This window comes from Schistocerca nitens, chromosome 1, assembly GCF_023898315.1.
Source record: "Schistocerca nitens isolate TAMUIC-IGC-003100 chromosome 1, iqSchNite1.1, whole genome shotgun sequence".
Lineage (NCBI taxonomy): Eukaryota > Metazoa > Arthropoda > Insecta > Orthoptera > Acrididae > Schistocerca > Schistocerca nitens.
In genome coordinates, this window is record NC_064614.1 from 13,644,352 (window position 1) to 14,221,067 (window position 576,716).

Here is a 576,716-nt window from a genome sequence, read left to right on the forward strand (position 1 = left end):
GTCGTCAGGGCTAAAACTGACTGTCGTGAGCTAGCGAGGTTCCCACTTTTATATGCCAAGGACGGCTTCTGATTGGCTGGAATACGTCATAGCAACAGCGATATGGCGCGTAGTGAAGTGGTGCCCTCTACTTCCATAGATGTAGTTTCTATCCTGCGTTGCTTGCAGCGCCATCCCTTGAATCAGGAGGTAAAGTGCGGGAAGTTTTTCTCTGCGATTTTTCTTTATGCAGTGCACTCTTCCAAGTGTTGCTAAGTGCATAGCCGTTGTCTCTGTTAAATTTATTATCGCTGAGCCTAATTTCGACTGCTTCCCGGATCACAGAGTCCCAGTAATTCGATGCGTGGGCTATTACTCTGGTTTCTTCAAATAATATCTTAAGCTTGTTAAGCAGGCTATGTTCAGCCACCGCTGATTTTTCCAAATACCTGTATTTTAGGTGGCGCTGGTGCTCGATGCAGCGGTCGGCAACGGTTCTTACAGACTGGCCCACGTAATTCTTGCCGCATTCGCAAGGAATAGTATAAATTCCCGGCACTCTTAAGCCGAGGCTATCCTTGACTGATCTCAGCGTTTCCTTCATTTTCCTAGGTGATCGGAAAACTGGTTTTATTCCTTGCCTCTTCAGGACTCTGGCTATCTTGCTCGTTGTAGCACCGCAAAAAGGAAGCCGCGCTATGTGTTGGTCCTCTTCTTGTATATGGCTGGCATCGTGTCTTACTTTCTTGGACAAAACTGATTTAATTTCACCGGCAGAATAACCATTCCTCTTGAAAACAGTCGTCAAATGGTTAATCTCGGGAACGAGGTGGTCCTTGTCGGAAATAGTCCTGGCTCTGTGTATTAAAGTATTCAGCATAGCTCTCTTCTGAGACGGATGATGGAAGCTATGGCTATGCAGATATAAGTCTGTATGGGTTGAAAGTATCGTCGACGTATCTGTAGAAGCATGATGGGCGGAGGTGAGCACTGTTCAACGCTCGTTCTTCAAAGTCCTCCATGAAGAAATTCGGTATAGCTGGTGCCAACGGCGAACCCATAGCTGTTCCATCCGTCATTTCATAATAATTTCCACTGTATAAAAAGTAAGTGGTCGTCAAGGTGTGCCGGAACAACTTCAAAATTTCTGAGGAAAAATGAGCAGCCAACAGTTGTAAGGTGTCAACCACAGGTACTTTGGTGAACAGAGAAACCACGTCGAGGCTGACCATGATATCATTTGGGCCTATCTTCATCTGTTTTATGATATCAACAAACATTTGACAACTGTTTTCAAGAGGAATGGTTATCCTGCCGGTGAAATTAAATCAGTTTTGTCCAAGAAAGTAAGACACGATGCCAGCCATATACAAGAAGAGGACCAACACATAGCGCGGCTTCCTTTTTGCGGTGCTACAACGAGCAAGATAGCCAGAGTCCTGAAGAGGCAAGGAATAAAACCAGTTTTCCGATCACCTAGGAAAATGAAGGAAACGTTGAGATCAGTCAAGGATAGCCTCGGCTTAAGAGTGCCGGGAATTTATACTATTCCTTGCGAATGCGGCAAGAATTACGTGGGCCAGTCTGTAAGAACCGTTGCCGACCGCTGCATCGAGCACCAGCGCCACCTAAAATACAGGTATTTGGAAAAATCAGCGGTGGCTGAACATAGCCTGCGTAACAAGCTTAAGATTTTATTTGAAGAAACCAGAGTAATAGCCCACGCATCGAATTACTGGGACTCTGTGATCCGGGAAGCAGTCGAAATTAGACTCAGCGATAATAAATTTAACAGAGACAACGGCTATGCACTTAGCAACACTTGGAAGAGTGCACTGCATAAAGAAAAATCGCAGAGAAAAACTTCCCGCACTTTACCTCCTGATTCAAGGGATGGCGCTGCAAGCAACGCAGGATAGAAACTACATCAATGGAAGTAGAGGGCACCACTTCACTACGCGCCATATCGCTGTTGCTATGACGTATTCCAGCCAATCAGAAGCCGTCCTTGGCATATAAAAGTGGGAACCTCGCTAGCTCACGACAATCAGTTTTAGCCCTGACGACGACCATGGAGGTAGTGGTCGAAAGCTTGGAGTTTTATCCAGAATTAACGCGGCATGTACACCGAGAGATTTTTATTCAAGAAATTCGTCGGGAAAGACTTCGTAGCCATATTAGTTTCCTCTACGGGGAGGATATAGCGCGCAGCGTTCGTCACCTGGAGAAGCTGCGCCTGAAACAGTCTCAGTTGCTGAGCAATCTGGCTTTTTTACAACGCTGTCGTGACAAGGAGGTAGTACCGAAGTTTGCAGTCGTCAAACACCACATCAGAACCGCTGCAGTAAATAGAATTTTACGAAAGACCAGCCATGCTATTGTGAAAGAGAGGATACGTCATACCAGGTATGAACTAGACATGAACGCTCGTCTGTTATTTAGTTGCCATTTACTTCTGGCCGGAGTCCTCTCACCATTGGACTGGGAATGGGAGGATATGACTTTGGAGGCACACCAACGAGCCAATTTAAGCAGGACTACGGTGAAACAGGCCGATAAATTTGAGCGGCTTAACCGTGATCAAGAAACTACTGGGTCCAACGGCATTCACCGCACTGTTATCAACTTCTCTGACAAGGAACTTGATGAAGCTACCATCTCAGCTCTCAGTAAAGGATTGAACTTTGCCCCAGCTCCACGTAAGTTACCGGTGGTTGAGATTATTAGTGGAGTGGAACAAGCAGTTTGTCATCTTCCTCAAGAAGCAGCGGACGACGTAAGGCTTGCTACTAGCCGGATTTTAGCGACATCCAAGCCGCCTAAGTCAAACATCAGCAGAGAGGAGAGACAAGGACTGAAATTGTTGCAGAAAGATGAAGATCTAGTTGTTCTACCTGCTGACAAGGGGAACGCCACGGTAATCCTCAATGCTACAGATTACCACAAGAATGTTGGATTATTACTGGAGGATAGCACATACCGGATTCTCAGACGGGATCCCACATCAGCGCTCAGCAGGAAGACAAGGGAGCTACTAAAAAACTCTGGCCTCTCCGACGAACTGGTGAAGAACTTACGGCCAAGAGCACCTAGGCCACCAAGACTGTACGGTTTGCCAAAGGTTCATAAGGAGGACGTCCCGTTGAGACCGATTGTTAGCGCTATTGGCTCTCCTACGTACAGGCTTGCAAAACACTTAACTAAATTGTTGGCGCCTATAGTTGGTCACTGCCCACATCATATTAAGAATTCAAAAATGTTTGTTGATATCATAAAACAGATGAAGATAGGCCCAAGTGATATCATGGTCAGCCTCGACGTGGTTTCTCTGTTCACCAAAGTACCTGTGGATGACACCTTACAACTGTTGGCTGCTCATTTTTCCTCAGAAATTTTGAAGTTGTTCCGGCACACCTTGACGACCACTTACTTTTTATACAGTGGAAATTATTATGAAATGACGGATGGAACAGCTATGGGTTCGCCGTTGTCACCAGCTATACCGAATTTCTTCATGGAGGACTTTGAAGAACGAGCGTTGAACAGTGCTCACCTCCGCCCATCATGCTTCTACAGATACGTCGACGATACTTTTTTAATCTGGCCACATGGCAGCGACACGCTGCAGCAGTTCGTCGAACATTTAAATGGTGTACATCCAAACATAAAATTTACATTGGAGGTAGAGAAGGAAGGGAAGTTACCTTTTCTAGATGTGTTGGTAGAGCGAAAGCCGGATGGACGACTGGGCCATTCTGTGTACAGGAAGCCAACCCATACAGACTTATATCTGCATAACCATAGCTTCCATCATCCGTCTCAGAAGAGAGCTATGCTGAATACTTTAATACACAGAGCCAGGACTATTTCCGACAAGGACCACCTCGTTCCCGAGATTAACCATTTGACGACTGTTTTCAAGAGGAATGGTTATTCTGCCGGTGAAATTAAATCAGTTTTGTCCAAGAAAGTAAGACACGATGCCAGCCATATACAAGAAGAGGACCAACACACAGCGCGGCTTCCTTTTTGCGGTGCTACAACGAGCGAGATAGCCAGAGTCCTGAAGAGGCAAGGGATAAAACCAGTTTTCCGACCACCTAGGAAAATTATGGAAATGTTGAGATCAGTCAAGGATAGCCTCGGCTTAAGAGTGCCGGGAATTTATACTATACCTTGCGAATGCGGCAAGAATTACGTGGGCCAGTCTGTAAGAACCGTTGCCGACCGCTGCATCGAGCACCAGCGCCACCTAAAATACAGGTATTTGGAAAAATCAGCGGTGGCTGAACATAGCCTGCTTAACAAGCATAAGATTTTATTTGAAGAAACCAGAGTAATAGCCCACGCATCGAATTACTGGGACTCTGTGATCCGGGAAGCAGTCGAAATTAGACTCAGCGTTAATAACTTTAACAGAGACAACGGCTATGCACTTAGCAACACTTGGAAGAGTGCACTGCATAAAGAAAAATCGCAGAGAAAAACTTCCCGCACTTTACCTCCTGATTCAAGGGATGGCGCTGCAAGCAACGCAGGATAGAAACTACATCTATGGAAGTAGAGGGCACCACTTCACTACGCGCCATATCGCTGTTGCTATGACGTATTCCAGCCAATCAGAAGCCGTCCTTGGCATATAAAAGTGGGAACCTCGCTAGCTCACGACAGTCAGTTTTAGCCCTGACGACGACCATGGAGGTAGTGGTCGAAAGCTTGGAGTTTTATCCAGAATTGACGCGGCATGTACACCGAGAGATTTTTATTCAAGAAATTCGTCGCGAAAGACTTCGTAGCCATCTTTTAAGGAATGGTTGATGAAGATGCATCAAAATCCTAGGGCAATCACCACGAGGTGGATTGGTCATAAACAAATCTTTCTCACAACTGTACACTCTAGTATCTAAGAATACTGCTCTCTCTGGGCAAATTGGCTTATGACTACATTTACGCTTATGAACATCATGTTCATTCAGGGATACAAAATATCTTCTATCTTTTCTGATTAATAAATAATCCTTTAGCTGATACATTGAGTGAATACCTACTTGGCTCCATTTCACAGGGTAAGTATGAATTTTATACATTTCAAAATTATGCTTGGATCTGGCAATCGGTATCGAAACAATTACAGTTAATTGATCTTCAATCATTAAAGAATTTGTGGTAGTTAACCTGTAATAAGCATATAAATTGTAGGAATTGACAGGGTAAATCATGGTACATGATGCATCTAGCTTACATTCAATCAACAACAACATCTGTAAAAATTGCTCTGGATGCAATAAAACATTATTCAAGCAATCATTTGAACTACTTTCTAAAGCTATTCTTAAATTGAGAGCATCAAATTTAGCGTTTGATAAACTGTCAGTAATTCTTAACAGTAGGGTGTTTAGATCTAAATGTCCACACACAGCTTGAAGAATTGCATATAATTCACGGATGGTTGCTTTCATTTCACCACGAATTGTGTTAAAATGTGTAATGAACTCTTTCACAATTTGTTCAATAAACAATGTGTGGTTAGTAACAGTCTTTTGCATATATCTTAACACAATTATTTCATTAGAAATGTTAATTGAATTTGTGTTAGACTGCTGCTCTAGAGCTAGTATTTTATCCTTTATCTCCAATAGATCTTGGCTAGTTAAGGTACCAAATACAGTACGAAGAACTCAACCTCCAAAATCAAACCAGGCACGTTTATGCCTAATCAAGCTTTTATGAGGCAAGATTTTTAAGAAACAGTTAATCTCTTGTTCATAGCTAGCAAAAGTGGATTCTACTTGCATTTTTGCAGTAATCCAGTTGTTATACCAAGAGGTTCCAGTTTCCAAGACTGTATCATTATTCTAAATTGAACGGATCAAATCAGTTTGTTTTTTAACAGACCCAAATTGTTGGTGAATCTCAGACAAATTATATTTAATCACAATTGTAGCACTGGGTGTTGAGACTACCATATCTGATTGTGGTTCAAACAACACACCTGCATTCTGTGATATTACGTCTACAGCATTAATGGAACACACTAACATAACAAAGAATGGAATTCCAGTAAACATGGTTAATAAGTCCTACACACTAGAATTAACAATGAATATGAAGAAATATGCGTCTTCGGCGACCTGTGGAACAGATGTTATTTACACTTGAGCACCTTTCGCAATAGCTGCGATTTTACGTTGCACAGCACATTCACATATGCACTCGGCTAAACGCAACACACCTTGCATACACTCACACTACACATGCTTACAGAGGCTGTAAGTGTGCCTTAGGCTGGATCGCTGGGTTGGCGGCAGCGATGCCTCGGGCTCGAAGTCTGGACTGTGAACTTGCGGTGCTCAGCTCCTGGATTTTGGAGCAGCTGGTCTGCTCCTCAGTCGGTGCTCGTTGTCGTCCCGCATTGCTACAGGGAATCTACCCAGGTAGGGCTTTACATGGTTGACATGGACGACAACCAAACGAAAAGGCAGTTGGAGCTTTAGAGTGACAAGTGACACCACCTCCAATATCGGGTATGATCCCTTCCAAAACTTTTTAAACTTTTTGACCTGCGACTTCTTTAGCACTACGTTGCTCAGGTAGACAAAGTCTGCCACTCGATATTGTGGCACGACTGCTTGGCAATCATGTTTCTTGGCTTGCTGAAGGAAGGACTGGTGATTCCGCTGTTTCTCTCCCCTCCATGCGTCCTTCAGTTTGCAAGCTAACTCCCTTATGTGTTCATTGCTGATTTCAGCTGTCGATCATGCAAAGTCCAAGGGTGAACGCATCTTCCGTCCATATACAATTTCATAGGGACTGAGGCCCATTGATGAGCGCATTTTAGCGTTGTAGGCATTTACAACATATGGAAGACAGACGTCCCAATTATCGTGTTTGCTGCTTACATAGTGGCTAAGCATTTTAATGTGTACTCTCTCGACGCGACCATTGCCTTCAGGGTGTGCTGGTGTGGTTCTCAACTGCGCTATTTGCATCAGCTTACATGTTTGTTTAAGTAAATCACTCATAAAATTCGTCCCTTGGTCACTGATAATGCTTAATGGAGATCCAAACTTAAGAATCCGTTCCTTCGCAATAACTTTAGCTATGGTTTCAGCACTTTCATCAGATATTGGTACCATCGTAAGATATCTGGAGAAATGATCTAATGTCATCAATATGTACTTGTTCCCATCCTTAGTCTTCTACAGGGGACCGACGACGTCTAACCCAATTCTTTCAAAATGTCCACTAGTCTCCGGCAGTTCTTGTAATGGTGCCTTAGTTCTTCCCGAATTATTCAGTCTGTTGCAGGAATCACATTGTGAAACAAACTCAAATACGTCAGCCTTACGACTTGGCCATCAATACTTTTCAGCTACTTTGATATTCGTTGCCTTTTTACCGCGGTGTCCTGATAGTGAGGAATCATGTTGTTCAGTTAGGATTTGCTCTCTCATGCTTCCTGGAATAACTAGGCGATTCCCTTTGTTAGTAACTTTGTACAGCAATCCATCTATTTCAACGAACCGTTAACCATTTTTCCATATTTTGCTTTGTGGATCTTCTTCTTGGGCTGCTTTTAACACTTACCATGCTAAGCCCTTAACTGCATGCCACTCCCTGTGTGCTGGCTGATTTTTTCTATTTTCAACAGACTTTAAATAGCTGTAAAGGACGTTTAGTTAGAGATACATAAAAACTACAGGTATGGTTTAAAACTTTAAGGTTTCAACTTTACATGGGTTAACAGTCATGTGTATGGGGCATATACTGTTTCCAAGAAATGATGCGGATTTCTCCTCGATTTTGCGAAAATAAATTTTTGTCAAACATTTATTTTTACTACTTTATTCAATTTAAAGAAGAAATAAATTTTGGAAAGTGATCATTTGACACTGAAAAGACATTTGTTATACCATTTGCACATAAAGCATAGCTACATACACATAAGCTATTTTGCATAGTGAACCACAGTGTGATAAAGCTTGAAGCACGGGGTGACACACAAACCTACATTACACTCACTGCACTCATAAGAAGTATCTTTCCTCCCAGCTTTCCCAGTAATGTTGTTTTGTTTTCCACTACACACTACACAACGTCTTTGTGCTTTCTTCTTCCCTTCTGCCATTTCCACACGGTTCGGAAAATGTTTCTGCGACAATCGAGCAATCGTTGCAGATCCATGAGAATCCTCAAATCTCTCCCCTCTCTGTAACGCTAACGCAGTGCAGACCACCTGTATAAACTTAGGAGTGCTCAGTTTCTTCTCATTGATGCAATTGTTCAAAATACAACCATTGGAAACTGCCATAATTATACAGTGGAAGGCAAGCTTTCTCCACCACTTCACTGTTTTGTGATCAAGTGCTCCATATGAAAGACGCTGATCAAAAAGGTCTACACCAGCTTTATGTTTGTTGTAATCCAGCACTGCCACTGGTTTCAACTTCTCATTGCCTTCTCTTGTAGCAACAGGCAACATTGAGGATGTGTGCCTGGTACTTATCATCCACACATCCCTCTTGTCTTTCCATCGCAATGCTAGCACATCGTTGTTGCGGCGAAATATTTGTTCACCCTTTTTGAGTTTACCCTCTTTGAGAGCGTTGGGCAATCCTTTTCTGTTTGACATTACAGTCCCTACAAGACCAGTGTTGGCTCTAGCCAGTTCTTTGGCTAGCTGAACACTGGTGTCCTTACCTTGGAGTGAGCCGAGCAATCGCTTTACCACTGCAGAAGCACTGTTGTCCAGTTTATCGTCCCTTCCGTGGTAAACTTCAAAGTTGTATATGTACCCAGTTTTGGATTCTGCAAGAATGTATAGCTTCATGCCGTATTTGTTTGGCTTATTTGCCATATAAACTTTGAAACCCTCTGAAAGGACACATACCTTCATCAATGGTTAGCGCTTCACCTGGCTGATAACTTTCTTTGAAATTCCTTACCAAATCATCCAGAAGAGGCCAGACCTTATGAAGGGCATCAAAGTCTAGTTCACCTTTCTTTTTTTGCTTTGAATTGTCGTTTATGTGGAACATAGACAAAATATTCAGAAATCTGTCCCTTGGCATAATATTGGGGCAAAAATTGCAGCTAACCACTGGATCACTACACCAGTGACAGGCCATACTTGGCCTCTCACTGATTGACATGTGGAGGATAATAGCCAGAAACGTCTTTGTTTCAGCAACTGTTAGCGTCCTCCACTGCTTGAATCTAGAATTGGGCCCTAATTTGTTTTGTGCTCTGTGTGGCCAGCTTCTGTCTAGCATATAGGTTTGTTTGTTCCTTCAAAATTGAAATAACCCTGTCATTTATAAAATGAGAAAAAAATGTAAATATTCACTAGACTGACAGAGTTCTACATTATTTAGCACACCATGAGGCCCTGTAAACAACAAAATGTTTGGTGTTTGCTCCACTATAGTCCAGTCATCCTGCGAAATGTCACTCAATCTTGGCCTCTTTCGATGATGAGTGGGGGGGGGGGGGGGGGGGACGACACAGGCGGTGGCTCACCTTCATCTGACGACAAATCTGTGTCTGAAATAATACAGAACGTAACAGAACAAATCGCAACATGAACTATCTTGTTCTGCATCGATTTAGTAAGATGTTAGACTTACCTGGACTATCGTTATTTTCCGGCATTTCGTAATCACTGTCACTATCGAAATCCGAAAAGTCATCATCAGTAGGTTCAGCAAGTATTTCTTCAATCATTTTTCGTTGTTTTGCATCCTCATCACTCGCCATTGTGAGTAAAAAGAAGATAAACAAGCTAAAACCAAAATACTAGCGCCAAAATCAACGGTAAACAAACAACAGGACACCACAGAACACGTAACATACGCGTGAGAAACACACGTGAATTCGTTCGGAAATATATACGGATATATCGCATTACCTCACTAGGCGCTGCGATCTAGCGCTAATATGATGAACTACAAGCATTACAGGGCCAACAGGTTGTAGCGGGAACGCTAACAATGCGTTTGAAACACTAAAACAATGTGGAATGCGGCGGGACGTAATATTACGGCGGCAGCATTTACTTCGTATTTGCCCGCGACGTAATATTACGGCAGCCGCACGGTAAGTGTTAATTCCTCCTCACGGCTTATGGTGACACAAACCTTACGACTCATCGCATCACATTCACATGTTGTTTCTCAGGACGATGGATAACTGTGAATTGGTAAGCGCTCATTTCTAATGCCCATCTTGTTAGTCTCGAATTGGGATCCTTTAAGCTCAACAGCCATTTAAGTGCGGCATGGTCTGTGATTACAGTGAATTCTCTTCCTGTTAAGAAACAGCTGTTTTGTTTGATACCAAAGACCAGAGCACAAAGTTCGTTTTCAGTGGTAGTATAGTTACATTCCGCCTTATTTAATTTCCGTCTTATTTAATTTCCGCCTTATTTAATTGCCGGGAAACAAATGTTACTGGACGTTCTTGACCATCAAATTTTTGGGGCAAAATAGCACCAACTGCAAAATTTTAAGCATCGGTGCAGAGGACTTGCTGAGACTAGGTGGAGAGGAGTTGGTGAAAAACCACTAAGTAAAGGATGTAAACTGTACTGGATAGGGAATGAGAGGGGAAGAAATGGAGTGGCAATAGTGGTCAGAGAGGGTCTGCAGGAGGAGTTGGAAGGTATCAATGATCGAATGATAAAAGCCAGAGTACAAGTGAAAGGAAAAAGCATTGAAATCATCCAAGCATATGCCCCACAGGTGGGGTGTACAAAAAAGGAGAAGGAGGAATTTGAAGATGACATGCAAAAGCAGCTAAATGGAGGTAATCAGATTATAATAGGGGACCTCAATGCACATGTTGGCACAGACAGGAAAGGATTCGAGGAGATAATGGGACCAGAGGGCTGGGGGAACCGAAATAGAGAAGGAAAATTGTTGCTGGAATTCTGCAAGAGGAATGGGCTGGCGATCGCAAATTCCTGGTACAAGAAGAGAAGTAGCCACAAAATAACTTGGTACAGTGGAGACTGGTCCCAAACTTCAGTAGTAGACTATGTACTAGTGGATAGGCAGATGATGAGCAGCCTCACAGATGTTAAGGTCATTCCATCTGAGGCCTTAGACAGTGACCATCGGCAGTTGGTAGCCACCCTGAGAGAGAAAAAAGATAGGAGGGCAACAGATATACAGGAGAAAAGGTTGAAGACATGGATGCTGAAAGAGGATGAACGGAGGACCCAGTACTAGACACTGATCAGGAAGAAGCTGCCAAAGGAAGATCAGAGAACAGTGGAAGAAGAATGGGGAGATTTTAAGAGGGCTCTAGTTGAGGCAGCTGAGACTGTGTGCGGATGAACTAGCACAAAGAGGAGAAGTAAGGAAACCCCATGGTGGAACAACATATGTAAAGAGGCAGTACTTCGAAAGAGCAAAGCCTTCAGAGAATGGTTCCAGACCCGAACAGAGGAAGCTAGGGTAAAAAGCAAGAAAGCGGCACAGACCATAGTAAGGGCGGAGAAGAAGAAGTGGATGGAAAAATGGACAAGAATGTTAGAGGAGGACAGTGAAGGGAACAAAAAAGTACTTTACACCATGGTAAGAAATAAGAGGAACGACAGAAGCGAGTGCCTGAGGATCATGGATAATAATGGAAGAGTTGTGGAGGAAATGCATGAGCTCAAAAAGATTTGGAAGGAGTACTTTGAAGATCTGTTGAATGCCGCCAAGCGGGTAACTAACAGCGACGGAGAGCCTAAGGCAGCAGACGATTATAATAGTGGGGAAATTGATGATCTAACTTGGAATGAAGTGGAAGAAGCCATAAAGAGGATGAAAGGGGGCTAGGCACCGGGTTGGGACGAAGTACCAGTGGATATGATACGAGCAGCAGGAGAAGTAGGAACCCAGTGGCTATACAGAGTGCTGAGGGTGGTGTGGAAGGAGAACAGAATTCCTGAGGATTGGAAGAAAGGAATTATAGTCCCGATCTTCAAGAAAGGGGATAAAAGGAGATGTGAGAACTACAGAGGAATCACCCTGCTATGCCACTGTGGAAAAATCTATGAAAAGATCCTGGAGAAGAGAATAAGAAGCAGTATTGAAAGTAGACTGCAAGAGGAGCAGTACGGTTTCAGACCGGGAAGATCAACAACGGACCTCATATTTGCGGTAAGGCAACTGCAGGAAAGGCACTATGAGTACGGGAAGGACTTAATCATGGCCTTTTTAGATATTGAGAAGGCGTATGACAGTATCTGTAGGGACAAGCTCTGGGATGTGCTGAACGTATAAGGGATAGATGAAGAGATAACACGAAAAGTCAGAAAAATGTATGAGGGAAGTGAGAGTTGTGTGAAAGTGGGGAGGGAACGTACTGCATGGTTCAAGCTGGAAAATGGGCTGCGACAGGGAAGTGCACTTTCGCCTTTATTGTTTATTATTGTTATGGATGAAATCCTACAGCAAGTATCAGATGCAATTGGAGATCATAAAATGAAAGCAGTGCTTTTTGCCGATGACCTGATGTTATGGGGAAATTGCGAGAAGGAGGTGCAAGAGCAGTTAGATGCATGGGAGGCAACGGCAGCACAATATGGAATGCATTTCTCTGCAAAGAAAAGTGAAATCATTGTCACAACAAGGAAGAAGAATAGGCCAAATGTGGATATAACTTGTGGAGGGGAAAAACTACAAGTGGTAGAGAACTTCAAGTACCTGGGAAGCATGATTGAAAGTAAGGGGGGAAACGCAATGGAAATAAATGAAAGGTGCAGAAAAGCAGGGCAGTTCTACAAATGCATTAGGGGGCTTATTTGGAGCAAGGAGGTGCCACAGAAATCCAAGGGAATTATATACCGAACCTCCTTTGTCCCCATATTGGCATACGGAAGTGAGACATGGGTAATGCACAAAAGCGACAAAAGGTGAATACAGGCTAGTGAAATGAAGTTCCAGAGGAGCAGGTTGAGTGTAACAAGACGAGACAGATTGCGAAATGTGTATGTGAGGGAAAGACTAAAGGAGGAACCAGTACAGGACAGGATAGAAAAATCAAGACTGCAGTGGTATGGACACATGAAGAGAATGGATGAGGGAAGAATTCCAAAGAGGATGTTTGATCTGCAACTGGAGGGGAAGAGGCCCAGAGGAAGACCAAGAGATAGATGGGTGAAGGGAGTGAAGGAATGTGTGACGAGAAGAGGAGAGAACTGGACGAAGGTGGAAGAGGGGGAATGGTGGAAAGACAGAACACGATGGAGAGGCTTGTGTTCCCGACAGACCCAGCCAGTGGCTGGAAACTGTCCAAGATGATGATGATGATGATGATGGTGCAGAGGATGAAGGGCTTACTGAAATCCGGATAGGCCAAAACTGGAACTGTGGTTAGAGCAGTTTTCAGTTTTTCCATTGCATTTTTGCATTCTGTTGACCAATTGAATGTGGCTCCTTTTTTAAGTAACAGTGTCATTGACCTTGCGATATCTGCATAATGGGCTATGAAGCGACGATGTAAATTCGATAAACTCAAAAATGATTGTAGTTCTTTGACTGTTTGTGGTTCAAGAAAAGTTTTGACAGCTTCGATTAATTTTGGATCAGGGCGGACACCTTCACTGGTTATAACATGTGCAAGGTACTTCACTTCACTTTGTGCGAAGTGACATTTATCTATTGATAAAGACAAGTTCGCACTTCTGATACGCTCAAATACTGCTTGAAGTCTCTCAGTGTGTTGCCTCATGTTTTCACCAAAAATTATCACGTCGTCAAGGTATACAAGAGCTTGTGTTGGGGTGAGCCGCCGGCTGCGGTGGTCTCCTGGTTCTAGGCGCGCAGTCCGGAACCGTGCGACTGCTACGGTCGCAGGTTCGAATCCTGCCTCGGGCATGGATGTTTGTGATGTCCTTAGGTTAGTTAGGTTTAAGTAGTTCTAAGTTCTAGGGGACTAATGACCACAGCAGTTGAGTCCCATAGTGCTCAGAGCCATTTGAACCATTTGGGGTGAGCCCACGTAAAACAGAATCGATTAGGCGTTGGAAGGTAGCTGGGGCGTTACGTAGTCCAAAGGGCATAAGGAGGTATTTGTACACTCCTGTTGCAGTTACAAATGAAGTTTTTGCTTGATCATCTGAATGCACTGTTAATTGGTGATATCCGCTAGTTAGAGCACAGACTGAGAATCTGCGACATCTGCCCAGATAGTCCAGGGTTTCTCCCAAGTTTGGTAACGGGTAAATGTCTGGTGTGGTGACGGCATTTAAAGCTCGGTAATCAACGCAAAATCGGAACTGTGGTTCGCCCGAAACAGATTTCTTCTTTACTAGGACCACTGGTGATGACCATGGTGGATCAGCAGGATCTCTTGGTTTAATAATTCCGGCCTCTAGTTGTTCCTTGACCATATCTTCGACTAATTCTCTTTGACTGAATGAAATTTGGTAAGGCTTCTGCGTTGGTGCTGCATTTCCAGTGTGTATGCGATGCTGAACTAAGTGAGCAACAGGTAATTTTGAACTTTCTCTGAAAAGCTTTGAATACTCTAACAAAACAGGTGCTAAAATCTTCTGATCATCAGCTGACAAATGTTCAATCTTCTTCCAAATTTTGTTCTTTAATTCGATTTCATTTTCAGCTCCTTGTTTCAATGTTGCAATATCACTACAAGAATCTGTTTTCGTGACTGCTACATCCGCTGCTCGGTATAACGTCATATTTACTAATGCTCGACACTTCAGCAACCTTCGTTCCTCGTGGCAAAACGACATCTGTATTGCTCATATAGGTTATTGTTATTGTGACTCTCGCCACGTTTGGCCTCACCATTGTAGCTACGCCTATACTTTGGGCAACATAACAATGCATTGTGTCCAATAATTCACAATGTTCCGAGCGTTCGGTCGACAACAGAGCTCCTTTTCTGATCAGTGGCGACTTTACTTCAACATGGATTGTCTTTCCTGTTCCCTGAGGAACTTGTTGTGGCTGAGTAATTTGTACTTCGGCTCGGGCGGTTCCAACTGATGCGTCGGTCGGGGTGATCGGTCCCTCGACGTCAGAATTTCGGCTCCTTTGAGTGCGACATGAAGAATGATTTACGACCTAGTCTGATCCTCCCTTCTACGACAAATATCTCTGCCCCATTAGCGGATAAGAAATCAAATCCAAGTACACCATCGTAGCGCGTTTCATGATTAGAAACCACTTGCTCCGTTGCTGTGTATTTGTCCTGGCCTAGGCACAATTCTACGTCAACTTCTCTATAGTTACGTAGTTTCCCACCGTTCAGCCCCCGCACATTAAACATTGGTGGTCTCAGCTTGTCCCTTTCGTCTATAGAACACCACATCAATGAGGTCTCGCTAAGTGACCCTGTATCCCACAGTTGAGGCAGGTCCTGTTCTCCTTACGGTCCTTGCGCTTGTAACCGGCCCTATTGCATCGGTAACATTTCACATTTGAGTTGAACACGCGACGTTCTTCTTTTCGCATGTCATTAGGGAGTCTTAATGCTTCGACAAAAACAACAGCTGCCTCTACTGCTTCTTGAAATGTTTTACAGTGTGTGAGCCTGACTGCCTTGTTTACTTCTTCCCCATACGACCCATGGATGAATGTGTCAAGTGCTCTCTGATCGGCTTCGCAAAGCTGGATCCGGTTCTCATTTTCGTCCTCTACAAGCTCGTAAGTCTGAGCATTTATGTTTCAGATTCTATCAGCGAATTGCTCGATAGATTCGTCACGCCGCATGCGCAAACTATGAAGTTGCTCACGGTAGAATCTGATTGTATTTTTGCGTTTGAACCTCTGAACCACTACCGTTTTAAAATCATTGTAAACTTCTGTTTTCAAGCAAATCGGCTCCGCGCTAATGAAATCTTGTGCGGCTCCTTGGATTCTCAGTTTACCAACTGCTAGCTTATCTGAATCAGTCCACGAACCCAACAGAGCTGCGCCTTCGAGTTTCCGAAAAAATACTTTCACATCTTCCTCAGGTTTTCCACTGAACACTGGTACAGATGGCAACAGTGAAAAATTCTTTATTGGAACTAAAGAGCCGTCAAGTGACAAATAAACCGGGAGGCTACGCTCGCTTTTATCTGCTTTTAGTTGTTGAATCTCTCTTCGTAGTTCTTCTATAGCGGTTTATGAGATCGACCGTGTTACTCGCATTTGCGTCTACCATTTTGAATGCAGTCTATACCGGTCACTCAATATAGAAAAATTTAAAATCCATCACTGCCTTTCATTTTAAGCCAATCTGAGTAGACTAACCCGAATTCCAGCGCTGGATGTCCCCATGTTGTCGGACGACGTCCCTGGCTGCTGCTGCTTGCTGTGCTGTCGTGAAGATGCTCCGATGTTAAGTTTACAAATCGCTGCACTTTTCAGGACTATAGGTTTTCCGAAAATAATCCCACACCTGGCACCACTTTTCTAACGGCGTCTTTTGGACGGCCGAGTAAAATGTTATTGCGTCCATTTGTTGTTAGGATGGGATGCGTGGGCGGTAGTTCCGGGTAGTGCAGAATGTGGAACACGGAAAACTTAGTTTTACCATTTATTAATAAAGACGGTGCGACAATGCATCACGCGCGTCTGGTAACTCGTCATCACTGTGTCGAGAGCGATACATGTTTGCAACTGGCCGGTCTCATACTGCTCTTCGTAGCCGGTGGCTGTGTACACGTCACGGCGCGCAACTCAGATTGCATTTCCCGTCGGCATTCCGCGTGAAAGGCGCACAGCGCGCCGGCTCTTCCGCTGTCCGCTACGGCCGTACAATTCTACCGTTACATGCCAGTATTAAAATAGAAATTTCTTTGTAATAGGGCATAATTATTATACATTTCTATTTTCCCAAGCACTCAATGACTATAGGTGCAAAATGTTACAATATCTGTTCTGATGTGTAATTTATCTTTTTATACAGTATTTTCACTAAATGGAAAAGAAGTGGTACAAAGTTACGCCGATTGACTGTAGTAAAAACGGTCCACATGTTGCTCAAGGATGATGCTAGAAATCCCCCCTCATATAGCCATATTCAGGACCATAGAGAGCAATCGCGCACTGGAGCCACACTTTGAAGTCTGAAAAATATGGCAAACAGGAGACAGTGTGAATAGAGCGACTCAAGCCTGCGTAAACCGACGAGGGTATGTCCCCATCGAATACCAGAATATCGTAATCAAATGAGGAGACAGAGTCTTTGGCACCAGTAGAAGACACTGAAGCATCTGCCTCAGACCAGGAGCAATTTTACAACAGCGGTTTTCTCGAGGACCGATTGGCAGATTAAGTGCAAGCTCCCTCAAATACCGGGAGCATCTGGTTTCAAAACGAGAGAGGGGGTTTATGTGAGGACACCACAATATTCTTCACCGAGATAAGCAAATGAAATCATAGCGAACACTAATAAGCATCTTTGTCACTGTAGGCATAGTTACTGTCGTTTTTATAGTTGTTGTTTATCCTCTGTTTGTTGTTCATTCTGTGTTTGCATAACAAAGTCCATTACTGAATGGTGAACAATATTTATAGTGAACGCGAGAATTAAGATAGAACTCCCATAACGTTACGTAACGTCAAATATTCCACTATGCATTACACAAGCCACCAATGGACCTTCACGTCACGTCACGTCAAGGTTTCTCTGGAAGAAAATTTGACGGTGGTGTCGTGTACTAACATCGGAACTTACCCAATTTTTGCAGTGCACACTTATTTAATAATAGTGGAATTTGTGCTTTGAGTATTATTAATCTTTACTCTGTTATTGCCTTTTGTTTCCGTGGTATATTGAATATTCCCCAAAGTCTTGTATACTTTTTCCATTGAATGTTCTTTCACAAACGATGTCACGTAAAACAAAGCGAAAAATTGTTTATGTTTTACAATAACAGAACGGAGCTGATGTCCCTAGTATATAAAATAAGAACCTAAGTTGATGATGCAATTTTCATTAAATAACATTTTAAGTGAAAAAAATCTGCTTTAATGAAGGAAAAAAATGCAGTTGTTAATGACGTTATTAGTTACATAAGAAGCAAAAAAGTCGTAATAGCTAAGGTAAACAGAATCTTTTTATTCCATTGTAAATATTATTTGATGTATTTGTATGTATATATTTTCACTATCAAATAAATGTCGATGTTTTGAAATGTTTCACTTCGCAGCACTTTACCACTCAAAACAGGTCAAAAACAGACGTTATGAAATTTGCTTTGACCATTACAAAATTTTATCGTTGTTGGTAGCACATTGTTGATTCTATATTCTGATCTTTTTGTAACACAGATGTTAGCTCACAACCACACTTACAGTGTTATTCACTGGGATAAGCAAATTGACGTGATGTGATGGTCTGTGCGAATACAGGCTAACGTGACGATGACGTGACGCCCTGTGTGAATTAGCTGTGTAAAGTAATTTTGTTTGATTATAATTCTTTATCTGTGTCATGTGTAATAAATTAGACTATAGTTATGTAAAGATATACAATATAATGTAAATTATGTAGTGAACATCATGAATCTAAATGGTTAAGAACTGTACTAAAAAGTACATGTACATGTATAACTTCAACTTAAGAAGCCAACTTTTTTTAAACAAGCTGATGGCTAATAAATAAAATCTAAACTTCTGTTCGAAAATTATATATGATTCGGGAAACTTTTGACTTTTCATTTTACATGTCGCTGTTTATAGCGTCTATGTTGGCAGCATTGAGTGCGCCGTAAAGTTTTGATTTTGAATGTCAGTACACGGAATCATATCAGCCCGTCTTCATTTTGCTTGTTAGTTTGAAGGTCTGTAAAAGTTTCAATAATTTCTGTCAGTCTCATGAATTCAGATCAGTTCTTGTTCACTTAATTTTACGTTTTACTGAACTTTGTTGGAAGCGGTAAATATATAAGGGGACGATCGTAACGTCCGCATGTTATGAGAAAAACATACAGTAAGATGTTTTACAACATTTTATGTGTTACATTGTGTTAAGTGTTTCTTACCGGATAGAGGTGTGAGAGAATAACTGCCACTGCAATGTAGGGATATTTACCCAAGTGAAGGCAAAAGCGCACTTGTCAAATAATCAGTTCAAACAAAAATAATCTTTATATTTCAATAAAGCAGCAGTTTAAGTGTGAACTATAAGACACACATTATGCTCACCGATATCCTTTTAGATTACTTGTTTCTCTCCACTACTGTCGTAGTCAGTATTGCATTAGAGACGCACGAAAGTGAGGTCATAGGTCTGTTATGGATTTTTGTTTTAAATGCGCGAGGAAAATAACAGGTCTGCCAAAGAATTATAGTGCTGTTAATATAGACATTGAACTCGATTCGTGGACACGCTTCTGATATGTCGGCCTACTCTTTGATTGACCCTTAAAATCCAATATTATTTCCTGGCATCCACTACCGGTACAGAATCATTATAGATTAGCTGAGAAGATTTCTATTTAATATGCCCTCCAAGGTAGTTACATAAGCCAACAGTGACTGTTCTGACGCTGACTGGCTGTATGTGGTCCAACAGTATCACGAATTGTAAATAAAAGGAACAACTGTCTATTTACATCTCATAACGCAATGCCAATATTTGTGTACAGAATCATGGTAGTCAAGCTAGTGTAATGAATATGTGAAATATCATTAGAGATATTGATGTGTGTGTGACACGTATAGACCAAACATGCAAGATCATTCACCGTTTTCGTACCATTATTATTGTAGCAACTTGCCCCCTGGATAATTTGAACAATTCTTTTATCAAAACATTGTGGAAAGAATGATTAGTATTAGCATTAATGAACGTATTATTTTAATCGATCTGCAGTTTATTTATTTTTATTATGATTAGTATAAACTATTGGTTATTGTAAACCATCTGCTCAATCATATGTCAGATATTTGACTGACTCTATGCTATAATCTCAGCCAACCTCTGGCAGTTCAGTGTTTTCTGAATGTTAAATGTTGTATTATTTTTACAGGGTGTTTATAAATGAATATTGGGGTTTTAACACTTATAATATTTCTTATATTAAACTCACAGTTATAAATGATAAGTCAAATGAAAGAGCAACTCAAACAATTTTACCAAGAACATTATAAATGTTCAATGTGAGCACCATTTGTCACACGGCACACAAGTCTATACCCGAGTTCTTCCCAAACATTGATAAATGTGTCTTCAGTGATTTGATTGTAGCAACAGCTGCTTCAATCCAGTTTCTTAATTCAGGGAGGTCTGCTGGTAGTGGAGTTCGTCCTTGATGAAGCCACGAAGGGAAAAATCTCGTGGTGTTAGGTCAGGTGAAAGTGGAGGCCATGCAAAGCAACCCTGTCATTGGGCTCGGCTAAAGACTTGATGTGTGCTGTGTGACACATGGTGCTCGCACTGAACATTTATAAGGTTATTGGTAAAACTGTTTGAGTTGCTTTTTCATTTGACATATCATTTGTACCTGTAAGTTCAATGTAATAAATTGTATAAAGCATTAAAACCCCAATATTCATTTATGAACACCCTGTATTATTATTATTATTATTATTATTCACAGTAGTAGTAGTCTGTATGCATTTACATACTCACAGGTCTATTTTAACATTGTGGGACACATGGTGCGATTATTCAGATTCTGTAGCATTGCATTTAAGAGAAATTGGTTGGTAATCTTTTATTCGTGTTCTGCCAGTTGTACTTCATTTTTGTCCAACACTTGTCATTGTACTACTGAGCCAGAAATGGCTTTATACTGAATGTTTGGCAGTTTTTCAGTCTTTTCTACAGACTCATGTGTGGTAGAATGGTGAAGTGTGGGTATCTATGAAAGCAAAAATAATTGACAACTGTTAGGAATATGTCTATTTTTCTTCTGTCACTAGTGATTGTTATACAAGGTTTGCTAGCTTAAAAGTTTGTAATTGGTCTGGTCCCCAAATTTGATAATGGTTATTAGATGCTAGTGTATTGTTGTAGGGGGGGGGGGGGGGAGAGGGACAGATTTCATATTATTACTAGATCTACAATGTAAGGAAAACATGATTGCTACTTTCTGTGAAGACATGTTAAGTTGTAGGCCGGCAAAACTAAAAGATACTTACACAGTATCTTTCGACCACAGCCTTCGTCAGAAAAAGGAGTGTGTGTGCCCCCCCCCCCCCCCCCACACACACACACACACAAAAGAAAGAAAGCTCACATGATCGCCATCTCTGGCTGCCACTTAACATGTCATCTGGATGCTAAGTAGCAATCTATCTCTTCCTTACGTTGTTGATGTTCCACCCTGGATTTTGCATTGTTTTAATACTAGACCGGTGTTGTTTACAAGTAATGACTGCAAGTATGGTCTGCATCAAAATTACATACATATGAGTTGTCTGTAATTTTTCACATAGGACACAAAGATAATTGTCCACAATAAGGACATGTATTTCCATTTTTATCGTCACATAACATGCCTTATACAATCAAAGATTGTGGCATAGGTGACTTGTCAGTTTTACACTATATATATAAAAATACTAAAAATAAACAATAAACTAATTATACATAAAGTGTAACATCTTTAACATCTTCAAAGAGGTATTTTAATTTCAATTATAATGCATTGTTGCCATTCAAGAAATCTTCTACACTATAGTAACATTTATCTTTCAGATATTTTTCCAGGTCTCTTTTGGTACCTTTTACATTTGGAGTCCTCCATCCCTTTCCATATTTTATTTGCAAATTTCATGCCCATATAGTATGGGGTTTTTTCATATGATTTTAATTAGTGGGTAGGTAACATGTAGCTCGTTCTATATCTAGTATCATATTGATGCAAGAAGCAGTTGCCCTCAAAAAGTTGTGGGTTTCTTTTTGTGAAAGTGAGATTTTCAGAGATGTATATGCTTGGAATGCTCATTAGATCTAGTTTCACAAATAAAGGTTTACAATGTTGCTTTGGTTTTGCTCCCACCATTGCTCGGATGATTCTTTTTTGTAGTCTAAAGGCTCTAAGTAAATTTGTCTTCTCAGACTCCAGAAAATTATACTCTACCTAATGACTGAAACAAAATATGCATTATATACAGTTTTTCTTACAGCTAAATCAGTAATACTATGCAAGATATTCATAATACATACAAGGCTATCTAATCTTCAGCATTCTTCTGTAGCACCACATTTCAAAAGTTTCTATTCTCTTCTTGTCTAAACTATTTATTGTCCATGTTTCACTTCCATACATGGATACACTCCATACAAATACTTTCAGAAACGACTTCCTGACACTTAAATCTATACTCGATGTTAACAAATTTCTCTTCTTCAGAAACGCTTTCCTTGCCATTGCCAGTCTACATTTTATATCCTCTCTACTTCGACCATCATCAGTTATTTTGCTCCCCAAATAGCAAAACTCCTTTACTACTTTAAGTGTCTCATTTCCTAATCTAATTCCCTCAGCATCACCCGACTTAATTCGACTACATTCCATTATCCTCGTTTTGCTTTTGTTGATGTTCATCTTATACCCTCCTTTCAAGACACCGTCCATTCCGTTCAGCTGCTCTTCCAAGTCCTTTGCTGTCTCTGACAGAATTACAATGTCATCGGCGAACCTCAAAGTTTTTATTTCTTCTCCATGGATTTTAATACCTACTCTGAACTTTTCTTTTGTTTCCTTCACTGCTTGCTCAATATACAGATTGAATAGCATCGGGGAGAGGCTACAACCCTGTCTCACTCCCTTCACAGCCACTGCTTCCCTTTCATGTCCCTCGACTCTTATAACTGCCATCTGCTTTCTGTACGAATTGTAAATAGCCTTTCGCTCCCTGTATTTTACCCCTGCCACCTTCAGAATTTGAAAGAGATTATTCCAGTCAACATACTCAAAAGCTTTCTCTAAGTCTACAAATGCTAGAAACGTAGGTTTGCCTTTCCTTAATCGTTCTTCTAAGATAAGTCATAGGGTCAGTATTGCCTCACGTGTTCCAAACTGATCTTCGCTGAGGTCGGCTTCTATCAGTTTTTCCATTCGTCTGTAAAGAATTCGCGTTAGTATTTTGCAGCTGTGACTTATTAAACTGATAGTTGGGTAATTTTCACATCTGTCAACTCCTGCTTTCTTTGGGATTGGAATTATTATATTCTTCTTGAAGTCTGAGGGAATTTCACCTGTCTCATACATCTTGCTCACCAGATGGTAGACTTTTGTCAGGACTGGCTCTCCCAAGGCTGTCAGTAGTTCTAATGGAATGTTGTCTACTCGCGGGGCTTTGTTTCACCTTAGGTCTTTCAGTGCTCTGTCAAACTCTTCACGCAGTATCGTATCTCTCATTTCATCTTCATTTTCATCCTCTTCAATTTCCATAACATTGTCCTCAAGAACATCGCCCCTGTATAGACCCTCTATATACTCCTTCCACCTTTCTGCTTTCCCTTCTTTGCTTAGCACTGGGTTTCCATCTGAGCTCTTGATATTCATGCAAGTGGTTCTCTTTTCTCCAAAGGTCTCTTTAATTTTCCTGTAGGCAGTATCTATCTTACCCCTCGTGAGATAAGCCTCTACATCCTTACATTTGTCCTCTAGCCATCCCTGCTTAGCCATTTTGCACTTCTTGTCGATCTCATTTTTGAGACGTTTGTATTCCTTTTTGCCTGCTTCACTTTCTGCATTTTTGTATTTTCTCCTTTCATCAATTAAATTCAGTATCTCTTCTGTTGGAAAATGTGGGGATAAAAATTATGGAGGGAGACCAAGAGATGAATACTGTATGCAGATTCAGAAGGATGTAGGTTGCAGTAGTTACTCGGAGATGAAGATGCTTGTACAGGATAGAATAATGTGGAGAGCTGCACAAACCGGTCACTGGACTAAAAACAACAAGTGAGGACCATACAGGATGTTGTATAGTCCTGATAGGGCATATATTGGTTAGAAAAGGGTATTCTGAGTAGGCTGTGCTTCCCTCCACTCTTGTAAAGTGCCAGTCACAGTTAGTGGAACATAGTGTTGTAGTCAAGCGGCTCTTAGGTTCCAGTACTTGACTTGCAAGCAACCAACATACGCTGCCAGAAAGATATCCTAAACATCAAAATGAACAACATTTTAAGTAGATTAAAGAATACCAAGGCAAAACACTTACCCGTGTAAATTTTTGGGGGCCTGTTGCATCCAAATACAGTGGGTTTACCATTTTGTACATGACAACTCAGAAGTGACAACTGTTGAGTCAACATATGTTAATATAGTGGAGAATGTCTACAGGACAGTAATACAACTACTACCATTATAGCTTGCAACAACAGTAGACATTAAGAATTGGAAGTAGAATTGGGCAGTGAGAATCCATAATAATAATAATAATAATAATAATAATGATAGTAATGTCGTGTGACTAGGGCCCCCCGTCGGGTAGACCGTTCGCCTGGTGCAAGTCTTTCGATTTAACGCCACTTCGGCGACTTGCGGGTTGATGGGGATGAAATGATGATGATTAGGACAACACAACACCCAGTCCCTGAGCGGAGAAAATCTCCGACCCAGCCGGGAATCGAACCCGGGCCCTGAGGATTGACATTCCGTCGCACTGACCTCTCAGCTACCGGAGGCGGACGTGAGAATCCATGTAACCAAATCTATTCTCAGCAGTCCTGAGGGAAGTCTTCAGATCACTAAATTTGATAAGGGAAATAATAAGTAATTAAACAACCTTTGATGACTTTGTGTTGTTTACCTTTGGTGCAGATAAACTGCTATTATAAAGAAAGAATTTACCAGAGCAGCAAGTTTGAAAGCAGACCTGAAAATCAATTGTGATAAGACTAATATTATGATGACAGACATAGTGGTGCTGGACTTTGGAGGAGGGGGGGGGGAGGGGTTTGTCCTTTTGTGGCAAACGAATAACCACCAAGTTGACGTCTAATGCAGGATGTAGCTCTCCTCCTCCCCTCCCCTCTCCTCTCAGCTTTTCCATACATATTGTCCGCACTGTTTCCATTAAGTGGTCTTCTTGGTCTTTTTCTTTTCTCTTGGAAACCAGCAAATCTTTTCCATGGACTATCTATTCTTAGATTTCTGGAGAATGTTTGACAGTGTCACACTGCAGACTGTTGGTAAAGGTCTGAGCATGCGGGATAGATTCTCAGATATGAAAGTGGCTTGAAGACTTTTGAAGTGATAGAACCCAGTACCCAGTAGGTTGTCCTGGATGGCGAGTCCTCATTGAAGACAAAGCTATCTTCAGGAGTGCCACAGGTAAGTGTGGTAGGACTTAAGTTGTTCTCTATATACATAAGTGATCTGACAGATACGGTGAGCAGGAGTCTGTGACTGTTTGTTGATGAGGCTGTAGTGTTTGAGAAAATGTAGTATTTTGAGGACCTCAAGGTGGATACAGGATTTCTATTTGGCATGTTGAGTGGCACCTTGCTTTAAACGTGGGAAAATGCTGAGGTGTTCTGCTACATTTCAGTTAAAGTAACTTTGTGATTGACAGATTGCTGTGACGGGGGTGGAGTGGGGTGCAGTGTTGCTAGTGGGTTAACAGCTAACTGACAGGGCTCTGCACACATCTAGAGAGCAGGAAACTCTACGAGTACATAGCACTCGAGTGAGATCTGTGATTGGCTGACGGATGGCCCCTATCACCACGATCTTTGAAATGTTAGTCGCCAAGTTATTTTGATTGGGGTATAGATTTATCACTGGTAGGTTAGACACGCAAGAATTTTGGAAATGTTCTTTGAATCCGGATTTTTTGGGCATTAGAGGTGTCAGCGAAGTTTGTTCTAAAACTTCTCAATTTTGATCAGTAGAACCATCGCATGAGCATGACTCAGGAGATCTTGAATGACGTCAGTGATGATCCTGATTTGCTCAAAAGGGTCATAACTGGTGACATAACATGGGTTTATGATTATGACGTTGAAACCAAAGCCCAATCGTCCCAATGGAAGCATTGTGGAGAGTCAAGACCGGAAAAAGCACACAGTGTTCGATGAAATGTAAAAGTTTTGCTCACTGACTTTTTTTTTTTTTTAATTACCGTGGCGTAGTGCATGATGAACTTTTGCCTTAAGGTTGTACAGTCAATAAGGAGTATTACATTGATGTTATGCACCATTTGCTAGAAGCAATATGCAAAAATAGTCCGATATTGTGGAAAAACAATTCATGGCTTTTGCATCATGATACTGCACCTGCTCATTCATCGTTGCTCATGAGATTTTTTGGCCAAAAATAACACGACAATCATGCCTCAGCCACCATATTCACTGAATTTGTCTCCTGCCACTTTTCCCAGTTCCCAAAACTGAAGAGACCTATGAAAGGACAGAGATTTTCAACGACTGAGGAAATTAAAAAAAAAAAAAAAACTGCGTCACTGGAAGTATTCAAGGCTGTACCAAAAAGTGCTTATGAGAAGTACTTTGAGGATTGGAAGAAGTGTTGGCACAAGTGTATTGTATCTGAAGGGTATTCTTTTGAAGGGGACAACAAAATAATTGATGAATAAATAATTTTTTTTTTCATAAAAATATAAAGTCACAGCTCACTTTTTGAACCCACCTTGTACAGATGAACAACACTTTCCTAGAATTCTGTTGACCATTCACCTTTCCTACTACAGTCCTCATGTGGTCATTCCATTTCATATTGCTTTGCAATGTTACACCCAGATATTTAATCGATGTGACTGTTAAGCAGGACAGTGCTAATGCTGTATCAGAACATAATGGGTTTGTTTTTCTACATTTAGAGCTAGCTGCATTCATCATCACATTCATCTTGTATCCTGCCGTACCTATAGCATTATCAGCAAACAACTGCAGATTGCTGCCCACCTTGTCTGCTAAATCATTTATGTGTATAGAGAATAACAGGGGTCTTATCACACTTCATTTGGAGCACTCCTGATGATACGCTTGTCTCCGATCAACATTCACTGTCGAAGATAACACGGTGGGTTCTATACCTCAAGAAGTCCTTGAGCCACTCGCTTATCTATGAATCTATTCCATATTCTTGTACCTTCTTTAACAGCCTGCAATGGAGAATCATGTCAAATGCTTCCTGGAAATCTAGAAATATGGAGTCTATCTGCTGCCCTTCATCCACAGTTTGCAGTATATCACATGAGCAAAGGGCAAGCTGAGTTTTGCTTTCTAAAACCAAGCTAATTCATGGACATACGTTTCTCGGTCTCAAGAAAATTTATTATATTCGAACTGAGAACATGTCCAGGGATTCTGCAGCAAACTGATGTTTGGGATACTAGTCTGTAATTCTGAGAGTCCGTTCTTTTGCCCTTCTTGTAAAAAGGAGTCACCTGTGCTTTTTTCCTGTTGCTTGGGACTTTGTGCTGGGTGGGCGATTTGTGATAAATGCAAGCTAAGGAAGGGGCCAATGCTGTAGAATACTCTTTGAGAAACCAAATTGGGATTCCATCCAGACATGGTGACTTATTTGTTTTCAACTCCTTCAGTTATTTCTCTACACTAGGGATGCTTATTACAGTGTCATTCATACGGGAGCCTGTTTGATGATCAAATGATGGTATGTTTGTATGATTCTCCTGCATGAATGACTTCTTGAACATGAAATTTAAAACTTGGCTTTAATTTTGCTATGTTCAACTGCTACACCAGACTGGTCAGCAAATGACTGGATGCAAGCCTTAGATCCTCTTAGCGATTTTACGTAGGACCAGAATTTTCTCGGGTTCTCTGCCAGATATTTTGCTAAGGTACGACAGTGGTAGTAGTTGTACGCTTTGCGCATAGATCTTTTCACAGATGCACGTATCTCTACTATCTTTGCTTGTCATCTACGAGTTCTCTTTTGAACTGAGAGTGCAACAGCCTCTGCTTCCTCAGCAGTGTCCGAATCGTGTTATTAAAGTAAGGTGGGTCTTTTCCATCCTTAATCCACTTATTGGCCACATAATTGTCATAATTTACAGACTCCTTAAACTTACCAGTGATATAAAATAACCAACAGACAGCAAAGTTAAATGTGAAAAGAAACTGAAAAAGTTTGTCATTGACAACTCCTTCTATTCGATAGAATATTTTCCATTTTTAATGTAGAAAAGTTGGTGGGTGGGAAGCGTATTACAAAGAGGGTAGATAATGAATTAGTGCCTATTAGTACCCTGTCCCTTACATTCGATAGGGCAGAGCTCACATTTAATCCAGAGATAGGTTCTGATGTCACCAATGTAAGGCACTAATATTCTAAATAATGAACCTGATGCATTGATCTCACATGCCATGTGGAAATGCAACCAAATGTGTAAATTGTAGCAGAGAATTGAAGGGATTGGCAGAAGAAAGTGCTAATCTAGAAGTTTGGATTTTGAGACACTACAAGTTTCAAGTTTGATTAAATCCAAAAAAGGGACATAAATACAGTAAGACTAAGGGGTTTATATAGACTTTGCTTTTTAGTGGTACATAGATACATATTTGTTTCCAGAACGTGGTGCATTCCAAAACACAGCAGATTGTGATGAGACTTTTTCTTACTCAAGTGACAGCACTTTCTTCTGTTGACCCCTCCAGTTGCACACCTCCTTCCCCCATTGCATTAATTGTACAGGGAACCGTGTGGTGTCATCCTGTGAGTGCCCCGTGTGCCTCGATGGGCGGGCTTTGTGGGACATCGGAGTGAGGGGAAAATATTTGCCATACAAAAGCTTGCTGTATCACCATCTAACAGTTAAAGCACTGAAACGGCTACACTGTGATCAAACAAGTATATAGCCACATGGACCTGCAACCTTTAGTTCCATGCCACAATTGTGAAACACCTAAGTATTAAAATAACATCCTTGTCTACTAGTATGTAACAACCATTTGTTCACTTCTCAATATAATAAAGTTTTGTCTATCTTTTATTACGGGGGTTGGTCACACCTACTAAACTGTATACCTCGCTAGAACCTTGAATACTTATCGTAGCATCTAACTACGAACTTGCAAAGGTTATTACAAATTTCTCTTAAAAAACTGCTTTTACTTAAATTTAACTCTTCTGTTATTAAAGTTAACCACGTGTAAACCTGTTTTATTATTGTTGAGGCAAATGTGATTGTTCTAGGGCATTTAGTGGAATTTTAGTGTGCTAGTTCTCTGTAGAAACAATATTTAACACCACACTTTACTCTTACCTTGTTTATCATTTTGATGATTTTGTTTTTGTCTTCAAAACACAGTATTTACAACTTGGTCAGTGTAAATAATACTGTCTACAAAAAAAGTTTCCCAGACCCAGAGGGCCAAGCTTTGAAAATAGTTCTCTACTCTTTAATTGATCTTAAAATAGCCAATGAAATTGTTTTCAAATGAATGCAACCATAATTTTAAGTATCAGAATAAAACTCACAGGACATTTAGTGGCAATCTTTTTTAACAATCAAATTTATAAAACTTTTGAATAAAAATGAACTTGTCTGTTATTATCTAGTTGAATTTGCTTGTGTTGTGAGAAACTAAGCAAGTTAAATTAATCAAGTACACTTGCAGTGCAGCCCATCAAGTTTGTACTTCAGCATTTTCTTATGAAAATTTACCAAACCAATTTTAATATTAGCTGCAATGTCTTTCATAGTTAGCAAATAGTATTTTACTAGGATTTAAGCAAAAATGATTGTAAGGTACTAGTAAAATAATGCAACACCATTGTTGTTATGTTGCGCCCCCCCCCCCCTCCCAAAAAAAAAAAAAAAATCACCATGCTTTCCTTTTCAGATGTCTGTCTGTCCTGTAACAATACTTGTTATAAAATAAGATGTCAAGAGCTTGCCTTTTCAGTTGCAGTGCATTTAAGACTTTCACGCAAGTTTGCTTTTGCAGCATCTTCACATCTCTTATTATGCAAGTAGTCAAAACATGCACTGTAGTCTACCTATTGGAACCACTCTTGGTGTAATTAAGGTGCAATTCTTGCAGCACCAACTTTTGCCGAAAAATATCTTGCGTTCACTGCTACAATTTGTACGAAATGGCTTGCCACTGCAAAACATATTAATTGTCATATTCTTCCATAAATTGTGCCATCTTAGGCACAAATATTGAAATCTTGTAGAGTGCACTATTATGTGCAGTTTACTTAATCCATGTCCTGTTACACTGTCCACTGCATTCTGCCAGCTGGACTCTTTGCCCAAAGAAAATTTTGTACCAAAAAATGGAAAATAAAACCCGCCGGCAAACCCTATAAGGGCATTGTCCACTGGGATCAGTCTACTGTATGTTTCTCCCAAAGAGAGAGAGGCCCAAGAACGTAAATGACGAGGGGGGAAAGCTTCCTCAGGAAAAGAACAAAAATTGACAATTACAATAGTTGCAAATAATCATTTCTATGTAAATAAGGTGCTTAATTCCACATTACAAAATACTTATGTAGCAATTTAATGATGTCTCTCTACAACATCAAAAACATTGAAATTATCATTAATAAGTTATCAGTTGTACTAAAAAGACATTACAAAAATATCTAAAGTAATACTGTTCTGTTACAAATCTTCACAACATACTATAAAACCTGTATCCACATGGGGGAAGTATTTAGTGACTTACACAGGACAACAGAAATTTAAGGGGCAATACATCAAAAGAAATTTTCTGTTTATCTCTGGCCATCAAAAGTCCAGATCGTTCTCTGGCAAATGTGAAGATCCTCCTCAGTAGCAGTACTGTGCAAAAACATTGTGCTCAGTCAGCCTCCACGTCACCAGCATGAATCACCCAAAGATGATCTACCTTTTACAGCAACACTGCCTCCCTACAGGAGTTCGTAGACCAATCCATTTGAGAGAATGCTTCTTAACAAAAGCTATTAATAGTGAAAATGAACTATCACACTGGAAAGGAATCTTCATTGTAATGAAACATCTGACTGGTGTTCACTGCATCTGAGAGAACTTTAATGTGGATATTTACCTCCACAACATTGTCTACTAATCCAGGTTTAAATTTATGAGAACCATTCCTCCAATTTTTCCAAACTCCTCAGTGTGTACCCTGCAGGACTGTCACACATGGGAGGGAGTAGCTGAACAACAAACCAGGAGTCAAGTCGATAATGAAACATTCACTTGATGCCGTTGTGTGCATGGTGATGAAGGGCACAGTTTCAAACCTGGTTAACATTTCTAGAAAGGGTTTAACTCTGTCGGTTTACTTACTGTTTGTTTTAAAGACAACATCCTGTACTCAGTGATTCTACCAGTAAGAAAACATGGTTAAGGAATCACTGGAAGTGTTTTGCTACATAATAATTGTTTGGAGCACACAGTGTGACACCATTGTCTGTGTTACGACAGAAGGCTGTGGGCCCATGTAATGTCTGTAACTTTCGAGGTTTCATTATCCAGCAATCTAATGTCTTTATGGATGCAACTTGACTGTTATCTGTCAGTGACAAAACTGATAACTACTTTACATAAATATCAATGAGAACAAACATAGTTTTGTGTTAAATATGACATTGTTCTGCTATGAGGTATTGAGAAAATATATTCACTTTTTACCCTGTTGTCCATGAATTACTACAGGGAAACCTTAAGGCTTTTGTATTTTACAGTGTGAAAGATGGTCAGGTACAGCAATCTCAAGGCTCAATATGAAATAGAAAAGACAATTGGTTGTGGAGGATTTGCAAAGGTTAAACTTGCAACGCACTTGCTAACCAGGGAGAAAGTGGCTATCAAGATAATGAACAAGTCAGGACTTGGGGTAAGTGTTTTTAACTTACTTCATGCAAATTTAAAATATAAAATCCAACTGCCTACCACTTAGAATTGTTAGATAGAAGTTTAAAATATTAGACAGATATTTTTTTTAAAAAATGTTGTTAATATTTGTGCAAAGGGAGTGTTGCAGACTTTTAAGAGTGACTCTCCTCATTTTCTTCTACACCTTGCTAAATAGTATTTTTTTGAAAAGAGAAGAGTGGACGAAGTGGTGGTGCCTATGCTATCCCATGTTAAATGACGAAATTTGAGAAACCTTTATGGGAAAACTTTCATTTCTCTTAATTTTTGAAAACTTGTCGACTTACACGGTGGTTCAGTCTTGAAGTTAGGAAGGAGAGATATTTTGCTATCTTTTACAGTTTTCCTCATATCATTTTTTGTTACCAACCCTATTTTTTGAAAAAATGCTATATTTAAGTAAATCAAACAATGGAAAATCCAGGATGGAATGTAACAATATTATGAGAAGGAAAGCTGCTATCTACTAACCACCAGCGATACCTCCACTTCAACAGCTGCCTCCCGTTCCGTACCAAGAAGTCCGTTCCATACAGCCTAGCCAACCATGGTCGTCGCATCTGCAGTGACGAGCAGTCCCTCTCAAAATATACCTCACTGAAGCCTTCACTGACCGTAATTGTCCTCCCGGCCTTGTACAAAAACAGCCGGCTGGTGTGGCTGAGCGGTTCTAGACACTTCAGTCTGGAACCGTGCTACCGTTACGGTCGCAGGGTCGAATCCTGCCTCGGGCATGGATGTGTGTGATGTCCTTAGGTTAGTTAGGTTTAAGTAGATCTAAGTTCTAGGAGACTGATGACCTCAGATGTTAACCCCCATAGTGCTCAGAGCCATTTGAACCATTTGTACAAAAACAAATCTCCCATGCCTTATCCTTCCAGTCTTCCAACACCTCCCAAAGTCTCACTGCCCAGCCACAGAGGAACATTCCCCTTGTAAGTCAGTACCACCCAGGAGTGGAGCAACTGAATTACGTTCTGTGCCAGGGTTTTGATTACCTCTCATCATGCCCTGAAATGAGAAATGTCCTGCCCACTAGTCCATCCTTACACAACACCCGCTCCCAATCCCTTACCTCATGGCTCATACCCTTGTAATAGACCTAGATGCAAGACCTGTCCCATACATCCTCCCACCACCACTACCACCTACTCCAGTCTGCTCACTAACATCACCTATCCCATCAAAGGTAGGGCTACCTGTGACATCAGTCATGTGGTCTACGAACTAATCTGCAACCACTGTGCTGCATTCTGTGTAGGCATGACACCCAAAAAGCTGTCTGTCCACATTAGTGGCCACTGAAAAACTGTGGCCAAGAAACAAGTGGACCACCCTGTTGCTGAACACACTGCCAAACATGATATCCTTCATTTCAATGACTGCTTCACAGACTGTGCCACCAACACCAGCTTTTCTGAATTGCACAGGTGGGAACTTTGCCTACAGTACATCCTACATCTCCTTAACCCTCCTCGCCTCAACCTTCGTTAGTCACTGTCCTTACCCGTCCGGCCCCTCCCTTATTTCCATTGCAGCACTACACAGCTGTAATTCCACCACCACACCCGGTCTTTTTATTTTTCTCCTTTTCCACTACCTCCCCCCTCCCCCCACCTCCCCCCTGCTCTGTGTCTAACCTGCAGTCCTTCACTGTCTGCCACACCTCACCATACTCTCTCTCCCCCTCCCCACCCCAGCCTCCCCCTCACCACCACACAGTCACCACTCCCATCACGATCTGGTGCTGCTGTTCGCAGTGTGGTTTCAGTTGCCTGAGACTGCAGTTGTGTGTGTGTGTGTGTGTGTGTGTGTGTGTGTGTGTGTGTGTGTGTGTGTGTCTATTGTTGACAAAGGCCAATGGCCGAAAGCTTTAATCGTGAGAGTATTTTTGTTGTGCCCATCTGTGACTCAGCATCTCCACTATATGGTGAGTAGCAACTTTCTGTCTCATAATATCATTATATTTAAGTAAGTTACATATACACTACCGAACACATTGTCAAATGGCTGTTTTACAATGTAATTTGATGACGAAGTTTCATCTGCCTGTCTTCAGTGGTTGTTGAGAAAATGTTCCTTAAATTCAAAAAAATCTAATTTATGGGAAATTATGTCCAAAGTTTCTCAATCCATTCCTGCAGTATAGGGTGGATTGTCAAGGTCTTCCTTTTTATTCTTCTTTTCTGTCCTATTATTCCATCATATTTCATGTCACCTTCTCTTCTTTCCGCTCCTCTTATCCTCAATGGGTGACAGGCATCTATTCCTTGGCATACGTGGGGAGTTAACGGCACAGGCATCAGCAGAGAGACCTCTGTGTTGTCAGGGGGCTACAACCAACAGGGTACATGGCGGCCCCAACACAATGGACTGGCTACTGTGGGGCTCACCCTAGTGCTTGTAGGGTGGAGGTTTTATTGTGTTGTGGAGTGGCTGGCTTCTCCTTTTTATTCTCATGGTCAGCCAGTCATGGTCGTTTGCTATTTTACTCTCTTCATCCTGTTTCTTGAGTTTCTGTGGTTTTCTTGTCCCCCATCTGTCCATTTACATGTTTCTTGCCCTTCATCGTTGTTGTGATTTTTCCTTTCATTCCGTTTTGTGTTTTCATTCTCGTTTGTTTTATTCTCATACGTGTGGCATTGTTTTATTTGGAACAAGGGACTGATGCCCTCGTAGTTTGGTCCTTTCCCCCACTTTTAATCAAACCAACCAATCATAAGAGACTGCCAGCTCTATTCTGTGTGTATATCTGCATTGATACTTCTCAATCTGCCTACAGCGCATGGCTTAGGGTACCCTGTACCATTACTAGTCATTTCCTTTCCTGTTCCACTTGCAACTACAACTACTGTCTATATGCTTCTGTATGAGCTCTAATTTCTTTTATCTTCATGGGCCTCACATGCAATGTATGTGGTAGACAACAGAATTGTCTTGCAATCAGTTTCGAATGACAGATTTCTAAATTTTCTCAGTAGTGTTCTTTGGAAAGAATGTCACCTTCCCTCCAAAGATTCCCATTTGAATTCCTGAAGCATCTCCATAACTAGTAACAAATCAAGCAGCCCGACTCTGAATTTCCTACCTTGAATCTGACCTGGTGCAGATTCCAAACACTTGAGCAGTACTCAAGAAAAGGTCGCACTAGCACCCTATATACAGTATCCTTTATAGATGAACCCCACTTCAATAAACCGAAGGCGACCATTTCGTTCCATTTCGTATCGCTTTGCAACATTATGCCGAGTGTCAAGCAGGACACTACTATCACTGTATCCAAACATTACAGTTTGGTTTCTCCTACTCACACGCCTTAACTTACATTTTTCTCTCCAGTACTGTTGTTGCTGAGCAGCATCTCCAGGGAGCCATCCACAATGTGCAGGCATGGGCTCTAGCCCACAGCTTCCGGCTTTCAGCCGCAAAGTCGTGTGTCATGCACTTCTGTCAGTGCTGTACCGTTCATCCGGAACCCGCACTTTACCTTAATGATGATCTATTAACTGTAATGGAAACATATCAATTCCTAGGACTAGTTTTCGATGCTCGATTGCCTTGGCTCCCTCATCTTCGTCAGCTTAAGCAGAAGTGCTGGCAGCACCTCAATACCCTCCATTGCCTAAGCAACACCAATTGGGGTGCAGATCACTGTACGCTGCTGCAGCTCTACAGAGCCCTCGTCCAATCCTGAATTGACTATGGGAGTGTGGTTTATGGTTCAGCAGCGCCTTCAGCATTGCATTTACTCGACCCTGTGCACCACTGTGGGGTTCGATTAGTGACAGAAGATTTTAGGACAAGTTCGGTGACCAGTGTACTGGTGGAGGCTTGTGTCCTTCCACTGCAGGTCAGATGTGCGAAACTGCTTGCCAGTTATGCAGCACACATGCATAGTTCCCCGGAGCATCCAAATTACCGTCTCTTTTTCCTGCCCACGGCAGTCCATCTCGTGCATTGGTGGCCCAGATTGGGGCTAACGATTGCAGTTCGCGTGCGGTCCCTTCTCTCCGAACTGGAGTCGTTCCCTTTACCACCTCTACTTGTCGTCCGTTCACATATGCCTCCATGGTGTACGCCTCGGCCGCAGCTTCGTGTGGACCTTTTGCGTGGCCCTAAGGACTCCGTTAACCTCGCTGCTCTCCAGTGTCACTTCCTCTCGATTCTTGACATGTTTCCAGGCTCTGAAGTGGTTTACACCGATGGCTCAATGGCTGATAGTTACGTAGGCTCCGTGTATGTTCATGGAGGACATGTTGAGCAGCACTCCTTGCCAGTTGGCTGCAGTGTTTTCACTGCAGAGCTGGTGGTCATATCTCGTGCTCTTGAGTACATCTGCTCATGCGCTAGCGAGTCATTTCTCCCGTGTATTGACTCACTGAGCAACCTATAAGCTATCGACCAGTGCTACCCTCGCCACCCTCTGGTAGCATCCATTTAGGAGTCCATCTATGCCCTGGAACAGTCCTGCCATTCCGTGGCATTTGTGCGTACCCCATGACACGTCGGAATCCCTGGCAACGAACTTGCTGATAGGCTGGCCAAACAGGCGATGCAGAAACTGCTTCTGGAGATAGGCATCTCCGAAGCTGACCTGTGTTCTGTCGTACACCGCAGGGTTTTCCAGCTTTGGGAGGTGGAATGGCATAACAGCACGCACAACAAACTGCGTGTCATTAAGGAGACTATGAATGTGTGGAAGTCTTCCATGCAGGCCTCTGGCAGTGAATCAGTTGTCCTCTGCCGCCTCCGCACTGGCCATATGTGGCTAATGCACGATTACCTACTCCGTCGCAAGGACCCACCTCAGTGTCGCCGTGGATCCCAAATGACAGTCGTCCACCTCTTGCTGAACTGCCCACTTTCAGCAGCTCTGCGGCAGACTTTTACCTTTCCCAGCACCCTGCCTTTGGTGTTGGGCGACAATTCCTCCACAGCAGCTTTAGTTTTCCGTTTTATTCATGAGAGTGTGTTTTATACTAGGTTTTAGCGAATGTCCTTTGTCCCTCTGTGTCCTCCATCCCAGTACTTTTAGGGTGGAGGTTTTAATGTGTTGCAGAATGGCTGGCTTTCCCTTTTTCTTCTCATGGTTGGCCAGCCACTGTAATCTGCTTTCATATTTTACTCTCTTCTGTTTATAGCATCTCTCTGTTGTTTTCTTGTCCTCTTTTGTTCCTTTTAGTGTTTGTTGTCGTCCCTTTGTTCTTGTGGCTTTACATTTCATTCCGTTTTGTGTTATATGTTTTGTCAGTTTTATTCACACACTTGTGGCATTGTTTTAGTAGTAACAAGGGACTGATAACCTCGTGGTTTGGTTCCTTCTCCTGCCTTTAAACCAACCAACCAACCAATTAATTAATTTCTGGTACTTCTTACAAAGTGAATCAAGATCCCTCTCCAGCTTGAGCAGAAATGCTCTGAAGTCAGAGTTAGGGGACCTATAAACAACAACAATTAGAAGTTTAGTTTCATTAAACTCAACTGCCCCTGCACAGCATTCAAATAGCTGTTCAGTGCAGTGCTGTGATAGGTCTATGGACTCAAAGGGAATACTGTTTTTTTATGTACATAGCCGCTCAACCACATCTAGGCGTGAACAATACTTGGTGCATGCTGAGACTGATAGTTACGCTTTTATTGCAGCAAAAGCATTGTGGTTCACCTCCCTCCCCCTTAGCCCCCCCCCCCCTCCTCCTGAAGACATTGAAGACAAATTTGGTAGAGTAGAGTCTCTGGGAAAAATGTTAATTAATTCGTTATTAACTAAAACTTCCTCTGCAGCTCTTCAAGCATGTGATTGTCTACGTGAGACACCTCTGACCATTTCCCCACTCAAAATTTGAATATGTTTTAAGAAATCATCTTCCACAAAGACCTTATGCTCCAAACAGATGTGGAGCTCTGGACTACATATTATCAGACATTTACAAAAAGGGTCCAAGGGTAGTCATACAGATAAAGGCACCTTTATCTTAGCGTTTGAAGGTCATTGTGTACCGATGTGATGTGAAACCGTACGTGCCACCACTTGTGAGGTGCTTCAGACATTTACGCTTTGGGCATATGTCATCACACTGCGTGGTGGACCCAAGCTGCGGCAACTATGGACAATCACTCAACGAAGGTAGTCCGTGTGAACATACACCTTTGTGTGTAACTGTGCAGATCACCATTCTCCAAGTTAGCAGTTTGCTGAGTTTCAAGAAACAACAGAACATCCAGGAATACAGATCCATTGACCATCTGTCATATGTCGGTGAAAGACATATGACCACGTACATCCTGTAGACATGATCAGTTATGGTGTATTGATGAGATTCACGGAAGACATCTCAGTCGCGATCACCCACACTGGAACTGCTGTTCTCCTTTCTACAGGTGCCCATGTCCCCCCCCCCTCCCCCCCCCCCCCCATCTCCTCTGTTGGTCAGTGCTGTGGTGGCCAAAAGACATTGCAATAGAAGTTCTGGATCGCTGATGAGCCCTGCAGTGATTCATACAACATTCTTTGCAGAACAACCTTGTCACTTTTAGCGACTTCATGCTACGGCTTGCTGTATAATCTAATGCAGTAAGAATGAATGCTGGGAGTTCTATGTATCCGCCCTGAGGATGTATGTGTCTCCATCTTAGCCTTAGGCCAAGCTCCATGGTATTACAGGCCACCAATGATCTACAGCTGTTCCTGGTCTTGTCCTACAGGGTAGTCTTGGTACCAATTCGTCAGTTCTTGCAGAACACCTTGGGACCCATTTTGTGACAGCATCGGCATCCTCGTCCTATCTGACTACTTTTCTACCACAGGAGTGACAAGCTGAGGACATCCCCACGTATCCTATAATGAACTCTTCGCTGACTGGGAACTGCTTCAGGCTCTTGCCTCGTCCCGTGACAGCCCCAGAATCTGATACAATTCACAATCACTTGATCCAATACCTGAATGTTCCTGAAAGGCAACATCTCCTCAGGGTGCCTCTCTCCAGGATACCTTCCCCTTGCAATGGCAAGCTAATGTAGTTGTCCCAGTCCTTAAGCCAAGCAAGAACCCAACCTCTCTTGACATTTACCAGCCAATTAGCCAGACGAATGTACCCAGTAAGCTGCTTGAAAGCATGGTTGCCTGCAGATTACACTGAGTTCTCAAATTTCGGGGGCCTTTTGTCCCTCTATCAGTGTGGTTTCCGGGAGGGATGATCCACAGCTGACCATCTGCTCAGGTTGAAAGCAGCAATCTGAAATGCTTTTACTAAACACCAACACTTTATCACAGACTTTTCTGCCCTGCATAAGGCATATGATTCTGTTTGGCGTCATATTTTATGTACCCCCCATGCCTGGGGCCTCCTACCAGTTTTTGTTTTTCAGTTTTTATCCCGTCAGTTGTTCCTGTTAGTCAGCACTTCACTGAGCCCCTTGTGGGTACAAGTGTCCCTAGGGCTCTGTGTTGAGTCTCTTCCTTACCACCAATGGGCTAATGACCTCCGGTGGGCCACTGGTCAGCATTTGGTACAGCTCCCACTCGGTAACACCTGCTGAATGCCAGCTCCAATGTGCCTTATAGTGGGCCTCTTTATGGGCTGATTTCCTGTGGTTTCCACTTCTCTTCTACAAAAATGTGGGTCATGCATTTCTGTCGTCATACCACGGTCCATCCTGACCCCAAACTCTACTTAGGTACCCACCACTTCGACATTGTAGCACTGTACCATTTCGTGCTCTGCCCCATATTCATTACCTGAAGACGAGCTGTATGTGGAAGATTACTGCTCTCAGCTTTCTTGCACACACATCTTAGGGTGCAGATCGTCTTGAAAAAGCGGGGTGGTTGGGGATGGGGTGTCTCCCAGTGCATTCTAGGTGTGTGGGTTCCCAGATCTTACCTCCTTGACCAGACTGTTCTTTCATCTGTTTTACTCTGTTTTAAAAGCTTTTAGATTCAATTTATCTCCTAGCTGCTGCACCCTATTTTCTCTTGAGTAGTGGGTGCTTTTGAATGTAACGTATCAGTCAGGAGGGTTGTAGGTGGGACATTACCTGTCTCATGCAGAGCCCTGGGGATACCCATTTGTTGACTACCTTATTTCCTTCATCCTGCTTTTATTATTGATGATACAAAAGATGTCCATTATGTTTTAACTTTCTCGCGTTTACTGTTACGAATCTTCTGACTAGACTTTCTGGGCTCACCACTGTTTTTGGATCGAGGGACTGAGGACCTTGTTGTTGGCTCTATAATTTAAGAAGTCTTTGAGTCACTCTCTTATCTGTGGACCTATTCCATATGCTCATATCCTCTTTAACAGCTTCCAGTATGGCACCATGTCAAACACTTTCCGAAAATATAGGAATATGGAATCTATCTGTTGCCCTTCATCAGTAGTTCCCAGTGTATCGTGTGAGAAAAGGGCAAGCTGAGTTTTACACGAGTGATGCTTTTTAATACTATACTGATTCATGGACATAAGTTTCTCGGTCTCAAGAAAATTTGTTATATTTCAACTGAGAATATGTTCAAGGACTCTGCAGCAGAGTGATGTTAGGGATATTAGTCTGTAATTTTGCAAGTCTGTTCTTTTGCCTTTCTTATACACAGGAGTCACCTGCACTTTTTTCCAGTCGCTTGGAACTTTGTGCTGGGCGACAGATTCATGATAAATGCAAGCTAAATAAGGGGCCAATGCTGTAGAATACTCTCTGAAAAATCGAACCGAGTCCCTCCGGACGTGGTGACATTTGTTTTCAACTCCTTCAGTTCTTTCTCTTCGCCAGGGATGCTTATTACTGTGCCGTCCACATGGCAGTCTGTTTGATTGTCAAAAGATTGCATGTTTGTACAATTCTCTTCCGTGAACAATTTCTTGAACATGAAATTTAAAACTTCAGCTTTTGTTTCGAAAGTATGATGGTTGTAGTAGTTGCATGATTTGCTCATAGATTTTTTCAGACGTACACATCTCTACTAACATTTGCTTGTCATTTGCAAGTTCTCTTTTTAACCAAGAGTGCAACAGCCTCTGCTTCCCCAGCAGTTTCCGAATCTTGTTATTAAACTATGGTGGGTCTTTTCTGTCCACCTACTATGCACATTCTGTAGACCTCGATTTACAATATCCTTAAACATTGTCCATAATTCCTCTATGTCCATGTAGCCGGAACTAAGTGATGTCAATTCACTGTCTAAGTGAGATTCTAACAACTGCTTATCTGCACTTTCTAGTGGAAATCCTGTACTAACTGTATTTTGTCTTATTTATTAACTTCCAAAACCATAGTTGCTATAATTACATCATGATCGCTAGTCCCCATTTCTCTACTGATGATGTCAATAAGGTCCATCCCGTTTATAGCTACAAGGTCTAAGACATTTCCATTGTGTGTGGCCTGCTGCACTAGCTGCTCAACACAGTGTTCTTAAACAATCACATTTGGCTGTACACTGTTCCAGGAACTAGCAGTCATGTCACAAGCCTGCTTCACATTGAAACTATAGGGATTGCTCACCTTCTTTCAATGTTTCGATCATATGTTGAACTAAACGCAAATGGTTTTTTGTCTTAAAGTTCTTAATTATCCCTGTATTTAGTGGCTGAAGAATCAAAGTACAGCTCGGGGGGAAGAAGCATAATTCAATGTTCTTCAATGGTGGTATGTTGTTATGCACACTACAATTATCCACCAACAGTGCAGTTTTCTTATTCTTAAGATACATCTCTTAATCAATCAAAAACAGCCACTCACTAAAAGTAGTACGTGTCATCCATGCTTTTCAATTTGCCTTGTAATTGACTGCAATAAAAGAAATCATATTTACAATACGACTGTAGCAAAACATTACAGCTGAAGCTATACTATACTGTATTAACTTATAAATTAAAGGAAGATAAAATAAAATGTATGTACCCTCTTACCTGGTAAGCACCGTGGGTTTGCTGATTGTCGGATCACCAGTGGTGTCAATTTGTGTGTTGCTGACGTGTTGCTGCAGACAGGAATAGTTAGGCCATCTTCTTCTCTGGCATCAGTTGATGAAACAATCCAATCTCATCTGCAACGTATAAGTTTTCAGGACTGAAGTTTTCTTACAGTTTACACACGGTTTTTATCCTCGGAAATTTGTATCACTTAAAAGTGATGAATTTTCTTCTCCTGAAATTACTCTAAAATGATCCCATATCTGTCCTTAAATCTTTGCAACCATCCGTTACTTCCCTTTAAATTAGAACTGCCAAGCAACTTAGCGAAATCTGGGGCTTTTTGCCCCCCCTCCGCCCCCGCCCCCATGAATCATGACCTTGCCATTGGTGGGGAGGCTTGCGTGCCTCAGCGATACAGATACCCATACCATAGGTGCAACCACAATGGGGGGGGGGGAGGGGTGTATCTGTTGAGAGTCCAGACAAACGTGTGGTTCCTGAAGAGGGGCAGCAGCCTTTTCAGTAGGTGCAGAGGCAACAGTCTGGGTGATTGACTGATACAACCTTGTAACACTAACCAAAACAGCCTTGCTGTGCTGGTACTGCGAACGGCTGAAAGCAAGGGGAAACTACAGCCGTAATTTTTCCCGAGGGCATGCAGCTTTACTGTATGATTAAATGATGATGGCGTCCTCTTGGGTAAAATACTCTGGAGGTAAAATAGTCCCCCATTCGGATCTCCGGGCGGGGACTACTCAAGAGGACGTCGTTATCAGGAGAAAGAAAACTGACGTTCTACGGATCGGAGCATGAAATGTCAGATCCCTTAATTGGGCAGGTAGGTTAGAAAATTTAAAAAGGGAAATGGATAGGTTAAAGTTAGATATAGCGGGAATTAGTGAAGTTCGGTGGCAGGAGGAACAAGTCTTTTGGTCAGGTGATCACAGGGTTATAAATACAAAATCAAATAGGGGTAATGCAGGAGTAGGTATAATAATTAATAAAAAATAGGAATGCGGGTAAGCTATTACAACCAGCATAGTGAATGCATTATCGTGGCCAAGATACATATGAAGCCCACGCCTACCACAGTAGTACAGGTTTATATGCCAACTAGCTCCGCAGATGACGAAGAGATTGATGAACTGTATGATGAGATAAAAGAAATTATTCAGATAGTGAAGGGAGACGAAAATTTAATAGTCATGGGTGGCTGGAATTCGAAAGTAGGAAAAGGACGAAAAGGAAACATAATAAGTGAATATGGAATGGGGGTAAGGAATGAAAGAGGAAGCCGTCTGGTAGAATTTTGCACAGAGCATAACTTAATCATAGCTAACACTTGGTTCAAGAATATGAAAGAAGGTGGGTAGCTTTGAGAGACGAAGTAGTGAGGTAGCAGAGGATCAAGTAGGTATAAAGGCGAGGGCTAATAGAAATCTTTGGGTCACAGAAGAGACATTGAATTTAATTGATGAAAGGAGAAAATATAAAAATGCAGTAAATGAAGCAGGCAAAAAGGAATACAAACGTCTCAAAAATGAGATCGACAGGAAGTGCCTCGGGGAAGATCAGTTTGGATTCCATAGAAATGTTGGAACACTTGAGGCAATACTGACCCAACGACTTATCTTAGAAAATAGAGTAAGAAAAGGCAAACCTACGTTTCTAGCATTTGTAGACTTAGAGAAAGCTTTTGACAGTGTTTACTGGAATACTCTATTTCAAATTCTGAAGGTGGCAGGGGTAAAATACAGGGAGCGAAAGGCTATTTACAATTTGTACAGAAACCAGATGGCAGTTATAAGAGTCGAGGGGTATGTAAGGAAAGCAGTGATTGGGAAGGGAGTGAGACATTGTTATAGTCTATCCCGATGTTATTCAATTTGTATATAGAGCAAGCAGTAAAGGAAACAAAAGAAAAATTCGGAGTAGGAATTAAATTCCATGGAGAAGAAATAAATACTTTGAGGTTCGCCAATGACATTGTAATTCTGTCAGAGACAACAAAGGACCTGGAAGAGCAGCTGAACGGAATGGACAGTGTCTTGAAAGAAAGATATAAGATGAACATAAACAAAATCAAAATGTGGATAATGGAATGTAGTCAAATTAAATTGGGTGATGCTATGGGAATTAGAATAGGAAATGAGATGCTTAAAGTAGTAAACGAGTTTTGCTATTTGGGGAGCAAAATAACTAATGCTGGTTGAAGTAGAGAGGATATAAAATGTAGACAGGCAATGGCAAAGAAAGCGTTTCGGAAGAAGAAGAATTTGTTAACATCAAGTATAGATTTAAGTGTCAGGAAGTCGTTTCTGAAAGTATTTGTATGGAGTGTAGTCATGTTTGGAAGTGGAACATGGACAATAAATAGTTTGGACAAGAAGAGAATAGAAGCTTTCGAAATGTGGTGCTACAGAAGAATGCTGAAGATTAGATGGGTAGATCACATAACTAATGAGTAGGTATTGAATAGAATTGGTGAGAAGAGAAACTTGTGGCACAACTTAACTAGAAGAAGGGATCGGTTGGGAGGGTATATTCTGAGGCATCAAGGGAACACCAATTTAGTATTGGAGAGCAGCGTGGAGGGTAAAAATCGTAGAGGGAGACCAAGAGATGAATACACTAAACAGATTCAAAAGGATGTAGGTTGCAGTAGGTACTTGGAGATGAAGAACCTTGCACAGGATAGAGTAGCGTGGAGAGCTGCATCAAACCAGTCTCAGGACTGAAGACCACAACAACAACTACTGATGGTATTATTTGTAATCTCAGGCTTTTGAAAACAATGTAATTTTTTGTTAGGAACTTCTGTGAGCTATAATTTGTCTAAAAAACGAGATTGCATATAAAATATTTGTACAGCCCATTATTGAGTTTTGCTAAAGTGCATATCAGGTCAGACTACCCGGAGACATTGAGTCAATAATAAATTGGGTGATGACAGTAATAAAGACTGGCAAAAAAGTGTAACATAAACATTGAATAATCCTAACTGATGGTTGCTCGAAGAAAGATAGTGTACAGACTGCGAGAAACTGCTTAGAGGACTTTAGACACTGTTCCAGGCCAGAAACTATCGATATCCTTCATCCCCTTACATATATATTCCGAAAGATCGTGCAAATAAAGTTGTGTGAATAACAGCTCGCATAAAGGCATGCGAGGAGTCGTTCCTCTCACACACTACTGTGAATGGATTGGGAAGAAACTCTAATACAGTGTGCAACAGGAAGCACGTTCTGTCACACACTTCAAGTGGCTCACGGAGTGTTGATTTTGGTGCAGGTGTGGATACTTATTATTAGTAGATTTTCAATTGTCTTAGTTGTAAACCAGTATGTGTCTAATAACAGTAGTAGCATATGTTCAATTGTAAGCTGCAACTGAAAAAAATGAAATCTAAGGAAAAAATAAAGACTGGAATTTGTAAATTAGATCTCTGGTTCACATGCAAAGGCTACTAGCAGCAGTGACAAAATCATTCTAAATGTAATGCAGGAGAAAATGAGAACTGAATACAAAGCTGCAAAATTTTAACAAACAAAAGCAAAACAGTGGAGAAAGATGGAATGAAAACAGCATAATGGCTTCCTCTCTTTTGCCCACATTTCATCTCATGGCAGCATTTTCACCCAACATCTTAAACCTCTCAGCAGGTTCCCAACTCTTTTGTGAGTGTATATGTTTTGAGCATGGGGCGTGAAGGTATAGCAGCCTTACTTCCTTTCCTGTGCTCCTCTTTCCCATGGAGGCAACCTTTGATGTCAACCCGGCTATTACCTCAGTTCTGCCTTCCTTTCTTGGAATAGTCTTTCATTCAACACCATTTGGCTGAAGTAATTGATGGTCCTTTTATGGGTTTGACCATTTTTCAAATTTTTCTATGGTGTTGACTGACTGTGGAAGAACAGTGGTTACTGCAAGCAGTGCTAAAGGTTATCCATGCAAATACCTGCGTACACTCTTATTTGCACTTCAGAGCCAATGCGGTAGCCAGTCCAACATGGTTGGGTCATTATGTGCCGTTTTAGTTGTGTTCCCTTACAACACAGGGATAACACTGCTATGCCCGAGATGCTAGCTCCCCGTGCATGCCAAGGAGTAGATGCAAGTCTTCCTGGGGGCTCCTGGCAACAGCCATCATGCTAGATGGCTTTTGCTGTGGCTGGGTGGCACGTGGGTGGATTACATGACATCAAAACAATGGCAATTGTGATCTGGCCATCTGATCAGAGATGTATAGAAATTTCAATGTGAATAGCTATAACCGTACTGCTTTCCCCATCCTGGATACCCTGTGAGAAGAGGGACAAGCCAGATGTCTAGAAGCAAAACAATTTATATAATACTTAGTGTGTACTCAAACTGGTAGGGATACTTTCATTGTGATGAAGCCATTACTTTTCATGGAATATTTTGAAGATAAATTTAGAGAGGTTCAACTGTTAGGAAGGATGTACAATGCAAGGCTATTGATTAAAGCTTCTTCTGCTGCACAATCTACAGTTCTTCCGACATGTGAATGTATGGGTAACATAACAGTAACCATTGCCTTACCCAAGACTTCTGATATGTTGTAAGGAATAATTTTCCACCAAGACCTTAAACCCCAAATGGACAAGGAGCTACAGGCTAATTTCGAGTGGCGAGGCAAACATTTGATCCGATGTGCCCAATAAGGTCCTAATGTTAACAGAATAGGTACTGGTGCCTTTATCTTAGCCTTTGAAGGGAATGTTCTCCTGGAGAAAGTAAAGGTCATAGTGTATAGGTGTGATGTGAGACTTTATGTACTACCACCAATGCCTACACTCTTGGCATATGTCATTCTGTATCGTGGCATTCTCAAAGTGTAGAAACTGTGGTTGATTACTCCTTGTAAACAGCCACCCACCTTTTTTCATCATTTGCAAGGAACACCGTTCCCCAACTTCACTGATTTGCCCGATTTTCAAAAAATAAAATAAAATACAGGTATGTAAATCTATTGGCCGCCTGTCGTACACTGAAGCACGTGAAAAATATTAATGCCTACATCCTGTTGACGTGACATCCACTTATGTGAAAGTCATAACCATCACTTCCACAACCTCATTTTTTTTTAAGCCAATTCTCCCACTGCCCTCCCCTCTTGTGCTTCCTGTCGCACTGGCTTCAGGAACCACTTCTGCACCTATATGGAGGAGCAGCAGCAGCAGCAGCTTTCTCCTCTGGTGTCCAAAGGTGACAGAGTTCACTCTCGCTACAACTTTCCCTGGAAACTCACTGATGAGAAGCCTGATGACAGCCAATGATATTCATCTCTCCCCATGCTTATTGCTGGTAAGACTGACTCAGCATACTGAAAAGTCTGTACAATCTTCAGTGAAATTAAAAGTAAGGGTGGTAACTTTAAGAATGTGATGGGAGTTCCAAAGTTAAACACAGAGGAGAGAGTGGATTGATAGGAAGAGTACATTGAAGACCTTTGTGAATGGAGAACTTTTCTGATGACATGATAGAAGAAACTGGAGTCAACAAGGAAGACATCAGAGATCCAGTACTAGGTTCGGAATTTAAGAGAGCTCGGGAAGACTTGAGGTCAAATAAGGCAGAAGGGACTGACAACATTCCATCAGAATTTCTAAAATCTCTCGGAGAAATGGCAACCAAACAACTATTCAAACTATGTGATTGATGATGTACCATCAGACTTTTGGAAAATATAATGCACAGAATTCTGAAAATAGCAAAGGCACGATCAGCATAACATCTCATGCGTCCAAACTGGAGTACAGAATAGTACAGTGTACAGGACATTGGAAAATAAACTTAAGGGTCTGTTAGATGATGACCAGTTTGGCTGTAGGACAGGTAAAGACACCAGAGAGGCAGTTCTGACTTTGTACCTTATAACGGAAGCAAGAATGTAGGGAAAAAAAGATACGCTCGTAGAATTTGTCAGTCTAGAAAAAGCATTCAACAATGTGAAAATGTGCAAGATATTTGAAATTGTGAGAAAAATAGGAGTAAACTATAGGAAAAGATAAGCGATGTACAATGTGTACAAGAACCAAGAGAGGGCGATAAGACTGGAAGATCAAGAACAAAGTGCTTGGATTAAAAAGGATGTAGACAGGGATGCAATTTTTTCCCCATACTGGTCAATCTATACATCGAAGAAACAGTGACGGAAATAAAAGAAAGTTTCAAGAGAGGGATTAAAATTGGCATTGCTATTGACAGTGAAAATGAAGAAGAATGACATGATCTGTTGAATGGAATGAACTGTCGATTGCGTACAGAATGTGGATTGAGAATAAACTGGAAAAAGACAAAACGAGAAGTAGCAAAAATGAGAATAGTGAGAAACTGTAATATAACGTGGCAAAAATGTTTTTGTGGGTGAAGTTTGGGATGTTTATCGTTGTTTAATACAAGAAAAATGATGATTAATATACCGCGTCATATTACGGATATCCTTCACCAATAAAATAATACGTATCTTGTGTAATCCGGGGTGCTGCTTCTTAATGCTGCGATAGGTTCATCTTGATGTTACTGCATTGCCACACGGGAATCATGAAATGGTAGAATTAAGTTTCAGTACTACTTGTTCACAGAGAATTTTATTCTGCACGCTAGATGTTAGGTGGCGAATATACAGTGGCTGACTACATGCTGTTGAAACAGAATTTGGTCCAAGACTGACCTATGCAGGCGTGCAAATTGCCTCTTATTTGTAGGGTTTTAAACAATCTGTCATTGTACATATTGAATGTTGGATTTATACAAGTAAAGGTTTTTACATACATCTTCCCAAATTACATAGAAATTTACATGAAATAAAAGTGAATAATTTCATACAAAGATAGGAAAGAATTTGTTTCTATTAAGACTATAAATTACATGTTTTATTGTTGCAACAGTGTATTTTGCTAATTTTCATACATTACTTTACTGACTTAAAGGAATATAGTCATATCCTTTTCAGGTGAACAGAGCAATTACTTTCATTGAATAAAAGGGCTAGATTCAATTAATTAAATTTTGTATGAGTAAAATTTTACATTTCTATATGGTCATAAGTACAGGTCTCTTAACTAACACCAATTAAAACATGAGTATGCTTAATTCTGACTGAAAAATCATGATGTCATATTTCTATTAGGAATACAAATAGGTTTTTCTTTATCTAACAGCATAAAAATAGCTCTCTTGATGACTACAAATATCGGAACTTTAATCATTAATTACTCCTTAATTACAGTAGCAAATTTTATTCCTACCATGTGCCTGTAGTTTGCATTGTGTGTAAATTATGATGATACAGTAGTTTTTAATCCAACATGTTTCCTTCATTCTATATAGTGGTGAGGCCCAATGTAAACGACGTCAAAACACTAGTTTAAATTGGTGTAAATTATTAAATTACCAGTATTCCATATATGCCCTCTGCGGGAGAGTGGAGACGAGATTGGAATAGGATACAGGATCCCAAAAGGTATTGTGGTATTACAAAACTTAAAATTAGTTGGCACAAAGTAGGAGTTAAGGAATTCTGCTACCTTTAAAGCAAAATAATCCGTGATGGAGACAACTTGCACAGCCTTGTTGATGCAATCTGACAGCGGGAAAAGGTAACTGCAGAGGGTTACAACTGCCAGTTGGCTCTCCAAAGCATCTAATGTTATAGTTGGTCCATCTAGCAAGGAAGCAACAGGATCACCAAAAATGGCCACTGTCACAGAGATCACTGAATGATCACATTATAGGTGTCCAAGTTAGGCGTAAAGGAGCCAAGAGGAATTGTCACGCCACAGGATTACTGCCTGTCCCGACAGGGTGAAACCAGGTCAGTGAGCATTGGTTCAGAATCCGTCATTGTGAGGGGGTCTGGTGCCTCTAGGGTCAGTAGAGTAGTCTTGTCCCAATTCTTCTCCTCTCGTCATCCTCCTTCACAACATTTCATGACCAGTATTCTTGGGAAGGCCTACCTTTACATACTGAATTAACTATTTGGTATCCTCATACTTTCTCTTCATCATGTGACTGCAATGTTGGCATGTGCATCTGAAGTATTGCCATTAGCATTTGGCTGCTGTTGAATCTGATGAGAACAATCCTATCCCTGAAAAGTTCACAGTAGCTCATGTTCTGCCCCACTTTCCTATTCATAACAAATCTTATTTCTGTTATGCTATTTCCTGCTACTGGTGCTATTACCCTAGATTCGCCTGAGCAGAAACCCTTATCTTCTTTATATTTCACGTCTTTGACTCCCACTATATCTAGGTTAATCCTCTGCATTTCCCTTCTAAAATTTTCTAGCTTTCCTGCTACGTTAAGACATATGACATTTCATGCCATGACATGCAGAATGTTATCTCTTTGTCAGTGATTCCATCTTTTTCTCATGGTCACCACCTACTTGGCAGTCCAATATTTTGCCAGTGGAGAGATCATCATGACACTTTGTTTCAATTACAGACCACATGTCCTGTGAATAAACATCATGTGTTTTTACAGCAGTAATTTCAAATGTTTCAAATGGCTCTGAGCACTATGGGACTCAACTGCTGTGGGTATCAGTCTCCTAGAACTTAGAACTACTTAAACCTAACTAACCTAAGGACATCACACACATCCATGCCCGAGGCAGGATTCGAACCTGCGACCGTAGCAGTCCCACGGTTTCGGACTGCGCGCCTAGAACCGCGAGACCACCGCGGCTGGCAGCAGTAATTTCAATTACCTTCTGTTTCCTCAGGCCGCCAATCATTGCTGATCCTTCCACCTCTTTGATTTGGTTCCCACCCAAAAGCAAGAGTGTCCTGGACCTCTGTCTGCTCCTCTGCCCTCTTTGACAAGGTTGTTGGCAGAGCAAAAGTGATTCCTTATGTTAGAAGTCTTCTTCGCAATTGCTGATGATTTTTATTCCAAAGTTAAGCAATGGTTGGATTCGAACCGGGGACCCATGCCTTTTTGATTACTGTTCAAATCCAACATCTCTCAACAGCTACCAACTGATTAGCCTCACCAATGTGCTCTGCAAAGTGGTTGAAAAGATGTTTACCTGCAGATTATACTGGGTTCTTGAGTCTGGGTGCCTTTTGTGCCCTTATCAGTGTGGTTTCCAGGAGGGACGATCTGCTGCTGACCATCTGGCTAGGTTGGAAACTGCAGTCCTACAGATTTTTTTTCTAAATGGCAGCACCTTCATAGCAGCAGTTTGACTTACATAAAGCATACGACACCACTTGGTGCTATAACATTTCCTTACCCTCATGATTGGGGCCTTAGAGGCTTCCTCTCAATTTTTGTCAGTTTTTGTCCCACCATTGTTCCATGTACAAGTTGGTATTTCACTGAGCTAGCCACAGGACCAAGAGAATGGTGTGCCACTGGACTCTGTCACGAGTGTTATGCTCTTCCTCCTTGCTGTCAATGGGCTAGTGACCATGGGTCGCAGTCACCCCTGTGCTTTATAGCAATGACTAGTGAATAACCTCAGGTGAATGCCAGCTCCAAGGTGCCATCTGATGGGCTCCAGGATGGACTCTTTCCCATGGTTTCCAGTTCTCTCCTGCAAAAATGCGAGTTGTGCATTTCTGCCATCGCAGCGAGGTCCATCCTAATCCAAAACTCTGCTAGGGTACCCAGTACTTGAAAGTTGTTGTACAGTCGTGTTTTGTTGGGTCTTCTTGCTCTTATTTAGTGCTTATATCTGACAGGTTTCAACTACAGGCTCACCATCGTGTCCTGTTCTGAGCATCTTCCATCTGTTAATATGTTTGTCCTCTTCTACTGTCATCCACCATTCCAATTCTCCTCTGTCTCAACCTTTCATTCCTTCCACTTTTTATTCTATATTCTTTATTGCAGACATTTTCTACAAAGTGTATGTCCCAGCCCAAGGTTTCCTTCTCTTTCTGATCACCTCCAGTAATCTTCTTTCCTCCCCTATTTACTTCATTACTACCTCATTCTTAAGTCTTGTCAGTCCACTACACATTGAGCATTCTTCTCCATAGACACATTTCAAAATTTCCTAAACATCTTTCTTTTTAACTGCCCATGATTCACTGCTGTATAACACTACACTCCAGACAACATTTAGCAATTATTTTCTTCAAATGTTGAATGGTGGGTGCTCTTTCATGCCTTGGCTACATTGGAGCAGGACTGGGATGACACCTGTCACATGCAGAGCCATGGGGACATCCACCTGCTGCTTTACCTATTTCTCTCCTTTTGTTTTCATTACTTGTGGCCCAACTGATGCCCATTACATTTTTAGCCTTCTCACATTTAATTAACTGAATCTGATAATTAGAGGACATTCTTTGCTCTGTAACAGTCTTCACCCTTCATCAGTATGGCAGGGGTCAGATTTGGGGGGGGGGGGGGGGGCGGGCTTTTCTTGCCATTGGATGAGCCATGGGAGAGGCCTCGTGTGCTCTGACCTACATACCGACCCAATCTATACACGTTCCCATAAATTGTTTCTCAGCTCTGGCATCAGTATTGTCTTCAATACCTTGGTCTTACCCCACCTACATGGTTTGCAGTTGTCACTAAATCCAGTTAACTTTCCCTGGATTGAGAGACTGATGACGTTGCTGTTTAGTCCCTTAACCACCAGTCAGTCAACCAACCAATCAAGCCAACATCCAGAATTGTTTGTTGGATATATTCGAATCTCTTATCTCTATCTTACGATAGACTGGGGACAATTGCTATTACTATTTTTGTAATAAATAGTGTGAACAAAATCTTCACTTACATTTGCAGGTTTTGAATTCTTTGCTATTGATTTCAGTGCTACACTGTAACCCAAAGTACACAAGTGAACACATTTTTTGTTCCACCTGTACATAAATGCAATTAATAAAACTATCTATGATTATTCGTAAAGCCAATCATACAATAATTCAAGTAAATTTTAAAAAAATAATGTTTCATATGTATCGTATAATAAGCAAAGTGGTAAAAACATAAAAAGAGTGGAAGCTACGAATTAGTGTCAACCAGTAAGCCCGCACCCCCAGTTCTTTAAAGAATCTAATTCCCATGTATAAAACTGTTTCAAACATCTGATTACTTTACAAATGAGTTAATGTGTTAAATATTTCTGTTAAGCACGTGAGAAAGAAAAACACTTTAGAAAAGGCTCGAAACTGTGTAAAGTTTACTGGAAGCCACTAAGTGCTCTCATTCTGAAATACTTGATGAATATAGTCTGGGTAATTTGCATCTCAAGAAATACACACAGCTTGTAATTGTTTTGCTTTACCTCTCAGGAGTGTCATAAAATGCTAAATGTATCCTTCTATCACCCACCAGACTCATCTCCTGATGTAATCGAAAACTTTAGAGAAAACCTCAGTTCACTTGTAACGTAAGTTTCCCAATCGTACTGTAATTCAGTGGAGACTTTAATAATCTGATAATTAATTGGCAAACTTACAGTTTTTTTAGTGGTGGAAGTGCTAAGACATCCTGTGAAACATTACTAAATGCCTTCTCAGAGAGCTACCTAGAACAGATAGTTAGGATCCCCATTCATGGTGGAAACATATTGGATCTAATGGCCATAAATACACGTGACCTCATTGAGACGTCCACATCGAAACTGGTATCAGTGACGATGCGGTTGTGGTAACAATGATTACCAAAGTACAAAGGACAAATAAAACAAGCAGAAAGATATTGATTACACTCGATAAAAAAATCGATAGCGTCATACCTCAGTGAGACACTTGGAACTTTATGCGCAGGGCAGGAGCTTGTAAAGGAACTATGGTGCAAGTCTAAAAGTGTAGTTGACCTTGCAATGGATAGATGTGTACTCAGTAGAACAGTTCGCAATGAGATTACTGCACAACAGATGTAGAACAAATGGTAGGGCTACTGATAGCGAGATGCAGAATGAAACGCGTTTGGCTGTCAGGTGAGTTATGGATGCATAATGCCTTCAGTGACCACCATAGCAGAATATTGTCAAGTGATCTTTCACAGAACCCAAAGAAATTCTGGTTGTACACAAAGGCTGTTAGTGGCACCAAAATCAGCATCCAGTCTGTAGCAAATGATATAGGAACTGAAATGAGGATAGTAAAGCAAAACCTGAAATGCGTAACTGCAATTTCAAATGATCCTTTATAAAGGGAAAACTCAGGTGAATTACCCCAGTTTAATCCTCGTGCCACTGAAAAGATGAATGAAATAAGTATTAGTGTTAGTGGTGTTGAGATACAGATGAAATCATTAAAATTGAACAAAGCCCCAGGCCCCGATGGAATCACTGTCAGATTCTATACTGAACCTGCAGCTGAGTTAGCCCCTCTTCTAACTATGATGTCTCATGGATCCCTGGAACAAAAAACCGTGCGCAATTCTTAGAAAAAGGCACAGGTCACATGTGTCTACAAGAAGGGTAGTAGAAGTGATCCATAAAACTGTCCAATATCCTTGACATCAGTTTGTTGCAGAATCTTAGAACATATTCTGAGCTCAAACATAATGAGGTATCTAGGACAGAATAACCACCTCAATGCCAACCAGCATGGATTTCGAAAAAATCAGTCATGTGAAATCCAATGCGCACTTTTCTAGCATGACATAGTGAAGGCTTTGAATCAAGGCAACCAGGTAGATGCAGTATTTCTTGATTTCCAAAATGCATTTGACTCAGTACTGCACCTATGCTTATTGTCAAAAGTACAACCATATGGGGTATCAAGTGAAATTTGTGAGTGGATTGAGCACTTTTGGTAGGGAGGACACAGCATATTATCTTGGATGGAGAGTCGTCAGATGTAGAAGTAACTTTGAGTGTGCCACAGGGAACTGTGTTGGGATGCTTGCTGTTCATGTTGTATATTAATGACTTTGACTTTGTGGACAATGTTAATAGAATCAGGCTTTCTGCAGATGACGCAGTTGTCTATAATGAAGTACTATCTGAAAGAAGCTGCATAAATTTTCAGTCAGATCTTGATACGATTTCAACATGGTGCAGAGATTGGCAGCTTGATCTAAATGTTCAGAAATGTAAAGTTTTGCACTTCACAAAACAAATAAACATAGTACCCTGTGTCTGTAGTATCAGTAAGTCACTCTTGGAATTGGTCAACTCATACAAATACCTGGGTGTAATACTTTGTATAGGTATGAAATGGAATGATCACATAGGTTCAGTTGTGGATAAAGCAGGTGGTGGACTTTGGTTTATTGGTGTAATACTGGGAAAGTGCAATCAATCTAAAAGAGAGATTGCTTAAAAATCACTCATGCAACCACTTCTGGAATATTGCTGAAGTGTGTGCAACTATAACAGATAGGATTAACAGTGGATATTGAATGTATACAGAGAAATGCAGCACAAATGGTCACGGGATTGTTTAATGGGAGATGAAGGAACTGTATTGGAAGGCTCTTGAAGGTAGACGTAAACTATCTTGAGGAAGTCAAGGTTCAAGAACTGCCTTTAAATGATTACGCTAGGGATATACAGCAACCCCCTGCATAGAAATCATGAGAATAAGATTAAAATAATTACTGCACACAGAGAGGCAGTCAAACATTCATTTTTCCCACAATCCATATGTGAATGGAACAGAAAGAAACCCTAATAACTGGTACAATGGAAAGTAGACTCTGCCATGCACCTCACAGTGGTTTGCAGAGTAATGCTGTAGATGTAGCTTGTTTTAAATCTTTAACATAAGATTATAACTGTTAATGAATTGATTATGACTGTATTTAAAATCTTTAAAGTCAGTCAGTACGAAATATTTAGTCAAAATTTTATTTCCTCTGGAATCTATTAGATTGGCAGCCAACAGGGACTGTGACCCACATTAGCCATTTAGTAACATAGATAATACACTTCATTTATTGATTTGCAGTAAAATCTAATAGTTTTTCGCCCTCTGCCCAATCTTTCTATTCGTGATGAATCCTACTCCTATTATGCCATTTTCTGCTGTTGAGATTCTTCTAACCAGAAATACTTGTCTTCTTTCCAATTCACTTTGTAGACCCCTTTCTGTATCTAAATTAGGTTTTGCATTTCCTTTTCCAGATTTTCTAACTTCCCTGCCACATTCAAAATTTTGACATTCGACTCGCATAATGTTACCATTTTGGTGGTTTTTCTATCTTTTTCATATGGTAATTTCCTCCTGGCCAGTCCCCTCATGGAGATGCAAATGGAGGACTAACCCATAAGCTTTTGCCAATAGAGAGATATTGTTACACTGTCTCAGTTACAGACCACATTTCCGTGGATAAGCAATGTGTTATTAATATAGTGATTTTCATTGCCTTCTGTATCTTCATGCCATTGATTGTTGCTCATTATTCTGCTTTTTGGAACACGGTGGTGCATTATACTCCGGTCTTTTCATGAATATAAGTGAAAACCTGGAAGACCCTTCAAAAGCTTTGATGTTGGTGAGTCAGGTATACTGATTAAAGGCCCAAACAAAGCATGGACAGACAAAGCCAAGAGAGTAGTGAAACAGGGTTACAACTTACCAGAAGGCATACACGGGATTAGCAGAAGTGTCGAGTAGTCGACAGGTGCACACTAAAGAGAAAGGAAACTTGCTAGCTTTCAGGAGAAATCCTTTGTCAAGCTACAGCCCGTGGGTGCACGTGTGCCCCCCCCCCCCCCCCCCCCCCCCCACATCTGTTTGGTGAGTGGTCTCCTTTACTCCTGTAGTATATGCATTTTGCCAGAACTTTCCTTGTTGTATTAACCCTCGAACTTCTTATAACATGAGTGGGTGTGCAGTGTACTGTGTAGACATTTAAAGAACAGCTGTTTTTATGTTAGCTAGGTAAACAGGTATGAGCGAAATCGCAGTTTGCTCTCAGTTTAATTAAACACCTATAACGTAAACTTACATGATGTGAGGTAAATCACGTTTAATTAAACAATAATAAAATATACTTTCATTGTGTCATTCTGTCGTCATGTGCAATTGCCACACCACAGTAATGACCCACTTGAAGCATTAAACAGCGCAGTTGCATCAGTCCCAGCCAACCACTTAGTTGTTAATTATCTCAATGACAGCTGCCTCATTGTGGGATTGTGCCACTAGCCCAGAATCTTGGTAATTTCCTTGTTTTGATCGTAAATTTTGTCTCACCCAGCTCACTGTTTATTGTATTACTTCTGCTCACTTTGACATATGACAGCAGAACTTACTGTGTTAGCTGAAGCAATAATGAAGAACAGGTACAGGCTCACAACTGTAAAACAACAATGAAATGTTACAGAATAGTGTTATTCATGGTTGATGCACCTTAAGGACAGGCACACCTGCTGTTAATATCCTTTATTATTATGTATCCCTATCTTTACTTCAGAATGGAGTATTATATTGTGCTTCAAATGTCATTAATAGTTAGGCAGCAGACATCAGTCGGGAAACTGGACATCAGCAGTAGTTCAAAAACAATGTAAACATAACTAGTCATATTTGTTTGGTAGTATACAGAAGTACCCTGCAATGGAAGACGTATGTAATGTGATGGTTAGATATTGGATTACAAACGTTGTGAGAAGTGTGAGACCTGAATTTCCCCTGGCCTATACGATGTTCCAATAAATTATGGGAACGTAGTAGGGTGATGTCATGACAGCCACTGATATTTTGACAAGTGCACACACTGTTGTTGTTAAGGCCTTGAAAATAACTGCATGTACACCTATTGAAATATCAGCAGTTGACAACAATGACATCCTGTGGCATTCCCATAAGCAGTTATGATTTTACGGTGAAGGTGGCAGGGGGCCCACAAAACACTCACTACTACTTCATTGACCTGATCCATATCTGATATAGGCACTTTTTGCTGTTGATGAACTTGGTGTCAATTTACATAGCTGTGCGCAGTGGTTAGACACTGGACTCTCATTCGGCAGGACAACGGTTCAATCCCACGTCCGGCCATCCTGATTTAGGTTTTCCGTGATTTCTGTAAATCGCTCCAGGCAAATGCCGGGATTGTTCCTCTCAAAGGGCACGGCCGACTTCCTTCCCTAATCCGATGAGACCGATTACCTCGCTGTCTGGTCTCCTTCCCCAAAAACAACAACAACAACAACATAGCTGTTTTTCGATCTGAGTAATTCTTCATTCCTTAACTGTCAGCAATGTAAGAGGGGCGTCATCTTTACAGTATGGGTTACAAGACTTATTCTGTATTATGGCATACTGCTAATTTTGAATGTAATTTAACAAGCCACTACAACAGCAGTGTTTGACTTCTAGCTTCAGTCTGGTTGTAAACCTGGGGTTGGGCGTTAGAGAGTGCTTCAGCCTAGTGGAGTGTGAAAGTAGACAGATTTGTTGTGTTTTGTAACATCATAAGAGGTGCGGCAATAAAATAATGAGACTGATTTTCTTTGCAAGATGTGGCAACCCTGCAGGCTTGTGTAGGCACAATACCTTTGACCTTGGTCTATAAAATGCTTCTAGTCCAAGCAGCACATCGATGCGACTGCACAGTCGTGAGTTGTGCTGTAATAACACGTGTTTGTGTGTCTCGTCATGGAAATGGAACTGCATTATATTGCGCAACGATATGACATTTCTTTTTGTGCTAAATTGGGTGAAAACGCGATGACAACTTACAATAAGCTTCAGAAGGCTTTTGGAGAGGTGGTTATGTCAAGAGCTCAAGTTTTTCATTGGCATAAAATATTTAGTGAAGGCAGAATGAATGTTGAAGGTGAAGACCACAGTGGACGACCATCAACCTCATGGACGGATGTCAACTTGGCCAGCGAGCGTGAACTCATATGATCTGATCAAAGATTATCCGTGTAAATGATTACAGAAGAACTGAACATCAATCTAGAAATGGTTTGTCTAATAATAACTGAAGATCTTAGTATGAGAAAGATTCGTGCAAAAGTTACGATAATGCACCATCCCATACTGCTCTGTCAGTACAGCAATTTTTAACCTCAAAACAAATGTCAGTACTACCACAGCCACCTTAGTCATCAGCTATCACTCTGTGCAACTTCTTTCTATTTCCAAGAGTAAAAATGGCGGTCAAGGGACACCGTTTTCAAACAACACAAGATGTCCAAAAAGCTGTGACGAGGGTCTTGAAGGATATTATAGAAGACGAGTTCCAGCAATGTTACCATCAATGGCAGAAGTGCTGGAAAAAGTGTATGCAATCAGAAGGGAACTACTTTGAAGGAGACAATACTAAACTTGACTAAAATGGTAAGCAAAATTTTTTTTCATATCTGGCTCATTGCTTTACTGTCGCAACTCGTAAGCCCTAATAGCTGTGTACCTTAATCTGAATTATTATTAGGCTTACAATTACAGGTACTACTTTATTGAAACAGGAAAAAACATTATCTGTCTGTTTTTGTACATTCATCTTTGTGTTTTCGTCTGTTCGGCATTTAAGAGTTACCTACATTTTGTTTTTCCTATCTTGTGTTTGAATAGGATGACCTTCCTAGAGTACGTCAAGAACTGGAAGCGTTGAAGAGGCTTTCACATCATCACATATGTAAACTGTATGAAGTCATTGAAACTGATACTCATATATTCATGGTAATAGAGTACTGTGCTGGTGGTGAACTGTTTGATCACATTGGTGAGTAGCGTAAATCAAAACAGATTATGAACTTCCAGTTAGAATTTCCAGTTAGAATTTCCATTTTGAATTTCCATTTTGATACTGTTTCTCAAATTATTGTTTAGTCAAAACGTATAAGTTTATAATGGTAACATAGAAACCTCCTAATGGAATAAGTAATAAGAAAAATAGTCTCCCAAGCTTCCTTGTACCACAGGCAATTCTCACAAGCAACTCAGTGCATATTTTAGTATTCACTCTTTCGTGTTTTGTGTGACTGTATACAATCAGAGAATAACTATGTAAATATTTTCATTTACAGTGGAACGCAACAGGCTGACTGAGGCAGCGGCTCGCTCTTTCTTCAGGCAGATAATCTCAGCTGTTGCGTACCTGCACGAGCAGGGGTATGCACACAGAGATCTAAAGCCTGAAAATATACTACTTGACAAGAATCAGAACCTGAAACTGATTGATTTTGGACTCTGTGCCAAGCCAGCAGGAGGCCTGGAGTCACACCTCTTAACATCCTGTGGATCTCCAACATATGCAGCACCAGAACTGATTCTGGGCAAGCAGTACCTAGGCAAGTAATGAAACCTAAACTTTTTTAACAGTTATGTAATATGTTTGTAAAATGAGTTGTAATGCTAACTGCCATATGAAAATGTTCGTCTGTAATCCTATAGCAGCATCACTAAATTGTTGTGTGTGTGATTTTAAAAGTGTTGTCTGTGTTTTAATACTGACTTGTGGAACATAAAAAAAATGCAGCTATGTTCCCAATTTAAGTTTTCCTCACATAATAGGCGATTTCTTTACTACTTAGGATGACTGAGGAGAGAGCAGGTTTTCCCAAAATATACTCAAATATATTTAGCGGACATGTCTTTTTACACCGCTCTAATGCCCTGTCAGTGTAATTATTAGATTCTGCACTGCTTAGTTCCGTCTCAACAAACACAAGAAGTGCATGCATACTGTTGTAGAGTGTGGCTCTGAACAATAAGAAACAAGGAGATGGTCCTGTTTGTTCAACCTAGAGTCAGAGGGTGTGGGAGGTAACTCAGCCAGTCCCCCCCCCCCCCCCCCCCCTCCCTTCAATTGCCATTGAACCCCTCTTTCTGCCGTAAGGGAGGACCAGAAGCAGTATCGAAGGTGGTATGCTCTTGCATTCCTCCGACCTTTGAATGGACTTACCCAACTATTGATAGGGGGGGGGGGGGTACAGTTTGATGTGTGGATTCTGAACCACAATGCAACTTGGCACTTTTCACATGAAATACATTGCCAGAGGTGAAGGAAGTGCAAAGTAACAAGTGAAAATCATGGGACTGATCAGAGATCAAACCCAAAACCTTTGGCTCCTGCGTCTGGGACATTGTCACTGAGCCACGTGGAAGGATTATACAAGTTCCAAAAGCTAGAAGTAGTAATTTGTGCCATAAGTGTTTTCACTGGCAACACAAGAAAATATCACCTTCAGATGCCAAGTACCAACCAGTCGTTTTATTTCCTTCTAATTTATCAATTTTCTCAATTGAATACTATTGTCTATTTTATTTCTGTAGATGAATGTTACATTGTGTAAAGCACCAACAAGATTTTCTGTTCTGTCACCTCCTTGGTAGATGTTGCCTTGAAGCTGAAAGTCTTCCTGGATATTTGATGGTATTTACTACTAGCACTTGTGATCAGATTGGCACTCACAAATAAATAAATGATACATTGGCAGAAACATATGAATTCTTACATTATTTAAATACTCATTGATTACATGTATGATCTATTAGATACATTGGTAATAAAAGAATCTTTGTTCAAAAAAACATAAAATTATACACCCTAGTTTTCTACACATACAACATCAACATTTATCCCTTTTCTATATACAGCCCACACTTGTGCTATTCATTGTACCTGTCATCCCTCATACAAAACATGAAAGTGTAAAAAAAACAAAAGGAGTAATAAGCAATCTATACTGCTCATAATTACAATATCAAATAGTAGGCTACTCTAACATCCTATCACAGTGAAAATATTAGAAACTGTTTATTCTAAAACTACAATATACAGTCAACCTTTGTGCTTGTGACAGACTGAAATTAATACCCCTTGGAAGTGTTTAACAAAAAAAAAAAAAAATAAATAATCTACACAGCTCACAATTACCTACCACATGTAACTGGTAAACTACTTTAACATCCTAACACAATAAACATTTTAGAAACTGGTGACTCTAAATCTACAACATACAATGCACCTTTGCGCTTGTGACAGACTGAAATTAGTATCTCTTTATATATTTTACATTTTATTATATATAACAACATTTCTAGGACATGTATGAACCATCCACTTGATGTCAGATCCTGACCTGCCATCGAGGTTCAGCCAAATCAAACAATACCCAATAATGTTTTAGTTACAGATCGGTAGCATCCTCTTCACAGGAGTGTGCGCATTGATCACACTACTCTACGACTCTCACTCACCAGACATCACATTTTCCTTCTCATTCAATCCATTAATACACTAACAGAATAGGTCTAGAAGTCAGCTAACCTTAACACCACCACACTCACGACAACATACCATACCTTTGCTCCCTTATACTCATAACACCACCACACTCACAACATACCATACCTTTGCTCGCTTATACTCAACCACATAACACATGAAGCTGTTTCGGAGATAGCATTCCAGTCTCCGAATTCGTCCTTTCACTCTGGCACCTCTCTCCATTGGCTTACCTCTGCATTCGCTTTACCGACTATTCCTCCTGCTAAATGTCAAATTAGAATTGCGACATTTCATCTAAGAACAAAAAATACACAAATTATTCATCCTGCAAAATAACTGTACACATTATTGGTACCGTTTTGATTAGTTATACTGGTACCAGGCTTCAACAACAACAACAAAAAATATTATTTTTGCCAAATCGCAAATTTTATGCTAAGAATTAGATCTACACTTATATTACATCTTATGTCAGTATTCCACAACGTTCACCATCTGGATCTCATACTCCCTTTATGTCCTTTCACACTGTGCAGTTGTCCTCATCTCTTCATTCGTATTTCGGCTCTCTGTCCGTCCATTACTCCATCATTTCCTGGTCTTCCTTCGCCATTGGCATCAATCTCTATTGCAGCATACACAGGCCTCTCTGTAACATACATCTAAGACATCTCCACATTATTAATTCTACTCACCTTTATTTACCACTGTTTCATCACGTCGAATCTCTCTTTATTAATCACACTGCTTCCCGTCGCTTCTCTCCTTAAATATCACCTTTATCCGCTACTATTTATCACGTCGCTTCTCTACCTACCATCTTTATCCACTCATTAATCATCACGTCATTTCTGCTTGATCCTTATTCATACGACAAAAAATACGTACATACACCACTCTGTCGACTCCTGTTCATGACTCATTCGACCAGTCTATTCCGTCATACTTCCTGACATCCCGCCTGAAAATTCTTATGTTCGATTTGCCCCTGCACAACGTTACACACCACAAATAAATACACTGACTATCTACCATAAATTGCCTACTTTCGATCTATCCTTAACTTTTCCATAATTTGATGTTAGAAATGTGATGAAGCCCACGCGATTGTTTTCCCTTGATCGTCTCAATCAGTACAGCATTTTCATGGACAATCCGCCTCACTCTAAATGGTTAACTATACACAGTAAAAAATTTGCTAGTTAGGAATCTAAGCTTACATGAAAATTAAATGTGCGCAGAGAATATAAAAGCTGGGAGAAATGGGCAGCCCAAGTGTTAGAAACTTAGTTGCTAGTGGCCGCTTTCCCTAACACCAGATTCCGAACAACCATACACAGCACTTCATTATAACTGTCACCACGACAATGACATCAGATGGCATCTAATTTAAAAACTTCGGTCACAATGTTGACCTCTTACATTACGTGTTAAGTACCTGCAATAGTCAAACCGCACTAATTAAACTGGACTCATTGGCATAACATTTTAGCAACTGGTTTCTTTGAGGAAACAGTCCTTTTACTTTAGTGTTCCAAATAAAACTTTGCAAATTTTGCTCTGAGAGACCAGCCTAACAGATGCCATTACTGGTGTTTTATTCTCTGTTCAGAAGTATGGTATTCGCATTCCTACATATTAGTAGAGTTTGTCTGCTACATAGACAATTTCCAGTGCCAGCTGCATGTGTTTTAAAGCAAGATATTAAGGGCTGATATGTTGGATTAGTTTCTCCTATCCTTCAATCCATTATGACAAGAATGAAATGCCAGGATTCCATGCTCTCCTGTCATTCTCATAGTTTCTGCCGTTCCTATCCTCGACTCTGTCTGACCTATGAGTCATGTCGCCGTTCACAATGTTGCTCTCATTACCCAATTCTTGTAACAAGTGCTGAAGTGACGCGGAATCGTCTAAGCCTCTGCCTGCCATCACTATACCTCTGCACAATTTCAGTGGCAACTTCGTTATACAGAGCCTAATGAACTCCCCAGGTTCGTATGTCACATCCAAATACCCGTTTCGTCTGAACATTTCCTGATAGCACGACACTGAATCCCTTATACCACCTTCGTTACGATTTGGCATCATCAATATGCTTTGCTTAAGCTGGTTCTGCTTACTTTTCGACCAGAATTCATTTAAATAGCTACTACAGTCCTTAATGTCTTCCTGCATTTTCGCTCTAGCCTCGTCCCTCAAATGGTTACACACAAACTTCATTTTGAGGAGCGGTTCCCACGATGAAGGTAATGAATCTTGAAATTGAGACAGCCACAGGCATGGATGTTGGTAATTATCAGGATCCGGAAAGCAAGTGTACGTTTGTACCGACACGAAGTGCCTACTAAATTCTTCTTCCGCATTTATGTTTTCCGACCTTGGACTATACCCAGTTGGGTTTGCCACCTGTTTTATCCGACACAACCGTTCTTCCAACTCTCTGAGTTCGTCTTCCTCTTTCTGCCTATTTTCGTTCTCTGAATTTATCTCACTCTCCCTCTGCAGTCTACCTGGTGGTGTTTCACCTTCGCTTCTGCACGCTAATTGCAACTGTGCTAGTTCTTCCCTATGTTTCCTATTTGTTTCTAATTGTGCCTCTCTAAACTGTAATAGTGATTGTATCTCCTCCTGGTCGGCATAAACCTCTCGCTGCGTACTGTCAGAGCTTGTCTCGCCTCTTTTACTGATCTTTTCTACATCTGCACTAATCGTATTTATTCCGACCACTACCTCTTTGATTCGCTCATCCGGCAACACGTCCATACGCTCAGTAGTATCACTCTCTATTGCAAATACTTGTACCTCCAAATTATTGGCTTTTTCTTTCACGGCGTCACATACTTCCTTCAACGCACCCAGATTCTTCTCCCCCTCATCTAACCGATTATTAACTGCGGGCAGACGCTCATCGATAACTGTGTGTAGCTTCCTCATTGCCTCTTTATTTCCCTTATCCATTGCCTCCAATCTTTCCTTATTTGCTTCCAATCTTTCTTTACTCTCCCTATCTCTCTCCTTATTATCTCTATTCATCGCTTCTAATCTTTCGTTAGTTGCTTCAAATCTTTCCTTATTCTCCCTATCTCTCTCCTTATTCTCTCTATCAAATCTTTCCTTATTCTCCCTATCTCTCTCCTTAATATCTCTATCCATCCTCTGTAAAAACTGCAGTAGCACACTGTCATTTGCTACTTTCGGTGCGCTCACCTCGTTCGCCTGAGAAACCGTAGCTTCGCTAAGGGTAGCTGCACTTTCACTGCATACCTGACCTAGTCCCGGCTCGCCCGCGTCGTCGGGAAAAGCCCGCGTTTGTGGACAAAGCCCGCTGCATAAAGGATCACCCAGGAGCGGTCCACTGAACAATTCAGCCCCTTCGGAGTGTTTGTCTTTCTCGCTCATTAACCCATGGTCATCAGCTACTTCCTGCTGCACTGCTACGTTCACGCCAGAATCGCTATTCTCCATGGTGGCTACGCTTTTCGACTGCGACCTAGTTACTACGGACATTACGCAAAAAAAATTATACAACGATCTTCCCGCCTTGGACGATATAGCAATTAATTTCATAAAAAAATAAAAGATCCTCACCAATCCAGAAAGAAATTGCAAACAAAACAAAAAAAAATTTACTTCTTAGTGCTATCACAATACATTCCATAAAAAAAATCTTAACAGCAAACCCTAACAGCAAAATATCCTGGCAAAAAATATCCTGACAAAAATATCCTGGCAGGGCCGAAATTATGAGAGGCACCCACATGCCTTGCTCATACTGTGGCATCAAGCAGTCAGGCCTGCAAGATGAGTGGTCTGCCAAGCGAGTGGATTCTTTATTTGACGAGTAACATGAACTCTAGTACTCACACTTAGTTACAAGTTATCCTCCTATATGATTACTACACAACGGAAACGCATATCTGACTATCAGTGATTTACAGAACTCTGACTGTACACTACGCACTGGCAATACCACATTTTCTTTTTGTCTTTTATTTAACGGCTTTTATTAACACGTGGCCATCCCACTGAATATGAATGGCGCACACATTATAAATTCGGGACATTATGAGAACATACAATTTGAAGGAAAAGTCTACCAATCTCTTTCTTTTCACTATCTGATTTATTCCGATAAATACTCTAACCTAAACACACAAATTCTATAACCTACAACAATATCACATGAGAAATTCCGCCCAGTGGGCATGGCTTTACATTAGTGAATCTCTATATTATGGTCTCGTAATTTATTTAACGCTACAGTGCACTTTCTGGATAGGATGGTGGATCTTTCATTATACCTCACACTTCGACTCTCACAATCATCATCACGAAACTTTCCTCCAGATCGAGCGACACAGAAGGAACAAGCATAACCCACTAATCTTTTGAAACTACCTTGCTACTCTCCCATGCAAACCACACATACCCAAAATTACATGACATACATCACACTGCAACATGAAATACAACACTAAATAGTCACAACACTATCACTTTCAGCTTTCCCACTTCAATTAATATTTATCCCACTTTCACATGACACTGCCCCACTTTGTAATTCTACTTTCCTACTATGAACTCTGGAGATATATGCACGTCTTCCTGTGCAATGAAAGCCAAGTGGCGTTGCTGGATAGACGGCCGACTCACCTTGATTCTCTCTCAGAGTTTAAATCTAGCGTCACACGGAATAACATTAAGAACATATTCATCACACACGCGAGTCCTCAACTGATACCACGGACGAGTACTTCTCTTTATCCTATGTCTCACACACAGCTTGAGACTCACACAGTACTCACCACGTGGAAGTGCTCGTCTCTAATTTCAAGTCCTGCACACGCTATTTCTTAAATATTTCAACTTATTGTACACACACTAGTAATTCAGCTTAACTTAAGCACACAGAAGTATTTCAATTTATTGCTACACGTGGTTTCATTGTGACCGTTGGTCACTTCCGAAGATTACTACAATCCCATTAATGTTACCTGCCTGACATTTAATTCTCCCCACAAAAGTTCCTGAGATAGAGAAATTATTAGTTCAAACTACTCTTAAATATTCCACATGCATACCATGTCTCCACTCTTTCGCCATTACGGAGCACAACTAAAACAGGTCTTAACAGCACGAGATCCAGCGGCAGAGTGCTAAATATGGCCGTTCTCTAGGTCATCTCCCATCTCTGTCGAGGTGGGGGAAGCACCTTGCTATCGTATTGGTCAGCCACATTTCAGGCGCTCAAAGCTCTGGTAAATTTCATGTCTTTGGCCCCACCAAAGGTGGCCAAAGGATCGACTCAAAGATGATCATATATTCACATTCACTATCTGTGGTTAGCAGACGACCATACATTCATTCATTTCACAGATCTCACCAAACTGGATGTAGGGATTTACTTTGTGGGAGTGCACATGCGATCAATTAAATAAATAAATTGTCATTCTTTCCCACACTGGTATCCGGCTTCGCTGCATTAGTTGAAATTGAGTTATTTTTACACAAAAAATGTGTTGTTCTGACAAGAATAATGAAGTATTTTGTACCTATTTTCAATGTCGGGCGGTACTGTACCCTTTCAAAGTGATAACTAATTATCTTGTTAGACTTGGTACAATTAACAGTATGATATTTAGCATAATTACTAGTAAGAGAATTTATTAATCAATGTCACTCCACACATGCAGCTATACAGCCAGATGCTGATCAACAGCTGACTGACTTAAAATCAGATGCGCAGCAGTTGTGTACAGATACACTGACAAGTATTACACAGCCATCATCAACTTTCCATACAGTCTTAATTTATAATAATAAACGTTAAGGAAAGCAAAATTTTGTCAATAAACAATGATAATGATGATGATTAATAATAATAAGCCAACATTGCTGTGCCGGAACGAGAGGCTATCCGCGCACTGAGGGATGATGCTGACTCCATGGTCCTCCCAGCAGACAAGGGCAATGCGGCGATGCTGATTGGCACAGTCAACTACCAACAGAAAATCTGCTCTTTGCTGAAGACCCAGCCTACAGGAAACTTAACAAGAACCCTACCCAACGATGACCAGGAAAACCGTGGCACTACTGAAGGACTCAGATTTACCAGAGGCAGTGAAGAAATGGCTGTATCTCAGGGCGCCAATGACACCGCGCCTGTATGGATTGCCCAAGGTTCACCAAAGATGGGGTACCTCTAGGGCTGATTATGGACACTATCAACTCACACAGTTATGGACTGGCCAAATACCTTGCGAAACTCTTAAAATCACTGGTGGGACACTGCATTCATCACGTGAAAAACTCGGCAGATTTCGTGAGAATACTGAAGGACATCCAAATACAGAGAGATGACCCACTCGTGAGCTTCGACGTCACCTTGTTCATGAAAGTACCTCTACGAGACACCTTGGCACGCCTTCCTTAATCAGCACTTCGAGCCTGAAAGAGTGAAGCTCTTCGAATATGCACTTAAGACCACCTACTTAAAGTGCAATGGAGAGCATTAGGAACAAGTAGATGGAGTGGCCATGGGATCTCCCCTTGCTCCAGGGATCGCAAATCTATATATATGGAACACTTTGAGGAGGGGGTTCTACAAACTGCTCACCTTAAACTCAGGCACATCTTCCGCTATGTCAGTGATACTTTTGTGATTTGGCAGCATGGCAGGCAGGCACTGGAGGAATTTTTGGACCACCTAAACAGCATACATGAGAATATCACCTTCACGATGGAGGTAGAGGAGAATGGCTGTATTCCATTCCTGGACATACTGATTAGGAAGAAGGCGGATGGCATGCTGGGCCATTCAGTGTATAGAAAGAAGATGCACACAGACCTGTTCCTCCATGCAACCAGCTGCCACCATCTGGTACAACACCAGTCAGTACTGACTGCCTTGGTACATAGGGCACACGTTATTTGTGACAAAGAAAGCCTCCCAGGCGAATTACACCACCTAAGAGAGGTATTTTGGAAAAATGGTTACAGTGAAACACAGATTGTAGGGCCTTCAAGAGGAGACAGGCTGACAAATTTCAGATAGAGGAAGAGGAAGACGAAGAAGAAGAAGAAGAAGAAGAAGAAAACAAGAGACTCGCCTTTCTGCCATATTTGGGCCCCATGCCAGCCAAAATTGGGAGGCCAATGAGAAAATAGAAGATAAATACCATCTTCCTACCACCGCCGAAGATGAAAGAGCTGCTGGGCTCAGCTAAATACCCACTCAAAACTCAACACAGCTAGCATATATAGCACTGCCGGTGGATGTGGTGTACAGTACATTGGACAAACACAGCACTGCATCTCGATAAGGTGCGAGAAACACATCAGACACGTCCGACTTGGACAGAGAAATCTGCTATAGCTGAACATAGTATCAGAGAAAACCACACCTTGGATTTCGAGAACACCAGGGTGCTGTGCCGAGCCAGGAGCTATTGGGACAGTTTCATTAAAGAATCGATAGAAATACGGTCCACAAGAATGTTATGAACAGAGACGAAGGTTATCAACTTAGTGTGGTCTGGAATCCAGCATTAGCCGCAGTATGCTGCGAATGCACCAAGAACTGTCCAGCTCGCGAGACGCGGCCGGAATGCTCTGAACGGTGCCCCCCCCCCCCCCCCCCCGACACACCGAGCGAGGTGGCGCAGTGGTTAGACACTGGACTCGCATTCGGAAGGACGGCGGTTCAATCCCGCGTCCGGCCATCCTGATTTAGGTTCTCCGTGATTTCCCTAAATCACTCCAGGCAAATGCCGGGATGGTTCCTCTGAAAGGGCACGGCCGACTTCCTTCCCCATCCTTCCCTAATCCGATGAGACCGATGACCACGCTGTCTGGTCTCCTTCCCCAAACCAACCAACCAACCAACCAACCCCCCCCCCCCCCCCCTGCCCACCAGCTCCCCTGGATCCAGCCTCCCATGGCCAGGTGGTGGGGGGGCAATCCGCATGTATAAAGGGACCGGAATCTGCAAAGTCTTGGCACTTCGCTGGAAGATGATGAGTATGTCATTTGTATAAACATCGCAGTTTGAAGACACCACCACCTGGCTAGAAGCCCGAGAACTCTTCACCAATAATAATAATAAAAGAAGCAGAAATTACAAGCATTAGCCAAACGACTCAGAAGATACAAAAAAAGTGAAAATAGAAGGAAACAAAACCAAACATTCAACACAAACCAAAAGAAATTTTACCAGACAATAGGTAACACACACACATAAAAATAAACAGTCCACCAAACATAAGACATGGAACACTTCTGGAGCAACATATGGTCAAACCCGGTACAACATAACAGGCATGCACGGTGGATACAAGCAGAAACAGACACGTACAAGATGATACCACAAATGCCTGAAGTGATAATTTTGCAACATGAAGTCACCCAAGCAATTAATTCTACTCACAATTGGAAAGCCCCTGGAAAAGATAAAATAGCAAATTTCTGGCTAAAGAAATTCACCTCAACACATTCACGTCTAACTAAATTATTTAACAGTTACATTGCAGACCCATACACATTCCCTGATACACTTACACAAGGAATAACTTATCTGAAACCTAAAGATCAAGCAGACACAGTAAACCCAGCTAAATATTGCCCCATAACATGCCTACCAACAATATACAAAATATTAACTTCAGTCATTACACAGAAATTAATGACACATACGACACAGAACAAAATTATAAATGAAGAACAAAAAGGCTGTTGCAAAGGAGCACGAGGATGTAAAGAGCAACTGATAATAGATGCAGAGGTGACATATCAAGCTAAAACTAAACAAAGGTCGCTACACTACGCATACATTGATTACCAAAAAGCTTTTGATAGTGTACCCCACTCATGGTTACTACAAATATTGGAAATATACAGAGTAGATCCTAAATTGATACAGTTCCTAAACATAGTAATGAAAAATTGGAAAACCACACTTAATATCCAAACAAATTCAAATAATATCACATCACAGCCAATACAGATTAAGCGTGGAATATACCAAGGAGACTCATTAAGTCCTTTCTGGTTTTGCCTTGCTCTGAACCCACTATCCAACATGCTAAATAATACAAATTATGGATACAATGTTACTGGAACATACCCACACAAAATCACACATCTGCTATACATGGATGATCTAAAACTACTGGCAGCAACAAATCAACAACTCAACCAATTACTAAAGATAACAGAAGTATTCAGCAATGATATAAATATGGCTTTTGGAACAGACAAATGTAAGAAAAATAGCATAGTCAAGGGAAAACACACTAAACAAGAAGATTACATATTGGATAACCACAGCGACTGCATAGAAGCGATGGAAAAAACAGATGCCTATAAATATCTAGGATACAGACAAAAAATAGGAATAGATAATACAAATATTAAAGAAGAACTAAAAGAAAAATATAGACAAAGACTAACAAAAATACTGAAAACAGAATTGACAGCAAGAAACAAGACAAAAGCTATAAATACTTATGCCATACCAATATTGACCTACTCATTTGGAGTAGTGAAATGGAGTAACACAGACCTAGAAGCACTCAATACACTTACACGATCACAATGCCACAAATATAGAATACATCACATACATTCAGCAACTGAAAGATTCACATTAAGCAGAAAGGAAGGAGGAAGGGGATTTATCGACATAAAAAACCTACATTATGGACAGGTAGACAATTTAAGAAAATTCTTTCTAGAACGAGCAGAAACTAGCAAAATACATAAAGCAATCACTCATATACATACATCGGCTACACCACTGCAATTTCATAACCACTTCTACAACCCTTTAGATCACATAACATCAACAGATACGAAGAAAGTAAATTGGAAAAAGAAAACACTACATGGCAAGCACCCATATAATCTAACACAGCCACACATCGATCAAGACGCATCCAACACATGGCTAAGAAAAGGCAATATATACAGTGAGACGGAAGGATTCATGATTGCAATACAGGATCAAACAATAAACACCAGATATTACAGCAAGCATATTACTAAAGATCCCAATACCACAACAGATAAATGCAGACTTTGCAAACAACAAATAGAAACAGTAGATCACATCACAAGTGGATGTACAATACTAGCAAATACAGAATACCCCAGAAGACATGACAATGTAGCAAAAATAATACATCAACAGCTTGCCTTACAACATAAACTTATAAAACAACATGTTCCCACATACAAGTATGCACCACAAAATGTACTGGAGAACGATGAATACAAATTATACTGGAACAGAACCATTATAACAGATAAAACAACACCACATAACAAACCTGACATCATACTCACCAATAAAAAGAAGAAATTAACACAACTAATCGAAATATCCATACCCAATACAACAAATATACAAAAGAAAACAGGAGAAAAAATTGAAAAATACATCCAACTGGCTGAGGAAGTCAAGGACATTGTGGCATCAGGATAAAGTTGACATTATACCAATTATACTATCAACTACAGGAGTCATACCACACTATATCCACCAGTACATAAATGCAATACAGCTACATCCAAACTTATATATACAACTACAGAAATCTGTAATTATTGACACTTGTTCAATTACCCGAAAGTTCCTAAATGCAATGTAACATATACCGTACAGTTAAAAGGAAGTCACGCTTGATCAAGGTCCGCGTCACCTTCCATTTTTAACCAGACATAACGTCTGAGACAAGAAAGAAATAATAATAATAATAATAATAATAATAATAATATGAGTTTTGCAGCCATCACTCGCCACACATCTCGCTTGCAATCCAACCTCTCCTTCTGACATCTCCATTCAAAGCCTTCAATTGTCCAGGTGCTTGGTTCATCCTCTTGCACCATGATAAATTTGTTTACATTAAAAAAATTGTACTCTCTCTTCTAAACCTAGAATAAAACAATTTAAAGATTTTTTTATGTATTTAACATTTGGTACTACTACACTGTGTAATTACTTTTATTAAGGAGATGGAAGCTCACCCCCTACAACCTCAACTGGTTTTACGCAAAGAAAATTATCAATCAGTCACGTTCAGTGTTATTTTGCCATCATAATGCTCATATTTATCTCTGTGTGTAAAAATATGCCATTCAAAAATTAAGCTCTGCTTCCCATTTTCTCGCAACTCTCTCGCTCTTGTCTTCGTCCTGTCATGAGGATACCCGTGTAGTTCAGTGGACAAACCATTTTATTGCCTTAGGCATTGGTCAGTTACTAGTTACTCACAAGTAACTGACAATATAAAGGAATTCCCAATGAAAGATGTATGAATACAGAGGACAGTGATGAAAATCTGAAATATCATAAACAAATGGACAGGGACTGAAAACTGTAATATGCTATTCAGCAAATGATGAACAACTCTTCCAAATAAGAGTCACGTGTTAGTGTAAATGAATATGGAATAGATAAATGATAAAGGTGCAGGAGATAAAGCATGTTTAAGTTAAAGCAGAATGTAGAAATCAGGTGGCTAAGCTGGATGAGAGGGATGTAGATAAGAGTGTACCAGAAAAGGAAGAATGGATACACCCAGCTAGTGGTGGCACCACTCACCGTGTGGTATGCCCACTAAAGAGCCGCTGCATCACTGCAAAAAATTTACTTGGGTTATTCAACCAACCACAGCACTCAACATTTAATTCAAGTGAATACTCAAATTGCATTGTCACCGTAACTACATAGACATACGATATTTTGAAATATATGTAAGAACATAATTAAGATTAAAACTACATTCTATAGACAAATTTGGCATAGTGAAAAATTCAGTGACCTAAACAATACCGATTACCTCCTGGTAAGTAGCATCATAATGATCAAAAACCTATTCCTAGAGAGATGACAACGACAGTGGAAGAAAATCAAACGATGGAAAAACCAGGATGGAATGTAACAATACCAGAGATGGAAAGTTGCTACTCACCATATAACAGAGATGCTGAGTCGCGATGGGCACAACAAAAAGATTCACACAATTGTAGCTTTTGGCCATAAAGGCCTTTGTCAGCAGACATACACACACGCACACACACACTCACGCAAACACAATTTGCACATACATCTGCCGTCTCAGAGAACTGGCAGTGTGGTTTCAGTTCTCTGAGACTGCGGACGTGTGTGCAAGTTGCATTTGCATGAGTGCGTGTGTGTATGTGTCTACCGCTGACAAAAGGCCTTTATGGCCGAAAGCTACAACAGTGTAAGAAAATTTTTAATAGATTGATAGGACAGCAGAACAAGAATGCAATGTGGGGAAAATGAATTTTGAAAACAGCACATTATAGCTTGGAGCCCTGTGTTCGCTGAGCATGATTCGCAAAGGATGTGAATCCTGCTAAGGTCACACATTCATTTGTCTACTGGTTTCTCAGTTCATGTGGTACGTTTTCCATCTCACATTCACTGCCACCCACTTTATTATTTTCATTGCACAAGTTATCCAAAACACAGTTAAATCTTGACTCATTCCCACATTTCTCTTATATGATTCATAAATTTCAGTGCACCATTCTTTTCACCCATCAGGATAAACTGTTTTTGCGTAAAATTGCTACTTTTTTCCAAGTTGAGTCACTTGATGGACCTTCTCCAACATCCATCCATACTCTGTACTGAAGCACTGAAGGGTCTAGCACAGAAGTGTAGAGTACCACCACTTGTACCACCAGAGGCATTTGTTTGTTTTGGTCAGAACAGTTCAGTGTTGGTTAGACAAACAGCAAGACAACTGCTTCCATTTATGCAACAGCACAGGCACATACAGCATTTGTCTGTGAACTATTTTTATGAGCATCTAACAGGAGCGACTTATTTTCAAGTTATTCTGTGCTACTAGTTTAATTTGTAAAGTTCTTGTGTGTTTGTGCGCTTAATAGACACAGCTCCAGGCAGTGCTGGCTTTTGTCTCACATCTTGTGGCATTTGCCTGTAAGCCCCCAATTGGTCCACTACTGTGGCTGCTCCAGCTACTGCCCGCACTGAGGTTGATCATTTACCTGTTATCGACTTGGAGGTTACCCCAAGGTATAGCAGCAGGGAAAAACTTTACAGGGGGAGGTGGGGGTTGAAAGCGTGCATGGTTCATCTGCCAAACAGGTTTAAGGTACTATCTGTGGCTAATAATAATGCTGAGCCAGATGCAGTCGCTTGTCTTGTTTTAGAGGAATCCTCGCAACCTGCAAGATCTGGGCTGTCATAAAGGGTGGGATTATTGATGGTTGGGAGCTCTGACGTTAGGTGAGTAATGAGCCCCCTTAGGGATGTGGCTGTCAAGGAGAGGAAGTAGTCCAGTGTGCACTCTGTGTGCATATCAGGGGGAGTGATCCCAGATGTGGATAACGTCTTCCTGGATGCCATGACCAGCAGACTGTGAAGGTGGTATCTCATGTTGGTACTAAAGATTTGTGTTGCTCATGTGGTTACTAACAAATTAACGATGTGTGTTGCTTTGGATAAGAAGAGATTCTCTCTGGTGTCCGACGGCTATCTGGGTTGGTAAAGATGGCCAGTCTTGCTTGTGAGATGAAGGCAGACTCACCATCTGTAGCGTCAACAGGATCGTTTGCAGACCTTTGTTACAGAGGCAAATGGAGTGTCCGAATCAGAGGCTCAGACTGTTCTGTGACCTTGTAGGCTGCAGGTTCCTTGACTTGCACCATAGGATGGTAGGGTATGATGTTCCACATAACTGTTCAGGAGTCCACTACACACAGGAGGCCATTACACATGGTTAGTGGGGGCTGTGTGGAGTGGACTGGGAGGTTTTTTATGTGCTAGAGGGTCTCTGGAAAGAACAAAGATTTTTAGTGTTAGAGGGTGCCAGTCAAACACAAGTCAAGGGGTGACCAAGAAGCCGTAAGTATTATACCAGTAAATTATTGTAGCTGTGTTGTGGAAGAACCAGAGCTTCTGGTGCTGATAGAAGACACTGAAGCAGAAATTGTCACAGGTAATGAAGCCCGGCTAAAGCCAAAGCTTATGCCAAGGACATGTAATGGTATTCAGAAAGTGTAGATTAAATTCAGTCGGTGGAGGCATGTTTGTTGCTGCTAGAGGTAGTTTTATCTTGTAGTCAGATTTAAATGTATAATTCCTATGAGTTAGTATGGGTACAGGCTATACTTGACAACCAATAATGGGTTCCTACCTCCCTGGTCAGATGATACAGTTTCTGAGCAGTTCAAAGAAAACTTGAGTCAAATATCATTTCAAATAGTTACCACCACACTGATGCATTTATAGCTGGTGGTGGCTTCAATCTAACTTCAAAACATTGGTGAAAATGTGTGTTTGAAACCAGTACTAAACGCTTTCTCCAAAAATTATTTTGAACAAATAGTACAGATGTGTAAACGGTTGCAAAAACATACTTGACATCTTACTACCAAACAATCTAGGGGAAATAGGGAGCATTATGATGGACACAGGTATTAGTGCCAACTAGGTCATTGTAACAAGACTGAATACCATATCATCCAAACTCATCAAAAATAAACACAAAATATATATATTTAAAAATAAAATAAAATTTTGCTTGACACCTTCCTAAGAGACAGCCTCCATTCCTTCCGAACTAACTATGTAGGCATAGACCAGATGAGGCTTAACTGTAAGAAATAGTATCGACAGCAATGGAGAGATTTCTATGAAATAAATTAATAAAAGATGGCACTGATCATGCATGGTACACAAAACTGCCAGAACTCTGTTGCAGAAGCAACAAAAAGTGTGCCAAATTTAAAACACCACCCAATCCTCAAGATAGATGAAGCTTTATAGAAACTTGAAATTTAGTGCAAACTTAAGTGCGAGATGTTTTAATTGTTTCCACAGAACAACTCTTGTCTCGAAATCAGGCAGAAAACGCAAAGATTCTGATTGTATGCGAATTACCTCAACAGCAAGACACAATCAATACGTTTGTTGTGCGATAGCAACAGTAATGTTACCTATGACAGTGCCACTAAAGTAGAGCTGCTAAAACTGGTTCTCCAAAATTTCTTCACCAATGATGATGAAGTAAATACTCCCGAATTCTAATCATGAACTGCTGCAAACATGTATAAGTTGGAATAAGATATCCTGGGTGTAGCAAAGCAGATTAAATTTCTTAATAATGGCAAGTTCTGTGGTCCACACTCAATAGCATTTAGGTTTCTTTAAGAGAATGCTGATCTAATAGCTCCGTACTTACTGTGGACAACTGCTCGCTTGACGAAATACCAGTACTTTAAACTGGAAAGCTGCACAGGTCACATCAGTACTCAAGAAAAGTAGTAGTAGTAGTAGTAGTAGTAGTAGTAGTAGTAGTAGTAATGTGGTGAATTACAGACCCGTATCACGTGACACTGATTTTCAGTAGGATTTTGGAATGTATATTGTGTTTGAACATTATGAATTACCTCAAGGAAAATGACACACAGTCTGCACGAATTCAGAAAACATCTTTCTTGTGAAACACAGCTATCTTTTTATTCTCACGAAGTAATGAACGCTATAAAAAAGGAATGTCAAATGGATTCCATATTTCTATATTTCCAAAAGGTGTTTTATGCTGTTCCTCATAAGCAGCTTCTAATAAAATTGGATGCCTGTGGAGTATCGTCTCAGTTGTGCAACTTGCAACTGGATTCATGATTTTGTGTCAGACAAGTCACAGTTCATAGTAATTGATGGAAAGTCATCAAACAAAACAGAAGTGATACCAGACATTCTCTAAGGTTGTGTTATAGGTCCCCTGCTGTTTATAATCTGTATAAGTGATTGAAGCAATCATCTTAGATTTTTTCAGATGATGCTGTCATTTACTATGTAGTAATGTCACCATAAGATCAAAAACAAAACAACAACAAAAAATATCTGTATGGTAGAAAAGTAGCAGTTGACACTAAATAATGAAAATTGCGAAGCCATTCACTTGAGTACTAAAAGGAATCCTCCAGATTTCGGTTATGCGATAAATCTCACAAATCTAAAGGCTGTCAATTCAACTAAAATACCTTGGAATTAGAATTACAAACAACTTAAACTGGAATGGACACACAGACAATGTAGTGGGGTAGGCAAACCAAAGCCTGTGTTATTGGCACAACACTTAGAAAATGCAACAGGCCTACTAAAGAGAATGCCTACACTAAACTGTCTCTCCTGTGCTAGAGTATTGCTTTGTGGTATGGGATCCTTACCAGATATGATCGACAGAGGACATCAAAAAATTTAAAGAAGGGCAGCTCATTTTGTATTGTTGCGAAATAGGGGCGAGAGTGTCCTGGATATTGTATGCAAATTAGGGTGGCAATCATTACAACAAAGGCATTCTCCATTGTGACTAGATCTTTCCGAGAAAATCCAGTTGCCATCTGTCTCCTGTTGTTGTTGTTGTTGTTGTGGTCTTCAGTCCTGAGACTGGTTTGATGCAGCTCTCCATGCTACTCTATCCTGTGCAAGCTTCTTCATCTCCCAGTACCTACTGCAACCTACATCCTTCTGAATCTGCTTAGTGTATTCATCTCTTGGTCTCCCTCTACGATTTTTACCTTCCACGCTGCCCTCCAATGCTAAATTGATGATCCCTTGATGCCTCAAAACATGTCCTACCAACCGATCCCTTCTTCTAGTCAAGTTGTGCCACAAACTTCTCTTCTCCCCAATCCTATTCAATACCTCCTCATTAGTTACGTGATCTACCCACCTTATCTTCAGCATTCTTCTGTAGCACCACATTTCGAAAGCTTCTATTCTCTTCTTGTCCAAACTATTTATCGTCCATGTTTCACTTCCATACATGGCTATACTCCATACAAATACTTTCAGAAACGACTTCCTGACACTTAAATATATACTCGATGTTAACAAATTTCTCTTCTTCAGAAACGATTTCCTTGCCATTGCCAGTCTACATTTTATATCCTCTCTACTTCGACCATCATCAGTTATTTTGCTCCCCAAATAGCAAAACTCCTTTACTACTTTAAGTGACTCATTTCCTAATCTAATTCCCTCATCATTGCCCGACTTAATTCGACTACATACCATTATCCTCGTTTTGCTTTTGTTGATGTTCATCTTATATCCTCCTTTCAAGACACTGTCCATTCCGTTCAGCTGCTCTTCCAAGTCCTTTGCTGTCTCTGACAGAATTACAATGTCATCGGCGAACCTCAAAGTTTTTACTTCTTCTCCATGAATTTTAATGCCTACTCCGAATTTTTCTTTTGTTTCCTGTACAGCTTGCTCAATATACAGATTGAATAACATCGGGGAGAGGCTACAACCCTGTCTCACTTCTTTCCCAACCACTGCTTCCATTTCATGTCCCTCGACTCTTATAACTGCCATCTGGTTTCTGTACAATTTGTAAATAGCCTTTCGCTCCCTGTATTTTACCCCTGCCACCTTCAGAATTTGAAATAGAGTATTCCAGTAAACACTGTCAAAAGCTTTCTCTAAGTCTACAAATGCTAGAAACGTAGGTTTGCCTTTCCTAACTCTATTTTCTAAGATAAGTCGTTGGGTCAGTATTGCCTCAAGTGTTCCAACATTTCTATGGAATCCAAACTGATCTTCCCCGAGGTCGGCTTCTACCAGTTTTTCCATTCGTCTGTAAAGAATTCGTGTTAGTATTTTGCAGCCGTGAATTGTTAAACTGACAGTTCGGTAATTTTCACATCTGTCAACACCTGCTTTCTTTGGGATTGGAATTGTTATATTCTTCTTGAAGTCTGAGGGTATTTCGCCTGTCTCATACGTCTTGCTCACCAGATGGTAGAGTTTTGTCAGGACTGGCTCTCCCAAGGCTGTCAATAGTTCTAATGGAATGTTGTCTACTCCTGGGGCCTTGTTTCAGTTTGGATCTTTCAGTGCTCTGTCAAACTCTTCACGCAGTATCATATCTCCCATTTCATCTTCATCTACATTCTCTTCCATTTCTATAATATTGTCCTCAAGAACATTACCCTTGTATAGACCCTCTATTATACTCCTTCCACCTTTCTGCTTTCCCTTCTTTGCTTAGAACTGGGTTTTCATTTGAGCTCTTGATATTCATGCAAGTGGTTCTCTTTTCTCCAAAGGTCTCTTTAATTTTCCATGTAGGCAGCATGTCACTTACCCCTAGTGAGATAAGCCTCTACATCCTTACATTTGTCCTCTAGCCATCCATGCTTAGCCATATTGCACTTCCTGTCGATCTCATTTTTGAGACGTTTGTATTCCTTTTTGCCTGCTTTATTTACTGCATTTTTATATTTTCTCCTTTCATCAATTAAATTCAATATTTCTTCTGTCACCCAAGGATTTCTACTAGCCCTTGTCTTTTTACCTACTTGATCCTCTGCTGCCTTCACTACTTCATCCCTCAAATCTACCCATTCTTCTTCTACTGTATTTCTTTCCCCCATTCCTGTCAATTGTTCCCTTATGCTCTCCCTGAAACTCTCTACAACCTCTGGTTTAGTCAGTTTATCCAAGTCCCATCTCCTTAAATTCCCGCCTTTTTGCAGTTTCTTCAGTTTCTTCAGTTTCGATCTGCAGATCATAACCAATAGATTGTGGTCAGAATCCACATCTGCCCCTGGAAATGTCTTACAGTTTAAAACCTGGTTCCTAAATCTCTGTCTTACGATTATATAATCTATCTGATACCTTTTAGTATCTCCAGGATTCTTCCAGGTATTCAACCTTCTTTTATGATTCTTGAACCAAGTGTTAGCTATGATTAAGTTATGCTCTGTGCAAAATTCTACAAGGCGGCTTCCTCTTTCATTTCTTCCCCCCAATCCATATTCACCTGTTTCCTTCTCTCCCTTTTCCTACTGACGAATTCCAGTCACCCATGACTATTAAATTTTCGTCTCCCTTCACTACCTGAATAATTTCTTTTATCTCGTCATACATTTCATCAATTTCTTCATCATCTGCAGAGCTAGTTGGCATATAAACCTGTACTACTGTAGTAGGCATGGGCTTTGTGTCTATCTTGGCCACAATAATGCGTTCACTATACTGTTCGTAGTAGCTAACCCGCGCTCCTATTTTTTTATTCATTATTAAACCTACTCCTGCATTACCCCTATTTGATTTTGTATTTATAACCCTGTATTCACCTGACCAGAAATCTTGTTCCTCCTGCCACCGAACTTCACTAATTCCCACTATATCTAACTTTAACCTATCCATTTACCTTTTTAAATTTTCTAACCTACCTGCCCGATTAAGGGATCTGACATTCCACGCTCTGATCCGTAGAATGCCAGTTTTCTTTCTCCTGATAACAACGCCCTCTTGAGTAGTCCCCGCCCGGAGATCCGAATGGGGGACTATTTTACCTCCGGAATATTTTACCCAAGAGGACGCCATCATCATTTAATCTTACAGTAAAGCTGCATGTCCTCGGGGAAAAATTACGGCTGTAGTTTCCCCTTGCTTTCAGCCGTTCGCAGTACCAGCACAGCAAGGCCGTTTTGGTTAATGTTACAAGGCCAGATCTGTCTCCTATGAATGCAAAAATATTGTGTTGACACCCACCTACACAGGGAGGAATGATTATCATCATAAAATAAGAGAAATCAGAGGTTGCACAGGAAGATTTAGGTGTTCGTTTTTTTCCATGCCCTGTTGGAGAGTGAAATGGTAGAAAAATAGACTGAAAATGGTTTGGTGAAACCTCTGCCAGGCTCTTACGTATGAATTGCATTGTAGTCATGTAGATATAGAGGTAGATGTAGATGTAGTAGACTGGTTAGATAATTCACTGACAGCTTTTTTCTGAATACTTTCTGTGACTAAATTTTGAACTTTATTTGACTTTCTTAGGATAGATTCGGACTCTTCATATGCAACTTCATTCACATTTTTACTTACTTCTGTCAACTTATTAGAAAGTGTCTCCTCTTCTGCTAACAAAACATCCATTGTCCCCAACAAAACATCCATTGTCCCCAACAAAACATCCTTGTCCCCAACAAAATAATCCGCATATTCATCACTCCTGAGTTCTTCCTCATAAAGTTCATTTAAATTACAAGTAACAATTAAATCTTCATCTACTAAATGTTTGTCAATCAGCCCATACTCTTCAGTCCCTTCACTGCCTGTGGCTAAGTACCTCGGTGGAAAATCTGCAGCAGAATCCATATTGACATTCTGTCTGCATAAAAATTCTGTACCTAAAATCACATCTGTGGTCAAGAAAAGTGTCTTCATAGCTGCTGTCCTGCCAATTCAACAGTTAATAATGCTTCTTGCATAAAAATTTTAGACATTTTCCAGTAACACATACAATTCTGATTCCTGAAACATTAATCATCATTACTCCTCCTTTGTCTTTAATTTGTTCAAAAAATGCTTGTGAAACCCCCCTTAATTCACTCCCACAGTCCAGTAAACATTTAACAGGTGTACCCTGAACACTAGTCAAAACCACAGATTGCCATATTTCACTGTCACTTACCTCTATGTCTTCTTCATATAATATATCCTCATTAATCCTTTTTTCGCATAAAACTGTTACCTTAATCATCAAATCTGTTCTCAGTTACAGTTAACCTGACACTTAGCATAGTTCTCTTTCCTACTGGGTTTGTCTTATTCTCACTTTGCTTATTAATACCATTTATTCTTCCTTTGCTCGACATATTTCCTTCATCATTACAAACAAACTGAAATACTCGTTACTGTTTACTCTCTAATTATTTTCACCACCGTTGTCTTCTGTGGATGGGGACCCTTTCCACTTTCCTCACATAATTAAAAACCACTGATGTTACTCCTGGGAGCAGGCAAAAGCATTCCATAACTCTGAAGAAGTTCCTTTTCCAGCCCCATGATTACATATGGAGCAGTGAAATGAAAATGAGACAGATGGGAAAAAAGTAAATAAACTGTTTAATATTCCAAACTAATCACCATAACTGTTAATACATTTATGTCACTGTGAGGTAAGATGAGCAATGCCTTCATGGAAAAATGTTTGTGATTGCCTACGGAGTCATGATTGTACCCAGATATACGCCTCTTCATCTGGAGCATATAAATGACCATGAATGTCTTTCTAAAGGGCTCTAACAATATGGAAATTGAATAGGGAGAAATCGTGGCCTCCCTTGAGGATGTGCCCTCCAAGGCTTCTGCTGCTGCTGTGAAGCCAGATACCAGCCAGTGGCTGAAGGAGCCACAAGTTGCTGGTCGCAGGGCTTCATGGTTATCATCAGTTCCTGAGACAAACTCAGAGAAGCCTCCTCAAGAAAGATATCCTTGTGACCCACCACGCCAATGCTTCTGGCAGGCTCCAATTGCTATTGATCTCTCAGTTTGCTGTCCTGACCTTCTACCTTCTACCCACAGGTGAGCTCATGACAACTTGTTTGGTAGTGACCACTTTCCACTCTTCCTGTCCCTCCGCCGGTATCACTCATCTGGACATTTGCCCAGATGAGTTCTTACCATGACAGACTGGGATGCTACTGCCATTGGATCTCCGTTGCATGGCAACATCAATGGGGTGATCCAGAATATTACTACTACCGCCCTTTCAGCAGCTGAATCCGGAATCCCTTGCTCCTCAGGTTGCATCCGGCAGAAGACAGTGCCTTGGTGGTCATTGGAAATCACAGTGGCCATTAGAGACCATCAACAGGCTCTGCAACGTCATAAGTGGCACCTGTCCCTGGAGCACCCCATTTCCTTGAAAGGCTCTGTACCTGGGTCCATCAACTAATCACACAATGGAAGCACGAGTGTTGGGAACAATACGTCTCCACCATTGGAATGTGAATCTCTCCTTCCCAGGTTTGGACTAAGGTGAAGCACCTTTATGGATATCAGACCCCGTCAGGTACACTGGGAATTTCCACGAATGCCCTCGTAGCTTACATTTATCACAAATTTTGTATGAAGTGAAGTATCCCAAGTGACTGGGAAAAAAGTTCGGGGTACACCTGTGTTACAGATGAGTGACTTAAGGATTGTCGGTGCAACTGGGTAAGCCGGCCGCTGGTGGCAGAGCGGTTCTGGCGCTACAGTCTGGAACCGCGCGACCGCTACGGTCGCAGGTTCGAATCCTGCCTCGGGCATGGATGTGTGTGTTGTCCTTAGGTTAGTTAGGTTTAAGTAGTTCTAAGTTCTAGGGGACTTATGACCTCAGCAGTTGAGTCCCATAGTGCTCAGAGCCATTTTTGCAACTGGGTAATGAACTCATGCCTTCGGCATAGTAGTTTGTTACTTAACATCTGATTCACTGAGACACATATAAATGTTTAAATAACTATGTATCTAAATTTCTCTTCCATGTATACTTAAATAACATCTCAAATAAATCAGGTATAATTAAATTTTCCTTGAGACATATGAGTCTCAACTTTATCTACAATAATGTTAGAAGCTGAAGAAATGAATTAAAATTTATTTAATGGCCGGGACTTGAACCAGGGTCTCCTTGCTTATGTAGCCATTACACCACTCTAACGGTATAGGTAACACAGCTGCATGGACTGCTCTAGTCCAATCCCCTCCCTAACACAAACTTCAGTTCATGTTTCCAGCATATTTTCTCCTCCTTACATTCTCATTCTTGCCAAAGCTCTCTTGGTTAGTAATAGCACCTCAACTGTGGATGTAATGGGGAAATCTTGCCTGTACCTCAGGTGTAGGTTATCAATTCTATTACCAGAGAGCCTCAGAAATAGTGACTATGTAAGAAGGGAAAATAAGCGGAGGACATGAATGAAGTTTGTGTTACGGAGGGCATTGGACTAAGGTAGTCCGTGCAGTTGTGTTACCTATACTGCTAAGGTGGTGTAATAGCTACCACACGTGCCTAGTAAGCAAGGAGACTCACTTCTTGGCCATGGTACAAATTTTAATTCATATCTTCAGCTTCTAAAATTGTCTTATCTCAAATAAAGTTGTAGAAGCACTGACGTTTTTCAAAAATAGTTGTTTTCCTTTATTGATCTCAAATATTGGATTTGCTATCGCCTATACTGCATGTCACTCCTAAGAGTCATCAGGCACGTTTTCTTTGGTGGTTTGGCGGGTATTTGCAATTTTGTTTTTGCCGTGTGTGTGTGTGTGGGGGGGGGGGGGGGGACTGCTCATCACATCTTTCATGTGATGCTCAGTCTCTATGGAAAGTGTTTGTTTGTTTCCTGTTACAAACAAAACGATTCCTGAAGCAGAATTTTACGTGTCTGTTTGGTAGAGTGGTCCCAATTTAATATAATGTGATATTTGTTTTATCAATATGTATTAACAATGACAATAAAACAGAAAGAATGAGCAATGCTCTAGCTGTGACAGTACTGCCATGGCAAGCACTGATTGCAACCACCATGCATCAGTGCTACTCAGTCACTGCTGGAGTACTTATTATTCTTCAAGCTTTACTGTCCCTGTTAATACATATCGACTAGATTAACCTGTGGCTACTATATAGAATGAACAAGTAAAATTCCACTTAAAAAACAGTTTTGTTTTACAGCAAAAATGAAATTGCAAATATCTGCCAAAATACCAGAGAAAATGTGCCTGAGAACTTTTACGAGGCACCTCCTGTATATGTAAGCCTCAACATTCAGAAGTACATGTAAGCTGTGCAGGAACTATCTGGCATACAGTAACAGCTTTCCTAACCTCTCCTATACTGTAAAATAATTCCTGACACTTCTGAATTGTCATTGGTTCTGTCACATTCACCCCTATAAAAGAGCATGCTTGTGTGTGCCTACACACACACACACACACACACACACACACACACACACACACACACACACCTAGTGTTCATTTTAATGGCTCTCAGGCAGTAATAAAATAGTTTTTAATAATTCTGAACTTTATCGCCTTTTATAGAAGCTATCGAGAGAGTTTTGCAATGATGATATTAGCTCATAGTGTAATATTGAAGAATACTAAAATAGCAAAACAGCTGTAGCTAATATTCTATTTGGTTTTCATTAAAATGAAAATAAGAAATCTAAAACTTTTAAGTACTGTAACTTCTTGTGTTTTACAATGGTAGTTCACTGTTAAGTTAGTTATGTTTCAAATTCAGTTATGCACAATATAGACATGTAGGTATAATTATTTTAAATATGATGATGTTATGTTTTTCAGGTTCTGAAGTTGATATCTGGAGTATGGGTGTACTGCTTTACGCATTGCTGTGTGGATTTCTACCATTTGATGACGAGACTATTGACAGCCTTTATAAGAAGATATTGGTTAGAAATATTTCCAGTTATTGCTAAATGATGTACTACTCAGAATCATGTGTTTAAGGATTTTATTAGTAGCAATTCTTTGCATTTTGAAATGATTCCTTTTGTGCCACTCATTTAATTTTCAAGGCAATAGAATTTTTAAAATTGTACATCAAAAGGACCCACTTCAACAGTGGTGGAACAAAAATACTTTACTTTCCACATCTGATCAGCAATTCGATTTTTGATTACTTTTCTTTAATTTCCTTGTAAATTATTTGTAGATTTCTTTTCATTTAAAAGACTGATGTCACAGGCCAAAAATCAGTGTTGGTTGTTGGTATGTTTGGTGATGTATGACCGCATTAGTAAATTAATATTTTCACACAGGAGAATGTTATCAAAAATGATTACTGCATTTTGTATTGAAGTTGCAGGCTCAACTTTCAGTAGTAAAATAATGAATTAAACACAATGTTGTTGTTCATAAAAGTAGCACAGCATGGCGAACTTACATCTGTAGTATCAGTACCTAGAATGGGGTATAAGAAATATTTGAAAACAATCTAACAACACTTGTTCTCTTTCTTGTACTCAGACAGTTATTACTTGAAAAGACAATTGACACAGCATTGCTACATTTCGCGTATTTTGCTTCTTACCGCTAGTTACAATAATTAGCTTTTCATTCCATTCGATAAAAAGGACATCAGATTATTAATACTTTGAATAGTAACCACTATACGTAACTAAAAAATAAGAATATTTTTTTTTAGTAGTGCTGTTCCATGTTGTTGTTGTGGTCTTCAGTCCTGAGACTGGTTTGATGCAGCTCTCCATGCTACGCTCTCCTGTGCAAGCTTCTTCATCTCCCAGTACGTACTGCAGCCTACATCCTTCTGAATCTGCTTAGTGTATTCATCTCTTGGTCTCCCTCTACGTTGTGCCACAAACTTCTCTTCTCCCCAATCCTATTCAATACCTCCTCATTAGTTATGTGATCTACCCATCTAATCTTCAGCATTCTTCTGTAGCACCACATTTCGAAAGCTTCTATTCTCTTCTTGTCCAAACTATTTATCGTCCACGTTTCACTTTCATACAAGGCCACACTCCATACAAATACTTTCAGAAAAGACTTCCTGACACTTAAATCTATACTCGATGTTAACAAATTTCTCTTCTTCAGAAACACTTTCCTTGCCATTGCCAGTCTACATTTTATATCCTCTCTACTTCGTCTATCATCAGTTATTTTGCTCGCCAAATAGCAAAACTCCTTTACTACTTTAAGTGTCTCATTTCCTAATCTAATACCCTCAGCATCACCCGACTTAATTCGACTACATTCCATTATCCTCATTTTGCTTTTGTTGATGTTCATCTTATATCCTCCTTTCAAGACACTGTCCATTGCGTTCAACTGCTCTTCCAAGTCCTTTGCTGTCTCTGACAAAATCACAATGTCATCTGCGAACCTCAAAGTTTTTATTTCTTCTCCATGGATTTTAATACCTACTCCGAATTTTTCTTTTGTTTCCTTTACTGCTTGCTCAATATACAGATTGAATAGCATCGGGGAGAGGCTAAAACCCTGTCTCACTCCCTTCCCAATCACTGCTTCCTTAACATACCCCTGGACTCATAACTGCCATCTGGTTTCTGTACAATTTGTAAATAGCCTTTCGCTCCCTGTATTTTACCCCTGCCACCTTCAGACTTTGAAATAGAGTATTCCAGTAAACACTGTCAAAAGCTTTCTCTAAGTCTACAAATGCTAGAAACGTAGGTTTGCCTTTCCTAACTCTATTTTCTAAGATAAGTCGTTGGGTCAGTATTGCCTCAAGTGTTCCAACATTTCTATGGAATCCAAACTAATCTTCCCCGAGGTCGGCTTCTACCAGTTTTTCCATTCGTCTGTAAAGAATTCGTGTTAGTATTTTGCAGCCGTGAATTGTTAAACTGACAGTTCGGTAATTTTCACATCTGTCAACACCTGCTTTCTTTGGGATTGGAATTGTTATATTCTTCTTGAAGTCTGAGGGTATTTCGCCTGTCTCATACGTCTTGCTCACCAGATGGTAGAGTTTTGTCAGGACTGGCTCTCCCAAGGCTGTCAATAGTTCTAATGGAATGTTGTCTACTCCTGGGGCCTTGTTTCAGTTTGGATCTTTCAGTGCTCTGTCAAACTCTTCACGCAGTATCATATCTCCCATTTCATCTTCATCTACATTCTCTTCCATTTCTATAATATTGTCCTCAAGAACATTACCCTTGTATAGACCCTCTATTATACTCCTTCCACCTTTCTGCTTTCCCTTCTTTGCTTAGAACTGGGTTTTCATTTGAGCTCTTGATATTCATGCAAGTGGTTCTCTTTTCTCCAAAGGTCTCTTTAATTTTCCATGTAGGCAGCATGTCACTTACCCCTAGTGAGATAAGCCTCTACATCCTTACATTTGTCCTCTAGCCATCCATGCTTAGCCATATTGCACTTCCTGTCGATCTCATTTTTGAGACGTTTGTATTCCTTTTTGCCTGCTTTATTTACTGCATTTTTATATTTTCTCCTTTCATCAATTAAATTCAATATTTCTTCTGTCACCCAAGGATTTCTACTAGCCCTTGTCTTTTTACCTACTTGATCCTCTGCTGCCTTCACTACTTCATCCCTCAAATCTACCCATTCTTCTTCTACTGTATTTCTTTCCCCCATTCCTGTCAATTGTTCCCTTATGCTCTCCCTGAAACTCTCTACAACCTCTGGTTTAGTCAGTTTATCCAAGTCCCATCTCCTTAAATTCCCGCCTTTTTGCAGTTTCTTCAGTTTTAATGTACAGTTCATAACCAATAGATTGTGGTCAGAATCCACATCTGCCCCTGGAAAAGTCTTACTATAAGGTATCAATATCTGGCTGCAGTGGGGGAAGGAAGGGATATGTATTTCCGTAACTAACTATTTCTGTGGTATTAATTAGAAACCAAGATTATGAAAGCAGATAACACATTTAAGAATTATAATATTATGCAAAGGAAAGCTGCCAGTCACCAAATAGCAGAGATGCTGAGTCACAGATTGGCACAACTGGAAGACTGCCACAGATAAAGCTTTTGGCCTGTAAGGCTTCGTCAAACACACACACACACACACACACACACACACACACACACACACACACACTCATAATGGGAGTGGCGGCTGGGGGGTGGGGGAATAAAGAGGAGGCTAGGGCAGGGAGGGGGAGGGATAGTAGGGCAGGGGTGGCGGACAGTGCAGTGCTGCTGGGGAGCGCACAGGGATGAGGTGGAGAGAGGGTAGGACAGCTATGTGCAGTCGGGAGGTTACATGGAGGGCAGTAGAGAGGTAGGAATGGGGGAAGGTGGCGGAAAATGAGAGAAGTAGAAAGATTGTGCGATGGTGGAATGAGGGCTGTATAGTGCTGGAATGGGAACATGGACGTGGATGGGTGAGGACAATGACTAACGAAGGTTGGGGCCAGGCTGGTTAAAGGAACATAGGATGTATTGCAGAGAAAGTTACCACCTGCGCAATTCAGCATAGCTGGTGTTGTTGAGAAGGATCCATTTGGCACAGGCTGTGAAGCAGTCATTGAAATGAAGGATATCATGTTTGGCAGTGTGTTCAGCAAGAGGGTGGTCCACTTGTTTCTTGGCCACAGTTTGTCGGTGGCCACTGATGTGGGCAGACAGCTAGTTGGGTGTCATGCTTACATAGAATGCAGCACAGAGGTTGCAGCTTAGCTCGTAGACCACATGACTGATGTCACAGGTAGCACTGCCTTTGATGGGATAGGTGATGTTTGTGACCAAATTGGAGTAGGTGGTGGCGGTGAGAGGATGTATGGGACAGGTCTTGCATCTAGCTCTATTGCAGGGGTGTGAGCCATGAGGTAAGGAATTTGGAGCAGGGGTTGTGTAAGGCTGGATGAGTATATTGTGTAGGTTCGGTGGATGGCAGAATACCACTGTGGGAGGGGTGGAAGGAGAGTGGGTAAGACATTTCTCATTTCATTGCAAGATGAGAGGTAGTTGAAACACTGGAGGAGAATGTAATTCAGTTCTGGGTGGTAATGAGTTACGAGGGGCATGGTGCTCTGTGGCCAGATAGTGGGTCTTTGGGAGGTGGTGGGTGACTGGAAGGATAAGGCACGGGAGATTTGTTTTTGTACAAGGTTGGGAGGATAATTACAGTTTGTGAAGGCTTTGATGAGACACTCGGTATACCGTATTTACTCGAATCTAAGCCGCACTTTTTTTCTGGTTTTTGTAATCCAAAAAACCGCCTGCAGCTTAGAATCGAGTGCAAAGTAAGTGGAAGTTCTGAAAAATGTTAGTGGGTGCCGCCACAACTAACTTCTGCCATCGAATATATGTAGCGCTACACAGGCATGCTTTGCAGGCACAAAGATAAATACTGGTGCCAAAACCTCTGCGTCAGTAAATAAATTAAAATAAAGAAAGGTGGAAGACGAGCTTTTTTCTCCGCCCCGAGTTTCGACCACTGCATTTTCATACATCATCCAACAAAGTAAATACAAATTCCGCATTGTTCATCTCTGAATGTAGTAGCATTTCAATGTACTACGAAAATCCGACTGGCAAGACGGTTTGGGATATTTGTCAATATGGCGAACTCTACGTTCTGAATTTTTTCCTACCTGTGAGAAGACGCGGTTGTTAATAGGAACTTTTATGAATTGTGAATCACATGCAGTATTCTCTTCACCATAAGACTAATACGAATATAAACATTTTGCCATGTATTCTTTCGTGTTTGCTACTATCTAATTTAAATCCTGTCTGCCTAATAAACTACGAAACTAGAGTGAGACAACAGCAAATGCGGAACAATATACAGATCATGTCATGTCATGTTTATATTTGTATTATTCTTATGCCTAATAGTGTTACAGTCAGAAATGAAGCACGACAATTGACTAGATTTTTAAATCTAAGATGACTCTAATTTCTGTGCAGAATGTAATGTACCAAAGGGGCGTCTGCAAAGATTTTCAAACAGAGAAAAATTATCGCCAAACTCTCGTTCAGAACGTCTTCTGTCAAACGCAGTCTATTATTTGGTTCTTGTTGATCATTATCAAAGAAAGCAGCAGTGTAAGTAACAACAGATAGCAGTCTCTTGCCATTGTTTCGCTAATGAGACGATTTCTCTCTCTCTCTCTCTCTCTGTTTTTAATTGTAAGCGCGCTAGCGTGCACAAAAGCAAGCCATGCCGCGAGCGACGACAGGCCGTAAACACTCATTATCAGAATGCGACAAACAATGCATGACACAGTACAGTAATGCATTTTCAGCTTAGAGTGGCGTAAACACCTATAACAAAGAGAACGGCACTTATCAGTTCAAAGAAAAATAAGCAATTAACTCAAACCAGACGAAGCACGTGAAAAAGGAAGGGTACCCGTATAGATACGGACGGAGCGCCTGACGCATAGCAATGGCTACCTGGTAAATATTAACTGCTAAGCTTAAGACTCGAACCAAACTACTATAGCTGTATCGTCATTCATTCGACCTAAATTGTGTCTCATATTACAATGGACCAACTTTGTTTCGATTTGGAGATGCGGCCTAAAACTTTTCTCTACCCTTGAATTTCAAGTCTCAAATTTCAGGTGCGGCTTAGATTCGAGTGCGGTTTAGATTCGAGTAAATACGGTAACTCAGTACCACCCAGGACTGTAGCAACTGAATTAAATTTTCCGCCAGGGTTTCGACTACCTCTCGTTGTGCCCTGAAATGAGAAATGTCCTGCCCACTATCCTTCCCACCTCTCCCACAGTGGCATTCTGCTGTCCACCAAACCTACACAATATACTTGTCCATCCCTACACAACCCCTGCTCCCAACCCCTTAGCTCATAGCTCATACCCCTGTAATAGACCAAGATGCAAGACCTGTCCCATACATCCTCCTGCCACCACCTACTCCAGTCCCATCAAAGGCAGGGCTACCTGTGAAACCAGTCCTGTGATCAACAAGCTAATCTGCAACCAGTTTGGTGCATTCTATGTGGGCATGTCGACAAGCAAGCCGTCTGACAAACTGTGGCCAAGAAATAAGTGGACCATCCTGTTGCTATGCATGCTGCCAAACATGGCAATCTTCATTCCAATGACTGCTTCACAGCCTGTGCCATAAGGATCCTACCCAATAACACCAGCTTTTCTGAATTGCGCAGGTGGGAAGTTCCCTGCAATGTATTCTACGTTCCCGTAATCCTCCTGGCCTCAATCTTCGTTAGTCATCGTCCTCATCCTTCCAGCCTTCTTGTTCCCATTCCAGCACTATACAGTCCTCATTCCACCACCGCACCCAGTCTTCTTACTTCTCTCCTTTTGCATTTAGCCCCCCCCCCCCTTTCTCCACCTCTCCACTGCCCTCCATCTAACCTCCCAACTGCACATAGCTGCCCTACCCTCTGTCCATGTCGTCTTCGTCTGCTCCCCAGTAGCACTTCACTATCTACCACCCCTACTCTACTATCTCTCTCCCTTCCTGCCCCAGCCCCAGCCTCCTTCTGCTCCTTGTGGCTACAGTTGCATGAGACTTTGGTCATGTGTGTGTGTGTGTGTGTGTGTGTGTGTGTGTGTGTGTGTGTGTGTTTTGTATATTTTTGATGAAGACCTTATGGGCCGAAAGCTTTATTTGTGACAGTCTTTTTGTTGTGCCTATCTGCGAACCAGCATCTCTGCTATATGGTGAGTGGATACTTCCCTGTTCATGATACGGTTAAATTAGAAATGTATTAGTTTACGTATTGTGCACGTTAAAGGAAAAATTCTGTTAGTGCCAAGGCAACTGTGGATAACAACAGGTAAACGCCTCAGGGGCTCAGCATTTGCTTGCTGGGTACAGGCTTGGCAAACCGATGCTTCCTGAGCTGGGGACTGGTAAGTGCTGCCAGTCCTCTGTCACTGTAAGCTCTGGGCATGCTCCAGCAACCACTGCACAGTGTGACAGTGGAACATTGTGTGTCTCAGGCAACAGGATCTTGGCTTGAACCCCCAGGTCATGAGGATGGTAAAAACCTTTACCAAAAAGAACTCTTAAATCCCAAGATTTGCTGCATGCCAATGAGATGCATGGATGTTGCGCACTCCAGTTGTATAAGGCAGATCTATGGACGCAGGGCTCTGTTTCATTTGACTTTTATTTCCCTAGCTGCTCGTGGGATCAGGATGGAACCCTTGAAATTCTCTTCTTGTCCTCCCAGTGGAGAGGGTGGCCACTGCTAAGTGCCAACAACTGATCAAATAAGTGGGCTTTTGTAGCCAGTCGGCCTGACTCAGGAGTTAATTCTGGGTGTATATGCTCTGGGACAACTAGGAAATCCTGGAAAAACTCGAATTTTGTTATCCAGGAGAAAACCAGGAAAAACCTGGGAATTTTTTAGAATTCTGGGAATTTTTTAGAATTCTGGGAATTTTTTAGAATTCTGGGAATTTTTCAGAATTCTGGGAATTTTTCTTTGTTGTAGTCTTTAGTTAAATTTTTGTAATTTTGACTGGTAAGAACTGTTAGTCTATCAAAGAATTTTACTGTATCCCTCTACTGCAGAATAACACTGCAGCAATAAAATGTAAACGAATGAATAAAACTTAAGTTGCGAAGGAAATGCGGCATTTACAATAAAACACAGTGCAAACACAAGCGCCTGCCAGAAGTGAAATGTGTGTGGCCGGGAGCTATCATGTGAAATAAAATACATTCGTGTAATTATGGAAGGCTAATATATGTTATTAGTTTAAGTTTTTTGATTTTATTTTATTTCTACGTTTTAGACAGTTTAGTATTAATCGCCTTGCACAACAGTGAAGTTACTTTTGTCGGCTTGTTAAATAAATATGGCTTTTATTGACCTTTTCCGCCTATGCAGTCCGTTTATAAGAAATGAAGTGTTTCGTTTCACACTATTGGCTAGTTTCAGCTCATTACTGAATTTCAGGTGCATATTTTTATCTTCTGGTACGTATGGCATTATGCCATAATAAAGAACCAAAGATGAGGCAATATAGTACGGGTACTCCAAGAAAATTTGCACCTTGAAAAGTGCACTGAAAAGCTTAATTCAGGTTGGGGCCTACTTCATTGGGAATATGGACATATGAATGTGTCCTTTAAGTCGAATTATGCATTTTAGTATGGTTTACAAAATTTCTATGCTCTTGGAGTATCCTCTGATGTCCTATTTCTTTTATGACGTTATATAAGATCTCTTAATGCTAAATGTGTACGAACTACAGGCCTCCTACATCATCATAGCTGTCCACGCGCAGTAACACCTGTTTTCTGGCACACTCTGGCAGCTGCTGAAACACATCCATATCTAAGGGGTCATGAGAAAATATTGCAAATAGTTCTTTGAAAAGTGTTATTTTCAAAGGAAATTTCTTTGTACGCAAGATGGATTATGTTACATGTGAGAGTGTGCAATGAATTTCTTAAATCACATTTGACTCTCATTTAAAATTTAACATTTTCAGTACCAGCCATTCAGAACAATTTTCAGCTCAGAAGACCAGACATTAATGTCATTGTTTAAAATTTTACTGGCATATTTCTGTGATGTATCTTAAAGTGTTGTTGTTGTTGTGGTCTTCAGTCCTGAGACTGGTTTGATGCAGCTCTCCATGCTACTCTATCCTGTGCAAGCTTCTTCATCTCCCAGTACCTACTGCAACCTACATCCTTCTGAATCTGCTTAGTGTATTCGTCTCTTGGTCTCCCTCTACGATTTTTACCCTCCACGTTGCCCTCCAATGCTAAATTGATGATCCCTTGATGCCTCAGAACATGTCCTACCAACCGATCCCTTCTTCTAGTCAAGTTGTGCCACAAACTTCTCTTCTCCCCAATCCTATTCAATACCTCCTCATTAGTTACGTGATCTACCCACCTTATCTTCAGCATTCTTCTGTAGCACCACATTTCGAAAGCTTCTATTCTCGTCTTGTCCAAACTGGTTATCGTCCATGTTTCACTTCCATACATGGCTACACTCCATACAAATACTTTCAGAAAAGACTTCCTGACACTTAAATCTATACTCGATGTTAACAAATTTCTCTTCTTCAGAAACAATTTCCTTGCCATTGCCAGTCTACATTTTATATCCCCTCTACTTCGACCATCATCAGTTACTCTGCTCCCCAAATAGCAAAACACCTTTACTACTTTAAGTGTCTCATTTCCTAATCTAATCCCCTCAGCATCACCCGATTTAATTTGACTACATTCCATTATCCTCGTTTTGCTTTTGTTGATGTTCATCTTATATCCTCCTTTCAAGACACTGTCCATTCCGTTCAGCTGCTCTTCCAAGTCCTTTGCTGTCTCTGACAGAATTACAATGTCATCGGCGAACCTCAAAGTTTTTACTTCTTCTCCATGAATTTTAATACCTACTCCGAATTTTTCTTTTGTTTCCTTTACTGCTTGCTCAATATACAGATTGAATAATATCGGGGAGAGGCTACAACCCTGTCTCACTCCTTTCCCAACCACTGCTTCCCTTTCATGCCCCTCGACTCTTATAACTGCCATCTGGTTTCTGTACAAATTGTAAATAGCCTTTCGCTCCCTGTATTTTACCCCTGCCACCTTCAGAATTTGAAAGAGAGTATTCCAGTTAACGTTGTCAAAAGCTTTCTCTAAGTCTACAAATGCTAGAAACGTAGGTTTGCCTTTTCTTAATCTTTCTTCTAAGATAAGTCGTAAGGTTAGTATTGCCTCACGTGTTCCAACATTTCTACGGATCTTCCCCGAGGTCCGCTTCTACCAGTTTTTCCATTCGTCTGTAAAGAATTCGCGTTAGTATTTTGCAGCCATGACTTATTAAACTGATAGTTCGGGAATTTTCACATCTGTCAACACCTGCTTTCTTTGGGATTGGAATTATTATATTCTTCTTGAAGTCTGAGGGTATTTCGCCTGTCTCATACATCTTGCTCACCAGATGTAGAGTTTTGTCATGACTGGCTCTCCCAAGGCCATCAGTAGTTCTAATGGAATGTTGTCTACTCCCGGGGCCTTGTTTCGACTCAGGTCTTTCAGTGCTCTGTCAAACTCTTCACGCAGTATCTTATCTCCCATTTCGTCTTCATCTACATCCTCTTCCCTTTCCATAATATTGTCCTCAAGAACATTACCCTTGTATAGACCCTCTATTATACTCCTTCCACCTTTCTGCTTTCCCTTCTTTGCTTAGAACTGGGTTTTCATTTGAGCTCTTGATATTCATGCAAGTGGTTCTCTTTTCTCCAAAGGTCTCTTTAATTTTCCATGTAGGCAGCATGTCACTTACCCCTAGTGAGATAAGCCTCTACATCCTTACATTTGTCCTCTAGCCATCCATGCTTAGCCATATTGCACTTCCTGTCGATCTCATTTTTGAGACGTTTGTATTCCTTTTTGCCTGCTTTATTTACTGCATTTTTATATTTTCTCCTTTCATCAATTAAATTCAATATTTCTTCTGTCACCCAAGGATTTCTACTAGCCCTTGTCTTTTTACCTACTTGATCCTCTGCTGCCTTCACTACTTCATCCCTCAAATCTACCCATTCTTCTTCTACTGTATTTCTTTCCCCCATTCCTGTCAATTGTTCCCTTATGCTCTCCCTGAAACTCTCTACAACCTCTGGTTTAGTCAGTTTATCCAAGTCCCATCTCCTTAAATTCCCGCCTTTTTGCAGTTTCTTCAGTTTTAATGTACAGTTCATAACCAATAGATTGTGGTCAGAATCCACATCTGCCCCTGGAAATGTCTTACAATTTAAAACCTGTCTTACCATTATATAATCTATCTGATACCTTTTAGTATCTCCAGGATTCTTCCAGGTATACAACCTTCTTTTATGATTCTTGAACCAAGTGTTAGCTATGATTAAGTTATGCTCTGTGCAAAATTCTACAAGGCGGCTTCCTCTTTCATTTCTTCCCCCCAATCCATATTCACCTACTATGTTTCCTTCTCTCCCTTTTCCTACTGACGAATTCCAGTCACCCATGACTATTAAATTTTCGTCTCCCTTCACTACCTGAATAATTTCTTTTATCTTGTCATACATTTCATCAATTTCTTCATCTGCAGAGCTAGTTGGCATATAAACCTGTACTACTGTAGTAGGCATAGGCTTCGTGTCTATCTTGGCCACAATAATGTGTTCACTATGCTGTTTGTAGTAGCTAACCCGCACTCCTATTTTTTTATTCATTATTAAACCTACTCCTGCATTACCCCTGTTTGATTTTGTATTTATAACCCTGTAGTCACCTGACCAGAAGTCTTGTTCCTCCTGCCACCGAACTTCACTAATTCCCACTATATCTAACTTTAACCTATCCATTTCCCTTTTCAAATTTTCTAACCTACCTGCCCGATTAAGGGATCTGACATTCCACGCTCCGATCCGTAGAATGCCAGTTTTCTTTCTCCTGATAACGACGTCCTCTTGAGTAGTCCCCGCCCGGAGATCCGAATGGGGGACTATTTTACCTCCGGAATATTTTACCCAAGAGGACGCCATCATCATTTAATCATACAGTAAAGCTGCATGTCCTCGGGAAAAATTACGGCTGTAGTTTCCCCTTGCTTTCAGCCGTTCGCAGTACCAGCACAGCAAGGCCGTTTTGGCTAATGTTACAAGGCCAGATCAGTCAATCATCCAGACTGATGCCCCTGCAACTACTGAAAAGGCTGCTGCCCCTTTTCAGGAACCACATGTTTGTCTGGCCTCTCAACAGATACCCCTCCGTTGTGGTTGCACGTATGGTACGGCCATCTGTATCGCTGAGGCACGCAAGCCTCCCCACCAACGGCAAGGTCCATGGTTCATGTGTACCACACACTAAAAAGACTGATATTATATGTGAAAGCTTAGCTTTTCTTTTAGCTACGCTATGTACATTAAATCATTAACTTTTCCTATTTGTGTGTTCATGCTACTTAACCGTGATGTTGCTGACTACATCACGTGTCTGGTGCTCTGAATATCTGCTGTCATTGGCTGGCGAGATCATGTGGCATGTGTTATGATTGGCTTACAAAAGCGCATTGCAATGCTTTGGAAACTAATGTGTAGTCCTTGGTGGAATTTGAAGTTATACTTTCATAATTTGAAAATAGGCATTGTATCGTAATATGAAAATATGCAGCATACATGTTGCTGTGCATCAAAGATCTTTCCAAAATGCGTTCCCCTCCTCCCTCGCTGAGATGCATTTTCTAAACCTGACAGGAAGTGCTATGCAGGTATATAAATCAAGATACAGAAAATCAAAACAACTAAGTATATCTCGTATGGTGAGACCAAAAATATGTATAAGACCGCGCAGTCTGCCATGTTTGCTACCTCCTTTGCGTTTTTTCTTAAAATAGCCAGTTCCTAAAACTGATGCTACTACACAAACAGAGGTTGCCAGTGTCAACACTACTACCTGTGTCTGTCAGTGCGCTTGTTCTGCTGCAGTTATTTTGAAGCCCATAGCTCCCCACAGACCATCAGACAAGGCTGTGGTCACTGCTGTTGCAGAGCTCCCTGCCCCCTCCAAAGGTTCAGCCTGTTCCTCCATCCAGTGCCGCTGCTACTACTACAGCCATAGTTGTTGCTCCAAAGTCCACTCAGGGGAAAAATGCTGATACTCCACGCATGGCAGGCTCCCTTTACATGCAAAAAAAGAGTGAAAGTGCAACCTCCATGATAAATGGCACCCATCCTCCTGAGGAACATTAATGGGTTCAGGATGCCTGTGGAGGAACTGAAGCTGCTAGCACAGGAATGCCACCTGTGCTTGTGTTTGCAGGAAACACATTTTAAAGCGTATGTTGCCCCTGTACTATGGGGCTGCACACACTATCCCCTGGCTACTGATGTGCAAGCAGTTGCATTTGAAATTCCTCTATGTCAGATGATCGATGTTTGCCTGCTGTATTTACCTCCACAAGGTGATGTAGACTCTGAGATTTTCACACTTCTTATGGAACAACTCCCCCATCCATTTCTCCTACTGGGAGACTTCAATGCCCATTAAGTCTTGTGGGGCTCCACCTCTACTTGCCTTTGGCATTCTTCATTCCAGTGACCAGTTCCCACTCTGTATTCACCTGTTGGATGGAGGATTGCTTGAACAGAAGCCACTGAAGTGGGTGGTCAGCAGGGTTAGGTGGACACTGTTCAGCCACCTGACTGTGTTTAAACACCGCGACAGTGTCCAGTAATGGGTGGACCATATTAAGAGTGATCCATCGTGCTGCTGCCTTATCAGTCCCACAGTCCTCAGACCATCTTCAGAGGCAACCTGTTCCTTGGTGGACTGGTGAGTGCGGCCCAGCAATATGGGACAGGTATGAGACTCTTCAACGGTTTAAGTACTGTCCAACAGCTGACAACGTCACAGCCATCAGATCATGAGACCCCAGGTTTGACACATAATTTAAGGAGAGCAAGAAAAGGTATGGGAAGCATGCCTGGACACCATCAACCGTTCCGCTTATGCTACAAATGTATGGGAATGGGGCTTTCGTGTCCACCTCCCCACCTTCATATGGTCCTTTCTGTCTGAGTGCTTTTTTAGGTCCCGAGTTCATGATGTGCTGTTAGATTGTTTTGAGCAGGAAATTCTGTTCCTCGAGGCAGTGTTTTTAAGTGTTACCCACTTTGCCATAGCAATAAAGCAAAAAAGTATCACATCTATCGTAAGGACTTCTGTGCAGTGCTCCCTATTTGTGGATGGTTTTGCTGTTTTCTCTTCCTCCTCCAGTGTTGGAACAGCGACCTGTCATTTGCAACTTACAATGCCGAGGTTAGAGCAGTGGGCTGCGAAGACAGGTTTTCTACAGATTTTGTGTGTGTGTGTGTGTGTATTTTAATCGTTTTTATTGTATTTTAATTTACCTGACTTGCGTATGAGGGACACCATTCTACATTTTAGAGGCTCGGTGAGGTTTGTGAACCTCATTCTTGATTCCAAATTGTTGTGGTTGCCACACCTGAGGGACCTGAAACCCAGAACCCTGAAGGAACTGAACACCCTAAAGTGCACCAGTCACAAGTCTAGGTCAGTGGAGCATTTGGGAGGATGATGCTCCAACCTTTGTCCAGCCATCCAGATTCAGGTTTCCTGCAATTTCCATAAATCGCTCCAGGTAAATGCAGGGATAATCCCATTGAAGGGAGTTGGCTGATTTCTTTCCCCATCCTTGACTCAATGTGAGCCTGTGCTCCGTTTCTAATGAGACTTCCTTCCTTCATTCCTCGGGGAGTGGACAGAGTGCATCTGCTCCACTTTCAAAGGGCTTTCGTGCATTTGCAGCTGGTCTCTGGTTGCACAGTGTGTGGATTGGTGAGGCGTTCTTATTTGAAGATGATTGACGCTGTCCACGTCCGCAGCTCGTGGTCGTGCGGTAGCGTTCTCGCTTCCCGCACCCGGGTTCACAGGTTTGATTCCTGGCGGGGTCAGGGATTTTCTCTGCCTCGTGATGACTGGGTGTTGTGTGATGTCCTTAGTTAGTTAGGTTTAAGTAGTTCTAAGTTCTAGGGGACTGATATAATCTCACAGCAACTGCTCATGGTGCTTCCGGCATGTAAGTTTCTTACATCTCTGAATCCATGTGCATACCATAATGTTGCTTGTCCACCTCTGGAATACGTTTTCTCCAGTCCGTAGCAACAAGGCCATTTGGGATCTGCGTGCAGCATTTTCTATAGTCACTTACTGAGGAGCAAGCACAATCCCAAACCCAGGTTTTTAACCATCTGCCACACTGATTACTGCAGAGGTCCAGAGTAATCTTAGATTTACTGCAGTACAGGAGTGGTTGCACATCCAGCATGTGTTTTTAATACATTATTTTATGACATGTTAACTCAGCACTGCTACTCTACAGCTGTCTTTATGGGTGGGTTGAAACAGGTGGACACTGTTGGTTGCTTTGTTGTTTTCCCTGATCATGTCCTCAAGGTCTAACTGACTCGAGAGTTTACTGTCTTAGATTTGGAACTAAATGCGATCTTACAGGCACTGGAGCAGATGAAATGTGCTTCAAGTGCTATATTTCTTGTCTATTCTGATTCCCAGAGAGCCCTTCACACTCTACAATGCTTGTATCCTGCAGATAAAGTAGTTCAGATTATCCAGGACACCCTTCTACAACTACAACAGCTGGTGAAGGAGGTCTCTTTCTTCTGTGTACTGTGGCACAAGGGTATTGCAGGGAACAAAAGGGCAGATGTAACAGCCAAGAAGGCATGTCATGATCCTCAGTTATTTCAGTATGCCATCCCCCTGCATGCTATCTCCTCACTGTTGAGTTACAGAGGCTTGTGCTGGTGGGAAGGTGAGTGGCTGGAAGTGAAACATAATAAGCTGCATCTAGTAAAGCCCTATACACAGCTGTGGTGTACTGCCTTTCAGCCACGAAGACGCTATGAGGTCCTCCTTATTTGTCTTCGCAAAGGCTACAGTCCTCTGACCCATGGCTTCTTGCTCCCGTGTGACGCCCCTTCAAAGGGTGGTGCTAGTGGAGTACAGATCACTGTGCATCACATTTTACTAGACTGTATTTTATTTTCAGACCAGAGGCCAGTGGTAGATTTGACCTCTATTTTAAGTGACATTTAAAAAAATGTGTGAGGCTTTTAAGGTTTTGTGATTTGTATAACTTGTGTCCAAAAATTTTAGGGAGAGATTCTTAATTTGTTAACGGGGTAACTGTCTCACCCATGTTTTTTGTAAATAGTCAGCTGGTCACATATCCCTGTTTAGCTCCTCTGTCATTTTACTTCTGATTTAATCCCTTGTGTAGCACCTTTGACGCCTTCTCTGTGTCTAGCGTGTGGGATAAGTGAGATTGTGTGAGTTAATGAGAGTGAGGTGGGAGTGAGCACATGAACATCATTTTGTAGGTTTCGTTCTCACCGTGTGCAACTATTTTAGCAATTTTATTCCCATTCGTTCCTTTTAAAATGTGTTAGGGCTCTGATAACCTCGCTGTTGAGTGCCGATAAAGTCAAAACACATACATGATAACACCACACAGATGACTGGCTGTAAGAATGAGTGGAAATTTGAAGTCATAGTCAGAGTAAATTTTATGAAAACAAGTTTTTTTAAAATTGGAACTGAATGTAAGACTAAAACTGTCCCTCAGTGAGCAATCTTTCTCTACTTATCATAACAAAAAATTTTCCCTTCTTAAAACCATGATTTGTGTTTGTCATGGGTAAGAGAGGTGGTGAACTTTCGGTTCAGTAGCAGGATACTGGGAAAGTGCAGTCAGCTTACAAAGGAGACTGGGGATAATGCTTTCCGCATCCGTGGAACTCAACAACCCACATGTGTCCTCCAGATAGTGCCACTGATGAGCAACTCGGGGAGCCCAATTTTTATTGACTGAGTAGGTGTTTGGCAATCCTGAGTTTCCTGAGCTGTGGACTGGTGAGCACTGCCAGTCCTCTGTAACCGTAAGCAATGAGGATGCTTCAGTGACCATTGTGTGTCACACACTATTGAGATCTTGGCTTACCCAGTCAGATCGTGAAGATGTTGGAATGTTACTAATCATGTTATCATAGAACGGCATCTGTGAGCAACCTTGTCTTGCTTTGTGCAATATCAGTGTCATGGTTCTTCTTCTTCTTCTTCTTCTTCTTCTTCTTCTTCTCTCCAGGAGACTAACAAGGAAATAACACTTGTCATTGACTCATTCTTCTCTCTTAAATGCTCTGTTCTCTCTTGGACCTAAGAAGTGTTACTAGTGAGATGGAACACTGGTTTCTCATTTGGTAGGATAATGGTTCAGATCCCCTGCTAAACATATAGTGTTGTTTTCTGTGGCCTCCATAAATCTATTAAGATGGAAGCTGCGGTGGTTCCTCTGAGAAGGACCCAGCTGATATATTTCCAATTCTTTCCTATTATAAGTTGACTTCTATCTCAATGCTCTCATAATTAACTGGGTGTTAAAATTTATTTTTCTTCTTACTACTTTTAAGCATTGTTAAACAGGAGTTTTGTAATAGGCATGACTAACTATGAAATTTCTTTTGCAGTCAGGACGATACCATGAACCAGAATGGCTGTCAAGGAACAGCAAAGACCTTATTAAATCAATGTTACAATTAGACCCAAAGCAAAGAATCACAATTAAAGAGCTCCAGAATCATCCTTGGGTTTTGACTGGCTACGGAGAACCTGTTGCCTCAGAAAGTCTCATTGATGTGAGTTAACTTTTAACATAATTATGAGTTGCTAAACACATTCACACAGAACAATATTGTTGCCTGGTTTTGTAGCTCTCTCTGTTGTTTAAATGATGCTATGACAACTGAAGACAGTGTAAATTTATGTTTGTACTTAAAATTAGTTACGTTATGTCTCTTGTACACTGTGAGGTACATAAGGATTGGTTTAAGTAGATAAATTATTTTGCTTTGTCTAGATATTACTAGAACAGGAACACTAAATGGAAACAGCCTGCTTACAATACAGATAACATGAATATTTGGAGAAATTTATCTGAGAGTAGGCAAGGTTATAAAATTTTCATTTTTAACAGTACCTATGTTTCGACAGCTGCCAACCCTTGCACACCCAAAAATCCCTTCCATACAGATTAGCCACCCGTGGACGACATATCTGCAGTGAAGGGAACTCCCCTGCCCAGTATGCTGAAACTATCATGAAGGCCTTCACAGAACCACTGTTGCACAGTTCTGGCCTTGTGACAAGGACAGTTACCCTGCTTGGAAGATGATACCCCTGTCGGAGAAGACATCAGACAGCTGTCATAATGCCTTTGATTACTATCAGAATCTCATGGAATCCTAGGTGAACGTTCCTCCCCCCCCCCCCCCTCCCCACCTGCACCCTCATAGCACCTTAGTGCCCCGCCCCTCCCCTCTGGCTGTCCCCCTGCGGGTTCAGGGGTTAGAATAGGCCCGCGGTATTCCTGCCTGTTGTAAGAAGCGACTAAAATGAGTCTCAAAAGTTTCGGCCTTATGTGATGGTCCCCTCTCGGGTTTGATATCCAACTTTCTAAATTCTTCCGAACAGCGAGCCAATTGGGGAACGGCGCCTTACATGGTGCACTGTATCCGTCGTGTGTTGAGACCTTTAGCCGGCTTTCTCGTCGTCGCAATGCTGTCCCGCTCGTTTTCCATCTCTTGGGTGAGGATACGTTCCTGGGTGCGATTACCACTCTGCACTGTGCATTGTTGCTTTTTGCTGAGATGACGACCTTGGACATTTTTGCACCTAAGATCCAGCACGGTAGCTAGCCCGTTGTGGTAGGGCCGCCATGTACCCTGTTGGTTGTAGCCCCATGACAACACAGGGATCGCTCTACTGATGCCTGCGCCGTTAACTCCCCACGTATGACAAGGAGTAGATGCCTATCTCCCTGGGGCATCAGGGCCCCCGGCAATGGCCATCCTGCCAGGTGGCCCTTGCTGAGGCTGGGTGGCGCCCATGGGGGGGGAGGGCCCTAGGTCGGAGTGGATGGCATCAGGGCGGATGACCCACAATGAAGTGTGGTACATCATCTCTCGCTGGTGGCCGGCTGCCAGCAGTCTCTAAGAATTCTCAGGCTCAATGTAACACTCAGAAGTACGATTCGAAAACATTCCCCTCCCTGGCCACACCGTGGGAGGAGCGTAAGTCTCAGGATGGCAGTGACAGTTATTCACCTCAGTTCCTAGTTTGTATGAGAGCTGATGGGGAGTCTTTCATGCCCACAAAGCCTCAGTTTTTTGTAGAGAATTTAGATGACAAGTTTGGGGAGGCGGAGGTCTTGTTCAAAATGCGCTCTGGGTTAGTTTTGATAAAAACGGCATCCTCTGCCCAGTCACGCAGGTTACTTGCTTGTGGCAAGTTGGGGGATGTTAATGTTACCATCACACCACATAAGAGTTTAAATATGGTCCAAGGTATTATTTTCCGTAGGGACCTACTTTTGCAGTCTTATGACGAGCTGTGTGCCAATTTAGAGGGTCAAGTTGTTCATTTCGTCCGGCACGTTCATCGGGGTCCAAAGGATAATCAGGTTGCTACTGGTGCCTTCATCTTGGCCTTCGAGGGTGATACATCACTGGAGAAGGTCAAGGTGATAACGTTGTGATGTCAAGCCCTATATCCCTCCCCCGATGTGGTGCTTTAAGTGCTGGAAGTTCGGCCATATGTCTTCCCGCTGTACTTCCAGCCTTACATGACGAGATTGTGGACGCCCATCACATCCCAATACTCCATGTGCCCCGCCTCCCATCTGTGTCAACTGTGGAGAGCATCATTCACCTCGCTCGCCAGACTGCAGGATCTTACAGAAAGAGTGCAAAATCATGGAATATAAGACCCTGGACTGACTGACCTATACTGAGGCTAAGAGGAAATATGAATGACTACATCCTGTGTGAATGACTTCCTCCTATGCCACTGAAAAGACAACTGTGTTAGCCCCATTTGTTCTGTAACTTCCAGTCGGATCGCCGAACCATACAACACATGCCCCCTTGCCCGTAGGGGGCACTATACCCCCTGTTGCTCCTACGCCACGTTCCTCGGGAGCAACACCCATCCCCCACCCATCGGGGACGTCTGTCCCCGCTTCTAAGCCGGAGAAGCGTCCAACTTCTTCGGCTTCTCTGGCTCGCAAGGTGTCCCTTGGGTTCCTCCCTTCCTAGGTTTTCACAAGCGGGAAGGCTGACGCCCGACAATGGCATAAGTGCCCACAACCAGCTGGCCGTAGGGCTTCGCGATCCTCCTCCGTCCCGGAGGCTGAATCAGTGAAGCCTTCCCAGCCAGTGAAACCCAAGGAGCAGCGTGATAAATCGAAGAAGAGGAGCTCTAAGCCCAAGGAACTCGTGGTGGCACCCACCCCACCGCAACTTTCCAGCTCTGCGTCTGAGGATGAGGTGGTGATTCTGGCGTCCGCTGCGGACCTGGATCTCACCAGTCACTCAGATGCAATGGACAGCAGTTGCACAGGTATTCAGTCGGTGGCAGCAGGTGCCAGGAGGCATAATCTGCCTCCCCAGTCCCGTCACACCTTTTCAGCCATGGGCAATATCATCCTCCAGTGGAACTGCAGCACTTTTTCCGCCATCTAGCTGAGCTCCAACAGCTTCTCAGCTTTCACCCTTTCCTCTGCATCGCTCTCCAAGAAACGTGGTTTCCGGCGATGCGAACCCCCGCCCTCCGTGGCTATCGGGGTTATTATAGGAACCGGGCAGCTTACGAAAGGGTCTCTGGTGGCATCTGCATCTTTGTCCTTCACTCTCTTCACAGCGAGTCTGTCCCTCTCCAAACACCATTAGAGGCTCCTCAGGCTCTTACTGTCTGCAGTCTGTATTTTCCACCGGATTGTGATGTCCCGCAGCACGTCCTGGCTGGGCTGATAGCCCAATTGCCGCCACCTTTTGTGTTACTGGGTGACTTCAACGCCCATAACCCACTGTAGGGTGGATCAGTGGCAACGGGCAGAGGCAGCACCGTTGAGCACGTATTGGCACAGCTCGACCTTTCCATTTTAAATGATGGTGCCTTCACACATTTCAGTGTGGGCATGGCACGTACTCAGCCATTGACCTTTTGATCTGCAGCCCTAGCCTCTTACCGTCTGTCCAATGGAGTGTGCATGATGCCTTGTGTGGTAGTGACCACTTTCCGATCTTTCTGTCACTGCCACAGCATCACTCTTCAGGGCGCCCTTGCAGAAGGGTTATGAATAAGGCTGGTTGGGACTTGTTCTCCTCCATTGCCGCTATTTAGCCTCTTTCTAATGAAGCCATTGATTCGGTGGTTCACTCGGTCACCACTGGCATCGTTACTGCCGCAGAATCTGCCATTCCCCGTTCTTCTGGGTCCCCTCAGCGGAGGACTGTGCCTTGGTGGTTGCCTGCGATTGCCGAGGCGATTAAAGATCGCAGGTGGGCGCTCCAGCGTCACAAGCGGCATCACTCATTAGAAAATTTCATCGCCTTTAAACGGCTCCGTGTGCGGGCCCGCCGCATCATTCGCCAGCACAAGCAGGAGTGCTGGGAACGGTATGTCTCCACCATTGGCCTCCATATCTCTCCATCGCAGGTTTGGACCAAGATTAGGCGCCTCTATGGCTGTAGCACCCCTGTCAGCATCCCTGCACTCTCACTGAATGGAGCAGTTTGTACTGACCCCGACACAATTTCCGACTGCTTAGCAGAGCATTTTGCTCAAAGTTCCACTTCTGCGAATTACCCACTGGCCTTCCGCTCCATTAAAGAGCGGTTGGAACATTGGAGCCTTTCATTTCACACGCGCCATTCTGAATCCTACAATGTTCCATTCAGTGAGTGAGAATTCCAAAGTGCCCTAGCCACTTGCCCTGATACGGCTCCCGTGCCAGATCGCACCCACTGTCAGATGCTCACACACCTTTCAGTGGACTGCCAGCGACGCCTCCTCGACCTTTACAACCATATCTGGGTCGAGGGTGAGTTGCCGTCGCAATGGCAGGAAAGCATTGTTGTCCCCGTTTTGAAACCTGGCAAGAACCCATTGGAGGTGGGCAGCTACCGCCCCATTAGCCTCATCAACGTTCCTTGCAAGTTGCTGGAACGTATGGTGAGCTGGAGGTTGAGTTGGGTTCTCGAGTCTTGGGGCCTTCTGGCTCCGTCTAAGGGTGGGTTCCGTAAGGGCCGCTCTGCTGTCGATAATCTGGTGAGCCTGGAGTCAGCCATCCGTACAGCCTTTGCCCGCCGTCAGCACCTCGTTTCTGTCTTTCTTGACACACGGAAGGCATACAATATGACATGGCGACATCACTTCCTCTCTACGCTCCATGCTTGGGGTTTTCGGGGTCCGCTACCGATTTTCATGCGAAATTTTCTGTCGCATCGTACTTTCCGCGTGCAAGTTGCGGCGTCCCATAGTTCCCCCCCAAGTTCAGGAGAACGGGGGACCGCAGGGGTCTGCCTTAAGTGTCTGCCTGTTTTTAATTGCAATTAATGGGCTCGCTGCGGCAGTGGGAACGTCTGTCTCAGTATCCTTGTATGCTGACGACTTCTGCCTCTACTATAGCTCCATTGGCATTGCAGCTGCTGAACGTCAGCTGCAGGACGCTATCCGCAAGGTGCAGTCTTGGGCTGTAGCGCATGGCTTCCAGCTTTCGGCTGCCAAGACCTGCGTTATGCGTTTATGCCGGCGATGCACTGTTCACCCTGAGCCACGGCTTTGACGGCAAACCTCTCGCTGTGGTGGAGACACATCGGTTTTTGGGTGTGGTTTTTGATGCCCGGTTGACTTTGCTCCCTCATATTCGGCAGCTTAAATAGATGTGTTGGCGGCATCTTAATGCACAGCGATGCTTGAGCCACACCAGCTGGGGAGCCGACCGATCTACCCTCTTACGGCTCTACCAGGCATTAATTCAGTACCGCCTAGATTATGAAAGCCTGTCTTATCGTTCAGCTTCCCCTTCTGCGATGCAGATGCTGGACCCCATCCTTCACAGTGGAATCCAGCTGGCCACTGGAGCTTTCCAGACCATTCCTGTGAACAGCATACTTGTGGAGGCAGGTGTCCCTCCACAGCGGTTACGGCACCAACGTTTACTGGCCGCTTATGCTACACATGTTTGTAGCTTGCCCGGGCATCCTAATTATCATCTCCTGTTCCCTCAGTCGGTCGTCCATCTCCCAGACCATCGGCCCCGATCGGGCTGTCCTCATCGGAGAGCTTCTCTCCGGGCTTAGGCTTTTTCCTCTTCCACCTCCTTTCTGGGCCCCTCTGCGTACACTCCCGTGGTGTGTGCCCCGCCCATGCCTTCGGCCCAAATTGGCACAGGGCCCGAAGGACTCGGACCCTCCTGAGGCCTTCCGCCGCCGCTTTCTCTCCATCCTTGCCACGTATCAGGGCTCTGGCGTTGTTTACACTGACGGTTTGATGGTTGCTGGTCGTGTCGGTTATGCTCTCACTCTAGGGGACCATTACGAACAACACTCATTGCTGGCTGGCTGCAGCGTTTTCACTACTGAGGTGGTTGCCATCTTTCGTGCCCTAGAGTTTATCCGCTCCTGCTCACGTGAGTCCTTCGTTATCTGTAGCGACTCCCTGAGCGGTTTATGAGCTGTCGACCAGTCTTTCCCTCGCTCTCGTCTGGTGATGGCTGTCCACGAGTTGCTTCATACTCTTGCCCGTTGCGGCCACTCTGTGGTCTTTGTGTGGACCCCAGGCCATGTTGGGATACCCGGCAATGAAAATGTTGAGACCGCCTGGCCAAACAGGCTACCAGTAAACCGTCTCTGGACATTGGCCTCCCGGAGACTGATTTGCGAGCAGTGTTACTCCGCAAAATTTTTGAGCTTTGGGACACCTAATGGCGCAACCTGACCACACCAAACAAACTCTATCCTATCAGGGAGATGACGAATGTGTGGCGGTCATCCGTGTGAGCCACTCGCAGGGACTCAGTTGTTCTTTGTCGACTCCGCACGGGCCACATCAGCTTGACACACAGCCATTTACTGCGCCATAAGGACCCGCCTCTATGTCGCTGCGGGTCGGCCTTGACGGTGGTCCACATTTTGTTGGCCTGTCCTCGTTTAACTGTGCTCGGGCAGACGTTTGCACTGCCTGATACGCTCCCTGCCCTTTTAACCGATGACACTGCTATGGCAGGCTTAGTTTTGCATTTTATTCGGGCAGGGGGCTTTTATCACCTAATCTAAGTGTTTGTTGTTTTTTTTTTTTTGTGTTGAGTCTGGCCATTGGCCTAAGATTTTAGCCTGGGTTTTTTAGTGTGTTTCTGGGTGGTTGGCTTTTCCTTTTTTGTCTCTATGGTCGGCCAACCACTGTCACGCTCTGTGTGATTTTAATTCCTTTAGTCTGGTCTCTGTCTGAGTCTTTCTTGTCCTGTGTCGTCTCTTGTCGTCTCCATTGTTCGTTTTTATTCTTTGTGGGTGTTTGAATGTTTTGGACCAAGAGACCGAGGGCCCTAGCAGTCTGGTCCCTCCAATCCCACAAACCAACTAACCAACCTCTGCCTGTGTTCATGGTGCAGTACATGCTTCAAACAGTCATAACTGGTGTCACAAGAAACATCATTTAATGATGTGAGATGTTTCCATTTATCCATGGCCGAATCTTGATCATCCAATGCCCACTGTAATCATAATTGACAAAGTCATTGGGTCGACATGTGAACAGGTCAGGGCTACCTGCTGCAGAGTACCGTATTTAACAATGTGTACTAAATTGTATGCTCGGAAACACTTGTGCCTGTACCAGTATTGTACTCTGTTGTCGGATCTGCCACAGATTGCTTCCTGACCTACTTTACAGAGCATGGAAGCTTCAGATACCCACATCCTGTGATGCATTGTGGATATCCAACACATTGTCACCTACTTAAGTTTTGACTATGTTCCAACCACTTTTCATTGGTGCACACAACAGTAGCTCCTGACCCACTGACTAGCTTTGCCTTTTTCAAAATGCCCTGACCGCACACGCGCGCGCGCACACACACACACACACACACACACACACACACACACACACACACACGTTAGCGCGCGCAAAAACTGTGCATCTACATTGCAGAATCACGATGACTGCCACTGCAAAAGTCTTTTTTAATAGATCATCCAAGTAAACCTCCTATTCTATAAAGAATCAAACTTCTATGTATAAAACTGCTACATGCGTCTGCTAACTTTACTATAGTGTTTAATACCTGACCTTAAGCGTGCTGACAAGGAAAAGTTTAGAAAGGGTTCAGAATTTTGCTTAAAGGTTGTTAGTTGTCACTAAATGTTCTCATTATGAAACACTGGATGAATATAGTCTGAGTATTCCATCATTTGTTGGGAGTACATCCAGGATATTATTAACTCTTGTACTGATATTTTTGCACACGCATGTGTCAAAACCAACACTGTTAATAACGAGCATAAGTCATAGATAAAACTTTACACCTCTAAGAATAAAAACAAAGCAAGGGCAGAATCAGCAAATCCACAGTGTTTACAAAGTATTTGCATGATTATTATGGATGGCATGTATGGGAATGACAGGCAATGAAGAACAAGAAAAGATTTCCCTTGAGAGTGCAGATGTGAAATGAGAGTTTCCATGATTTGTTGAGCTGGAAACCTTCATCTAAGTCAGACAGATTCTCTGCTAATTGTAGCTCCACAGTTTCCTTGACCATTGAATACCCATAGGATGAGGCAGTGGCTAGCATCTTAACTTCCCTTTAATCCATGGATTGGCTAGTTCGAAATAGAATGTTCAGCAACTGCAGATTTGTTGGGCTATAGTAAGCGAATGTATCCCTGATGTTCAGTGGAATGTTTTATTACAGTGTATATTGTTTGTCCTATGTACCTTTTACCATTCCCACAAGGAATTTTGTATACATGCAACTTTTATAAACGACGATCATCCTTCACGTATCCCAGAAGAGCTGCTGTCTTAAGTAGTGACACAAAGATCACATCCCTTGAATTCTTCTCCATTCATCTTGCAGTTTTTGAAGAGATATTTCCCACATATGGTAGAAATGCTGCAGACCTCACATCTCTTTGTTCTTGCTCTTCTTCTGAATGGTCTGGCACTTGCACTTGCAGAACTCTCATGGGTTGATGTTTTGTATATCCATTTGTAGGGAATATTTCTTTCAAGCATACCATTTCACTCAGTAGGCTATCAATGTATGCCACTGCATGAGCCCCGTTTTTTAAAGTTTTAAGTGCACTGATAGTTTGCGAAGGATGGTGGCAGCTAGAGACATGCAAGTATAAATTCGTATATGTGGGCTTATGGTAGATGCAATGTTCTAAAAACCCATATTCTGCCCCCCCCCCCCCTCTCGCCGAACTAATACATCCAGAAACACTAGACACCACAGCCATTCATTTTCCATTCCATTGTAAATTTCATATTTTCATGAATGGAGTTTAAATGTTCAAGAAACTGAAGAAACTGGATCAGGTTATCCTCACCATGGAGCTGAGCTATGAATGTGTCGTACACATATTTTCAGATCACTGTTAGTTTTAAAACTGAAGAGTGGAGTGTTTTTTCTTCGACTGCCTATGTCAACACCATAAATGAGTTCAAAATATTGGTTATCAAATAAAATGTAATTGGAGGTTAGCACATGATTAAATAATGCCGTTACGTCTTCTTCAAGCTTGCTGCTATTCAGTGACAGAGTGTCAAGAGTAGGTAGTTTTGTGAACAGGTAAACAATGTCAAAGCTGACCACGAAATCATAGCTGTTAAGTTTCAAAGTTTTTAACCTACTGATAAAATCTGCTGAATTACGGAAATTATGTTCACATAGACCTTCAAAAGGTCTCAACAATGAGGCTAAATATTTGAGTAGCTAATATATTTGCAAAAGATTCTGAAGAAAAAGGATTCCACTCTTCAGTTTTAACTTGTCGATGACACATTCATAGTTTGACCCTGTGGTGAGGACAACTTAATCCAGTTTCTTGAACATCTAAACTCTAGTCACAAAAATATCGAACTTATAATGGAATAGTTGGTATGTTGATAGACACACATCATCTATCAACATACCAACGCTTTCGTTTGGTAAGTTACATCATCTTTGTTTTTAGATATATTTTTCCCACGTGGAATGTTTCCCTCTATTGTATTTATAATGGAATAGGAAACAAATGGCTGTCTATATTAGTACGGAAAAAGAGAGAGAGGTTTTTAGGACATTGTGTCTACCGTAAGCCCACCCATCCTGATTTATACTTGCACACCTCTAGCTGCCACCATCTTTCACGAACTATGGGTGTATTTAAAACTTAAGTACACAGGGTTCATGTAGTATCAGATGCTGGTAGCCTACTGAGTGAAATGGTACACTTGGAAGAAATATTTCCTACAAATGGATATACAAAAAGTCAAATTAAGAGAGCTCTGCAGGTGAAAGCACTAGGCCATTCAGAAGAGGAGCAAGAACAAAGAGATATGAGTACTACAGCCTTTATAACATATGTGGGAAATATTTCTTCAAAAATTGCAAGAGTAATGAAGAAGAATAAAGTGGATGTGATGTTCGTTTCACCAGCCAAGATAACAGCTTGTCTGTGATATTTGAAGGATGATCTTCTTTTACAAAAGGTGCATACATACAATAATCCTTGTGCATGTGCTAAAAGGTACATAGGATAAACAATAAACTCTGTAATATAATGTACCATTGAACATCAGGGATACATTCCCATACTACAGTTCAACAAATATGCCGTGGCTGAACATTTTATTTCCACTGGTCATTCAATGGATTAAGGGAAAGTTAAGATGCTGGCCACAGCCCTATACTACTGGTATTCAATGGTCACTGAAACTGTGGAAATACAATTAGCGGACAATCTACTCAACCGGGATGAGGGCTTCCAGCTCGACCAATCATGGAAACCACTCATTTTACTTATGCACTTCAAGGGAAATACTTTTCTTGTTCTCCATTGCCTGGCATTGCAGCACATGCCATACATAATAATCAACGAAATCCTTTGTAAGCACTATGGATTTGCTGACTCTGCTTGCTTGGTTTGATTCTTAGAGGTGTAAAGTTCTATCTGTGACTGACACACATTACTATCAGTGTCATCTTACACACAATCATGTTTGTTCCACAGTGTGAAGTGCTTTAAAAATCTCATAAACTCAGTGTAAAGTGAATGAGAAAACAGTTTGTTTGAATATCGTGGAATGAAACTGCTACTAATACAGAGAAACAAAAAATTTGAGCATTTAACTGATGTTTGCTCAGACTGGACAGTGCTACTGTCAGTAGGAATGGATGATATTTAACATAACTCTTAAAACAATACTGTTACTATGTCATACCTATTAAGCAAATGATATGTTCCACAACAGACACTATTAAATTTCTAATAGAGTGGAATTCACCAACAAAAAACAGTGTTTTCACCTTGTGTTTGGATACAGTGAGAGAACTTCTTTACAGTGCTTCTCTTCATGGCATTAAAAATGACAGCAATTTTAAACAAACTGGTACCATTGTCACTATAATAGACATCCCAGAGTTCCGTCTTGTACCATTCTGTTACACATACAGATAGTTCTGTGTAGTTGGGACGTCAATCAGGGGCTGGAACACATTTGTTGCTTCAGTAAAAGTTAATAGGTCTGCACTACAGAGTGCTTAATTGCTGCACTGTGCAGGCCGTATCAACACTGAAGCCAAGCCAAGTTTGTTGTTGGATTTTAACCACATTCCTGTACTCGCTTATTATGCAAATGTGATATACTGTAAAAAAAGTGAGTTATAGAAATTTCACATTAAAATTTGTGTAGTTGTGTGTTGTTGACAATGAATAAAAATATAGTTATCTTCGGAGATATTTTTCTGTAAGAGACCAAAATAACAAAATTGCATGGTGCAATATTTATGGTCAAGCATTATGCTTCTGAATGACAGTGGAGTAACTTCAGAAAACATCTGGAGCGAAAGCATTTAATAACCTAAGTTCAGCAATTCAATTACTGTTGGGCTTACCTAACTACAAAATATGAAAATTCGTAATGATTTCCTCAGGTGAACTATTTTGCTGGTTTCAGGATGTTTCATGGACTACGTAGAACCTACTAAATAATTAATGGGTGTTTCGGATCTTTTGCTTGATTGGAACTGAAGCATTGTAACATGTAACTCATAATTAACAGTTTATCTGATCATTAACAGTCAGTATTTGAATACTAAAAAAATCCTGTTACAATACAGTTAAAATTTGAGATTACCTATAGTCCTGAATCTTACTGGCAGTTTAAATCTATGTGCCAGACAAGGACCTTTGCAGTTTGCAGGCAAGTGCTCTGAGGGTAGATAGGTCGTGCTTGGATGGCTCAATTGGTAGAGCACTTCTCCACAAAAGCAAAGGTCACAGGCTTGAGTCTTGGTCTGGCACACAGTTGAAATATGCCAGGAAGTTTCAAATCAGCCACAAACTGTTGCAGAGTGAATTCACTCTGGATATATGCAATTTGTTATACTGGTATGTGAGTGACCTTCAGAAATGAAAACAACACTAGGTTTGCCCAAAGGATGTTTAACTATACCTCCAGTGTTTTCAATATACATAAACAATATATCAGATAGGATCACCAACATTTTGAATTTTTTTCACTGGCGATGCTGTCATCTGCAGAAAAGTATCATTATCAAATGGTCCTATGGAAATGCAGGAAGACTTGGACAAAATTTCCACTTCATGTAATGAATGGCAGATCTCTTTCAATGTGAATAGATGTAAGAAATGACTATAATAAACAGAGAACCCGACAGTATTTCATTACAAGATTTGTGGTCAACATCTTGAGCAGGTCACATAATATAAGTATTTAGTAGAGATCTAAGAGGGTTGTATGACATGGGATGATCACTTAATATTCAGTATTAGGGAAAACTAATAAAAGACTTCGATGTGTTGGAAGAGTTTTGGGAAACTGCAGTGCATCTGTATTTGGAAATCACATGCAGGAAGCTAATATAATTAATATTGGAGTATTGTCTCGGTGTTTTAAGTCCTTATTTAGTAAATATGACAATACGTATGGAGCGACTTTCAAGATGACTGCTTGAATTCTATCAGGTCAGTGTAGCCCATACAAAAGTATAACATAGATGTTCTGGGAATGTAGATAGATAGGGATCATTAGATGAAAGTTCTTACAAAACCTAATTGGGTAAATTTAAAGAACCTCTATCTGAAGAGGGCTGTGCAACATTTTTGCTACCTGAATCATATATCTTTTATACTGAGTACAAGAATGAGGAAAGGGAGATTAGGGCATCTACTGAGACATATAGACAATAATTTTTCCATCACTCTATACGCAAATGGAATAGGACAGAAAATGGATAATGTTGATATAAAGTTCTCTCTGCCAGTTACTATGCAGTAGCTTGTTGAGTATATATGTAGATGGAGATGTAATGTGAGGTATTGTGTTCTTGTCAGTGAAATGTGCCATTCTTGATACAGCAGTTTTCATGCTCATTCATGGATATGTCTTCAAAGATTTAACAAAGGTGTAAATCTGTAGCTACTGTATGTTCGTGTCATTTCAGTTTCATGAAATGGATCGCACGTGTGTTGGCATTATGGCCCATTACCATGGAATAACGTGGGAAGAAATGTGGTCATCACTGAGTAAGTGGCCTTATGACTACAATACTTCCACTTATCTTCTCCTTCTTGCAAAGAAGAAACGTGGTTCTCCTGTAAGGTTATCTCGTCCGACATACCGTGTTAAGGTAAAGAATATCAACATTTAGTATTTTAATGACTGATTATCTATCTTATTTTAGTTTCCCTTATGTATACAGGATAATGAAATTTGATTAAGTATTTGATAAAATGAATCTATTTATACATGTTCTTTGGACAGTATACAGCACATTTTCTGTTGTAACTGTGTGTGTGTGTGTGTGTGTGTGTGTGTGTGTGTGTGTGTGTGTGTGTGTGTGTGTGTGTGTGTGATGCTTTATTGAAGATGGTCTAAAAGCAAGCACTTTCTGACATATCTTTCAAAATGAAAATAAATTAGCACCTGTGCAGAGATGAATGACGGGTGGTACATTGGCAGAAAATGGCATTAGCTTTCAAACGTAAATTAATTACTTAAATTGTTTTTAAGTTTGTATGTACTTCTGGCATCTTGAAGCACCGAGTTCCAGAAATTAAGAAAACAAACTAGACTGCCAAATAATTTTTATGTGGAAAAAGTACATCATATATTACACGTCAAAAAATTGGTATATAATTTCCCAATGTCACTGTCACAAATCTGTTAGCATCTGCTGTTTTCTGCATTGCTAACATGGTAAGGAAGGAAGTAATTTCATCATGTTGTTAACTAGGAAGCTAATAACAGAGTTAATTTTTGTGTGCAATGTTTATACACAACTTATTAAAGAGCTACTTTTCCTGAATTTTCACAAAATCCAAGTTAATTAGACTTCTGTTGTAGATTATAATACGAATATGTTTTTTTAGATTATAATATGAATATATTTTTTAAAGTTACAGTACTTTTGGTATCTCGAGACACACAGATCAGATTTCATTCTCTCTTTCACCGTGTTAAGTATATGGCTTTCTAATTATTATTATTTTTTTACCCTATGCAGGGTTGTGACGATAGACTCCAAGGAATGGAAGATTCACCTGTCAGAATTCCAAAAACAGCAAATGCGAGGCTGAAAGAGACATATGTGGTTGTTGCAAACGAAGAGAGAACAACTGAGAAGTTGACAGCAAAATGTAAGACTTCAGGGTATACTTTTTAATTAAGCATAAATATAGCAAAACAGTAAACTGGAAAACTCTAGTCCATGTTAAGTAACATAACAAGGATTACTTTTGAATACAATATGGGAGTGACAGTGATCAATGTGTTACAAATATTTACTATTAAAAACAATCTTGATCACGATTTATTTATTGAGGTGACCGGTTTCGACCAGTACTGTGGTCATCTTAAGACCATTGAGTAGGTACCTCTTTCTGCTGAAGAAAGAGGCTCCTACTCAGTGGTCGAAACCGGTCACCTTAATAAATAAATCGTGATCAAGACTGTTTTTAATAGTAAATATACATAACAAGGAAGTTAAAATTCTTCAGTAGTACTGTCAGCTGGGACAATGTTCCTTCTGTTGGAGAATGTATTATCCATCAAAGTGAACTGAAGACCTGGGCGGGTAGGCAGCACTGTCTTGTTAGATTGATTGGGAAGCAGGAACGAGGGGTAAAATAGTATATGAACCAATATTCTTATAAGTGGAATGATATCACACTGCTGTATGTCAATGCCCTGGATAGTGAAACAATTAAACATGGGCTCGCACTTTTCTTTGATAATACTTCTCGGACACTATGACTTTGTCAGCATTTATTTACAGTATAATATATATGAACTCGTACATTGTCTACATAAACCCCTGGCCACATATTATTTATATTTATTTACATTTTATGACCTTCATTGGACCACTGTAGCCAACTGTATACAAAGAATTTTCCAGTTTTCTGTCAGCCCAGTACTACTTCATTCTGTTAGATCTTATTGTTCTTTCTTCATCGGAAATGACCGTTCCTATTGTCTGTTTGTTATCATCATTTGCAGTCTGGTTTGTTTGTCTTCCATATCTTCTTTGATTTCTGTAATCCACTTAATGTTGTACTTACTATTCCACAATTTTTCTATTATTCTCCTGATGATCCTGCTCTATTGTGTTCTGGTTAGATGTCCGAAAAATGAAATGCGTTTCTTCCTGATTGTACTCATCACTGGTTCTATTTCCTTGTAAACTGTTTCATTTGTAGCTACTCTCCAGTGTCCATCTTTCTGGTACGATTTGTTGATGCACGTTCTGATAATTCTTCTCTATTTTGAGTATTTTTTCTATTTGTGCAGTGTTAGTTGTTTTGTAGATGGTTTCACTTGCGTATGTTATTTCTGGTTGAGTGACTGTTTTGTAGTGCTTTAATTTTGTTGCTATTGACAAGCTCTTTTTGTTGTAGGTGTTCTTGGTTATATATTGTGCTCTAGTCAATTTGTTTATTCTGTTATGCCATGTTGGCTTTACATTGAGGTTATATGTTATATCTCCTAGATATTTAATTTTATCTACAATTTTGATTTCTTGGTTTCCTACGGCAATTTTGTTTACGAGTGGTGGGTCAGTTAACAAGATGATTTTTTTCTCCAAGGATAGTCCAAGACCAATTTTCTGTGCTATTTCCTGCAGTGAGATAACTTGTTGTTTGGTTTCCTGAATACTGTTGGACAAGAGAGCAAGGTAATCAGCAAATCCCAGATAATTTAAACTTATTTTGTCTTTGGATCTTCCGATTTGGATATTCTTTGGGTTAATCTTGTACCATTCCCTCATGATGTATTCTAAAGCACAGTTGAACAGCAGGGGTGCCAAGCAATCTCCTTGTCTTAAACCTGTTTTTATGATGAATGGGTCAGAGTGTTCCCCCCTGAACTTGACTTTTGATACAGGGATGGTTAAGGTGAGTTCTGTCAATTTGATTAATTTTGTACAGAGCCCGAAATTTCTTAAGGTTTTTAACATAGAATGTCTATGGATACAGTCATGTGCTTTTTTTAAAGTCCACAAAGGTTATTACAAGAGGTTTATTTCCTTTCTTGTAATATACTATGGCTAATTTTAAAGTGATGATCAGTTCTGCACAGCTTCTCCAAGGTCTGAAGCCTCCTTGGTATTCATCTAATTCTTCCTCTAGTTGCACTTTGATCCTCTTGTATAGGATTCTGGAGAAAATCTTGTATGTTCAGTCTAAGAGAGAGATACCCCTGTAATTATCTGGGTTGCTTTTATCTCCTTTTTTGTGGAGTGGGTGGATTATGGCTGTGGTCCAATGTTCGGGAAACTTTTCTGCTATCCAGTTTTTTGTTAGGGCTGTGTGTAAGGATGTTCGAACTGTATCACTGGCATATTTCCACATTTCTGCAAAAACTTGATCTTCTGTGTGCCTTATAATTTTTCATCTTTCTGAGTGCTGTTTCCACCTTTTGGATTATTGGAGGATTTATGAGATCAGGTGGAGTCTTGGTGGGTGTGCCTGTAATAATTATTAAAAGTTCCTGGCATTCTTCACAATTCAAAAGTTTACTAAATGCTTTTGCCAGGATTTCGGCATTTTCCTTGTCATTATGTGCCATTTTTCCATCTTCTCTTTTCAGCATTAACGTGGGAGGGGCAAATTTTTGTAATTCTCTTCCAGACATTTTGTAAAAGTCTCTGGAATTGGTTTTATGGTAATTGCCTTCTGTTGAGTCAATTAGAACTTTCTGTGATTGTCTCTTGGCTTGCCTGATAATTTGTGTGAACTTTTTCCTGATATTTTTGAGCTTGGTTGCATTTTCTTCTGTTCTGTGTGTTTGAAATTTTATCCATGCATGATGTCTTTCTTCATGAATTTTGTCACAATCTGTGTTCCACCAGACATGTCTTTTACATGGGTCCAATGGGGCTAAATTTTCTGCTTGTTGCCTGAGAATTTGAACCAGTTCTTCTAAATTATCTGTCATTCTTATATTTTATGTGACTTCTCTATATTTATCATTTCTAATTAATTGGTGGGGATCGCAGTTCCTCTTTCGTTTATTGCATTTTGGTTTCTTTTTTAGTGGCGTGAACTTAATTTTGAGTTTGGCAATGTAATGATCTGAGCCTGTACCTACCCCTCTTAATACTTTAACAGTGTAGATTTCTCTGTGGAAGAATTTGTCCATAAATACATGATCCAGCTGACATTCTCCTTTTCTCCAATCAGGATGTTTCCAAATTTTAAGTTTGTTTGGCCTTCTTTTGAAGTATGTGGACTTTGAGATCAGTTTGTGTTCCCTACAGAGTTCAACAAGTCTTTGACTATTCTTATTTGCTTGTTTATGTGGAGCCCATTTCTCAATGATATCCCAGTATTTCTTTTGTCTTCTGAGTTGGGCATTGATGTCTCCTAACAGGATCTTGGCATTGTTAATATTTACTTGATTTATTGTTTGGTCAAGGAGATCCCAAAACTTTTCCACTTCTTTCCTACTTTTTGTTAGAGAATTCTTTCCATTAGTAGGGGGATGGGCATTAGTGATGGTATAAATTTTGTTGGATGCATTTAAACTCAGAGTTGCAATTCTAGGGGAGATGGCTTGAAAATCGATAGTTGAATCTATTATTTTCACATTGAGTATAAACCTAGTTTCAAATCGGGGACATTCTTTCATAACCCTTATTCAAGGTTTCCCATTGTAAAGTTTGTAGCCTTGTGATTCGAATGGTTCTTCTGTAGTATTTCTCATTTCCTGCGGTCCTGCTACAAAAATTTTCTGGATGTTTATTTCTCATGCCTAATTTTTTCATAAAAGTGTAACATAGTTTCTCTTTTGAGACTCCATTGTCATGTCCATTCTGATTCATTCTTACCGTGTTTGACATTAAATTTCATAGCCAGAAGCAGGTGAGGTGAATTTACTTATGTCATTTAAAATGGAATCGAATTTTATAGTGGTGAGGTAGCAGACTGCCTATGGTGTTAGACTAGCGTGCTTCTGGTTTGGCTTTATTGCAAGTCTTGTGATGCTTTTCTTTTTCTTGATGTCGAAATGTGTTGGTGTATATGACCAAACATGAGAGTGAAGACAGCTGATTTTTTTGCATACGCCAGTTCATGGCTGCAAAATTAACATACGATAAACTGATGTCATTGAGTGTTAACCACATAAGTTTCCCATTAAAGTTATTAAAAATTAAATGCTGACATGGCAGGACACCCTTACCATTATCGTGATACTAGAACAATTTTTGTTGGCAGTGTTTCTATGATGACTACCACTGTCACTCTGAAAATTATAAAACATAACATAATGTAATTGGATATATAAAAAATCGACTCACCGAGTGGCAGCTAAAGACAAAAATAAAAAGAGATTTTACATATGCAAGATTTCAGTCAGTGGCTCATCCTTCTGGCAGAAGGCTTGAAGGGGAAGGAAGAGGGATGAAGGAAGAGGACGGGTGAGGTTTAGGAAAAGGGTAGAGTTCGTAAAAGGCACCCAACACCCCAGGTAAGGGGAGACTTACAGGACAGGATGAGAAGGAAAGACTGATATATTGGAAATTAATCAGATGAGACTTGAAAACCTGAGAGCTTAAAGGTGGAAGGCAGGGTAGTATGCAAGAGAGAGATTACTGCTAAAACATCGTGTATGAGTTTATAAGAGTGAAAAATAAACAGATCATAAAATGAAACATGTAGAAAACTAAAACAGAGTGAAGAAAGGAGTAGTTACTGTTAAGAAATGTTGAGACGGAAGAAGTTAATGTAAATTAAGACCAGATGAGTGGTGAGAAGCAAAGTCATATTGTAGTGCTAGTTCCCACCTGTGGAGTTTCTCAAAACTTGTGTCTGGGGGAAGAATCCAGATAGCACATGTGGTGAAACAGGCACTGAGGTCATGACTGTCATGTTATAGAGCATGCTCTGCAACAGGATATTGTGTGTTGCCGGTATATGCACTCTGGTTATGCCCGCTCATCCGAACTGATAACATGGTGGTTGTTATGCCAATGTAAAAAGCCGAACAGTGTTTACGTAACATCTGGTATATGATGTGTGTCGTTTCACAGGCGGCTCACCCTTTGATAGTATTTGTTGTGCCAGTTACAGGGCTGGTGTAGTTGATGGTACGAGGGTGCATAGGCTGAAATTGCTTTTTGGAGGGATCAGCAATACCAGGATTGGGAGATTAGCTTTTGAACTAGGCTGGTGGGGTTATTATGTCCAGTGAAGGAGGAAGTGAGACTTGTGGTGTATTTGTCTCAAATGCAAAGGCTGTATGGGAGGGAATGTTTGACAAGGAAAGAATAGCAACTGTCAGACTGTAAGTACTGTTTTTTGTTAGTAGGTTAAATGTGGACAGAAGTTGGTAGCTTGCCTGCAGTGAGGATGAGATCAATGTCAAAGAAAATGCATGAAATTTGGAATAGGACCACACGAAATTTAATTGAGAGAAGGTGTTGAGATTCCAGGAATTTTAACAGGTCAGCCTCACCTGAAATCAAGATCCCATCTCTGTGATTCAAGTTGACATGCAGTCTCTCCTTAAAACCACTGGCCTCTCACAGGGACTAACACCTCATTCCGTAAAACTTGTTACCCAATCTAAACCATGCACTTCACGTTTTACCCTCTTCCTAAGATCCAGAAACACAATCATTCTTGCTGTCCTACAGTTACTAGCATCCACCAAATGAATATCTGCCTTAGTTCATCAATACCTGCAACCCACAGTGAAAAGACATCCCTCCTATATTAAAGACACCAGTCATTTTCTAGATCATCTGAAATCTGTGCCTGTCCCACTCCCACCAAACATCTTGCTTCTCACCGCTGATGCCAACCTCTCTCAATACCGACGTCTCCCACACGTATGGTCAGTCTGCTGTTGAACAATCCTCAGTCAGCACCCACATGATCCCAAACCTAAAACATTATTCCTGCTCACCTTAATCAACTCTATACTTACCAACAACTACTTCATCTTTGAGGGGAAGACATACATACCGATCAGGGGCCTGAGGTTTTAAGGAGGAACTGAAGGTCAGTTTGAATCGCAGGGGAATGGGATCTTGATGGCAGGTAAGGCTGACCTGTTAAAATTCCTGGAATCACTAAATACATTCTACCAATTAAATTTCATATGATCCTACTCCGAATCCCATGCCACTTTCCTTGAAGCTGATCTCAACCTCACGAAAGGCCAGCTACATTTCTGTCCACATTAAACCTACTAACAGACAACAGTACTTACATTTTGACAGTTGCTGTCCTTTTCATGTCAAATATTCCCTCCCATGCAGCCTTGGCATTCAAGGCAAACCTATTGAAAGCAGATTTCATATCCAGTCCTGGTACTGCTCATCCTTTTTTTTTTTTTTTTAAAGCACACCACTTGCCACTCAATGTTATTCTGATCTTGAATGAATTCATCACCTACATCGATGAGGTTATGACTTCCTAAAATCATGCCCTGAAATGAGATCCCTTCTGTCTAAGATTTTGCCCACCACACTTATAATAGCTTTCCACCTCCACCCCCACCCCCCAATCTCTGCACAATCCCAGTCAGAATCAACACTCCTTCACCCATCTCCCTACCTTATGGTTCCTACCACTGTGATTGTTCCCGCTGCAAGACTTTCCCTATGCACCCTCGTACCATCAACTATACCAGGCCCTGTAACTGGCACAACATATACTATCAAAGGGTGAGCCACCTGTGAAATGACATGTCACTTACCAGCTGTTACGTAAATACTGTTCGTCCTTTCACATTGGCATAACTACCACCATATTATCAGTTAGGATGAGTGGACGTAGGCAGATTGTGTATACTGGCAACACACAATATCCTGTTGCAGAGCATGCTCTACAACATGACAGTCATGACCTCAGTGCCTGTTTCACAACACATGCCATCTGGATTCTTCCTCCAGACACAAGTTTCTCAAAACTCCACAGATGGGAACTAGCACTACAACGCCACACCTTTTTATGTGTGTTCAATGTGCCCCCTTTGAGATGCACGGCAATGTCAATGCAGTATTCAAATTGTTCCCACACTGCACTGGGCATGTTTTGAGGTACAACTTCCAACAGTTGCTGTTATGTGATGTCTCAGTTCATTCATTGTTGTTAGTGATGGAGGCACATAAACAGTCTTTTATACACCCCCACAAGAAATAATCACATACAGTCAGTTCCGTTGACCTTGTAGGCCAGTAATGTAAGGCTGAATCATTTGGTCCAGTGCAACCGATCCATCGTTCAGTTATAGTTTGATTTAAAAATTCCCGTACTTCCAGATGGCAGTGTGGTGGTGCCCAATGCTGTTGGTAAGTGAAGTTGTTTGAATCAGTCTCCAACTGTGGGAAAAGAAAGTTCTCAAGCATTTTGAGATATGTGCTTTCTGTAACAGTGTTGTTGGTAAAGAGAAATGGGCCATGTACCTATTCCCGTGAAACTGCACAAAACGTATTAATTTTTGGATAGTCCCCCACATGTTGTACAACTTCATGTGGTTCTGCACCCCATATTCTCTCACATTATAACGGTTCACCTTTTCATTTAATCATTTAAACCGGAGTTTGCCTCATCACAAAATACTAAGTGTGGAAGAAAACTGTCATCCTCCATCTTGCCAAGAACAAAATTACAGAACTTCACATCTTGTCACCACGTAGAGCATGCAGTAGCTGAATTTTGTATGGTTTCTTGTGTAAATCCCGATGGACATCGGGGGCATGTTGAGTGGCATGCCAATTTAGAGCGGCTAGGTGTACATTTTGTTCAGTGTGTCCACTGTAGTCCGAAGGATGATAAGGTTGCCACCAGTGCTTTCATCTTGGCCTTTGAGGGTGACACATTGCCCGAGAAGGTCAGGGTGATGGTCTACCGGTGTGAAATAAAGCCCTATATCCCTTCCCCGATGCAGTGCTGGAAGTTTGGCCATATGCCTTCCCACTGTACTTCCAGTGTCACATGCCGAGATTGCGGACGCCCATCACATCCCAATACCCCATGTGCCCTGCCTCCCATCTGTGTCATCTGCAGAGAGCACCATTCGCCTTGCTCGCCTGACTGCAGGATTCTCCAGAAAGAAGGGAAAATCATGGAGTACAAGACCCTGGACAGACTGACCTACACTGAGGCTAAGAGAAAATTTTAACGCCTGCATATGACATTGTCTTACGCTGCTACTACAACAGTTCTGGCACCATCAGCTCCGCCAACCCAGGTCACCTCTCAGAGCTGGAAGACTACAACTGCTCCCTTGATGGTGGGGGGCCATTTCCCTCCCTGTTGCTCCTGCTCCACCTACTTCGGGAGCAACAACCCCCAACCATCTGGGACATCTGTCCCCACTTCTAAGCCAGAGAAGTGCAAGTCTTACGTGGCTTCTCTTGCTAGGGAGGGGTCCCTTGGATCACTCCCTTTACAGGTTTCTTCTAGTGGGAAAGATGACGCCTGCCAGTGGCTGAAGAGCCCAAAAGCAGGTGGTCATAGGGCCTGACGCTCATCCTCAGTCCCGGAGACTGAGCTAGTGAAGTCCTCCCATCCAGGGAAACCCAAGGAGCAGCGAGAGAAATCCAAAAAGAAAACCCCTAAGACCAAGGAAATTGCGGTGGCATCCACACCACGGGTACCCACAAGCTCTGTGGCTGAGGATGGGTGGAGATTTTGGTGTCCGCTTAGGACCTAGATCTCGCCAGACCCTCAGACACAATGGATGTAGACTGCTCAGGCAATAAATTGGTGGCAGCAGGTGACTCTGAGGCATAAACTGCCTCATTGAATGTTCCATGTCTTCCCAGTCTCACGAAGTCATCCTCCAGTGGAATTTCGGAGGTTTTTTCCACCGCCTGGCTGAGCTATGGCAACTGTTAAGCTTTACAACTGCTATCTGCATTGCCCTCCACGAAACCTGGTTCCCAGCAATGCGGACCCCTGCCCTCCGCGGCTATAAGGGATATTACAGGAACTGTAGTGACTATAATAGAGTGTCAGGTGGAGTTAGCGTTTATGTTATAAACTCGGTCTGTAGTGAACATGTGCCCCTTCAAATCCCTCTTGAAGCTGTAACTGTCAGAATAAGGACGGCACAGGAAATAACTTTCTGCAATGTATATCTTCCTCCAGATGGTGCATTACCCTGAATGTATTAGCTGCACTGATTCATCAACTCCCTAAACATATCCTACTTTTGGGAGATTTTAACACCCATGACCCCTTGTGGGGTGGCACCGTGCTTACTGGCAGAGGCAGAGATGTCGAAGCTTTACTGTCGCAATTCGACCTCTGCCTCTTAAATATTGCGGCTGCCACAAATTTCAGTGTAGCTCATGGTAGTTACTCGGCCATAGATTTATCACTTTGCAGCTCAGGACTTCTCCCATCTATCCACTGGAGAGCACATGACGACGTGTATGGTAGTGACCACTTCCCCATTTTCCTGTCACTGCCCCGGCATCAGGCGCACGGACGCCTGCCCAGATGGGCTTTGAACAAGGCGGACTGGGGAACTTTCACCACTGAATCTCCCTACATGGTAACATCGATGTGATGGTTGAGCAGGTGACTAGTACAATTGTTTCTGTGACAGAAAACGCAATCCCTCGCTCTTTAGGGTACCCGAGGCGTAAGGCAGTCCCTTGATGGTCACCGGAAGTCGCTGATGCAATTAAGGAGCATCGGCGAGCTCTACAGTGGCATAAGCGGCACCCTTTCCTGGAGCACCTCATAGCCTTTGAATGGCTCTGTACCTCACTACCTTATCAAACAATGGAAGCAGGAGTGTTGGGAGAGATATGTCTCCACCATTCGGTGCCACACGTCACCTTCCCAAGTCTGGGCAAAGATCAAACGTCTTTTCAGGTAGCAGGCCCCAACAGCTGTCCCTGGTGTTACCATAAATGACGAATTATGTACCGACGCAAACACGATTGCCGAGCACTTTGCCCGAGCCTCTGCGTTGGAGAACTTCCTCTCATTCACTACAAGCTGCAGTGAATCCTATAACGCCCCATTTACAAAGTGGAAGTTCCTCAGTGCCCTTGCACATTGCCCTGACACAGCTTCTGGGCCTGATCGCATGACTAAACATCTCTCATCTGACTACAAGTGACATCTTCTCTTCATCTTCAACCGGATCTGGTGCGATGGCGTCTTTCCATCGTAGTGGCGGGAGAGCACCATCATTCCGGTACTCAAACCTGGGAAAAACCCACTTAATGTGGATAACTATCTGCCCATCAGCCTCACCAACATTCTTTGAAAGCTGCTGGAACGTATGGTATATCGGTAGTTGGGTTGGGTTCTGGAGTCACGTAGCTTGCTGGCTTCATGGCAGGGTGGCTTCCGCCAGGGTCGCTCTACCACTGATAACCTTGGGTCCATTGAGTCTGCCATCCAAACAGCCTTTTCCAGATGGCAACACCTGATTGCTGTCTTTTTTGATTTACGTAAAGCATACAACACGACTTGGTGACATGATATCCTTGCCACATTGTATGAGTGGAGTTTCCGTGGATCACTCCCGATTTTTATCTGAAATGTACTGTCGCTCCGTACTTTCTGTGTCGAAGATGGTGACTCCCATAGTTCCATCTACATCCAGGAGAATGGAGTCCCAGAACCCGCACTGTACCTTAATGACGATCCACTCACTGTAGTGGAGACATATCAATTACTAGCCCCCCTGCGGGTCCGGGGTAAGAATAGGCCCGAGGTATTCCTGCCTGTCGTAAGAGGCGACTAAAAGGAGTCCCTCCCCCTCACGGGGGTAGTTAGCGCCTGCGTCCGGAGACGGACGGTTCCACGACCTCTATTTGCGGTCATTTTGCTTTTTCACTTCTCGTTTCTTCCTTTCTTTGGTTGGTTCCTTTCTTTGCTCTTCTCCACCTCACTGTCTTCCTTACTCTTTCCCCTGCATAATCTCCTTGCCTTCTCATTGCCTTCTTCTCCTTGCCTTCTCATTGCCTTCTTCTCCTTGCCTTCTCATTGCCTTCTTCTCCTTGCCTTCTCATTGCCTTCTTCTCCTTGCCTTCTCATTGCCTTCTTCTCATTGCCTTCTTCTCCTTGCCTTCTTCTCCTTGCCTTCTTCTCCTTGCCTTCTCCTTGCCTTCTTCTCCTTGCCTTCTCATTGCCTTCTTCTCCTTGCCTTCTCATTGCCTCCTTCTCCTTGCCTTCTCATTGCCTTCTTCTCCTTGCCTTCTCATTGCCTTCTTCTCATTGCCTTCTTCTCATTGCCTTCTTCTCCTTGCCTTCTCTGGTCTCCGCCTCGGCGTTTGAGACACTGTCCTCTCTCTCTCTCTCTCTCTCTCTCTCTCTCTCCTTTTTCCTCTTCTTCCTTCCTCCCTGTGCGCGCCTGAAGGCCGACCCACGCGTTCGCACGCGTAGCCGGTGACGGGGTAACGCGTAATTCCCCGCCCTGGGTAGACATGTAAGGCACGCGCGTACCCCCTGGTAAAGGCCAGGCCCGGGGAGGGGTGATTGCCTGAGCTGATACCTTCTGACCATGCCGATTGGTCCCTCCGTCTGTTTCTCGGGAGGTGTGACCTGAGGTGTAAACATTCACCTAAGGCGGGAGTGCCCTCTGAGAGGGTCCCCACAAGGAAGGAGCGCGCCATCGGAGACGCTGGCAATCATGGGGGATTTCTCCGCAATGGATTTCACTCCATCTCTCTCGACTTCTGCCCAAAAACGGAAACGTGACCAGCTACCAGTGACAAAAGTACTACCGCCTGCCCCACAGTTCCTCGTCGTTTCTCGATCTGAGGACGGAAAGGATTTTTCCTCTCTCAACCCTTTCGTTATCCAGAAGGGCGTCGATGCCATAGCCGGATCTGTCAAATCCTGTACCAGGTTGCGTAACGGTACCTTATTACTCGAAACTGAGAGCGCCTTTCGGGCACAAAAACTGCTTCGGGCCACACTCCTGTACACATTCCCTGTCCGGGTGGAGGCTCACCGAACTTTGAATTCGTCTCGTGGTGTGGTCTACACTAGATCCCTCGACGGTTTGACTGACGAGGAGATTCAATCTTTCCTCGCTGAGCAGGGCGTGACGGCTGTCCATAGGGTCATGAAAAAGGTCAACAATGACCTTGTACTGACCCGGACACTTTTCTTGACCTTCGATAGTGTTCAGCTGCCATCGCGCATCAAAGCGGGCTACGAGGTTATTTCTGTTCGCCCCTATGTCCCGACACCTACGCGCTGCTACCAGTGTCAGCGTTTCAATCACACTCGCCAATCTTGTTCCAATGCAGCTAAATGTGTCACTTGTGGCAGGGATGCCCATGAGGGTGACTGTCCACCTCCGTCTCCTCGTTGTGTGAACTGTCAGGGTGACCATGCTGCATCCTCCCGCGACTGTCCTGTCTATAAGGAAGAACGCTGTATCCAGGAAATTCAGGTCAAAGAGAAAGTCTCCACCTCGGCTGCTCGCAAGCTATTGGCTAGTAGGAAGCCCACGCTGCTCCCAGCGGGGAAATACAGTACTGTCCTCGCCTCTCCTCGGACTACCAGGGAGGTGGCAACCCAGACCTGCGATCTGACCTTCAGCACCACGGTCGTCCGTTCGGCCAGTGCTAAGATCGCGCGGTCGACGTCTCCTCTTCGTCCCATCACCCCACAGACACCAGCCCCTTCATCAGCTTCTGCTAAGACGAAGACCCAGAAGTCAGATGCACGGGCCTTCAAGAAGGAACCGTCCCGTGCAGACTTCCTACGTACCTCGACCTCCCAGCCTTCGTCCGGTACTTCCACCAAACGACCATCCAAGAAGGCTAATAGGAAGCACAGTTCTCCTTCTCCGCCACGGCGCATTTCTTCTCCTGCGCCACCCAGCGGTTGCCGCCCCAGGCCGTCATCCCTTTCGCCTGGCCGCACCGCTGGTAGCCGAACATCTGGCCGTTCACCGGCGGAGGAAGCTCCCCCTCCCGGCCATCTTCCCAAGATGGCCGATGAACCTATAGACCCAATGGACGATGACTGTCCGCCTACTGATAGCGGCGGCAGTGCTCGCTCGAAGCCAGGCCCTCAGCGGCCTTCGAGGTGACCCCTTCTTTCATCTTCCTTTTTTCTTACGATGGCACTTATTCACTGGAATATTCGCAGCATTCGCTCCAACCGAGAGGACTTGAAGTTGCTGCTTCGCTTGCACCGTCCGCTCGTCGTAGCCCTCCAGGAAACGAAGCTACGCCCATGTGATCAAATTGCCTTGGCACACTACACCTCTGTGCGTTTTGACCTACCCCCTGTGGTAGGTATCCCAGCTCATGGAGGGGTTATGTTGCTGGTCCGGGATGATATTTACTACGATCCCATCACGTTGCACACCGGCCTGCAGGCAGTTGCCATCCGCATTACTCTCCCCACTTTTACATTTTCCATTTGTACCGTTTACACTCCATCGTCGTCTGCCGTTACCAGGGCAGACATGATGCAACTTACTGCTCAGCTACCTGCACCATTTTTGTTAACTGGAGACTTCAATGCCCACCATCCCCTTTGGGGCTCTCCAGCATCCTGCCCGAGGGGCTCCCTGTTAGCAGACCTTTTCAACCAGCTCAATCTCGTCTGCCTCAATACTGGCACCCCTACTTTTCTTTCGGATACATCTCACACCTATTCCCATTTAGATCTCTCTATATGTACTCCCCAACTTGCACGCCGGTTCGAGTGGTATGCTCTTTCTGATACATATTCGAGCGACCACTTCCCGTGTGTTATCCATCTCCTGCAGCATACCCCCTCTCCGTGCTCATCTAGTTGGAACATCTCCAAAGCAGACTGGGGGCTCTTCTCTTCAAGGGCGACCTTTCAGGATCAAACATTCCCAAGCTGCGATAGTCAGGTCGCACACCTCACGGAAGTCATTCTCTCTGCTGCTGAATATTCCATCCCTCACCCTACTTCTTCTCCACGTCCCCTGGTGGACCGCAGCATGTAGAGACGCTCTACGTGCTCGTCGACGTGCTTTACGCGCCTTTAACCGCCATCCTACAGTGGCGAATTGTGTCAATTATAAACGATTACGTGCACAGTGTCGTCGTATTATTAAAGAAAGCAAGAAAGCCAGCTGGGCTGCTTTCACAAGCACCTTCAACAGTTTTACTCCTTCTTCTGTTGTCTGGGGTAGCCTGCGCCGGCTATCTGGCACTAAGGTCCACTCACCAGTTTCTGGCTTGACGGTCGCGAATGACGTCCTTGTGGCCCCTGAGGCTGTCTCCAATGCCTTTGGCCGCTTTTTCGCAGAGGTTTCGAGCTCCGCTCATTACCATCCTGCCTTCCTCCCCCGCAAACAGGCAGAGGAGGCTAGGCCACCTAACTTCCGCTCCTCGAATCGTGAAAGTTATAATGCCCCATTCACCATGCGGGAACTCGAAACCGCACTTGGCCGATCACGGTCCTCCGCTCCAGGGCCTGATTCTATTCATATTCAGATGCTGAAGAACCTTTCTCCTGCGGGTAAAGGTTTTCTTCTTCGTACTTACAATCGCATCTGGATTGAGGGACATGTTCCCGCATGCTGGCGCGAGTCTATTGTTGTCCCGATTCCTAAGCCGGGGAAGGACAAGCACTTGCCCTCCAGTTATCGACCCATCTCGCTTACCAGCTGTGTCTGTAAAGTGATGGAGCGAATGGTTAACTCTCGATTGGTTTGGCTGCTCGAGTCTCGACGCCTACTTACCAATGTACAATGTGGATTTCGTAGGCGCCGGTCTGCTGTTGACCATCTGGTTACCTTGTCGACCTTCATTATGAATAACTTCTTGCGGAAGCGCCCGACCGCGGCTGTGTTCTTTGATTTGGAGAAGGCTTACGACACCTGTTGGAGGGCGGGCATTCTCCGCACCATGCATACATGGGGTCTTCGCGGTCGCCTCCCTCTTTTTATTCGTTCCTTTTTAATGGATCGACAGTTCAGGGTACGTGTGGGTTCTGTCCTGTCAGACACCTTTCGCCAGGAGAATGGGGTGCCACAGGGCTCAGTTTTGAGCGTCGCTCTCTTCGCCATAGCGATCAATCCAATAATGGATTGCCTCCCAGCTGATGTATCAGGCTCCCTTTTCGTGGACGATTTTACCATCTATTGCAGCGCGCAGCGTACGTGTTTCCTGGAGCGCTGTCTTCAGCGTTCTCTTGACCGTCTTTACTCGTGGAGTGTCGCCAATGGCTTCCGTTTTTCTGCCGAGAAGACGGTCTGTATTAACTTCTGGCGCTACAAAGAATTTCTCCCACCGTCTTTACGACTTGGTCCCGTTGCTCTCCCATTCGTGGAGACAACAAAATTTTTAGGTCTTACATTTGACAGGAAACTTAGTTGGTCTCCACATGTGTCTTATTTGGCTGCCCGTTGTACCCGTTCCCTCAATGTCCTCCGTGTTCTCAGTGGTATGTCGTGGGGAGCGGATCGAACCGTCCTCCTTCGCCTATATCGGTCGATCGTCCGCTCCAAGCTGGATTATGGGAGCTTCGTATACTCCTCTGCACGGCCTCAACTCCATACAACATCGGGGTTTACGACTTGCGATCCGAGCGTTTTATACTAGTCCCGTCGAGAGTCTTCATGCTGACGCTGGTGAGTTGCCACTCACCTACCGGCGCGATATACTGCTTTGTCGGTATGCCTGTCGGCTACTGGCAATGCCTGACCACCCATCTTATCGTTCCTTTTTTGATGACTCTCTCGACAGTCAATACGGGTTGTATGTCTCCGCCCTGCTACCCCCTGGAGTTCGCTTTCGTCGCCTCCTTCAACACCTTCATTTTTCACTCCCTGCCACCTTTCGAGTGGGCGAGAGCCACACGCCACCTTGGCTCCAGGCTCAGGTTCGCGTCCACCTTGACCTCTGCTCACTCCCGAAGGAGGTTACCCCCGATTCAGTCTACCACTCCCGTTTTGTCGAACTTCGTTCGAAGTTCATTAATACGACCTTCATTTATACAGATGGCTCTAAGACCAATGACGGGGTCGGGTGTTCTTTTATTGTCGGGGCACAAAGTTTCCAATATCGGCTCCATGGCCATTGTTCGGTCTTCACAGCTGAACTCTTTGCCCTCTACCAGGCTGTCCTTTACATCTGCCGCCACCGACATTCTGCATATGTCATCTGCTCCGATTCCCTGAGCGCTATCCAGAGCCTCGGTGATCCGTACCCGGTTCACCCTTTCGTGCACCGGATCCAACGCTCTCTTCAGCAGCTGGTGGACGTCGGTTCTCCGGTTAGCTTTATGTGGATTCCTGGCCATGTCGGTATCCCTGGGAACGAAGCTGCAGATGCCGCGGCCAAGGCTGCTGTCCTCCAGCCTCGGACAGCTTCTTGTGGTGTCCCTTCGTCAGATTGTAGCAGGGTAATTTGTCGGCGCATTGTCTTGCTGTGGCATGCCGATTGGGCTGCACTTTCAGACAACAAGCTTCGGGCCTTGAAAGCTCTACCCGTGGCTTGGACGTCCTCCTCACGTCCTTCTCGGCGGGAGGAGGTAGTTTTGGCCCGGTTGCGAATTGGCCACTGCCGGTTCAGCCATCGCCATCTGCTGACGGCTGCGCCGGCGCCGTTCTGCCCATGTGGGCAATTGCTGACGGTCCGCCACATTTTAACGTCGTGTCCGAATTTTAACACCCTACGTCTCGATATTGGCCTGCCATGTACTGTAGAAGCCATTTTAGCGGATGACCCACGAGCAGCTGCTCGCGTTCTTCATTTTATCAATTTGACAACCCTCTCAAAGGACATTTGATTATGCTGTTTTCTTTTTTAATCCTATGCCTGTCAGTATGTCTTTCATCGTGTTCTCCGTTTTGTTGCTGTTTTAAACTTGTGACTCGCGGTGCATTCCTAAAGTAGTCTGGGCGCTAATGACCGTTGACGTTGTGCGCCCTAAAACCACAAAAAAAAAAAAAAAAAAAAAAAAAAAAAATCAATTACTAGGACTGGTTTTCAATGCTCGATTGACTTGTCTCCCTCATCTTCGTCAGCTTAAGCAGAAGTGCTGGCAGCACCTCAATGCCCTCAGTTGCCTGACCAACACCAATTGGAGTGCAGATCGCTGTACGCTGCAGCAGCTCTACAGAGCCCTTGTCCTTTCCCGAATTGACTATGGGAGTGTGGTTTATGGTTCGGCAGCACCTTCAGCATTGTACTTACTCGACCCTGTGCACCACTGTGGGGTTTGATTAGTGACAGGAGCTTTTAGGATGAGTCCGGTGACCAGCGTACTGGTAGAGGCTTGTGTCCCTCCACTGCAGATCAGACATGCGCAACTGCTCAGCAGTTACGCAGCACACATTCATAGTTCCTCTGAGCATCCAAATTATTGTCTCCTTTTCCCACCCGCGGCAGTCCATCTCCCGCATCGGCAGCCCAGTTCAGGGCAAACAATTGCAGTTCACTTGCGGTCCCTTCTCTCCGAACTGGAGTCGTTCCCTTTACCACCTCTACTTGTGGTCCGTTCACATACACGTCCATGGTGTACGCCTCGGCCACAGCTTCGTCTGGACCTGCTGCATGGTCCTAAGGACTCCATTAACCCCGCCACTCTCCGCTGTCGCTTCCTCTCGATTCTTGATGTGTTCCGGGGCTTTCAAGCAGTTTACACCGACGGCTCAATAACTGATGGTCACATAGGCTTCGCATATGTTCATGGAGGACATATTGAGCAGCACTCCTTGCCAGCTGGCTGCAGTGTTTTCACTGCAGAGCTGGTGACCATCTCTCGTGCTCTTGAGTACATCCGCTCATGCCCTGGCGAGTCATTTCTCCTGTGTACTGACTCTTTGAGCAGCCTACAAGCTATCGACCAGTGCTATCCTTGCCACCCTCTGGTAGCGTCCATTCAGGAGTCCATCTATGCCCTGGAACAGCACCACCGTTCTGTGGTGTTTGTGTGGACCCCAGGACACGTCTGAATCTCCGGCAACGAACTTGCCGACAGGCTGGCCAAACAGGTGACGTGGAAACCACTTCTGGAGATAGGCATCTCCGAAGCTGACCTGCGTTCTGTCTTACACCGCAGGGTTTTCTGGCTTTGGGAAATGGAATGGCATAACAGCATGCAGAACAAACTGCATGTCCTTAAGTAGACTATGAATGTGTGGAAGTCTTCCATGCAGGCCTCTCACAGGGAATCAGTTGTCTTCTGCTGGCTCTACATTGGCCATACGTGGCTAACGCATGTTGCCTATTCCGTCGTGAGGACCCACCTCAGTGTCGCTGTGACTCGCAAATGACAGTCGTCCACCTCTTGCTGGACTGCCCACTTTCAGCCGCTCTGCGGCAGACTTTTAACTTTCCCAGCACCCTGCCTTCGGTGTTGGGCGACAATGCCTCCAAAGCAGCTTTAGTTTTATGTATTATCCGTGAGAGTGGGTTTTATACTTCTATGTAGGTTTCAGCACATGTCCCTCTGTGTCCTCCACCCTATGCTTTTAGGGTGGAGGTTTTAATGTGTTGCAGAGTGGCTGGCTTTCCCTCTCTATTCTTGTGGTTTGCCAGCCACTGTAATCTGCTTTCATGTTTTACTCTCTCCTGTTTCTAGCATCTCTCTGTTGTTTTCTTGTCCTCTTTTGTTCCTTTTAGTGTTCGTTGTCTTCCCTTCATTCTTGTGGCTTTTCATTTCTTTCCATTTTGTTGTTATATGTTTTGTCCATTTTATTTGCACACTTGTGGCATTGTTTTATTAGGAACAAGGGACCGAGACCTTGTAGTTTGGTCCATTCTCCCGCCTTTAAACCAACCATGGAGCATCAGAACTCCCAGCAGTGGCCATCCTGCCAGCTGGCCCTTGCTGAGGCTGGGTAGTGCCAAATGGTAGGACCCCCCCTGCGGGTCCGGGGATTAGAATAGGCCCGAGGTATTCCTGCCTGTCGTAAGAGGCGACTAAAAGGAGACCATCCCCCTCACGGGGGTAGTTAGCGCCTGCGTCCGGAGACGGACGGTTTCACCACCTATAATCGTGGTCTTTTTGGTTTTTCACTTCTCGTTTCTTCCTTCCTTTTGTTGGTTCCTTTTTTTGCTCTTCTCCACTTCACTGTCTTCCTTACTCTTTCCCTTGACTTCTCCTTGCCTTCTCATTGCCTTTTTCTCCTTGCCTTCTCATTGGTGTTTTCTCCTTGCCTTCTCATTGCCTTTTTCTCCTTGCCTTCTCATTGCCTTTTTCTCCTTGCCTTCTCATTGCCTTCTTCTCCTTGCCTTCTCCTTGCCTCCTTCTCCTTGCTTTCTCATTGCCTTCTTCTCCTTGCCTTCTCTGGTCTCCGCCTCGGCGTTTGAGACAGTCTGTCCTCTTTCTCCCTCTCTCTTCTTTTTCCTCTTCTTCCTTCCTCCCTGTGCGTGTCTGAAGGCCGACCCACGCGTTCGCACGCGTAGCCGGTGACGGGGTAACGCGTAAGTCCCCGCCCTGGGTAGACATGTAAGGCACGCGCGTACCCCCTGGTAAAGGCCAGGCCCGGGGAGGGGTGATTGCCTGAGCTGATACCTTCTGACCATGCCGATTGGTCCCTCCGTCTGTTTCTCGGGAGGTGTGACCTGAGGTGTAAACATTCACCTAAGGCGGGAGTGCCCTCTGAGAGGGTCCCCACAAGGAAGGAGCGCGCCATCGGAGACGCTGGCAATCATGGGGGATTCCTCCGCAATGGATTCTACTCCATCGCTTTCGACTTCGACCCACAAACGGAAACGTGACCAGCCAACAGTGACAAAAATACTACCGCCTGCCCCACAGTTCCTCGTCGTTTCTCGATCTGAGGAAGGAAAGGATTTTTCCTCTGTCAACCCTTTCGTTATCCAGAAGGGCGTCGATGCCATAGCTGGATCTGTCAAATCTTGTACCAGATTGCGTAACGGTACCCTATTACTCGAAACTGAGAGCGCCTTTCAGGCACAAAAACTGCTTCGGGCCACACTCCTTTACACATTCCCTGTCCGGGTGGAGGCTCACCGAACTTTGAATTCGTCTCGCGGTGTGGTCTATACTAGATCCCTCGACGGCTTGACTGACGAGGAGATTCAATCTTTCCTCGCTGAGCAGGGCGTGACGGCTGTCCATAGGGTCATGAAAAAGGTCAACAATGACCTTGTACCGACCCGGACACTTTTCTTAACCTTCGATAGTGTTAAGCTGCCATCGCGCATCAAGGCGGGCTACGAGGTCATTTCAGTTCGCCCCTATGTCCCGACACCTACGCGCTGCTACCAGTGTCAGCGTTTCAATCACACTCGACAGTCTTGTTCCAATGCGGCTAAATGTGTCACTTGTGGCAGGGATGCCCATGAGGGTGACTGTCCACCTCCGTCTCCTCGTTGTGTGAACTGTCAGGGTGACCATGCCGCATCCTCCCGCGACTGTCCTGTCTATAAGGAAGAACGCTGTATCCAGGAAATTCGGGTCAAAGAGAAAGTGTCCACCTCGGCTGCTCGCAAGCTATTGGCTAGTAGGAAGCCCACGCTGCTCCCAGCGGGGAAATACAGCACTGTCCTCGCCTCTCCTCGGACTACCCGGGAGGTAGCAACCCAGACATGCGATCTGACCTTCAGCACCACGGTCGTCCGTTCGGCCAGTGCTAAGATCGCGCGGTCGACGTCTCCTCTTCCTCCCATCACCCCACAGACACCAGCCACTTCCTCAGCTTCTGCTCAGTCGAAGACCCCGAAGTCAGATGCACGGGCCTTCAAGAAAGAACCATCCCGTGCAGACTTCCTCCGTTCCTCGACCTCCCAGCCTTCGACCGGTACTTCCACCAAACGTCCTTCTAAAAAGGCGCATAGGAAGCACAGTTCTCCTTCTCCGCCGCGGCGCCTTTCTTCTCCTGCGCCACCCAGCGGTTGCCGCCCCAGGCCGTCATCCGTTTCGCCTGGCCGCACCGCTGGTAGCCGAACATCTGGCCGTTCACCGGCGGAGGAAGCTCCCCCTCCCGGCCATCCTCCTGAGATGGCCGATGACCCTATAGACCCCATGGACGATGACTGTCCGCCTCCTGCTAGCGGCGGCAGTGCTCGCTCGAAGCCAGGCCCTAAGCGGCCTTCGAGGTGACCCCTTCTCTCATCTTCCTTTTCTTACGATGGCACTTATTAACTGGAATATTCGCAGCATTCGCTCCAACCGAGAGGACTTGAAGTTGCTGCTCCGCTCGCATCGTCCGCTCGTCGTAGCCCTCCAGGAAACGAAGCTACGCCCATGCGATCAAATTGCCTTGGCACACTACACCTCTGTGCGTTTTGACCTACCCCCTGTGGTAGGTATCCCATCTCATGAGGGGTTATGTTGCTGGTCCGGGATGATATTTACTACGATCCCATCACGTTGCACACCGTCCTGCAGGCAGTTGCCATCCGCATTACTCTCCCCACTTTTACGTTTTCCTTTTGTACCGTTTACGCTCCATCGTCATCTGCCGTTACCAGGGCAGACATGACGCACCTTATTGCTCAGCTACCTGCACCATTTTTGTTAACTGGAGACTTCAATGCCCACCATCCTCTTTGGGGCTCTCCAGCATCCTGCCCGAGGGGCTCCTTGTTAGCAGACCTTTTCAACCAGCTCAATCTTGTCTGCCTCAATACTGGCGCCCCTACTTTTCTTTCGGACACATCTCATACCTATTCCCATTTAGACCTCTCTATCTGTACTCCCCAACTTGCACGCCGGTGTGAGTGGTATGCACTTGCTGATACATATTCGAGCGACCACTTCCCGTGTGTTATCCATCTCCTGCAGCATACTCCCTCTCCGTGCTCCTCTAGTTGGACCATCTCCAAGGCAGACTGGGGGCTCTTCTCTTCCAGGGCGACCTTTCAGGATCAAACCTTCACAAGCTGCGATCGTCAGGTCGCACACCTCACAGAAGTCATTCTCGCTGCTGCTGAATATTCCATCCCTCACCCTACTTCTTCTCCACGTCGCATACCGGTCCCCTGGTGGACCGCAGCATGTAGGGACGCTTTACGTGCTCGTCGACGTGCTTTACGCACCTTTAAACGCCACCCTACAGTGGCGAATTGCATTAATTATAAACGATTACGTGCTCAGTGTCGTCGTATTATTAAAGAAAGCAAGAAAGCCAGCTGGGCTGCTTTCACCAGCACCTTCAACAGTTCTACTCCTTCTTCTGTTGTCTGGGGTAGCCTGCGCCGGCTATCTGGCACTAAGGTCCACTCCCCAGTTTCTGGCTTGAAGGTCGCGAATGAAGTCCTTGTGGCCCCTGAGGCTGTCTCCAATGCCTTCGGCCGCTTTTTCGCCGAGGTTTCGAGCTCCGCTCATTACCACCCTGCCTTCCTCCCCCGCAAACAGGCAGAGGAGGCGAGGCCACCTAACTTCCGCTCCTCGAATCGTGAAGGTTATAATGCCCCATTCACCATGCGGGAACTGGAAAACGCACTTGGCCGATCACGGTCCTCCGCTCCAGGGCCTGATTCTATTCATATCCAGATGCTGAAGAACCTTTCTCCTGCGGGTAAAGGTTTTCTTCTTCGTACTTACAATCGCATCTGGATTGAGGGACATGTTCCCGCATGCTGGCGCGAGTCTATTGTTGTCCCGATTCCTAAGCCGGGGAAGGACAAGCACTTGCCTTCCAGTTATCGACCCATCTCGCTTACCAGCTGTGTCTGTAAAGTGATGGAGCGAATGGTTAACTCTCGATTGGTTTGGCTGCTCGAGTCTCGACGCCTACTTACCAATGTACAATGTGGATTTCGAAGGCGCCGCTCTGCTGTCGACCATCTGGTTACCTTGTCGACCTTCATCATGAATAACTTCTTGCGGAAGCGCCCGACCGCGGCTGTGTTCTTTGATTTGGAGAAGGCTTACGACACCTGTTGGAGGGCGGGCATTCTCCGCACCATGCATACATGGGGCTTTCGCGGTCGCCTCCCTCTTTTTATTCGTTCCTTTTTAATGGATCGACAGTTTCGGGTACGTGTGGGTTCTGTCCTGTCCGACACCTTTCGCCAGGAGAATGGGGTGCCACAGGGCTCAGTTTTGAGCGTCGCTCTCTTCGCCATCGCGATCAATCCAATAATGGATTGCCTCCCAGCTGATGTATCAGGCTCCCTTTTCGTGGACGATTTTACCATCTATTGCAGCGCGCAGCGTACGTGTTTCCTGGAGCGCTGTCTTCAGCGTTCTCTTGACCGTCTTTACTCCTGGAGTGTCGCCAATGGCTTCCGTTTTTCTGCCGAGAAGACGGTCTGTATTAACTTCTGGCGCTACAAAGAGTTTCTCCCACCGTCCTTACGACTCGGTCCCGTTGCTCTCCCACTCGTGGAGACAATCAAATTTTTAGGCCTTACCTTTGACAGGAAACTTAGCTGGTCTCCACATGTGTCATATTTGGCCGCCCGTTGTACCCGTTCTTTAAATGTCCTCCGTGTTCTCAGCGGTATGTCGTGGGGAGCGGATCGAACCGTCCTCCTTCGCCTATATCGGTCGATCGTCCGCTCCAAGCTGGATTATGGGAGCTTCGTATACTCCTCTGCACGGCCATCCATCTTACGCCGCCTCAACTCCATACAACATCGGGGTTTACGACTTGCGATCGGAGCATTTTATACCAGTCCCGTAGAGAGTCTTCATGCTGACGCTGGCGAATTGCCACTCACCTACCGGCGCGATATACTGCTTTGTCGGTATGCCTGTCGGCTACTGTCAATGCCCGACCATCCTTCTTATCGTTCCTTTTTTGACGACTCTCTTGACCTTCAATACGGGTTGTATGTCTCTGCCTTGCTACCCCCTGGAGTTCGCTTTCGTCGCCTCCTTCAACACCTTGATTTTTCACTCCCTGCAACCTTCCGAGTGGGCGAGAGCCGCACGCCACCTTGGCTCCAGGCTCAGGTCCGCGTTCACCTCGACCTCAGCTCGCTCCCAAAAGAGGTCACCTCCGGTTCGGTCTACCACTCCCGTTTTTTGGAACTTCGCTCGAAGTTCAACAACATGACTTTCATTTATACAGATGGCTCTAAGACCAATGACGGGGTCGGGTGTTCCTTTATTGTCGGGGCACAAAGTTTCCAATACCGGCTCCATGGCCATTGTTCGGTCTTCACAGCTGAGCTCTTTGCCCTATACCAGGCTGTTCTGTACATCTGCCGCCACCGACATTCTGCTTATGTCATCTGCTCAGATTCCCTGAGCGCCATCCAGAGCCTCAGTGATCCGTACCCGGTTCACCCTTTCGTACACCGGATCCAACGCTCTCTTCAGCAGCTGGTGGACGTCGGTACGCCGGTTAGCTTTATGTGGGTTCCTGGCCATGTCGGTATCCCTGGGAACGAAGCTGCAGATGCCGCGGCCAAGGCTGCGGTCCTCCAGCCTCGGACAGCTTCTTGTTGTGTCCCTTCGTCCGATTTTAGCAGGGTCATTTGTCGGCGCGTTGTGTCGCTGTGGCATGCCGATTGGGCTGCACTTACCGACAACAAGCTTCGGGCCTTAAAACCTCTTCCCGTGGCTTGGACGTCCTCCTCACGCCCTTCTCGGCGGGAGGAGGTCGTTTTAGCAAGGTTAAGAATTGGACACTGCCGGTTCAGCCATCGCCATCTGCTGACGGCTGCGCCGGCGCCGTTCTGCCCATGTGGGCACTTGCTGACGGTTAGTCACATTTTATTGTCCTGTCCCGATCTTAAAACACTGCGCCTCGATCTTAACCTGCCTACTACTTTAGATGCCATTTTAGCGGATGACCCACGAGCAGCTGCTCGTGTTCTTTGTTTTATCAATTTGATAAACCTCGCTAAGGACATTTGATGATGTTTTTTAATCCTATGCCTGTCAGTCTGTCTTTTATTGTGTTTTCCCTTTTAGTTGTTGTTGTCAACTTGTGCCTCGCGGTGCATTCTTAGAGTAGTCAGGGCGCTAATGACCATTGAAGTTGTGCGCCCGAAAACCACAAAAAAAAAAAAAAAAAAGAAAAAAAAAAATGGTAGGACCCCTGATTGGAGTGGGTGGCAACAGGGTGGATGACACGCCATGAAGCATACTAAGTCATCACTTGCTGTTGGTCAAACACCAGCAGTCTCTAAGCGTCCCAGCGCTCAATTTAGTGCACAGACACATGACCCCAAAACGTTTTCCTGCTTGGCCACACCATGGGAGGCAGCAGACCTTATTCACCCCAGTACTTTGTATGTTCGCGAGCTGATGGGGCATCTTTCATGACGATGAAGCCTCATTTTTTGTTGAGCATTTAGAGGACAAGATTGGGGAGGTGGAGGGATTGTCCAAAATGCGATCGGAGTGAGTCTTGATCAAAACCACATCCTCTGCCCAGCCACGGGCATTACTCATTTGTGACAAGCTGGGGGATATTTCTGTTACCAGCACGCCCCATAAGAGCTTCAATATGGTCCCGGGTATCAAATTTCACAGGGACCTTCTTTTGCAGTCTGACAATGAGCTGCGTGCTAATTTAGAGCGGCGAGGTGTACATTTTGTTCAGCGCATCCACCGAGGTCCGAGAGATAATCAGGTTGCCACTGGTGCCTTCATCTTGGCCCTCAAGGGTGACACATTACCTGAGAAGGTCAAGGTGATGGTCTACCACTGTGATATAGAGCCATATATCCCTCCCCCAATGCGGTGCTTCAAATGCTGGAAGTTCGGCCATATGTGTTACCGCCGTACATCCGGCATCGCATGTCGAGATTGTGGACACCCATCACATCCAAATACTCCATGTGGTCCATGTGCCCCACCTCCTATCTGTGTCAACTGTGGAGAGCACCATTCGCCTTGCTCGCCAGACTGCAGGATTCTCCAGAAAGAAATGAAAATCACGGAGTAAAAGACCCTGGACCGACTGACCTACCCTGAAGCTAAGAGGACATTTGAACGCCTACATCGTATATGTATGACATCGTCTTACGCCGCTGCTACAACAGTTCTAGCCCCATCAGTTCCACCAACCACAGTCACCTCTCAGAACTGGAAGACTACACCTGCCCCCTTGATAGTGGGGGGCACTTCCCTCCCTGTTGCTCCTGCACCACCTACTTTGGGAGCAACACCCCCCCACCCTCCCAACCATTGGGGACGTCCGTCCCCACTTCTAAGCCAGGGAAGCATACAAATTCTTCGGCTCCTCTCACTAGGAAGGGGTCCTTTGGGTCACTCCCTTCCCACATTCATACAAGTGACAAAGCTGACACCCACCAATGGCTGAAGCAACCACAGGTAGCTGGTCATAGGGCTTCAGGGTCCTCCCGAGTCCCTGAGACCGAATCAGTGAAGCCTTAGGAGCAGTGAGAGAAACCAAACAAGAAAAAGACTCCCAAGAACCAAGGCACTGCGGTGGCACCCGCACTCGCACCATCACTACCTACAAGCTCTGTGTCTGAGGGTGAAGTGGAGATTCTGGCGTCTCCTGAGGACCTAGCTCTCGCCGGACCTTCGGACACAGTGGATATGGACTGCTCTGGAAATAAGTCGATTGCATCAGGTGACCCTGAGTAATGGTTTTTGGAAGGAACATTTGAAAACAGTTCAGTATTTCTGCTTTAGTTCTGCTACCCTTGATTTCAGTTCTTGTTTCATCTAAGAGTGCTGGACAACATCTTTGCCACCACTAACAGCATTTAAATATCACCAAAATTTCTTTGGGTTTGTGAAAAATCTTTTGATAATATTCTGTTACAGTAATCATTGAAGGCTTTGTGTATGACAATAAAACACTTTTCATTCAATATCACAATTTTTATAGCCCTGTGCCTTGTTTTGCATATACTGTGCTGTAGTCTGTTATTTTAGAAGGTTATTTTACCATTCAGGGTCCTTCCTGTCATGAACTGTTCTAGTAGGTGTATCGTCAACTATTATTTCAAAGATGAACAAGAGTTGTTCTACAAGTTCCTTTCCAGAGCAAAATCTTCGATTTTCTCATTGAGATATGATATTACTGCCTCTTTATGTAGTTTGCTGGACATGGAAATCATTCTACTTGTTTTAGGTGCACTTTGTACTTTGGATGAACATTGATTGATCTTAAAACTGCCTCTGAGTCACTGATATCGATTTCAGTGTGATGTCCTCAGAGGCCAGGTCTCCTTGTTGCCTTTAGATTCAATATATTTCTGCCATGAGTGGGGTACTGAACTACCTGTAGGCATTTAGTAATGTTCCACAGGATATATTATAATTCCCACCACTTAAAAAGCCATAATTTTCCCATTTGACTGTTGGATGATTAAAGTCTCCTCCAATGACTACAGTATAACTGAGGTTTTCCGTATTTGGTTACATCTGGAGGCGAGTCTGGTTGTTGTCAGAAGTATACAATTTTAAGTTTTTGCTCAACCCTGATACTGTGTCTTGTCCAAACAATCTGACATGCAGCTACAATTTCTACCTCAGTGGATTTCAGTTTCTTGTCTACTGTGACAAATGCACCACTCAGTTTACTATTAACCTATCCTTCTGATGTACACTTAAGTTTTCCCCCAAAATCTCACTGCAATCAATTTCATACTGAAGTATTGTGTGCGCTCCACTGCTTTTTAGGAGTGCTTCAAACTCTGGCACTCTGTTGCAAATGCTTCGGTAGTTAATCATTAGGATTTTAACACTCTTGCCTGTAGGGGCCTTTCCTTTGGATCTTATAATTCTGGGTCTTCTGCAGCTATTATTAACCAGATTGGATGGAAAGTCGCCTAATCTAAACAAACTGTGTGCACCCCACACAGCGTCAGCTACATGGTTTGCAGCCTCTCTCATGTAGTGCACCTCTGAACCATTAAGGGTCCCTAGAATTTTCAACCTTGCAGTGTAAGTTCAAGAAGTCACAGAACCTTTGAAGTATCTGGTTCAAGTCTTGCAGTTGACTCAGAACCAAGGGACAGAGATCAGTTCTGGATCAATACTGCAAATCGTGAGTTTTGTTGGATGTCCATGTGCAGAACTGGTCATCACAACCTTCTCTGCCACTCACTGGAATGATCCAAGTTTGACCTTTGAGTCCAGGTAACAGGCATCATTTATTCCAACATGTGCCATAATTTGCAGTTGGTTGCACCCTGTTCCCTCTGTGGCTGCCAGAATAGACACCAAGGAAATACACTGAGTGCACCTGGTTTTCCTTCCAATCCCTAGCTGTCATTTCCCTAAGGAATACTATTGTTCACTATATGTTCAAATTGCTGACAGTTAATAAACCCTTACCCCTGTGTGTTTGCCTCCTTTTCTTGACTTGTGACAGAAGGTTTTCCAACAGGTGAAGTGAGTCTCATGGACTTAGTTTTGGTTGCAATGGAAGACAGCACTTCAAATTGTTGGTTAGAGGGGTAGGTGTAACAACCTGTGTCCACTCTGGTCCCTGTCTTCCTACCCTCATGCCGAGGGGACAAGTAATAATAGATCCTGTAATTCCTGTAGAGGATACAGTGTCCACAAGAGAGGATAGCATTTAAAGTACACTTGATATAAGTCTTGTTGTTTGTGCTGTGACAAAAGTGAGTGATCACTTGTACTTTCAAGATGCTGTTGGTGCTACTTCTCCACCGAGACATTTGCATTCATTACTACTACTACAGCTGCACACTTCCCTTCAGAGTTAATGACAGTTGTGAAACGTCTGGTATTTATTTTACAATGGATTTGATACTTTTTCCAGATTATTTTTGTTTATGTGATATATTATTTTGTCACATCATTCTGCAATTCTTTTGGTGTCTTATCAATAATCACTGGCATTCTGCAGATAACTCATACTAATGTCAACCAAAGCAAACTTATCTGACGAAAATCGTCTTGTAAATCTGCAAAATTTAAAAATTGCATCTAATTCCCTCAGTAACACATAGCACCAAAAATAGAATAAGGCTTCTTTATTAAGACTCCAGGTCATATTCTGACCATGTGTTGCTGAAAATTAAGTGATTATAAAATTTTTTCCTTGAGTCACCATATTATCCACGTTTGTACCATTAAAATATATTCTGCTCCTTATTCTCAAGATGTGAATAATGGAATAGGAATTGTAGCTCTAAAATTGGTAACATAATGAACAACTTGTGATAATAGAGGGTGTCCGTAAATAAAGTTACAGTTTCAAAATGCTGTAGAAAGAGAGCCACTGTTCGGAATGACGTCAAATTCCAACACCATATTATTGAAACGGGGGAAAGTCATAGAACAAAAAAACAAACTTGATGAAAAATTTACCAATATATGGTTCTATAAGTGTCAGATTATGCACATCAACAGACGCATGGTGCACGGCTGTTAATCAGTTAACATATGATATACACAATTTGCCTGTCTCCGTGAAGGATCACGTGCAGCTAATAAAGCTCTTTTATAAAAACTGTGACTGTGGACCAGTAGCCCTGCAGAAGTTCCGGCCACTCCATGGTATGAGAACAGGCATTAGTGCGATGTCTGCTAAGGGTCTGGAGGAAATGATTACAAAATTCGAAAACACAGGTACTTTTTAAATTCAATGTGCCAGAAAGAGGAAAGCGGTTGCTCTGAAGCCCGTCAAAGATGTGGCCACAGCATTGCAGGAGGGGTCAAGTGGTGGTGTACAAATGTGCAGTGCATGGGGACTTGCCTGAACATTGGACATGCGTATGAGTGTGATGCATAAAATCCTACGAAACATCCTGCATTGCTATGCAAACAAAATCACCCACTTTGAGAAGTTGTTTCCTGCTGCCTAGCGAGCAAGACAAATGTTCGCTCTGGAATTTCTTGTTTGTGTGAACATGGACAATGACTAGCATGGCACATTCAGTGCATAAACGAAGCCCATTTCCATCTCCAAGGACAGCTCAATACGCAGAATATGGGCAGTTGAAAATCCGTATACATATCAACTGGTACTACATTCTGCAAAGGTGGTTGTGTGGTGTTGATTTATTATAGGCCTATATTTTTTGTAGGAGATGAGTTCTGCTGATCCTGTTACCTATCCTGTCACTGGTAAGTACCGTGAGAGTCTTCTGCACACCAATGTGATTCCAGCCGTTCAACAGTGAGGATGCATTCATAGGATAATTTTTATGCAAGACAGCACTCCTCCTCACACTGCACAGTCAGTGAAGCGACTGCTGCAAAGGCATTTTAAAAATGCTAGAATTAGCAGCTGCTATTTCCCTACAGTACGGATGACCAGATCACGTGATCTTAATCTGTTTGACTTCTGGCTGTGTGGTATCTGAAGGATGTCATGATCAGTGCTCCAATTACAAACATAGCTGAATTGAGGGCACATGTTGTGCAACACATTCTTTACATTAGCCCTGAGACTTTCCAGTCTGTTGTGGAACATGCTGTTTCTTGATTTCAACTTGGGGCTGAAAATGGAGGACAGCATATTGAACATGTGTTGCACCAGTCTGCCAATTAGAAACTGATTTCATTTTGCTTTTAAAGCAGTTTTTGGTCCCAAGACAATTAAAAACTGATTTTTCCCATTCAATGTTGTACGACCTTGCAGTGATGGATGGGTTTACTAGTAATATCACAACTGTTGACTGCTGAACATGTGCAGTCACGCACATAGAATGGCACAGATGGTGTAATGTACAGTTCAAACTGTAGCAATCGTACTGCGATTCATCTCTCATTTGTAGTCGATCCCTTTTACATTAAAATGCTTACCGCTACATCTATTGGTCAACTTTTCATTACAGTTTTTTTTTATTCCACAATCTTCTGTGCTTGCATCAATAATAGGCTGTTCACATTTGATGTCATTCTGAGCAGTGATTCTGTTTCTACAGCATTTTGAAACTGGAACTTAAATTACTGACATTTTTGTAAGAGTGTGGTGACATGATATGGCTCACGTGTGATGACCTAAACATCATACCACATGTGTATGCATATTCTATAACTGTTCTGATGAATGAGAAGACAACAGGTATTTGGAAGCTATTAGTCTGCTGTGCGAAGGTAATCTGCAGATTATTGTGTTTCTAGGCTGCTTGCTTTGTGACTAGAGCAGAGTACATGTAAACACCAAAGGATGTTTCTTCAAAACAAATTCATTTTTTAATTGGCTTTTAGTTTTTCAGTCAGGAGAAAACCTTCTGTGTGATAATTTTATATGATAATGTAAATGCTCTCATTAACTATTGGTTTTACTTTTATGATGTCATGGAAGATGGCCACATTTTATATTGAATACCTGGAAATTTGCTGCTCCTTGGTAAAAGCCAGCTGCTTAGGAATATCAGTTTGGGTTCCAAGTAAATGTAAGAATATACATGGCAATACTGATTCTAGAAGATATCTTAGAAAATAGGTTGAAGGAAAGCAAACTCACAGATTTAAAGAAAACTTTTGACAATGCTGACAGAAATACACTCTTTGAAATTACGAAGGTAGTAGGTATAAAATACACAGAGCGAAACTTTATCTACACCTTCTACAGAACCGTACTGCAGCTATAAGGGTTACAAGACATGAAAGGTTAGCGATACTTGAGAAAAGAGTGACAGGCTTGGGGCTTATTCACTATGGTGCATTGAGCAAGTTGTGAGGAAAACCAATGAGAAATTTGGAAATGAAGTTAAGATTTCGGGAGATGAAATTAAAACTTTGAGTTTTTGCCGATGTCATCGTAATTCTGTCAGATGTGGCAAAAGACGTGGAAGAGCTGTTGAATGGTTGGATAAGGTCTTGAAAAGAGGTTATAAGATCAACATAAACAAAAGTAAAACAATGTTAAGGTGATTTAGATCAGGTGATGCTTAGGTAATTCCTGTTGGTAAAGAGAGACTAAAAGTAATCGATGGGTTTTCATATTTGGGCTTAAAAATAATTGACGAAGGCCAAAGCAGAGAGGAAAATTGTTAACTTCAAATATAAATTAAATTAAATTGTTAACTTCAAATATAAATCTGTTAAGAAGTTTTTTAAAAGATGATTGCTTTGATTGTAGCCTTTTATGGGAGTTAGATGTGGTCAGTAAACACTTCAGAAAAGAAGAGCAGTAGAAGCATTTGATGTGTGGTGCTACAAGAAATTGCTGAAGATGAGGTGGTGCTGAATCAAAGTGTAGATAAAAGAGAATTATGGTACAACTTGACTAAAAGAAAGGCTTGGTGAATAAGACACATCTCGAGCCATAAAAGAATCATCAATTTTGTAATGGAGGGAAGCGTAGGTGGTGAAAATTGTACAGGGGGACCAAAGTTGGATCACAGTAAGCAGGTTCAAATGGATGTTGGTTGCAATAGTTACACAGGGACGAAGTAGCTTGCATCGGATAGTCTAGTGTGGAAAGCTGTATCAAACCAGTCTTTGGACAGAAGACCACCATAACAAGAAATTTGCTGCATTCTTTATACACTGATAAATGTACTGTGGTGCAAAGACACTACAGAGAAATTCACAATTCAGTTCTCTCTCTCTCTCTCTCTCTCTCTCTCTCTCTCTCTCTCTCTCTGTGTGTGTGTGTGTGTGTGTGTGTGTGTGTGTGTGTGTGTGTGTGTGTGTGTGTGTGTGTGTGTGTGTGTGTTGGTAATTTACTGTAGTTTGTTTTGGTGTGATTTGTTTGACGCACATGGGTTTTTTAAGGAATTATTGTTGAGAATTTATGTTTAGTTGGAAATTTTCTTGTACACATTAAGGCTCATATGTGAAGAATTTTGATATAAACAACAGCCTGCAAGTAATGCAATCTTTATTCTGTCTTTAAATAATGAACTAGTACATAAAGTACATATTGCTTAATATATACTGTCTTTTATGGTGAAATGCTGTTTTAATGTATGGGTCATATGATTGTAGTGTGCTACAAAATGAATGACACTGATAGGTGCTTGAAACTGTATACTAAAATAAAATTCCTCTCAGCAGAAAATGGAACACTCATTTCATCCCTTTGTAGGTGCATTTGTTTTGTGGCATATCACACTGAACATGAGTATTACTCAACATGCAGTAATGTGGCACAGCTATGGAGCTGGAAAAGGACAATTTGTCACAATCCTGAACCATTCCCTGTCAACATACTGTTTCCCAATGATGCGTAGTGCCTTTATGACACAAGTGTGGTTCCTAGTTCCCACATATTGATATTATGATGCAGTGGAAAACTGCCATGCATTTAGGAAAATCTATTTTCCACAGTATTAAAAAATCATTCCAGATTGCTCATTTCAGAACATACCAGTATTGAGGTCTTGAAATGATGGCTTTGTTGTCAGCTCAAAACCAAGTAGTTATATTAGGGGTACCCCTGATATTACTCTGTCATTTTCCAGACTTTTGTACTTTTTTATTTGTCGTAATTGCGACATTGTATATTAATTAGTATAATGTTACCTTCTGCAAGATTTATAAAGAATCGAAAGCTAAATATTGCTTTTTAGTTTAATGTTAATTTTCTGTAACTTAGTGTATTGTATGGTCTATAAATAATTATATGCAGGTGCTTAAATTGTGACTGAATTTGTCAGGACATCGTATTTTATAGCTCTTCGAAAGAAAGCTGCCAATCCTGATCAAGCTATGTGTGATGGAAAAGAAAATAGCAGTGGTTTCTCGGAGCCTGTTGCTCCGACACCACAACGGAGAGCCCACAAGAGGTACTGGAGCCCAGGACTGCAAGAACCTCCTTCTCCTGGTAAGGTTTCACTTGTCAGTATTTCTTTTGCAGAATTCCATGTGTTACACTGCATTGTTGATAAAAATAGTGTTTATAAAGTTCCGTAAAACTTTTTCATTCATTGAACTTGATGAAACCTGCCTACCTAAATTTGTGAGTGATCTCTGGCAGTTGTGTAATGCTCATACCCACACACATTCCAAACCCCAGATTCTGTTTCAAGTATTCAGGTTACAGCCTGGGGCCTTCAAATGAAGGAAAAGCTCAGTTAATATATAAGTCTAAATTTCTTGATTTCGGTTTTCCTTGCTTCTGTAATGCATTGATGTTTATTTATCAAATGGTTCCTCCACTCAGTGTATGGATACTTTTCTCATCGTTGCTGAAACTTGGCTAATGTACTGTGTTTGATCCTGTTGCTAGTTTTGGAATGTTGGACATTTAAAAAGAATATTTTTTTCCAAATAAAAACTATGATTAATCTACCTACAAGTTCTCAAAAGAAAGTTATTTATTTTTTGTGTGAAACAGATGTTAAGGAATGGAGTAGTCAGTCAGATTGACCATATTTTAGTGATTACACGCCACTCCATTTCAGTTACGGATGTACGGAGCTGTAGAGGACCAAAACTGTGACTCAGACCAGACCACTTTGTGATAAAATCAGTCTTGAGAGAGAACCTGTCACTAACAAATGGCAACCGAATAGTAACGATGATGAAATGGAATACAGACAAACTGAAAATCACTGATGAAGTAAAAAAAATGCCAAGTAACAGTAAGCAGAAAGTTGAGCAATGAAGAGACCGCAGTAGGAGTAGATGAAAGGTGGAACAGGATTGAAAAAGCCATTAAAGTTGCTGCAGAGGAAATAATAGTCATAAGAAGTTATAGAAGAACCCAGGAATGGTTTGATGAAGATTCCAGGTCAACAATAGAGGAAAAGAACAGGGCAAGAACAAAAGTGCTACAGAGAGAAACCAGACATAATGTGGAACAATATAGATAATTAAGAAGAGCTAACAGACCACAAGAGAAAGCAAAGAGAGTGGACTAAGAAGAAATTTCAAGAACTAGAAGAGTTAAAGGAACAGAGTGAAACGAGAATGCTCTATCATGTTGCAGGCAAAATGTAGAATAGCTTCCAGCCAAAAACAGTGGCCTGTTCCAGTAAAGATGGGAAAATGATAAGGGAGGAAGAATAGATAGTGGGAAGATGGGCTGAGTCTTTCAAGGATGTACTAAGCACCAGTTAGAAGATGAAGAGACAGCCGCACAGGAGGAAAGAGTGGAGCTGGAAGTAGACAATGATACCAATGAGGCAAGAAATCTAACTCTACAAGAGGTCTCCCTGGCTGTACACAAGTTAGAAAACAATCAAGCCCCAGGGGAAGAGAGCATGATCGTTGAATTAATAAAAGTTGGTGGTGAGGCTGTAATAAAGGAACTGCACATGTTAATATCAGATATATGGGAAACAGAACAGCATGTGAAAACTATAGAGGTATAACACTCCTAAGCACAGCTTATAAGATCTTCACAAGCATATTAAACAAAAAGATACAAAAGTGTGCAGAAGCCATACTATGGGAATATCAGTGTGGCTTTTGACCAGACAGAGGAACAACTGATAGAATATTTGTGAGAAGACAAATGATGGAAAAGTTCTGTGAATATGATATAGGTCTGCATTTCCTATTCATCGACTTCAAACACGGCTTTGACAGCATAAATCGGCAAGAGCTATGCAGAGTACTGGAAGAACTTGATATATGTGCTAAACTAATAAGACTAATCAGAATGACAATGACAGAGATAAGAGCAAATGTTAAGGTCCTAAGCAGAACAAGTGAAAGCTTTGACATTAATAAAGGCATGAAGCAATGTGATAGTCTCTCCACTGTCCTATTCAATATAGCCCTGCATAGTGCAGTAAATAAAATCAACAAAAGAGGCACCATATTTATGAAAACTAGCCAGATATGTGCATACACTGATGACATTGTTATAGTTGGAAGAAATATCAATACACTCCAAGAAACATACTGGGCAATGGAAACAGAAGTATTAAAAATTGGCTTCATAGTGAATGAAAACAAAACAAAACAAAATATATGGTAATGTCACAATCTAAGGCCAGAAGAACCTCTTAAAACCTAAACATCAGTGGGTAATGCTTCAAAGGAGTGTTCCCTCTTAACTACTTGGGAGCCCTAATAACAAATGATATCAGTATTGGAAAGGCTATAAGGGAAAGAATACAAGCAGGAAACAGAGATTACTTTGCAAATATGCAACTTTTCAGAAATAGCCTTGTTACATAGTTTGGACAAGAAGAGAATAGGAGCCTTCGAAATGTGGTGCTACAGAAGAACGCTGAAGATTAGATGGGTAAGTGACATAACTAATGAGGTGGTATTGAACAGAATTCGGGAGAAGAGAAATTTGTGGCACAACTTGACTAGAAGAAGGGATCGGTTGGTAGGACATGTTCTGAGGCATCAAGGGATCACCAATTTAGTATTGGAGGGCAGTGTGGAGGGTAAAAATCGGAGAGGGAGACCAAGAGATGAATGCACTAGGCAGATTCATAAGGATGTAGGTTGCAGTAAGTACTGGGAGATGAAGAAGCTTGCGCAGGATAGAGTAGCATGGAGAGCTTCTTCAAACCAGCCTCAGGACTGAAGACCACAACAACAACAACAACACAAGAGAAACAAATAATTCCCTAGTCCGCCCAGTTATCACATACAGGTCAGAGGTATGGATGTTGATGGAACACGATAAAAATGCACTAAGAACCATTGAGTGGAAAATACTACGCAAAATCTATGGGCCAGTAAGGGAGGAAGAAGGCTGGAGAATACACTACAATGCCGAATTACAAGAGTTAATATAAGGTAGGGACATAGTAAAATTTGTGAAATCACAGTGAATATGATGACTAGGACACTGGGAGAGAATGGCAGAGGAGAAAATTCTAAAGAAAATTATGAAAGTTGTGATCCATTCGGCTAGGTGAAAAGAGAAATCTAGAAGAAGGTGTATCAACAACATAATAATGGATCTCACCAGTATGGGAGTCCGGGGGTAGAAAAGAGCATCAAATAACCGAGAAGTGTGGAGGAAGATTGTTGAAGAAGCGAAGGCTCATCAAGGGCTGTAGCACTACTGGAAGAGGAGGAGGAGGAGGAGGAGAAGAAGAAGAAGAAAAGGAAAGAGAAAGGAATGTCATTTGTTCTCCTGCATGACCTGTCCCAAGATCTCAAGGATGGAATTTCCAGTATTTATTCATCTCAGTGTATCTGCCTGCCTGCCTCACTTACCTCCCTCCTCCTCTTTTCTCTCTACAACTGAAAATTTATAAGCAACATTCTCTGCTCCACTCTTTCCTGTCTAGAATGTATAATTACTGTTTATTATGTTAAACAATATTATGAGGAGGGTAGGCAGCTACTCACCATAAAGGTGACATGTTGATTTACAGGCAGGCAAAATGAAAAGAATGTTACATAGTGAGCTTTTAGCCAAACACACACACGTGCGCGCGCACATGCTCTCTCTGGCCTCTATTCCCAGACTGCTGTCTGGACAGAGCAGCTAGCCATACTGGCGAAGTGTGCGTGAGGTGTGCCTGCTTGTGCAAACGTGTGTGTGTCTCCTCTCAATTCAGAAGGAGTCTTTGACCAAAATCTCTGTGTGTAACTGTCTTTTTGATGTGGATGTCTGCATCTCAACGTGTTGTCTTTATGATGAGTGGCAATCTATCCTTCCCATAATATTGTTGATATTCCATCCTACACTTTCCATTGTTTATTATTTTAATAGTTCTTGTACTTGTCGTGTGCAGCTATTTTATTTCATATAACCTTCCTACTTTGAATGTGTGGTTTTTTGACATTGTTAAGTGTTAATGTTACATCACTTTATTTATTTAGTTACTTGTTGCTTCTTGTGCCTACTCGACCATATTGTATACTGCATAGCAAAATTGTGCACATACAAAGTAGAAAGATTAAAATCTTAATGAGACCATGAACAACATTACTGGGAGGGTCAGATCAACTCCTACTCAGTGGTTGCCTGTTCTGTCCAATAACACTATCTTAAATCTCAGAAGAAAAGCTGTCAGTATGCAAATTCTTGAGGTGACAAACTCCTGTGAGAAATCTGTTCTAAGTCACCGAGAAGTGGAGTGGACATCCATTCCAGAACATCCAATTAATTGAAACACAATGAAGAAGGTTGCAGGATTTGACCTTTCCTATCTCGAATGCTTGAAACTCAACTGTAGTCGAATGGGGCGGTGGTATGGAGCGACATGTAGAATTAATGGGATTATTATGAAACAGCTGCATGTAACTCTTGGCATGGAGAAACCATTAGTAAAACATATTGTGCAGGACTTCCCACTCCAAATGTTTAAAAGAGATCTGAGAGATCAGTGTGAAGCGCTGCCATCTACTTGTCAAATTTAAGTGTTGATCTGTGAAAACATAGTGCAAATGTCCAGCTATCCAGGTAGCTGCTTTTTAGACCTGAGGTGTTCAGGTCTGTATTGCCACCTCTCAAAATTCCCATTAAAAGTAAAACACTGTGCTATCAGAACCATTACAACCTAGATTTTTTTGTAGTGTCTTAAGATAATGGCAAGCATCAGGTGGTTCCTTCAACAGAACCATGCTGAATTCCTTCTTCCAACCTTAACAGATCTTGCTACAGTTTCTCTCTCTCTCTCTCTCTCTCTCTCTCTCTCTCTCTCTCTCTCTCTCTCTGACAAATTTGTACATAAGGAAAAATATAACATATGACTGCCATGTCCCAATGAATAGTAAATGTACAAAAATGACATTTGCCTTTCAGTTCCAAAGAAGATGACACCTGGGTCTGAAAGGGAGAGCCAAGATTCTACCTTCCACTGCAATTTACAGTGAGTACTTAAAAATTCAAATTCCTCTGTTTGTGTATGTTGCATATACCAAAAAACTGCTTGTTCAGTCTTGCCGTGGCCATGGGAGTGTACATTTCTGTGTGTGTGTGTGTGTGTGTGTGTGTGTGTGTGTGTGTGTGTGTGTGTGTGTGCGCACTTCTGCTTGAAAAAGAACTAGTCTCGAAAGCTAGTATGAATGCTGATTTCTGTGCTCCACACATCAATCCGCTATAGGTGAGTGGTTGTCTTTCTGTTATTTTACGTTTTGCTTCATCCAGGTATTTCCATATTTGTTACAGACTGGTTTTACTTAGAAGAATGAATGGATAGCTCAATCAATTAAAACACCTAAAAGTGGTTTCAGCTGAAATACATGGTTCAACTGACATAACACAGCAGGCTGGTTTCTTGTGAAAAGAAAGAATGAATATTTCAGTCAATATGCAAAACTAAAATGGACTTTGTCAATGGTTTTCATTCGGTTATTCCCACAGACTGATTTCAATCAAAAAATGAATGGGTGAATTGTTTAACTGGTACATAAAACCACAACTGAAAGAGTTTATTGTTTCCCAACAACCAGCTGAATTGATATTTTCATTCAGTTGTTCCTGTCATTAGTTAGGGCCAGAGTTAAATTTCTGTTGAAGGCAAATTTTTTGCTGAAAAGAAAACAGTATCTACTTGTGAAATGGCAGGCACAATGCTACACTGCCATTGTTGCCCAAATTTAAGTAGAATTTTAGTATGTAGAGCTCCAGTCACACCTTTCTTCGAACAGTCATCACCTCAACAAGAAATAGTCAGCATGCAGTCATATTAAATATACACTATGTGATCAAAAGTATGACACCTGGTTGAAAATGACTTAAAAGTTCGTGGCACTCTCCATCGATAATGCCGGAATTCAATATGGTGTTGGCCCACCCTTAGCCTTGATGACAGCTTCCCCTCTAGCAGGCATATGTTCAATCAGGTGCTGGAACTTTTCTTGGGGAATGGCAGTCCATTCTTCATGGAGTGCTGCTCTGAGGAGAGGTATTGATGTCGGTCGGTGAGGCCTGGCACGAAGTCAGCATTCCAAAACATCCCAAAGGTGTTCTATAGGATGCAGGTCAGGACTCTGTGCTGGCCAGTCCATTACAGGGATGTTACTGTCATGTAACCACTCTGCCACAAGCTGTGCATTATGAACAGGTGCTCGATTGTGTTGAAAGACACAATCGCCATCCTCGAGTTGCTCTTCAACTGTGGGAAGCAAGAACGTGCTTAAAACATCAGTGTTGGCCTGTGCTGTGATAGTGCCATACAAAACAACAAGGGGTGCAAGCCCCCTCCATGAAAAACAAGATCACTCCATAACACCCACTGTCTCCAAATTTTACTGTTGGCACTACACACGCTCGCATTTGCCATACCCACATCCTGCCATAAGATCGCCACATTGTGTACTGTGATTTGTCACTCCCTACAACATTTGTCCACTGTTCGATCGTCCAATAATTACGCTCCTTACACCAAGTGAGGCGTTGTTCCATATTTACCAGCTTGATGTTTGGCTTATGAGCAGCCGCTTGATCATGAAATTCAAATTTTCTCACCTTCCGCCAAAATGTCGTAGTACTTGCAGTGGATCCTGATGCAGTTTGGAATTCCTGTGTGATGGTCTGGATAGAATTCTGCCTATTACACATCACGACTATCTTCAACTGTCGGCGGTCTCTGTCACTCGACAGTACATGTCCAGTTCACTATCACATCAGAAACAGTGGAACTAGGGATGTTCAGGAGTGTGGAAATCTTACATACAGACGTACGACACAAGTGACACCGGTCACCTGACCACATTCGAAGTCCGTGAGTTCTGCAGAGTGCCCCTTCTGCTCTCTCACGATGTCTAATGACTACTGAGGTTTCTGATATGGAGTACCTGGCAGTAGGTGGCAGCACAATGCACCTAATATGAAAAACATATGTTTTTGGGTGTGTCCGGATACTTTTGATCACATAGTGTAGTTGTAAATAAATTACATTGTAGCCCACTTACAAAAAAATATTACTTTCTTTTATCTGTTTTTACAAAAAGATTCCTACACACTCTGAAATACAAATAAGATAGTTCTGAAAGTCTGATAATAATGCTTCATATTTCTGCACTTAAACCAATTTAAAGAATTGATCAGTTTACAGTAAACTGAGGTGACAAAAGTCATGGGACAGGGAAATGTCCATATAAAGACACTCATAGTATTGTGCACACAAGGTATAAAAGCGTTCCAATACATCCCAAAGGTGTTCTATAGGATGCCCAGAAAAAAAGAGGAGGAAAAAAAACTACCAAATCCAATGCTAAATTTTATTAGAAATGGCATGCACTTCTCTCATCCAGTTCCTTGTTCTTGTTCTCTCTTCTCCTCCCGTCGTCTCAAGTTCCTTCATTGTGGCAGATAGTGGTGCCAAACAAATTCAGATTGTAGAAAATTTGGCAATTACTGGACCTGCAAACAACTAATGGTGAAAACAAAACAGGGTTGCCACAAGTTCTGGAAATCAGGGAATTTCAAACTTGTCAGGGAAATTTGGAAAAAAAACCCACATTGGAAAATCACTTTTCTGTCTCAGTAGACGAAATGGTTTGTTTACCGAGATGTTATGCATCATCGCTGGCTGGGCACAGCTGAGAACGTGTGTTCCTTGCTTCTTCCCTTCATACCACTCCCCTCAACTTGCAGCCAGTGCTGCCACCACTTCTTACCACTAGCCAAGCAACTGCTGCTGACGAGTGGCAGGGAGGTGTGAGGAGTGGTTTGTATGGATCTGATTCTCAGAGTGACTGAGTGACTGTATGCTGTCGTTATCTCACAACGGATTTGATCAAAAATTTATTTACAAGTGTGAGATTGTCTTTTCTGCTTGCCTGACTGCGGCTCAGTGATCATCTTCACGATGAGTTGCAACCTATCCTCATTAGTACTGACTCTCAGAGCCTTTGCACAAGTCATCTGCTTCACGGATTGATCACCGCAGTCTCATTTCATCAGCACGGTGTCTGTGACACGTGAATAGCTGGCGACACGAGTGGACTTCCACGACGGGCCAAAATCGCAGGCCGTTCCTGCGGGTATTTCTAACGGGTGGGGCCTGCTGATCTGAAGACCACTGTTTCCCACTAGTGTATAGGCTCTACCCATTAGATCTAGTCTCAGCGATCTGCTTGCAGGTAGAGTCTGATTGTGTGTGGCGTAATGTGATGGATTTTCGTGGTTAATTCAGGGACCCAGGACTACAGTGCACCTCGGCGGGCCAGAGGCCACAGATGATAGATTTCAGGAATTGTGACTGCCTCACTGCCAGCACGGTGAACAGTGCAGTGTTTTATAGGCATTTTATTTATTCTAGTACATTTTGGCACTTCAAAAATAATTTTTATATTAGAAAGTAGAGACGATAAGAAGAAGACAAATGTGGCAGTCACTATGTACTAATATATTTCTTGAAAGAAATTTTACACAATACCTGTAAAATAATAGATATAATACAGGAAATGTGAATTTTTGTCGCACTCAGGGGAGAAATATGGTAGTCCTTACATTTTTTGTCAACTTATGTCTCTCCTTATCCTTGAGATCCCAAAATTTGTCAGGGAAAAATGCTAAAATGTGTCTGGAAATTAGGGAAATATCACGGAATTGCACTTGGGGAAACGTGTGGCAACCCTGCAAAAGAAACAAAAAGAAGGGAAAAAAAACCACTTTTATTGAGCTTGTCAAACACATGGTGGACAACAATCAATACAAGATTATTTTCTGCCGGCCACTGTGGCCGAGCGGTTCTAGGCGCTTCAATCCGGAGCCGCGCGCCTGCTGCTGTCGCAGGTTTGAATCCTGCCTTGGACATGGATGTGTGTGATGTCCTTAGGTTAGTTAGGTTTAAGTAGTTCTAAGTCTAGGGGACTGATGACCTCAGATGTTGAGTCCCATAGTGCTCAGAGCCATTTGAAGATTATTTTCCTTATCTTAGCCTGTTCATTACCTGGAGTTCCTGTATTCCTGTCCATAGTTGCTTTGACATGTACCTTCATTTAATTTATAGAATATCTTTCCATAAGCATTTTGTACTTTTGTATTTCTTACTTTTTCCTCAATAATCTATCCTCTTTGACTCCACTCTCGTCTGCCTAGTGGTTGCCCACACAAACATACTTATTGAAAAAACAAGAAACATTAGTACTAGTTCATCATTACAAAATGAGGACAATGGAATGTAGTCGAATTAAGTCGGGTGATGCTGAGCGAATTAGATTAGGAAATGAGACACTTAAAGTAGTAAATGAGTTTTGCTATTTGGGGAGCAAAATAACTGATGATGCACATTGTCTATCCACTATACTCCTATTGATCTCTGGACCACCTTCCATCTTTCACAAAGAAAATAAGAGGATATCATACTCCTCCCTGAGACAATGTAACTCCCAGATTGTCAACAACAGAAGGCACAAATTCAGTAGAGAGAACATTGTAAGGGCACATTGGATAGTGGACACTGCAGATAATATTCAACTCTCCTTGATGCAACCAAAACACACAACATGAATTTGATCTTATCAGTCTCAGAAATTCTTACATACACAACATAATCATGAAAAATGTCTCCAGAGATAGTGTGGGAATTCTAAGCACTAAAGATTGGCACTGCTCATCTCAAGAATTTTGCTTTTGTTATCCCAATTTCTCTGACTATGTTCGCATGCACGATCTGCTGAACTCGCAGTGGCCTATTGTAAAAAGAGAGAAACTTGCAACACGGCATCTTTTCATGACCAGAATTGGAGTCTGCTATCTGAAATCGCCTTATTTATGCGCCCAAATTGCTTCAAGAATTATTTTTTAAATGTGTTCAGCACAGTCCTAGCTGTGGCCTACTGTAGTGGGGTCCGTTACAGATTTTGAATTTAACTCGACCACTATCAAAATACAGCAAAAGCCACATCTCATCATCATGTCAGATTAAGGACGTCTATCGCAATGTGAGCAAACAGGTCCTTGGCTTTAAAAATCATTTGAAGAAAGATTGGATGTCTGAGCGTAAATGGAATTTGATCAGCTGTAGGAAGGAGATTAAGGCAAAATTAAATACAAGTAAAACAATACAACAGAAAACTCAAATGCAAGCTGAGTATGCAGCTACAGACTCTCAAATAAAGAGGAGTGTGAGGAATGATAAGAGAAAGTGGATGGATGAGCAAGCTCTGGGAGCAGGGACTGCTGCAGCAAGGGATGATGCAAAAGAACTGTACTGCATCACTAGAATGTTATCCAAAATAGGTTTCAACGAGAACAGAGCTGTGAAAAGCAAGGAGGGTCGACTGTTGATGACAGAAGAAGACGAACTCAGAAGATGGAGAGAACATTTTTCTGAAGTCTTAAACAGAGAGCAACCTGAAGAGAGAGAGAGAGAGAGAGAGAGAGAGAGAGAGAGAGAGGCAATAGAATTTTCCAGATGCCAGTGACAGAATCAATGTAAACACACCAACTAAGACTGGAAGTAAAATAGCTCTCAAACAGATAAAGAATGGGAAGGCTTCAGGATTGGGTAATATTGCACTCGAGGTTTTAAGTTCCATCTTTTATTTCCTTTCAAAATGTGTAAAGTCCATATTGTACATAAGCGATCTTAGGCCTAATTTTTCGGGTATACAGGTTTTGAGTTTTAACATTAGTTTAAGTGCATTATGGTAATATATTAATAGTATACACGTATATTAGAACATGAGTGACTCTTGTGATCTGTAGTTAATAGAGTATTACTGTTATTGCCTAGATAAATTTTGTAATAATAATGTTAACAACCATGAGCGAGAAGTGTTTGAGCTGCCGTAGAAAACTTAGTTCTGTGGGGCTGTTGTGACAAATGGTTACATTGGGGGCAGTGTAGTGGTATTGGAATTGGGGAAGTAAATGAGTCTCTTCCCTGGTATTGCAGAATATGTCAAGGAATAGGAAATTAGCTGAACAGGAAGGGAAGGTTAGAGCCCTTAAGGCTGAACTGGATAGTGCTAGGGAGGAACTGATGAGGTTAAGGGGGGAGAACAGCAAAGACAGGTGGGAAGTGGTAGCAAGGAAAAGGGGCCACAGAAAGAGAACAATATCTGACAGTTTTTGTCATTGGCACAAACAATAGATTTGCCTTGCTACCTCAGTTAACTAAGGAAGAGGCTCAGGTAGATGTAAGTGTAGTCAGCACTCAACAGACTTTCACCAGGAAACCAACTGTTAAAAAAAAAAGTAGAAACTAGGAGGAAAGTTCTGTTAGTAGTAGCCATGGAAGAGGTGTGGGACAGACCTTTCAGGGAAAATTACATGACAAGTACCAGGTCACAAGTTTTTTCAAGCCCAGTGATAGAGAATGTAGGATCATTGTGCGTGGGTTTACAAAGCAGGACCATATTGTGATAGTGGATGGAGCAGGAAAGAGTATTGATAGGGATCAGGGCTACAATATTGTGGCCTGGAAAAAACAACATCTGCAACAAACCATAAAAATGTTGCCTCGGTTCCTGCTTTCATGTGGTATAATCGACCCCAACTGAACAGCTCTGTCGGGAGGGTCAATACGGAGCTACATAAGCTGCTTTGGGTGGCTACTTTGTCAGATATAGGTTTGATTCCTGTTGATGGTATTGGTAGGTAGGACTTCACAAGACATGGCCTGCATCTCAGTAGGAAAGAGGAGGGTAAATTGGATGGGATGATAGCAAAATCTGGGGTGGAGGGGGGGGGGGGGGCACTGAAACTCATGGGGATACCTCATTTTTAGGCTAAGATCAGTGTCCAATAATTCAACATTGAATGAAATTAACCTTAATGAGAAGCTCAGACAGGCACATACAAGAGATGTTAAAATATCACATGATTCTCATAAAAGTACAGTGACAAATAATGTTTGCATAGTGCATCAGAATATCAGAGGATTAAAAAACAAAGTAGATAAGTTTCTTGTTTGTTTCGAATATTTAGAAACTGAGGGTGAATTAGATGTACTACGCCTGTCTGAACATCATATAGTCACAGATAAGGAAAATGTAAATGTAGGTGGATACAAGCTTTCAGCACATGTAAGTAGAGACACTATGGTGCAAGGAGAAGTTGCTATATACGTTAAAAACTGTCATATTGTGAAACATTCAGAAGCTAAAAAAAATTGTCGAGCAACATATAGACACATGCGCGTGTGAGCTTAAATTAAACAATGGCATTTTTATAATTGTATCCGTAATAGGTCCCCATTGAGAAATTTTCAGCTGTTTTTGAAAAACTTGGACTTGCAGAGGGAAGGAAATTATTGTTTGTGGGGATTTCAATGCAGATTTTCTGAAAGATTCAGATAGAAAGCTTGACCTTGAAGTACTACTTGGTTCTTTCAATTTGACATCAGTTGTTGTTTTTCCTACTCAGGTGGTACAGGAAAGCAGCACACTGATAGATGTTTTTATAGACCAAGATAAATTTAATCAAATAAAAACTTTTCTTGTTAAGAATGGCCTATCTGATAATGAGGCACCGCTAGTTACATAATATGACATAGCTCCATACGGTAATGCAAATCAGTCCTCAAAAATAGTGCGTTCAGTTAACGATTTAACAACTGAAAATTTTAGGGAAAGCTTGCAACCGTTAGACTGGGATGAGCTGTATGAGGGACCTTATGCTAATTTAAAATTTAGCCTCTTTCATGATACCTTGTGAGTTTATTTGAAAACAGTTTCCTTAAGAAAACAGTGAAATATAATTGCAAGACAACATCTACGAAGCTGTGGCTTACTAAAGGGATAAAAATATCTTGTAAACAGGAAAGAATATGTATCTCATGGCTAGGAGGAGTAATGATCCAGAAAGAGTGAAACATAACAAAAACTACTGCACTGTATTAAGAAAAGTTATCAAAAATTCCAGAAGTATGCGCATTATGTCTGAGATTAGACATCTGATAGTAAAATAAAAAAAAATTGGTATGTTGTTAAAAGAGAAACAGGGCAACTGAGAGCACACAAAGACTGTATTTCTATGAAACTCAGTGAAAAGTTTGTCATCAAAAGTTCGGAAGTAGAAAACATTTTTAATAATCATTTTTAAGTCTTGTAGAGAAAATAAGATCCAGATGTTCATTAGAAAATGCAAGGCAGAATATGGAAGATTAAATACCTATGCAATTTGATGCAACTGAAATTAAACCCACTCTCTTACTGAAATTAGGAAAATAATAAATTCACTCAAAAGTGAAAGTTTACATAGAATTGATGGCATTTTCAACAGAGTACTAAAGGCTCGTCCCCAACAGATACGTAGGATTCGCAGCCACGTACGTAGTAGCTCACCGAAACTGAAATACACTATTGTTAAACCATTGCATAAAAAAGGGGATAGGTCTGATGCTGACAACTACCACCCAATCTCGCTCCTGACACCTTTATCCAAAATTCTTGAAAAAGTGATGTATTCAAGAGTAAAAATGAAGTACTAACAAAATGGCAACTCGATCTTTAGAAAGGCTATTCAAAGAAAATGCTATATATGCTTTCACTGATCAAATATTAAATGCTTTGAACAACCAAACATCAACAATTGGGATCTTTCTTGGCCTCTCAAAGGCTTTTGACTGTGTGGATCATGAAATTCTTGTGGATAAGGTTAAGTATTGTGGTACGAGTGGGACAGTGCACAAATGTTTAATTCATATTTAAGTGGAAGTATGCAGAAAGTTGAAATTAACAGTACAGATAGTCTGCAAAAATCAGCAGAGTCCTCTAACTGGGGAGGTATGAAGAATGATGCCCCAAAGGGTTCAATCTTGGACTCTTATTGTCATATATTAATGGGTTGCCACTCTGTGTTCGTGAAGATAAAAAGCTAATTCTTTTTGCTGATGATACATATATAGTAATCACACCCAACAAACAAGAATCAGCTGATGGAATTGTAAATAATGTCTTTCAGAATATTTAGTGGTTTTCTGCAAGTGGACTCTCACTAAATTTTGAGAAGATATAGTATATGCAGTTCTGTACAGTAAATGGCACAACACCATTGATAAATATAGACTTTAAACAGAAGTCTGTTGCTAAGGCAGAATATTCCAAATTTCTGGGTGTGTGCGTTGATGAGAAATTGAATTGGAAGTTATAAATTGATGATCTGCTGAAACAGTTAGGTTCAGCTTCTTATGCTATTAGGTTTATTGTGAAATTTGTTAATAAACATGTCAATAAATTAGCCTACTACGCCTGTTTACATTCACTGCTTTCACGTGGCACCATATTTTGGGGTATTTCATCATTAAGAGAAAAATATTCATTTATGAAATTTATTATTAATAACCCATCCCAATTCAAAAATAATAGCGAAGCGTATAGCTACAACACTTGAAGAAAGCGGTGAACTATGAGGCCACAAAAATCTTTGGTCATTTGCCAGATAGCATTAAAAGTCTGACAGACAGTCAACCAACATTTAAAAACAAAAGAATTTGTGAATGATAACTGCTTGTACTCAATAGATGAGCATTTAGGTATGAAGTAGTCACTGTGAAAAAAAATTATATTTTGTTAAGAAAACGTACGTTAAATTGACACGTTCCACGTTATTACTAAATGTCGTATACAGGAGTGCCGACTTATAAAAAATATGTGGGAGGGGGGGGCGTACTGGGGGCCTGGCCCCAGGAAATTTTCTAAATTTTAGATGAAAAATAGTGTTTTTTAAAGTTTTTATATAAGGATTTTAGAGTCATGTGATCAACGTTAGAACCCCCGAAAACTGGACTCTTGATAACTCAACACTCTGGGAAACTCGACAAGCCTGACACATTTTTTAGCTTTGAAAAAAGAAACCAAACATAAACACGCACGGGATTTTCGTAAAAAACTGATTTAATTTACAGTAATAATCATGCTTATAGACAATCACAGGGCAGTGAATATATAGCTCTGAAAAGACTGAAATTATATTGAAATAAATCCTAAACTATTGTTAAAAGAATAAAGTATAAAATATTGCTGTCGCACAGCGTTAGCACTTTGATGAATAAGTGAAATGACTAATTTAAGCTTACTTGAATAAGGCTCAGGGTTCATTAAATAAAAATAATATCTGAAAGTTAATGCTTTAATAGAGTTAATAATGTTAATACAGTATGCCCAATACTTTTCAGTCAAAAAGTATGTAAATATCGGGTTTTAATTCGGTCTAATAAGTAAGTATTTGAAAATAACTAATACAGTACTATAGTAATGTAGTAATGCAGTATTAAACTAGTACTAATATTTCGAAATTGAAAATTTAACATTATGTATGTATTTAATTCTTTATTTTATAAAGATTTTTAGTATCGCTCTAAACGCCATTATTAGGGCTGGAGAGTCTTAAGACATGTGCAAATGTCAACCGTCTGACTGGATATGAAGTCGTTGACGACTGGTCGAATATCCAGTTCATCCAAAACATCTCGGTGGGCATGAAGAACAGCCAAGTTGTTCGATCGCTGCTGTCCATTGTTGATCGGAGATATAACTTCAGACGTCTAAGGGCGCTAAATGACCGTTCTGCTGTCGCTGTCGTGATCGGAACTACTTGGAGAAGCTTAATGCGCCTCACTACTTCACGTAACATTTCTCCAACTGCAGGCTCTTGTGTAATGTACTTTCTTACACCACTCATGTTTTTTAAGGCCAGTTGTTTTTTTATTAGCGATATTGGCTAACACATTCAAGTGTAAGCGCAGGCTCTCAATGTGTAGGTCATTTTTGAAAACCTCAGTTGATTTTTCCAAATTTGTTTCACCTCTGTTTACTAGAAGCAAGCACTTTTTTTCAGCTGCAATGACCTGTGTGTGTCCAGTTGAAGCAAACAGCTCGGTAAAGCAAGATTGCACTGTTTCACAAACTTCAATGTAAATAGCTTTGTAGTATTCCTTTTGGGTTTTGAAAGTGTGTGGTGAGCTGGCTTCTTTGTTTTCATACTTCTTTGATTGACTGAGATTCCGAGGAAGCGAAGGATCATCAACTTCTGAAGGTTTTTCTTTTAAACACAATTCCCAAAAGTGTTCAAAACTATCACACCTACCATTCAATATACAAATCAAGCCCTCATATATTTTTTCCTGATCAGCAATACTTAAATGAGGGCATTGAATTCCTTCATTGACATCCTCTACTGGGTTCATTGCATGGCAATAAAGATGTAAAAAGAAATAAGTCTTGAACTGTAATGTTGACTCAAGGTACCCTGCACATTTATTACCTGCCTCTATTTTGTCCTCGGCAGAAAATGTTTCAAAAAAACTCTAGAAGTTCTTCGAAGTTTTTCAATATTCTCAAGATACTAGAAGCTCGCATATTCCATCGTGTCAGGCAGAAGTCCCATCCTTTTGTTGGATTCCCTTACGGTGTTTATTAAGTCCTTGGCTAAAGCCATAAGCCATAAGCCATAATATCCCTCATAGACATAAAAGATGGCGGAGACTGTCTACAACTGCCAAGTCTAAACTGTGAGCAGTGCAGTGCACATAATGTGCTTTTGGTTGTATATCCAAAACTAACTTTTTTAGTCCTTTGAACTTGCGTCTCATATTCGAGGCACCATCATAGCACTTTCCTCTTAAGTTATCCACTGACAAATGAAGACGAGCAAAAACGTCTTTTAAAATACTAAACAGAGTTTGTGATTCAGAGTTATGGGTCTCGTATAAGCCAATGAAGTCTTCGTTGATGATTAAGAAATCATCGACAGTACGAATACTAAATGACACGTGTTTGTGAATCTAAGAATCACTTCTTTCGTCAACCACAATAGAAAAATTTTCCGCCTTCTTGATTGAATCCAATACCTTTCTCAACACAGACTTTCCTAGTAGATCAATAATCTCGTTCTGAATATTGTGGGACGTCCACTTATACCCCGAACGCCCTAACCAACCTTTAAACTCAGGTATGTCATTCTTTCGGAGTTCTAACAATTGAAAAAAAAAGTGAGTTCACATCTTCGTGCCCTCTAATTGCTAGTCCTTGTCGGTATAGAAATTGCACGTTAGTAAAAATTGTCTCAAGAGCTAAACGGCCTTTCTTCATATCACTATCTAACTTCATTCAATCGGGAGGCCATACTTCGGTTAGTGATAGAATTTAGTTTCAGAACGCTTCTTTACGCTTAAACGTATTTTCATGAATATGGATTTTTCCCAAAGCCTTTTCCCAGTTAGAAAACTTGCGGAAGTAAATGCATCTTCTTTTTTTTTTTCGAGAAAATTGTAATAGATTTTTAGCATGTGCCACTTTGGAGGTTTTGCAAAAAACTTCTAGCCATGTCTATTTGACCAATCAAGACTTCCGAAATGATCTTCCCTTACCGGACTGTCCAGATTTTGGCTGTGAACAGTTCTCACCTGAAGACGACGAAGCAATTGACACAATTTTTGGAGGTTGACTTGCAGTATCATCAACTTCTAAGCGCGCCTTTTTGGTAACAAATTTATCCATTGCAAACTTAATTCACAATACACCAAGAGACTAAAGTAAATGCCGGCCGAAGTGGCCGCGCGGTTCTGACGCTGCAGTCTGGAACCGCGAGACCGCTACGGTCGCAGGTTCGAATCCTGCCTCGGGCATGGATGTGTGTGATGTCCTTAGGTTAGTTAGGTTTAACTAGTTCTAAGTTCTAGGGGACTAATGACCTCAGCAGTTGAGTCCCATAGTGCTCAGAGCCATTTTGAACTAAAGTAAATGAATGAAATATAGTCGTATAAAATAGCTCACTAGACACTAAAGTCGGAACACTAAACACACCTGCAGCACGCACTGAACGGAACTATCCACACTGAATGAGCGCGACATCAGGGTGGGCTTTATATAGAACGGCGTCGTAATGTCTCCAAGCGTCAAGGCGACGTGAGGCGGAGGGTCCCAGGCGCTTCTGCTCCAGTCCTTTTGATGTCGCCGCGGCCGCAGCCGCAGCGCTGAACCGCCAGCGCCAGACTTTACGCGCACAGGGACAAATTCTAAGTGTGCCCGCAGCAACGTAACACTAACATGATACACACCACTCGTTTTCAGTTAACCTGCTTACTACCGTAATAATTATTTGTTTTAACTCATTACTGAATGCATTTTAAAAGCTAACTATCGTCAAACAAGGAAAATAAAATATTTCAACATGATTTTGTGGTTTCAGAAAGCATAATATAATTAATAATCTTCAATTATTGGGGAGGGGAGGTTCCGCCCCCCCCCCCCTCCCCAACGAATTTTTGTGGGAGCTCGGGCCCCCTCAGGTCGGCGCCTATGGTCGTATTCATGATTTACGGGACAAGTAGTAATGTAACGTAACCATACGCTGCTGTTTTTCACGCGTGTCCTGTGGCAGTCCTGCATTAAGGTCACCTTTATCGCGATTTACTGCAATGTTCAAACTTTGCAGTGTAGCGGTGACTATGGATTCTATTTTCCTGTCGTCCACAGTGCTAGTAATCTTTTTTACCAGACCTTCAAGTGTTTGGTGAGATGCTTCTAGTCTATTTGCCTGAGAGTCCAGTTCACTCACTTTCCTACGCAAACTCTTATTTTGAGTAACTAGTTCTTCCTTTTCTGTTGGTATACTATCCATTTTCTGCGTTATGTGGTCCAGGATACACTTATCTCGAGCGTCGAGAATCTTATTGAGTTGTTCTGTCAGCCTATTATCTCCTTCGAGTTTGCGTATTCTTCCCCTTTCCTCTTGTTCCATCTCCCCAATCCTTCTCTTTATTCCCGTTCCATTTCCTTTACTCTTCCCGTTTCTTATTATTGTTTTCCTTAATCTCTTTTCCTTCTTCCCGTTCCTGTTGCTTTGCACTCTTTCTCAAGTCTAGCTTCTGTAGCAACAGAGAAAGGAAATCGTTTTCTGTCGCCATAAATAACGGCACCTCACCTGTCGCTACTGTTTGTGCAGTAGTAGTAGCGTCAGCTGGTCTGGCACTTCGTGTTCCAGTGCTCCCACTCTAGAACCAGACATCTGATTACCTATCACGGTTTCCAAATTCTGGAATTCCGAACAATTACCCCCTGTTTCGGTATAAGCCAATAAAGGAGACCTATCTATGTTGAATACCAAAGTCCAGTAAGCACAATATACAAAGAAAACTGCAAGATACAAGAAATATTAACACACTGAAAAAAACCACGATAGTCTATATAAACAAATCTCTCCCACTACTTCCTACTCTGTGTTGATAAACTACAAAAGTAAGTTTCCCCACACAGCACTGCCAGTTGTGAATAAACAAGAAGCAATTTTGAAAATACAAAAATGAAATTTCACTTATGCATGCCCCCAAATACACTTACGAGTGGCGTTTGAAAAGTAGTAGCAAGGTCCGAGAGATGGCACCAAAAGGCGCATTCATATCGAGGTCATGTTTAGTTAGTAGCATCTTTGGAAACAACGCACACCAAGTTTCAGCCATATTGGTCTATTTCTTTGTGTTTGGCATTCGTTGAATCAAGGAAGTCGAGTGATTGTCGAAAAATGGACGAAAAAGAATTTCGTGTGGTGATTAAACATTAGTGTATGAAAGGCAAAACGCCTCAGGAGACTAAAGAGAAGCTTGGTACACATTACAGTGACTCTGAACCTTCGATTATAAGTGGTTTCAAAATTTTCGGAGTGGTCATATGGGCATAAGTGATGCTGAACGTTCTGGACACCTTGTCTGATAGATAGCCATGTAGCATTTAAAAGGAAATTAAAAGAATTTCTGAATGGCAACTCCTTCTACTCATTAGATGAATTCTTGGATATAGTAAGTGGGTAATTTCCCCCCCCCCCCCCCACCCAAAAATTAAAACTATTAAGTGTTGTAATATTTTGTGTAATGTAATATCTTGTATAGACATCTTTTATTAACCTGACAAGTTCCACATCATTACGAAGTGTCGTATTCATGATCTATGGAACAAGTACTAATCTAATCTGTGGAGGTTATGACTCAAATCATTGATAAAATCCATGATATGGCGATGGATGGCAGATGAGTTAAGGTGCGTGAGATTGCTAGTGCTTGGGCATCTCGAATGAACAGGTATATAATATTTTGCATAAACATTTGGACATGAGAAAGCTATCCGCAAGACGGGTTCCGCGATTGCTCACGCTTGACCAAAAACGGAATCGTGTGAAGTGTTGCAAGGGTGGTTTCCAGCTGTTAAGGGAGAATCCGCAAGACTTTAAGCATCGTTTCGTCACTGCGGATGAAACATGGATACGTTACTATACTCCTGAGACCAAACAACAATCTAAACAACGCGTTACCAAGGGAGAATGTGCACCAAAAAAGGCGATGACCATTCCTTCGGCCGGAAAGTTTATGGCGACTGTCTTTTGGGATTCGCAAGGGATAATCCTCATCGACTATCCGGAAAAGGGTAAAACTATTACAGGTGCATGTTATTCATCGTTATTAGACCGTTTGAAAACCGAGCTGGAAGAAAAACGCCGGCTGTTTGACCGCAAAAAAGTCCTTTTCCATCACGACAATGCACCAGCACACACCTAAGCAGTTGTGGTCGCAAAATTATTGGAAATAGGATTCAAACTCGTTTCACATCCCCACTGTTCTCCAGGCTTGGCTCCCCCGGACTACTGTTTGTTCCCCAATTTGAAGAAATGCCTGGCAGGACAAAGATTTTATTCAAATGAGGAGGTGATTGCAGCAACTAATGGCTACTTTTGCAGACTTGGCCAGTTCCTATTATTCGGAGGGGATCAACAAATTAGAGCAGCGTTGGACGAGTTGTATAAGTCTAAAAGGAGACTATGTCGAAAAATAAAAAAGGTTTACCCCAAACACGTAAGTAGTTTTTATTTTTGCACGGACTTTTCAAACGCCCCTCGTATTACTTTTATTCTTAAAGCTTGGGATTACATGCCACAGTATCCTACCTTGGATGTTATGCAGTAGTTTTCTAATGTTGCTCAGGATCTTCTTAGCAACTTCTCTCAGCTTATTGTCTTGTCGATCAATTCGCATCCTCGATGTTGTAGACATTGTTGCATATGGAAGACAACACAAATTACCATAAAGTCCACGTGTTTCTGGTGGCCACACCGTATGGCGCCAGTGTATGTGTGTGTGTGCGTGTGTGTGTGTGTGTACCGTAAGATCACATAAGGCTTCACACAATGTATTCACTACAACTTCTTATCACGGGCGAGTATTGTTATTTTTGATATTGTTAGGGCAGTCTACGTTCCCGCGCGACCGCTACGGTCGCAGGTTCGAATCCTGCCTCGGACATGGATGTGTGTGATGTCCTTAGGTTAGTTAGGTTTAAGTAGTTCTAAGTTCTAGGGGACTGATGACCTCAGATGTCAAGTCCCATGGTGCTCAGAGCCATTTTTTTGTCTACATTCTAGTGCCCGATACTTAAATCGCTTTGGAATGTCTGCACAGGCGTAAGATAAATTAGAAACAGCACAGTGTGAAGCACCTTAATCTTTTACATTTAGAAATACCTCAGAGCTGTAATTGAATGTCTCCTTACTTGAATAATAATTTATACTTTCGTGGATTCGCTTGGAGAAACACGTCTTGCATGCTACACTTACTATTAATTCAAAGCTGATAACTTTCTTAACTGTGAAAATCTCGTCACGTGGACAAAAGATAGCCGTGAAGTGTCAACCACAAGAATATTTTAATGTCGATACGACTCTTTGCAAAATTAATGAAATTAACTTGGCTTTAGTATGTTTACCCAAGAAGTAATTGTCAGCCCTCTCCATTTTGCTTTACGCCACTTACTAACGGAGTAATTTGAACAAGAATCTGCCGTCTTGCAAATGGCGCCAACAATACAAATTACAACACGCGCTGTACCGCACGTCATTGATCTCTGGAAAAAACAAAAAAAAAAATAAATAAATAAAAACACGTACAATTTAATTTTCACACATGCAGGGGTGCTACTGGTACTGAAATAAGTGGCATATATGTACCAGAAATACGTAACAAAATACATACGGCTCCCTCCACGTCTTTCTCATAGGAAGATTCAAACTGAAGTAAAATAATTTTGAAAATCCATTTTTGTTGTTTCATTGTTCTCAAAACATTGATTATATTGATATATCGATGCTGCTTTTCACATACATCACAGTGAGATTATATTTTTGCTTGTTCTTTTGCATACAGAATAACAATTTGTTTAAACAAGTCATGTCATTAATAAACAAATATTTCTCATTCCCGGAGGACCAGTACTATACGCGCAAACTAAGCTGACACCGAGCGCGGTGGCTGATGGAAGATGCCTTTACGGTCGCTCCCGTCAGCCAGCGCGCTGAGTGTCAACTTAGTTTGCGCGAATAACACACACACACACACACACACACACACACACACAACGCGCGCGCGCGACGACTAGGCAGGTGCGTACCATGAAACCCTGTTTTGTAGCTGGACCATCTGTCACTTGGAGCGCTGCAGTAGACGACGAATTTGTTAGTGTCACTAGTCCCATGTAAAACCGGCTTTAGATCAAACATTTATGTTTTCCATCCATCTTATTTGCCCCTTGACGCATCTTTACTTCGATACCGTGCGTGATGGCAGTCATACCTGCCCTTACGATTTCAATAGACGTCGTACGGTAAACATTGTGCGCTGGATACTGGCTGAGGCATATGGGAAGGGTAGCTCTTGGCACCACAGCAATCGGAGGCGACACGCAGCTTGTTAGGACGTCAATTTTTAGTTGAGTGCGGAAATCCGGTTGTATGACTGTTTCAGCCACGAGCTAATGCCGCTGTGCGGTGGGATCCCCGAGAAACATTACGAGCTCTGCGGCAGTGCCGTGCTAGCAATTTTTATCAGGGGGGAGGACGGAGGCGCCGATCGCGTGCCGCTGTGCCTCGCAGCCAGATGGCAGCAGCCGTGACGGCTAAAGTCCCGCCCCCCCCCCCCCCCCACCTCTGGCCGGCGCGTGCCGCCACAGTTGGCGCCAACTTCATCTCACGCATGGCAGAGCACAAAACCGTCATATGCAAAGCCGCGTCGTTAGCCCGACACCTCAGGGAGGCGTTTGGTGGGGGAGCCGTGTTTACAACGCGGGACCGCAACAATACGCGCTGTCGAGGGCTGCGGCAAGGCAACAAAACCCAAACAGGACAGCTTGGCGGCGTCCAGCGTTTATCTGCAGGCAGTAGAGGCAACTCCGGTCTCGTAGCATAGAACTTAGGCGCGCCTGCAGATTCCTGCCGTCTGCATCGTCCGCCGTGTTGTTAGGCAGAAAGTTTCTCTCCCCGTCGCTAAGGACGATTTACTTATTTTTGTTTATGAACTTCATGCCAGTGCCTGTAAGGCCCCGTTCGAAAGGGAGCTTTCTCAACGACTGTTAAAAAAGCGTTGAAGTGAAACAAACGGGTACCCAAGTATTTACTCGCACGTTGCCGAGCGAGGTGGCGCAGTCGTTGGCACACTGGACTCGCATTCGGGAGGACGACGGTTCAAACCCGTCTCCGGCCACCCTGATTTAGGTCTTCCGTGACTTCCCTAAGTCGTTTCAGGCAAATGCCGGGATGGTTCCTTTGAAAGGGCACGGCCGATTTCCTTCCCAGTCCTTCCTTAATCAGAGTTTGTGCCCCGTCTCGTTGTCGACTGGACGTTACACACTAATTCACACGTTAGCGCTTTTAAAACGCGACGCTTTATTATCGAACAGTGCCCTATTTCAAGCGCTGGACTTTGCGTTTTTTTTTAAATCTGCCATACGGCACCGCTAGGGTATGTTCAGATGAGAAGTAAGAAACGGCCGGCCCTGCGTTTGTGCGCCGCGCGCTCACTTCTTACCGTTCGCTCGTGCCGCGTCTGTGAATTGCATACACACTCACTATTCGCTTCTAACTACGCCTCTAACTTGATACGAAATGTGTGGGTTGTAGATTGTGAAGTGCTGATTGTGGAGACTGAATCTTAGCCTTTGCTTTGTACAAAATCATTGCCTGAGTATGGTAATCTGTAAAAATGATGAATGGCAGGAGATAGCAGTAAAATTATCAGAGGACTGGGAATCATTAACCAGAGAAGAAAAAAAAAATCGATGTAAGTACATAATGTATCTTTATTTCAATGCAATAAAATAAACAAAATTATTAAAAAACCTTTGATGCAGGTAGTTTCAATAATTGATCTTTCATTTTTCTTTCTGTCTATTGATAGCTTGGTATTACCACAGAATCAAATCTTGTGACGATTTAAATATTTAGCAAAATAATCTCATACTTCCAGACCTTCATGGTTACTTGTTAGGCCTATTGATTATAAATGGTGTAATGCACTATCAAATTGGACTCCGTCTTTAATTCTGACAAAATTTTGCAACACGCAGCATGCTTTAAACTACTGATATCGTATTATCGTGTTGGAACTCTCTAGCTCTAGCTAAAATTCTCCACTTGTTTGAAAGTATACCAAAAGTGCATTCTATCATTCCTTGCTCGTGTAAGTCGATAATTTTAAATACACTGTTGCACAGTTAAGTTGTAATTTGGGTGTGCCCTTAAAACGCGTCTAGAGAAGGCAGATACTTCATCGCCAGTTAATACAAACGCCATTAGTTTTCCCTTTGGATCATTAGGTATTGTTCTCGGTTCTGGTAAATCGATTTGCCCCGATTCTAATCTCCTGTTAACTGATGTATTTTGAGTTAGCAGAACCACCTTATGCCCCTAGTTCAGTGCAAGTAAAACAATGCATCAAAAATTACCACTAAAACAATAGAAAACTAAGTCTTATTAGTACAGGGAACCGCTTTGACCAAGCATTGCTGTTTCAAAGTTTGCCATTGACAGCCCCTATCACATTAGGAAAATTAGTGCAGCGAAAAAATTCTTCTGAAAGTTTTCAAGGTCACTTTTTTTCCCCTCCATATACGTAGTCGTCGAAGAATTCCAAATTGCGTCAAAAACTTGCTTAATAACTTAATGTATGGTACACACTCCAAGTAACGGGTGGTTTCCCTATTCGACACTTTATAACATGAAACTAATTACCGTACGACTACCAAACATGGTAGCATTGATGCCCAGAGTAATGGGTTGCGTGTTCCCATGGGTCGCAGCGCCACCGTCCATTTCCAACTATGACCACCAGGTGCCGTGATCAGTCATCGTGATTCGAAGTCTCCCACACCTGACCAGTCCTAGTGCACTTGTCGACGTGTCAACATGAGCTTAGGCAAAAGGAGCGGGGCATTATTGGCGAAGCTCTACTATCAAAACAACAGTAATGCTGCAGCTGCTCGTCGATACTATCGCCGGTTGAGATACCGAAGAGTCTTCTTTCTCCATCTGCTGTGCGGAGCATGATGCAGTAGTTCGAATCCACTGGAGAACTGGGCGTCGCTCCGGGAAGAGGCCGACGACCGGTTGCACCACAGATGGTTGGCGAAATCGCTGTTGCTGTGTCAGACAACGCTGCGCGCTGTTCCCGATCGTCAGGCAGTGGGCGTGCTGGTTCACGACAGTTGAACATCCCGTGGTCCACTGTACGGAAGGTGCTTCGAGCCATTCTCAAACGGCATCCGTACAGGATCCGTATCGTACTGCAGCTTACACCACAGGACGTACAACGACGTGTCGAATTAGCTATCCACTTTCTCCCGAGAATTGAAATTTACGAGGGCTCGCCCTGGACCATCCTATGGACAGACCGTCATTTTTCTCTGACGGGTGAGGTGAACATACGGAATTGCTGAGTTTGCGGGGGGCGAGGTCTTACCTCCAGTCACTGTGCACGAAATTCCTCTGTATGGTGTGGCCCCACGGCTACGTTCACCATTGGCCCATTCTTTTTCGAACAGATCGGCGCTCAAGGACCAAAGACGTGCATGCTTCGCCAGCATGTCACACCCGCCGTACATGAGAGAGTTGTATTGCGTGGCCGTTAGTTTTTGAAATTCATTTCTGACGTTCTGTTAAGTCAGTGATCTATATCTACATGGATACTCTGCAAATCTTCCCCCATGAACCATGGACCTTGCCGTTGGTGGGGAGGCTTGCGTGCCTCAGTGATACAGATGGCCGTACCGTAGGTGCAACCACAACGGAGGGGTATCTGTTGAGAGGCCAGACAAACATGTGGTTCCTGAAGAGGGGCAGCAGCCTTTTCAGTAGTTGCAGGGACAACAGTCTGGATGATTGACTGATCTGGCCTTGTAACATTAACCAAAACGGCCTTGCTGTGCTGGTACTGCGAACGGCTGAAAGCAAGGGGAAACTACAGCCGTAATTTTTCCCGAGGACATGCAGCTTTACTGTATGATTAAATGATGATGGCGTCCTCTTGGGTAAAATATTCCGGAGGTAAAATAGTCCCCCATTCGGATCTCCGGGCGGGGACTACTCAAGAGGACGTCGTTATCAGGAGAAAGAAAACTGGCATTCTACGGATCGGAGCGTGGAATGTCAGATCCCTTAATCGGGCAGGTAGGTTAGAAAAATTAAAAAGGGAAATGGATAGGTTAAAGTTAGATACAGTGGGAATTAGTGAAGTTCGGTGGCAGGAGGAACAAGACTTTTGGTCAGGTGATTACAGGGTTATAAATACAAAATCAAATAGGGGCAATGCAGGAGTAGGTTTAATAATGAATAAAAAAATAGGAGCGCGGGTTAGCTACTACAAACAGCATAGTGAACGCATTATTGTGGCCAAGATAGACACAAAGCCCATGCCTACTACAGTAGTACAAGTTTATATGCCAACTAGCTCTGCAGATGATGAAGAAATAGATGAAATGTATGACGAGATAAAAGAAATTATTCAGGTAGTGAAGGGAGACGAAAATTTAAGTCATGGGTGACTGGACTTCGTCAGTAGGAAAAGGGAGAGAAGGAAACAGGTGAATATGGATTGGGGGGAAGAAATGAAAGAGGAAGCCACCTTGTAGAATTTTGCACAGAGCATAACTTGGTTCAAGAATCATAAAAGAAGGTTGTATACCTGGAAGAATCCTGGAGATACTGAAAGGTATCAGATAGATTATATAATGGTAAGACAGAGATTTAGGAACCAGGTTTTAAATTGTAAGACATTTCCAGGGGCAGATGTGGATTCTGACCACAATCTATTGGTTATGAACTGCAGATTGAAACTGAAGAAACTGCAAAAAGGTGGGAATTTAAGGAGATGGGACCTGGATAAACTGAAAGAACCAGAGGTTGTAGAGAGTTTCAGGGAGAGCATAAGGGCACAATTGACAGGAATGGGGGGAAAGAAATACAGTAGAAGAAGAATGGGTAGTGAGGGATGAAGTAGTGAAGGCAGCAGAGGATCAAGTAGGTAAAAAGACGAGGGCTAATAGAAAACCTTGGGTAACAGAAGAAATATTGAATTTAATTGATGAAAGGAGAAAATATAAAAATGCAGTAAATGAAGCAGGCAAAAGGGAATACAAACGTATCAAAAATGAGATCGACAGGAAGTGCAAAATGGCTAAGCAGGGATGGCTAGAGGACAAATGTAAGGATGTTGAGGCTTGTCTCACTAGGGGTAAGATAGATTCTGCCTACAGGAAAATTAAAGAGACCTTTGGAGAGAAGAGAACCACTTGTATGAATATCAAGGGCTCAGATGCCAACCCAGTTCTAAGCAAAGAAAGGAAGGCAGAAAGGTGGAAGGAGTATACCGAGGGTTTATACAAGGGCGATGTACTTGAGGACAATATTATGGAAATGGAAGAGGATGTAAATGAAGATGAAATGGGAGATAAGATACTGCGTGAAGAGTTTGACAGAGCACTGAAAGACCTGAGTCGAAACAAGCCCCCGGGAGTAGACAACATTCCATTAGAACTACTGATGGCCTTGGGAGAGCCAGTCATGACAAAACTCTACCATCTGGTGAGCAAGATGTATGAGACAGGCGAAATACCCACAGACTTCGAGAAGAATATAATAATTCCAATCCCAAAGAAAGCAGGTGTTGACAGAAGTGAAAATTACCGAACTATCAGTTTAATAAGTCACAGCTGCAAAATACTAACGCGAATTCTCTACAGACGAATGGAAAAACTAGTAGAGACCGATCTCGGGGAAGATCAGTTTGGATTCCGTAGAAATGTTGGAACACGTGAGGCAATACTAACCTTACGACTTATCTTAGAAGAAAGATTAAGAAAAGGCAAACCTACGTCTCTAGCATTTGTAGACTTAGAGAAAGCTTTTGACAACGTTAACTGGAATACTCTCTTTCAAATTCTGAAGGTGGCAGGGGTAAAATACAGGGAGCGAAAGGGTATTTACAATTTGTACAGAAACCAGATGGCAGTTATAAGAGTGGAGGGGCATGAAAGGGAAGCAGTGGTTGGGAAAGGAGTGAGACAGGGTTGTAGCCTCTCCCCGATGTTATTCAATCTGTATATTGAGCAAGCAGTAAAGGAAACAAAGAAAAATTCGGAGTAGGTATTAAAATTCATGGAGAAGAAGTAAAAACTTTGAGGTTCGCCGATGACATTGTAATTCTGTCAGAGACAGCAAAGGACTTGGAAGAGCAGGTGAACGGAATGGACAGTGTCTTGAAAGGAGAATATAAGATGAACATCATCAAAAGCAAAACGAGGATAATGGAATGTAGTCAAATTAAATCAGGTGATGCTGAGGGGGATTAGGAAATGAGACACTTAAAGTAGTAAAGGAGTTTTGCTATTTAGGGAGTAAAATAACTGATGATGGTCGAAGTAGAGAGGATATTAAATGTAGACTGGCAATGGCAAGGAAATCGTTTCTGAAGAAGAGAAATTTGTTAACATCGAGTATAGATTTAAATGTCAGGAAGTCATTTCTGAAAGTATTTGTATGGAGTGTAGCCATGTATGGAAGTGAAACATGGACGATAACTAGTGTGGACAAGAAGAGAATAGAAGCTTTCGAAATGTGGTGCTACAGAAGAATGCTGAAGATAAGGTGGGTAGATCACGTAACTAATGAGGAGGTATTGAATAGGATTGGGGAGAAGAGAAGTTTGTGGCACAACTTAACTAGAAGAAGGGATCGGTTGGTAGGACATATTCTGAGGCATCAAGGGATCACCAATTTAGTATTGGAGGGCAGCGTGGAGGGTAAAAATCGTAGAGGGAGACCAAGAGATGAATACACTAAGCAGATTCAGAAGGATGTAGGTTGCAGTAGGTACTGGGAGATGAAGAAGCTTGCACAGGATAGAGTAGCATGGAGAGCTGCATCAAACCAGTCTCAGGACTGAAGACCACGACAACAACAACTCTGCAAATCACATTTAACTGCCTGGCAGGGGCCTTCTGGCTCCGTCTCAGGGTGGGTTCCGTAAAGGCCGCTCCGCCACCGACAATCTGGTGAGCCTGGAGTCGGCCATCCGTGCTGCCTTTGCCCGCCATCAGCACCTGGTCGCTGTCTTTTTCGACATGCGGAAGGCGTACGATACGACATGGCGTCATCACATCCTTTCTACGCTTCATGGATGGGGTCTTCGTGGTCCTCTGCCGATTTTTATCCGCAATTTTCTGTCGTGTCGTACCTTCCGCGTGCAAGTCGCGGCCTCGTATAGTTCCTCCCACGTCCAGGAGAACAGTGTGCCACAGGGTTCTGTTTTAAGTGTCTGTCTGTTTTTAATAGCCATTAACGGGCTTGCTGCGGCCGTGGGAACTTCTGTCTCCGCTTCCCTGTATGCTGACGACTTTTGCCTTTACTACAGCTGTACTGGCATTGCAGCTGTTGAACGTCAGCTACAGGGCGCTATCCGCAAGGCGCAGTCTTGGGCTGTAGCGCATGGGTTTCAGTTTTCGGCAGCCAAGACCCGCGTTATGCATTTCTGCCGGCGCCGAACAGTCCATCCTGAGCCGCGGCTTTATCTTGCCGACGAACTGCTTGCTGTGGTGGAGACCCACAGGTTTTTGGGGGTGGTTTTCGATGCCCGGTTGACTTGGCTGCCTCATATCCGGCAGCTCAAACAGGCGTGTTGGCGGCATCTCAATGCTCTGCGATGTTTGAGCCACACCCGCTGGGGCGCCGACCGCTCTACCCTGTTGCGGCTCTACCAGGCGTTAATCCAGTCCCGTCTGGATTATGGGAGCCTGGCTTATGGCTCAGCATCCCCATCTGCGTTACGGGTGCTGGACCCAATTCTCCACAGCGGGATACGCCTTGCCACTTTCCGCACCAGCCCTGTGGACAGCGTACTAGTGGAGGCAGGTGTACCTCCACTGCGGTTCCGACGCCAACGTTTGCTGGCCGCTTATGCTGCCCATGTTCTAAGCTCGCCCGGGCATCCTAACTATCGTCTCCTGTTCCCGCGATCGGTCGTCCGTCTGCCAGAACGTCGGCCCCGCTCTGGTTGTACAATAGCGGTCCGCGTCAAAGAGCTTCTTTGCGGGCTTGGGTTTTTCCCTGTTCCACCTCCTTTCCGGGCGCCTCTGCGTACACCCCCGTGGTGTGTTCCTCGCCCTTGCCTTCGGCTCGACTTGGCACAGGGCTCGAAGGACTCGGTCCCTCCAGAGGCCTTCCGCCGCCGCTTTTTTTCCATCCTGGCCACGTATCAGGGCTCTGGAATTGTTTACACCGACGGTTCGATGGTTGGTGGTCGTGTCGGGTATGCGCTAACTCTAGGGGACCATTCCGAACAACGTTCCTTGCCGGATGGCTGCAGCGTTTACACTGCTGAGCTGGTCGCCATCTTTCGTGCCCTAGAGTATATCCGCTCCTGCTCAGGTGAGTCCTTCGTTATCTGTAGCGATTCCCTGAGCGGTTTACGAGCTGTCGACCAATGTTTTCCTCGTTCTCGTCTGGTGCTGGCTATCCATGAGTCCCTGCATACTCTTGCGCGTTGCGGCCGCTCTGTGGTCTTTGTGTGGACCCCCGGTCATATCGGTATCCCGGGCAATGAACATGCTGACCGCCTGGCGAAGGAGGCCACGAGACAACCGTCTCTGGATGTTGGCCTCCCAGAGACTGATTTGCGGGCAGTCCTCTGCCGAAAAGTTTTTGCGATTTGGGACGCTGAATGGCACGATCGGATCACGCACAATAAACTCCGTGCCATTAAGGAGACGACGACTGTGTGGCGGTCATCCATGCAAGCCAACCGCAGGGACTCAGTCGTCCTTTGTCGGCTCCGCATTGGCCACTCCCGGCTGACACACAGTTATTTACTGCGCCGGGAGGACCGCCCTGTATGTCGCTGCGGGGCGGGTTTGACAGTGGCCCACATTTTGTTGGCCTGCCCCCTTTTAACTGTGGTCAGGCAGACATTTGCGCTGCCTGATACGCTCCCTGCCCTTTTATCCGAGACCCTGTTATGGCTGGCTTAGTTTTACGTTTTATTCGGGCAGGGGGTTTTTATCGTTTACTCTGAGTGTGTGTTCTGTTCTTTTGTGTTGATTCTGGCCATTGGCCTACGATTTTACGCTGAGTTTTTAATGTGTTCTCGGTGGTTGGCTTTTCCTTTTTATCTCTATGGTCGGCCAACCACCGTCACACTCTGTGTGATTTTAATTTGTCTTGTCTGAGCTCTGTAAGAGTATTTCTTGTCCTGTGTCGTCTGACGTTTTTCCTGCTGTTCGTTTTTCTTCTCTTTGGGTGGTTTTAATTTTTTGGAAAGAGGGACCGATGACCGTCGCAGTCTGGTCCCTTAAATCCCCCAAACCAACCAACTGCCTGGCAGAGGTTTCATCGAACCACCTACAGAATTATATAGTATTCCAATCTCGTATAGCGCGTGGAAAGAATGAACACCTATATTTTTCCGTGCGAGCTCCGATTACCTTATTTTATCGTGGTGATCGTTCCTCCACGTGTAGGTCGGTGTCAACAAAATATTTTCCTATTCAGAGGAGAAAGTTGGTGATTGGAATTTCGTGAGAAGATTCCGTCGTTACGAAAAACGCCTTTCTTTTAATGATGTACAGCCCAGATCCTGTAACATTTCTGTGACACTCCCATATTTCGCGATAATACAAAACGTTGTGCCTTTCTTTGAACTTTTTCGATGTACTCCGTCAGTCATATCTGGTAAGGAACCCACAGAGCGCAGCAGTATTCTAAGAGAGGACGGGCAAGCGTAGTGTATCCAGTCTCCTTAGTAGGTCTGTTACATTTTCTGTGTGTTCCTTCCAATTTACGTTGTTCGTAATTGTAATACTTAAGTATTTAGTTGAATTTACGGCTTTTAGATTAGACTGATTTATCGTGTAACCGAAGTTTAGCGAATTCCTTTTAGCACTCACGTGGATGACCTCACACTTTCGTTATTTAGGGTGAACTGCCACTTTTCGCACCATTCAGATATCTTTCCTAAATCGTCTTTCAGTTCGTTTTGATCTTCTGATGACTTTGTTAGTCGATAAACGACAGAGTCATCTGCAAACAACCGAAGACAGCTGCTCAGATTGTCTCCCAAATCGTTTATATGGATAAGGAAGAGCAAAGGGCCTTACCACTACCTTGGGGAACGCCAACCACTCGATGACTTTACGTCAGTTACTACGAACTGTCTGACAGGAAATCACAAATCAAGTCAGATGTTTGAGACAATATTCCATAAGCACGCAGTTTCACTACAAGCTGCTTGTGTGGTACAGTGTCAAAAGCCTTCCGGAAATCCAGAAATACGTAATCGATCTGAAATCCCTTCTCAATAGCACTCAACACTTCATGTGAATAAAGAGCTAATTGTGTTTCACAGGAACGATGTTTTCTAAACCCATCTTGACTGTGTGTCAATAGACCTTTTTCTTCGAGGTAATTCATTATGTTCGAACGCAATATACAGGGTTATTACAAATTATTGAAGCGATTTCACAGCTCTACAATAACTTTATTATTTGAGATATTTTCACAATGCTTTGCACACACATACAAAAACTCAGTTTTTTTAGGCATTCACAAATGTTCAATATGTGCCCCTTTAGTGATTCGGCAGACATCAAGCCGATAATCAAGTTCCTCGCACACTCGGCGCAGCATGTCCCCATCAATGAGTTCGAAAGCATCGTTGATGCGGGCTCGCACTTATGGCACGTTTCTTGGTAGAGGAGGTTTAAACACTGAATCTTTCACATAACCCCACAGAAAGAAATCGCATGGGGTTAAGTCGGGAGAGTGTGGAGGCCATGACATGAATTGCTGATCATGGTTTCCACCACGACCGATCCATCGGTTTTCCAATCTCCTGTTTAAGAAATGCCGAACATCATGATGGAAGTGCGGTGGAGCACCATCCTGGCCAGCCGCGGTGGTCTCGCGGTTCTAGGCGCGCAGTCCGGAACCGTGCGACTGCTACGGTCGCAGGTTCGAATCCTGCCTCGGCCATGGATGTGTGTGATGTCCTTAGGTTAGTTAGGTTTAAGTAGTTCTAAGTTCTAGGGGACTGATACTCACAGCAGTTGAGTCCCATAGTGCTCAGAGCCATTTGAACCATTTTTTTTTAGCACCATCCTGTTGAAAGATGAAGTCGGCGCTGTCTGTCTTCAGTTGTGGCATGAGCCAATTTTCCAGCATGTCCAGATACACGTGTCCTGTAACGTTTTTTTCGCAGAAGAAAAAGGGGCCGTAAACTTTAAACCGTGAGATTGCACAAAACACCTTAACTTTTGGTGAATTGCGAATTTGCTGCATGAATGCGTGAGGATTCTCTACCGCCCAGATTCGCACATTGTGTCTGTTCACTTCACCATTAAGAAAAAATGTTGTTTCATCACTGAAAACAAGTTTCGCTTTGAACGCATCCTCTTCCATGAGCTGTTGCAACCGCGCCGAAAATTCAAAGCGTTTGACTTTGTCATTGGGTGTCAGGGCTTGTAGCAATTGTAAACGGTAAGGCTTCTGCTTTAGCCTTTCCCGTAAGATTTTCCAAACCGTCGGCTGTGGTACGTTTAGCTCCCTGCTTGCTTTATTCGTCGACTTCCGCGGGCTACGCGTGAAACTTGCCCGCACGCGTTCAACCGTTTCTTCACTCACTGCAGGCCGACCCGTTGATTTCCCCTTACAGAGGCATCCAGAAGCTTTAAACTGTGCATACCATCGCCGAATGGAGTTAGCAGTTGGTGGATCTTTGTTGAACTTCGTCCTGAAGTGTCGTTGCACTGTTATGACTGACTGATGTGAGTGCATTTCAAGCACGACATACGCTTTCTCGGCTTCTGTCGCCATTTTGTCTGACTGCGCTCTCGAGCGCTCTGGCGGCAGTAACCTGAAGTGCGGCTTCAGCCGAACAAAACTTTGAGTTTTTCTACGTATCTGTAGTGTGTCGTGACCATATGTCAATGAATGGAGCTATAGTGAATTTATGAAATCGCTTCAATCATTTGTAATAGCCCTGTATGTTCTAAAATCCTGCTGTATATCGACGTTAACGATTTGGGCCTGTAATTTAATGGATTACTCCTACTACCTTTCTTGAATATTCGTGTGACCTGTGCAACTTTCCAGTCTTTGGGTACGGATCTTTCGTCAGCGAACGGTTGCGTATGATTGTTAAGTACGGAGCTAATGCATCAGCATACTCCGAAAGGAACCTAATTGGTATACGGTCTGGACCAGAAGACTTGCTTTTATTAAGTGATTTAAGTTGCTTCACTAGTCCGAGGATATTTACCTCTACGTTACTCACGTTGGCAGCTGTTCTCGATTCGAATTCTGGAATATTTACCTCGTCTTCTTGTGTGAAGGCATTTCGGAAGGCTGTGTTTAGTAACTCTGCTTTGGCAGCACTGTATTCGATAATATCTCCATTGCTATCGCGCAGAGATGGCATTGATTGTTGCTGAACATACTTCACATACGACCAGAATCTCTTTGGATTTTCTGCCAGGTTTCGAGACAAATGTGTAGCGTATCGGTGACGAAAAGGATGTCATCGAACCGAGTAACTGGATATCGAACGAATCATTTTATTGCAAGGACTGGACAGCAAAAATGGCGGCTTTCGCTGGGTATTTTACGTAGCTGTGTAATTGTATGTAAGCTCACGAGAGTGGAAGTCACGGAACATAAAGAGGGGGGGGGGGAGGGAGTGTCAGTAAAGGAGGCCACCCAAATGTTTGGTGGCAATACTTCATTTGAACAAGTGCACACAACCGGATGGTGGTAGTTTCAGGTCTGTCATATAGTAGGCGGTGTAGTGCTGTGATGCGCAACAAGTGTGTGACAAGTAGGGGACCGGGGGCGCTGCTTTGTACTAACTGTGAGGCGCCCGACTAGGATTACAGACCGGCGCGCGTCACGTCCCCAGGCGAGCGTTAGCCGAGCTGCCGACATCCATCTCCTGCTGATATTTCACGCCCCGCCGCGCGCGCAGATTAAAATCGCGGGCCGGGCGCCGGAATGAATGGAAATCCGCGATTTAAATGTCACTGTCATTTGATAAGCGATGCCTGGCCCGTAATGACGGAGGGAGGGAGGGAACAGACGACCGGCCTCGGTTGCTGTCTGCTGCACCCGGGTGACTGATGGCTCTCATTCCAGCTGCAGCCGCGTGAACCATCTCAGGGCTGCAGCAATAGCAAACAGCCGAGGAGTTGGCACTTTTTAAATCGCCGCTAATAACGAGCGCGGTCGCTGTGGCCTCGAAAGGGTCGCCCATATGCCCTCTTCATTTAAAATGCAGGCTCAGGGTAGCCTGCCTAGTCATCTCGTTCTTTCTACACAATTAAAGAACAGTGCTGTATATTATTACTAAATGAAGAAATGGAAAGGGTGCCTTTTGGCTTTGCCTGCTTCTACAAAACACGCTAGGAACGGTACAGCGAATTGATACAGCTCAGGTTGTTCATTCCCGTGTATCTCAACTCACATGTCAGCATTGCTACACCAAGTGGCTGTCTTCAGACGATGACAACAATCAACAACGCTACAGAGTTACGATTTCCTACGCGCGGTGAATCCAAATTTAATTGCATGAGGTATGCAATACAAAAACTGAACAAGAAAAAAAAGGACATAAGGCATCTATTCGTGCAGCAAGGACCATACAATGGCAAAAAAAGTATTCATTTGAACAAGATTTTATTTGCAGTTTTAGTTTCTATCGGAACTACTTGACTTTTCCATGTAAGTGATTGCGTAGTAGTAGTAGTAGTAGTAGTAGTAGTCCCCGGGGCGTCTCTTGTTTCTCCCCACCTTCAAACCGTTGTCCACTAGCCATTGTTCCAAGTGGAAGAAGTAATAATCGCTAGCTGCGAGATCGGGAATGTAGGGACGGCGGACGAAAAGTTACCGAAGCAAATGCTGAGTCTTACCCTAGGCGCGGGCAGTGGTGTGTGGAGTCGACGCGCCTTCGATACCCCCCCCCCCCCCTGCACTCAGTTTGCCATATGCGACCTTCTGCGTGGCAGTCGTGAAAATAATAGCGACCTTCTGTCACCTGTCAGGCCTCTTTGTTTAATCGACTTGCCGTGGACTTTTGTACGGACGCACAAATGTGGGTGCGACGAGTTGGTGCAACTTTGTTCTTACCTGCCAACATTCAAATAACCGAAAACGGTCCTTGTTTTTTCGAGTACACCTCGTACAACTGACGTAACAGCAAACATCCTGCTGAATAGTGTGTAATTTTTCCAGACTAAGAGAAGCATTCTATAATGAGAATTGTTCTCGTCTTCAGAGAACCAGTGAATATCAATCTGATGAAAATAGCCCTTATCTTATCGCGCACGAGTTACTTACAAGATGAACCGTACCTCGTATGACTCATTTTTCTTGGTCAGATTAGAAATAAAGACAGAATGAAATTTTCACTCTGCTGCGGAGTGTGCGCTGATACGGAAGCCGCAGGTATTAAGTCCTTACCGACGCTTCCATTCGACTACAAATAGTAAGGGAACACGGCTGTGTTTGTCAAAATTTCTGAAGAATGGTATGTGTTACTATATAATGTTTGCCACAGTTATTTTGGTTTCTGTCAAATCTTTACCCCAATTTACTGTTGGAGATAAAGTTAGTATTGTTTCTGAATACATTTAAAATTGGACGTATATATATTATGTAGTCAACAGTATCCGGACACCAGGCTGAAAATGACTTAAAAGTTCGTGGCGCCCTCCATCGGTAATGTTGGAAGTCAGTATGGTATTGGCTCACCCTTGCAGGCATACGTTCAGTCAGGCGCTGGAAGGTTTCTTGGAGAATTGCAGTCCATTCTTCACGGATTGCTGCATTGCGGAGAGATATCGATGTCGGTCAGTGAGGCCTGGCACGAAGTCGGCGTTCCAAAACATCCCAAACGTGTTCTGTAGGATTGTCAGGTATCTGTGCAGGCCAGTCCATTACAAGGCTATTATTGTCAAGTGACCACTCCGCCACAGGCCGTGCGTTATAAACAGGTGCTCGGTCGTGTTGAAAGATGCAATCGCATCCTCGAATTGCTCTTCAACAGTCTGAAGCAAGAAGGTGCCTAAAACATCAACGTAGATCTGTGCTGTGATAGCAAGCACCCTCCATGGAAAACACGACCACACCATAACACCACCGCCTCCGAATTTTACTGTTGGTACTACACACGCTGGCAGACGACATTCACCGGATATTCGCTGTACCCACACCCTGCCACGGATCGCCACATTGTGTACCGTGATTCGTCACTCCAAGCAACGTTTTTCCATTGTTCCCTCTTCCAACGTTTACGCTCCTTACACCAAGTGAGGAGTCATTTGGCATTTTCCGGCGTGAATGAGCAGCCGCTTGACCATAAAATCCGTTTTCTTGCATCCCGCCCGTCATAGTACTTGCAGTGAATCCTGATCGAGTTTGTAATTCCTGTGTGATTGTCTGGATAGATGTCTGCCTCTTCAACTGTCGGCGGTCTGTGTCAGACAACAGACGAGGTCCCCCCCAGGGGATCCACAACTCTTTTGTGGATACGTGCGTAGCGAGCACGGGACCCCGAGCTGATGTGGCCTTCCTTCCTTTCCGGGCTGCATACCTTCCCTTTCCGCATCCTTCCCCATCCCCCATCTTCGCCCCCCCCCTCACCTCTGGCTCTTTCCTTCCTTTTCTCCCCCTCTGGGGGAATGGTTTGTGCCTACGTCCGGAGACGGACGCTTGTAAATGTACCACATTCTTCGCCTTCCTTACTTGTAAGTCTTTGTCCTTCCTTTGTCCCTCTCTTTTCCTTACCTCTTCTCTCTACCCTTTTCTCCGCTGCGGCGTTTGAGACCTCTTCTTTCCTCTCCCTTTCCCTTTCTCTTTCTTCCTCCCTGTGCGTGTCTGAAGGCCGACCCACGCACTTCCATGCGTAGCCGGTGACGGGGTAACGCGTAATTCCCCGCCCCGGGTAGACAGGTAGGACACGTACGTACCCCCTGGTAACGGCCAGGCCCAGGGAGGGGTGATTACCCGAGCTGATACCTTCCGAAAGTGCCGATTGGTCCCTCCGTCCGTTTGTCGGGAGGTGTGACCTGAGGTGTGAACAATCACCTAAGGCGGGAGTGCCCTCAGAGAGGGCCCCCACAAGGGAGGAGCGCGCCATCGGAGACGCCGGTAATCATGGGGGATTCTTCCGCAATGGTTTCCTCATCTTCCACTATGTCTGCTCACAAACGTAAGTTCACTGAGTCTCAACCACAGTCAGTTCTTCCATCGTTGCCACAGTTCCTTGTTGTTTCTCGGTCTGACGAAGGTCACGACTTCTCCACAGTCAACCCTTTCATAATTCAGAAAGGTGTCGACGCAATTGCAGGTCCTGTAAAGTCTTGTTCCAGATTACGGAATGGCACCCTGTTGTTAGAAACACACAGTGCCCTCCAGGCACAAAAATTGCTGCGTACCTCACTACTACACACTTTCCCTGTCCGGGTGGAACCGCACCGTACCTTAAATTCCTCGCGTGGAGTTGTCTATACACGCTCCCTCGATGGACTGTCTGACGAAGAAATTCAGCACTACCTGTCAGACCAGGGCGTAACGGCTGTTCATAGGGTTATGAAAAGGGTTGACACGAAGATCATTCCAACCCGCACTGTCTTTTTGACATTTGACAAAGTGCAACTCCCATCGAAAATCAAAGCCGGCTATGAGATAATTTCCGTTCGTCCTTACGTCCCAAACCCTACGCGTTGCTATCGGTGCCAGCGATTCAATCACACCAGCCAGTCCTGTTCTAATCCGGCCAAATGTGTTACGTGTGGCAGGGATGCCCATGAGGGTGCTTGTCCACCTCCATCCCCTCGCTGCATCAACTGTATGGGTGACCACGCTGCTTCCTCTAGAAATTGCCCAGTTTTTAAGGACGAAAAGCTCATCCAGGAAATAAGAGTGAAGGAAAAGGTGTCGACCTTTGCTGCTCGGAAGTTGTTCGCCAGTCGACAGCCCACCGTGCCTCAGACAGGCAAATACAGCACTGTCCTTGCTTCTCCTCGGCCAACAAAGGAGGCGGCCACGCAGACTTGCGACCTCACCTTTAGTGCCACGGTCGTCCGATCGGCCAGCGCAAAGATCGCCCGTTCAACTTCACCACTTTCGCCTGCCCACTCTTTGGCTCACCCTTCCTCGGGTTCTGCTAAATCTCGAGCCCAAAAGTCAGACACCAAGTCTTCGAAGAAAGAGCATACTCGTGAAGAGTTTTTACGTACGGCAACTTCACCACCATCGGTTCCTCCTTCCTCTAAACCTCATACTTCCAAGAAGGCTACAAAGAAACCCAGTTCCTCTCCTTCTCCGCCAAGGCGTGTCCCATCCACAGCGCCACCTGGCGGAAATCGCCCTCGGCCGTCTTCTGTGTCGCCGAGGCGCACTGCTGGTGGCCGGTCAACCGGCCGCTCGCTGGTGGCAGGAGCTGCTCCTGACCAACCTATGGATCAGGATCTTCTGCCTTCGGCCGAATGCCATTCCATGCTGTCGGTCGCAAGATCTGAGCAGTCGTTGAGTTGACAGCACCCTTGGTCACATTCCTCCATTTTCTGTTCACCCTATGTCCATTATCCACTGGAATATCCGCGGCATTCGAGCCAATCGGGATGAATTGTCGATCCTCTTACGATCCTACTCGCCGGTCATCTTCTGTCTTCAGGAAACAAAGCTACGTCCTAATGACCGCTTTGTTCTCCCTCATTTTCAGTCTGTCCGATATGACCTCCCCTCTGTGGAAGGCACTCCAGCCCATGGAGGACTCATGATTCTTCTCCATGATACTCTCCATTATCATCCAATCCCCTTAGACAGTTCCTTCCAAGCTGTCGCCGTCCGTCTTTCCCTTTCTGGATACACGTTCTCTCTTTGTACTGTATACATTCCATCGTCCACACCAATGGCACGAGCTGATCTCCTTCATCTTCTTGGTCAGCTTCCACCCCCCTATTTGCTGGTTGGGGACTTCAATGCCCACCACCCGCTTTGGGGATCTCCACATCCTTGTCCACGTGGCTCCCTATTGCTAGACGTCTTCCACCAAGCGGATCTAGTTTGCCTCAACACTGGGGTCCCCACGTTTTTGTCTGCCTCCACGACAAATTTATCTCATTTGGACCTTGCGATCGGTACTGTTCCGCTTGCTCGGCGCTTCGAATGGTTCGCCCTTGATGATACACACACGAGTGACCACTTCCCATGTGTCCTTAGGCTGCAGCCTCAACTGCCATATATGCGCCCGCGACGCTGGAAGTTTGCCCAAGCCGATTGGACACTTTTTTCGTCTCTAGCGACATTCGATGACCGTCGCTTTCCCAGCGTCGACGATGAGGTCACACATATTACCGACGTTATTCTTACAGCTGCGGAACGTTCCATTCCACGCACCTCCGAATTGCCCCGGCGCCCCCCAGTTCCTTGGTGGAACGAGGCATGCCGTGACGCAATCCGTGAGCGGCGACGTGCTCTTCGCATTTTCCGTCACCATCCTACTTTAGCAAACTGTATCCGCTATAAGCAACTCCGTGCGCGATGCCGTCGCGTCATCCGCGATAGCAAGAAGGCAAGCTGGAAATTCTTTATTAGCTCATTTAACGCCTTCACTCCCTCCTCGGAAGTTTGGAGTCGGCTTCGACGGTTCTCAGGCGCGCCTAGTTTCTCCCCGGTCTCTGGGCTCACTGTCGAGCATGATACCTTAGTGGACCCCGTCGCAATTTCTAACTCATTGGGTCAGCACTTTGCTGAGATTTCGAGCTCTTCAAATTACCCGCCAGCGTTTCTCCCGAAGAAACGTGCAGCGGAAGTGCGACCTCTTGCTTTCTCCTCTCAAAATCGCGAAAGCTACAATACTGTTTTCTCCATGCGGGAACTCCAACATGCCCTCTCTTCTTCTCGCTCCTCCGCCCCTGGATCGGATGGTATCCATGTCCAAATGTTGCTGCATTTATCAACCCATAGTCTGCGTTACCTCCTTCGCCTTTATAATCGAATTTGGACCGACAGTACCTTTCCCAGACGATGGCGGGAAGCTATCGTCGTTCCCATTCCGAAACCTGGAAAGGACAAACATCTCCCCTCTAGTTATCGCCCCATTTCTCTCACGAGTAGTGTCTGTAAGATTTTGGAGCGTATGGTGAATTACCGTTTATCTTGGTGGCTGGAATCCCGCAGTCTTTTAACACCTGCCCAATGCGGATTCCGAAAGCATCGCTCTGCCGTTGACCATCTTGTTGCTCTCTCCACTTATATCATGAACAATTTTCTCCGGAAACGCCAAACGGTAGCAATATTTTTTGATCTGGAGAGAGCATACGATACCTGTTGGAGGACAGGCATCCTCCGCACACTGTTCTCTTGGGGCTTTCGAGGCCGGCTGCCCCTTTTTCTTCGCGAATTTATGGCAGAGCGAACATTTAGGGTGCGGGTGAACACTACTCTCTCCCGTACTTTCTCTCAAGAAAACGGGGTACCCCAGGGCTCCGTGCTGAGTGTTGTACTGTTTGCCATCGCTATAAATCCAATTATGGATTGTCTCCTTCCTGACGTCTCGGGCTCCCTCTTTGTGGACGATTTTGCGATCTACTACAGCTCTCAACGGACCAGCCTTCTTGAACGACGTCTTCAAGGATGTCTCGATCGCCTCCACTCTTGGAGCCTCGAAACCGGCTTCCGTTTTTCTCCCAGTAAGACCGTTTGTATTAATTTTTGGCGACGTAAGGAGTTTCTTCCGCCCTCCTTACATCTAGGTCCTGTCAACCTTCCGTTTTCAGACGTCACTAAATTCTTGGGTCTTATGTTTGATAGAAAACTGTGCTGGTCCTCCCACGTTTCCTATCTTTCGGCTCGCTGTCTGCGAACGCTCAACGCCCTCCGTGTCCTGAATGGTACCTCCTGGGGAGCGGACCGAGTGGTCCTTCTCCGCCTCTATCGCGCCTTAGTGCGCTCGAAATTGGACTATGGAAGCATCGTCTACTCCTCTGCTCGGCCGTCTATTCTTCGGCGTCTCGACTCTATCCACCACCGTGGATTACGTTTAGCGTCTGGAGCTTTTTACACTAGCCCTGTGGAAAGCCTTTATGCTGAGACTGCTGAACCTCCGCTGTCCAATCGGCGAGCGGTCCTTCTGAGCCGTTATGCTAGCCATCTGTCTTCCATGCCTGCTAATCCAGCCCACGACCCTTTTTTCGACGCCTCCTTTGATGTAGGGTATGCAGGCCGCTCCTCCTCCCTACTACCCCCGGGAGTCCGCTTCCGTCAACTGCTCCATTCTCTTTCCTTCCGCTTTCCTAAAACCTTCTTGACAACTTGGGGTACAGCACCGCCTTGGCTTCGTCCCCGGATCTGTCTGCTCCGTGATCTTTGTCAATTTCCCAAGGATGGTACACCTTCACTTGTTTATCGTCGGGCATTTGCTGCTCTATGTGCACAAATGACGGACGCCACCTTTATTTACACCGACGGCTCGAAAACATCGTTGGGTGTAGGGAGTGCCTATATTGTTGGCGACGCCCCAAATCACTTTCGGCTTCCCGACCAGTGTTCTGTTTATACTGCGGAGCTTTTCGCTGTTCTCCAGGCTGTCCACTACATCCGCCGCCATCAGCGGATACAGTACGTAATCTGCTCAGATTCTCTCAGCTCTCTCCTCAGTCTCCAAGCTCTTTACCCTGTGCACCCTCTGGTCCACCGTATTCAGGACTGTCTGCGCTTGCTCCACCTGGGGGGCGTCTCGGTGGCGTTCCTCTGGCTCCCGGGACACGCTGGTATCTGTGGGAATGAGGCGGCTGATATAGCAGCCAAGGCTGCAGTTTCTCTTCCTCGGCCAGCTATTCAGTCGCTTCCCTTCACCGATCTACGGAGCGGTTTATGTCGGAAAGTTGCTCATTTATGGTATGCGCATTGGTCAACACTTCCCCGCAATAAATTGCGGGAAGTGAAAGCCCTTCCTTGCGCTTGGACCTCTTCCTCCCGAACGAGTCGTCGGGAGGAGGTAATTTTAGCTAGACTCCGGATAGGGCACTGTCGTTTTAGCCATCGGCATCTTTTAAGCGGCGATCCTCCCCCACTCTGTCCCCACTGCTCTCAGCTGTGGACGGTAAGACACCTTTTAATTGAATGCCCCTATTTTAATCCGTTACGCTCCCGTCTACAGCTATCGCCTGATCTATCGTCGATTTTAGCAGATGACACGCGCTCAGCCGACCGCGTTCTCCAGTTTATTAGTGACAGTGAAATGACGTCAGTCATTTGAAGTTTTATCGGGGACCATCAACCCTTCTCTGTAGTGGACTTTTAAGCCTTGTTTCTGCTTTTCGTGTCCAATTTTTTGAGTTTTGTTCCCATTTTTGCTGTTTTCCATTTTCAGTTTTTATTCTTTCCTCAGTCGCGGACCGGGCGCTAATGACCATAGCAGTTTTGCGCCCTAAAACCAAAATACAACAACAACAGACGAGGTCGGCCTGTAGGCTTTTGTGCAGTGTGTGTCCTTTCACGTTTCCACTTCACTATCACTTCAGAAACAGTGGAACTAGGGATGTATAGGAGTGAGGAAATCTCGCGTACAGACATATGACACACGTGACACCCAATCACCTGACAACGTTCGAAGTCCTGAGCTCCGCGGAACGCCCCATTCTGCTCTCTCAAGATGTCTAATGACTTCTGAGGTCGCTTATGTGGAGTACCTAGCAGTAGGTGGCAGCACAGTGTACCTGATATGAAAACCATATATTTTTGGGGGTGTCCGGATACTTTTGATCGCATAGTGTATTTTGTCTTCAGCCATACCATTCTTACTTTCCAATTACTGCCCAATTCGTTTATAAGCTAAAGTTCCATGAGTAATGTCTAGATGAGTCGTGGGTGAGAGGTCGTGACTGTAGGGTCATGGGCGAGAAGTTCCCGACGGAAGTGGTGAACCTTGTCCTCGCACCTACAGCATGAGTGATGTGGTACTCTCATACAAACTCTATCAGGATGCAAGTACAGATGTGGAAGTTTTTCACCGGTATTGAAGACCAGTGTCATGTTGTCAAGACGCAGGTGAAAAACTGAAGCAGATGTAATAGTGACGTCTGTTTCCAAAATATTCGAAAAAGAACTGTACTCGAGATTAGTGGAAACACTTTATTTTAGTAGCACATTACAATTTGGATTCCAGGAAGATTGTTCGACGAAGAATGCTATTATACGTTCATTCACCAAATACAGGGCTATTCAAAAAGAAGAGATTTCAAGCATTTATTGCTTCCAAACTACAAATTAGAGAATTTCTCTACACACGTCCGACGTTACCTGAGTGACACCATTCCAGGACGTTGAACTGGATGAGAAGGAGCAGTAGATGAACTTCATCGTCGGTGGCCTCCCAGGTCTCCAGATCTCATACCTTGAGACTTTATGTGTGGGGTTACTTAAAAAGACCGCGATTTTATCTACCCTGTGCGTGACACTCTTGAAAGTCTGCGACATTACATTGTTGGAACTGTGAATTCGATAGCGAAAGACAAGCTGCTTCGTGTGTGGCAGGAAAGGAGCCACCGTTTTGATATTTGTAGTGTAACACATGGCGCTCACATTGAATGCATAAAAATTTGAATTTTTTCTCTTTCCAGGAACGTTGGAATTGTTCTTCTATCTTTTGTAGTTTGGAAACAACAAATGTTTGAAATCTGTTCCTTCTTTTTGAATAGCCCTGTTATGACAAGCGTTAAATAAGAAAATACCGCCGGCTAGTTATTTGATGACATTTCATTGTGTAGATCATGTTTCTCTCTTAGCAAAACTCAAATTTTATGGAATTTATAATTTTACGCGCAGCTGCTTTGAATCATACATAACAAACAGAATGCAAAATGCTGCAGTGAATAATTAAAAGAATGTTGGAAGGAGAGAAAATTTTGGGGATTGTGAGGTTCGATTTTGGGTCAATTGCTATCCCTTTGTACGTCAATGACCTTCCAGCTTACATTCATCAAGCAGAATCGGTACTTTCTGCAGACAATAGTAGTGTTACAACAAATTCCATTATGCAGAAAGCAACCGGAGAGATTGTTAAAAATGTTTTTCACAGAATTAAGTGGTTCTCTGAAAATGGACTCTCCCTAAACGTTAAGAAAACACCCTATATAATCTACTCAGGAGCCAACTATTTTGTCAGACTGTTACATTTCAGCTTCTATTAAGTTTACGTATATATATTTCCGTAATTAATTCACTGCCGCTCGGAGTAGCCGTGCGGTCTGAGGCGCCTCGCCACGATCCGCGCGGCTGTCGAAGGTTCGAGTCCTCCCTGGGTCATGGGTCCTTAGCGTAAGTTAGATTAAGTAGTACGTAAGCTTAGGGACCGATGACCTCTGCAGTCTGGTACCATAGGAACTTGCCACAATACAAAAATTCACTGTGGGCAACAATTCGGCTCGCCGGCCATTGTGGCCGTGCGGTTCTAGGCGCTTCAGTCTGGAAGCGCGTGACCGCTCCGATCGCAGGTTCCAATCCTGCCTCGGGCATGGATGTGCGTGATGTCCTTAGGTTAGTTAGGTTTAAGTAGTTCTAAGTTCTAGGGGACTGATGACCACAGATGTTAAGTCCCATAGTGCTCAGAGCCATTTGAACCATTTTTTGAGCAATTCGGCTACTATAAGTTACTGATTGGTAATCACAAAAATCTTGGTGTAAAAGGTTTAGGGGCGGAAGTGTTGAGGCTTCAGTAAAACGTTTGGCGGAAATTACACTCCTTAGACCTTTTATGGGCGGTTAGCACTGTCCACCCGTCAAAAACTTTTCAGATACGAAGTAGTTGCTTGGAAGCTGAAATGGACAATTCCACTTTACAGAATTCCACAATTGTTACACATAATTTAGCTGAATTTGCGTTGTAGGGTTCCGAGTTAATCGTCGCGTGCTCGAGAGCTCCCTAGAGCGGCACGTCGCTCCATTGTGTATCGCATCCTGCTTGCGTGAGGTTTCTGTCATGTACAGTGACGGGTCATGTGTCGATCGACAAACAGGCCTGCCGTTCACGCATAAAAGTGACACCCTGCGACGCTGTCTGACAACAGACATGTAGTGCCTTTTATTTGAGCATTTCTGGACGTTGTTGTTATTGTCTTCAGTCCGAAGATTGGTTTAATGCAGCTCTCCACAATACTGTAGCCTGTGGAAGCCTCTTCATCTTCGAATAACTACTGCAACCAACTTTCTTTTGCAAATGGTTACTACATTCGTCTCTTGGTCTCGCTGCACGATTTTTGCTCACAACACTGCCCTTCATTACTAAATTGGTGATCCCTTGATGTCTTAGAATGTGTACTATCAACCGATCTGTTCTTGCAGTCATGTTAAGTTACAAATTTCATATCTTCCCACTTCTGTAAAGTACCTCCTCTGTAGCATCACATTTCAAAATCCTCTGTTCTCTTCTTGCCCTGACTGTTTAATGTCCATGTTTCGCTTTCATACTCGGCTACACACCATTCAAATACTGTACTTTCAAAAAAGACTCCCTGAGGTAAAAATCGGTAATCGATGTCAACAAAGTTCTCTTCTTCAGAACCGTTTTTCTTGCCATTGCCAATATACATTTAATATCCTATCTACTTAGGCCATCACCAGTTATTTCACTGCCCTAATAGCATAACTCATCTACTACATTAAGTGCCTCGTTTCCTAATCTAACTCACTGAGTATCACTTAATTCGCCTACATTCCAATATCCATGTTTTGTTTTTGTTGTTTTTCATCTGATATTCGCCTGTCAAGACACTGTCCATCCCATTCAGCTGCTCTTCCAAGTCCTTCGCTGTCTCTGAGAGAAATACAGTGCCATCAGCAAACCTCAAAACGTTTTTATTTCTTTTTCCTGAATTTTAATACCTACTCAAATTTTTTTCTCCGGTTTCCTTTACTGCTTGATCACTGTACAAATTGAATAACATTGGCGATGGGCTACAACCCTATGTCACTCTTTAAAGCTTTAAACATGGTTGCACTGTCAGCGACCGTTAAAAGGTAAAATTAAAACAATTGCAGCCCTCGGTCGCGAAAATGAAGTCTGCTCGACCCAGGTTTCGGCCACTTCTAAGAGTGCCTTCATCAGAAGTAAAACATTTAAAACTGGCATGTCACGTATAAAATAAATATGAAGTAATAACACTTTAGTCAAAGAATATTAAAATAGAAAACATTAGAGGCAGGCCTCAGTCTGATGCTATCGCAGCTTGACATGTGGTGCAGTCCTTAGTAGCCTGCCTCTTTTGTTTTCTATTTTAATATTTTGTGACTAAAGCGTTAGTACTTCATATTTATTTTATACGTGACATGCCAGTTTTAAATGTTTTATTTCTAATGAAGGCACTCTCAGAAGTGGCCGAAAACTAGGTCAAAAAGACTTCATTTTCGCAACCGAGGGCTGCAATTGTTTTAATTTTTGTCACTTCATTTTCCGCCACTGCTTCCCTTTCATGCCTCTCGACTCTTAAAACTGCCGTCTGGTTACTGTGAAACTTGTAAATAGGCTTTCGCTCTCTGCATTTTACCTTTGCCACCGTCAGAATTTGAGTGTGTTCCAGTCAGCATTGTGGAAAGCTTTCTCTTAAGTCTACAAATGCTATAAACATACGTTTGCCCTTCTTTAACCTTTCTTCTATAAGTTGTAGGGTCAGTATTGCCTAGCGTGATGCTACATTCCTCCGGAATGCGAAATGATCTTCCCCGAGGTAGGTTTCTACCTGTATTTCCATTTTTCTATAAAGAATTAGTGTTAGTATATTGTAATTATGACTTATTATGATGATAGTTCGGCAGTTTTCACACCTGTCAGCAAGCGATTTCTTTGGAATTAGAATTATTACATTCTTCGTAAAGTTTTAGGATATTTCCCTAGTCTCATATATCGTGCATACCAGATGGAAGAATTTTGATACGGCTGCCTCTTCCAAAGCTGTCAGTAGTTCTGATGAAATGTCGGGACCTTCTTTCTACGTAGGTGTTTCAGTGCTCTATCAAATTCTTCTCGCAGTATCATATCTTCCATCTCATCTTCATCTACGTCTTCAATTTCTGAAATATTGCATTGAAGTTTATCTTTTTCGTGTAAATCATCTACGTACTCCTTCCAGCTTTCGCCTTTCTTTTTTTTGCTTAGGAGTGGTTTTCATTCTGAGCCTTTGATATTCATACATCTGCTTTTCTTTTCTCCAAAAGCCTCTTTAATTTTCCTGTAGGCGTCATCCCTAGTGATACACGCTTCAAAAATACTTACATTTGTCTTCTAGCCATTCCTGCTAAGCCATTTTGCACTTCCCGTCAATTTAATTTTTTAGCCTTTGTATTCTGTTTCGTCTGCTTGATTTGCTACATTTTTATATTTTCTCCGTTCATCAGTTAAATTCAGTATCACCTGTGTTAGCCAAAGCTTTCTGCTAGGCCTTATTTTTGCCTGTTTGATCCTCCGTTCTCGCGGTTCTAGGCGCGCAGTCCGGAACCGCGCGACTGCTACGGTCGCAGGTCCGAATCCTGCCTCGGGCATGGATGTGTGTGATGTCCTTAGGTTAGTTAGGTTTAAGTAGTTCTAAGTTCTAGGGGACTGATGACCTAAGATGTTAAGTCCCATAGTGCTCAGAGCCATTTTTTTGATCCTCCGCTGCCTTCACCATTTCATCTGTTAAAGCCGTCATTAGTCTCCTACTTTCAGCAGCTCCCAGTTCTTTCAATATATCTTGGCCCTGTTTCCTAAATTTCCTACTTTTTTGTAATTTCTTCAGTGTTAATCTGCAGTTCTTAACCAACAAATTATGGTCAGTGTCCACATCTGCCCCTATAAATGTCTTACAATTCTAAATCTGTTACGGAAATTCTGTCTTATCATTATACAAAAAGTCTGAAACCTTCCGGTGCTACCAGGTGTTTTCCAAGTATACACTTTTCTTTGTTGGTTCTTAAAGCAGGTGTTAGGGATGATTCGGAGCAAAATTCTACCAGGCGGCTTTCTCTTCCATTCCTTTCTCTCCGTCCATTCTCCTACTATCAAATTCTAGTCCATCATCACAATTAAATTTTCGTCTCCTTTACCTATCTGAACAATTCATTTAAGTTCATCGTACATTTCTTTGCATCATCTGCTGAGGTACTTGGCATATAAAGTTTTACAGTTGTGGTAGGTGTGGGCTTCGTATCTATATTGGATACGATAATACGTTGGCTATGTTGTTCATTGCAGCTTACTCGCATTCCGATTTTCTTATTAATTATTGAACCAAATCCTGCGCCACCACTATTTGATTATATATTTATAGCCATGTATTCACCTGACAAAAAGTCCTGTTCCTCCTGCCACCGAATTTCACGAATTCCCACTACATCTAACTTCAACCTGTCCATTCCCTTTTTAAATTTTGTAACCTGCCTGCGCGTTTAAGGGCTCTAACATTCCACACTCCGATCCGTAGAACGCCATTTTTGTTTTTCTGATGGCATCCTCCCGAGTAGTTCCCGCCCAGAAATCTGAATGGGGAAACTACTTTACTTCGGGAATATTTTACGCAAGAAGATGAAATCTGCATGCCTTCAGAAAAATTGAGGGTTTAGTTTCCCTTGATTTCAGCTGTTCGCAGTACCAGCACAGAAAGGCCGTTTTGGTTCATGTTGTGGAAGTACGCATATTTCACTGCTATCGTTTCATGTCATTACATCTTTAATGATTTGATCCCAGTTCAATCGCTTCATTCCAGGGCACTGAATTTAATCCGCTTTCTGACTTATCGATCAGTAAAATTTGGTTTCTATCGATTTACTGTCATTTGAATATTAACTTCTATGTTCTAAATCTCACATGCAGAAACTCGATAGCTAAGAGATTGCGTACGAAACGCTTGTGCTACCCATTCGTGAATGCTGTTGATATGTTTGGAACCCATACCAAGTCGGACTAACTGGAGATATCTGGTGCAAACAACGGAGGGCGAAGCTATCTCGTATCGACTTATATTCTCTCTACATAAAAATCGGCCGCCAGAGGTCGCAGACAGTCGATGGCAATTTTAAGTTTTACGTCAGAACCGTAAAACTGCGCGCGCCACCTCACTTTCTCATGTGCATCAGCAGGTGGAAATAGCTTTGAGACTAATCTGTCACCTAGGCTGGATCTTCAAAAACTTCCCGTTTGAACTGATGTGACAGTTCTTGTGTTTGCCGAGCAGACAGTAGCCGAGCAGTATGCAGAGACAGCGCGCCACGGTGCTTGTTTTGAATGGCTCTTCTCAGTTTCAGGAATGTCTCGCAGTAGTCTTCAGGACTCATTGTCCTCATGCGTTCCATGAAATCAACAAATAAGATTAAGGTAGCCATAATTTGTCTTGGTTGTCAGGGCGATACGCGTTTTTTTGACCACATACCATTGACTATTTTAGCATAGCAAACTCGTGTTTGGTCACCGATCACGAGTCTCATCAGTAGGCCTGGCCTTCTCCTTCCGCACGAGCAATGAGGCTTTCTCGCTACCACGGCACTTACGCGTACTGAGCGACCTACGGCGAGCGTTACGATCTATTTTTCCTGTCGATTCGATCAACTCGCAAGGATTACGAAGCGCTCCGTGGACCCAAATGGGAATCGCTGGAAGAAGGGCGAGGTTCTGTTGCGAAACACTGTCGAGAAGATTTAGAGAGCTGGCATTCGCGACAGACCGCGGAACGACCGTGCTGCCACCAACATACACGTCGCGTGAAGACAAGATATCAGGACTCGTACGGAAGCGTATACAGGCTGGTCCACTGATCGTGACCGGGCCAAATATCTCACGAAATAAGCCTCAAACGATAAAACTACAAAGAATGAAACTTGTCTAGCTTGAAGGGGGAAACGAGATGGCGCTATGGTTGGCCCGCTAGATGGCACTGCCATAGGTCAAACGGATATCAACTGCATTTTTTTAAATAGGAACCCCCATTGTTTATTACATATTCGTGTAGTACGTAAAGAAATATGAATGTTTTAGTTGGACCACTTTTTTCGGTGTGTGGCAGATGGCGCTGTAATAGTCACAAACATATAGCTCACAATTTTAGATGAACTGTTGGTAACAGGTAGGTTTTTTTAAATTAAAATACAGAACGTAGGTACGTTTGAACATTTTATTTCGGGTGTTCCAATGTGACACATGTACCTTTGTGAACTTATCATTTCTGAGAACGCATGCTCTTATAGCGTGATTACCTATAAATACAGCATTAATGCAATAAATGCTCAAAATGATGTCCTTCAACCTCAGTGCATTTGGCAATAGTATAACGACTGAGAACGCATGCTCTTATAGCGTGTTTACCTATAAATACCACATTAATGCAATAAATGCTCAAAATGATGTCCGTCAACCTCAATGCATTTGACAATAGTATAACGACATTCCTCTCAACAGCGAGTAGTTCGCCTTCTGTAATGTTCGCACATGCAATGGCAATGCGCTGACGGATGTTGTCAGGCGTTGTCGGTGCATCACGATAGCAAATATCCTTCAACTTTCCACACAGAAAGAAATCCGGGGACGTCAGATCCGGTGAACGTGCGGGCCATGGTATGGTGCATCGACGACCAATCTACCTGTCATGAAATATGCTATTCAATACCGCTTCAACCACACGCGAGCTATGTGCCGGACATCCATCGTGTTGGGAGTACATCGCCATTTTGTCATGCAGTGAAACATCTTGTAGTAACATCGGTAAAACATTACACAGGAAATCAGCATGCATTGCACCATTCAAATTTCCATCGATGAAATGGGGGCCAATTACCCTTCCTCCCATAATGCCGCACCATACATTAACCCGCCAAGGTCGCTGATGTTCCACTTGACGCAGCCATCGTGGATTTTCCGTTGCCCAATAGTGCATGCCGGTTTACGTTACCGCTGTTGGTGAATGACGCTTTGTCGCTAAATAGAACGCGTGCAAAAAATCTGTCGTCATCCCGTTATTTCTCTTGTTCCCAGTGGCAGAACTGTACACGACGTTCAGAGTCGTCGCCATGCAATTCCTGGTGCATAGAAATATGGTACGGGTGCAATCGATGTTGATGTAGCATTCTCAACACCGACGTTTTTGAGAGTCCCGATTTTCGCGGAATTTGTCTGCTACAGATGTGCGGATTAGCGGCGACAGCAGCTAAAACACCTACTTGGGCATTATCATTTGTTGCAGGTCGTGGTTGACGTTTCACACGTGGCTGAACATTTCCCGTTTCGTAAATAACGCAACTATCCGGCGATCGGTCCGGTCACTTGAATGATGTCCAGGATACCGAGCATACATAGCACACGCCCGTTGGGCATTTTGATCACAATAGCCATAAATCAACACGGTATCGACCTTTTCCGCAATTGGTAAACGGTCCGTTTTGACACGGGTAATGTATCACGAAGCAAATACCGTCCGCACTGGCGGAATGTTAATTGATACCACGTACTTATATGTTTGTGACTATTACAGCGCCATCTATCACAAAGCGAAAAAAGTGGTTCATCTAAAACATTCACATTTCTTTAAGTACCACACGAATATGTAGTATAAAATGGGGGTTCCTTTTTAAAAAAACGCAGTTGATATCCGTTTGACCTATGGCAGTGACATCTAGCGGGCCATCCATAGCGCCATCTGGTTTCCCCCTTCAAGCTATACAAGTTTCGTCTTTGTAGTTTTTTCGTTTAACGCTTATTTCGTGAGATATTTGGCCCGGTCACTATCAGTGGATCACCCTGTAGATTCGCTCCATTTGCGAGTGGAACAGGAAAGGGAATGATCAGCAGTGGTACACGGGAAGCCCCTCCTCCCCCCTGCGAACTGCTTCCCATGCTTCATGACAACGGTAGTTATTTGCCGGATGGCCCTCGTGTATCTGGAAACATTTGCGTTAACTCGACGTCCACGGCATTCTGGGAGTCTGGCGGCCTCCGACAGGGTTAGGCCGCACGCGCCCGTATAGGAGGCGGCGCACCTAAAGTGCGGCTGGGCCCTGTGCCCTGGCAAGGAGTGGGGGAGAGCCGGTGGTGTCGTCATTACGGGCGCCGTGTACAGCGCGGGGTGTACAGGCAGCTACTGTAAGGGCGCGACGTAATTGCCCGGCCGAGTTGCGACTGGCGTTACCGCCGCAGCGCACAGCAGAGGACACACACACACACACACACACACACACACACACACACACACACACACACGGCGTAACACGCGGCTGTGGCCGGCGCTGCCTAATTGAGTTTGAGCGTCCTTTCCCCGCCGATAAAACTGGGCCGCCGCCTCCGTAAACTGCGCCCCGGCGCGCTTAACTCGCATCGCCGCAGCGGCCGTTTGTAAACCAAACCACCGCCCACACCACACCACCCCACCCCCGCGTACAGTCGCAGCCCCGCGCAACTGGCTACACACTGGCTGGCGGACCAGCTCAGCCATAACGCACAGCGGCTATACGTGCACTCCGCCCTTCACTGTGGTGAAGTGTGCCGGCGCAGGTTCTTCTTGCATTTGGATTCCCTTTACTCCGCCTTCTGCAAAACTCAATTTGCTTTTTCAGTGTTTTACCGACACCTGGCTCCACACCTGTGTCTCATCTTCAATGGGTCTCGTTTCCTTTTTATGAATCTGTGAAATTTAAATAATAAACTAGGATTAGATACCCTATTGTTTTTAATGTTAATTATACCGGGTGATCAAAAAGTCAGTATAAATTTGAAAACTGAATAAATCACGGAATAATGTAGATAGAGAGGTACAAATTGACACAAATGCTTGGAATGACATGGGGTTTTGTTAGAACCAAAAAAATACAAACGTTCAAAAAATGTCCGACAGATGGCGCTTCATCTGATCAGAACAGCAATAATTAGCATAACAAAGTAAGACAAAGCAAAGATGATGATCTTCACAGGAAATGCTCAATATGTCCACCATCATTCCTCAACAACAGCTGTAGTCCAGGAATAATGTTGTGAACAGCACTGTAAAGCATGTCCGGAGTTATGGTGAGGCATTGGCGTCGGATGTTGTCTTTCAGCATCCCTAGAGATGTCGGTCGATCACGATACACTGGCGAACCCAACCTAACCTAACCTCAGGTAACCCCAAAGCCAATAACCGCACGGACTGAGGTCTGGGGACCTGGGAGGCGAAGCATGACGAAAGTGGCGGCTGAGCACACGATCATCACCAAACGACGCGCGCAAGAGATCTTTCACGCGTCTAGCAATATGGGGTGGAGCGCCTGGTTCTAATAAAACCCCATGTCATTCCAAGCATGTGTGTCAATTTTTATCTCTCTATCTACACTATTCCGTGGTTTATTAAGTTTTCAAATTTATTCTGACTTTTTCAACACCCAGTACTTACCGGTGCACTATTAGTTAAGATCTTTAAGCCCAAGAAGTTGGCGGTATTTCATTCCATTCAGAGGAACCTATCCCGTCATTCATAATACATCCTTATCTGTACTTAATTTACTTGTTTGTATATCTCCATTATCAGAGAATCTATTTAGAGTTATAATTGTAAAGATCTATAATTATAAAGTATTTCAGGTCAAGGTGCAGCTTATAATTAAGAGGATGTGGGTTACAACAGATTTTTGTTTATAACAGAGATTTCATGATGAAATACTGTTAATGAAGGTGGATTAGATAGTAATTTGATTTATTTACTTCAACTGATATTGGCTCAGAGGTGTGTAAACATCACCTGTCGCTCTCATTATTGATTATTCTATTGGAATTATTTTAAGGTAGGTGCAGTTTAGTTGAGATTAGTTATAACACAGTAGATATGAGGCTCAGGATTCAGCTTATTAGTAAAGCATTTCATTTACACTGAAAATTTTTCTGTGCAAAACAGGATGTCTTGATTATTAAATATATTATATTGGTTTTTGTTTATTTAATTGTTTAATGTAAATAATTTCGTATTTTTAGTGTATTTTATAGAATTGATTTCTTTAATTATAGTATATTGGTAATGTGTTTTATGAAATATTTTAAATTTTTTAAAGTAGGTTTTATTTATCCTACCTTTTGCATCAGTGTTTATCAGAATTTTAGTATTTATATTACTTGTCTCGATTTGGGTTGATTTATAAATACACTCCTGGAAATGGAAAAAAGAACACATTGACACCGGCGTGTCAGACCCACCATACTTGCTCCGGACACTGCGAGAGGGCTGTACAAGCAATGATCACACGCACGGCACAGCGGACACACCAGGAACCGCGGTGTTGGCCGTCGAATGGAGCTAGCTGCGCAGCATTTGTGCACCGCCGCCGTCAGTGTCAGCCAGTTTGCCGTGGCATACGGAGCTCCATCGCAGTCTTTAACACTGGTAGCATGCCGCGACAGCGTGGACGTGAATCGTATGTGCAGTTGACGGACTTTGAGCGAGGGCGTATAGTGGGCATGCGGGAGGCCGGGTGGACGTACCGCCGAATTGCTCAACACGTGGGGCGTGAGGTCTCCACAGTACATCGATGTTGTCGTCAGTGGTCGGCGGATGGTGCACGTGCCCGTCGACCTGGGACCGGACCGCAGCGACGCACGGATGCACGCCAAGACCGTAGGATCCTACGCAGTGCCGTAGGGGACCGCACCGCCACTTCCCAGCAAATTAGGGACACTGTTGCTCCTGGGGTATCGGCGAGGACCTTTCACAACCGTCTCCATGAATCTGGGCTACGGTCCCGCACACCGTTAGGCCGTCTTCCGCTCACGCCCCAACATTGTGCAGCCCGCCTCCAGTGGTGTCGCGACAGGCGTGAATGGAGGGACGAATGGAGACGTGTCGTCTTCAGCGATGAGAGTCGCTTCTGCCTTTGTGCCAATGATGGTCGTATGCGTGTTTGGTGCCGTGCAGGTGAGCGCCACAATCAGGACTGCATACGACCGAGGCACACAGGGCCAACACCCGGCATCATGGTGTGGGGAGCGATCTCCTACACTTGCCGTACACCACTGGTGATCGTCGAGGGGACACTGAATAGTGCACGGTACATCCAAACCGTCATCGAACCCATCGTTCTACCATTCCTAGACCGGCAAGGGAACTAGCTGTTCCAACAGGACAATGCACGTCCGCATGTATCCCGTGCCACCCAACGTGCTCTAGAAGGTGTAAGTCAACTACCCTGGCCAGCAAGATCTCCGGATCTGTCCCCCATTGAGCATGTTTGGGACTGGATGAAGCGTCGTCTCACGCGGTCTGCACGTCCAGCACGAACGCTGGTCCAACTGAGGCGCCAGGTGGAAATGGCATGGCAAGCCGTTCCACAGGACTACATCCAGCATCTCTACGACCGTCTCCATGGGAGAATAGCAGCCTGCATTGCTGCGAAAGGTGGATATACACTGTACTAGTGCCGACATTGTGCATGCTCTGTTGCCTGTGTCTATGTGCCTGTGGTTCTGTCAGTGTGATCATGTGATGTATCTGACCCCAGGAATGTGTCAATAAAGTTTCCCCTTCCTGGGACAATGAATTCACGGTGTTCTTATTTCAATTTCCAGGAGTGTAATTTATAGTTAATTTGTCATAATCATTGCTAAATTATTTATAAAATGAAAGGTTAATAGTTTCCTAAGATATCTAGTTTCTTAAGAATATATAATTTTTGAAGTTGATTCTTTTTACTTAATTCTTTAAATATAAATATTAACTTATTTATTCTTTGAGTGATAAGCTTTAAAGTTATTAACCTACAATTTGCTTGTTTTGGAATATAATAGTAAGCCTTAAACCAGCTATCTTTAAGATTATGTTTTAGTTCATTGTTTTATATTTTGATATTATAATTATTTCAGGTTTTGTATTAAGATTCTTGATTTAATATAATATTATTTGTAATAATGATACAATTAATATATATATATATATATATATATATATATATATATATATATATATTACCTTTATTAACTTGTTATAAGGAAATATTGCATGTTCAAAATACTGCAGCTCTTTAAAAATTCACTCATTGAGCAGGCCAGACCTCAAAAATAATGTAAATTTATTTACTGTCATATATTCTATTTTTAACATTTCTTGATGGTATATTAGTCCTCTTTATTTATGTCACAAGAATTGCATCAAATGAAATATTTCAACCTAAATCAATTACTATAATTGTTATTTGAACAATATGATTATTCATTATACCAACATTAATTATTTTAGACATAACATTTATAGACTTCTTCAAAAATACTGAAATTCTAAATATTAATAATGCAAGCAATTACCGAGAAATAACAATATCGCCGGCCGGTGTGGCCGAGCGATTCTACCCGTTCAGCCTGGAACCGCGCGACCACTACGGTCGAAGGTTCGAATCCTTCCTCGGGCATGGATGTGTGTGATGTCCTTAGGTTGGTTAGGTTTAAGTAGTTCTAAGTTCTACGGGACTGATGACCTCAGATGTTAAGTCCCATAGTGTTCAGAGTCAAATAACAATATCTACACAAAGTTTACGCAGTTCACATACAGATGGCGCACACGACTTTTTTTGCTATAGGTTACATTGACGACTGCGACGTCAGGAAGAGCATCTGGCCATAGATGTAAATAATAAAATAAAATGTGCGATATTCTGAAAAAAGCACCTTGCACTCGCCGGAATAAACATTACGGAAAAGGAATTCTGCAAGGTGGCTTGTTTTTAAGCCCTATTAAGGCTTGACGGCTGTCTTCTGCCATATCTTCGATGAGTTTTCTTTGCTTGTTGTAATTATATACACCCTTTTTCACGACTGTTTCATTTAATTCTCACTTTGTATTAAACGTTTTCGTACACACAAACGAGAATTAGGAAATAATTGTGTCGCTGCGTCGCACTCGTCGCCGAACTGTGACTCCTTTTGTCAAAGGATACCACGCTTCTACGTTTTGTGACGTGCACAACTCACTTCTCTCGATGGAGGGCTGGCTGCAAGTCTGCACCAGACAGATATTTTTGTTGAGATCTGTTTCCGTAAGAGTGCAAGTTTTACCGGGCGGAATTTCCTCGTAGATAGTTGCACCATTTGCGAAGAGTGTAAGACTGCAACTAGTACTGTCTACAAAGTCATAAATATATAACACAGACACCGACTGTAGTATTACTTTGCTGTAAGCACACCGGATGTTAGTAAAGTGCCTATAGACGACTCTCCATCGGTGATAACGTACTGCGCCGTACCTGCCAGTAAATGTTCGAACCAGTCATGTGTCTGGTTAGATATACGGTAAGGGTGTATCTTCGTTAGAAGTCGTTGGTAAGGTACTGAATCAGAAACTCTTGGAATGTTTTGAAGTCGCGAAACACCCTTGATTTCCTCTGTCCATGCCACTGTGGATATCATGAGTGAAGAGGGCGAATTTACTTACGGCCTACCATTCTGTGATCCGTAACTTGAGTGCTCTAAAGAAAGCCCACTGTATGTTCTACGTGAAACGGAAATGGTTTCAAAATGTTGAGTACAGCCAAAAACTGCGAGCCAGTGCATGCAGCATTATTATGCATCCGTTCACACTCGCAGAACTAGAATCATAAAAATTTCTAACCTAACCTGGCGTGGCGGTAGCAGATTCGGCACCATTCCAGTGACCTAAACGTGGGACGGTAAAACCTGCCAATGACGTCAACCTCTTTACCGAAAATCTACGTTGAATACCCTTTCTGAACAAGTAAAGGCCACGACCAGTTTCCTCGTTAATGACTTAGAAATAAAGTTTATTGAGGATTACCACTATGTAGGTTAGAGAGTTGGTTTGCAAAATAAGTATAATAAGGAAGTCAGGATGGTACTAATATTTATGTTCAGAATTAACTGCTGAAATTCGCCCCAGGCTCTGACCACCTGCAACTGTGTGCATTTCGTCACAAGTTTCTAACGGCGTCGCCTACTTGTTACCTTTCTGCGTCGTCTGCGAACCACCTCATAGATCTACAGGCACTATCAGCCGGCTCACCTACACACCATCTGATGAAAAGCAGCGGGACAGCTGTTAGTGGACACTGATATATGTCCACCCTTCGCCGTTGTGACGGCTTGACTTCTGCGGGGGGGGGGGGGGGGGGGGGACGTTTTCAGTGAAGTGTTTGAATGTGTGTGGAGGAATGGCTGCCCGTTCTTTCTCAAGAGCTGAACCCGGAGAGTGTACTGACGTTCGACACTGGGGTCTGGAGCGAAGTCTGCGTTGTAACTCATCTCAAAGCTGTTGCATTGGTTTCAGGTCGGGCCTCTGATAGGGCCAGTCCATTGGCACAAATCTTTACCTCGGAGGTCCTGTTTTATGACAGTGTGCATTGCTGCCTTCGTCTCCGAACTGTTTCTCTACTGTAGGCAGTACACAATGCTGTCAAAACGTGTTCATATCCTTCCGCATTTAGAATTTTCTTAAGCACAATAAGGGGTGTCGGAGCGTAACCGTGGAAGACAACACCAAACCGTAACACCACCTCCTGCGTATTTCTGCTGTTGGCGCAACAGAGGAGCCAGGTAACGTTCTCCAGGCATTTGCCCAACCCAAATCCTTCCGTCGGATCGACACAGGATATAGCGTAATTCGTCACTACAGATCACTTGTTTCTTCTTCAGCTGTCCTGTGGCCGTCTCTCTACGCCACCTCAAGTGTCGCTTGGCTTGTCAGTGCATGAGATCTGCGTGGTCGTGGTTTAGCCGTGGTTCCTTCACGGTTCCACTTCACGGTTGCTTCATCAGCGGCTGACTTGGGCAGGTGTTGAATGGCAGAAATGTGTCTGGTGGGTTTTGTTAATCAAGTGACATCCACGTCCTAAGTCTCAGAGTTCTCTTGGGCGGCCCATTCTGCTGGTGGTGCATCTCTGCTGACAACACAAAACTCTTCGCCTCCTCTTATTCTGGTGCGGCGTCCTCGTAATACATAAGCGGTGAATTCCGCATTGCATAAGGGTATCTCTGTACTTGTGATTAGCTAGTGCAGGCCTGTGTACCGTGAATAGCAGCAGCCCTGCAATACGGGGAGCTTACAGCTGACACTACCTTTGATCTGATGATACGATGGTTTCGGTTCGGAAGGAACTCTTCAGTCTAATCGCTTTAGTATGCTCTTTTACGTCTACGCACATTTTACTTCCTGCGCGACGGTGTTCAGGCGCTTACTACGTCATCATCTCTCATCTTGGCGGCCAAAAACTGGGATCGGAGATCTCATTAACAAACAGGATTGCACTCAGCTGCCTCTATTTCCACTTCTACGCCATTAGTGCAGGCAACTGGAATATTTGTTTCACACCGTCGGGTTGTGAGCCTCTTTGTGTCTGGAGGAATTGCTGGCTGTGACTGCCCATTTTGACACAATAGATCGAAGCGTGGCTTATTGTCTGTCACTCTGGCCTCACGGCGGTCGCTGTTTTCCATGTTGTTCTTTTTTCTTCAGAAGGAAGATCATGTGATCAGAAAAACACAGGTTTAACTGCCCCTCACCTTTTCAAGTTTTTATTGCCACTTTACTGTTTTAACCCCTAGTGTTTTCGAAGCTAGACACAATAATAAGCTTTATCACGCGCATTTTCCTTGTCACTTTAACTCGATTGGCCGCGCGGGATTAGCCGAGCGGTCTTAGGCGCTACAGTCAAGGGCTGTGCGGCTGGTCCCGGCGGAGGTTCCAGTCCTCCCTCGGGCATGGGTGTGTTTGTTTGTCCTTAGGATAATTTAGGTTAAGTAGTGTGTAAGCTTAGGGACTGAACCGTAGCAGTTGAGTCCCATAAGATTTCACTCACACATTTAACTCTATTGAGATTTAAGTGTGACGTCACCACACACACTTCCAGTCTCAACTAATGGCTTTAGTCGTGCTTTACCCTTCAACATTGCATCAAACAGTATACTAGGGAAAAAGTTTTACTGGAGAAACTAAGTATTAGAGATGGTCATACATATCACGTGTTCATGGCATGACGCATGCCCCGTGAGTGTAGAGCGATAAATGGCAGATGTAAACACACTGATTTGTCATCAGCCATTCGTTTCCTGAGCTGCTCAACGTTCGTTTGTTAAGTTCGCAGTTAGATTCTGAAAAGCAAACTGAAACCTGTCCACGGTTTTGCTTGAAAATTCAAGGTTGTGATTTCAGTCACAGGACATCTTTGTAAATTATCCCTGAGATTCTAGCGAGATAGGGTTCCACTTATTCTATTCGTGTTGCAAAAAAATTGTGAATTCTGTGAACTTGTTTTTTATTGTTTAGTCGTGGTAGAAATATTTCTGGAAATTATTTTCCAATCATAGCTAATAACGAATAGTGAAATGTTTTACCAAATCAAAATCAAACTGTCACCAATAAAGTCGTCTGTCCAAGAAAACATTTGAAACTAGTTGTTTTCCTCTTATGCTTCAAAATGTTCAGTCTCTTCGTAAAAGCCTTTATGTTCGTTTCAGCGTAAGGATAATAGCGCTTGCCTGAATAGAAATGTGAAGCACCTCAATTTTTTCAATATATTTGGCAGGTAGCATAATTTGAACATTTATTTATTATTTTCTGCATTTAGTGACATGCTCTGTAGTTTACAGTAGTAGGTCGTGGAAATGATTATACTAATATGAAATATTGGCCATCACGAAATACAAAGTAAATTGATTAACAAGTAACCTACTTCAAAAATATTAACATAAAATTTAAAGAAAAAATAATAAAATCTATCATATACTACCAAAATACCTCCAAAGCAGTGCTGGTCTCGGAATGTCTCGAATCGTATCACTTCTGAAGCTAAACTACAAACAATTCCTAAACTACTATTGAAGACCCGCATTATCAAATGTGACATGGTAACTCTCAGGTCTAGTAGAGTCCATTGGGTCTGGTACTATTCCACATACAGTATGTTTCTACTGAAGTACCACTTTCTATTACTAAGTTTACAGAAAATTTATAATTAAGCGTGATGCTTTCAGCTTTTTGCATTTATAAAATATATACAGAGTACAGAGTTCTCAAAAATACATCTTCCACACATTTCAGGAACATCAGATGAGTTTTCAGCGCTATAGTCTTCGTCTCCTGGTCTATTGGTTCTGCGGCCTGTCGGATGCCTACCGGTGTAGACCGAGCCCCCCTCCTCTGTAATATCAAGTTCTCTGTGTCGCGCAGATGTCGATGGCGTAGCGGAATCTACATTTGTGTGTGTACTTCTTGTTGTGATAGTGTAATACCAAACTATGCAGCACTTCTGCCACACGTTCGACACTGCTCAATCCGTTGGATGATGCCCTGAAAGCTTCATCTTTTATTTGAAAATGTCTTGCGTCGTGTAGTGCAGTCCGGTTATCGTGGTACCTCCTCACCTGTATCATTGATATTTGGTATGCTGACCTATCAACTTTATGCTACATTTCTGTATCGTAAATTATACTGTTCATATTTTTATTGATCCCTGTTCTGTCAGTATCCTAAGTGGGAAATTGAGCGACTAGTTCCAACCAGGGCGCGCTGTACGCCATCGCATACGCTTGTGTACCCAGCTGTACTGAGGTTGAGCCATAGCCCGTAAGAAAAGGAATCATTCTCCACTGGATTTGTTGTAATCTATTCTCATTGTTTTTTTGATATCTGGGAAAATTTCATGCACACTAAGATCCGTATCTGATGCCTCCAAGTCACTTTGCCATCCGGTTAATCTCGACTGCTTCAGTTGTGTCTTATGTCAAAATTACACCCTATTATTTGCAGTTCTAGCTTCGTGTGCATAATTTGAGCAGCTAATTTATTTTGTGTAAGAAATTTACATGGTCAGAGTTTGTTTTTTGAGACAAAAACAGTATTACTTCATGTTTCAGAGCTCGACGTACTGACAGCCGTCGCATTCCCTTACGCCGTAAAGGTGTGCGGAAAAAACCATTTTATCACGTAAACCTGTGAAGAAAGACTGTTAAGTGAAGACTTTACATGAGATTAGTAACTTAAATGTGTTCTGAAATACAGCATTGAGAGTTTCAGAAATTTGCTTATCCACTAAAGTTTTGTGACTAATTCAGTGAGTAAAAGCAGTGGGGCCACCGCATGTAGATTTAGCCGTAACGTGAAACCTATTTGTTCTTCCTGCCATTGCCACTAAACGATCACTACATCCCCCAACACATTTATTGGACCCGAGCCCATTTCACCAAAAAGCCCGTTCACTTTTTGATCACTATTCTCTTTCTTATGACAAAATGGTAAATCTTCGTGGCACTCTCAGTGCAACAATAACTGACACACCAACAGCTGCGCCAATTTGCGGAGCTAGTCGATTCGCCCATCTGAATTGCAGATTTCGAACGTCCTTTCACTCTTTGCAATAAGATGCTTTTAATGGTTAGTGCTGATTTCCAAAATACGTCTGTATACAGTATTACTTCACAGTGTACTTTTTTTCAGAATTCGTCTGCAGAGTACTGGCATATAATATTTTCATTCATTTATTCGTTCATTCTTTCTTTGGGATTAAGTAAGTGCAGTCATAGGATGATCTTAACTACTACTTATCGAGCAATGTGTCCGATTAAATAGACTGTTTTGGATTTTACCTGATACCAGAACCGTTCAAAAACCTTACTGAAGTTGAAACTGTGTGCCGAACCGAGACTCGAACTCAGGACCTTTGCCTCCTTGCATTCTGGCTTACGGAAGTTATTGGAACAGAAAGCCTGTTTTGTCAGTACAGGACTTTCAGATATTTTCAGGGTTCAAGCTTCTTTCCGTCGCTAAGCATTCATTATAAATTGATCGTACAGCTGTCTTGCAGAAATGAAAGTAAATCCGAAATTCAGAAACTTCCAATTTCTGCGTGGTAGTATCGGCGTACACGTGTTACAACTGGGAAGTCCCGGTGCTGCCTGTTGTGTAGCTTCGGTATTGTCTTATATCTTGATCCTTGACGGATTCAGTCACTTACCAGTCGTTAACGACCGAGGTGGCGCACTGGTTAGCACTCTGAACTTGTATTCGGGAGGACGACGATTCAGATCCGTGTCCTACCATCCAGATTTGGGTTTCCCGTGATATCCCCAAGTTGCTTTGAGGCAAATACCGAGAGGGTTTCTTTAGAAAGACACGGCTGATTTCCTTTTCCCATGGGAGAGCCAGTCCTGACAAACCTGTACCATCTGGTGAGCAAGATGTACGAGACAGGCGAAATATCCTCAGACTTCAAGAAGAATATAATAATTCCAATCCCAAAGAAAGCAGGTGTTGACAGATGTGAAAGTTACCGAACCATCAGTTTAATAAGTCACAGCTGCAAAATACTAACACGAATTATTTACAGACGAACGGAAAAACTGGTAGAATCCGACCTCGGAGAAGATCAGTTTGGATTCCGCAGAAATGTTGGAACACGTGAGGCAATACTGACCCTGCGACTTATTTTAGAAGCTAGATTAAGAAAAGGCAAACCTTCGTTTCTAGCATTTGTAGACTTAGAGAAAGCTTTTAACAATATTGACTGGAATACTCTCTTTCAAATTCTAAAGGTGGCAGGGGTAAAATACAGGGAGCGAAAGGGTATTTACAACTTGGACAGAAACCAGATGGCAGTTATAAGAGTCGAGGGACATGAAAGGGAAGCAGCGGTTGGGAAGGGAGTGAGACAGGGTTGTAGCCTCTCCCCAATGTTGTTCAATCTGTATATTGAGCAAGCAGTAAAGGAAACAAAAGAAAAATTCCGAGTAGGTATTAAAATCCATGGAGAAGAAATAAAAACTTTGAGGTTCGCCGATGACATTGTAATTCTGTCAGAAACAGCAAAGGACTTGGAAGAGCAGTTGAACGCAATGGACAGTGTCTTGAAAAGAGGATATAAGATGAACATCAACAAAAGCAAACCGAGGATAATGGACTGTAGTCGAATTAAGTCGGGTGATGCTGAGGGAATTAGATTAGGAAATGAGTCACTTAAAGTAGTAAAGGAGTTTTGCTATTTGGGGAGCAAAATAACTGATGATGGTCGAAGTAGAGAGGATATAAAATGTAGACTGGCAATGGCAAGGAAATCGTTTCTGAAGAAGAGAAATTTGTTAACATCGGGTATAGATTTAAGTCTCAGAAAGTCGTTTCTGAAAGTATTTGTATGGAGTGTAGCCATGTATGGGAGTGAAATAAGGACGATAAATAGTTTGGACAAGAGGAGAATAGAAGCTTTCGAAATGTGGTGCTTCAGAAGAATGCTGAAGATTAGATGGGTAGATCACATAGCTAATGACGAGGTATTGAATAGAATTGGGGATAAGAGGAGTTTGTGGCACAACTTGACTAGGAGAAGGGATCGGTTGGTCGGGCATATTCTGAGGCATCAAGGGATCACAAATTTAGCATTGGAGGGCAGCGTGGAGGGTAAAAATCGTAGAGGGAGACCAAGAGATGAATACACTAAGCAGATTCAGAAGGATGTAGGTTGCAATAGGTACTGGGAGATGAAGGAGCTTGCACAGGATAGATAGCATGGAGAGCTGCATCAAACCAGTCTCAGGACTGAAGACAACAACAACAACACCACTCTGTAATGCGAGTTTATGCTACGTATCTAATGACCTCGTTGTGGGTCGGGACGTTAAACTCTGATCTTCCTTCCATTGTTTATCAGTTACGAATATATTTCGGATATTTTTCGCCCTGAATCGATGCCAGCCCTTGCCTGAACAAAGTTCACACGCTCGTTTCCAGTTTCAGACCATGCATGAAGCATCTAAACAAATGAAGACTGCTACGAAAACTTTGTAACTAGCTAGATCGCCGAATTCAACAGGTCACAAACTGTTACTAACAGTTCGCACACAGCTGTATCAGTTTGCGCGCAGCTAGTCTGCGTTGGAACCTGACAGGAGTTAAAAGCAGTTAAAAGATGAAGAGAGTAGAGGCAACAGAGTGGCCAAATGAACTTGAAAGTTTGTTATTTACAGGTGTAAGTATTTTCAACAAAATATGAATTACTGTAATTAGTGGCTGTAACAAGCAGGTGGTTGCGGTTCATCTTTTTCTTCTTAAGAAATACTATTGCTTAAAACGGTGAAAGAGGAGTGAAAACCACAAAATATTTTTTTTCCTTCATACCATTGCTAGAAGGAAGAATTGTAAATGAATATGGACTGTCTGAAATGACTTAAAGGAGAAGCCGCCTGGTAGAATTTTAACCAGAACATGATTTAATCATCTCTAACACCTGGTTTAAGAATGATGAAAGAAGGTTGTATATGTGGAAGAGACCTGGAACACCGGAAGGTTTCAAATTGATTATACAATGGTAAGACAGGAATTTAGGAACCAGATCTTAAATTCTAGGATATTTCCAAGGGCAGATGTGGACTCCAACCACGATTCATTGGTTATGAACTGTAGATGAAAACTGAAGAAATGGGAGAAAGGTAGTAAATTAAGGCGACGGGAGTTGGATTAGTTGGGGGGAAAAACCCAGACATTGTTGGGAGTTCAAGAGGGAGTATTAGGCAACGATTGCCTAGAACAGGGTAAAGGAATACAGTAGGAGACGAATGTTAGCTTTGAGAGATCAAATAGTGAAGGTATTAGAGGTAAAAAGCCAAGACCTAGTAGAAATCCTTGAATAACAAAAGAAATATTGATTTTAATTGATGGAAGGAGAAAATGTAAAAATGCAGTAAATGAATCAGTAGGAAGGGAATACAAATTGACAGGAAGTGCAAAATGGCTGAGCAGGAATGCCTAGAGGATAAATGTAAGGATTTAGAAGCATATTTCACTAGGGCATAGACAGGCACCGCCTATAGGGAAATTAAAGAGGCCTTTGGAGAAAAGAAAAGCAGATCTATGAATATCAAGAACTGAGATAGAAAACCAGTCGTGTGCAAAGAAGGGAAAGGTGAAAGGACTACATAGAGGGTCCATACAAGACATGTACTTGCGGGCAATATTATAGAAACGAAAGACGACGTAGATGAAGATGAGAGAGGCGATACGACACTGCGAGAATATTTTGACTGAACACTGAAATACTTAAATCGAAGGCCCCGTAAGTAGATGACATTCTTTCAGAGCTACTGATAGCCTTGGGAGAACCAGCCACGAGAGAACACTTCCATCTGATGTGCAAGGTATGTAACAGATCCTCAGACTTCACGAAGAATTTAATAATTCCAAATCCAAAGAAAGCAGGTGTCAATAAGTCAAAGTTGCAAAATACTAACGCGAATTATTCACAGAAACAATGGAGAAAACGGTAGAAGCTTTGAGAGATCAAATGGCAGTGGAGGTAAAAAGACAAGGTCTAGTAGAAATCCTTGGATAACAAAAGATATATTGATATAGATCAATTTGGATTCTGGAGAAATGTGGGAACAAGCGGAGCAATACTGACCCTACGACTTCTCTTAGAAGGTAGATAAAGGAAAGGCAAACTTACTTTTGTAGCATTGTAGACTTACAGAAAGCTTTTGACAGTTTTGGCTGGAATACTGTCTTTGAAATTCTGAAAGTAGCAGGGATAAAATACAGGGCTATTGTGTAGAAAGCAGACTGCAACTACAAGAGTCGAAAGTCATGGAAGGAAGCACTGGTTGAGAAATGAGCGAGACAGCGTTGTAGTCTGTTCCGATGATTTTCAATCTCTACATTGAGCAAGCAGGAAAGGAAATCAAAGAAAAATGTGAAGAAGGAATTAAAGTTCGAGGAGAAGAAATAAAAATTTTGTGGTTCGTCGTTAAAATGGTAATTCTGTCAGATACGGCAAAGGACTTGGAAGAGCAGTTGAACAGAACGAACAATGTCTTGAAAGAAGGATACGGGATAAACATAAGCAAAAACAAAACAAGGGTAAAGGAATGTAGTCGAATTACATCAGGTGATGTTGAGGGAATTATATCAGGAAACGAGACACTTAAAGTAGTAGATGAGTTTTGCAGTAAAATGACTGAGGATGGTTTAAGTAGGGAGGATATAAACTGGACTGGCAACGGCAAGAAAAAGGTTTCTGAACAAGAGAAATTTGTTAACATCGAATATGGATTTAAGTCTCAGGAAGTTTTTTTAAATGTATTTGTATGGAGTGTAGCCATGTATGAAAGTGAAACACGGACGACAAATCGTTTGCACAAGGAGAAAACAGAGGATGGTTAAATGTGATGCTACTAAAGAATGCTGAAGATTAGATAGATAGATCACGTAACAAATAAGGAGGTACTAAACAGAAGTGGGGAGCAAATAAATTTGTGTCACAATCTGACTAGAAGAGGGAATCGGTTGATACGACACATTCTAAGACATAAAGGGATCACCAGTTTAGTATTGGAAGGAAGTGTAGGAGGTAAAAGTCGTAGATGGAGACGAAGAGATGAATACAGTAAACAGATTCAGTAGGAAGTTGGTTGCAGTAGTTATTCAGAGATGAAGAGGCTTGCACAGGATAAAGTTGCGTGGAGAGCTGCATCAAACAAGTCTTCCGACTGACTGAGGACTCTACAACACAGAAACCATTGCGCGGTCACCAACAATGTTCAGGCGACGCCAAGGGGTTCGAGTTTCCTACTTTGAGAAGTACTATTTTAGATCTGTCTTAGTACCTATTTATTGCACTTTTATACACTACACTATACTTCAGAATAAAGTACCTGATGTTAATTTGATTAAATAATCGCCTGAAAATTAAGCTTATGTAGCTTCGAAATGCATAGCTAGTAAAACTAAAATCAATTAATGCGGGTGATGGAAAAATAAGGGAATCGATTTTCGTCGACCCGAGGTGTCTAGCGGCTGAGTTAATTTGAAAGCTACGTCGCTGGACGAAAATCAGCGGAGTAGTGCTGGTAAGAATACAGAAATGTGAACGAGTCATCCATTCACTGTCAAGCGGTGTTTGTACTTGGCTTTTGATGTTTAGATAAGTAAGTGATACATAACGCGAGGCAATGAACGTGTCTGAACTGCTGTTTTTTTCGGCTTTGTTGTCTTCGGGTAATATTTGTACCAGTTCAGAAGTCGCCGTGTCGCCTCCACGCCGTCGGTCACTGCAAGCGGCGACTCGGCTGTCGTGTCTCGTTCCGGTCTTGTGCGCGCAGATAGTAATGGAAGTAACCGAACGAAAACAATCGTTTCAGCTGGCTGTAGTTTTTGCGTGTCAAACCGGTCTGTGGGAGGTACTAAATGAAAACGGTCCCCGGGGCATTCAGTTCTGGGCTGCAACTTCCGTCGTTTTGCGGCTGTTAAATCGTTATTGTTGACTGCGCTGCGTTGTCACTTGCCATCGCTTTTATTGTCGTTCCGATATTTGCATTTTTACTGAGTACCAATAACTAGGTTTTAGTTCAGTTTCCCCCGTGTTTATGAATAGGCGTTTACTTAACAGTGAACCTAGTCTGGGTCAAAACGCCGAAACGCCCATTGGCGTGGGACTGGAATAAACCATACGACTGGATAAAAAGTGATCCACAAGATAAATTTAATGCAATACACAGTATCGGTGAGGATGATTCACATTGAGAAAGAAATTCAAAGAAAATTAACTATGACAATTATTTTTCGCGAAAAAAAAGTGAGACAGTTGACTGTATATGCTTAAAAAGCAAGTGATTATGTCAAGAATCTCCTAAAAAATACCTTACATGCTTTCTGTTCACGGCCTCAAAATTTACCGTATCTAAAGAGAGATATCTGTGATGGCTACAAACCAGCGGGAAGAGAGAGGGCTTCCACAAATTTAAATGAAAAGTAATTATTCATTTATTTAAATATAAATTTATAATGCAGTCATTAACCTTTTAAAACTATTAAGAATCCGCATTTAAAGCCAAAAGTACGAGAAATTCGCATTTAAGTAAATAAAGACGAGAATTTTAAAAATACTTCAGCTTTAGAAATACAGTTTTTATTTGCCTCTCCCTGAAAAAATTTGTTTCTAAAAAAAAGTTGTTAACCCTATTCATGCTTTTTGTATAATCGGAAAGACAGGAATATGTAGAATTTTGACATTCATATAAGTAACGTAACTGAGAGGACTTGAGTTTGTTGGTTGTCTCACATGAAGTGGAACCACTCAAAACGAGAGTGAAAGCATTCGTATAGCTGACGCGTACGCTTCATTCGACTGAAAAAAAAAAGACTAAACGGGAAAAAAATCGACTAGCCAGTCGGCAGTTAAAACCAGTCGGTTGTCCTGCCACTACGCGCAACTCACGAGGGATTCGTTGTTGGCCGCAGGGAGGCGGTGGGCCTGCGGTGCTTCTCCTCAGAGCAGATGAACGTCACTAAGCAGCGCCCCTCTTAGGCGTAGAGATCCCGAAACTTCAATTTTTTTTCCAGGACGTCTTTCTGTTCTTTCTCGGTCTGGATGAACGGAGAAAATCACAAAAAGACACGTCATTGCCTCGTACGAGGGTGGTTTGAAATGGTCTCGGAATGGAATAGAAAAAAAAAGTACTTACATCACTCAAACTTTTATGTATTGCAGACTAATGCACTTGGTCCACCGATGTTCCAGTGCCTTGATCCCATCTCGAAAATGAGTTTCTTCCAGACCTGCGAAATAGTTGTAAACTCCGGTTCAAAAAATGTTTCAAATGGTTCTGAGCACTGTGGGACTTAACTTCTGAGGTCATCAGTCCCCTAAAACTTAGAACTACTTAAGCCTAACAAACCTAAGGACATCACACACGTCCATGCCCGAGCCAGGATTCGAACCCGCGACCGTAGCGGTCGCGCTGTTCCAGACTACCGCCTAGAACCGCTCAGCCACCCCGGCCGGCTGTAAACTCCGGCTATCAGTTCTTCGTTTGAAGTGAATCTTCGTCCACCAAGAAAAATTTTCAGCTTTGGGAAAAGATGGAAGTCTGACAGAGCCATATCAGGTGATTAAGGTGGGTGTGGCAACAGTTCATACCTTAGTTCGTGTAATTTTGCCATGGCGACGGCACGTGTGTGCGGGCGCGCATTGTCTTGATGGAAGATGACTTCCTTACTTGCTAAACCTGGCCTCATTTCGCGCATCTTTTGTTGCAATTTGCCCAGGAGGTTAGCATTGTATTCTCCGGTAATTGTTTGCTCAGTGGGGAGATAATCTACAAACAAAATCTCCTTTGCTTCCGAGAACACTAATGCCATGATCTTTCCCGCCGAAGAAATAGTCATTGCTTTCTTCGGTGGCGGAGAATCAGCATGTTTCCACTGCCTTGGCTGCTGTTTTGTCTCTGGGATGTAGTAGTGCACCCAAGTTTCATCTGTGGTCACAAACCGGCGCAAAAAATCTTGTTCGTTTCTTCTAAAAAGGGCCAAACATTGTTCTGATATGTCCATTCTCATGCGTTTTTTATCTAGTGTCAAGAGTCGCGGCACCCATCTTGCAGATAATTTTTTCATTTCTAATTCTTGAGTTAAAATGAGATATACCCTTTCAGATGACATATGGTAAGCGTGAGCAGTTTCGCGCACTTTCAATCGACGATCCTCTATGACCATTTTGTGCACTCAATGACTTCTGGAGCAGTGACACATCTTGGCCGACCACTGCGCAGACCATCATCTAATCTCTCCCGACCTAATCTAAATTCATGTAGTCGCTGGGCACGGAGGGTGAGGTCATCAGAAGGCGGTTAGGCGGAGCTCCACGATTTGTAGCGGTCGGGGAGACCATGCACGGCTGTCACACCTGACATGTTGCAGCGAGCTGATGTTGTCATTCGCTAGGACAGATGCATTACGACTCGGCAGTTGGCGATGCATCTATCAATCAGCAAATGAAGTGTGAACGCACTTATCCGCACTCTTGCATATTCAAAAGTGTGAGCAAGACGGGTCCCGCGGTGTATGACAGTGGATCACAAATCGCGCAGAAAAAACATCGAAGCGTTCTGAATCTGAGGGGAGGCCTTTCTGTCCCGGATTGTGACCGGTGATGAAACCTGGGTTCACCATTTGGAGCCCGAAACAACAGTCGGTGGAATGGCGCCATTCCCACTCCCCATAGAAGAAAAAAATTCAAAGCAACTGCTTCTGCCGGTAAAGTTGTGATCAGTGTTCTGGGACTGTGAAGGTGTGATTGTCATTGATGTGATGCCAAGAGGCGGTACCATTAATTCAGAAGCACGTGTCAAACAAAATTCAAGACGCGCTTCCAGCGGTAGAGATGTTTTGCTGCAACACGATAACGCTCGGTCCCACACAAGTCTGAGGACGGCTGAGCACATCAGAAGACAGGGTTGGACAGTGTTACCCCATCCACCCTGCAGCCCTGACCTAACCCCCCCCCCCCCCCCCTAGGACTTCCACTTGTGTGGGCCATTAAAGAATGCCATACGTGGAAGACATGTTGAGGAACATGAGGAGGTGATTCGCACAGTGAAGCACTGCTCCGTCACCAGGGCAATGATTTGTACCGACAGGAATACTCTCCCTTGTTTCGCGCTGGGGGAAGACCGTAGAATGGGGTGGAGATTACGTAGAAAAAGAGGGTATGTAGACGAAACACCGTTCTTTCGTGTGTGTGATTCTCATTACATAGAGTAAAGAATTGTTGAAGAAAGATATTGTGGTACATTATTTTCTGGGTAACCCTTGATTATGCACACCTCTCGTATTATTTTTATCTACTGGCACGGTATCTAGAATGCGATAGTGCGCCGTAAAAACGGTTATTTCAAGTGGTGTGCCAGCAGCCGTGGCCGAGCGGTTCTAGGCGCTTCAGTCTGAAACCGCGCTGCTGCTACGGTCGCAGGTTCGAATCCTGCCTCGGGCATGGGTGTGTGTGATGTCCTTAGGTTGGTTAGGCTTAAGTAGTTCTAAGTCTAGGGGACTGATGACCTCAGATGTTAAGTCCCATAGTGCTTAGAGCCATTTGAACCATTTCATGTGTTGTATGAAGTTATAATGGGCAGTCGAAGCAGATTGTCTTATTTTTAGTTAGATATCTACTATCCATACCAAAATACAATTAAAAAAGGAATTTTACATTTACATGTGTGGTGGAGAGGAGTTTCAAACTCTTTCCAGTTTCATTCGGTAATGATGCGTGAGAAGAAAGACTGGCAGCAAGCCTCCATACGAAATCTAATTTCTCTGGTTTTAACATCGTGATAACTATGTGAGACTGGTGAGAGAATGCGCTCCTACAGTCGCCATAAAACATGTCCCGACCGGCATGGACGATTTTGAAATCTGTAACAGCGCAACGGAGACTGGCGTGCACTAGATTTTGCATTTACTGTGAAAAGATTCGACCGAGAAAATATTAAATCCATATGAGACATCGTAACAGCGGACGAAACTTGGATGTATTCGAAAGAGATATTGAATGCTATTTATTTGGCACAACTCATCGACGAAATCGGGAAAAACAACAGAAAAAATCGCATCGTTCTTCATCTTCACAATGCCGTCTATTGCAGTGGACGTAAAACTATTGATTATATGACGTGTAAAAATCTGGAACTAACGTCTAACTGCCCGTACTCACATGACTTATCGTCTAACGATTTCTTTTTGTTACCTTGTTGTTGTTCTCTTCAGTCCTGAGACTGGTTTGATGCAGCTCTCCATGCTATTCTATCCTGTGCAAGCTTCATCGTCTCCCAGTACCTACTGCAACCTACATCCTTCTGAATCTGTTTAGTGTATACATCTCTTGGTCTCCCTCTACGATTTTTACCCCCAACGCTGCCCTCCAGTACTAAATTGGCGATCCCTTGATGCCTCAGAACATGTCCTACCAACCGATATGTGTGCCAAAAAATACGTGGGAGGTAACGAAAATAAGTGGTGTGCGATTTTCATTACATCAAGGGGCTCTTCAGTGGTCCAGGGACTGGCAGCTTGCCCCGAGCATAAATAAGTGTACCGCAACGCAAAATGTAAACTCCACCAACAGGATATGGCCGGCCCGTCGGCACCGACCGACCACCACGTCATCCTCCGTCAGTGACATCATTGGATGCTGTATGGAGGGGCGTGGCCACAGCTCACCACGCTCCCGGCCGTTGTCAGTTCTCGTGGTTTGGAGTCGCTATTACTTGATCATTAGATCGTGAATCGGCATTAGGAGCTTGACTGCACCCCTTTCCAATTCTCCAAATCCCTGGCAGCTACACTGTTCGCCATTGGCGACAAATTATTGGAAACAGTAACTGCTGTAAAATATCTAGGAGTAACCATCTGGGGAGACCTAAAGCGAAATGATCTCGTGAAAGAAATACAGCAGTAGGAAAATCGGGCCCAGATTGAGTTTCATGGGAAGAATATTGTGGAAATGTAATACTTCCACGAAAGAAGTGGCTCACAAAACACTAGTTTTAACGGACTCTTGTGCGAGAGCGTTACGGGGGATACTGAAGAAACGCCAGTACCTGACGCTGCGAAACAGGTGTTATGCATCACGAAGAGGTTTGCTATTGAAATAGTGAGTGTGGGCTTCCCGGGAAGATCGGGCAATATATTACTTCCTCCGTTGTAAGTCTCCCCAAATGACCACAACGAGAAAATCAGAGAAATTACCAGCTAATACGGATGTTGAACGACTATGTGAATGGAACGAGGAAGGAGGGAAAAGATATTAGTATTAGAAGTTGCCCCCGCCGCATTGTAGATGGAGATGTAGAATGCTTTCAAAACCAGCATCAGAGGGGTAAACACTTTCTACATCTACATCTACATACATACTCCGCAATCCACCATACGGTGCGTGGCGGAGGGTACCTCGTACCACAGCTAGCATCTTCTCGCCCAGTTCCACTCCCAAACAGAACGAGGGATAAATGACTGCCTATATGCCTCTGTACGATTCCTAATCTCTCTTGTCTTTGTGGTCTTTCCGCGAAAAGTAAGTTGGCGGCAGTAAAATTATACTGCAATCAGCCTCAAATGCTGGTTCTCTAAATTTCCTCAGTAGCGATTCACGAAAAGAAAGCCTCCTTTCCTCTAGAGACTCCCACCCGAGTTCCTGAAGCATTTCTGTAACACTCGCGTGATGATCAAACCTACCAGTAACAAATCTAGCAGCCCGCCTCTGAATTGCTTCTATGTACTCCCTCAATCCGACCTGATAGGGATCCCAGACGCTCGAGCAGTACTCAAGAATTAGTGTTTTATAAGCGGCCTCCTTAACAGATGAACCACATCTTCCCAAAATTCTACCAATGAACCGAAGACGACTATCCGCCTTTCCCACAACTGCCATTACATGCTTGCCCCACTTCATATCGCTATGCAGTGTTACGCCCAAATATTTAATCGACGTAACTGTGTCAAGCGCTACACTACAAATGGAGTATTCAGACATTACGTGATTCTTTTTCCTATTCATCTGCATTAATTTACATTTATCTATATTTAGAGTTAGCTGCCATTCTTTACACCAATCACAAATCCTGTCCAAGTCATCTTGTATCCTCCTACAGTCACTCAACGACGACACCTTCCCGTACACCACAGCATCATCAGCAAACAGCCACACATTGCTATCCACCCTATCCAAAAGATCATTTATGTAGACAGAAAACAACAGCGGACCTACCACACTTCCCTGGGGCACTCCAGATGATCCCCTCACCTCCGATGAACACTCACCATCGAGGACAACGTACTGGGTCTATTACTTAAGAAGTCTTCGAGCCACTCACATACTTGGGAACCAATCCCCATATGCTCGTACCTTAGTTAGGAGTCTGCAGTGTTACCAGACTTGATTTGAACATCGCGAAAATGTGTAAATTGTAAAGATGAATGTTTTGAGAAATAAAATTATTTGCATCAAAAAAATGGTTTTCGTTTGTTTCTGTAAAAAACGTAAAAGGCGACTCCCGTAGGAGCTAAGAAAACGGAAATCATGCCATCTGCTGTACTTGCTAATAGGGCTGAGAGGTGCATCTGTCGTCACGCCTACTTTGGTTATGTGGCCTACTCTGACACAAAGTGCAGAAAAATCTTTCTAGACAAAAATGTTGTATTGAGGGCTCGTTTCAACCGTACTAATCAATGTTTCGCTGTTTTGGAATTTTGGAGATAATTTCGCCTTATACATATTCCAGGCGATTTACTCCCATCAGTTTACCTAAACCCGTATTCCATCCGAAAAGGACGGACGTGCTTGCTGTTTACGAGGAAAAGGGAGTATAAAGGTGGGTTGGAAGCACCCTGCGTACACACACACACACACACACACACACACACACACACACACACACACACACCAGGGCGTTCCCTAAACACGGCACTGGCTCTGCTGGACACAAATTGAGTGCAATCCCCGCTCCCCTCCAGCAGAGCTGCGGCACAGCTTTGCAGCGTCCCCGTGGGGAGCTACTAAACGTTACTACGTAGTGTGGAGCAGCGCTACAGGCAATAACGATTAAAATCAACAAGTTACGGCTGTGGCTGGCTGGGGAGAATCAGAGCGGTTGCAGTTCGCGTGGCATGGCGCCCCGCTAGTGCCACAGTAGTAGAGCAGCGTGTAACAGTGCAGCAGATGTTCGACGCGATAGGTCGACCCTCAACGTTATTTACACGAAGTCGTTCATTAAGGCGTCTGCTTTGAATGCCAGCACGGGTAGCTAGCAATCTGTGGTGCGGTGAGCGCGTGTCTGACAGGGGGAGGCCACGACGTTTGGAACGCGGATTTACTGCAAACTTCGTACACTCGTAGTACTCCATGAGGACAACAAAATGTGTAAGCAGTAGCGCGTACTTCTCAAGCGTTATTGAGAAAATCGCAAGATAATTTCGATCGTCAGATGTCGTCAAATATATACACCTGTGCGCGGCCATTTTTACCAGGAAGCGCCGGCAGCCGAGTGGTTAGCGTTCAAGCCCCGTAATCGCTGGGTCGCTGGATCGAGTCCCGCTCGTCAGTTTTTTTTTTGTTTCTAACAGTGTCATTTTCTTTGCTGTTTATATTACAGTTTTTGTAATGGGAAAAATACGTGTAATCGCATGAGCTTTTATTAAATTTACAATGTTATTTGGCAGTCTACAAATTTTAATTATCACATATAATATAATATTGATAACTACCGACTAATAAACGGCCAAATGCATAAAGTGATACTGAAAATGTATGCTTGTCCGTGATTTGAGAAATCCCTTATACCTGGAAGGAGCCCGAAACGACTTGTTACCTCCAAGTTTTGACCGGCACAGACGGCTTTGGAAAGATGTACGATTAATCGTCGCTTTCGACATTACGATTACAAGTTGCGGGATTGTATTTTTCGTAAAAATATGGAAAACATAGTTAAACGGCACCAGCTGCATCGAATAAATGCTATGTTTCCGCACACGCAAGGTGTTTTGAAGTTTTCCGTGGAAAAACAAACCTCGTTAACATTTTCAAAAACCTCTCTCTCAGCCGATAATTTGGAAGCAAACCATGCATAACGCAGCATTTCCTTAAATATCAGCGCTGATCATTGGTCATGCAGTATCGAGCGTATTTTAATAGCGTCTTCACGAGAAGCAATTTCTCGTTCTCTTTCGATTAAATACGAACAATTTTGAAGACACGGACAAGCATACATTTTCAGTATCACTTTATGCTTTTGGTCGTTTACTAGTCGGTAGTTATGAATATGACATTATTTGTGATAATAAAAATTTGTAGACTGCCAAAAAACATTGTAAATTTAATAAAAGTTTATCCGATCACACGTATTTTTCCCATTACATCAATTATAATATAAATAGTAAGAAAAAATGACTGTGTTAGAAATTAAAAAAAAAAAACTGACGAGCGGGACTCGATCCAGCGACCCAGCGAGTACGGGGCTTGAACGCTAACCACTCGGCTGCCGGCGCTTCCTGGTGAAAACGGCCACGCACAGGTGTATATATTTGACGATAGCAATTATCTTGCGATTTTCTCAATAACGCTTGAGAAGTACGCGCTACTGGATTTTGTTGTCCTAATGGAGTACTACGAGTGTACGAAGTTTGCAGTAAATCCGCGTTCCAAACGTCGTGGCCTCCCTTGTGAGTCCGCCTCCCGAGACCCTTACTGCAATGCGCTGAGCTGAAGTGTCAACAATGTTTCGGGCGTGGTCGTTAAGTCTTGTGGCGGAGCTTCAGTGTGAGACTCCCCAGAGAGGGACAACAATAGCACTTGCCTGTAATCATTAGCTTGTGCAGCAGTTCGTACTGACACTCATTGCGCTAGTATTCATTCATACATCTTGCTCCGTCACGAAGGGGAGCATTTGGGCTTGTCTAACGAGTCACGTTATATGTATTTCAAGCAACTGTATGTTGCTTTACACTGGCCCTATTATCTGTTTGCATACTGCTAAAGTCAATGTTTGTTTAATACAGGGTGTTACAAAAAAGTACAGCCAAACTTTCAGGAAACATTCCTCACACACAAAGAAAGAAAATATGTTATGTGGACATGTGTCCGGAAACGCTTACTTTCCATGTTAGAGCTCATTTTATTACTTCTCTTCAAATCACATTAATCATGGAATGGAAACACACAGCATCAGAACGTACCAGCGTGACTTCAAACACTTTGTTACAGGAAATGTTCAAAATGTCCTCCGTTAGCGAGGATATATGCATCCACCCTCCGTCGCATGGAATCCCTGATGCAGCCCTGAAGAATGGCGTATTGTATCACAGCCGTCGACAATACGAGCACGAAGAGTCTCTACATTTGGTACCGGGGTTGCGTAGACAAGAGCTTTCAAATGCCCCCATAAATGAAAGTCAAGAGGGTTGAGGTCAGGAGAGCGTGGAGGCCATGGAATTGGTCCGCCTGTACCAATCCATCGGTCACCGAATCTATTGTTGAGAAGCGTACGAACACTTCGACTGAAATGTGCAGGAGCTGCATCGTGCATGAACCACATGTTGTGTCGTACTTCTAAAAGCACATGTTCTAGCAGCACAGGTAGAGTATGCCGTATGAAATAATGATAACGTGCTCTATTGAGCGTAGGTGGAAGAACATGGGGCCCAATCAAGACATCACCAACAATGCCTGCCCAAACGTTCACAGAAAATCTGTGTTGATGACGTGATTGCACAATTGCGTGCGGATTCTCGTCAGACCACACATGTTGATTGTGAAAATTTACAATTTGATCACGTTGGAATGAAGCCTCATCCGTAAAGAGAACATTTGCACTGAAATGAGGATTAACACACTGTTGGATGAACCATTCGCAGAAGTGTACCCATGTAGGCCAATCAGCTGCTGATAGTGCCTGCACACGCTGTACATGGTACGGGAACAACTGGTTCTCCCGTAGCACTCCATAGCCGGCCGGTGTGGCCGTGCGGTTAAAGGCGCTTCAGTCTGGAACCGCGTGACAGCTCCGGTCGCAGGTTAGAATCCTGCCTCGGGCATGGATGTGTGTGATGTCCTTAGGTTGGTTAGGTTTAAGTAGTTCTAAGTTCTAGGGGACTGATGACCACAGATGTTAAGTCCCATAGTGCTCAGAGCCATTTGAACCATTTTTGAGCACTCCATACAGTGACGTGGTCAACGTTACCTTGTACAGCAGCAACTTCTCTGACGCTGACATTAGGATTATCGTCAACTGCACGAAGAATTGCCTCGTCCATTGCAGGTGTCCTCGTCGTTCTAGGTTTTCCCCAGTCGCGAGTCATAGGCTGGAATGTTCCGTGCTCCCTAAGACGCCTATCAATTGCTTCGAACGTCTTTCTGTCGGGACACCTTCGTTCTGGAAATCTGTCTCGATACAAACGTACCGCGCCACGGCTATTGCCCCGTGCTAATCCATACATCAAATGGGCATCTGCCAACTCCGCATTTGTAAACATTGCACTGACTGCAAAACCACGTTCTTGATGAACACTAACCTGTTGATGCTACGTACTGATGTGCTTGATGCTAGTACTGTAGAGCAATGAGTCGCATTTCAACACAAGCACCGAAGTAAACATTACCTTCCTTCAATTGGGCCAACTGGCGCTGAATCGAGGAAGTACAGTACATACCGACGAAACTAAAATGAGCTCTAACATGGAAATTAAGCGTTTCTGGACACATGTCCACATAACATCTTTTCTTTATTTGTGTGTGAGGAATGTTTCCTGAAAGTTTGGCCGTACCTTTTTGTAACACCCTGTATAAACATAAAAGTTATTCGGAATTTACATATCTTGAGTCCAAATTTTCTGATAAAGTTTTGGAGTGACTAATAATGTAGTCGCTTACTTTTCAATTTCCTACCGGCTGTCTGCCGGCAACCTGTTAAAGACTTTTGCTCCAGAATATAAAACTCTATTCCGAAACCAAGATGAGGATGCAAAGTCCTCCTGGAAATTAGTTCCAATTTTAGTATTGTCGTTGAGAGTTGCGGAGTTCATTCTAAATTCACTCTTGCTATTAACCTCAAACGTCATTAGGGAGTAAACATATTGACACGCAGGAGTGAGAATCCCAAGTCCCTTGAAGAGACTTCTGCAACCATGTTAGGTTATCAACTTTAAGCTGTCTTCCTGCTGCGCTCTTCTGTAGAATAAAAACTAGCTGTTGGTAACCAGAGCTCCTGACAGTGCTGCTTCGTACGCAGTCTGTAACATCGAGTTAAAATACTGGCGTAGTTAAAAAGAAAATATTCGTAGGCTTTCCAGTTATGTTTAGTGATCAGATTCCTCTGTGAAAAAGGACTAAAGCAGCTCGATGATGAACCATGGATTTTTCGTCGATTTGGAGTTCAAATAATAATCCATGCAAGGCGTCATTCAGCCTAATCAAATCGGAAAAACGTCCAACAAGCAGATCTGCTGTGTTTTGTAACGTAAACTGCGTCTTCCTTATGGCACTCGTAGAATCTGGGGACATTACTAACATAAGGGATGTAGACTACTTCTAGTTTCGAAACTGTGCTCTTCCATTGAAAGCCCTTCCAACACGGCAGACTGAGAGCTATGTATTTTTCCCAGAATGAATTTTCAGTCTGAAGCGGAGTGTGCGCTGATTTTAAACTTCCTGGCAGATTAAAACTGTGTACCTGACCAGGGGACCTTGGACCTTTGCCAGTCTCTACAGACTGATCTACGCAAGTACAACTCACGACTCGCTCTCACAGCATTGCTTTTGCCAGTACCTCGTTCCATACCTTCCGAACTTCTCTGACGTCCTTTGCGGTAGATGCGGTGATATGTGTGCGCACAGCAAAATTTTTGTGCGTTAGAGGAAAGTTTGTGGACTTCCATGAAACAAGCCTTTACTTATAGAGACGTGTGAACACGAAAGTGTAAACTTCTGCTTGTCCTTAATTCACTGGTGTTTCTTTTCACTTTATTTTGTATTGCTTATGAAGACAGCACTCATTGTGCACTTCCGAACGCCATCTACTCACCTCCCATTAGGTTATCTTTACGAACTTAGCTATCTTTTACAACCGAAACAGAAAGCTTTCTTGACGAATCTACCATCCATTGCCCTGGCCACCTGTCCCGTCTATCACCACTTCATTTCCTTTGTTTGTAGTCATAATCAGGCCTTTCACTCAATTGTGTGTCCTGATCCATTCTTCTGTTTCCCTGTCTCTACTAGAAATTCCCGCATCCTTACCTGCATTGGTCGCTGAGAAACTCTTAGTTCTGGCTTACTTCTCATGTTAAAAAGTTATGCCTCTCAACACATGTCGAAACTAGTAGTCCCCCCCCCCTCTCTCTCTCTCTCTGGGCATCGATAGTGACACGGACGTCTTTACTTCATAAGGACGGTATCAAAAAGTGCTGTTGCACGAGCAGTTTTTTTGCAATTGTCTAGCACTCTAGGAGCAGGTCCAATAATGAACACGAAAATAGGAATGCGGGTGAGGCGTTATGTACAGCATAGTGAATGCATTATCGTAGCAGAGATAGACGGAAGCCGAGCTCCGACCACATCAGTACAAGTTTAAATGCCTGATAGATCAGATGATAAAGACATTGGATGATGAACAAAACAAATAATTTAGATCGTTAAGGGAAACGAAAATAGGGGGGGGGAGGGGGGGGGGATGAGACTGGAATTCAATAGTAGGAAAAGGAAAATATTGTCTCGAGCAAGGAATGAAAGGGTGAGCCGTCTGGTAGAATTTCCCACAAAGCGCTGCTAATACTTGGTTCAAAGAGTTTGAAAGATGGCTGTGTACATGGAAGGGAAGGTTTTGTATAGCTTGTAAAATGTAAACTATTACGGCGTGGTCAGATGGCTTTCACCTTAAAGCCTTGTATAGATTGTGCCCTGAAGAGCCAAAGAAACTGATACAACTGCCTAATATCGCGTAGTGCCGCAACACGACGTGGCATGAACTCGGCTAATGCCTGATGTAGTGTTGGAGGGAACTGACACCATGAATGCTGCAGGGCTGTCCATAAATCCGTAAGAGTACGAGGGGGTGGAGATCTCTTCTGAACAGAACGTTGCAAGTCATCCCAGATATTCTCAATAATGCTCATGTCTGGGGAGTTTGGTGGCCAGCGGAAGTGTTTAAACGTAGAAGAGTGTTCGTGGAGCCACTCTGTAGCAATCCTGGACTTGTGGTGTGTCGCATTGTCCTGATTGAAGTGTTCACGTTTGTTGGAATGCCCAATGAACATGAATGGCTGCAGGTGATCAGACAGGATGCTTACGTACGTGTCACCTATCAGAGTCGGGGTCCCATATCACTCCAACTGCACACGTCCCATACCATTACAGAGCCTCCACCAGCTTGAACAGTCCCTTCTGACATGCAGGGTCCATGGATTCATGAAATTGTCTTCATACCCGTGCACGTCCATCCACTCGATACAATTTGAAACGAGACTCGTCCGACCAGACATTATGTTTCCAGTCATCGACAGTTCAATGTCGGTGTTGAAGGGCCCAGGCTAGGCGTAAAACTTTGTTTGGTGCAGCCATCAAGGGTACACGAATGGGCCTTCGGCTCCGAAAGCCCATATTGATGATGTTTCGTTGAATGGTTCGCGCGCTCACGCTTGCTGATTGTCCAGCATTGAAATCTGCAGCAATTTGCGGAGGGGTTGCAATTCTGTCACGATGAACGATTCTCTTCAGTCGTCGATGAACTCTTCTTCCGGCCGCAGCGGTGTCGGAGATTTGATCTTTTACCGGCTTCCGGAAATTAACGGGTTACCCGTGAAATGGTCGTACGGGGAAATCCCCACTTAGTCGCTACTTCAGAGATGCTGTGTCTCGTCGCTCGTGCGCCAACTATAAAACCATGTTCAAATTCACTTAAATCTTGATAATCTACCATTGTAGCAGCAGTAAACGATCTAACAACTGCGCCAGACACTTTTTGTTTTATATAGGCGTTGCCGACCGCAGCGCCGTGTCCTGTCTGTTTACATATCTATGTATTTGAATGCTTATGCCTATACCAGTTTCTTTGCCGCTTCAGTATATAATGGCAATACAGAGATTTCGAAACATGCTTCTAAATTGCAAATTATTTCCAGGGGCAGATGTAGACTCAGACAATACTTTATTGGTTATGAGCAGCAGGTTAAAATGAAGAAACAACAGACACGTAGAAAGCGAAGAGAGATGGGGTCTGTATAAATTGAAAGATGCAGAGATCGTTAAGAGTTTCGAAGTGTAAAGATGCAGCAAATGAAACAGACAAAAGGGAATATAGACGTGTAAAAAATGAGACTGGTAGAAAAGTGCGAAATGGCAAAGTAAGAATGACTAATGGAGAAATGCAAAACTGTAGAAGCACGCATATCTACGGAAAACATAGATGCTGCCAATAGTAAAACGAAGAAAATCTTTGGAGAAAATAGAAGCAGCTTATAAATATCGAGACACTCAAAGTTAACCATTTTTAAGCCAAGACATAACTCCTGAAAGGTGGAAGGAATACATGGAAGAGCTATACAAACGGAAAAGCATTGAAAACAGTGTTATGGTAAGGGAGGAGGAAGAATATGACGAGGAAATGGGCGATACGGTACTGCAAGAAAAATGCGGCAGAACACCGAAAGACCTGGAGGCTCCTGTAGACGATCCAACAATTTGTCAACCTTCACGTGTTTGTCACATTATTAAAGTGTGCTGCTAGTTCGACGGAGTTGTCAAACGCTGACTGAAAGAAATGTTTATTAACATTCGATTTGACAAACAAGTTTGAGCGTTGTGCATATTTTTGTCAAATAGTAGCCAGTTGCTTGCCGGATTATTATATATAGCTTGTAGATCTGGCAGTGTAGCAGTTTTCTAGAATTTAAACTTCGTATCATGCATTGTATCTCGTACATTACCCACTAAGCCAAAATATTTCGTGACACGATACGCACAGCAAAGACAGCTGCTTCAAAAGTGGGTAGACGACATACTTCAAAATTATTTAGGTGCTTGGGAGAGCTAGCCTTTATGAAACTATTCCACATGGAATGAAGGATTTAAGAGCCAGGCGAAATACATTCAGACTTTCAAGAAGTAGGTATATAGCAAATCTTAACTCCACAAAGACACACGTGCTGACGTGTGAATATTACCGAACTATCAACTTCAGACGAATTATTTACAGAGAAGTGGAGAAACTAGAGAGGCCGACTAGTTTGGGGTCCGGCGAAATGTAAAAATACCCGAAGCAATATTGATACAAGGTTATCTTAGTTGAAGAAAGGCAAACCTACATTTATAACATTTTTGACGGTGGTGACTGGATAGCACCCTGTGAAATTTCGGAAGGTAGCAAGGATAGAATGCAGAGAACGAAATATTATTTCCGACTTTCACAGGAACCAGCCGTCAAGGATTCGTCAGTTTGATAATATAGGGCAGTTCGAGAGATAAAGCGTACAGAGGGAGACAAAGATATGATTACTTTAAGCAAGTTCAAAGAGGTGTAGGCTGCAGTAATTACGCAGAGATGAAGAGACTTGCGCTGTTTAGCATGGAGAGCTGGGTAAAACCATTCATCGGAACAATAACAACATAGCAGTACACGGGTCCAGGCTGACACTCCAAAACGTCCACAGGTTGGGACGCAAACAGCTCGCTCAGTGTAACTGTGCGAAGATGCTTGAAATGAATGGCCACCGCTGACGTCCATTAAACGCTGTGAGCGATTTATCAAACTGTGAGGCACGCGTAACAGCTCTGGCTGGAGACTGCTGGAAACGTTCTTCCAAAGCGTGGGTCTTACGTGAGTACTCGTGACCCGCCAACCTGCCCTGTGGGTCCAAAACGAGAGAATGCTTCAGATTTCTTCTTCTCCGAATTTCGCATTGTCCACGTTTCACTTAAATGCAATAATTTAGTCTAGATGTACACTCTTAGGAACTCTATCGTCATAGGCTTCGTTGCTATTAAATAAAAGCTTATTAAAAGTATAGGGTGAGAATAATAACCGTTCTCTACCAGACACCATAGAAGCTGGTTTTATTTTACACACGACCGGCTTCGAACTTGTGCACATCTTCAGGTGGATTACATTCGTGTACATGGTTCCATACTCCTTGTAGGTGACCTCTGTGTAAATCAGAAACAGGTAATGTGATGATGACTGTATAGACACAAATGAAACATTTGGAAGTGGCAAAGTGACAAGTGTTGTGAAACATAGTAATAGTTAGTATAGCTGGTGTATCCATATTGCCGGCCGCTGGTGGCCGAGCGGTTCTGGCGCTACAGTCTGGAACCGCCCGACCGGTACGGTCGCAGGTTCGAATCCTGCCTCTGGCATGGATGTGTGTGTTGTCCTTAGGTTAGTTAGGTTTAAGTAGTTCTAAGTTCTAGGGGACTTATGACCTCAGCAGTTGAGTCCCATAGTGCTCAGAGCCATTTTTTGTATCCATATTGTTTTCAGATTACATTTACCACTTTTTTAGAAAAATATTTCGTTTTTTACCGCCGCGCGGCACTAGCCGAGCGGTCTAGGGCGTTGCAGTCATGTACTGTGCGGCTGGTGCCGGCGGAGGTTCGAGTCCTCCCTCGGGCATGGGAGTGTGTGTGTTTGTCCTTAGGATAATTTGGGTTAAGTAGTGTGTAAGCTTAGGGACTGATGACCTTAGCAGTTAAGTCCCATAAGATTTCACACACATTTGAACGTTTTGAATGTTTTTTACACGTTAACTGTATACCAATCACCATGCTAATCGTTGCTGCTTCCATATTATGTCTTTTACAAAGAAGTGCACTTCATACGTTAGTAACTTCGAAGCACATACACTCACAATATCCAACATGTTTACGTTCGAAAATAGAGGTTATGGTTAAGGAGACTAGGCGAAAGAAGTACAGAGATGTTACACGTACAGATACATAAGACTTTACAAATTATGAAAACGAAATTGGTGCATGATTGTGGAACCACACTGTCAGCAAAGAAAAGGAAATGAGTCTTCTAGAAGAGCTCGAAATTTTCGTCTGTAGTTCCAAATAACCGCACCTATTTCTCATTCAACAAGTAGACTTTGAGAAGAAGTCGTTTCTGCACATCTTTAATGAAATATTTAAAAAATCAAAAACTGTAACTCATGGCCCCCTCACAATTTGCAATTTTCTGGAGGAAAAAAGATGATGTCCACGTTTTTTACCTTACATAATTTGCCAGCAATCATTCTATATATTATAAGTGACAGTTTGGTTCCAAAATCAAGCAACAGTTTCTTGTAAGTACTAGTGCGTTTTGCAACACATGTCGATTTCACTTCCAAATGTTTCATTTGTGTCTATATAGTCATCATTACTTTTTTTGTTTTTGTTTAAACAGTGATCTCCTGCAGTGAGTATCAAAACGTTTACACAGATGTAAGCCACCTGAAGGTGTGCCCAAGCCTGCATCCGGTCGTGTCTTAAATAAAATCATCTTCTATTGTGATTGGTAGCGGTTATTATTGCATACTCTATAAAGGAACAGTCATTTGAGTTCAACTGCATCCATTATGGATAAAATACATTAAAAATATTTCTGCATGGTTGTAGCATTGCTGAATAATATTTCTATTATTTCATTTATTTCTCAGTTTCATATCAATATCTGATGGCAATAGAGGGCCTTAATTAATGAGTGCTTGAGAGATTGCAGGGCACTCTCACTTCTGATTCGGTGTAGGGAATACATTCTACTGCGATTTGACTTCAGACATTGTGATGAATTGGTGGGCAGTAGTTTATGGTCTTGTTTGCGTGCTCTAGGGAAGGAAATACAGTAAGCTTTAACTGCGTTCAAAGGACCAGGGTGCCGACATAGACTGTAGTAAAAGCACGGTGTTGGTGGGCCGACAGAGCCCTTTTTTTCTGGGGAACGATGAAGAAACATTTCCAGACGGCTGCTTGCAGTGGTCGCATTGTACAAAACACATTAGCTTTGGCGCCAGACAGGGGCAGGACGCCCAGGTATACGGCCTAGCGCCGAAAAGTCGCTGACAGCGCGTTGTAGGCCGACAATAAAGCACAGGACGGGCCCTTGTTAAAGAGCAAACCGCCAAAAGAAATGTAAACGTTCTGCAAATGTCTGTGGGATAGGGAAACTGGTGCCCAGACGTCCAGACTCTGTTCCAAAAGATGTTTGTAAGAGCATGAAGTTCTTTTATGAGTTTGTGGCCATTCTTTGCAAACTTTGAACTGGGCACAACAGGGGAGATAACAAGCTGTTTATGGAGGGCTGTGTTTCCACCCTGTATTGTGTTAGCAAAAGGCACGCCAAATGTGTGGGAAAAAGGCCGCGAAGCTGAATTTTTCCCGTTTTCTGCCAATTAACTTTAAAGTCTCTGATTGGTCAAATCGGTTTGCAGTGCAAAGACCATTCTCCGAGCATAGAGTGCTGGGCCCCAGCTCGTGATTGTCTTATGTGAAAGTGGGGGAAGTCAAAAAGAGAAGGGTGCTTTTGGAACTGGGCCGAGGAGGAAACGCCGCGCGGGATTAGCCGCGCGGTCTAGGGCGCTACATTCATGGACCGTGCGGCTGGTCACGGCGGAGGTTCGAGTCCTCCCTCGGGCATGGGTGTGTGTGTCGTCCTTAGGGTAATTTAGGTTAAGTAGTGTGTAAGCGTAGGGACTGATGACCTTAGCAGTTAAGTCCCTTAAGATTTCACACACATTTTGAACATTTTTTTAGGAGGAAACAGGGAGAAAGGAAGAAAGATCACTCTAGTACAACTCTCTTGTACTGGCGATTCGCTAGTAAAGAGCTGCAGGTCTCTACCTAAACGGTGAGACTTTTGTCCTTTGCTAGGGTGCGACTTAGAGCTTGTGTCAATCATCTTCTGAACCATCAGAGGTACAGCTTATATCATCACGGTCACAACGAGTGACGCGAGCGTGTAATTGTCTTGAGTCGGCCGTCCAAACATTTGACGTATTCCGACACTTAGTCATGGCACGGAGTCAAATTGGTTTTGGCAGACCAGGAAACGGGTCCGCTTGCACACTGGAATCCATTGGGGTTTCAGAGTCTCATAGGGAAGTACCTGTGTTCTGAATTACCCGAACGCGAGACCAAGTACTTGCATTTTTCGGGAACGCGCATTTAACAAGATTGCCGCCGTCCATGACTTCAGTCGCCGAACACATTGTGGTGTGCCGCCTTGACCAGTAGGACGGTAAAATATTCGCTGCTGCGACGTAGGGCTATAATATATACTTCTCAGCACCCTGTTCTTTCGAACCATATTTTTCTTTTTTGTGTATGGTAGAATATAGATGCTTGGTGGTGGCGTAGTTTGGTGCCGTAACGTGGATTCACGTGTATGAAGTGAGATAGAGCGAGTAGTGTTCTGGTTAGTGTCGTGTATCGATTCCCAGCAGATCGCTTTGTCAACCATAGATCCCATTTTAGTAAGGCTTTTGTTAAATAAATATTTTTTTGTATGATTTCTTTAATAATTTTGTTGTCACTGCGTGAATCTTTACTTGATTAACAACAATCATCTTTCATGCTTTCTTCACGTGTGGCAGTTTGATATCTCACACTCCTTATAACAACATTTACACGCATTTCGAATCCCGTCTTTGGGCAGAGATCCGAGGTTGCATCGATGTGGCATAAGTTGGCTTATGTAAGTAATTGCCGTGTGAATGAGAGATAGGGAGATGAAGTGGCGAGGGTGCGCGGTTGAGCGGCTTGTATTGCGGTGACTGGTGGTGGTGTAGGCAGAGAGCTGCGCTGGTGGGTGGCAGCAGACGGCCGCCTTCCGCCGCGTGAGCAGAATTTCCAGCCGCCACGGCCGCACCCGCCTGCCATCTTTCGTGGCGCGCCCCCCTTTCCCCCCCTGGCCCGGAATTCTTTAATAACTCAATTTTCCCTGTGAGGGGTGCGCCCTGCCAGGCGGGGTGACTCGGCGGTAATGAGGCCGCCCTGCCCTCTCCCGCGCTGCGCGGCATAATATGTCGCCATACTAATGTACTCACTCTATATGCAAATTGGCGTCGCGGTCCGCCTGCGACGCCCGCCGCCCGCGATCGACGTTTAACGAACGGCGCCGGGGGCGGCGCGGCTGCGCGAGAGCAGACTCGGTGCTCCCGGCTCCACCTCCACTCGTGCTGGCCGCCTCCCGCGAGGCCGTGGGGCGGTCGCGGGGAGCGCGAGCCTGCTGCTGCTGCTGCGGGGGCGGCAGTCAAACGGAAACAGCCACTCATTTAGTTGCTAATGACACCATTACAGATTCCAGAAAAATGTTCCGGGCCTTCTGACCTTGCAAAAGACTGGTCGAATTATGGGCATTTCGAAACCAAAATATTCTCAAAGCAAAGCAATATATTTGGCTCGGATAGATACGCGAGGCTAGATGAAGGAGAAACAGGAATTAAAATAGCTGGAATAAATGTAAACAACTTCAGGTACGCGGGTGATACGATCCTGTTGGCAGAAAGTGAAGAAGAATTGAGAACAAGGTGAAAGACGAAAGTGAAAAGGCCGGTCTTGGACTGAATGTGAAGAAAACGAAAATTATGGCAACTACACCTACCAATTCGTGGGATATAGCAGGAGAAATCATGGAGGTAGTGACCACATTCAGTTATCTCGGTTCCCAGATAGCTGCTGATGGCGACTGCAGCCATGAAATCCGGAGACGCCTGTTGCTCGGTAGACAGGCGATGTCAAACCTTGACAAGGTTATAAGGTCCAGAGATATATCACTAGCAACAGAGACCCATCTTGTGAGGGCTATGGTCTTTCCAGTTGTGATGTATGGATGTGAGACCTGGACCATTAGAAAGGCTGAACGGCGAAGAATTGACTCCTTCGAATTGTGGTGCTGGAGGAAACTTCTTACAGTTCCATGGACTGCAAAGAGAACCAACAGATCGATATTGGAGCAAATAAAACCAGATTTCTCCCTGGAAGGTCTAATGTTAAAACAAAAGCTGACCTACTTTGGACACACAATGCGAAGGCATGCCTCGCTGGAAAAAACATTAATGCTGGGGAAGATTGACGGAACTAGAAGAGGACGTCAGAGGATGACATGGATCGATGGCATCACAGAAGCAATGTGTTCCAACCTGGAAGGTCTATGGGAGAAAGTCCAAGACAGGAAAAAGTGGTGTGATTTGGTTCATGGGGTCACGAAGAGTCGGAACCGACTAAACCAAGAGAGAGAGAGAGAGAGAGAGAGAGAGAGAGAGGAAAATGTACAACTTCTTACGTGATGTAAAAGATTAATGATGAAACACGTTAAACCCTCAGAAAGTACTCGTCCACTTTCTCACTGCTCATGTGTCCAGTCCGATCAGTTTACGTAGTATAGGAACACGTGCGGCTGTAGAGCAAGACAAGGTTGTAAGGGTTGCGGTTTGAATTGAGAACAACAGTGTGATGTGAAATGACAAGTTTAATGTCGCAATATTTCTCACCACATTACAACTTTTTACACAGTTTTCAACTCGCCAACATAAAAACAGCGCAATGGATAACGCATCTTGCCAACATCAAAAGTGAAATAAGTTTATACACAACAATGTTAAATATTAACTCTCTGAAAGAACATTAATCTTAGCCACAATATTTTGAAAGTTCTATTGGAAGTTTCTGTACATTAATCCTAAGCACAATAATATGAAAGTTTAATTAGACATTTCTTTACAAAATTGCTCCTACACATATGTTATGATGTTGGTCAGTACTACGAAAATCGTCCGATTCCGGTTCCAAGTTCGGTACTATTTAGGTTGACAATCAAGTCTACGATGGATGGTTAGTCAAGTGACAAATTTGAGCGCAAGATTACCCAAGGCCACACGAGTTTACAGTGCACGTAAGCTGGTAAACCAACAAAGTTTACGCCTCTGCACGCGGTATAACAATCATGTACGAAAGGTACTACGGAAACAAAGAAAGCTTCACCATAGGTTTAAGAGTAGTCGAATCATAGCTGATAAGGAAAAGCTGAACGAAGCGAAAAAGAGCGTAAAGAGAGCAATGAGAGAAGCATTCAACGAATTCGAACATAAAACATTGGCAAACAATCTAAACAAGAACCCTAAAAAGTTTTGGTCATATGTAAAATCGGTAAGCGGATCTAAATCCCCTATTCAGTCACTCGTTGACCACGATGGCACCGAAACAGAGGACGACCGAAGAAAGGCAGAAATACTGAATTCAGTGTTCCGAAACTGTTTCACTGCGGAAAATCGTAACACGGTCCCTGACTTCAGCCGTCGCACGGACGCCAAAATGGAAAATATTGAAATAAACGATATCGGAATTGAAAAACAACTGCTATCACTTAGTAGCGGAAAAGCATCCGGACCAGACGAGATACCCTTAAGATTCTACAGTGATTATGCTAAAGAACTTGCCCCCTTTCTATCAGCAATTTATCGTAGATCTCTGGAAGAACGTAAAGTACCTAGCGACTGGAAGAAAGCACAGGTCGTTCCCATTTTCAAGAAGGGTCATAAATCAGATGCGAATAATTATAGGCCTATTTCACTTACGTCAATCTGTTGTAGAATAATGGAACATGTTTTGTGTTCTCGTATTATGACGTTCTTAGATAATACAAATCTCCTTCATCATAACCAACATGGATTCCGCAAACAGAGATCATGTGAAACCCAGCTCGCCCTATTTGCCCAAGAAATTCACAGTGCCGTAGACACTGGCGAGCAGATTGATGCCGTATTCCTGGACTTCAGGAAGGCATTTGATACGGTTCCGCACTTACGTTTAGTGAAAAAAATACGTGCTTACGGAATATCGGACCAGGTTTGTGATTGGATTCAGGATTTCCTAGAAGAAAGAACACAACATGTCATTCTTAACGGTTCAAAATCTGCAGATGTAGAGGTAATTTCGGGAGTACCGCAAGGAAGCGTGATAGGACCTTTATTGTTTACAATATACATAAATGACTTAGTTGACAACATCGGTAGCTCCGTGAGGCTATTTGCAGATGACACGGTTGTCTACAAGAAAGTAGCAACATCAGAAGACTCGTACGTACTCCAGGAAGACCTGCAGAGGATTAATGAATGGTGCGACAGCTGGCAGCTTTCCCTAAATGTAGATAAATGTAATATAATGCGCATACATAGGGGCAGAAATCCATTCCAGTACGATTATGCCATAGGTGGTAAATCATTGGAAGCGGTAACGACCGTAAAATACTTAGGAGTTACTATCCGGAGCGATCTGAAGTGGAATGATCACATAAAACAAATAGTGGGAAAAGCAGGCGCCAGGTTGAGATTCATAGGAAGAATTCTAAGAAAATGTGACTCATCGACGAAAGAAGTAGCTTACAAAACGCTTGTTCGTCCGATTCTTGAGTATTGCTCATCAGTATGGGACCCTTACCAGGTTGGATTAATAGAAGAGATAGAAATGATCCAGCGAAAAGCAGCGCGATTCGTCATGGGGACATTTAGTCAGCGCGAGAGCGTTACGGAGATGCTGAACAAGCTCCAGTGGCAGACACTTCAAGAAAGGCGTTACGCAATACGGAGAGGTTTATTATCGAAATTACGAGAGAGCACATTCCGGGAAGAGATGGGCAACATATTACTACCGCCCACATATATCTCGCGTAATGATCACAACGAAAAGATCCGAGAAATTAGAGCAAATACGGAGACTTACAAGAAGTCGTTCTTCCCACGCACAATTCGTGAATGGAACAGGGAAGGGGGGATCAGATAGTGGTACAATAAGTACCCTCCGCCACACACCGTAAGGTGGCTCGCGGAGTATAGATGTAGATGTAGATGTAGATTTACCTTAAGCTGCGACGTGCTGCTGTCTGCTAGGCCGCTCTCTCCCACTGAAATTCCTACAAAACTGATCTGGCCTTTGCTGAACTTTCCAGCAGAAACTTTCCCTATGTTTCTCGTTATGCGAGAAAAGATGTACTCAGCCCTAGTCTTTTTATGTGGCGATATACACGTGCATGGTTCTCGCAAGAACATTTAACTAATTTGGCTGGTTCATTTCTCCACAGTTGGAGCTAAACGTTGCTACAGCTAATTCTAGCTGGAGTGCAGCCACTGTGAATGCAGTGTTTACACCAATTTCTTCTGTGCGTCGTACGGAGCGTTAAGCGCACAATTCTGCATTTGACGCCAGTTTAGAGAAGAATCCCTTCGCACAAAATTTCTCTCTTGTCCTCTCGTGGCAGAACTGCCTCCCTCCACTTGGGTTCCTTTTTCACGTCACGGCTGTCTTCGACCAGTAGGAGCGTTCCTCTTATTTTGTAGAAACACCCTCTACCAATCGCAACGTCCCTTGTATCAAACTGCGTCGAAACTTTAGTAGTTTTCTCTTTTCTAGTGAGTTTCCGCCAATCGGACGTTTTGCGCCTGTTCTAGACACCTAAAGTACATTGACTTTTTCGTGTGTCGCATTCACTGGACGAAAATGCGTCACTTGCTTTTGTTCGTATTCCATTGGAATTTCGAAACGCAGTTTTCTAAAGCTTCTTCTCTGCTCTTGTACCGATGCCCTCGCTACAGGGGGCCCTCCAGCTCGAATCACCTGGCCTGGGGTCGCTGTCCTCTTTCCTGCCACCCCTTTAAGTGGTTGCTGGCGTAACTCCCGCAGCACGGCTTTGCTACGATGTTGTTGAGCTGCCTTTCCAAAACTAAAAGTGACTCGACTCGCGTTTCCTGTTCTACCTTCCGCTCAAAGACTTGCATGGAATGGTGTGTTAATTACTGTCGATTTTCTGTCATCCCTTTTTGCATTACATATTGATAGGCAAATTTTCTCATAACTGTCGATTTGTAAAGGTCTCATGTAAGGTGCGAATCTGACCATGTATTCTGCCACCTTATGAAGGAATACCCATAAACGCAGCATTCCATTGTCCCAGATGTGAGGGTGGTTTGATAAGTGTGGTATATTTCCGTGGAAGAATGGAACATTTTTGTTGCTCCTTCATGGTTGGTAACCTTGTTCATTCAAGGATCGTATAAAGAATTTCAACAGTGTACAGCAGTTGATTGTTGATAGCCGTCTGCATTGGTCAGTGTGTTGTTTGCGACTGAAAATGGAGACAACCTAGTTGTGTGCTGTTATTAAACATTTGCAATTTAACGGATGGATTGCGGGGCACATATCGGAGCAGAAATGGCTCCGCCCGTTTATTGAAGCCCATTTACTTTTGGATTAATGAATTTAAACGTGGTCGGACAAGCACAGAAGGCGAAGTGTGTCCCGGTCGTCGAGTTGAGGTCACCACAAAGGAAATCGTTGACAAGATCCATGTATGGTAGTGGAAGATCGCCGAATAAAAATTCGTGAGATTGTTGAGACTGTAGGCATCTCAACTCATAGTATCTTGCATTGAGCATTTGCTCTATAAAAGCTGTGTGTGAGGTGGGACCCGCGATTGCTCCCAGTCGATCAAAAGCGGATCCGTCAGATCATCTCGACACAATGTCTGGCAGTGTTTAATCACAATTCGCAAGACGTTTTGCGCCGATTTGTGACAGTTATCGAAACCTAAATTCATCACGATACACCAGACTCAAAACAGCAGTCAAAACAATCGACAAAGGCTAGTGAAAGTGCACTGAAGAAGGCAAAGACCATTTTGTCAACTGGTAAGGTGATGGACACTGTTTTTTGGAATTCCCGAGGAGTAGTCCTCATAGATTACTTGGATAAATGCAGGACCGTAACTGGACCCTATTATGCTTCATTGTTGCATAGTCTGAAACCTGCGCTGGCAGTAAAAAGACAAAGGCTGACACGCAAAAAAGTGCTCATCACCTGCATAATGCACCATTCGATACACCTGCGCTACCAGTGGCGATAGTGCACGAATTGGGCTTTGAATTGGTTCCTCATCCACCCTGTTCCTAAGACTTACCCGAATCGACTGCTTCCTAACTTGGAACTTTAGTTAGCTGGGAAGAAACTTTAATGAGATCAGGAAGTGATAGTTGAAGTCGGTGAGTATTTTGCATGAGTCGGACAGAACCTATTTTTCTGATGGGAGGAAAACGCTGGAGGATCGCAGAAGGAGACTTATGTCGAGATGAGTTGTTTACGAGTTCAGTGAATCCGTGGCAAGTAGAAATGTCGCCTCGGACAGACACTAACCTTTCTCATACTGTGTATATTATAATTAGGGTTGGTTAGTGTTGTTCTTGTTGTGGTCATTAGTCGGAAGATTGGTTTCATAAAACTCTCCACGCTAGTCTACCCTGTGGATGACTCTTCACTTTTGAAAATTTTGTTCGAATCTTTGTCTCCCTCTAAAGTTTTTCCCGCCATTACTACCGTCTACTACCAAACTGACGATTCCTTGACGCCTCAGGACTTGTGCTGTTAGCCGGTACCTTCCTTTGGCCAAATTATGCCATATATTTCTTTTTTCCACAATTCGTTTCGTTACCTCCTCAGTAGTTATTCGATCTATCCATCTAATCTTCAGCATTCTTCTGTAGCGCAACATTTAAAAAGCTTGTATTCCTTATAGGATATAGGTTTCGCCTTTTATACAAAAACACTGTAACAAGACAAACTGGTTTTGCATAAAAGGCGGAACCTGTAACCCATAATTTAACTGGAAACAAGGAAAGAAAGACAAGAGCTGCAGATCCAAAAGATGAATATTTCTATTGCTTTGTTGTCTGAATTGTTTATCAACTAAAATTCACTTCCGTGGCAGGCTACACTCCATACAAAGAGAAGACTCTTCACTTCTCTACAAGACTACACTCTGGACAAAGGCAGAGAATACTTCCTAATACCAAATGTCTGTTACACGTTAACAAACTCCCATTTTCCACAAACGCTTTTCTTGCTATAACAATTCTGCATTTCATATCCACTCCACTACTGCCGTCATTTATTTTGCTTCAATTCATTGTCTACTTTTAGTGTGTCACTTCCTAATGCAATTCCCTCAGCATCGCCTGATTTAATTCGACTGCATTCCATTACTTTCGCTTTACTTTTATTAAAATTCATCTTACAATCTCTTTTGAAGAAGCAATCCGTTCCCTTCGGGTTCTCTAGTAAGTAGCGAACTGCGTCTGACTAAATTACAATGTCATTAGCAAGCGTTTTTTTTCTGCTCCCTGAACTTTCTCTTTTCAGATTTCTCCTTCCTTTCCTACGAAGGTTGCTCAGTGTAGAAACTGAGTTACATCGGCGTTAGGCTACAACTCTGTCTCCCTACATTCTCAACCACTGTCACCCTTTCATCTTCTTTGACTTACTCTGATTTCTATACAACCTACAGATAACTATTCGCTCATTCTATTTCATCTCTGCTACTTTGCACGATTTCAAAGAGTGTACATACTCCAGTCAATATATTCAAAAGCTTTCTCTAAGTCAAAAAATGCTATTAACGTACTTGGGCGTATCATCACTTTGTCATCTACAAACTGTAGGGTCTTCCTACTTGGCCCATCCTATGTAATTTTACTTCTTACAAGGGAAACTCCCCCTTGCACCCCTCTCAGATTTAGTGAGAGGTGGGGCCAGTGGACCGCCCGTCGAAAAGTGAACACGATCAAGCATGAAAAGAGGGAAGAAGGTGTACTGAACTGTGGAGGAAAGAAAGCAAAATAGAAAGTGAACTGTGCAAGCACAGGAAGTGCACCACAGAACAGCCTGCTGGACCACGGCGTCGGGGTTAAGTGGTCACGGTGTTGGACTGCAAGGCGGGCGAGCCGTGTGCAAAGCCCCCTCGTACCCTCTCTCTTCTCGTTGTTCGCCGTATTCAGATTAGTGTCTGTGTCGTGGTGCAACGTCCGTCTGGAGCAGCGAGGTGTAAGGAAGGAACCTGTAATGAAAGTTGATTCTGCGCAACTACTCTGTTAGCTTTGTAAATGAAACTGCCTTTTCCTGCTGCTAGTTACTTTATTTATACCATACCCGTTTCGCCTTTTCCTGTTGTAAGGCATCATCAGTGGGATCTATAATGATAATTTTGTTAGTTTTAGATTATTAAACAGTACACTTCGCGATTTTTTTTTTAAAAGTAATTACGATTTACTGATCTGCGTTTCCTCACACCTGGTCTGGAGGTCGCACTAACGCTTTTATCACTGCCATGTAACCACATCTTTCTGTTCTGGCCTTCCTCACTCTGTTCACCATGTTTCTCACTCTTTTTTTGTGGTGTACTTTTGTTCGTTGTCACTCGATACAACTATTTCGCCGTACGCTGTTCTTGACAACGTAAATATTGCGACTGCATTACGTGTTTCATCTTCTATGGTATGTTTATCTATTTGTTGCCAACCTAACGAAGTATATGTTCGAGACTAACTTCTATTTATGATGTTTATACCTTTTGTGTGTGTGTGTGTGTGTGTGTGTGTGTGTGTGTGTGTGTGAGAGAGAGAGAGAGAGAGAGAGAGAGAGAGAGAGCCGACGAGGGTTTTTCTTTTTTTTGGGGGGGGGGGGGTGTACTAGCTGTTACCGAGTGGTTGAAAACTCACTCATACTCACACACGGTATAAACATCATAAATAGAAGATAGTCTCGAGCATACACGTCGTTAGGTCGGCAACAAATACATAAACATACCAAAGAAGATCAAACACGCAATGCAGTCGCAATATTTACGTTGCGAAAAGCAGTGTACGACGAAATAGTTGTATCGAGTGACAAAAGAACAAAAGTGCACCACAAAAAAAGAGTGAGAAACATGGTGAACAGTGTAAGGAAGGCCAGAACACGAAGTTGTGATTATATGGCAGTGATAAAAGTGGTAGTGCGATCTCCAGACCAGATGTGAGGAAACGCAGATCAGCAAATAGTGATTACTTTTTTACAAAAAAAATCGCGAAGTGTACTGTTTAATAATCTAAAACTAACAAAACTATCATTATAGATCCCCACTGATGATGCCTTACAACAGGAAAAGGCGAAACGGGTATGGTATAAATAAAGTAACTAGCAGCAGGAAAAAGCAGTTTTATTTACAAAACAAGTATTCATATGCTTGCTGCGGAGGATGGCCACACAAACAAACTTGTTACTCTGTTAGCAGCCGAAAGGAAGTGGCTTTCGTAAAGGGAAGCGCAAACGTTTGATGACGAGGCGACAAGTCAACCGAGTCCTCCACTGGAAAACACGTGTGGTGAGTCACACTCGGCATTAGTGACCGTACGTGTGTCATATGGTAGTAACATGTTACCGACGCACCTAATGTGTACGCCTGGTGAGCGAGTGAGATATGCCTCCGTGCCCAATTTAGGTGATTGTATGAACGTGAATGTGATCACTCCCAAGGAAATGATGAAAACAAAATAGTTTGCCACATAAGCTGCAACAGATGAACTCAACAGTTAACAATCCTACAGTTTCTCTGTGCTCTGTCAAAACAAATGTTTTTAACGTTTTTGAAGTTTTGGAAGTTTTGATTCTTGAATTCCTCTGTTGTAACACAGGTCGCAGCCCTGTATAAATTGTTTTCGTTTCTGTGGGACGTCTAGTGGAATAAGTTTCCTTTAATTTACGTCTATGGTCACAAACGTTTTGTTAACATATTACCGGTTTCGGTCTTTAATGACCATCATCAGATCTGTAGCAAAAATGAGAAAAACATAAATACACCCGCAATCTGTATACAGCTTAAGAACAATACATAGGCCATAATGAAAAGTGGTACTGACAAAATTTACATTTGTGCGCTTTAAATATGAAGAGGCATACCTGTTTCATAAAAACAAAGTCCTCATGTACTGCAGCCATAGTGGCATCGTCAAATGCTAAATGCGGAATCGGCACCAGCATCGTCAAATACATATAAATAACATCACATTCATGGGTCACTGTTTTTCACGACGATGTCGAAGCTTGTGAGTCTAGTGGAATCTCGCCTGCTCTCAGTATTATTCATCATATTTACTTGCAACGGTAATGTATTCTTATCAGATGACTCGCTTTCTATAACCAGTGTCAAGTATGGCAACTGCCAAAACTACAGAAAGTGAACAAACATCTCAGTGAGTGGACGGACAGTTCATGATGCTGTGAAAAAAATAATAAATAAATAAAAATAAATGGCTCTTGAAAAAGTTGTTCGAGACTGGAGAAAAGCAGGTGCACCAGTACACAGACTGGGAACAAAACGTAAGGGCATAGAATTAGATTGTTTAGTATTTGCTGACGACATGACACTGATCGCCAAGACATTACTGATGCACAGAAACAGCTAGAATTATTACAAGAGCAGGTAGCAAAAATAGGATTAGAAATTTCATTTAAAAAAACAAAATTTATGGCTTGCATCAAAGATGCACCTTCTGATCTCAAAATTGGTAATAACTGCATCTCTCGAGTAAAAGAATTTAAATATTTAGGCGAATGGATTGCAGAAAATCGTAATGAAAAGAAATCTGTCAGATCAACAGTCCAGAAAATGGAGACGACGTTTCAGTTAGCAAAAAACGTCTGCAACAAAAACAGTCTCTCGTGGAACTGCAGAATAAGACATTACAGAACAGTAATTAAACACGAAGCTCTCTACGCATCTGAGACACTAAATCTTCAACACAGAACACTAAAAGGGGAATTGGAAGTGAAAGAACGTAAAATAATGAGGAAAATCCTAGGACCGAGAACTAAAGATGGTGTTCATTATCGAAAACCCAATGCAGAAATGTATAAAAATATCTCCAAAATAGGACACAATGCGCATGAGAAGAATCCAGTTCATGAGGCATTTAGAAAGAATGGACTCAGACAGGTTAACGCACAAAATCCATACATTTTTAAAGAACAAAACTCCAAGACCGAACTGGTACAAACAGACGGAGGAAGACCTGAGAGAATTAGGGTCTCCAAATCTACACGACAGAAATGAAATCAGAAAAATCTCAAACACACGGGGTTTTGAGGAAGAAGACAGAAAAACTATCCGACATGCGTGGTCTACGCAACGAAAGCTAGCCCGCTCGTTGCGTATGAAGGAATACTGGGCGAAAAGGAAGGCCAACAAATGTTGATTACGCGTGGTCCTAAGTGATCCATCCGCGAAGAAGAAAGAAAGAAATGGCACGTGGGACTTTTGAACGGCGCTCGTTCGCTTTGCAGTCCAACAACGTGACCACTTTTTTCCCGGTATTGTTCGTTGCGTTTGGTCTGGGCGGACGTCACATGACATCCGTTCAAGTAGATCGTTGATTCCTTTACTACGTTTATTTTTTTTTAAATACAGAAGGGAGCCAGCCTTCTCACCGAAAACACTGAGCTACCATTTCGGCAAACCACGACGCCGTGGCTGTACAACTTCGCTCGAGGTCGCACTTGTCAAGCCTGGAGCGATCGCTGCTTTTATTTACCGAGTGATCAAAAAGTCAGTATAAATTTGAAAACTTAATAAACCACGGAATAATGTTGATAGAGAGGGAAAAATTGACGCACATGCTTGGAATGACATGGGGTTTTATTAGAACAAAAAAAGTTCACAAAATGTCCGACAGATGGCGCTGGACAGCCAAACGTCAGTGACTGCGCATGACAATCGCGTATAAAAGGAGCTGTAATGAGAGAGAGAATCAGATGCGCCAGCAGTCGCAGCATGTTGACGTTACCTGAAAAGGCGCTTTTAGTGAAGCTCTATTATCAGAATGGGGAATGTGCTAGTTCAGCATTACTATGCTATCCCCATAGGACGGGGATTAGGACGGGTAAAGGTCCGTTGACAAATGCAGCTGTGGCGAGAATGATTTCGACGTTCGAAGCCACTGGTTGTTTAGACGACAGACCCCGTAGTGACCAACCAAACACAAGGCGTAATGCTGCTGAGACAGTTCAGGAAGAAATGGAGACTGTAGCGGGTTCGTCTATGCACGGGGAAGTCAGCGCTCGTGCAGTCGCACGTCGCACCGGCATTCCGTACATTACTGTTTGGTTGGCAGTTAGGCGTACCCTCCGATGCCATCGGTACAAAATCCATCGGCATCATGAACTTTTACCTGGTGATTTAGTGAAGCGGAGGGCATTTGCGGTGTGGGCGTTTCAAAAGATGGCGGTAGATGACGATTGGTTGTGGACCGACGAAGCTCATTTCACGCTCCGAGGATTTGTCAACGCCCACAACTGCAGAATTTTGGCTACCGAAAATCCTAGAACTGTTGTGGAAACTCCATAGCATGACGAGAAAGTCACGGTATGGGTTGGATTTACAACATCTACCGTTATCGGGCCTTTTTTCTTCGAGGAAATGCGTGATTCTGGTTTTGTAACTGCTACCGTAACGGCTGAGAGGTACGCTGATATGTTACAGAATCGCATCATCCCCAGCCTGGCTGATAAACACCTGCTGGAACGTACGATGTTTATGCAGGATGGCGCTCCACCCCATATTGCTAGACGCGTGAAAGATCTCTTGCGCGCGTCGTTTGGTGACGATCGTGTGCTCAGCCGCCACTTTCGTCATGCTTGGCCTCCCAGGTCCCCAGACCTCAGTCCGTGCGATTATTGGCTTTAGGGTTACCTGAAGTCGCAAGTGTATCGTGATCGACCGACATCTCTAGGGATGCCGAAAGACAACATCCGACGCCAATGCCTCACCATAACTCCAGACATGCTTTACAGTGCTGTTCACAACATTATTCCTCGACTACAGTTATTGTTGAGGAATGATGGTGGACATATTGAGCATTTCCTGTAAAGAACATCATCTTTGCTTTGTCTTACTTTGTTATGCTAATTATTGCTATTCTGATCAGATGAAGCGCTGTCAATTTGTACCTCTCTATCTACATTACTCCGTGATTTATTCAGTTTTCAAATTTATACTGACTTTTTGATCACCCGGTATTTATTTACAGTTGAATACATCTGTTTCCTGTTTCCATGCTTGATCCGTGTTCAGCCTTTGACGGACTATCCACTGGGTCATCTTACCAAACAATGTGAGGGGGGTGCGATGGAGAATTTCCCTTGTTAGCAAGGGGCATTGTTCCACAGGTGCGGAACGTTACGATGTGACCTGTCACGTGTTGTTGCAGCCCCGGAGGCGGCGGCGGCGAGGCCGGCGAGGAGGCGGCGGCGGGCAGCGGCGGCGGCAGCGGCAGCAGCAACGCGTCGACGCCCTGCGCCACGACGCCGCGGTGCGCGCGCAAGGTGCTGGGCGGGCTGGAGCGCAGCCTGCAGCGCGTCAGGCACGTGCTGACACCGCGCAGGGCCCGGGACCGCGACAGGGACAGGCCCTGCCTCCTGGCCGCCAAGGTACGCAGCCTCCACTGGCCGTGGGTTGGCTTATTCGTGGGGTAGGAGGCCAGACAGCAATGTCTTCGGTCTCGTCGGATTAGGAAAGGACGTGGGAGCAAGTCGGCGGTGCCCTTTCGAAGGAACCATCCCGGCATTTGCCTGGACCGATTTAGGGAAACCACGGAAAGACTAAATCACGATGGACGGACGCGGGACTGAACCGACGTCCTCCCGAATGCGAGTCCAGTGTGCTAGCCACTGCACCACGAAAAGTAGTCTACTTCGTATATTTTCATACGCTTATGTCGTATGGTATTATTTTTTGGGGTAATTCTTCTGATTCAAAAAGGGTATTTTTGGCTCAAAAACGGGCTGTTCGAGCTATGTGTGGTGTAAGTTCGAGAACCTCTTGTCGACCCCTATTCAATAGTCTGGGAATCCTGACATTGCCCTCACAGTATGTATTTTCTTTAATGCCGTTTGTTGTTAGCAATATTAGCCGATTCCCAAGAGTTAGCAGCTTTCACTCAGTTAACACTAGGCAGAAATCAAATCTGCATGTGGAATGCACTTCCTTGACTCTTGTGCAGAAAGGAGTGCAGTATTCTGCTGCACCCATTGTCAATAAGCTACCACAAGAACTCAAAACTCTTAGCAGTAGCCCAAACGCTTTTAATTCTAAACTGAAGAGTTTCCTCATGGCTCACTCCTATTCTGTCGAGGAACTCCTGGAAGAGCTGAAAAATTAAGCAAATTCCAGTGTTACATTGTTGATTTTCTCTATTTAAACTTACGACTTGTCGCCTGAATATGTTTTTTATATTTCATTTTATCTTTTTCTACTATCGTGTTATACTTTCATGTATTGATCCGTTCCATGACCATGGAGATATCTCCTTAATTTGCTCTCACGGAACAATAAATAAATAAATAAATAAATAATAAAAAAGCCTCGGTCTCCTCAGAAAGTGTTTCCCGTTGACAAAGTAATTGCCATAAACGCAGAATATAGGGAAAAGGCCTAAACTTCCTCTCTTCATGAACTCAGCTTTCGGGAAACATTCTAAGGTGAGCAAAACATTGGACGAACCTGTCCCGTGCCGAGCGCCAGGAACCACAAAGCCAGATATCACCCTTAGGTTAGTTGCTAATGGAGAATTTCGTTTGTCAACGACTGTGATACAACCACTTGCTGGAAAAGCTTGATCTTTGCAAAAAATAGTATAACCACCATTCAATTAGCAGTTGTCTAAAGCGATATGCCAGATTAAAGTGACATTTACAATTTTATCCAGCAAGTGCCAAGTTTTTAAAAGTCCTTTCATTGTCCCCCTCGAATTTTCGGGAGAAATAGTGTTGCCTTCTCCTTCACAATTGTGTTCGCATTCAACACGGAGTAAAATTCGAAGATACCTAGCAGTGATACAGAAGATACAGAATCTGGCTCGGTTACAAACTACAGTTACAGAGCAGGAAAAACTACGCACAATAATTTGGCAGATCGTTTCGTTAGCAGCTGCACGGGACGCAAGTGGCAGTATTCTCTGATTGCAGCCAGATAAAAAGCACACTTAAAGGAAGAAATTTTCTTACTTGTTCTCACTTAGCGCGGAAACAACTGTACTTAGTTACGCCTTTTTATGCGCTAAATTGTTTGCGAAAGGATAATAAAAATTATTACAAGTACTCACCTGTCATCTCCTGTGATGGAAAGGTGTCAAAAATGCCATTCATGTAACTTACATCTAGTTGAATAGTCCCGTCTACATCTACATCCGCCAGTTAGCCCGTCACTGACGGAGCACCGCGAGTTCCTGCTGTTAATTAGGCGGGTACACCGTATCTTCAGGAGTGTCAAACAGGAGCGAGTTCAGAAATGGATAGGCACTGTAATTGCTGTGCACAGATGCGAGCTCAGTTAGTGACCCTTCGCTCACAGCTTCAGGCAGTCTTGGCTTTTGTCACACAGCTTCAGGCTGCTGCCAAGGGGCTTCACCGTTGGGGGTCGGACGCGGGGATGCGAGAGACGTCGAGCACGTCCCACGTGTCCCCCGACCGATCCACTCCTGTGGCCGCCCCGGGTACTGCCTGCACTGAGGTTCACCCCTCACCCGTGGTCGAGTGGGAGATCATTCCAAAGTCTGGCAGACAGCGAAAGACTTTCCGTGGGGTCGATCGTAGGGCCTCCCTGGTTCGTTTGACGAACAGGTCCCGGGCGTTATCTGTGGCTGACGAAGTCTCTGAGCCGGATGCAGTCGTCTGCCCTGTTGCAGAGGAAGCTTCTCGACCCGCAAGGTCTGGGTATTAACAGAGGGTGAGTTTGCTGGTAGTTGGGATCTCCAACGTTAGGCGCGTAATGGGGCGCTTTAGGAACATGGCTGGCAAGGAAGGAAGGGAAGCCAGTCTGCACTCCGTGTGCATACCGGGGGAAGTGATTCCGGATGTGGAAAGGGTGCTTCCGCATCCCATGAAGAGTACAGGGTGCAGCCAGCTGTAGGTGGTGGCTCATGTCGGTACCAATGACGTGTGTCGCTTTGGATCGGAGGAGATTCTCTCTGGTTTCGGGCAGCTAGCGGAAATGGTAAAGACTGCCAGTCTTGCTTCCGAGATTAAGGCGGAGCTCACCATCTGCAGCATCGTCGATATAACCGACTGTGGTCCTTTGGTCCAGAGCCGAGTGGAGGGTCTGAATCAGAGGCTCAGGCGGTTCTGTGACCTTGTAGGCTGCAGATTCCTTGACTTGTGCCGTCGGGTGGTGGGTTTCCGGGTTCCGCTTCATAGGTCAGGAGTCCACTACACACAGGAGGCGGCTACACGGGTAGCGGATGCTGTGTGGAAGGGACTGGGCGGTTTTTTAGGTTAGAGGATCTCAGGGTACGACAGAAGGGGGCGTCCGTCTAAAGGTGGGCAGGTAAAACAGAGTAAGGTAGTTGTAGAAACGATTGGTATTGTAATTGTAAATTGTCGCAGCTGTGCTGGGAAAGAACCAGAGCTCCAAGCCCCAATAGAAAGCACTGAAGCTCAAATAGTTGTAGTTCAGCCGAAATTTTTTCAAACGATCTACCAGTGTTCAGAAAGGATAAATTAAATACAGTTGGTGGTGGAGTATTTATTGTTGTCAGAAGTACTTTACCTAGTAGTGAAATTGAAGTAGATAGTTCCTGCGAAATAGTATGGGTAGAGGTTATACTCGATAATCGGACTAAACTATTAATTGGATCGTTTTACCGACCCCCCTCCCGACTCACCAGATATAGTTGCTGAACAGCTCAAAGAAAACTTGAGTGTCATTTCAAATAGGTATCCCGCTCATACAATTATAGTCGGTGGTAACTTCAATCTAACCTCGATATGCTGGAAAAATTATACGTTTAAAGCCAGCGGCAGGTATAAAACGTCTTCCGAAATTGTACTGAGTGCTTTCTCAGAAAATTATTTTGAACAATTAGTTCATGAGCCCACTCGAAGCGTGCATGGTTGCGATAGCATACTTGACCTCTTATTAACAAATAATCCTGGACAAATAGGGAGTATCATGACGAATACAGGGATTAGCGACCACAAGGCAATTGCTGCTAGGCTGTATACCATAACACCTACAACCATAAAAAAGAAACGCAAAGTACATCTATTTTTAAAAAAAGCTGATAAAAATGCTCTTAACGCCTTTTTAAGAGACAGTCTCCACTCCTTCCGATCTGATCACGTAAGCGTAGAAACGATGTGGAATGATTTCAAAGATATAGTGTCGACGGCAATTGATAGATATATAACACATAAATTAATAAGTGATGGTACTGATTCACCATGGTACACAAAATGGGTCAGATCGTTGTTGCAGAAGCAACGAAAAAAGCATGCCATTTAAAAGAACGCAAAATCCCCAAGATTGGCAAAGTTTTGAAGAAGGTCGAAATATAGCGCGTGCTTCAATGCGAGATACTTTTAATAATTTCCATAATGAAACTGTGTCTCGGAATCTGGCAGAAACCCAAAGAGATGCTGGTCATACATAAAACACACCAGTGGCTAGACGCAATCAGTACCTTCACTGCGCGGTAACAGCAGTGAAGTCACTGATGACAGTGCCACCAAAGCAGAAATTCCTTCACCAAAGAAGACGAAGTAAATATTCCCAAATTGCACTCAAGAACAACTGCGAAGATGAGAAACATGGAAGTAGATATCCTCGGTGTAGCAAAGCAGCTTAAATCGCTTAATAAAGGCAAGGCCTCCGGTCCAGATGGTATACCAGTCAGGTTCTTTCAGATTATGCAGATGTCATAGCTCCATATTTAGCAGTTATATACAACCGCTCACTCACAGAAAGTTCCGTACCTAAGGACTGAAAAGTTGCTCAAGTCACACTAATACCCAAAAAGGCAAATAGGAGTAATCCGCTGAATTACAGGCCCATATCACTAATGTCGATATGCAGTGGGGTTTTACAACGTATTCTATATTTGAACAATACCTCGAAGAAAACGATTTACTGACAGTCAGCACGGTTTCAGGAAAAATCGTTCTTGCGGAACATAACTAGCTCTTTATACTCATGAAGTAATGAATGCTATCGACAGGGGATGTCAAATTGACTCCATATTTTTAGATTTTCAGAAGGCTTTGGACACCGTTGCTCACAAGCGTCTTGTAAGCAAACTGTGTGCCTATGGAAAATCGCCTCAGTTGTGCGACTGGATTCGTGTTTTCCTATCAGAAAGGTCACAGTTCGTAGTAATAGACGGAAAGTCATCGAGTAAAACAGAAGAAATATCCGGCGTTCCCCAAGGAAGGTCCTCTAATGTTCCTGATCTATATTAACGACATAGACAATTTGAGTAGCCCTCTTGAATTGTTTGCAGATGATGCCATCATTTTCCCTCTTGTAAAGTCATCAGATGACCGAAACGATTTGCAGATAAAGAAAAGTGTGAAGCTATTCACATGAATCACAGAAACCTGAAGGCTGTATATTCAAGTAAATACTTAGGGATTGCAATTACAAATAACCTAAATTTGAACAATCACATAGTGTTATGGGTAGAGCAAAACCAAAGACTGCGACTCATTGGCAGAACACTTAGAATGTGCAACAGGTCTAGTAAAGGGACTGCTTACACCACGCTTGTCCGCCCTATAATGGAGTATTGCTTTGGAGTATTAATTGGTGGCTTGCAGGGTGTGGATGCAGATGGAGGGGAGCGCGGTAACGACAAGTTTCTGCTAGGAATTGTCTTACACGTGGACGATGACGCAAGCTGAACGGAAGAAGCGTCGGCTAGCGAGAATGAATGGCTGCCGAATGAATACTACAGAAAGAAGCAAAAACGCCGAATGTAGGTGTTAGTAGACAACAGGTGGAAGGTTTCGACGAGTGTCCGTAGAATAGCAACCCACTGCCGTGGACATCCGGCGCACGAACAGTATTCAGACCGCGCCGCTGTAAAGGCGTCTGAGACAATGCGCAGCCGGGCTACCTGTAGCCGGCGCAGCTTTGTCCCTGTCCAGCTAACACGCCGGCATCTGAGCTCCGCTCCGTTAGGACGCCAGTGGCTATCCTGTGGACGGATAATGAGCTTCGGGGCTTTCGTCCGCTGCCTTTGTGGCGGGGCAGCAGCTTAGCCGGGAGCTGCTTCCGTTTTCTCCTCCTCCTCCGCATCCTCCTTTCTCGGCCGAGGCGAGCGCACCATTGTGTTTATTTTGACCAATTTAATTTTGGATGCGGCGCAGCTGGCCACACCGCGCGAAGTGGAGTGTGGGGGAGGCGCGACACAAAGGCGGAGGCGGCGGCGGCGGCGTCCCGCTACCTGCCGTGAGGCGCCACGGCGGCTTTGTCCGCCCCGCCGCCCTGGGAACGCCCCCGCCACTGTGCTCGCCTCGCCTCCTCCGGGCTTCCAGGAGGCCCGGCCATTAGCGCTCTATTTATAGACATACCGGAAAATTAGCCCATTTGTGCAGCCGTTCCCACGTTTTTGTGACGCGTCTTCAAGTCGCTGGCCTCGCCGGACCTGTAATCGATACAGCCGGACTGTGTGGCTACTACAGGATACGGTCTGCTTCCGGGCCGGTCCAACAAGAGGACGCTGCCAGATGTCCAGAGGCGACGTACCGTAACTGCTGCGACAAAGCAGCGGCCGTTCCTGTAGGTGTCGGAAGTGCTGGAAATGTGAAGATGTTTCTCCTCAACAACCTTTCTGCCACCGATAGCCCTGAGTGCAGTCAGATACTAACTGCTTAAATTCCTCCCCATCAACAACATTACCACCTGACTAGACTTCGGAACGGAAAAGATTTTTTTAAAAACTCTATCATTTTTTAAATGACGAAAGAGAAATGATATATAGTTTTTGCAGTTTTTTTATTATTTTACTAATGCGCAAAAAATGGTTCAAACGGCTCTGAGCACTATGCGACTTAACTTCTGAGGTCATCAGTCCCTTAGAACTTAGAACTAATTAAACCTAACTAACCTAAGGACATAACACACATCCATGCCCGAGGCAGGATTCGAACCTGCGACCGTAGAGGTCGCTCGGTTCCAGACTGTAGACTAATGCGTCACATTGGTGACATTTGGTACTGCTTATGTCTATCTTTCTTAGTGGAATGATGAAGCATTTCTCGGTGCGTCTCGAGTTACAACTCCTCAAACAAGAAAGCTAACTATCCACGTTGAGGGTAGAAACTTGTAACAAAAAATGCTTGCCCTGCACCACTCCTGTCCATAGCGGCACCTGTTTTGCCCACATCCTGCATCTACATCTACATCCATACTCCGCAAGCCACCAGACGGTGTGTGGCGGAGGGTACCTTGAGTACCTCTATCGGTTCTCCCTTCTATTCCAGTCTCGTATTGTTGGTGAAAAGAAGGATTGTCGGTATGCTTCTCTGTGGGCTCTAATCTCTCTGATTTTATCCTCATGGTCTCTTCGCGAGATATACGTAGGAGGGAGAATTTACTGCTTGACTCTTGGGTGAAGGTATGTTCTCGAAACTTCAACAAAAGCCCGTACCGAGCTACTCAGCGTCTCTGCTGCAGAGTCTTCCACTGGAGTTTATCTATCATCTCCGTAACGCTTTGGCGATTACTAAACGATCCTGTAACGAAGCGCGCTGCTCTCCGTTGGATCTTCTCTATGTCTTGTATCAACCCTATCTGGTACGGATCGCACACTGCTGAGCAGTATTCAACCAGTGGGCGAACAAGCGTACTGTAACCTACTTCCTTTGTTTTCGGATTGCATTTCCTTAGGATTCTTCCAATGAATCTGTCTGGCATCTGCTTTACCGACGATCAACTTTATATGATCATTCCATTTTAAATCACTCCTAATGCGTCCCCCCAGGGGATCCACAACTCTTTTGTGGATACGTGCGTAGCGAGCACGGGACCCCGAGTTGATGTGGCCCTCCTTCCCTTCCGGGCTGCATACCTTCCCTTTCCGCATCCTTCCCCGTCCCCCATCTTCGCCCCCCCCCTCACCTCTGGCTCTTTCCTTCCCTTTCTCCCCCTCTGGGAGTATGGTTTGTGCCTACGTCCGGAGACGGACGCTCGAAACTGTTCCAAATTTCTTGCTTTCTACACTTGCAAGTCTTCGTCCTTCCTCTGTCCTTCTCTTTTCCTTCCCTCTTCTCTTTGCCCTTTTATCCGCTGCGGCGTTTGAGACCCCTCTTCTTTCCTTTCCCTTTCTCTTTCTTCCTCCCTGTGCGTGTCTGAAGGCCAACCCACGCACTTCCATGCGTAGCCGGTGACGGGGTAACGCGTAATTCCCCGCCCCGGGTAGACAGGTAGGACACGTACGTACCCCCTGGTAACGGCCAGGCCCAGGTAGGGGTGATTACCCGAGCTGATACCTTCCGAAAGTGCCGATTGGTCCCTCCGTCCGTTTGTCGGGAGGTGTGACCTGAGGTGTGAACAATCACCTAAGGCGGGAGTGCCCTCAGAGAGGGCCCCCACAAGGGAGGAGCGCGCCATCGGAGACGCCGGTAATCATGGGGGATTCTTCCGCAATGGTATCCTCACCTTCCACTATGTCTGCTCACAAACGTAAGTTCACTGAGTCTCAACCACAGTCAGTTCTTCCATCGTTGCCACAGTTCCTTGTTGTTTCTCGGTCTGACGAAGGTCACGACTTCTCCACGGTCAACCCTTTCATTATTCAGAAAGGTGTCGACGCAATTGCAGGTCCAGTAAAGTCTTGTTCCAGATTACGGAATGGCACCCTGTTGTTAGAAACAGTCAGTGCCCTCCAGGCCCAAAAATTGCTGCGTACCTCACTACTACACACTTTCCCTGTCCGGGTGGAACCGCACCGTACCTTAAATTCCTCGCGTGGAGTCGTTTTTACACGCTCCCTCGATGGACTGTCTGACGAAGAAATTCAGCACTACCTGTCTGACCAGGGTGTAACGGCTGTTCATAGGGTTATGAAAAGGGTTGACACGAACATCATTCCAACCCGCACTGTCTTCTTGACATTTGACAAAGTTCAACTCCCATCGAAAATCAAAGCAGGCTATGAGATAATTTCCGTTCGCCCTTATGTCCCAAACCCTACGCATTGCTATCGGTGTCAGCGGTTCAATCACACCAGCCAGTCCTGTTCCAATCCGGCCAAATGTGTTACGTGTGGCAAGGATGCCCATGAGGGTGCTTGTCCACCTCCATCCCCTCGCTGCATCAACTGTATGGGTGACCACGCTGCTTCCTCTCGAGATTGTCCCGTTTTTAAGGACGAAAAGCTCATCCAGGAAATTAGGGTAAAGGAAAAGGTGTCGACCTTTGCTGCTCGAAAATTATTCGCCAGTCGACAGCCCACCGTGCCTCAGAAAGGAAAATACAGCGCTGTCCTTGCTTCTCATCGGCCAACAAAGGAGGCGGCCACGCAGACATGCGACCTCACCTTTAGTGCCACGGTCGTCAGATCGGCCAGCGCAAAGATCGCACGTTCAACCTCACCACTTTCGCCTGCCCACTCTCTGGCTCACCTTTCGTCGAGTTCTGCTAAATCTCGAGCCCAAAAGTCAGACACCAAGACTTCGAAAAAAGAGCATACTCGTGAAGAGTTTTTACGTACGACAACTTCCCAACCATCGGTTCCTCCTTCCTCTAAACATCATACTTCCAAGAAGGCTACAAAGAAACCCAGTTCCTCTCCTTCTCCGCCAAGGCGTGTCCCATCTACAGCGCCACCTGGCGGAAATCGCCCTCGGCCGTCTTCTGTGTCGCCGAGGCGCACTGCTGGCGGCCGATCAACCGGCCGGTCGCTGGTGACAGGAGCTGCTCCTGACCAACCTATGGATCAGGATCTTCTGCCTTCGGCTGAATGCCATTCCATGCTGTCGGTCGCAAGCTCAGAGCAGTCGTTGAATGGCAGCGACCTTGGTCACATTCCTCCATTTTCTGTTCACCCTATGTCCATTCTCCACTGGAATATCCGCGGTATTTGAGCCAATCGGGATGAATTGTCGATCCTCTTACAATCCTACTCGCCGGTCATCTTCTGTCTTCAGGAAACAAAGCTGCGTCCCCATGACCACTTTGTTCTCCCTCATTTTCAGTCCGTCCGATATGATCTCCCCTCTGTTGAACGCACTCCAGCACATGGAGGACTCATGATTCTTCTCCATGAAACTCTCCATTATCACCCAATCCATTTAAACACCTCCTTCCAAGCTGTCGCCGTCCGTCTTTCCCTTTCCGGATACACGTTCTCTCTTTGTACTGTATACATTCCATCGTCCACACCAATGGCACGAGCTGATCTCCTTCATCTTCTTGGTCAGCTTCCACCCCCATATTTGCTGGTTGGGGACTTCAATGCCCACCACCCGCTTTGGGGATCTCCACATCCTTGTCCACGTGGCTCACTATTGCTAGACGTCTTCCACCATGCAGATCTAGTTTGACTCAACACTGGGGTCCCTACATTTTTGTCTGCCTCCACGACAAGTTTATCTCATTTGGACCTTGCGGTCGGTACTGTTCCGCTAGCTCGGCGCTTCGAATGGTTCGCCCTTGATGATACACACTCGAGTGACACTTTCCATGTGTCCTTAGACTGCAGCCTCAACTGCCCTACATGCGCCCGCGACGCGGGAAGTTTGCCCACGCCGATTGGACACTTTTTTCGTCTCTAGCGACATTCCATGACCGTCACTTTCCCAGCGTCGACGATGAGGTCACACATATTACCGACGTTATTCTTACAGCTGCGGAACATTCAATACCACGCACCTCCGAATTGCCCCGGCGCCCCCCAGTTCCTTGGTGGAACGAGGCATGCCGTGATGCACTACGTGAGCGGCGACGTGCTCTCCGCGTTTTCCGCCACCATCCTGATTTGGCCAACTGTATCCGCTATAAGCAGCTCCGTGCGCGATGACGTCGTGTCATCCGCGATAGCAAGAAGGCAAGCTGGAAATTCTTTATTAGCTCATTTAACACCTTCACTCCCTCCTCGGAAGTTTGGAGTCGGCTTCGACGGTTCTCAGGCGCGCCTAGTTTCTCCCCGGTCTCTGGGCTCACTGTCGCGCATGACACATTAGTGGACCCCGTCGCAATTTCTAACTCATTGGGTCAACACTTTGCGGAGATTTCGAGCTCTTCAAATTACCCGCCAGCGTTTCTCCCTAAGAAACGTGCAGCGGAAGTGCAACATCTTGCTTTCTCCTCTCAAAATCGCGAAAGCTACAATACTGTTTTCTCCATGCGGGAACTCCAACATGCACTCTCTTCTTCTCGCTCCTCCGCCCCAGGACCGGATGGTATCCACGTCCAAATGTTGCTGCATTTATCAACCCATAGTCTGCGTTACCTCCTTCGCCTTTATAATCGAATTTGGACCGACAGTACTTTTCCCAGACGATGGCGGGAAGCTATCGTCGTGCCTGTTCCCAAACCTGGAAAGGACAAACATCTCCCCTCTAGCTATCGCCCCATTTCTCTCACGAGTAGTGTCTGTAAGGTTTTGGAGCGTATGGTGAATTACCGTTTAGCCTGGTGGCTGGAATCCCGCAGTCTCTTAACACCTGCCCAAAGCGGATTCCGAAAGCATCGTTCTGCAGTTGACCATCTTGTTGCTCTCTCCACTTACATCATGAACAATTTTCTCCGGCAACGCCAAACGGTAGCAATATTTTTTGATCTGGAGAGAGCATACGATACCTGTTGGAGGACAGGCATCCTCCGCACACTGTTCTCTTGGGGCTTTCGAGGCCGGCTGCCCCTTTTTCTTCGCGAATTTATGGCAGAGCGCACATTTAGGGTGCGGGTGAACACTACTCTCTCCCGCACTTTCTCCCAAGAAAACGGGGTACCCCAGGGCTCCGTGCTGAGTGTTGTACTGTTTGCCATCGCCATAAATCCAATTATGGATTGTCTCCTTCCTGATGTCTCGGGCTCCCTCTTTGTGGACGATTTTGCGATCTACTACAGCTCTCAACGGACCAGCCTTCTTGAACGACGTCTTCAAAGATGTCTCGATCGCCTCCACTCTTGGAGCATCGAAACCGGCTTCCGTTTTTCTCCCAGTAAGGCCGTTTGTGTTAATTTTTGGCGACGTAAGGAGTTTCTTCCGCCCTCCTTACATCTAGGACCTGTCAACCTTCCGTTTTCAGACGTCGCTAAATTCTTGGGTCTTATGTTTGACAGAAAACTGTGCTGGTCCTCCCACGTTTCCTATCTTTCGGCTCGCTGTCTGCGATCGCTTAACACCCTCCGTGTCCTGAATGGTACCTCCTGGGGAGCGGACCGAGTGGTCCTTCTCCGCCTCTATCACGCCTTAGTGCGCTCGAAATTGGATTATGGAAGCATAGTCTCCTCCTCTGCTCGGCCGTCTATTCTTCGTCGTCTCGACTCTATCCACCACCGTGGATTACGTTTAGTGTCTGGAGCTTTTTACACTAGCCATGTGGAAAGCCTTTATGCTGAGACTGCTGAACCTCCGCTGCCCAATCGGCGAGCAGTCCTTCTAAGTCGTTATGCTAGCCATATGTCTTCCATTGCCTGCTAATCCAGCCCATGACCTTTTTTTCGACGCCTCCTTTGATGTAGGGTATGCAGGCCGCTCCTCCTCCCTACTACCCCCGGGAGTCCGCTTCCGTCAACTGCTCCATTCTCTTTCCTTCCGCTTTCCTAAAACCTTCTTGACAACTTGGGGTACAGCACCGCCTTGGCTCCGTCCCCGGATCTGCCTGCTCCGTGACCTTTGTCGATTTCCCAAGGATGGTACCCCTCACTTGTTTATTGTCGGGCATTTGCTGCTCTATGTGCACAAATGACGGACGCCACATTTATTTACACCGACGGCTCGAAAACATCGTTAGGTGTAGGGAGTGCCTATATTGTTGGCGACACCCCAAATCACTTTCGGCTTCCCGACCAGTGTTCGGTGTATACTGCGGAGCTTTACGCTGTTCTCCAGGCTGTCCACTACATCCGCCGCCATCGGCGGATACAGTACGTTATCTGCTCCGATTCTCTCAGCTCTCTCCTCAGTCTCCAAGCTCTTTACCCTGTGCACCCTCTGGTCCACCGGATTCAGGACTGTCTGCGCTTGCTCCACCTGGGGGGCGTCTCGGTGGCGTTCCTCTGGCTCCCGGGACACGCTGGTATCTGTGGGAATGAGGCGGCCGATATAGCGGCCAAGGCTGCAGTCTCTCTTCCTCGGCCAGCTATTCAGTCGCTTCCCTTCTACATCTACATCTACATCCATACTCCGCAAGCCACCAGACGGTGTGTGGCGGAGGGTACCTTCAGTACCTCTCGGTTCTCCCTTCTATTCCAGTCTCGTATTGTTCGTGGAAAGAAGGATTGTCGGTATGCCTCTGTGTGGGCTCTAATCTCTCTGATTTTATCCTCATGGTCTCTTCGCGAGATATACGTAGGAGGGAGCAATATACTGCTTGACTCTTCGGTGAAGGTATGTTCTCGAAACTTTGACAAAAGCCCGTACCGAGCTACTGAGCGTCTCTCCTGCAGAGTCTTCCACTGGAGTTTATCTATCATCTCCGTAACGCTTTCGCGATTACTAAATGATCCTGTAACGAAGCGCGCTGCTCTCCGTTGGATCTTCTCTATGTCTTGTATCAACCCTATCTGGTACGTATCCCACACTGCTGAGCAGTATTCAAGCAGTGGGCGAACAAGCGTACTGTAACCTACTTCCTTTGTTTTCGGATTGCATTTCCTTAGGATTCTTCCAATGAATCTCAGTCTGGCATCTGCTTTACCGACGATCAACATTATATGATCATTCCATTTTAAATCACTCCTAATGCGTACTCCCAGATAATTTATGGTATTAACTGCTTCCAGTTGCTGACCTGCTATTTTGTAGCTAAATGATAAAGGATCTATCTTTCTGTGTATTCGCAGCACATTACACTTGTCTACATTGAGATTCAGTTGCCATTCCCTGCACCATGCGTCAATTCGCTGCAGATCCTCCTGCATTTCAGTACAATTTTCCATTGTTACAACCTCTCGATACACCACAGCATCATCTGCAAAAAGCCTCAGTGAACTTCCGATGTCATCCACCAGGTCATTTATGTATATTGTGAACAGCAACGGGCCTATGACACTCCCCTGCGGCACACCTGAAATCACTCTTACTTCGGAAGACTTCTCTCCATTGAGAATAACATGCTGCGTCCTGTTATCTAGGAACTCCTCAATCCAATCACACAATTGGTCTGATAGTCCATATGCTCTTACTTTGTTCATTAAACGACTGTGGGGAACTGTATCGAACGCCTTGCGGAAGTCAAGAAACACGGCATCTACCTGTGAACCCGTGTCTATGGCCCTCTGAGTCTCGTGGACGAATAGCGCGAGCTGGGTTTCACGTGATCGTCTTTTTCGAAACCCATGCTGATTCCTACAGAGTAGATTTCTAGTCTCCAGAAAAGTCATTATACTCGAACATAATACGTGTTCCAAAATTCTACAACTGATAGACGTTAGAGATATAGGTCTATAGTTCTGCACATCTGTTCGACGTCCCTTCTTGAAAACGGGGATGACCTGTGCCCTTTTCCAATCCTTTGGAACGCTACGCTCTTCTAGAGACCCACGGTACACCGCTGCAAGAAGGGGGGCAAGTTCCTTCGCGTACTCTGTGTAAAATTGAACTGGTATCCCATCAGGTCCAGAGGCCTTTCCTCTTTTGAGCGATTTTAATTGTTTCTCCGATCTACGGAGCGGTTTATGTCGCAAAGTTGCTCATTTATGGCATGCGCATTGGTCAACGCTTCCCCATAATAAATTGCGGGAAGTGAAAGCCCTTTCTTGCGCTTGGACCTCTTCCTCCCGAACGCGTCGTCGGGAGGAGGTAATTTTAGCTAGACTCCGGATAGGGCACTGTCTTTTTAGCCATAGACATCTTTTAAGCGGCGATCCTCCCCCACTCTGTCCCCACTGCTCTCAGCTGTGGACGGTAAGACACCTTTTAATTGAATGCCCCTATTTTAATCCGTTACCCTCCCGTCTACAGCTATCGCCTGATCTCTCGTCGATTTTAGCAGATGACACGCGCTCAGCCGACCGCGTTCTCCGGTTTATTAGTGACAGTGAAATGACGTCAGTCATTTAAAGCTTTTTTGGGGACAACCAACCCCTTTCTGTAGTGGATTTTTAAGCATTCCTTCATCTTTTAGTTTCTCCAATTTTATGACTTTGTTCCCATTGCTGCTGGTTTTCAATTTCGGTTTTTTTTACTGTTTCCTAAGTCACGGGCTGGGCGCTAATGACCATAGAAGTTTTGCGCCCTAAAACAAAAAAAGCTCCTAATGCGTACTCCCAGACAATTTATGGAATTAACTGCTTCCAGTTGCTGACCTGCTATTTTGTAGCTAAATGATAAGGGATCTATATTTGCATGTATTCACAGCACATTACATTGAGATTCAATTGACATTCCCTGCACCATGCGTCAATTCGCTGCTGATCCTCCTGCATTTCAGTAAAAATTTTCCATTGTAACATCATCTCGATACACCACAGCATCATCTGCAAAAAGCCTCAGTGAACTTCCGATGTCATCCACAAGGTCATTTATGTATATTGTGAATAGCAACGCTCCTATGACACTCCCCAGTGGCACACCTGAAATCGCTCTTACTTCGGAAGACTTCTCTCCATTAAGAATGACATGCTGCGTTCTGTTATCTAGGAACTCTTCAATCCAATCACTCAATTGGTGTGATAGTCCATACGCTCTTACTTTGTTCACTAAACGACTGTGGGGAACTGTATCGAACGCCTTGCGGAAGTCAAGAAACACGGCATCTACCTGGGAACCGGTGTCTATGGCCCTCTGTCTTGTGGACGAATAGCGCGAGCTGGGTTTCACACGACCGTCTTTTTCGAAACCCATGCTGATTCCTACAGAGTAGATTTCTAATCTCCAGAAAAGTCATTATACTCGAACATAATACGTGTTCCAAAATTCTACAATCGATCGACGTTAGAGATATAGGTCTATAGTTGTGCACATCTGTTCGACGTCCCTTCTTGAAGACGGGGATGACCTGTGCCCTTTTCCAATCCTTTGGAACCCTTACGCTCTTCTAGAGACCTACGGTACACCGCTGCAAGAAGGGGGCCAAGTTTCTTCGCGTACTCTGTGTAAAATCGAACTGGTATCCCATCAGGTCCAGCGGCCTTTCCTCTTTTGAGCGATTTTAATTGTTTCTCTATCCCTCTGTCGTCTATTTCGATATCTACCATTTTGTCATATGTACGACAATCTAGAGAAGGAACTACAGTGCAGTCTTCCTCTGTGAAACAGCTTTGGAAAAAGACATTTAGTATTTCGGCCTTTAGTCTGTCATCCTCTGTTTCAGTACCATTTTGGTCACAGAGTGTCTGGACATTTTGTTTTGATCCACCAACCGCTTTGACATAAGACCAAAATTTCTTAGGATTTTCTGCCAAGTCAGTACATAGAACTTTACTTTCGAATTCATTGAACGCCTCTCGCATAGCCCTCCTCACACTGCATTTCGCTTCGTGTAATTTTTGTTTGTCTGCAAGGCTTTGGCTATGTTTATGTTTGCTGTGAAGTTCCCTTTGCTTCCGCAGCAGTTTTCTAACTCTGTTGTTGTACCAAGGTGGCTCTTTTCCATCTCTTACGATCTTGCTTGGCACACTCATCTAACGCATATTGTACGATGGTTTTGAACTTTGTCCACTGATCCTCAACACCATCTGTATTTGAGACAAAACTTTTGTGTTGAGTCGTCAGGTACTCTGTAATCTGCTTTTTGTCACTTTTCTAAACAGAAAAATCTTCCTACCTTTTTTAATATTTCTGTTTACGGTGGATCCCCATGTAGGATCAGCCCAAAGCTTCATTTAATCACAGTCTAGTGAAACTGACCAACACAACTCAAGACATCAAGCATGTAAACAGTTAAGCATTGGATTAGGCACCTCATGGGCTTCAGTGGCGGAAACACACACAGGTGACGTGCATGAGTAATTTTAAAATAAATTTTTTTATTAAAAGCAAGTAATAAGAATTAAAAATTACACTCCCGAAGAAAACGAAACATTCTAAAGATGGAATATATTAAAATAATACATAAACATAAGGGAATATACTATAGAAAAATATAAGAGTATTTCCATTGAGCAGCAGTAGACTGCGAGCACACATAGTGGCAAGTGAACCTTTTCGGTTTTACCTGTCAGAAAATTTCAGTTTACCACTCAGGCGAACCAGAGGGATTTCTGAATACATATACTCATTTTACAAGAGAAAAATCTGTAAATGGAAGGTGATTTACACAGCGAAGGATTTATTATGTTAGTCAACTTGTGAGAAGCCAATGTACAGGGTGTATCAAAAAGAATCATCAGATGTGGCACGTCTGTATTTCTGTAACTAGTGAACGTATACGAGGCGTGTTTTTTAAGTGAGTACCGTTTTGAAATTAAAAAAAAAATAAGACGTGCCAAGATATCTCAATAATTTTATTTTTACATGAAAGCCTGTACCTTAATCCACGCAATGACGCCTTTACAGTCTGATTCTTCCTTGTTTACGTTGTGTACTGAGTATTTAAGATGCCTCCGATAATCGTGAGTCCCGCCGACTGTGGAGTACGGGCTGTTATAAGATTTCTTAGTGCTAAGGGCCGAAAAGCCATCGATATTCATCGTGAGACCTGTGCAGTTTACGGAGAAAACATTATGAGTGTTGGAATAGTAAGAAAGTGGGTGAGAGCATTTAAAGATGGCCGCACAAATGTGCATGATCAACAACGGAGTGGGCGGCCTTCGATCGTTAATGAAAGTTTGGTGCAGGAAGTGGACAATAAGGTGAGAGAAAACAGACGCTGTTAGGTTTCCTCCTTGCGGGATGACTTTCCTAATGTTGAAATGTTTGTGAAATCTTATGTCCCTTAGCTTACACACTACTTAATCTAAATTATCCTAAGGACGAGCAAACACACCCATGCCCGAGGGAGGACTCTAGCCTCCGCCGGGACCAGCCGCAAAGTCCATGACTGCAGCGCCCTAGACCGCGCGGCTTCCTAATGTTCCCTGTAGTGTTTTGTATGGCATTGTGACCGAGCATTTGAATTACCGAAAATTGTGCTCACGTTAGGTACCGAAAAAGTTGACGGATGTGCACAAAACCAAACGTTTAGACAGTTCATTAACTTTCCTTGAGTGGTACCACAACGACGGTGATGATTTCTTAAGCCAAATTGTTACGGGCGATGAAGCATGGGTGGCCTACGTCCCGCCAGAATCAAAGCAACAGTCCATGGAAGTTGAGCAAGGGGATCGTTTTGCTGCAAGACAATGCCCGTCCGCATGTGGCGAATCAGACCAAAGATCTAATCACATCTTTTCGATGGGAAACGCTAGATCATCCTCCGTACAGCCCCGATCTTGCGCCCAGTGACTACCATCTGTTCCTTCACTTGAAGAAACACCTGGGCGGTGAGCGTCTTCAAGACGATGACGAAGTAAAAACAGTGGTGATGCAGTGGTTAACAAGTCAGGCGGCAGACTTCTATGAGGAGGGTATTCAAAAACTGGTACAACGTTATGACAAATGCCTCAATATTGACGGAAATTATGTAGAAAAGTAGATTAAGGTGCAGGATTTCACGTAAAAATAAAATTATTGAGATATCTTAGCATGGCTTTTTTTAATTTCGAAACGGTACTTACTTAAAAAAACACGCCTCGTACAATGAATTTTGTTTCTCGATGAACGGGAAACACACAAAGATTTCTCAAAGCTTTTCATAGGTGTTCTATATGCCCCCCTTGAGATGCAGAACATGTGTCAATGCGATATTCAAATTGTTCCCACACTGCAGCGAGCATGTCTTGAGTTACAGCTTCCACCGCTGCTGTTATGCGATGTCTCAGTTCATGTTGTTGGTACGGAGGCATATAAACGGAGTCTTTTATAAACCCCTCCACGAGAAATAACCATGTAGAGTCAGGTCCAGTGACCTTGGAGGCCATTAATGTAAGTCTGAATCATTTGGTCCAATGCGACAGATCCATTGTTCAGTAATCCTTTGATTTAAAAATTCCCTCACTTTCAGATGCCATTGTGGGGGGTGTGTCCCATCCATTTGGTAAATGAAGTCGTTCGAATCAGTCTGCAGTTGTGGGAAGAGTAAGTTCTCAAGCATATCGAGATATGTGCAAAGTGTTCTTGGGAAAGAAAAATGGACTATACGCCTTATCCCATGATACTGCACAAAACACGTTAATTTTGGGGAGTCCCTCTCATATTGTAAAACTTCATTTCGTTGTTACGTACCCCATATTATCACATTATAACGGTTCACCTTTCCTTTTAAGTGGAATGTTGCCTCGTCACTAAACACTAAGCATGGAAGAAAACTGTCATCCTCCATCTTGCCAAGAGCGAAATTACAGAACTCCACATGTTGTTGTTCGTCACTTTAACGAAGAGCTTGCAGTAGCTGAATTTTGTATGGTTTCATGTGTAAACGTCGACGCAACACGCGCCAGACGCACGGGGGAGGGGCATGTTGGGCCGTCGAGCTACACGGGGAACGCATTGGCGGATGCGTTCGACGGCTGTGTCAGACACACGGGGAGGGCCCGGCTATTTGCCTTTGCAGAAGCAACCTGTTTCTCGGAATTGTTCACCGAGCGAGGTGGTGCAGTGGTTAGACACTGGACTCGCATTCGGGAGGACGACGGTTCAATCCCGCGTCCGGCCATCCTGATTTAGGTTTTCCGTGATTTCCCTAAATCGCTCCAGGCAAATGCTGGGATGGTTCCTTTGAAAGGGCACGGCCGACTTCCTTCCCCATCCTTCCATAATCCGATGAGACCGATGACCTCGCTGTCTGGTCTCCTTCTCCCAACAACCCCTAACCCCCTCGGAATTGTTCATGCCATCGTGTAATGGTCTGTGCTGTAGGAGGATCCACACCATACCTAGTACGAAAGTCACGGTGCAGGGTTATTACTGACCCGCACTGCGCAAAACGTAGAACACAAAACGCTTTGTGCTATCCCGACACCATTTTTACTAGAAATGAAGTGGGCGCACGCTGCTGCTTCCTAGCGGGAACCATGTAAAACTCGAGAGTTTGCTCTTCCCAACAGTAAGTTGTTCACGGACATATCTCAAATAACCATTTTGTGGTGTTGCATTTCTTCTTACGTTCGTGCTTGCTATGAGAATAAGACGAGAAATTACGCGTTATGCAATACATCTTTTCAGTTTCGTTTTACCCAGACCAGTTTCAGCGCTTTTTGTGCTATCTTCAGTGCGTTTATTTTTTTTTTTCTCACGTAAATGAAGCTACTGGGTACTTATGTTGGTAGGTAGTCTGCTACACAAACAACAACTTGTCATGGCTTTGATGTTGTATTGCTTTCTCATGTGTTTTGGGTGGGTGAATACGCTGATTTCTGTGACTTTCGGTGGTTCGACAACGCACTTTCTACGAAGTTTCAAGCATTGAAAACTCGTAGAAAGTGCGTTGTCAATAGCTTCATGCAAGAAAGAAAATAAAATAAACCACTGAAGATCACACAAAAACTGCTGAAACATGTCTGGGTAAAACGAAACTGAAAAGGTGCCTTGCATAAGGCGGAATTCCTTGTCCTATCACAAATAATATAATAGTTACGATTTTTTGAAAAATCGGGTTATTCATTTTGATTCACCCTGTATATTAATTGCGTTTGTGTTTGCGTCCAGTTGCTGTGATGAACTGTGACACGTGGCTGTCATAGTTTACGCTGATCAGCCAATGTTATCACCACCTACCTAATACCCGGTATGTCCACCTTTGGCACGGTTAACAGCGGCGACGCGTCGTGCCATTGAAGCAATGAGGCCTTCGTAGTTCGCTGGGAGGAGTTGTCACATCTGAAAACACGTGTCTTCTAATTCCAGGGAGGGGCGATGAGCCCTGACGCCACGTTCAGTCAGATTCCAGTTCCTTTAATCACTCCATCACACTCCTGGCTTGCCATATGGCGCATTATCTTGTTGCAAAAGGCCACTTCCGTCGGGAAACGTGATCGTCAGAGGGGTGTACGTGGTCTGCAAGCAGTATACGATACTCCTTGGGCGTCATGGTGCTTTGCACGAGCTCCACCGGAACCTTTGGATGTCCACGTGAATGTTCCCCAGAGCATAATGGAGCCGCCGCCGGCTTGTCTCCGTTCCGCTGTACAGGAATCAAGGAGCTGTTCCCCTGGAAGAAGACGGATTCGCGCCCTCCCATCGGCATGATGAAGATGGTGTCGGGATTCATCAGACCAAACCATACAACGTCCTGCCGCTGCGCCAACGTCCAGTGCCAATGGTCGCGTGCCCATTTATTTCAGCCGTAGTGTTGTCGTGGTGTTAACATTGGCGCATGGGTGGGTCGTGGGGTGCAGAGGTCCATCCTCAGGAGTGATCGGTACACTGTATGTTCACACACACTCGTAATCAGTATCCAGTCTGATGTTAGTTCCGCCACAGTCTGCATAACCTACGACGTTCGACATCTGTAATGAAGGGCGGCCGCCCAACCCCACGATGTCTGGACGTGGTTTCACCTTGGTTTCGCCACGTGTTGAAGACAACTCACCACAGCGCCTGCAGTTTCCGAAATGCTCGTGCCGCGAGTCCGGGCCATCACAATGTGCCATGGGTCAAACTCAGATAGATGGCGCGCCTTCTACACACAGGCAGCGCACTCACTGGCACTACGTGCAATGTGCGTGTGTCTGACCGGCAGTTATTCCTAGCCAGATGACGCCGCAGTCGCCTGGACGGGCTTGTGTCAGTAGTAGGTCGGTGGTCATGACGTTCTGGCTGATCAGTGTATGCCTGTCATCAGATCTGTCAACAGTCCCCCAGCAGATGATAAAGTGCCTTCCTTCAGGCGTAGCAGCAGAATGCTCTCTCACTAGCGTCCGCAAAATTTGCTCTGTACATGCCCTTACATCTGTCTGGCGAGGACGAATTAGTTGTTCTAAATTATTTGCTGGCAACTGTCGTTCCTATTAAATAACTCAACATTTACCGCACTTGGCTTACGTTGCAGAGCCTTCTGTTTTTGAAAAATTTTATGTTCTCCGATATCAGCTGATTGCCCTGTTTGCTCGTTAATCTTGTACTGTCGGATCGACTTTTTCTTCCACTATATAGGTAGTTGTATCTCCCTGCCCTAGAGACTAACTGCCTGTCCCGCCACGTATAATGGTTGGGAAGAGTGTACCAGCGAGGAGGTACGGTTTAGCTTTAGAGGGTCCACGGTTTCTCTGCCACTGGACTACCCCTTCGCGTAAATGCAGTACAAAACCGTTCATAGTTATCAGCTTCGCGCTACAGGTACCACATTTCGTCTCGATGGCAACCAGCTAATCACCAGACGATAACTTTTTCTTCTTTCGGAAACAGATGTATAATGTGTAACGAAACTCATAACGTATAAAGATCTGTGCCGCAACGTTTCTAGAACCTGGACGTAGCTTTTCGAGCACTATGCTGTCAGCAACTACGCCATCCGAACATACATCGTTGCCCAATTCAAAGTAACAATTCTCAGTAGCTCTCTTCCAGGCAGCCGCGCCCCTCAGAAATTTCCCTGCATAACTTGGCGGACCATACTCTAGCAGTGAGCAATTCTGAGATGCTTCAGTTAGTGAGGTTTACGTACAAAAGACAAAGATGCCAATTGGCATGCAGTTCCAGTCTGTTGGAATATCTTATTTATCTTCTTAACAGCTTGAACATTAATCTTATATTCTTTTCTGATTTCACTGTTCTGTTTCTGTGTCTCTACCTTTACGTTCCAAGTATTACAACGGTATGTGGTGGAGGGTATTCCTACGTATTGACCCCATTCCTAGGTATTTCATGTGTGCATGACACCCAGGGAAAAATATTATCAGTAACTTTCTGTAGGAACTCAAATTTCTCTAATTTAAGCGTCATGGCCTTTATGGGAGGTTTATTTTTGAGCAAGTATAACATACCAGGTCTCGATTTGGAACAGAGTCTCTTAGAAGTTCGTAAGTTGGGCTCCTCGCGATGCGTAACATCTGTATTGTAGTCTGATTGCCGCGTGGGATTAGCCGAGCGGTATTAGGCGCTGCAGTCATGGACTGTGCGGCTGGTCCCGGCGGAGGTTCGAGTCCTCTCTCGGGCATGGGTGTGTGTGTTTGCCCTTAGCATAATTTAGGTTAAGTAGTGTGTAAGCTTAGGGACTGATAACCTTAGCAGTTAAGTCCCATAGGATTTCAGACACTGGCCGGCCTGAGTGGTGAAGATGCGTTGAAATGATTAGGAAAACACGAACACCCAGTCCCAAAGCGAAGAAAATCTCCCACCCTGCCGTGAATCGAACCCGGGACCTGGCGATGCAGACGCAGCGACTAGAAGACTAACTGAGGACTTGTAATCCGTAAAATATCCTTTAAATTCTGCTCCACAACTTCGACACATTGTACGGAAGATTTTTTTATACTGCAAGAAGCTGCAATTAAGTTAACCCTATTCTGCTACGACTAAGTTCGACTTAGGATCGCCACCTTTGTAATCCTCTTCTTTCGCGAATTAATCACTCTCTTCTTAAAATTCTTGCTTATATTTCAACCTGGCATCTGCAATTTTCACAGCTAGTCTTATAAGACGTTCCACTTTTTACTCTGGACGGATCCTCCTTGATAATTTACAGTTGTTAGTGTTTCTAGTAATTTATCACCAGTAGTGTAATAGATAAGCAGTGGATTTCTTCTTTTGTATATGCGAAATAGGTTACATTTATTTACGTGACGTCTTCCTGCATTTCCTAGCAGTTTCTCTCTTCATAGGAAAATTAACTCTTGCATTTCTGGTATGCGTATAGCTGTGCGCATCGACGACGGGCTCAACTTTCTTAGGACCGCTTCACCTGCAAATAGCCACAAAGCGCTGCAAACCCTGCCTGTTGCGCCGCTTCCATACCTACAGAATAGCGCCGTCAGCGAAACAGCTGAGTGTGCTGTTCTATCTGAGAAATAGTTCATGTATGTATTGTGATTATACAAGTCCCATCACTTTATAGGACAAATCTGACGCTATTTTTGTTTCTGATAAACACACGCCGTCATGGAAACGTAGCAGGTCCAATTCTTTGACAATTTGCAAAACAACAACTTGCCTGACGAGATAGCCGGTCTGTTCCTATCCTGAATATCAGCGGCCGCAGTGGTGTCGTTAACGTGGTAAAATAAAAGTTTAGCCGAAGTAGTGTGGCACATTAGAAGTGAACCATTCACAAATACAATCCAAATGTTCGCCCCCTCGCTGCTAAACCCTGAGCATCTGAGAATTTTGGGATAGTCGTGGCAGGCGGAAGTCTTTGATGGGATCGTGTGCCGTGCCACGTTGCAGTTTGAACAGCAAAGTTCTTCATTAGATACGACGTACCAGGCGCAGATTCAGCTGCAGCGCGCACTGGACTGTTGACTGGAGTGTAGACCGCTGAGCCATCTGACTTCATCATTGTGACTGGCCCAGGGGAGAGCTGGTGGACAGGTCGTCCCTGTCTCGGCGTGGGAGTCCCTCCATCGGCAGCTCATGAGCTCGTGACCATCACTCGCGACCAGCTTCTTTGTAAAAACATCGAGTGTTTACATTCTGTGAATCAGTGTAAAACCAAATGTTGCTAAATGCTGTGTGTATTTGTGTACATAGCTTAATAATTTACGTTATAAGAAGCAATCTGATGTGGATACTCCTTTCCAGTACCGAAAACATAAACTTTTCGGTTCGTAAATGTTTCGTCACCGACTACTAAAATTTCGTAATTTCCGCCAGCAGGACCAGCACTGCATCCACCCACACTTGGTCCACAGCATAATGTTCTCGTAACACTTCCATCGTATGATGAGCCTGCAGTGGCTCGAAAACATGTTCATGGCTGAATAAATCGTAAAAAAGCGACTGGTTGCTAATTTATTACCAGATAAAGTCGCAGTGGCAGTATTCGTCATACACAGTGGATATACCGACATTCTCACACCTAAAACACTGTGTGAAAACCGTTGGCCTTCAAAACAATTTCCAGTCGTCTCGGAATTGATCCTGTATAAAAAACGGAATGTTATACCATTCTTCCTGCAAAATGGTGGCAACTTCAGATAACGATGATGGATATAGGTAGCGATCACACACCCTTCTCTCCAAAATAGACCAAAAAAAGCTCATTATTTGGATCTGTTGACTGATGGTCAGGGGACATGCGACAATTCATCCCTCGTGCGTCCAATACTAGTCTTGGACGATGCGAGCTATGTGAACAGGAACCCTGTCTTCTTTGAACACAGTATCACCATAGGGAACAAACATTATACCATGAGACGGACCTGATCAGCCAAAATGATTATATAATCTTTGGCGGTAATGCGATCTTGCAGAGTAACTGAGGGGACCATGGAATTTGACGATATGACTGCCCAAATCATCACCGAACCCCCGCCACGTTTCACCCTTGGCCCATAGACTCGGCTAAAAGTTGGAAGCAGAGTGAAATAAGTCGTCCGATCAAATGACTTTAATTCGTTGCTCCATATTTCAGGTTTTATCACTTCGGCATTACGCTGTTCTGTTCCGGACATTCGCATTGCTGATAAGTGGCTTTTGATTTGCAGCTCGCCCTGCAGTTCGCTGCTTATGGAGCTCACTTGGTGCTGACGGGGTTCGCGAGTGCTACATTCAGTTCTGCAGTGACTTTTTGCAACTATCGTACCCTTAATTTTTTTTGTTTGTTTCTTTATTTTTTTTGGTCACACTCCTCGTTGTGACTTAGCGGATGAAATTTCTCTGCTTTCCGTGTCTGCGGTATAAAACTTGGAAATGGTGCCTGTTGAAACACCAAATAGTTCGGCGACCTTGGTTACAGAAGAAACCACCTCGCGAGTTTCAACAATTTGCCCACGTTCGAATGCACTGAGCTCCGACAAATGCACTCACTACTACACAGAACACAGTTTTGACCACGGACTGACTCTTGCAACGTGTTGAGGGTTGAGGACATTGCAGAGATGACGTTCTTGGTCAAATACAACGTACAACAGTGCAACCTGCAGACTTGGCTAGCGTCTGCATGTATGTTCAAGCATCCATTCCTCGTGGTTTTTCCATGTTTTTCCTCAGCCCCTGTACGTGGCTAAAAAAATTCGAATACGCTGAAGAACTTTCCCAGGGATTTTCCTTTTTATGTCATGCATAAGCAGTTTTCTTACCATGAAGAGTTGAGTGTTAGACCAAAATAGCTATAGTACTACCGAAAAATTTTGTATTCTGATACGTTCTAATGGAATTATTGCTATCGTGTAATCCCTGTATACAAGAGCGCATTCCGTTCCTTTAAGATTCAAACTACCCTCCGCCGCCTTTCCCATGTTGCGTTTCTAGTTCATAGTCATAATCATCATCATCATCGTAATAATAAAACTCCAATTTGTGCCCGTCCTTAGGTGAAGGCCTCCTCCACGGTTACTCGTGCTAACAGTGTTCTGCCTTACACACCCCCGTTACGCATGCACGTCTTCTTTTTCAACAGGTGAACTATTTCCGTGCTCCCTATACCATCCATTACGCCCTTTCCACCACCATTTCATTTTTCTCCAAATCATTCCGCTCCCTACTCCATTTGTGTGTGTATGTCTGGCTTTCCTAGTAATTTCGAACTTGTGAAATTCTCCATCCTGAGCAATTTTTGGTTTTCAATGGTTTTAGCATTGTTAGACAACGTCTTACTGATGTAAGTCAAATCTGCTAACACTTACTGACTCTAATATTTCCTTTTCAGACTTACCGGAAGATTGGTTTTGAAGACTCTGTTTACTTTACCAGAACCACTCCTTGCCATATGTACTCTTCTGCTCATTTGCCCGCGAACTGGTTCTTTTGTTTCATTATGTAATTTCACAATTTTCTTTCCGACATGACTGTTATATGTGTTAATTGCCATTAATTTTCAGGTCTATTTTCAAACATTTTATCAAGTTCTTTCATTAGTGATTCCAATTTGTTTGCACTACAGCCAGCATTACAGCTGCATTAGCAAAACGTGGGTGTTCTAGGTGTATTCGGAATGGAGTAGGGGAATTAGCTTGATTTTGAATTTCTAACCTGACCTGATGAAATGTCAGCAACAGCAACTAGACAAAGATACTACATTAGGTAACACGACACATGACACTTCATTGATTGCTTACATATGCAGACATGCCCTGCGGTTACAGGCTCTGCAGACAACGCCATGCTTCCACAAATTGCCTCTATTCCTTTCTATTTTGTGCGCGGTTCCTCCAGGTGTCTTCAGTCCCCACAGCTACCAGGTCCCTCGCTATGTCGTCCATCCAGCGCTGCGTTGGTCGTCCTAGGGGGACGCTGGTGTTTGGTTTCCCCTCAAGTGCTATCTTCACCTGACTTTCTTCTGGCATACAGGCTACATGGCCTGCCCATTGGATTCTTTTCCTCTTTGGCTTCTGTGGTATTGTTGGTTGTTGCAGCAAAATGTAAATTTTTTCGTTCTCCCTCCTTCTCCATTCTCCTTTATCTAAGATCGGTCCCCTATCTCCTTCATTTGTATTCTCATTTTAGAAGTTTCATCTGATTTTGAGCTGAGCATCTCCCTGAGGGAGATGTCCATTTCTGTGGTGTTGTGTTGCTAAATCAAGATCCCAAGTATTGGAAGTGGTGAACTCCTTTGAACCTCACGCCATCTATTTCAAGAAATTCTTGCTGCTCTTGTCCTGTTCCTAATTCCATGAACCCTGTTTTGTCGTGATTCGCCTTTAGCCCAACCTTCTGTGCGTAATCATCCGTATGCTCTTACATTGCTTTCAGCTCATGGTTTGGTGCACTTAGCAGTACCAGATCGTATGCATATGCAAGACAATTGAATTTACCATCTATCTGTGGTCCAGCCCGTTCCTGTTGCCTACATGACCCTCAGAACTGTCTCTGAGATGACATTGACTAGAACACATGAGAGCGCGTCCGCTTGTCTGAGACATGTCTAAATCTCAAACGTTTATGACCACTGCTGGCCCTGATCCATCCTTACAAATTTGCACCATTCTCACTGGCTTTTCAGGAATTCTGACGTCATATAGTGCATTGAATAGGCTACCCCGTGGATGCTGTCGTATGCAAGTTGAAAATCGACGAACTGGCTATAGACATCTTTATCATATTCTCAGTGTTTTTCAAAAAATTGTCTTAGGATGAAAACGTGATAAACGTGATCTATCGTCGATCGGTTTGGTCGAAAGCCAGCTTGGTATTTATGTATGTTGTTATCTGTGAATGGTTGCAATTTTCTGAAGATAATGGTAGTACCTTGTAAGTTACACTCAGCAAACTGATGCCTCTGTAGTTACGACATTCCAGTTTGCCTCTCTTTTTGTATATCAGACATATTCTGGCCAGTTCCCAATCTTCTGGTAATGTCTCATTCTTCTATATGAACTAAATCAGTTTATATATCTCTAAGTGCAAGCTCTCATCTCCTCCTTTGATTAATTCTTCCGTTATTCTGGCCTCCTATGGGGGCCTTGCAGTTTCTTCTGAGTCTTTTAATTGCAATCTTCACATCTTTTTCAGTCACTTCCCTTTCTTCTTCATCGTCTTTCCTTTCCTTCGTGATATCTGCAAGTAGCATCTCTTCTGGGTCTTGGCGATTCGAGAGTTCTATGAAGTATTCTGTCTATTTTTCTACAATCCTTTCCTTTTCATTTATCAAGTTATTGTTGTGATCTCTAATGAAGAAGGTTGGTCTCTGAAATCCATGTTTTCGATTTTTGATTAGAAAACTCGTCTTACGTTCTTTTTGGGCGTCTCTACCTCAACTTGTTCTAATGAAATGATCACTTCGGCGACGTGCGGGTCAATGATGATGAAATACACACAACACCCAGCCATATCGAGGCAGAGAAAAATCCCTGACCCCGCCGGGAATCGAACCCGGGAAGCGAGAACGCTACCGCAAGACCACGAGCTGCGGACACTTGTTCTAATAAACTGGTTAGACATGTTCTCCTATACGTTCTCAGGATTCGCTTCGTCTCCCCTCTGGTGTTGAGAAAATGTTCCTTTTTCTTCTCATTCTCCGTGTCAGCCAGTCGCTTGCTCCGCTTCACGTAGCACTGTGGACACTATTTCTTTCCACATTCCCTCCATGTTTTATCTTGCTTTCAGGTTTTGTAGGGCCTCAAAACGGTTGTTGATTTTTATAACATTTTGTTGATGGCACTTTCTCGCAGTTTCCTAACAGATAAAGCAAGTTCTAGTGTCTGCTTTTTATGTAGGTAGGTGAACATCATTTTAGTCGACACACAATTAGTGTCTTCAGTACGGAAATTCAAGACAATGTTTTCTTTAACTAACAGGTTTTAAGCTAACTAATCGTGACCTGAAAAACTGCATTTATCACTCCCAAGGCCGTTTCTGAAGCACTTTGACAGATATTTTCACTGCTTAGTTTTTTAAGGCTTCGAGTGGATACTTTCTTCTCCCAGCTACAATGATCTACATTTAACTGAGGCAGAGACTAATGCAAGTGTCGCGACAAATGGAAATTTGAGTCCGACCGGGACTCTGAGCCTGGCTTACTGCTTACGTGAAGAGCAGCCGCATTAACCTGAGCACCCCTGTAGACCTCACCCAAAATTTCAGTGTCACTGATGTTTACAGCTATGATTTCCGGACACTATCAGATGTTCTCCTACGGGATACGTGGGAATGGAAAAGCGTGACTGAGGGTACTGATTCAGTGGAGGACAGTCGTTCACCCGGCAACACGTGGGCGGGGGGGGGGGGGGGGGGGGGGGACCGGGGGACCTCGGTACCTCGGTGGCAATGAAAACTGGATTCAGGCCAGGAGGCGTGCTCAGGTAGACTAGAGGCTGAGGCGGCTGCTCGCGGTGATAAGGAAATGAGGATCCAGCAGAAATTTTCACCAGCGATGGCGTATTTATACTTCTGATCGAGATTCATTGATACGATTTCATTGAACCTGATGAACGTAATTAGAAACATCTGCGTACTTTAGGTGGACAACAAAAGTCGACAATCCCAACACTCTTCAAAGCCATGTGTCATGCACACATGAAATACCTAGGAATGGGGTCAATACGTAGGAATACCCTCCACCACATACCGTTGTAACACTTGGAACGTAAAGGTACAGACACAGAAACAGAACAGTGAAATCAGAAAAGAATATAAGATTAATGTTCAAGCTGTAAGAAGATAAATAAGATATTCCAACAGACTGGAACTGGATGCCAATTGGCATCTTTGTCTTTGGTACATAAACCTCACCAACTGAAGTATTTCAGAATTGCTCACTACCCCACTCCGGCATATCTTCAAACGTTGCGTTCGCAATACTTACACCTAAGGAAAGGTGTATCTGTTTGTGCTTGTTTGCTTTGTTTGTTATGTCGCCAAATCCTTTTTGGCTATTAAAGGAGCGTCATATATTACTAATTTTGTAATGCTTTAGAACTAGACTAGAAGCAGTTCATAGGCAGTTACATTGCTATTCTATGGCTTACACGGGTGTCTCGCGTTAGCTTATTGATATGCTACATGGCTCCCACGCGTAAACATTAAGGTAGCAATGTACGAGATCTGTTCAGAAAGTTACAGAACATTCGTAATTTCGCGCCAATGGTGTGAGCGAAATACGGTTAGCATCCCTGCGCTCGCCTGTGTTTATTGTGTAACTGCCGCAAGTTTCATTGCTGTATGTCTGTTAGTTGTTGTTCAGTACTGTAACGAATAGAACTATGTGTCGCACAGTTCGCGAATTTCGAGATGGCAGAGGTAGAAGAGCAACGGGTCTGCATTAAATTTTGCTTGAAACACAAAAAAACCTTTATAGAGAGACACCAAATGATGCAGGAAGCCTACGGTGACAAGTGATTAAGCCGCACTCACTGTTACGAATTGTTCACACGTTTAAAAATGGCCGGAGGGAGGTTAAAGATGATCCTCTTTCAGGACGTCCTTCGACATCTACCGACGACGCACGTGTCAGGAACGTCAACGAAACTGTGCGTGGCAATCGAAAACTGACTGTCCCAGAGACTGCAGAAGAATGTAACATTTCGGTTCAATCACATAATCAAATCTTAACACAGCATCTTCGACTGCATCGTGTTGCCGCCAAGTTCGTTCCACGGCTCATGAGTCAAGACCAGAAAGAAGTATGCCTCGCAATATGTGGAGACTTGTGGATCGGACAAGCGAGAACGAGATGTTCCTTATGAGAATCATAAATGGTTCAAATGGCTCTGAGCACTATGGGACTTAACTTCTGAGGTCATCAGTCCCCTAGAACTTAGAACTACTTAAACCTAACTAACCTAAGAACATCACACACATCCATGCCCGAGGCAGGATTCGAACCGCTCGACCGCCCTGGCCGGCAGAATCATAAACGGTGATGTGAAGCGGGTCTACGGTTACGATGTTGAGACCACGTTTCAGTCTTCACAGTGGGTCGGGAAAGTTTCTCCAAGACCACAACAAACTCGTCAGGTCAGGTCAAAATTAATGTCAGAGCCATACTGATAGTTTTGTTTGACTTTCAAAGATTAGTACATCATGAATTCTTGCCACAAGGACAAACTGTTAATCGATGGTATTATCGGGACGTGTTCCCCTGCCTGCGAGAAAATGTGAGAAGGAAACGGGCTCAAATGTGGCCAGACAGTTCATGGCTGCTCCATCACTATAACGCACCCTGACATTCATCCCTGTTGGTGCGTGACTATTGCACAAAAAACGAAATCACTGTGCAGCCTCATCCTCCATACTCTCCAGACCCGGTCCCTGCGGTCTTTTTTCATTTCCAAAGTTGAAAAACCTGTCGAAAGCGCAAAAATTCAGGAGATAAGACGTCATATATGTACAGATGCGTAAACTACACTACTGGCCATTAAAATTGCTACACCACGAAGATGACGTAGTAAAGGGGCGAAATTTTACCGACAGGAAGAAGATGCTGTGATATGCAAATGATTAGCTTTTCAGAGCATTCACACAAGGTTGGCGCCGGTGTCGACACCTACAATGTGCTGGCAGGAGGAAAGTTTCCAACCGATTTCTCATACACAAACAGCAGTTCACCGGCGTTGCCTCGTGAAACGTTGTTGTGATGTCTCGTGTGAGGAGGAGAAATGCGTACCATCACGTTCCCAACTTTGATAAAGGTCAGATTGTAGCCTATCGCGATTGCGGTTTATCGTATCGCGACATTGCTGCTCGCGTTGGTCGAGATCCAATGACTGTTAGCAGAATATGGAATCGGTGGGTTCAGGAGGGTAATACGGAACACCGTGCTGGATCCCAATGGCCTCGTATCACTAGCAGTCGAGATGACAGACATCTTATCCGCATGGCTGTAACGGTTCGTGCAGCCACGTCTCGATCCCTGAGTCAACAGATGGGGACGTTTGCAAGAAAACAGCGATCTGCACGAACAGTTCGACGACGTTTGCAGCAGCATGGACTATCAGCTCGGAGACCATGGCTGCGGTTACCCTTGACGCTGCATCACAGACAGGAGCGCCTGCGATGGTGTATTCGACGACGAACCTGGGTGCACGAATGGCAAAACGTCATTTTTTCGGATGAATCCAGGTTCTGCTTACAGCATCATGATGGTCGTATCCGTGTTTGGCGGCATCGCGGTGAACGCACATCGGAAGCGTGTATTCGTCATCGCCATACTGGCGTATCACCCGGCGTGATGGTATGGGGTGCCATTGGTTACACGCTTCGGTCACCTCTTGTTCGCATTGACGGCACTTTGAACAGTGGACGTTACATTTCAGATGTGTTACAACCCGTGGCTCTACCTTTCTTTCGATCCCTGCGAAACCCTACATTTCAGCTGGATAATGCACGACCGCATGTTGCAGGTCCTGTACGGCCCCTTCTGGATACAGAAAATGTTCGACTGCTGCCCTGTCCAACACATTCTCCACATCTCTCACCAATTAAAAACGTCTGGTCAATGGTGGCCAGACAACTGGCTCGTCACAATATGCCAGTCACTACTCTTGATGAACTGTGGTATCGCGTTGAAGCGGCATGGGCAGCTGTACCTGTACACGCCATTCAAGCTCTGTTTGACTCAAAGCCCAGGCGTATCAAGGCCGTTATACGGTCGGAGGTAGTTATTCTGGGTACTGATTTCTCAGGACCTATGCACCCAAATTGCGTGAAGATGTAATCAGATGTCAGTTCTAGTATAATATATTTGTCCAATGAATACCCGTTTATCAACTGCATTTCTTCTTGGTGTAGCAATTGTAATGGCCAGTAGTGTAGCTTTTGCTTAAAATGGAGCTCAAATTATCCAGTTTATTCCGTGTTTCATAATGGGAGGACGTAGAGACTTCCAACAATTATTTCAAACCTTTAATAAACTCTTTCCTCATATTTGTTTAAAGTAAAATATTAAACATATTAACTCATTTGTCAAGTGATAAGTCGTTTGAAGCTGCTTTTTTACATGGGGAGTTCGGTTCTTTTCTTCACTGATTCGTCCGACAATTGTTCTATTTGAAGAAACACTCAGCTTGTCATCTCCTTCCATCTGCTCGTCCATTTTTTCACTAAAAATTACCATTTCCTTCTTTTCGCTTTTTTCAGCCACGGCATGTATTGCAGCGGCCATAAAGTGGACAACAATCGCGCTCGCCGCCATGACGGCTGGTGCTCTGCGTGTCCGATACTGATGCGATATCCGCTTCGTGGCTTGTTGCGCTCTTCCAGGAACGTGTAAATAGGCTCTAACTCTCCCTCGTCTTTCGTGATGACCGTTTAGCTTTTTCGCGCATTCCCATCTCTTGCACGATTTTATCAGGTAGACACATTTGCCGAAAGTGCTGATAACACCTGCTGGAGTGTGTCGCAGAGGACTCTGTCCCTCTACTAGGGCACCGCTTTCCTCCTCCTCCTCTGCTCATAGAATCTACATCTACATCCATACTCTTGCGGAGACTCTGACGGTGTGTGGCGGAGGGTACCTTGAGTACCTCTATCGGTTCTCCCTTCTATTCCAGTCTCGTATTGTTCGTGGAAAGAAGGATTGTCGGTATGCTTCTGTGTGGGCTCTAATCTCTCTGATTTTATCCTCATGGTCTCTTCGCGAGATATACGTAGGAGGCGGCAATATACTGCTTGACTCCTCGGTGAAGGTATGTTCTCGAAACTTCAACAAAAGCCCATACCGAGCTACTGAGCGTCTCTCCTGCAGAGTCTTCCACTGCAGTTTATCTATCATCTCCGTAACGCTTTGGCGATTACTAAATGATCCTGTAACGAAGCGCCCTGCTCTCCGTTGGATCTTCTCTGTCTCTTCTATCAACCCTATCTGGTACGGATACCACACTGCTCAGCAGTATTCAAGCAGTGGGCGAACAACCGTACTTAACCTACTTGCCGGCCGCGGTGGTCTCGTGGTTCTAGGCGCTCAGTCCGGAACCGAGCGACTGCTACGGTCGCAGGTTCGAATCCTGCCTCGGGAATGGATGTGTCTGATGTCCTTAGGTTAGTTAGGTTTAAGTAGTTCTAAGTTGTAAGGGACTGATTACCTCAGATGTTAAGTCCCATAGTGCTCAGAGCCATTTGAACCATTTGTAACCTAGTTCCTTTGTTTTCGGATTGCATTTCCTTAGGATTCTTCCAATGAATCTCAGTCTGGCATCTGCTTTACCAACGATCAACTTTATATGATCATTCCATTTTAAATCACTCCTAATGCGTACTCCCAGATAATTTATGGAATTAACTGCTTCCAGTCGCTGACCTGCTATTTTGTAGCTAAATGATAATGGATCTATCTTTCTATGTATTCGCAGCACATTACACTTGTCTACATTGAGATTCAATTGCCATTCCCTGCACCATGCGTCAATTCGCTGCAGATCCTCCTGCATTTCAGTACAATTTTCCATTGTTACAACCTCTCGATGTACCACAGCATCATCCGCAAAAAGCCTCAGTGAACTTCCGATGTCATCCACAAGGTCATTTATATATATTGTGAATAGCAACGGTCCTATGACACTCCCCAGTGGCACACCTGAAATCGCTCTTACTTCGGAAATCTTCTCTCCATTGACAATGACATGCTGCGTTTTGTTATCTAGGAACTCTTCAATCCAATCACACAATTGGTGTGATAGTCCATATGCTCTTACTTTGTTCATTAAACGACTGTGGGGAACTGTATCGAACGCCTTGCGGAAGTCAAGAAACACGGCATCTACCTGTGAACCCGTGTCTATGACCCTCTGAGCCTCGTGGACGAATAGCGCGAGCTGGGTTTCACACAATCGTCTCTTTCGAAACCCATGCTGATTCCTACAGAGTAGATTTCTAGTCTCCAGAAAAGTCATTGTACTCGAACATAATACGTGTTCCAAAATTCTACAACTGATAGACGTTAGAGATATAGGTCTATAGTTCTGCACATCTGTTCGACGTCCCTTCTTGGAAACGGAGATGACCTCTGCCCTTTTCCAATCCTTTGGAACGCTAAGCTCTTCTAGAGACCTACGGTACACCGCTGCAAGAAGGGGGGCAAGTTCCTTCGCGTACTCTGTGTAAAATCGAACTGGTATCCCATCAGGTCCAGCGGCCTTTCCTCTTTTGAGCGATTTTAATTGTTTCTCTATACCTCTGTTGTCTATTTCGATATCTACCATTTTGTCATCTGTGCGACAATCTAGAGAAGGAACTACAGTGCAGTCTTCCTCTGTGAAACAGCTTTGGAAAAAGACATTTAGTATTTCGGCCTTTAGTCTGTCATCCTCTGTTTCAGTACCATTTCGGTCACAGAGTGTCTGGACATTTTGTTTTGATCCACCTACCGCTTTGACATAAGACCAAAATTTCTTAGGATTTTCTGCCAAGTCAGTACATAGAACTTTACTTTCGAATTCGTTGAACGCCTCTCGCATAGCCCTCCTCACACTACATTTCGCTTCGCGTAATTTTTGATTGTCTGGAAGGCTTTGGCTATGTTTATGTTTGCTGTGAAGTTCCCTTTGCTTCCGCAGCAGTTTTCTAACTCGGTTGTTGCTTCCACGGTGGCTCTTTTCCATCTCTTAGGACTTTCTTGGCACATACTCATCTAACGCATATTGTACCATGGTTTTGAACTTTGTCCACTGATCCTCAACACTGCCTGTACTTGAGACAAAACTTTTGTGTTGAGCCGTCAGGTACTCTGTAATCTGTTTTTTTTTCTCACTTTTGCTAAACAGAAAAATCTTCCTTCCTTTTTTAATATTTCTACTTACGGCTGAAATCATCGATGCAGTACCCGCTTTATGATCGCTGATTCCCTGTTCTGCGTTAACTGTTTCAAATAGTTCGGGTCTGTTTGTCACCAGAAGGTCTAATATGTTATCGCCACGAGTCGGTTCTCTGTTTAACTGCTCAAGGTAGTTTCCACCCCGTCACTGGACCCTCTCCTCTTCCCTTTTTTTCCGTCTCTCGCCTTCCACAGGACCTTCACTTGCCGCGACCGAGTTACGCGCAGACGGCTGCAGACATAATAAATTCGGGCAACATTAATCACTACTGAGAAGTGGCTATTATGGATGTCGGCCGACGGAGGAGGCGCTGACAAATGTAACAAATCGGATGTAAATGTCCGCGCCCGCAGCCCCGCTGTGTCTAATTGGGCTGCGCCGAGCGCGCCACACACAATGCGGCCGTTCCCGGAACGCTACGCCGCCGCTGCTGCGGCCTACGCCCACGCCGTATGCGAGTGTTAGTTCCAGCGCCACTGCGCCGGCGGCACGTCCGCGTCAGCCGCACAATGGCCGCCACTTAGGGCCGCGGCGGAAAATGACACCTGCTGTGGTGTCGTGTCCCACCTGACAGCCCGCTCCTCCCGTGACGGCACGCGATCTCGTGGCTCGTGTAGAGAAGGTGCTACGGCTGCCTTGAAGGTCCGACACTGTTAATTTCCTCTCTATCGTGGGTACTCGCGTCAGCGATTTAATTAGACATACTTGCGGTGTCGTATCGAACGTGTTTCTGTTTGCGACGGCTAGTGACGATGTGATGTACCCACATCACAGTGCGTCTACATCTACATTTACACTCCGCAAGCCACCCAACGGTGTGTGGCGGAGGGCACTTTAGGTGCACTGTCATTACCTCCGTTTCCTGTTCCAGTCGCGTATGGTTCGCGGGAAGAACGACTGCAGGAAAGCCTCTGTGCGCGGTCGAATCTCTCTAATTTTACATTCGTGATCTCCTCGGGGGGTATAAGTAGGAGGAAGCAATATATTCGATACCTCATCCAGAAACGCACCCTCTCGAAACCTGGCGAGCAAGCTACACCTCGATGCAGAGCACCTCTCTTGCAGAGTCTGCCACTTGAGTTTGCTAAACATCCCGTAACGCTATCACGCTTACCAAATAACCCTGTGACGAAACGCGCCGCTTTTCTTTGGATCTTCTCTATCTCCTCCGTCAACCCGACCTGGTACGGATCCGACACTGTTGAGCAATACTCAAGTATAGGTCGAACGAGTGTTTTGTAAGCCACCTCCTTTGTTGATGGACTACATTTTCTAAGCACTCTCCCAATGAATCTCAACCTGGTACCCGCCTTACCAACAATTAATTTTATATGATCATTCCACTTCAAATCGTTCCGCACGCATGCTCCCAGATATTTTACAGAAGTAACTGCTACCAGTGTTTGTTCCGCTATCATATAATCATACAATAAAGGATCCTTCTTTCTATGTATTCGCAATAGATTACATTTGTCTATGTTAAGGGTCAGTTGCCACTCCCTGCACCAAGTGCCTATCCGCTGCAGATCTTCCTGCATTTCGCTACAAATTTCTAATGCTGCAACTTCTGTGTATACTACAGCATCATCCGCGAAAAGCCGCGTGGAACTTCCGACACTGTCTACCAGGTCATTTATTTATATTGTGAATAGCAGTAGTCCCATAGCACTCCCCTGTGGTACGCCAGAGGTTACTTCGTCTGTTGACGTCTCTCCATTGAGAACAACATGCTGTGTTCTGTTTTATTTTAAATTCAGTGCATTAGTATTTGTAAAATTACTCTTAGTGTTCATTAAAAAATGACGATCATTCCACTTGGGACCTGTGGAATGGTACATTAGCTTATTTGTTTTAATTGTAAATATTTGTCATGTATTGTTGTTTTTCTGACATGTTCCACATCCTGGAGGACCTCCTCACTACGGATCAATTGGAATGAAAGTAAATCTAATCTAATCTAATCTAAAAACTCTTCAGTCCAGCCACACAGCTGGTCTGATATTCCATAGGCTCTAACTTTATCAGGCGACAGTGCGGAACTGTATGGAACGCCTTCCGGAAGTCAAGGAAAATGGCATCCACCTGGGAGCCCGTATCTAATATTTTTTGGGTCTCATGAACAAATAAAGCGAGTTGGGTCTCTCACGATCGCTGTTTCCGGAATCCATGTTGATTCCTACAGAGTAGATTCTGGGTTTCCAGAAATGACATGATACGCGAGCAAAAAACATGTTCTAAAATTCTACAATAGATCGATGTCAGAGATATACGCCTATAGTTTTGCACATCTGCTCGACGACCCTCCTTGAAAACTGGAACTACCTGTGCTCTTTTCCAATCATTTGGAGCCTTCCGTTCCTCTAGAGACTTGCGGTACACGGCTGTTAGAAGGGGGGCAAGTTCTTTCGTGTACTCTGTGTAGAATCGAATTTGTATCCCGTCAGGTCGAGTGGACTTTCCTCTGTTGAGTGATTCCAGTTGCTTTTCTATTCCTGGGACACTTATTTCGATGTCAGCCTTTTTTTCGTTTGTGCGAGGATTTAGAGAAGGAATTGCAGTGCGGTCTTCCTCTGTGAAACAGCTTTGGAAAAAGGTGTTTAGTATTTTAGCTTCACGCGTGTCATCGTCTGTTAACTACACTTCATATAGATTTACTCTTGATCCATCATAGCGACACTATCGTCTTATTTTTAAAGTAAGTACTAAAACGAAAGTTATCTTTCGTGCCCAAGTTACAGGTGTACTCCTACCTATCACGTTGTGCGTTGTTAAATGGGGTCATCATTTCTTGAAAAATTATTATTGCCGCGTGATATTTGTTCGTTTTAGTGAAGGCAGGCCGGTAGTTGACGGAAAGCTCTTGAGTTTCTAGCCAGCGGCAGCTGTTTTAAGATATCGACGTTTCTAAGAGTGCCGCACTCATAATTGTCTTTGCCAGAAGAGTGTCACGCTCATCGTCTTCGCAGATCATGATGTAATAGTCGTCGAAACGTCGCCGTATCAGCGGGAAATCCGAGAGCGTTTCATCAGTGGAATTCGCTGGGTCTGTCCACAATCACACATACAGCTAGAGAGAGGTCCAAAGCGTTGGCAGTCCAGTTCCACGCTAAGGAATCCAGCAGGTACCATTTGTAATAAATCTGTCGTCTCTAATATCACCGAGGAGTGGGGAAATATCGTTGAGCCTGAAAGCTTAGTGACGCAAAACGTGCTAGGTAGGAGCAGACCTGTAACTTGGGCACGAAAGAGAACCTTCGTTTTAGTACTTATTTTAAAAATAAGACGATAGTGTCGCTGGGATGGATCAAGAGGAAAACTATATGAAGCAACAGTTGTTCTCAACATTTGATGTGTAGTAAACAAAAGTGGTTTGTAAAAGAGTTTATGACGCTGTGACCCATCGAACGCTACATAGTCAGTACCGAAGGTAGGCGATGTGATCAAATATACAGCGCTACAAAGCTTCAGTGAACACTTCAATCTCGTTCCGACCATTATAGTTTGCCAATAGTGTTGATATCGTCCAAAATATTTCCACGAATGCTCAAACCATGGAGCCCAAAAAGACGTTGCTGTTGCCATAATTATCATTTTATCGTATTACATTGAATGTGTGGTAGAGGTATAAGGTTCAGCAATAACAGGTTTAGTTGGTTTTAAAATGTGAGTGCATTTTCCTCGGTGCTGTTCGTCTGGCCTTTGTAAGCCATACCATATTCTGTAAATTATAGCCTTCTGCGATATCAAATTGTTCTTCACTAATCCCAGGTGGTCTGGAAGCTCAGCTGGTGGGCAGATAACCACTTTAACCCCAAATTTCGGAAAGATTCTTGCTATCTCGAATGAAACAAAGGGATGAAGTATCAGAGATTTCCGGCGTGGTCGCCTCTTTATCCAGTTTCTGCTTTCTGGTTTAACTGATAACGCCCAGTTAATGTGCTGAGTAGAATACCCATTTTCTCTTTAACATTGTCTTTTTTTAGATGAGGGAGCCCTTAAGACAAACATTTGGATTTGAGACTGTGTAACCTCTGCAAGTGTTTTAAGCACATTCAGTTTGCATGTGTGATAACAACTGGACTGCAATCGCCGTCAGATGTACTGTTCATACCTTGATGGTCTAGCGTGGGGTGGTCGAGATGTACGGTATCACTGCATCCGATCGTGGGTGCGCTGAGTGTGCGACACCACAGTGCACTGGGGCTTTCGCATGGCGCTGTGTCAAGTAGGGTCAGTACCTATGTTACGGGAAAACCGCCGCCCCTTCCCCCTAGAAACAGCAGCAGCCGTCGGCAGCGAGCTGGTGGTGATAAAGGCGGCAGCAGATCACTCAACTAGTTGATGCGACAGCCAGAGAGCAGCCGTGCCATTCGGAGCCCTCCACGATGTGGGATACAGAAAGCAAAGGGCCTGTGAGCTCCTCTCCTCACCTACGTCATGGGGCCCATTGGTCAGCTACAAGCCCAGGCTGACGAATCTGAACACACGAAATCTCGAGCACAGCCGGACACGCAATACATAACAGGCCGTTCGCCCCGTTCGCACGAGAGGAGGTCGCGTTAGCCATTAAGAGGCAGAGGAGAAAGAAGGCTCCCGAGCCTGATCGAATTCACTCAGAAGTGCTACAGCAAATCAACCCATACACGAAGAATCTTCTTAACGTCACTGTGTTTTTAGAAAAAGAAAAACCTGTGGACAAAAGTCCGTCAGAACCCAAATTTTATTGACCGATTTCCCTTCTAAAAATCACTAAGGTCCGGCAGCGACTCTTCTGTGACCGCCTTCAGGCGCTCAGGTCGCTTTGGATTTACAGCCGACAAATCGATGGATGACTCTGTTAATCAGGCTACTCGAATAGTAAACAGAACTGGTAAAAAATAGACATTAGCATTACTAGTAAATGTAATAGGGGAGTGTGGCAATTTATAGTGCACGCCATCCTGGCGGAACTTCTTCACTATTGCAGAAATAGTCACTGACCTGCGAGAGGGAATCATAAGGTGATTAAAACGAGTACTGAGGAATGCCCGCAGGGATCGATTTGTGGGTCCATTTTCTAGACTATCACTACTGAACCCGTTCTATAATTAATGGAATGGGACGATCGCACCGGAGTAGTAGTAGTAGTAGTAGTAGTAGTAGTAGTAGTAGTATATGTTCACTACCTCCTCCTTGTGGTAGCGACGAGCTCGAGACATCAGCCTGAAGCAAAAACATCGGCAGTACTTTCATGTCATGAGCAATTGCTGTTCAAGAAAGTCTAGCCATTGCGGCAAAGGAATCCTACAGTTACAGTAGATGGAAATAGCATAACAAGAAACATTGTTAATAGATACTTGGGCACTTACCTGGACTAGAAATAAAATTGTATGCGGCTTACTGTATAAACTTGCAGTATCAACGGAGTGAACTACAGATTACCTAAGACTATGAGAACGTACCTCACGCATCTCTTTGAGTCAACTGTATTTCTTTCTGCCAGCATGTGGGCACATCGACTCTATGCTGCGGCCGGTACTGTGGAGGTGAGGAGCGGAGAGAGGGGTGTGCTGCTGTGGCTACCTGTGACTTTCGGCACCTTGTCAGACATGAGTATTAAGCATAGCTCGCAACGTACTGGCCGAAAAGTCTCAGATCAGAGACAGTGAGACCTCGTATGGGACGAAGTACAGACCGTGAGAGAGCTCAAAACCTGGAGAGTGAGTTTGTGGCAAAGGGAGTGGGACAACTGCGAAAAGGCCCCATAGGGCGTATATATTCTTCCTTCCACATCAGGAAGAGATTGAGGAGGAAACATTTCAATGCCAGCCGGGGCTCTGTTCATTTCTTGACTGTCCACGGGCCATACCGTACTCATTTCTGCGTGGGAACTTCGGTTAGGAGGCTGATTGTGCTTGTGGAGAAGCAGGGACCCTAGAACGCGTACTTGTATACTGTGACCGTTGGTCGCAGGAAATTAGCACACTTGCACAACGACATGGATTGATCTCGACGACTGTTCAGACACAATATCTGGAGCGATGTATAAACAGTACTTGCAGCGTTTTGCATTACTTATTGAACGCCCTTGTACCGGTACTGTGTTGAGGTTCAATAATGGTTATGCATGTTTCAAAACAAATATGGAGAGAGCGGATGTGCAAGCAGGGTTTTAGTTGCATTGCATCTCTAGAACCGTTGATTTTATGCAAACAAAAATTGTGAATGCAAGTATACGAGGGTCCTCAGAAAGAAAAGTGGGCACGTGAAAGAAAGAATGTGCATCAAACCCTGCGGGTATCTCGTGTTTTAGAGTGTATTTTTTAATGTGTTAATTTTGTGTTTTTCTTTAAATACTCTTTCCATAACTTTCATTTCTGCATATATTATAAGGTATCATTTCCCACAACCTACTCATCACACTAGACGAAGTTTTGAGATTAGCTTTTTATTGTTCCTAGTGTAATCCAAGTTTTGCAGTATCTTACGTCAGTAAAACATGTGAATTACGTAATCGTAATTTAATGTTTCTTTAAACATAATTATGAAAGTACTTGAACAACAGTTTTGTGTCCTAGGTACATTTCATGAGATGTTGACCCTAATTGTGGCTCTCCAGTCGAAGGCACTACGCTTTTATGTTTCGTGAAGTCCACAGCACTGCCTTTCTGTAGTTCAGAAGCCGGTTCCTAGTCTTTGTAGGAAGGTATTAGTCGTATTTTGTCGACAGTTAATGGGATGGTACTGAAGGTTTGCGGGACGGAATTTCACTCCGTGCGCAGCAGACGAGATTCACGAGGTTGTTAAAGGTAGAGCGACTAATACCTCCTGGAACTTGTAGGAAGAAGATGTAGGTTACTTGCAAGAGGAACAGCCTATAAAACTCGTTGGACTAACCTAGAACATTTTACTTTGCTTAGACTTCCAAGAAGTGTGAAAGGCTGAACGGAGAGATATCAAAAAACACACTGCTCTGCAAAACTTGAGGACGAGGTAAATAATGTAACATATTAACAACTGAGTGGAAATCAATGAAAGTGCAGAAGCGTGTTGGTAAAGGTCTCCCGGCCGAGAATAGAGACCTGGACGGTACAAAGCGTGAGGACAACATGACTACAGTGCCAGATGGAGCTGGCCTTGCAGCGCCAGGCGGTTGATGGAACCGAAAAAGACATTGTCAGTCGGCGAGCAGTTACGGATAACTGTGTTGGTGGTGCTGTTGTCCCTTAAAACATGGCCCCGAGGCGACTTTTGAATGATTTCACAAGGGGAAGAATCATCAAGAAACGAAGAAGGTGGCAGTGTGACGAGCGTAGCCGAGGAGGCTGGTATTTCTCTCAGCATCATTTCATATGCCAGGGGGGACTTGCCGAACCTAAGACACTGCTGCCGTAAGGAGAGGAGATGGCCGTCCACGGTCAGCTACAGCAGCAGACGACCGCTACATTGTGCAACAGGCAAGGAGGTACTCACGTCAAACAGCGGGTGATGTTGCAACCGCATTTGACAGGACTGCTAGGCACGCAATCTTACGATCCACGGTGACTCGGCGACTGCAAAGGGGTGGTCTGTGCCCGACGAAAAGTCGAAAAGTATCCTGTGTTCCGTTCACACCCGCACATGGGCGGCACCGTTTGCGATCGTTTCAAGTGCACGAGAACCTTACTAACGAGGAGTGGCGCAGCGAGCTGTTCTCTGATTCGAACAGTTTGTTTGAGCAGTAATTCTGAACATGCCCTCATAAGGCGAGAGGAGGGAGCACGCAATGCACACGGGAACATTATCGAACATGTTGGTTTTGATGGTCCAGGTGTTACGTTTTGGGGATGGATAACGTTGTATGGACATACTGGCCTCCATGTGTTTGGACATGGTACACCACCGTTCAACGTTATTGTGGCGGTTTACTCCTTCCCCCTGTTTTTTTAAGGGATGCATACTGCCTTGTCTTTATTTTTATGGATTGTAATGGACGACCACATCAAACAGCGCAGGTGGAGCAGCCCACGGAACGAGAGGATATTCGGCGTATGGACTTGGCCAGTATTTTTCTTTTTCCTCTCGCATGCACCAACAATCATCCAGCAGTTGTGAATCCCGCTGGTGGAGGGATGGAACACGCTACCACAAGAACCCCTTACCAGTCATGTGGCCAGCATGGGTGCACGTTGCAGAGCATGCATCGCCGTTCGTGGTCATCACACACCATGTTAAGCAACATTTCCCGCGTTTACCAATATCGTGAGACCCATCTTAAATAGCGGTGACGCCGGTGTAATTACTGTCTTTGAACGCGAAAGTCATTTCTGATCGTCTGATTCCGTATTTTGTTCAGTTACATTCTATACTATACAGTAGCAGCTCTTACACCAGTCAGGTTAGCCGAGAGCAATAATGCACTGCTTCCTGGACTCGCGTAGGCGGGCCGGCCCCGGATCGAATCCGGCCGGCGGATTACCGACGAGGGCCGGTGTGCTGAGCAGCCTGGATGTGGTTTTTACCACCACATCCCACTAGATGAATATCTGGCTGGTCCCCACGTTCCGCCTAGTTACACGACTCGCAGACATCTGAACACGTTTGCACTCTTCCATGGATCACACTAGATGCAGACAGCTGGTCTACACTAACTCTGTCCTGTGGGATATGGGGTGGCGACAGGAAGGGCATCCGGCCACCCTTTGACTCTAACAACGCCAAATCAGTAGTAACAAGGCCAACCCCGCGTTGAAGTGGGACAAAGGCAACAGGTAATGATGACTATAGCGGTTCTTTCTGTGTAGGTTTCAAGTGTCATTGAGCAATGTCTTTTAGCAGAGACAAATCATGGGGAAGTTACTTTCATCCTTACATTGTTCACGTCAGTGTAGCTGTGGAGTTTCTTACAAAGGAGATACGTTTACTCCATCGGAAGAAGGTACAGCAAAGACGTCGCCTGTCATGAGGAGAGATGCACTTAAGATTCTGAGATCTTCGCAGAGATCATCTTCATACAAATACGCTGAGGTGACAGAAGTCGTGGGATACATACTAACATCGTGTCGGACCTCCTTTCATGCGGTTTAGTGCAGCGACTCGAGTTGGCGTGCACTCAACAAGATGTTGGAAGTCCACTGCAGAAATACTGAACCACGCTGCCGCTGCAGACGTCCATAGAGTGCTGCCGCTGCCGTATTTTTTCCACGAACCGACCTCTCGGTTATGCCCTATAAATGTTCGATGGGATTCGTGATGGGCAATCTGGGTAGCCAAACCATTCGCTCGAATTGTCCAGAGTGTTCTTCAAACCAAACGCGAAGAATGACCCAGTGACACGACGCATTGTCATCCATAAAAATTCCATCGTTGTTGGGAAACATGAAGCACGTCAATGGCTGTAAGTAGTGTCCAAATAGCCGAACATAACCATTTTCAGTCAATGATGGGTTCAACTGGTCCAGAGGACCCAGTCCATTCCGTGTAGACACAGGTCACACCATTACGGAGCCACCACGATACTGTAAAGTGCCTTGTTGACAACCAGGGTCCGTGGATTCGTGGGGGTGTGCGCCACACTCGGACCCTAGCACCAGATCTTAACAACTGAAGTCGCGGCTCATCTGACCGTGTCACGGTTTTCCAGTCGCGTATGGTCCAACCGATATGGCCACGAGCCCAGGAGAGGCGCTGCAGACGATCTCGTGCTGTTAGCAAAGACGCTCGAGTCGGCCGCTGCCATAGCTCGTTAATGTCCTGACGGATACGTTTATCGTACGTCCCACATTGATTTCTACTGTTGTTTCACTTAGTGTTGCTTTTATGTGGCACTGGCAAGTCGACGCAAACGCCGCTGCTCTCGGTCGTTATGTGGAGGTCACTGTGTTGTCCGTGATGAGAGCTCTAGCCTAAACTTTGCTATTTTTAGCACCCTCTTGACACTGTCGGTCTGAGAATATTAAATTCCCTATTGATTTACGAAATTGAATGTCCCATGCGTCTAGCTCCAACTGTCATTCCGCGTTCGAAGTCTGTAATCAACATCGCGCTACCATAACAACATCGGACGCCTTTCCACATGCATCACCTGAGTGCAATTGACATCTCCGCCAAAGCACTGCCCATCCATACCTTGCGTACGCGATACTACCGCCATCTGTATATGTGCATATCGCTATCCCATGGCTTTTGTCACCTCAGTGTAGTTCGGCAACGAGCTCGCACTGTTGAGGACGTTGGTGTATAAAGGTTTGTGCAATCCGTTTGTCCTCTACTCTACACCATTACATGCGCACCAGCTCTGTAAGACGTCTGAATTAATTTCGACTAGAAGTAATGCTGTATTATGTGCACCGTACTAGCGCGTCTCGGGAGATTGTTCAGGCGGTAATTTTTTTCCTCCGTGGGCCGTGGCGGAACCCTGTTCATCATTGCAGGAAGTAACATTGCTCAATTTTAGGACGGCCGTTCCCTTTCAGTCGTGTTTCTCGACTACTTGATGCGATGATATCATCCAACCCCGAGCGGTATGCGACCAGTAAGCGGTCCTCTCCCCTTTACCCTCGGCAACACAGCCGCATGTCCCTGCCGCTGTAACTCATGTTTTCGCTCTACTGCCTCCGTGAGTAATGTCTCCATTATTTCCTTAGCCTTCGTGTGTGCTTCAGTAATGCGGTACTACCAGGCCTTCCAGCGCTCAACCCGTGTTTGCATACACACGTGCACTCCGCGAGTTGCAGTGAAGAGTATGCGAAAGGGTGTTTTCGTTATATTTAATTACGACAAAAAAATTTCTCTACGTTCCATTCAAATACTAAACACCGGAAGAATGGCTGATTACACCCCGGGAATTAATTTGGATTTCTCTTCATGAGTCTTAAGTGACTTTAACTTAGCAGGCTGGAGATAAGTAACAAAAAAACGTTCAAATGGCTCTGAGCACTATGGGACTTAACTTCTGAGGTCATCAGTTCCCTAGAACTTAGAACTACTTAAACCTAACTAACCTAAGGACATCACACACATCCATGCCCGAGGCAGGATTCGAACCTGCGACCGTAGCGGTCGCGCGGTTCCAGACTGAAGCGCCTAGAACCGCTCGGTCACCCCGGCTGGCAGATAAGTAACACGTGCCTCACAAAGTGCCAGTTCTTTAAGATCTCCTAAGCAGATTTTCATGATATAAATGTCGAACTTACGAGCAGTTTTCAGTTGTTTGCTTAAAATTTCTTAAAAAACCCTGGTAAGGTGCAAGATCTTGTCTCATGTCCTTTTCTTTTACGCACACTGTTCATCCTCCGTCAGTCCGAGGTGCTGCTGACCGTACTTTTCACGACGGGCCGCGATCACTCGTGTACGCTTCAGAAACACCGAAATATGATGATAGCGAGATCTCAACAGCGCCTACATACCCCGCTTCCAGAGCACTGGTAAAGAATTTTCGTTGAGCAGACTGATGTCTCATTTATTTCTCGTCTCAAGCATTTAATACTTGTAGAGGGCGCCAACCTTAGCATGAAAGACTTGGAATGCATAAAACTCCTTGTTAGATTGCAATTTCGCGTTGGACCGGAACCCGAACGCGTGGCTTTTCCCTTCTCTGGCAGTGCTATCCCTAGGTTATTTCTAAGCAGTTTTTCCGCGATATTCTGTCTCCCTCGAGTGTTAGTTCAGCAGGAGAAGTTACGCGAAGTTTGGAGAGTAGCAGAGGTGCTGGTAGTTTTGAAGATGTGAGGGCGCTCCAGGATTCGTGTGAGTATCCCTCGGTCGGTAATCTCGCCGCTAGATAACGTCGAGATTAGGATTCGAGAACCGGATCTGTACACAGCTTAAAATCGTCAGGAAGTCTCATAGATAAATCTTGTTTACACGGTTTTTATAGACATTCTGGTCTGAGAGCAACATGTGTAGTAATTTGTTCCAGGGCTTACTAACTTGGGGTCAGGTGATCTAAAAGAAATTGATGGAAGAGGAGGGTTGGACGTCGAGACGAAATATAGTAACCTGATCGACGTTCTGCGACTCTCCACACCTATACTAAGGACTTATGACGAGATTGTTCCCTACTCTGCATTTCGCACAGGTGTCTGTGACGTGGTTTGTCAGGTGGCTGTGGACTGCGCAGGATTGGCAGGGCAGTCTGGGTATTTCCACGGTTCCCTGGAATCCATTCCACCCACCTGTTCACTCCTTCATCCGCGTCGCAGTGCCGTGGTACGCCTTACTTTGCTAGTTTAGACTGACATCCCTGTGAGATTTCAGCTTAGCTTCTAAGATGTCCGTGACTGCAGCTGGCGTGTGTGACGTATAAACCGTGGCTGCGTGCACGAATTATGCCGATACTATACCAGTTGGTAATTCTTTATTCGCTTGATCATTACATCAATTTACTGATCTTAACAATATGTAGTAGGCCGGCCGAAGTGGCCGTGCGGTTAAAGGCGCTGCAGTCTGGAACCGCAAGACCGCTACGGTCGCAGGTTCGAATCCTGCCTCGGGCATGGATGTTTGTGATGTCCTTAGGTTAGTTAGGTTTAACTAGTTCTAAGTTCTAGGGGACTAATGACCTCAGCAGTTGAGTCCCATAGTGCTCAGAGCCATTTTTTTGAATATGTAGTAGACCAATACTTGAACATAGTACAAAGAAAAATGGAATAAATTCGCAACACTGTAACTTTAAAACCGATTAGCAAATAAATGAATATAAATTCAAATAATTAAATTTATATAACGACAAACATTAAAGAATAAAACAAAAAGTAAAGATATAGAGAATAATCCGTGTGGGTTGATCACTCTAATATGTGTAACAAAATACAGATATGGTTCTAATCTTGCAGTAAATCTAACATTATTTGATTGTTGTATTTAATGTTTCTTTGTAAATAACACTGCAGCAAAGTTGCTAATTGGAGCATTTGATTTCATTAAATGAAAACTTGAGGTGCTTCTCGAATTAGAAGCAGTGGCTGCAGTTTTAGGAAGAAGAGCAAGGTGAGATTTTAACGTTTCTGTCGATGACGGAGTTGTTAAGACTTACTTAGTAGGACCATGATGGCGGCACAGACCTGCCGTGGTCTCCCCCAAGCAACCACGCGGAAGGCTATGTCCCAGCAATGCTGCCTTTCCTTAGGCGCCTTAGAGCCTCGTTCGTGACAACAGGTTTTGCTCTCTGCCGTTTCGATACATTTACCGGATTGATAGTAACACGAGAGCCTGGTAGGCGTCTTGTCACCGGCTGTCTGGACAACCGGTCGTTACCAAGTCGTCAAACATTGCCTCACAGTTTCATCAATGAAACCTAGTGGGAAATAAGACGAGGAGCAAATGAGCTGTTATTTAGTAAAGAAGCGGTGATAATACCTGCTGTGAGTTCACGACATGATGATTCATTGAATGTTTTTTAGAGATGCAGCTGTATGAATTTCCTTTAGGTAAATTCTGCACGTACTCTCGAGAAGTCATTACAGCGTGTGAAGAAGGGCACTTCCGGCATTACTATCACTCCTCGCTTCTCCATCCTACCCTCGGTCTGTTCCATTCACGAATGGGTATGGGGAATGAGAGACGGAGGTGGGGGTGGGGAGAACGACTGTAGGTAAGCTTCGTACCAGTTTGAATACCTGACGCATTTGGGAGAGGTCATTTCGTGTATGTGTACGGGAGAAAGTAGATAGTGAAGAGAATTAGTACGGAAAACCGTGGAGCTAATGCGACTCAAGTTAAGCCGTCCTTATACGGGACGAGTTGACTAACGTTGACGTGGATCTGTTTGCTGTTCTGCGTTGAAGTGCCATTGCCTCCTGTGAAACGCAAAATACGTTCTGTGATATTTCGAACGTGCCGCGTAAAGTTACGTTGTGCAAGACGCGACAGTTGGCTGCGACTGCGACGCTGCCCCCTCCTCTTTTCCCACCCTGGCAGACGGCGACACGGCCGCAACACGACTGGAGTCGTCGCCGTTTCCCAAGCTCCGGTCGGCGGCGGCGGATTCAAATACATAAGAAAAATAAGAATTCCGATTTTCTTGCTGTAAAAAATACTGTATGTTAATGCAACAAAGTTACATCGGCTCCCAGAGTTACTTTTTCGATACAGATTCTCCTTTTACTTTAAAAAATTGAAAAGTATCTCTTCCGGTTTTGCGTGTTTTTTTCGCTGTATGTTACTTCTCTATCAATTGTGAGGAAAGTAAAAGGCACAAAAAATTGATGTTTGCGTATCTTACAGTTTCACATCACAGCTTGATAATGAGGTGTCTATTTTTCCGATATTCGTCACAGTTATTCCGATACTTAATTTACAAGTAACCTACTGCATAAAATTTGATTTGTGTACAGTGAAAAATGTGGTCGCTGGCTACTTTACGTATGTTTCACGTTAGGTCATACATCGTTGCCGATGAAAAGAAGCTAACATATCGAAATTATTTTTAAAGTTGAGATCAGAATGATATCGATCTCCGTTTCCGAGATTTGGGCTCATATATCTCCGGGAGCGTCGCGACTAGCCGCCAGTTCTGTCGACGCGCAACGAGAATCGTGTGGTCATCACACGATAGAGAATGCATTTGTTTTGTTTCGCTGACACATTTGGACCTAATGAAACCATTTTATGTCATATTTCTCCGGTATGAGTTACTAATATTTCTCCATATGCTCTTGACAATTTCATTTAAAATGCCACGAAATGTAGGTTTCTTAAAGCCAAGTGATCAAGCAGAACCCATTTTCTTGGTTTTGCTGAGGCATCTGAACCTGTTCCAAGCTTTCTTTCTCGTTTATTTCTCTGATACGAGTCCCGAATATTCCTCCATGTGTGTTTGCACATTTCACCTAAAATTCCAATGAAAGATAAGTTTATTAACAATAAGCGCACGCTAGCGTCATTGCATTGTTTCAAGTTCTTGACAACAAGATAGGGTTTCACCTTAAACATCTCTAGAATTTTCATTCTGAACGTCTACAGTATACACTAGCAGAAATGTGGAAGAAATAATGTCCGTGCTTGTTCACAAAATTTCCCCAAATTATACTTGTCAGTTTCTCCCATGCAGAAACTTTTGGAACAAGCTAAGGCAACTTTCATAGCCGACTGACTCTTTATTCCCATCCAAATGAACTTCCATATTCTTATATTCTGACAGCATACATCGTTATGGATGACATGAACATTTAATCTTGCCAAGCTGCACTCGGCCGGCCGCGGTGGTCTCGCGGTTCTAGGCGCGCAGTCCGGAACCGTGCGACTGCTACGGTCGCAGGTTCGAATCCTGCCTCGGGCATGGATGTGTGTGATGTCCTTAGGTTAGTTAGGTTTAATTAGTTCTAAGTTCTAGGGGACTTATGACCACAGCAGTTGAGTCCCATAGTGCTCAGAGCCATTTGAACCATTTGAACCAAGCTGCACTCAAAAGATGACTCCAGGATTTACAAAAGACGAATTTCAATTGTGAACTGTGTCAGACCAGAAGGGCCTTGTAAAACAGTAGTGCACTTTTGGCACAAGTTTTTTGAGCACCACCTTCTACCAATGAATTGAAGTGAATGTGACAAATTACTTATTGCAGCAAACTGTTTGCACAATCTGTTGAGAAACGCCTTCCTCAAAAACGAACATCTATTGATTACAGAAAGCTGTACAACAATCTGGTGGTGGTTTTTCACAACTAGAAGGTATCATCAAGACACCAATCTACCGTTTACTTTCGAAGTGAAGGTATTGTAAAATGTAACTTTCTCGTTATACTTTAGACTGTTCATTTTATAATGTACTTGCCGTTTTCAATTTTTATCGTCACAAAAAAGAGTAATGCTAAAATTGACCTTCAAGTTCATTTTCATCATTCTAATTCTACATCTGCATGGATTATATGATTTTCATAACAGGCCTGAAAAATTTGCATTAATGGGAAAATATTATATATTTCACTCACCTGCCAGTTTCAACTGTGCACCAATTTCTTCCCAAATTCTGTCTCTGAACATAGTGTCTCTATATTTAGGGTTCTTCAAATCGTAAAGGCAAGGATGTTGCGAGACCAGCTCACAGAGCATCACATCCTGTGAGTGGCTCATTTCAGTTTTCCTTGAGTGGCTTTCTGGCAGCCGTACGTCTTTGTGTCGTGGGACTTCCGTCGCAACACTGCTCACTGGTGCAGTGCTGCGGCAGCTGCCGCAACAGTCGCGCGTCGCATCCCCAACTCGAACTGCGCATGCGCCAGCAGGCAACTTCTGACGTCACGTAGCGACCCGTCGCAGTCGCTAGTGTGCGTCGCGTCTTGGACAACGTACCGTAAGACTGCACCAGTAAGGAGCAAGGACGGCGTCTAGGTCACTAGCGGAACTTGCTGGACGCCATATTGTATTTGTCGTTTTCATTTAAAGCCCATATTCGGTGGGTTCCATATTACAACTTGCATCGTACGAATATATCCTATTTTGAAAGACCAGCACATTGAGGATCTCTCGAAAACGCGTAGTTATTGGTACGATTTGATTTTTTTTAGTAAACTGACGGGGAACGTCACACTGGTAGATAAATATATTTCGTATATATTTTCTTGTTATAAGTGGCGTTTTATGAAAGTGTGCTGTTCTAATGTAACAGAACATCGAAGATTTATTGCAGTTGATTACAGTTAAAAACATATCGGCGATAATACATTAAGAAATCGTAGCATAAAGTAAATCGTTTGTTGTAGAAGCTCCTCATAGCGCAACAGGTAGAGGCGCAGAGTTAACGAAACAATGAGTTCAGGGTTTGCGCCTTCTTGTATACGGCGTGTCCCAAGAGGAATGGCAAATATTCAAGGATATGACAGGAACGAATATTCGAAGCAAAAAAGTATAGTGAACATAGGCTCTTAAATGTGTATTTTAAGACCTATGAGTACTTCTTCATCATCGCTGCTGTGAAACACACCTCTTCTACTGAACAAACGTTCATAGCTCTTAAGGTATACAGTTAAGAGCCCAATTTTACTAGACATTTTTGCTTCGAATGATCGTTCCTGAATATTGAGCATTCCTCTTGGGACACCCAGTAGTTTTCTTTCCATGTTCGCGTTTTCTAGAAGTCTGTAGGACCTCGTTAAGAAGTTACTAGAAACATTTTCTTTTAACATTCGATGTTATGTAAATCCGAGGGCTTTTTTTTTTTTTTTTTTTTTTTTTTTTTTTTTTTTTTTTTTTTTTTTTCAACCTCCGATCGTCCGTCTAAGCAAGTAAGAGGTAGGGAGGGGCCGGACCTGCTCGTCGTGCGATTGCGTAGCTCTCCCACCACAACCTCTGCCATTTTCAGCTGCAGTTTGTCAGTTGTAGCCGAACTATGTCCGTGTAAACATGGCCACTACGCTCGATGCTCCCGCCAAATGTGAGTTACGAAGTGTGATCCGTTTTCTGCAAGCAGAAGGATGTAGTGCTGCGGAAATCCATCGCAGAATGAGCAACGTGTATGGTGACAACGTTACGAGTGATGGTAGTGTTCGGGAATGGTGTCGAAAATTTAAAGGAGGACGAACAGACGTCCGTGATGAAGGTGTACAAGGTCGCAAGACTGTCGCCGCTGTAGGCCTCGTTGAGCGTGTCGATCAGGCGGTGAGATGCAAACGGAGGTTCACACTTAGCGAACTGTCTGGTGAATTTCCAGACATTTCAAGGTCTGCTTTGTACACAATTGTGACTCGAGACCTAGGCTATGGGAAATTGTGTGCACGTTGGATCCCAAAATTGCTGAGTACCGACCACAAAACGCAAAGGATGGCGTCAGCATTATCGTTTCTCACACGTTATGCCAATGAGGGAAACGTTTTTTTCAAGTCGATTGTTACTGGCGATGAAACGTGGGTCCTCTATGACAATCCTGAAACAAAGGAACAATCAAAGAAGTGGATGCACACAGCTTCCCCAAGCAAGCCAAAAAAGTTTAAACATTCACTGACGAAAAGAAAAACAATGGCCACTGTGTTTTGGGACCATAAAGGAGTGCTGCTGGTGGACTTTATGGAGCAAGCTACGACGATAACCAAGGAAGTTTATTGTGAAACTTTACGTCGTCTCCGCAGAGCCATTCAAAACAAAAGACCTCCTCAAAAAGTTTAAATGGGAAGTTTTTGAACATCCACCATACATCCCGGACCTAGCACCAAGTGACTATCACCTGTTCCGAGAACTGAAGTCGTGCTTAGGTCGGCAGCGCTTCGCTACCAACAAAGAACTTCAGGACGCGGTCAAGACTTACCTGTCCTCTCTGGCGGCAACATTCTTCGAGGAGGGCATCGAAAAGCTTGTGTCACGGTATGACAAGTGCCTCAATCGTTTTGGCGATTATGTAGAAAAATAAGTTAAGACTTTACTGTACTTTTGGTAATAAAATTATTATTTTCTGTTCATTTTTCTTTTATTTACAGCCAATCGGAGGTTGGAAAAAGAAAAGAAAAAAAAACAGCCCTCGCATAACTGAATAGGTCATTCTCAGGAATGAGTTTGCCCGATTTTGTGAAGTGTTATAAACTGATGTGCTTACTGAATGGACATGAAACTTTCATTTTTGCCTTATACGTGTTCATGGATACTGAAGTTTTAAATTTTGTACAGTACAGACATAACAACACGACTAGTATGTGGACAGAGGAGGAAATGTGCGTTTTAATAGAGGCCGGCCGGAGTGGCCGTGCGGTTCTGGGCGCTGCAGTGTGGAGCCGAGCGACCGCTACGATCGCAGGTTCGAATCCTGCCTCGGGCATGGATGTGTGTGATGTCCTTAGGTTAGTTAGGTTTAATTAGTTCTAAGTTCTAGGCGACTGATGACCACAGAAGTTAAGTCGCATAGTGCTCAGAGCCATTTGAACCATTTTTTAATAGAGCTAACGTAGGAATTTTACGCGCGTCCATATTCGTAAACAAACAGTGTGCCCTGTAAGCCAGGTACAGACGATAGCTTCCGCTGGAGAGCGTTGCGTGGCAAATCGTGTTAACTAGCACGTCCCGTGTGATGCGAGCGCTGTCTACCGTCGGGATGGATTTCCCGTCCGCGTGCACGTCAGGGTCAGCTGCCTCTCCCGCGTGAGGACGGCTTCACGTTAGAAGTCGTTCAACACCTTGTCATGTTTTTGCCGACCATCGAGAACTGTCGAAGCTACCTGCCACCATACTTCACTTTTAGCAGCAGGTTGCATCGACAGGAGAGTGGAACAGCTGTTTTATGGTCTCTTATTGATCGGTAATGGTGGCAGCAGTGGCGCGCCGTTCTTTCAGAGCTACCAGTTTCCGCACAAGGCGCAGTATATAGCGAGGCTCTGGCTGGCGTGCTGCGCGGAGCACCCGATCACTGTATAGCATCGGCTGCAACTGCGGAGGAATGCGCGCGAACGACGCGGTACAGCTCTGAAATCCAATTAGGTGTCTGCAGATTTACAGCTTCATGCAAAACCGCCCCTCAACGGCCGTTTAATTGGTTTCCTTGGCTTTATTGTATTGCAGCTGAAATCTTCCTCCTCCTCACACCAGACGTGCAAATAAAATTAAATTTGTCTCACACCTGGCCGATTTTCCATTGTTGCTGCTGCATGAAATTGCGAAGAGCACTTATCCCTCAAAAAGTCAAAGCCGTAAAAATATATCACTTGTCGCATATATTCAGCTAGGTCGGTTGTCTTCCTATTTGTGGCCGAGCGGTTCTAGGCGCTACAGTCTGGAACCGCGTGACCGCTACGGTCGCAGGTTCGAATCCTGCCTCCGGCATGAATGTGTGCGTTATCCTTAGGTTAGTTAGGTTTAAGTAGTTCTAAGTTCTAGGGGACTGATGACCTCAGAAGTTAAGTCCCATAGTGCTCAGAGCCATTTGGCTGAAAATGGTTCAAATGTCTCTGAGCACTATGGGACTTAACGTCTGTGGTCATCAGTCCCCTAGAACTTAGAACTACTTAAACCTAACTAACCTAAGGATAACACGCACATCCATGACCGAGGAGGGATTCGAACCTGCGACCGTAGCGGTCACGCGGTTCCAGACTGCAGCGCCTAGAACCGCACGGGCACTCCGGCCGGCTCAGAGCCATTTGAACCATTTCTTCCTATTTATTATTTCAGATACTCTGCAATCCACTGCGAAGTGCATGGCAGTTGGCACTTCCCATGGTAGCGGTTATTATTGGGGCTTCTTCCTGTTCCGTTCATGTGTGGTGTGCGGGAAGAATGACCATATAAACGCCTCTGTGCTTCCAGTAATTAATCGAGTCATGTCCTCATGTCCTCATTCCTACCAGTCCGATACTTGGAGGAGGGAGGGGGGTCGTCGTGCATTCCTAATTTCATCATTTAAAGCTGGTTCTTGATTTAAGTAGACTTTCATTGAAAGTTTGCGTCTGTATTCGAGTCTGTCAGTTAAGTTTTTCCGACGTCTCCGTCACACCCCCTCTTGGGTCAAATAAACCTTTGACCATTCGTGGTGCCTTCTTTCTATCCTTTCAGTGTCCCCTGTTAGTACTATTTGGTATGGATCTCACGAACTTGAGCAATATTCTAGAACATATCGCAGGAGTGTTTTGTAAGAGGCCTCCTTTGTAGACTGAATTTCCCTAGTATTCTACCAATGAACTGCAGTCTGCCAGCTGCTTTACCTACGACTGAACCTTTGTGATCGTTTCATATCCCTACAAATAGCTATTCCCAGGTGTTTGTTATGAGTTGCGCTACGAGTTCACAGAGGTCTTCGGGAACATCAGAATCCTTATGAGTACCTTTCGCTTCCTTGTTGTGCAAGAAAGTGCTGCCAATCTCCAGATGACGAGATCGTTTTGTAAATACGAGCTCCTGTGGCCAGCGTCTATCTCATTAAAATCTTTTGATTGTACTGTCCCGTCACAAAATAGTGAAATAAGTCTTTTAGTCCATGTTGAAACAAATTTCCTGTGGGCATAGACCAGTTTGAATGGAGGGAAGGGCCTTGATTAGATAAACTGCGTTCCTAAAGTATATCTAGCATTATGTGAACAGAGCGATTTGAAGTGCAAGACCACATAAAATTGAACAGGCGCAGTGCAAATGCCAGATTGAGATTCATGGGAAGAAATGTTGTCCATCAACAAAGGAATATTACTTGTCAATCGGGATCCGTACCAGATAGGACTGATAGACGAAGTAGAGAAGATTCAAAGAAGAGCAGCACACGCTTCGTTCGAGGCTCATTTAGTTAGCGCGAAAGCGTCACGGAGATACCAGCGAGGCATTCTGCATTACGGAATCGTCTACTGTTTAAATTCCGAGAGCGTACATGCCTAGAAGAGTCAACCATTGTATAGCTTCCTCCTACGTATATCTCGCGAAAAGGCCAATAAGAAAAAAGTCTGAGAGATTCGAGGCCACACAGAGGCTTACCGGCAGTCGATCTTCCCGCGAACCATATGCGATTGGAAAAGGGAAGTGATGCACAAAGTACCCTCTGCCGCACAGCGTAAGGTGCTTGCGGAGTATAGATGTAGGTGTCAAATTTCCTGGATTTTATAGAGTTGCTATGTATCCGTTCCCTGCTGTGTTCCCTAAGACCGATCACAAGTGCTTTAGGACCAGTAAAATGTAATAAATTTGACGTAGGTGGTTAGAAACGCGATTGGCGGATGCAACGTGGTGTAAACGTCGGTTATTTTGGTATTCTAAGTATTCAATTATACGACGTGGCACTATACTTACGTGTGTATTCAAGTCTCTGTCAGTTAAGTTTCTTCAGCATTTCTGTGACTCTCTCTCCCACGGTTCAAACAAATCTTTGACAGTTCGTGCTGTTCCTTCACACGATTTTGTTCTTCAAGGGTGATATCAAACTCGTAACAGTTTTACCGATGCTTGCAATACAGATACATACATATCCAGCGATCATTTTTATAGACCAGTATTTGGAGCAAACACTCGACTTTCGTGCTTGTATTTATTCACCTTTTATAAATCTTTCAGCCCGCTGTGCCTCCTAGAGCAGTTTTTCCCAAACAGTGTTCCGCGGAATGTAAGTACTCCGCGAAAATCTGTTAATAACATGACGTCTTTTTTTAGATTTTTCCTTGGTTTTAAAATTTTATTATGGTTTCTGTGTTATTAGTCATGATTTTAAATTGAAGTAATCAGTAAATAAAACGAGTTTCTCATTTTCTTTAAAAATTATTGATTTTATTACTCTTCAAAATCAACAAGGTGTTCCATCAAAGTAGTAGGATTCTCAAAGTGTCAGAGGAAAGGTTTGGGAATCACTGCTCTGGAGGTGCTGGTCCGCGGCTCTCTCTTCAGAGTTTGAGGTTGTTTCTTTGTCAAGTAGCCAAAGGATAAATTAATGGAAAGCATTGCGTAATGTGTTACTCTCTTACAAACGTACACTGCAATAACAGTGATGTTTTATAGGAAATTCAATGTGGCTGATATCGTTGCCAGCATGAAATGTGTGGCGCACGAATACTCTGGCACCACCACTCGGATCGCGTGTGGCGTAATTGACGCCATGCTGGTCCTGTAGCTGCCACACGCCTCACCATCTTCCAACCGAGACGGAGCGTCAAACGAGCCAGGCGCGTTAATGACGACAAGACTTCAGACTCACGATGAAGTCCTTTTTACTGAACGGGTCCATCCACTACAATGCGTGGCGCGTGCAAAAATACCATTTTTCATGCGGCCATATCTCGCGTTCTGTTGATCATAGATAAGGTGTCAAGTGTTTTTGCTAACCCTTGGCCTACCGACCACCTGTGTACGTATCGGAAGAACGGGCATACTGTAGCTGTTGCGCTTTAAAGGGTAAAAATTTAAACATTACACGCTTGATCCGGCTTAGCCAGATTCAGGTGAGTTTGCATTACATGTGGGCCAGAATGGCTCTTAAGCAGCATATACAAGCGTCGTGGGCGGTTTTTAATCTTTTTTTTGCACCGTGGTCCGCAGTTATCTGAATAACTGGAGCAAACGGCTCAAATTTTAACTGTATATTTTTTAAACATTTATCTAGGAACGCCATTTTCCCCGTTTTGGAAATTATCGTGATACACCCGAAAAATCATGATTTATGGGTACCAGAAGTATCAATCGTAGCGATGGGTACATCTAAAACTTTTACCATATTCCCAGAATGAGATTTTCACTCTGCAGCGCAGTGTGCGCTGATATGAAACTTCCTGGCAGATTAAAACTGTGTGCCCGACCGAGACTCGAACTCGGGACCTTTGCCTTTCGCGGGCAAGTGCTCTACCACTGAGCTACCGAAGCACGACTCACGACCGGTACTCACAGCTTTACTTCTGCCAGTACCTCGTCTCCTACCTGCAAGGTTCGCAGGAGAGCTTCTGTAAAGTTTGGAAGGTAGGAGACGAGGTACTGGCAGAAGTAAAGCTGTGAGTACCGGTCGTGAGTCGTGCTTCGGTAGCTCAGTGGTAGAGCACTTGCCCGCGAAAGGCAAAGGTCCCGAGTTCGAGTCTCGGTCGGGCACACAGTTTTAATCTGCCAGGAAGTTTTTTACCATATTCTTTGAAGACGGTGTTCTCGTTGAAACTTGAAACTGTTTTAATATCATTATCCGCTACCGAGACCAGAGGTACGTGAAATATGCGGACAATATCCTGTCTGTGTCGTAAATGTGGTTCTAACTGACGTAGGGTTCTGCGGTCATCGCGAGGGCTCTGAAGCCACCAAACTATGCATGTAGGTGAGCCAGTCAGAGCGTGACATTTTCATGAGATGCTAATATTTTGTCATCGTACTTCTAGTAGGTATTCAAGTATGCCCAGAGTGGTATTGCACTGACAAAAATGGGCTATAAAGAGTCTTAAAATGTCTGAAGAGAACTTAGTGACTGCCAAAAATTATGCAAAACACGAATGAGTACAAATACAGTAAAATAATTCTAATGACTTTCTTAATCTTTTACATAGAGGTCATAAGCCGGACGTTTTAGATGAACTGCAAGAGCGAATTATACAGAAAAAACGTGAAGTAAACGATTTCGAGTTAGCCTTGTGCAGTATTATGCGTACTTAATTCGTTGATTATACGCGAAGTGTGTCAAAGTACAAGGCTGTCCGAAAAGGAGGAATCGTGTCAAACATTTATTGTTTCCAAACTACAAAAGATAGAAACAATTCCAACGTTTCGCGGAAGAGAAAAAATAGAATTTTTTTGCATTCAGTGTGAGCACCATGTGTTACACGACAAATATCGAAACGGTGACTCATTTCCTGCCACACACGAAGCCGCTCGTCTCCCGTTATAAAATTCACAGCTTCAACAATTGTTGCAATATTTTCAGTTTGCTCTATTATTCCATTAGCGTATTGGGCAAGGGGAAAATGACTGTTTATACACTACAGTACGCCACTAATCTCTCTTACGTTGCTCTCACGGTCCATACGGGAGATATACCGGTGATCAAAAAGTCAGTCTAAATTTGAAAACTGAATAAATCACGGAATAATGTAGATAGAGAGGTACAAATTGACACACATGCTAGGAATGACATGGGGTTTTATTGGAACCAAAAAATACAAAAGTTCAAAAAATGTCCGACAGATGGCGCTTCATCTGATCAGAATAGCAATAATTAGCATAACAAAGTAAGACAAAGCAAAGATGATGTTCTTTACAGGAAATGCTCAATATGTCCACCATCATCCCTCAAGTCGAGGAATAATGTTGTGAACAGCACTGTAAAGCATGTCCGGAGTTATGGTGAGGCATTGGCGTCTGATGTTGTCTTTCGGCATCCCTAGAGATGTCGCTCGATCACGATACACTTGCGACTTCAGGTAACCCCAAAGCCAATGATCGCACGGACTGAGGCCTGGGGACCTGGGAGGCCAAGCATGACGAAAGTGGCGGCTGAGCACACGATCGTCACCAAACGACGCGCGCAAGAGATCTTACACGCGTCTAGCAATATGGGGTGGAGCGCCATCCTGCATAAACATCGTACGTTCCAGCAGGTGTTTATCAGCCAGGCTGGGGATGAAGCGATTCTGTAGCATATCGGCATTCCTCTCACCCGTCACGGTAGCAGTTCAGTTTTGCTGAGCAGCGCCATCTGCCGTACATTTCGTGGAATATATATATATATATATATATTGTTGTCTTCAGTCCTGAGACTGGTTTGATGCAGCTCTCCATGCTACTCTATCCTGTGCGAGCTTCTTCATCTCCCAGTACTTACTGCAACCTACATCCTTCTGAATCTGCTTAATGTATTCATCTCTTGGTCTCCCTCTACGATTTTTACCCTCTACGCTGCCCTCCAACGCTAAATTTGTGATCCCTTGATGCCTCAGAAGATGTCCTACCAACCGGTCCCTTATTCTTGTCAATCTGTGCCACAAACTCCTCTTCTCCCCAATACTATTCAATACCTCCTCATTAGTTATGTGATCTACCCCTCGAATCTTCAGCATTCTTCTGTAGCACCACATTTCGAAAGCTTCTATTCTCTTCTTGTCCAAACTATTTATCGTCCATGTTTCACTTTCATACATGGCTACACTCCATACAAATACTTTCAGAAACGACTTCCTGACACTTAAATCTATATTCGATGTTAACAAATTTCTCTACTTCAGAAACGCTTTCCTTGCATTGCCAGTCTACATTTTATATCTTCTCTACTTTGACCATCATGTTATTTTTCTCCCCAAATAGCAAAACTCTCTTACTACTTTCAGTGTCTCGTTTCCTAATCTAATTCCCTCAGCATCACCCGAGTTAATTTGACTACGTTCCATTATCCTCGTTTTGCTTTCGTTGTTCATCTTATATCCTCCTTTCAAGACACTGTCCATTCCGTTCAACTGCTCTTCCAAGTCCTTTGTTGTCTCTGACAGAAGTAGAATGTCATCGGCGAACCTCAACGTTTTTATTTCTTCTCCATGGACTTTAACACCTACTCCGAATTTTTATTTTGTGTCCTTTACTGCTTGCTCAATATACAGATTGAATAACATCGGGGAGAGGCTACAACCCTGTCTCACTCCCTTCCCAACCACTGCTTCCCTTTCATGCCCCTCGACTCTTATAGCTGCCATCTGGTTTCGGTACAAATTGTAAATAGCCTTTCGCTCCCTGTATTTTACCCTTGCCTCCTTTAGAATTTGAAAGAGAGTATTCCAGTCAACATTGTCAAAAGCTTTCTCTAAGTCTACAAATGCTATATATACACTCCTGGAAATTGAAATAAGAACACCGTGAATTCATTGTCCCAGAAAGGGGAAACTTTATTGACACATTCCTGGGGTCAGATACATCACATGATCACACTGACAGAACCACAGGCACATAGACACAGGCAACAGAGCATGCACAATGTCGGCACTAGTACAGTGTATATCCACCTTTCGCAGCAATGCAGGCTGCTATTCTCCCATGGAGACGATCGTAGAGATGCTGGATGTAGTCCTGTGGAACGGCTTGCCATGCCATTTCCACCTGGCGCCTCAGTTGGACCAGCGTTCGTGCTGGACGTGCAGACCGCGTGAGACGACGCTTCATCCAGTCCCAAACATGCTCAATGGGGGACAGATCCGGAGATCTTGCTGGCCAGGGTAGTTGACTTATACATGCGGACGTGCATTGTCCTGTTGGAACAGCAAGTTCCCTTGCCGGTCTAGGAATGGTAGAACGATGGGTTCGATGACGGTTTGGATGTACCGTGCACTATTCAGTGTCCCCTCGACGATCACCAGTGGTGTACGGCCAGTGTAGGAGATCGCTCCCCACACCATGATGCCGGGTGTTGGCCCTGTGTGCCTCGGTCGTATGCAGTCCTGATTGTGGCGCTCACCTGCACGGCGCCAAACACGCATACGACCATCATTGTCACCAAGGCAGAAGCGACTCTCATCGCTGAAGACGACACGTCTCCATTCGTCCCTCCATTCACACCTGTCGCGACACCACTGGAGGCGGGCTGCACGATGTTGGGGCGTGAGCGGAAGACGGCCTAACGGTGTGCGGGACCGTAGCCCAGCTTCATGGAGACGGTTGCGAATGGTCCTCGCCGATACCCCAGGAGCAACAGTGTCCGTAATTTCCTGGGAAGTGGCGGTGCGGTCCCCTACGGCACTGCGTAGGATCCTACGGTCTTGGCGTGCATCCGTGCGTCGCTGCGGTCCGGTCCCAGGTCGACGGGCACGTGCACCTTCCGCCGACCACTGGCGACAACATCGATGTACTGTGGAGACCTCACGCCCCACGTGTTGAGCAATTCGGCGGTACGTCCACCCGGCCTCCCGCATGCCCACTATACGCCCTCGCTCAAAGTCCGTCAACTGCACATACGGTTCACGTCCACGCTGTCGCGGCATGCTACCGGTGTTAAAGACTGCCATGGAGCTCCGTATGCCACGGCAAACTGGCTGACACTGACGGCGGCGGTGCACAAATGCTGCGCAGCTAGCGCCATTCGACGGCCAACACCGCGGTTCCTGGTGTGTCCGCTGTGCCGTGCGTGTGATCATTGCTTGTACAGCCCTCTCGCAGTGTCCGGAGCAAGTACGGTGGGTCTGACACACCGGTGTCAATGTGTTCTTTTTTCCATTTCCAACCCCATGTCATTCATTCGAAGCATGTGTGTCAATATTTACCTCTCTGTCTAGATTATTCCGTGGTTTATTAAGTTTTCAAATTTATACTGACTTTTTGATCACCCGGTACTATTGCGGCAGCATAATGGTCACACTTTTTCTCTGTGTAGAGTGCAGGTTCTCAAACATTTTGCGTTTTTCGAGATAACTATGTCGTCTTCCTTCCATTGATTCCGATTTAAGTTCCCCGAGCACTTCCGTTGCACTTTCGCATGGGCTGTACCTACCTGTTAAGATCCTAACAATATGTTTCAGAATTCGTTCTAGTTCTGCTGCCGTGCCCATTTGTATGCTTTCCCGGTACTCCGATCGCACTAGTGTCTTTTGAAGGGCGGAGGCAGGGAAGATTATCTCGACGACGGAAAGTGCTGCGCTCAAGGGCTGACCTGCTGACACTCGTTCGGTGCCCGCGACAGAGTGGGCGTCGCGCAGCCTGCTACTGCTGCTGCTGCACGCCAGCGCTGCGTGCGCCCGGCCGCACGGGACGGGCAGATGAGTTGCGGCGCGCCACGCCCACTTTGCGTGCAGTACCCGCGTGGGACCGGCGCCGCGGCGATTTATACGCGGCCGCTATCACGGCCGGCTCTGGCTCTGGCTGCGGCTCGCCTGGCCTCCCCGGCTTTTAATGAGAAATTATCCCCGCGTTTGCGAGTAACGTCGCCCCGCCACTCTAACTTAGCGGCCGTGCCTAACGAGACGGCGTCCCGCGCGAGTATAGAGTAGCTGCGCCGCCTGTTGCTACAGATCCTTCCGCACGCGAGCTGTGCGCGGGTTCCACCTGGCTAATTTACTGCCCGCCGCAGATCTCGTGGGATCCCCGCCGTGATACACGGGCGTCGCGGCTGAACTCTGGCGGCCGGCGACGGCAACAGCGTCTCCATTGATAGCAGAGTGTTCGGCACTGAGCAGGCTGTTGGAGAAATCTCTATTAACACACTATGCTCTGTAACACCCCACCCGTCACTTATGTGGTTTTGGTGTGTGTTGACCCCAGGTAACTGACTTAACAGATCAACAGAGTGCAAAACTGCCCCAATATCGGATAACGCAAAGAAAGTAATAAGGCCCTGTGACTCCTGATTGAACTTCGGTAGCAGTGTTGACATAAATTGATTCAGAATTGATCCCTTTTAATTAAAAAGGGGTGTACATTGATGTTATATTCAGATATAGAACACCAGATGCAAATGTTGAACATAAAATTAATTAAGAAAGTGACTTGGAATTTCAACTACTTGATTGAAAACAGATGCAGTCCATTAGCACAAATTTATTTTAACTCAAGACCTTCAATCATCACATCACATTACATGACTCTCCTAACAGGCAGTGGGGATAAATTGCGTTTACGTGGAGTAAAACCCGATAAATCAAAATTAATTCCAATCGACCGACCCAGGCGTAATGCGAAGTGCGAGAAGAATTCTACAATACACGGCCCATGAAACCCTCGTGGAAACTTTGCTGACGTGATCCAACAAATTAATCAGTGGCCTAACTCAAGCCGGAGCGGGCGCAATATCACTGAATGCAGTGTGACGGGGCGTCGTCGTTGTGCGGACGTCGGCCGGCCTCGTGGTGCTGCAAGGCTGCGCTCGTCTATTCACTCCTAGCTATCTTGCTCAGTACATAGCTGAACGAAAACTTTCTATCTCCAAGCTGAATCGTTCCGTTTGTTAAGTCCTAAACTGCAGAGATGCTCACTCTCTCTCAGGCAAGCTGAGTAAATAACACCACGTCCGCACTCTAGGCCAGCTGGGAATGGAAGACTTCTACTGAGACTTCTGCCAGTCCGCTCTTCGCCGCGGTTTCCCCTCCAGCAAAATCACTTACGCCAATTGCAGCGCAAGTCGCGTTAATTATGCGTCACTTCCCAGCGCCGACCAATGACTGCTCTGGGAAGTGAACAAATTCACACAAAATTTCCCTTCCTCTCACCTTCTGCTATTTAGCTACTCCCAGGCCATCCATAAAGGTTAGCGTCTGCACAAAACACCAATTTTTCCAGAATTCTGACTCCCAGGAGAGTACTTAAATTCCTTGGTCCTACGTTCCCATCGGAGGCCGGCGTATTTCATTCTGTCGTACTACAGACTCTGCGGACCGTGAATTCAGCATGAAGTTTTTATAGTCACGAACATGCATATTTTGGCCTCCACTCCACCGTAGCTTTGCGCGGGTTTCTGGCATGTTTCACTGAAAACGGGATGCCGGACATTTATCAACAGGCGTACAAGTTCTCTGTCTGTTTCCCGGTTCACCAGTATGGGGTCAACCACTCCCTCACTGAGACTCATCTTAAGGCAGCTGGAGGCCGCGCCCCGTTACTGCTTTCTCAGAGTTTGAGGCGCCCTAAGCTGCCTATTGTCGCTTCCCTTCGCCGCTCCCCAGCCGCGCGCCGCCACCCGGCCGCGGTCAACTCTGAATACTTCCCTGGGGTAAACTAGCCTCCAGTAAATCGACGCATTTCCACACAGTTTTCATGTCGCGTGAATTAGTTTAAAACCATCACCCAACATTAATTATTCCAATACATCCATACTACACCCTCTACAAGATGCATTGTGCCTTGTCAGTCATTTTTGTTCAGCCCTACTGTTCGCTTAACCTGAGTTCGCTGATCTTTAATGACTTCATGTAAGGGGCATAGTTCTTGCCATCTTACAGTTCCTAGGGGGGGGGGGGGGGGAGAAAAACAGATATTGATGTCGTCAGCTACAGACCATGATGCCAACTTTCAAACATAATAACATAGAGGTCGATGAGGCCTTCAAGTCGATCTCTTATCTGCCATTGATTTCGATTGTCCAAATCAGCGTAAACTCTGCAAACATTTCTTAAGTTGTTTCACGAAATTACGGCGAAATTGCCGGATGTTGTTAAATCGCTGCCAAGCTTTCAGTGCAGAGTTGGCTAGCTATCTTCAGCCGTATATTGACGGAAGTACACCGAAGCCACCTATTGAAGACTTCGACGGCGCAACAGGGTTGCTCACACAGTCGCTTCACAGGCGTCAGTAAAGTGCCCGCTGTGATGAAAGCTCGCCTTATCGATATCAGATCTACATTCGGGTTCCTAGCAGGAAGTTATTGTCTGTCGTACGAGATTATGGAATAGGAGGCAAACTTTTGCAAGCAATTAAAGGTCTTTACATAGATAGTCAGGCAGCAGTTAGAGTTGACGGTAAATTGAGTTCATGGTTCAGAGTAGTTTCAGGGGTAAGACAAGGCTGCAACCTGTCTCCACTGTTGTTCATATTATTTATGGATCATATGTTGAAAACAATAGACTGGCTGGGTGAGATTAAGATATGTGAACACAAAATAAGCAGTCTTGCATATGCGGATGACTTAGTTGTGATGGCAGATTCGATTGAAAGTTTGCAAAGTAATATTTCAGAGCTAGATCAGAAATGTAAGGACTATGGTATGAAGATTAGCATCTCCAAAACGAAAGTAATGTCAGTGGGAAAGAAATATAAACGGATTGAGTGCCAAATAGGAGGAACAAAGTTAGAACAGGTGGACGGTTTCAAGTACTTAGGATGCATATTCTCACAGGATGGCAACATAGTGAAAGAACTGGAAGCGAGGTGTAGCAAAGCTAATGCAGTGAGCGCTCAGCTACGATCTATTCTCTTCTGCAAGAAGGAAGTCAGTACGAAGACTAAGTTATCTGTGCACCGTTCAATCTTTCGACCAACTTTGTTGTATGGGAGCGAAAGCTGGGTGGATTCAGGTTACCTTATCAATAAGGTTGAGGTTACGGATATGAAAGTAGCTAGGATGATTGCAGGTACTAGTAGATGGGAACAACGGCAGGAGGGTGTCCACAATGAGGAAATGAAAGAAAAACTGGGAATGAGCTCTATAGATGTAGCAGTCAGGGCGAACAGGCTTAGATGGTGGGGTCATGTTACACGCATGGGAGAAGCAAGGTTACCCAAGAGACTCGTGGGTTCAGCAGTAGAGGGTAGGAGGAGTCGGGGCAGACCAAGGAGAAGATACCTGGATTCGGTTAAGAATGATTTTGAAGTAATAGGCCTAACATCAGAAGAGGCATCAATGTTAGCACTGAATAGGGGATCATGGAGGAATTTTATAAGGGGGACTATGCTCCAGACTGAACGCTGAAAGGCATAATCAGTCTTAAATTATGATGATGATGACAGACCGTCGAATGCCCAGTAGAAATAGAGAATTCGTTAATAGTGAATTTGCTGTGTAAGCCTTTGGTGTTCCACAGTGCGTGACGTTCGCCCTGAATAACATTTGGAGCATTCACACGTAAATCCTCTAAGCGTACGACTTGCGCAGCAGTAATTAATTTATGATCAATCTCAGAAGAGCCGATATTTTTTTTTCCAGAGGAGGAGAGAACAATTGAAGCTCTTAGTTTCTCAGCACTCTGCCTATTTTCGTGGAAAGATTCCCAATTTATAGCTCATAGTAGATCGCATTGTAAGCCTCATACATCTCCTTGTTACGCCTTTGTACTGTGGTAGAAGTGTTCCTGTATTGCTCAGCAAATGTCGTCATACGGAGGAAAGTGGACAGCAGCCTGAAGTCCAGACACCATTCCGCATGCAGACGCCTTCATTCAGGAAGCTGACGAAGCTGGAGAAGCTAGCCAGCGCCTCTGAAGAATGAAGTTGGGAAATGTTAGAGCTTCAGCTAGCCTCCTGCAGCATCTGGCTAAACAAGAAAATTGGAACAAATGAAGTAGTCATCACCTAGCGGCGACTCATGGCCACTGCAGCCTGCTGTCCCTTCCAGGGTGAGGGTGCTGCTATTGGAGACTCACTGGCCAATAGGCTCTCATAAGTCTTCTCCCCCCCCCCCCCCTCCTAATTACCCTCACTCTCAGATGCTTGCCGACGTTCTCTACACGAGCCTATCAGATTGTGTACGTGGTGCCCAAAAACCCATGTCTTCATCAACTGTTAACTACGAGGGAAACATCAGTGTAATGTCCGAGGAAGCATCCAGTCAACTTCCAAGAACATCATCTCCACTGGTTGCAGATGTGCGCCTTAGCTAGGGACGTATGGATACAACTAGGCGTATTTGTACCACCGGGTCACCTGCTCAGTCCGAGGATATGCCCCTGACTTCGACCATGCTGGGTACCTCAGTTTAACTGTCATTCCTGCTGCAACAACAATGAAGACAGACTGGCAGGACCTGTGCCTGTCACATAAACGACGGCACGTGGTACCATCACCCTTTGGGAGCTTCACTGACACCATTGCCCTTCGCTGCTGTCGCCTACTGTCTCTCGGACCAGAAGCTGCTGACATCGTCACTTGATAATCTACAGCCAACTATGTAATAGAGGGGCAGTGGCAGCACACCTGCCACATTCCGTCTGTTTATCAACATGAATGAAGGACTATTCTAAACAGGAATGTTTCACTAATGGTTCATCGTCACTAGCACCTCCACAACCCTTGTACGAAAGAAGAAGCGGCACGTTTTCCTGATCTACGAACGGCTGGTTTGCCCGCCCCTCGAGATCAGACTCTCAGCCCCAACATCGTAGAGCCAGAAGTCCGTCAACGTCGACTGCTGCCAACCGTCGAGAGGACACTCCGACTGTGGCGAAATGGACAACTGTGGGTTGCAGTTTCGGCGGTACGAGTGTGATGAATGAACTTTCTATTTTTGAGCCCTCTTCCATTCTTGGGCACAGCAATTGTAGGGAGAATTGATGTGTACAGGATTCTACAGGAGCACTTTGTGAAATCGAAAGGATCTGCAGATTTGTCTCAGTTTAAGGGGAACTATAGCGAACACTCTTTACGACCTGTGAGTTGCCAGAAGTCTACTTTAGTGGGCCATGAGGTGCCAAGGACGAAGTCAGTGCCACCAACATGTAGTACTTGCCAACGTTAAAGCCAAGAGACGCGTCGGTGTACGGAAAGGAGGTGGTTACCTATTCGCCGTAAAGATTGAAGGGATTTCTACCGAGCACTGGTAGTGGTTGTCTTGGAATTTTTTGTGTGTAGAGCTTGCCAGATGAGAGAACGACAAACACGAACAATGAGAACTCAACGAGCGGTTGAATGCTTGGTAGTCTTGTACAGAGAACGTCGGCGAGTACTTGTGACCTTATGAGAATGAAGGTCTGGTTTGCGGAGGCGGGGGGGGGGGGGGGGGGAGGGGGAGGGGAGAGGAGCAGGGATTTATGAGAATCTTCTGGCCAGTACTTTTTCAGCAGCAGCACCCCACCCCAGAACGTCAGCACATCCGAAACGTCTTATCTAAATGCGTCCATGAACTACTCCATTCTAGATCTACGTGTCCACTCTGCAAGCCACCGAATGGTTTGTGGCCGAAGGCATGCTGACCAGCATAATTTCCAGTTTCCATAGTTAGGAGACACGTGTAATGTGAGGAGAGACGTGTAATGTTTCTGTACCCATCGCCCGTACTGTTTCTGATGTCTTAGTGTATGCTCCTATTCCACGGCACTGTTCTAGAGACTTCTGGAAATTCTACGGAAACGATTTTCTCACGCTTTTGAGATAACACGCTGTACGAGATCGCAACTTCCATGATAAGGGCTGTCATCTCTACATGTTTACTCCTCAAGGCATCTTACCGTGTCTGGAGCGGGGTGCTTCTGTCCGTTGCTCCCTGTTGCATCCGCATGGGAAGAACGACTGCCGGTACGCCTCCGTGCTAGTCATTTTCGCAAGGCGTACGTGGGAGGGAGGAAGGAAAACAGTTTGTTGTGGCAAGGCCCTCCTTTAAAATACGCGCTCGGAATTTTTAATTGTTAACCACCCAGTGATGCATCTTCACCCCTCTTGCAGTGGCTGCTGTTGCAGCTCAATCAACATATCGGTAATAACATTCGCGCTCAGTATACGAGCAGTCACGAAACACGTTGTTCCTCTTCGCTCCTACTCCACTAATGCTACCAGCTATCGACCGATTCACACGAGACATGAACGGAAAGGAACGCCAGGTGACTTCACCCTCAGATACTGGTGTGTCGACACGAGACGGAACGCCAGCACATCACCAGCTCGCCTAGTCCAGTGCCGGACTGTGAAATTAAGGTTAGGAGATACCATCCGTGATACGAAAGGTCGAAGTATAGTTTTATAATTAAGGAACTAGCAGTGAAAAAGGTTGTTATTGGCGAAAGCGAACTTTATAAGACACTTTTGATAAAATCTATTTCATAAACAGCTGAGAAGCGAAACAACAGGAAAAGCGTACAAACATTTCAAAACATCCACATTTATTTGCAAGTGGAAATACATACAAACCCATCAAGCGATATTTATATAGGGTGTCCCATAAAAACATCGACAAGCTTTAGAGACAGGTTCCTTACACCTAAACAAGAAAAAAATGTCCAGTAAACGTGGGCTCTGAAATGCATACCTTAATAGTTACGAGCACTTGTTCATCTTCCCTAGTGTGAAGCACATCTCTTCTACTGAACAAGGGTTCATAGCTCGAAAGGCACGCACTTTAGAGCCCATATTTACTAGGCATTTTCGTCTTGTTTCGGTGTAAGCAATCTGCCCCTAAAGCTTGAGATATCGTGTATAAGGCAATACATAGACCCTGTTGACTTTATCCATTTTTTTCTTTCCTTCAAAGTACTGAAAAACGTAATTTTTCGTCCTTCAATGTAGCTGACTTTTTCATTGGTACAAATTTTTTAAAATGAAAATGGTGTCATCAATTTATGTTCTTATTTCTATGCGATGTAGGCTATTTCTCTGTCCAGTTTCATTAAAAATTAGTCATTTTTCGCATTCAGGTATCTGAGCTCTTGTGGAAGAAGACTCATTGGAAAAAAATAGCCAAGTTATCAAACATTTTCAGTGTGTCGCGGAAAAAAAGCAAAATGATGAAATAACGACTATGGAGGCGCAAAAGCACGAAATTCGCGACTGTAATATGGGTCAACACGCCGAAAAAAGCTTAACTTCAGATTTTAGGACAGGACGATACCGTTGTCCCCACCAGTGTCAACGTCAGAAACTTTCTTCAGCAGGAACTGCACGGTGAATAGCCGTTCTGTTGCCATTGTCTGCCTGTGTGAATGCCGCCATTGGAAACGCGTCGTAGAGTGTTTTAACATTTTATTCCGTCCTGTCCGTTCCGTTCCGTCAAATGTGAATCAGCCTTAAGGGTCCCAAACTGACGAGGAGTCCCCAAGAAACGGCCAAAGAATTGTTTTGTAAACAGCTTTCTTCGCGAAACTTCGCTGGCGGATAAAAGCTGTGTGTCGGAGCGGAACTCTAATCCGGTACCTTTTCCTTTCGCGGACAAGTGCTCAACTGACGGAGTTACCCGAGCACGACTCACGACCCGCCCTCACAGCTTTACTTCCGCCAGTGCCTCATTTCCTACCTTCCAAACTTTCTTCGTGCTTGGATTAAATTTTCTTAGGATTCTTGCAATAAATCCGAACCCGGCATCAGCTATTTCCTGTAAATAGTTTTGTGGAGGTATATCTGGTTTCACAGTACATCTCTCCAGACGGCTACTCGGATATTTTACAGTTCTTAAGCCGTCCTCACACGGGACGAGGCAGCTAACGTTGACGAGGACGGGACATCCGCTCCTACGAGAGAAGCGCTATAGGCAAACGGGACGAGCTGGTTAGCGTGATATGCGCTGTCAGCGCTCTCCAGCGGCCGTTGCCGGCTTTATTTGGTCTGCAAACCACACAGTTTATGGACCCCCGATTAGCTTGATTAACACTCTTAGCGATTGTCGAAGAAGAGCGAAGAAAATCGCAAAGAAAGTCCTCGACTCGTTGATGGCTCGAACAGCAAGCTGCTGATAGAGAACACTACATAATGCTTTAATATGATTTGTGATACGTCCTAGTAGAAGTTATTCGTTAACTCAGTTTGAATTTTCGTCCTATTTTCGTTTTTGATTTGAATATAGTAAAGGTATAGTGTCTAATGTCAGCTTGCGTATGAGTAGGATCCATATTCTCGATGATGCATAGACTACAAACACTCGGAAATAACGTACTTCATCCCCTAAACTTCAAGTTGGAGATCCGTTTCGTAATTTAATTCGAATGCAAGAGGAGATTTTTTCGAAGCTGCAGATGACGACTGAACAAGATTTTTACCGACAAGATACAAACATGAGATAGGGGTATATATTTAACAGGAAGTTTCATAATAGCAAAAACTTCAAATATGTGACTTGTGTTTTCCATCTGACATAGACTGGTAGTCACATCATGATTTCTGGCGACTGGGTTTACATTCCAGCCGTTGGCCTTTGCAGCAACAATTGCATTATTTATAATAAACAACATGGACTTTTGAGATAATACTTCTATTAAATGAATAATAAATACTTAGAATGTTTAGAAAACAAGAGGCGGAAAAAAAAATTCGAAGGAGGTGGACGCGAATTTGCTACATTTTCCTTTACAACGTACGACTCTATCAACTGAACTGTGGCTTCAATACAGCAGCGAGACCTCCAGATATGATATACACTATGTAAAGATTGGATCTACAACGATCATTATTTGATATTTAACTATGACAGTTTGTATCAGAACGACTTTTCAATAGATCATAATTGTGCAGTAGCACTGAAAAGGTATACTTTCATAGCACAAAAGCTGTAACAGTAAAAAACGTCAAATAAGGGAGCCTTTATCTGCTGATATGTAGTTTGTCGCATTTTTATGACAAATCGTAGCTAAAATGACGCGTTTTCGAGAGATCCTCAGTTAGCTGATGCTTTGAACAGCTTATATTCATATCACTTACTCTTATGAGAAACGAATGACCATTTACATGGTTTAATCAGTTCATTATGGCGGCTCCTCAGTTATACTTGTGAAATAAAAACGATGTCACATGTCGTTGGCGATGTTCCTTTTCACAAGGCCCTCGTCCACGGGCGTTTTTACCTGAGAGGACGGCTTTAGTGTTTCTTGACTTCCGCAAAGCGTTCGATACAGTTCCCCATAGTCAAAAATGGTTTAAATGGCTCTGAGCACTATGGGACTTAACTTCTAAGGTCATCAATCCCCTAGAGCTTAGAACTACTTAAACCTAACTAACCTAAGGACGTCACACACATCCATGCCCGAGGCAGGATTCGAACCTGCGTCCGTAGCGGTCGCGCGGTTCCAGACTGTAGCGCCTAGAACCGCTCGGACATCCCGGCCGGCGTTCCCCACAGTCGTTTAATGAACAAAGTAAGAGCATATGGACTATCAGACCAATTGTGTGATTGGATTGAAGAGTTCCTAGATAATAGAACGCAACATGTTATTCTCAATGGAGAGAAGTCTTCCGAAGTAAGAGTGATCTCAGGTGTGCCGCAGGGGAGTGTCGTAGGACCGTTGCTATTCACAATATACATAAATGACCTTGTGGATGACATCGGAAGTTCACTGAGGCTTTTAGCGGATGATGCTGTGGTATATCGAGAGGTAGTAACAATAGAAAATTGTACTGAAATGCAGGGGTTCTGCAGCGAATTGACGCATGGTGCAGGCAATGGCAATTGAATCTCAATGTAGACAAGTGTAATGTGCTGCGAATACCTAGAAAGAAAGATCCCTTATCATTTAGCTACAATATAGCAGGTCAGCAGCTGGAAGCAGTTAATTCCATAAATTATCTGGGAGTAGGCATTAGGAGTGATTTAAAATGGAGTGGTCATATAAAGTTGATCGTCGGTAAAGCAGATGCCAGACTGAGATTCATTGGAAGAATCCTAAGGAAATGCAATCCGAAAACAAAGGAAGTAGGTTACAGTACACTTGTTCGCCCACTGGTTGAATACTGCTGAGCAGTGTGGGATCCGTACCAGATGGGGTTGATAGAAGAGATAGAGAAGATCCAACGGAGAGCAGCGCGCTTCGTTATGGGATCATTTAGTAATCGCGAAAGCGTTACGGAGATGATAGATAAACTCCAGTGGAAGACTCTGCAGGAGAGACGCTCAGTAGCTCGGTATGGGCTTTTGTTGAAGTTTCGAGAACATACCTTCACCGAAGAGTCAAGCAGTATATTGCTCCCTCCTACGTATATCTCGCGAAGAGACCATGAGGATAAAATCAGAGAGATTACAGCCCACACAGGCATACCGACAATCCTTCTTTCCACGAGCAATAAGAGACTGGAATAGAAGTGAGAACCGATAGAGGTACTCAAGGTACCCTCCGCCACACACCGTCAGGTGGCTTGCGGAGTACGGATGTAGACGTAGATGTAATGACTGATCGCCAATAATGTAGTCGAACAGTAATTGGTGTCTCTACCGATTAATGCACAAATACGTTACATTAATTTACTTAGAGGGACAACTGCCAGTGTCTAACGCTAAGCGTCGATCTGTCGTCTGAAGCCCTTTGAATCTCGTGGATGAAGAGAGCGAATAGTGTCTTACAAACTCTCTGTTTCTGGCATACATGTTGGTTCGAGTAGAGGTGATCCTTGCTCTAAACAAAGCTTCATGTGGTTTCAGAGCACTGTTCGACGATTTGCATATACTCGGACACAGTCGTCAGGATGGACACGTGGAGGATCTCCGGAGGAGCGCAGTTTGGACAGTCAATAGTGAGTGAGTGAGTGAGTGAGTGTGTGTGTGTGTGTGTGTGTGTGTGTGTGTGTGTGTGTGTGTGTGCGTGTGCGTGTGTGTGCGCTGCGGCGCGTGTGTGCGGCACGCGAGCTCAGCTGGGCACGCGCTGTGCTGGGCTGCGTTGCTTTGCTCTGGAACTGACAGGAGGGGCCGGCCGGCCTCTTCTGACGACGGCGGTCTTTTTTATCGCCCTAAATGGGCGGTAATTAGGTGGCGGGGGGAGGGGAGGGGCGGAATGTGTGGCCCGCCCTGGCATCTGGCCGGCCAAAGGAGCCGACACCATCCGGGCATGTCGGGCTGCCTGCCTGACGATTCCACAGGCGTCCCCACCTTCAAGCGCTCTATGGGCAGTACACGTGAAGCCCGAGGGCAACCTAGTTCTATGGTGGATATATGTTGTTGTTGTGGTCTTCAGTCCTGATACTGGTTTGATGCAGCTCTCCATACTACTCTATCCTGTGGTAGCTTCTTCATCTCCCAGTACCTACTGCAGCCTACGTCCTTCTCAATCTGTTTAGTATATAACTCTCTTGGTCTCCCTCTACGATTTTTACCCTCCACGCTGCCCTCCAATGCTAAATTTGTGATCCCTTGATGCCTCAAAACATGTCCTACCAAACGATCCCTTCTTCTAGTCAAGTTGTTCCACACACTTCTCTTCTCCCCAATCCTATTCAACACTTCCTCATTAGTTATGTGATCTACACATCTAATCTTCAGCATTCTTCTGTAGCACCACATTGCAAAAGCTTCTATTCTCTTCTTGTCCAAACTATTTATCGTCCATGTTTCACTTCCATACATGGCTACACTCCATACAAATACTTTCAGAAACGACTTCCTCACGCTTAAATCTATACTCGATGTTAACAAATTTCTCCTCTTCAGAAACGCTCTCCTTGCCATTGCCAGTCTACATTTTATATCCTCTCTACTTCGACCATCATCAGTTATTTTACTCCCTAAATAGCAAAACTCCTTTACTACTTTAAGTGTCTCATTTCCGAATCTAATTCCCTCAGCATCACCCGACTTAATTCGACTACAATCCATTATCCTCGTTTTGCTTTTGTTGTTCATATTATATCCTCCTTTCAAGACACTGTCCATTCCATTCAACTGCTCTTCCAAGTCCTTTGCTGTCTCTGATGACATAATTACAATGTCATCCGTGAACCTCAAAGTTTTTATTTCTTCTCCATGGATTTTAATACCTACTCCGAACTTTTCTTTTGTTTCCTTTAGTGCTTGCTCAATATACAGATTGAATAACATCGGGGAGAGGCTACAACCCTGTCTTACTCCCTTCCCAACCACTGCTTCCCTTTCATGTCCCTCGACTCTTATAACTGCCATCTGGTTTCTGTACAAATTGTAAATAGCCTTTCGCTCCCTGTATTTTAGCCCCGCCACCTTTAGAATTTGAAAGAGAGTATTCCAGTCAACATTGTCAAAAGCTTTCTCTAAGTCTACAAATGCTAGAAACGTAGGTTTGCCTTTCCGTAATCTATCTTCCAAGATAAGCCGTAGGGTCAGTATTGCCTCACGTGTTCCAACATTTCTACGGAATCCAAACTGATCTTCCCCGAGGTCGGCTTCTACCAGTTTTTCCATTCGTCTGTAAAGAATTCGTGTTAGTATTTTGCAGCTGTGACTTATTAAACTGATAGTTCGGTAATTTTCACATCTGTCAACACCTGCTCTCTTTGGGATTGGAATTATTATATTCTTCTTGATGTCTGAGGGTATTTCACCTGTCTCATACATCTTGCTCACCAGATGGTAGAATTTTATCAGGACTGGCTCTCCCAAGGCCGTTAGTAGTTCCAATGGAATGTTGTCTACTCCCTGGGCCTTGTAGTGGATATAAGGGACATTGAACTACAGTAGCCGCAATTGATGTGTTGGGTTGGTGCGGAAGTTCGTAGCGCTTTTCCATAAGTTTAATGAACACAAATGATGTACATAACAGAGGCTGTAGTCATGAACAGTGTATTGCCCTTCACTATTTCAACGGTCTGCCAATGCTGCGGTAACTTTTCGATTCAGCGACTACAGAAATCACGCGGTTTTGAGGCTATAAACTCGTCGAGCCATGTTCGCAGTGCATCTTCATCCGGAAAGGAAGTTCCCCCTCAAGGTTTTTCGATAGTGTGTGGAAAAGATGAAAATCTGAGGGCGCATGATCAGCTGGATAAGGTGGGTGCGGAATGATTTCCCAATGCAACTTTTGCTAGCAGTCGCGGGCAAGCGTTATCGTGAAGTAGCATCACGCCACGCAGTCTTCCTGGTCGTTGTTCTTCGTATGCGTTCGCAAGACGTCTCAGTTGTTGACAAATTTCAACACTGATGGTTACACCTCTGGGGAACGATTCGTAGTACACCACATCGTCGCTGTTCCACCAGAGCCGTAAAATAATCGTTTCTGGATGCGAGCAGGTCTTTGTACTGGGAGCTGCTGCTTTTCTCGGGCTCAACCATTCTTTCCTATTCATTCCCTCTGCCAGGCACTTAATGTGATTTGCAGAGTATCCATGTAGATATGTTAGCATGGAGACACCGTTTCTCGTCACCAGCAACGATAGGAGATAGGGACGATCAGTGTTGTTGATGGTGAGTTGATGAGGGCAAGTAGGGCAGCACATGCGGCCAGCCGCTGATTTTTGTGATTTTGACTTAGAGCATGCGGTACCCTTACACCGGAGTTTCGAACCTTCCTCATAGCATGCAAAAATCATACGACGGTGGAAGGATCACAGGTCGTTACATTTGCCAGTTCTCGAATACGCTGACGTGGATAATTATGGATTAATGCTCTTAAACGATCTTTATCAAAGGTCTTCCTGAAGGTGGTGAGTCAGTAATGTACAAACGATCCTCCTTAAGCCGTCCGCTGTGGCCGAGTGGTTCTAGGCGCTTCAGTCCGGAACCGCGCTGCTGCTTACGGTCGGAGCTTTGAATCCTGCCTAGGGCATGGATGTGTGTGATGTCCTTAGGTTAGTTGCGTTTAAGTAGTTCTAAGTCTAGGGGACTGTTAAGTCCCACAGGGCTTAGAGCCATTTGAACCATTTTTGATCCTCTTTAAAACGACAGAGCCATTTTCTTGCCGTTCTCTGTCTAGTGACAGTATCCCAGTACACGGCGCAAATGTTTATGGCTGGCTCTACTTCCGTCACACCTCTATTGAACTCGAACAGAAGAATATGTCGGAAATCTTTAGATTTCTCCAGTTGGCACTGCATATTCTAGCATCCACAGCTCCCTTCACTATCTCCACATGACAAAATGACGATGTTTAAACTCAAGTAGCAACGGTGAACTACGAATAAAACAAAAAAAGATGATCGATAAATAAATCCATAGCAACCGGAATACCAACGTGGAAAACAAGAATGCAACGAAGTTAGGCACCAATGTAATATGTGGCACTGGCGCAGTTACCTTGCGGTAAGAGATGCATTCTACATTTTCATGTATACTCCACAAGCCGCTGTCCAGTGCGTGATGGAAGGTACTTAACAATTTTCTGTCCTATTCAAACCCGTACTGGGCGATGAGAAAATGTTTTTCCATGAGCATATGTACGCGCTCCAATTTTTTCTTAGCTTATTGTCCTGATTCCTAGCGAGATACACGATATCTTATCGTGAGTCCCAATTAACGTTATAATGTCGTTGGGAAAAAGAAACTTCAAGATTCGGCACGGATTTGCGAAAAACTACGCGTGGCGAACAGACTTTCCTGTATTCATTCGTACACGGTATGTTGCAGTAATGTCGAGGGCCGTGCCAAAATGAATGCACCGGTTCCTGTCAGATCACCGAATCTTAAGTACTGTCGGGCGCGGCCATTACTTGGTGGGTAAGCTTCCTGGTACGCAGCGCGCTGTTGACAATGTTCCCTTTCGGCAGAGGGAACAGGAGGGGTGTTGCCGTAAAGTCCGTGATCACAGGTCTTTGCGCCAATGTCCCGGATTAAATTCCAAACCTCTCCACAATGTCCTAGGCTGCGTTCTACGTAAGCGACAGAAGCGACCGACAGCGCGCGACAGCTTCAGACGAAAGACCACCGCAGGTATACGTACTTACGGAAGTGTCTTAACGTAGACGACGTCCATGCGCTACCTGTCCTGGCGACGTGTGAATTCGACGTGTTTGAATCTCGTCGCTGCGTCTTCCCGCGAAAGCATTGGAATGGATGCGCCGGCAGCTATGAAATATTTATCATCCGATTTTAAGAAAACTATTTGGTCAAAAAATTCGAGTGTTCCGCATCTTACAGCTTGTTGTCTTTGCTCGATAAAGGTCTGAATTTATTTTCGGTATTCGTCATAGTAACTGTGCTACACGAAACGGAGTGCATGGCTGCAGGAAATTTTTAAGAGTTGCAGAGTAAAAAGGGCTCTGAGCACCATGGGACTTGACATCTGAGGTCATCAGTCCCCTAGAACTTAGAACTACTTAAACCTAAATAACCTAAAGACATCACACACATCCATGCCCGAGGCAGGATTCGAACCTGCGACCGTAGCGGTCGGGCGGTTCCAGACTAAAGCGCCTAGAACCGCTCGGCCACTCCAGCCGGCGCAGAGGAAAATCACGTAGCGTACGCTTTACGTATTGTTCATTTTAGGCCATACATTATTGCGTTTGAAATGTAACCAATATACCTGAATTGTATTTAAAGTTGAGAGTGGAATGATATCTCCCTTCATTCTTCAGATATTGGTTTTTGTATCCGCGGATGGGTTGAATGATGCTCGAAATCACGAACATAAAGTGAGGTGCATCAAACGTTTCTCTAATATTTTTTATTTCATACTTTCAGACAAATTGTTTCACAAAAGTTTGACTTTCGTTTCAAAAATTTTGTATGCATTACTTTTACGGACTTCTTAGATTAACTGAAACGCTTGGCGTTAACATTGAGTGCAGATGAATTGCGTTCGCAACATCAAATACCAGTAAAATTTCATGGTTGTTCACTGTATTTTATTATTACTAGGTGTAGTAAACAATTTACATAAAACTTAGTATACAGAATTGTAGCTGAGTTAGTTAAAATATAAGAAGTAACGGGAACCGAACCCGCATTTACCGCTTGTTAAAATTTCGTGGTCGTGTAAGAAACATTAGTCTTCAATTTATTGATGAGACGGTCGTATGCTCCTATGCTCGTTCACGTATATTCGAAGAATTTGTTTGGTGTTCATCGTAGTTGACGATATACATTAAGGAAGTTTCCACGAAGTTTGCTACCTTTGTAAATTTCATGCACAGCATTCCTTTTCGCTTTATTTTCCTAAGTAAGGCTAATTTTGTAGGCTTTCTCCTGCAACAGTATTCTACAGTTTAGGGGCGCCGTTTTAGAGAAAGAGCTGGTCGGCTCTAAGCAGCCATGTTGTAGCGCGAGATGGTCGCTCGCACGCGCGCTTTCTGCCCGATGCTGCTGCTTGTTGCGCAAGTGTCGCGTATCCACACGTCGCTCGCTTCTGACGCTTATGTAGTAGGACACGGCTTTAGGAAGTCACGGCATGCGACACTGTCGATAGTGATCATCCGTCGATGAGGTCGTTAACCTCGGCTGGTCCATTGGTGCTTTTCGAGAGTAGCAGGCTATCTGCGGGCACCGAGTTTCACCCTGAGCCTTCTTTCATCATCTCCAAGATGGAAAACACACACACACACACACACACACACACACACACACACACACACACACACACACACACCATCATTGAACTCATTCCAGCTAGACGGCCGAACCTGCCCTTTGGGATCTCGCAGCCCTTTCATGCTGTACGATATTACTTCTTCCAGTTACACACTCATGGTCAATATATCGCAAGACCAAAAAATAACAACTTACGTAGAGTAATGAAATTTCGATTTGACATGGTAACATGTGTAAGTGATTAACATTGCAACATCGCAAGTTAATGTAAGCGCGAGATGAACCATTGCAAATGTGAAATGCTAGTACATTAATAAACAGTCACCGCCAGACTTGAGTGCAAGCATGCAAACGTGCATGCATTGTGTTGTACGGGTGCCGGAAGTCAGTTTGTGGGGTGAAGTGCCATGCCTGTTGCACTTGGTCGGTCAATACAGGGACGGTTCCTGCTGTTTGTGGATGACGCTGGAGCTGTCGTCCGATGATGTCCTACATGTGCTCAATTGGAGAGAGATCTGGTGATAGAGCAGGCCAAGGCCACATCTTGACATTCTGTTGGACCTCCATGTAACCGACACAGGGCCATCACTGGCACTGAGGCAGAACCAGCTTTCATCAGAAAACACGCCGGACCTCAACCCTGCCCTCCAGTGAGCTGTTCCTTGACCCTGCTGAAGTCTCAAACCGCGGTGGTTTGGGGGTCAGTGGAATGCACGCTACAGGGCGTCTGGCTCGGAGTCGTCCTTGTGGTAACCAATTTCTAACAGTTCGTTGTGTCACTGTGGTGCCAGCTGCTGCCCAGATTGCTGCTGCAGGCGCAGTACGATGAGCCAGAGCCACACGCCGAACACGATGGTCTTCCCTCTCGGTAGTGCCACGTGGCCGTCCGATGCCTTATCTCCTAGCGACCGTACTTTCACGTGACCACCGATACCAGCAATATGTACAGCGGCTAAATTCCTGTCAAGTCTTTCTGCAGTGTTGCAAAAGGAACATCCACCTTCTCTCAGCCCCATTGCGTGATGGCGTTCAAACTCAGTGAGGTACTGACAATGCTGTCTTTGTCGCCTTAAAGTCATTTTTCACTAACGTGAACTCACCATATCCGATTTCAAAGGTAACTAACGCTCATGACCGTTACAGCACGCATTTAGAGCAAACCTGATGGGCAGCCTCATAGTGGCGCTACTAGCGACACTCGTACGCCATTGGCGCCAAATTTGAACAGACGTCGTCTTTCAGATGCAGAAACACACCTCCCAACTTCCGTTTATGTCGCACATCTCCTTCTTTGTGTTTCGATTTTTGTTCCGTCAGTGTACTTTTCGTCACGTTGAGTGGCTGTGGCCTTTGGGAGGTTTTTTCCTGTGCAAGAAATTCAAAAAGCTTAAAATCACATATGTACATAATATGGACTATAGAGATCAAAACTGACATCTGCCTGTAATTTATTTTGAATGGCATCAATTTGAGCCCTCACTAATAACTTGTAGTCCCAATCCTCACCACCCGTGGATGTACTTACCTTGCAGTCTTTTGTTGCCTAGAGTTGTAGGTCCACGGCTTCGTACTTCGATTGAGAAACAACTACTTCGAATAGTTTTGGTGTATTGTTGTTCTGAAGCTGAAGAATAGCATGAGACGGATGTTTTGAAATATTTCGTTGCCTCAGTGACTCATTGTTGCCGCCTTCACCCTACACAAAAACAACACAGCGCCATCTTGGAAACGTGTGCAGATCTGTGGCTGCCAAAGCGGGTGCTGAGAACCTGGATATGTGCTAAGACTGCCGCCACAACTGCGTCAGTGCTACTGACCTTGTTCGAAGGAGGCTATTTCTTTTACTCTGGCGATTTGTGACGTCATTCCCTTGGCGTCAAACAATCCCTACGTCGGCATTCTGAATTAATTATTGTGTATATTTATTCATTTCGATGGCAAATGATACCGATAATTCAAAGCATCCAGATGACATTGAGAGTTACTTACAGATTGGCGGTTCATTAAAAAAAAAATGGCCTTTAAGTCTTCGATCGTGATCAAATTTTGATTTAAAGAACGATCGCAGTAATCCCAATAACACAATCATGTCTAGTATTGATAAAGCCATACAAATTGTATTTATAATACACTGATTGAACGGTGTTGATAGGGGTTGGGAGGTCCAAAAACATACAAAAACAAATATCACTAGAAAAGTAACGATATAAAAATCAAACAATGCTTTTGTGTTGTATATGAAACGATTTATGAGGTTTACCAAACTGCAATTGGTTATTGAGAATGAGATTTTCACTCTGCAGCGGAGTGTGCACTGATATGAAACTTCCTGGCAGATTAAAACTGTGTGCCGGACCGAGAGTCGAACTATAGACCTTTGCCTCTCGCAGGCAAGTGCTCTAGCAACTGAGCTACCCAAGCACGACCCACGACCTGCCCCAAAGTCTTACTTCCGCCAGTACCTCGTCTCCATTGGATATTGTTTGGCCAAACCATTAGGTAAGTTGTGGATCTATTTTATATAGGCTTTAGTAATTATTTATTAATGGTAATTAAAATTGGCTGTTAAGTAAAAAGAACTATCAGAATCAAGATATTTGGACCTAGTGCTCCGCCTGAAATTCATCAATTGCTTCAAAAGACTTCTCTAAAAAAATTTTCTATGTTACGATATTAGTGTTCCCGCGTGAGGCTTTGCAGGATTAGCTGAGAGATGCTATTCCCCAAAAATCCATTATGTAACTACGAATGAAAGGTGGTCCTGACTTCCAGTACATGTTAGTTAAAGCTGCCATAATTTTTAACAGACAACCAAATACAAAAAGCTCAAGATGAAAGCTGATAAGGTAAATGGAAGGATACCAATAGATATGTGGAATAGGACGGATAATTTGAAGCAAAATAGTAGCGGCCAAAGGTATTGAATTGGATGCCCAGCTTCCTATTCTTGTTATCGCACTTCGTTATGTTGTTACGCTAGGATGTCACCCACATATCCACTGTAGCTTCGTACACATGTCTTTCGACTCGTGTTAAACTCTGGATGCTGTACCAGCAGGAACCTGGTTCGTTACTGCAAATTTTTCGATTCATTCAAACCTCTTTTGTTTTATCCTACCTGGCGCGTTCGTAACCTATTACGAATCTCAGCAGCCGTCCACGAAAATGACGGCTGGGCGCTTGCCTCACCGCTCCTGTACTTCGACACACTACTCTCTCTCTCTCTCTCTCTCTCTCTCTCTCTCTCTCTCTTTCCCTCCCTCCCTCCAACACTGTGTGCAATCCACAGAACAGCAGCGCTGGAATATCAGTCTTGAGTCCACAGAATAAGTCGAGCCCAACTTACATACTAAGAATCAAAACTATTAATTACTCCCACTGGCTTTTAGACCTCTGTTAATGCTGAAAAAATAACTAGCGAACTTAATGACGACTCCAACTACTAGCCACACCAGAAACAGAATCGTACAACTCCAAGAACGTGACTGCAATTACAAGAAAGGTTAATGGCCACTTTCTTTTCATCGGCTTGACCATGTAGCTCTCGGGCTTGACCATGTAGCTCTCGATGCAGCGATGTCAGGCTGTGTCGTACCTGCTCTTATCTTGTGCACCAAGCAGAGTTCCATGAGAAAGTATTAAAGTCCAGGATTAGGAATACTTAAGGCTTTGGTTAAATAAAAGTCGCTAGTTGGAAAAAACAATCCTGAACGCTGTAATCGACAAAACAGTTGTGACCCAAGGCGCTACACCGCATTGTCCCCATGTCGGCTGGCGTTTTCAACATTCGTTGCATAAGTGTTCTTAAAGCACTGCCAGAAAACAGCACATTACGGAATCACTCTAAGGAGGAGCACGAAATGGCCAATGAGAATATGTACGTTTTGTATCTGATTCTCATTGGCTGAAAGACCTATATTACAAAACTAATTATTATGGAGCGGCACGAAGCTCGGCGAAATCGAGGTGCTGACAGGGATCTTCGTAGCGCTATAGTGACAAGTCGTCGTCCCTCTGTAGCGGAGTTTCTGTTTTAAGTGAGTTATCCTTTTGGAAGCCTGGCTTTATCGAGCCCTCGTGATCAGCGAAGTTAATTTTCTGGTACGAAAAGCTGGCAAAACACTGAGATGTGTGTTCCTGTGGGTTGGCGTCAACTCTGCTTGGCAGTCTCCTGCGTTTCTCGGCGAGTGTTGTGGATTGGCGAGCGTGGCTTTGTGCAGATCAGGATATGGAGCCATCAGCTACCTGAAGGAGGCGTTGAATAAGAGTGACGGTCTTGCCTAGGACAAGTTAATGCCAGTTAATTTCATTTGTTTCTGTACAGAGTTGAGAATAGTGTTTTTTGTGTGGCTTTTTTCCGTACTGACTTTGAACTGTTTTTCTGTTTGTTGTGGTGGTGATTAGGGGCAAGAGTTGCTGGTAGCAAGTTGGAGGCGGTTTGTAGAACTGTTTGCAGTGAACATATTACAGTACAGTGGTAGGACCTTAGATAATAGCGACACTTTTGATTGGACATGGTAAGGCAATATTGTAACCAACTCCATAATCAACATTTTGAGCTAGAGATGATCCAGCACAACTTTATAAATAAAATTCAAATATGGCAGTATCCCAAAAGCAATTGTCGCATTATAAAGATTTTCTATTTCTCTGTCAGATCAATGCTGTAGGTCTCAACATTTATTGATCCCCCGAGCGTAAGGGACCATAATTGGAATTGGTTCCTTATTGCTTATTTTAAAATTTAACACCGGGAATTGGTTCTTGTGGTTTGTAGCTGAAAAAAAGGAAAATGAAGCAACACTTTTATAACTGAAATAACAACACTTCAGAATTCATGTGTGAACAGATTTTTCTTGACAATGTTAATGTAATACTAGCAAAACGAAGACGTAAATTCAAAAATGGGTGTAACATTTTATCAAATTCGCTATTAATTTACTGTGCTTTATACACGTTTATGAAAGTAGATACTTCAACACGAAGGTTGCATTATTATTAGTATTATTAATAATATAAATACGTTATGCCCAAATGATTCTTCTACGCGCTGACAGCTTGAAAAGTACTCCAAAGTGAAATAGAGTGTATCATCAATGCTATCAACATCATCCATCTGGGTCTGAAGTTAAGATTTCATAAAACTTCTGGCATCCCCTGGAATGAGATGCATTATCGATTTTATGTCCTGCAGTTTTGGCAGTGATACTGGTTTACTGTTGGGCCTTAAAGGTACCGAGAACGTTGTTAGGTCTGGCGAAGACTTTGGGCGGCTTGCAGTGCTTCTGTGCAGATTTACTTCAACGAAATTCTCATCGAAGTTCTTGCTCATGAACATGCTTTCTGCTGATTACTGCTTCTATTATTATTAATATTATTATTTGATTACTTTCTCAGACTTTTTAGAAGTCTGGTTAAGAATGGAGTGACGCGGACCTTTATCAAGCGTCACTTCCTTTTTGCTGTACGGTACATGTTATATTGCATTTAGGAACTTTCGGGTAATTGAACATGTATCAATAATTACGGATTTCTGTAATTGTATATATATGTTTGGATGTAGCTGTATTGCATTGATGTATTGGTGGATATTGTGTGGTATGACTCCTGTAGTTGATAGTATAATTGGTATGATGTCAACTTTATCCTGATGCCACATGTCTTTGACTTCCTCAGCCAGTTGGATGTATTTTTCAATTTTTTCTCCTGTTTTCTTTTGTATATTTGTTGTATTGGGTATGGATATTTCGATTAATTGTGTTAATTTCTTCTTTTTATTGGTGAGTATGATGTCAGGTTTGTTATGTGGCGTTGTTTTATCTGTTATAATGGTTCTGTTCCAGTATAATTTGTATTCATCATTCTCCAGTACATTTTGTGGTGCATACTTGTATGTAGGAACGTGTTGTTTTATAAGTTTATGTTGTAAGGCAAGCTGTTGATGTATTATTTTTGCGACATTGTCATGTCTTCTGGGGTATTCTGTATTTGCTAGTATTGTACATCCGCTTGTGATGTGATCTACTGTTTCTATTTGTTGTTTACAAAGTCTGCATTTATCTGTTGTGGTATTGGGATCTTTAATAATATGCTTGCTGTAATACCTGGTGTTTATTGTTTGATCCTGTATTGCAATCATGAATCCTTCTGTCTCACTGTATATATTGCCTTTTCTTAGCCATGTGTTGGATGCGTCTTGATCGATGTGTGGCTGTGTTAGATGATACGGGTGCTTGCCATGTAGTGTTTTCTTTTTCCAATTTACTTTCTTCGTATTTGTTGATGTTATGTGATCTAAAGGATTGTAGAAGTGGTTATGAAGTTGCAGTGGTGTAGCCGATGTATTTATATGAGTGATTGCCTTGTGTATTTTGCTAGTTTCTGCTCGTTCTAGAAAGAATTTTCTTAAATTGTCTACCTGTCCATAGTGTAGGTTTTTTATGTCGATAAATCCCCTTCCTCCTTCCTTTCTGCTTAATGTGAATCTTTCTGTTGCTGAATGTATGTGATGTATTCTATATTTGTGGCATTGTGATCGTGTAAGTGTATTGAGTGCTTCTAGGTCTGTGTTACTCCATTTCACTACTCCAAATGAGTAGGTCAATATTGGTATGGCATAAGTATTTATAGCTTTTGTCTTGTTTCTTGCTGTCAATTCTGTTTTCAGTATTTTTGTTAGTCTTTGTCTATATTTTTCTTTTAGTTCTTCTTTAATATTTGTATTATCTATTCCTATTTTTTGTCTGTATCCTAGATATTTATAGATATCTGTTTTTTCCATCGCTTCTATGCAGTCGCTGTGGTTAACCAATATGTAATCTTCTTGTTTAGTGTGTTTTCCCTTGACTATGCTATTTTTCTTACATTTGTCTGTTCCAAAAGCCATATTTATATCATTGCTGAATACTTCTGTTATCTTTAGTAATTGGTTGAGTTGTTGATTTGTTGCTGCCAGTAGTTTTAGATCATCCATGTATAGCAAATGTGTGATTTTGTGTGGGTATGTTCCAGTAATATTGTATCCATAATTTGTATTATTTAGCATGTTGGATAGTGGGTTCAGAGCAAGGCAGAACCAGAAAGGACTTAATGAGTCTCCTTGGTATATTCCACGCTTAATCTGTATTGGCTGTGATGTGATATTATCTGAATTTGTTTGGATATTAAGTGTGGTTTTCCAGTTTTTCATTACTATGTTTAGGAACTGTATCAATTTAGGATCTACTTTGTATATTTCCAATATTTGTAGTAACCATGAGTTATTATTATTATTATTATTATTATTATTATTTTCTAACAGTGAAATTCTCCAAAAGTTTTCCTTTGCCATCCTATGGATTTGAAGGGGGTGTTTTTTTCCTGGCTTGTTGCAAGAGAGTGATGTATGTGTAAAATGACGCAGGCCTATGTATTAAATATTCTCTGGCTTGTAATTATTTATTTACAGTTTTTAAGATAATTTAGTGATTCGTATTGTTAACAAAATGTTACATAACGCAGTCGCTAATAACCATTATACGTTTTAAGGTACATGGTCATACTAACTTCAGAATGACTGCGTTCAGTATTTTCTGCCGAACAAAAAGACGCCAACGACTTTCCTCTCCATACCACCTCCATGACAACAGTGCGTCTTATTAAACAATTACATACAAGAAAGTACACTCCCCGTAATAACCATTAATTACTTATGTTTCTACTCCAATACGTAAACAAACAAAACATGTGGGTTTCTTACACATGGATTTGGTTCCATATTGCGAATCATTGCCACATGGATACAGCAACTGGTAGTTGGTTCAGACAGCAGCACGTTATGGAATAGGGTTGGTTCTAATTTGCATGACATACCACACACATTCCATCAAAATTTGCAGGAGAGAACCAGAAATCTGAAAAATGGTAGTTGGTACCCATTTGCATAACGACGTCCAATTATTGTCTCTGGGGTTCGGAGCAGCTTAACCCTGCGTCGCCGGTAAAAACGAGACTAACGACCCGTATGTAAGATGATTTGGTAGTGTATCAGCGCAGAGAGTTAATCCTTGTCACCAGTAGAGGTTTCCGACTAAATCCGCAGAACAATGCGCCGCACAACGCTAGGAGAACCTAGATTCCGGCCGCAACTGCGAGTGTTTTTTCACATGACGTCATGGAACCGAGGTGCGGACCAAAGGGTCGTTTCAAGTACTACGCACGAATGGAATAGAACAGAATGGCTAATTTCAGTACGAAGCAGCTTTGTGGGTAGTAATGTGGAATCATTTCTGTCACATTCGCTTAGCGAACACTAGATGGAAAAGTGATTTGCACTTACAACACTACTTTAACTATTGCAACTTATTTCTTAATCCCAAGGGTGAAGGGAATAGGCACTACAGTCGTACAGAAGCTGGTGAATTAAATTAATTTTGAAGTGTGCAATAAGAATAACATTTAGGTCGATCCCAAGATCATCTTGTAGATACGTCTAACTTAACATTTGTTTTATAGCTTCACAGTGCATATACCATACAAACAAATGTATTGTAAGTAATTCCTAAGTGTATTGGAATACTGGGGAAGAGTAGTCGTTTAATTTGCCATAATTGAAATAGACATGCGATCTGAGAGTGTGAAGTGTGTTGTCATAAAAATATTTCATTTAATTACCCACCGATGGAAAATGGTTTACGCAATAGGGGGGCATTTATCATTTTTGAGATAGCTACTGGTGAGGTATCTTATTAGAGATCTATTATTAAAAGTAATGATTGATGTGTGCCGTTCGTTGTAGTAAAGTTCTCCTTATCTATCTGTGAGTTTTGTGCTTGATTCACAGAGGTATTGTTTGTTGCAGAATGTGTGTAACGTGTCGACGATGACGTACAACGACCCGGAGCGTGTTCGCAGTGAGCTTCTGCGCATGCTCGTCGACAGGGGCTTCGACTGCAAGCAGAAGGGGTAAGTGACAGTGGTAGTAGCATGGAGGGTTGTGGGGGTCTTCGGTAAAGTGTATTCCGATGATACTTTGTTCAGCCATACATGTTTCGACGATGTTAGACCATCATCAGTGGGTTTTTCTTTATTCTTAAAAACCGAAGTTAATATTGGATACAAATGTATGCAATTCGGTGCTGCGGCTGTGAGATTCAAGAAGCAGCATATGCCTTAATAGCGTGTTCGGCTGTCAGTGTGCTGTCTGCCCCGTGTTGTCCAGCAGGTATTTTGTTCAAGACGGAATCCTCAAAATACATTTATTGTCCAAGTAAATAGCGAGCAGCCTGAAGACAATGACGTCAGGTGTTGTCAGTGGAGCGACACTGCTGCTTACAGGCAAGCGTGCGCTCCGTATACCAATTATTGTAAGCGGCGTTAGTATGCAGCATGCGTCTTACCTAAGGGAGCTGACGAACAAAGAACCACGGATGGCTCATCGAGCGAACTGGACCCACGGCGTTCTCCCGCTGCATGGTCTGATCGTCTGGCACTGTGCCCGCGTGGATGTGTTGCTGGTGCGTCGATCATAAGGCCATCCTCTCGGAAACGTGGGACCTAATCGATCGGGAGTGCGCACAAGGAGCTACTGTCGCCACCTTAACACAAAAAATGCCGATTGTGATAAACAGGACTGCCACGCACAACAGACAAAGTGAGCGAAAAATGTTAATAAACAAGAGCAAAATCAAGTAAACTAAAAATGTATCAGACTAAATTTTAAGGAAAAAAGGAGAAAAATAACTAACAAGATTGCACTACAGTAGCTGATCAGAACCGTCCAAAAGTTACCAGTAGTCAGAGTAACAATTATTGCAGTCCAAGGTGTTGCGGCGTGAAACTTCTCATCTTGTTAACCACGCACATTTAAATGAAGCCAGTTGTTTCAGTATGCGTCCTACAAGAAGCGACGCGCAAGTGCCGCCGCTTTCAAAGCTGCAACAAAAATACTCTACAGTCTAGAAACCGTGGTTTCCTTCACACAGCGGTACGATAGTGTGCCCTACCTTTTCTAACGTTGCAAATGCGTCATCAACCTCGCGTATTGTATGAGTGAAAAGGAGATCAGAAGTTGATAAATATTTGATTACGTTCACTACAAAGGTAAGATTGGAATTTTGTGTAGGGTAAACCAAGTCTGATGTGAAATTGATCTTGGACTACGAATCCACAAAAGAGTGAGCTATACAGCCCACAGAAGCTCTAAATTTCAGCATAATATTTAGCTGAACTTAACCATGTGCTATGAAACCCGATGCGTAGCACATGTAGAATGCTATATCCCCCCACTGTGTCATGGACTCGAGCGTACCAAGGTAGGAGTAAAATTACTGGCCCATGTTGTCTAAAACACGCATAGCTCAAGGTCAGTAGGCAGAACATAATTTTCAAATCAGTAATTAATGCTGTATATGTTTCACTAGTTTAGCGCCCGCTGCTTCGCTAGAGTGGTCTATGTAGTCCGCACAGACTTTGATTTTTTGTTTTCCTATAATCGAGTTTTTATGTTGTTGAAATTTGTTAGCATCATCTAAACTTTTCACACTATTTAAGGCGATACAAGCATGGTGTTTTCCGAATGTACTTCTGACAAAAAATCGACTGTTGTAGCTGAAGTCGGAGGTCCTTGTTGATCCTACGTTTTTAGTTTACAGTGGTGATATTACCATAGAAACTTTCATCTCTTAACACAAAAATTTCTCCCCATTAACGGCAGAAGTTCAAAAAAACACTGAGACACGTATGCTTTTAATTCCAACCAATAAGTCAAATACCAATTTTCATAGATGTAGCTTTAAAAATGCATTAGTAGTATTTTAATAGTGATTTATTTTCAAAAAGAATTTCACCCACTATTTTACACCCTTAATGGTTAAATTCCCAAAAATGCTGAAACACATATTTCTTCATTTCTGACCGAGAAACCAAATACCTAGTTTCGTAAGTCGAGCTTCAAAATTGTCAGAAGAACGACGCTGTTTCAATAAACGTTCCATCCCCTATTTCACACTTAGGCGTGGAATTTCGAAAAAATCCCTTCTTCAAACGACGCCTACAGCATAAGATCAACACGCTCTGCAGGCTTCAACTTCTGTCCTTAGCGGTGTGGGCTGGGTGATAATGAATCAGTCGGGACATTGCCTGTTACACATGGGGGGGGGGGGGGGTACTCTTTCTCATCAAAATGTATTTCATGTTATTTAAAAACAGCTTTGTGTACTAATAATTTCTGTCAGGGGGTTCACAAAATATAGGATCAGCGTGCACATCGATTGCCTTAAGGTATGCTGAAGTTTGGAAAAGTAATTACATTAAGTCCGTGCCCCCCACCCCCCCTCTTTTTTTTTAATACGAAACGAGACAGAAGAATGCTCATTGAAGATACTGAAATCAGAGGCTCCACAGTAATGCTCACTTACCTTTGTTACTTCGTGATAACAGTCGAGCGTTTTAGTTTTTTGCACGTGTTCAGAAGTAGTGTTGATTTGAAAGAAACTGAATAAAGCTGGACTATATGACGAATCAAGCAGACAAAAAGGCGTTGCCAATGCAGTGTTTGATATAAAATTAATTTTTGAGAACTGCACTGGCTGCATAAACTTCAAATTACTGTAAATTTTTGATGTAGGCATTTGTCTCAGTTCCTGCTTAGAGAAACAATGTAGCTATAAAGTACACTGATAGTTAAACTACAAGTGAATAAAATTCACATTTATGCAAGCTTACTGGCATGAATTTTATTTGTGCATTTTTGTTAACACGATTGACAAATAAACGATACTCGATATTGATTGGGGAATAAGTTTGTGTCCTACTGAACTAATCGTGAGTTTGGTTAAAAACAGTATGATGATGCAGGTGGAAATACATCAGATATGTTGTCACCAAGATTTTGCGGTTATAGTGTTACGAGCTGTCGCGTTCAGACACTCTGTTAGGTGCAACATTTTCGACGGTGTAGAAGGGGTCTGCGCCGGCGTGTCGTCTGCCCTGGAATTGGGGGTCACCAGCAAACGATTCCGGACTGACTTTCTCATTGACACCCAATTTTCAGAGTTTAGCTGTTTAATTTACGTAATACTCTGCGTGCTGAGCATTGTTACAACACAACGGCAAGGGACTAACGGTGTGTAACCTAGTGAAGCCGTGGGAGGTGGCTGGACTCGAGTTGGGCAGGTAGTCAGTCGCTGGGACGCTGCCTTTGTGGTGGCCGTGGTCGTTTCCCATTCCAGTGCTTTCTCGGCTGCTAATAACTTCGTCGTCGATATGACTGTAAAGCCACTACTACAGGGCGCATTGCTTCTCCGCCCCCATGAAAGCTATATTAACCAAGCTCAGAAGACTGCTAAGCTTAAAAGTCCGTCAGCTGATTTGCCTCCTTAATTAAGTCCGTTTAAAGCATAATGACCATTATCATCAGTCTTATTTCAGAAGAAATGGAAGGAACATGCGAGGTTATGCTGACGCTAAGACATACCATAGAAGATAGAGCGAAGAAAGAGAAACCTATGTTTGTAGAATTTGTAAATTTTGCGTAAGCTTTTGACTGTGCCTACTGGGTTACTCTCTTTGAAATTATAAACCTAGCTGCAATAAAATACATGTCCGAAAAGTTATCTAGAACGTGTAGAAAAGCCAGGCTGCAGTTGCGAGTCGAAAGACATGAATGGAAAGCTGTAATTGAGGAGGAATTGAGAGGACTATAGCCTATACCAGTTGTGGAAACCAAGGAGAAATTTGGAAAGGGAATTGAAGTTCATCGAGGAGAAATAAAACCTTTGAATTTCGCCAGTGACAGTGTAATTTTGTCAGAGACGCAGGAAAGGTTTGCAAAAGAATTTGGATGTAGTGGATATTTTGTTGAAAAAAGTTTAGGACATGTGTGTCGACAAAACTAAAACAAGAGTGGTGGAATGTACGCGAGTTCAATGAGATGATACTGAGGGAATTGGATTAGGAAAAGAGACTTTAAAATTGGATGATGAGTTTTGGAAATTGGGCAGCGAAAAACTCACGATGCCTAGTAGAGAGGGTATAAAACGCAGATTGGCAACAAGAAGACACGCATTAATAAGAGGAACTCATTACCATCGAATATAAATTTCTCTTAAGAAGTCTTTTCTGAAGGTATTTGAGCGGCGTACTACTCCTCTCATTGCACGGAAATGAAATGTGAACGTTAAGCAGTTCAAGCAAAAAGAGAATAAAAGCCTTTGAAATGTGCTTCAGAAGAATGTTCAAGGTTAGGGGGTAGATCGGATAACTAGTGAGGAGGTATTGAATTGTTCTTGAAGTCGCCTGTGTTGTATATATTGCACACTAGATGAAATAACTCTCACGTCTGGCACTTCGAAGGATCTCACAAGGGAACCTCCCCATCGCACCCCTCTCACATTTAGTTATAAGTTGGCACAGTGGACAGGCCTTGAACAACTGAACACAGATCAATCGAGAAAACAGGAAGAAGATGTGTGGAACTATGGAAAAAATAAGTAAAATATACAAACTGAGTAGTCCTGTGCAAGATAAGCAACATCAAGGAAAGCGTGAGCTCAGGAGCGCCGTGGTCCCGTGGTTAGCGTGAACAACTGCGGAACGAGAGGTCCTTGGTACAAGTCTTCCCTCGGGTGAGAAGTTTACTTTATTTTCGCAAAGTTATGCTCTGTCAGTTCGTTCATTGACGTCTCTGTTCACTGTAATAAGTTTAGTGTCTGTGTTTTGTGACCGCACCGCAAAACCGTGCGATTAGTAGACGAAAGGACGTGCCTCTCCAATGGGAACCGAAAACATTTGATCGCAAGGTCATAGGTCAACCGATTCCTCCACAGGAAAACACGTCTGATATATTCTATACGACACTGGTGACGGCATGTGCGGCACATGACAGGAATATGTTGTCGACCCACCTAACTTGTACACTTGGCGAATGAGTAAAAAGATTCTTCTACCTTGCCCGACTTAGGTTTTCTTGTGGATGTGATAACTCCCAAAAAAGTGATGAAAACATAAGAGTTTGTCACATAAACTGCAACAAATGAATGCAACAGTTTCACAGTCACACAGTTTTCCCTGTGCTCTGTCAAAACATATGTTTTTAACGTTTTCCAATTTTTTTCCGTGTGTAGACCGTCATTTGCATGTGTCCAAGCAAATCTGAACATGTCCTGGAATTTTCGAGAGCGAAGTTGATTATGTGTGAGTGCCTGAACTTTGATAATTGACACACGTCAATTGCTAGAAAATAAAAAAAGTTAAAGTTTTTACTCGAGGGAACACTGGAACCAAGGTCTTCTCGTTCCGCAGTTGTTCACGCTAACCACAGGACCACGGCGCTTCTGAACTGACGCTATCCTTGATGTTGGTTATCTTGCACATGGACTACTCAATTTGTATATTTTGCTTATTTTTTTCATAGTTCCACAAAACTTCTTCCTGTTTTCTCGATTGATCTGTGTTCAGCTTTTCAAGGCCTATCCACTGTGCCAACTTATAACTAAATCTGAGGGGGGTGCGATGGGGTTCCCTTGTCAGTAGTTGTGAGGAAATGTCGTCTGCTCTGTGGACCTTGTTTCTACTTACGTCTTCCTGTGCTCTATCAAATTCTTCTCGCAGTATAACAACTCCTGTTTGCTCTTCATTTACTTATTTTCATGCATTTCAGTTGTATAGCCCTGCTACATATTTCTTTTGCGCTTCAGCTTTCACTTCTTAACACTGGGATGCCGTCTGAGCGCTTTGTGTTCATGTAGTTGCTTCTCTGTTCTCCAAAGGTCTGTTTAATTTTCCTGTAGACGTCATCTCCGTCCCTCCTAGTTATGTATGCTCTTACAGGGTTACGTTTGTCGTATAGCCATTCCTGCTGAGTCACTATTGCACTCCTTGTCAGTCTCAGTTTTTAAGAAGACTATATTCCCTTTAGCTCACTTCATTTGATGCCTTTTTATTTTTTCATCTTTCATCAGTTAAACTTATATCGGTTGTTATGTCGAAGGATGTTTAGCTCTTATCGTTTTTCCTCTGCTGCCTTCACTGTAACATCTCACGAAGCTGGCCATTCAGCTCTGTTGTGTTGCTTCCCTCTGTTTTAGTCAATCGTTGCTTAGTGCTCCCTCTCAGACTACCAACGACCTCTTGTTTTCCAGTTCTTCCGGTTCCGTCTTCTTAATTTCCTCCATTTTTGCAGTCTTCTCAATTACAATCTGCAGTTCACAACCAATAAATTATGGTCATACACCACATCTGCCCTTGGAAATGTCTTATAGTTTAAAATCTGGTTCCGAAATCCCTGTCTTACCTTTATATAATCAATCTGAAACTTTCCGGTGTCTCCATGTCTCTTCAACGTGTACAAAGTTCTGTCAGGCTTCCTAAACCAAGTGTTAGCGATGATTAAATTATTCTCGGTGCAAAATTCTACCAAGAGTGTTCCTCTGTCGTTGCTTTCCTTGGATAAATTCTTCTATTTTTCCTGCTCTTTCTTTTCCCACTTGCAGCTCCTCATCATGTAACCTCCTCCTCACTTATCGACCTTAATGACAGTGAAAAATTAAACCGCGTGTACCTAATGGAAATTTGGGAAAAGCAATCGTCACCGAAGTTAATTTGTCGGTAAAAAAAGGAGGAAACGGTTACATCTAAATGAAAGGAAAAATGCAAATGAAATTGGTGGAAATTATTTTTGAGAAAATGGTAAAATTAATAAAGAATGTAAATGTGCGGTCGTTATGTTAACAATAAATTGGCGTTAATTTGAGATTTGGGGAAAATTACGGTCGCCAGTCCTATGGACAACTACTATAATAACTGAAAAAGAAAGGTTATATCACATATAATTAGCACTAAAAGCTTGGGAACTGAAGGTTGACATGTGTTGTGTGAAAACTGAATGTTTGTCAGAAGTAATAAATTTCGCTACACTCTGGCTTAATTTAGCAGAAGAATTAATAAAACCGGAAAATTGAAAGTTAATTTAGTGACAGAAATTAATAGTGAGATTTGTTTCTGAAGCACTACGATATTCAGTAAAATTAGGTTAGTCTTGGGCTACCTCAACCATCATTTCAAAAGCTGCTTGAATCTACGCAATTTAGAAATAAGAGATTTAACTTTGAACTTGAATTAAATGATTCTGGACAATCAACAATAGTAACATTTAGTACGTACCAAGCTGAGCTGCAGTCACAGGTAAGCTAAAATATGCTAACAAAACTCGCACTCTTAATTTGCGCTTGTGTAATCTAATTATTGTAGCCAGCTATCATACCTTAACTGAACTTTGAAATTAAAGCAGTGAAATGGAATGACATTACTTTAATGCGGACGTCTGAATTTCAACGACACTCGAGTTCATTTCAGAAAAGGAAGGGATAATGAGCAGCAAAGGTTCATGCTAAGTTGCTGTATTTTTGTGATGCAACAGTTTTAAAAACTGAGCTCTGCCATACAGTTCTAAAACTTTACTTGCTTCCAGTCTTCCTTGATGGTTGATTGTAGGTTTGAAGCCGGAGGTGGCGACAGTCACTCATTGTCGGCCGTCGCTGTTGCAGAAGCTGGATGTTGGCGCGCCTCCTTCTCGACACGGTCACCAGGCGAAACGGGCTCTTGATGTGCGCCAGCTAATGCTTCCCGTCCGCGACACCGTGTCAGAAACTACCATAGCGAGTCGAGCGCAATTACATGCTGCCAAACCCCGAAAGCGCGGCAACTCGCGGGAGCGTCACTCAACATACCTGTTCCACCGCCCTACTCCAGCCAGACTCCGCTCTGCCCGCGCTCCATGCGGCAGCGTTAACACTACCAAAGTTCCTAAACACTTTGGTTCTCCACACGACCTATCGACGTATTCGTTCGATATCATAGTTTTTCCTAGGCCAGACCCAGCGTATAAATACAAATAATATTCACAAAACAAACCAATTATACATTGACATAAATGCATATATATACAAATAGTAAAACAATTACAATATACAAAGACACAGAAATGTTATATCTTCAGGTAAAAAAATAAGGAAAAAAATTTGCAGTGCAATAGATGGAAATAGGAGGATATGCATTGCCGGCGTTACACTCACACTTAAATTTTCGTCTCCATTGTCTGTCTAGATAATTCCGTTTATCTCACCGCACATTCTTTCAATCTCTTCATCATCTGCATAGGTGTTTGCATACAGACATGTACAATTGTGATGGGAGTTGGCTTTGTGTCCGCCTTTTAAACGATAATGCATTCACTGTGCTTTTCACTTCAATTTTTTATTCATTATTAGACCTACGTCTGCATTAGTGGTATTTCACTTTTGTTTATTATCCTATACTGACGTGACCAGTAGTCGTGTTCTTTCTGACACCGCATTTCACTGATTCCCGCTCTATCTACCACCAACGTATCCATTCCTGTTAAAAATTGTAATAGTTTGATGGCAGTAAAAAAATAAAATTGTAGTATACTGATCGCCTGTTTCGGTTGATTAACGACCATTTTCAGACCATGCTTACTAAGGAATTAGTAGCGTTAACAGCCATACTTTTACAATTTTTTTTTTACCATTGACGTGTTACACTTAGTAACGATGGTGCGGCCAACATTGTACTAACGTACATCTTCCTTCGTAAACATGATCTGAGCTACATTTACAAGGAATCCAATGAGTGCGAGGTCGCAAGTTCAACCTTTAGTAAGGTTCATTTGAAAGCGTTAACAATTATGACACGAAAAATGTTACCTGTTAATTATTTACCATGTGCAACCCAAGGGCGACAGAAAATGAGTGTCCACGAGGCGCAGAGATCAACCTGCTATGGGACGAGTGTATTCACAAAATGAACATCATCGACATTCAAGAAATGCTCGAAACAAACCATTAAGTTGCACCGTGAACACCGCAGTTTGCTGTGCATCGTCAAATTGCCCCTTTGTTTGAAATTTCGCTATCTTTAAGTCTTCCAGTTCTGTAGCACTGTTTGAAGTTAACCATCCACTGCTTCCTTTGAAAGCACTGTAACCTGCGTCGCGCGCAGTTTGATGTGCGTAACGTAGTAAGTGACTATCACGCACATCCTGTAAATTCTATGGACCGTCCTTGAACACCAGTTTTTGTAACAAGTGCGCCTTGTCCTCCCATAAATATCCTTAGTTTTCCTTATGCACTACACGCTCATATTGTCGCGACTTACTCGAAACGTGCTCATAATTATTTATTTTTTTTACTATGCTGCGGATGATCTTCTATGTACGTAATTATGTTTAGTACCCACTCCTGACAACGATTATCCTTTACTACGTTTCATTGGAGACGGGATTTGTGGCTCGCTTTCCGGCAAGGATGATGGACGACATGGCTGGACACCTGTTTCAATAAATTTTTACTCGTTGAACACGTTTCGTCGTCATTGTATTCCTCATGTACCTTGTCGCACAGACCAGTGTATACGTCATCACACACTCCACTGAGTCATCTTCCATAAACGCTAATATTTCATCTGCCACTTGCTTCTCACTCTGCGAAATTCCTTGGCTTCCTTTCTGACAAAATTTCATTTTCGGCAGCTGTTGTAGATATAATGCAATGTGTGCTTTGTTTACCGCTGCCATTGCTCTGCCTTGTATCAACACCACTAATAAGGTGTTTTGAGTTACTCGTCGACTAAGCAGTGAAATTAAGCTCCTGAGCTCATGCTGCTCTCACCATTGGATACCTCCAGCCCCGCCCCGTGTTGTCATTAAAGCAGCTGGTGTTGTGATTGCACGGTAGACAATAAGTGGGACGCCCATTGCCGTAAACATCATTGGCCTTTTGCGACCTCGCACTCAAGGGGTTGCTTTTTATTAACGATGGCAAGTGTGATCTGAAGATGATTGACATGGTTGTCGTAGCAAGACTGAATATTGTAACCCCCAAATCCTCCAAAAATAAACGAAAAATATACCTATTCCAAAAAGCAGATAAAAATTCGCTTGACGCCTTCCTGAGAGACAATCTCCACTCGTTCCAAATTAATAATATAAGTGTAGACCAGATGTGTCTTGAATTCAGAGAAATAGTATCGGCAGAAATTGCGAGATTTATACCAAATAAATTAACAAACGACGCAGCTGATCGTCCTTGGTGCACAAAACGGAACACTGTTGCAGAAACAACGAAGCAAACGTGCCAAATTTAAACAGACGCAAAATCCCCGAGATTGGCGATCTTTTACAGAAGCTCGAAATTTAGCGCGGACCCAAATAGGACATGCTTATAACAGTTTCCACAACGAAACATTGTCTCGAAACGTGGCAAAAATTCCAAAGAGATTCTGGTCGAATGTGAAGTATGTTAGCGGCAAGAAGCAATCAATGCCTTCTCTCCACGATAGCAATGGAGATACTATCGAAGACAGTGCTGCCAAAGCAGACTTACTAGACACAGCCTTCCGAAATGCCTTCACAAAAGAAGACGAAGTAAATATTCCAGAATTCAAATCGAGAACAGCTGCCAATATGAGTAACGCAAACGCAAAATTAAATATACTCGGAGTACTGAAGCAACAAATCACTTAATAAAAGCAAGTCTTCTGGTCCAGAATATATACCAGAGTATGCTGATGCATTAGCTCCATACTTGGCAATTATTCACAACAGTTCGCTCGACGAAAGATCCGTACCCAATGACTGTAAAGTTGCATAGTTTACACCAATATTCAAGGAAGGTAGTAGGAGTAATCCACTTAATTACAGGTCCATATCATTAACGTCGATATGCAGCAGGATTTTAGAACATATATTGTGTTCGAACAATATGAATTACCTCGAAGAAAACTGTCTATTGACACACAGTGAAAATGGGTGTAGAAAACATGGTTCTTGTGAAACACGGCTAGGTCTTCCAGAATGAGATTTTCACTCTGCAGCGGAGTGTGCGCTGATATGAAACTTCCTGGCAGATTAAAACTGCGTGCCCGACCGAGACTCGAACTCGGGATCTTTGCCTTTCGCGGGCAAGTGCTCTACCATCTGAGCTACCGAAGCACGACTCACGACCGGTACTCAAAGAAGTGAGTGGGAGAAGTGAAGCTGTGAGTACCGGGCGTGAGTCGTGCTTCGGTAGCTCAGATGGTAGAGCACTTGCCCGCGAAAGGCAAAGGTCCCGAGTTCGAGTCTCGGTCGGGCACACAGTTTTAATCTGCCAGTAAGTTTCACGACTAGGTCTTTATTCTCATTAAGTGTTGAGTGCTATTGAGAAGGGATTTCAAATGAATTCAGTATTTCTGGATTTCCGGAAGGCTTTTGACACTGTACGGCACAAGCGACTGGTAGTGAAATTGCGTGCTTACGGAATACCGTCTCAGTTATGTGACTGGATTTGTGACTTCCTGCCAGAGAGGTAACAGTTCGTAGTAATTTACGGAAAGTCAGAAGAAGTGATTTCTGGCGTTACCCAAGGTAGTGTTATAGGCCCTTTACTGTTCCGTATCTATATAAACGATTTGGGAGACAATTTGAGCAGTCGTCTTCGGTTGTTTGCAGATGACGCTGTCGTTTATCGACTAATAAAGTCATCAGAAGATCAAAACCAACTGTAAAACGATTTAGAAAAGATATCTGAATGGTACGAAAATTGGCAGTCGACCCTAAATAACGAAAAGTGTGAGGCCATCCACTTAAGTGCTAAAAGGAACGCGTTAAACTTCGGCTACACGATAAATCAGTCTAATCTAAAAGCCGTAAATTCAACGAAATGCCTAGGTATTACAATAACACATAGAAAATGTTGTGGGGAAGGCTAACCAAAGACTGCGTTTTATTGGCAGGACACTTACATAATGTAACAGATCTACTAAGTAGACTGCCTATACTACGCTTCTCCGTCCTCTTTTAGAATACTCCTGCGCGGTGTGGGATACTTACCAGATAGGACTGACGGATTGCAGCGAAAAAGTTCAAAGAAAGGCAGCACGTTTTGTATTATCGCAAAATATGGGAGAGAGTGTCACAGAAGTGATACAGGATTTGCGCTGGACATCATTAAAAGAAAGGCGTTTTTCGTTGCGAAGGAATCTTCTCAAGAAATTCCAATCACCAAATTTCTCCTCCGAATGCGAAAATATTTTGTTGACACCGACCTACATAGGGAGAAACGATGACCGCGATAAAATAAGGGAAATCAGAGCTCGTACGGAAAGACGTAGACGATCGTTGTTTCCGCGCGCTATACGAGATTGGGATAAACCTCCAGCGAGCGTTGCGGAGGAGCGACTGTGGCGCCGCCATAAAGAGTCAGCGGCGTGCGGTGATCAGACCATGGCCGAGTAATTAGGTGGGCCGGCTTCGTGGAAGCGCAGCCGCTCTGGCCGGCCGGCCGCTCGTTATAGCGCGGACGGGAATTACGTTGTCACCAGGAGAGGGCGAGGGCGAGGGCGGTAGCGGCCGGCGCGTTCAGGAACACTGCCGGCGAGCGGCACGGCGGACCCGCTGCCCACTGCCTGGTACCGTTTGTCTCGTCAACTGGCTGCGTGATGGTCTCGTCACCATTCAGGAGTCGCCACTGCTGGTAGCAGCAGACGGCCAGCACTATCGTGTACAAAGGGAACTGGAGGACTCGAGAGGAAAATCTTGGAAACGATGCCGTAGGGAAGTTGCAGTGCCAGAAAAACTGCAGCAGAATGCTGAGGAATTGTGACACTGGTGCAGGTACTGCCAGTTGATCTCGAACGTAAATAAATCGAGAGTACTGTACATGAACAGGAGGAGAGATACGTTAGTGTTCGATTACACAAGTGACGCTTAATTACCGGTATCAGTCCCAGCCGTAAAACGTCGACGAGGGTGTGTCCGGAGCGGCGCAATGTGGAACGATGACATAAAACTACACTGCGCGACACAATTAAAGGACCGCTTTATCGAAACCCAGTATTTATATCCCATTGCGAGATAGTAGTCCAAAACTTTGCTGAAACGTCCGTAGAACCTTCCTCTGTGATGGCGGAAAAGTGTGGCGCCCTGCGACGACACGCTCGGGTTCGGCGACGAGTCACACAGTAGAGTGTCGATGCATGCGGATAAAAGGCCAGAGTTCACAAGTTCATGTGAGGTGTTAAGTGGGTCGAGGATGTCAGACTGCCGCCAAAGCTCACCACAATTCTGCCCAACGACACCGTGGATGCGTCACACTATGAGAAGGTCGTCGCACCCCCTCTTACCCACATTTTACCCCCGCTTTTGACGCCTCTGCGACGGAGATCAGAACCGCGACACGCAGCGTTGAAATAACGCGGTTTCTTATGCGTGGGCGAGGAAATGGTTTCACACACACACCGCCCCTCAGAATCCACACGGAAAAAAAAGGTTCAAATGGCTCTGAGCACTATGGGACTTAACTTCTAAGGTCATCAGTCCCCTAGAACTTAGAACTACTTAAACCTAACTAACCTAAGGACATCACACACATCCATGCCCGAGGCAGGATTCGAACCTGCGACCGTAGCGGTCGCGCGGTTCCTGACTAGCGCCTAGAACCGCTCGGCCACTCCGGCCGGCACCCACACGAAAAGGCCTCAGGAGATGGCATAGGGGCGTCAAACCATACTGTCCCTCGAGACGTTGATCCCCGCACATTCTGCCGGCGGAAACGACATTTCACAGTGCGATTAGCAACAGAGCAACGTTCGTCATAATCATCTGTGACAGTGCTGACAGTCCACGGACGCTTCAACCCTTCTCTAAAGCGTACAGTGTGCTTATGCTTTTTCAGCCTTCCTGTTTTGCGCCCTTCTGTGGCACGATCATGGAGGGGTACCTCATTGACACATTTGTTAATAAAACGGCAAAAGGCGCTCCAATAATTCTGCGTTAGGCAATATTGTCAGTGACACCCGCCCAACTTTGTTGAGCACTTTAAAAATGTACGTGCACAAAGAAAACCTGTGACAGGGGCTAAGTGCTCGTAGGCATGCCGAAATGGAGAGCTGTCAACAAACTTGGGCGGGCGTCACTGAGACTGAGAGTGTGGCCGGACTGGATGGTGGTAGGGGGCCGCTTCGCCGTTTCAATCACGGATGTGCCAATGTCACACCCTTGCCGATCATGCCGTAGGACGGCGCAACACAAAAGAGCTGAAAAAGCAGTTTCGGATCGCATTCAAATTTCGTCGAATGTGTTTGAATACTCCGTTGTGGTTCCACACTGCACAACACAGTAAAGGTCGCGGATGCACCATACTCCAAAGGGGTGCGATCATGGTCAGTGAAGTTGCTGGCCCACGATGTCTTTCGAGAAGAGTTGAGGCGTCTGTGGGGTGTCAGCAATGTCGCACTGTGAGTCGTTTTCGACCACAAAATGCGTGGGAATCAACGCCTCAAAGGAAGGGGTGGTTTCGTTAACGCCCTTTATACCACTCCGTGAAGTCTTTTTGTGTCGATTCTGAGAAGCTGTGTACCTGAAATGTTTTCCGCACACCCCCTATAAGAAAATTACACGATTTCAGCGCTGGGCGTCGCGGTTCTAACCACCTTCGTGGGTGCCTCAAAAGAAGAGGTGAAATGGGGGTAAGAGGGGCTGCGACGACACTCCCATCGTGTGACACGTCCACGGTGGCGTTGGGCAGAATTGAAGAGAAATTTGGTCCCAATGTGGCATCATTAACCCACCATACACACCTCACATGAACTTCTGAGCTCTGGCCTTCTTCTCGCATGTTTCGACACCTTGCTGTTTGAAGACTCGCCGAGCCCGAGGATGATGTCGCATTTTTTCTTCAACACTTCTTTATTGAACATAAACAGATTTACAAATCCAATTTTTCAACGTGATCTCCATCCCGTTGTATGTCCTTCCTTCAGCGCGAAACAAGGGGGCAAGACAACCAAATGAATCGGGAAACAAAGTGTTATGAAAGGTATAACTGTGAATGGAATAAACATTGACTGGAAGTATGTTGGTCATAGAGCCAGGTGGATGGTCTGTAGATGGACCCAAGAAGTTTTGCGCTGAATTCCGAAAGAAAAGAAGAGAAGACAGACAGTGACCTAATGGAAGGTGGGTAAGCGACATTTGAAACGAGTCAGAACAACATAGATGAATATCCCAGAAGACAGTAATGCATAGACTAATCTGAAGGAATATTTTAGCCAGAAGTGACTGCCAAATGCTTGATGATGATGATCACGTGAAGAAGTAACTTGAGTTATCCGTACACATTTGTCTTCAGAATTACTTGTTGATCTAGCTGACTGCCAGAAAGAGGAATAAAGAGATGACGGTCAAGCATGGATGGTATTCTTGTGGATGCAGCTGCGTTAAGGACATTGTAACATTCCATTTAAGATTTTGAACTTATGAGCCGAGATATTTTCCTGCCTGAAATATAAAAAACAATGTTGTTGTTGTGGTCTTCAGTCCTGAGACTGGTTTGATGCAGCTCTCCATGCTACTCTATCCTGTGCAAGCTTCTTCATCTCCCAGTACCTACTGCAACCTACATCCTTCTGAATCTGCTTAGTGTATGCATCTCTTGGTCTCCCCCTACGATTTTTACCCTCCACGCTGCCCTCCAATACTAAATTGGTGATCCCTTGATGCCTCAGAACATGTCCTACCAACCGATCCCTTCTTCTGGTCAAGTTGTGCCACAAACTCCTCTTCTCCCCAATCCTATTCAGTACCTCCTCATTAGTTATGTGATCTACCCATCTAATCTTCAGCATTCTTCTGTAGCACCACATTTCGAAAGCTTCTATTCTCTTCTTGTCCAAACTATTTATCGTCCATGTTTCACTTCCATACATGGCTACACTCCATACAAATACTTTCAGAAACGACTTCCTGACACTTAAATCTATACTCGATGTTAACAAATTTCTCTTCTTCAGAAACGCTTTCCTTGCCATTGCCAGTCTACATTTTATATCCTCTCTACTTCGACCATCATCAGTTATTTTGCTCCCCAAATAGCAAAACTCCTTTACTACTTTAAGTGTCTCATTTCCTAATCTAATACCCTCAACATCACCCGACTTAATTCGACTACATTCCATTATCCTCGTTTTGCTTTTGTTGATGTTCATCTTATATCCTCCCTTCAAGACACCATCCATTCCGTCCAACTGCTCTTCCAAGTCCTTTGCTGTCTCTGACAGAATTACAATGTCATCGGCGAACCTCAAAGTTTTTATTTCTTCTCCATGGATTTTAATACCTACTCCGAATTTTTCTTTTGTTTCCTTTACTCCTTGCTCAATATACAGATTGAATAACATCGGGGAGAGGCTACAACCCTGTCTTACTCCCTTCCCAACCACTGCTTCCCTTTCATGTCCCTCGACTCTTATAACTGCCATCTGGTTTCTGTACAAATTGTAAATAGCCTTTCGCTCCCTGTATTTTACCCCTGCCACCTTTAGAATTTGAAAGAGAGTATTCCAGTCAACATTGTCAAAAGCTTTCTCTAAGTCTACAAATGCTAGAAACGTAGGTTTGCCTTTCCTTAATCTTTCTTCTAAGATAAGTCGTAAGGTCAGTATTGCCTCCCGTGTTCCAGTATTTCTACGGAATCCAAACTGATCTTCCCCGAGGTCGGCTTCTACTAGTTTTTCCATTCGTCTGTAAAGAATTCGTGTTAGTATTTTGCAGCTGTGGTTTATTAAACTGATTGTTCGGTAATTCTCACATCTGTCAACACCTGCTTTCTTTGGGATTGGAATTATTATATTCTTCTTGAAGTCTAAGGGTATTTCGCCTGTTTCATACATCTTGCTCACCAGATGGTAGAGTTTTGTCAGGACTGGCTCTCCCAAGGCCGTCAGTAGTTCCAATGGAATGTTGTCTACTCCAGGGGCCTTGTTTCGACTCAGGTCTTTCAGTGCTCTGTCAAACTCTTCACGCAGTATCGTATCTCCCATTTCATCTTCATCTACATCCTCTTCCATTTCCATAATATTGTCCTCAAGTACATCGCCCTTGTATAGACCCTCTATATACTCCTTCCACCTTTCTGCTTTCCCTTCTTTGCTTAGAACTGGGTTTCCATCTGAGCTCTTGATGTTCATACAAGTGGTTCTCTTTTCTCCAAAGGTCTCTTTAATTTTCCTGTAGGCAGTATCTATCTTACCCCTAGTGAGATAAGCCTCTACATCCTTACATTTGTCCTCTAGCCATCCCTGCTTAGCCATTTTGCACTTCCTGTCGATCTCATTTTTGAGACGTTTGTATTCCTTTTTGCCTGCTTCATTTACTGCATTTTTATATTTTCTCCTTTCATCAATTAAATTCAATATTTCTTCTGTTACCCAAGGATTTCTACTAGCCCTCGTCTTTTTACCTACTTGATCCTCTGCTGCCTTCACTACTTCATCCCTCAAAGCTACCCATTCTTCTTCTACTGTATTTCTTTCCCCCATTCCTGTCAATTGTTCCCTTATGCTCTCCCTGAAACTCTGTACAACCTCTGGTTCTTTCAGTTTATCCAGGTCCCATCTCCTTAAATTCCCACCTTTTTGCAGTTTCTTCAGTTTTACTCTACGGGTCATAACCAATAGATTGTGGTCAGAGTCCACATCTGCCCCTGGAAATGTCTTACAATTTAAAACCTGGTTCCTAAATCTCTGTCTTACCATTATATAATCTATCTGATACCTTTTAGTATCTCCAGGGTTCTTCCATGTATACAACCTTCTATCATGATTCTTAAACCAAGTGTTAGCTATGATTAGGTTGTGCTCTGTGCAAAATTCTACAAGGCGGCTTCCTCTTTCATTTCTTAGCCCCAATCCATATTCACCTACTACGTTTCCTTCTCTCCCTTTTCCTACACTCGAATTCCAGTCACCCATGACTATTAAATTTTCGTCTCCCTTCACTATCTGAATAATTTCTTTTATTTCATCGTACATTTCTTCAATTTCTTCGTCATCTGCAGAGCTAGTTGGCATATAAACTTGTACTACTGTAGTAGGTGTGGGCTTCGTATCTATCTTGGCCACAATAATGCGTTCACTAAGCTGTTTGTAGTAGCTTACCCGCGTTCCTATTTTCCTATTCATTATTAAACCTACTCCTGCATTACCCCTATTTGACTTTGTGTTTATAACCCTGTAGTCACCTGACCAGAAGTCTTGTTCCTCCTGCCACCGAACTTCACTAATTCCCACTATATCTAACTTTAACCTATCCATTTCCCTTTTCAAATTTTCTAACCTACCTGCCCGATTAAGGGACCTGACATTCCACGCTCCGATCCGTAGAACGCCAGTTTTCTTTCTCCTGATAACGACATCCTCTTGAGTAGTCCCCGCCCGGAGATCCGAATGGGGGACTATTTTACCTCCGGAATATTTTACCCAAGAGGACGCCATCATCATTTAATCATACAGTAAAGCTGCATGCCCTCGGGAAAAATTACGGCCGTAGTTTCCCCTTGCTTTCAGCCGTTCGCAGTACCAGCACAGCAAAGCCGTTTTGGTTATTGTTACAAGGCCAGATCAGTCAATCATCCAGACTGTTGCCCTTGCAACTACTGAAAAGGCTGCTGCCCCTCTTCAGGAACCACACGTTTGTCTGGCCTCTCAACAGATACCCCTCCGTTGTGGTTGTACCTACGGTACGGCTATCTGTATCGCTGAGGCACGCAAGCCTCCCCACCAACGGCAAGGTCCATGGTTCATGGGGGGGGATACAACAAAAAAAAAAAAAACAAATTGATCCAAAAGATCGAGGGCAAATATTTGTAGCAGCGGTGCTTACGCATCCTGTTGCACGACGACGCCTGCCCCCACACTGCCAGTCGGACAAACGGTATGCTTCAGCGATTTGGTTGGGAAACACTGCAACATTATCTGCGCAGCCCGAATCTTTCACTGTATGATTTTCACATTTTTGGCGACCTGAAGAAAGATGTACGTGGATGTCGGTTTTATTCGGACGAGAAAGAGCAAGAATAAGTCTGTTGCATATTCGTCAGCAGCAGACGGCACACTATGCAACAGGAATTGGTCGTGACGTCTCCCAGTGGAATAAATATCTTCTTTACGGAATCATTGCACGGTCCGTTGTGGAGTGTGTTCAGTTTTCATTTGACTGCTTCTTATATTTCAAAATATTTGCCTAAACTGACCAAAATACCGTAGGGACCATTGGGACCCCTACTGTTGTTGAAATGACGTAGTGTGGCCAGTCTGCACAGTTAGGGGCTAATGATACAGCATTAGCGGGTCAAGTGTTCATTACTTTGAAGTGTACAACAGTGTATTATTCTCTGTGGCCAGGTTAGGCCAGTGACAGCACAGAGCACAGTCTGACGCTGTCTCAGAAACCTTTGCAAGACGTCGCCACAGGTGCATCAACACGGTGTTGGATGGGCGGCAGGTCTCGCTAAGGTGAGGATACATCTTCTGGGTTTTCTCTGCTTTTGGCAATGACGACTTCCAGTGTGTTTGTCGCTCTGATTGCTACACGGGCCGCTGGCCTGGCTCGAAGGAGTGTGCTCGGGTAATTTCGGCACCAGTTCTGCACTTCGTGGAAGTGGACAGCAGCATAGCCCTTCCACAAAGGTAGGCCAGGGATGTCGACGACTGTGTACAGTTACCAGTCTGGGGCGGCAGCGGTTAGCGGCCTCCCGGATACTGCTGCAGGTGAACTGTGCGCCTAACACCATCAGTTCGGCTTAGCAAGCCAGATGTAGAAGTCTCCCAAGTCTTCTCACCAGTAATTGGGAGGTTGGCAGCTCACAACGAACGGTACGGGAGACCAGCCAGGTAGCAGCTGCGAAGGCAGCAATCATCTTGTCGAATGGTAGCAGCATGTCACAGGTTCAGGGTCATGGCTGGCGTACTGCAACGTAACTCCTCAAAAGGCTCGGAAGCCTGAGTATTTACTGCTGCTCGTGTGAGGCAGTGATGTTACGCGTGGCCAGCGATGACCGAATGTGGCCTTTTCCGGGCTCATCAGCAGTCTTCACAACCCCACAATTTCGCGAGAATGGCTTTTACGGCTTCAGCTTGTTGCCTTTCCGCGAGATCATCAGGCTAATAGGTGTTCTTATTAAACTTTTGTTCTCTCATGCGAAATAAAGCTATCCTGTTACAATGACGTGATGTGTTCTCCTCGCTGAGGTCATGTTGCTGATTTTAGGACTCGGGCCTTTAGCTCGCGCGAGGTGAGGCAATATTTTCAGGGTTTGCTCTGCTGTGTGCAAAGTCACCTTTCTGCATGTTTGTCGTTCTGATTGCTATGGAGCGTTGGCGTGGCTTCCCTTGGCTTGGAGCTGGCTGTAAGAGGACTTTGAGAAAATTTTACATTTTCCCATAATACATTTCCGCCGTATAAAAGTGTAGTAATTTCTACCACTCTCCGCAACATCAGAGTCTTGAAGAACGCAATTCATCAGTGCCTGCTATCAGTTCCACTTTTTGACACTTTCGGAACTGGAACTGAGCTTTGGTTGATGCTATTGCAAATCAAATGGCTCTGGGCACTATGGGACTTAACTTCTGACGTCATCAGTCCCCAAGAACTTAGAACTACTTAAACCTAACTAACCTAAGGACATCACACACATCCATGCCCGAGGCAGGATTCGAACCAGTCGCGCGGTTCCAGCCTGTAGCGCCTAGAACCGCTCGGCCACTCCGGCCGGCTGATGCTATTGCAATTATGTTTCCATTAGTATCGTGAAAGGAAACAGAAATCTCCAATTTCCCTAACAGTTCAGACACTGGACTCGCTGTATGGAGGATGGCTATTCAAACCTTTGTACGCCCCTCAAGTTTTAGATTTCGCGCGTTTTCCCCAAATGACTTAAGGTGAATGCCGGTATGATTTACCTGAAAAGGACACGGCTGATTTCCTTCCCCACTTCGAGCTGTCTAATGTCTCTAATGACGCAGTTGGCCAACGGACATTAAATCCAAATTTCCCTTCCTTCCCACCATTAGTTCCATTATTTTTTTCATTCTCGGTTGTACCTGATGACCATTGTAAGAACGAGTTGGTGTTGATAAGTTTGTCCTACAGTTACCTGTTGTCTGTCTGTCTGTCGTTCCAGTACGGACACGTTCTCGACCTGAGGAGTCTTCCCAGTGCCGTGGGCAATTATTTGGGTGTTTCCACGACAGCGTCTGAAGGGAGGCTATTGTGCGCTCGCGCCGTCCACACAATACGCGTACAGGGAAGAGCGGTCCCCGGCGGCCGCGGCGGTTTTTGCGCGGCGCCGTCATCGCATAGCGGTCCGCGCAGTCAGCTGACGCGCCGCGGTTCAGCGCTCTGTGCCGACTCATTGTCGCCTAAACTGAGGGGCTGAGACGTTCTCAGCGCGGCGCCGCAGTCCAGCGGCCGTGTCGTAGCAGCTCTGCTGGAAGCAAGCGCCGGCCCGCTCAGCTCTGTTCCCACGGCATCGTTTCCCTGCGGCGCCGACATTGCGGCACCGATGCTGCGTCCGACATTGCCAGTAGCGCGCGTGCAAAGCTGTGTGACAACAGCAACGCTTCCGTAGCGTGCGTGCTACAAGTCGTACAAATGGACTCTGCTATGTCTTTCCTCTACACATGCCACATGTACCTACTATACAAGGTGGTCCATTGATAGTGACCAGGCCAAATATCTCACGAAATAAGCATCAAACGAAAAAACTAGAAAGAACGAAACTCGTCTAGCTTGAAGGGGGAAACCAGATGGCGTCATGGTTGGCCTGCTAGATGGTGCTGCCATACGTCAAACGGATATCAACTGCGTTTTTTTTAAATAGAAACCCCCATTTTTTTATTACATATTCGTGTAATACGTAAAGAAATATGAATGTTTTAGTTGGACCACTTTTTTCGCTTTGTGATAGATGGCGATGTAATAGTCTAAAACGTATAAGTACGTGGTAATACGTAACATTCCGCCAGTGCGGACGGTATTTGCTTCGTGATACATTACCCGTGTCAAAATGAACCGTTTACAAATTGCGGAAAAGGTCGATATCGTGTTGATGTATGGCTGTTGTGATCAAAATACCCAACGGGCGTGTGCTATGTATGCTGCTCGGTATCCTGGACGACATCATCCAAGTGTCAGGGCCGTTCGCCGGATAGTTACGTTATTTAAGTAAACAGGAAGTGTTCAGCCACATGTGAAACGTCAACCACGACCTGCAACAAATGATGATGCCCAAGTAAGTGTTTTAGCTGCTGTCGCGGCTAATCCGCACATGAGTAGCAGACAAATTGCGCGAGAATCGGGAATCTCAAAAAGTCGGTGTTGAGAATGCTACATCAACATCGACTGCACCCGTGCGATATTTGTATGCACCAGGAATTGCATGGCGACGACTTTGAACGTCGTGTACAGTTCTGCCACTGGGCACAAGAGAAATTACGGGACGATGACAGATTTTTTGCATGCGTTCTATTTAGCGACGAAGCGTCATTCACCAACAGCGGTAACGTAAACCGGCATAATATGCACTATTGGGGAACGGAAAATCCACTATGGCTGCGACTAGTGGAACATCAGCGACCTTGGCGAGTTAATGCATGGTGTGGCATTATGGGAGGAAAGATAATTGGCCCCCATGTTATCGATGGCAATCTAAATGGTACAATGTATACTGATTTCCTATGTAATGTTCTACCGATGTTACTACAAGATGTTTCACTGCATGGCAGAATGGCGATGTACTTTCAACAAGATGGATGTCCGGCACATAGCTTGCGTGCGGTTGAATCGGTATTGAATAGCATATTTCATGACAGGTGGATTGGTCGTCGAAGCACCATACCATGGCCCGCACGTTCACCGGATATGACGTCCCCGGATTTCTTTCTGTGGGGAAAGTTGAAAAAAATGGTTCAAATGGCTCTGAGCACTATGGGACTTAACAGCTATGGTCATGAGTCCCCTAGAACTTAGAACTACTTAAACCTAAGTAACCTAAGGACAACACACAACACCCAGTCATCACGAGGCAGAGAAGGAAAGTTGAAGCATAGTTGCTATCGTGATCCACCGACGCCTGACATCATGCGTCAGCGCATTGTCATTGCATGTGCGAACATTACGGAAGGCGAACTACTCGCTGTTGAGAGGAATGTCGTTACACGTATTGCAAAAATACACTGAGGTTGACGGACATTATTTTGAGCATTAATGTGGAATGTACAGGTAATCACGCTGGAACAGCATACGTTCTCAGAAATGATAAGTTCACAAAGGTACATGTAACACATTGGAACAACCGAAATAAAATTTTCAAACGTACGTGCCTTCTGTATTTTAATTTAAAAAACCTACGTGGAAAAACTGGTAGAAGCTGACCTCGGGGAAGATCAGTTTGGATTCCGTAGGAATGTTGGAACACGTGAGGCAATACTGACCTTACGACTTATCTTGGAAGAAAGATTAAGAAAAGGCAAACCTACGTTTCTAGCATTTGTAGACTTAGAGAAAGCTTTTGACAATGTTGACTGGAATACTCTCTTTCAAATTCTGAAGGTGGCAGGGGTAAAATACAGGGAGCGAACGGCTATTTACAATTTGTACAGAAACCAGATGGCAGTTATAAGAGTGGAGGGGCATGAAAGGGAAGCAGTGGTTGGGAAAGGAGTGAGACAGGGTTGTAGCCTCTCCCCGATGTTATTCAATCTGTATATTGAGCAAGCAGTAAAGGAAACAAAAGAAAAATTCGGAGTAGGTATTAAAATTCATGGAGAAGAAGTAAAAACTTTGAGGTTCGCCGATGACATTGTAATTCTGTCAGAGACAGCAAAGGACTTGGAAGAGCAGTTGAACGGAATGGACAGTGTCTTGACAGGAGGATATAAGATGAACATCAACAAAAGCAAAACGAGGATAATGGAATGTAGTCAAATTAAATCGGGTGATGCTGAGGGGATTAGATTAGGAAATGAGACACTTAAAGTAGTAAAGGAGTTTTGCTATTTAGGGAGTAAAATAACCGATGATGGTCGAAGTAGAGAGGATATAAAATGTAGACTGGCAATGGCAAGGAAAGCGTTTCTCAAGAAGAGAAATTTGTTAACATCGAGTATAGATTTAGGTGTCAGGAAGTCGTTTCTGAAAGTATTTGTATGGAGTGTAGCCATGTATGGAAGTGAGACATGGACGATAACTAGTTTGGACAAGAAGAGAATAGAAGCTTTCGAAATGTGGTGCTACAGAAGAATGCTGAAGATAAGGTGGGTAGATCACGTAACTAATGAGGAGGTATTGAATAGGATTGGAGAGAAGAGAAGTTTGTGGCACAACTTGACTAGAAGAAGGGATCGGTTGGTAGGACATGTTTTGAGGCATCAAGGGATCACAAATTTAGCATTGGAGGGCAGCGTGGAGGGTAAAAATCGTAGAGGGAGACCAAGAGATCAATACACTAAGCAGATTCAGAAGGATGTAGGTTGCAGTAGGTACTGGGAGATGAAGAAGCTTGCACAGGATAGAGTAGCATGGAGAGCTGCATCAAACCAGTCTCAGGACTGAAGACCACAACAACAACAACACCTGTTACCAACCGTTAGTCTAAAATTGTGAGCTATATGTTTGTGACTATTACAGCGCCATCTGTCACAAAACGAAAAAAGTGGTCCAACTAAAAGAATCATATTTCTTTACGTACTACACGAAGGGATGTAATAAAAAATTGGGGTTACTATTAAAAAAAAACCGCAGTTGATATCCATTTGACCTATGGCAGCCCCATGTAGCGGGCCAACCATAGCGCCATCTGGCTTCCCCCTTCAGGCTAGACGAGTTTCGTTCTTTGTAGTTTTTTCGTTTGACGCTTATTTCGTGGGATGTTTGGCCCGGTCACGATCAGTGGCATCATCTCCGAACTCGCCGTCTGCGTAAGCTCGGAGACTCGATTCGCCAGTCTTCGCCGCTGCCCGTTTAACTGCAATGTCTTCTCTTGAGTCTGTCGCATACGAGTGGAATATACTAGCGTAGAAAGGAGAGCGATTGGACGAGTTTGAAAGTGTAATCGAGGAGTCGCGGCTTTGCCACTACATACACGGCTGTTGGGCGTGACGACACACTCGCCGATCATTCGGCAGTAAGTATAGTTCTGTTTATATGTAAATTGAAGGTGGAAGGGGAGGGGAGGGGGTAGATGAAAGGGAAGGGATTACTGACGTCAGCTGCATCGGGACATTACGCGGAACCAGCGACGACGAGCGAAAATGTGATTCGAACCTGGGATCCCCCGCATGCTAGGCAGGTGCGGTAACCACTGCGCCATCCGGAACACAGTGCGTGTAACGACTGCACGGACTACCTCGGCGCGCCTCACGGCCGACCCCGACTCCCACCGAGCACCACCTGTCCGTAGTCTCCATCCAGGTCCTCCGAGCTAGCTAATTTTGGATCCCCATAGGAGGTCGGACGTACTTCTGCATCTACACTGAAGAAGGTGGCTCCAGTTCTTATCTACGGGAATCAGTTTTTGAATTTCAACTAGCGTCTTTCGTCTGGACCCCAGATGCGGCAGTTTAGTGATTATATTTCCGTGAACACGTTAAGGGGGGTAGGTCGTCAAACGGGCCGACTTGGAGCAGGAGAGGCACCACAGGACATTTTAATTTCCACTGTCTGTACTTTTACAAATAAATTCATAAAACTTTAACAGCATGACCAGGAAGGATTCAGGATTCATACTCATAGAAGTGGTAGCTCAAAAACGTAACAAAACACTTTTTTTACATGTGAAATTTAATCATTTTTTCACTTACTACTGGCTGCATTTGTTGCTATAGGCACGCTTTTCTTCCTAAGTAAGAGAGTTTCTTCGATGACTTTTGCACAGCATACAAACCATAGTTACAGGTGTATGAAACTCTAGAACTCATTTAATTTATGAAAAAATGAATGAACTGTTACATTTAATCTTCATGTTTAGAAAATACTCAAGTATTATAGTTAATTATCTCAATTTTTTTCCACAGTTTTTTAATAGGTTTGGAAAGTTCTAGAGTTTCATACACCTGTAACTACTGTTTGTATGCTATAAAAAATTCATCGAAGAATCTCTTACTTAGGAAGAAAAGTGTACCTATAGCAACAAATGCAGCCAGTAATAAGTGAAAAAATGATGAAATTCCACATGTAAAAAAACGTATTTTGCTACGTTTTTGAACTTCCACTGCGATGAGTGTGAGTCCTCAATTCTTCCTGGTCATGGTGACAAAGTTTTAGGAATTTATTTGTAAAAGTATAGACAGTAGAAATTAAAATGTCCTGTGGTGACTCTCCTGCTCCAAGTCGGCCCGTTTGACAGCCTATCCCCCTTAAGTTCATATGTTAAAATTATATGCTTACATGATTGAGTCTGTAAACGTACTGTCATATCGCTGGCTTGGTTGCGGAGTATCTTTGCGGGCAGCCGCGTCTGCCGAGTCGAGCACGGGACACGGAACTGGCTCTGAGCACTATGGGACTTAACTTCTGAGGTCATCAGTCCCCTAGAACTTGGAACTACTTAAACGTAACTAACCTAAGGTCACGGAACTGTTATGTTGTGCAGTGTGTAGCTCTGCATGTGAGAGTCATTGTTAGCATGGTGCTACAAGTGTTATTACAGTAAAGTGATAAAATATGCAAGTGATTCAGAGGAAAGTGCGTCAAGATGTAATTCAAAAATGAGCAGTGCTGCTGATAACGTATTTGTGTATCCCTTCGTTGCGTGTCGTACCGTACAGTATCAATCATCCGCGCCGTGTTCGGTCTCTCAGAATGAACTAAAGTGAATCAACTGAAATTAGTTACCGTAAAAGAGTGCAGTCAAGTGTCAGTGTCTTGTAGCGAGCGTGAGGGCGTGCGTTCGGTCATCGCGTTTCCGCATCATCAACAATCACCCGCGTCGTGTCGGTTACGCGTACGCTCGTCCAAGTGATATTGTGGACTGGTAATCATACATTAATTGCGATAAACACTTACGAATTAGAATGTAAACAGTGCAACCTGCGATTTCCTTTTATCGTCTCAGAATATAGTTGTTCATACCAGACGTCGAACAGTGTTGTGTTTTAACGTTGAATGGCTCCCCTAAATTAGCTTGCATATTTCGATAGATAATTTCAGGCAAGCCAGCAGCAGTGTGGAACAGGACAATACGACCGCCGCGGGATTATCAGGTACGTGGTGTGGACAGAGCGCACGGTCAAGAAACGACAAACAGTTTAAAGGTACCCTAGCCCACCCATTTGTACCCCCAGGTGTGTTACAAGTCGTATTACACATTCTCTACGCGGTAGACACGCTTGGAATTTCTTGTGAAGTAGTTGAGTTTTGCGTGCGTATAAACACAATCTCCTTCGCGCAACACTCAAAATATCAAGCTGCGAATTACAGCAAGTAATATTTGCTAATTACTGTCGAACACGTTCGACGTATTATTTCTTAATGCATATTTTCCTGCTGGTTTACGTTTTGCGATTGTTAAGTCATCCGTTCGTCTGAACGTACGCTTTACCCTTATAGCTAAATTACATTCCGCAAACATTTATCGATGTCTCAATGCAGAAGCATTTGATATCCACCTAAGGGACACAATGGCATATGGGTAAAGACAGTACTGTCAACTCGAATTTCATAGCGTTAATCCATGATTCAAGAAGACCTAACCTGCCGCATCTGTCGACTACGCGTAATTATGGAAGTCAGTTTAGGAAACACCACATTAATCCTCCCAGCAGCAATACACGAGTGAAATAATAACGCAAAAAATTGCAGTGGTGAGGTATTTCATACGGTTTTCATGAACTGTCGCCGGAGAAATGCGCATAATTATACGCCTATATCGTCGTTGTAAATCTGTTTTAGAATTATGGAACACCATGAATGAAGTATTGTCCCCGACACTAGAGAAATGAATTTGAAGACAGTATTGTAAAAATGAAAAAAGGGTAGTAAACAAAGATGAGGTGGATGTTATGATGCCGGCCACTATGGCCGAGCGGTTCTAGGCGCTACAGTCTGGAGCCGCGCGACCGCTACGGTCGCAGGTTCGAATCCTGCCTCGGGTATGGATATGTGTGATGTCCTTAGGTTAGTTAGGTTTAAGTAGTTCTAAGTTCTAGGGGACTTATGACCTAAGATGTTGAGTCCCATAGTGCTCAGAGCCATTTGAACCATTTTTGAACTAGTTTAATAAGTTGTGATTTCAAAATAAAGACACGAATTCCTTATGAAGAATGGAAAAAAAAATAGTAGAGATCGACCTAGGGGAGGAACATTTTAGGTTCCGAGGAAATGTAGCAACACGTGATTCTAACCAACCCTATGACTCTTAGACCATAGATTAAATGAAGGCGACCCACGTCTATAGAATATGTACATTTAGAGAAAGTTTTTGAAAATTTTGATTAGAGTACGTGTTGAAATTCTGCAGGCAGCTGAAATAAAATACAGGGAGCGAAAGGTTATTCAGGATTTGCACATCATCCCCCCCAGGGGGTCCACAACTCTTTTGTGGACACGTGCGTAGCGAGCACGGGACCCCGAGCTAATGTGGCCCTCCTTCCCTTCCGGGCTGCATACCTTCCCTTTCCGCATCCTTCCCCGTCCCCCATCTTCGCCCCCCCCCCCTCACCTCTGGCTCTTTCCTTCCCTTTCTCCCCCTCTGGGAGTATGGTTTGTGCCTACGTCCGGAGACGGACGCTCGAAACTGTTCCAAATTCCTTGCTTTCTACACTTGCAAGTCTTCGTCCTTCCTCTGTCCTTCTCTTTTCCTTCCCTCTTCTCTTTGCCCATTTATCCGCTGCGGCGTTTGAGACCCCTCTTCTTTCCTTTCCCTTTCTCTTTTTTCCTCCCTGTGCGTGTCTGAAGGCCGACCCACGCACTTCCATGCGTAGCCGGTGACGGGGTAACGCGTAATTCCCCGCCCCGGGTAGACGGGTAGGACACGTACGTACCCCCTGGTAACGGCCAGGCCAAGGGAGGGGTGATTACCCGAGCTGATACCTTCCGAAAGTGCCGATTGGTCCCTCCGTCCGTGGGTCGGGAGGTGTGACCTGAGTTGTGAACAATCACCTAAGGCGGGAGTGCCCTCAGTGAGGGCCCCCACAAGGGAGGAGCGCGCCATCGGAGACGCCGGTAATCATGGGGGATTCTTCCGCAATGGTTTCCTCACCTTCCACGATGTCTGCTCACAAACGTAAGTTCACTGAGTCTCAGCCACAGACAGTTCTTCCATCGTTGCCACAGTTTCTTGTTGTTTCTCGGTCTGACGAAGGTCACGACTTCTCCACGGTCAACCCTTTCATTATTCAGAAAGGTGTCGACGCAATTGCAGGTCCTGTAAAGTCTTGTTCCAGATTACGGAATGGCACCCTGTTGTTAGAAACACACAGTGCCCTCCAGGCACAAAAATTGCTGCGTACTTCTCTGCTCCACACCTTCCCTGTCCGGGTGGAACCGCACCGTACCTTAAATTCCTCGCGTGGAGTCGTTTATAGACGCTCCCTCGATGGATTGTCTGACGAAGAAATTCAGCACTACCTGTCTGACCAGGGCGTAACGGCTGTTCATAGCGTTATGAAAAGGGTTGAAACGAACATCATTCCAACCCGCACTGTCTTCTTGACATTTGACAAAGTTCAACTCCCATCGAAAATCAAAGCAGGCTATGAGATAATTTCCGTTCGCCCTTACGTCCCAAACCCTACGCGTTGCTATCGATGTCAGCGGTTCAGTCACACCAGCCAGTCCTGTTCCAATCCGGCCAAATGTGTTACGTGTGGCAAGGATGCCCATGAGGGTGCTTGTCCACCTCCATCCCCTCGCTGCATCAACTGTATGGGTGACCACGCTGCTTCCTCTCGAGATTGCCCCGTTTTTAAGGACGAAAAGCTCATCCAGGAAATAAGAGTGAAGGAAAAGGTGTCGACCTTTGCTGCTCGAAAATTATTCGCCAGTCGACAGCCCACCGTGCCTCAGACAGGAAAATACAGCACTGTCCTTGCTTCTCCTCGGCCAACAAAGGAGGCGGCCACGCAGACTTGCGACCTCTCCTTTAGTGCCACGGTCGTCAGATCGGCCAGCGCAAAGATCGCCCGTTCAACCTCACCTCTTTCGCTTGCCCACTCTCTGGCTCACCCTTCGTCGGGTTCTGCTAAATCTCGAGCCCAAAAGTCAGACACCAAGACTTCGAAAAAAGAGCATACTCGTGAAGAGTTTTTACGTACCGCAACTTCCCAACCATCGGTTCCTCCTTCATCTAAACATCATACTTCCAAGAAGGCTACAAAGAAACTCAGTTCCTCTCCTTCTCCGCCAAGGCGTGTCCCATCTACAGCACCACCTGGCGGAAATCGCCCTCGGCCGTCTTCTGTGTCGCCGAGGCGCACTGCTGGCGGCCGATCAACCGGCCGATCGCTGGTGGCAGGAGCTGCTCCTGAACAACCTATGGATCAGGATCTTCTGCCTTCGGCTGAATGCCATTCCGTGTTGCCGGTCGCAAGCTCTGAGCAGTCGTTGAGTTGACAGCACCCTTGGTCACATTCCTCCAATTTCTGTTCACCCTATGTCCATTATCCACTGGAATATCCGCGGCATTCGAGCCAATCGGGATGAATTGTCGATCCTCTTACGATCCTACTCGCCAGTCATCTTCTGTCTTCAGGAAACAAAGCTGCGTCCCCATGACCGCTTTGTTCTCCCTCATTTTCAGTCCGTCCGATATGACCTCCCCTCTGTTGAAGGCACTCCAGCCCATGGAGGACTCATGATTCTTCTACATGACTCTCTCCATTATAACCCAATCCCCTTAAACAGTTCCTTCCAAGCTGTCGCCGTCCGTCTTTCCCTTTCTGGATACACGTTCTCTCTTTGTACTGTAGACATTCCATCGTCCACACCAATGGCACGAGCTGATCTCCTTCATCTTCTTGGTCAGCTTCCACCCCCCTATTTGCTGGTTGGGGACTTCAGTGCCCACCACCCGCTTTGGGGATCTCCACATCCTTGTCCACGTGGCTCCCTATTGCTAGACGTCTTCCACCAAGCGGATCTAGTTTGCATCAACACTGGGGTCCCCACATTTTTGTCTGCCTCCACGACAAATTTATCTCATTTGGACCTTGCGGTTGGTACTGTTCCGCTAGCTCGGCGCTTCGAATGGTTCGCCCTTGATGATACACACTCGAGTGACCACTTTCCATGTGTCCTTAGACTGCAGCCTCAACTGCCATATATGCGACCGCAACGCTGGAAGTTTGCCCAAGGCGATTGGACACTTTTTTCGTCTCTAGCAACATTCGATGACCGTCGCTTTCCCAGTGTCGACGATGAGGTCACACATATTACCGACGTTATTCTTACAGCTGCGGAACGTTCAATACCACGCACCTCCGAATTGCCCCGGCGCCCCCCAGTTCCTTGGTGGAACGAGGCATGCCGTGACGCAATACGTGAGCGGCGACGTGCTCTTCGCAATTTCCGTCACCATCCTACTTTGGCCAACTGTATCCGCTATAAGCAGCTCCGTGCGCGATGCCGTCGCGTCATCCGCGATAGCAAGAAGGCAAGCTGGAAATTCTTTATTAGCTCATTTAACACCTTCACTCCCTCCTCGGAAGTTTGGAGTCGGCTTCGACGGTTCTCAGGCGCGCCTAGTTTCTCCCCGGTCTCTGGGCTCACTGTCGCGCATGATACCTTAGTGGACCCAGTCGCAATTTCTAACTCATTGGGTCAGCACTTTGCTGAGATTTCGAGCTCTTCAAATTACCCGCCAGCGTTTCTCCCGAAGAAACGTGCAGCGGAAGTGCGACATCTTGCTTTCTCCTCTCAAAATCACGAAAGCTACAATACTGTTTCCTCCATGCGGGAACTCCAACATGCCCTCTCTTCTTCTCGCTCCTCTGCCCCAGGACCGGATGGTATCCGTGTCCAAATGTTGCTGCATTTATCAACCCATAGTCTGCGTTACCTCCTTCGCCTTTATAATCGAATTTGCACCGACAGTACTTTTCCCAGACGATGGCGGGAAGCTATCGTCGTTCCCGTTCCGAAACCTGGAAAGGACAAACATCTCCCCTCTAGCTATCGCCCCATTTCTCTCACGAGTAGTGTCTGTAAGGTTTTGGAGCGTGTGGTGAATTACCGTTTAGCTTGGTGGCTAGAATCCCGCAGTCTTTTAACACCTGCCCAATGCGGATTCCGAAAGCATCGTTCTGCAGTTGACCATCTTGTTGCTCTCTCCACTTTTTGGCGACGAAAGGAGTTTCTTCCACCCTCCTTACATCTAGGACCTGTCAACCTTCCGTTTTCAGACGTCGCTAAATTCTTGGGTCTTATGTTTGACAGAAAACTGTGCTGGTCCTCCCACGTTTCCTATCTTTCGGCTCGCTGTCTGCGATCCCTTAACACCCTCCGTGTCCTGAATGGTACCTCATGGGGAGCGGACCGAGTGGTCCTTCTCCGCCTCTATCGCGCCTTAGTGCGCTCGAAATTGGACTATGAAAGCATAGTCTACTCCTCTGCTCGGCCGTCTATTCTTCGGCGTCTCGACTCTATCCACCACCGTGGATTACGTTTAGTGTCTGGAGCTTTTTACACCAGCCCTGTGGAAAGCCTTTATGCTGAGACTGCTGAACCTCCGCTGTCCAATCGGCGAGCAGTCCTTCTGAGTCGTTATGCTAGCCATCTGTCTTCCATGCCTGCTAATCCAGCCCATGACATTTTTTTCGACGCCTCCTTTGATGTAGGGTATGCAGGCCGCCCCTCCTCCCTACTACCACCGGGAGTCCGCTTCCGTCAACTGCTCCATTCTCTTTCCTTCCGCTTTCCTAAAACCTTCTTGACAACTTGGGGTACAGCACCGCCTTGGCTCCGTCCCCGGATCTGCCTGCTCCGTGACCTTTGTCGATTTCCCAAGGATGGTACCCCTTCACTTGTTTATTGTCGGGCATTTGCTGCTCTATGTGCACATATGACGGACGCCACATTTATTTACACCGACGGCTCGAAAACATCGTTAGGTGTAGGGAGTGCCTATATTGTTGGCGACACCCCAAATCACTTTCGGCTTCCCGACCAGTGTTCGGTTTATACTGCGGAGCTTTACGCTGTTCTCCAGGCTGTCCACTACATCCGCCGCCATCAGCGGATACAGTACGTTATCTGCTCAGATTCTCTCAGCTCTCTCCTTAGTCTCCAAGCTCTTTACCCTGTGCACCCTCTGGTCCACCGGATTCAGGACTGTCTGCGCTTGCTCCACCTGGGGGGCGTCTCGGTGGCGTTTCTCTGGCTCCCGGGACACGTTGGTATCTGTGGAAATGAGGCGGCCGATATTGCAGCTAAGGCTGCAGTCTCTCTTCCTCGGCCAGCTATTCAATCGATTCCCTTCGCCGATCTACGGAGCGTTCTATGTCGACGTGTTGTTCATTTATGGCACACGGATTGGTCGACACCCATAATAAATTGCGGGACATAAAAGCTCTTCCTTGTGCTTGGACCTCTTCCTCCCAAACGCGTCGTCGGGAGGAGGTAATTTTAACTAGACTCCGGATAGGGCACTGTCTTTTTAGCCATAGACATCTCTTAAGCGGCGATCCTCCCCCACTCTGCCCCCACTGCTCTCAGCTGTGGACGGTAAGACACCTTTTAATTGAGTGCACCTATTTTAATCCGTTACGCTCCCGTCTACAGCTGACGCCTGATATATCGTCGATTTTAGCAGATGACACGCTCTCAGCCGACCGCGTTCTCAAGTTTATTAGTGCCAGTGAAATGACGTCAGTCATTTGAAGCTTTTTTTTGGGGACAACCAACCCCTTTCTGTAGTGGATTTTTAAGCCTTCCTTCTGCTTTTAGTTTCTCCAATTTTATGACTTTCGTTCTCATTGCTGCTGGTTTTAAATTTCGGTTTTTTACTGTTTCCTAAGTCACGGACCGGACGCTAATGACCATAGAAGTTTCGCGCCCCCCCCCCCCCCCAAAAAAAAAAAATTGCACAGAAACTACGTGCGGTTATAAGATTCGAAAGACATTTCTTTTCCTTTTCCACTCGCCAATAGAGCAAGGGAAAAAGAAATTTCTGTGCTTCCATGGTGTGTGTGTGTGTGTGTGTGTGTGTGTGTGTGTGTGTGTGTGTGTGTGTGTGTGTAAGCATAGCAATGTACTGAAAACGTTGACTCAGTTTTTTTCCAACCGTTATGTAATGGTCCTTTATTTGCAGACATGAACATTATCGGCCTGAGGCACGAAAGGCTACATTCCAAAGCAAGATACAGTGTACATGTTTTCGTTAAACCGTAGGCAATACTTAAAGATATCCTTCTGAACTATAATGAAGTCTCAAGCCGCCACATGCACCAAAATATCACTATCACCACAACACATTAAGGTAAATACTGTTTGACAGGCTTCCGCCACGACAGCGAAGTCTCTCGAGACTACATTCTCGGTATTCTTGCCTCCTCAAATCACAATAAAAATTTTGCCTTTCAGAAGCTAACATCCATGCCCTTTACCAGCAAAAACGGATCGGATTGTCGTTATGCCAGAGGTCGTGTGAATGTCTTCGCTTATAAGTAGATGCGGAAGAATAGGGAACCGTATATTTAGACTCAGTGTTTATTTTATAAACACAAAGTCTAAATATACGGCGAAATAAAACCATTTCGTTGTACAAATTGTTTTATTTTTACTCAAAATATTCGCTTTCAAATTTATAGAATTTTACATGTTTTTTTAACTAGTTCTGGCTTCATATTTTCCACTTTCATGTTGATACCTCGAAAACATGGTTTTGGAAGGACTCAACAGGTGTTTGGCGTGATGGAAATCAGTTGTCCTCCGCCGTTAGGCGGTATATCAGGCGGGTACGTGTCGATAGATGTTTTTCTCCGTTAAATGATTCAGTGCTTCGCGCGGTGTCTGACGGGGGGGGGGGGGGGGGGGGGGCATTGTCATAATGAAGAATATTCGCTTAAGGGCTACATAGATAAGAGAAATTATGGTTTGTACAGAGGCATACAAACTGTCTTTTTTCCCTCCATGTATTTGGGAACAGGAAAGAAAATGGTACAAGATACCCTCTGACAAGCACCAGACAATAGCATGCGGAGTTTGTATGTAGTTGTAAAAGAAATATGCTATGTTTTTGTGTTTTTACTCTCACTTCGTGGACAAATTGTACCGTAACAAATATTTGTTACCATTCAACAGCAACTGTTGTTTGATCAACTGAAAACTAAATCACTAGTCGCACCATGTGCTGTGTAGCAAAAGAAACAAGTCGTCATTTTCCTGGAAGTGCTTCTCGGACGAATCACTTTAGTCATTTTCGGTTCATCATGAAACAGCTTGACTGTTGATAGTTTCTCAGTTCCCGTTTCTTTCGAATACATCCAATTTTCATCTCCTGTTACGATATCGTATACGGATTTTACATTTCCTCATACCAACTGACACACCCATGCTATTGAGCTTTCGTCAGAAAGTGCCCAGTGCATCGAGAACAGATCATCCCACAGCTAAATCTAAAGTACTCGTCTGCCATCTGTCCAAGGATTCCTGTCATCTCACGGTAAGCACGTGTTTCTTCGGTCATGTTCCACTCAGGCCTTCTAGTTGGGTTAGGCCTCTGCCAAAATGGATAAAAATTATCCAGCGAAAACCCGCGACCGAGCGAGGTGGCGCAGTGGTTAGACACTGGACTCGCATTCGGGAGGACGACGGTTCAATCCCGCGTCCGGCCATCCTGATTTAGGTTTTCCGTGATTTCCCTAAATCGCTCCAGGCAAATGCCGGGATGGTTCCTTTGAAAGGGCACGGCCGACTTCCTTCCCCATCCTTCCCTAATCCGATGAGACCGATGACCTCGCTGTCTGGTCTCCTTCCCCAAACCAACCAACCAACCAACCAACCAAAACCCGCGAAATACCCATTTTTTTCACGCGAGTGTATTTTTAAATGCACACTATAAGCAAAGTACTAGGCCACTTTTTGACCTGCCATTGCTTTATCAATAACAAATAGACATTTGAAAACGATAGTAAAAATATAACAACTCAGGAGCTTCGTCTTCCTGTCGTTGAAAGGGGAAAAAAACTCTGAATGAGAATATTTTACGCAGGCATCCAACATGTCCACGAAAGCCCAACGTCAGAGAAGCCTCAAGCAGCGTTGATTTTGACTCCAAAGTGAACGAGGCCTCCACCGCTCCAATGTCCAGCGACGGCTATGTTGGCGGCAATGCACTTGCTGCTTCTCAGTATGTACGTGGTCTACGGCGGGCTTGATGAGACTTAACGGAGGCACCATTACTTCACGGGCAGTTCCTCGGAAAACCCCAAAAAGTTTTTGTTTTTACTATGTTTTAGCTGTCATCGGCGGACCAAAACGCAGCCGAGGATTCCAAGAGGGCTATGTACAGCAAATGGCTGACATTTATGCGATATATTCGTAAGATTCCGACCTCGAAGAATACTGAAACGAAAATTTTGGTGACATCTTTATCCGTTTTCAAGATACAGAGGTTCAAAGTTGCCCCACTTCTACACGGGAAATCCGGTATGAGGCGAAATCTAAATAATAAACAACCACAGCAGATTGCCCAGATTTTAACGGTATATTCCCTTGGCATTTATACAGCAGGCCATCTCCTCATTTCCAAACATCTTTATCCATAATCGAGAAACATCCCAAAAACTCTCTTTTTAACCAAAACCCAACCGCGGATTCCGAGATTGAGCAGGTACGGAGCAGAAAATCAGAAGTGTACTTTTCAAAGTAAATTCAAGGTATTCGTCTCAGTATGTTTAGGGGAACTCAAACTAGAAAGCTGGATGGGGATTTGAAACCTGCGACTCCAGGTGCTGGTCCAGCACTTCAACCACTGCACCACCCTGGAATGGATGGGTGTCGCGTATGGTTTGTTCGGAGCGCCGCAAAGAGCTGGTCTCTCTCTGATGACTTAATTAAGGCCAGCGCTGCCGAGAGCAGTATGTTTAGGGGAACTCAAACTAGAAAGCTGGATGGGGATTTGAAACCTGCGACTCCAGGTGCTGGTCCAGCACTTCAACCACTGCACCACCCTGGAATGGATGGGTGTCGCGTATGGTTTGTTCGGAGCGCCGCAAAGAGCTGGTCTCTCTCTGATGACTTAATTAAGGCCAGCGCTGCCGAGAGCAGTATGTTTAGGGGAACTCAAACTAGAAAGCTGGATGGGGATTTGAAACCTGCGACTCCAGGTGCTGGTCCAGCACTTCAACCACTGCACCACCCTGGAATGGATGGGTGTCGCGTATGGTTTGTTCGGAGCGCCGCAAAGAGCTGGTCTCTCTCTGATGACTTACTTAAGGCCAGCGCTGCCGAGAGCTGCTCGGTCTCTGATGACTTAATTAAGGCCTACTTAGTCAGTGGGTGGGTTCAGGACGTCTTTGACCTGCAATGTCGCCAACAGCAGGCCCGCTGAAACACACCCGATTAATTTTGGTATTGTTACTGGTCTTGTAATATAGCAACCTAACCTGTATTTTGAATGACGGTGAGCTAATGGATACGTGCTAACCGATTTAAGCACTAAGTGGGACTTGTTTCAATCGGAGCTGGCCGAAGTGGCCGAGCGGTTCTAGGCGCTTCAGTTTAGAACCGCGCGATCGCTACGGTCGCAGGTTGGAATCCTGCCTCGGGCATGGATGTGTGGGATGTTCTTAGGTTAGTTAGGTTTAAGTAGTTCTAAGTCCTAGGGGACTGATGACCTCAGATGTTAAGTTCCATAGTGCTCAGAACCATTTCAATTTGTTTCAATCGGATTTCGGCTGCTTAATTACGTTGTATTTTAAGAAAAGAGGTTATGCACTAATCAAGGTCGTGGAAAATTTGCACAAAGTTATGTATTGCCTTTAAACTTTGGTAGAGACAGTCACTACCATAGTAGTACATATCTATTCACGCCTAGTCTCGAAACAGGTCAGATATGTTGAAATATGGTAATACTTTGTTTTAACAAACTACACATGCTGTCCTTTCACTGCAAGCCATGGGCAGGCGCTGTAGACTGGGACACGTAAAATTTACATTCCGTATTTATAATCATTTCTTAATAAAAACGCTTGTCAGTAGCCAGTATAATCTGCTTCGCTGGGAGTCAACCCACGGAGATGGGGACACGATCTCGTGCGGTACAACACGCTTCCTCCCGCTACGCCATTACACCATCACTCTTACACCACTACTCCCACTAAAAGAATTAACTGTAAAACGTAACTATAACACACTCAGGGCGCACTCGGCGCTGAGAATCTATTGAAGGTGTGTCATCGACCTTTGTGAGTAAAATATGTTTATCCTTGAGTAAGAGATCGCGGATCCCTTGCACTCCTGCAAACTCTCGTGAACACATTGGCGGTATACCCCAAGTTGTTCCCGTCTCTAATGACCTGCCATTCCAATTCATTCCACCGTCTCTTCGTCTGAGACAAATCGTGTGATGGAGATATATATATATATATATATATATATATATATATATATATATCATGGACCTTGCCGTTGGTGGGGAGGCTTGCGTGCCTCAACGATACAGATAGCCGTACCATAGGTGCAACCACAACGGAGCCGTATCTGGTGAGAGGCCAGACAAACGTGTGGTTCCTGAAGAGGGGCAGCAGCCTTTTCAGTAATTGCAGGGGCAACAGTCTGGATGATTGACTGATCTGGCCTTGTAACACTAACCAAAACGGCCTTGCTGTGCTGGTAGTGCGAACGGCTGAAAGCAAAGGGAAACTACAGCCGTAATTTTTCCCGAGGGCATGTAGCTTTAATGGTTCAAATGGCTCTGAGCACTATGGGACTCAACTGCTTAGGTCATTAGTCCCCTAGAACTTAGAACTAGTTAAACCTAACTAACCTAAGGACAACACAAACATCCATGCCCGAGGCAGGATTCGAACCTGCGACCGTAGCGGTCTTGCGGTTCCAGACTGCAGCGCCTTTAACCGCACGGCCACTTCGGCCGGCTGTAGCTTTAATGTATGGTTATGAAGAAGCTTGCACAGGATAGAGTAGCATGGAGAGCTGCATCAAACCAGTCTCAAGACAGAAGACCACAACTATATATATATATATATATATATATACACTATTCTGCTGATGCATCATGTGCAGTTTCACAATAAATTGCAGTATTAGTCCGTAGCTGTAGTTTTTTTCTGTTCCTGTGGAAATTTTGACACTCAACTTACAGCAGGTCAGACATGAGGACGGATCCGACTGTAACCAAAACTGTGGGTCTCCACACTATGGTGATTTGTTTGCCCACCCGTAAAATGGCTTGTGACGTCCCTCACTCCAACGTGATTCCTTGTGTGATTTTTATGGACTACATAATTATTTGAATGTCAAAATCAGCACGGAAACGACTCATTGTCGAATACTAAACCATAGTTGGAATTCCCACGATTGTCATTGTAACAAGTCATCAAGTTTGCCTATTTCCGTATCGCTTAGTGTCGGTTGCTTCGAATCGTAGACGATGCGATGTTTCGGAAGCGTACTGTTGCGCCATCGTCGAAGACGAGGCGCCCGAGTGCGGTCGGTTAATCTGGAAATGTGCTGCCGAGGAACAGCGCTCTGGCTCCAATTTAGGCAAAGTGGTTTATGTTGCACACGATATTCTCTGCAGTTACATGTTGATGTGGCTCCTTCAACACTATCTCTGTACTTTTCTTCCCAGTTGTGGGACAAATATGAATTAATACTCTACTAGGAATGACACTTCTGTTGAGAAGTGAAATATGAGCGATAAAACCTCTGGCACGTAGTCGTGCTTAAAGAACTGATCAGGCCATTTTAGTCTAGATTTTCCCTAGTTCCTTTAAAGTACGCTACGACTCGGATGGTTTAATTCGTTATACAAACTCGAAGTTCGATTCTTCCACGAGCTTTGTGCAGGGTCTCGGACGCTAATGACTCGGATGAGCCGATAGGGAAAAAAAAAAGAGAAAAAAGAACTCGTTTGCCGGCTGCTAGCAGTGTCGCCGTCGACGGAGTATTAATCCGTAGCAAAAGGCAGAATTTGCGCCGAGCGTAGAGCTGGGAATGAAAACGAGCTGGACACCGACGCCGGGCTACCGCTCATTGTGTGCCGGCGCTGCGTGACTTACCGCGTCCCCGGCGCTTCTTTGGCGATGCGCTGCGCTTTGTTCAGGGCCGGGCTGCAGCGGCGCGGATATAATTCCTCCGCCTTTCTGTGAGATTCCGCCGGGCTAACGGGGCCTCGCGGACGCTGCGTCCCGAGTCCAGAAGACTCCATCCATTCTCACAGCTCGGCCGTTTTTTGGGTCGCCGCGCCGTGAGACTCGGACGTCAAACAAAGCGTGGCCTGGCGTCGCGTCGCGTCGCAGAATACACGGCGGGCTGGTATCTGGTAGCCGGCCGGCGGCTTTCCGGATGGACCGCGGCCCGCCGTGGGAAGCGCGCAGCCGCTGCCGCCTCCGTGGCCGCTCAAAAAGTCCCGCACTCTGCGGCACCGTTTAGCGGTAGTTCGGCTCGGATAACCTGCAGCCACAGGTGTTGGCAAAATATGAACGAACTGGTGGCCAAGTCTCCATGTACACTCCACAATCCATTGTACAGTGTGTGATGGCGGGTACTTCGTACCAGTAGCGCCGAATGCCTGTCATACACCATTCTTGTTTTGAGCGAGGTAAAATTTGACTGTCTGTAGCCTTGTATACCGATCCGTGGCTACTACGCTACTGGCCATTAAAATTGCTACACCACGAAGATGACGTGCTACAGACACGAAACTTAACCGACAGGAAGATGATGCTGTGATGTGCAAATGATTAGATTTTCAGACCATTCAGACCTACAACGTGCTGACATGAGAAAAGTTTCCAACCGATTTCTCATACACAAGCAGCAGTTGATCGGCTTGCCTGGTGAAACGTTGTTGTGATGCCTCGTGTAAGCAGGAGAAATGCGTACCATCACGTTTATGATAAAGGTCGGATTGGAGCCTATCGCGATTGCGGTTTATCGTATCGCGGCATTGCTGCTCGCGTTCGTCGAGATCCAGTGACTGTTAGCAGACTATGGAATCGGTGGGTTCAGGAGGGTAATACGGAACGCCGTGCTGGATCCCAACGGCCTCGTATCACTAGCAGTCGAGATGACAGGCACCTTATCCGCATGGCTGTAACGGATCGTGCAGCCACGTCTCGATCCCTGAGTCAACAGATGGGGACGTTTGCAAGATTACAACCATCTGCACGAACAGTTCAACGACGTTTGCAGCAGCATGGACTATCAGCTCGGAGACCATGGCTGCGGCTACCCTTGACTCTGCATCACACAGGAGCGCCTGCGATGGTGTACTCGACGACGAACCTGGGTGCACGAATGGCAAAACGTCATTTTTTCGGATGAATCCAGGTTGTGTTTGCAGCATCATGGTCGCATCCGTGTTTGGCGACATCGCGGTGAACGCACATTGGAAGCGTGTATTCGTCATCGCCATACTGGCGTTATCACCCAGCATGATAGTATGGGGTCACCTCTTGTTAACATTGACGTCACTTTGAACAGTGGACGTTACATTTGAGATGTGTTACGACCCGTGGCTCTACCCTTCATTCGATCCCTGCGAAATCCTACATTTCAGCAGGATAATGCACGACTGCATGTTGCAGGTCCTGTACGGGCCTTTCTGGATACAGAAAATTTTCTACTGCTGCCCTGGCCAGCGCATTCTCCAGATCTCTCACCAATTGAATACGTCTGCTGAATGGTGGCCGAGCAACTGGCTCGTCACAATACGCCAGCCACTACCTTTGATGAACTGTGGTATGGGCAGCTGTACCTGTACACGCCATCCAAGCTCTGTTTGACTCAATGCCCAGGCGTATCAAGGCCATTATTACGGCCAGAGGTGGTTGTTCTGGGTACTGATTTCTCAGGATCTATGCATCCAAATTGCGTGAAAATGTAATCACATGTCAGTTCTAGTATAATATATTTGTCCAATGAATGCCAGTTCATCATCTGCATTTTTTCTTGGTGTAGCAATTTTAATGGTCAGCAGTGTAGATAAGGACTTCAGACGCTCGAGCAATACTCTGCAAGTGGCCGCATTAACGTCTTTTGCTTTACACGTTTTCGTCTTGTTTCGTTTCGGTTCTCAGTATTACCCTACATGTTTAAACGATGTGACAAGCTGCTTTTATTCCCACTGATCTTGAATCAGTTACTATCTGGTCCACATGTTCTGTGCTTTCCATTGTCCCACATTTAAAAAGGAGAATTGCTATTCATTTAAACGAAGTGGAAATTAGGCCGAAGTTTGCACATATTTTGTTACAACCACCCAGTTACGGTACTTTGCTCTGGACAACACCATCGTCGGCGAACAATCTGCTTGTGGCCCCATGTGATTGATCGTTGACCTGCATTGAGAACCGAAGTGGTGCTATTAACTCTACTTTCACGAACACCCGATATTACACAACGAGCTATATATTATTACTAAGATTCGAAGATCCAATACCTGTGAAGATACCACGTGAAATCACATTTTGGTCGATAGTCGACTTTGTAGTACAGTGACCGACAGCTTTCGGAACGTTCTACTGTGTACAACATAGGAATCACGACTCAGTTCAGGACCGTTCCGTGTATTTAGAAATTCACAGTTCCCAGTGTTTGTTCCAAACTGGAGCGAGCATTCTTTTGGATGACGCGTAATTTTTTCGACCAGTTTTAAAGGACCTCGTCCATGTTTTGGCTATAAGTTGTTTTGCCTGGCATTTTCGTATTAAGGTAAGCATTAGCTGATAGATTGTGGTATATGAGCTGCCGGTGGGCCCCACAGCTGCCGTACCGTAAGTGGAAAGCGTTGGCGCGACCGACAACAAGAGTCCAGATGCGGAAGCGACCTCGTGTAGAAGGTAGACAGCGGAAGCAGTAGGCGCGTCTGTGGCTGGGAACAGACGGTAGAACACGCCCTTATCTGTTGAAGTGTGCGATGCTGAAGCACTAAGCGGATGCGATCGGAGACGCCGAGCATCTGACCAGTGTTTTTGTTTGCACTCGTGGAAGGTAAAACATGTAATCACGTTTTTGGCAATACCGTCTGACTCGATGTCTACAGTTTCCTTGGTTAGCCCACATGTTACCTGTGTTCTGATGTGGAGTTCACGGTAGATGTGACAGTATGACACGTAACGAGCACAACAGAAATACCTGAAAACTGCTGGAGTTTGTGAAACAGTCGAGGAAATGGGGCGGATAAAAAGAAAGGCGACATGAATCGCCGTAGACGGGTTTGACTGTTGAGAGAGTGTAACAAGCATGTTGGAAAATGGTCATTGGCACACACTGCAGCGAGAAGGCCGTTAATATGGGTAGAACGTGAATAGTCAACTGTCTTTGAGAGCGGAATCTATGAACATTCTTCAGTCCCTTGCGGGTCTGTCCCTCAAAAATGGCAAATAACAGCTCTCCCAGAGGTGTACAAGCAGCCATCAGTTCCAAGCTCTATCCGTGAATCAATGAAATATGTAGAAAACTTAATATATTGCGCAGTAAAAAGGACCCTCTACCACACACACTTCACCGTGGTGCGCAGACTATAGATGTCGGTGTAGAAATATGTTGAGCACTGCAGCGACGAAAAGCTGTTACCAGCGTCCGCGCGGAGGCGTTTCCGCTGTTTTTACAGTTCACTTGCTCTCCTCAGGCTGTTAAATGGCGCTGGTCATAACTCAGTACGTACTGGGGGAAGGCCATCGCAAACCCGAGCCGTTTTTCCGAGAGGCCATCCTCTAACTCCTAGGTGCCCAGCGAGTGCAGTATTTGCTGCCGATATTTTTATCATGACGGAGTATTCAAGCTTTTGAAGCTTCGTTACTCTTGGTCCTCGTTGTAGGCGGGTATGTTTTCTCCAATTGTGACATCAAAGAAATACCGTGTCCTGACATTCCTCATTCCACAGAGGCGAGTTCCATCTAACAAGGAGACAGCACGACCGTGGGGTTGGGGATTTGTCCGCAATTTTGTGTGGTGGAAGAGGACCCCTAACACCTCACGTGGTTAAAATATTAGCACGCACTACTCGGAAAATCCCGAGAAAGATCCATCCAAAGTTTCTTAGGTGCCTTACGAGTATAAAATGTTAGTCCACTGCCTAGCCGCCGCCTGGCCTACGTGATTAGCGCTCGGAACCTTACCCCCAAGGTCTCAGGTTCGATTCCTCTTCCGACACTTTTTTTCCCTTCTATTGCTTGCAAAATTACAGCGCATTGTTACAGGAGAATCGTGAAATTAATTCCCGGGAAGATTGTATAAAAATTCATTCTATAATTCACTATCAATTATCCTCACCAATATTCCGAGACACGATTCAATATACCTGGTTTGCATCAAAATTGTCAGAAACCCGAAACATTTTCGTAAATGTTAATGGGGCATGTTTTTGTACAGATTTATTGCAAACGCCCTGTGATTGTAAAAAATCCGCTTTTATATGTTGCGCAAGATGTCGCAAAAATTATTGCTTTGTTTGTTTTTACGATAATTACCACTGCGGTTCTTGTTTATAATTATTATATGTATAAAAATTGAATGTTTTCCAATCGACTTTGTTATTCTGATTAAAAAGGCAATGTTTCTCCTCATGTTGTTGTTGTGGTCTTCAGTCCTGAGACTGGTTTGATGCAGCTCTTCATGCTACTCTATCCTGTGCAAGCTTCTTCATCTCCCAGTACCTACTGCAACCTACATCCTTCTGAATCTGCTTAGTGTATTGATCTCCCCCCTACGATTTTTACCCTCCACGCTGCCCTCCAATGCTAAATTTGTGATCCCTTGATGCCTCAAAACATGTCCTACCAACCGATCCCTTCTTCTGGTCAAGTTGTGCCACAAACTCCTCTTCTCCCCAATCCTATTCAGTACCTCCTCATTAGTTATGTGATCTACCCATCTAATCTTCAGCATTCTTCTGTAGCACCACATTTCGAAAGCTTCTATTCTCTTCTTGTCCAAACTATTTATCGTCCATGTTTCACTTCCATACATGGCTACACTCCATACAAATACTTTCAGAAACGACTTCCTGACACTTAAATCTATACTCGATGTTACCAAATTTCTCTTCTTCAGAAACGCTTTCCTTGCCATTGCCAGTCTACATTTTATATCCTCTCTACTTCGACCATCATCAGTTATTTTGCTCCCCAAATAGGTAAACTCCTTTACTACTTTAAGTGTCTCATTTCCTAATCTAATTCCCTCAGCATCACCCGACTTAATTCGACTACATTCCATTATCCTCGTTTTGCTTTTGTTGATGTTCATCTTATATCCTCTTTTCAAGACACTGTCCATTGCGTGCAACTGCTCTTCCAAGTCCTTTGCTGTCTCTGACAGAATTACAATGTCATCGGCGAACCTCATATACTTTACAATGAAAAATGGAAAACCCACCGCCATGAATTGTGTTGTTGGACAAAAAGAAAATAATTTTTATTCAGTAATGAAACTAATTTGTTAAAGATAGTGTAGGTTTGGGAAACTTCCGGAATAACTGGTGGAATAGCCAAAGAAAATGAAACAGAAGAAAAAGAAAGTGCCAGAGGAGGAATCGAACACGAGACCTCTGACGTAAGAATCCGAGCCCTAAACACCTGGGCCAGACGGCGGCTCGGCAGTGTACAAACATTTTATACTCATGAGGCAGCTAAGAAACTTTGGATCGATCTTTCCCGGGATTTTCCGGGTAGTGCGTCCTAATATTTTAAACACGTGAGGTGTTAGGGGTCCTCTTTCACCACACAAAATTGCGGACAAATCCCCGACCCCACGGTCGTGCCTCCTCCTTGTAGGACTGGACAGATTGACAGTCACAGACGTTTCGAACGGCCCCGTTCCTCTCCCCTCCCCTCCCTGCCACCTCATCATCCTATCATTCCTTGCCTTCGTGAAGAAATGCATGGTGTAGGTATAGTAGAATTTACGTCTCATAAGCCACCTCTCTTGCCGCCTCATAAGCTGATACTTGTTCCCTTTTCTTTATGCCATCCATAATAAACATTGTAGCGGCTAAACAATCTCACTATAGTTAAACTAACATGAAAATCAACGCCAAATATTGTACGTGCATCCGAGGCGCGTGCTGCAGGCAGGTGCGGCAGAATGACGCTGTTGGCCGGATCGTCACGTGGCACGCTGCTCCTTGCGACTGTGCATAACCACACCACTCGCCTTTTTATAGTATCCACTTGTCAGCTTTCATTATGACAGCCTGTTGGTCACAAATCAATCACTTTTGACTTGTACGTATAATACTGATCGTAGCCACAAGGCCGCAGCATCCAACAAGTGTTTTACAACTGATGGGTATACAGGGTAAACATCAATAAAAGCGACAAACTGCAGGGACCGATTCCGACTGGAAACGGAGGAAACGATGCCCTATGAACATGTGTCCGGAAATGTATCGTTGCCACGGTAGATGGCGCTGAAGAATGAAAGTTCCACCGACCACGTGTCGTGTGTTCCATGTGTGTTGCAGGCTGTGTGATTCAGGCAGCATACTTTAAGCAGCAGACTGGTCCGGCTTTCATGTCTGGAACAAGCCGAGGTGGTGTTTGTGAACGGCCAACCAGCTGGAAACGGTCGAGAGGCAGCACGCCTATACCAAAATAAGTACCCTCACGTACACCAAGCACATCACATAAAATTTCAAGTCCTTTTTGGGGCGTAATGTCACCATGGGCCCTTTCAGACAGACGAACGTGCAGGAAGGCGGCGGGCTGTGCGGACACCAGATTTGGAGGATCGGTTTCTACAGAATAGAGAGACGATCCCTAGTGCAAGCCGAGGCAAGTGGCTGCCAACATGGTGTAAGCCGTAGTACGATTACGTGTATCTTGCATTACAACTGCAATTATCATCGTTGTGTATTCTAAACAAGTTCTGGAAGTGCAGACCCTTTAAGAGCGTATTCAAGACGCCTTTGATTCTATTTGGAGAGAGGCGGCAACATGCGAAAGAGTGCGGCACTTCGTGATGTGACGTCTGCATCCCATGGAGGCCACGTTGACCATCTGTTGTGACATGGGTACGATGCAGCTCTGTACTGTATTCCGAGGCGATTTGTTGTCATTGCACGCTCACCGTCCTTTTCCGGACACGTCTTCGTAGGACCTTTTTTCCTCCACTTTGTCAGGAAACCGTCCCTGCATTTTGTCTGTTTTATTGATGTTCGCCTTGTATAATATGTTTAATATGCAGCAGTAATAGCTACAAGTGCGCCCATACTGTTGTTAAGCCCGCACCCAGCATCAGGCTGCGTAAACAAATGTGTAACACCCACGTGCCCCATCTGAAAATGAGCCTGAAGAGGCTCGAAAACTGTTTAGTGAGACTAATAAAAAATAAAAAAATAGATTTCAAAGAGTGGTCGTTTGCATTCTTCTGTATATATATATACACACACAATCTCGGGTTCTAGGGCTATAGTGGGTGAACATCACAACATATTTATTTACACAGAAGCATGTTGTCAAGGTATCTGATGTCTGTCCTTCAACCTCAGGCAGGCAATTGTTCGAAAAAGAAGGCGCATTAGAAGTAGCGTCACCTTATAACTTCCCTGTGAAGAACTAATCACAATTTCAAACTAGTAACAACGTTAATAATCACCACACGAGGAGCAAAAATACCCTCCACAATCCACCAATGTGTACACAAAGATGTAAAATACTCAGCCACAAAAATATATTAGCCATCTCCTTGGTGAATTGAAGGTGCTGGCAGATAATGGAAAATATTTTAATAAACTGAAATCATTTCTGCTTCACAAGTCCTTCCATTCCATTGATGAATCCTGACCAACTAAAGTGTGTATGTGGCTGGGCTACTTTTATTAAATTGTATTTTAAATTATGATTAAAGAAAGAATGACGTTGTGTTATTTGTCTATGTGTAGCTATATTTTCAAACAGAAAATGTGTATTTGTAAACCATTTACACACATTTCACATCATAGCGAGTTGTTGCAAATGTGGTTCACGGAACATACAAATAACTACAATAGTTGGCTATCATCAGGGCCAACTGACTATCGTGGCTGCTATGCCGTCATATGATTAGCCTAATTGCGTTATCCTTATCAGTTACAAGACGATAGCAACTACAGCACGCACGATGTGCAAAACAGCAACTGCACGTCGAATATCGAGTTTGGAAAAATCTGCGATTGTTGCCACAGCAGCACAGACGAGTATAAATTACGTTGACTGGGACATAAATATTGTCCGATTTAGCGACGTACCACGATTCTGTGGTCAGGGAGGCTGTCGTGATCGTAATGTGCAACAACTACTGTAACTGGGACAGCGGCTGTGAGATCGTTGGTGCATGGATTTATGAGCACTACGCCGTGAGGCTTCTGAGCAGTACCTCGGGTTGTTTACTTTCAGAAGTAAAACTGGCGCTAGTAGGACTCCTCCATCCTAAAAGTAGACTTAATACCTGGCGTGCAGAATTCTTTGATTTCTGCGTCTTAGCCCGGCCAATCGTAAGCCTATCTAAATAATAAGTACTATATAGTACTTATACCACCTTTGGTGTAGGGTACTACATACATTCCTTCCTTTCTAACCGCGAGAAACATTGACGGAAGACGACCAAAATTTCTAAGAAGAGAGCTCGGTTTACAGTGTCACATAATTGGGGGAGAATGCTTCAGGCATATGATAAAGCGAAAATGGCAGCCACCGAAGCAGAGCCATCTTACATGTCGGCTAACTAAACTAACATCGTCATGGCTCATGTAAGCAACAGATGAAAGCGACAATAACTTTTGAGATCTGTTCAAATACAGTTATAAAATGCATCTAGACAAAGTCTCGTCGTTGTGATAAATTAAAATAATTTCCCATGCCGGGAATCGAACCCGGGCCTGCTGGGTGAAAGCCAGCTATCCTAGCCACTAGACCACATGGGAGATGTGATATGTGGTCTGAAGTAAGGTATATCAATGTGCCGAAGTTGTAACTTGTTTATATGTGAATTTAAGGGATAAATACACGATTTGCTGCTACTGGGTTATTGACGCGAACGAAGGAAGAGAAGAGAGTGTAGCGCTGCTGGACGTTTCTCAGAGTTGGCAGCTGTAGCAACGCGCTGTTAACAAGATAGTGGGCATCGTGGTATGGGAAGTGCGTCCATTCGACGTTGTCACGTGAATGTTGTAAGCCATAGAAAACAAAATCACACTACAGACATAGATTTCGAAGCCGATGCGGCGAAGTACATACCTTACTCGGTAAATCGTATGACCTGCATAATGCATGTTACGAATGTTGTCGGTAAAACGGTTTCGTCACTACCGCTTCCAGTGTGAATTACTATACGTATCTGGAATAAGTTTTCGACAAATTTATCTGTTTAAAAACTTCCAGTTGCCTCTATTTTAGCTAATGCGGTGCCCCTCTACCTTCATTCATGTACAGGGAAGGCGGGAGTGATGGATATTCCTGGCGTGCTCTCGGTTCAGTCGTAGTGAACCAACAGAAACTTCGGCTCAGCCCCGTTGTGCCCTAGATTCATTGCTGCCGAATAGTGTTACGAGACGACAGTACTATTACAGCAGATAGGGTGGTACTTTTTTTACAGCGTGGATCTCACTTCGCTGGACGATCCTGTAGCTAGTTTCTGTTAGTAATTTCCAAATGTGTTGTTAGAGAAAATGTTCTGTGAAAAATTGAATGGCATATTTCGAATAATTTTGGGAGCTGGCGCGCGAATACGCAAAAAGATTAGATCAACGTACAGTTACGGGCCTGGACATTCTCGGAAGTGTCGTATTTAATTTATTTGCGGACGGATAGTATGGGCAGACGTGTTCCTGCGTTCTAAACTTGTAACTTGTTTGTTGGGCGCAGAGCCATTGAAGGTCGCCTAATAGACAGCAGAGGCATTGCCGAAGCCCTGTTTATAAATCGAGTTGGATGAGGAGCCAGTTGGCAGGATCTATGGGACAGGCTCGTGCCCTCAGGCCAGCTGCTCCTGTCGTAAAGCTGTCCACCCAGACTGATGGCCCAAGAGCGCCATCGCTGCGCCTCTTCCTCGCAGCCTCGCGAGCAACTAATGGCGAAAATTATGTCCGGAATTACGGGCAGCTGCTCAGTATGCATTAAGAGAGCCGCCGCAGGTTGCGGGCTATTTTTAGCCTCCAAGGTGCTGGCCGGGCTACGCGCCCCAAAGGCAACTGTGCTAGTCCAGAACGGAAACGCAATTTTCTCGTCTGGACATCTAAGTCAGCAAAATGCTTATTCATCCGGTACAGACAAAAGGTTCTGAGAGAGAGAGAGAGAGAGAGAGAGAGAGAGAGAGACCGAACCCACAATGTAGCGTTCACGACTACATCGCAGTGGAAGTCTGGTGCATCTACGATGTTCCATGTTTGATTCAGGATGTACACACAACACTGGCTTTCAAGTACCAGCAAATATTTTCATGTTAGTAAACGAAATTTTCTTGAGAATTGTGTAACGCTCTTCTGGAAAGCAGTTCTTAAAGAGGGGCATTCCATCCGCATCGTTCTTAGACTTCTATCACACAGTTATTGTTAACTTCTTTTTCCAAGCACACTCTCTAAACAGGTCCAAAAAGGATTAGCCTACCATTTAATGTTACATTACATGTATGTTGGTACACTGCAGTAAATTTCGTTGCAATTCTTTTTCATCCGTCTTTCGTCTGTAATGAAGCTGTTCTTTAACTTATTCAGTTTATAATTCATAGTTCTTTAAATGTTCGCATACATATACATTGTTTTTAGAGTCTTAGCTTATATCTTCCCCGTGGACATTATTTCTGCCGATAGTGTCCCCTTGTGTGGTATTTAAACCATTACTGGCGAGTTATCAAGTGTATGAGTCCATGAATATATCTCAGATTACATCTGACCCACATCTAGCCCACATAATCCTGTGTAGTATTAAAAAAATCGGTAAGCATTTATGCAAGTCTTGCAAAATTGAGCACAGTACTTGTCCTCACTCCTGCCTACGAAAAGACAGTCGGTGCCTGTGTTTCAGAACCTTCCTGACACTGATGTATATGCTCTTAAGCCATTTCTGTACTACAGACGAATCTGTACTGCACTAGTGCTCTTGACGGGTGCTAAACGCATTCACAACGTTTACTATTCAGCACGTCTGTTTAAATATAACTTCGTTTTGTTGGATGTACAAAGTCCGGTTCGTTTGTGTTGGAACATAAATCGGTCTTCGGCGTTAAATGCGTCCTTCCAACAAAGCAGTGGAGACACCTTGTTCGCATTTTTCTCGTTCTTTGCTTTATTTCATTCTTACTCGTACTACCAATCCAACGCGCCAACCGAGGCGTTCGCAGACAGCGTGGCGTCTCTGGCGTCGGCGCGCGTATCTGCCGACGTTGTGAGAGCTGCTGCCACCTAGTGGCGAAAGTTACAACTACGTCAGTTGGCGGCGAAAACGTAACGGATACTCCCGCACCGCACCACTCAAGAAGATTCTGTCACAGCATATGAGAGCTGCTGGTCTAATGGATTGGTGGAGTACATCTTTCTTCCACGGAGTGTTTAGACTCAACATTCTTCCGAGTCACGCTTTGTTTCTAAAAAGTTCTTCACATACCGGTAAATATATTCCCGAATACAATTGTTGCCTGAAGTCTTCACACCATTTTTAGTCAGGTATGTAACAGGGTTTTCAATCACCACCCAATGGTGGGATTTAGACAGCGTTATCCAATCAAATCCTTGATATTTATTACAAGAAATAGCCCATTTCTCTAAGTACTCACATGCTGTGGTATAGAAAGCCAGTCTCTTCCTCTAATTTCAGATCAAATTAATTATTATTTTCTTGGTTAGAGTTCTCGTTCTTTAATTTGTTCAAATTCATTTTGATTTGCGTGCCAATAAAATTGACAGTCTTCCCTTCATTCCAGACATCTTTAAGTGTCGATTGATACATTTTTTATTTCAGTTATCGAGACTTTATTCCATTCACACTTTTTATATATTTTTTCAAACAGAGCCAAGTTTGACTGCAGAAGCATGAAGAAAACTTCACTGACTGGACTTCTGAAAAAATCTGGAATTATTTTAGATGGCGTGTCCTTGCCATCAAAAATTGTTTTAATGGAATTTAAAGCTTTAGAATTTTCTCAACTGCGGGCATTGACACAGCCATGTTGTTTTTGAACGAGATAGAAGAGTCTGATGATTGACATTAATGTATAAGCAGAACTCATTTAGCTTCTCTGTCCTTACGGTGTATTGAAAAATAATTAAATATTTTCATGTCGATTATATCAATGTCGACAGTTAAGACACCAGTACCGCTTGGTATCGTGGAGAATACGTGAAGGGTATCCAATTCCTTCTACATTTTTTCCTAGTTCTTCTTTAACTTGGTGAAACACGTTCTGCTGGCCGCGTCGATGAAGCTCTCCGAAGTTGGTGTTGGAACACTCTCCACAAAAAGCGATTAATTTATCTAATAGGATTTGCAGTGTCTAGAAAAAACTTGCAATTGTCTCCGATGTTTCGTTATTCAGCGAATCAAACTTCAACAGCTTCTGCTGGATTCAGTCAGTTTCAGTAAAGTATTGAAAAACTAACGGAAACATCATTTCAGCCTTGTGTTTCGAAGCGTCGTTGCCTATTCCGTAAAAAGTAACTTCTTGTCAACATAAACCTATTGACGTAAATAAAACTGAGACTACAGTTACACGTTGTGCCAACAGAAGGCGTTACTTCAGTATTTGAGCCAAGGTCGTAACATTATTTTGCAAAATCGGGACAAAATTGGGTCTTGTCGGGACAAGAGGGTCCATAACGGTGACGGACCCGATATGTCGGGACGGATGTTAACCCTACATATTAATAATTTTCGCTAGGATTCTTTCTCTTGTAATTTAGTGTATTCTTTCTTGCACACGTCTTTCAAAATATGTTTAACGTACTTTAACGTAAATGATCTCCGTCCAAGGTGATAATGTTTTACTGTTTGTGTGCCGTTCATACTGCCAATTTGCCGTGCTGGTTTCTACCTCACTGATGTACCTGGAGTGTCGACTGCTGCACTTTATATCCTACGGGATTATGTTCAGTTTTAACGTGTAAGCGTAGTACATTCATGCCTACAGTGTTCAACTATCGTATCAATTTCTCTTTATGTCTGTGTCATCATTTTGTTTTGAAATATACTTTGCAGGATTTGTTGGTACCAAGTGCTGCTGTTTAAGGGAGAATTTCCCGTCTTCTGCTGGCACCCTCTGTTACTGCATTTCGTCCTTACAACTGTAGTGCAGCTCACCGCCCACCGATCTGTCCTGAGCGGCGCAAGTTGGTTTGCGTGCACTTTAGTTGTGGACAGTAGCTACGTGACATCGTTCAGAATTTCGCGACGTGTACCTGCTAGTGCCTTGTTTTAAGACACCAGTTATATCTTCTTAAGTCAGCTGTGAACACTTGAGAACGGCCGAGACCGCTCGTATAGTAAAGAAAAAAAAAGTACTCAATTGGAACTGCTATTCAATAGAACATATCTTTTTCTTGCTCACATTCGAACTCATCACAGGGAAATGGCTGTTTTTAGTGTTTTGAATAAAAGTCTAAAGCCTCTGGTATAAGTCATCTAACAGCAGAGGAACTCGCAAAGTGCTTATGAAATATCGTCTCAGTTAAGCGACTGAATTCGTGATTTCCTGTGAGAGCGGTCACAGTTCGTAGTAATTGACGGAAAGTCATTGAGTAAAACGGAAGTGATTTCTGTAGCTCCTGAAGGTAGAGTTGTAGACACTCTGTTGTTCCTTACCTATATAAACGTTTTAGGAGACAATCCGATCAGCCGTCTTAGGTTGATTGCAGATGAAGCTGTCGTTTACCATCTATTAAAATCATCATCACAATAAAAAGAAATTGCAAAACGATTTAGAAAAGATATCTGTATGGTGGGAAAATTGGCAGTTGACCCTAAATAATGAAAAGTGTGAGGTCATCCACGTGAGTGTTAACAGGAATCCGTTAAAATTCGGTTACACGATAGATCAGTCAAATCTAAAGGCCGTAAATTCAACTAATACCTACGAATTACAATTGCGAACAATTTAAATTGAAAGAACACAGAGAAAATGTTGTGGGGAAGGCAAACCAAACACTCCGTTTTATTGGCAGTACGTGCAACAGATCTGCTAAAGAGAATGCTTATAATACGCTCGTCCGTCCTCTTGTAAAGTACTGCTACGCGGTGTGGGATCCTTACCAGATAGCATTAACGTACATCGAGAACGTTCAAAGAAGAGCAGCACGTTTTGTGTCATCGCGAAATAGGGGAGTGAGTGTCACTGAAATGATACAGGATTTGGGAAGGACACCATTAAAACAGTAGCGTTTTTGTACGGTGGAATCTTCTCACCGAATTTCGATCACAAGCTTTTTTCTCCGAACTCAAAAATATTTTGTTGACGCCGATCTACATAGGGAGAAACGATCATCATCATAAAGTAAGGGAAATCAGGGCTCACACGGAAAGATACAGACGTTCGTGCAAATATGAGTAGTCTTCAGCTATTCGTGCCCGTCACTTTCCGCCTCCCATCAGGTCGTCGTCTCGGTTTGTCCTTGTCTGGTCTGGAATGCAGCAGACAGAACTCGCTTATTCCGTGTGCCGCCGCTCGCCTGGCTATATCATCCGCCCACCTCCATTTCAGTTTCGTTACGCCTTCCACTCTGGTCCCAACTTTTTCCTGTCTCTTCGAGTAATTCCTAGCATGTCTACATTGCTTGCTGAATAATTCTGTTTTCGACTGCCTTTCACATTTAAAGTGTCCATCTCGCAGCAGTAGGCCGTAACTGTTGGTAGATGTAGACAGTAAACTCTCTTGTCCAGAGATAAGGGAAATTTAGTTTCGAATTCATTATTTAGTTTACCAAAAGCACTCCAAGTTATCTGTAGCCTGGTCTTCTGTTAATGTCGTTCTCTGTACAGCCAGACGCAGTCTTCATCTACACTAAATATATACTATACTAAGAACTTACGCACAGCTATTGTAACGTCACTGATAATTTTTACTATTTTTTTTCAGTATGGTCATAGTACATTTTTTAGTGTTATTGTAACTCATTTTTGAACTCTCTGTCGACAATGCAATAGATTGAAGAAGGGAAAACTTTTCTAAAATGTCATTTTTACACTACTGCTGTTTCCATTGAATAGTAAATGTATCAGGTGTATTTGTAAGTGGCTTTTTATGCCATTTTATAAATTCACTATTTAACATCGATGTTAAAAATATCATTTTAGCGCGATCGATTGTTGTCGGCCATCGATGTTCAGGCGTCGATGACGAATCGACATCAGCATCTATGATTTGCCAACATTGCACATCCCTAATGTAAACTGGCGTGACTGAGACAGCCACGAGAATGCCGCCTAAGATTGTGGGGAGGATCCGTTAGGCGGCAGGCGCGCCTACTGTGTAGCGACCGGAGGAGGCCCCTGTGTACTGTACAGAGGCGAGGCACGCGGTGACGCTCCGGATGTGGCGTGGCACTGCGCGGCCCGTGAGAAGCGGAGGGAGGCAAAGGCTGCTGCGGTCGGCTGCTCCCACGGCCAGCCTCGAAATATCGATAACCGCAGAGCAGAGCAGCGCGCCGTAAAAAGTCCGCCCCGCCGTGTCCTTGGTGACTCATTCGCCGCTACTTGCTCGCATTCCTCCGCTGCAGCGCGCAGCCTCCCGGCCACCGCGCAATGCGATGCGATACGCTGCACTTACAATGCGCGACCACTGTTCCCACAACAGTCAGCCCCCCCGTCTTCCTGTAGCAACGTCTCCCCTTTATCACACCGCTAAACGTTTCCTGGCTAGTTGGACTGGTATTCTGCCGCTCACAACTTGAAAAGTAGTAACGGGAATGGAACACTACGCTCTGTCGATAAACTCACATATTTATGTACAAAATTTATACTTTTCCTGCATTTTTTTGAGTTATTTGGACGTATTGGTGACTTTTTAAATGGTGAGCTGACTAATATAGGTTAATTCTTACAGAGAAGAAAACAGCAACCAGCCACTATTAATACTGCTATTTATTTAGGTAAATAGCGCCGTTACCGGTTTCGAACTGGCAAGTTCATCATCAGACGGCTGTTCACATGATTTTCAAGGTGCACTTTACATTATCGTCCGCTTTCGATTTTTTATTATTCGACTGTGGCGAAGTATTTTTGGTGTGTTGTCACCCTACGGTAGAAAAACAGTGTTAGAAGCGTCCTATGTGAAAATAACTAACCTCCAATGATGACATACAGCGTAAATAAATATGCGAGGTTAAGTGGTTATGGTATTTACGTCGAAAATTCTGCGCGACTTTGTTGCGATTTTGCAGGATCGTATTTTTCGAATCTTCCTAAATATATCTGAGAGAGAACGTCTCTGACACTGTTGTGTTTGTAAATCTCTAATCTCTGTGAAAACTTCACTTGTGGCAAATTCTTTTTGGTGTGTGTGTGTGTGTGTGTGTGTGTGTGTGTGTGGTGCTTTGCACAAGATGGTGATGCTCAAATTACGTAACGCTGGATATATTTAGGAAGATTCGAAAAATACGATCCTGCAAAATCGCAACAAAGTCGTGCAGAATTTTCGACGTAAATACTATAACCGCTTAACCTCACATATTTATTTACGCTGTATTTCATCATTTGGAGGTTAGCTATTTTCACATAGGGCGCTTCTAACACTGTTTTTCTACCGTAGGGTAACAGAACACCAAAAATACTTCGCCACAGTGGAATAATAAAAAATCGAAAACGGACGATAATGTAAAGTGCACCTTGAAAATCATGTGAACAGCCTTCTGATGATGAACTTGCCAGTTCGAAACCGGCAACGGCGCTATTTACCTAATTAAATAGCAGTAATAATAGTGGCTGGTTGCTGTTGTCTTCTCTGTAAGAATTAACCTACATTAATTGTACGCAGCCACGGTCTCACCATGTCAGTTCTAGACAAAATAGCAGGTCAGCTAATTGTCTAATAATTACAGCCAAAAAGGGGGAGAGTCTCAGAAAATATTAGGATGGTGCTTAAGTTCACAGCATTCTTTCATATGTTAAATAAACACAGCAGATAAACGTGACAGAGGCTTTAATCGTCAGTAACATATCCTCATTCACTATTTACGAAACTCTCGCAACGCTAGGATAACTTTCCGATTCCGCGACCGCAGAAATCACGTGGTTTTGAGGTGAAGAATTCATCGAGCCGTGCTCGGAGCGCATTTTCATCCGGGCTGGAAGTTCCGTGAAAGATGTTCGATAGAGAGCGGAAAAGGTGAAAATCTGAGGGCGCATGGTCAGGTGAAATAAGGTGGGTGCGGAATGCCTTCCCAGCCCAACTCCAGTATAGTGCTTTTTGTCAGTCTAGCAGACTGGGGGTGCACTTTATTTCTGAGTAGCATAACTTCACACAGTCTTCTTGGCAGTTGTTCTTGGGCTGCATCTGCAAGATGTCTCGGTTGTTGACGATAGATGTCAGCAGTGATGGCCACATCTGGAGGAAGCAATGTGTAGTACACCACTCCGTCGCTGTTCCATCAGATGCATGATATTATCTTTTGAGAATGCGCGCAGATCTTTGTTCGGGGCTGCTTTGTTTTGGAGCAGCCAGTCCATTCTGTTCCTTACGTTAGCATACAAACACCGGTTCTCGTCACCAGCAACGATACAAGATAGGAATGGGCGGTGTTTTTCACGAGTCAATTGACGACGGTCAAGCAGATACGCACATATGGCCACCTGCTGATTTGTATGATTTTGGCTTAGACCATACACATACCCTCCGATTTTCGAACCTTCACCGTTGCATGCAAATGTCGCACGATGGTGGAATGATAACAGTAAATCACATTTGTCAGTCCTTGAGTACACTGACGGAGTCGCCGAGCGGTTCTAGGCGCTTCAGTCTGGAACCGCGCGACCGCCACGGTCGCAGGTTCGAATCCTGCCTCGGGCATGGACGTGTGTCATGTCCTTAGGTTAGTTAGGTTTAATTAGTTCTAAGTTCTAGGGGACTGATGACCTCAGAAGTTAAGTCCCATGGTGCTCAGAGCCATTTGAATCATTTTTTAGTACACTGACGTGGATCATTGTGGACTGATGTGTTTAAACGATCTTCATCAAACACCGAAGGTCTTCCTGACGTGGAGTCACTGATGTCAAAACAATCCTCCTTAAAAAGAGAAAACCGTTTGCTTGCCGTGCTTTGTCGAGTGGCATTATTCCCATACTCGCCGCAAATGTTTCTGGCCGCCTCCGCTGCCGTCACCCCTCTTTTCAAGTCATATGTTCCGATTTCTCCGCTTGGCGGTCCATTTTCTAGCGTCCACAGCTCCACTCACTATCTCCAAATGACGATATGTAAACTCAGATAGCAACAGTGAACTACAAATAAAAAATGGCACTCGATAAATAAAGCTGTAGCAAACGGAATACTAACATTGAAATGAAAAACGCTACGAACTTGCGCACCAACCCAATAAATTAGGGCGACTATCCTTATTGAAGTGAAGGGCTGGTGTATGAATGTATTAACAGTGTCACTTCATGATACGACGTTGAGGTAATTAGCTACTCTGGCACACAGCCCTACTTCACCCCATTCTTCCCTCGGCGGCCAAACATCATTGAAGATACTTTCTTCGCATCCTAAATTCGAACGTGCTACCTAGCATTTTCGACCACGGTGCCAGCATCTGGTTATATTTCAAAAGCTTTTTTTGAATGACCTTCAGTCGCAGTTGAGTGGAACAGTCCCACGAGACTACAAAGTAGTTCACTGGAATGCCCTGCGCAGTAACTGCGATCTTGGAAACATTTACAGATACCTGTCTCGTTAAAACATTTTTGTTCCAAGAACTGCTATCTTATTCACGTGGAGTTACACATTTATACGTACTAGTAGACCAGATTACGGTGAAAACCAAAACACGCGCACGCGCGCGGGAGAGAGAGAGAGAGAGAGAGAGAGAGAGAGAGAGAGAGAGAGAGAGAGAGAGAGAGAGAGAGGGAGAGGGGGGGGGGATGTGAGATCCCTCGTATTGCCTGTAGATTGGAAATCGGATACCTATACTGACGTCTCAGTTAAACAATTCGTTCCAACACTCCTCTTCATTAATAAATCTTACTGTCGCGGCCGTGGCTAAGTAGCATAGACTGTCGAATCGAAACACACTCACATCTACATGTATACTCCGCAACCCGCCGTGCTGTGCTTCAGGGACGGTACTTTGTATCATCATTGGTGTTACTGTGCCCCATTCTGTTCGAGTAACGAGCAAGGGAACAGTATCTGACCGAACGCAGCAGGATAGTTGTACACTTCCTCTCCCTTGGACGCCGATTCTCAAAATTTGCTCAACAGGGTTTCCTGGGAACAACTTAGATTTTCTTCCAAAGATTCCTATTTTCATTGCCCAAGTATTCCTGTAACATTTTCGTAAGAGCTGCACAGACCTGTTTTGATGTAGCAGCACGTCTCCGAATTTGTTCCTCCTCTACGGTCATGGCTACTTGAAAGGACTCAGAACGGTGGAACAGATCTGTAGTATCTTCATACAGTGCCGGCCGCGGTGGTCTAGCGGTTCTGGCGCAGCAGTCCGGAGCCGCGGGACTGCTACGGTCGCGGGTTCGAATCCCGCCTCGGGCATGGGTGTGTGTGATGTCCTTAGGTTAGTTAGGTTTAAGTAGTTCTAAGTTCTAGGGGACTGATGACCTAAGATGTTGAGTCCCATAGTGCTCAGAGCCATTTGAATCTTCATACAGTGAAGGCTTTCACGACCGGATGTTTCAGCTGCCGAGAATTCTTCCGGGTTGTGTGGCCGTGGTCCATGGAACTCTTCTATCCCCGACGATTCGTCCAAGGCCACGTTGGACATCTTCGGAGGTACTCCTGGTTATGCTGAGTCTTGCCGGCAGGGATAGAAGAGTTCCATGGACCACGGCCATACAACACAAGAGAATTCTCGGCAACTGTAATATCTGCCGCATTATTGTCTTGTATGCAGTTTCCTGTGCAGTACGACCGCACTTTCCGAGTACTTTTTTAATCCAAGTTTGCCTTTCGCCTCTCCCAACACTGGATTTACGTTGTCTCTCACGCGTGTCACATGTATATACATTAATTCTTTGCCGCGACTCGGTTCAAATGGCTCTGAGCACTATGGGACTTAACTTCGGAGATCATCAGTCCCCTAGAACTTAGAACTACTTAAACCTAACTAACCTAGGGACATCACACACTTCCATGCCCGAGGCAGGATTCGAGCCTGCGACCGTAGCAGTCGCGCGGTTCCAGACTGTAGCGCCTAGAGCCGCTCGGCCACCCCGGCCGGCCCGCTACTCGGCAAACAGTATTTTTATTTTCCCTGTGAAAGACCAATTGCACCTCCCATTCTTAAACCTTTGTACGTTTTCTAAAATACAGGCACACTGTTTACATATACTTCCACACGAAGGTTGGCGGATTACGGTTCTTTTTGTCAGGACACCCCAGCGCGGGTGTCGGTGGCAGCCGTGGTCGGCATTTCCAGCACTCTGCCGACTCAACTAGCTCCGTGTCGTTGGCCACCTCTCGACTCTGACCTCACATTACAGGGTTGCATCTGTGCTTCTACACATGGCAGGAATGTCCACTTCTGTCAGTAGCGGACGCTGCGGCGTCTACAAAATCCTGTCCGTATTTGCATTTGATGGCGTGGACTGAAGCTGCGATATGCATGGCGAAATATATTTCTGTCGTCAGAGTAGTACCATATGTTCTTTTCGCACCTAGAGCAAGATAACGACTGCTCACATTTCCTCCGGTACGGTAGTACCTAGCGAGGTGGCTAAGGCAGTGTTCAGACACGGACGACGGCGGTTCAAATACTCTTTCGATTGTCCAGACAGTTTTCGGAGATTCACTAAAATCGTGGGTAAAAAAACCGGACGAAAACCTTCCTCACCTTTCTTTAATCCGGGCAGCTGCCGCGTCTCTAACGACGTCGTGGTAGGCTGGATGTTAAAATATGAACTTTCTCTGTCGGAACTATATACACTACTGGCAATTAAAATTGCTACACCACGAAGATGACGTGCTACAGACACTAAATTTAACCGACAGTAAGAAGATGCTGTGATATGCAAATGATTAACTTTTCAGAGCATTCACACAAGGTTGGCGCCGGTGGCGACACCTACAACGTACTGACATGAGGAAAGTTTCCAACCGATTTCTCATACACAAACAGCAGTTGACCGACGTTGCCTGGTGAAACGTTTTTGTGATGTCTCTTGTGAGGAGGAGAAATGCGTACCATCACGTTTCCGACTTCGATAAAGGTTGGATTGTAGCCTATCGCGATTGCGGTTTATCGTGTCGAGACATTGCTGCTCGCATTGGTCGAGATCCAATAACTGTTAGCAGAATATGGAATCGGTGGGTTCAGGAGGGTAATACGGAACGCCGTGCTGGATCCCAACGGCCTCGTATCACTAGTAGTCGACATGACAGCCATCTAATCCGCATGGGTGTAACGGATCGTGCAGCCACATCTCGATCCCTGAGTCTACAGATGGGAACGTTTGCAAGACAACAACCATCTGCACGAACAGTTCGACGACGTTTGCAGCAGCATGGACTATCAGCTCGGAGGCCATGGCTACGGTTACCCTTGACGCTGCATCACAGACAGGAGCGCCTGCAATGGTGTACTCAACGACGAACCTGGGTGCACGAATGGCAAAACGTCATTTTTCCGGATGAATCCAGGTTCTGCTTACAGCATCATGATGGTCGTATCCGTGTTTGGCGACATCGCGGTGAACGCACATTGGAAACGTGTATTCGTCATCGCCATACTGGCGTATCACCCGGAATGATGATATGGGATGCCATTGGTTACACGTCTCGGTCACCTCTTGTTAGCATTGACGGCACTTCGAACAGTGGACGTTGCATTTCAAATGTGTTACGACCCGTGGCTCTACCTTTCTTTCGATCCCTGCGAAACCCTACATTTCAGCATGATAATGCACGACCGCATGTTGCAGGTCCTGTACGGCCCCTTCTGGATACAGAAAATGTTCGACTGCTGCCCTGTCCAACACATTCTCCATCTCTCACCAATTAAAAACGTCTGGTCAATGGTGGCCGAGCAACTGGCTCGTCACAATACGCCAGTCACTATTCTTGATGAACTGTGGTATAGTGTTGAAGCTGCATGGGCAGCTGTACCTGTACACGCCATCCAAGCTCTGTGTGACTCAATGCCCAGCCGTATCAAGGCCGTTATTACGGCCAGACGTGGTTGTTCTGGGTACTGATTTCTCAGGTTCTATGCACCCAAATTGCGTGAAAATGTAATCACATGTCAATTCTTGTATAATATATTTGTCCAATGAATATCCGTTTACCATCTGCATTTCTTCTTGGTGTAGGAATTTTAATGGCCGGTAGTGTGATTTCGAGCAGTTTATTTGTTGGAGGAACGCAGCTTTTCGTCTCTGTTTCCAGAGGACGCCATGTGGAGAGGGTGGGTGGGTGTTTCAAGTTCTAAGAATATCCGATACACATCGCAGTTTTATCGTTTCCTGTCGTCCGCTTTTGCCATCGACCCACAGTGGAAGACCGTTGCGCAAGTTCTTTAGCACTGGCAGCCAGATAAAAATCAGTTTCACTCCCTCCTCCTTCCGACTAAAGTTATTATTGTATTTAATAACCGTTATCGGCTCTGTTTACAGCCTATCGTAGTATCTGCTCCTGACAGCCTAGGTCTGAGTCTTACCAAATCCATTCTGATGGTCTTTCGGGTGCCCAACGTGTACATCAGCTGCTCTCTCCGTTGCTGGAGATTCCGCTGTGTTCATCTAGTGGTTTTTCTATCGTTCTTTTTGTGCTACCCTTCCCCATATACTTTACCATGACTACACGGTATCCTGTAAATTCCTGCTTTTTTCCAACGGCTTGCAGGCATCCTGTATCTTTTTGATGAATTTGTAAACTACGGCGATAATTCGGTTAGAGAACATCTTTGCTACGTGTTCGTTAACGTCTTTGATCAGCACTAGGAAAACCTTGAATTTCTCAGATGGTTATACTTCAATGTGTTCTTTATGTTGCGTGACGGTAATGGCCCGAGTGTGCGGGATTCCTGCCATCTTCTTACAGGATAACTAGCACAGCAAGAAAAACAGCCAGCATGGTATCTCAGCGTGTTCGGTCAGAGAGCTGGTTGGCCTCTGTAATAATAATAATAATAATAATAATAATAATAATAAAACTGCGTGGAAGGATCAACAAACGAACTTGAAAAGATGTCATGTGACGTCCGCAAGACCACACACAACGATCAACAACAAAACAGAAAAAAACGGCGTCATGTCACGTACTGCGCGGCCCCTCCCGGCGGAGGTTCGAGTCCTCCCTCGGGCATGGGTGTACGTGTTGTTCTTAGCATAAGTTAGTTTAAGCAGTGTGTAACCTTAGGGACCGATGACCTAAGCAGTTTGCTCCCTTAGCAATTCACACACATTTGAACATTTTGCCTGTTCAAATTTTTCCACAAAAAATTTTGTTAGAGCCGTGTCAGAGCGGCTTCCGAGGGACACGCCATCCGTCAGTTCGTAAAACTTTGCCAATCCATTCCAAGTACGTGGTCACGAGACTATATCTAAAGACCTCGGCAGCAAAAATCGGAATCAGCTGTTGCAATACTTCTAGTAAGTTGGCCACAGTAAATAGCGATACCATATGCAAGATCACTAGAATGTCCTCTGGTGGGATCTTCATGCCATATCATTTTCTGACAAATATTGCCGACTTTTTGATGTAAGAGCCGAATCGACCTGTATGCAGGTAAGCGGCAAACCCAATTGCATTCACTACGCCTCATATCGTACGTGTGCTTCGTGAATATTTGGCATTACACATAGCACTTAGTCTTAAGAGTGCTTCCGTTAGTAAAACTAATCACTGAACTCTCACCAGAATGATACCAGCCCTGCTTTATCACAGTCTGTCTCCAATATGTTGTCTTTCGGTGACCAACGAATTGTACTTTGGCTGTAATTTCAGTGTCTGAAAATATTCATCCATTAACTGAAAGTGGTCGTAGAACCCAGGCATTTATTGCAATCAGGAAAATAGTTGCTATGAGAATTAATTTCTGCTGCCAGATAATGAACTGCTATCAATGGATGTAGGTTACCGCAAAAGACGCTGAGCAGAAGAGTGAAATTGGTCCGCTCTTGGTAAGCTAAATAAATTTTGTAAACGAAGTTTCTAGTCCGTCTGAATGTGAGGATACATTCAATAGGTATTAAGAGTTCTGCTCTGTGACAGTGAGACATGAATTTTAACGCGAAAGCATCGAAAAATTTAGATGCATGTCGGGAATTAACTAGGAGAGAGAACAAATGGGCAGGGGAACAGAGTGGCGAAGAAACTTAATAATGAAAATGAAGGGGAGATGGGCGGCTCGTGTAGCGAGATGGGTGGATGGCACAAGGATGATCACAGGAAGGTCTGTTTTTGATTCCCGGAAGTTTTTTATTTATTTATTTATTTATTTTAAAGCGCAGAGACTTGTCTCAGCGTCAGTAAATTATACGGGAGTTACGTGAGTGCTAATAGCTGAATTCTAGTAGAAGGGTATCACGTGACAGGTCATAGTGGTGATCTATTAAATATCTTAGTCTACCGACATAGTGATGGCGGAATTTTTTTTAATAGAGTGGTGAGTAAGCCATGTGAAAACCCTTTTTGTTTTATTTTTACGTCTCAGCTGTGCCGAAGGAGGTTCGAACACGGGACCTTTCATAGGCTGTCCGAGCACGACTCGCGACCGCCCGCAGCGGACACTCCGCTGCAGGCGGAAAGATTCATTCTGGGAACAATCCGCTAGATTGTGACTAAGGCAATTCTTCACAATATCGTTTCTTACTAGTCCCGAGAGCAGGAGAATTCTGCGAAGTTTGTGAGGTAGGAGGTGAGGCATTGGCGGTGAAGATCTGAGAGCGGGACGCAGGTCTTGCCTTGACAGCTCAGTCGGTAGGACAAATTTTCCGGGTTTGAGTCTCGGGCCGACCCATTCCATAGCTCATGAAAAGGCGAAAACAGCGATAACTTGCTTGTTTATGTCGGCCTAGGATACATATGATATCGAAATAGACGACAGAGGGATAGAGAAACAATTAAAATCGCTCAAAAGAGGAAAGGCCGCTGGACCTGATGGGATACCAGTTCGATTTTACACAGAGTACGCGAAGAAACTTGCCCCCCTTCTTGCAGCGGTGTACCGTAGGTCTCTAGAAGAGCGTAGCGTTCCGAAGGATTGGAAAGGGCCACAGGTTATCCCCGTTTTCAAGAAGGTACGTCGAACAGATGTACAGAACTATAGGCCTATATCTGTAACGTAGGTCAGTTGTAGAATTTTGAAACACGTATTATGTTCGAGTATAATGACTTTTCTGGAGACTAGAAATCTACTCTGTAGGAATCAGCATGGGTTTCGAAAAAGACGGTCGTGTGAAACCCAGCTCGCGCTATTCGTCCACTAGACTCAGAGGGCCATAGACAAGGGTTCACAGGTAGATGCCGTGTTTCTTGACTTCCGCAAGGCGTTCGATACAGTTCCCCACAGTCGTTTAATGAACAAAGTAAGAGCATATGGACTATCAGACCAATTGTGTGGTTGGATTGAAGAGTTCCTAGATAACATTGCAGCATGTCATTCTCAATGGAGAGAAGTCTTCCGAAGTAAGAGTGATTTCAGGTGTGCCGCAGGGGAGTGTCGTAAGACCGTTGCTGTTCACAATATACATAAATGACCTTGTGGATAACATCGGAAGCTCTCTGAGGCTTTTTGCGGATTATGCTGTGGTATATCGAGAGGTTGTAACAGTGGAAAATTGTACTGAAATGCAGGAGGATCTACAACGAATTGGCGCATGGTGCAGGGAATGGCAATTGAATCTCAATGTAGACAAATGTAATGTGTTGCCAATATATAGAAAGAAAGATCCTTTATCATTTAGCTACAATATAGCAGGTCAGCAACGGGAAGCAGTTAATTCCGTGAATTATCTGGGAGTAGGCATTACGAGTGATTAAAAATTGAATGATCATATAAAGTTGATCGTCGGTAAAGCGGATGCCAGACTGAGATTCATTGGAAGAATCCTAAGGAAATGCAATCCGAAAACAAAGGAAGTGGGTTACAGTACACTTGTTCGCCCACTGCTTGTATACTGCTCAGCAGTGTGGGATCCGTACCAGATGGGGTTGATAGAAGAGATAGAGAAGATCCAACGGAGAGCAGCGCGCTTCTTTACAGGATCATTCAGTAACCGCGAAAGCGTTACGGAGATGATAAACTCCAGTGGAAGACTCTGCAGGAGAGACGCTCAGTAGCTCGGTACGGGCTTTTGTTGAAGTTTCGAGAACATACCTTCACCGAAGAGTCAAGCAGTAAATTCTCCCTCCTACGTATATCTCGCGAAGAGACCATGAGGATAAAATCAGAGAGATTAGAGCCCACACAGAGGCTTACCGACAATCTTTCTTTCCACGAACAATACGAGACTGGAATAGAAGGGAGAACCGGTAGAGGTACTCAAAGTACCCTCCGCCACACACGTTCAGGTGGCTTGCGGAGTATGGATGTAGATTTAGATGTAGATATGATAAAAGTATTTGAGAAATGTGGTGAAATTGGGAATGTAAATGTAGATAAGCGGGGCTGTCATGCCATGCTATGTTGTTACATGCAACGTATATTAAACACGAGTAGATACACACATTTCGAAGTGCTTCCTCAATCAACTTTTGATTCGCCAAAGGTTAAAGTATTGTTCGACTACAAAAATCGTAGTCCGCACTCTGTCATAGACAGTACGGTTAAGAGGAAATACTCCCCGTCTCGGCAGGCTCAACATACGTTCTCGCTGCGTATTACGACACAGTCTGGCATGAGAACGCCACCTGGCGATGTTAACACCGCAATTGTCAATTCTGGCCTCCTTGTCTTCCGTTTTTAGAATGTTTCACGGATACTTTTGAGAGGAGTTTCAAGGCAAGCATTAATTATCGCTGTTTCACTGTACTCGTCTTTCAAGATGTTATATCGTTCTATTAAAAGTAAAAGAAAGGCTTGCTTAAATATCTCGGTTCATGTAAAAGAGTTAAGATTTCGAAGCCTACGACAAAATTACCTGACCTACTGCACACTGCAATATGCCGTAAACCTCGTTTCGAGAACTAGAACTATTCATTGAATGAAAGCGATGTCACGCGATTATCGGTATAGCACTGTGACCCTAGTATAGGCGACTGTAGAATGTGTTTAGTTCGTCCGTGAAAACCGCTGGAAACGTACAGAGCTCTGTAATCGCGTCAGTTCGGTCTTGCAACATAGCGTTTGGAAACTGGCCTTCTCGTGGTAAATTAGAACATTGATAAAAATGATGGTGATTAGTCTTCGAACATTCAGCTGTAATTTTTAATTTGCTGGGATAGAACATGAAAAATAAGCGAAAAAAATTTATAATCGCTGTTAAAACTGGCATTTCAGTATCGTAAGTGGATTGCATTAAATAAATCGGCGTTTTTCTTGCGGCTTCTGCCTGTGTAGAACACTCAACAATGCGCTCACGTGACATGAAATGAAGGGTCCGGTGACCATCAGAACACTTTCTGCGTACCTGGTTAATGCAGGCTGCTCTGAGTACCCTATAATCAGACGGTATTAGAGGCCACTGCGTACTTGTGTTTTCTTTGCAAGCTGTTTTCCTCGCAATCGAGCAGTATCAATAAATCAGTCACTGACACTAGCATTAGCTTCAGCTGTGTGTATCCGAGACGTCATGTCACCACGTGTAATCTGATCCACACCTTTTTTAAAAGTGTTCAGTAGTGAGATTGATCTGCCAATTTTGTTACGAAGTGGGATGAACGGTGACGGACTGCGGCTATCGTTCTTATGCTTAAGTTGTCGAGTTTCTATTTTGAAGAAACGTCTCGTCAGTAAAAGAGGACCAACACGTCTGCAAGTGTTGTATGATCCGAAACGCTAATAGCGTCTAAAAATTCCACTAGTACGTGTTTATTTTGAAGTACACGATTTCTGCACAGCAGCCGCCTTCGACCGCTTCTGTCGTTTGTATAAGACGTCCCCTCACCTCCCCTCTGTTCTGGGAAGAGTACTGCCTTTCTGGAATCGCGTAGACGATAATTGTTCGTGCCACTCGCTTTGTGTTTGGTACGTATTTTCTTCGCATGTAATGAAACGTATTTTGCCTTCGTTTTCTAAAAAAATATATTCTGGCTAACACGCACACTTCATACTGTTAATTCGGTAATTTGAACGTTTGTGGTACATCGGTTGCCACAAGACAGAACCGATTATGCCCTATCACTTTAGGTCCATATTCATCGTCTAACGCCTAGCGATGTACAGTGAATTATAACATAAATATTGTTTGTTTATTGATTTCTCTTTTTTTCTGATGGAATGGCATGACGAAGTTTATTTAGCCATTGCGTTCCAACCTGATGCAGATGTATGAGACTCTTCTATGTAGCCACTTGCAATCTGGCCAAGCTGACACATGTCTTTAATCTCCTGTAAGACCTACTTTTCCATGATAAGGTGACAATGTGAGATAATTGGTGCAGGAGGGCGGATAATTTGCCATACTTCGCCTCCCCAATTGGGCTTAATTCTCAATCTATTCTCCCTCCCCTCCCCCCTCTTTCTCAGTTGTGTGTGTGTGTGTGTGTGTGTGTGTGTGTGTGTGTGACAGAGAGAGAAAACGGCGATTGGGGGGTGGGGAATCCAGTCGGCATCGTTCTGGTGAGCAAGGTGGCCTCGAAACCTTGTCTGGCCATCCTGATTTAGGTTTTCCATGGGTCCCTTGCTTCGTTAACTCAAAACGCCGGAATGATTCCTCCGAACCAGTTATGTTCCATCTGTTTACCCACAGCTCGTATTGTATATGGTTTGTTCATACAGTGCAAGTATAATTAATTACCTATTTCAGTTTACCTATTTCAGTCAATATTAGTTCAATTTCTTGTCGCTGGCTAGTTCATATATACAGGGCGAGTCACTAACTATTGCCACCAAGAATAACTCCGAAAGTATGATAGTAGCTGAAACGTTTGTAGGACAAATGTTGCATGGGACAACGGGGGCCCTAATATGACGTTGGTTTTTATTGCTAGGTGGCGTCGCGTCAGTGCTATGAAGGTAAACTTTATTTTTTCAAATGGGATTTTCTGACAGAGGCTATCGAGACGAATCATATGATGTGCAACAGTAAGTTCTTTGAATGTCAACGAAGGTCAAATAGGTGGCATGATGTGCAATTACAGAAGTTGATTGAAGTGATGAACATTGGTATCAGTGCAGTGTTGCAACCTTCTTATCATGGATTGAGCGGTATTCCTTATCACTTCAGCATTTATCGAAGCACATGCTCTGGCAATTGTCCCTCGTATACCGTGCGAAAAGTAAATATTCGCCGAATACGGCGTAAACATCTGTTTCGCAGTACAACACTTACAGGAACGGTAAGACTAGGACAGCTAGAGACTTACACGCTGAAAGACATCCTCAACACACTCACCCTACACGTCGTACGTTTAGATATGTGTACGATAAATTGAGAACAACTAGATCTTTAACGCGTCGGAAACATATCCGGCAAAGGAAAGTTACTAACGAGGAAACGGAAACTCGTACTCTTGCCACTGTGGTTCGAGATCCTTGTGCTAGTTCGCGTCAAATCGCAAGTGAATCTGCAATGAGAGAGAGAGAGTAGTGTTGTTCGTGTTCTGCATCGCCATAAATATCATCCTGACCATATCAGTCTCCATCAAGAATTAATGGGCACGGATTGTATGCGTCGCATTGAATTCTGAGGATGGGCTCAACATCAAATTCAGAGGGATGAAACATTTATTAATTTGATTTTATTTACCGAAGAGGCTACACTGACGAACCATGGTAATGTTAATTTGTGTAATATGCACTATTCGGCAACTGAAAATCCATGTTGGCTGCGGCAAGTTGCACACCATAAACCGTGGTCGGTGAATGTACGGTGTGGGATACTTGAGGACACAAATATAGGCCCCTATTCCATTGAAGGAAATCTTGATGGTAGGAAGTACACCACATTCCTGCACGAAACATTAGGTCTGTTATTGGAACAAATACCTTTAGGAACAAGGAACAGAATGTGGTGTCAACACGATGGGTGTTCGGCACATTTTTCGCTGATCGCTAGAAATGAGTTGCACAGAGAATACCCAAATCGTTGGATTGGACGCGGAGGAGATGTGTCGTTCGCCAGTTTTGACGCCTCTGGATTTTTTTTTTTTTTGGGGATTCGTAAAAGACATTGTTTATAAAGACGTTGCAACTACACCTGACGATATGCGAGAGAGAATTGTCAGAGCACGTGTTTCAATAAAGGCCGCAGTGATAAGGAATACCACTCAATCCATCATAAGAATATTGCAGCACTGCATTGATACCAATGGTCATCACTTCGAACACCTAATGTAGATGGACGTTCATGCCACTGTTGTGAGCCTCGTTGACCTTCAAAGACCTTACTGTTAGACATAATTCGATTCGTCTCGATAGCTGCTATCAGAAAATAAGTACCAAACTATAGCATCCCATAAAAAAAAAGTTGACCTTCATATCTCTGAAGTGACCCCGCCTAGTAACAAAAAACCAACGTCATATTATGGTCCCTGTTGTCCCATGCAACTTTTGTCCCACAAACTTTTCAGTTCCTATCATACTTTTGGAGTTATTCTTGGTGGCAATAGTTAGTGACTCACCCAATAAACAGAAACTTTAATGAAAGTGCTAAAAAACTAAATTTTGCCACTTTGCACAAAATTTAAAAAAGTGATATTTTTTGACGAAATATAGCGATCTTGCTAATTGTAGCAATTAGATTTGTAGAGAATTTTGTACTGTTTTAAAAAGGAAACAGACGTCAAAGCACTGGGAGCACAAGAAACTGAAATGTTGTGGTAGACCTGAAAAAGGAAGAAATTTTCGAAGTTTTTTTGACTACATTTAAGACAACATAAATTTTCTTGGCTTGGCAAAAGTCGGTTTTTGAACCTTTCCAATCGTGTGAACGAATTACAAAAATGAAATATTCTACACCACCTTTTGCGTATTCGACTGGACTACTAACCGCAAATGATTTTGCCACAGGTTGGCTTTTACCAGACGTTTCATGTTCTGTATACAGGGTGGAGAAAAATTTTAACCCTGGATAACTGATGTAGTTGGAACGAAAAGTACTAATGTTATGTAGGTTGACAACGCACAGTTTTAAACTACGGGAACTTGGCCGCGGGATTTCCCTGTAGCCGGATGCTCTGGGCAACGCATGACAGTGAATACTTTGCCTGGCGGAGATCGCGGTGTAGCCGAGGCGGGCCGCACGCTCCGTGCCAGCCTTCGGCTCTCAGGGCGAATCCGCTGGGGTCCCGACACATCCATTGTAGTTTCATTATAAGACGTACAGGGAACAAACCCGTCAACAGCTGTTAGTCCACATACAGAAAGTCTTTTAACAAATCGTGTCGGCCCTGAAAGCGGCCTTTTTTTTATAGTTTAGACGTTATTTACTTAAAGCAGGTGCTCGAACTGGCGACCCTCTGACGCGACACAAGCTTGGCAACGAGGAAACGTCATCTAGTGCACGTGGCCCGTTTCGGTCTACGTCGTTCAGTACTCTGTCAAAAATATTTTCGCAATAGAGCATCAGGACAGTGAAAGGTCTCTGTTGGATTCCTTTCATGTTAATTTCTTAAATCTGTTGTCATTTACGGCATAAATTCCTCTTCTAAATTTACTGTGGTGTTTCTGACTCTATCTGGGAGGAGACTGAACAGTGGAACGTGTTACTTTTACACATAAACAAGAACGATCTGTCACACTACTACACTTTAAAACACAGTTTATATGTAATTCATGTCTCACAGTCTCATACGGAACCTACATGCGCTTTCTTTTATATACTGTATATGATAAGATACTGTCATCCCCGTTCCCGTCTGTGTGAGAGGATGAATTAGCAAATATATTTCTACACTCCTGGAAATGGAAAAAAGAACACATTGACACCGGTGTGTCAGACCCACCATACTTGCTCCGGACACTGCGAGAGGGCTGTACAAGCAATGATCACACGCACGGCACAGCGGACACACCAGGAACCGCGGTGTTGGCCGTCGAATGGCGCTAGCTGCGCAGCATTTGTGCACCGCCGCCGTCAGTGTCAGCCAGTTTGCCGTGGCATACGGAGCTCCATCGCAGTCTTTAACACTGGTAGCATGCCGCGACAGCGTGGACGTGAACCGTATGTGCAGTTGACGGACTTTGAGCGAGGGCGTATAGTGGGCATGCGGAAGGCCGGGTGGACGTACCGCCGAATTGCTCAACACGTGGGGCGTGAGGTCTCCACAGTACATCGATGTTGTCGCCAGTGGTCGGCGGAAGGTGCACGTGCCCGTCGACCTGGGACCGGACCGCAGCGACGCACGGATGCACGCCAAGACCGTAGGATCCTACGCAGTGCCGTAGGGGACCGCACCGCCACTTCCCAGCAAATTAGGGACACTGTTGCTCCTGGGGTATCGGCGAGGACCATTCGCAACCGTCTCCATGAAGCTGGGCTACGGTCCCGCACACCGTTAGGCCGTCTTCCGCTCGCGCCCCAACATCGTGCAGCCCGCCTCCAGTGGTGTCGCGACAGGCGTGAATGGAGGGACGAATGGAGACGTGTCGTCTTCAGCGATGAGAGTCGCTTCTGCCTTGGTGCCAATGATGGTCGTATGCGTGTTTGGCGCCGTGCAGGTGAGCGCCACAATCAGGACTGCATACGACCGAGGCACACAGGGCCAACACCCGGCATCATGGTGTGGGGAGCGATCTCCTACACTGGCCGTACACCACTGGTGATCGTCGAGGGGACACTGAATAGTGCACGGTACATCCAAACCGTCATCGAACCCATCGTTCTACCATTCCTAGACCGGCAAGGGAACTTGCTGTTCCAACAGGACTATGCACGTCCGCATGTATCCCGTGCCACCCAACGTGCTCTAGAAGGTGTAAGTCAACTACCCTGGCCAGCAAGATCTCCGGATCTGTCCCCCAGTGAGCATGTTTGGGACTGGATGAAGCGTCGTCTCACGCGGTCTGCACGTCCAGCACGAACGCTGGTCCAACTGAGGCGCCAGATGGAAATGGCATGGCAAGCCGTTCCACAGGACTACATCCAGCATCTCTACGATCGTCTCCATGGGAGAATAGCAGCCTGCATTGCTGCGAAAGGTGGATATACACTGTACTAGTGCCGACATTGTGCATGCTCTGTTGCCTGTGTCTATGTGCCTGTGGTTCTGTCAGTGTGATCATGTGATGTATCTGACCCCAGGAATGTGTTAATAAAGTTTCCCCTTCCTGGGACAATGAATTCACGGTGTTCTTATTTCAATTTCCAGGAGTGTAGTTGCATACTTGATGGTAGCAGACAGGCCTGTCTGCTAGAGAACAGTAGGACCAATGCCGGAACAGGTAGCTACGCTTTCGAAAGCAGAGAGGTTGGTTGGTTTTGGGAAGAGACCAGACAGCGAGGTCATCGGTCTCATTGGATTAGGGAAGGACAGGGAAGGAAGTCGGCCGTGCCCTTTCAGAGGAACCATCTCGGCATTTGCCTGGAGCGAAAGCAGAGAGGTTTCTATTCTTAGTATGGTCCTGTCTGTCCCTTGTCATGTTGGTATAGGAAGCTGCCTCTCTGTTCACTTCCGTTTGTATCGGTTAAGCACGCTCGGTAGGGGCCCAGGTCAGTCTGTCCGTGGCGAGCGTCTGAAGTGGTAAGATCTCCGGCTAAGCGCGTCTCTGCTAAGTCCGTAGGACAATGGAGTTCCTAAGTTCGGCCTAACTGAAAATTTAATCACCTTTATTTCAGGTTTAGCTCTAAAATATCTAATGTTATCTTAAATTGCAACGCAGTGTAATTCGAGTGTGAAGTTCAGAATATCTTCCGGTAGTTGTTGCTTTGTCACTACTTTGTGAGTACAGTGGAACCACGTGTTGATCAGTAACTCTAACTAAGATCAATCTTAAATGCGAATGTGTGTGAGATTATAACATCTCGTCTTGACAATATTTTTCAATATAGCAACTTTTCTTCAACCCACGTGGGGTGTACTTTGTGAGACCAGTACCACGTGCTTATACAATTGTTTGACCCATCAGGTTAATAGTAAGACGATACTAACCAGTTCGAGGTTTTTCTTTTGTAAATTGCGTTTAGATGTAATTCATTTTAATGATCAAAATTCTTGTGCATTTACACTCTTTGTGCAAACCAAGTTGACCACGTGAAGCATGTGGTGTAAGCATCAAAGTAGCTCTCAGCTATTCTTTTCGGAAAGATTTCACAGAGAGTTAGTATGAATTTAGTATACCAGTGTTTGGTAATTTCATGACGGACAGGATTTCGCTACGAGCGTAGCTTCTTTGGGTGAAAATTGAATCAGTTGGTTGTGGTTAATTTCCTCTTGCACATGTTTCAACGTTCTTCGTGTGTTATTTAATGAATGCAGTGTTGTATGCAGTCTCCCAATCTTGGCTCCATATTTGATGTGTTCCGTAAGATTACAAACTCACATTTTCACAATCCTAAATAAGCCACCAGTTTAGTTATGAATCAAGTTTAATATGCTGAAATTTTAACGGTACAATGATCAATATTAAAATAAATGTCTAAATATAAACTGATTTATTTCTTTTTATTTAAATTATATATATATATCACCGGTTGTCGTAAGATGACTATTAAAAGATTATAATTAATGTTAGTCTGGTTGGCAATTTGGTAAACTAGACTGGATACCCGGTGAAACAGTTGCTCAGTAATGCAAGGTTGACTTCCCCAGATAGCTGACAGCTTTTAACCCGCTTTTATTGTCTTGAGTATCAGCACCGTTTTCAGAACAAATTAATGGAACAACAGTCCTTGTACAAGACAAATGCACTTTCGAAAACGGAGACTGCATAGTGACGACGAACGTGTAACCACACTAGTCGTACTGAATAGTGGCGGAAGCGCGAAACCCGTCTTGGCGCGAGGACAGTTTCGCTGATTCCGCACGGCAGAGTCGTCGGACGCGGGGGGGGGGGGGGGGGGGGGGGGCCGCGCTTGCCAGCCCGCCGCGAATGTGGCGCCGAGCTGTGGCGTCACGTCGCGTCGGCCAGCTGTGCGGCCTTCTGGGCGCGTAATTTGCTGCTCGCCCGTCATTCACTTCTTTTGTGTGGTTTACGCCGGAAAGCGAGAGTGAGAGTGAGCGGCCGTGTTTAGTTTTTCCCGGCGAGTTATTAGCTGCGCGCGGCGGCTTGTAAGGGCGCATCTCGGTACAGTCCGCTCCGCTCGCGCGGGTCCCGGCGTCTGCCCAGCCACAGGTTAGCCGGGCTCAGCCGCGGGCGCCTCCGTAGGCTTACACACCACGTCCACTCGCTGACACACAGGGGGCTGGTTCAAATGGCTCTGAGCACTATGGGACTTAACATCTGTGGTCATCAGTCCCCTAGAACTTAGAACTACTTAAACCTAACTAACCTAAGGACAGCACACACATCCATGCCCGAGGCAAGATTCGAACCTGCGACCGTAGCGGTCGCTCGGCTCCAGACTGTAGCGCCTAGGACCGCACGGCCACTCCGCCGGCCACACAGAGGGAGCTGGCGGATTGTCTGTCCTAATGTGTGCCTTGGAGAGGCCCGGTGAACATTCTGAGCGACAGTTACACGGTGTACTGTTGCTCTTCTCAGTTTGGTCCGTTTCTACAAAGTCGTATATGAAGTTGTTACTACTTCTTCGTGTTCAGCGATAACTAGGTGAAAGCGTCTTATATTATGGCAATGCATGTAGACAATATTTAAAGCAAGCAGCATATGATTACTGTGATAATGTAAAAAAAAAAATAAAAAAAAATATGCAGGGTAATTATAAAGTCTATGAAACACTTTCAAAAAAATCTGTAAAGTGGTCGTGAACAACGTGATGATACAGTATGTGAAGCACACTCTCCTAAAGTTTTTTACAATATTTATATATTTTGTGTATGTCCGGGATCGGTTGGTAGGGCATATTCTGCGGCATCAAGGGATCACCAATTTACTATTGGAGGGCAATGTGGAGGGTAAAAATCGTAGAGGGAGACCAAGAGAGAAATACACCAAACAGATCAGAAGGATGTAGGCTGCAGTAGGTACTGGGAGATGAAGAAGCCTGCACAGGATAGAGTAGCATGGAGAGCTGCATCAAACCAGTCTCTGGACTGAAGACAACAACAACAACAACAACAACAACAACATATCCGCTTTTAGTCAGACAGAACCCACCTAATCGGTGAACCAATTCTACCCATGTCCGACCTAGCATACCAAGAGTGACGCTAGAAACAGCAGTTGCGACGCGGTGTCACAAGTCTCCGAGGTTCTGTGGTAGAGGTGGAACATAAACCTAATCTTGAAGTAACCTCACAAGACATCAAGCGCGGCGACCGTGTTGGTCACTCAAGTAGCGCCAGATCAACGGCCGCAGCACGCCCTGTTCAGCGACGTTGCATTCTGGTAATCTTGCACACTGGTGACTGGGGGATGTTTAATTCTGCACCGGCTCGACACGTAGATTTTGTGGGACTCTGCGACGTCGGTTCCCCACACTGCCCATTGTCTGTTCTGACACGACCGGTCGACCCGGACGTTTGGCATCGCGCAACAAACCACATCTACATCTATACTCCGCGAGCCACCTTACGGTGTGTGGCGGAGGGTACTTATTGTACCACTATCTGATCCCCCCTTCCCTGTTCCATTCACGAATTGTGCGTGGGAAGAACGACTGCTTGTAAGTCTCCGTATTTGCTTTAATTTCTCGGATCTTTTCGTTGTGATCATTACGCGAGATATATGTGGGCGGTAGTAATATGTTGCCCATCTCTTCCCGGAATGTGCTCTCTCGTAATTTCGATAATAAACCTCTCCGTATTGCGTAACGCCTTTCTTGAAGTGTCCGCCACTGGAGCTTGTTCAGCATCTCCGTAACGCTCTCGCGCTGACTAAATGTCCCCATGACGAATCGCGCTGCTTTTCGCTGGATCATGTCTATCTCTTCTATTAATCCAACCTGGTAAGGGTCCCATACTGATGAGCAATACTCAAGAATCGGACGAACAAGCGTTTTGTAAGCTACTTCTTTCGTCGATGAGTCACATTTTCTTAGAATTCTTCCTATGAATCTCAACCTGGCGCCTGCTTTTCCCACTATTTGCTTTATGTGATCATTCCACTTCAGATCGCTCCGGATAGTAACTCCTAAGTATTTTACGGTCGTTACCGCTTCCAATGATTTACCACCTATGGCATAATCGTACTGGAATGGATTTCTGCCCCTATGTATGCGCATTATATTACATTTATCTACGTTTAGGGAAAGCTGCCAGCTGTCGCACCATTCATTAATCCTCTGCAGGTCTTCCTGGAGTACGTACGAGTCTTCTGATGTTGCTACTTTCTTGTAGACAACCGTGTCATCTGCAAATAGCCTCACGGAGCTACCGATGTTGTCAACTAAGTCATTTATGTATATTGTAAACAATAAAGGTCCTATCACGCTTCCTTGCGGTACTCCCGACATTACCTCTAAATCTGCAGATTTTGAACCGTTAAGAATGACATGTTGTGTTCTTTCTTCTAGGAAATCCTGAATCCAATCACAAACCTGGTCCGATATTCCGTAAGCTCGTATTTTTTTCACTAAACGTAAGTGCGGAACCGTATCAAATGCCTTCCTGAAGTCCAGGAATACGGCATCAATCTGCTCGCCAGTGTCTACGGCACTGTGAATTTCTTGGGCAAATAGGGCGAGCTGAGTTTCACATGATCTCTGTTTGCGGAATCCATGTTGGTTATGATGAAGGAGATTTGTATTATCTAAGAACGTCATAATACGAGAACACAAAACATGTTCCATTATTCTACAACAGATTGACGTAAGCGAAATAGGCCTATAATTATTCGCATCTGATTTATGACCCTTCTTGAACGACTTTACTAGGCTGTTGTAAACTAGCAGTGTCTTTTCAAACTTGCCACGGAGAACTCCTTGCACTAGCCATGGACAAATTTTAGCACACAATATGATTAGTCTGGCTGGTTCGCCGCTATTTCCAGAAAATGTGGTCGGTGGCACCCATGTTGTCAGTTCACCATACTAGCTTGCCGACACAATGTAAAAAAATAAAATAAAAATAAAAATAACTGATATTTTTTTCCTTCCACATACTATATCATTTATTATGTTTTGTTAAATCATTAACTCATACAAATTTTGGAAATGTTTACTGACTTCATTATTACCTGTATATGAGAACGGTGTTTTGGGTCGCCAGTTATCTGATTAATTTCATACTGCCTGCCACGATTTCCACTTCTGTGCCGACTACTTCGTCTCAGAGTAGCACCAAAAATAAACGTCCACAATAGCCGACCGTTGTGGCCGAGCGGTTCTAGGCGATTCAGTCTGGAACCGCGCGACCGCTACGGTCGCAGGTTCCAATCCTGCCTCGGGCATGGATGTGTGTGATGTCCTTAGGTTTAAGTAGTTCTAAGTTCTAGGGGACTGATGACCTCAGATGTTAAGTCCCATAGTGCTCAGAGTCGTCTACAATTATTCCTTGTATATACTCAACTGTACAGTTTCTGCCCTCCATACCTGTTTACTTAAGACATGCCCTATCATTCTGGTCCCTTCTTGCATTTAGTGTTCACCACGTAGTCACTTCATCGTTGATTCTTCGGAGAACCTCCTTATTTCTTATTTGTCCACTTAATTTTCAGCATCCTTCTCTAATACTCCATCTCAAACGCTTCCATTCTCTTTCTTTCCAGCTGTCTCACCGTAGATGATGCATTTCCATACAAGGCTCCCGACATACAGTCTCAGAAATTTCTTCCTCAGATTGGCACATATATATTTGATACCAGTAGACATCAGTTAGCGAGGAATGCCCTCTTACGCATTGGTCGTTACTTTGTCTTCCATACTTTCTCAGGTGTTTTAAAGGTAGCAAAATTCCTTCAATGTCGTCTACTGTGTGGTCCGCAATTTTGATAAGTTGATCGTTAATCTTAGTTCTGCTAGTCGTCAATACTTTCATCTACCTTTGATTTACTGTCAGTCCATATTTTGCGGTGAGTTGACTGTTAATTTGATTCACCAGCTCCTGAATTCTTCCTCACTTTCACTGAAGACATTCTAAAATTTTATCTCACTCCTGACATTCCTTTTATTTTCTGCGTTGTTTGTTTGTTACGGAGTCTGTGTAGTAGATAAGAAACGCCGCAACCCTGCCCTACGCCGTTTTAATCATAGCACTTCTCTCTTTACCTTCAATTCTTATTCTTCCCTCATGGTTTCCCATGTTTCCTGATAATGTGAGCGCCATAGCGATCCACATCTTGCTTTCTTAATATTGCACAAGTTTCGATCTACATTTACACGGATACTCCGCAAATCACTCTTAATCTTACACATTCCTTAGGTACATATTGTCTACAACATCTAGTTTAGAGTCCTTGGGGTCGCTACTGACTTGCTATTTTGATGTACATAGTGAAACGTACGAAGCATTAACTTTGTTTTCTATTTTAGTGAGAACTACATAAACATGGTAACAGCGGCGGCCAGTTGCAGGCCAAACCGGACATGGTGCTTGAAGATGGAGAACCAGTCGTGTAAATTTAATAAATGAAATTCCAATTGGTCACTTGTTTCGATTTTATATTCTGTAGGTGAATCGTTCCAAGCGAGGTGGCGCAGTGGTTAGCACACTGGACTCGCGATCGGGAGGACGACGGTTCACACCCGCGCCCGGCCTTGCCGCAGTGCTAACACCGGTTCTCGTCAGATCACCGAAGTTAAGCGGGCTGCCTTCTGCCCTTGTGAGGCAAACTACTGAGGAGCTACTTGATTGAGAAGTAGCGGCTGCGATCTCGTAAGCTGACATACGGCCGGGAGAGCGGTGTGCTGACCACATGCCCCTCCATATCCGCATCCAGAGACGTCTGTGGACTGAGGATGACACGGCGGCCGGTCGGTACCGTTGGTCCTTCCAAGGCCTGTTCGGACGGGGAGAGAGAGAGAGAGAGAGAGAGAGAGAGAGAGAGAGAGAGAGAGAGAGAGAGAGAGAGGGGGGGGTGCATATTCCATTAAGATTATAGGCAGAGCATAAGTTCTTTCTTCGCATGTACGTTGTTCGCAGCCATTGTAGAGCCTGATGACGTAGTGGCGCTAACAGATGAAATGACTGCTCAGAAGTGGCGAATGTCCGTCGGAAACGCCAACATCACTTGGAGTAAACCGAGCGTTGTGGCGCACCCATGAAGGAACGGGATTGTTTGTTCCAGAGGACCGGGGCTCCGACCGCGTGGTCTTTCTTATACGCGTTGTCCACGGTCACCCAAAGCTTTCGGCAAACGCCTGTACGATTCCTTCGACACGGTCTTCCGTACCATCCTCTCAACTAGTTCTCCGGTGCCAATTACATAAACATCGACAGAACGATAAGTTTTAATTTTTTTCGTGGGTGAGATAAATGTTTATATCTTCTACCGTAACTAACTGCCATGAGCTAATGTTGTGTATCTGGTTTTTACGTTTTGAAAAGGTATGAAATATTGAGAACCTAACGAAGCAGAGCGCATCTCGCGATTGAGCCTTTTTTCGTTTTTCGGCTAATCATTTCCGGTGAATGCGAGACTGCTTTCTTGAGTTAAACTGCGACCGGTTCCTTCGTCAAATTTTTTTACAGTCGAATGGGCTACAATGAACTTCGTCAGAGAGCAACAATCCCGTTCCAAATTAATATTTCCGTTAATTTATTGAAATTATATATTTCTGCCATCCTTGTGGGTTATCATAGTTATAAATTGTTTCCTCATTCTCCAGAAATTAGCATTTCTTTCCCTTCGATGTTGCGTCGGATGTGTTGTATTCGCACACGCATTAGAGGAAATTCTGGTAGTCATACTGAGAACACTACTTCCTCTGTTGCAAGTCTATAAATGAATCTCCTGTGCGGACATACGGGGCAATGGTGCTTGTGGTAACAGTTGTTGGCGCCTGTCAGACTGTAATTTCAAGGAAAGAGAACTTCATTTATAGAATTCCTGAAAAAAATTCGTAGTGACGTTAGCAACAACACGGGCAGCACAAATCTGTAGAATTTGCATTGTTCGCTAGCCTCAGAAGACGAGTGATCATCGTTGCGCCGGCAGTTTCCCATATTTCCTTTTACACCTTTTCTCCCGACCCATTGTCTCCCCCTTTCATTTTCCGCTCTTTTCGTGTATTTTCTTCTAAACCCTTCCTCCTTTCCCCCATTGTAATCTTGTTCATTATCAACTGTTTCAGAATAAATACTACGACCCTACCAGCCTCCATAGCGGGCATTGCTGACGAACACACGTGCGACGGCGTTCGACGCGGAAATAAGCGGGTTCGAATTCTGGTGGTAGAAGATTTTCACTACCTGTATTTAGACAGGAAGGGAGGAGAAGTGGTGGCGTAAAGTTTCTGAATACAGCCTTTGTGCCAGTGTCTCGGATTAAATGCCAAAACACTTCAGAGTGTCTCATGAAGTGAGAGCCTGTGACGATGGCCATTCATGCGTCGGATGGGGACATTCAGCCATCCGGCTCTCCTGATGCTATTGGGGAGGAGTCCGGTTTATACCGGCATCGGGCTTAACCTCCCTTGCCCCATAACAACACAAACTAAACGCTAAGCTCTTCACGCTGTCATCACACTCATCTACAGATACGCAGATTTCAACGCAAGTCGCAGGAAGACAACAGCAAAGCACATACACGGTATAAGGACCTTGCATAGAACGGGGAAGCAGGATTTGTTTTGCAAATAACACGGCGTTTTCGTACTGGAACTGTAATTTATTTTCCCAGACGCGTTTCGCCTGTTTTTTACTCTTTGGCGTTTTCAGTGAGATCCAGAAGGATACAGTTTTGTTATTTTTAGATTATCAGATAGTTCAAGTCGACCTTTTTTATGTGAATAAGTAATTACTTACAGTCTGTTGGCGTCTGCGTTTCCTCTCATCTGGTCTGGAGGTCCCTCTACCACTTCATTTTCGGAATTCAAAATTGTTCTTGTTACTTTGACTTTGTTACCGTACACGTAAGTCGAGGTAAGTCGCGAAGCCAAGTATTTCAGACACGTAAACTAAGTTTCCTTGCCATCACACAATGGGCAGGAAATAAATGCATACAAGACAGTGGCTCACGCTTAGTGTGCCTTGTGCAGAAGATAAGATGGTTTCTCTATTACCCTGTTTCTGTGATGAATACAGTTCGACGCATTGTAGGGGCTTACCTGCAGATGATCAAGCACGTGGGATCAAAGTACGTGGACACATACGCTGTTAATTTTTTCCTTCCTCATAATAAAACTTATTTTATTTGAAATGATAATATAAAAATTTCACGACAGCTTCTACTCTCTTGTTGTACAGTAAAAAGTTTGCAGAAAGTGTGGTTCGAACGGTCGCGCTCACAGAGGTGACTGTGATCTGAACGAAGGCCTCAGGCAGACCACTTGGCCACTGCGCCTGGTAGCAATGGCTTCCCTCTTTAGACGCCTACAACGGATCGTAATAAAATATTCTGCGATATGTCGGAAAATATAACGGGCGATGAAAACGTTTCTGCTTGAGGGTGTTGCTGCAGCTGTATGCAACGTAGTGCGACTCCGATGCGCGTATATAACACCGACTTGTAGGCAAGGGATTAGTGTGACATTTGTCTCTTTCCGACGTGCATTCGGTAAATGCGGAAATGTGAACTATGTCGGCGTTATTACCAAATGCGTCCAAATACAAGGTGGCGCACGAAATGTTACCATTTTGTTTTTGAATATAAACTTTAAATACAATCTGAAAGGAACACACACTACAATGAAGAGCCGTCCATGGAGATTTGTTCTAACTCAGCACATGCTCAATATATCTACCATTTCGTTTCCTAACTTCCTTCAAACGAACAATGAAGTTGGTGATTACCCTATGGAACATGTCTTCCGTAATTTCACTGCAAGCTTGAAGAATAAGTCTTCTGATCTCCATTAAATCATGTGGATGTTTCGGGAAAATTTTTTTCCTTTAGCTATCCCCAAAGAAAAAAGTCACAAGGATTGAGGTCTGGACTATTGGGGGGCTAATTGTGTCCGTCATTGAAGCGACCTGTAAACCTGAATGAAATGATCCGCATGTCGAAATGCTCGTGTAAAAACTCCAACACAGTGTTTGCAGTATGTGGCCTTGCTCCATCTACCACGAACTACTGCTTGTTGAAGGGCAAGGTAGTAGCAAGAAGCTATTGCGAAGCATGCTCAAATAAAGCTCGCTGTTCAGTTTCTTCAAAGAAAAAGGGTCCAACAAGTCCGTGACTGGAAATTGCTGCCCACGCTGTAATCCTTGGAGCATAATGTTGTCGTTCATGAAACACATGGGGGTTTTCAGTGTCCCAAAAGGGTACATTTTGTTTGTTAACCACACCGTCTAAATGAAAATGCGCCTCGTCTGAAAACCAAACGTTGTTGAGAGTTTCTTCCCTATCCTCCGCCCACTGAGCAAACAGTAATCTCTTCTGCTTGTGTTCTTCAGTGAGCTTCTGTGCACAGGTCATCTTGTATGGGTTCATATGAAGGTCACTTTTAAGAATGTGTTGAACGGAGCGTCTGGATATTCCCAGTTGCACTGCTGCCTTTCTACACGATTTCCCGGGACTTCTCTGTACAGCAACTCGTACCGCTTCAATATTCTCCGGCGAACAAACAGGCCTAGGCCGAGGTCGCTTCGTTTCCAATACTGTTCCTTCCTGTACAAATTTATCGTACAGCCTGTGGATGGTCTTCTAGCAAGGGACCCATCGTGTTTTAAACTGTTGTCGAAAATGCCTCTGAGTCACAACAAGGCTTTTCGTTTCATGAAAAAGTAACACAATTGCCGATCGTTGCTGTGTCGTCAGTCTTCCATTGTCAGCCATTGCTGCTTACTAGTCTCCTAGCGGTTGTATCGTGAATTACATTCATTTCGTAACTCATTTGTTTTTCCAAGCTCTGCTGGTACTGCTGTAGAGATCCCAGCGGGATATCTAACGTGCGTCGTAAAGTGTGAAAGAAACAATTGGTAACACATTTCGTGCGCCACCCTGTAGGACCAGCGCTCTGTCATTCTTTTCTTGGTTGCCGAAGGACAAACACCTGCAGACATCCATCGGAGAATGAAGAATGTGTATGGCCTCAGCATGTCTGTCGAAAATCACCCTTGTGGAATGGTGCGCCAAAGGGTACCGCTGCTTCATGATAACGCACGTCCCTATTTCGCAACGCAGAAGTTACGCCAACCCAAATGGGAGGCCCTTCGAGCATCCGCCTTATAGCCATGATCTCTCCCCATCAGCCCCTTGAAAAATGTCCGTGAAGGGTCGACGAATCCTTGCGGATGAGGATGTTCAGCTGACGGTTACGGACTTCACGGAACAGACATGGTATTAGACCAAATGGGTATCTTCAACCTATTGTGCCGGTGTGCTGATTGCCTCAATGCTGACTGCGATTTGGCATGATTAGCATACCAACTCTGGTTACCACGGCCTTCATACGGAAACTTTTTAATCGGCCCTTCTATTAAGTTGCGGGGCTTATGTACACAAATGAAGTTATTTTCGAGTGCTGCTGATCATTCACGACCGTTGAGCTCGATTTTTCCGTAGACGGAAGCCTGGTGATCCACTGTCGAGTGTCTACCATCCAGTATGCAGAAGACCGTCGTCATCGGTGGTTTCCATTGTGTGGCCGTTTCTCGTAAGGCATTGATTGGTTTCGCAAGTGTAGTAACATCTTTCCAGTTCTTGAAGCTTGATACTTAGACATTCTGGACGACGGCGATGTAGAGCCCGTCTAGCCTTTCTGATTCAGATTTTTCTGTGGTTTCCCTAAACTACTTATCGCTAATGGGCGTATGTCTCCTTTGAAAAGGAAACTGCGAATTTCTGTTCCTTCGTCTACGGACGTTAGATCTTACTCTCCCTTCCTTTCAAGGTTGATGACTACGTTTGGAGAACTCTACAAACATCTAGTGTAACCGTTTCAGCATTTACAGTTTCGACGTGGATGTAATCCCAACTCAGTCATTGCTGCTGTATGACGTTGTCGTCCATTTGATGTTATGCTGCGGCAAGATGACTGTTGTTACTGCCGCGAAGTGACTGCGTGAGGATCTCTACGCGACATGTGACTACTCGCTCATAGCGGAGTCTGGTAAAAAGTGAGCCTTTTATAATTACTCGCCGGAAGGAGAAGACAAGCGCGCTCGTTTGTCGTCCGCGCCGTCATTAAAACGTCACGCTACTGCGCCGCTACACGCGCTGTTGTCTGGCGTGTGCGCGCTGGTTGGGTTCTGTTGCAGCTGGTATCTAGAGCGAGGCTGCACCGTCATCTAGTACAGCACGCGGCGGTGGGTACTGTACGGAGTCCCAATTTCTTTTAATTTTTTTCTTTTGGCGAAGAGAGCGTGCAGGTTAGTATACTGTGCGACGCGCGACGGCAAGAGTGCCGACCTAGATGGGGTTACCAGATTTCGGAATACCAAAAAGAGGACATTTTCTCCATATTTTAGGATGAAAAAAGAGGACACTTTCTGTGTCTTAAATTTATAACATAAGAAAAAAATAATAAAAACATTACACACATCTCACACACCTATGTATTTTTTTCTTCTGACTGCATCTTTTTTAAAAGTTGCTTTTCTTGACACAAATATTTAAAAAAGTTCTTGCAATTCAAATTTCTAAAATTAAATTTCACCATTGCAATCCCCTTTACCGTGTCAATAGTGAGTCTATTTCTCTCCTTTGTCCACTGTGCCTCTTTTAAGGAGAACAACCTATCCACACAATCATTATGGGCTGGCAACGCGAAGAAGAATTGTGCAATTTTAATTAACTCGCTAAACTGTCACTCACTGCTACACGACTCAACATACTTGCACCACTTCTTATGATAGAAAATCAGAAGCGGCCCATTTGTGGCTATGAATTTTTTTAAACTGGAAAACTGATCAAAGCACTTTTCATCGTCAGTTTTAATATATTTATTCAACAAAAATTTGATTGATTCTTGCACGTAAGACCACGATATATCTGAAAAACTGAGCCAATTAAAACAAGAAAATTCACAAAATGGTTCCATCCACATATTCAGGTACTCCAAACATCCTTCATAGAGGGTACCAACATGGCACTTAAAATCCTACACCTTCAAAGCATAACCATCATTTTCCATTTGAAACAATCTTACTTTCACACTCAAAGATACAAAATTTTCATCTTTTCTGTGCTGAAGAACACCACTAAGGGAATACAGTACATTCATGACATCCATAAGAGAGTTTTCTTCCTTTTCTAAGATACTAATATAATTATGAAAAATGCCAACGAAAGATTGAATATGCCATAGATATAACTCATTGATAGGGTCCATAAAAAATTCTTTAGGACTGTTGGAGGTTTGTTTTGTGACAGAACGAAGGATTTCAGAGCGGGAAACATCTCTGTAAGTTTCTGAATGGCTGGAAATAGTGACACCCATTGAGTCTTGCTATGGCTGAGAAGTTGTTGGTACTCTATTTCGACAAAATCATAAAATTTCTTTAGTGACTGTACACGGACAGTGCATATCGAAAAATGATTATATATTTTCATTATTAATCCCTGTAAGTCAATTTCAAGGAGGTCAGTTCCGTGCTGAATGCAGTTATTGAGAACGTGAGCAGGACATCCCACTCCAACCAATACCTTGTTAAGTACCCTATTTAGATTAGCAAATACGTTATTTCCATCGCCTCTTTTAATGCCACCAAACATTGTGTTTCAATTATCAGCACCAAACGCCACACATTTGTCCTTAATTTTAAACTTGTTAAGCCTATCAGTGATATATGTTGAAATAGTTTCTGCAGTTTCATTTTGTCTACTTTCTATATTTGGAAGTTTAATTTGCAGTCCTCCATTCCTTTGATCAAAGTAATGAACTATAATAATGATCATTTTAATATTCCCATGGTTGCTAGCATCTGTCGAGACACGAACAAAAGGAATGCACTCCAGATCTTTCATGATGCACTGTAGTGAATGAGGTGCTTGAACCGAATTCACTATTGCTTCAGTTTTGGTGCGTCCACACGAGATTTTTGATGACATGGACGTGTCATGAAAAATTTCTCTCAACAGTCCGCTGGTGCAGTCCATAGATTTGTAACTGGTGTGGTGAAACCACAGTATGGTAAGCAAGAGTTTCTTCAGTAGCACTTACTTTGGTGCCCAGTTCAGCACAGGGTTTTGTAAAAAAATTACTCACTTCACCTGACGAACTTGCACCTCATATGTTCTTTCTGTTTTCATGTGCACTTCCAGATCGCTGGTGCCGTGATTTGCTATAGATACATAGCTCCCTGGGCAACAAACCATACATTCTGCTTCCCATTGAACTCTTCCAGGACGAAAGCTCGGGTATTTTTCTCGGAGTTTATCCGTAAATGCACACTTCCTCTTTGGCATGATGAGAAATAATCTTAAACAAAAGTTAAACAAAGAATTATCAAAACGCATTGTTCAGCTAATCTATGAAAAAGTCTTCACTTACAAAAGTTAACTATAATTCTGTGCCATAAGCTATATTTTGAAATTCACGAAACTTACCCAATAAGATGAATACGGAAAGTAAAGATGCAGCTGGATGATCAACAAGTTCGCTAAAAACACGTCTCTCTCACAAAAACAAACATCACGTAGACAATCACAGCTATGCTTTGACCATAGATACTACCTATGGTCGAAGCAGCTATCTCGAAGGTAAAAGATACATAATTTGTATGCACTACAAATCGATATTTTCGATTTTGTGAGTGTAACAGATCGAATTTAAGCTAATAACAAATGATGCAATTCAATGAAAGTAGTAAAAAGTACATAAATTGTTGACGATACGACATGAAAACAAAAATCAAAATATCTTCATTCCCAAAACCAAAAAATGCGGACGTAAACAGAAATCGCAAAAATGTATGCGGACGCTACGTTTCACGTCGAAAATGAGGACATGTCCGCGTAAACGCTGACGTCTGGTAACCCCAGACCCAGACCCTGTTGGAAACGGTGCACAGTCCTGATGGTCGTCGCTGCTCCTGGCAAACGCATCAGCTGGGATTTAGACTTTATGGGGCTTCGAACACACACGCTTTCCAAATTCTGGACAGATTCTGCAAGATACACATCACGCAAACTCTTAAAGTACAGAAAAGAACACACTGAAGGTTACATCAATTGCAGGCTCGTGGTATTCACGAGTCTGTCCTGCCTTTTGAAGGTGTAGTGACATGTGGCGGCTGAAATGGCAACACAAATTAATTCATTGCTAATCTAGGACGGGCCACAGCCCTTAATGCGTGGACTCGGAAAACGGGATCGACGCCAGACAATAAATTTATCCGTTGCTGGGCTGTACAGCCTGTGTTAACAGACCGCTGCGTTTCACAACTTCAGCCCTCCGTTTTGAAGTTATTCATTACATCTGAGACTATTTCCGGTGCTCACAATTGGTTTCGGGAACTATTACCACAATCGTACAAAAACAACTATTGTGGCAGTTGCACTTTCTATCTGGCCAGCTGATGTGGCCGTGCGGTTCTAGGCGCTACAGTCTGGAGCCGCGCGACCGCTACTGTCGCAGGTTCGAATCCTGCCTCGGGCATAGATGTATGTGCTGTCCTTAGGTTAGTTTTAAGTAGTTCTAAGTCTAGGGGACTGATGACCTCAGATGTTAAGTGCCATAGTGCTTAGAGCCATTTTGAAGCATTTTGACTGTGAAGCTAGGAATTGTCCAGGAAGTACGTTTCGCCCAACAGCATTCATCGTCGGTAATTCCATTTCTGCATAAGGGGCTGGATGTGGTTGACGGTGCCGTGGGCTCGCGGTTGTTTCCGGACGGTGTAAATAATATCGTTCCAGCCGAATGTTTTCAAGTTCTAAGCCCCAAACTCGCCTGGTAGAGCTGACCATTACGTGACCTCTGAAGAAACTTCAAATGAAAAAGTCGCTAGTAAAGCATTTATTACATCCAGACTATATTGTCACCTTCAGATTTCTCATTCTGAGGAAAAAGATAATGCAATGTTATAAAGCATAAGATCCGAAGATGGCACTATAGTCTTGACGAAATCGGTTGACTAAATCTAGTAAACACTTTACAATGATCTTGGCGTTTAAAAGTTTATTTAGGGTCCAAACTATTGCAGACAACTACACAATCATGATACCATGTCGGGAATATATAGATTACGTGAACTACAGTTTCTGACTCACTACATGATTAAGCAGCTCTGGATCATATGTTCCAGCGACTTTGAGGGAAACTTTAAAAAAGTAACAGTTGTTTGCCAATATCTTACTTGCATATTTGCATTATGCCACGCAGTAAGCGACACAGTACGACGAGTAACGGCTCAATGCGCTTATGCTAAGAACCGCATAAACTCTAATTCGCACCCTGTGTTTAATGCTTTATTACATTTACTTTCTGCATTTCTTAAAATTAGTGTGCAACGGGTAATGTTTCCAAGGTTATCGTTGCAACGGACTTTTTCCTTGTAATTATCTGTATCGGAATGTTTCCCAAAAATTTATTGTCGTCACCGTAAAATATGAATTTGACATGCCAAAAATTTGACTCCCACCGATTGAGTTGTGCTTACGAGGAGAAAACGGCAAGTGCCAGAAACTGGTTACCCGGAAACTTCGCTCAGTGGAAGAGGGGTCAAAGTAGGCGAAAAAGTGTCCTGGCGTATCCGTAGATAATCGACCGTTTCTGAGAAGACGGCGGTGAAACTTTTCGAGGTATTGTATGTGCCTTTTAGCAACAAAATAGGTTGACCGAGGCGGTGGCACAGTGGCTAGCGTTGCGGCCTAACGCTTCTGCGCCTCGTGTTCGAAACCGTATTATTATTTTTGTTTTTCGTAGATCTACCCATGTTAGTAGAAAATTACTGCACGAATGTTTTCCAATGTATATTGAAATAGCATTGTCATTCGTCTGCTAATTGTGTACCTCGTGAATGAGACAAAAAAAACTGATATTGTTTCCAGTGAAACTCCTGTAGTGTATCTTGATTCATAATCAGCCTGCAAGCGCCAGTTTGTGGAAAAGTGATCCGTTATGCGTGGTTTGCCGCGAAATTATTGCCACCGCGTGCAATCTTCAGCAGTGTCAACGACGTTTCTTTCCCGAGTGAGATTGATACGGACAAATGTCGCTGTGGCAAACCTGGCTTTGCGCGATTCTCGTGGTGTTCGGAAATTTTTATATTTCTAGAATCGGTAATATCGAAGGGAGTACACCAAACCTTCCTGAGGAATAAACGTAAGAACAAAATACAAGAATTTTATGATACTGAAGTGTAAGAATATGAGAATTTAAAGAGTGTGTGCACTCCGTCTTCAGGCCACGAGTGGCCTACCGGGACCATCCGACCGCCGTGTCATCCTCGGTGGAGGATGCGGATAGGAGGGGCGTGGCGTCAGCACACCGCTCTCCCGGTCGTTAGATGGTACTCTTGCTGCAATTTTGTCATATGATGACATGATGGAGACCGTGGCTGTTGTTTGAAGACAAATGTTGATCGTGTTAGGACAGCGACCGGCCACAAATTTACTTTCAGTTCCTTTATTCAAAGGATACCGTTACCGGTTTCGAATCGTTGTGATTCATCCTCAGACGGCTTACACGCTTTCTTTATGACATGTGTTTTTTGACCTAAGCCGCTACTATTCCGTCGATTAGCTCCTCAATTGGCATCACGAGGGTGAGTGCACCCCGAAAAATGGCAACAGCCCATGGCGGCCTGAATGGTCACCCATCCAAGTGCCGACCACGCCCGACAAGGCTTAACTTCGGTGATCTCACGGGAACCGGTGTATCCACTGCGGCAAGGCCGTTGCCCTAAAGAGAGTGTGACCACTGAAAATGTCATACATTCAATTAATAAATGTATGATACTTTTTGTGAAATCCAGATGTAAGTTTACAATTAATGTAACGTCCATGTATCCCCTACCTTGACAATAAACATTCCTGTGGTAACCGAGAGGCCGCGATGCTAGCCACTACGTCTTCAGTTAGGCTGAGCTTGTGGGCCGTAAAATGGATATAAATTACGACGAAAATTTTGACAGTCATTTTCTCGGAAACGGCCGTGTATTTAAGGATAAGCGGAGACATGTGTTCGATTATTTTGGCTCCTCCTCCACAGAGCGAAGTTTCCGGGATATCAGGTTGTGGCGCTTGCCGTGTTCTCCTCGTGAAAGTACGGAGAACTTTGAGAGCGAAATGAAGCCATACTCCTAGCACTGCTTGAGCTTCAGAGCGCTGGCATATTCTCAGTACTGCAGTGACAGTCTCTCTGCACTTCACTGTCGTTACGACGCCAACGGAACACCACATACATGTTGGACTGCGAGAAAGTCGGGAAACAGCGCTATCGCGAACGCTACAGATTTGTGGCAGTGTCACGTGTTGCTGTACCGCAAAATGTCTCACGCTTGCAGAATACGTAGTGCGTGGATTGAAAAAGGAAGCAGCGCGTTGGCGGGTCCTCGGGCGCTCCGACGCTGTAAATCCAGTTTGGGTCTGGCGGCGGCACAGGTGGCTGCGCAGAGCCGCTCTGCCCTGCCCTGACCACATCCGGCTGCTGCTAATACTAATAGCCCTTTTTGTGGCGCGCTTACCGGACAACCTGCCGGCGTGTACAGGCGGCGGGACTGACGTGGAAGGCGCCTTGTTTATAAACCTCCTGGTACCTGAAGCAGGGCGCTGTCGGGGCCCAACCGCTGCGTATAACTGCACTTTGTGGATCACTGTGAAGAGTGTCATACTGGGTATTACTTGTGGTACCGTGTATCGAGCTTTCCTCCTGTTACGTTCGCTGACGAAGCGTGGGAACAAAATGTGCTTCTGTCGCTTTTTACAAACAGTTTTGACTTGACACGCGTGAGGAGCATTTGGAAACTGTGTATGTGGCGCGACCGAGGATTACGCTTGTTCGCCCACTGCTTGAATACTGCTCAGCAGTGTGGAATCCGTAGCAGATAGGGTTGATAGAAGAGATAGAGAAGATCCAACGGAGAGCAGCGCGCTTCGTTACAGGATCATTTAGTAATAGCGAAAGCGTTACGGAGATAATAGATAAACTCCAGTGGAAGGCTCTGCAGGAGAGACGCTCAGTAGCTCGCTACGGGCTTTTGTTGAAGTTTCGAGAACGTACCTTCTCCGAAGAGTCAAGCAGTATATTGCTCCCTCCTACGTATACCTCGCGAAGAGACCATGAGGATAAAATCAGAGAGATTAGAGCCCGCACAGAGGCATACCGACAATCCTTCTTTCCGCGAACAGTACGAGACTGGAATGGAAGGGAGAACCGATAGAGGTACTCAAAGTACCCTCCGCCACACACCGTCAGGTCGCTTGCGGAGTATGGATGTAGATTAATGTAGTCAAACTGTTCCTTGTTCCCAGCGTGAACCGCGCGCACCTTTGCTGCGCGCCTGTTTCCCGCTTGTGCCGAGGGCGCGTAAGTTTACGTACTGGGCGATCTCTTCGACCACGGTCTGCCTTCCTCCTAAAGCCGCACGGACCGTGCATCCGAACGTTGAGCGTGCCGAGTTTCTGGCGTCATAGCGTGGAATAGCACGTTCGGGAGTCTTTCTGAACGTGCAGAGAGCAATAACTGGCATGTCAGATACTTTGAGCGTGCGTCTGAGCGATGACCAATGAGATGGCACAACGCCACGTACGTCACATGCACGCCGTCTCCCTTCAGTACAGAGTTCCACCCAAACCGCATTGTTCTTGGTATAATTTGTTATAATTAAATTTCAGTTAGTAACATATCTACAATTAAGGTTTCCAGCAAGCCGTAAAATAGTATGATTAGATTCACAGACTGAGGTGTTGGTTTAGCGTAATGAGTAGCATCACTGACCTCAATAGAGTTGTTAGTTGGGGCAGTGGTTCCCGTCTTGACACTTCCGAATTTTTCTACCTAACATTCACGTTTTTATTAGGTTCTCGTACTTTATTACTAGTTTAATACAAGTATATACTATGATCTTATGTAAATGTAAGTCCACTTTTTTTAAAAATATGTCGGTAAAGAGCACAGGTCACACTCATCCAACGATGAAAAAGGCTCTAAGCACTATGGGTCTTAACATCTGAGGTCATCAGTCCCCTAGACTTAGAACTACTTAAACCTAACTAACCTAAGGACATCACACACATCCATGCCCGAGGCAGGATTCGCACCTGCGACCGTAGCAGCATCGAGGTTCCGGACTGAAGCGCCTAGAACCGCTCGTCCACAGCGGCCGGCGTAGAAAAAGGCCGGGCGGTTCTAGGCGCTACAGTCGGGAACCCCGCGACCGCTACGGTCGCAGGTTCGAATCCTGCCTAGGGCATGCATGTGTGTGATGTCCTTAGGTTAGTTAGGTTTAAGTAGTTGTAAGTTCTAGGGGACTGATGACCTCAGAAGTTAAGTCCCATAGTGCTCAGAGCCATTTGAACGAATTTATTTATTTATTTTTTTTTTTAAGAAAAAGGAAGTAGAGTTGATCCACAAAAGTAGTTCCATGTCACTCACGTCTGTTCGTAGCAGAACACCACAAGATAACCTGTTTTGTAATTACCTACATCGGACAAAATAAACTTCACAATGGAAGTCGAAGTAGTTTTCAAAAATACCAACTTGCAAAACCTGTTTCGCGAAAAGGCCATGCCAGCAAGATTTGAGAGCTTCAAGCGCAGACGGAGTCTTGTACAATCGTCCCTTCCGCGCACTGTTGGCGACTGCTACGGGAAAGGGAGGGGCAGTGACAGTAGTATATAAAGTACCCACTGCCACACACCGTAAGGTGCTTGCTGAGCATAGATGTATATGTAGGCGTAATACATTGACAGGAATACAGGCAACTGGCTTTTGATTCTGTGTCGCACCGACAACTAAAGAAAGTATTTCTGTGGGATGTCTAACCGCTTTGCGACAGCACATTAATTAGTATAAAGTGATATCTAGAGTTACTGAAGTAATATCCGTTGTAGGCCAGGGACTGCTGCTGTCCATGTTATACATTGACTTGACGAATACCACCAGTTACAATCGCAGATGAAAGAGTCGTCTACGGGGAATTTCAGTGGGCTAACAGCCTCACCAACATACACTTAGATATCGAGTATGTATTACTTTTGTCAAAGACTGATAACTAACTTTTAATGAGGATAAATTCAAAGAATGGATGGTTCTCGAGGAACATAGGAGTGCAGGAGCCTTTGACCATAGGATAAATGACACATAGCTAGTCAGTAACATGGCACAAATATTTACAGTAATAACAGGAAGAGATATGAAGTGGCCGAACGCACAGCCTAAGTCGTAACTAAAGCAGATCACAGGCTAAGGTTCATTGGTGGGATACTGAAAACCACTACTTTGTCTACACTAGAATAGTGCTGAAGTTCATGGGACGTAAAAATTGTAAGGGTACTTTTTTTTTTTTTAAATCTTACCTTCTTCACTCAAAATCTCAGAGCTTCAGTTTCCAAATCTGCATCTTCACACTTCGTTTCTGCTTTTTCTAGAAACTTGAAAAGGCATATCATTAAAAGGGTTGTACTTGAAATGAAATAAGCAATAATGCGTTTTTTGTCAACTCTCCTCTATATTAATACAATGTAGGCTTTCACTATAGCTCCACCATATTGAACAAAATCTTGTACAAAATGCGAGGGCGCTTTTTCCTTGCGTTCTTTCCCTACGATTGCTACCAGAAGAGACGACTATTAATTAATCTTTATTTTCCTCCTTACGTCGGTGGCAAATGAAAATGAGTCGCCAGCACAGGTATATCTGCTATATTCATAAATGACCTGTGGGACAAGGCGGACAGCTAATCTGCGGTTGTTTCTTGATTATGCTGTGGTGCACGGTAAGGGAGCGAAGTTGAGTTGACTGTAGGGGGATACAAAATGACTTGGACAACATTTCTGGTAGGTGTGATGAATGGCAGCTAACTCCAAATATACAAAAATGTAAATTAAGCGGATGTGTAGGAAAAACAAATCCGTAATATTTGGAAACAGAATTAGTAGTGTCCTGAAACTTCCTGGCAAATTAAAGCTGTGTGCCGGGCCGAGACTCGAACTCGGGACCTTTGCCTTTCGCGGGCAAGTGCTCTACCAACTGAGCTACCCAAGCACGACTCACGCCCCTCCTCACAGCTTTACTTCTGCCAGTACCTCGTCTCCTACCTCCCAAACTTTACAGAAGCTCTCCTTCGAACCTTGCAGAACTAGCACTCCTGAAAGAAAGGATATTGCGGAGACATGGCTTAGCCACAGCCTGGGGGATGTTTACAGAATGAGATTTTCACTCTACAGCGGAGTGTGCGCTGATATGAAACGTCTTGTCAAATTAAAACTGTGTGCCGGACATTCATTCTGGAAACATCCCCCAGAGGCTTGAAAGCAGTCATTGTTCACACGCTCCATCTGCGAAGGAAACGACAAGAAAGCTTAATATATGGTTTAATGAACAGTAACATGTGCCAAGCACTTCACACTGTTCCCTAGAATAGAGATGTGTAGATGAAGGGAGAGCTCTGGGATGTGGAGACAGTCTGCGAGTGAACATGACAGCGAGCACGCCGCATCAGAGTAAAGGGCCGTTCCATGTTCACTTCAGATACCGGTTGACAAGCACGCAGAGCCATTTCCGGCCTAACCATGTTGGTTCGGTGCAAACGCAACCGAAGTCTAGTGCATCTGGCACGGTGTTGTTGATACGGGACCTGGCGATGGGCCGCGAGTGTGTGTGTGTGTGTGTGTGTGTGTGTGTGTGTGTGTGTGTGTGGCCAATTTGCTGGCCACTTTCGTGGCCCGCGGTGGACCGGCTCTCGGCTCTGGTTCCCCTGTCGGCGCGCAAATAGCGCCTCTTAAAATATGACGCGAGTATAATTGTGGCCGCAGGTGCGACTGGAGAGGGAGAAGGCCCGCGCTATGCCTGTTGTGTGTCACCACTGCCGAAGCCTCCCTCCGCCGTAAGCCGACCTCACACGGAACGTGAAACACTTCAAACGTTGTTTCCGTCATGGTTAGCGCACGCTCATAAACGAGCTGGTACGTCACACAGAACGTGCTCACCTACGTTATTTGCGGCCGCCCTGCTCTGCAGCGGTAGTGTCCGCTACATTCGGCGCACAAAGCGCACATTTTGATTACGAAAAATACGCAAATTTGTTCCGTCGTACACATGCCAGCCATGTTGTTCTGTCTATAGTATACACTACATTTACTAGCGAGGAATTAGCTAGTGACGTAGACAACATTATCGCAATTCATTGTTCCATATTCACAAAATCGAACAAACTCACTTGTAACAGAGAGCGCAAATTTTCCACACACATCGTCACATGCTGCAGAACACGCTTCTATCAAAGTAATAAGAACATCCCATTTATTTTAGGAGACGTGAAGGTGAATAAAAAGGTATTTGCAGATAGCAGGATGTGAATCGACAACCTTTCAGTTCACTAAGTTCTCGCCGTAATCCACTGCACTACCGTTGTCATGTACTAAATGAAGCTATGTCGTCGATCTTCCGATGTCTTGAAGGCTTTAGTCGCCGATGTGTCATAAAGTGACAGTTTATTATAACAAATAGTACCGAAAGCGACACATTCTTAATGATCTTCACTGCACCGTTGTCTAGAAATGGCGTACTTCCATAGTACGCAAGTTACAGTACGAAAACAATCAATATGTAGTTTACGTAATTTTATTATAAGAAATTCGAGGCATCATAAAGGGGCCAGTGCTCTGAAACAACATATATGAATGGCACGTAACTTAACCATCAAATACGGCCTTCAGCCGCAAACGACGTAATCCAGTTTGGCGTCTCCCAGTTTATGCTTGTGATGTAGAAAGCGATCTTGCATTAATCTACAAGCAAAAGTATGATGTGTGTGATTCAGTTTTTCGCGGTTGGGAGTGCTCTGAAACGTGAAATCTCATGTAGTGACGTCACAGAGCTGCCAACTATACGCCCACGAACGCTTGCACGTCCCATGTGAGGACGACGGCTTAGCTGGCGGTCCCCCCCCCCCCCCCCCCCCCGCGCCTCTGTCGCCCTCTCGCGCATCATTAGCAGCAGAAAACACAGAATCCAGTACGTTATGCTAGACGGTGAATGTGCCACAAAAACGAAAGTAATATTGAGTGTGCCTCCAGGAAACGTAGTAGAATCTCTATTGCCCTCTATATACATAAACAACTGTTACGTGGTGTAGCGTATGACAGCTCTCTTTAAATGTAGATAAAGAAAGATAATATCTACTACAAAGAGACTAAAAGATTGATTGTGACCTTCAGCACGTCACATCGTTTATAAATATTTAGGAGCTTATTAATAACGTATCTGAAACGCGATCAACGTCCAGAATCAGTATTAGGAAAGGCGAAGGGAGACATAGAGGTCTTGGAAAGTTGCTAGGAAACCGGAGTGCATCTGTTAAAGGAAATACATGTTAACTATAGTGCGATGATACGGAGTAATTCTCCAGCATTTGGAGTCGGCGTCAAAAAGGATACAGCAGCAGAAATCGAACGAATTCAATGATTAGATCGGTGAAACAGGTATGATCAGGGTCCTTGAGGGATTCTTTGAAAGAAATGCAGTGTAGCATTTGTGGTACCCTCTTGGGAAAATTTGTGTTCGAGGCAAAGTATGCGACAATGATTATTCAGTTTCGGTCGAATATTTCGCCTTGGAATCGTGATAATATTTGAGAGATTAGGGCGCGCATAGAGGAATTTAGGCCGTCATTGTGGTCCCCCCCTTCTGTTGGTTAACACATAGCCGGTGATACTGTGGTGTTGAATGCCACCACTTTCCATTACAAGATTTTTAATGTTGCGCAATGCATTTCAGATCCTCAAAGTCCTTCCAAAAGTTCTTATCCGCTGCAAAACCTTCTTAAATTACATTTTCCTTCTGCCTTATTACATCAGTTTGCCTACAGATAATATACTTACTGTAAATACTTAATGCATTGTCTGTGACACGGACCGAGCGGCTACAGTTTCGACTTACTGTTTCTTCTTCTCTGTTAATAGATGGCCTGACATGTATCATTGGAAAGCTGAGAAGTTGATCTATTTAATGGTGTATAACACACTGGATTTCTTTCAATATTTTGCGAGTTATAAGCAATCGTTTTCAGATTTTGTTAGGATTTGTAATGTGCCAAGCAAGTAAGACGAAAAATGATACACAGTACGAGTGAGAGAAATGTCTAGTGGCGCTGCATATGCCTGTGTTTTTTCGGATATACCACACCGACAAAAACTTCTGAAACAGTATTTTCTTCACTCCTCATCACTTCACCAGAGACTATAGAAAGGATAGAACCCCTATCCAAAAAACAAATAAATAAAAAAATTGTATAATTTTAAGAAGAGTGTGTAACATAAAATATACCGATTTTCGTAAATTTAAATAGTAAATATACGGTCGACTACGGAGAAAAATATTAGTAAGTCAGTGGGTGAAAGCAGCACAGTTGTTTATTTTGACTCGTACAGTACTTGGAATTTTAAAAAAAAGTATAGCGTTTTTCATCTTTCGTCAATGCCTGGCACTAAAGAAAAGGCGCCACAGTGAACCTCTGTGGCATATTTTATTCAAGTATAACTGAAGGTGGATTCTAATATATAGTACGTGTGCATTTAGTGGCTGGCTGAACCAATTTGTCAGTGCAATTTCCACACTAGCTGTGACGCAGGCTTCTCCAGGCGGTTTTTTTTATAGATATTGTAAATTCCGTACTTCTGTCGCTTTCAACCTTCACAGCAACCAGCATCTGTGGAGAAAGTTGCTAACAACGTGTGGCAGCATCAGACTAGGTTCCAGAATGAAATTTTCACTCCGCAGCGGAGTGTGCGCTGATATGAAACTTCTGGCAGATTAAAACTGTGTACCGGACCGAGACTCTAACTCGGGACCTTTGCCTTTCGCGGGCAAGTGCTCTACCAACTGAGCTACCCAAGCACGACTCACGCCCCGTCCTCACAGCTTTACTTCCGCCAGTACCTCGTCCTCTACCTTCCAAACTTTACAGAAGCTCTCCTGCGAACCTGCGGGGCGTGAGTCATGCTTGGGTAGCTCAGTTGGTAGAGCACTTGCCCGCGAAAGGCAAAGGCCCCGAGTTCGAGTCTCGGTCCGGCACACAGTTTTAATCTGCCAGGAAGTTTCATCAAACTAGGTTGTACAAATTCGGGCGTAGTCCTTCAGTACCATTCAAAGTGTCTCCTTCGAGAATTTCTTACATTTGTTGCCCGTCTTAAATGATCACTAGTTATCGCTGGGCGATTTGTGAATTTAACAGTACGTCTCTGATCTTCTTTATTAACTGTCGTATTATTATAACACTGGAAAAACTTAACGAATCTTCGTTTTGTTATAGTAATTTCATGGGGATGTATAAAAATCAGTACGTACTTACAAACATGTATAACAAATAGACTTCTCGAAGTCCGATACATCGAAAAATGCATCTTTATTGTCGTCGTATTTACAGTATAATATCGATGTACGAATACCGACGTTATTCTTACAAACTATCGATATTTCCGCCATCTTTACGCAGAAATAAGGCGGTGTACTATCGGCAGTACGGCCGTCCCGTGTAGGTAGCGAGCGAGGAACGCGGATCTGGAGCAGCGAGTGTCCGCGGCAGGGCAGACGCCCCGCGGGGTCACGACCTCAGCCCGCTGCCTTTGCCGGAGGCCGCCGCCTTCCCGTGCGTCAACTGCGCTCTGCGGTGAAAGCGATAGCACGGCACGGCAAGGCACGGCTAGCGCAGCTGCGCGCCCGCTATCTCACGCGTGGAATCAATCAGGCGCGCCGAGCCGAGATGGGCCGCGGCGATGGGCCGGCGCTCGCCGCTGCTCGGCTGCGCTCGACGCTGCTCGGCCGCGTCCGCCCCTGGCGGCTGCGCGATGCTTATCTGCGAGGTCGTGCGGCGCGCGCGCTCAGATAAATGAAATACTGCCCGCCGAGCATTCATTATAATATGGAGGTGCCGACTGCTAATGTGTACAAAGGCCCCGCGAGTATTGACAGGGTATTCTCCCGGAGTAACGCGAGCCGCGCCGCGCTACACTCGTTCTATTAGCGCCGCAGTGGAGGCTGAGTGGGGAGGGGATGGGCTGTGAGGCAGAAGGCAGGCAGGCAGATCCGGCCCGCGCTGCCCCGCGGCAGCTCACACTTGGTGCTGTTTCTCGCTTCGCTTCGGAAATAATTGCGAGCGTTATGGGAGGTTATTAACCCGCGGCCTAACCTTATAAACCAAATTACGGCGGCGGCCATTCTTCACCAGCGGCTGAGCGGCTGCCCGCTGTTATTTATCGTCTCGTTAGCCGCCGACGGGACACCCGCGGCAGGGTCTCACCGCGCCGCGATGCGTCCCGTGTGTGTGTGTGTGTGTGTGTGTGTGTGTGTGTGTGTGTGTGTGTGTGTGTAGAGGGGGGGGGGGGGCGCTGTCGGTTGCTATGTAATACAGCCCGTCTGTGTGACTACCTGCTGTTGTTTCAGAGCCTGTATACAATCAGAGTGTTGCCATAGATGAAGTGGCATGTGATTAGCTGATCCGCTGCGACGCCATATTTCATCCGGTAGTCTTTCTCCATTACTTGTCACGACGATTGCAAAGTACACTACTCGGCATTAAAATTGCTACACCACGAAGATGACGTGCTACAGACGCGAAATTTGACCGACAGGAACAAAATGCTATGATGTGCAAATGATTAGCTTTTCAGAGCATTCATACAAGGTTGGCGCAGGTGGCGACACCTACAACGCGCTGACACGACGAAAGTTTCCAATCGATTTCTCATACACAAACAGCAGCTGACCGGCGTTGCCTGGTTCAAAAAATGGCTCTGAGCACTATGGGACTCAACTGCTGTGGTCATAAGTCCCCTAGAACTTAGAACTACTTAAACCTAACTAACCTAAGGACAGCACACAACACCCAGCCATCACGAGGCAGAGAAAATCCCTGACCCCGCCGGGAATCGAACCCGGGAACCCGGGCGTGGGCGTTGCCTGGTGAAACGTTGTTGTGATTCCTCGTGTAAGGAGGAGAAATGCGTACCATCACGTTTCCGACTTTGATAAAGGTCGGATTGTAGCATATCGCGATTGCGGTTTATCGTATCGCGACATTGCTGCTCGCGTTGGTCGAGATCCAATGACTGTTAGCAGGATATGGAATCGGGGGGTTCAGGAGGGTAATACGGAATGACGTGCTGGATGCCAACGGCCTCGTATCACTGCATCCACATCCATACTCCGCAATCCACCATACGGTGCGTGGCGGAGGGTACCTCGTACAACAACTAGCATCTTCTCTCGCTGTTCCACTCCCAGACAGAACAAGGGAAAAATGACTGCCTATATGCCTCTGTACGAGCCCTAATCTCTCTTATCTTTGTGGTCTTTCCGCGAAATATAAGTTGGCGGCAGTAAAATTGTACTGCAGTCAGCCTCAAATGCTGGGTCTCTAAATTTCCTCAGTAGCGATTCACGAAAAGAACGCCTCCTTTCCTACAGACTCCCACCCGAGTTCCTAAAGCATTTCCGTAACACTCGCGTGATTAGCAGTCGAGATGATAGGCATCTTATCCACATGGCAGCAACGGATCGTGCAGCCACGTCTCGATCCCTGACTCAACAGATAGGGACGTTTGCAAGATGACAACCATCTGCACGAACAGTTCGACGACGTTTGCAGCAGCATGGACTCGGAAACCATGGCTGCGGTTACCCTTGACGCGGCATCACGGACAGGAGCGCCTGCGATGGTGTACTCAATGACGAACCTGGGTGCACGAAAGGCAAAATGTCATTTTTTCGGATGAATCCAGGTTCTGTTTACAGCATCATGATGGTCGCATCCGTGTTTGGCGACATCGCGGTGAACGGACATTGGAAGCGTGTATTCGTAATCGCCACACTGGCGTATCCCCCGGCGTGATGTTATGGGGTGCCATTGGTTACACGTCTCGGTCTCCTCCTGTTCGCATTGACGGCACTTTGAACAGTGGACGTTACATTTCAGATGTGTTACGACCCGTGGCTCTACTCTTCATTCGATCCCTGCGAAACCCTACATTTCAGGAGGATAATGCACGACCGCATGTTGCAGGTCCTGTATGGGCCTTTCTGGATACAGAAAATGTTCGACTGCTGCCCTGGCCAGCACATTGTCCAGATCTCTCACCAATTGAAAACGTCTGGTCAATGGTGCCCGAGCAACTGGCTCGTCACAACACGCCAGTCACTACTCTTGATGAACTGTGGTATCGTGTTGAACCTGCATGGGCAGCTGTACCTGTACATGCAATCCAAGCTCTGTTTGACTTGTAACCTCCCCCTCACTTATCGACCTTAATGACAGTGAAATATTAAACCGCGTGTACCTAATGGAAATTTGGGAAAAGCAATCGTCATCGAAGTTAATTTGTCGGTAAAGAGGGAGGAAAGGGTTACATCTAAATGAAAGGAAAAATGCTAATGAAACTGGTGGAAATTAATTTTGAAATAGGGTTAAAGTTAATAAAGAAAGTGAATGTGCGGCCGTTACGTTAACAATTAACCAGCGGTAATTAGATATTTGAGATTTGGGGGAAATTACGGTCGCCAGTCCTAAGGACAATTACTATAGTAACTGAAAAAGAAAGGTTATTACACATATAATTAGCACTAGAAGCGTGACAACTGAAGGTTGACACGTGTAGTGTGAAAACTGAAAGTTTGTCAGAAGTAATAAATTTCGCTACACTCTGACTTATTTAGCAAAAAAATTAACAAAACCTGAAAATTGAAAGTTAATTCAGTGACTGAAATTAATAGTGAGTGAAGCACATCGAAATTCAGTAAAATACGGTTAGTCTTGGACCACCTCAACAATCATTTCGAAAGCTACTTGAATCTACGCAATTTAGAAATAAGAGATTTAACTTTGAACTTGAATTAAATGATTCTGAACAATTAACAATAGTAAAATTTAGTACGTACCAAGCTGAGCTGCAGTCACAGGTAAGCTAAAATATGGTAACAAAACTAGCACTCTTAATTTGTGCTTGTGTAATCTAAGTATTGTAGCCAGCTATGAATACTTTAACTGAACTTTGAAATTAAAGTAGTGAAATGGAATGATTGTATTTTAATGCTGGCGTCTGAATTTGAACGACACTCGGGTTCATTCCGGAAAAGGAAGGGACCCTGCTTGGTAATGCAATTGGGACAATGAGCAACAAAGGTTCATGCTAAGTAGCTGTAATTTTGCGATGCAACAATTTTAAAAGTTTGAAAAGCTGAGGTCTGCCATACAGTTCTAAAACTTTACGTTCTTCCAGTATTCCTTGTTGGTTGATTGAAGGTTTGAAGCCGTCGATCGAGGAGGTGGCGACAGTCACTCATTGTCGGCCGTCGCTGTTGCAGAAGCTGGACGTTGGCGCGCCTTCTTCTCAACACGGTCACCAGACGAAACGGGCTCTTGATGTGCGCCAGCTAATGCTTCCCGTCCGCGACACCATGTCAGAAACTATCATCGCAAGTCGAGCGCAATTACATGCTGCCAAACCCCGAAAGCGCGGCAACTCGCAGGAGCTTCACACAACACACCTGCTCCACTCGCTACTTCAGCCAGACTCCCTCTCTTGCTCTGCCCGCGCTCCACGCGGCAGAGTTAACCTTACCAAAGATCCTACACACTTTGATTCTTCACACGACCTATCGATGTAATCGTTCGATAGCAGTTTTCCCTAGGCAAGACCCAGCGTAAAAATACAAATAATATTTACAAAACAACCAATTATACATCGACATAAATGCATATATATATATATATATATATATATATATATATATATATATATATATATATATATATATATATATACAAATAGTAAAACAATTACAATATATAAAGACACAGAAATGTCATATCTTGAGGTGAAAAAAGGAAAGAAAATTATAGTACAATAGATGGAAATACGAGGATATGCATTTCCGGCGTTACAGACTCAATGCACAGGCGTATCAAGACCGTTATTACGGCCAGAGGTGGTTGTTCTGGGTACTGATTTCTCAGGATGTATGCTCCCAAATTGCGTGAAAATGTAATAACATGTCAGTTCTAGCATAATATATTTGTCCAATGAATACCCGTTTACCATCTGCATTTCTTCTTGGTGTAGCAATTTAAATGCCAGCAGTGTATTTGACTCAATTACGGTTTGTTACGCAAGCACAAGACCCCGAGAGAAGACAACATTTCGTCAGAGCTACTGATAGCCTCGGGAGAGCCAGCCATGACAAAACCTTTACACCTGGTGAACAAGATGTATAAGACGGGCGAAATACCCTCAGATTTCAAAAAGAATATAATAATACCAATGCCAAAGAAAGGAAATGGTGACAGGTGTGAAAATTACCAAACTGTCAGTTTAATCATAAGTCACGCCTGCAAAATACTAACACGAATCCTTTACAGAAAAATGGAAAAACCGCCAGAAGCCGACCTCGGGGAAGATCAGTTTGGATTCCGTAGAAATATTGGAACACTTGAGGCGATACTGACCCCACGACTTGTCTTAGAAGGTAGATTAAGGAAAGGCAAACCTACGTTTCTAGCATTTGTAGACGTAGGGGAAGCTTTTGACAGTGTTGACTGGAATAACTCTCTTTCAAATTCTAAAGGTGGCAGGGCCAAATGCAGGTAGCGAAAGGCCATTTACAATTTGTGCAGAAACCAGGTGGCAGTTATGAGAGTCGAAGGTCACGAAAGGGTAGCGGTGGTTGAGAAGGGAGTTTGACAGGGTTGTTCCACAAGAACCGAAACCAGAGAAGGTAGTGATGGTGGACTTTGGGGTCTGGAGTCAGGTCGACGTTCTCGCTCAACCCACAGCTGTTCCACTGGCTTCGGGTCGGGACACTGGGTAACTCGGTCTGTTTTAGAAATGTTATTGTCCACAGACTGTTGCTTCACAGATGCTCCTTTACCATCACTACCTTCTCTGGTTTCGGTTCTTGAGGAACAATAGGCCGTCATTTCTCCACAGAGGTTCAGAAGATTCATTGAAACAGTCCCCAACGCAGTTCAACCAGTGATAAAGGCGAAGTGTGGACACACCCAATTTTAATGTCCACTAACTGGTGCCCGAATACTTTTGTTGTGATTGTCTACTAGCGATCATACGCGTATTACATTAGAAATTTCCTCCACTTTCAATATTTTCTGGTCAAAATCTGCATCAGTTTAAAAGATAAATTATTTTATTACTAAACTAGCTGATAATAACCCGCTTCGCTGGGGTCTTAGTTTCCTGTTTGTACTTATCTCAATACGACGATAACTAGTTTCATTGTCCGCAATTACTTAGGCCATTTCGTTTGACTGAGGTGCATCTAACCATTTTCTTTGTTCGCCTGTTGGTCTCGTATGAGTTCGAATTACTATATTGCAACTATCTGCGACCATTTATTCGATTTTATTTCTAAACATTCGTACCAATTCATTACTTTTATGTAGGAAACATTGTAGATCCAGAATTGTATCTCGATGCAATCCAGTGACGTTGAAGGAGCGCTGATCGGTTTCGTCATCTTCGTTTCCTACAAAATAAACTTGTAAAAACTTCCGCGTTTCATTTGTAAATGGTAACAATGACCCAATCATGTGATACACTTATCCTTGGATCCAAAACACCAGATTAAATCCTCCATTCTCGGTTGTTGCTGTTACTCCAAATGATGTCATCTGGAAGCATCCGTTATACCGTCTTTTTGGAGAATAAAAAAAAGTCCTTCGATGCCGGTGCTTCGCTTTTCACGCATTCAGAAAATTCAGGTGGGAGTAACTTTAGTGCTGGGAATCTAATTTTACCAATTGAGCAGCATGTACTTGGCATTTCTCCTTCAAATTTTTTCGCCTTTCCATACTCCAGATTGCTATTCTTGGAGATGTTCATTACATTTTATAGTTGCATCGTAATGATGCCTCATTTTTGAGACAGTGACGTCCTTCCAGACTGACAAGGCACTAGTCACATTTCCTCTGGCTCATTGAAAATGGGGCTCCGAAAGTCTGACGTCTGGGCCACTATTTTTGTTAGACTGTTTGAGCTAGACTATTTGAGTAACATTGCAGGATCACAAGTTAACGTAGGGGCGAGATAAGCCATTGCAGATGCGAAATGCTAGTACATTAATAGTCGATGTAACTGCCAGAATGTTGAATACAAGCATGCAAACGTGCATGCATTGTATTGTACAGGTGGCGTATGTCGGTTTGTGGGATGGAGTTCAGTGTCTGTTGCACTTTGTTGGTCAATACGGGGACGGTTAATGCTGTTTGTGGGTGACAGTGCTCGACTGGAGACAGATCTGGTGACGGAGCACACCAAGGCAACACGTAGACACTGTAGGGCACGTTGGGTCACAACAGCAGATGTGGGCGAGCGTTGTCCTGTTGGAAAATACCCACTGGAATGCATTTCATCTGTGGTAACACAAGTCCAATCACAAGACTGGCGTACAAATTTTCAGTAGAGGTTTGTGGGATAACCACAAGAACTCTCCTGCTGTCATACGAAAACGCGCCCCAGACCATAACACCAGCTGTAGGTGCAGCGTGTCTAGCATGCAGACAGGTTGGTAGTAGGCCATCAACAAGCCACCTTCTAACCAACACATGGCCATCACTGGCACCGAGGCAGAACCAACTTAAATCAGAAAACACAACAGACCTCCACTCTGCCCTCCAATGAGATCTCGCCTTATATCACTGAAGACGCAAACGGTGGTGGTTTGGGGTCAGTGGAATGAACGCTATATGGCGTCTGGCTTGTAGCCGTTCTTTAATTAACCGATTTGTAACAATTCGTTGTGTCACTGTGGTGTCATAAGTCGCTCAAATTGCTGCTGCAGACGCAGTACGATGCGCCAAAGCCGTACACTGAACACTTCGGTCTTCTCTCTCGGTAATTCCACGTGGCCGCTCGGAGCCTGGTCTTTTTCGACCGTACTTTCTCGCGACCACCGCTGCCAGCAATAATGTACAGTGGCTACATTCCTGACAGGTCTTTCTGCAATATCGCAGAAGGAACATCCAGCTTCTCGTAGCCCTATTACAGGAACTCGTGCAGCCTCAGTGAGGTGTTCATAATGGCGTCTTTGTTGCCTTAAAGGATTTCTTGGCTAACATCAACTCACCACTTTCAATCTCGAAGGTAACTAACACTCAAGACAGTTACAGCGTGTATTTAAAACAAACCTGATTTGTATCCTCATAATGCCGCTGCTAGCGCCGCTCTTGCGCGACTGTGACGAAATTTGAATAGAAATCATATTTCGAATGTAGAAGCACGCCTTCGGTTTATGTCGCACAATTCCTTCTTGGTGTCGCGTTTTTTTCCCCGTCAGTGTATTTCATTACATTAATTAGATGAACAGTAGAAATGCTCAGCGATAGCGAACTTCCTTGCTTCGAGAAAGCGAATATACCGGTGGCGTTCCACAATGCATTCCTAAACAGTACTTGTCGTTTGCCCTCTAAAGTAGTTGCCGAAATCGGGCGGGATCCTTTAAACGCCTGTCTTGTCCAACTTCAAGTCGTCTTTGATAGATCTCAAAAGCGTCGAGAGTTTTGATAGAGGACGAAAACTCATTTTAACCTTGTATGTGCTTAATGTTCTATTTTCGCGCAGACATTTCCAATACATAGTAGATAAACTGTCTCGCCGGCCGCGGTGGTCTCGCGGTTCTAGGCGCGCAGTCCGGAACCGTGTGACTGCTACGGTCGCAGGTTCGAATCCTGCCTCTGGCATGGATGTGTGTGATGTCCTTAGGTTAGTTAGGTTTAAGTAGTTCTAAGTTCTAGGGGACTGATGACCACAGCAGTTCAGTCCCATAGTGCTCAGAGCCATAAACTGTCTCGTCCTCTTCCTTATTCTGGCATTTTTACACGTGTAAGCACTCTCTGTGCTTGCTTATACGAAAATCTATTGTTCAGGAGTATACTTTGCGGGTATTCCAGTTGTGCTTACGGGTTAGTGGCATTCGAGATGGCATGTGCTCGGTGGATCAAGGTCTGCAGAACGCCCATTGTTTGTGCGGATGGTGGCAACTGGTAGGCTGTAAATACAGGTCTGTATCAGTGGGCCTTCGAAATGTACCATCGTTTTTGCATCAAACAAAGACGCCTAAAAAGGGCAATCAGTCTTCTTTCTCTTTCTCAATACTAAATTTTATGTTATTCTTTACGGCGTTAAGATTTTGAAGGAACTCTCGTAGACTGTTGAAACCATGAGGCCAGATTGTAGAAGTATCACCACCGTGTTGTCAAAATACTGTTGGTTTTAAAAGAACTGATTCAAGTGCTTGGATTTTCATGTAATCTTCAGTAAACTATAAAAGTACAGAGTCGTCAGTATTTAAATATAAGTTTTGGAATTATTGTCGTTTCCGCAGTGAGTCCCAATGCGGATGTTTCATTTGAGTGAAAAACATGCTTTTAAAATTGTACTTGTCCACCAAACGGATTTTCGTCATTTTTCTGAAAGAAGTCTAATTGAAAGGAATGTCCACTTTCCTAAAGTATAAGTCTTTTACTTATGTAATTGCCTAGAAGTGGACCTCATTGTCTTCTTTTCAGGGGTATGATAGTCTAGAATTATTTCTATTCTAGGGAATATACTCGTATTATTTCAAAGTTTGCCGAGTTAATAGTTTACTAACATTAAATAAAGCAGTTCTTCTTTGAATCTTCTTTATTCGTGAATTCATAGATGGTTGATTTGCAAAATATGAGTCATAAAATGTTCCCCAAGATTCTTCTTTCAACAGTTAAACGTTACTCCTCTTTACAACTGCGTTTCCAACACCACATCATATAGATACTCTTCCCGCCAAGTGCTAACAAGAAGAACGATGAAGATTCTAACGTGCAAGTCAAAGAATTTAGTGACTGTCGTAGATATTCAATAGAAATTATATTTAAATATTATAAATGTCTGGCAAATTTTATGCAAATGACTGTAAAAAATTAGTATATTTATATTTTAGTTATTTTAATTACACACATGATAAAGGTGTCCTCTGAAATGGTAGAAGTTAGGTTTTTGTACAAATTTAATATATAAATTAATGTGCGGAGATGGGTACCAGCTAGTATCGTATGGGTACCAGCTAGTATCGTATATTATGTAATATGCATTAGTCTTGATCAACGGCATGAGGATGCAGAAGGCAATGAAAATCACTGCATTAAAGACACACAGTGTATCCACAAGACATGTGTCCTGTAACTGAAAAGTGTCGTGATGAATCCCTCCATTGCCAAAAGATTCCGGAATACTCCCCCATTCGGATCTCCGGGAGGAGACGGCCATGAGAAAAAGATTGAATAACCAACGAAAGCATAACGTTCTAAGAGTCTGTGCGTGGAACGTCAGAAGTTTGAACGTAATAGGGAAGCCAGAAAATCTCAAAAAGAAAATGCAAAGGCTCAATCTAGATGTAGTGGGGGTCAGTGGAGTAAACTGGAAGGAAGACAAGGATTTCTGGTCTGATGAATACAGGATAATATCAGCAGCAGCTGAAAATGGTATAACGGGAGAAGTATTCGATATGAACAGGAAGATGGAACAGAGAGAGAGCTACGGCGAACAGTTCAGTAATAGGGTTGTTCTCACCAGAATCGACAGCAAAATAACAACGTCGACAGTAGTGCAGGTATAATGCCGACGTCGCAAGCAGAAGATGAAGAGGTAGAGAAAGTATTTGAGGATGTTGAACGTGTAATACGAAACGTTAAGGGAAACGAAAATCATGGGGATTGGAATTCGGTTATAGGAGAAGGAGTAGAAAAAATGGTTACGGGAGAATATGGGGTTGGTAATACACTCCTGGAAATGGAAAAAGGAACACATTGACACCGGTGTGTCAGACCCACCATACTTGCTCCGGACACTGCGAGAGGGCTGTACAAGCAATGATCACACGCACGGCACAGCGGACACACCAGGAATCGCGGTGTTGGCCGTCGAATGGCGCTAGCTGCGCAGCATTTGTGCACCGCCGCCGTCAGTGTCAGCCAGTTTGCCGTGGCATACGGAGCTCCATCGCAGTCTTTAACACTGGTAGCATGCCGCGACAGCGTGGACGTGAACCGTATGTGCAGTTGACGGACTTTGAGCGAGGGCGTATAGTGGGCATGCGGGAGGCCGGGTGGACGTACCGCCGAATTGCTCAACACGTGGGGCGTGAGGTCTCCACAGTACATCGATGTTGTCGCCAGTGGTCGGCGGAAGGTGCACGTGCCCGTCGACCTGGGACCGGACCGCAGCGACGCACGGATGCACGCCAAGACCGTAGGATCCTACGCAGTGCCGTAGGGGACCGCACCGCGACTTCCCAGCAAATTAGGGACACTGTTGCTCCTGGGGTATCGGCGAGGACCATTCGCAACCGTCTCCATGAAGCTGGGCTATGGTCCCGCACACCGTTAGGCCGTCTTCCGCTCACGCCCCAACATCGTGCAGCCCGCCTCCAGTGGTGTCGCGACAGGCGTGAATGGAGGGACGAATGGAGACGTGTCGTCTTCAGCGATGAGAGTCGCTTCTGCCTTGGTGCCAATGATGGTCGTATGCGTGTTTGGCGCCGTGCAGGTGAGCGCCACAATCAGGACTGCATACGACCGAGGCACACAGGGCCAACACCCGGCATCATGGTGTGGGGAGCGATCTCCTACACTGGCCGTACACCACTGGTGATCGTCGAGGGGACACTGAATAGTGCACGGTACATCCAAACCGTCATCGAACCCATCGTTCTACCATTCCTAGACCGGCAAGGGAACTTGCTGTTCCAACAGGACAATGCACGTCCGCATGTATCCCGTGCCACCAAACGTGCTCTAGAAGGTGTAAGTCAACTACCCTGGCCAGCACGATCGCCGGATCTGTCCCCCATTGAGCATGTTTGGGACTGGATGAAGCGTCGTCTCACGCGGTCTGCACGTCCAGCACGAACGCTGGTCCAACTGAGGCGCCAGGTGGAAATGGCATGGCAAGCCGTTCCACAGGAGTACATCCAGCATCTCTACGATCGTCTCCATGGGAGAATAGCAGCCTGCATTGCTGCGAAAGGTGGATATACACTGTACTAGTGCCGACATTGTGCATGCTCTGTTGCCTGTGTCTATGTGCCTGTGGTTCTGTCAGTGTGATCATGTGATGTATCTGACCCCAGGAATGTGTCAATAAAGTTTCCCCTTCCTGGGACAATGAATTCACGGTGTTCTTATTTCAATTTCCAGGAGTGTAGAAATGAGAGAGGAGAAAGACTAATTGAGCTCTGCAACAAATTTCAGCTAGTAACACCGAATTATCTGTTCAAGAATCAAAAGATGAGGAGGTATACGTGAAAAAGGCCGCCAGATACGGGAAGATTATCAGATTATATCATGGTCAGACACTGATTCCGAACTCAGATACTGGATTGTAAGACGTAATCAGGAGCAGATATGGACTCAGGTACAATTTAGTATGCTGAAGTTCAAGAGACTTGACAGGAAGAATCAGTGTGCAAAGAAGTGGAATGCGGAAGTACTACGGAATGAAGAGATACGCTTGAAGTTCTCTAAGGCCATAGATACTGCCATAAGAAATAGCTCATTAGGCAGTACAGTTGAAAAGGAAATGACATCACTCAAAAGGGCAATCACAGAAGTTGGAAAGAAAAACATAGGTACAAAGAAGGTAATTTTAAAGAAACAGTGGGTGACAGAAGAAATACTTCAGTTGATGGATGAAAGAAGAAAGTACAAAAATGTTCAAGGAAATTCAGGAATACAGAAATTATAGACACTTAGGATTGAAACAAATAGGGAGCGCAGAGAAGCTAAAGCGAAATGGCTGCATAAAAAATGCGAAGAAATCGAAAGAAACGATTCTCGGAAGTACTGACTCAACAAATAGAAAGGTCAAAACAACCTTCGGTGAAATTAAAAGCAAAGGTGGTAATGTTGAGAGTGCAATGGGAATTATACTGCTAAATGCAGAGGAAAGAGCGGATAGGTGGAAAGAGTACATTGTAAGCCTCTGAGGGGGAAGACTTGTGTGATGGTGTGATAGGAGAAGAAACAGGAGTCGATTTAGAAGAGATAGAGGATGCAGTATTAGAATCAGAATTTAAAAGATCATTGGAAGACTTAAGTTTAAATAAGGCAGAAGTGATGGATAACATTCCATCACAATTTCTGAAATCATTGGGGGAAGTGGCAACAAAGCGACTATTCACGCCGGTGTGTAGAATGTATGAGTCTGGCGATATACCGTCTGACTTTTGGAAAAATATCATCCACACAATCTCGAAGTTTGCAGGAGCTGACAAGTGAGGGAATTATCGCACAATCAGCTTAACAAGTCATGTATCCAAGCTGCTTACAAGAATAATATACAGAAGAATGGAAGAGAAAACTGAGTATGTATAAGATGACGATCAGTTTGGCATTAGGAAATGTAAAGGCGTCAAAGAGGCAATTCTGACGTTGCGACTGATAATGGAAGGGAGACTAAAGAAAAATCAAGACACGTTCATATTATTTGTCGACCTGGAAAAAGCGTTCGACATCATCAAATGGTGCAAGATGTTGGATATTCTGAGGGAAAAAAAAGAGTAAGCTAGAGGGAGAGACGGGTAATATACAACAAGTAAAAGAGCCAAGAGTGAATAATTTGACTGGAAAACCAAGAAGAAAGTTCTCGCATTAGAAAATGTGTGAGACAGGGATGTAGTCTTTCGCCCCCATTGTTCAATCCCATCGAAGAAGCAATGGTAGAAATAAAAGAAAGGTTCAGGAGTGGAATTAAAATTCAAGGTGAAAGGATGTCAATGATAAGATTCGTTGATGATATTGCTATTCTCAGTGAAAGTGAAGAAGAATTGGCTTGGCTCTGAGCACTATGGGACTCAACTGCTGAGGTCATCAGTCCCCTAGAACTTAGAACTACTTAAACCTAACTAACCTAAGGACATCACACACAGCCATGCCCGAGGCAGGATTCGAACCTGCGACCGTAGCGGTCGCGCGGTTCCAGACTGTAGCGCCTAGAACCGCTCGGCCACTTCGGCCGAAGAAGAATTATGGAATCTGCTGAATGGAATGAACAGTCTCATAAGCAGAGAATATGGATTAAATCAAAGAAAGACGAAAGTAATGAGGACTAGAAGAAATGAGAAGAGTGAGAAACTTAACATCAGGATTGATGGTCACGAAGTAGTGAAGTTAGGGAATTCTGCTACCTAGACAGGAAAATAACCCGTGACGGACGGAGCAAGGAGGACATCAAAAGCAGACTGGCATTTGCAAAAAGGGCATTTCTGGCCAAGAGAGGTCTACTAGTATCAAACATAGTCTTAATTTGAGGAAGAAATGTACGTTTGGAGCACAGCATTGTATAGTAGTAACACATGGACAGTGGGAAAAATGGAACAGAAGAGAATCGAAGCATTCGAGATGTGGTGCTAAAAATGTTGAAAATTAGGTGGGCTGATAAGATGAGGAGATTCTCCGCAGAATCTGAGAGGAAAGGAGTATGTGGAAAACACTGACGAGGAGAAGGGACGTATGTTAAGACATCAGAAATTGACTTCGATGGTACTAGAGGGAGCTGCAGAGGAGGACAGACAGGAATACATCCAGCAAATAATTGAGGACGTAGGTTGCAAGTGCTATTCTGAGATGTAGAGGTTGGCACAGGAGAGGAATTCCTGGCGGGCTGCATCAAACTATTTATAATACTGATGAGTCAAATAAGTTAGTCTTCATTACGTCTTAGTGCTTAGTGTGCAGTGAAACTTGACGCTGTCAGCGAGTAATAAATGTAATTGCCGTTAGAGAGTTGACGGTTTTTGCGGGCACTACACATGGGAAGCTGATTCTGACCTGAGAATTTAAGATGTCTGCGAGATATATAGAGTATTTGTTCGTGTGCCTTCTATGTAATGTTTACCGGCATTTTCGCGACATACTCTCACACGGACGAGTCGCGCTGGCATTTTTGGTATGCATTTTGTGTCCCCTCTTACTGTGACCTGGCAGGGATGCCACTTACTTCAGCAGTATTTCGTAGAGACTATTGTTTCTTAAGCAGTATCTTTTGTAGCCAAATTGCAGTTTACAAGAAATTAAAGCTTTCTTCGGCGTGACGTTTGGTTTGAACACCTCTATTCTTTTGCTAAGTATGACCCAGCCATTTTAATGTGGACTTTGAATCACTGTGCAACTTTGGATTTTTCAGTTTTTCGCTGTCTTTCCGATCTATCGAAGTCTGCCATTTTCTTTACTTACCATTGCGTCAAAGTAATTATTCCACTTCATACAAGACTGAGTCAAATGAAAACCTTAAATTTGCAATAACAAATCGAAATTTCGCGCCGTTATCCTGTAAGTTGGTAAGCGTGTTACAAACAGCGTGCAGGATGGCCTGTAGGTGGCAGCATAGTGCCGATGCACACATACCGTCGCAGTATCAGTATAAAGATGGCCACCCCACTTGCGACTTGCACCAGGGAAGAACAGCGTTCTGTTATTCGGTTTTTGCATAGTGAAGGTGTGAAACCTGTTGAAATTCATCGACGAATGAAGGTTCAGTACGGTGATGCATGTTTCTCATAGCAGCAAGTCTACGAATGGAGTAGGAAGTTCGCAAATGGTGTGACTTCAGTGGAAGATGCTCCTCGCTCAGGTCAGGCACGAGTTGTGACTCCACAGAACATTGCAGCAGTTGAAGCCATTGTGAAGGAAACCGCCGAGTGGCACTGAATGACATTGCAGCATGTTTACAGATTAGTCATGGGTCAGCACCTCACATTGTGCGTGATGTGCTCCAGTTTCACGAAGTGTCTGCAAGATGGGTGCCACGGCAGCTGACTCCTGAAATGAGAGAACGACATGTTGATGCTTGTGAAGACCTCCTTTCGGCGCTTTGAACGAGGTGATGACTTCCTTGAAAGAATCGTTACTGGGGACGAAACCTGGGTTCCCTTCCACAAACCGGAAACGAAGAGAGCGAGCAACCCAGACCTTGCCCCCAAGTGATTTCCATATGTTTGGATCAGTCAAAGACGCAATGGGAGGAAAGAAGTTCCGTTCTGGTGAAGAGGTACGCCACGCGGTGCATGAGTGGTTGCACGGATCTAAAGGAATTTATGTACTTGGTAAGCGCTGGAGGACTTGCATTGAGCATGGGGGAGATTATGTTGTAAAGTGATAGTTTTGTACCACTTCTGCACAATGAATAATATTTTAAAAAATTTAAGGTTTTCATTGACTCACCCTCGTATTTCCGTACGTTGCTAGTTCCAGATATTTGCATGAATTGGCTCGCATTTAAAACGTATACATACGTTGCTTCTCTTCCGTTTCAAATGCTGACAATGCTCTTTGTTTTATATAATATATTGGTGTGTGTTATGTTGTTCCCATCACCACATGAATCTATGACTCTATTATGGTGCTGCGGCGACGCGGTTTCGAATCCCTGGAGGGAATACAGCGTTCTTTTTGCGAGCTGCTGTTGAGGAAATTTAGAGAACCGGCCAATTGCACAACGATTCTGCTGTCCACGGGGACATCGGAGACTGACTGCAGAACGATTCTGCTGTTCCCAACGTACGAGTACACTTCGCTTTAAGATCACGAAGTAATATCGGAGAAATTAGAGCTCGTTCGGAGGCATATAGCCACTCGTTCTTCCTTCGCTGTATTTGCAAGTCGAATATGAAAAAAGACAAGTAGTGGAACGTGGTACCCTCCACTGTGCACCCTACACCGTGTGGTGGCATGCGGACTATGTATGCACATGGAGCGCCTTCTGTAGGGCCCGAGTCCACGGAGACGAATTTTACAGCTTTCTAATCGTGAGTGATTGCTGCTATGCCACCACAGTACATGCTCGTACACAGGAATCTGACGAGATACTGTGTCTCAAGTGTCCTTTTAAATGTACAAAACAGATCGTATTTGTGAGGTAAAAATCCGGTTCAGTTGGTGGTAATTTTGTTAAAGTATTCCACGACCGGTTTCGAAGCTGAAAGCTTCATCTTCAGGTGTCGTCAAATAATTACGAGAACATAAATGTGTGGTGGTCGGGCCAGTGAGTCATGGTGTATCACACTCACCTCAAACAAACGCACGGGAGCGTAGGACTAGCAACCACAGCGCCCTCCTGGTCAGTACGACACGCAAATGGCACCTAAAGATCAAGCTTTAATCTACGAAACCGTTCACTGAATAAGGTAAGAAAATATCTGGCAACTGAGGCGGATTTTTATTCTATAAAGTTTCAAGTGTAGTACATTACATTTCATATATATGTAGAACTGTGATGTTCTGAGTAAATAGAACAAATGATGTTCAGTTATATAAAAATTTCAGCGACTTATCACGGTATAAGTGTATATTTTTTATTTTTATAATTACATATTTTATGATTTTGGTTGGGGTGGCTTTAAATATTGTGAGCTAACATGAGATTTTTAATTAACTTATACCGCGATAACACTCGTACGGACATCGGCTGCCCCGAAGTACGTACGATACAGTATTTAAAAAATAAATAAATACAAAGCGCTACTCACCGCCTTCTAATAAATAATTTGCGTGAGCGCTGCTATTTAGAAAAGAAAATATGCGTATTATTACGCAAACTGTAATTATTAATATGGGTCCCGGGGCTACTGGTTATTCATGTACCAAATTACACAAAGATTGACTGAGATATTGCGGAATATAATGCTTTTCAATATTTTTGTTGATTTATTTTCAAGGCAAAACTGGAGAGAATCTCGTCTCCCGTTAGGCGGCCAAAATGAAACATACTGAACTCACTCAGTATTCTAAATATTAATAAACCAAAACTATTTTGACTCTCTTTAACTTTGAAATTAATGAAGGATCAAAATTGAGAAGTTTCTCGCATTTACATTTAATATTACGACATGATATCGTAATTAAATAATACAGTCAGCGTAATGGCCGATTAAATCCTGCTAGGGGAGATGAGCTCCCTGTACTGCGAAGTTCTGTATAAACTTTGTTAACTATAATTAATGGTTGCAATCATGAGAGGTGACAACTAAGTCAGTAATACACACTTTCTAATGACAATTTCTATTATATTTTTCAAAATACAGATAAAACTTACGTTAATTATCAGACAGCACTACAGTGGCGGCCTATCGCTAGACGAAACAAAACAGGAGAGCTCGTTCAATCAAAGCATTGTCTCTGATCTTCAAGGCCTATGTTACACAGAGATTATACAAAAAAAATTTTTTTTTTAATTACATCGATATTTGTGTTTTGATAATAACTTACGTTCTTTACTATTTGTTATACATCGCGCACACGTACAGTTTTGAAATAATTTATAATTCACATGTATCGTAGCAAAAACTTCTTTTCCCTCTCTCCAAATGTCCATTATGTGACGTACCGTCACAATATGTGGAACTGTTATGATGTGAGTAAATAGAACAAATGATGTTATATAAATTTCAGCGGTTGTGATGTGTCGTAGGCTGGGAGTGCGAAGCTGTTTTGCGTATGTAAAGAAAAGCGATGAGGATAGTGAGAAGGTGTTGTGTTTGGCAGGTGGGTGGTTCGCGCCAAGCAGCCGCGGCTGTCCTTCGAGCTGGAGGTGTGCCTGGTGGCGCCCTCCGCAGACGCGGAGTGCGTGGTGGCCGTGCGGCGCAAGCGCCTCCGCGGCGACGCCTGGAGCTACAAGCGCGTCTGCGAGCAGGTGCTCGCCCTGGGCGACGGCTAGCGCCGGCTGCCTGCCTGCCCAGCTCCCTCGTCAAGTCTAGTCTTCCCAGACACTTCCACAATGTTTCCTACATCACTGTAGCCTACAATATATTTTGATGATGTGAGGCGCCCCTGTAAATTTTACGTAGTATTCTCTAATTCATCAGTTATTTTCGCGCTCTAAACCTATCTACGGCAGACTTATCACTAAAGTCTTCCAGGTTTTAATTACACGGAAATAATATCTTCGAGCTCCAGTGATATAATTCACTCTAAGAGTTTCAGAAAATATTTTCCAACTTTTGCTGTTTTAATTCTCTAAATATTTTCATGACTGCTGCACTTTTAAATATTTCCAGTCCTCTGTATTTATACATGTCATATATATTCCATTATTTCCCTTAAACAGGTCCTCTAATTTCTACGTTTCATATTTTTATACAATTTACGTATCTACCTGGTTTTGTTGCTAAACTTCCTTTTTTTGTTTTGTTTATGTAAGCTTCGTGTAATAGTTGGACTTCGTACTGAGGCATACTCGCAAGCCTGTATAAAACGTGTTAAATTCGTACTTCCTCTGAAAGTTATTTATGTAACAATATCACATTTTGCAGCGTAAAACGTGACCTGGTGCTGTATGACGCAGCTAAGTATGTTTTTGACGTGGTATTGAGATTGCTATGGGGCCAGTTTTATTTTTAATGGCTCGGTTTTCTCATGACGTGGCTATTCTAAAGGCAGGTGTTGCGAAAAGGTTGGTAAACGAATCGCTATCAGTATTTCTCAACAATTTTATCAGAAATTCTTTATAATTTTTTCCTTCTTGGTACAGAATATATATTTTTATTCTTTTGGTGTGTCATAGTGTTAATAAATAGTATTATATATTCATAGATTTATATATTTAGTTTGTAAAAGGATTTGGATGTGTAATATTTCTAATCTGTGTCACATGTTCTAAATGAAGACACTAACATTACTTTCTGTTCCTAATAAAATTTCATGCTACTGTGAGATACTGCGCATTGACTCTTGTTCCATTCCTCTGTCTATGTACTTGTATTTAGTGTGCTCGACGGGAGCAGGATGTGCTTTCGACACAAACAAAACATCCAGCAGCTCGCCTAACCTGCCGAACAATTCCTTTAGCAAGTGGAGTCCAAGGAAAGAGATTCAGTTCACTTAGACTTCATTACCGTCATACTTGGCACTTCTTACAGCCTCCAGTCGAGCAGTGAATTGTTACCACGGCCAATCATGGGAATGCAGGTGAACTCGAAGTGCCGGATCACAATCGTAGAACTGAAAAGATCCCAAATTTGACACAATAATTACACTACAACCACATGTCGAAGTACATATCGTGAACACTTTCAAGAACACGGACAAATGTCTATCTCCAAAGGGACTTGGCGGTTCGCCCTGTTTTTGCACATTAGCTCATTCTGTGCAAAGATTTCGGGAAGCTAAGAGACGAGATCAAGCCACCTGCGGCATTGACGTACGCTTTTTAGCGAATACAAAATTATTTTTACAAAACTAAAAAAATATTAACTGTGCACTGGTGGATAAATTTTCATCGCCCCGAGTACTGAAAGTCTCACGAAGGAGGTATTCAAACCCCTGGATTTCTGTCTCTGATTTACGACAGGGATGTCTTCCTAAAGACTTTAGTGCATTTCACTTTTCATTTCTTTCTCCAAACAAATGTCGCAATATTTTAGTCACTTTATCCCAACACCAATGTCTCAAGCAATGCAGGTAATGTATGTCAACTTAATCTTGTTGTGGATGTCTCTTCCTCTGTTAAAATTTAAAAATTGCGACAGGAAGAAAGTGTGTCTATTGGTACGTTGACAAGAATGGATCCGTATGGCTGTTGTAGTAGGACATGGCAGGAAGCTGTGACAAGTGGAAACTGCATAAGGTACAAAAACGAAATGTGAAGAAACAACTATGTGTAAACAGACAATACCCTCACAACGCACGTGGATTTAACGTACAAAAAGTCATCTATATATGAACGTAGTATCTGCTCCCGAAAGAACAGGCAGTATTGATGACCATGCAGCTTCTCTAAAATGAAATGATAACTAAATAGACACCCTAGCTGCAAACAGGCGTTGACATACATCATTGGGGACATGTTTTTAGTTATCATTTCATTCTACAGAAGCTGCACGGACATAAATAGTATATGTTCTTTCGGGAACAGATACTACCTTCATATATAGTTAAAAATATGGCTTCCCGGCCATTGACCTTCTTGTGCGAACGCACATGCTATGCCCCAACTCGTACGGGACTTGGTAGATTAATCTGTCACGACTAATGAGTCTGATGGGCAAACATCTATTAGGCGCACTACGAATGTAGTAGTGTGGAGATGTTGGGAATGTGGGTATCGCGGGGAGCGTGCAAGGGATAAGTCCCTGCAGGCGCACTATTCTCTGTGCCCTCGGTGGCTCAGATGGATAGAGCGTCTGCCATGTAAGCAGGAGATCCCGGGTTCCATTCCAGGGGCACACATTTTCAACATGTCCACAATGATGTATATCAACGCCTGTTTGCAGCTAGGGTGTCCATTTAATTATCATTTCATACAAAAAGTCAACTTAGTCGTGATTGTTCCGCAGACTGAAAAGGCCCCAGCTCCAGGATTGGATGGGGTATATTCGGAGTTCCTGTAAGCTGTGGGGCTCTGTCAGAAACAATGGCTCCTACAATTCGTCAGTGTAATCTTGCGAGTGGCAAGACTAGGTAAGATGTTTAAGAAAAGTTAAGTTATCGCAGTTTTCGCAAAGAAGGAATCGTGGTCGCTGAGCATCGACGTCTATCAGTGTAACGTATAAATGAGTGGAGAGGCTGATTCTCTGTCGGATCCATGAGGTCACTGATGAAATAATACCTGGCGAAAAACTGTTGCAGTCAGGTTCTAACACTTCCAACGTTGGTGGTTTCCAGATTTCAGAGGCGCCTCTTATTGGCTGCAGCTTTCGTATCACGGCAGCTTACGACGTAGTGCGGAAAGAAGGCCCGATTCTCAAGTAAGGTGATGAGGTTTCAAATCAGTACTTAGCAAGTTCACTCAACAACACGCTCTCTAATTCCTGAATGGAAAAGCTAGAAAATAATCCTAAATAATCTCCACCCTCTGGGACCCGCCTTGGCACCCATTCTGTTTACGTTGTATGTCCACGACATGGCAAATACAAATGGAAGAAAATGTAGTACACAGATGACCTGGCATGAATAAGTAACAGCAAACTCCAGTGGAAGACTCTGCAGGAGAGACGCTCAGTAGCTCGGTACGGGCTTTTGTTGAAGTTTCAAAAACATACCTTCACGAGGAGTCAAGCAATATATTGCTCCCTCCTACGTATATCTCGCGAAGAGACCATGAGGACAAAATCAAAGAGATTAGAGCCCACACAGAAGCATACCGACAATCCTTTCCACGAACAACACGAGACTGGAATAGAAGGGAGAACCGATAGAGGTACTCAGGGTACCCTCCGCCACACACCGTCAGGTGGCTTGCTGAGTATGGATGTAAATGTAGAAAGATATATAGTTACAAGAGTTTATTCTAATGACGTTACCGTATTGAATGGGTGGTTTCGCAAATGGAGACTCCAGACCCGCTCGGATAGCGGCGCGCATTAGCACGCCGGATGTTGTTTCTAGGCGGTTCCCCACATCCGACTAGGGGAATACCAGTCTGATACCCACATACCGCTGCAGTTAAAGTGTAGATACGGTATAAACGCCGGGCTGAAGAAGAAGAAGAAGAAGAAGAAGAAGAAGAAGAGGAGGAGGAGTAACAAGAAGCAAATGGAGACTCAAGCCTAAGCAAAGTAATACAGAGGTCGCAGCGTTACATATCCATTATAGAGAGGCAGTATGTTATAAGAAGGGTCCAGGGTAAGAACCAAGTAAGTCACTTTTTCAGTGAATCTCAGAAAAGGAATTTTTAATTTCGAAACAAATTCTTTCCATACAAGGTGATGTATTCAAACCAAGTGAAATATTGTAATCTTGATGGTGTTTAAAGTGCTTAACATCAATAATACGAAATAAAATTGTAAAAAAGTCACACAATCTACCACGTTTTCAGGAAAAAAATCAGGTAAGTCTATTGATAGAGATACAGAACGAAACAAGAGAATGAGCTGCTCTTGGTTTTCTTTGCATGTACGAATGTTTTATCATTATGAACATTTCTGACATCACTGTCATCATTTATAATAATTAATTTATTATTATTACTATTATTATTATCATTATCATCATCATCTCTAATATTATTATTGTAACATGGAAACTCACAGCTATCTTCAAAGGTATCAGTGGTGTCACATTCTGTGGACAAACTTCACTGCTGCCAGGCCACATAATTTCATGAGATTAATTAAATCCTGGTACTCTGCCTTATAAAAACGTAGGCGACCTGCAGATAAATAAGGACTTTAGTTACATGTTTTTACACACCCTATTTTGAAGGAAGTTTGAGGGCTAGCGTAAATTTATCTACTTACATTTACGTGTGTAGGACAAAGAAGATAGCTCGAATCCTCCAGTCTTATTTTTTGATGCATGTTTGTCAGGCTATTTTATGATCCTGGATGCCATGGGTCAACTGTACGTACCTCCCAAGTTCATCAGACTGGGGTGACCGGAGGCGGCCTCAGTTTGCTTCATGGGTAGGTGTTAAAGGGACATTTTAGTTCATATTTCTCAATTAAAATGTTTTTCCAGTCGCAGACAATTTCTTGACAGGCTCACTCCACAGTGAAAGGTAATGGTTTCATTGTCGAAGTTGTGATCATGCTTATCCTCCAGGGTTTCCAACTTTTGTTTGGAATTCTGCAGACAAACATTCTTATCACATTCTACATACAAATGAATTCGCTCTGTAAACATGATCTTGATGTTTGTCAAGCCATTTATGTTATTATGAACGACATGGTGCATGAAGCGAAAAATGGTGAAATTCTTGTTTTGCCCTTCTACAGGAATTCAAACTCTGTACGCAAACGCAGCATCCCGTAACTTCACGTTGTCTTCTGTGTGACGTACTCTTATTAGATTACAGACATTGTTATCAAACCACCCATATACGCATTTCGATCGTTATACGTTTCTAGGCTGTTAAATATGCGTACTATTTAAGGTTTTTCTGATTTAGTGTTGACATCAAAGCACGTATGACCGGAATATTTACGAGACTCGTCCATATCGTGTGAAAGTCTTAATTCCTTACTAACATCATCAATTCGACCAGTTTCTGTCCACTTCTTATCTTCATTTTGCGGAGTTCCGTCTTCTTTATTCCTAAATGCCGACAGCTCAATATCACAGCATTATATACTACACAGCATTGAAACAACAACTTACTCTCATAAACACAATGTTTAAAAAGAATGGAACAATGAAATTTCAAGCATATAATGCTGCGAATTTCTGCGATCGTGCGGCCATTTGTTGAATTTTGGTTGACTTACCTGGCTATTTTTCTCTGGGACAATTGAGATGTCTGCTTCTTCTGTATGCGAAAACGTCAAGGATAAAAAACCCATGAATAAGCTATTTTAATTCGTGTCCCATGCTGCTAACACATAGCCCTATCGGTGGAGAATCTAATGCCACTTCAGAACTCATTTTGAGAAAAAAAGTTGCTTCTGATTTTTTTTTGTCTGGACCTGTAATGATGTACTATCTGATAGGGGAAAATACTTAAAAAAAACTGTGTATCAGTCCCGATCTGACACTGTCAGTTAAACAGCAATGCGACGTATCCGTCGTACACGCGTGGCTCAAGAATAAATCGACTCTATAAAACAGCCGGAAACAACTGGTCAGTGTTTCAGGTAAGCAAATGGGAAGTTACGTTACAGATGGGAAACAGAGATCGTCGTAATGGTCCTAATGTCGGCTAATAGCTTGTACTGTTACATTATGAAGTAATGTGTGTGCAGTGACAGGCGTTGAGAAATGAATAAACAATGTACCACTAGCTTTTAACTCAAATTAAAAACTTCCTTGCATGATTGAATAAACAAATCAATGTTTTACTCGAGGGATAAGCCGTAAAGGCCTCTCACGTGGCCATCTTGATTTAGGTTGTCTGTGATGCTCCAAAATTTCGTCTGGCAATGCTGCGTCCTCTACCTGTCCCGACCTTGCCAAACAGGACGTGTGATTACAAACGAAATTGTCCATCGTAGCTGTGAAGACGATCCACAGATGAAAAAACTGCTACCTATGAATGAGGCGATGAGAATCGTTACCGGCGGTGTCAGAACACGCGTTTTCTGCTATACCGAGAAATGTAAAGAACGTAACTCTGGACATTCATCGTAGAACTAACATCTAACTTAATACCTAACAAAGAGGGTTGCAGGATTTTATCTTCCCTGTTGCGAATTGTCAAAAATTAATCCCACAAATCGGTCAAGGGAAACGTGACCACGTCTAGAATAAGCATGTGTGTGTGGTGCGGAGGAACGATCTGCAGGACATACTGCGGAGAACCGCCCGCTCCCGGTTTTTAAAAGGTCCCTGGAAGACTTGGATGGAGCCAAAACTTCCAGGACGCCACAGTGAGCGCTGATATCGGATTGCGAAAGTTAGACATTAATCTGGAAACACTCTGTATGCATATACACTGATGAGTCAAAACATTATGACCACCTACTTAGTAGCCTCTTTGTCTTTGGAAGGAACGAAATACATTGCTGATTCTGCATGTCAGGAATCAGTTTGTAGGTAGGTTGGGCATTATATGATGCTACTAATAATAATTTTTGTCATTCTGACAATGCTGATTTTGGGTGCAATTATAGTTTGCACCTCCTCGCATACTCGATAGGAAACCAACCACAGGCAGACCAATTGCATTAAGGTAACCTCGAAAGGTTTCCCCCCTCTCTTTTAGTTGAATAAATATGATTCGGGGGGGGGGGAGTCGAGCAAATGAGACAGACATATCAAAGGGGAGGGAGGGAGGGAGAAGTCTCACACCGCTATCAATCACGCTGAGTGCCAAAAAATTCAAGTGACCTTATCGTCAGATTTGAAAGTATTGTAGGATTGCAACTTTGTGTAAATAAATCATTATAAAAGAATTAATGAAAAAATCTGAGAGGATTATTGAAGCAGCCCAAAGCAAAACCTGAAAGTTTTAAATTAAATCAGGTTTATTAAAAGTTTGAAAACATGCTGTGAATAGTGGCTTCACACAATGTGACTAATAAAGATTTATAGCGGAGTTAAGTTTCCTCCAAAACTGAAGACCAAACACACAAGACCACAAGCACTGAGTTTCTGTGCCTTTTACAGCCGCCCCCCCCCCCTCTCCACCGTTGAAACCACCAGTTTAATAAAACTAACCGCAATTAACATTTAAACTTGTATAGTTACAGATACTCTGAGGAGCCGCGCGGTCTCGGCGTCCTGTCACGTTTCGCGCGGCTCCCCCCGTTGGAGGTTCGAGTCCTCCCTCGGACGTGGGTGTCTATGCAGTCCTTAGTGTAAGTTAGTTTAAGTTAGATTACGTAGTGTGTAAACTTAGGGACCGCTGACCTCAGCAGTGTGGTCCCATAAGATCTTACCACAAATTTCAAATTTTTATTCTGAGTAGCGCCTACCGTGGCTGACCTCTTCGACACCTCGCAAGATTATACATGTTAAACTGACACGAATAATTGAGTTGCAGAACACTTGCACATTTGCTCACGAATAAATGTGTTGAAATATATACGATACATTACGACTCATCTATGCAATTGATGTGCCTCTCTCCAGACTGTATGGCGGTGCTATCAAGTTATAAGGTAAGGAAACCCAATTCAAATGACTTGCGTCTTTATTAATCGCCAGCACAATCAATTATCCAAATTACCACTAAAACAAACATAAAATTAATCGGGGTACTTACCAAAGGAAACATAAAAGGGTCTGGCTTTCATATACTGCGTATCTGTGTAAGACTTTAAAGTTCTGACATGTTTTGTGTCCCCAGGATTAATTAATTAGCCTGTGCCTCTAGTTGTGGGGTGGCCACAGGTTACAGCGAGAACATCAAGCTTGCGTGTGCAGCAAGTTACATTTATTATTAGTGGGTCACCTAACCGTGGAAAAGCTGTAGGACATTTAGATCTTGAAATGATCATACAATGTAAGCTTTCACGGCCGGTATTGTCTTCACTTAAAACTTCCGGGCTGATAGGCCGTGGTCGACGTATAAAACTCTCCCCTGACGTTTCGTCTCCGACTGCGGGAGACATCCTCGGAGGTACAGCGGCGAACTGCGGAGAGAACCCGAGGCAGCGCCGATTATACAGGCAGTGCAGAGGGCGCCACTGACGATCACGTGGCGTCGGCTATGAGATTGTCTCTGGTAATGCCAACATTCTCGGTTGAAAGTAATCGATCGTCACGCTTGCGGTGCAACGCTGACATCCAAATTTTATCCAGTTTAACACCGTCTTTCCTGTTAAAATTATTACGTTCTTTATCAATCTCGATAGCCTCTCTATACATGTGTGCATAATAATGCGAGGATTTTTGATATGACGCTCGTCTCGTTGAATTTTATTTCATGATCACCTTCCTGGTAAACATGTTACGCTATGGCCGATTTATCGGTGTGGCCCAGGCGGCAATTCCTCTTATGTTCAACAAGACGGGTGTTCACACTTCTCTTTGTGGTACCGATATAAACCTGTCCACAACTAAAAGGAATTTTGTATACCCCCGGTGTAGCCGTCCGCAGCTCGTGGTCGTGCGGTAGCGTTCTCGCTTCCCGCGCCCGGGTTCCCGGGTTCGATTAATTACCGGCGGGTCAGGGATTTTCTCTGCCTCGTGATGACTGGGTGTTGTGTGATGTCCTTAGGTTAGGTTTAAGTAGTTCTAAGTTCTAGGGGACTGATGACCATAGATGTTAAGTCCCATAGTGCTCAGAGCCATTTGAACCATTTTGAACCCGGTGTAGCCAAAGGCTGCCATGCATCTTTTGCCGATCTTAAATATTCTTTTATTTTCCTGGTGGGTCTGAAAATTGTTTCCACCCCGTACTTGCTTAAAACTTTCCCAATGCGATCTGTGACCTTACTAATGACCGGAAGAAAAACTTTGCCCTTGGGCGACTGTTGTTCGTCGTTACTCCTGATTCTCTGCCTAGACCGAAGTGCTCGATCTGTATCCTTGCTAGAGTAGCCATTCTTCACGAAAGTTGACCGTAGATGATCAGTCTCATATTTTAAATAAACAGGTTCACAAATTTTGTACGCCCTGTCTACCAAGGTTTTCATTACACTTCTGTTTTGTCTAGGGTGGTGGTCTGAATCTTGATGTAGATAACGATCAGTATGTGTAGCCTTTCGATACACCTTATGGCCCAACGTTCCGTCCCGTCGTTTAATCACAGACACATCCAGGAAATTCAATTGCCCATTCCTTTCCGTCTCCATAGTAAATTGGATTTTCGGATTAATGCTGTTTAAATGTGTCAAGAAGGCATCCAACTGCTCTGCTCCATGTGCTCTTCATACTACGAACGTTTCATCGACATAGCGATACCATCTGGCTGGTCTCTTACTGGCAGTCTGCAACGCCCGTTGTTCAAAAGTCTCCATAAATAAGTTACCCACCACGGATAAATCGGCCATAGTGGAACATGTTTATCAGGAAGGTGATCATGAAATAAAATTCAACGAGACGAGCGTCATATCAAAAATCCTCGCATTATTATGCACACATGTATAGAGAGGCTATCGAGATTGATAAACACCGTAATAATTTTAACAGAAAGAGGAAGGTGTTAAACTGGATAAAATTTTGATATCAGCGTTGCACCGCAAGCGTGACGAACGATTACTTTCAACCGAGAATGTTGGCATTACCAGAGACAATCTCATAGCCGACGCCACGTGATCGACAGTGGCGCCCTCTGCACTGCCTGTATAATCGGCGCTGCCTCGAGTTCTCTCCGCAGTTCGCCGCTGTACCTCCGAGGATGTCTCCCGCAGTCGGAGACGAAACGTCAGGGGAGAGTTTTATACGTCGACCACGGCCTATCAGCCCGGAAGTTTTAACAGAAGAGATCTTGAAATCTTAGTCAGAACTGATATTAATTAATTAATTTATTTATTTATTTATTGTTCCGTGGGACCACATTTAGGAGAAGTCTCCATGGTCATGGAACGAGTCAATACATGAAATTATAACACGATTGAAGAAACAGATGAAATGAAATATAAGAAACATATTCAGGCGACAAGTCGTTAGTTTAAATAAAGAAAATCAAGAATGTAACACTGGAATTTGCTTAATTTTTCAGCTCTTCCAGGAGCTCCTCGACAGAATAGGAGTGAGCCATGAGGAAACTCTTCAGTTTAGACTTAAAAGCGTTTGGGCTACTGCTAAGGTTTTTGAGTTCTTGTGGTAGCTAATTGAAAATGGATGCAGCAGAATACTGCACTCCTTTCTGCACAAGAGTCAAGGAAGTGCATTCCACATGCAGATTTGATTTCTGCCTAGTATTAACTGAGTGAAAGCTGCTAACTCTTGGGAATAAGCTAATATTGCTAACAACAAACGACATTAAATAAAATACATACTGTGAGGGCAATGTCAAAATTCCCAGACTATTGAATAGGGGTCGACAAGAGGTTTTCGAACTTACACCATACATAGCTCGAACAGCCCGTTTTTGAGCCAAAAATACCCTTTTTGAATCAGAAGAATTACCCCAAAAAATAATACCATATGACATAAGCGTATGAAAATATGCGAAGTATACTACTTTTCGTGTTGAAATGTCACTTATTTCAGATACTGTTCTAATGGTAAATAAAGCGGCATTTAGTTTCCGAACAAGATCCTGAACATGGGCTTTCCACAACAGCTTACTATCTATCCGTACGCCTAGGAACTTGAACTGTTCCGTCTCGCTTATAACATGCCCATTCTGTCTGATTAAAATGTCAGTTCTTGTTGAATTGTGAGTTAGAAACTGTAAAAACTGAGTCTTACTGTGATTTAGCATCAAATTATTTTCCACAAGCCACGAACTTATATCATGAACTACATTATTTGATAATGTTTCAATATTACACACAAGATCCTTCACTACCAAGGTGGTGTCATCAGCAAACAGAAATATTTTTGAATCACCTGTAATACTAGAAGGCATATCATTTATATAAATAAGAAACAGCAGTGGCCCCAGCACCGACCCTTGGGGAACGCCCCATTTAACAGTGCCCCATTGGGACTGAACATCATTACCACTCTCAATATTGCGGAAGATTACCTTCTGCTTTCTGTTCTTAAAGTAGGAGGCGAACCAATTGTAAGCTACTCCCCTTACTCCATAATGTTCCAACTTCTGCAGTAATATTTTGTGGTCAACACAGTCAAAAGCCTTCGTTAAATCAAAGAAAACATCTAACGTTCGCAACCTTTTATTTAATCCGTCCAAAACCTCACAGAGAAAAGAGACTATAGCATTTTCAGTTGTTAAGCCATTTCTAAAACCAAACTGTAAATTTGACAGCAAATTATGTGAATTTAAATGCTGCAGTAACCTTGTATATACAACCCTCTCGATAACTTTAGCAAACACCGATGGCATAGAAATAGGTCTATAATTGTCAACATTATCCCTGTCTCCCTTTTTATAAAGTGGCTTCACTACCGAGTACTTTAATCGGTCAGGAAACCGACCACTCCTAAAGGAAAAGTTACAGATATGGCTAAGTACTGAGCTAACATACGTGGAACAATACTTCAGTATTCTGCTAGATACCCCGTCATATCCATGAGAGTTCTTGGTCTTTAGTGATTTAATTATTAACTCAATCTCCCTCTTGTCAGTATCATGGAGGAGCATTTGAGGTAACAGTCTCGGAACACTTTTTTCTAAGAGCGCTATATGATTCCCTGTTGGGACTAGGTTTCTATTTAGTTCACCTGCTATATTCAGAAAGTGATTATTAAGTACTGTATATATATGCGACTTATCAGTAACACGGACATCCCCACTACGCACTGATTCTATATTCTCGACCTGTCTCTGCAGACCAGCCACTTCCTTTACGATTGACCATATGGTTTTAATTTTATCCTGAGACTTAGCTATTCTATCTGCATACCACATACTTTTTGCCTTCCTAATAACATTTTTAAGCACCTTACAATACTGTTTGTAATGGGCTGCTGCATTTAGATTGTGACTGTTTCTAACGTTTTGATATAATTGCCACTTTGTTCTACAAGATATTCTTATCCCTTTAGTCAGCCACCCAGGCTGCCTGTTTGTGCTAGTACCCTGTTTTGAACGTTCTAACGGAAAGCAACTTTCAAAGAGCACGAGAAAAGTCTTGAGGAAAGCATTATATTTATCGTCTACTGTATCAGCACTATAAACATCTTGCCACTCTTGTTCCTTGATAAGGTTTACAAAAGTCTGTACAGTAACTGGATCAGCTTTCCTAAAAAGTTGGTAACTATATTTAACATGTGTTGCAGCACAAAAATCTTTTAGACTTAAAATTTGTGCATCATGATCTGAAAGGCCATTCACCTTTTTGCTAACAGAATGCCCTTCTAATAATGACGAATGAACAAAAATATTGTCTATGGTTGTTCTACTGTTCCCTTGCACTCTCGTTGGAAAGAATACGGTTTGCATAAGATTATATGAATTAAGGAGGTCTACCAGCATCCTTTTCCTTGCACAATCACTTATACAATTAATATTGAAGTCACCACATATAACTAACTTTTTGTATTTCCTATAAAGTGAACCAAGAACCTCCTCTAGCTTTAGCAAAAATGTTGTGAAATCGGAGTCTGGGGATCTGTAAATAACAACAGTAAGAAGTTTAGCTCCACTAAATTTAACCACACCTGCACAACATTCAAACACCTTTTCAGTGCAGTACTTTGAAACATCAATTGACTCAAATGGGATACCGTTTTTCACATACATGGCTACTCCCCCACACCGCAAAGAGCTCCTAGAAAAGCTGCCAGCCAACCTGTATGTATTTGGTTTAATGACTGACATAAGTCACAATCAAATTACCAGAGACCAAAGTTTTCCAAGACTCATATCAAATTGCAAAATATGCTAACGCTGAGGAGAGGCACCAAAAAGTATGAGAAAATTGTATGGAGAAAGCTTAATTATATTTGCTCATCTGGGCAGTTGGCAAAATCAAAGTTGGAGAAAGCTTAATTATATTTGCTCATCTGGGCAGTTGGCAAAATCAAAGTTGACAACACAACAAGAAGTCACGAATTTTAACCAAATTAAGCAACATTAGTTGTATGGTAGAGAAAGTGCTGCTTAGAGTATAATCATGCTACCGCAGTTTGACACACTTCGCCAACATCTACTGTGTGCAAACCAGCACGGGGCAGTTGCCTGTAGAGGAAACGTCCAGCGCAGCAGCCCAGAATCTCAGTTCACGGCCCTCAACTGCACAGCTTTCGAAAATACCATGTGGGGGGGATGACCCATTGCTATCGCCAATGTGACGGACAAGAATATTGCTTATTTCCTGGGGGGAGGGCGGGAACAGAGAGATTTGGAAGAAATTTCTCACTTCTGTTACACAAAATGCGCATTGACAAACACGAGGTTGGCACACTGAAGTTGTGCCAAGCACCGTGATGGGGTTACGAAAATTCCGAAGTAAAGGCAACCATTTTTCTCACGCTGGCTGGATGGCACTGCAGCATCTCGACCTTTGATGTTCCTGCAGAAAAGGCAAAAATGTCGAACTCATTTATTGTCTGGGCCAGCAGTAGCAGCACAGCACAGCACATCCTACCCTCGGGTAGGTGAGGCGCCACTTATGCTCGCAAAAGCCCGAAGCAGGCTGCAGACGCATTGCCTTGAAAACTACATGTCTCCCTGGTGCGGTTCGCCTCTCCTAACAAGATTTACTGACTGCCTTCTGCCGACAGCAAGACCTTAAGACCATACCGGCTGTGCCCATTCCCAGCGCAACAAACCCAAAGCCTTCCTCCCAATCCCACATAAAATCAGTAAAATGAGCGCCAAATAGTGGAAGAAAATGGAACAGTATCGCTTAGCAATATGTGACAGTAATTTCGCAATTGTGTTTGACCTTTCTGAAGCGTGTACTTATATTTTGTGAATATAACACGTCGCCATGTTTCGTTGCATTCACTCAGTCCGCAGTTACAAGCAGTGAACACAAAGGAAGTGTGGTTCCCCTCTTTCGAGACTGGCGGAAAACGGCAGTACTTGTCTGCTCTTGTCTGCGGCACCTTCCTGCCAGGCTTGCCACCCCACGTGCTCTGCGTTTCACAGTTTTCTATTTGTCATGGCGCTGCATGTAATCTTGGTTGTGTAAATGTGCGTTCCATAATGAGAACTGGACCACTGCTATTTTATTTTTTGGGAGATTAAATTCTACTGAGCAGAATTTCAAATTGCTTAGTGTCACCGAGTAAAGCAGAGCGCAACAAATGCTGTAACTGTGACAGAAGTGAAGGCGAGGTAATGTTCCGCAGTACTGTTTGCAAAGTGAAATATCAAAGTTTTTCGAAGAGTGGTGGTTTGTATTCTGAGGTGCACCGACTATACATAAATTGCTGGGTCTTCAATTTTGCAAATGTATTTCGAAATGATAGTCGATGTTCTTCGTAGCCACCGAGAAAAGCAGACTATCCTGGTAGCCGATGTAATATCTGAAAGAGAAATCAAGTTTTCTTTCAAATAGTAAGAAAATAATTCGAAAATTTTCACAATTTAATATAGAACGTCTGTCTTGTGGGAGATTTTGGTGACAGAATCAGAATGTATACAAGAAGCTGTCGTTCTACACGAGCTACTACATTAGGAAGAGACTGCTGTGTGGAACCTAATGAAAACAGTTTTGGGGCGGGGGGATGAGACTCAGCCTCACGTTTCCATGAACTCGGTACGCTGCAGATTTGAAGAGGCCGGAGTTGGCAAATTATTCGGAACCAGAAGAGCTCCTCTACGCAGAGTGCTCTCATGATGAAAAAGTGACCATGAACGCTTCAGCTGTCGTTGCAAACAGCAGTAATGACTGTGACTCCATGCTGTGTGAGTTGCACTGAACGTTAACCAGGATGTTTATTTCAACATTCTCAGTGACCAAGTTTTGCTTCTCCTTTTAGGTCTTCGTGGCGAGTATGCTGTTGATACGCATACGTTCCTCATTTTACAAAGATTAGGGCAACCTTTCCTTCAAATTATCCGATCCTAGTCTCATAGAATGTGTGTGGGACTGTTCTGAACAGCGAAATACACAGAAAATGTGAATCCTGGGCGGCACTTGTAATAGGTAAAGTCTGTACCGCCCTCTAAAACCAATCATCCGAATGTCCCACAAACCTGGATATTGCACGATTCAACCTGGTGGATAAATGGAGACCCACGATCCGATAACCTTGTTTTTCACGAGTACACGCCGTCTCCGTATCCTTCACCGTGATCAGACAGAGTGTGACCGTATTCACGTCCTTTATTATTATTATTATTATTATTGGTGTTTTGCCCTTAAAGAGCGCATTTGGACTAAACTACATGGCCAGTTCCTTTCGCTGCCTTCCTTGCTGCCCAAACTTCCCTCATTCGCTCGCTGTGTTTCTGTTTCCGGTCCTCTGTCCATGCCTCTTGTCGGCTTTGTGTCTTCGGCTTCATCTTGATTGCCTTTTTGGTTGCCCATATTTCTTTCATCTTCTGGCTGTGATCTTGCTTGCGTTCTTCGGTCCATTTTATGCCTGTTCGTTTGTCGCATTGTATCTCATGTAGTTTACTTTTCTTAATGATGTTTCTGAACTTTATTCTGTCGTTTATTGTGTCTGCTGTTATGTTGAGCTGGTTCAGGTCGTTTTCTACCTCTGCCACCCATTTGTTGTTTCTAGTGGTTACCCAGTCAAAGATCTGTTTGGTCAGCCTGTGTGATGGCATTCTGTATAGGTGTCCATAGAATTGTAGTCTGCGTTTTCTAATCTTTTCTGTGATTGTCTCCGTATGTTTGTACAGTTCCTCTGTAGGTTTCTTGATCCATATTCCATTGTTGTTAGTTGCGCCAAATATTTTCCTAAGTATTTTCCGTTCTACTTTTTCTAATTGTCTGATACGTGTATGCCCTAGGATTAGTGTGGTCTCTGCTGCATATAGTGCCTCGGGGAGCACCACCGTGTCGTAATGGCGTAATTTGGCTTTTTGTGAGATAGACTTCTTGTTGTAATGATTCCACACTACTTTGTATGCCTTGTCCAGTTTAGTCTTTCTTTCTTCGTTTGAGTCTCTGTTATGTCCACTCATTTGCAGTGTTTCACCGAGGTATTTGAAGTTTGCCGTTTTGTAAATCGTGCCATACTTTGTGTTCAGAGATGAGAGTTTCTTTGTGCTCATAAACTGTGTCTTTTCGTAAGAGATCTGTAGTCCAGTTTTGGCAGCGATTTCGTGCAGTTTTTCAATAGCGTCTTTTGTTTCCTTTATACCTTTCGTGACAATCGCCAAATCGTCTGCAAAAGCCAGGAATTTAATCTGTAGGTTTCCTAAGGTTATCCCCTGTTGTGATGTTTCCCATTCTTTTATGACCTTATCTAACACCAGATTGAAAAGGAGAGGTGAGAGGCCATCGCCTTGTCGGACACCTGTGCGAATTTCAAAGGGCTCTGATAGTTCCCCACAGAACTTTACTTCGGAGGTCGTGTTGGTTAAAGTTTGCTCTATGATAGCCCGTGTTTTGTTGTCTACTTTGTATTCTGCTAGAATTTTGAAGAGAGTTTTCCGGTCGATAGAGTCGTACGCCTTTTTGAGGTCAACAAAGGTAGTGATCAGGTTCTGTTTGTGTTGTAAAATCATTTTCAGGTTCCAAATTTGTTCCGCACAAGACCGCCCTTTACGGAAGCCTGCTTGGTATTCCCCAATCAAGTGGTCGGTTTGGCATTCTAGTCTGTTCAGTAAAGCTTTAGAGAGGATCTTGTATGTGACCGGTAGTAGGGATATTCCTCTGTAGTTGTTCGGGTTAGTCTTGTCACCTTTTTTGTGTAGTGGGTGTATCAGGGCAGTTTTCCAGTCGTCAGGAATTTTGATGGTCTTCCAGATGTCTTCCAAGATCCTGTGGATGTCTTTGGTGAGTTCTGGGTCTTGTAACTTCCAGATTTCCGCGATGATGCCATCTTCTCCTGGTGCTCTACGATTCTTGAGTGACTTGATTATTTCTTTAACTTCTTCTAGAGTTGGAGGTTCACTATCTGGATTGTATGTGCTCGTTTCTGTCATCATTTCTTTCATGGGGGGGGGGGTCCGTGTTGAGCAGTTTTTCAAAGTACTTTGCCAGAATGTCACAATTGTTTTTGATATTGGTTTCTAGGGTTCCATCCGGTCTTCTGAAGCACAAGTTGGGTGGTTGATATCCAGTCATATTTTCTCTGAACGTTCTGTAGAAGTTTCTTGTATTGTTCTTCATGAAGTCCGATTCGATCTCTGTCAGTCGCCGTTTGTCATACTGTCGTTTTTCACTGCGAATGATTTTGCTTGATTGCTTCTGTGTTTTCAAGAAGTTCATCCAATTCTCTTGGGATTTATGGCAACTAAATTTTTTCCATGCACTGATTCGTTGGTCAATAGCTTGGTCACATGTGTGGTTCCACCAACGGTGTTTCCGTGTTCGTGGTGCTTGTGCTAGTTTCATGGCCTCTCGGATTCTTCGTGAAAGTTGTGTCCAGTCTGTCGTTTTCTCCATTTTAATTTTGTGTAATATTTGTGTCTGGTTTAAAGTAACGTATTCTGGATCTGGTCTAACAATTTTGTTCTTCTGGAGCTTTTTCTTGGGCAAAAGGCGAATCCTGATCTGTAGTAGGTGGTGGTCTGAGTCGAAGTAGCCTTTACGGGTGTCTATGTTCAAAATTTCTTTTTGTGAGTCTTTCTGCAGTATTACGTGGTCGATTTGTAGTTCTTGCTTTCCGCTGGGGAATTTCCATGTGGTAAGTTTTCGTGTTGGTTTCTCGAATTTTGTTGACATAATGGCGAGGTCGTGGCTTTTGCAAAAGTCTATCAGATGTTTTCCGTTTTTGTTGGTGTCCTTGTGTGGAGTATGTTTTCCTGTGATATGTCTGTATATCTTTTCTTTTCCGACTTTGGCGTTGAAGTCTCCGAGTATTATTTTGACTCTATGTGCAGGAATTTTTCTGATAGTTTCTTCCATTGTCGTCCAGAAGTCATCAATTTCGTCCGGATTTTTCCTGTTGTAGTCATTAGTCGGTGCATGTGCGTTGATTATTGTGTAGGATTTATTGGCTGATTTCACTGTGATGGTGCTGATTCTTTCGTTTGGTGACGAAAAGTCGATTATGCTGTCCGTGATGGACCTGTGTACTGCAAATCCTGTGCCAAAAAGCCTGGTTTCCTTTATATATAGTTTATATATAGTTTCCACGTGGGCAACAACACGAACATCACTAATGCAGTCTGGTCGCCTTTTTAGCTGCTTGCAGCTCTAATCATTCGAAACTATTGAAAAAATTTACAAGATTAAAGCTCCCTACTTAGAAGTTAAACTGTTCCGACAGACACAAAGAATCAGTCGCCTACAAATCCATACGACCTACCGACACACGTTTTCCCAGCACTGGAGACCAAACCAGTTAAAACCTCAAGCAGTCACCTTCTGTGCCCCCTAATGCTTCGGAGGTGTTGATATACGGGTGTTCGATTCTTTAAAGAATCGGATGTGGTGCCGTTAATGGTGCCTTTCTAATATATTCACGTGTTTTGATATTATTCAATCTGCCGGCTGTACATTGTTAAGTATAATATTGTTGTGTTTTTAAATACACTACTGGCCATTAAAATTGCTACACCACGAAGATGACGCGCTACAGACGCGAAATTTAACCGACTGGAAGAAGTTGCTGTGATATGCAAATGATTAGCTTTTCAGAGCATTCACACAAGGTTGGCGCCGGTGGTGACACCTACTACGTGCTGACATGAGGAAAGTTTCCAACCGATTTCTCATACACAAACAGCAGTTGACCGGCGTTGCCTGGTGAAACGTTGTTCTAATGCCTCATCTAAGAAGGAGAAATGCGTACCATCACGTTTCCGACTTGGATAAAGGTCGGATTGTAGCCTATCGCGATTGCGGTTTATCCTATCGCGACATTGCTGCTCGCGTTGGTCGAGATCCAATGACTGTTAGCAGAATATGGAATCGGTGGGTTCAGGAGGGTAATACGGAACGCCGTGCTGGATCCCAACGGCCTCATATCACTAGCAGCCGAGATGAGAGGCATTTTATCTGCATGGCTGTAACGGATGGTGCAGCCACGTCTCGATCCCTGAGTCAACAGATGGGGACGTTTGCAAGGCAACAACCATCTGCACGAACAGTTCGACGACGTTTGCAGCAGCATGGACTATCAGCTCGGAGACCATGGCTGCGGTTACACTTGACGCTGCATCACAGACAGGAGCGCCTGCGATGGTGTACTCAACGACGAACCTGGGTGCACGAATGGGAAAACGTAATTTTTTCAGATGAATCCAGGTTCTGTTTACAGCATCATGGTGGTGGCATCCGTGTTTGGCGACAACGCGGTGAACGCACATTGGAAGCGTGTATTGGTCATTGCCACACTGGCTTATCACCCGGCGTGATGATACGGGGTGCCATTGGTTACACGTCTCGGTCATCTCTTGTCGCATTGACGGCACTTCGAACAGTGGACGTTACGTTTCAGATGTGTTACGACCCGTGGCTCTACCCCTCATTCGATCCCTGCGAAACCCTACATTTCAGCAGGATAATGCACGACCGCATGTTGCAGGTCTTGCACGGGCCTTTCTGGATACAGAAAATGTTCGACCGCTTCCTGGCCAGTACATTCTCCAGAACTCTTACCAATTGAAAACGTCTGGTCAATGGTGGCCAAGCAAATGGCTTGTCAAAATACGCCAGTCACTACTCTTGATAAAGTGTGGTATCGCGTTGAAGCTGCATGGGCAGCTGTACCTGTACACGCCATCCAAGCTCTGTTTGACTCAATGCCCAGGCGTATCAAGGCAGTTATTACGGCCAGAGGTGGTTGTTCTGGGTACTGGTTTCTCAGGATCTGTTGTTGTTGTTGTTGTTGTTGTCTTCAGTCCTGAGACTGGTTTGATGCAGCTCTCCATGCTACCCTATCCTGTGCAAGTTTCTTCATCTCCCAGTACCTACTGCAACCTACATCCTTCTGCATCTGCTTAGTGTATTCAGCTCTTGGTCCTCCTCTACGATTTTTACCCTCCACGCTGCCCTCCAATGCTAAATCGGTGATCCCTTGATGCCTCAGAACATGTCCTACCAACCGGTCCCTTCTTCTCTTCAAGTTGTGCCACAAATTCCTCTTGTCTTCTGTAGCACCACATTGCGAAAGTTTCTATTCTCTTCTTGTCTAAACTATTTACTGTCCATGTTTCACTTCCATACATGGCTACACTCCATATAAATACATTCAGAAACGACTTCCTGACACTTAAATCTAAACTCGATGTTAACAAATTTCTCTTCTTCAGATACGCTTTTTCCTTGCCATTGCCAGTCTACATTTTATATCTTCTGTACTTTGACCATCATCAGTTATTTTGCTCCTCAAATAGCAGAACTCCTTTACTACTTTAAGTGTCTCATTTCCTAATCTAATTCCCTCAGCTTCACCCGATTTAATTCGACTACATTCCATTATTCTCGTTTTGGTTTTGCTGATGTTCATCTTATATCCTCCTTTCAAGACACTATCCATTCCATTCAACTGCCCTTCCAAGTCCTTTGCTGTCTCTGACAGAATTACAATGTCATCGGCAAACCTCAAAGTTTTTATTTCTTCTCCATGGATTTTAATAGCTACTCGGAATTTTTCTTTTGTTTCCTTTACTGCTTGCTCAATATACAGATTGAATAACATTGGGGAGAGGCTACAACACTGTCTCACTCCCTTCCCAACCACTGCTTCCCTTTCATGCCCCTCGACTCTTATAACTGCCATCTGGTTTCTGTACAAATTGTAAATAGTCTTTCGCTCCCTGTATTTTACCCCTGCCACCTTTAGAATTTGAAAGAGAGTATTCCTGTCAACATTGTCAAAAGCTTTCTCTAAATCTACAAATGCTAGGAACGTAGGTTTGCCTTTCCTTAATCTTTCTTCTACGATGAGTCGTAAGGTCAGTATTGCCTCACGTGTTCCAAAATTTCTATGGAATACAAACTGATCCTCCCCGATCTCTGCTTCTACCAGTTTTTCCCATCGTCTGTAAAGAATTCGTGTTAGTATTTTGCAGCTGTGACTTATTAAACTGATGGTTCGGTAACTTTCACATCTGTCAACACCTGCTTTCTTTGGGATTGGAATTATTATATTCTTCTTGAAGTCTGAGGGTGCTTCGCCTGTTTCATACATCTTGCTCACCAGATGGTAGGTGGTGTCAGCACTGGCTCTCCCAATGCCGTCAGTAGTTCTAATATGAATGTTGTCTACTCCCGGGGCCTTGTTTCGGCTCAGGTCTTTCAGTGCTCTGTCAAACTGTTCACGCAGTATAGTATCTCCCATTTCATCTACATTCTCTTCCATTTCTATAATATTGTCCTCAATTACATCGCCCTTGTATAGACCCTCTATATACTCCTTCCATCTTTCTGCTTTCCCTTCTTTGGTTAGAACTGGGTTTCCAACTGAGCTCTTGATATTCATACAAGTGGATCTCTTTTCTCCAAAGGTCTCTTTAATTTTCCTGTAGGCAGTATCTATCTTACCCCTAGTGAGATAAGCCTCTACATCCTTACATTTGTCCTCTAGCCATCCCTGCTTAGCCATTTTGCACTTCCTGTCGATCTCATTTTTGAGACGTTTGTATTCCTTTTTGCCTGCTTCATTTACTGCATTTTTATGTATTCTCCTTTCATCAATTAAATTCAATATTTCTTCTGTTACCCAAGAATTTCTACTAGCCCTCGTCTTTTTACCTACCTGATCCTCTGCTGCCTTCAATAATTCATCCCTCAGAGCTACCCATTCTTCTTCTATTGTATTTCTTTCCCCCATTCCTGTCAATTGTTCCCTTATGCTCTCCCTGAAACACTGTACAACCTCTGGTTCTTTCAGTTTATCCAGGTCCCATCTCCTTAAATTCCCACCTTTTTGCAGTTTCTTCAGTTTTAATCTACAGGTCATAACCAATAGATTGTGGTCAGAGTCCACATCTGCCCCTGGAAATGTCTTACAATTTAAAACCTGGTTCCTAAATCTCTGTCTTACCATTATATAAATCTATCTGATACCTTTTAGTATCTCCGGGATTCTTCCATGTATACAACCTTCTTTTATGATTCTTGAACCAAGTGTTAGCTATGATTTAGTTATGCTCTGTGCAAAATTCTACCAGACGACTTTCTCTTTCATTTCTTAGCCCCAATCCATATTCAGCTACTATGTTTCCTTGTCTCCCTTTTTCTACACTCGAATTCCAGTCACCCATGACTATTAAATTTTCGCCTCCCGTCACTACCTGAATAATTTCTTTTATCTCATCATACATTTCATCAATTTCTTTATCATATGCAAAGCTAGTTGGCATATAAACTTGTACTACTGTAGTAGGCGTGTGCTTCGTGTCTATCTTGGCCACAATAATGCGTTCACTATGCTGTTGGTAGTACCTTACCCGCACGCCTATTTTTTTATTCATTATTAAACCCACTCCTGCATTACCCCTATTTGATTTTGTATTTATAACCCTGTATTCACCTGACCAAAAGTCTTGTTCCTCCTGCCACCGAACTTCACTAATTCCCACTATATCAAACTTTAACCTATCCATTTCCCTTTTTAAATTTTGTAGCCTACCTGCTCGATTAAGGGATCTGACATTACACGCTCCGATCCGTAGAACGGCAGTTTTCTTTCTTCTGATAACGACGTCCTCTTGTGTAGTCGCCGCCTGGAGATTCGAATGGGGGACTATTTTACCTCCGGAATATTTTACCCAAGAGGACGCCATCATCATTTAACCATACAATAAAGCTGCAAGCCCTCGGGAAAAATTACGGCTGTAGTTTCCCCTTGCTTTCAGCCGTTCGCAGTACCAGCACAGCAAGTCCGTTTTGGTTATTGTTACAATGCCAGATCAGTCAATCATGCAGACTGTTGCCCCTGCAACTACTGAAAAGGCTGCTGCCCCTCTTCAGGAACCACACGTTTGTCTGGCCTCTCAACAGATACCCCTCCGTTGTGGTTGTACCTACGGTACGGCCATCTGTATCGCTGAGGCACGCAAGGCTGCCCACCAACGGCAAGGTCCATGGGTCATGGGGGGGTCTCAGGATCTATGCACCCAAATTGCGTGGAAATGTAATCTCATATCAGTTTTTGTGTAACATATTTGTCCAATGAATACCCGTTTATCATCTGCATTTCTTCTTCGTGCAGCAATTTTAATTGCCAGTAGTGTATGTAACTCGAGTTGTTGTTGAAATGGAATGTGTGTTAATTGATGGCTATTATATGCACATAACAAAAAGATGGCTAGGGTAAGGAACAGCTAGTGTAAGCAACTAACGTTGAAAAATATTAACGTCGAGGCAATAAAGAAATTAATGTAAGTTATGTACCGATTACAGCTCTATGGATATGAAACGGGGAAACTAGCAAAAACACAAATGAAACTCTTAGAAGCCTCTGAATGAAAGTGATGCTTTGCAATTTATAATTGAGGACGGAAGGCAGCGTGATTGTAGATGCTGCAACAAACGAAGAGCAACCTGGAGACGGTTTAGGTTGTGCCGGCGTAGTCTGAGGACCCTGCCCCAGAGAAGAGAAGAGAAGGGAAGAGCGGCGGCGCTGTCGAGGCGCCGTCTGCCCTGAGAGCGACGGACCACCAATGTCGGGCCGGAGCCACTAATTGTGCCCGGGCTGTGTGTCTGCGGCTGCGGCTGTCGTCTGGCAGGCCGGCCAATTAAAGGCGCGGCCGGCGTTCCATCAGTCAGCAGGCAGCGCGGCAGGCCCTCTGCAAAAAGACCAGCGGAGGAGGAGGGGGAGGGGGAGGAGGGCAGCCCGGAGGGTCGCCTCGCCTCCCCAGTCCGCGGCCTTGCGGCGCCACCGTCAAGGCCACGGCGCGTTTGTTTGTGGGTGTGCATGCGGGCGACTGAGTGCGGCTGCAGTGCGATTAAAACTACTTTGTACTTGACAGTTCGCTGAGCGGCCGTGCAATGTTGTCAGATGCCGCTGTAAAAAAATGGAAGTCGTGTTTTTTATAATTTGGCAAGTGTACGTGGTTAGACTACATGGTGGAGTACTACCATGATTAGTCCAGTTCGCTGAGTACACCAGTATGTCCATCGTGAATACGTTCTTTAAGAAGCACCCTGACCGAAAATGGACTTGGAGGAGCCCAAATTTCGGTGTCAAAAATGAGATAGACTTTATTTTGTCAAACATTCCGCAGATTGTAAAAGACGTATCAGTGCTAAATTAGTTCAACACTGGCAGTGATCACCGTCTTGTGAGAGCAAGGGTCGAACTCAATGTAAGAAATGAAAAGAACAAACTTATGAAAGGGAAGAGAAGTATAATCAACCTCAAAAACATTAAACTTATGAAAGGGAAGAGAAGTATAATCAACCTCAAAAACCTGGAAGAACATTCCTCGAAATTCCAAGAAGTCCTCCAAAGCAAGTTCCACGTAACTAAAGATGGTGATTTGGCGGAAATGATTGTTTCAAGTGCACAAGAAGTCAGTGACGTATGCCAAAAAAAAAAAAAAACAACCAAAGAAATTCAGTGCCAAAACTGAAACCCTTTTACAATAGAGGAGAGAAATGAAAATCCAAACCGATCGTGACATGGTAGCGTATTCCGAACTATGTAAGGCAGTGCGAAGAGAAATGAAAACTGACCTACAGAAATTCACTGAAGACACCTTACGAGCAAGCTTGGAGAACAAGACAAGTTTAAAGTCAGCCAAACGCAAACTCACAATCGTCAAAAAGCAGGTTATCGCACTCGATGGAAGTGACAGTCGAATCACTGAAAAGGAGGAGGCTTTGAAGTTCATCAGAGACTTTTATAGCAATTTGTATAGCAATCCAAGGGAAAATTTGAGTTTATCTAAATTAAATGATGTACCTAGTGTTCCAGATATACTCCCATCAGAAGTCAAGTGTGCTCTAGATAGCATGAAGAAGGGAACAGTGCCGCGTGATGATGAGCTCAGCGTTGACATCCTCAAACTGGCAGGAGAGGTAACAATAAATCACTTGGCAAGAGTATTTACTTCCTGCCTGCACTATTCTTCAATCCCACTATCGTGAAACAAGGCTGAGATTATTTTGATACATAAAAAAGGAAGTATTCACAATATTAAAAACTACCGTCCTATCAGTTTGCCCTCAACTTTGTACAAAATTTTCACAAAGATCTTGTTAAACCGAATTAGTTCCACCCTAGACTCAGCCCAACCTATAGAACAATCAGGATTCCGAAGCAATTTGAGCACCATTGACCACATTCTGACTGTTAGTGAAGTGATAAGCAGAGCGAATGAATACCAACTGCCTCTCTCCATTGTCTTTGTTGACTTTGAAAAGGCATTTGACTCCGTTAGCCATGTAGCTGTCCTCCAAGCTTTGAGTGAGCAAGGAGTGGGAGCAGCATACTTTGAAGTGCTCAGCGAAATCTAAGAGAATTCTTCAGCTTATGTTAACATTGGCGGATCAACTCAAGAATTCCGCATCATGAGGGGTGTCAAAGCTGAGCTGGGAGGGTACGGGAATTAGACTTTATGGAAGAAGGCTTACCAACTTGAGACTTGCTGATGATATTGCCTCACTGGCCAAAGACTTCGCAGAGCTTCAAAACTTAGTTACAGATCTTGCACCGGAATGTGAGCTGGTTGGCTTGAACATGAACCTTTCCAAAACAAAAGTAATGTCCAACAAATGGGTCCCAGCTGGAGATGTAAAAGTCAAGGACAGTCTATTAGAAGAGGTCAGTGAATATGTCTACCTTGGCCAGATTATAAATATGAAGGGAGACATACGGCCAGAAATCTATCGACGCATCAAGCTTGGCTGGCAACCATTTGGGAAGAATTCAACAGTATTCAGATCAAAAATGCCAGTAAATCTGAAGAAAGCAGTATTTGATCAATGCATTCTTCCTGTGATGACGTATGGCTGCGAGACGTGGACACTGAACTCACTTACAAAAGGGAAACTTAGAACAGCACAGAGAGCCCATGGAGAGATCAATGCTGGGCTATACAAGAAAGGATAGTAAAAGGGCAGATGACATCTTAGAGACAGTAGGTTCCTCGAAATGGCAGTGGGCTGGCCACGTCGCAAGAAGAAAAGACAACAGATGGACGAAGCTAGTACTGGACCACCAGAAAGATGGGACAAAGACATCAAGAAGATCGCTGGTAACACCTGGCAGAGAACTGCCCAAGACCGTCCCACTTGGAGAAAACTGCTGAAAGCCTACCTGAATCCACGACTCGAAGAGGCCACATCATTTAATCATTGAATTGGCTGATGATGATGATGATATGGTAGAGTGATACGAGGACTACCTTCTGACTTTTTTTTTAACTCCGTGAAAATTCTGTGCTACTGAAATAGAGAAATATTTAACTTTTTACGAAAAGTTGAATTTTCACGCTACTCAATATTAATCATTCCTTATCTCCTAAACCATGTGTCGTACAACAACAAAATTTTAATGTTGTCTTCAGTGGCATATTTCGATAATGTTTGCAAACTTTCTGGCCAATACAGCCAGTAATAGTGAAGTAATAAATTGAAATCTCACGTCTGACCCGGAACTTTTTCCTAATCGACATCAGAAATGTAGTAAGCTACAAACTTTTTCCCTTTACATTTTTCGTGGGGGGGGGGGGGGGGGGTCAAAGCGAGAAAAAGTTTCGGAAAGGTTTGAATTTATTTTTAGAGCTTGTTGGAAGTGGCTGCGTGCTACAGTTTCGCCAAGACGAGAATAGTATTGCGCGTACCGTTGAAGTGCTGATATACTCTTAACTTACGCGGGGTGGGAGAAAACAGCACACATACCGCCGTTAGTTACATTTTCGTCTTGTGCCATGAATGTCGCAACGAATCACAAAACTCAAAATACCAAGACAACGAGACCAACACCACCAAAAGGTTTTTTTTTTTGTTTTTTTTTTTTGTTTTTTTTTTTTTTCGCAACTTACCATCACTCGACGTGTTCTGTGTCCGACAGCAGAATACGCCGCTTATATCTGTGTCGCTAGAACTTTCAGACGACTCCCCGACGGCAATAATTAATTCGGAAACACTGTCTTCCAATAAGGATTCGTTCTTCCATGCCTCCTGAATGACAGCTTTTGTATGTACTACAACATTACTCCAGTTTCCTACAGTTACTTTAGAAACAGCTTCATGTAAAAGTCTTTCCACTTCTGAAAGCCTGAATGTCTTGTTTTCACGTGCTATGTACCCCCTTGATTTGGGTCCATATTAGCTCCGTAGTATTAAAGTGACAATGATAGGGAGGTAATCTAATTACAGAATGTCCATGTTTGTTGGCAACTTCATCTACAGCGTATGTCGGGTGTCGTGGCTGATGTTGTGACATAAGTTCCAATAGTTCCACTTTCTTCATTCCGTCATCGAATTGTATATTATTTCGCCGTAACCACTGCATAATTTCGTCTTTTCTAGAAGATAGCGTTGGGGCTTTGTCCTTTACAACAGTGTGGTATGGCGTATTGTCAATAATGATGTACGACGGTTTCTCCAAATTCGGTAACAGTGAATTTTCAAACCATCGTAAAAAGGTGGCGTGGTTTATTTCCTCGTGAAAATCTGAGGTTTTCTTTGACCTGAAAACATGTAAACAGTCAGGAACAAATCCACGGGCGGTACCTGCATGAACAACAATAATGCTGCTTCCTTTGCCAACAGGTATTGCCATTCCTTCTTGTGATCCGTCAGACCAACCCGTCTTCAGTGTATGACCAGAATTCAATGTTTTTTACCTGCCGCAAAAATCGGCATCGCCAAGCAGCAATATCTTGCCGTTCCAAGAGAACTGTACGACCACTTCATTTTTCGTAATTAAATCCCAGGTTTAATAAAACCAGCCGAAGAGATGACTTACTGCCAACAAAAAGACCAGCTTCTTTAAGCGTTACATTCAGTTTTTGTAACGTTGGATGCTCTCTACGGTGATAATATGCATACAAATGTCTGCGAATCGCATCCTGTGCGAAAGAATCAACATTCGTCACATGTTTCTCGACGCGTCTTTTTTTCCCCGGAGTCTCCAGACTTGGCGGCTCGGAGTTAACATTTGATGGCCCGGAATGTGTATTCAGTTTTTCATTTTGCTCTTTGCCTATGTTTATAACGGCTGTTCTGCTTATTCTTAATGCTGCCGCAGTCCTCTCGACTACCTTATTAACGGAAAGAATAGGCCCTCTCTTCTCCCTTTCCATCTCAGAATATTGTCTTACGTTGCAGACGTATTCGCGCGATTGTCCTCTCAATGCTACTCCTTGCCCTACTTTCTTCGAAGATGATTTCAGACCACGAACTCTAGGACGACCACGTTTTTTATTTTCGGACATTTTGTACACAGAAGTCACTACAGTAATTTATCACACACTCGTAGTGGAAACAAAGGAGAAGCAGACACTGAGATAATGCAGTTCACACAACTCGACGCGCACAAGACCAGGTGTTAGCAGGTACTGAACCATGACGCATAAGCAGTGGCAACTATACAGGGCCCGAAAAATCAGTACCTAGATCAACCACCTCTGGCCGTAATAACGGCCGGCTGGGTGGCCGAGCGGTTCTAGGCGCTTCAGTCTGGAACCGCGTGACCGCTACGGTCGCAGGTTCGAATCCTGCCTCGGGCATGGATGTGTGTGATGTCCTTAGGTTAGTTAGGTTTAAGTAGTTCTAAGTTCTAGGGGACTGATGACCACAGATATTAAGTCCCATAGTGCTCAGAGCCATTTTTGAACTATGCAGGGGAGGGGTGCTGAACGGCTGCGTGCGATTGGCCCGCACTGTCTCAAGGTCACGCGCTCGGCTAGCTGTCAAGTACAAAGAAGTTTTAATCGCACTATGGACGCAGAACGCACTGCCAGCTAAGCGGATACCTAGGCTTTCCATAGCTGCTGGTCAGAGAGTAAGTGTCACGCCTCTGGCTACCAGACTTCACTGTGCAAAGGGACAAGGACAAGATCTGATCTGACCCAACGGGGGGCATACCTGTGAAGCGAATGGCGAAGGGGAGGAGAAGAAAAACCTGGTGTACGTACTGCGAAAGTACCGCACCTCGCAGGGCTAGTACCGAAAGATATTTTAAAATAGTCTAACACATCCACAGACATTTATCTGCAAGCCACGGTATAGCACTTAGCGCGTACCTCTATAGTCATTTAAATTTATCTGTTCTTTCGCAGATACGGGGGCGTTCAGTAAGTGATACAACACATTTCTTCTCTGCCATTTCGGTTGAAAAAAATGCGGCCTTTGTTGTGGGACATCGTGGAATATTGCCGCTTCAGCCGCTGTAGTTTAATGAAGTTCCGATAGGTGTCTGTTCTATACACAGCCTTCAAAACGTCGTCTGCGAAGGAGGTGCGTTCCAAGCAGAGAGCTGGCGGAAAACCAGAGCATCGTAGATATTCATAGGCGCTTGCAGAATGTCTACGGGAACATGGCAGTGTATAAAAGCACCGTGGCTCATCACAACAAGGTCGCGCAAACCTTTCCGATCTCTCCCGCGTGCTGGCCGGCCCCACACATCCGTGACTCCTGCAGTGTGCTATCCCCCCCCCCCCCCCCCCAAATCTCCCTTCCCGTGAAACTGAACGAACGGCTTCAGCGTGTTCTTCGCCACAAAAAAATGTAAACGGACTCACCTTCCTCCATGAAAACGCAAGGCCCCGTTCAACTCTGTACACGCGAGAGGACCTCACAGTACTTCGTCGCACTCTTCTTCCTCACCCATGCTACAGCTTCTCCCAGCTTCCGGAGCAGTACGCGGGTGATGGGGATTTATTGATACACCAAGACGTTGGCAGCGCCGTCGACCAGTGGGACCACGTGGGCGTACATACCCGGCCTTTTCATTCGCCGCTTCAGCCTATATACGTAAAATCATATCTGTATGGGACCAGTATAGTCTTTGAAACCGTGCCATTTCATTTGTGAAAATATTATAATCAAAACTGTATTCACAGGTAACTGACGATGGCGACAAATGTCGAAACAGTCGGCGTTAATAAAGATTAAATATTATAAGCAGCTATTCTGATGTATCTTTCCAATGATCTTGTCATCATTGTCGTATATTATCCTGTTGGCTCTAAAGAAGAAAAATTCGCTGCTGTGTCATGACGGCTTCCTCTCAGTAAAATATTCAGAGTTTAAACAGTCCCTTATTCTTTCGGAGTACCTTCGGGAGGAACTACCAAACTGAAAGGAACGCTAATTAGGCTGATAAGATGGAGTGTTAAAACACTACATTAACGTGAGAATCTAGAGGTGAAAATGAAACGTATGCACATTGATGTTTTAGGAATCTGCGAGAAGGAATGGTCTGATGTTCAAATCAAATGTGTGTGAAATCTTATGGGACTTAACTGCTAAGATCATCAGTCCCTACACATGCCCGAGGGAGGACTCGAACCTCCGCCGGGATCAGCCGCACAGTCCAAGACTGCAGCGCCATTAGACCGCTCGGCTAATCCCGCGCGGCAAGGGGTCTGAGGAGGAGGATTTTGAGAGTTGGTATCATAGGATTATTCATAGTGGGTAAGAAAAGGCAGACTAGGTGAAGGAATAATAATTAATAGGGAAACTGATAATAGTGTAGATGATTGTGTATAGCAAACAGAAATAAATCTGATAGTCGGATTAAGGGAACACCTGACAGACGTGATCAATCTACACACATTAGAAATTAAAATTCCCGCCTCGTTTTTCTGTCTGTACGTGAAGGACAATAGCAGGAGCTACAGTATGGATTTGGATACTGTTTCTAGTAATAGATAGACTGACACACGAGGGAGGTTTGTTTATATCACTACCTGTTATAAACAAGTTGTCCGTCCGTAAGGACAAGGGGAAAACCTCAGATACAGCCAACCGACTCAAAATTGACTGAATAGGCAGATTGAAAATTAAACGTTTTTCGTCATATATGGGGTCCTAAACGCGTATTTTCCTGAAAATGCAAGAAAGAAACTTTTTAGATTGGTTATTATGTACCCATACTGACAGACCCACTGGGTAGCGGTCAAGTAAAGAGGTAAGTAAATCAATAAAGAATAAGAACAATGTTGGCAAATAAATATCTGAAGCTACTCGGATTAGTATATAATTAAAATTCTATGATTCTTTGTATGCAAACAATTCCGACTAAGACTGCTCCGAAGAGGAGCATTGGAAGCACGTTATCGCGTAAGGCCGTAAGGGGAAAAATGAACGCTTCTCACATTTTGTTGTATAATGTAGGGCCCCACATTTCGTCACCTTAGTACGTCCTAAAAGGTTACGGAAAAGGCTACAAAATGTTTTATACATTCCTGAATTTTTGCCCCACTTGAAGACAAGTCAGAATTAAATTTTTGTAACACACCAAAGCTAATATTAGACATAAATGTTAACACTGCAAAACAAGAAACACGAAAAAAAGAGCTGTTCCTAATTTCACCCACCATAAAAATTGTCTTAAGTGCAACTGCTTAAAATGTACTTTTTACTTCGTAACGTTGCCAGGCAGTTTCACTACTACGAATCACTCGAATGTGATGAAGGAACCTATCTTTTTAAGTTTGTTTCGCCTTCCAAAGATGTACGATATGAATTTGTGTTACTTTTGAATGCATTACGGGAACAGCAGTGATCAATGTCTTAAAAATAATTACTATTAAAAACAGTCTTGATCACGATTTATTTAACAAGGTGCCCGGTTTCGACCACTACTGTGGTCATCTTCAGACCTACAAGTTGTATACAAAGCTCTAATTAGAGGGCTACATACATTAAAGAAAATACGTAAAGTTATAAAGCTATAAAACGTTGAATTACCATTGAGTAGGAACCTCTTTCCGTTGGAGAATCACTACTGGAGAAACCAGTGCACGTCTTACTATATATAATGGAGGCTCCACCCACTTCTGACTGCATGATGTCATTACTAACCAATGAGTTATAAGTCGAATAACAATTTAAAATTTCTTAGTTAAAAGAACATTGTCAAGAATTGGAAATAAATACACACTAAACTTAGTTTATTAAACAGCTATTGTCAATTAAGAAGCTTTAAGAATATTTAAATATGTAGGAAAATGAACTTCGGTTTGGCAGTACATGGGTTGCCCTCTCAAGGCCTGTCAGTGAACCATTTGGAACCACTGGTTGCTATGGTGAAGTTGGACGCCGTTGCAAATATGAAGCAGCAGGCTTTTTTCACTGAAGTTGTTGTAAAGTCGATAGTCGAACTAGTGGTTGCCATGGTGAGGACAAACGCCAGTGCAAAGATGTGGCAGCAGGCTTCTTTCCAACGAAGTTGTTGCGAAGTGGAATGGCAGAGACTGTCGCGTCAGACGATGTATTATTGAGCAGCAACATGTCTTTATTGAAACGATTTTTAAAGAGTAAGCTACAATAATCTGTAGCTGACATGTATACTACATGCTGCACAAATACGATACGAAGTAGTTGTCCGTATATATGAAATATTATCTATGAAGTTGATGTGTAGATTACATGTGCCAATTTTTTTTTTTAAGCATTGCTATTCCTCAAGTTATATGCCAGTCATATAAGAAAATAAAAAGGAAAGAATATAAAATTATGAGCCAGTGTCAAAAATAAAACGATGTGAATTAGCAATATGCAGTCTAAAAGCATATAAGCAAAAATTCTAAAACAGATAGTCAGTCATAAAATAATGTTTGGTAAAATACAATTACAATAAAATATTTGCTAAAAGTCTTAATTTTAAAAATTAAAAAAAACTTTTTAAAACAAAGGACAGAAGTGTAAACATTCTAAAGCAGATCATCGAAAAGCTCAAAGAAATGTTTGTCTTTGAACTGAAGTTGTTCGTTTAAAACAGATAATGGATTACTTTTGTGAAGTGAAAAAAATTCAATTTCTTCTAAGGTATTTAGCAGTGGTCCTTTTGGCAGTGTATGCAATCTTTTCAAATCGCTAGAAATGCAACCCTCAGAATGATTGTATCCATCAAGATGTTGACCAAATATTGATTTGGTACGTGCAGTACCAGTAGTATGTTCTTTGAAACGTATTAAAAAGTTACGGCCAGTTTGGCCAATATACTGTTTCTCACAGTCATTACATATTATTTTATAAACGCCTGACTTTTGGTATCTATTTGAGTCTCCAATTGTGTGTTTCAGTTTCGTCTGTAGGGGGTTATTAGTTTTAAATGCTATTGTCACGCTTGTGTTCTTAAATAATTTATTTATTTTATCTGAGATAGGTCCGAGGCATGTTCCCTTTTTGAAAGCAGTTGATTTATCCACTACCGGCTTGCTAGGCCTATCGCAGCTTCACCAGAGCCCCGTTAGCCGTCACGTTTCAGGGTTCCCATAGGGCCTTCCCAGCTACCGTAGCGGTCCTGGGGCACACGAAGTCCCCGCCGTACATCGCCCCTATAGGCAGTCCCCTACTTTGTGCCGTTGCCCATCTCCCACGACTTGGACGAAGGGTTGGACTTATGGGATGACCTGATGTTATGGGGAAATTGCGAGAAGGAGGTGCAAGAGCAGTTAGATGCATGGGAGGCAACGGCAGCACAATATGGAATGCATTTCTCTGCAAAGAAAAGTGAAATAATTGTCACAACAAGGAAGAAGAATAGGCCAAATGTGGATATAACTTGTGGAGGGGAAAAACTACAGGTAGTAGAGAACTTCAAATACCTGGGAAGCATGATTGAAAGTAAGGGGGGAAACGCAATGGAAATAAATGAAAGGTGCAGAAAAGCAGGACAGTTCTACAAATGCATTAGGGGGCTTATTTGGAGCAAGGAGGTGCCACAGAAATCCAAGGGAATTATATACCGAACCTACTTTGTCCCCATATTGGCATACGGAAGTGAGACATGGGTAATGCACAAAAGCGACAAAAGTAGAATACAGGCTAGTGAAATGAAGTTCCAGAGGAGCAAGTTGAGTGTAACAAGACGAGACATATTGCGAAATGTGTATGTGAGGGAAAGACTAAAGGAGGAACCAGTACAGGACAGGATAGAAAAATCAAGACTGCAGTGGTATGGACACATGAAGAGAATGGATGAGGGAAGAATTCCAAAGAGGATGTTTGATCTGCAACTGGAGGGGAAGAGGCCCAGAGGAAGACCAAGAGATAGATGGGTGAAGGGAGTGAAGGAATGTGTGACGAGAAGAGGAGAGAACTGGACGAAGGTGGAAGAGGGGGAATGGTGGAAAGACAGAACACGATGGAGAGGCTTGTGTTCCCGACAGACCTAGCCAGTGGCTGGAAACTGTCCAAGATGATGATGATGATCTGAGATAGGTCCCATGTATGTCATTTGTGTAAATGTCTTCTTGGAATTTATAACGGCATCATTTGTTTCTTGAAATTTTTGATATTACAGATCAACCTGATGGGAATTATAATTGTTAGCAACTGCTATCTGTTTTAATGTATCAATTTCCTTTTGGATTGCATCATGTTGGAGAGGTAATCTCAGTATCCTATGTATCATAGTTTTAAAAAATGCCATTTTGTATCTTGATGGATGGCATGATGTAGCATTTATTATTATGTCGGTTGATGTGGGTTTTCTATAAATAGAAATATTATGTTTTCCATTCTGATTTGTAATTGTGAGGTCCAGGAAATTAATACTATTGTTACTTTCGTGTTCTACTGTAAATACAAGTTTTGGATGTAAATTATTTAAGTTGTTAGCGAAAGCATCAATTTCTTCCTTAGAGCCGTTATATAATAGCAGTGTGTCGTCAACATATCTTTTGTAGTATATAATTTTATTTGTTATTTCTGGATTATTTTTGAAAAATTGGATTTCAACGTAGTTGACGAAGATATCTGCTATAGTGCTAGCCAGGGAATTCCCCATTGCAAGTCCATCTTCCTGTATGTATATTTTATTATTAAATGAAAAATAATTAAAATCTACAGTAATTCTTAACAGTTCGATGAATTCTACTATTTCTTTGGGGCTCATGATTTTGTGATGCGTTAAGTTATCATCAATAATAGAGATAGTCTCTTGAATAGGTATATTCGTGTAAAGATTTGTGATGTCCAACGATGCGAACCTTGCGTTTTATGGAATATCCACATCATAAATTAACTTAGTTAATTCGAAACTGTTTTTAACACTATAATTTTCTTCATAAACGTAGAAGGATTTTAAGATTTGATTAAGCTTTTTGTTCAGGTTATAAGAGGGACTGTTGGTATTATTAACAATTGGACGAATTGGTAAATTTGGTTTGTGTAATTTGATTTGCGATCTCAACTTAGGTAAAGTGGGGTTCATAACTCTAAGTGTTATTTTATCTTTAGGTGAAAGTAAAGGGTCACTATCATCAATCAGCTTTTTAATTTTTGTTTGAAATCTTGAAGTCGGGTCTTTATTAACCTCAGTTATTCCATTAGCGTTAAAAAATTGTAAAGTCTTAGAAACATAATCATCTTCGCTAACAATGACTAGAGTATTCCCTTTATCCGCCTTGATTGCAATAGCTTTATTAGTTATTAACTTGTGGTTGATTTCCTTTACAAGTTTTAATTCATTACTATGTTTATTTTTATCTTTTTCATTAGTAATGACATTCTTGGTTTTACATGCAATGTCACATATTTCAGAGCTACTAAATTGTGCATGCTTTGCAGCAATCTGAAACCTGAGTATATTTGCTTCGAATATGTGTGGCAAGTACCATCCATCTAGTTGTTAGAAGGAAATTGTGGTCATGCCACAGAATGAGTGAAAGAACCATTGTAAAGCGACCAGGATTAAATTTTTAATTCGTTCACACTCACACACACACACACACACACACACACACACACACACACACACACACACACACACACACACACAAGCGCGCGCGCGCGCCTGCCGTTTGAGAAATTTATTTATCCGCATTATTAACCGTCCTATTCCTACCAGCTCCGAAACTGAAAAAATAGGAATGCAAAATTATGTAGAATGCATTTGGGAATCTAAAACAGCCAGATACCTTGGTAGTTAAGCCAGCATCACTTTCGTGGAACGGCGTTTACTTTACACTGAGGTGAGAAAAATCACAGGACACCACGTAATATCGTTTCGTATCTTCTATTGACAGATTACGTGCAGCATCTCGACGTGGCATGGGCTCAACAAGTCGTTGGGAGTCCCCTGCAGAAATCTTGAGCTATGCTGCCTCTATAGCTGTCCATAATTGCGGAAGTGTTGCCAGTGGGCAGAATGTTGTGCACGAACTGACCTCTTGATGATGTGCCACGAATATTCGATGGGACTCATATCAGGCACCCTGGGAGGTCAAATCATTCGTTCGAATTGTTCAGAATGTTCTTCAAACCAATCGCGAACAATTGCGGCACAGCGGCATGGTGCAATGTCATCCATAACAATACCATCGTTGTTGGGGAACATGAAGTTCATGGACTGCTGTTCCCCAAGCGGCCGAACGTGAACATTTCCAGTCAATGATCGGTTCCGCTGGACCAGAGGATACAGTTCGTTTCATGTAAACACAGCCCCCACCTTTATGGAGCGACACACGAAACCTACTGTTAGCTCCTACCAACTGAAATTGGGACTCACCTGCACAGGCCACTGTTTTCCAGACATCTAGGGTCCAATAGATATGGTCATGGACCCAGGAAAGGCGCTGGAACAGGCCACTGTTTTCCAGACATCTGGGGTCCAACGGATATGGTCACGGGGCCAGGAGAGCCGGTGCAGGCGAAGCCGTGCTGCTGGCAAAGACAATAACTTGGGTCGTCTGCTGCCATAGTCCATTAACGCCTCACTGTCCTAACGGATACATTCGTCGTACGTTCCACATCGATTTCTGCTGCTACTTTACGCAGTGCTGCTTGTGTGTTACCACTGACAACTCTACGCAAACGCCGCTGCTCTCGGTCGTTATGTGCGTTGCGTTGTTCGTAATGAGAGGTAACGCCCGAAATTTCGTATTTTCGGTACACTCTTGTTACTGTGGATCTCGGAATATTGAATTCCTTAACGATCTCCGGATTGGAATGTTAAATGCGCCTAGTTTCAACTACTATTCCGCGTTCAAAGTCTGTTAATTTCCATCTCGCGGCCGTAATCACGTCGCAGACCTTTCGACACTAATTAACTGAGAGTACAAATGGCACCTCCGTCAATACGCCGCCCTTTTATACCTCGCGTGCGCGATGTTACCGCCGTCTGTATATGTGCATATCGCTATCCCAGGACTTCTCACCCCTCTGTAAGGGGCACTCATAACAGTTTCTTTCCTCGATTTCTAGAAAAATATGCGTTTGTGGACTCCATATATCGTGAAGTAATATGCTCATTTTTTAGTTATCGATCGATCGCGACAATTCTGAGTCGACTGCACGTCATGAACTTTGGGAGTGGTTTTATCGAGAACAGGGGAGATTGGCTGATGTTGAATCAAAACAGCTTAGAGCCTTTCATTTTAGATTGTACACAATTTTGAGCGGCATCGGTTGGCAAAGTTTAAGGCCTCGACCTTGTTAGTGCTATCCCTGTGAATAGGGGACGTGTCGCTAAGAATCGTGTTAGTATACATGCCTATCACACATGCAAATGACAGTGAAGCTGAAGAAGTCTACGACAATATTAATTATCTTTTGAAATATGTCAAGGAGGTTGAGAATTTAGTAATGAGATACTGGGACTCAGCCGCAGGTAACTGTTGGGAATAGGTAAATGGAGAGTTCTGTCACGGGGAGCGAAATGTTTCGACGATTTCAAATTTGAATAACGCGTGCTGTAAACAAGGTACAGCAACGGTGGAGCTTTCTGTTAGTTTTATGGAGTGTCTACTTTCATCCCATGTATAGGTCAGTAATCATGTCATATGGTCGAAGCAACAACGTACGTTTATGATGGAGTGCTATTTTCGCTACGACGAATCTGTCGTGCGCGCGCACCCTGCTTTTCGCAAGCATTTCAATATTCAGCCGCAATATCCAGTCGCTGCTCGTGGAGAAATATTAACTGGGTACGATACTTCAGTGCAACTGCCAGTGCATCGAATCGAAAGTCAAGCGGCGCTCGGAAAAACATACGAACTCGCGAAAACCTTGGACGTGTACGTAGCAGTTTAGAGGCCAGTCCTCGTCGTTCGTTACGAAAACTTTGATCCAACAAGACCTTGAAAGTTCTCCGTGAAGCGTTTGGTGACCACATAATTTCCAAACACCCTTGTGCCGAATGGCCGCCTCTCTCGCTTGATTTAACCGTGCCAGTCTTCCACATACGGGGTTATTCGAAGGCGACAGGGTACTTAGCTTGCAACAGTTGAAAGATTGCAGTCAAAATGAAATTTCCAGAATTTCTCCAACAGCTACGAAGGACGTCTTCAAAAACTGGGTGAAACGCCTCGAGTATTGTGCAGCCGTGAAGGTCGTCATTTGTCCGACGGAGTATTCCACAAGTCAACTTGAATAAATGTTGTACCTTGTGTAAAGTATTCGCAATTAGTTTGTGTTATACGAGTCTGAAATCGCCGAAACATTATGAAACTCTCTCTCTCTCGGGTTTGCCGTCGGATCATATTGTGCAAATCCCACAATATTTCCTCGATCAGCTGTCCCACATCTCCAAGTGGTGGTACACTGTGTTATAAATAGTATCCGGACACCCCATAAACATACGTTTTTCATATTAGGTGGATTATGCTGCCACCTACTGCCAGGTATTCCATATCACCGACCTCAGTAGTCATTAGACATCGTGAGAGAGCAGAAACTCACGGACTTCGAACGTGGTCTGGTGATTGGGTGTCACTTGTGTCATACGTCTGTACGCGAGATTTCCACACTGCTAAACATCCCTAGGTCCACTGTTTCCGTTGTGATACAGAAGTGGAAACGTGAAGGGACACGTACAGCACGAAAGCGTACAGACCGACCTCGTCTGTTGACTGAGAGACCGCCGACAGTCGTAATGTGTAATATGCAGACATCTATCTAGACCATCACACAGGAATACCAAACATCATCAGGATCCACTGCAAGTACTATGACAATTAGCGGGAGGTGAGAAACCTTGGATTTCATGGTCAAGCGGCTGCTCATAAGCCACACATCACACCCGTAAATGCCAAACGACGCCTCGCTTGGTGTAAGGAGCGTAAATATTGGACGATTGAACAGTGGAAAAACGTTGCGTCAAGTGACTATTCACGGTAGACAATGTGGCGATCCGATGACAGGGTGTGGATATGACGAATGCCCGGAGAACGTCATCTGCCAGCGTGCGTAGTGCCAACAGTAAAATTCGGAGGCGGTGGTGTTATCGTGTGGTCGCGTTTTTCATGGAAGGGGCTTGCACTCCTTGTTTCGCATGGCACTATCACAGCACAGGCCTACATCGATGTTTTAAGCACCTTCTTGCTTCACACTGTTGAAGAGCAATTCGGGGATGGCGATTACATCTTTCAACATGATCGAGCACCTGTTCCTAATGCAGGGCCTGTGGCAGACTGTCACTCGACAATAATATGCTCGTAATGGACTAGCCTGCACAGAGTCCTGACAATCCTACAGTACACGTTTCGGATGTTTTGGAACGCCGACTTCGTGCCAGGCCTCACCGACCGACATCGATACCTCTCCTCAGTACAGCACTCCGTGAAGAATGAGCTGCCTTTCCCCAAGAAACCTTCCAGCACCTAACTGAACGTATGCCTGAGAGAGTGGAAGCTGTCATCAAGGCTAAGAGTGGGCGAACATCATATTGAATTCCAGTATTACCGATGGAGGGCGCCACGAACTTGTAAGTCATTTTCAGCGAGGTGTCCGGATACTTTTGATCACATAGTGTAGCTGTTGTTACTGCTACAAGACGGCTTGTATGCGACGGCAAACCCGAGAAGAATATTTGCAACACTGTGTACAATTCTTTGATTGGCACAAGTTAGTCATTGCGAAATTAGTTCGGAAAGAAAATTTACATGAATGATTTGTGAATGTGTTTGTTTTGTAAGGTGGGAATGTCATTTTGATTTTTGTAAGTTAGCTCCGGTCGCAGGTTCGAATCCTGCCTCGGGCATGGATGTGTGTGATGTTCTTAGGTTAGTTAGGTTTAAGTAGTTCTAAGTCTAGGCGACTGATGACCTGAGATGTTAAGTACCATAGTGCTTAGAGCCATTTGAACCATTTTGTAAGTTATCGATGTGCACGTCAGAGAGAGAGAGAGAGAGAGAGAGAGAGTGAGAGAGTGTGTGTTATGTTAAAATTTTTGGAAATTTGTGGTAAGTTCCTATGGGACGAAACTGCTGAGGTTATTAGTCGCTAGGCTTACACACTACTTAATCTTAACTAACTTACGCTAAGGGCAAAACACACACACACACACACACACACACACACACACACACACACACACACACTCACACACACCCTAGGTAGGAGTCGTTCAAATGGTTCAAATGGCTCTGAGCACTATGGGACTCAACTGCTGTGGTTATCAGTCCCCTAGAACTTAGAACTACTTAAACCTAACTAACCTAAGGACATCACACACATCCATGCCCGAGGCAGGATTCGAACCTGCGACCGTAGCAGTCCCACGGTTCCGGACTGCGCGCCTAGAACCGCAAGACCACCGCGGCCGGCAGGTAGGAGTCGAATCTCCGACGGGGGGAGCCGCGCGAACCGCCGCAAGGCGCCTCAGACCGCGCGGCAGCAAGTTGTCACTGTTAAAGAATCTTTGGTCTTGTGCCGCAGACTTCGTCTCTGAGCAGTTTGATACATTCTTAGTTGAGGTGTCGTAGGTGATAGACTCATTGACTTGTGATTGTATCTGCTAGATGAAGAGAACTCTATTGTAAAGGGCAGCAAGGATGAATACGATGTATATATGGAAAGGGGAGATGAATATACATTTTGAATAATTTAATTTTTTTGAAAGAGAAGTAGTTTGAGATAAGACTGCAGCATTGCGCACCTAATTTGTAGAAGTAATTATTGGCAGCTAGTTAACTTTGATCACTTGCTCAGAACTGAGAGAAACGCCACCCCACTTCCCTGAATCATGTGTTAACATATCAACTGTTTAAGCTGTTTCGTTTTTATAGAAGTTTTCTGTTGACGTTGTACCCTTTCCGAATCATTGTTCACTTTATAAAGCACGGTATTGTTCAGAACAATGTTACAAGTCAAGATAACGCGAGGTTTTACTCTGTCTTTTTGAATACACACTTCATTATAAAATCGTTGTCATTGAATATCATTTCATAGGAATAGTTACTCTTCACATCCCAGTGTTTAAAAGTTCATCATTATGCATTACCACATTGCACCATATGGTACGCAATAGTTTTCAACACTGTTTGGAAACTTTATTTAAAATTAGAAATCTAGCTTAGTCGCTCCCTGCTTGCTGCTCGCTGTTGTGCTTTCGAAATATCTGCAACAGTGCTGTCCAGGTGCGAAGTGGAAATTTTGATCAGGTTGAGATAATTATTTTGCTTCAGTTACGCATTTAATATAAAGACAAGTTGTATTCAGACCAGTTAAAGTTCATTTCAAAGTAGGTTACGTTTAGTCAACGGTCAGCATACGAGTTTATGGAGGATAACAGTTTGTGGGTACATAGTTTTGGTATTACGTAGACTTGCATAGAGTGGGAGGTAAATTTGGGCTAAATTCCATAAAGAAACACGTAATGGGGAGGTTACAGTGCGTTTGTACATAATACGAGGGTCACTCCAAAAGAAATGCACACTATTTTTGTAAAAATACAGTTTTCATTCTGCATGTGTGAAAGTTTTACAGTGTGTAGATACATCCTTCCCGCTCGTTTTCAAACTTAGTTCAACCTGTTCCCGAGAGTAGAGCCGTCACAGCATGTCTTCAAGATGGCTGCTACACTTGACGTTCGTCAGAAGCAACGTGCTGTCACAGAATTCCTGTGCTGTGAAAACGAGACGGCGGGAAATAGCCACAAGAAGTTGAAAAAAACTATATGGAGATGCTGCAGTCGATCGCATTACAGTTAGTCAGTGGGCAAGCAGGTTACTTGATGAAAGCGGGCACGGCAGTATTGAGGATTGTCCTCGCAGCGGCAGGCCTCGTACTGCACACACTCCAGACAATGTGCAGAGAGTTAACGAAATGGTGCCTGCTGACAGACGCATAACAGTGAAAGAATTGTAACGCTACGTTGGGATAGGGGAAGGAAGTGTTTGCAGAATACTGAAAGTATTGGCGTTAAAAAAGGTTTGTGCCAAGTGGGTTCCCAGGATGTTGACAGTGGCTCACAAAGAAACAAGAAAAACGGTGTGCAGCAAACTTTTGGAACAGTAAGAGAATGGTGGAGATGAATTACTTGGAATAATTGTGACAGGTGATGAAACATGGCTCTAACATTTTTCACCAGAGACGAAAAGGCAATCAGTAGAGTGGCATCATGCAAATTCACCCAAGAAAGAAAAATTCAAAACTACACCTTCTGCTGGAAAAGTTATGGCTTCGGTGTTTTTCGATTCCGAAGGACTCTTGCTTGTGGACATCATGCAAATTGGAACCACCATAAATTCTGATGCATATGTGATGGTTCAAATGGCTCTGAGCACTATGGGACTCAACATCTTAGGTCATAAGTCCCCTAGAACTTAGAACTACTTAAACCTAACTAACCTAAGGACATCACACACACCCATGCCCGAGGTAGGATTCGAACCTGCGACCGTAGCAATCCCGCGGTTCCGGACTGCAGCGCCAGAACCGCTAGACCACCGCGGCCGGCGATGCATATGTGACGACACTGAAGAAACTTCAAGCTCGACCGAGTCGTGTTCGACCACATCGGCAAAAGCAGGATGATTTGCTGTTGCACGAAAATGCACGGCCATATGTCAGTCAAAAAACCATGGAAGCGATCACAAAACTCGGATGGACAACACTAAAACACCCACCTTACAGTCCTCACCTGGCTCCATGTGACTGTCATCTCGTTGGGAAACTGAAAGACTCTCTTCTTGGAACAAGATTTGAAGATGATGACTCCCTTGTGCGCGCTGCCAAACAGTGGCTCCAACAGGTTGGTCCAGAATTTTACCGTGCGGGTATACAGGCGCTGGTTCCAAGATGGTTCAAGTGGCTCTGAGCACTATGGGACTTAACATCTGAGGTCATCAGTCCCCTAGAACTTAGAACTACTTAAACCTAACTAACCTAAGGATATAACACACATCCATGCCCGAGGCAGGATTCGAACCTGCTTCCGTAGCGGTCGCGCGGTTCCAGACTGTAGCGCCTAGAACCGCTCGGCCACCCCGGCAGGCTAAGGCAGTTGAGTTGTTGTTGTTGTGGTCTTCAGTCCTGAGACTGGTTTGCTACAGCTCTTCATGCTACCCTATCCTGTGCAAGCTTCTTCATCTCCCAGTACCTACTGCAACCTACATCCTTCTGAATCTGCTTAGTGTATTCATCTCTTGGTCTCCCTCTACGATTTTTACCCTCCACGCTGCCCTCCAATGCTAAATTTGTGATCCCTTGATGCCTCAGAACATGTCCTACCAACCGGTCCCTTCTTCTAGTCAAGTTGTGCCACAAACTCCTCTTCTCCCCAATTCTGTTCAATACCTCCTCATTAGTTATGTGATCTACCCATCTAATCTTCAGCATTCTTCTGTAGCACCACATTTCGAAAGCTTCTATTCTCTCTTGTCCAAACTATTTATCGTCCACGTTTCACTTCCATACATGGTTACACTCCATACAAATACTTTCAGAAACGACTTCGTGACACTTAAATCTATACTCGATGTTAACAAATTTCTCTTCTTCAGAAACGCTTTCCTTGCCATTGCCAGTCTACATTTTATATGTTCTCCATTTCAACCATCATCACTTATTTTGCTCCCCAAATAGCAAAACTCCTTTACTACTTTAAGTGTCTCATTTCCTAATATTTAATTTCCTCAGCATTACCCGACTTAATTCGACTACATTCCATTATCCTCGTTTTGCTTTTGTTGATGTTCATCTTATACCCTACATTCAAGACATTGTCCATTCCGTTCAACTGCTCTTCCAGGTCCTTTGCTGTCTCTGACAGAATTACAATGTCATTGGCGATCCTCAAACTTTCATTTCTTCTCCTTGGATTTTAATACCTACTCCGAATTTTTCTTTTGTTTCCTTTCCTGCTTGCTCGATATACAGATTGAGTAACATCGGGGAGAGGCTAGAACCCTGTCTCACTCCCTTCCCAACCACTGCTTCCCTTTCATGTGCCTCGACTCTTATAACTGCCATCTGGTTTCTGTACAAATTGTAAATAGCCTTTCGCTCCCTGTATTTTACCCCTGCCACCTTTAGAATTTGAAAGAGAGTATTCCAGTCAACATTGTCAAAAGCTTTCTCTAAGTCTACATATGCTAGAAACGTAGGTTTGCCTTTCCTTAATCTATTTTTTAAGATAAGTCGTAAGGACGGTAAGGCAGTTGAGAGGGATGGAAATTATGTGGAGAAATGAAAATTTTGCTCCTAAAGGATGTGTCTACACACTGTAAAACGTTCATACGTGTAGAATAAAAGACAGATTAAAAAAATAGTGTGCCTTTCTTTTGGAGTGACCCTCGTAATTCGAGACAGAGTACCCCCTGACGCCGGCGTACTGTAGCGAGTCGACGAGCCGCCTGCTGGCAACACCGACTGAAAGGAAGGCCTCGGCGCTTGTTGGTGACGTCACATCAGCTAGGCACCACGTCTGTTGCAGGCAGAAACGCCTGGGCGTGCTTATCACTATAAATCTCTTATTTTTGAGCAAAATGTTTGGTATTTTTGGGATTCTGCAGTTTTATTTAGATGAAAGATTTTCTTACTGTCGTAAAGCTACAAATGAAGATCATAGTTCTGGTTCAAATGGTTCAAATGGCTCTGAGCACTATGGGACTCAACTGCTGTGGTTATCAGTCCCCTAGAACTTAGAACTAATTAAACCTATCTAACCTAAGGACATCACACACATCCATGCCCGAGGCAGGATTCGAACCTGCGACCGTAGCAGTCGCACGGTTCCGGACTGCGCGCCTAGAACCGCGAGACCACCGCGGCCGGCATAGTTCTGTATTACTGAATACTGTCGAAACAAACGTAGATCAATATGAGAAGATGCTTTGCCCTATTGCAAGCTTCGGAAATTTTACATTCAAGTAACTATATTTACTTGATCCATTTTGTTATCGAATCTTACCCCAACCCCCTTACAATTAACTCGTTTCTTTTATTTATTTATTTATTTTCGTTTGACATCGTCACTGGAAATGTGAACTAATTTACATGTGTAAATGTCCAACTGTTGCCAGTCATTAGATTACAGTCGTTTTCAACGAAAGGAATTCTAAACAGGGAAAAAAATAGCTTGATACATCGAAAATACTGCTGAGCTTAAACTTTTTTAAACATGCACATTAGAAAAGATAAATATTCCCCTCTTGCAACTGAAAGGAGAAACTTTATAAGATAAAAAAATTTTGTTGGATAAAACAAGTATCTCTCTTTTGCCTCTTCTTCTGTCGTCCACTCCCTCTCCCAACGTGTACAATCGCAAGATATTTCATTAACATTCAGTGCTCCTCACCCCATAGTCAACCAAGATACCTAAAGAAGAGCACCAATATGTTCACAGTTTCTTGTAAAAGCAACCCAGTACAAACGTAACTTCCTCAGATTTACAAATAAGGTAAAGAAGCACGAATTCTGTTGCTGCTGGACCACGAAGTTGTTTTTGTATGTCAGTCCTTAAAACAGGTGGAAATTTAAGTTCAGGAATACACTATCTGTTACGAAGTGTAATGAATTGCACAATTAATTGATTGCAGAAATCTCTCAGAACAATGTGTGTTGGTCAACTACCGCCAATAGTTTCACATTTTCCTGTGTCAGAAAGGGAGACACCACCATTAGAGTATGCCTGCAACAGACCTGGCGTTCGCCGTGCCTAGCTGACGTGACGTCACGAACAAGCGCCGAGGCCTTCCTTTCAGTCGGTGTTGCTGTTGGGCAGGTGTAGGAGTCTCCGCACCCGCTTCGGCGGCAGACAGCCGTGGGTGGCCAGCGAGTGCAGCCTCCGGCTGTCTGCGCGTGCCTCGCCGCTTGTTACGCCGGCAGCGGCGCTAAATTTCCGCCACCGGGAAAGGCGAAACGGCTCCGCGGCAGAAAATCCGGAACGCGCTCCGCGGAGCGCGGGTACAAGCGTTTACAGGCCTAACACGACACAGCCCGGAGGGGGCGGCGGCGGCGGCGACTCGGACTCGATTTAAAAGTTAAAGTCGGCGCCGGCGATTCAGAGGGGATCCGTCCCTCCCCCCTGCGCTGGCGCTCGCAGACGCTCGCCGAGCCGCGAAATATCGCTGTATTATTTCGCGGTCCGCCCGCCGACTGCCAATTAATGGCGACGGCATTGTGGGAGCGCGGAATTTGTCGGGACGGGTCGGCGCACACAATGGCACGCGGCCGGGCAAAAAGCCGCCATTCACGGGCCGGCCTGGCCAGGCCTCGCCCAATTACACGCGCCGACGTATTTCACTGCCCCCTTAATAAGCGCCGGCCGATTTATATCTTTATTATAACGCGGCGTCCCCGGCCGCCACGCTGACGGAATATTATTAGACTCTGCTCGCTTCTGGCCGGCTGATTAGCCGGCGACGACGCGCAGCCAGCGGCCGCGATTGTCCGCGACTTCGCAGCGCGCATGCGCAATCGCTGCGCCGGGACGCGGGGCTTTTTGCCTTCCAGTCTCTCGTTTGCCTCCCATCGGGTTATTAAGACATCGCGTAGCGAAATTTCATGGTAGAAGGGACAGCTCTGGCCAGCATCGTGATTCATCGGGGACAGCCTGCAGTCGTAACCTCCGGCAGCAGGAATTACATTATTACGTCCGCGGTGGAGCTGATTTATGGCTGCCTCGCTTTGCTTAAATCACTCGGGATTAGCGTTGTAATAGCTCCTTCCCACAACGTGGTTAGTACTTGTCCCATCCCGTCCTCTCTAAGTCCCATATTGATCGTGTATCCCCTACCTCGATCCCTTCTTCTATCTGAACACTTTCTTCCCCCTGAATATTCTCCTTTGTCCAAAATTTCGCCTGTCTGTCTCCACGTTCCCCACTTTCCGCGTCTCTCTCTGTTCCTCCCAGCTTCTGTTTGTATCCTTCCATTTCTCTACTTTCCTTTTTTCTTGCACAAGATCTCGCCACCCTTCTTACTCCCTCTCACCTTTACCGACTCGTTCTATTACACTTCCATTCTCCTATGGCTTTATTCCCTCATCTACCATCCACATTCCCCCTAATTTTCTCGCATATTTATTTCTCAGGTGCACATTCATCCTTGTATCACGGCTCTGTAATCTTTAAATAGCAAAATACGAACTGCCTTGGACACGGCGCCGGCCGGTGTGGCCGAGCGGTTCTAGGCGCTTCAGTCTGGAACCGCATGACCGCTACGGTCGCAGGTTCGAATCCTGTCTCGGGCATGAATGTGTGTGATGTCCTTAGGTTTAAGTAGTTCTAACTTCTAGGGGACTGATGACCTCAGATGTTAAGTTCCATAGTGCTCAGTGCCATTTGAACCAATTTTTTTGGACACGGCAGTGAAAAATGAGCACCTGCTGAGAATTCGGAACTTGGACGGGAAGTCTTATCCCCATCTTCCATACGGCCCCAAGCAGCCACCATCAGCCTCTCATGGGTCTGCACTGCTAGGATCGTCGCAGTCGCTACTCTGAAAACATGGAGAACTTCATCAGCCAATTAACACGGACAGTGATTTTCGTCGTGCGAAAAACGTATATGTCCTCTTTCAAGACGGAAATTAAGAGGACGTACGCTGTAACGAGAAAAGACATTTAATCAGGAGGTTGAGATTATATGCTCTGCAGATTTCACTTCGTTTCCTTCTGACTTAAAAGAGAAATACATTGGGAGGATTTGCTTCTGCGCGACTCTCTACGTGTGACCTAGGCAGACTGGACATACTTTCTTTAATTTGCGTTAATTGGCTCTGAGCACTATGGGACTCAACTGCTGGGGTCATAAGTCCCCTAGAACTTAGAACTACTTAGACCTAACTAACCTAAGGACAACACACACATCCATGCCCGAGGCAGGATTCGAACCTGCGACCGTAGCAGCCGCGCGGTTCCGAACTGAAGCGCCAGAACCGCTCGGCCACCAGCGGCCGGCTGCGTTAATTCTTTGGCGTAGTGTATATGTTAATTTATTTCTTACCACGGTATATTTTCGCTCCACAGCATTTCCGCGGATAACACAAATATCACTCTGAGATGTTCTAATATGCTGCTAAATCCCTCTGGATATCTAATGCTGATCTTGGTAACGGAACGTTTGTTGCACATGGTACTATTTTCCTTATCTTTTGGTAAGGTTTCTTTCTTATGGTGCACCAAAAGCAGAGCTTGTTTTCGTTACTCTTGAAGAAGGCAGTGAACTCGGTACTTTTCTTTCTGATATTTTTTTTTTAGCACGCAGCGTATGTTCTATATCGTCCCATAAATGTTTGACATTCCTTTAAAAGTTTGGTAATCCCAGTCCTTGAAATCCATCTGCCGTACTTTGGTCTTTTGGCGGGCACCAGCGTTATCACGAGTATGTAGGAAAAGTCCGATTACATTTCGAAATAAGGAAAAAAAAAGTGCAGTGGTAGTTCAGACCCGATCGCTGCCAATACCTTACACAACTACAGTTCAAAACACTCCCCACGTAAAACTGCTAGGATGTAGTGTCCGTATAATAATTATATCTAATGTACAAGAGTATTTCCTCCTTCTCATTTCATGCGATTTTACAACCGCCATCCGCAATCGTCCACCGTGTCTGTCCGTCAGTACATAAGGTATGCCTGCTCTACGTTTGCTTTCTCGCATTTACATTTCACCATCACATCTATTGCTCACGTGACATCCAATGACTTGTCCACGATCGAAAACGCTATTCCCCTAATCGACCCATTCTGCTGTTAACTGCTTCTCTACTGACAACACAATTCTCTCTCCATCTCCTTTTATACTGTCGGGTCTGCCCCCTCGTTGAATCTAGTGTTCAGCTCCCTGTTACATAGGTATGTCCGGACAATTTTGCTCACATAGAGTACAAAACCTTGTACTAATTAATGACATAAAATTTCGGCTTTCTCAGAATTTATTGGACATAACACTCACTCGAACTGAAACAATTCGTCGTCTTGACCAAAATATATAACTAGTGGTGTGAAGAGTTCCGTAAACAAACTCCAGCCGAAATACGCGCATGGGAGATATAAAACTTTGACACGCAAAAATACATACACTTATATCTTTCCGTGGGAGCTCTGATTTCACTTACACTACTGGCCATTAAAACTGCTACACCAAGAAGAAATGCAGGTGATAAACGGGTATTCATTGGACAAATATACAGGCTGTTGTAAAAACGTACGGCCAAACTTTCAGGAAACATTCCTCACACACAAAGAAAGAAAATATGTTATGAGGACATGTGTCCGGAAACGCTTACTTTCCATGTTAGAGCTCATTTTATTACTTCTGTTCAAATCACAGTAATCATGGAATGGAAACACACAGCAACAGAACGTACCAGCGTGACTTCAAACACTTTGTTACAGGAAATGTTCTAAATGTCCTCCGTTAGCGAGGATACATGCATCCACCCTCCGTCGCATGGAATCCCTGATGCGCTGATGTAGCCCTGGAGAATGGCGTATTGTAGCCGGCCGTAGTGGCCGAGCGGTTCTAGGCGCTCAGTCAGGAACCGCGCGACTGCTACGGTCGCAGGTTCCAATCCTGACTCGGGCATGGATGTGTGTGCTGTCCTTAGGTTAGTTAGGTTTAAGTAGTTCTAAGTTCTAGGGGACTGCTGACCACAGATGTTAAGTCCCATAGTGCTCAGAGCCATTTTTTTGGCGTATTGTATCACACCCGTCCACAATACGAGCACGAAGAGTCTCTACATTTGGTACCGGGGTTGCGTAGACAAGAGCTTTCAAATGCCCCCATAAATGAAAGTCAAGAGGGTTGAGATCAGGAGAGCGTGGAGGCCATGGAATTGGTCCGCTTCTACCAATCCATCGGTCACCGAATCTGTTGTTGAGAAGCGTACGAACACTTCGACTGAAATGTGCAGGAGCTCCATCGTGCATGAACCACATGTTGTGTCGTACTTGTAAAGGCACATGTTCTAGCAGCACAGGTAGGGTATCCCGTATGAAATCATGATAACTTGCTCCATTGAGCGTAGGTGGAAGAACATGGGGCCCACTCAAGACATCACCAACAATGCCTGCCCAAACGTTCACAGAAAGTCTGTGTTGATGACGTGATTGCACAATTGCTTGCGGATTCTCGTCAGCCCACACATGTTGATAGTGAAAATTTACAATTTGATCACGTTGGAATGAAGCCTCATCCGTAAAGAGAACATTTGCACTGAAATGAGGATTGACACATTGTTGGATGAACCATTCGCAGAAGTGTACCCGTGGAGGCCAATCAGCTGCTGATAGTGCCTGCACACGCTGTACATGGTACGGAAACAACTGGTTCTCCCGTAGCACTCTCCATACAGTGACGTGGTCAACGTTACCTTGTACAGCAGTAACTTCTCTGACGCTGGCATTAGGGTTATCGTCAACTGCACGAAGAATTCCCTCGTCCACTGCAGGTGTCCTCATCGTTCTAGGTCTTCCCCAGTCGCGAGTCATAGGCTGGAATGTTCCGTGCTAACTAAGACGCCGATCAATTTCTTCGAACGTCTTCCTGTCGGGACACGTTCGTTCTGGAAATCTGTCTCGATACAAACGTACCGCGCCACGGCTATTGCCCCGTGCTAATCCATACATCAAATGGGCATCTGCCAACTTCGCATTTGTAAACATTGCACTGACTGCAAAACCAAGTTCGTAATGAACATTAACTTGTTGATGCTACGTACGGATGTGCTTGATGCTAGTACTGTAGAGCAATGAGTCGATTTCAACACAAGCACCGAAGTCAACATTACCTTCCTTCAATTGCGCCAACTGGCGGTGAATCGAGGAATTACAGTACATACTGACGAAACTAAAATGAGCTCTAACATGGAAATTAAGCGTTTCCGGACACATGTCCACATAACATCTTTTCTTTATTTGTGTGTGAGGAATGTTTCCTGAAGGCTTGGCCGTATCTTTTTGTAACACCCTGTATTATACTAGAACTGACATGTGATTATATTTTCACGCAATTTGGGTGCATAGATCCTGAGAAATCAGTACCCAGAACAACCACCTCTGGCCGTAATACCGGCCTTGATACGCCTGACCATTGAGTCAAATAGAGCATGGATGGCGTGTACAGGTACAGCTGCCCATGCATCTTCAACACGATACCACAGTTCATCAACAGTAGTGACTGGCGTATTGTGACGAGCCAGTTGCTCGGCCACCATTGACCAGACGTTTTCAGTTGGTGAGAGATCTGGAGAATGTGCTGGCCACTGCAGCAGTCGAACATTTTCTGTATCCAGAAAAGCCCGTCCAAGACCTGCAACATGCGGTCGTCCATTATCCTGATGAAATGTAAGGTTTCGCAGGGATCGAATGAAGGGTAGAGCCGCGGGTCGTAACACATCTGAAATGTAACGTCCACTGTTCAAAGTGCCGTCAGTGCGAACAAGAGGTCACCGAGACGTGTAACCAATGGCACCCCATACCATCACGCCGGGTGATACGCCAGTATGGCGATGACGAATAAACGCTTCCAATGTCCGTTCACCGCGATGTCGCCAAACACGGATGCCACCATCATGATGCTGTAACCACAACCTGGATTCATCCGAAAAAACGACGTTTTGCCATTCGTGCACCCAGGTTCGTCGTTGAGTACACCATCGCAGGCGCTCCTGTCTGTGATGCAGTGTCAAGGGTAACCGCAGCCATGGTCTCCGAGCTGATAGTCCATGCTGCTGCAAACGTCGCCGAACTGTTCGTGCAGATGGTTGTTGTCTTGCAAACGTCCCCATCTGTTGACTCAGGGATCGAGACGTGGCTGCACGATCCGTTACAGCCGTGCGGATAAGATGCCTGTCATCTCGACTGCCAGTGAGACGAGGCCGTTGGGATCCAGCACGGCGTTCCGTATTGTCATCCTGAACCCACCGATTCCATATTCTGCTAACAGTCATTGGATCTCGACCAACGCGAGCAGCAACGTCGCGATACGACAAACCGCAATCGCTATAGGCTACAATCTGACCTTTATCAAAGTCGGAAATGTGCTGGTACGCATTTCTCCTCCTTACATGAGGCATCACAACAGCGTTTCACCAGCCGACGCCGGTCAACTGCTGTTTGTGTGTGAGAAATCGGTTGGAGACTTCCGTCATGTCAGCATGTTGTAGGTGTCGCCACCGGCGCCAACCTTGTGTGAATGCTCTGAAAAGCTAATCATTTGCACATCATAGCATCTTCTTCCTGTCATCTTCGTGGTGTAGCAATTTTAATGGCCAGTAATGTTCTTTATAATAATGATCGTTTCTTTCTAGGTCGGTGTCAACAAAATATTTTCGCATTCGGAGGAGAAAGTTGGCGATTGAAATTTTGTGAGAAGATCCCGCCGCAACGAGAATTGTCTTATTTGAATGACATCCACCCAAAATCCTGTATCATGTCCGTCACACTTTGCCCCCTATTTCTCGACTATACAAAATGTGCTGTCCTTCCTCTTGAAATTTCTTGCTGTACTCCGTTAATCCCATTTGGTACAATGCACTGCAGTACTCCAAAAGAGGGCGGACAAGCGTAGCGTAGGAAGTCTCATTAGTACATCTGTTGCATCTTCTAAGTGTTCTGCCACTAAAACTAAGTCTTTGGATCGCCCACAACACTCTCTACGTGTTCTTTCCAATTTAAATTGTTCGTAATTGTAATTCCTAGGTATGTAGTTGAATTTACGGCCTTTAGATTTAATTTATGCCAACTGCCAATTTTCGCACCCTACAAATATCTGCTCTACATGGTTTCACAATTTGTTTTGATCTTCCGGTGACTTTACTAGACGATGAACGACAAGTTCATCTGCAAAAAACCTAAGACGGCTGCTGAGATTGTCTCCTGAACCGTTTATAGCGGTAAGGGGAACGCCAGAAATCACTTCTGTTTTACTCGGTGACTTTTGTCAGTTGCTACGAACTGTGACCTCTCTGACAGGAAATCGTGAATCCAGTCACGTAACTGAGACGGCATTCCATAAGCAATCAATTTCACCACAAACCGCTTGTGTGGTACAGTGTCAAAAGCCTTCTGGAAATGTAGAAATACGGAATCAATTTGAAATCCCTTGTCAACAGCAGTCAACATGTGGTGTGAGTAAAGAGCTAGTTGAGTTGCACAAGAACGATGTTTTCTAAATGCACGCTGTGTGTCAATAGACCGTTCTCATCAAGGTAATTGATTGGTTGGTTGATCTGAGGGAGATGACCAAACAGCGAGATCATCGGTTCCAACGGATTAGGGAAGGATGGGGAAGTAAGTCAGGTGTGCCCTTTCAAAGGAACCATCCCGGCATTTGCTTGAAGCGATTTAGGGAAATCACGGGAACCTAAATCAGGATGGCCGGACGCGGGATTGAACCGTCGTCCTCCCGAATGCGGGACCAGTGTGCTAACCACTGCGCCACCTCGCTCGATCGAGTTAACTGCTGATGTTCAAACACAATATATGTTGAAGAAGCCTGCTGCAAATCTTCGTTAGTAATACTAGTGGATTACTTCTGTAATTTAGTGGATTAGTTGTACTGCATTTCTTGAATACTGTAGTGACCTGTGCAGCCTTCAAATCTTTGGTTACGGATCTTTCGTCGAGCGAGCGATTGTATATGATTGTGAAATATGGAGGAGAACTTGGTAACATAACACGTGCGAATTGCACAGACAAACGTTTCGCCAGCAGAACTCAAAATAACCGATAGTGATTCAATATTTTGTCGCATTTCACATCAGGAAACATAACATAGGGCAAAATCATCAGAGTCAAAGCTGTATTTATCTACACACATCAAAAAAAGTTTTACATCACCTCAGTTCCGTGAGTTCTGGAACCTGTACAGAAACTGGAATAGAGATCAACATAAACGTCATTTGCGCCCATTTTATTGCTCATGAAAACCACGCATTGCATGTTGTACCACCATACAGCGAGACCTTCAGAGGTGGTGGTCCAGATTGCTGTACACACCAGTACCTCTAATACCCAGCAGCACGTCCTCTTGCATTGATGCATGCCTGTATTCGTCGTGGCATACTATCCACAAGTTCATCAAGGCACTGTTGGTCCAAATTGTCTCACTCCCCAACGGCGATTCGGCGTAGACCCCTCAGAGTGGTTGGTGTGTCTCGTCGTCCATAAACAACCCTTTTCAATTTATCTCAGGCATGTTCGATACGATTCATGTCTGGAGAACATGCTGGCCACTCTAGTAGAGCGATGTCGTTATCTTGAAGTAAGTCATTCACAGGATGTGCACGACGGGGGCGCGAATCGTCGTCCATGAAGACGAATGCCTCGCCAATATTCTCGGTCGATATGGTTGCACTGTCGATCGGAGGATGGGATTCACGTATCGTACAGCCGTCACGGCGCCTTCTGTGAGCACCAGCGGCTTACGTCGGCCCCACATAATGCCACCCGAAGACAGCAGGGAACCTCCACCTCGCTGCACTCGCTGGACAGTGTGTCTAAGGCGTTCAGCCTGACCGGGTTGTCTCCAAACACGTCTCTGAAGATTGTCGGTGAAGAGCATGTGATACCAATCCTGAGCGGTCCATTCGGCATGTTGTTGGACCCATCAGTACCGCGCTGCGTGGTGTCGTGGTTACAAAGACGGACCTCGCCATGGACGTCGGGAGTGAAGCTGCGAATCATGCAGTCTATTTCACACAGTTGTAGTCGTAACACGATTTCCTGTGCGTGCACGAAAAGCATAACTCAACATGATGCCGTTGCTGTCAGGCTTCCTCCGAGCCGTAATCCGTAGGCAGCGGTCATCCACTGCAGTAGTAGCCCTTGTGCGGCCTGAGCGAGGCATGTCATCGACAGTTCGTGTCTTTCAGTATCTCCTCCGTGTCCGAACACCCCTTTGGTTCACTCCGAGACGCCTGGACACTTCCCTTGTTGAGAGCCCTTCCTGGAACAAGGGTACAATGCGCACGCTATCGAACCGCGGTATTGACCGTCTAGGCATGGTTGAACTACAGACAACACGAGACGTGTACCTTCTTCCTGGTGGAATGACTGGAACTGATAGTGTGTCGGACCCCCTCCGTCTAATACACACTGCTCTTGCATGGTTGCTTGCCGGCCGGAGTGGCCGAGCGGTTCTAGGCGCTACAGTCTGGAACCGCGCGACTGCTACGGTCGCAGGTTCGAATCCTGCCTCGGGCATGGATGTGTGTGATGTCCTTAGGTTAGTTAGGTTTAAGTAGTTCTAATTTCTAGGGGACTGATGACGTGAGCAGTTACGTCCCATAGTGCTCAGAGCCATTTGAACCATTTTTTTGAATGGTTGTTTACATCTTTGGGCGGGTGTCTGTGATACAATATCCACAGTCAACGTCTATCTTCTGGAGTTTTGGGAACCGGGGTGGTGCAAAACTATTTTTGATGTGTGTATAGCATATGCTTGACATGTTCCGGTCATCTTTCTTTAGTTTTGCTGTTTACGTGTACAATATACCGTTTTCAGGCCCCTACGTGACTGCACAATCAATCGACTGCGGAGCACAGTGAGAAATTCCGCCTACATCTACATCTGCATCTACATCTACATGACTACTCTGCAATTCACATTTAAGTGCTTGGCAGAAGGTTCATCGAACCACAATCATACTATCTCTCTACCACTCCATTCCCGAACAGCGCGCGGGAAAAACGAACACCTAAACCTTTCTGTTCGAGCTCTGATTTCTCTTATTTTATTTTGATGATCATTCCTACCTATGTAGGTTGGGCTCAACAAAATATTTTCGCATTCGGAAGAGAAAGTTGGTGACTGAAATTTCGTAAATAGATCTCGCCGCGACGAAAAACGTCTTTGCTTTAATGACTTCCATCCCAACTCGCGTATCATATCTGCCACACTCTCTCCCCTATTACGTGATAATACAAAACGAGCTGCCCTTTTTTGCACCCTTTCCATGTCCTCCGTCAATACCACTGGTAAGGATCCCACACCGCGCAGCAATATTCTAACAGAGGACGAACGAGTGTAGTGTAAACTTCCTCTTTAGTGGACTTGTTGCATCTTCTAAGTGTCCTGCCAATGAAACGCAACCTTTGGCTCGCCTTTCCCACAATATTATCTATGTGGTCTTTCCAACTGAAGTTGTTTGTAATTTTAACACCGAGGTACTTGGTTGAATTGACAGCCTTGAGAATTGTACTATTTATCGACTAATCGAATTGCAACGGATTTCTTTAGGAACTCATATGGATCACCTCATACTTTTTGTTATTTAGCGTCAACTGCCACCTGCCACACCATACAGCAATCTTTTCTAAATCGCTTTGCAACTGATACTGGTCTTCGGATGACCTTACTAGACGGTAAATTACAGCATCAGCTGCGAACAACCTAAGAGAACTGCTCAGATTGTCACCCAGGTCATTTATATAGATCAGGAACAGCAGAGGTCCCAGGACGCTTCCCTGGGGAACACCTGATATCACTTCAGTTTTACTCGATAATTTGCCGTCTATTACTACGAACTGCGACCTTCCTGACAGGAAATCACGAATCCAGTCGCACAACTGAGACGATACCCCATAGGCCCGCAGCTTGATTAGAAGTCGCTTTTGAGGAACGGTGTCAAAAGCTTTCCTGAAATCTAGAAGTACGGAATAAACTTGAGATCCCCTGTCCATAGCGGCCATTACTTCGTGCGAATAAAGAGCTAGCTGCGTTGCACAAGAACGATGTTTCTGAAACCATGCTGATTACGTATCAATAGATCGCTCCCTTCGAGTTGATTCATAATGTTTGAATACAATATATGCTCCAAAACCCTACTGCAAACCGACGTCAATGATATAGGTCTGTAGTTAGATGGATTACTCCTACTACCCTTCTTAAACACTGGTGCGACCTGCGCAATTTTCCAATCTATATGTACAGATCTATCGGTGAGCGAGCGGCTGTATATGAGTGCTAAGTAGGGAGCTAGTGTACCAGCGTAATCTGAAAGGAACCTAATCGGTATACAATCTGGACCTGAAGACTTGCCCGTATCAAGCGATTTGAGTTGCTTCGCAACCTTAAGGTATCTACTTCTAAGAAACTCATGCTAGCAGCTGTTTGTGTTTCAAATTCTGGAATATTCCATTCATTTTTCCTGGTGAAGGAATTTCGGAAAACTGCGTTCAATAACTCCGCTTTAGCGGCACAGTCGTCGGTAACAGTACCATCGGCACTGCGCAGCGAAGGTATTGACTGCGTCTTCCCGCTTGTGTACTTTACATACGACCAGAATTTCTTCAGATTTTCTACCAAATTTCGAGACAATGTTTCGTCGTGGAAGCTATTAAAGGCATCTCGCATTGAAGTCCGTGCCAAATTTCGCGCGTCTGTAAATTTTAGCCAATCTTCGGGATTTAACGTTCTTCTGAACTTCGCACGCTTTTTCCGTTGCCTCTGCAACAGAGTTCCCTCCCCTCTTGGGCGACAGCCGCTCCAGCAGCAGACTGGGCCGGCGGCTGGTGTGGCTGGGATCCCCGCCCGCCGTGTGAACGTGAACGTGACGTGCGGGGGCCGACGTGCTGGACGGCGAGACGTGTGAACGGGGCGGGCCGAGCGGCCGCTAATTAAAATTACGCCGCGATAAGCGAAGCGCTGCGGGGTTAGCGGCTGCTCGCCTGCTGCCTGCTGGCTGGGAGAATGGACCACTCACTCGTCAGAGACCGGTGTAGCACGTTCTGGCGCTCCGCCTGCTCGTGGACGAAAGTAGGCCAGTTAATAATGATCAGCACGAACAACCGACCGCATCATTCTTATCTGCGACACTTAGAACAAGACTGGGAACCCGCTTGAACATCATCCGACATTATGCGTCCTCCCCGTAAAAATTATATTAGGAAGTTTATCAAGAAACAGATATACTGCAAAATAGGTGCAACCCAATACAGTCGCGGATAGCTCGTCATGAAACGTACGACGGTCATTCGGAAAGTAAAGCACATTTTTTCTGCAGAAAATTTTATTTGATACAATTAAACGAAACGGTATTTTATGTACAATTTGGTACGCAAGCTACTTTTATACATAGTCACCATTCAAATTTAGGCACTTGTCGTACCGTTTTACCAGCTTTCCTATACCATCTCGACCTCCGCTATCGGGTGGAGAAATGGAGGGTCCCCCTCAATAGGTCAGGCACTACACGCAGGAAGCGGCTACAAGGGTAGCGGAGAACGTGTGGAGTGCAGTGTCGGTTTTTTAGGTTAGAGAATTCCCTCGCTAGAACCGACAAGACGCCTCCTGAGACGCGACAAGGTAGCAGTAGGCAAAACGCAACAGGGAATGACAATATTAATGTGCTAATAGTAAACTGCAGAAGCGTCTATAGAAAGGTCCCAGAACCTCATTAATAAACGGTCACAATGCCCACATAGTACTAGGTACGGAAAGTTGGGTGAAACCAGATGTTAACAGTAATGAAATTCTACATCTACATCTACATTTATACTCCGCAAGCCACCCAACGGTGTGTGGCGGAGGGCACTTTACGTGCCACTGTCATTACCTCCCTATCCTGTTCCAGTCGCGTATGGTTCGCGGGAAGAACGACTGTCTGAAAGCCTCCGTGCGCGCTCTAATCTCTCTAATTTTACATTCGTGATCTCCTCGGGAGGTATAAGTAGGGGCAAGCAATATATTCGATACCTCATCCAGAAACGCATCTCTCGAAACCTGCCGAGCAAGCTACACCGCGATACAGAGCGCCTCTCTTGCCGAGTCTGCCACTTGAGTTTATTAAACATCTCCGTAACGCTATCACGGTTACCAAATAACCCTGTGACGAAACGCGCCGCTCTTCTTTGGATCATCTCTATCTCCTCCGTCAACCCGATCTGGTACGGATCCCACACTGATGAGCAATACTCAAGTATAGGTCGAACGAGTGTCAGATTGGAATGTATATCGCAGAGACCGGCTGGACAGTGAAGGGGGAGGCGTGTTTATAGCGACAAGAAGTGCAATAGTATCGAAGAAAATTGACGGAGATTCGAAATGTGAAATAATTTGCGTCAAGGTTACGGTTAAAGCAGGCTCAAACATGGTAATTGGATGTCTCTACAGGCCCCATGGCTCAGCAGTTGTTGTGGCAGAACACCTGAAGGAAAATTTGGAAAATAATTCGAGTAGATTTCCCCACCATGTTATAGTTCTGGGTGGAGATTTTAATTTACTAAGTGTAGACTAGGAGACTCAAACGTTTATAACGAGTGGCTGGGACAAAGAATCCCGTGAAAATTTTTTAAGTGCAATTTCTGAAAACTACTTTGAGCAGTTAAACAGAGAACAGACTCGTGCCGATAACATACACTACTGGCCATTAAAATTGCTACACCACGAAGATGACGTGCTACAGATGCGAAATTTAACCGACAGGAAGAAGATGCTCTGAGATCCAAATGATTAGCTTTTCAGAGCATTCACACAAGGTTGGCGCTGGTGGCGACACCTACAACGTGCTGACATGAGGAAAGTTTCCAACCGATTTCTCATACACAAACAGGAGTTGACCGGCGTTGCCTGGTGAAACGTTGTTGTGATGCCTCGGGTAACGAGGAGAAATGCTTACCATCACGTTTCCGACTTTGATGAAGGTCGGATTGTAGCCTATCGCGATTGCGGATTATCGTATCGCGACATTCCTGCTCGCGTTGGTCGAGATCCAATGACTGTTAGCAGAATAAGGGATCGGTGGGTTCAGGAGGGTAATACGGAACGCCGTGCTGGATCCCAACGGCCTCGTATCACTAGCAGTCGAGATGACTGGCATCTTATCCGCATGGCTGTAACGGATCGTGCAGCCACGTCTCAATCCCTGAGTCAACAGATGGGGACGTTTGCAAGACAACAACCATCTGCACGAACAGTTCGACGACGTTTGCAGCAGCATGGACTATCAGCTCGGAGACCATGGCTGTGTTTACCCTTGACGCTGCATCACAGACAGGAACGCCTGCGATGGTGTACTCAACGACGAACCTGGGTGCACGAATGACAAAACGTCCTTTTTTCGGGTGAATCCAGGTTCTGTTTACAGCATCACTATGGTCGCATCCGTGTTTGGCGACATCGCGGTGAACGCACACTGGAATCGTGGCTCTACCCTTCATACGATCCCTGCGAAACCCTACATTTCAGCAGGATAATGCACGACCGCATGTTGCAGGTCCTGTACGGGCCTTTCTGGGTACAGAAAATGTTCGACTGCTGCCCTGGCCAGCACATTCTCCACATCTCTCACCAATTAAAAACTTCTGGTCAATGGTGGCCGAGCAACTGGCTCGTCACAATACGCCAGTCATTATTCTTGATGAACTGTGGTATCGTGTTGAAGCTGCATGGGCAGCTGTACCTGTACACGCCATCCAAGCTCTGTATGACACAATGCCCAGGCGTATCAAGGCCGTTATTACCGCCAGAGGTGGTTGTTCTGGGTACTGATTTCTCAGGATCTATGCACCCAAATTGCGTGAAAATGTAATCTCATGTCAATTCTAGTATAATATATTTGTCCATTGAATACCCGTTTATCATCTGCATTTCTTCTTGGTGTAGCAATTTTAATGCCCAGTAGATTATTAGACCTTCTGGTGACAAAAAGACCCGAACTATTTGAAGCAGCTAACGCAGAACAGGGAATCAGCGATCATCAAGCGGTTACAGCATCGGTCAGTTCAGCCGTAAATAGAAATGTTAAGAAAGGTGGGAAGATTTTTCTGTTTGTCAAAAGCGACAAAAAGAGATTTGAGAGTACTTCACGGCTCAACACAAAAGTTTTATCTCAAGTACAGATAGTGTTGAGGATCAGTGGACAATGATCAAAACTATCGTACAAAAACAAAGGAAGATGGTTGGAAATTTGAAAGAAACAAATAACTTTTTAAAAATCCAAGATGATGGAACTAGGGCAACTGTGTTTTGCACCGCATGCCCTGCCCCTCTCCTCCCCTTCCCTCTCCAGTCAGTAATAGCATAATATTAAAATGAGGCAGTCAGTTGCTTGAAAATGGCGCCAAGCTCGAAGACACCCAGTAAAAAGTTACGTAATTTTCACTTGAATAGATGCGTAGGTCAAAGATAAGCATTATTTCTGTGAAAGCCAAAGATATGTGACATCATCAAGATGACGATAGTGGCAAATTTAAATCTTAAAAATGGCGGAAAATTTAAAACAGCAAGATGGCATTGGTGGGAAATTTAAAAAAGGAAGTCAGCGGGAAATTAAAAATACGTTAATTTTTTAAATCCAAGCTGGTAGAACTAGCCCACTGGTACTCTGTAACTAACATCCTCCCCTCCCCCTCTCCTCCCGCTACCCCCATACCGCTCCTCGCCTGCAAATCACAGTACAGTATTAAACTGAGGCAATCAGCTGCGTAGAATAGTCGAAGATAAGCTTTATTTCCATGAAAATCACAAGTAATTAGTTATCACATTTAATGTTTTTACGCTTTCCTACATACACAATACAATCGACCATCTCTGTTACTGAATATTTAGCTTCACTGCCTTCAGTACTGGAGGACACACCAGTACCTCCTCACACTAATAGGGAGGTCTGCAACGGGATTCACGCTGTCTGACAATAAAATCAGTCGTGAAGAACTTTCAGTGTACCCCCCATCCCCTCTCCTCCCCTCTCCTCCCTTTCCTCCCGTCCCCCATCCTCACACCCACCTCCGCCCTCCTCCCCTCCCCTCTCCTCCCCTCTCCCCCTCCCCTCCCCTCTCCACCATCCTCCCCTCCCATCACCTCCCGCCTTCCCCTCCCCTCCCCTCCTCTCCCCATCCACCCCACTCACCTCCTCCTCTTCCCCCTCCCATCCCCCTCCCCTTCCATCTGCTACCCGTAGCCTCTCATGTCATCCCCCTCCTCTCCCCTCCCCTCTCCTCCCCCTACCCTCTCCTCCCCCTACTATCGACTCCCCTCTCCTCCCTCTCCTCTCCCCTCTCGTCCCATCCTCCCCTCCTCCCCTCTCCTCACCATCCACCTCCCACCTACCCTCTCCTCCCCTCGCCCTCCCCTCCCATCTCCTCACCCTCCTCTCTCCACTCCCCTTTTCTCCTCCCCTCCCCACTCCTCTTTTCTCCTACCCCTCCCCTCCTACCCCTCCCCACTCCTCTCCCTCCCCTCTCCTCTCCTCCCCTGCCCTATCCTCTCCCTCCCCTCCCCACTCCTCTCCCTCCCCTCTCCTCTCCTCCCCTGCCCTATCCTCTCCCTCCCCTCTGCTCCCCCTCCTCCTCTCCTCCCCATCCTCTCTCACCCCTCACCCCTCTCCTCCCTCCTCCCCTCTCCTCCTCATCCACCTCCTCACCTTCTCCTCATCCCCCCTCCTCCTCATCCCTCTTCCTCCACATCCCCCCTCCCCTCTCCTCCCCCTCCCCTTCTATCTACTCACCCCTACCCTTCCCCCTCCTCTCCCCTCCCCTCTCCTTCACCTCCACTCTCCTCCCCCTCCTATCCCGTCCCCTCTCCTCCCCCTCCTCTCCCCTCTCCTCCCCTCCTCCCCTCTCCTCATGCTACTCCTATCCACCCTCCCCCCTCCCCTCCCATCTCCTCCCCTTCCCCTCCCCACTTTTCTCCTCCCCCTCCCCTCTCCTCCCCCTCCCCTCTCCTCCCCCTCCCCTCTCCTCCCCTCCCCTCTCCTCCCCTCCACTCCCCACCCCTTCTCCTCACCCTCCCCTCTCCTCCACCTCTCCTGTCTTCTCCTCTCCTCCCCTCGCCTTTCCTCTCCTCTCCGCCCCTTCCCTCTCCTCCCACTCTCCTCCCCCTCTCCCCCTCTCGTCCCCCTCTCCTCCCCCTCCCCCTCTCCTCCATCCTCCCCTCTCCCCCTCCCCTCTCCCCCTCCCCTCTCCACTCCTCTCCTCCCTCTACCCTCCTCTCCCCCCTCCCCTCTCCCCTTCCTTCCCCTCTCCCCTATACCACTGCAAAATTAAGAAACATGACATTCAGCACTAGTGACGTTTGAAGGCAACTAAAGTGTAAATGTCAACAAGGTTCTGGGTCCCGATGTAGTTCTTACCAGTATTTGTAAGTGGATGATCTGCATAATTGACCATAATCTACTCCAGACTGAAAAGTTCCTGCAATCGGCGAACAACAGAGAGAATATCTACAAAAATCTACAAAAAGAGATCTACCATCCTATATGAAACATCACTTTTTGTAGTAGAATTGTACAAAATATTAGCAGGAAAGGGTATGGGGCTTCTGGCACACTCTTCGGTGCATGCATACATTCCGGACTACGCTTAGTACTGCACTCACATCGTCACATGTGTAGGTAGGTTGCCTACATGCAGGGAGCAGGGTGGCAAGAAAGCTTTGTCAGCAGCAACCTCACATGGCATGATCAGCAGAAGACACACACACACACTCTCTCTCTCTCTCACTCACTCACTCAGTGTAATGTCTGCACATGAGTATCTTCTCTCTCTCTCTCTCTCTCTCTCTCTCTCTCTCTCTCTCTCTCTCACCCACTCACTCACTCAGTGTAATGTCAGCACATGAGTATCTTTGCATAGCCAAGTCCTTATAGATGCACTTTCCGACACCTGACACATGAATAATTTATGCATTGCATGAAGGAATATGATGTGAAGGTAAAATAGACATGAGGTGTTGTTTGAGGCAATTTGTTATAATTTCGTTGGGGCTAGTTGTTTGGAGAGTGTCTTTACCCGAATATAAAATGGTGATGTTTGGGGCCAATATCTCATAATTTTGTTGTAAAAATGCGTAAAGATTTCTTCTACAACAGCACAAAATACACATGGCTTGCTTATTAGGACTACTTCTCCAACTTATAGGTTAAAGAACGACAGTATTTCGATCTTTAAAGAAACCAAAAACTGTCTGCATTACTTGTAAAAATGTAAAGATTTGTTCTGTAAGAGAACAAAACACCCATGGCTCATTTTTTGGCTCTACCGAGATGAGATTCTAGTCGCAACTTGTGGAAGCACAAGTGCATTGATTTCGACTTGGTGAAATATGACATGTTTGGAGCTTGTGCTAATGCGCATGTATAGTAATCAGCAAGTTAACACCAGAGACTGACTTATACTGTCGTTCAGTGGAAACGCTGTCGCGCAGTGGAAACTACATGGCAGCACGATGAAATAACATAATGGACAGTAGTTTTGGCACCTGGTGTTAATACACGTACATACAGGTAAGGAATGAGGGTTTCAATGCTTTCAGCTATCCCACTTTCAATTATTTTTCAAAGTCAGCCAACATTATAGTGGTCCATACTAGGGCGAAAACTTGATCTTGTAGTGCAAAATGTTTGTCACCTTCTGCTGATAGTGCTAAATTATACTGGCACGCTCTGGGAACTACCGTACATGACACATACGGAACAGTAGTTTCAAGATCTGAATGTAAGATACATTCGTTAACGTTAAAGAAGAAAATATGTGTTACATTGAACAGTTATCTATGTGTTAAATATGAGTCGAGGGGTGTGAATGAGAAGCAGTTTTTGAGAAGGGAGTGAGACAGGATTGTAGCCTCTCCTCGATGTTGTCCACTCTGTGCATTGAGCAAGCAGTAAAGGAAACCAAAGAAAAGTCTGGGGTAGGAATTAAAGTCCAGGGAGAAGAAATAGAAACTTTTAGGTTTGTCGATGACTTCTAAATTCTGTCAGAGACACCAAAGGACCTGGAAGAGCAACTGAACGGAATGGACAGTGTCTTGAAAGGAGGATAGATGAACATCAACGAAAGCAAGGCAAGGATAAAGGAATATGAAATTCGATTAGGGAACGAGACATTTAAAGTAGTAGATGAGTTCTGCTATTTGGGCAGCAAAATAACTAATGATAGCCGAAGCAGAGAGGACGTCAAATGTATAAAAGGCAATGACAAGAAAAGCGTTTCTGAATATGAGAAGCTTAACATCGAATATAGATGTATCAGGGAGTCTTTTCTGAAAGTATTTGTATGGAATGCAGCCATGTTTGGAATGAAAGAAAGATGATGAGCAGTTACGACAAGGAGAGAATAGAATCTTTTGAAATGTGGTGCTACAGACGAATGCTGAAGATTAGGTGGGTTCGATCACATAACTAACTAGGTGGTACTGAACTGAATTAGGAAGAAAATAAATTTGTGGTACAATCTGACTAAAAGAAGGGAGACGTTGATAGGACACATTCTGAGACACGAAGGGATCACCAGTGAGGGAGCACCAAAAGTTTAATACAATAAGCAGATTCAGAAGGATATAAGTTGCAATAGTTATTTGGAGATGAAGAAGCTTGCACAGAATAGAGTAGCATGGAGAGCTGCATCAAACCAGTCTTCGGACTGAAGTCCACAATAACAAATTCTGCAGAATCAGCTGCCTCGGATTTTGGAGCAATTCTGTGTAGATGACTTACTTTATGGATCAGGATACAAAGTGAGATGCTTCTACGAGTTTTAGTTGTTAACAAAACGGGCATGACTTCTGTGTACAATAAATCTACCATGGACACAGCAATATGATTAAGACTGTTGCGGAAGATTTGCACGTTGTCTCTGAAGAGCCCTGACGATTTTGGCCACAAATCATGTGATATCGGACAGTTTGTTACACTGTAACAACTAGTCTCAATGGAACTGTAACAAATACGTTGCCTCTCATCTTTTTAAACCGCCAGGACAGACAGAGTGTGTTTCTTCTCCATTTAGTATTGCTTAGATTGTATTCAGAGAGTGCATGTGTAAGGACTTGCCTCCGTGCAGACAGTAATTTTGCAAACGTTACGCAATGTGTGTGTGTGTGTGTGTGTGTGTGTGTGTGTGTGTGTGTGTGTGTGTGTGTGTAGGTGGGTGGGGGGGATTCTGCGTGTGTGTGTTTTTACGACTGACAAAGCATGTTACTGCTCTCTTTGTCTCCACTTGCTACAACGACAGTCATGTGCAGTCTTACTGTTCGGTGCTTCGTTTAGACAATTCAGCTGGTTCAGGTACTTCTGAGCATGACGCCAGTAGAACAAGACGGCAGTTCTGGTGTGTCTGTTTCGATTGTGCAACTTATGTCGTGTGGATACTTTTTAGCTGGGTCAAGTTGGCTGCTCTGGGGCTACATACTGATTCGCTGTTTGTTTTACGCAATTCGGGTTGTTCAGATACCGGTACTTTTGAACATGGCACCAACGTACACAGTTCAGGCTGGTTGCGTACTTTTGAACATGGCACCAGTTTACGCAATCCAGGCCGTTCGTATACTTTGGAAAGTGACGGAAATATACACAACAGAGTTCAGTCAAATATTTTTGAAAATGGCGCACAGTTACCCAGTTTTGGGTCATTTGATCACTATTGGACATGGCGCCAATTGACACAATACAGATTGTTCGGATAGTTTTGATCTTGGCCATGACGGCTGCCTTAGAACTACATACATCTACATCTACATCTATACTCCGCGAGCCACCTTACGGTGTGTGGCGGAGGGTACTTATTGTACCACTATCTGATCCCCCCTTCCCTGTTCCATTGATTGACTGTTTCTTTTCAATGGCTGGGGCAACGTTGAGCCATGATTGGGAGAGCGGATTCCGCTATTATATTCTATCAACCATGGAGGTTATTCTACACCAGGGATAGTCAACCTTTTTTGCCCACTACCCAATTTCGTATCCCTGTCAGTAGTAAAATTTCCGAATCGTCCACCAGCTCCACAATGATTCTGTTTATAAGGTAGGGAAGTACCTTTACCTTATACGATACACAAGCGGAGTTACAGGAAGTTAAAGCATACAAGAATAATTACACTACTGGCCATTAAAATTGCTACACCAAGAAGAAATGTAGATGATAAACGGGTACTCATTCGACAAATATATTATACTAGAACTGACATGTGATTACATTTTCACGCAATTTGGGTGCATAGATCCTGACAAATCAGTACCCAGGACAACCACCTCTGGCCGTAATAACGGCCTTGATACGGCTGCTGGGCATTGAGTCACACAGAGCTTGGATGGCGTGTACAGGTACAGCTGCCCATGTAGCTTCAACGCGATACCACATTTCATCAAGAGTAGTGACTGGCGTATTGTGACGAGCCAGTTGCTCGGCCAAGATTGACCAGACGTTTTCCGTTGGTGAGAGATCTGGAGAATGTGCCGGCCAGGGCAGCAGTCGAACATTTTCTGTATCCAGAAAGGCCCGTACAGGACCTCCAACATGCGGTCGTGCATTATCCTGCAGAAATGTAGGGTTTCGCAGGGATCGAATGAAGGGTAGAACCACGGGTCGTAACACATCTGAAATGTAACGTCCACCGTTCAAAGTGCCGTCAATGCGAACAAGACGTGACCGAGACGTGTAACCAATGGAACCCCATACCATCACGCCGGGTGATACGCCAGTATGGCGATGACGAACACACGCTTCCAATGTGAATTCACCGCGATGTCGCCAAACACGGATGCGACCATCATGATGCTGTAAACAGAACCTGGATTCATCAGAAAAAATGACGTTTTGCCATTCGTGCACCCAGATTCGTCGTTGAGTACACCATGGCAGTCGCTCCTGTCTGTAATGCAGCGTCAAGGGTAACCGCAGCCATGGTCTCCGAGCCGATAGTCCATGCTGCTGCAAACGTCGTCGAACTGTTCGTGCAGATGGGTGTTGTCTTGCAAACGTCCCCATCTGTTGACTCAGGGATCGAGAAGTGGCTACACGATCCGTTACAGCCATGCGGATAAGATGCCTATCATCTCGGCTGCTAGTGATACGAGGCCGCTGGGATCCAGCACTGCGTTCTGTATTACTCTCCTGAACCCACCGATTTCATATTCTGCTAACAGTAATTGGATCTCGACCAACGCGAGCAGCAATGTCGCGATACGATAAACCGCACTCGCGTTAGGCTACAATCCGACCTTTATCAAAGTCGGAAACGTGATGGTACGCATTTCCCCTCCTTACACGAGGCATCACAACAACGTTTCACGAGGCAACGCCGGTCAATTGCTGTTTGTGTATGATAAATCGGTTGGAAACTTTCGTCATGTCAGCACGTTGTTGGTGTCACCACCGGCGCCAACCTTGTGCGAATGCTCTGAAGAGCTAATCATTAGTATATCACAGTAACGTCCTCCTGTCGGTTAAATTTCGCATCTGTAGCACGTCATCTTCGTGGTGTAGCAATTTTAATGGCGAGTAGTTTTATTACCATACACTTTATGCCAAAATTTTATGTAAACGTTTATAAAACCCCTTACCGCGTACCGCCCTCCAAGAAGGCCGGAACAGCCACTTCTGGGTGGTAGGGGCCAGGTTCACTGTCACCGTTCTGCACTATCTAAAAGGTTTTGTTCTATACCACACTGTAGATCTTTAAAGAAAATGCGCCTCTTATTGGACTGGCAAACAGGTTCGTGACTGAAATGAAAATTTGTAGCCAAGGAGAACGTTCCTTATACTCCTTGACAGAGAGTAGTCTAAGGTATTAATGATAGGTGAGACTCATGTCAGTGAAACAGCATGATTATTAATCTTCTTGTACATTTATGAATTAGTAGGTGGTTTTGTTACAATTGCAGATTTTACGCTGATGAAGCAGTTGCCTCCGAGAACGTTACCACGTGTAAATAGTAGTAACACCCCATGGACTTCGGCTAATTGCCTGTCTGATGCAGAGACTTGTGATTAATTCTCGCTGAGCATAAACAAAAAAATTAAACACACCACTGATCGAATAAGCGCGGTATCCTTTGATTACAGGATTAATTATTCAGAACCAGTATTAGTCACGTCCTACATACGTTTAGTAGTCACCACAAAACCTGTGGCGGGCAGAGTGTAACACGCCCTGCTATTGGCTGCTGGGATGTTGGGAAACTGCAGTCTGCTACGGAACACAGTGATTACAAAGCTGTTGTACTGCCTACACTTAAATACTGCTCAGATATATGGAACTCGCGCCATTTTGGGCTAAAAGGAGGCATCGAACTTAGATATCACTGTAAAATTCGTATGTTGTGAGCACGCATGCTCCAAGTAATCCATCTTCGGCAAATGAAGAATAAATCGAAGTCCTGACTTTTCGTTGCAGCGCAAAAGTAAGTATACTGAGCCTAACATAAAAACTAAAAAGTTCTCACTGATCCACTAGCCGAAAGTAATTATAAGCCCCACTGTTCATCAAGGCACAAATAAACGCAAGTTTCAACTGTGGCTAAATCGCGAAAATTCAATTCTCGATCAGCATCCGGAAGGGAAACTACTACAAGTTCTCACAAACACACTTAATAAATCGGCGATACCACCGAATAAAGTTAGCGTTCAAAGTCCGACTCAACACCGAAATTTTCACAACTACTGAGGGCGCACCCGCACCAAGTTCCAACTGAACTCCACCGTTCAGAATAACTCGGGTCCGGTTGCTGGTATGGTCTAAACTGAGTCTTTTCTCCAGAAGCTTGCCCTCATGTTAAACTTTCCGAAATTACTTGTCTTTAAGGTCAGAATTTGCTCCAGTAAAAAGTTTCAGTTTCTATATCCTTAATACTAGGAAAAATCGACCATAGTTAATAAAAATTTACTTAGTACAATTTCACAAAAATATTAATAGTGCCTAAAATTTATGCGAAAGAAATGGCACTTCATTCTAATGGGGTATTACCTCCCCTTCCTGCTGGTACAAGCAGATTTAGTGTATCTTTAATATGGTTTGAAGTACGAGTAATTTTAAATGGTTGTTGTTGTTGTTGTTGTCTTCAGTCCTGAGACTGGTTTGATGCAGCTCTCCATGCTACTCTATCCTGTGCAAGCTTCTTCATCTCCCAGTACCTACTGCAACCTACATCCTTCTGAATCTGCATAGTGTATTCATCTCTTGGTCTCCCTCTACGATTTTTACCCTCCACACTGCCCTCCAATGCTAAATTTGTGGTCCCTTGATGCCTCAGAACATGTCCTACCAACCGGTCCCTTCTTCTAGTCAAGTTGTGCCACAAACTCCTCCCCAATTCTATTCAACACCTCCTCATTAGTTATGTGATCTACCCATCTAATCTTCAGCATCCTTCTGTAGCACCACATTTCGAAAGCTTCTATTCTCTTCTTGTCCAAACTATTTATCGTCCATGTATCACTTTCATACATGGCTACACTCCATACACATACTTTCAGAAACGACTTACTGACACTTAAATCTATACTCGATGTTAACAAATTTCTCTTCGCCAGTCTACATTTTATATCCTCTCTACTTCGACCATCATCAGTTATTTTGCTCCCCAAACAGCAAAACTTGCTTTTGTTGATGTTCATCTTATATCCTCTTTTCAAGACACTGTCCATTCCGTTCAACTGCTCTTCCAAGTCCTTTGCTGTCTCTGACAGAATTACAATGTCATCGGCGAACCTCAAGTTTTTATTTCTTCTCCATGGACTTTAACACCTACTCCGAATTTTTCTTTTGTTTCCTTTACTGCTTGCTCAATATACAGATTGAATAACATCGGAGACAGGCTACAACCCTGTCTCACTCCCTTCCCAACCGCTGCTTCCCTTTCATGCCCCTCGACTCTTATAACTGCCATCTGGTTTCTGAACAAATTGTAAATAGCCTTTCGCTCCCTGTATTTTACCCCTGCCACCTTTAGAATTTGGAAGAGAGTATTCCAGTCAACATTGTCAAAAGCTTTCTCTAAGTCTACAAATGCTGGAAATGTAGGTTTGCTTTTCCTTAATCTATTTTCTAAGATAAGTCGTAGGGTCAGTATTGCCTCACGTGTTCCAGCAATTCTGCGGAATCCAAACTGATCTTCCCCGAGGTCGGCTTCTACCAGTTTTTCCATTCGTCTGTAAAGAATTCGCGTTAGTATTTTGCAGCTGTGACTTATTAAACTGATAGTTCGGTAATTTTCACATCTGTCAACACCTGCTTTCTTTGGGATTGGAATTATTATATTCTTCTTGACATCTGAAGGTATTTCGCCTGTCTCATACATCTTGCTCACCAGATGGTAGAGTTTTGTCAGGACTGGCTCTCCCAAGGCCGTCAGTAGTTCCAATGGAATGTTGTCTACTCCCGGGGCCTTGTTTCGACTCAGGTCTTTTAGTGCTCTGTCAAACTCTTCAACACGCAGTATCGTATCTCCCATTTCATCTTCATCTACATCCTCTTCCATTTCAATAATATTGTCCTCAAGTACATTGCCCTTGTATAGACCCTCTATATACTTCTTCCACCTTTCTACTTTCCCTTCTTTGCTTAGAACTGGGTTTCCATCTGAGCTCTTGATATTCATAGAAGTGGCTCTCTTTTCTCCAAAGGTCTCTTTAATTTTCCTGTAGGCAGTATCTATCTTACCCCTAGTGAGATAAGCCTCTACATCCTTACATTAGTCCTCTAGCCATCCCTGCTTAGCCATTTTGCACTTCCTGTCGAACTCATTTTTGAGACGTTTGTATTCCCTTTTGCCTGCTTCATTTACTGCGTTTTTATATATTCTCCTTTCATCAATTAAATTCAATATTTCTTCTGTTACCCAAGGATTTCTACTAGCCCTCGTATTTTTACCTACTTGATCATCTGCTGCCTTCACTAATTCATCCCTCAGAGCTACCCATTCTCCTTCTACTGTATTTCTTTCCCCCATTCCTGTCAATTGTTCCCTTATGCTCTCCCTGAAACTCTGTACAACCTCTCGTTCTTTCAGTTTATGCAGGTGCCATATCATTAAATTCCCACCTTTTTCACTTTCTTCACTTTTAATCTACAGTTCATAACCAATAGATTGTGGTGATAGTCCACATCTGCCCCTGGAAATGTCTTAAAATTTAAAACCTGATTCCTGAATCTCTGTCTTACCATTATATAATCTATCTGATACCTTCTAGTATCTCCAGGATTCTTCCATGCATACAACCTTCTTTTATGATTCTTGAACCAACTGTTAGCTATGATTAAGTTATGCTCTGTGCAAAATTCTACAAGACGGCTTCCTCTTTCATTTCTCTCCCCCAATCCATATTCACCCACTATGTTTTCTTCTCTCCCTTTCCCTCCGAATTCCAGTCACCCATGACTATTAAATTTTCGCCTCCCGTCACTACCTGAATAATTTCTTTTATCTCATCATACATTTCATCAATTTCTTCATCATCTGCAGAGCTAGTTGGCATATAAACTTGTACTACTGTAGCAGGCATGGGCTTCGTATCTATCTTGGCTACAATAATGCGTTCACTATGCTGTTGGTAGTAGATTACCCGCACTCCTATTTTTTTATTCATTATTAAACCTACTCCTGCATTACCCCTATTTGATTTTGTATTTATAACCCTGTTTTCACCTGACTAAAAGTCTTGTTCCTCCTGTCACCGAACTTCACTAATTCCCACTATATTGAACTTTAACCTATCCATTTCCCTTTTTAAATTTTCTAACCTACCTGCCCGATTAAGGGATCTGACATTCCACGCTCCGATCCGTAGAACGCCAGTTTTCTTTCTCCTGATAACAACGTCGTCTTGAGTAGTCCCCGCCCGGAGATCCAAATGGACTATTTTGCCTCTGGAATATTTTACCCAAGAGGACGCCATCATCATTTAACCATACAGTAAAGCTGCATGCCCTCGGGAAAAATTACGGCTGTAGTTTCCCCTTGCTTTCAGCCGTTCGCAGTACCAGCACAGCAAGGCCGTTTTGGTTAGTGTTGCAAGGCCAGGTCAGTCAATCATCCAGACTGTTGCCCCTGCAACCTCTTCAGGAACCACACGTTTGTCTGGCCTCTCAACAGATACCCCTCCGTTGTGGTTGCACCTACGGTACGGCCATCTGTATCGCTGAGGCACGCAAGCCTCCCCACCAACGGCAAGGTCCATGGTTCATGGGAGTAAACTATTCATTGGCTGAAAATTATCCAATAGACCATGTAAACATGTATCGCACAAATAGTTTGTGGTGTGTATCGTAGTATCCTTGCACATGTCACATTGCTATTATGTATAACTGCCTTCTTTGATTTATTAAGTCGGATTTGACAAAATTTATATGTAATGTACATTGTCTGACAAAAAAAGTGAAGGACTCAGAAGGAGAGTAAGAAACGTAATGAAACTTCACGAACTGAGAGGGTATGTGATGTTATTTCAGTGATTACAATATCGAATGAAATTCATAAAGAACTTGACATTATGAGCCCAGTTGTCAGTATGACGTTGCAACCCCACTGACCGGGATGCATACACTGATTCAGTTTAAAACACTACTCCTAGCAATAATTAAAATGTCTTACAGAGCCGGATGGTCACTAATTTGGCGGCCAGTGTGTGGCTTACTGAGCTTAACCATAATGGAAACCACGATAGGTGGGTTTGTTGATGATCCAGCACAACAATACAATGGTCGCTAACTTACTAGCGGCTTACATACTTTCAGGAATGTGAAGGAGTGAAGCAAAAGACGATGTCAGCAGGTTACCGACGTAAGAAGCCTCGAAAATGAGGGTTGTGTACCAGGGAGTTTGGTATTATTCTGTCCAACCTCTGAAGATTTGAGACTGGTTTGATGCGGAACGCTACGAGTTCCTCTCCTGTACTCACCTCTTCATCTCAGAGCATCACTTCCACCCTCCATCCCCAATTATTTGCTGGATGTATTCCAATCTCTGTCTTCCTCTGTAGTTTTTGCGCTCTTCAGTTCCCTCTAGAGGTTAATGCCTGACGCCTTAGCACATTTTCTGCCATCCTGTTCTTTAGTTTCCAGGCGGTCCTTTCTTCGCCGATTCTGCAGAGAACGTTCTCATTTCTTACCTTATCAGTCCACATAATTTTCAACATTATTCTGTAGCACCACATCTCAAACTCTTCCATTCTCCTTTGTTTACTAGTGTCCATGATACATTGCTTTACAATGCTGTGCTCCAAACGTATATTCTCAGAACTTTCTTCCTCAAATTGAGGCCTATGTTTGACACCAGCTGACTTCTCTTGGCCAGTAATGCCATCCTTGCCTGTGTTACTCCGCTTTTTATTTTTCCCCTTGTTTCGTCCGTTGTGGGTTATTTTGCCTACATAGCAGAATTCCGAAACTTGATGCACTTCATAGTCACCAGTCCTAATGTTAAGTTTCTCGCTGTTCTCATTTCTGCCACTTCTCATTATTTTCTTCTTTGTTAGGTTACCTCTCACTCCATATTCTGTAGTCATTAGAATGTTCATTCCATTCAACAGATCTTGTAATCCTTTTTCACTTTCACTGAGGATAGCAGTGTCATCAGCTTATCCTACCGTCGATATCCTTTCACACTGGAAGTTTTGAAACTTTCCTTACTTCCGTCATTGTTCACAGTAAGGCGGAAAAATCCCTGTCTCACACCTTACATTCTTTTTAATCGGAGCACTTCGTTCCTGATCATCCACTCTTATACACTCCTGGAAATGGAAAAAAAGAACACATTGACACCGGTGTGTCAGACCCACCATACTTGCTCCGGACACTGCGAGAGGGCTGTACAAGCAATGATCACACGCACGGCACAGCGGACACACCAGGAACCGCGGTGTTGGCCGTCGAATGGCGCTAGCTGCGCAGCATTTGTGCACCGCCGCCGTCAGTGTCAGCCAGTTTGCCGTGGCATACGGAGCTCCATCGCAGTCTTTAACACTGGTAGCATGCCGCGACAGCGTGGACGTGAACCGTATGCGCAGTTGACGGACTTTGAGCGAGGGCGTATAGTGGGCATGCGGGAGGCCGGGTGGACGTACCGCCGAATTGCTTAACACGTGGGGCGTGAGGTCTCCACAGTACATCGATGTTGTCGCCAGTGGTCGGCGGAAGGTGCACGTGCCCGTCGACCTGGGACCGGACCGCAGCGACGCACGGATGCACGCCAAGACCGTAGGATCCTACGCAGTGCCGTAGGGGACCGCACCGCCACTTCCCAGCAAGTTAGGGACACTGTTGCTCCTGGGGTATCGGCGAGGACCATTCGCAACCGTCTCCGTGAAGCTGGGCTACGGTCCCGCACACCGTTAGGCCGTCTTCCGCTCACGCCCCAACATCGTGCAGACCGCCTCCAGTGGTGTCGCGACAGGCGTGAATGGAGGGACGAATGGAGACGTGTCGTCTTCAGCGATGAGAGTCGCTTCTGCCTTGGTGCCAATGACGGTCGTATGCGTGTTTGGCGCCGTGCAGGTGAGCGCCACAATCAGGACTGCATACGACCGAGGCACACAGGGCCAACACCCGGCATCATGGTGTGGGGAGCGATCTCCTACACTGGCCGTACACCACTGGTGATCGTCGAGGGGACACTGAATAGTGTACGGTACATCCAAACCGTCATCGAACCCATCGTTCTACCATTCCTAGACCGGCAAGGGAACTTGCTGTTCCAACAGGACAATGCACGTCCGCATGTATCCCGTGCCACCCAACGTGCTCTAGAAGGTGTAAGTCAACTACCCTGGCCAGCAAGATCTCCGGATCTGTGCCCCATTGAGCATGTTTGGGACTGGATGAAGCGTCGTCTCACGCGGTCTGCACGTCCAGCACGAACGCTGGTCCAACTGAGGCGCCAGGTGGAAATGGCATGGCAAGCCGTTCCACAGGACTACATCCAGCATCTCTACGATCGTCTCCATGGGAGAATAGCAGCCTGCATTGCTGCGAAAGGTGGATATACACTGTACTAGTGCCGACATTGTGCATGCTCTGTTGCCTGTGTCTATGTGCCTGTGGTTCTGTCAGTGTGATCATGTGATGTATCTGACCCCAGGAATGTGTCAATAAAGTTTCCTCTTCCTGGGACAATGAATTCACGGTGTTCTTATTTCAATTTCCAGGAGTGTAGTTCCCTCTTGGTTCTTATACACATTGTATATCACTCGTCTTTTCCTGTAGATTACAACTATTCTCTCAGAATTTCGAACAAATTGCACTATTTCACACTGTTGAACACTTTTTCTAGATCGACGCAAACTATGGGTGTATCCTTATTTTTCTCCAGTCTTGCATCCACTACCACTACTGACTTTTGAGCCAGAACAGCGTCTCTTGTGCTTTTACCTTTCCTAAAGCCAAATTGATCCTCATTTTCTTTTCCATTCTTCTGTACATTATTCTTGTCAGCAGCTTGGATGCATGAGACGTTACTCTGATTGTGTGATTGGTTTCTCATCTGCCCTTGATGTTGTGGCAAAACAGTTGCATATCGCTTTGCGATAGTAAGTAAATTTGGCAGCTTAATGTTCTTAACTGTGTTGGAGGGAAAATACGTGGCTAGCGGCTTCTGAAGTAAGATTCGTGAACTTCTCGTCCCTGGGGCAGGCCTGAGAGGATGTGGCGAGAGACCTGGGCCGTCTCAGCGCTCTGAACGCGGGACAGCCTGGGACCCCCTGTTGCGCTTCTGGTTCACAGAACTGTTCGCCCAAAAACTGGCTGAGATCCGTTGCCCGCGAGGCGGCACTGACCTTAGAGCAAAGCGATCACAGGTCCCCTGAGTAACGCTGGCGAGACGAATCTGCACATCCCGTCGGCTGATTCAAACACGCGACACCGACATTTTGCCGTTTTCAGCGTGGGAAAATTGCAGAATCTGACCGTCCTGACACTCTCGGCCAGTCACGCTGGTCGTCAGCATAGGCGCTGTGGCGTGAATGTCTGAACCAATGAGTCGCAACACAGCGTAAACAGTGTACCAACCTCTGGCTTGTGAATGGGCGCAAAGTAAGCGATAGCAAGGAAGTTTTGACAGGCTCCCACTGCGTTTTAGCGTGTGCTGAGTAATTCTTGGTCGTCAATGTGGCGAAAGTTGTGAATCCTCGCCTCAAAACCATGGGTTTCTGGGAGCAGAGAGGAAGGTTTAAGGCCGTCGGCACACGGGCCGTGCTGTCGAACTTTAATGTTGAGCGTGCCAAGTTCAACGTGCTGCTGAACGCTCAGGAACAATGCGACTTGTGCACACGGTACGTGGGCCCCAGCGTGGTATACGCGATCGCAACGCACTCCAGCGGCAGTTGTGGGATGTTTCTAGTTCGTAACCCACACTGTTTACTCAACAGGCGCGCGTAAAATCCCCACATTATCTCTATTAAAACGCACATTTGCTCCATTGTTCATATCCTAGTCACGTTGTTCTATATGTAATATACATAAATAAAAACTTCAATATCGATGTGCATGTTTTAAGACAAAAACGAAAGTACTATGTCCAATCAATAAGAACACAGGCTTATAAACGTTCCATTACAAATAGTGCGACACAAATTTTCAGTAGTTCTCCACATAAACACTATTTTATCGTTCCCACATTTTAGTAAAACCCTAAGGTCATTCTTACTTGATCACTGTTCCTACCCAGTAGCAGAATCTTTACAATATGTAAATTACGAAACTCAAAAGAAAAAGGAACAAAGTATCTTTATACAAGTAGCGCAAGCTGTCCTGTAGATTAAGCCAATCGAACAAACTCACTCCTCAAAAAAACGTAAACTTATATTTACATAACATCAAATATTGTAGTATATACTTACGTTAAACTAATAATAAAACATCGGAACCTATTACATACACGAATGTTAGGAAAAAAATATTTTGACTTAGCTAGACGCGAACCATCGTCAGCTTGCGCACCTTATCATTAATTGTCAACGCTACTCATTACACTAAAGTAACAACAATTTATTTCTCGCCAATTCTAAGATGTTCCGACTAGCTAAACGCTTTAATCGTAGCTATGTTATTAACTGAAATTTAATCATAACAAATTGTTCCAAGAACAATGTCTTTTTGTTGGATCCTCAGTGTGTCGCTACTTTCAAATGACACACCCTCATAATACGCAAATTATTTTGCCACAAATACGATGTATCTCATTACTTTATTGCAACGAATCACGCAGTTAACAACGGGTTTTCGAGTGATTCTCAATTTGCTGGTGCTCAGAAACGACATATATACGTATAGGCTTGAACTGAATCCCAATGCTCAATGCTGAAGGGAGATGGCGTGCATGTGGCGTAGGTGGCGTTGTGCCATATGATTGGTCAACGCTCAGCCGCACGCTCAAAGTATCTGACATGCCAGATATTGCTCTGCACCTTCGGAAAGACTCCCGAACGTGCTATTCCACGCTGTGACGTCAGAAACTCGGCACGCTCAACGCTCAACGTTCGGATGCACGGTCCGTGTGCCGACGGATTAAGAGACGGAGAGGCGTTGTGGAGACGCTTGTCCGTGTATTCATATGGAGAGAGGGAGGTGCCCTGCCGCAGCCTGGCTCAGTTTCGCTGAGTCCTTTGAGTAAGTGTCCCTGTTTAGCGACAGCGTTGCATTTGCTCTGAGCAGATCACAATCTGTGAGGTCAGTGCAACAACTTGTGTTGCTTTTTCAGTCATTTACTTATTTGAATCTATGATCCGTTTTGAACTTGCGTTTGTGAGCCGCATAGGTTTTGGAAAGCCAGTCGCAGTTCCATAGCAATCTTCTATTCCAAAATTGTTAAGGCTTTCGTGGCCACTTGTTGACAAATTGCCTATTAGCTTCTGTCTCGGGTTCTTCGGCCGACGTTCATCTAATGAATCTTCTATTCAGTTGGAAGTATCTACCACTTTTTAGCAGAACAGTCTGTCCCAAGTGAACTTCGCTCAAGCAGTCATTTACTGCACCTTTGGGCACATCAAAGTGCATTACATTGCGAAATATAGTTCTTTAGACGTTTTCAGAGATGATTTGTCTTTCACTGAGCCAGAAATAACCAATCGTTTTTATATTAATTAGGAGAAACCATTCATCTAATTGTGACAAAATGTAGGGAAAATAAACTCAGAAATTAAAAACACTGAATTGTTTTCCTTTTTCAGTCCTACAGCAGTTCAGGTCAGGCGACACATATAAAATAGTAAATACACTCCTGGAAATTGAAATAAGAACACCGTGAATTCATTGTCCCAGGAAGGGGAAACTTTATTGACACATTCCTGGGGTCAGATACATCACATGATCACACTGACAGAACCACAGGCACATAGACACAGGCAACAGAGCATGCACAATGTCGGCACTAGTACAGTGTATATCCACCTTTCGCAGCAATGCAGTCTGCTATTCTCCCATGGAGACGATCGTAGAGATGCTGGATGTAGTCCTGTGGAACGGCTTGCCATGCCATTTCCACCTGGCGCCTCAGTTGGACCAGCGTTCGTGCTGGACGTGCAGATCGCGTGAGACGACGCTTCATCCAGTCCCAAACATGCTCAATGGGGGACAGATCCGGAGATCTTGCTGGCCAGGGTAGTTGACTTACACCTTCTAGAGCACGTTGGGTGGCACGGGATACATGCGGACGTGCATTGTCCTGTTGGAACAGCAAGTTCCCTTGCCGGTCTAGGAATGGTAGAACGATGGGTTCGATGACGGTTTGGATGTACCGTGCACTATTCAGTGTCCCCTCGACGATCACCAGTGGTGTACGGCCAGTGTAGGAGATCGCTCCCCACACCATGATGCCGGGTGTTGGCCCTGTGTGCCTCGGTCGTATGCAGTCCTGATTGTGGCGCTCACCTGCACGGCGCCAAACACGCATACGACCATCATTGGCACCAAGGCAGAAGCGACTCTCATCGCTGAAGACGACACGTCTCCATTCGTCCCTCCATTCACGCCTGTCGCGACACCACTGGAGGCGGGCTGCACGATGTTGGGGCGTGAGCGGAAGACGGCCTAACGGTGTGCGGGACCGTAGCCCAGCTTCATGGAGACGGTTGCGAATGGTCCTCGCCGATACCCCAGGAGCAACAGTGTCCCTAATTTGCTGGGAAGTGGCGGTGCGGTCCCCTACGGCACTGCGTAGGATCCTACGGTCTTGGCGTGCATCCGTGCGTCGCTGCGGTCCGGTCCCAGGTCGACGGGCACGTGCACCTTCCGCCGACCACTGGCGACAACATCGATGTACTGTGGAGACCTCACGCCCCACGTGTTGAGCAATTCGGCGGTACGTCCACCCGGCCTCCCGCATGCCCACTATACGCCCTCGCTCAAAGTCCGTCAACTGCACATACGGTTCACGTCCCCGCTGTCGCGGTATGCTACCAGTGTTAAAGACTGCGATGGAGCTCCGTATGCCACGGCAAACTGGCTGACACTGACGGCGGCGGTGCACAAATGCTGCGCAGCTAGCGCCATTCGACGGCCAACACCGCGGTTCCTGGTGTGTCCGCTGTGCCGTGCGTGTGATCATTGCTTTTACAGCCCTCTCGCAGTGTCCGGAGCAAGTATGGTGGGTCTGACACACCGGTGTCAATGTGTTCTTTTTTCCATTTCCAGGAGTGTAAAACCGATTTCTTCTGCATAATTAAATTGTGCTCTCACTGTGGTGGCGTCCCGTCGTAAAGCAGGAGATCCGGCATGGAACATTAAATCTCTTTATATAAAAGGCGATGTCCCGACATACTGGCTCAATGACTCACTATCGCTCAGTTCAAACCAAGCAGTAAAGTGACATTGAACATAAAGAAAACTAATGCCATGAATTTCAGTTTGAGGAGGAAAAATGACAATGTCAAATTAAATGTAGATGACACCTTTAGACACCGTGTAACAAATGTGAAATTTCTAAGAACGAATATTGCTTCTCAGTTGAAGTGGTGTGAACACACAAAGGTACTTGCAAACAGAATGTCACCAACATGTTGTGCCTTAGAATTCTATCATCACTGTGGTGTCTTTTAGTTACAAACTATTCATACGTACACTCAATACTTAGCTATGGCATTCCTTTTTGGGGAACAAATGCACAAAATATGAACAGAATTTTCAAACTCCAGAAAAGAGCCATAAGAATAATAACCAAAAATGGTAGTCGAGCTCTTTGTAAAGGCCGGCCGCGGTGGTCTAGCGGTTCTAGGCGCTCAGTCAGGAACCGCGCGGCTGCTGCCGTCGCAGGTTCGAATCCTGCCTCGGGCATGGATGTGTGTGATGTCCTTAGGTTAGTTAGGTTTAAGTAGTTCCAAGTTCTATGGGACTTATGACCACAGATGTTGAGTCACATAGTGCTCAGAGCCATTTGAACCATTTTTTTTTTTCTTTGTAAAGATCTGTTCACATCACTGGGGATTTTAACTGCTCCGTGTGAATACATTTACCAGTCACTTGTACACATCAAAAATAACACTTTTCATTAGCTCTGCCCATGACCATGGAACAGGAGATACTCAACTTACATTTACCAAGAAAAACCAAACATCAAACTCAAAACAGCATTTTCTACCAAGGAAAAAACTATACAATAAGTTACCAAAAGAGGTTAAAGGAATTGTAAAAATACACTTATTTAAAAAGGCAGCTAAAAAGTACCTGTTATGCAATACATTTTATACATTGAAGGAGTACTTAGATAAAACAGAGTAGGGGTTTGGTTAGAAAAGTTATACAAATAAATAATAATTATGATTATAAAACATCCAACATTCCACAGAACACCTTCACACTATGTTTTTTCCTTCTTTTTTACTTTTGTAGAAAAACTAACCCCCAAGCTATGCATAGCACAATACTAACACCTCTTTCTCTTTTAGCAAATGGGAAGTTGCGGTGCAGAAAATGGCCCAGAGATCACCATTGTGTGTGTGTGTGTGTGTGTGTGTGTGTGTGTGTGTAATGAGTGAAGTGTTATGAAACAATGTGCGTATAGTGTGTGCAGTGACTGATAGTGAGATATGAGTGAAGAATGTGGCATTACATTACTTAATAAGATCTTTTTAGAAAACGCGGTTCTGGCGCTGCAGTCTGGAACCGCGAGACCGCTACGGTCGCAGGTTCGAATCCTGCCTCGGGCATGGCTGTGGGTGATGTCCTTAGGTTAGTTAGGTTTAACTAGTTCTAAGTTCTAGGGGACTAATGACCTCAGCAGTTGAGTCCCATAGTGCTCAGAGCCATTTGAACCATTTTTTTTTGCGATAATTGGTATTTGGCTTCCTGGCCAGAAATACGTGTTTCAGCATGTTTGGAAATTTGATCCCTGTGGGTGTGGAATAGTGGGTGAAAGGTTTTTTTTTAATAAATCATTATTACAGAACATCTAAGAAAACTAGTATTAGACCTCTCGGTTCGAAATTAAGAAAAACACGTGTTTTCATTGTTTTGGAAATTCAACCCCTATAGGGGTTTTATGAAAGTATTTCATTATGAAAGCATTTTTAAAGCTAAATCCATTGAAATTTGAATTTGGCTTCTCAATTAGAAATAAAAAATACATGTTTCACTGTTTTTGGAAATTCAGTATGTATGGGAACGAAGTAGAGGATGAAAAGTTTTATGAAAATATTTCAGTATGCAAACATTTTTGAAGCAAAATTTATGAAAATTAGTATTTGACTTCTGCGTTAGAAATAAAAAAAATATCCATTTCTCTGTTTTTAGAAATTCAGCCTCTACGGTCATGAAATGGTTTAGAAATTTGTGTTATAGGACGAAAATTTTCGTCCTATAACACACATTTCTATGAAAATATCACCACAAGAAAGCAAAAGGCATGTTTAGTAAAAACTTTAGACTCCAGCTATCACAGTTGCCTTTGGTCAGAAGTACATTCGGTAAACACCTTGCTATAAAACCATTAATTTGCATGAAAAGTTTAGAAGGTGTTGCAATTTGTGAACTAAATCTAAGAAAGCCAAAGAAAGCTATTTAACAGTCACCACGGCAAACTGACTTTGTCAGAATTGCGTAGAAAAAGAAACGGCTCTCTAATAGACTAATTTTTCAGAAGGCCTAATACATGTTTGTAAAATTCTTTTCATATAATTAATATGTGAACGGAAGCGAAGCTAAGCTAGTTATATGTGTGTGTGTTTGGTAGGAAATTTAATTAATTTTCGTAACGGATGATTAATTAGAATTTCTCTCGTTGCATCCTACACAGTTTTGAAATCGCAGAGAATTTTCAATTACTACAATTAGCATTTTACTAGGTTAGTTTGCACGTAAGTGTGCCTCATACAATCACACTCACAGCACGGCCTGCACTTTGGAATTAAAACATTTCACTGTCTTCGGAACTGTGTGGATAATTTTTTTCCGAGAGTGTGATGATATTTTGCCGGTCTCACAGATTCTACACACGAACTCGAATAATCGTTTGGTTGCCATTTCCGCCAATGTGTTCTAGGAATTCCGATGGGATGTCATTTGCCCCTTCTTCTTTATTTGATCTCAAGTCTTCATAGCTCTTTTAAATTCTGGATCCCCTATGTTTTCATATCGACTGCACTTTCTTCTTCTGTCATCAGACAAGTGCTCCCCATCAAAGACGCCTTCAAGGTACTGCATGGGGGCTTAATTAATATATAATGAAAATAATTTTAATTTCTGCTTTAGTAGATGTTTGTCCGATTACGAAGTCTCGTAAACGGTTGGCCCTGACTAGTATTATTACGCAATCTGACTGCTTAGAACAATAACAAAGAATGAATGGAAATTTTCATTAACACAATTAATTAATTAAGTCCCCAGCAACTATAAAAACCTACGAAACCAAAGCACAAGTGTAACTGTTCTGTGTGTGGAAGTATGACTCAACGTACGCATCTGGCACGGTTCTTCTTCAATAACACAAGAAATTTTAAATATCATTTATACTGAATTAATTAAAGAAAATAAAAATACCATAATTACTCAAGAAAACCAGAATTACACTCTAATACAAGAACACAAGCCAGATGCTTTGTTGACTGAACCTGTAATGACGCATTATTTAAAACATGGAAATAATGAAAAATAAATCAAGTTTCGTTACCTTCATATATTGACCAAAATCACTCTAATCATTACAATATATCTCCACACCGACTCGCTATTACCACATCTCAACAAGAACTTAGCATCACATCTCAGCAAGCACTCCCTACTAGCACATCTGAACACGAACTGACTACTACGAGTCCTGGACAAGCACTGCCCACTACGACATCTCAATAGTCACTCTGCCAGTGGAGGCGGGCGAACAATGCTCTCTAGCGATCTCTGGCGCTGTGGCTCAGTGTAGCCACCTTTCATATGCCCTTCCTCCACGGCTAGAATTTGATGGTATTTTTGCCAGCATTGGTGGTGAAAATACCACCAAATTCGTCAAAAAAATACAGACAAAAATAAAAGATAATATTAATACGTAAATACCATATAACTAGATAAAATTTTGGCTTTGCACTGACCTTTCAATAACCTATTATATAGAATACAGTAAGCAATACAAATTCTTTCATACATGTGACTTTACATAATAGTTTACACAAGTATTATGTGGTTAAACAATTCAATCAATAGCGTCAGCAATGACGAATATGTGCAGGTAAGAGTCTCATAACTTTTCACAAACAGTAATACACAAAAAATCAGTTTATACAAATATTCACATAAACGCTTTCCATAGCCCAAGAATAAGCAGTTGACAGTTCCAGCAGTAGCACCCAGCAATGGTCAACAGGTGCCAATATCAACAAGTGACATTTTTTCAGTAGAAACAGTCCATCAGTGGCACCCAGTAATGTTGAATAGGTGCAGACACCAACAAGTAACACCATTTCAGTATAAGCAGTTCCATTAGTGGCACCAGCAATGTTGAGCAGGTGCACACAGCAACAGGTGACATCTTTTCAGTAGAAGCAGTCCATCAGTGGCACCCAGCAATGTTGAGCAGGTGCCGACACCAACAAATGACATCATTTCGGTAGAAGCAGTCCATCAGTGGCACCCAGCAATGTTGAGCAGGTGCAGACACCAACAGGTGACATCTTTTCAGTAGAAGCAGTCCGTCAGTGGCACCCAGCAATGTTGAGCAGGTGCAGACAGCGACAGGTGACATCTTTTCAGTAGAAACAGTCCATCAGTGGCACCCAGCAATGTTGAGCAGGTGCAGACATCAACAAGTAACACCATTTCAGTAGAAGCAGTCCATCAGTGACACCCAGTAATGTTGACCAGGTGCAGACAGCAAGAAGCAACATCATTTCAGTAGAAGCAGTCCATCAGTGGTACCCAGCAATGTTGAGCAGGTACACACAGCAACAAGTCACATGTCTCAGCAGAAGCAGTTCCATAAAATTCACTAGCACTGATCACACTGTTCATCAGAGTTTATAAGCAGAAATTAAACATGTCCTAGTGGCACCAATCATGTAGAAAAGGTACAAGTAACAGTCCATAATTTTTTTTACAATCACTGATCACACAGTTCATCAGCATAAATTAAACATGACTAAATGTCACACATCATGTTGAAAAGTGCAGCACCATCACTAATCAGACAGTTCAGGCATGAACAATAGTTTGAATACACATACAATGCTTTTACACTAAACATACAAATCATAACAAACACACAAATGATATCAGATAATTGTCCTATTAACTATTACAATACACAAATACCAGTAAACCTATAATATTTATGGGTGTCAGTGCAAGCCACTACCAACAAATAAAATAATATTTAGGAGATAGGTGGGTAGGATTAGGAAAGGAAAACACACAAAACACACTCACTCATCTTTCATCCACATTAAGTACTACTGTGTAATTGAATAGTGTTAACTGTGTAAATGTAACTCTGTCCAAGATTTGATGTTCATCATGTGTACCAAGTAGTAGTGGCAGCAATGTATAACAGTCAATAATAGTTAAGTCAACGTCATAGTCAACATGTCAAGACCAATGTTTGCCAAGCCAGATCAAAATGTACGGTTGCTGAACAACTGTCAGTGTACCAAGATATGCAAATGCTTCCTCTCTCAAAAAAAAAAATATATATACTGCTTAGTGATTTGACAAAGTGTGTGTGTAGACAATCTTCCTTCCACTTTAGTGTTCTAGTCTGCCATCTTCATCCTCCTTGTTCCATATGGACCACAAAAAAAATATGCTCCTCACTTACTTTACCTCTTATCCACCAAAACTCCAATAATCATCAGCATAATCTCAATACTTCACTAATACCTCTTCAATACGTCGATACATATAAACCTTATCATCAATATCATTTACCTTACCTCTTGTCCACGAAAACTCCAATAATCATCACTTAATCTTAATACTTCAATAATACCTCTTCACTACGTCGATATATATAAACCTCAGCACCAATATCATTTCACTTCCATAACAACTCTCTCCTCTAGTCAGTCTCCTCGAACAAGTACAGACAAAATCCTAGTGCAACTTCAATTCATCATCCCATACAATCCGAAGACACAATGTCTACACACAACCTCTGTGTAATCCATCTGACCCAAATTTTCTACTCATTATAAATTATAAGATACATTTTGGTTCCTTGTCCATCATTAAATAAAAGAAATGCATACATGACCTCTAACAGACTTAGTTCGAATAACTCTCAGTAATTAAGTACGATTACGGAGTATGAATGATCATAATATTTCACAGTGTGTACACCACTTCAAGACTTATGGCAAACAGAAGCAAACATGTGGAGTATTTCTTGTGTTAAATGTCACTTCCTATTTCAATTGCTCACGAAAAACGCAGTGTAATAACTGTCAATGGTCTAAACCTAGTTTTGGTATGTCATGTCGTTAGCTTCCTTCCTATTAGCATACATTTATACAGCTTTCATAAAACCTCCAGCTCTTGTGACTTCTATGAAGTTTCTTGTACTAATGTCGTTTATGTCGAATTACTGCAGTTCATTTTCTTATCTTAAAAATATAAGGCACTGAGCATAAGCAAAACATGCAATAGCGAGTAAATATACCAGTAGAGAACTGAATGTCAACAAGTGGATGCAGCACAATTCCTACAACGAGGCTCTGCCAAGCGAACAATCTATAATTAATACCACAGTGTAACCTAAACTCTATGTTCGTACACTATACATCAGCATTGCTACACTCCTGGAAATTGAAATAAGAACACCGTGAATGCATTGTCCCAGGAAGGGGAAACTTTATTGACACATTCCTGGGGTCAGATACATCACATGATCACACTGACAGAACCACAGGCACATAGACACAGGCAACAGAGCATGCACAATGTCGGCACTAGTACAGTGTATATCCACCTTTCGCAGCAATGCAGGCTGCTATTCTCCCATGGAGACGATCGTAGAGATGCTGGATGTAGTCCTGTGGAACGGCTTGCCATGCCATTTCCACCTGGCGCCTCAGTTGGACCAGCGTTCGTGCTGGACGTGCAGACCGCGTGAGACGACGCTTCATCCAGTCCCAAACATGCTCAATGGGGGACAGATCCGGAGATCTTGCTGGCCAGGGTAGTTGACTTACATCTTCTAGAGCACGTTGGGTGGCACGGGATACATGCGGACGTGCATTGTCCTGTTGGAACAGCAAGTTCCCTTGCCGGTCTAGGAATGGTAGAACGATGGGTTCGATGACGGTTTGGATGTACCGTGCACTATTCAGTGTCCCCTCGACGATCACTAGTGGTGTACGGCCAGTGTAGGAGATCGCTCCCCACACCATGATGCCGGGTGTTGGCCCTGTGTGCCTCGGTCGTATGCAGTCCTGATTGTGGCGCTCACCTGCACGGCGCCAAACACGCATACGACCATCATTGGCACCAAGGCAGAAGCGACTCTCATCGCTGAAGACGACACGTCTCCATTCGTCCCTCCATTCACGCCTGTCGCGACACCACTGGAGGCGGGCTGCACGATGTTGGGGCGTGAGCGGAAGACGGCCTAACGGTGTGCGGGACCGTAGCCCAGCTTCATGGAGACGGTTGCGAATGGTCCTCGCCGATACCCCAGGAGCAACAGTGTCCCTAATTTGCTGGGAAGTGGCGGTGCGGTCCCCTACGGCACTGCGTAGGATCCTACGGTCTTGGCGTGCATCCGTGCGTCGCTGCAGTCCGGTCCCAGGTCGACGGGCACGTGCACCTTCCGCCGACCACTGGCGACAACATCGATGTACTGTGGAGACCTCACGCCCCACGTGTTGAGCAATTCGGCGGTACGTCCACCCGGCCTCCCGCATGCCCACTATACGCCCTCGCTCAAAGTCCGTCAACTGCACATACGGTTCACGTCCACGCTGTCGCGGCATGCTACCAGTGTTAAAGACTGCGATGGAGCTCCGTATGCCACGGCAAACTGGCTGACACTGACGGCGGCGGTGCACAAATGCTGCGCAGCTAGCGCCATTCGACGGCCAACACCGCGGTTCCTGGTGTGTCCGCTGTGCCGTGCGTGTGATCATTGCTTGTACAGCCCTCTCGCAGTGTCCGGAGCAAGTATGGTGGGTCTGACACACCGGTGTCAATGTGTTCTTTTTTCCATTTCCAGGAGTGTATATTCAAAATTGAAGAGTAGTTATGACAACAAAACAGAAATGTGTAAATATGCCATCCATACAAAAAGCAGCAAACATATATCCTACGTGATAAACAACTCATTAGCATCATATCAGCATAAGCAAATAAATGTTCGTATGCAATCTTAATAAGTAAACATGAAGGCGCAAGCAGATAAATCACAAAGTATAACTTACATACATAACCATATCAGCACAATTAATCAGGTGACAATTATAATTTAAAAAAAATAAGCACAGCAGGCACATAATAAAAAAATATGACATCAGTGAAAAAGCAGTACAGCCAAGCGATGCATAATATACACAAGTACCAACACGGTTCATTAATAAAACATTGTCAAAATCAGTTAATGTGCGCAAGCACGTCGCTTCACAAGTAAATTCATAGAACATGAAATTTAGCACAAAGTATGAATCACGTAATCGGGAGCAGCAAAATACGTCTAAAGTACGTACCTAAGTGGAAATATGTTACCTGAAAAATAAACTCAATTAATCGTTACCTTTTTTGTTTATTACTTTCTTCTTCGAAATGACATTCTTCCTGAAATTTTCTCAATAGCAAGTCGTCTTAACGTCGGACACGTACAGAATTTACCTAAAGGTCTTAAATATTTTACACAACCGTATCCTGAAAAATACTGAACGTTAATAACATAATTTATAAAGTCACCATAGCTTTATACAAAATTTAGTCGGAAAAATGAGACTGTGTATTTGTTTACGTCTGTCAGTGCATTTACACTGTGCGCTCGATCAGCTGTAGGCGCGTGACGTAGGAAGTAATTGTTTGCGGTCAACGACTGCCTTGTGCGGCGCGCAGACTGACTGTTGCTTTGAGTATGTGCCGCCGCCAAAACACAGCGCGGTATCCTTATATTCTTTGCATGTTTACATGTAGCTGTTGGTTTCTTAAAAGTATGTTATTCCACAAAAATTTTAACGTTAGATATATGATGTATTCCCTTAGAGCGTCGTGATTTAAGAGTTTCTACTTCAACAGTATTATCATGAATGATTTTGCGAACTCTATACGGACCGTTATAAAGCAGAAAAAATTTGCGACACAAGCCTTTTCCTTTGTGAGATAAACGATGGGACTTAATTAACACCTTCTGACCAACTGACAAAATTTTTAAACGACCAGGATGTTTAGCTGATTTCTCTCTTCTAGCGGCCGCAGACGCAATATTTCGTAGAGCCAGGTTGACAACTTCAGAATGCCGCAGTTTCCGTGAAGGCGGAAAAGGAACGATTTCAGAAATGCGATTTGTTGGTACTTTATTTTTTAATATCAATATAGGCGGTAAAGAAGTTGAATCATTAGGAAGTTCATTCAGAATGTTTTGAAAAATATGAAGATACTGATCCCAAGTTCTGTGATTCTGATGACAATAAAGACGGCACAATTTATTGATTTCCTTCATCCATCTCTCTGAAGCATTAGATTGAGGGTGAAAAAGTGAAATAAAAATTGGTTTAATCTTACGACGCCGTAGAGTACGAAGCCAAATTTTAGAGCGAAACTGTGATCCATTATCTGATATAACCTTATCAACATGATCAACTTATTCAAGAAAATGTTTGATGAAAGCATTAGATACTGAACGAGCTGTTGCTTTGCGTAAAGGTATAAAACACACATATTTTGATGTCAATTCCACTGCTACGAAAATGTACGCAAAACCATTAGTAGAACCAACCACTGGACCGAACAAATCGACTGCAGCCATGTCCTTTAATTTCGCTGGAATGATAGGAAACAACGGTGCTCTGTGAGAAACAGTTGGCGGCATTGCCTGTTGACATAATTTGCATTTGGCAAGAACAGATCGAATACGTTTTTCCATATTACTGAAGTAGCAATTTTCTCGTAATTTATGAAAGCATTTTCTGGGACCAAAGTGCGCATAACTGAAATGTGTAAACGAGGTGTGGCCAAATCATCCAATCTAACAAAGCGTCTAAGAAAATTACAGACACCAAGGAAACTACGAACATCACGTTTTGTGCAAGGAACAGCATAATTACAAATAGCGTCTAGTTTCTCTGGATCAGGAAGAATACCGTCTGTAGAAATAATGTGACCGAGAAATTTCACTTAAGAACGACCAAATTCAGATTTTTTCAAGTTCACTGTCATGCCAACTCGTGCAAAAATACGTAATAATGAGTCCAAAATTTTGTTGTGCTCACTCCAAGAACGTTTAGCAATAAGAATATCGTCAACATATGAAGTAATATTGTCACGAAGATAAACAGGTAAAATTTCATTTAAACTACGAATGAATGCTGCAGAAGATACAGTAAGTCCAAACGGTAATTTCCAAAGTCACTTTTGGATAAAACAGTCAAATCCGGTTATTTTTTACCTACTGTCTAGATAGATGGATAGTAGAAGAGTTGTTTTTATAGATGCAAAGAATAGTATAAGAGTAGGCAGCGGTGCAGAAAACTAAAAGGGAAATAGCACCACTACAGCTCGGGGCCCTGTGATCGCTACGGCACATATTCACTTAGTGTAGTGAATCCCCTGAGGACTTTAATAGCTGCACATAAATTTCAGTTTGTGACTTAATGGCAAATTTGGCGGAAGTGCGCACGTAAATCGATCCAACCATGAACATGGACGTATGTCATTTCTAGAATTGCAAAAGATCTTAAATTTCCGAACAGTCAAGAAGTGTTTACAGTCAAAGCTTCCGCCTCGCGGCGACAAAGACCTACCGCGTCTGTCCCAGTCCCAATGTCGATTATTGTCAAGTTCCCGCGCCTGGCGCTCTCTTGTTACATCCCGTAAATGAAACAAATTACTTTCTTCAAAGCCCTCTGCTATCTGTGATACTAAATTTCGTCTGCTGTCTTTTCCTGCGATTTCGCTTTCAATATATTTGTCTTGCTTTTGTAATGCCTCAGATTCCCTTTTGACGCGTTCATTAACTTTTGCCTGATTTTCAACATGCTTATTTATGTTCTGGTACTCTTCGGTTTCTGCAAATGGCAATGGTGCTGTATCATCTGAATCTCTGCCCCCATGTAAACTAAGACTTGTCAATTTATCTGGAATCTCCTCAACTCTTTCCGATAAGTTTACGTCTTCCGTCAGTGTCGCAACTCGGGTTTCGGTATTGTCACATTTGGTAGTTGACTGTTCACACTGTTGCGTTAAGTCATTTGTTACGGATTCCTCGATTCTCTCAAATATTTCTTCCTTATCATGAGCAAGTTGTAAATTTAACTGAAAATTTTTGAACTATCACGCAATCTTTTTCTTCCCGTTCTCTGTCCTGTTCCTCTTGTCTGATTTCTGTTGAAATTAAGCTATTATTGTGAGCATTCAAAACCGGTTGTACTTCTTCTCTAATTTCTTTGTTTGATTCATCATTCGTATTTTTGAAACATGTCCCTATTCGTGAGTCTAACCGTGTTGTCATTGCTTTCATCTCAGTTTTTAATTCAGATCTCAAAGTTCCCATCTCTGTTTTTAATTCTGATCCTAAATGTGATCCCAGTGAGTCTAACCGTGTTTCCATTGTTCCCATCTCAGTTGTAATTGTTCCTATCTCTGTTTTAATTGTTCCTATTTGTGAGTCTAACCGTGTTGCCAAAGTTCCAATCTCTGTTTTTAATTCAGATCGTAACTGTGATCCCATTGTTCCCATCTCAGTTTTAAATTCAGATCGAAAATTTAATATTGCACTCATCAACTGCTCCATATTAACTTGTTCGAAATTCTTTTCGCCCCTAACATTTCCCGCAAAACCAGTTTCCTTCGTCATAGCTGTAAAGCTATCTGTGTTCGATACTATTCCAGAATCTTCTATCGTTAATCTCGTATTCTGTGAATTTTCTGATTGAGAAAAATTTTGGAATGGTTCCGGACTATTTTCCCGACTTATTATATTGTTTTCCACTTCATTATCCATCATACTGTTTTCCTCTGTTGGCGAGTTCGCCATGTTAACAATTTCGTCATTCTCACTATCCATCATTTTTGCCTTTTTCATTGATCGCGTGACCATTTACAAAATATACAAGACTCGTCACTATAAAAAAATTACACACAATGACACTTTATCATCAACAATATCATTCACACGAGATGTTTCCCTCAAACACGATCATCGAACAATTGAAATAATTGCACTAATTGTCAAACCCGTAGACAAGACAACAGAAATGAAATTTTGCAAAAAAAAAAAAAAATACCATTAGAAGAATGACAATTACCAAATCTACACATGCAATATAGACTACAATTACTAAACTACAAATTACTACAACAATCCTACTGTCTACTATTTCTACAATCAGAAGAATTCCAAGGGACGATCCGAAGCAGCGGTCGCCACGTGCATGGGGGCTTAATTATTTATAATGAAAGTAATTTTAATTTCTGCTTTAGTAGCTGTTTGTCCGATTACGAAGTCTCGTAAACGGTTGGCCCTGACTAGTATTATTACGCAATCTGACTGCTTAGAACAATAACAAAGAATGAATGGAAATTTTCATTAACACAATTAATTAATTAAGTCCCCAGCAACTATAAAAACCTACGAAACCAAAGCACAAGTGTAACTGTTCTGTGTGTGGAAGTATGACTCAACGTACGCATCTGGCACGGTTCTTCTTCAATAACACAAGAAATTTTAAATATCATTTATACTGAATTAATTAAAGAAAATAAAAATACCATAATTACTCAAGAAAACCAGAATTACACTCTAATACAAGAACACAAGCCAGATGCTTTGTTGACTGAACCTGTAATGACGCATTATTTAAAACATGGAAATAATGAAAAATAAATCAAGTTTCGTTACCTTCATATATTGACCAAAATCACTCTCATAATTACAATATATCTCCACACCGACTCGCTATTACCACATCTCAACAAGAACTTTTCAGTATCACATCTCAGCAAGCACTCCCTACTAGCACATCTGAACACGAACTGACTACTACGAGTCCTCGACAAGCACTGCCACTACATCTCAATAATCACCGCCAGTGGAGGCGGCGGAACAATGCTCTCTAGCGATCTCTGGCGCTGTGGCTCAGTGTAGCCACCTTTCAGTACTCTTTGTACCTGTACGCCCTTTTCTGAGCGATTAGTAGTGGAATTTCCGGGGGTACTCTGGATGTTGCTACCGTCGCTTTTAATTACAGCGACGGTTGTTGTGTTTTTCCCGTTTCCTTCAGAGGGCTAAACTGTAGGAGAAACTTCGCCGCTGACAGGCAAGCGGTTTGGCCAGACAGTGGAATGACGGGCTGACAGTCGGCCTGGCGCCGGTTACACGTCGTTCGTCAGGGCCGGCCGGACCTCTGCTGTGGAGGAAGACACCTGTTCCGTTGTGCTCGGCGCGTCCCCTGTCTCTACTGCGGCCGGGCTCTGGGATCGAGTTTCAGCGCCGACGAGCAATTAGTAGGCCCACACGGCGCTCACGTCCCGGCCGCGCTGTAATCACAGCCGATAAACGACGCGAAACCGCCGCCTCCAATAAATAAGCCGCCCCTAATGGCGGGACACGTGGCGCGGCACGCCGCCGCTTCCGGCACCCAAGGACGGCCACTCGCCGCTGGCCGGGCCGCCGACGCCTCACCTCCAGCCGCCAGCCGCAGATTCTCACGGGCCAGCGCTACGCTCCGACCGGAAGGAAAGGAAAGCACTCATTTACTGGACAGGACACGAGGAAGGACACAGGGTGTGTACTCCACACTCTGTACTGCACGCTCCAGGACACACAAAACGACACACCACAAACGAATTATCCCAATGGGATGTCACATTTATATTCAAACATACGGAAAATTGGAAATTGGATCATTTATTCAAGAGAAAGAGCTTCAAAAATTGAACAAGTCAGTAACGCGTTGATCCACCTCTGGCCTTTATGCAAACATTCATTTGGACTGGTATTTATTTATAAAGCTATTGCATCTTCTCCTGAGGGGCTTCGTACCAAAATCTGTCCAACTGGCGCGTTTGTTGTTGTTCTTGTTGTGGTCTTCAGTCTTGTTGTGGTCTAGTGTGGTCTTCAGTCTTGTTGTGGTCTTCCTGAGACTGGTTTGATGCAGCTCTCCATGCTACTCTATCCTGTGCAGGCTTCTTCATCTCCCAGTACCTACTGCAACCTACATCCTTCTGAATCTGCTCAGTGTATTCATCTCTTGGTCTCCCTCTACGATTTTTACCCTCCACGCTGCCCTCCAATGCTAAATTGGTGATCCCTTGATGCCTCAGGACATGTCCTACCAACCGATCGCTTCTTCTAGTCAAGTTGTGCCACAAATGTCTCTTCTCCCCAATTCTATTTAGTACCTCCTCATTACTTATGTGATCTACCCATCTGATCTTCAGCATTCTTCTGTAGCACCACATTTCGAAAGCTTCTATTCTCTTCTTGTCCAAACTTTTTATCGTCCATGTTTCACTTCCATACATGGCTACACTCCATACAAATACTTTTAGAAATAACTTCCTGACACTTAAATCTATATTCGACGTTAACAAATTTCTCCTCTTCAGAAACGCTTTCCTTGCCATTGCCAGTCTACATTTTATATCCTCTGTACTTCGACCATCATCAGTTATTTTGCTCCCCAAATAGCAAAACTCATTGACTACTTTAAGCGTCTCATTTCCTAATCTAATTCCCTCACCATCACCCGACTTAATTCGACTACATTCCATTATCCTCGTTTTGCTTTTGTTGATGTTCATCTTATATCCTCCTTTCAAGACACTGTCCATTCCGTTCAACTGCTCTTCCAAGTCCTTTGCTGTCTCTCATAGAGTTACAATGTCATCGGCGAACCTCAAAGTTTTTATTACTTCTCCATGGATTTTAATACCTACTCCGAACTTTTCTTTTGTTTCCTTTATTGCTTGCTCAATATACAGATTGAATAACATAGGGGAAGGGCTACAACCCCGTCTCACTCCCTTCCCAACCACTGTTCCCATTCATGCCCCTCGACTCTTATAACTGCCATCTGGTTTCTGTACAAATTGTAAATAGCCTTTCGCTCCCTGTATTTTGCCCCTGCTACCTTCAGAATTTGAAAGAGAGTATTTCAGTCAACATTGCCAAAAGCTTTCTCTAAGTCTGCAAATGCTAGAAACGTAGGTTTGCGTTTCCTTAATCTTTCTTCTAAGATAAGTCGTGGGGTCAGTATTGCCTCACGTGTTCCAACATTTCTACGGAATCGAAACTGATCTTCCTGGCGCGTTAGGTCGCCGTAATGCCCTGCTGGTTGGGCCCTGCCCATAATGCTTTCAGCCTTCTCAATTGCAGGTAGTTGCGGCGACTCTGCTAGCCAAGGCAGGATTTGGCAAGCACGAAGACTCTCGCCATGTGGGGGCGGGCTTCATCTTGCTGAAATGTAAGCCCAAGTTGACGTGTCGTGGGGATAACAAACCGGGGCGTAGATTACCGTCGACCACTGTGCTGTAAGGTTGGCGCGGATGACATCCAGAGTGATCCTGCTATGAAAAGAAATGGCACCCCAGACCATAACTCTTGGTTATCAGGCCGTATGCCGGGCGACAGTCTGTTGGTATCGCACCGCTGTCTGGGACGTCTCCACACACGTCTTCATCGGTCATTGCGAATCAGTTCGAAGCGGGACTCATCAGTGAGCACAGTACCACTACACTCAGTGAGAGGCCAGGCCGAAGACGTGCTGAGACCTCGGGCAGTGGTGGGATAGCAACCCGCCGTACTGCCCCACAACAAGGGGAGATGATAGTTTCACAGCAGGTCATCCGTGGCAGCATTGCACCGATATTCTACAATCCCGTTCCGTTGCCCTTCGTGGCGAGCCGTCGTGGGCTTACATTTCAGGAGGATAATGCACATCGGCACAGGGCGAGAGTTTCTATTGCTTGTCTTCATCGTTGCCCAACCCTACATTCACGAGGAAAGGTCGCCAGGTCTCTTCTAAATTGAGAACGTTTCTACATCTACATATATATACTCTGCTAGTCACCAAGCGGTATGTGGCGGCGGGCACAATTCCCGCCAAAGTCATATCCTCTCCCCCCCCCCCCCAACCCTCCTGTTCCACTCGCGGGTGGCGCGACGCCAGGGAAAAACGACTGTGTGAATGCCTCAGTGCGAGCTCTTATTTCCCTTACCTTTGAATGGTGATTACTGCACGATTTGAAAGTTGGTGGTAATAATATATGCTCTGCATCCTCGGCGAAGATCGGATTTCGGAATTTAGTGAGCAGCCTCTTTCTCTAAGCTCGCCGTCTATCTGCAAGTGTGTCCCATTTCAAACTTTCTATGAGATCTGTAACGCTCTCGCGATGGCTAAACGTACCAGTCACGAATCTCGCCGCTCTTCTTTGGACCTTCTCAATTTCTTGAATCAGACCCAACTGGTAAGGGTTCCATACGGACGAACATTAACTCTAAGATTGGACGAACTAACGTATTGTAAGTTGTTTCCTTTGTCGAAGCACTGCATCGCTTCAGGATTGTACCAATAACTCGCAGTATAGAGTTTGCCTTGCCCGTTACTTGTGTAATCTGATCATTCCATTTGAGATCATTTCGAATAGTCACACCCAGATACTTGACGGATGTTACCGCTTCCAAAGACTGGGCCTTTATTTTGTACTCGTACATCAAAAATGGCTCTGAGAACTATGGGACTTAACTTCTGAGGCCATCAGTCCTCTAGAACTTAGAACTACTTAAACCTAACTAACCTAAGGACATCACACACTCGTACATCAATGGGGATTTTCGCCTTGTTATACGCAGTAGGTTACACTTAACTAATATTGAGAGATAACTGCCAGTCATTACACCACGCATTTATTTTCTGCAAATCCTCATTGATTTGTTCACAACTTTCGTGGGTTACTACTTTCCTGTAGACTACAACATCATCGGCAAACAGTCTAATGCTGCTGTCAATACCATGAACCAGATCGTTTATGTAAATCGTAAAAAACGGCGGACCTATTACGCTGCCCTGGGGCACACCTGAAGTTACGCTTGTTTCTGTTGAAGTCACCCCGTTCAGGACGACATACTGCTCCCTGTCTGTTAGAAAACTTTCTAGCCAACCGCATATGTCAACGGATAGACCATAAGCGCGCACTTTTTGTAGCAAGCGACAGTGCGGAACTGAGTCGAACGCCTTTTGAACGTCCAGAAATATAGCATCAACCTGGGAGCCGGTATCTAGAGCCTGTTGAATATTATGCACAAAGAGCGCCAGCTGTGTCTCGCATGACCGCTGTTTCCTAAAACCGTGTTGGTTTCTGCAGATGAGCTTCTCAGAGTCTAGAAAGGTCATTATGTCTGAACACAAAATATGTTCCACGAGTCTACTACAAATCGATGTCGGTGGAATTGGCCGGTAATTATGTGGATCTGATTTTCTACCCTTTTTATAGATTGCTATGACCTGGGCATTCTTCCAGTCCCGTGGAACTTTCCGCTGTTCCAATGATCACTGATAGAAGATGGATAAAAATGGTGCTATATTTGTAACATAATCAACATATAATCTTACGGGGATACCACCTGGGCCAGATGCCTTCCTGGCGTCTAAGCATCTTAACTGTTTTACTCTGTATGGATAGGCCCCCCAACCAGCTCCGCATTTTGTCGATCTAACACGCCAATTTTCCCTCAAGAGGACATCCAATAATACTGTCAATCAGTGCCAAGCAGAGTAACTGCTTGCAAAAGAGCCAGAGTGGAAGAACGTGTTATTAACTCGCTGAGTTTATGTAGCTCTTTCTCTTGAATAAAACATCGGTTTTTTCTGAAACTGTAGTCACTTGTTTTTCCGTACGCATACCGAATTCCGTCTCATTCGAATAATTCCTTCATTGTGCGTCTTGTTTTGTCTTAGAATTTAATTAAAAGTCACGAAACAGTAAAAAAATAACAAGACGATAAACCGTTTTCTTTGACAATCAGAAATGGGATATGGGGAATGTGGTATCGATAGCAACGATGCCACAACGTACGTCCGCTGTGCTAGGTTGGCACTACGAGAGGCACAGACGACAGCGCCCTCTAGCCGGTGCTGTCGACCTCCGCGACTGCTTCAGCCCATTTCATCAGGTGAGGTCCAGCCAGCCAGGACACTTTGCTTCAGCGTCGCACCTACGTTCAAAGTTATGTAATCGTTTATCACCTTGTTTTTGCACCAGTAAACCACGTTCTTGCAGTATCGACTTGTATTACCTTTTTCCCGCTCCTACACACGCGCCGCCTCCCAGGCGGGATACAAAAGGGAACATGTTTCTAGCTAGGTCCCATAGGTTCGGCAGTTGCACGCCATGACTTCTATGGGGTTGTCCGAGAGCTGTGTCGGACGTCGTTACGATTCCTCTGAACGAACTTCGTTGGGGTCCTCAAGAGTCCCTGAGTGGCGCTGACCGTTCATTTCCTCCCCCACTCCCCACCCACCTTCGCCAGTGTATTACAAGTATGTGCTACAAGATTCTGAGATGCTGGAACCCTCAATGGTCACACTATGATTATACTGTCACGGTGTGACGTTAGTGTGGCTATTTTGTAATTTTTTCAGTAAGTATACTACAGCAGAGTCATTCTGGAAACATCCCCCAGGCTGTGGCTAAGCCATGTCTCCGCAATATCCTTTCTTTCAGGAGTGCTAGTTCTGCAAGTTTCGCAGGAGAGCTTCTGTAAAGTTTGGAAGGTAGGAGACGAGGTACTGGCAGAAGTAAAGCTGTGAGTACCGGGCGTGAGTCGTGCTTCGGTAGCTCAGTTGGTAGAGCACTTGCCCGCGAAAGGCAAAGGTCCCGAGTTCGAGTCTCGGTCGGGCACACAGTTTTAATCTGCCAGGAAGTTTCATATCAGCGCACACTCCGCTGCAGAGTGAAAATCTCATTCTGGAAACATCCCCCAGGCTGTGGCTAAGCCATGTCTCCGCAATATCCTTTCTTTCAGGAGTGCTAGTTCTGCAAGTTTCGCAGGAGAGCTTCTGTAAAGTTTGGAAGGTAGGAGACGAGGTACTGGCAGAAGTAAAGCTGTGAGTACCGGGCGTGAGTCGTGCTTCGGTAGCTCAGTTGGTAGAGCACTTGCCCGCGAAAGGCAAAGGTCCCGAGTTCGAGTCTCGGTCGGGCACACAGTTTTAATCTGCCAGGAAGTTTCATATCAGCGCACACTCCGCTGCAGAGTGAAAATCTCATTCTGGAAACATCCCCCAGGCTGTGGCTAAGCCATGTCTCCGCAATATCCTTTCTTTCAGGAGTGCTAGTTCTGCAAGTTTCGCAGGAGAGCTTCTGTAAAGTTTGGAAGGTAGGAGACGAGGTACTGGCAGAAGTAAAGCTGTGAGTACCGGGCGTGAGTCGTGCTTCGGTAGCTCAGTTGGTAGAGCACTTGCCCGCGAAAGGCAAAGGTCCCGAGTTCGAGTCTCGGTCGGGCACACAGTTTTAATCTGCCAGGAAGTTTCATATCAGCGCACACTCCGCTGCAGAGTGAAAATCTCATTCTGGAAACATCCCCCAGGCTGTGGCTAAGCCATGTCTCCGCAATATCCTTTCTTTCAGGAGTGCTAGTTCTGCAAGTTTCGCAGGAGAGCTTCTGTAAAGTTTGGAAGGTAGGAGACGAGGTACTGGCAGAAGTAAAGCTGTGAGTACCGGGCGTGAGTCGTGCTTCGGTAGCTCAGTTGGTAGAGCACTTGCCCGCGAAAGGCAAAGGTCCCGAGTTCGAGTCTCGGTCGGGCACACAGTTTTAATCTGCCAGGAAGTTTCATATCAGCGCACACTCCGCTGCAGAGTGAAAATCTCATTCTGGAAACATCCCCCAGGCTGTGGCTAAGCCATGTCTCCGCAATATCCTTTCTTTCAGGAGTGCTAGTTCTGCAAGTTTCGCAGGAGAGCTTCTGTAAAGTTTGGAAGGTAGGAGACGAGGTACTGGCAGAAGTAAAGCTGTGAGTACCGGGCGTGAGTCGTGCTTCGGTAGCTCAGTTGGTAGAGCACTTGCCCGCGAAAGGCAAAGGTCCCGAGTTCGAGTCTCGGTCGGGCACACAGTTTTAATCTGCCAGGAAGTTTCATATCAGCGCACACTCCGCTGCAGAGTGAAAATCTCATTCTGGCACATATTTATTCTTCAGGAACATCTGTTGCATTCCCTTGGAAGATACCGATCTTAGAAACATTCAAATCACAGATATTCCGAACACCACAAGCATCGCGCGAAGGCATCTTTGCCACAGTGACATACCTTCATATGAATCTCACGTCGGCAACATTGGTGAAGATTTCGCTTTTCGGCAATAATTTCGCGAAAACCAAGCATAACGGATCACTTTTCCGAAAACTAACTCTCGCAGTTGATTATGAATCAAGGTATGTTATACGAATTTCACTGAAAACCGTTTCATGCAGTTTTTTAATTTAAATTAATTCATTTGATATGAATTAGTAAAGAATAGGGAGAACGCTATACCAATACACACTGGAAAATGGTCTTGTGACAATCTTCGGCAGACTTGGTTTTTTTCAGAAATGGTCGAGTGTCTACGGATAAGCCGAGAAGCGTATTTGCTTGCTTTGACGCCGCTTCCACTTGGTGCAGTTTCTGGGAAATCGAGTTATGTCACTTGTCCCGTTCTACTAAAGGGCGTTTCTGCTCTGGGCTGTTGCAAAGAGAGGATCATCTCTGGCCGCCCCCTGGTGCTGATCAACACCCGCTCCCTGTTTACCGAGCGAGGTGGCGCAGTGGTTAGCACACTGGACTCGCAGTCGGGAGGACGACGGTTCAATCCCACGTCCGGCCATCCTGATTTAGGTTTTCCGTAATTTCCCTACATCACTTCAGGCAAATGCCGGGATGGTTCCTTTGAAAGGACACGGCCGACTTCCTTCCCCATCCTTCCCTAATCCGAGCTTGTGCTCCGTCTCTAATGACTTCGTTGTCGACGGGACGTTAAACACTAATTTCCTCCTCCTCCTCCTCCTCCTCGCTGTTTAGGGGATGTTGGTGTCGCAGTTGCGGTAACGTGGTTCATACTCTGTGCAGCTCGTTACTTGCTTACTTCAACACGCAACTTGTGTTGCTGAACTTGGTTATAATTTGCGGCTTATTGTTATAACATGCTCATTTTGCGAACTGTCCAGATAAGCAGATCTCGTTGCTCTCAGTCCATACAGCCTTCTAAGTTTTTTTGGTATCTCTCCCCAGTGCTAGCGTCGTTTTGTTCAAGGTGTACAACTTTGCTTCCGCCGCTTTTTCCCCAACATTTGAGGCTTTGATGAAACAAGGTGGTTACACATGTGTCATTCAAATTATTTTCCATCGCTGGCCACTACTTTCTCCCATCTTTCGGGAAGTGTACGAATCCCGCGTCGAAAAAATTGTTCATCTTTTGAAGCGATCCACGAATCGATCCAATTTGTGGCTCCTTCATGAGATGGGAAGTGTTGGCCAGCCAGGCCATGCGCCATTGATCTAAACAGGTGATAGAGGGAGCAATGTCTGAAGAATAGGCGGGTGGGGTAGGACTTCCCATTTTAACGTTTCCAAGTACATTTTGACCTTTTTTCGCAACGTGCTGCAAAATCACTTTATCGTGCCTCTCGCCGTGTTGCGGCCGTTTGTCTTTTAATGCTCTGCTCAAACGCATTAATTGCGTTCGATAACGAGCACCTGTGATTGTTTCACTTAATTTTAACACCTCATAGTACACGACGCCAAGCTGGTCCCACCAAATGCAGAGCATGATCTTGGAGCCGTGAATATTCGGTTTGGCCGTCGGCGTGGAAGCTTGGCTGGGATATCCCCAAGATTTTTTGCGTTAGGGTTATCGTAATGAACCCATTTTTCGTCCCCGGTCACAATGCGATGCAGAAATCCCTTCCGCTTTGCCTCTGAACCAACCGTTAACAAACACACAAACGCCGTTCAACGTCTCTTGGTTTCAGCTCACACGGGACCCAAGTTCCTTCTTTCTGAATCATGCCCATAGCCTTGAGACGTTTTGAAATGGCTTGCTCTGTCACTCCCACTAATCGTGCCAATTCTTCTCGAGTTTGACGCGGGTCTTCACTCAGCAATGTCTCCAATTCTGCATCTTCGAAAACATTCTCTCTTCCACCACGAAGCCGGTCTACGACTTTGAAATCACCGCTCTTGAAGCGTTGAAACCAATCACGACACTTTCTTTCAATAATAGCGTACTTGAGAGCATTCGATGAGACTCAGCCGCTGTTTTCTTCATATTGAAACAAAAGAGTAACACCTCCCGCAAATGAGGAGAATTAGGCTCGTAAACTGACATTTTCAATCAAGAACAACTTTATGATGCAGACACAAATCGACTGGTGTTTGAATGAGGTTATGTTGACCGAGGTCCAAGCTAACTGCCTGACGTCTGCGATCTATTTCTTTCGACCGCTACTTGCCGTTGTCGCCACCTATCGGCAAACGGCGGAAGGAAAGTTGTACACCTTGTAGTTTTATCAGAGTTCTAAAGAACGTTACTCATATTTCAAGATCCTTCAAATTATCCTACATCTTTTCCTGGCTAAGCGACTCATTAAAAATAAATATAGTCTTCTGCATATCGAGTTGGTCACTTCACTGTGCGGACGTTGCCTTTGCGCACAGCGGCTAGCGACAAGGATAATTTACTCATTATTTTGTGAAATCTACAAGCACTGCACTCTTTAGTCCTGCGTCAGCACGATTTAGGTTTACTTGTTATCCTGTGACTACAACGAGCAATGCGCACACTCACCTTGCAGTACAACAAGTTGTTTTTACTAACGAAGTGACCAGAACTTTCAACACTAAGTGATGCCCGTTCAGTGCTCACTTAGTTGTGTGTAAGTATGTGCTACATTTCTCGCCCCCCTGCCGATGCTTTTAGTGAGCATATACGAGGTGCTGTTTGGTGCAGTTAAAACGTTGGAAACCTTTGAAAACTAACTGTTTCTTCAGCATCTGGGCAAAATTCGACGAACTTTCTGGGCCAAAGACAATCAACAATAAACTCCGAAGAGGAACTAAGACGTTCGAACGACTAGCAACAGCTTGAAACGGGGTGTGTTAAATAAAGTTATTTAAGCTCGCTGTTACAAGAGGAGGGTTGCCCAAAGACGAAATATGACATAAATAGGAGTCGATAACAAGGCCTGGCTATAAGTGTGTCAATGGTGATTTGATCCTATCTCACTCTGATTTTAACGCTGATGTAATTAACATCCAGTTTGAGTATAACGAAAACTTTCATTACCACGCGAGAGTAAGGATACGAGACGGTGCATGGATGAATTTATATGCATGTCAGTAATTACTTTCATCTTCCTTTGTGATACTCGTTAGGTCAAAGTGACAGGTTATATTAAGGGAAAGATGTGGTTTGGATCTGAATGGTTCATTAATAAAAGATAGCAATTCAGTAATCATGATAATGGACTTTTATCATCTTTAAAAACAAATTACAGCCATCGATCCTTGAAATAAAAAGCCAAGAATAGTGGCTCCAACCAAAGGGCCATGGACACCGAGGAAAATGTCTTAATTACATGATCCACTAAAATTACTGATAATTCACATTCAGTAACATGAGAATGCAACCATAGAAGTAGCTTGTCTTACACACATGATGGACACGGAGAGTGTCGGCCGTTGTCGCCGAGCGTTTCTAGGCGCTACAGTCTGGAACAGCGCAACCGCTGCGACGGCAGGTTCGAATCCTGCCTCCGTCATGGATGTGTTTGATTTCCTTAGGTTAGTTAGGTTTAAGTAGTTCTAAGTTCTAGGGGACTGATGACCACAGCAGTTAAGTCCCATAGTGCTCAGATCCATTTTTGACAGGGAGAGTGGTACGAGACAGTGGTAACAAAAAAATTCGTTCAGTCTCAGAAGAACTGCCCCACTAGGTTTCAAAGACAGCAACTACCAAAGACCAAAAGGTATAAAGTTACTAGAACGAAATTGGCAAGGGTAAAGAAAGGGTGAGTACGAGTACGTAAGTGGTCAGATACTGAACTGATGAAAAACACGTTACCTTGCAAAACTGCGAAACAAAGGAAACTTCATTATGCTTGTCAATAGTCATTCATGTACGACAATATATAGAATAGCTTTGCTTTGTTTGATGTCAACTAGAGGACGCATGACAGACATGCCTATCATTAGTACATACAGCGTCGAAAGAAAAAACTTCCTAACTCAGGTAAAATATTTCTGGAAAGACCGCAACGATTTGACTAAATGCAATCGCAAGAGGCGAAAGTGCCAGTGGGTTGGCAGACTTGAGCGGGTTTGTTTTCGCTGGAACCAGGGCAGCGTGGTTCCATGCAACGGACCATCACTGACACGGACTGTGGTCTCCGTCAGCTCTATGACTACTAAGCTACTGCTAGCTCGGTGTAGTTCACGCAAGGTAGAGTTGAATCTCTGGTCAGATCGGAACTTTTAAAACAAATTCATTCATCCATCCACTTATTCGAAAGGTTTACAAAAAATGGCTCTGAGCACTATGGGACTCAACTGCTGAGGTCATTAGTCCCCTAGAACTTAGAACTAGTTAAACCTAACTAACCTAAGGACATCACACACATCCATGCCCGAGGCAGGATTCGAACCTGCGACCGTAGCGGTCTTGCGGTTCCAGACTGCAGCGCCTTTAACCGCACGGCCACTTCGGCCGGCCAAAGGTTTACAGGACGGAACGTGTATTAAGAGACATAGATGGGTGATAAATGCATTATCGCGCCCATTTTTTCTCCAGAGCCTCCTCATAAAGAAAAGACTGAGATTTAGCTCCTTCGCACGCAACTGTTGAGAAGTGGATAATCGAGTTTCAGTTTAGTTGGGGCAGCTTGGATGATGGTCTGCGTGGCAGTCGACCGAGGGTGCCACTGCCCCAGGGATTGTTGCGGGGGTGTGCACGATGGCCATCGATGTTCGCCGTCTGTGGATGTGGGGGATGGCTTGGATGATGGCGATGGTCGCCGGTTGTGGTTCATGTCAAACGACAGATCATATGAAACGGAAATGATAGTACCGTTTCAAGCTCCAAACATTGGTGGGATTACTTATGAGATCTGACGAATGGCTCAAAAATTTCTGTTAAATAAAGAGGCTACATCGAAAGCTTAAAAGGGGCTGCACGCACCGAAAGTTACCTTATGGCCTTTCTGATGTTCGTCACTAACCCACGGATTCACTCGTTGCACTCGTCGTCTTCAACTGCCTGTCCTCGCCAGCACATCAAGATGTCAGCAAGGCATCAGACCACCTCGTCAGAACGTCTTGTTAAGGTCAAAATTGATACAACACAGGGGGCCTCTCCTCATGCAGCTAATTTTAAAGTGGCCGGGAGGCTCTTACTGTAACCAGTCTCGCACCTCACTCTGCTCCTGATGAATACCTGCAATGTATACTGCAACTGTAATAACAGGCCAAATAAATGTAAATGTCGTTTGACTAGGGCCTCCCGTCAGGTAGACCGTTCGCCGGGTGCAAGTCTTTCGATTTGACGCCACTTCGGCAGCTTGCGCGTCGATAGGGATGAAATGATGATGATTGGAACAACACAACACCCAGTCCCTGAGCGGAGAAAATCTCCGACCCAGCCGGGAATCGAACCCGGGCCCTCAGGACTGACATTCTGTTGCGCCGACCACTCAGCTACTGGGGGTGGACACAACGGACATGTAATACACAGCGTATCTCCCATCCAGGCCAAGCAACTCGTACTGTAAATTGTTTTAAAAATTTGTTTATTCGAAATACAAATTAATACTGTGTTTATTTCCTTTAATGTATGTGGTTCCTATTAGACGCTTTTGTTTTATATAATACGTTCCTAAATCAAAATCAATAAACCTGATCATTATTGGTTTACTTTCAGTAATTATGGGGCCCAGCAGTCAATAAAACATCTGGTACAAAGAGGGTTCCTACATAATTCGTTCACCAGTATGGGGCCAGCCAAGTCAACCACCACAAAATTTGGCACCCACCATGATGTCTGCCAGAGTAACCACAACAGCGGTAAACTGGGTGTCATCATCTGAGAGAAATTCATTTAGAGGAGCTCGATGTGATGCGTATAGGCACTAGCTTACACGGAGGAGAAACTTTGAACATCTTTAGCTCTGTAAATTTAAAAATATGGTTACAGTACCTCGTATGTGTACCTCTGTCCGCTAATAGCATTCCTCCAACCATCAAAGAAGGTGTGAAGCTTTGCACGCCCCCTCAGCACGACTGTAGCGTTGCCACCACCGTCATCACACTAGCTTCTTTCTCCATAACGATTCTGTGATTGAACCGGTCACGACTTGTCATCCAGAGGATTGCGTGCATGCCATGTGCAAAGAGAATCGGTGTTCATATGTAACAAGTGTATCCATGATACAATCTCGATATTGCTGATTATCCAAGAGCTCTACACTATCATGTAGCAGTGGTAGACATCTGGCATACCTATGTAGAAGGTGTAAGGGGTCCGTAGGCCCTTACTATAAATTTGCACTCGGCACAGGTCGATAGGGCGAACAATCGATAGTGTCGTGTTGCGAGAGCGAGTGTGGAGTTGAGCGAGTGCCATGTTGCGGGTAGAGGTGTGTGGAGGCCAGTTGTTGTAATGCAAGGCTTTTAACGGGAGAAGGGAGTCGCCATCGCCGTGGTTAGACGCCTTTGTACTAGAAATAATACCGGGAAAGTGAAGAAGTATAATTACGGAAGTGGTCAGTGACATTTCTAGTGCCGATATTTTGGTTTCGCGTCTACCGCGCCGGCATCACCTTGGATTGCAGTGTTGGATGCAGTGATGGATTAGCGTGTGACGATAATAGAAAATGAAGAAGCCTGTGCTGAGATTAGCCGCAATTAGATATGTATGACGAAGGCAGTGGCTGTCTCCTCCTTTTTGTGTTTTTGAGACGAATATAGGTTCGTAATTAGTGAAACTGTGTTGGTGTTTTTCTTGTTACCGGACATTTCATTATTACAGTATTGAGAAGGACGAACTGGAAAGTAACAACTTTCGTAGCAGTCAATTCCGATTGCCAGCCCCATTAGGTCCACGGTCACATTAATAATAATTATTGGGCTGCTATTCGATCAGATCAGGTCGGGATAAATAAACGGAGGTGTTACAAAAGTGACTGTTCTAAACGTCTTCTGGCAAAATTGTTTGCTCTTTGCGTCTCCTGAGGCAACTGCAGACAATTTATAACACTGTAACAGAGTGTCCCATAATTATTACTGCATTTGTTTCGCAATTTTCATATTAGTTTTTTGTATGTTAATGTATATATTGTATAATTTTATTGGCAGTGATCATGAATTGAAGGTCTGTATATTTATGACAAACTACTGAAAACCAGTACTGTAAAATACTGCAGTAGAGATGCTGGCAAAATCAGAGACCCTGCAATCTGTAGAATCCAAAGAAGAGACTGTTGAGAGTACAGCACTTACGTAACTGAGGCGCGAGTGAGAGTTGCAAGCTTATAGTGGTCGAGAATGGACTCAATGTGGATTCGTGTAATTAAGAGCATTGTCGATGTGATATCAAAAGTATGGCAAGGCATTGTAGTTGTTTGATGAGTGAGCATATATATGGGTTACAGTACAAGTTCAATCAAGAAAAGTTGAACGTATAGATTATCGGAAGAAGAATACTGTGTCGCCAAAGTTAATGCGGATTGCTCATTCTACGATAACAACAGAAGCTCAAGAAATGAATAAATTTGGGCCATGGCCGGAAATTGAACCTTGGTCTCGTTGCTTACTACGTAGGTGTGTCAGCCATAACACCACTGCAGCGCACCAGCTAACGCAGCTGTATGGACTGCCCTCCCTGACACAAACTTCCATGCTTGTATTGAGCTTATTTTCCCTTCCTTAGGTCGTCACTATTGCTGAGGTTCTCCGGTATTGGAATGGCACTCCCGAGTCGGACGTAATGGGAGAATCCTACCTGTATCTCAGGCGTAGGTGATCTAATTAAATATTCCTTGAGTCGCTTAAGTTAGGGAGGACATTGGACTAGTGTAGACTATGCATCTGTATTAGCTATTCTGCTGTGCTGGTGTAATGGCTAACACACTTGCCTAGTGAGCAAGGAGACCCAGGTTCAAGTCTTGACCATGGTACAAAATTTAATCCCTTTCTTGAGCTTCTGTTATTATCGTGGATAAAGATGAAACTCAAATGTATCAAGGAAAATTTAATCATGTCAGAATTGCTAGTTATTGAAGGAAGAGCCTGTTTATAGACAAATAATGCACTACACAGCACCATCTGCAACTCAGCACAAAGTAAGTCCGTGCCATTTAGCTGTGTAATACCGTAAAAGACTTGCCAGTGTCATAATGCAATATTTTTGAACATTATAATAGTTTCTGGTAAACTGCAAATAGCACTCAGTGTTAATGACTTTCTCAAGTCATCAACAGTCAGTAGGACCCTTTCCTATCAACATTCTTACTGAGTGAAACACTGTAAAAAAAGACGTATTATTTGATTTAAAAGAACTTAAATTCACTTGCAGTTAATATTTAGATTTGGTTAATTCACGAAACCAGAAACAGCAATAATTAATTAAAGTTCATATTTCATTATTGTACATTAACTGCATTCTGTTATTAAAATTTAGTTAATACACTAAATTGACTGACTTGAAAACAAAGTTTGTTTCTAATTACTGTTGTACAGTCTACTGATAAAGATCAGTGATAATCTTGTTGGCATTCTTTTGCTCAAAGTTATTCTTCGGAATTGGTGCCTTGTCTGTGAAGCACAGAACATCGGATTATACTTGTCATTAATATACTGAAGGGTATGAGTGGGCTATAGATTTGCTTGTTCATTTGAATTTCGTCTCGCAGCTAAGACCGGTTTTTTTGTGTGTTCTTTTTATGGGTTTTGCACTGGTTCAAAATAACATTTACAGTGCTGAAAATCGCCATATAGCCTAAAAATGACACTTCGTGGATCAGTGAACGTGCCTGAAAATGTGTTCCATTCCTCATTTGCTTCCAGCCATCTGGGGAACATAACCAGCGAAACTACATCCAGATGTAAAATTTGAAATAGGTGAGATGAATCGGAGACAGATTTCTTCGAAGGGTTTTGTGAAGGTGCAATGTGTGTTTAGTTTAGTTTAATTTAATTATGTCCTCTTGCGTAGATCATTTTCACGATTATTTTATCGGTATGATGTGGAACAAGTCAGATTACAAGATATATATACACACGTGAATAGTGCTAATAGTAATATTACTGAAATTTTAAGTTATACACATGCAACTACATTTAGGGGTACATTTTTCTACCTGTTCTGAAACAGAAACTCGTTTATGGAATAGAAGGAGTTGTCCAAAAGAAATTATTTTAAGCTAGATTTAAAACTTGATCTGCTACCTGCCAGACTCTTTATGTTGTTGGGCAATTGATCAAAGACTTTTGTTGCTGAATAATGAACTCCTTTTTGAGCAAGTGACAGCTTTAATAACGGATAGGAAAGCTCATTCTTTCCTCTAGTGTTGTACGTATGAACATTACTGTTCTTCGCAAACTGAGATGGATTATTTATAACGGATTTCATTAGCGAATATATGTACTCTGGTGGTTTAGTTAAAATACCTAACTCCTTGAATAGGTGCCTACAAGGCGTCCTTGGGTGAACACCACTAATTATTCTCACTGCTCTCTTTTGTGCAATCAATACTTTATGTTTAAGTGGTGAGTTACCCCAGAAAACTATTCCATAATACTTTATTGAGTGGAAATATGCAAAGTACGTTAGGAGGCTGATTTGTTTATTACCAAGACTAGCTATTATACGAAGAGTGAAAGAAGCTAAGCTTAACTGTTTGAGAAGCTCAGTAATATGCTTCTTCCAGTTCAAGTTGTCATCAATGTGAGCACCCAAAAATTTGGAGAAATCTACCCTGTTAACTGTGCCCTGTTCATATGCTAAATCAGTTGTCGGTATGACTCTATTCGGTGTACAGAACTGGATATAGTGAGTTTTTTCAAAAGTAAGGGAGAGTCCATTCTCTGAGAACCACTTAATAATTCTTTGAAAGACATCCTTAACAATATCTTCAGCTGCTTTTTCTGGGATGGGATTTATTATAACACTTGTGTCATCTGCAAAAAGTACTAGCTCTGCTTGCTGAGTGTTAAGTGAGAGGTCATTCACATGAATAAGGAACAGCAGAGGACCCAAAATTGAACCCTGTGGGACTCCCTTTGTGATAACATCCCATTCCGTAGAATTTACCACCCTCCCAACATTATTTGTGTTATTCAGCACAACTTTTTGCTTTCTGTTCGTTAAGTATGATTCAAACCAGCGGTGTGTATAGCCTTCATTGAAACAAAACCACAGTTTTTCTAAGAGTGAGACATGAGCCACACAGTCAAATGCCTTGGAAAGATCAATAAAATACCAACTGGCGATAATTTGTTCTTTAGGGCTTGCACCATTTGATGGGTAAATGTGTAGATAGCATTCTCAGCCGAGTAACCCTTCCAGAACCCGAACTATGACACATATTTCACTGAAGACTCCACCTATTAAATTATAACAACACTTCAAAATTCTGTTAAAGACTCCATCAACACCACATGAGCTTTTGTTTTTCAGTATATTTATAATTCCCTTACTTTCAGTGGGGGATGTTGGTGCTATTTCTAAAGGCCTAAAGTTCTGGGGAATGACATTTTTAACTTTTTTTTTTTTTTTGCTTCTTCAACTGAACCCTTTAACCCTATTTTTTCTGCTACATTCAGAAAGTGATTGTAAAAAATACTTGCAACTTGTGAATTATCACTCACAACATCACCATTTAGCTTTATTGTTATAGTATGCTGTGCACTGTCAGGCTGCCCCATCTCCCGTTTGGCAATAGTCCTTATAGTTTTAATCTTACTATCCGCATTATTAGTTTATGTCAGAACACATAAGCTTCTCGACTTCTTAATGTCTTTCCTTAAAATATTACAGTATCTTTTGCAGTAAGCAAGTATCGTCGGATCCTGACTTATTCTGGCCTGCCCATATATTTCCCTCTTCCTCTTACACGCTATCTCAATTCCCTTAGTAATCCATGGCTTACTTGACTTTGTAATGGCTTTTTTTGGGATAACGTTTCAGGAAAGCAACGCTCAAACATTCAGACAAATTTGTAGTGCAATAAATTGAATTTGGCATCAGCATCATTTTCTATGTATGCTTCATCCCATTCTACCTCTTCTAGGCTGTATCCTGTGCTCATTAATAAGCCTCCCTGCATTGTGTGAACCTGCCTGAATCCCGCAAGGTGCTGAATGTGTTACTTCCATTAACTGTGCATCATGATCAGATAGTCCATTCACAACTGGGTACACATTAATTGTTTCTGCCCGAGCACTGTGTATGAAAATGTTGTCGATAAGTGACCTATTATCCTGCTGCACATGAGTTGGAAAATTTACAACAGATACTAGATTGAAACAACAAAACAAAGATTCTATCTCATTTTTCCTAACCGTATCTTTTAAGAAATCTACACTAAAATCACCACAAACCTCTAACTGCTTCTTTTTGTCTGACAGGTAGCCAAAGGTGTCGAAATTAAACTGCATGCAAAACGTTAGTGACCCAATTCTGGGATATTTGCTCCATTATTTGAAGCCCTTATTAAGCAGGCAAATGCACCGGGAACGTATTTGGGAATTTCTGGAATAAAGGTGACTTTGGGGTACATTTAGAGAATCAATATTCTAAAAAGACTGTGTGATCATTCTGCTACCCCCATTGTACCCACTTGGGGATCATGGGAACAAGGTAAGAGAGAATTCGGCTCATAGAGAAGCATATCAAATAATTTTTCTCCCGCTTGGTATACAAATGAAACAGGACTTAAAATCACTGAAAACGGTACAAGTACCCTCTGCCACTCACTGTACAATGGTTGGCGGAATATGTACGGGGATGTAGATTTAGGTTGCTGTAGCAGGACATTGGAAACTTTACCAAAGAGCTCTCTGTTCACGAGGAAAACACAAACGCTACTCAGAGGTTACGGGTTTAATGTAGTGATTTTAGTTGTACGAGAAACTGCAAGGACTGTTACTATTATCTCAGTACTCCGAGAAACAAAATAATGTTGAATTGGATTGCATAACGTGATAAAATTCTTGGAATCTTCAATGTAAACTATTTTATGATGATGGAGTTTACTGTCTACGTTGCCAAAGCATTAGAATTTTGCTGTGATTGGCCTATTGTCTATGAATAGCTTCAATGAAATTCTTACTTAAATCTTTATGTATATGTCAAATGTCACGTTACGGTGTATTGCGATTGACAATACAGGGTTATTACAAATGATTGAAGCGATTTCACAGCTCTACAATATCTTTATTATTTGAGATATTTTCAAAATACTTTGCACACACATACAAAAACTCAAAAAGTTTTTTTAGGCATTCACAAATGTTCGATATGTGCCCCTTTAGTGATTCGGCAGACATCAAGCCGATAATTAAGTTCCTCCCACACTCGGCGCAGCATGTCCCCATCAATGAGTTCGAAAGCATCGTTGATGCGAGCTCGCGGTTCTGGCACGTTTCTTGGTAGAGGAGGTTTAAACACTGAATCTTTCACATAACCCCACAGAAAGAAATCGCATGGGGTTAAGTTGGGAGAGCGTGGAGGCCATGACATGAATTGCTGATCATGATCTCCACCACGACCGATCCATCGGTTTTCCAATCTCCTGTTTAAGAAATGCCGAACATCATGGTGGAAGTGCGGTGGAGCACCATCCTGTTGAAAGATGAAGTCGGCGCTGTCGGTCTCCAGTTGTGGCATGAGCCAATTTTCCGCAGGCTACGCGTGAAACTTGCCCGCACGCGTTCAACCGTTTCTTCGCTCACTGCAGGCCGACCCGTTGATTTCCCCTTACAGAGGCATCCAGAAGCTTTAAACTGCGCATACCATCGCCGAATGGAGTTAGCAGTTGGTGGATCTTTGTTGAACTTCGTCCTGAAGTGTCGTTGCACTGTTATGACTGACTGATGTGAGTGCATTTCAAGCACGACATACGCTTTCTCGGCTCCTGTCGCCGTTTTGTCTCAGTGCGCTCTCGAGCGCTCTGGCGGCAGAAACCTGAAGTGCGGCTTCAGCCGAACAAAACTTTATGAGCTTTTCTACGTATCTGTAGTGTGTCGTGACCATATGTCAATGAATGGAGCTACAGTGAATTTATGAAATCGCTTCAATCATAGCCCTGTACGCGTGACAGCGGTATCATTTCTTACCTTCCCCGTTCAATTTGTGAATGGCGTAAGAGAAGACTGTCCGTGAAGCCCTGCATAATACACGGTGGCTACAATTAAACTGACGGGTGTTCCGAGTGCTGCAGTGTGGTCTGTATATATCACAGGGCGCTGAAACATCGTATGTATGTTCATTAATCGGTGCGCTCGTGGGTTATGCTGAAAAAATATTTCCACTTTCTGCCACCAGTTGAAAATATGGCGCTGTAAGAAGATGAAACGCATAATAACGTTGGTTGTGGCACGATGTGTTAGGATTTGGTCACAAATTGCATGTGTTCAGTATGCGTCGTCGACAGTTGCTCAGAGCAAATCCATTGTAGTCCGGGTGATATGTCATAGTATACTATGTTCAAGATCAGGAAGAGTGCAAGTACATCCCTGATAGACCAGATATCTCCATAGCCAGAAGCCACACGCCTTTAGGTCGCAGGGTCTGGAAAGTCACACATATTGAAATAGCCTAGAGATGATGCAGTGATTACCGTAGATTTCTCAAAACAAATCTTTCGCCTGGCTGGCGATAGGTGGTATCGCGCCATCTTGCCCGAAAATAGTAGTCTGGGCACAGTTTAGTTCCTGCAAAGTTACTGTCACGTGCTGAAGGAAGAGGTCCTTTTAACATACAGATGTCGCCGTACACTCAACAGGTCCACGGGGTGTCACCTCCTCGAAGAAAAGTGGACAGAGAATGAAGGAGCTTGTGAAATCACATCTGTCATTCACGTAAGCTGAGTGCACGACTTGTGCCGGGGCAGAACCCCACATATAACAGTTCTATGCATTCACGGCACCGCGCGTATTAAAATGTACCTCGTCTGTGGACGTGTACCCCGATCACAAGTCATTCATTTCCATGTGTGCCAATAAAAAAAGCGCGAAGTTATGGTGTTGTAGCCTATCCCGGGGCCTCACCTGGTGCACATGCTGAATCTTGTAGGGACTCCGATGTAAGAAGCGCCGCAAAATCTTTGGGCTGTTGACCAGGGGAGAGAGTATTCACTTGGCACTGCTCAAGCCCCAGGCATGCCCCTTACGGTCGG

General features: G+C 43.8%; 1 protein-coding gene, 2 non-coding genes and 1 pseudogene across 5 annotated transcripts; 1 reads left to right on the plus strand and 3 right to left on the minus strand.

Annotated features, from left to right (window-relative positions):
- The first annotated feature begins 18,299 nt into the window (after positions 1-18,299).
- LOC126234437 (maternal embryonic leucine zipper kinase-like) lies at positions 18,300-462,447 on the plus strand. 3 transcript variants are annotated; one of them, XM_049943147.1, is made up of 13 exons: positions 18,300-18,385; positions 31,559-31,710; positions 59,146-59,296; positions 59,601-59,864; positions 85,971-86,077; positions 103,153-103,320; positions 116,199-116,384; positions 117,261-117,393; positions 150,638-150,787; positions 155,633-155,699; positions 253,393-253,612; positions 343,117-343,220; positions 461,281-462,447. In XM_049943147.1, exons 2-13 carry the CDS (start codon positions 31,567-31,569, stop codon positions 461,450-461,452), a joined length of 1,866 nt encoding a protein of 621 aa, XP_049799104.1. In that variant the 5' UTR covers positions 18,300-18,385; positions 31,559-31,566; the 3' UTR covers positions 461,453-462,447. The 3 variants fall into 3 exon arrangements, with proteins under 3 accessions (XP_049799104.1, XP_049799099.1, XP_049799093.1); XM_049943142.1 differs by lacking the exon at positions 18,300-18,385 and adding an exon at positions 18,697-18,769; XM_049943136.1 differs by lacking the exon at positions 18,300-18,385 and adding an exon at positions 18,726-18,864.
- Positions 392,105-392,176, minus strand: Trnae-uuc (transfer RNA glutamic acid (anticodon UUC)). The gene has a single exon. It is a non-coding gene; the product is annotated as a tRNA-Glu (tRNA).
- Positions 434,324-434,441, minus strand: LOC126206540 (5S ribosomal RNA; annotated as a pseudogene).
- Trnas-cga (transfer RNA serine (anticodon CGA)) lies at positions 438,673-438,747 on the minus strand. The gene has a single exon. It is a non-coding gene; the product is annotated as a tRNA-Ser (tRNA).
- Positions 462,448-576,716: the final 114,269 nt, after the last annotated feature.

Bases quoted from the DNA above. Each gene is read 5' to 3' on its own strand.
- LOC126234437 (XM_049943147.1), top strand. From the start codon at position 31,567: ATGGTCAGGTACAGCAATCTCAAGGCTCAATATGAAATAGAAAAGACA. The intron at 103,321-116,198 runs GTGAGTTAACTT...GTGTCATTTCAG, and splicing joins CCTCAGAAAGTCTCATTGAT to TTTCATGAAATGGATCGCAC. The intron at 117,394-150,637 runs GTAAGACTTCAG...CGTATTTTATAG, and splicing joins TGAGAAGTTGACAGCAAAAT to CTCTTCGAAAGAAAGCTGCC.